The sequence below is a fragment of the Falco punctatus genome (genome assembly GCF_963210335.1).
Source record: "Falco punctatus genome assembly, chromosome: 4".
In the NCBI taxonomy this organism is placed as follows: Eukaryota; Metazoa; Chordata; class Aves; order Falconiformes; family Falconidae; genus Falco; species Falco punctatus.
The window spans coordinates 91,435,342-92,012,057 of NC_137583.1; the positions used below are offsets into that span (position 1 = coordinate 91,435,342).

Consider the following 576,716-nt stretch of genomic DNA (forward strand, 5'->3'; position numbering starts at 1 on the left):
TGATTTTTTTAAAATCTCAAAGATTGACACCTTATCTTTGTATTTGAAACAAGTGTATGTCTTTCTGTTGTAATAAATGTAGGTATGCATGTATACTCTGGTACCTGTGAGCATCGTCTGTAGACACTGAGGAGCTCAGGGGCATATTTCAAATTCACTTCAACAAGGGCACCAGGCTGTGTTATAAGGATTTCGTAAAAATCCATCCCTTAGAATCTTGTAAGTAATCTATTGGATATCCTACAGGCTTTCTTTCATAAAGCTTTCAACACAGAGTTGAGTGGGCTGCGGGCGTGTGTGTGAAGCTTCCCTGATAGAAATGCCAATATTCCCTCTCTGTGCTCTGAAATTTACTATTGCAATAAAATGGAAGCATTCCCTTGCATACCAAACTGAAGTGCCTATGAAGAACAGCCACTGAAAACCCTCATTTATTTCATGGTTTTGGTTTAATTGACATCAGCGTTCAATTCTTCCTACTGGCCCATCCATTGTCTCCCTCTCCTGGAGATTCAGTCTGGATTCAGCATACAGCAAATACATCACTGAACTGCAGCACCTTCCCTCTCTGAAAGGAAGGTGGAAGAAAGAAGTCACTCTGTAGTTAGAATCACAAGCATCTAATCTTTGTATTTTTCTTTTGTTGATTTAAAAAAAAAAACAACAACAAACTTTCAGGTATTTCACATAATACCCACAGAAAACTACCCACAACACCTCCCCATCTCCCAGTCCAATCTGTTGAGGAAGAATATGTTAGAAGGATATTTATCTATCTCTCTGACTCCAAATAACCACTGGCAGAGACAGCATAATACAAATATTTCTGAATAATTCATGGAATGATTGATGGGCAAAAAATATTGCAAACAATGTATTTTAGGGATATTATTTAATAAGCAGCAATAAACCTGCTCATTTTGTAAAGAACATGAATAATTTATTTTAATACTAATGGACAAGAATTCCTGTAATGCATGATTTGTAAGAATGACCCAGCCAGCTCTAATAAGAGACTGAGCAGCATATGCATGAATAGCATGCAGTGTGCAAATATGTAGGCAACGATGAAAAGAAAAATAAGCTGGCCAGAATGGTGAAGCTACACTAGTACCCACCAGTCCTTCCACAAGAATGGGGCCCAAAAAGTGTTTGAAATTAAGGTAGAACAACTGGTGTGGTGTAAAATAAAAGAGAGCAAGGAGGCAGATTTGGTAAAATCTTGCCTCACTTTGGGAAAATAAAAACAAATATTGCCAGTAAAGAACAGGAAGAATGACAGGGGAGGGGGCACATAGTACATGGGTTGTAGCCACACGTTAATGCAATTTGATAGGGAGAAGTATTGGGGGAAGGATGTAGTAACATATTATGGAATACTGTGCTACAGAAAATATTTCTTAATACCAAACATGCAAAAAAGAAGTATTGGGGGAAGGATGTAGTAACATATTATGGAATACTGTGCTACAGAAAATACTTCTTAATACCAAACATGCAAAAATCCTAATGCTCTCTCTAGCATAGTGCAGACTGTGGGGAAAAAACAACCCCAAACCTGGGTTTCCAGTAGCTCTCACCTGCTCATGGGACAAATAACTTTCTAGAGCTTTCTCTGACATTTGACTGACAGTAGTTGTTACCTGTGGGACCACGTATCCTTAGAGCTCAGCTGTGATAGGGATGGTTTTATAGAATAAGATGATTATGAACTCTAGGATAACCACTAAGAAAGTATTCATTTATTCTGCACTTACAGCTTACCACGTTCCTAAAACATGTCAAAAACATGGTAAAAGTTAGGGGCATCTGGCAGTGGGATTTCATGGCAGATGCCACATCAATGCTATGCAGCATACCAGTGTGGGGACTTCTGGTGAAAGCAGAACCATTTGTCAGATGGAGCAAGTTTATTGTCGCTTCTGTAGCTGAGAGCTCAGAAAAGGTCCTGATGCTTCACGTCTGGCTAAGTTGAAGGACAATCTCAACTTCTACTGTGGGCTTAGATTCTATGTTGGTACCTGTTTAGGAGTAGATTCAGAGTAGCTGAACCTAACCAAAAAAGTGAGGTACATGATAGATGCTCTGTTTCTACTCCATTCAGTGGACATTTCCTAAGTATTTAATCCTAAGAAAAAAAAAGAAAAAAAAAAAGTAGAGGTGCTGGGTAAAAAAAATCTATAGAATCTAAAGCCCTTCAAAAGAGCACTCTGCTACTAAATAATGTAACTGTGTATCACTCGTTCATAAAATATCAATAAATAATTTTAAATTATCTGCAATTTGAAATGCTCCTGAAATTATATCCATTCCCCTGTTTGTTCTATATACACTTGTGAGGGGACTTTCATGGGCTTTCTTCCGTTTAAACTCTTGATTTTGCAGTTCTTCTTTGCAGTCATTAGCATTAAGATAAAATGGAAGAACAGTGGATAAATCATTATTTGAGATGACTATCAGGAATGGAAGAAATAAAGATTGCTTGAAGTGAGAATAAAGCCTTTCTTTGGCAGATTAGCTGCTGGTTTCTAAACCTTCCTCCTGAGAGAAAAGTACCCAGGAGGTAACAGGCTACTGTGTCGTTCGCTGCAGCTAGCTGTTAGCTGATTTGCAAGCCCAGGTCATCCCTTCAGTAGCTGTCATGCCCTGTTTTTGGGCAGCAGGTTGTGACAGCAAGGGCTGGGGATGTGTATTCTGCGTTGATTCAGTGGGCAGGATTTCAACCCATGTGCCTCAGCCAAGTGCAGGGCACAGGCTAACCCTCAGTGTTTAATTATAAGGTGTTGGTTATAAGGTGTTGGTTGTTCAGCAACAAAAAGAACTTTCAGTCAAATTTTGTGGGTAACTGATGTGTTTCTCCTTCTTTGCTGGATCAGAAGTAGTGGCCTGACCTTAACCATGTCACTGTCTTCTTGCTGTATAGATTTCCCCCCTCTGTAACGGAAAGCAAGGAACTTTACAGATTCTGAGCTAGAATAATGACTATTTGCGTATGCAAATGAAACGTTTCCTAGTACAGTGCCATAGATAAGAATCACAACAAATGTACTTCAAAGTAAATGAGTGAATGAAATTTAAGACTGATACTGTGAAATAAATGTGAACTGGCTTTTTTTGGTGGTAGGAACTCATTAGACTGTGAAAATTAATCATACTGTATATAGTACCCCACTGGCAAGACATTACTCACTGCAAAGTAATTCTGTTGTTTTGGGACTTCGCATGTATACTAGATTGATGGTGATTCGGTGTTTATTGAGGTGTTTGGTTTGCATCTCATTTATGTTTATGTCTACCATATGGTCTTTATTTGTCATAGTATTTCTTTAGTTTTTTTTTTTAAATCTCAGATATGAGTATCTGCATGATGAAGATGCTCTGTAAGTAAAAGAAGAAATTGAGCAATATTAAACATCACAGAACGCAAGTGATTGCTAAGGATAAAGAAAGCAAATTATGACTACAAATAATAGCTTAAGAGAAAAGCCTGAACCGATCTGAACTTTGGTTCTAGGGATAAGATCTTTAACCAAAATGGATATCTTGCTGTGTCCCTAGTCTTGAATTTGGGGATTTAAATTTAGGAAAAAGCTAAAATAGGTCACTTTCAGAAAACTTTTTTAGTAGCCAGACTTCTTTTCTTCCAAACAAGCAATTAAAATCTCATTGTCTGAGATATTTAAGCAGAGAAACCCAGAGTGCCTAACATTGTTTTATAAGCATAATACAGGAGCTGTAAGAGAAGGAATATCTGCCTAAGCCTTTCAATCTCTCCTCAAGAAAAGTAGACTGATTCGTGTTAGATCCACTGGGCCAAGGTTCAGTCCTCACTGCTGAGTGTTGCATAGATCAGTTGCAAGCTGGCTTCTCGTATGAGAAACAAACCTTGCTGACATCTTTGGTATTGTTTATTTGGGTGATATTGATCTTGGCCCCCACCCAATCCCTTCCTGGAATCGAAAGGCACACAAAGGTTTAGGAACTCATGAGAAATCTTTCATCGTTTCAGATAATGGAATAGTCTTTTCACTCTTTAAGGCTGAAACTTTATGAACAGGAGTTAGGTCATACATCCTCAAGGAAGAGTTTTCCCACAGTAGGTACCAGAAAAGCTTCTGACAAATTTCCAGCAAAAGTACATCAAGCTGTAAGACACCCTGATAATGCTTCCATGTACAGATGTAGAAACTGGCATGAAAAATGCCTGGATCTGTTAAACTTGCAAAATTCAGCTAATAATCAGATATGCTCTTCATGCAAGGTCAAATGAAGTTGTAACTAATACAGGTCCATAAATATATATCTAGGGAGAAAAAAAATCAAAGAATAGCCTTAGATAAACCCTAGCCTTAGATAAATGTCTTCTTAAGTTACTAAGTAATAGCAATATTAATGGCAATCATCGTTAGAAGTCTTTCACTAATATAAATAGAGCTTTGGCTGGAGTCTCCAACTCATTCACAGAGTAGCTTAAAATAAACTTCCTATTTTCTTACCCAGGTTATAGTTCTTCCCATTGGGAAGTACTCAGGAGTACCTAGAAAGAATCAGAAACCATTCTATGAGTGGAAGAAGGGGGACAAAACAAGCAAAGACTGGGAGATTCAGAAACCCTGAAAACAGACACCAGACATTTTGCCGTGCACAACAGAAAGTGCAAAAGTGTTGATGTACCTAAAGTATGGACAGCAGCTCTGATGACAGATCAGCACTGTGGCATGTCTATACTGTACATTAAGAGCCAAAAAGTAGATTGTGGTTGGTGTTAATTCAAGTTGATCTTTTCTATTCTAGCTTTCACATGTACTGTATTGTCCAAGTAGTTTCCCCAGCAATAGGACACATGTTTAAGGAGCTCACAGGAAAAAAAAGACTGGTGACATTTCTGAAAAGATATATCTGGCCTTCAGCAGATAAAAAATTTAGCATGCCTTTTCTGTTTCTTGATTCTGTATTGACACCTTCCCTCCCTCCCCATGTGCTCAAGTTCTCCTAAACAAGTTTTTATTTCGTTGAGTCACTACTGAAGCTGTAATCACAGCTGGGTTGGGCACCATGTCTCACCAGCCCAAGGCACCTGAAATTCATTGTTCCTGAGCAACCCAGCGGCAAACAGAAATTACGGCATCCCTTGCCCTGTTGCAAACACTCCTTTTTTCCTGACCTCTTCTCATCTGAGGAAGATAAAAACTGTCACAATTCTTTTTGGGCAGAAATTTTTCAATAGCCATTGGTGAAAAGCACTTTATTTTAGTATCTGTTCAGTCTTATATCGAACAATGTAGCTATTCAGAATGAATAGACTTTTCAGGAATTACACAACCCTTTTGTAAAGTTCTTTCTCACTAATATACAGCTATGCCGGTAAAGATATACTTGGAAAGATTTAGGAAAGCAGTTGTTTGCTCCGCTTTAAATTAAAAGAAAAAAAGAAAAGCATATTAATTCCCTACTGTTACTAGCTCAGTGACATGAGTGGTATATGCCTCTTCATAAATATTTTTTTTGCAGTGCAGTGGGCAAGAATTTTCTTCTCCCCCCCTGGCCAAATAATCTTCATTCTTTTGCACAGCTGTCCTCTGGCCTGTAGGTGTCATAGTCTGAATATGAATGAAATAGATAAATACTAGTCCACTTACATGAAATAACTTCCTGAAAAGTAATGCTCTTGTTAAGTACTGTTATTTATTGAAGCTTTGGAAGCGGAGAAACTACTGTAGTGTATAGACAAGCATACAGTATAAAGGATTGCATTACATGTTCTCTACGTCCAAAGGTGAAGTTTCTCATTTCTCAGCTAAAACCCATTTTTCTTAAAAGTCTTATCCTGAAGCCTCCAAATCTGAACTTGCCTGTCTTGATCCCATTCTTCATCCATTCTCCCTCTCCTGCTTTCTGCTTGTTAGTATCTCTTTAACTCAGATAAGAGTGACTGAAAAGACTAAAAGACCAACATGTTCCTCTGCCCCTTGAGGGAGCCTGGTGGTGGGCTGTTGGTGTAATAAGAGCACAGGATGAAGCTGCAGTGAATACTAGGGAAACATCTAAGGAGTGTAATAGTCTCAAATAGCAATTCTTACACTCTATTGTCTACACTAAGCAATTAAGGACTCCAAAGCTTAGATTTACCCAGGCTAACTTCAAGCAATTTCCTGAACACCTAAATTAAAATCCTGAACTAAATATATAGTCACACTGTATAATCAATGCACTGTTCAAGCATTGCCAGGAGAACACTGTCCTACCCAAAAGCTCAAGTTTGCTCCAGGTGCAGTGGAAGCTAACAATGAACTCCTAACGTGACATCCAAGGTAAATATAAAAAGTCACAGGGGCCACAGCTAGGCCAGTTTCACATTAATGGTAAGATATAGTAGCATCTGATAACACATTAATAGGCTGCTTACATAGATGTTATTCAATCTACCATTGCTATGCACACAACTTTGGAAACAGAGAACAACAGCTATTCTGCTTGGCCAGCACTCAGCTAACACTATTTGTAGAAAGAGCATAATTTCCTCCACTGGAAGTTTCAGTGGGGTTTCTAGGTGATCAAGGACAGAGGTGTTGGAACCTTGGACATTTGTAAAACATGTAAAAGAGTGAACACTTAGGAAAGTTTGGGGAATGTCAGTTTAAAGCTTTCCCATTAATAGCTACCTGAAAAATGGGACTAGGAAAAAATATATTTCTATATCCTACATGTAAACGTGCAGTGCAAGAAGGATTATAATTTAAAGAAGTTTTAGCCGTACAATTAACTAGAACCGGTAACTTTCTGTCTTGAGCCTTCTGTTCTCCTCAAAGGCATAGAGAAACGGTAAACAATTCTTTGATGTCATTTGAAAAATATCTGACTTACGATGCAGGACTCAAGGTGGTAAAAATAGGATCCTTGGTTAGAACCATGAACCACTCTTCTGGTTTACTAGATAATCAAGTAAAAGATTTCCATGTTTTTTGCTGTAGGCATTAATTTATAGAAAGATCTAACTAATTATTGCAGAATAAAAACAGGCATTAGTAATTCTGAATAAGAAAGGCCCAGCAAATATATATTGAGGACCCTAGACCTTGTCATTTCTGTGACATGTGGATCTCTATATTAATTTACTCATGCATTTCCAGATAATGATACCATTTTGTGTGAGAATTTTAAGATGCAACTGAAGATCATACTCTGTTGTTCTTGGAGCTGTTCTTGGCTTCTTTAGCTCAACATTATTATTTTTACCCCAACTACCTGGAATAAAGGATTTCGCATTTCTGTAGCTATAAGGAGCTAAAGGCTGCATTTGGAAGCACTAATGGATGTTTACAATAGATTTTCAAATCCAGTTTCAATACCTGGATATTACTGTTCCGATTCAAATATTTAAAAATCTTCTTAAAGTAGTCTAAATGAAGCTTTGAAGATCATGCTCTGTAACAATCTTATTGCTGATTGCATTACACAGTGAAACACTTCACCACACGTTCACTTTAGGCTGTTAACCCTTAGACAGCCGTGACACACAGACCATCATATGCTAGGAGGTGATGATAGTTTTTTCCATTTTCTAAGATGCTGCCTCTCAGATACGAGCATGTGTCTGCCAGACACTATATGCTGTTGGAAGAAACTTGGAGGGGGGTTGCCCTGTAGTTTTGTGTTTCCATCTGTTGGTCGGTAGTCTGGTAAGAAAGTGGTGCTGAAACTTACTGTGTGTCTTGCAGCCAGCACCATGCTTGAATTGCTGTTGAAGACAAAGATGCAAAGAATGAGCTCTTTAATTCTCAAAGGGTGAGACATGAGGACACTGCCTGCTGTTTCCAATAGAATGCATTTGAAAGTCTGGGGTCAGTTCTGGATGTACCCACAAAGTTGGCTAATCATTCTGATACACCAAAGTCTGAGATTTGTAGTTTTGTTTTTTGTACTGCTCAGACTAGTGCTGGCTGAAGGAAGAATTCTTGCCTGTCCATCAGCTGTAGAAGCATGTTTGACTTTGCTATGCAAAGTTTCACTTCGGCTAAACTGTCTGAGTGACACTAGGAATCATACTGTGCTCTGCCTGTGTTTGAAGGCTGTGTCTAAAGCATGTGTTTTGGTCTGTCCCTTGGAAGATCTCCATGTCTTTCAGAATGACAGAGACATGATATGACTCACTTCACACAATTTTGTTTCTTCTGTATATTTACACATCTGAAGAAGTAATCCTTGGCTCACTTATAGGTAGTGTGTAGAAATAGACAATTTTAAGGTCTGATTTTTGACACTGCTAATTGTTGCCCAGAAGTGTTCATTTTTTCTCCATTGACTCTAAAGCTGCTCAAGACTATTAGCTCAGCAGTAAACCTGCATTTGCTCCCATAAATCAAATAAAACCCCTGATCCAATACAATGAAATAACTAGGAAGATTTCCAGTTATTTCAAAGAAGTCTGAATGCATAAAAAAAGTAAGCTGGGAGGTTGGATGGTGTGACTTATTAGATATTTCTGTGCCTAAAAGTATAGCTGAATCTGCATGAGTTACAGACTAGTTAGAGTAGGCCAGAGAATAGATTAAATTGCAAGAGCAACCAAGAGCATAGATTGTTTAAAAAAAACAACAAAACCAATATCAACATGAATAAAAACATTCCCCATCATCTAACCTGATCCCACTAGGCAGGGTCTGGAGCAAGTCTTCCTTAGGACTGCGATGTTACTGGCGAGAAGGGAAAGCTTTCTAGGCTGCTGGGAGAGTAAGTTGAATGAAGAAAGTTTGGAAAAAGTTTATAGAAAATAAAGACTGAATCTTCTTTAGAAACCTTGAATTTTATTGTTTTTCTTCCTTTCTGTATCTAGGGATTTCTTGTGCCCTTGCAACTATTTTAGTTTACCTTTTTTATAGCTAGTCAGCACACAAGCCACTTTTTCTTTTGCACGCTCTGAAACTTACTGCTGCAACTGAAAAGAGATGCAACAAAGACTTCCTGCCAGAGACAGGGCTTTTTTTTCCATCCCCAATGGCTAGCCTATTAAAGCAATAGCATCAAAGTTTAGAAAAATTCACATCTTTTTCTTCCTTTTATAAAGAAAAGGAAAACAATAAAAGTAAACAAGAAAAAACTTTCCCAAACCCTGTACGAGGCCCATATCAGAAGACTTTCATAACCTTCGTCACAGATTATTGGTAACCAAGTTCAACAGCCTTACCCATATAAGCAAAAGATATCAATGCATGTATATTACATTACTGACAGGAATATTCTCATGAGCAACAACCGCACTGATTTTTGATATTTCCTTTCACAAAGCAAGAAGTAATCTCTCAATATATCTCAATAATACTAGAATGTCTGTGGTTCAAAGGCAGCTGTCACTTGGGAGACTTACCTAGCCCCATAGCTTTTAAACTCAGATAAGTAATAAGCATCTGATTTACGAATGCTTCATACCAGGAAAGAAACCTGAAGTTATTGGAACGGGTCCTTGTCAGAAAGTTGTCCTTAAGGAAAACTTTACAAGGCTTCTTTGCAACCAGCATTATTTCTTATTCTATGCGGGGGCGGAGGGAGGGTTGGGGAATATAATCCTGTAGAGCTCTTTTAAAGTCCTAGGTAACTTTAGAATGATGTGGTTTGGGGTTTGGTGGGGTTTTTTGCTAGTTTTTGTTTTAATGTTTCTTGGAGGAAGAATTGTTAGGTGCAGCACATCTCAATCATACTTTGACTCAATATATTTTTGTATAACATCCTGGCAAGCAGTGAGAACTCTGCTGTTTTTTTGTCAAATTATTATTTATTTAAGAGTTTTCTATGAGTTAACGATACTCCCATTCTTCTAGGGAATCTTTTAACAGAAAGAATTTCAGAACCTGCTGTTCCAATGTGCTACAGTATGCCACAGCCTCTGCTCTCAAAAACATAACGTTGAAATGTTAACTAAATAAAATAAAGAAGAGCTGTTTTGAAGGAACTGCTGCAGGCTGGCTATTGTGTATGCTCCATAGTATAAATACAGGTATAAAAAAGTTTGGATCCTGACTGAGCTGCAGCAATAAGGAAGGACATGAATTATATTTTTTAAATTATTTACAACTTCATAGCGTGGCTTTAAATTATTGATACCAGTGACAGCAACTGCCAATGAGACAAAGCTTCTACTGAAACAGCTGCAGCAGCATGCTATGGTACTGGGGACTGGTTTGGTTCAGCCCTTCCAATTCTTTTTATTAAGGGAAAAAAGTCACTTCTCTCATGTTAGGAGAGCAGAAAAAAGAAAGGAAGATTATTATTAAAGGAGAAATTTCCTGCAATAGGCTTTGATTACAGTGTGTGTCTCAGAACTCTTGGGATAGCAAAAATGTTGTAACTGAGCATGAAAGACATCTGACTTAGCAGTGACTGCATAATGTTTGCTATAACACTTCTTTTACATGTAGGGTTATAGCAGCAAAAGGGTCCCTGGTGCACCACAAAGGACGAGGAAGCACTGTGTGTTAGAGAGACTTTAGGGGGCATACTTGTCCCCACCTGCCCCCCACAGTACATTGTCTGGGGCAGGGTAACTCCACATTCAGGCACTATCTCCAAGACAAGAGTATTAGCCTCCAGATGTGGTAGAAGCACTTGCATCTCTGTTGGTGTAGCAGCAACAATCAGGAGTACCACAGATCATCTGTCTTTATTACCGCTGCTTGCTCCTGCTGACTTACACAGCTGTACTCTCCTGAATCTGTCTGACAGATTCCTAATAACATTCTGTTGCTTCAGGTGCAAAAGGACACACCTGTTTTAAGCATGGTGGTATAGAGCTCTGTTTTTCCCTACTGGTTTATTCAAGTTCAAAGCAACAATGTACTAGGTGAAACTCAAGAAGAGAAAAGGAGTACCTTGTGTTATTTGGGTCTGGGAATTTGGTCGGACCCATCACTGCTGAAAGGAGGAAAGATTCCCAATGTGAAAACACCAGCGAGCCACGTGTGTGCGCTGCATAGGTACTTGCAGAGTGTAAGAGAGCTGTGTGGAATGTTAAATTGCATCCTGTACTGCTGGGGATCAGGTGCCGAGTTGTATAAAGACAAGTGCTGTATGAGAGTGGAGAAGTGACTGAAGAGAGATTCTTCGTGGATAATGATTTTCTGTGGAGGAGAATCATGCCTCTTTTGTGTCCTCTTACGTGCACGGATGGAAGGAGAGGATCAAAAGTCTTCTGCTGTCATTTACCTAACATAGATCATCTTAATGACTTGCAAAATGGTAATAGGCACATGGACACACGCCGAGGAGCCTGTGAAGCTGCAAGAAATGAAGTGTGCTTTTATGGTTCAGGTTAAGTCTTGCTGAAGCGGGCTGGGATTAGTAGCGGCAATGGCTGCCCTCTGGCTGCAGGTCACCAGGATGGCAGGAGTTCTGCCACCCCACCGGGTCTAGAAGGGGCTCATCTGTGTAGCCTAGAGGGACCTCCGTCTCTAAAGCTTTACATTGCCCCAGGGCACTAACTTCAGGGGGCTATCCCTGAACCATCAGCCCTGCAGAGGAGAGTGGCCTGAATCCACATTGCCCAAGGGGCTAGTCTCTTTTTTCAGCAGAACAGCCACAATACATAGTGTTTGACCTGAGCTGCAGTATATTGGCAATAAGATACTTAAAAAACAGTTTTTCTTTTTCCCCCACCCCTTCAAAACACCCGAAGTAATGACAGCTCTGTGTTGTAACACCATAATGCAAGTACATGAAGGATAATCGAGAAAGAAGGACTCGGGACAATGACAGACCACTAAGCTATTTGACAATGCAAGGGTACTGTACAAGACTTAGAGACCCAAGAAAATATTTGCATAACTGTATTTGGGTGATTGCAACTGCAGTATTAAGGTGAGAATTTAAGGGGTAAGCAAAAAACCCCAAACAACCAGCAATAGGATCTGGTAAGCTGGCCCTAAGAAAAAGCAATATGAGGCAGCCTTTCAGGTGAATCCTCTTTGGCTAAAGAGATAGTCTTGTTTGATTCCTTCAGTTTTTAGGGAAGCAGGACACTCCTTCAGAAATAACAGATGACTGCCAAGATAACCAAGGTGCTTGATTCCATCTGTGCTTCCTCTTCTTTCCACTAACGCCACAGAGGCCGGACGTTTGGTTGCTTAGGTCAGCTGTGTCTCAGTCCCACCTTCTCGAATCTGCAACACAGCATATTGCTCTGCCACCATTCACCTGACCTTCGTCATGGTCATAGCATGAAAGCATACAGTATATTGATGATGACCTCACAGTTTCATTGTTAAAGATCCTTCTGGCAGCTTTTACTCCAGTTAATAGTGAGACAGCTGACATCATAAGGAAATGGATGACATCGCTTTGATTCTGTATAAGATATTTAGTGTTCAAGGGCATTGACTATAGAGTACTGACACCAAGCAGCACCTACAAACTGAAAACATTAAGGTTTTTTTGATACTAACTTGCCAGATCCAGTAAAAATAGTTAATTTTGTAGTTTAACCATGAGTGGCATAACAGCAGCAGAATATGCAAAGACTCTTACTTTCTTTCTATAAAGCACTTAGCAGGGGATACTAATGGGAAGATTTCATTGACAATATGCTAAGAAAAAATGGAAGCTAGTGAAATAGAACTACTCGTGTAACAAGGTGCGAAGAAAGCATTTGTAAGCAGAAAAATAACATTTCTTACTTGTCTAAATTGTTCCTGCATTTCTCTTAAAAACGGAAAATTCACTGAAGTACATACATGAATTCATTACAGCATAAGAACCATTGGATTTAACAGCTTTCACAGAATCTCTGTAGTGACACACAACTGTGTTCGTTAGGTCAGATCTTTGTCACCATTCTTGTGGGTTTATTGTCCTTGACTGCCACTGAACATAATAAGGTCTGAGGCCTTTCATGTATCCCAGGTATGGGGAGGGCTCTCTGCAGCATCAAAGCTGAAATGTGTCCAGCTGTGTAGATTCTTCTGGCAAATGCAGGTAGATTTCACCAGAACCTGGCTACCTGAGCATCTCTTTCTTTCTGACAAATATTCTTACGTCTTCCAAAGAGTTAGTAAAGGACCACTACATAGCTGTATTATGCTTAGCAAACTAGGAACTGTTGGCGTGCCTTACAGGTAGGGAAACGTAGGAACCAGAGTCCCCAGAATTAACTAGCTGGTGAATGGCGGAGCTAGGGACTGCAGCTCTTGTGAGTCCTAGCCCAGCATGGCATCCATTGGGCACTGCCTAGTTTACGTTTTACAGAGGAGGGAGTTTCAGATTTTTGTCTAGCTTGTGAGGACAGTCAGCAAGAGCAAGTAGAACCCACCTCAAGACCTTTACTTAGGCTAGCACTTGTCACACTGAATACTTCAGAAGCATCCCAGTCCAAACTTACCATGCAATAGCACAATGGAGTGAGCAGAGAGATGAAGGAACTGTAGCACTGGCTCAGCTTGAGGGAGAAGAATTTCTGTTCATCAGTGCTTTATCCTTCTCAAAGCCATGGCTGGAAGGCTGGCCAAGGGAACAAAACTCTGGGTTATCACAAGTTTATTTCTGCACTGCAGCCTCTCAATATAATGCAGGCTCCTGTTCATACTGATCATGGGTATGGATATTTTCCTCCCCTACCTAAACAGAATTTATTTGATTTACATATTTTTAACTAGTTCCTGTACAGATCTATTTACAAATGGAGGCAAACCGCAGCGGCGAACGGCAGGTGGCGCTCTAGGACTTGGGATCAAGCACTCCTCTGGCTCCTGCTCTCTGCAGTTGACACTGAAGAGCAAGGAAACCATGCTGAGCTCTGCCTCCTACCTGTGTAAGAGAGGTCTATAATTGGAGGTTATGCAGATAGCATGACTAAGACAGTTGCACTCAGAAGCAAAAAGAAATATTAAGCTGTTTTATACCAGTAATTTGTGTGGCTACTTAATACCCGGGAACAGCATGGTAACAGGGTCAGCCCAGCTTAAAGAAGGCCCCTTTGTTCCCTGCTTTTGGGCTTCTGTTAAAACTTCATCTGGGAGATATTCTAGGGCTGGTAGGAACCTCAGCCTCAAGGTGAATTTTTGCCTGAAAAAAGCCAGAAAAAAAAGTCACCGAACTCTATTTAGGAAATGGAAAGTTAAGGAAGAGGACATGTAGAAGATTCTTGCCTTGAACTACAGTGGAAAATGTGGGAATTTTGATTTCCACATCCCCTGCCCTAACTCTTCTGTTTATATCCGTGGTAGATAGGAAAGTAACAAATCCCTTATCAAAAATGTTTCAGTTTCACCACTATTAGCACAGTGCTTTTTTTGCTGTCTCTTCAGGCATCTGATCCCCAGTGTAACACGAAATGTACTTTCACGCTTCACTCAGTTTCACAAAACAATGAGAAGTTTTGGTTTCTAATGCATGCCACCACATTAAAAATCAGGTTTTAACTAGCTCCTCAGAGGAGCCTATGTCAGGCTCCTCACCAGGTTCCCATGGATTGAAGCTAGCCCTCAGCCTTTACACGGGGTGGAATAATAAGTTACATTTTAAAAGGCTTGTGCCTTCTGCACAGATTGTTTCTGTGCACTGCAGTGTGGAAAAACCTCAGTAAGAAGAAATGCAGATTTCATTAATTGTTAGCAACGATCTAACGCCATGCAGACGTGCATAAAAATAGCCTTATATTCCAAAAATGTTGTATCTACATCCAAAACATTAGGATGAAAATCTTTACAAAGAGAAGAAGGAGGGGAGGGGGGAGAAACTACCTAATCTGCTAATGCCATTTCATAGTAATTTATTTAAATAAAAGCCAGTTTAGTTTTAATGTTTTATTATTAGTACCAATAGGTCCTATAGCAACCTTGACAAAGGAAGTGGCAAGGAGAGCCATGAAAACTCGAGTTTAAGTTTAATAACTCAGAAATAGTCACACATTCAGTTAGTAGAACTGTTACACTGCTTTACGTTCCATTTATCTCCCTATAGGCGCAGAACTATAAAACACAGACCCAGTGTTAATAGATGACAATTATTTGAATATCTGTATACTTCAGGAAAAGTAATTCACAGGGGAGTTTAGTGGCTTTTTTGTTGTTTGTTATTTTTCAACACAGATAGAACATTGTATCTGCTCTTGCTCAAGGACAGAATTGTTTATAATTCTGTTCTTAAAATCACTCACAGAAATCTACATGTCTATTTCAGAAACTCAGAATTAAAAATTTCTTCCACATGAAAATTACTTCAGAGAGGAAACAGATCAGTTTGAATTTCACACACTTTTCAATTTGAGAACAAACACAAAGGGAAATCTCACAAACAAAAACGACTGATATCACTCTTTTCTCACAACTTTTGTAGCTTATGATGAAAGGCAGAATCAACAAATGCTTTAAAGAAGTATTAACAGGTTTTATCGTCAGATGGAAATGTCTGTGTCCTATTTTGATGCAACAATATTATAGGTAAACCAGTCAAATACATTCCTATGTTAGAAACAAGCTGGAAAATCTTTATGAATTCCTTTGGCATTCACTAGTGTTTCAATGGCTTTGGAGCAAATCCCATGTAAAATTTCTTAACTGGAATAGCAGCCTATCTGGCTGACTGCCTTTAATTACATGTCAGAAGAAACTTACTTGCAGGCCCCTATTAGCAGAAAATTAGGTGTTTAAATGCAGGATTCCACTGCTACTATGCATGCTGGTATTTCTGGTGGCTCTGTAACTGAATGTTCAGATGTAATATTTGAAATGAGAAGTATGATTTTTCTTTCTTTCTTGCATGGCTGTTTAACTGCTTGTGACTTCTCCCTGCTGGGCAAACACCCATCCCAGCAGGAGCCTCATTTAAGACTCTATTATATGTGAAGTCCGTATTCTGCAAAATCATTCCCAACTCCATTTAGAAAAACCTGTTGCATATTACGTGCCTTTCCTCTCAGCTATTCTCAGTTGTTAGCACAGCTTCCCCAGATGCTGTTACATTAAGGACAGCAGCTTGCTTTCTTCCCTTCCTTTCTGTGCTTGTGGAGCGAGATTTGACAGTCTTCCCTAGGGACTTCAGACTAAAGTTTTGCATTTGAGAAAGTTGTCACAGAACTTCTGCCTTCCCAATTCCCTTGGCTATACCCTTTGCTAGTTTTCATCTTGTTATATCTCAGCTCAACACATGTCAGTTGGGAAGGGCTTGAGCTGAACATATTTAGGCCATATTCCCCTCTGATAGGAGGGTGGGAAAGCCAATCTGACCCTGTGTCACCCAATGTGGGAAGCATAAATCTTTTCACTGAAAAAGCACAGATGAAAACTTGTATTTTACGGTATGCAGGTATTACCCTGCATAGACCCAGGGTAAGTAAAGGTCATATAAGAGGAGGTCAAATTCCTTGCGTCGACTTACCTGTACAGCTTACACCAGACTCATCAGGAGTTGCCATGGCACAAGGTTGTCCTTGGGAGAAAAGTTGCGGCTGTCAGGGAGCAGCTTGAGCAGGGCTACACTGTGACAGGGGCCAAGCAAGGAGCCACAGGTGACCCCAGAGAAGACCAGCCCCTTATTGACAGGGCACCATCCCACTGGGCACAAGCAGGACGAGCAGAGCTGGAGGTTTGAACCAGGGTCCATCAACGGCCTCTGACACAGTAAGGAAACAAGCCATGCCCAGGGTCTGGCTGGAGACAGGGCTAGAAATAAGGCTGCACTATGGGTCCCAGCTCCATCCAGAAGACAGGGCTAGAGACCAGCTACCTACAATACACACCCCAGCTCCATCCAGGAAACAAGGTCAGACTCAAAAGTGGAGACAGACATTCCTGTGACTCAGCCTTAGTGAGAAGTAAGTGTGCTGGGCTGAGCTGAAATAGGATTCCTGGACCGATGGGGCAGTGGGAGTGGGAAGACTCCAGGTGAAGCTGGTGAGAGTTATTAGAGCCCACGGGGCCCTGATGGTAGTAGTTGAATGCTTGGCTTTTTTGCAATTTGCAAGCATATGAGCTGTAAGGCATGTGCTCTTCAGTTAAGAAATGAGCTGATGTACATGAAACAACAGGCACCACGGGCTGCGTGCTTTACTGATTTGAGGGCATGTGTCAGAGCCAGGGGCTGATCACCCACACTCTCCATCACCCACCAGGAGCTGCCATTTCCTACTGGCTTCCTTTCAGAGCTGCCAGTGACTTTTGTCAGCTTCCTTCATGCCAGCAGTTGCATGTTCCTTCCCAGCATATGGCAAGGGTCCTTGCTGCTTTGCTTCCCCTGACTGTGCACAAAGCAGCTGGCAAAACCAACCAAACAAAGCAAAACTCCAGTGGGAATGGTAAGCTCTGAATGATAGCTGATCACCTCCTGGTCTTCGTAAAATGGAACAAGAAAAGAGCTGGAGTGAAAGAATGGAGCAACTAAAAGCTCCATTGGAACCAAAACTCTCTCAAGATTTGGAAAACTCACAGGAAGTTTTAAATAGCATGTCACACTGTGCTTGCGAGCATCTGTATTAGGATGCCAGCAACAAAGGAAATGAGTTAGAAGGTTGCCCTATTGCTAAAATAGCTGTCTTTAAAGTGCTTTTTGTGCCTAATAATTTCCCTGTAACTGAGACAAAAGGAAAGTAATGCTATGACTGTTCTAAGGAAATGTGAGGAGTATGGTACCATACAACTGCAAACAGTGAAAAATAAAACTAAGGATGAAACCAGAGAACAGTCTGTGACAGAAATGAGGCTGAAGAGGAGTTTTTAAGGGCTAGATATGTTCCCAGCAGGAGATGAGTCTGTGAGCAGAATCAAAAAATTCTGGGGGCTACTACAGAAAAAATAAGAATTAAACCCTCCTGAAACATTTTGAGTTCACCAGGTAAAGAAAATCAACCAGTCTGTAGTAATACTATGGAGGATGGTCAGTGCTCTGAACTTGAAGACGTAAGAAAATCCAAAGCACTATGAGCCACCTGAGGCAGAAAGTCATGCAGAGCTCAAAGTTTCAGTCCGGCAAGAACAGCAAGTGGAACTGGCATGTATTCCACTCCCAGGGTGTTTTCCGGGGAAATTCATCAATATTTTGATGGGGTGGAAGGCATGAAGGTTTGATAGAATGACGTTTTGATGTGGGAAAAAAAACTAGCTGAGCATGGCTGGAGGCACAGAGCAACTATGGAGAGAACCAGAACTAAACTAAAGAAAACGTAAATCCTGTACGATGGAAGTAACGTACCTAGATGAGAGATACATGTAGATCACAATAAAGCTGGAAGTGTCACTAATGTAGCTCTGATAGATAAATAAGGAGGTACAAAGATTCCTTGAAATGCTGAATTATAGAGGGAGAACTGTCTCTGATCTGCAAGATGCACATAGAGCCCTAATAAGGGGTTAGAAAAATGAAGCCAGCAGCAGCTCAGAAATAGATCCTGCAAGATGAGATTATGACTTTCAGCATGGAGCAGCCACCCAACCCACCTTGCTAATCAGAGAAGAGCTCTGGCATGTCATCATGTTGGAGGCAAACTAAAGCACATTTAGGATGTGTATTGCTATCATGTAACTTTATCAATAGAAACAGTAGAGGTGAAAGGGTTGAAAAACGGCTAGGGACCAGTTCCAGGAAGATTTTTGTCAACCTCCATTTTAAACCATAAACATGCAGTTCACTCCTGAGCTGCCAAATAGTCTCTGCTTGCATGGTAACTTGCCTGCTAGGTTTACCACATAATGATTTCCTTTGACCAGCCAGGAGGAGACTGACCTGGAAAAAACATTGGTATTATTTTATTATTTCTGATTGTCTTTAGGTCCAAATCTCTGCTGAAGGCAGTCAGTATTTCTTGAGGAACCACAGTGTTCAGCTGTGGGAATGGCAGGAAATCTTGAAGAGTTCAGTAATAATAGTAAATATTTTTTTGCGAAGGGTTTAAATGGGCATGCTTTCAAATCCCCTTTCACCCGACAGCTTGACAGAAAGATCGGGGAAGTTGCAAAGCCATGGCACCTCTATATACGTGTTTCATTCTTAGCTCAATACAGAAAAGCTTCACGATCTTTCAGTAGCTCTTGATAGGCTGTTGGGGAGGGAGAAATTGCCAGGATATAGGCAGTGTTCTGATATGTCTTTTCTCTTGACACGGTAGAAACTGCAAAAGCCGTTGAGTTGGAAAGCCTTACATGTATGGTGAAATTATCAGGCATGGCCAAGGATTAGTTGGCTTTTGTTTTCTTTGTCGGTTTTCTTCATACTGACAGAAAATTCCATTGGAAGGAACTGAAATCTGTCAAGGCCTTTCATGGCTACCAGAGAGCAATCAGAATTCAGCTCTGCCTTACTCATTATAAGAACTTGGTAGGAAAATTTGCATGACAGCTGTATGTCTTGTTAGATATGATGAGAATTTACATATTGTGCTGGACATTAATTTCAATATCAAATTTAAAAGGAAAACAAAGGTATGCTTGTATTGTCTTACTATTCTGAATTCTACCCCTGATTGCCATTGTTCTGCCATTTTCAAACAATCCTGCTTTATTTATGACAAATTTAAACTTCTGCATGATGGCCCTAAACAAACCTCTTTGCCCTCCAACTTTGAGTTTTAGGACATTTACATGGTAGCTGAACTTGCTGATTGTCTAAAGAAATAAAAAAGTGAAAGTGCCAGTTTCTGTGATGTGGCTGGAAAACATCCACAAGCAACAAATTCTTCTAATAACACTCTTTCTACATTTTCCCAGGCTTTGTGCTGAAACAAGCCTTACCCTGGAAATGTATGTACTGATGTCATTGTAGTTACACCACAAATGGACGTAGCCCATCAACTGCACTGGAGTTACAATTAGACATGAATCAATTCTTACAGATATTGATCAGCATTAGGTCATGATCTTCCCATGAAAATACACTCAAAGACTCAAGGATAAAATTGCAGTACAGAATCAGCCAAGAGTATAAATAAGATGATTTTACCCCACCTTAGCAGTGATAGTGTTTTAGTTCAAAAAGATATCTGCAACGTAGTTTTATTTTTCTCTTTTTCACAAAACTTCACCACATCTTGTGGGAAGGGTACTAAGAATTTTCCTTGTTAATATCCGGGTTCATGTCAGGTGTATCAGTCTACTCATCTTCTATTGCAATGAGGTCTTTTTTTGCAAGAGGTGAAAAGAGGAGTTTTTAGTTGTAGTCTACTAAGCCTATGTTTACATTCATGAGAAGAGGTGAAAACTTCCATTTACATGCAGTGATAGTAGTCCAACTTTAACTATAGATAACAGGGCATTGAGAGTAGCAAGCAGACTCTACCACCCCTATGTATTACATCTATACATTTATTACACCTATGAAAATGACCCATCAATGAATTCTGCAAAGAACAAGTATTAATTGAACAGGTGCCACCTTCCAATACTCCAAAACATAGGCAGAACAGACCCTACCTGATGCTGTCCAGTGTGTTGCTTATTACTGCTTAATCTGCCCAGATACACAGTATGATAGTTCAGTTGAAGTCATGTTGATATTCTTGTCATACTGGATATCAGTGGATGGCAAAACTGACAGTGAGACCCTCTAATTGGGACAGTACCAGTACTTTTCCTTTTTTTTTTTTTTTTTTTTAATGAGTCAGTAGCACATTATTCTACACAGAGAACTGCAAAAAAATTCCATGGGTGGTGGGTGATTTTGAAACCAGAATTGTTTAAGTCCATTGACGGCTTTGTGTGGACAAGAACAGCTAGGGCATCAGTTAATCCTGAGTTGCTTAAATTCTCCTCTGGTAATCACAGTCCCCTCCTGTTATAATGCAGGTGTACTGCTGTGACTCTATTAGTTGTTCTCCTTGGAATTTCACTACAAATGATTACAGGAACAAGGAGCATCGGTGGGTGGGGGGCAAAGATTTATATTGTAATGAGATGATGTACTCTGTATGGCTTCTAACACTACCAGTGTCTGCTCAGAAATTAGGTGTGCTACTTCTACTTGTCATGGCCAAACACAAATTCAGCTGTGGTATTCCTGCAAGCTCATCTGCAAAATATATGATACAGTGTATGTTCTACATACATGTTTAAAATGATCCTCAGAAGTTTTTTGTTCCCTTGTCACTTAGCATCTGCCTTAACTAGTGGCTCCTATTAAATTCCTGTCCTGCTAGCTATACTTTCACTGAGCCATGGAAACTAGAGCTTGAAAATAAGACAGTGAGAAACTCTGGGGTACTAACTGTCTCACAAATGCATGGTTTTACCTTCCTAAGTATATACAGTGCTTTTGCAAGCCTTGTCCAGACCACCTTTCTGGTTTAGCCAGTCACTTAAGTTCTTGATAGTTTTCCTGCTTTCCATCTTATCTGTTACTTTTTAACTGGGAACCCAGCACTCGATAGGAGTTTGCTCTTGCTAAAGGTCACCCAAGTCTTCCTCCTGGGCAAATCCTAGAACTTCTTATCTATTTTTTCCCCTTTAATCTTCTGGCTGCTTTTGGCACTACTGGTCTCTCCCCTCTCATTGGTTTTCTTTCTGGCCTTAGGACAGAGAAAATCAAAGAAAACTATACAAAACTAGATGTGGTTATATCAAAAACATGTGCTAGAATCACAAAATTGTAATTCCAATTACCACAATGAGAACAGCCTTAGATTTTCATTTTCCAATTCGTTTTTTTTACTACTCAAATCAGGAGGATGGAGACAAAAAAAGTATAAGACAGTGTAATAATAAATTACAGACAAAAATTATTCCCCCAAATGTATGCGCCTTTAAAAATTTCACCACCTAGCTGTATACTTTGCTTCTTAAAGTTTGAAGCTGTCCCTGCTTTGAGGGTGTAAGGGTGGCTGAACCAGACGACCTTCTTCCAAAGTTATGCTATTGTTCTAAAAAGCCAAAAGAAACCTATTTTTAAAAAATTGCCTTTTCACCAGCATTTTCATTTAAAACCTTTTAAAGGGTTTTACTAGCTTCTTAAATGATTTGACTGAGACAACTGTTATTTAGCACATGCTTTACCTCCATATTCAACCCAGGGTCCCGAGCAACACCTCCTCGCAGATCCACTGCTTCCCAGACAGACAGTGATCTGTCACTTGTGATTTCCGCCAGTTAGAAGTATGAAAGATGAAATTTAGACCTTAGTTGGACCTATCCTGTGAAAACTGCTCTAAAGCAGACATAAAAATGACTATAGTTTAATGTCTTCAGTTTACCTTCCCTTAGCAATTTTCATGCATACACATAAAAGTCAAATCTATATGCTACCCATGTTTCTTTCCTGCAAGAAACACATCTAAGGGAACGGTTATAGTTATTTCTGCTTTTAAACTTACTTGGTTCTCAGTTGTTATAGTGAATAACACAAATATTGCCTATATCTTTGTCTGAGAGAGGTAAGTTAGTCACAGACAGCTGTATAACACAGCAGATACTTTTTGCAGTGACTAAGACCAAGTATTTTATTTATTGTACAATGTTTTCTTTACTAACACAGTCATACTGGAATCCCTAATTCTCAGCTTTTGTCCAGCTTTTTTTGTTGGTAAAGGTGGATGCATAACACATGCAGATGACAAGGGCCAAGTTGTGTTGTTAACATGGATGAATTTTCTCTTGGATTCAACTTTAGCTGCTCAAATTAGGCCATTGCCTGGGAGACTTGGAAATATATGTTTTGTCTTTAAAGAGAAAACTCATTTCTTACCTTTGGAACAAAAGCTCCATAAGTGTGAATGGTAATACCTCCCCTACCAGAAGATCTCATAAACCCTTCCAAATTCACTACTTAAAAACTCTCATTTCTATATCTTTCTTTTCCCTAGGACCCATATTGGCAAGAAAAGTGAACACTTCCCTCAAACCCAATCCCAAATCAAATTGGGTTCCCTATTATAACAACAGGATTTTTTACAGAAACACAGCAAGGATGGCTTTTGAACCATTACATGAAAACATGCCTTACTAATAAGGTAGAGCCTTTTCTTAACAAAAGCATTAAAAGCAGATGAAAAATTAATTCTGGCTCTGCTTAAATTTCCAAATCTTAGTAATACTTCAGTCTAATTTCTGAAAGTGTTTTATGATAATGAGTTGCTAACAGTGATCTACTAAAGCTGAACTCTGCTGTGACAAATCACTTAAATTAGCTTATTTGAAAAACACAAACATAGGAAATATTGACTCTATCCTATCCCTGTGAAACTGCAGAATCACTACAGATTTTCTTTCTCCAGCCTGCAAGGCAGAGACCACAACGTGTTATTGAAACACAGACACTCTGCTCCTTCAAGATACCAGCCAGAGATGGAATGTAAGAAAGCTCTGGAAATTGCCATCTCAGAGACGCCCTGCTGGCTTTTGCTGCCTCCAACAATCTGCTGCAAATTCTCAATTTTCATCTTAAAATAATGCTTTTATATTTTTGCAGCGGGCAATTACAGGCATCACAGATCACAGGAAAAACAGATGTGCTGCTGACCAGTTAACTTAGTCTTGCAGAAAACTGTCTACAGCCAAACATCAGCAGATGGCAACTTAGCGCTGTTCCACTTCATTACCTCAGTAAGGTGTGAATGGCAAGGCTTGTAATTTGTACCACTTAGATACTAACCTTTTTAAGCATAGAGAATTTCTTTCTTTTAAAAAAACAAAGTAACAGCTAATACACACCTTCACTTTCCTGACAGTTGGTCAGAACAGCTAAAGCCAGGAACAGAAGAAATACAAATACCTGAGCTTTCAACAACACAGCCTCATAGGTTACATGGGTTTCACACAGTAGGGCAGGACTCTGAGCTCTGTGACATGAGTAGAAAAGTAATTTAATTACTGTGGCATTAAAATCAACTGGACTACACCAGGAAAAACATATCTGGTGAAACTGAGAGCGGGAAGGAACTGAGTTCTTGTTCTATTCCTTTCTTTTCCATCCTCTGAGCAAATACTAATTCTCTGAATTCCCTAATGGTGTCTCTGTGGAGTAGATAACCAGCTGTTTTCAGAGATTGCTTAGAAATAAACACTAGGACAAATAATTTGTGTACACAATCAAGATCCTCAAAGGCACTTGGGTGCCAAATTTTAGGGACCAAGTCTTGAAGTCTTTAGCTATAACATTAACCTATCATCTACTAACCAGCTACTGGTAAAACAGTTTCATTGACCAGGAGAAATAAAAAGTCATTCTGTATATACAAAAAGTGAAACAGAAGATATGGAATGATGAGAATGGAAATAAACAGAATAGTTCAATTACAGAATCAAAGAATTATAGAATCGTTTAGGGTGGAAAAGACCTGTAAGATCCTCAAGTCCAACCATTAACCGAGCACTGCTAAGTCCACCACTAATCCATGTTCCTAAGCACCATGTCTACATGTCTTTTAAATATATCCAGGGATGGTGACTCAACCACTTTCCTGGGCAGCCTGTTCCAATGCTTGACCAACCTTTCAATGAATTATTTTTCCTAATATCCAACCTAAACCTCCCCTGACACAACTTGAGACCATTTCCTCTTGTTCTATTGCTTGTTACTTGGGAGAAAAGACTGACACTCACCTTCTTACAGCCTCCTTCCACACTGTAGAGAACCATAAGATCCCCCTGAGCCTCCTTTCCTCCAGGCTAAACAGCCCCAGTCCCCTCAGCTGCTCGTAAGCCTTGTGCTCCAGGCCCTTCACCAGCTCCGTTGCCCGTCTCTGGACACGCTCCAGCACCAGGGCTTTCTTGCAGTGAGGGGCCTGACATTGAACACAGGATTTAAGGTGCAGCCTCACCAGTGCTGAGCACAGGGGGACAATCACTGCCCTGGCCCTGCTGGCCATGCTGTTTCTGACACAAGCCAGGTTGCTGTTGGCCTCCTTGGCCACCTGGGCACAGTGCTGGCTCATGCCCAGCCAGCTGCCGACCAGCCCCCCCAGGTCCTCTCCCACCAGGCACTTCCCAGCCGCTCTGCCCCAGCCTGTAGCGCTGCCTGGGGCTGGTGTGACCCAGGTGCAGGACCCGGCACTGAGCCTTGTTGAACCTCATACAACTGGCCTGGGCCCATGAGTCCAGCCTGCCCAGAGCCCTCTGCAGAGCCTCCTGCCCTCAGGCAGATCAACACTCCCCCCCAGCTTGGTGTCATCTGCAAACTGACTGAGGGTGCACTTGATCCCCTCGTCCAGGTCATCAATCAAGTTATTAAACAGGACTGTCCCCAATACTGAGCCCTGGGGAACACCACTTGTGACCAGCCACTAACTGGATTTAACTTCATTCACCACCACTCTTTGGGCTCAGCCATCCAGCCGTTTTTTACCCAGCAAAGGGTACACCCATCCAAACCATGAGCAGCCAGTTTCTCCAGGATAATGCTGTGGGTATCAAATGCCCTACTAAAGTCTAGGTAGATGACATCCACAGACTTTCCTTCATCCACTAAGTGGTTCACCTTGTCACAGAAGGAGATCAGGTTAGTCAGCAGGACCTGCCTTCTTCCCCAAACCCATGCTGACTGACTGTCTTGTACATGCTGCATGATGGCACTCGGGATGATCTGCTCCATAACCTTCCCTGGCACCAAAGTCAAGCTGACCGACCTGTAGTTCCCTGGATCCTCCTTTCCAGACCTTCTTGTATATGGATGTCACATTTGCTAACCTCCAGGCTTCTGGGACCTTCCTAGTTAGCCAGGACTGTTGATAAATGATGGAAAGTGGCTTGGTGAGCACTTCTGCCAGCTCCCTCAGTACCCTTGGCTGGATACCATCCAGCCCCGTAGACCTGTGTGCTGCATCACTGGTAGGTGCAGAGCTTGGAGAGGTCACGGCTTTCTGCTGGGTGGATGCCATTGCTCCCTGGTCAAGCTGGAAGACCTTCAGTGCCCTTCCTGCATGCCCTTCCATGTGAGTGCTCCATAAGGGCTTCTGTTATACATGTGGGGCCTTGGCTGCTGTTGGTCCTGGCCCCATCAGGTCCCTGTCAACCACTGCTGAGTGAGCTGAGGGCTCCTGGTAGCTCTCTTGGCTCCCCCTGAGGTTCTCCCGGTTCAGGAAACCCACCTGAGCACTACGCTACAGTGCTCCACTGCCAACCATGCTGACACCAGAGCTGCTTACCTTGGCAGTTCTTGGAGCCCATATAATAAATACTTCAGCAACATCTGTTTCCTTGGAGAACAAAATGTATACTTACTGGAAATCATCAATTACATTATAGAGATTGTGGTCAAAGTACTTGTAGGATCTACTCCACTTCTATTCCTAGAGGGTTTTGCAAAAATAAGTGAGGGCAAAATATCAAATATTCTTCCAGCATAACTGCTGAGCCTTCTACTGCTGGGCAACTCTACTTAGCTCATCTACACAAGTCTTTTCACTGAAACACCTAGAAACACCTTTGGTGCAAGCAGACAGTGGCATGCAATTCCCCTGGCTCTGTATGCTCAGAAGGCACAGGCATGCAAAATAATCCTCACACAAAGGAGGTTGTCATCCCCCGGTATCATGGGTGGGACACAGCCAAATGCAGCTAAATGTTATATTTCTCCTTCCTGAAAGAAGAATCACGCATAAACAACTGTCAGGTCACCATCAGACATCCTTCACAATGGAATTCCTCCCTTGGTTTTGTGAAGGATGTGGATTTTAAATTTCCAGGTTACAAGTGTTTTTAATGCATTTTAATATTGGTATTTCAGCTCCTTAGTCTGAAGAAAGTGAATGTGTGACAATATGAGCATGCTTTTCTTATAAAGATTTTTAAGGGTATAGTTTGCTGCATTATTTAAAACCATCTTTTACAAGCTGCTTGTAAAACTGTATTCATAGTTATTTTAAATTGTTGACATTTCTCCTTGAAATTCTAAGTTTTGCAATATCTTCATAGAAATAGGCATGTAAACTTAATATATTAGGATATGGAGCCTGAAAGTGTATACCCCTGCCTACATGAATTCTTCCCCCAATATATCTACTTTTTCATGAACCCTCTGCATGATTCCCTCTCTATTTTTGTGAGAGAAGGTGGTTAGTTATTGAAAATGAGAAGGTTGAAGTATCAAGCTGTGCAGTTTCCTACACTGGTAAGAACTGACATGAAAAAAAATTTGAAAAATAATCACTAATGCAAGGAAAAGTTTTAAAAATGGTCAGCTAATAATATGTTCCTCAAGGCATCCCTAGAATTAAGTATTTTTGTCAATTATTTAGTAAGTGCCTAATTTGCTACTACTGGGGAAGAAAATTACATGGTTGCTTCTAAATTATTAAACAATATTTTGATGGCATTGACAGAGCAAATAGCAAGATATTGACCACAGTCATCATGCTATAGACAAATTCTTGCAGCTTTCCTTTTTATCTTTTTATGTGAAATTGAAGAGAAGAAAAATGTCATTAACTGTTATGAACTATATGTGCAAACTGTGATTGGAAGCTATGCCAAGAGTTCACCTTCCTCTAGATTTTCTTGTAGAGTCACTAATTTTTAGGGATTTTTCTAAGAAAGCATTTCGAACTTCACAAAGAACCTTGATTCTACCATACAGTCAATTTTCTGGCTTTACAGGATTTTTGCTCTTCTGCTAATCATTGGCTGCAAGGTCTATTTTCAGCCTTTTGAGAGAAATGTCTGCATCTTTAACAGCAGTTTAATAAAATGATACCTAGACTTTAGGCTCACTCCAGCTTTACCTCCTTTTTTAGGCATACTCATCAGTAAGGTTTAATTATTATTTTTTTTCCCTAAATTTTAAGTGTCTAACAGATCATTTAAAATGTCACATATTCAAATGTAGATGCCTGGAGAGGTCAAGAGTTCATCAGCAGGCACGAGGCAGACAACATAGGTTGTGATTACAGGTGGAGGAAGAGGGAAGAGCTGCTCTAGTGGAGGCAAGTTTGGTCTTTGGACTGAATGTAGGTGCTTACTGTATTGCTGATATGGACAGAAATTGTCCTAGGGGAAGCTTATTCTTGTGTTGTGGAAGAGATGATAGATACAGATGAACAGGAAGAAAACATGTTCATTGTGGAAGAACTGGAGTGTTCCTTTGAATTTGTACATTAAAAAATTTGGGTTGATGACCACACTTGTGAGTATATAGTTGTGGTCAGGTACAGGAATAATTGACAGATGGGCCAGAAACCATTGCCAATATTTACAGTGTACTTGAAAACAAGATAGCGCAGAGTTCTTTGGAGTGTGTATTTAAGTTCTGTAGGTCTAGGAGACCTCCATAGTGAAGGACTTAATTATTTAATACATTAATTTCCGTACATAAAGTCCACTTTAAATTGATCATTTGAATGTATTTTTCCATGCCCTCAGGAGAAATTTGTTTTTTTTTTTTGTTATTTGAACGACAAGCTCTAACAACAGTCTTAGAATAATTTGCTAATTTATCTCAAGTTCTAGAGCCATTAAGAGTGAAGCTCTGCTAACAGCAGCTGAAAACAGGAAGAACTGCTCTACTGATACATCACCACAGGAGATGCACACAAGCACATGCAGAACTGCATATCCCAGTCTTCCCCCCGCCCAATCTAGTCGTGGTGACCTTCTCATAAGAAAAAAAATAAAATAAATCTGAGCTCATTTGTCTCAAATTACATGTTTTCCACTAGGAAATATTTCAATAGAACTTGAAAACGTTCAGGCAAAGTCCCTCATTCCTGCAACTTTTTATCCACATAATAGCTCATGAAGACTAGCTGGTTATCAGCCTGTAGCAGCAGTCCTTAAGAGTTGAGACTAGATGGCCAAAGGATCCAAATACAGAATGGGAGAGAAGTTCAGGCAGTATAGGTGACAGAACTGAGAGAAGGAGATGAGCAAGAAAGAAGAAAAGACTTTAAGAGAAAGGGAAAGCAGAGTAATTAACAGCCTGGGGTATGAAGTTAGTGATAAACAGATGTCTGGAAATGTGCACCCACAATGTAGTTGCAGCCCAAAAGTTATACCTTCATAGCATCTGACAGCTTGTGCTACTGAAACTTGGAAAGCTCTCGCACACCTATGCCTGCACATCTTGGGCAATGATAAATTTCTAGGTGAACCCCCCAAAAATGACAGAGAGTATCAAAACTGCTACAGAGTTATAAAAATTGAGTTCTTGTTTGGGAACGGAATCATATGCATTTAAATCATTCCCGATTGCTTAGGCAGGCTCTTAAGCACAGCCACCCACCCACACTGCCCTAAGACATTTTTTTTCCCCTTAACATTTGGTCTAACCTGTTTTGCTGCAGGTTAAGCCTGTGACAAAATTGCCTCCAAGGCATTTTTAACCTCCATCACATTTAGCATCCACTGGGCTCAAAACACTTCATGGATTGCTCCTGTTTCCACTGAAATCAGTGAGTTTTGCCACTGAGAACAGCACACCAGCTTCAATTAGGCGACCCTCTCAGTGCCTCCGAGAGATGGTAATTTATATGTTTCTTCTGCGGGTGTGAGGATATGAGCACAAAGAAGGGGATTGATTTTATCTGATGTTAGCACTTTGGCGTCCAGTCTAAGTAAATCTTGTAAGATCCCTCTTGAAGTTAAGAAGAGGAGAACTGTGGAGGACAGTTCACCCTTCCTGTCACAGTGTGGGATGGTTCCCTCTCTGTGAGGTCACTCTTTCTCCAAGACAAGGAAACTTGACATCCTGCTTTTAATGAGACAAAGGCAGAAGAGACTAATTCTATTCAAAGCGATTATTTCTTCAAATGAAGTGATGCCTGCAGTGACTTTTGGATTAAAGATAAAAGTCTGCTAGTGTCATTGGGGTATGGGCTCTGGGGTGAACAATTGGCCCTACTCTATAGTATTAGCATAGGACATTACTCTTTTGCTGTTTTGATGGTTTTAGATCTCCAGGGTTCCCACCAAGTAGAAGTAGCTATTAATCTGTATAACATACCTGACAGGATCCTCTATGCTTGACCAGAAGGTTACAACATTGGTCGGGTGCACATTTATAATAGAAATGTTGCAGCGGGTTGTCAATGAGGATCACTGTAGTCTGGGTAGAGAAATGTCTCCTGCTAATTGTAAGCTTGGTGTTGTAATTCTAAATGGTTTTCCTGGAAGACACTTAGTCTGTGAAAACATTAGGGGAACAAAGATTAGTTGGGTGTTCCCGTGTCAGCACCACAAGCCACTCCTGTGGTACTGCTCAGAAACAGCTTTTTTACCCCCTAGATATTGATGGGCACGTTGAAGAGCTTAGATTGACCTCAGGTAGAACTAATCCACCAACACACTGACACTCCAACCTGGGCAATCAGACATGGATCATCACCTTCCATGACTTACTCTTTACACAATAGGTGACTTTCAAAATTTGAATGAAAGAATCACCAGAACTGGACATAAAAGTTACATATTTTTTTAAGTTCAACCTTTATTGTGGGATCTTATGAGAAAGCCAACAGATACCATATCACAATTAAAATGGAAGGTAATAACTGTAGAATTTCAAGTCCAAAATTTTCCAAAATCCCTTTAGAGCCATATTTGGAGAGGGATTACAACCAAAGGAGCATCCAATTTTTAGAGAACGAGTCCTCTGATATGTCAGTACTTAGTAGTTTGATACATTAGGCTGCTATGGAGTATTCGGGCAGCTCCAACATAGGTTTTGTTCATTGCTTCCATTCTACCTGTGCAAGCATTTCTCTCAATAAATGGTTTTCCAGGAGATTTTTTAACCAAAACTCCAGATAGCTTGAATCCTGGTGTGATGTACCCACTGGCAACGTTCTTCAGAGAGGTTACAAAAAGAAAACTCTGGTGGTGACTTCTTTCTGAAAGAGCTAAGTCTACATAGCAACTTTGCATTCATTAACATACTTGGGAGCAAACTCTCCCATCTCAGTGCACTCCAGTCAGGTCACTGAGTGACACGGAGCTTCCCTGCTTTCAAGATACAAGGTCTAACACTGCTGCCCATAACTTCTCTCTCTACTAGAAAAGTCTGTCTACCAAGAGGTTAGACTCACCTTGGCAATTCCACACCAGATAAATACAAATAAAAATATCTCATGTCACGACCTTTCTGTTCCACATATTCAGCATGTTTCAACAGTATAAGCAGACATAGTTCAGGCTCAGAATATATAAATGCAAAGATCGAAATGCCCTTTTGCCCTAGTGTTTGGCACCTAGCAAGGCAGGGAAGCCCTAGGGAGCCAGCCCGGTGGCCGCCTGCACAGCTCACGGCTGGCTGCTGCCATCGCCACCGGGACTGTTCCGAAAGGCAGATCAGCGTCGGCACAGCTCAAGCACGGGGTTTGTCTCAGGAAAGTTTTGGTGGAAGAAACTGGTGAGCAAAGGGAGGCAGAGGTAGAATGTTACTTTATATATGACCAACAAATTATATCGTCATTAATATTGCAAGCCTTTTTTTGCAGAAGAAAAAAAATCCCTGCTTTATTTTAAGATTTTTAGTATGGTTTATTCTGAGATTTAGAAAACACAAGAGAGTCAGGCCTTCCAGACAAATGCATTTACCTTGACGGAATGCATTTGCAATAGCTTTACAACAATGGCCTAGAGAATACTTGCAATTCACATTGGACTTTTTTTCTTCTTCTTTTTTTTTTTTCCCTGCTTGGAAAATGGACCTGGTTCGCAGGCCTAATTCACAGCTACCACACCTACTCTCTCTGCCCAGAGAGCGAAGAGAATGAATAGGTCAATCACCTGACATATTTCCATCCAATTTCAAGGGTAGAATGTGTTCATTTTCTGACTAATGGCATGTCATTTTGCAGAAGCCTTTGGTCGCGAATTAATCCTGGAATCAAAACAGATTTTCCGGGGAGCAATCTTCCATCAAGTATTGATTTTTTTACACTTATGGAGTCTGTACTCCCTAATTTAACCTGACAATGATTCTGCACAATGGGCTGGGAGCACCTTGGCAACTCACAGAAGGAACTTTTAGTGTCTTTTCTTTCTGCAAAGTAGTAGGGGGGTGGGGAGTGGGGGGAAGAAAAGACCCAAACAACACAGTCACTGGGGGAGTGTTTACTGTCTGATGTTTTATTTCTGATTATTTGGAATGGAGAAATAATGCTAACTTTAGAAGTAATGTAAGCTAGAGATGTCTCTGAAAGACCCATGACTCTGTGAAATCCTGTTTATGGCAACAGTCCCCTGCTGCTCCTGTACCTTTTCCTCACCCCCAGCACTCTGGGATGCTAATAATACAAAACCTGTAATAGCATCTCTGGTTGCAGCTGATGCTTTTATGAGATGACATTTTACTCTACAATAAATAAATAAATAAATGCTTACACACATAGAAGCATGAAAACACATCCTTTCCCGTAAAGGTGTTTTTAAACTCTGGCCTGAGAATTCCAGCTACCAAAAGCTATGCTTTGCTTTTGGGTTCTCCTGCAAGGCAAACTCCTTTGTATCTGCTTCTTTACCTGCTCTGTACTATACATCTGTTCTAGCTGTTTGTTCTGTTTATTTGACTACTTACTCCAATGAGAAAAGATGAAGAGTCTATAGTTATGAAACAATAAACCAGAACAGAATGAAAAGCTAGAAGTCATTTAGAGATAGGAAGATTGATAGGACAAGATGTGAAGAAGCAGCCATCAGAAGCTGGTTTTTAACAGAAAACTAAGATGGGGCATTTCTGCTTTTGAAGGTGCCACTGCAGAAGCAAAATAATGCAGTGTAATCATCATTCCCAGTTTAAAACTCCTTTCTTAGAGATGAGAAGCAATACATATATTTAAGAGAGAGTGGGTAAGGTGCCCATCCTTTTGCCTTATTCTGAAATGGAAGAGGTTTTAAGCATCTTGCACAAAGGTCTTTGCAGAAAAATAACAACATCTCTGCTGCTGATTTCTCCATTAGAAACGCCACATTACTGGAAACATTGCTACATGACCCGAAGAATAATACTTTTTTTCCTTTGCCATTTTAAAGACACTCACAATTTGAGAGATATTTTGTTGGAGATCATTCCCCATCCCCACCCACCCCCCACCCCCCCCAGCCCGCTTTTCAGCTTTACTTGGAACAGAAGAAATACAAAAGCCTTTTTTGGCCTAACATGAAAAGGTTTGGAGAAAAACACACCAGTCCTTCTTTTACCTCACTCACAACGAACATAATAGTTATGTTTTTAGGCATATCATACCAGATAGTTATGAGTTGTAGATCTGACTGTGCAAACTTCTGAGTGATGGAACTCTGTCATTGTCAGTGCTAAATTCAAGAGATGACAAGAAGCATAGAGGAGGAAAATGGCTTCAGAAAAGACTTATTAAGCTCATTCTGTGCCTGGATAAATCAGGACCTAAATTCCTGAAAACTGCAATTCCAAAGCTTAATACAGGAAATAATTGCTGAAAATAAACAAACTGAGAAACACAGAAGCAAGAGGTCCACATACAGTTTCAATAATTATATTAGGTAATGAATCAGTAAAAGTTACTCCAGAACACTAACAATACCATATTATTTTTCCATTGTACTATTTTAGGAATACCTTGGAAACCACAAGATAAGTGTTTTCTGGTCTCATCAAAAAGGTTAAGGTGAAGAGCCCTTGTGTGGAAAGTTTTGAGTGATAGAATATGTTTAAATTGTTACAAATGTTTATAAAAGTGCTTCTAGGCATAAAGATGATGACAGAAATCATACCTGGGTACAGCTGAAGACAGCTCTCTTATTGTTAAAGAACTCTTTTCTCGCAAGTTTTTTTTCTACTTTCATCTCATTTTCCAGAGACAGTTTGAAAGAGGACTGCTTCTTTTCTTCCTTGTTTTATGAAAGTGCCTTTGTACGTTAGCAAAGTGCTTTAATAACACGCACTTTGTAAAAGTCAAAAGTGCTTTATTACCTGTAAGTATAGAAGTAAATAGCACTTGTTTTAATTGAAAACATCAAACTTTTGTAGCTCTAAACACATCAAAGACACATCCATTTGTGCATGTGTTCCAAAAGGTGAATTCCACTGCTTTTAAGCAGACTGCAAAAGAATCAAGCTTATTAGAGGTATGAGAAAATTTCAAATTGAAATGCCTTTCAACCTTCAAGTGGTTAAAATATGGAAATGGTTAATGCACTTAGCATGTGAAGCCACTTCGAAATACCGAGTGGTTTAAGTGATTATCCCCATCAGCTGAGATGTGCCAACTGACCACAGACACCGTCTTGAGCAGTCTGACTTGAAGGTAACACACAGTGGTTTACATTTTAATGTAACAGGATAATCTGGAGATTAACTAGCAAAGGGAGATTTAAGCTCTTGTGTTTTACTTTACAGGAGCATACACTCAGCTTGTTGCTGTGGCTTGATTGAAGGACAATATGATTTTGAACCACTGTAACTTGACATTTCTTCAAGTGTACTTAAACTCTATATTCACAGAAAAGTATAATGATTTACTTGGTGTCAGTGCAACAAAACAACTTCTAAACTAATTTGTCTTCCAGCCTTCAACACAAAACTTAAGTGACTTAAGGAGTGTCTTATATTTAGTTGGTCAGTTATTAACTTAACCTGAAATAAGATAATGTCACACAGTAGGAGTAAAGAAGTGGCTGGAGTGATTTCTGAGCCAAACTGAGTTACATTAATAAAGCTTTTGAGACCAGATGAGGGCTACTGGCTCTGGCAGGGTTTGGGCAAATGATGAACACAATCACACAACCATGGCTTAACAAGTTACCATCTGTCAGCAGAACTCTGGTAACTGACTGTGATTAGATTTCATTTTGATTAAAAAGCTAATGGAAAGGGGACAAATAAAAGCAAAAATCAATCACATCCCCAACCATCAAAATACTAATAGGATTTTAAATATTTTACAGGACTTGACTTCCTGATTTCTACAGGCTTCTTGTCCCTTAAAGGGTGAGCCTTCTTTTTCAGAAGCCACCTGTCCACTATTATTTATTTGTATTACCATTTGCCTAGAGGCTTGTGTCAGGACTGCAGCCACGTGGTACCACCATGTGCAAGTTATTGTCTTTCTCTGTCTGACAAGGGTGGCAATCGTGCTTGGAGTTTGTACAGAGTAACATGTTGTATACGAGCCCCTGACACAGCTTCCACACCAGGGCTGCACTACGGTCTTAATGGTGTATGAGGCTTCTGCGTGGATGAAATCTCCTTCACATACTCTCACAAGCAACTCTACAAGGCTCTGTGTCCCTGACAGAGAAGGGAAACTGCAGCTATAGGCAGAGCCGACTTCAGAATCAAAGTCTCCTGATTCTCAGGGGTACGTTGATAATAATTCCACGTCCTCCATACCATCGATAACTTAGAAAGTCATAACAAAATTTTCTCTCACTCTAAAGTCAAGCTTAACAGGAAAAACACATTTCTTGCTCGACAGAAACACTAGCTCTGCAAATTTCTTAGTCTCCTGCTGCTGCACTTTGCGGTGTGGGCAGGAAGAGGTATTATGTGAAGATTTCTTATGCATTTTTCAAATATAAAAGTGGAAATGTAGCTGTACAAAGTATACACATTTTGGACAAAATTCTGACACCCCAGAGTCAGTAGTCAAATTTTTCATCACTTCAAGCAGGTACATGTTTATTCAAGGTGTTGCACACAGCACCTAGAATGTTCAGCCAGCACCAATCTTTACAATAAGGGGAGCAAGATGTTGTTGAAAAATTAAATCACATTCAGTACCCCTACTTTCAACTCATTTTAGAAGAGCTTTGAGTCCCCACCAGGTCCTTCTGAAATGAACAGTGAATGAGCAAGTGTTTTACACTTTCAGATAAAAGTCACAGTTAGACGTTTGCATTTTGACTTCAGAGCTTAATTTCAGATGCTCTCTTTGATAAAATATATTACTAAATTATTATAAATCACCCTTACATACACTTACATGCATGAGTGCATACACTTATGAACAAAGCATAAGATATACCATGTAGCATATCCCATACAGCATGCAGTCAGGGAAAAAAAAAAATCAAAAAGATAAGGCACACTTTTTTTGTACGTACCCTTTTAACTTTCTTTTCCTGCTTTCTATCACACCAAAGGTGAGTTATTTAATCAGAGTATCTGCTTACTCACTTCGAGTCAGGACTAGCTGCTTGCAGTGAAGAGGCTGTCTGAATTATGCTGTGGTGTTCTAGCATTGCTGAATGAACGTGGTAGAGCCTCATACCTAGAAAGAAAAAGTCTCAATGGAGCAATTGATGACTTAATGAACAAAAAGCAAATATATGTGGAAAGGTGAAGCGATCATGACCAATTAGTTAGAGGTGTAGTCTGGCAAATGTTTACAATTACAATTACAATTTATCCTAAGTCATACAGATGTTAGTAATCTAAGGTACTAGTAACTCTGGTTGCTAATTAACGTTACTAACCTATAAGTTAAGTCCTCATAGTGTAAACAAAATAAAGAGTTTCAAAAAATGGTGCCAAATAGCTGTAAACATTTACTCTCCCTTCCCTCCCCGCCCGCCCCAGCTGTTCTGTTTCTACTTCACATTTCATTTCTTTATTTACCCACTCTATTCTCATCCCCTTGTTTTGAGGACCTCTTTCTGCAGAGCAAGAACTATGTTTCTGATGACTCAATATGCCACAGCTGTGGGCTCAGGAATGCAGGTACCAAATCCTTGTAAGTCATCAGCACTGCTGACTTGGGGCTGGTGTTTAATTGGTAGCACACGTGGCATCAAACACACTAACTTCATCCTAGCATGATCAGAAGTTCAGAGTACACCAAAATGTGGTGAAGATAATAGGGGCATTTTAATAGTTGATTGCCCCAAGATGCCTATTTTCCTGCTCCTATATTGGGAGCTCTTAATGAGCATATAATATGAATTTACACCTTAGTCATATAAGTAGTAGGTCTGTCACCTTAATATGTGGTTAGACAATGTGCAGAAGCTTATCTAGCAGTTTGCTACTACAAAAAAGAGAGTGGTTCCATTCCTCCTGTCCTTTGTCTTGGCTGTGGTGCTTCTCTGATACCATAGTAAGCCCAATTCAATTTACTAATTCAGTGGAAAACTAACTGAGGTAGCCCTTGACCCATTGTGTTTTCTTCTGGATTAATGAGCTGGGCAAGTATAGCCTGGAGTTAGGTGAGCATCACAGCTGGTAGAAGAGAGAGCAAAGGACTGAACAGCCAGGAAAAATTATTGGAGGCAGGAGAGGTGGGGGCAGATGTGAGCCCTTTTTGGAATCTTCAAGCTCTCAGAGGTGCTCAGCTGCATTGCCTCACCATACACTTAAACCTACAGACATAAGCCATGTGAAACTAGACTGGTGAAATGCTTCTTTTTTTTTTTTTTTTTTTTTTTTGTGGGGGAGAAGGGATGCAATGCAAAAGAGAAAGCAAGTAAAAAAAAAAAAAAGTGGTGTGAATCAGCTATTGGGCAATCAAGATCTTAAGCTGCTGCAACTCATTCTGCTGCGGGTCTGCCCATGATCTTAAAACAGAGGGCTGTGCTAATGAGTTTGACTTGGTATTTATGATAGACTGGGAATATGAATTCCAGGGTTACTGTTGTTCCAGCGTACGGTGCTGCATTAAACCTTCTTGCTCAGTCCTGTCTCTGGGTCTAACAGTAAGTGTATTTCTGAGTGGACAGTCAAGATGAGCCCAGGGAAGCAAAGGTTTCTTGGTCTAACTGTAGAACAAGTACCTCTGAGCATTCAGGTGACTCCAGTCTCCAAGATGATCCAGGCAAAACATTTGCAGACTGCTCCTTGCCAAAGGAGCCCTTGTCCCAAGGCAAAGCTAACATTGCATACCAGGTGTCGGAGGGCAGCCAGAACAGCAGCTCCTTAAGGGACTAGGAAAGGGTTAATCCAGCCAGCAGGACTTGCTGGCCAGGAAATGGTCCCATTGCCCCCAAGAAAGGCGAACAGGGCAGGCTTAGGGAGTGTGGGAAGCTGGCCTTGGTCCAGGCAAGTTTGTGGCAATAAGGCAGATTGGAGGGTACACCGGGACGTTAGCCAGCAAGTAAGGCTGGCTGCGTGGGGTGAAGTGCCAGGGCAGGGCTGTGGGGACCTGGAGGTCGGCACTCCTGTGGCAGGGACTGACGGCCCCAGGCTGAGCTGAGATGGGGTGTAGGCAGGGGAGAGGGGAGCCCTGGGGGGACTGGGCAGGGACAGTAAATCTGTTCGTGTCCTTAGGGTCTTGACAGTACCAATTTTTGTGCAAGTTCACATCCTTGAGAAAATAAACCCTAAATCAAACTGATAAAGCCTGAAAATGCAGCCAGAATTTCCCCCCTTCGATGGGAGAAAGGCCAGTGATTCCCAGGGCCCACCTGCTGTCTTGTGAGCCCTATAGGTCTTCTCCAAGATGCTCCATCCTTGTTCTACCTCTGTCTCCTGAGACAGCTACTGGCTTTCAAAACTCTCTTTTGCTACTCAGGAATCACAGGGGAATGCCTTTAAAATTGCCTCTTCAGTTTTCCATGTATTTGCTAATACATACGTACATGTAACATACCAAGGCTAATGCTAATTGCCAGAAACCAGAATAATTGTCAGCAGTGTGAACCTTTATTTTCAAATATGGAGACATCTGTGTTGGTTGTAGGTATTAGAGTTGGCATGCTTTAAATGTCAACACCATTTTAACATCTGTAGAAGTCTGTAGAATTAATGATGAGAGAGATTCTTACTGTAAATGTATTGGAAATGGCAGCGTTCAGTTACCTGTAAATGTTAAAACATTGTCTGCTAAGAGCTGACAGAGACAATCAGCAGATGCATGCTTTAGTTTGTCAGATGCTCAGCCCCCGAAGACCCGTTCCAGCTCACTTCGTGTTCATCTGAATGCTGTGTTTGTGGTGCCACGGGGAGCGGGCTGGCCCCAGATTATAGTGACTTCTGCCCTTGGGAAGGTGGGGAGGGGGAACTGTAAATGCCTCGAATTAACCCGAGGGGGCTGCGGTCACCGGGCTCTGGGTGGTGGTGGCTGTGTGGGTGCTGCAGCGGGGTACCCCAGCGGGGTACCCCGGGCTCACCTGTGCTGAGAGGTGGCGGGGAAGCTACTGTCTTTACAGTAGCTCTCGGGAAAGGTGACGGGGAAATCTGCCCTTCTGGGAAGCAAAGGGGGCAGCAGAGTCCTTAAGGTTCTTCTCCAGGAATGCCCTGCCAAAATGCAAACACAAAGAGTTTTAACGCTTCAGAGGTGGTGGGTACATCTGTACAACCTTCCAGGTGATTGGTGGGATGGAAAATGTCGGTGTTCCTAGAGCTAAATAAAGTAATTTATGTACTTTCATGTAAATAGTTCCATTACTTTAGATTATATTGGGTAGGGGAAAATAACCAACAGCTTGTATCGTTCAACACCAGTGCAGATTTCTTCAAGTAATTTCCAGGAGTAACAGGCTATCTTGACAGGATAATTCACGTTTGAATTTCAACCATTTCACAACATAACTTTCTGTTGACCATTGAACTGGACTCTTCCACCACACCTGAGAGGAAACCAGACCCTTCCAGAATCTGGGGTCTGAGTACGCAGCTGGCTTCTTTTACACCCCAGAGAGATGCTTCTGCTAATTATATCTTATTTGTTCTTTTTGTAACGTCCCTCAAAGGAGATAGTGAAGATACTGCATCTGCCACTTGAAACCTGGTCTAAGTGGCTCTTTGAGATGGCACTGCAGCTCAACCCTGCAAACGTCTTCAGAAAGCAAACACAGAAATGTCACTAATCAAAATTCACTAATGAGCTTCAGCACACATGCAGAGATTTTTTTTTCCCCAGTATTCATTCAAGCCTCATTTATTGTTTACTACCATTGACATCACTTAATAGTCTAATCTCACAGAATTCAAATACTCTCCTGCTCACTCCTTTCCTTTGCAGGTGCTCATAAGAAGTTTTATCATTATAAAACTGTTCCAAATCTAGGCAGGTGTATAAATATCTTATTCCCCGCCCCCCCTCTCTTGCAACATTACCCACACCCCCAAAAACAAACTGCTGTGAATTTTCTTCCAGGAGGATGTCTAAGAAAACGCTTTGAAAAAAGTTGTTAGACTTTTATATGGTTATTTCATGTGTGCATTTCACTTTGCTGCAGGCAATGGCAGAAGAAAAAAATCAATCCATATTTGTGTGGAATGAAAAGATGAAAAGAAAAAAAGTAACTTCCAAAATAATTAGTTGTGTGGTGTTTGGAATGAAATCATCAAAAATACTTGACTTGTTTCCCTGCTGCTTCCGAGCCCTTATAATACACAAACACATTAAGAAAAATTGTTAGTAAGGTTCATTTCAGGGAACAGGCTGCTCTTGTTTTGGAGACCAGTGAATGCCACCCTTTTTCTGAAGCCTGGAACCTCTCCAGTTCTAATTTAGGGGCAAGTGCCTTAAAATGCATCTAAAGCCAAAAATAACATAGCAAGGCATTTCTTTAGAGAAAGACTAAGTGGGTCAACCATTCATTCAGCAATGGATTCAAATGTGGCTACAACAGCCACAACTGAGAAGTTTTCTGCATCTATATCTGCATCTATGGCATGTTTGTGTGTGTATATTGAAAAATAAAAATACACAAATACATATATTCACATAAACACGTTCATTTGCATTTGTGTGAATATATGTACACATATACATACATGGTAATTGCGGTTAATCTTGCATCTCTTCTAAAAGGCTGAATGCTCCTGTTAAGTCTCTGGAAGATGTAGAAAGGAAATGTAGTTGCAATTGGTTTGGTTGGAATGTACTTGAAAAACAGTTTATTTAAAATGGGAGGACTTCTGAATGCCTTAAACATACAGCCTTACCATGACAGTGCATTAACAGTGGCCAACTCCAGCAGAAAAGATTAATATTACTTATAAAAAGCCTGGTGTAGAATGTTTGTTGTACTGTCAACAACACTGTATAGGAGGTGATTTTTTTTGGTCCCTGGCAATGATTTTTGCACAACATACTGAGTAATCATTGTCTACAATGCACTTTTTTCTACCATAAAACCTGTAGAAGGAATAATACGGCCCTCATTTTTCCTCTAGCTTCTAAGGAAAACTCTAAAATATATACCTCATGCCAGTAGTCCATAAACTCCAGTTGTGCTCAGGCACTATGCAACCTGAGGCTACCAAGATCAATAAAATTATTGAACCCACAAATATTTCTACCGCTAGACTTTTGTGGAAGACTTAGAAAAGTCTATATATCCATACATAGGAAAAAAAGACAAAGAGGCCATTGTTGCTAAGAGGACTGAAGTCTGCTGGGTTCAGACTGCAAGACAGTGAACATCAGAAATGTGATGTTCATGGTTTGATGCCATAGCAGTATAAATTCAAGAGATGCAACACATTCAGGAAATGGATTTAAGGAGGATGGCTGGCTGGCTCTCGCAATTGCTAATAAGATGCAGAATGTTTCCTGCCAAGGTCACTGGTTTTACTCCATTTCATTATCAATTATTAAATATCTCTTCCTCTTATTTATTAGTTTACAAGTTGTTTTCACATGAGGGACACCATTTGGTGTCCTATGTGAGGTGAATTGCTGATGACAAATCAGGCTCAAAGCAGAGCGGTACCTGTAACAGGAAAACTTGCTACATTGGTAGTAACTCGCACTCTGTGGCTAAGTGGAAGGACAAGGTCTGTGCAAGGGTATAGAGCTTGATTTCCATCCTCTCCTCCCCCCCCCCCCCCCCCCCCCCCTTGTTGTACATGTTATACTGCATCAACGAGAAAGATAGGTTTTGATTTTTCTACCAGTCTGATAACTTCACATATGCAATAAACCTCCTCTCACCGTGGTAGCAGGGAGTGTACTAGGTGGTCAGTGGTTGGCTTTCTACTCAGACATGCTTATGTCTAGGGCCACCTTACCTTACAAAATAAAAATAATGAATTTTAATTTTTTTGTCTTCACCAGAATGGCAGCTTAAACTAGAATTTATGAGACTGAGAGGCAAAGAAGGGATTTGGTCATGTCACAATGGTAAAAAATTAATAAAGAACAAGGGCAAACTGCTTCAAAATTGATATGAAAAACAGGAGCACGTTTCAGTTCTTTTTTTCCTCACAGAATTCCTCATTTAGAGGAAAATCTCTGATGTTCATTAACAAAAAGATAGGTATTTCTGGCAAGTCAGTCCTAAAATACATAATTTTCCTTCTTCAGAACATATATGGCATGTTGTTCATGTTGCCAAAGGAGGGGGGGGGGAAGGTTAAATATAACTGAGAGGATATAAGAGCAGAAAATTAAAAGCATAAATCATAGATGGTGTGAATCTCCCTGAAGGACATCCTGAAACTCTGAGGCAGTGAATAGTTAATTGTTTTTTGTGGGGTTTGCATGGGGTGGGGTTTTGGATCCAGCCGTGCTCATGGATGACATTTCTGTGCTCAGCCTTTTCCTCATGCCTTTCTTTTTGCACCTTTGCCATTGAAGCTGCTTGTGTGATTGCTCTTCAATCTGTTTCAATCATAGAGAAGCGGGTTAGTTTTAAAGATTTGAATACTAAGCGTTGAGGTTGTCCCAACTGCAATGAGTTAGTGAATGAGAACAGAGAGCGTCTGCTGGAAGATCTGAAGAGGCAGTCATCTTTGACAGCTGGGGATACGGATGAGAAAAGGGTATAGCAGCCAACTCTACTCTTGCAGATATTTGCACAGCACATTTGCCTACACCAAGAGAAAATCATGGATCATCATCTTCTGAAACTTGTTGCCTAGTCAATCTGGATATCAGAGCATCAGGGAAGGCTGTAAATTGCATCTGCCAGCAATATTCACGGTCTTTGGCTCTGTCCAGGTTGTGCTGTAAAGGCCAAAGGAAAGCAAAGGCTGAAGCACTGAAAAACCTGAAGGAAAAGCAGTAGGACTGACCAAGCAAAGGGGAAAAAAACACCATGCTGATTATCTGGACAATATTAAAATTGCCTTATCAGCTCATGAAAGAAAAGTTCTCCAGGGCCGTATTTTACTCTAATTAGCTGTATTCCTTAGCTAAACCCGCTATTTCATCAGATTTTCCATTTTGGAGATTGGAAGTTACGCTCTGGAGTGTTTTCCAGCTCCTCAGTGTCTGTGGCTGAGGAATGGGTTTGCTTCCTTATTCATACCTCCCGTAGTGGCATATTGAAGTATCCTTGTGCTTCAAGAGCTAGGTACCATGTGCTCCAGATGCCTACGCTGCCAGGGCTCCTCTTCCAGCCACAGGTTTGATTACCTGACAGCTAGTGAAGACCCCCAGTGCGGAGACTGCCCATAGGGTTGGTGTGGGCTTCATTTAGCCTTGCAGTACGTTTGGCTTGCACAGCACTCCATAGCGGGACACACATTGTCCTCTTTGAATGGGTGGGTTCGAAAGAGAGGACTAAGTCCCACTGCCAAGCATGACCAACCATTATTCCCATAAACTGAACTGCATCTAGACTTAGCTGGCCTCCTCTAACCCATTTTACTGCACAGGTGCTGAAGGCAGTGAGCTTCAGAGCTTCTTTGAAAGAAGATGAGCATTAGAAGAAGAGGAAAGCACTGAAGTTCCCAAATCATATCCAGTTCTGGAACCGACACCCAAGCAGCTAAGCAACAAAGCTACTTAAGTTAAAGCCATAATCTTGTACCCAGTTTAACATCTTCCCCCAGTTTAAATAGGCTGCTGCCAGTGTGCAAAATTTTGCTGACAGTAGTGAACAAGAATGGTCTCAATCCCACTGCAGATTTTGTTAAATTAATGCATGAAAAGTTGTGTTTATTTCTCTCCAGTGTTCACAAGTAGCCTATTTTTCTGATTTAAACCCTGAGCCAAAAAAATAGACTTTCTAATACAATACCTCATAAACAGTTTCTACTGGGAGGCTATTTTCCTCTCCTCCTTCCTTTTAATCACCTTCCTAGTGCAATAGGAGTGGAATGCTTTTTTCACCTAGAGACTTTTCCATCCTAAATTATAACATAACTGCTGTATTGGAAATGGAAGCGACAGACTGGTTTCTTTTAAAGACAGTACCACTACGCAGTAAGGAACAGTTTTAAAGGAAGTCAAGGCCTGCCTATCTGTTGTGCTGGAAAAAGAGTGGTGCCCATTTATTGTAATTTAAATGCAAGATTGATTTCTCTGAAGAAATTAGCAGTGGGCTTTCCAAAAGGAAGGATGCGAGATTGGACAGCCCACTGGTCCTTGCTGGTATGCCTGTTCTGAGGTGTCAGTGGCTGGGCTTGTAAATCACATGAGGAATAAGAACCGTGAGCACCAAGACTAATGAAATCCGGTTTCGTAGGAAGCACCTCTTCCTGGTGGCTTGTGAGCTCAGTGTGATATTTTTTCCTACAGCTGGGATTTAGAAGGACTTTCTTTCTTCTTGGCCTGTGTTGGTGTTAAGGGTTGAGTTTGCAGCAGCCTTTTTCTCACCTGTGACTCTAATCCGCCTCTTTCTTCCCTGGGCTATTTTCATTAAAACTGTAGTTACCTGTGAGGTTTCTTTCCTTCTGTCAGGTTAGTTTGAAACTGACCAATGTTTTAAGGCGTGGAGGTTAAAATTGTGTGAAATCTAAGTAGATAAAGAAAGCAAGCATGCAATGGGTTGTTTCTTTGTGATACCAAGCTAACATGGCTACATAAAAATGTAAATACACGCAGAACTGATTGCTTACCTGAGACATGACTGGACTAGGTTGGAGATGCTGGCTTTGCATATAGGCACATTCTCTTGTACGTGTTACAGAACTACATATAATTAAAATAGAAAAAAATCAAGCTGTACATAATTGAAAAATAAATAACTATGACATGTGATTCTTTGAAAATGGACATTACCTTCCTGCCCTCTAAACCCATGAATGATTACATATCAAAGAGGAATGAAATTAGTTTTAGGAAAATTACTTCTATCACTCCAGTAAAACAATCTTAGAATCAACATTTATCTTTTGAAAAACTTTAATTATTTTAGAACAGTCAGGTTTCAATTTTAGCATGAAATTCAAGCCATTTCCAGACATAAATGTAAGTTGTCATATCCTCATCTTCAGCTGATGTCTGGTGCCACAGGACCTGCTTTTGATATCGCACCTTTAAACCATAGCAGAAGAAAGTACGTTATAAATAATACAGACTCCTCAAAGCTTGATGTACAGCTGATACCAAGTGATTGATAGGCTTTTATTACCATGTGCGGCTGTTCTAACACATCTTAGGAAGAGACTTACTCTATCAGTTGTGCCTTTCACTTTTTTTTTTTTTAAAAAACCCCAAATGACTGAGTTTTGTCTTTTCCTTTCTCGGGTGTGGTTTTATGTATTACCTGTTGAGTAATTACTTTGAAGGCATCATGACCTGTAAAGTGCATGTGCCAGTGTGGATTTTTGGTCTCTGTTCTTCGTGTTCCTCACTCTGGATGTATAGACCACCTGGTGAGTTCTGATCCCCAGACTAGCTGATAAATATTAGACTCACATTGCTAGTGCACATGCTTGGGATTAAGTATACTGGAGGCACAAAGTGGCGCTGATTTAACTTCTCCTTATTAGTTGTCAGTATGTGGATTTGTCAGGGCAACTTCAGAAGGAAGAATCTCAAAAGCAGTGGACAAATAGAGTATTTAAAAAATATTTAATGGCTTATGCTCTTGCATTTATCCCATTTCCCCAATGTTCCCCCCCAAGATTATCTCCAGCAGCCAGTGTTTCTCTGCCAGCTGTCTGCCAAGTCAGAAACAATAGCTGCATTGACTTTAGAAGGGACATGCACATACCTTTCTTCTTGAGATAAAGTCCCCTTCGAGTTGTTTGTATTTCAAAAAGACAAATCAAGATTTACTGATGGGCGAGTTAGTGTCGCAGCACTCTCAAAACTAGCCAGCTACAACGAGGTCTTTCACCATCACATACCAAGTTAACTTCAACAAGTAGTTAGCATGGTTTGCCTTGGCACTGCCACCAATACCCCACAAGGTCTCAAAGGTGTTTGCACCACTTCTTCATACTCTTCAAGCCAGTCCCCCTGCTTCTCACCTCTCCTGCTTTCTCTCCTTGTTTCTTCTCAACCAGGGTGCTGCTCTCCCATCTCCCTTTGCTTCTTTCTCCTCCCTCTTCCTTGGCTGCTCCCTCTTCCTCGGCTGCCCAACCCCTTAACAGAACCAGCCACAGCTGCACCTTATCTACATCAGCCAACCCACCGCCCCTGAAGCCAGCCCACAGCTGTATATTATCAATGTTAATTAACCCAGCTTCATTACTCTACAAGTTAGAAAAAAAGTGATAAATAAAACTATCAGTTCACAAATACCTAGGGTAGGTCAAATCCTGTGAAGACTTACACATGTCACTAAATAAATCTATGAAGGTAGCATCAAAACATCAACACCACTAGTTGGGCAAATAAAGTTATCTACATTGCGGACTTGCAAGATCAATCCCTTTAGTTTCCACAACTAGTAACTGAAAATACCTGTTGCTATTCAAGAACCAACTGCTTCTCTTCAGGTAGCTTAATCTGGATGAGTTAAGATGTAATTCTGGGGATAGTTTCATGGTCCTCTGTTTAAGAACACATAACTGAACTGAGAACTCAAAAGGACAGAGACAAGATGGTAAAAACCACCAGAATGCATTCTTTGCAAAAAGAAATTATCTTCATACCTTTGCCTTCTCTTCATTTCAGTTGATAGTTAAAAAACAAGTTTATACATTTTAGAGAAAAGGTATCAACAGCTCATGAGAACATGAAATGTTTAAAATTAGTAGCATTAAAACCTGGCAGGGATGACTGAATGTCAGCGCAAGTTCTTCAGTGAATTTAAAAACAAAATGTGGGTGTGCAGAGGTTACACGCTGCAACCAGGGAGTCCACGGCTGCTGGGGCAACCTGTCTGCCCCAGAATGGATTGCAAATTGCCAAACAATTCATCTATACGCAGTGTCACCATCTTACTCACTGTCTTCTAAGACCTTCAGCATCCTGGGACCATTTGAGGGACTATTCTGGGACCATCACTGATAGAGAACATATGAGGTGGGAGATCCTCCTGTAAATGGTACTGATGGATAGAGTGGATGGGGCATGGATTTTTGTTAGGTGAAGGCCAGGAGCTTATTAGCTGAACACCAGCAGTACATAGCATATGAAAAGAAGGAAGTGAACCCAGACCTGACAAGCTTGTTGATGCTGTGCTGGTGGGGGCCCTGCCACAATTTTAAGCTGCTGCTCCACAACAATAGAATCTCATGTTCTTTTAGGACTGGCCCACTCATGTCATCCCTAGCACAATTTTAGTACTGCCAAAGCCATTTTTTGCTGCCACTTGGACTTCTGTGTTTGTGGCCTGAACCTAGACCTATCTACACAAGTGTATACATTATCACACATATAGCTCTTGGGCCGAGAAGTGTTTTGACATGAGGCTGGTGGTCATGCAGCTCGGTGTCCTTATGAACACAATAGAATGAAAGATTCATTACTAAATGAGCAGCTAGATGCCCTTCCTGTAGCTGCTTTGGTGGATTAGGCAAGGCTGCTGCTGGCATTTTAGAAGAAATCAGGGAATTTTGGGTCTGGTTTAAAAACCACAGTTACTGCTGGTGAGCTGCCTGGTGACTCTCCACTCAGTCCTCATCACTGTTGTCCATAACGTGGCAAAATGCAACAGTAAGGGATTGTGAATGAGGAAACCCCCAAACCTCCAAGTCTGTAGAGCAGAGGGTGAGAGAAGGAAAAAAAAAACACTTTTCAACTCTTTAATTCTCAATTATTTTCAAGAATGTCATGATCTCATATGGGAGTGATTCATATTAAATCTCGATTCTCAGATTAAAAAGAACCCAACCCAAGAGAACCTTCCCTCTTGATAAGTCTGTTTTGCTTCCTGAGTGCTTGTTTAATTGAAGTGTAAGTCAGTAGAAGAGAATCTTTGCTTGCCAAAGCTCTGCTAATACTCTTGAGTTTTTCTCCCAGAGACTTAGACTGACCAGTCGTAAAGCAGCTGGACAAAGAGAGAGGCCGTACAAAAACGTGTCTTCTACAACTTCTGCGTAGTTCTCTCATCTTAGTGCGGGAAGGGCAGGGAACTTACAATTTATCAAGAACATTGCAAATATGTTCTTTTTTTTTGCTATGGTAAGAATTGTGCTTCTAAGGATCTTTGCCCTTAATGTTGTACTTAAGGAGCCCTGAAGTACTGTATAGCCAAGCTCTAGAAATCTGATTTTTAACCAGTCAGTAAGGGCTGCAGAGTCTTATAGTCAGCTGTCTGTGGCTTGAAGGTAGGATCTGTTTTGAGCTTTCAGTGATTAATGGGGACATAATTGATTCAGTTTGCAAAGTCACCGTTTCTTGAGACAAAATGGATCCAGGTTATTTAAATAATGGCTAGGTAGGGTCATGTGCCTATGAGGCAGCTACAATACCTATAGTATGATCCGAAGAGAAAGATTTGCATTTTTAAATAGGGTAGAGGAAAAAGCCTCTAACCAATGTTTGCTTGTTGCTTTATCAGTGGTGAATGAAAAAGATTTATGTTCAGATTTTAGTAGCTGATATGAAATGACAACGGGTCATTCTCCACATCCTCGTATCTTATAAGCAGATGAATTATGTGGGTTTGAAGCATGGCTGTTAGACCATGGTGTGGAGACACAATGCCTAGAGGTGCAATTTTGATACCCCCAGAGGTCTGTAGTACGGTAGGCTGTCCTTACCCATACCATGGTAACCATACAGGTGGGTAGATGTAAAAACTACTCAGTCCCAAGGCATCCCAATTGGGCATTAATGGTGTTGGTACTCCCTGTGTGTAGGCGGTGTGTGGAAACCAGCAGCCATGACTTTTGAAATGAAGCAGGCACATGGTGGTTTGGGCCAAGATATAAAGAAACAGTGGTGTAGGTAGTACTAAGATACAACTTCAAATCATTATGGCACCCCAGTGTCTTCTTTCTCTTTGTTCTCAGCTTCTGTATACCTTTGGATTCAGATGCTTTTGTTTCAGACTGAAGGAGGATTTGGGCACGTACCTACTTTTCCCACATATATTAGCTGATCTAACAAAAGGCTATACCTCTATCATCTTTGCCCTGTTCACGATGATCATCATGTCTACAAGGAAGTTACCTTTTTCCTCTTATGTATCCCAAAAAATGCAGTAAAAAATGCATGGAAAAGGGAAATTCCAATCTAGAAAAATTCAGGATAAATAAGTGTCCCAGGTATGCCCTGTACTTTTTGTGCAAATAAATACTTTGGTTTAGTTTGTCATTATTTAACATATGGTATTGGAAATGTAAAATAATACTTTACAAAATCAAAGGAAAAAGGTTTTGCAAAAGTTTTGTTCCCAAGTGCCAAACACAATGTTCTAATACTGTCAGAGATTTTTTTTTCCAAAACAACTTTATAATGCACCAAATTAATTTCTCAAAACGTATTGGTTTTTCAGAATCATGTCTTTAGACAGAACTCAATATGACTCCATGCAAGTGTCCTGAAAAACAGGCATTTCTGCTGCCTGCTATCATGATCACAGAAAGAAATGATGAACAAACCTCATGGGCTCTTCAAAAATGCAAGAGAAGTAATTGGGAAGGCTGACCCGATCTTGCTGCTGCACTCCCCTCCCAATCACTTACCAGCGCTTTGTTCGGGGAGCTGCGGAGGCACCGGGAGAGTCACTGTTTCTGGCCTGCACGTCCACCTGGGCTTAGCTCCACTTGGCCTGGGGGATAATACACACTCACCTGAGTGATCCCACGGTATTCCTGAGGCAGATCCTCTACTCTGCGTATCTGTAGAGAAAATAAGACATCACCAATGTACATGCCCACTCTGGGTACAGAAACAACGTTTACTTTTGCAGATAAAACGACGCTCCACAGCGCGGATGGGTTTTCTTCCTTCCTTTCTTTCAAGCATTTAACTATTTTTGTATTGAACTGATGTGAAATTACATGAGCTCTGGTCATGTGAATAATGCATGAGATTTAAGACAAACACATGAAAGGAGCTTATTTTTCATGTCAAACAATTCTTTATTTTTTATGGTACAAATTAAAAGTGACAGATCTGAAGCTGTTAAGAAATACACAAAGTGCAGCTTTACTGACCATACAGATATTGCTCTAGATTAAGTACAGTTTTTGTCAGGTTTTTTTTGTTTAGTTTTTTTTCTTTTTTTTTTTTTTTTCATGTTAAGCAACCTGTGCAGATAAATCAGCTTTGGTTTCAAAGTCAGAGTAGTAAGGAGCTTTTAAATATCCAGTTTGGTTTCTTGGTCACAAGTCCACCACATCAACTCCTTTTGTAATTATTCGTATTTTTTAACAAGACAATACAGTCCGTTTTGTACTGCCATCTTTCCCGCTGCATGCTCCATGCATGGAAAAACAGATCTCTTTGCAGTGCTTCATAAGTGACCCTGGTGACCATTCTGTAGATTATAGCACATAGGACAAAAATAATAATAAGAATAATAGTAATAAGAATAATTAATAATAATAATATCACTTTTTAACAATAAATAAACAAATGTGCCCCACATAATCTCAAGTTGGAAACAAGCAAACCACATGACAAAAAGCTCATTACAAAATGTTTTCCAAACAGATTTTACAGTCAAACATTGACATGGAAATCAATTTCCTCTCTTATCTTCTTATTTGAATGTTGGTCAATAACTGGGTACAAGTAGAGTGCTGAGGTAAAACACTGATGAACAGTTTTATTTTTGTATTTCTTTTTTTTTTTTTTTAAACAGTAACAGTTTAGTATTGCGAGATTGTCAGCAACATTTAGCCATATCTATACAATGTGCATATACCTACATACATTGAGCTTTGGTCCAGCATTGAGAAGACGAGCAAAGGCATTTTACATATTTCTTTTTGGTTATAGCTTGAGTTCTTTGATACGCCTCTACTTGTTCCTTCCTAGCTCCTTTTTGCTTTCTTGTTCTCTCTTTTTTCTTTTTTTTCTTTTTCTTTTTTTTTTTTTTTCTTTTTTTTGCAGTATTAACGTAAAGAAACTGGAACCATTTGAATGCATTTGATTTCTTCAACTGTCCAAAATAGCTTTTTAGTGAAAAACATAAAAAGACAAAATCAAAACAGTAAGTGAACCTTTGGTTCATTATTCAAATAATAATATTTTATATATATATATTTAAAAAAAGTCAATGATCAATAAATTGGAAAACCATTAAACCTTCACATATGACTGAAGAGACTTTTGTTTCATTTGCTGGTAGCAATCTATCTTTTAGTCACATGCAAAATTAAAAGGTATTCAAATGTAATCAATACATGAAAATTGTTTACAAATGGAAATCAGAAATGTTGCCAGTAACAAAATAAAGCAAAATATTTATGGCCCCCCAAAGATGTATGACTGACACATAATTTATCTTCCTAAGAATCTGTTCAGGCACCATTTATGCCTCATAGCAAAAATTTGTTTATAAAAAAATTAATATAAGAAGCATTACAACACTTTATAAATAATTTACAAAACATAATACAAAATTAGAAAACTGTAAAAAAAATCACTGCACATGAATGGTTTTAAGACTATGGGATGAACATCGTTTTTTCTTCCAAGCTGGCGATTTATATTTATTTTACATTTCTACTGTCCTAGTTATATCCTTCTGATATGTACTTTGGAACAGAAAAAAAGCTTATATAACGGCTGCCAGCATATTTTTAAACATTTAGTATCTTTCATACACTGTTTAGTTAACTTTTCCTTCTTGGGGGATTTTTCTTTACAAAATTTAGAGCAGTCCCTGGGAGAACTGGAAATTTAGTTTCTAGGCAAAGAATGGCTGATGGTTTTGTTCCCAGGCTGTTGATGACAGGGCTGGAGGGGGTGGTGGTGTACTGTTGGTCTCAAGGGTGGCTGAACAGGTAATCATGTATATGGCATTAATGACCTGGACAATTAGCAGCTTACTGGAGACATGAGTAGTTCTTCAGGAGCATCTGCTTCCAAACGTGATCTGTTCTTCCCTGCTTCCCTGTTGGCTTCTGGGTGGTCTCCTAATTGTTATGTAAATTGAATAGTGGCCACAAGCTTAGGGCTGTTTGGTATAGATAACATAGATGTATCTGTGGATGTAGGTATCTATGGATGGAGAGGGAAAAAGAAAACCCAGAGCGGCAGATGTTGCTGTGAGACTCTCTTTACTTCACATGCTCAGCTTGTGTAAAGCATCTTTTTTGTCCCTCAGAATTTGCCTGTGGTTACTGTTGTTTCCTCCAGCAGATAGTTATGTATCAACAGTTGGAAAAGAGTCAATAAAAATTCTCACTCTCCTCCTCATAAAAGCAATACTGAAAATATCCTTAAATATACCCTGCTGAAGCTTAAAGCCTAAAATGCATTTGCTGGATGTGAGCCCAGCCTGGAGTACTAGATCCTCAGTGCTCTCCCACCCTGACCTTTGAGAGCACTCACACTTATAGGCAGTTTCTGGCACAGATGATGGTCTCTGAAGCCTTAAAACTCCACCAACCATGCAGCAAATACCCCACTCTACGAGGCAAATCCTGTTAATAAAATATCGAGGGCCAGATTCAAAGCCTAGTGAAATCAATGGAAGTCCCTTTCTCTCACTAAGTTTTGTATATAGCCTTGAGTTCTTGAAAACTCTTTACCAGAGGTGTTATTTGAAGACTCCAGCACTTCGGGAACCATCTCCAACATCCTGCATAGACCCGCAAAAATCCAGTACAACCATCCTGAGGTCAGTGAATGCAATTAGGAGTCATGCCAGCAGAATTTTACTCTTTCCACCTCTACAGTGAGCTGACTGAAATTCTCAGTGTTATCTTTTGGAAAGTCCTGATCAAGATGCAGCTTCTACCCTAACAGTGGGCTGAACCCCAAAGGCTGGAGCCGAGCTCAGAAGAAGAGAATTGCAGGTGACCTTCGTGGGTCAGCCTGTACCCCACTTAGAACCTTCAACACCTTTCTCTCCCTCTGAGCCTTGGTATACTCATAGGTCCAATGACCACAGTATTTATTTATTTTTTGTATTTGATTTTGTACAATCGAAAAGGAAGACACAGAGATGAGTTATCTTTAAAGGAAAATCAATTCACCTGAAACACATTACAGGTCACCCACCTTACTATTCCCAAAGGATATTCAACAGGTTTCCCTACATCCTGATTGCTTAGCTTAGCCAGCTGTCACAGCAAACACCTGCAGAAACACATCCTCCTGCTGAAGAGGTCACCAGGGCAAGCATCAATACAGGGATGACAAACAAAAAAGGCAGAAGGAACAAAGCACTACCGCTGAAACAGTCCATAGTGACGTAACGGTCAAAACATCCTCATCACTCCTCAGCCTATCCATTTGTTTTCATCAGAATCTCAAGAAATTTCTTTGGCTAGCAGACTTCGGAGAGAAATTGCTTCAAACAGAACGATAATATGGTACTGAACCCAGTGTGCAGTTTATATTTATACTACAAAATGAGTTTTGGTAACCTCTCCAGGTTCATGGCCAAAGGACGGAGAAATCCCAAGCTACCCATTTGACAGTAAGCACAATGTTCAGCGTGGGCTGTCAGTTCATCAGACATAATCCTAATCCTTCTTTGTCCTCTGTTGCATTTCATTGTATCAATACAAAAATGCTCAGATTTCACTTTTTAAAAATCTTCAAACAGTACTGGGTTATGTGGGAAAGGGTGGGGAATGAGCTGGAAGGGGGGAGGCAGCAAAAAGAATCAGAAAAAAAGAAGAAGAAAAAAAAAAGAAATGCAAACCAAGACATACACCCTTAGAAGAGAAATACCAAACCCCGCAAATCACAATAAAAATAAATTACTTTTGGCACCCAAACACTTGGAGATTGCAAAACTGTTGACTAAAAGAAAAGAAAAGGAGGTGACCACTATGGAATGGCTTTAACACCTGTTTGTACACACCTGCAGGGGGTGCGAACAAGGATGACAGAAATTAATCCTGTTGCTTTCCTGTTTGCAAAATACAAATGTAAAAATTCGTAACACAATTTTACACTCATAAAAGAGTAGACTAACAATCTAGTTTGCAATGCCATATTTCTGACTTTGGTTAATAGTTTTCATAGTGAATCAGCACTTGATACCTGAAAGGCTACAATCACTCCTCCAGGTGGCAGGCTTGTATTCTCTTTTCAACAGATAAAAGTTTTTTTCTTTTTTTTTTTTTTTCTTTTTTTTTGTTTTTGTTTTGTTTTTCCTTAAAATGTGTTCATATTTTCATAATATACAGAAAAAAAGTAAGCAGTTATTTGGTTTACTTTAAGTCCATTTAAAAAAAACTGGCTTTTTCTTTTTTTTGGGAACTAAATCTACGACACACACACACACTAAGTGTTGTGTATTTTTTTTGTTTTGTTTTTTTTTTTTGTTTTGTTTTTTTGTGGTTTTTTTTTTGTTGTTTTTAAATAGGAAAACCCACGGACATTTATAAACTGTTCTGTCCTTCTTGTAGTTTTCTCAGTCTTTTACTTACAAGGGTGATGAACAGGTACCTTTGCAGAGTTCGAATGGTTACGTTTCTGTTGGTACGTTTTTGGTTTTTTTTTTGTGTATGGTTTTTTGTTTTGTTTTTAGGAGTTTTCTTCCAGAGAGTCTGTTAAAGGCTCCATAGGAACTGCTGTCGCAGGCTCATGCTGTTTCAAACGTTTAATTGTGTTCTTCAGTGCTTGCCTCTTATTGCAGAACCAAACTCTAACTACTTCCCGGTCATAGTTCAGTTTCTCTGCAATCTCTGTCATTTCTTGCCCAGAGGGGTGCGTGTTCTTCTCAAAGTGGGCATTCAAGATTTCAAGGGCTTGTGGCGTGAATGAGGTACGCCTCTTGCGCTTTTTGGATGGTTCGCTTCCAATAAACTCGGTAAGGTTCTGCATACCTGCTCGATGGCGGGCCTCAGCCTCAGCCATCCACCGCTCAAGCACCGGCTTTATCTTCTGGGCACTTTTAGGGGTGATGTCCAGCTTTTCAAACCTGGCAGGATACAAAAGGCCAGGGTTCAGTTTGGCTGTCAGACTGCTAGCTATAGTGTTCTCTTGGGCTTCCTGTGGTAGGAAAAAGTGGCTTCTCAGGATGGTGTGTCTGAGGGAAAATTGAGAAAGAAGAGTCTTACACTGATGCTCTGCCAGGGTGGGACTTCCTGCCTGCCTGCCTAATTGACTGGCAGAGGTCATTTACAATGGATTACGAAAACTATCAGATAGCTATATCTATAAATATATATAGCGCTAGATATTTAAGCTAACAGAAAACGAGCACTACAACAAAATTCTAAGTACACTAAATAATACAGGTTATGAGTCACGCTTTCTTATTTCTGACAATCTGCAAAACCCTTAAAGCTAAGTCTAATTACAGGAAATGACATCAAAGGCAATTGCTCTTTATCATCTCATCTTTGTGATTAATCCTTTTGTCTCCTCTCCCATCCCATGTTGTCCAAGCACCACAGCTTTAATAATACAAACCAACAGCAGTCACTAGCCTCTGAATATCAGGTTTCCTTTCCTTTCATTTTTCAGCAATTTTCACTGTTTGCAAGTTAACGCTATATCCCTTTTCTGAGTTGGAAAAAAAGATTCCCATAGCTACGGTGGTGTTCAGCTGAAACAGCTGGACACTTTGCAATTATCTTGACTGCCCCCACAATGTGTAAAGACAGACTCATGTTTTCCAGATGAAATCCAGCATAATAGTCTAGTAATATGCTGTGGCACCAAGCTGGGTTTATTGTGGGATTTCTGCAAACTGTACCAGAATGATATCATTTCCTGTAAATGAGGTCTTCTATATATCATTTTGCCATCACAAGTCTTTTGCCAAACCAGATTTTACAAGTATTATAAAACATCTGGAAAAGCAGCCACACAAAGCTTTAATCCTTTCAAAAACAAGCAGAAGAGCTGAGTTCACATTTCAAGTCTTATAAGTGCTTCTTTCTTTCATTTACTGAGTTCATCCTCTCTTGCTACGCATTAAAAAAAGTGTTAACCCAAGTCCTCTGATGCCACCCATCCATATTTCCCTGCTTTGGTTATGCCCACCCCGCACGCTGCGGTATTTAACGTTGTGGAAAGGACACAATTATCACATGGTGCTGCTACACTCGCAGCCCAGCCGGTGCCGAAGCACCGCCGCTGCCGCCGCTCATCACAACATGCTCTGGAGATGAGACCGACTGAACCAATGCCTTTGTGCAAAGTAACTCGCCGACTGGAGTTGGCAATTTTTAGTGTCTCTATTCAGCATGTGGCAGCTGCAGGAAATATTCCAGCAAGAAACAAAGCATTTCTCACAAACAAAGAAGAAGACAAGGAGTAGTTTCAGATAACAACACTCCAAAGAATTTGTAACTGCTGCCTGGGATCCTAGTGTGGTGCTGGCTGCGAGGTGTCCTTGCTTGGTGTCCAGTGCTATTTCAAGCTGAAGTGTACGTTTTAGAATGCACTGTCTCCAGTTAAGACATGCTATTATTTGCACGCAGAACATCTCAGCAAGGGGGTATATTGCTGATATAACCTGCACAGGCCACCAGGAGACTCTACTTCTCTCTCTGAGGTGGTCATTCAACTTGCTTACTTTACTGCCCCTTCCATTACCCTGGAGTTTGTACTGAAACTCCTTTGTTACCATTAAAAGAAAAGTCAGAACTACTATTTCTGAGGAACAGCATACTGCCGCTGAAGCAGCTTGTCTTGGTGCTTAACAAGAAATGCACAGCCATAGCGAGTTATTATACCCCAAAGTGATCTCGATCCGGGGCAGCCAAAGGAAATAAAAAAAAACCTATAACCTTGCAAGTATTTGGGACCAGCTTCTGCACCCAGTCCTCAGATTTTGAGCAATTTTCCCCTCTAAGAAGCTCTGTAAAAGGTCTCCATGTTCTGGCCTTTTGTTAGCCATGTCTGTGCTCCAGCTTCATCTTTATTGGGGTTTTCATTATAATTGGTTAGTGGGAATCCCTTTCTCTTAGGAAAAATGAAACCATCCCCAGTGGCTTTCTCAGGTGTGAGGTAGATGGAAGAAATGAGAAGACAGCAAACTAGACAAAAGCAAAAGAAACTGCAATCTATCACTTTAAAGTATAGTATGTTAAACAGCAATTTAATGCTACCACAAATTAGCGGTTGCTAAAAACTCCACCCATTTTAGGCATTCTTTACCAACTGACCACAGGGGAAAAAAAAAAACATTTAAAAAATTAATGCTTAGCAACAAGGAGCAATAGCATTCATATTATTGGCATTGCTTGTTAGTGTTGATATTGCAGTACATGTTGTTTGGTATAGCGATATACAAGTCTTGAAACAAATTTCCCAGCAGTAGTATCCTTGTATAGACTGAATAAAGGTTATTTTCTACAGGGAGGTATCTTATAAGAAAAAACAGTAGGGGAGACCATAGAAGTGAGAGGATCCTATGGAGCTTTTTGTATTTAACAACAATCAATGGGTTTTATGGAAAATCATTGAGCAAAATGTGAGCTGCAAGCTCACTACCCCATACTGATGTTATTTATAACCTTAGTCTTAAACTGCAGGAAAAGTACACTTCCGTTCTATGGGGAATACATTAAAAGTATAAAGAGCAGATAAAAAGACAGAGCATTTCATGGATCACCAAGAACAAAATCCACTTAAATGAGCTTAGAGTTGGTTTCTTGGCTTTCACTGATGGAGAAAGACTATAAGGCATTGCCCAAGAGGAAAAAGCTGTTACCTAAGTGTGTTTGTTACCTCATGCATAAACATGGGATTACTGTAACACACATGCATATACGGTGTTTGCTTCTAACTACTTTAACTCTGTCAAGACTGTATTATCATTTCTTATGATTAGGACAGATTTCTGCTTCTGCTTTGCATATATGGGTTGTCTGTTTTTTCGTAAACATTTGGGTGACAAAAGATGAATAGCTGCTGGTTTGCAAGGTAGCAGGAAGGATAATTTTTTCCCTTCTGTGTTGCCTAGGTAAATCATCATTAACATCCTATATGTGAAGTGCTAACCACAGTAATACAGGTTTTAACTTAGCAGGGATGCAGCCATGAAATATTTGTTCAGTAACCCTATCTGTAGAAAATGGCACAGTATGAAGAGGGTCAGCTGGTGCTTATCCAGCATCAGCAGGGTCTCCAGCTCGTCTACTGAATTAAGTCTCAATGCCAGGAATATTGTTTCTCACTTGTTTAAAAAAGAAGGAGGAAAAAAAAAAAGACTAAAATTACTTTAGCAGTACACAATAAGAGCATTTGATCTGCCAGATACCAACATTATTGGCTAATTTAAGTCCCAAATCAAGTAATACATTCTAAAGACATGAGATTCAAACACAAGCATGCTACTCGCAATCAGCTGAGTAATTATTAACAACAAAGAGGAGAGTTTATGATGTAACTTGTTACCTGCAGATGGCAGACTGGCTATAGGCTGGGCCTTCGGTGGCGCTTAGGGCTTGGCCAACTTGGGTCTGTGTCAGGCCAAGGGACAGGCGCCGGATTTTAAAAGCTTTGGCAAATTCTCGGATTTCTTCCAGATTCACCCCATCCACCTCTCCAGTGGCTGTTTGAGGATCTGTTGAAATATTTTTTTAATCATGTCAGTTCTTTGCGCCACATATGAGTGGGCTAGGTTTATAGCTGTTTTGGTTGTCAAGACGTTCATGTTCTTTTTTTTTGTTTTAACACCGATCCCCTTCTCTTCCCCAAACAGAAACAGGCTTGCCTTGTCAGATGTGTTATGAAGCATGTCAGATTGCTAAAATGCTAACTAGGTGGCCGCATTTCCAGGTGCTGGTGAAAGATTTTCAAAGATATACTTTGTTGCTGAACTCCTGAAAATGGCCAACTCATCTCAGGGTGAGGGGGTGCCTGGGCTCGCTGCAGTTTGTGCCTTGCAAAACCTTCCCCAGGTTGACAAGTCTTGTTCCCCATTTCCCCTTCTTATCACACACAGAAGGAAGGCTGGTGTTAATATATTTGTTTGCAGTCTGTGAGGAGGGCTAAAGATATGCACAAACTGCTTGGGTTTTTAAAATTTGATATCAAGACTCTGCTTTATCTAAAATTAATGCTAAATAAGGAGATTTACAAACCTTCCTTCCCTTTTCCACAATATCCAACTCTAACTGCCAGCCAAATGTCCAAAATAACCCAGCAAATGAAGAAGCCTAAGCAAAATGCTGCCTTAAAAAACTCCTTAATTTAAAAATCATCTTTTAAAAGATGCCCTTCTGAGAAGCAGTCTTCCAGGCTTTTCATTCTGCCTCCCATCAGGCTGATAATCAAGGAGCAGCAACATCAGCCATTAGGTTTTGGATGGTAATGCTGCACAGTTTTTTATTTTTACACGAGCCCCTCAGAAGATAATGCTTATGATGCTGTGAGAATAAATCTGTCCTTCCTCTCCATAGCAGTTTACTGACACAGAAGCCTTTGTCCCTGAAAGGGCACATAATAAAGCATGTCTACCACAGGAAAGCTCCTTTGGTGCTGGATAACTCGGTCAATTTAGGACTTATCAAGGGAAATGACACAACAGCTGGAGAATGGAACTTTTTTCCCCCCAAGCTACTGATCCCTGGCTAAATGAAAGTGCTTGCCAAGTCGGAGACAGCATGGGACTGGGATGGTGGAAGATTTCAAAGTGTTGTGCAATCCTGCGTGTAGTGAAGCCATTCTCCCAGTGAGACATCTCTATTGTTCTTCACCTCATTCCTCAGACTTCTTAGGTGAAAAGTTTGCAGCACAATAACCCATCAATTTCTGTAAATGCAAGCAGTTGTCCAAGGACGGTACTAGACTACATTACTATTCTGAACCCTTTATGAGAGTGGCTCCTGCTAGTACCGCTATAGCTAAGGGCTTGGCAGCATTACAGTAACAAAGCTTTTATTTTCAGGGGTTTATAAACCTGATGTAAAATTCCCTTATGATGGAAATGTCCTAACAAAAACATCTTTTAGTCCAATAATAGACAGATAGAAAGTTTTTCTGCTATATAAATTTAACCGGTATCTATTTGTAGCTTGAGCACATACAGCAATATTATTTTAAAAATACTCGTGCATGCAACCAGGGACCACATGAAACATGCATACAGGTAAACATGCACGTGGGCTGAACGTAGTTTCAACAATGCTGCACACTCAGAACCGTCCCTCCTGTTGTTGGTGCTGTGCTTGAGCTCACCTGTGCCACAGGCATGCACTCATTCAGTATAAAGCTAGAGTGCGTACCATTTGCTTGTAAGTAGTCGGGGCTACAACAAGGGCCACTCAAGTTTGTAAAACAGTTGCCTTAGAGGTGTGAAATTTTCCTACTTACGCTCCTCCCCCCCCCCCCCCCCCCCCAGTCTATCCAGCATACCAGTTCTGATTTTCAGAGATACAGAATGGAGCTGGGTGCTTATTTGTCCTTTGGGTCTCTGAACAGCAACGGATAAATGTATAAAATATCATAAATTATAACGGCTGCAAAGATTCCCTTGAGCAAAGTGCACTAAGAGGGTGACCTTTCTCACCTCTTTCCTTCTTTCACTTTAAGGACTCTGACTAAGGCTATTAGGGATGTGACAAAGGACAATTCAGGTGTTCCCAGAGAATTTTCAAAGTAGCAAATGCTATGGCAACTGGCACCTGTAAACCTCCCCAACTCCTGTTGAATAAAGAGGGAAGAAAGCAAGCTAAAGGGTTATTTACTCGCACGTGGTCATAGAGAAATTCCGCCAAGGTCTGCTTGATCCTTCTGGTATGGCACTGTTGCAACAGTCAATATCATGGAAAGTCCTTTCCTGCTCAGGGAGCTTGGATGAGGAAACAAATAGGCTGAGCCGTCCTTGAGAAAAAAAACTGTGATGCACTTTAAGAGTATGGGAGTAGATTGTAATATAATATGGTGGAGTATCTGTTGAGATAGAGGCTTCATTCTTACATAGTGTCTTTAGGAGGAGGGAAGTACTAACAGAGGTGGGCTAGAACACTGAAGCCTTTTATCCCTGAACTCTAGGGAAAATAGTGTTTGTATCAAATCAGAACCACTTCTACTTCAGGTGTGATTCAAAGCCCTTTGAAATCCACAGAACTAGTCCCTTGATTTCTGTCAGCTCCATAAATCTCAAATCGTACTAAGAAGACCACTCTAGTGATATTATCATGTAACAGCACCAGTGTGTTTTACTCTATTGCCATTAAAATGCCATCAATACATAATCTTAGACTGTGTGGACTAACACATACACATATATAAACATATACAAATAGATCACGGACTTTGTTTTAATAAGTTCTGAGCTCTCAGAATGTTGAAGTGTATAGTGCACTTCACATTTTAGGAAGAGTAGCTTATTGAAGACTGTAAATAAACTGGCGCTTCTTAAATTAAGTGGATATCCTAGGGAAGGCATAACAGTGCCAATGGGAAAATAAAGAATACCAATCTCATTGAGTAGTGGGGACATACAGTAACAGCATTTAAAGTCTCCCAGTGCACATTATGCCTTGATAAAACAACGGCTGTTGCATCTGTGAAATCATTGGGTGCTGGAGAAAGGTGAGAGAGTTGTCTGGGACCATTTTAGCTGATTTGTGTATGTATTCCCCCAGAAAAGGAAGTCAGCTAAAATTCCCTGACATGTCCTGATGGATTGTGAAGGTGGACAAGCACAGGGGAAGAAAAATCCACAGACTCTCCTGTACTGAATCCCTTTTTTTCCTACTGAAGGGAACACTACTCCCACTTTTGAATTCTTCTGAAAATCCTGCATGAGTTTGTTGGTGAGTGCAAATATGCTGTGATTTTAATAGTTAGGGGAAAGAAAGGCTACAGAGAAATCAGTGCACCCTGAAGGAGAAAGTAAATTTCTGTTGCACAGAGTTCTACCATGGGAAGGATTACTGGGGATGATTTCCCCAGTCAGACAGGAGAAGAAATAGCTGGCAGAGGAAGTCCAATGGAAAGAAAATTGGGTAAGAAAGGCAGGACAAAACATTGTTAATGGAAAATGGACTGGAGCTCAGGGGAAAGAAAGAAGAATAATTTGTTTGTGGGAGGCATTTTAATTTTATAGTAACAGATGACAGTAAAATGAATTTGGAAGGAGGGAAGGAACTTCATAGAGACACAAGTCTCAGAGCATCAGGGGAAACAAGTGATTTCCACAAAGAGATCATTTGGTGGAAAAGTTAAAGAAAAGAGCAGAGGGATGCATCTGAGAAGAAGAAAATTAAATGGAAAAAAAAAGGAATAACATGTAGAATTGAATGTGAAGAAAAAGGAGACAAAAGAGAACAGAGATAGGATGAGAAGATATGACGACATCATATAGAAGGGACAGGAAGAGTAGAGATGAATCTTGCAGTCCTTGCCTTCAGAGCTTCTCTTTAGTGTCCTTTCTTTGGAAACAACTGTAATTTTTTGTCTTTAAATAACTAGCACTTGTTGCTGGTGAGGGGTGAAGGGCCGAAGGTGAGAGAAAAATGAGAAGCTATATAGAACATAATAATCTTGGTGGGGAAAAGGATAGGAAATAAAGAAAATAAAGGGAATTGAAAAAAAAAAGGGGGGGGGGTAATGCAACTTTTTTTTACTTAGGAAACACGTTAAAGAAAAAATGTAAAATTATGTATGATTAGAATGAAAAGTAAAAGGAATAAAACCAAGGAACGTGGAACACTGAACATCCTGTCTGCCTTTTCCTGTTTCATTACACAGGTGGTTTGATCTATTCCTACTGAACTGACCATATTTTCTTTATTGTAGGCTCTTTCCACACTACTAGAAAACAGCAGGTAGCTCTCTCATGCTCTGGAACATTGTCACTGACGTGCCAGATCAAGCAAGCAGGCCTGTGCATCCAGTATTAGCTCCCATCTGTGCCTGGATACATGCTCTCCAGAAGATCCTGGAGAGCCATTAAGGATCATCCAGATGACTGTTTTGCTTCTGTATGTGTGATAATGCTATGTAAATGGCAGAAATGAGTTGATCTGCCCCTTGCACTACTCAGTCTGCTGGTCCTGAATAACTGATGATGATAGCTAGATGAAGCTGGAAACATAACTTTAAAACAATTACAGAACTTATTTATGTGTAATTGTCATCATCTGTTTTACGGGAGATCCCTATCAATAGCCTCTTCCTTTAGAATACTCTTAAGATCTGGGTTCCAGTGGGTCAATTCCCAAGTGCCACAGTTTCCTCAGTCTGATTGTATGAAAAGTATTTTCTTTACTCTGAGTTCCCCACTTGATTTAATTGAACTTTTTTTTGTTGTTGTTTTTTTGAGCAAGGGAGAAGCACCCCAACTATCTAATCTGTGCCATTCATTATCTCAGGTAGGGTATTGACCATGGCTGAGCTTGCCTGGCATTTGCCTATTATTTCAGGTCAATTACTTCTGAGAATTGGGCTAATAAAACATGTTCTCCCCAGGTTAAAGAGAATTGTAATAACCTCTATTCTTTATAAAGTTTCAGTTTCCCTACAGCTTGAAGCATGGCCTTGACAGGCATCAGGGAAATAGCTGTTATGTCAGTAATGGGCTTCTTGCCATCCCAAGTGAAAAGCTGTCTCCAACAAACCCAAGCAGGTAGGCCTCCAAAGCTCATATCTACCCAGCAGAGATTTGCTAGACCTCTGCATGGAGTTCAGGATTTTCTTTGTACTGAGGATGCTTGAGCCTAAAGCTGAATTAGATGGTAAAGAACAACACCGCTCTCCCCCCTCTGCCACTCCCCCCCCCCCAGACCCATGGTTGTCGTTGTGGCCTGCTTTGGGCCAGGGCAGCAGTAAAGACAGAGAGACTGACTCGCCTCTCTTCTTGGCGATCATCTCCCACACTCCTCTGGTGCCTTTCAGAGTGGTGTTTGCATGGTTTGCATACAGAGGGGGCAAAACTCAAGCTTGAGTCTGAAGCAAAAGAAATGATGAAAAAAACCCTGAAGCCTACTAAGGAGCAGGGATTTGAGTTTGGAGTGGAGGGAGAGAGGGCATGACTCTGCAGAGAGTAGTAATCAATGTGGCAGAGGAAAGAAAACAGGGAAAAGGAGGTGGTACTGGTGATGAAACAAGGCAGAGGAGGACAAAAGCCACCTAACGAAAAGGCTGGTAAAGGGGACACTGATATGGTCTGGGGATGACAGAGACTGATGGAGCTGGAGGGGAACTGAAATGGGAAGAGAAGCTGAGGAATGATGGACTGAACGGAAAGGACTGCAGGGAGGAGGCAAGAGGAACAAAAGCACAGAGGCAAGGGGAGCACAGATTGTGTGGAGAACAGCGTGAGGAAGTAATGGGACTGGAACAGGACAAGTGAATGGAGTTAAGCCTGAGAGGAACACGTAAAAAGTCTGTGTTCATTAGTGTCTTCCCCCCTTCCCCAAACTGATACCTCTGTGCCTCATACTCCCCTGCTCTCAGCCAAATCCACGAGCACAGCATGTATCTTACTCCTTTTTAGGGCAGGACCACCAGGATGATAACAGAACCTATCAGCCTTTCCATCCAGTCAACTGACCGAAGGTCTCATTTCCAGCTATGAATATAAGCATGATCTCACCATATCACTCACTCACATTACCGTTCTGCTTCTGTAACAACCCTGAAATTTATCCAAGCAAAAAACGAAGCTAAAAGAACATCCTTAGAGTTGCACAAATCAGCACTCTGAAGCTACAGAATGCTGGAGTGACAGTAGCCCACAAGGCAGTGTAGCATAGTCTTTCAGCCCCAGGTTATCGGTTCTTTTTCCCCAGACCCCTGCCTCTTCCAGTGCACAGGATGAACTGTGCTGTGTTACGGAGGAACTGGTTGGTGTATTGCCTTTTCACTTGTTCTGTGTTTGTCCCCAGACATGTATTCACCAAAGATATTTCCTCTTGAGCTCCTCTGTTTTTCAAAAATCTTAATTTATTTTCTTGTATTTCTACAAGATGAGGGTCTTCCCTTTCTCATTCACAGAGAAGTGGACAGATATTAAAGGAAAAAGCATCTCTGGGTACCCAGTCTAGGTCAAAAAGGAGATGATTTTTTAGACTGTGTCTTTAAATGGTTCTTTATACAGTTCCATAGTGTAAGTGCACTTAAAACTCTGTGAGTACCAGGCTCTTCTGTAAATTAAAGTCCAGAGTTTCAAGCTGGATATTGAGGGAGCACTTGTGAAGAATCTGTTTTAAGTGACTTGCCTGCCATTGCACTGGACTTACACAGCAGACAAAGCTTCAGCTCCTCAGCCCTCTACCACCTGAAGCAAGACCATCCTTTGCCCTTCTATAGCTCCCTACCTCAAATGTAACGCAAACTGGGGAACAGTGTAGTGAATCAGGTAGGGAACAAACTCTGGGACCACAGCCCGCCTGTTGCATTAGTCATTCTGATGCACCCCTAGAACAATTCCACGGGGAATGCACTGAAAGAAGGATAAGAAAAAAATCACGATAGCATGATTTTAATCACAACGTATATCGTTACCATAAAATACGTGTTCTAAGAGAAACTGCATACAGTAGAACAAGCAACTATTTTTCTAGCATCTCCTAACTTCTGATGGATTTATCCTGTAAACATAGATGGGCTTCTTCTCTGTTGCTTCTATTGTGTAGTGCGCTTATCCACACAGGAAAATTGATTGGAATAACTATTGTGGGGTAGAGTACCCCTCAATAGTTCTTCTAGAATATTTTTTTTAATAAGAGTGTCCACCAGGGAGGGTATTCTGGATTAGCCATTGAAAAGCAACTTATTCTGCACTAGGTATTTTAGTCTATTTTCTCACATAGACAGGGGTAACTTTATGTATTTTTAACGTAAAGCCTCTTATTTGTCTTCTTCCTACAAGCTTGTCTACATGAGAAAATTTACTGACAGAGCAATAGCAGTATATTTATATCACTATAATTATATCTGTATCTATGTAGTTTATGTATTTACAGCTACCAATGCAGATATTTTTATTCCAGAATAAAAGTATTCACACTGGGAGTTATACCGGCATAATTTTACCACTATAGCTCTGCTAGTAATTTCCCCATGTAAACAATCTCTGAAATAATCTAACCAAGATTTTTTCGCATCTTCCCTTGCATGACAGTTTCCCCAAGCCCTTCATAAGCTTGTAACAGTCATATATTTTACATTACCAATACAGTGTGAGTTATAGTATTTGTTTATTTGAAATATGGACATGGAGTATCTTTGAACAAGGTCATCCAATACACTCAGATTTTTGCAGATGTGCAAAAACTGTTAATGCTTCTTATGTATACTTGCAACCCGTTGTTTTTGCTATGTAAAGACCAAAGTTAATGCTGATGAAGTAATAGCAAGGACTCTGAACTAGGTGATCTGGAAGGAAGGGCTGTTCAGGAGGTCAGCTCTTCTCATCCTGACACTGACACTCAGTATTTCACTGCAGTGTGCTTCTCTCTCCTTTCCCACGTTACACTTCCTGTTTAAACTGTGCAAGCTCTTCCTGGCAAGAAAGGACTCTCGCTCCGGATTTCTGTAGGGCCAGGGTATGTAAAGTGGTTTGCTACACTAACTAAGCAGACAAACAGCAACAAACAGCCTAACCCAAAGCAGGAGAATCAGTCTGCCCACCAAGTTCAGAGCAATAGAATTCATTATATTAACTGATTCAAAACCTCCTCATTTCCAAATAACGTGAACTATATTTCAGTTCTAAGAATTACCCTCATAAGTCAGTTGAGGGCTGCTACCATTTGTATGGCCATTTTTAGCATTGATTACAATTTCTCAAGGCACGTTTACCTTAAGCCCCATCCACGACAGCACTTAGCAGTTCTCACTGGTAAGAGTCACTCTACTTAGCAATATACAATCTACTGTATGAACAAAAAAAAAAAAAAAAAAAAGGAGGGAAAGCAGATCAGGAAACTCAGCAGTGAGGACAAACAGAGGGGAGAATTAAGGAGAGCCAGGGAGCAATACTTACTGCTGACTAACTGGCCAACACTCAAAGCTGAAGAGGAGGAGGATGAGGAGGAAGAAGAGGAAGCCTGACGCACTGGGCTTTGAGACATAGATGCTTGACTGTGAGCCAAATGCAGGAGATTGGATTGTGAGGCTGCTTGTCCCACTTGCGTCTGGGAGGGCTGATGGAGCTATATGTTAAAATGTAAAAATAGGTATTTAGAAAATGAAGCAGTAATAGGAAACGTTCAATGCACCATCTCATCCATCTACTTCTGGGGAACAAACCCGTAAGAGCATTAAATACCATGGACTTAGTTCAGGTGACAGTGTCACAGCAGAGGCAATCTGAGCTCTTTTGAATTCTGACTTTCCATTTTTTTTCTCAGTTTAACCAGGTACTTAGACTAATTAGAAGCTAAATACTTGTTTGAAATGGGTGACAGGAGACCTATGACATCCACAGCAGCATTCTGATTTAATAAATACATGTCCTTACCTGTTTTCTGACTCATGAAGCCAGACTTTTATTCCCTACATGGATTCTCAAATAAATCAGCATTGTTTCAGAGAGATCCTCTCAACTACAGGACCAGGGCCAAGAAGAGCTGGAATGGGGAACAGAAGATAAACTAGGGGAAAACCTCTTTCCTACAGAAAGGAGTAATTTGGTTTATGACATTATCTAGGAAACAAACCAAAATGTTGAAATCTTATTTCTCAATCAATAAATTGTCCTTGCCTAAAACACACAGTGAAACCTCCGAGCTCCATTTGCATCTAGACTATGTCAACTGCGACATACCTAAAATGTCTAGTGAGTACAGCAGATGCAAATGATAGACTGTGAAACATGAATTTGCCTTTACAAATTACTATTTTTTTTTTTACGAATTTTACAACAGTGTAGTGTTTGGTTGTTCACTAGGGGAAAGGAAAGAACCATTAAACCCTTCTGCCTATAACAAGCTTCCATGTGGGACTGAAAATTAGGAACATTGTCTGGTACTGATTTTTACTTAAAATCCCCAGCAAATGGAAAGGGCAGTCTCTCTGCAGAATGAAGGTACACAATGGACCTTACAGTTTTGAATTGGTCTCTAGTAGGCCAGTCCTGCCCGTTCAGAGCCCAGTAATACAGTCCTGATACACTCAGGTGATTGCTACTTATTATACCTTTATTTTATTTTGATTCTTGATATTGATCAAAAAAGATTGCAAAAATGTACTAAAAGGCTTCACTTTTAAGTGATAGCTGTTATCTGCATTCTCAGAAAGGGGGAAAGATAAAGGCCTATTTGGCCTTGCTTGAAGACAGTAATTTAAATCTATTTCTTGAATTCTAAGGAGTGTGAGTTTTTATCTTTTGATATTTAACTGAATAAATGACTTCAGAACAGGAGCTGAATTCATTAGTAATACTCAAATTATATATAATATGCTCCCAGAACACATAGAAATGACTGATGCTAAGTAGACAACAAATTGTATGGCACAGTAGATAAAGGTATCTGATCACATTCAAGATGACACTTTTCTGTGGAATACGTATGAACAATTTTGATGACATTATTCCTGTTACGGGTCTGTTTAAGAATGGAAAAAATTACAACTCCTTTTTCTACCTCCCACATGGAATGATATAACACAAAATGAAGCAAGAAACTTTGAGTTACCATTTAATAATAATGAAAATTGTTTATCTGACCAGTTTTAGCCTATTCTGACTTCTCTGGGGATCAATAAAAGAAAGCATTTTATTATCTCAAGGAGTTTTTTTGGATCAAGCACACTTTAAAAAAAGAAAACTGGCACTTTATCAAAGGGACAATAGCTGAGAAGCTGATTGAAAGGCTTCCAGACTTGACTCGTGCAAGCACTGGGCATCTTTAAAAAAATTTCACTCCAGGGCTGGATTTTATCTATAGAGAGCTCCCACCCCAGAATGTGTACATTTAAAATATCTTCTAGGGAAGGCAGACCACTAGGAGGACTGCCCATCCATTATGCCTACATCACTCCAGACAGCAGCTTTCAGAAACAGGCAGGCATTTGGGCTCTGGGTCTGTTGTCTGATGGAATCTCTGGCAAAACTAAGGATTTCAGCCTAGGCGAGGAAAGAAAAGGACTGTATTTAGATGAGTTAGATGCTTTTGTGCTATCTGGAACAGTCTTAAAGATGTTAGCGCTTATCTGCAAGGGCGGAGGAGCAAATATAGTAGCTATCTTTAAAAAAAAAAAAAAAAAAGATCTGCAAAATTATAGTCCAGTCAACTAAACTTCAACCCGTGGAAAAGTATTGAAGAAAATAATCAAACAATTTGTAAGCACCCGCAAGAAAACAAGGTAGCAACATAGCAACAGACAACATGGATTGTTAGGAACAAACTGTGTCAAACCAATCTGATCTCCCTCTAAGACAGGGTAATTGGCCTTGCGGACAGGGAAAAAGCAGTAGGTGGTTTGACTTTACAAGTCTCTCGACACTCCCTCGTGCGGCATACTTTATAACCTAGGGAAACATAGTTTAGATGAAATTGCTGCAGAATGAATGCAAAAGTAGCTGGAAAACAAACCCAAGAGGCTAGATATCTATCTGTGGGAAAGGACGCGTGCACGTAGGGTGCTTCACAGAAGCCTGGCCTTGTTCTGCACTACTCAATATTTTCTTAATGACCTGCATGATGGAGAAGAGAATATACTTGGTAAATTTACATGGTAATGACACACTGGGAGGGACTTTTGATAGGCTGGAATACAGGATTAGGATTCAAAATGATCCTGTCAGTCTGAGCATGCCACCAGCAATCCTGGGGTGTTGCAAAACTGAAGAAAAGGCAACTCCCATACCAAGCTGTGTGAAGAGGAGTGATGTCTGCAGTGCATGTGAAGAATCTTATCTTCTACTATGCACTGGGAAGACCTCTACTGGGGGAACACCATGTCCACAGGTGGATGCCACACTTCAGAAAAAATCTGGACCAACCGGAGGAGAAGACTTAGAGTGGCTGAAGGCCTGGGAGTTACCTGATGCTTATGAAGACACCTGGAATGATTAATCATGTTTAATCCAAAAAAGGGAAGACTAAGTGGGATATGATGCCTCCCGCAAATATGGGCAGAGCTAATGAAAGGAGAAGAGAATGAGTCTCTCTCACATTTTATAGTGGAGAGAATGAAGCACAATAACTGGAATATTCAAATTAGATGCTGGGAAAACCTGTCTAATGTGGCAGTGAGGCATTGGCATAAATTGCTGGGGGAACCTGTGGAGTTCCTATGAGTGCTTAGGTGCAAGTTAGACAAATAGCAGAACAGCTTCTTTGCCTGCGAACAACAGAGTGGCCTGGATAATTTCTTGCACCTTGACCTTCCAGTCTTAATTTTTTATAATTCTGTGCTATTTCCCATCAGTATTTCTTAGGGAGAAATACGCGATCATGTACGACACAGATAGCAAACCCAATATTTTCCAGCCATGCTACGCATATATTCCGTGAACAGTTCAACTGCCGAGCACATCCACAATAGATGTGAAGCTTCCAGGAACCAGCAGAATGAGAGGGCATTCTGCATTCTCCAGTTGTGCAGGCAAAGCATGCAAACAGCCACTACCTAGCCCATGCACAGTATGCTGGTTAAGACTAGGAAATGTTTGATTCTCTGCACATGTATTGCACAATGCATTCACGAATGTGTTTTTGAAATAACTGGGATACCCAGAAGCTTGGCAGTTTTCTTCTCAGATGTCTGGCGATCTTTGAACAAATGTAAAATTCTCAAAATTTAGCTGGGAAAAAAGGGATATGGCTAGTGAAGTCTGGATGCACAGTGACCTTAGGTGCAATAAAATATGCAAGGGATGTTTACTGTTGGTTTCTAACTCACTGCTTGTGAGGGAAAAGGGAGCAATGTGGTTGGAGAGGCTGAAGAGTCACCTTAAGGCCTGACCAGGGACTGAGGGAGGATTTCGTCTTTAACTCCCTACATAATTTCCAGCACACCCCCTGTTTTACAGACATGACGGTTAAGCTGTAAATGTCCTGCTTAAAGAACAATGATAGTTATCTATGTTGTGAAATTGCATTAAAATACTCTCTCTCTTTCCATCCACTATAATTTCCACTCCAGAAATAGCCTTAAGGAGAGGCGACGATTAGATTATGAATTAGATTCTAGATGACAGAATCAATTTGAACTTGCAATAGCTGACTTTTCCCAATTTTGGACATGTACATGTGATATGAATTATATTTATGACTGTTGTGCATTTTCCATCCAAAGACAGAAGGAGGCACAGAAATTACAGAAGCAGTTGCTGTAAGTGCCATTCTGTGTAGGTGGATATAGTAGACACGTCGAGAATGATGACTGTATGCAACACTGATCAGTATCTGGCAGGAATACACATATGCACACTACAGCTAGAGGAATAAGATGAATATAAGAAGCATAAAGTGCAGCATAATATTTTATAAGAATAAACTGAGAAATGCAAAGGGCTTGATTCTTATTTCTTTTACATCAGTTTTACATGCTGCTGCCAACAGCAACAGTAGTATTGCTTGATAATTGCAGAGGCAAAGAATGAATTAGGTTTGTAAGACTAAATTTTGTTCTTAAATTATGCATGTAGGATATTCCTACGCCTGGAATGGTCAACAGCAGTCCTGTATTAAAGTCTTATGAGATCAGGGATGTTTCCTGCATCCAGAAAGTTACATGATGGTGATAGAGTAAGGAGGTATTTTGCATAAGGTAAGGAAAGAGAAAGAAACTAAGTGGAAATAAAGAACAAAGTTTTCAGAAGACATTGCCCTGTATCGTAAAAGAACTGCTACTGGTTTTACAGAGAGTTTGGACAAACAGCAAGGGCTAAATATGGACCTAATGGAAGGGAGAAGAAAGTAATGGGTTTAAATTGCAGTAAGGCAGGCTAGGGTCAGGCATCAGGAAGACCTTTCTAATGCTAAGGAGAGTGGCCTAGGTTGCCTAGGGATGTCAGGGAACCTCCATCACTGAAGGTTTTTAAGACCAGGTTAGACAAACATCTGTCAAGAATGATATAGGGACAGTTGATCCTGCCTAGGGGGAGGGGATGGACTGCATGACCTCTTCAGGTCCCTTCCAGTCCTATTTTTCTATGATTCAGTGAAAAGGAAATCTGAGAGACGAGGTAACACAACAAATTAGGGAAGACAGAGGTGAAAAAGACAAGCGTAACAAAAAAGGCAGAAGAAACGACACTAAGAGGAGTGGTACAAAAAGTAAGAAATACATTTTAAACAATCGCCTTTATGACACAAATAAAGATTTTCAATTTTATCTGATGCCAGCTAGTTCTTCCTGGAAAATATGGACATTAACTCTAGTAAAGACTAAAGTCCATGGAAGGTGCTGGAAAATAAATAGGTTGATACAAAAAGACATTTCAAAACACTTTGAAATGCCACGATAATGCCTTGCAGAAGTAGTAGTTTAAGTGTTTCATGCTTCCATTTCTCCTGTAAACAGAATTCTCTGCTCTGTGTGTGTTTCCTAAAATGTGCCATACATTATTTTTTGAGGAAGAGGGGCAGTGTGCTATGGTCACTGTATGATTTGAGAGCACCATGGCAGAGGAATTCTGTCTTGCACACAAACCTACTCATACTGCATGACCAGATGTGAGCTTCAAAAATGTTTTCTTAAACCTTCTCGCAAATGGAGAGATTAAGTTATGCATATCCACATGCTTCATGCCAAATCACTTTCACAGGTAACTCTGCCAAAATGTTTCCCAAATACTGTACCCCATCACTCTAATTTAGATTAATCAACTAAGGGAATACATGAATCTGAATATGAAAGCTATTTGATACTTAGTAAGTATCTTTTCTCTCAGTATATAGTATAGTATAGTATATATAGCATAAACACTGCTTAGACTGACAGTATAGGTATGTTTGGAAACTAGATTAATAAAGCTTTTTGAGTTCACACAGGCTGTGCACAGAGCTCAAAAACGAAGATGACAGCAAAGAAGTGCTGGTGTGCTGTGGATATAACTGGGGGCAGGACTTTGACAGCATCTGCTGAAGTTCTCTCAAAGCCTTTCTGTGGTTTAAGAGCTATGTTCAAAGCATACACTGGAACTGAAGGTCTCTCAGCTCGCTGAATGAGGTAGAGGACACAGCTGGGCTTCTGTAGAAGATACATTTTTATATGCAAATTGGGTGTATCAGTCATTTTTGTGACCCCCATCAGGAACGATATAATGTCAATATTAAAGTAACAGACTTAAATGTGTAGGCAAACGCATAATTCAAAGGTAACAGCAACATTCCTACAGTGATGGGCACTTTACTCTCTGTGTCTCAGCTCCTTAGAATGACACAAATAATGTAGTGGTATCTTCCTGCTCCCAGTGGCGTGGTGCCCTTACACTGCTTTGAGATGCCCTACTCCTATGAGTGCAGATACCACAAAGAAAACTGCTCAGGAAGAGACATAAGGTACAAGTCAAGTGTTCATGCTGTGGCATGGAAAATCTGATGTAGTCCCTTGTACTAATAAATAGTCTGGTAATCTTGACTTTCCAAAAGCTAGTAAATTTATCCAGGGATCAAATGGAATTATGCAATGCTGATGGGTAAAGGAAAAGAGAAAGAAGTGAGAAAAATTGTCACCCTCATCACTGAAAGTCATACAAAAAGCAAAAGAAAAATAAAGTTGCATTGAGACAACACAGCTTAGTGGCTATATTCAAACAGTGAAAGAAGGGTGCTTTTCTCATAAAACAAGACAGCATCAAAGCAATAAGAGCACTGCAGAGAGAAAATGATTGAGAGCTGGTTAGATTTTAATGGGAGAGAATAACAAGGGATTGCATGGAGCAGTGATAATGAGATGATAGGGTGTATATAGTAGGTTGAGACTGCAGAAAGAAAATGTCTGGCATGAAATTTGGAAAGCAGATGTACAAGCATGACCACAGACCCATCTGAGAGCTATCTCTGTCTTTTCAACAGTTAATCTAGAGCATGATAGCCAATGACAATGAAGATGGGGAACTGACTACGTAAGAAAATTCTGCCTAGGAGCTTGTTTTATTGTGTTAGAGTTGGCAGAAGCTCAAAGCTGGTAGTGCTATAAGACACGATGAAATATGAAAAGTTCTGGCAGGCAGTGTAGATAAAACACGACTGGGGACAAGTGGGACTACAGGCCTGATTTAATGAACCTAAGATGTAGAAGAAAAGAGCCAGACAACAGCAAGCAGAGAACCCACTTGATGAGGTACACCAGAGAACAATAGAATGTGTAGAAGTTGCTTCGGTATGGGTAAGCAAATCGTTATGAAAACACCAATTATTAGGAAAGCTGTTTAAGGAATTCATAAGCAAGAATGTGTTTTGATCCCCAGAGATCACTGGCAGCTGGATTCTTCTTACCAAATTTCACACACCTAAGAATTAATTGTCTATCCTAAAATAGCTATCCTAGCCCCCTCCCACATCAATAGAGACAACAGATACCTTGAGATACTTATTAGAGATTCAGCCTATTTAAAAATTATTTCAACAGCTTGAGTTGCCTGTTGGACATGCATATGTCTCCTTGTTTATGTCTCTTTGTCTCTACAGGAAATCTAGTTAACTACCTTCCACCACATACCTAATTGCTCTATGACTAAGCTGAGCAAGGTGAATCCTTTCCTAAATTTTGTAAGACTCCAATTTGTGGTTCAAGTTCTTCTGTCAGTTGTGTTGGTGTCAGCATGTGTTATTAAAGATATGAAAGAACACTTTAAAACAAGGTTTTCAAATCTGATAGCAAATGACAATGCTAACAAGTTGCTGCAACGAGCTCATCTGTTCTTGAAAAAAAATGTGCATTTAGCCACAGAACCTGGATTTTGATGAAATCCCTCCTGAGAGGCATGGAGGAAGTGCAAAGTTAAGGTTACAAGGTACTCTTCTATTATGAGACATAAACAGCTTAAAAAGGCAAGAAAGATAAAATTACGGGATAAATCATCCTTTTCCAAGAAAGAAGACTACAAGCAGGGATCAAAGAGTTTATACCAAATTTCTGAATGGTTTTAGGAAGCAGCAAGAAAAGATGGTGGACAGTGGTGAAGCTGAATCAGCAGGAAGAACACATGAATTCATGAAGTTATTTCAGAATACCATGAACAACTTACAGATCCTGTTTACAACATGCCGGGGGACCTCTATGACAGATGAAATTCAGCGTTGATATGTGCAAAGTGGTTCACATTAAAAGGAATCATTTTAGTGAGTTAAGCAGGGAATCAAAGACGTATCACAGTGGATACATCTGCTTATTGAAAAAGCTGCTCAATGAGCAAAGATAGAAAAAACAAGATGTTGGGCTGTATTGAGATAAAGACAGAAAATATTATAATATTATGTAAAACAGTGATGCATCCTCTCTATGATCATGGCATTCTGTTCTGGTCGCAAAATCTCAAAGAGATTAGTGTTGAAATTGAAATGGTTTGGAGATGCGCAGTAAAATTTATTAAAGGCAAAGAAAAACTTCTTTATGAACAGAGATAAAAAGGACACAGACTACCACAGGAGTGCAAACAGCTGCCTGCTTTAGAAAGCCACTATGATTTCTAGGAGAATTCTCAGTGTGCACATAGATGCTGCTACTTAGATTAGCAAAATCTTGGAAAACAGTGAAAACACTGAAGCTTTAATTACTCAGTGAAATGTAAAGAGGAACAATCCCTACTGTGGGCAGTTTAAGAAACATGAATCAGAAATATCTATTTGTTCTTAAAAAAAAGAGGAATATGATTACAATGGAGTAGCTTGTGTACATTAAAAAGCAACTTATTTACAACACAGAAGTAGTGCTTTAAACTACATGTAAGTAACCTGTGAACTCATTTCCATGAGACATTGAGGCTTTAGTCTGTCAAGTTTGAAAAAGTTGTATGAATAAATAACACATGTAGTCTACCTCAGTAAAGCTGACTAAAAACAGCATCTGAGGCATTTAAGTCTTCAGGCAAAAAGTAAGCACTAGCATGCATTACTTAGCAGCTGAAACAGGCTATACAGGTTCAATTATTGTGACTCAGCTAACAGGCAGCAGCTTACTATCATCGCTTGCAGTCACCTCTCCTTCTCCTGCAGTATTTAGTTTCCAAGTGACAAGTTGAAAGCTAAACTAGGATCATCTGCAACTGCAACATTTTACTACATTATTTATTTCCTCATTTATTTCTTCGTGACAGTCTCAAAACTTTTCCCAAACTTGTCTTGTACTCTTCATTCCCCCTTCTGAAGATTCTTTCATCAAGTTACAAGACACCAGATGTTGAGTGAGTGACACCATTTTCAAAAATATTTGAAATTCCTGCTAAGCCCTCCAAGTTTGAGCACTTGGTTCTTCCAAAAAAAAGGTTTTAAATGCATGACTAAATATGCTATCGTTAGCTAGACACTACAGTTTGGCTAAGTCTTTACCTGGGCAATAAGACAAATTTAGGATCTCCTTATCCTTTGGGTAATTTATTTACTTTTCAAACGATATGGCAGTTTGTATAGTACTAGCTCAATTGCTTTTGACTGTCCATCAGCGTTATTCCTACGAGGAATCTGGCTCTCATAGGTCTTTTTTGCTCCCGCTGAAATCAATGGCAAAATTTCCTCTGACTTCCCTCAGTAAAAGCAGAAGAGCCAGTAGAGGGAGCACAAATACATAGAAATAATTTCCTGCGATTCCTATAAAAATTATGTGTACTACTTTTTCATACAGCATTTGCACTACTTGTGCCCCCCCAAATCAAAACCACTGTCTTGATCAGGCTCCAACAGGTGTAGGTGAGGAGGCGCCGTGATGTTTGGTGGCCCTTCCTGCACCTTCCGGGACCTCAGGGCTCTGTGTGACAGGCACAGGCTGGACTCTGCAAAGCTGATCTTGGCAAAATAATGTTTTCTCCCTACGTAGCACCGTTGGGCAGGCCAGCATAATATGGGGCACATCTTTGGCTCTTGGACCTAGCCAGAGCTCTGCTGACCGACAGTCTCTGCCAGCTGATCATTGCACATGACCACAAAGGTTGGGTGAACCAGTACACTACAACACGAGATGGCTAAACAGTGACTTTCCACCGTAAAAACCCCTGCTCATTCTGCACTCTTCAGCCACAGTGCATGCCTTTACATAAGCCCAGTGCCACTAGCTGTGCAGAGAAAGGTCGCACCTCTGTCCCCTCTCTACCCACTGATACTGCTGGTAGATGTTGCCTGGAAAAGGTTGCTTTGCTACAGGAATCAGAAGGCATGGCGCTCTGCAGGTGAAGAGGTCTCAGGGAATAATGCAGGACCTCCATCCTCATCTTTACTTCTACATTTCTCAGTTTCAGATGGAATGCCAGGATTGTTATGCTTTTCAAGAGTTTCTCCCATAAAGGAGGGAAAGATGTAATTTCTTCAGAGGAAATTAATTCAGGGGACTCAAAAAGAAACACCTCACCTCACACTCCACCCCAGAAAATCTACTGTAAACTGCTGAGTCCCTTATTCCATTGTCTGGCTTTCCCATGCTGGAGAACACAGAGCCTACTCTCCCATCCCTCCCGGTTTGTTTGAAACCACGTACATGCAACAACTGCAAAAGCACTTGTCAGTAGCAGAAGTCTGGTCCCATTAAAAAAAACAGAATTAGATAAATGACAAGTGCTTTGGCAAATGCCTGTGCTAGATACTACAGAGGATAGGAAAAAAGAGTATGTAACCACTTGGATGTGAAACATCTTCAAAACAAACAAAAACCTCATCTTACAGATCCAATGGCTCTCTACTACTAAATTTAAGGGTGGAGGGAGAGGGGAGAAGGAAAAAAATCATCAGTTTGGAATTCAGAGGGGCCAGGGATTTCCAGAAACATACAAAAGGCTGACACCTGTGACTGGAAGTGTAGGCAGGACTACCAAACAAGCACTCCCAGCAATAGGAATGCTAAGCTGAACATTTAAGTGAGTGACACCTTTGTAAGTACCTTTTTGGTAATCACATTTCACGTCTTTTCCATCCTCAATTTCCTCTCTTTCAGAGAAAAAAAGGTGGCTCTACAGATGCAGACAAAACTAATGAATTTGACTTTAGAGTACTCAAAAAAGAACTACAAAAATCTTTTTGGAGCTCGGTGAAGTTGCTGCACCCATCCTGAAGTCTGTCAACCACCTGGTGCCTTACACTGAGTAATAATTTCCCTAAAATACTTTCTGTCTATGCAGATATGCAGAATCATATCCAATTTTCTAGTGAAGACTAGTATGTTTTATAATATTTTTTCTTTTCTCCACACGTTCCAAAACATTTCAAGGCCCTGTCTACTTGCTGACCACTAACCAAGGAACTTCATAGGCCAGACAGGCCGCCTCTGTCTCATATTCCTACTGCGCTTACACTGCAGGGAATTTCTCAGTTGGCCCTATATTGACCTTTAAAATAACAAAAAAAAAGAATAACTGGTTAACCTCTGAATATATCAATAAATTATATAAGAATACATTATATAATGACTCCACATATAGTACGCACTAATATACTATGTATGATTGAATTCATCTGTTGTTATCAAAAAAGATAAAGATGTGGGAGGCTTTAGAAAAGCCACAAGAGAGTCCGTGAGGAGCAGAAGATTTCTGTGCATCTGTTTTGATTCCTCAAAACATCATTCAAGCTGCAGACACCTTACCTGCTGGCCTGGTTTGAGCGGCGATAGTGTTATTCCCTGGGTATTGATCACTGGCAGTATCTGGTTGCCGATGACGGTAGCGATGATCTGACCCTGGGCGTTGGTCAGTAACTGTGGAGTTATTGGCTGTACCTGAAGTCCCTGAGCTCCACCTGCTGCCTGGCTGGAGGGGACTGGATTAGGCATCAGTGGGATTGTTCCAATAATCTGGAAAAAATGACATATAAAAGGAAAATGCACACACGCCGTGTATACTCGCTACACATAATTACTTATTTTATGCATGTTAAATCAAACTTAGTGAAATAAGCACAGAGGGACAGATAGGATGGGCTGAAGGTGGGAAACAACCGTTTCTTCATGGTGTGAAGTGTTCCTTCACACTCACTTCTTGCATCACATATCACCTGCATGTTTTACCACTGTCCACTGTCATGTCCAACAAATCTGCCGTGGCTGAGAGTGTATGAACCAAATGCTGGGCCATGCTCTGGCCCCTGGGTGATGCTTTGTTCTCACCTCTCATTTGAACACAGAGTGAAATAGATGCAAATATCAGCCTGTTTGTCTTTCTTTCTACAACTCATCTGTACGATGTTATTAACTATGAACTGAGGTGTTTATGTAATTTTCCTTGATTTACTGATACCTAGTACGCTAGGCAACCTCCTGTTAGTCCCATGTGATCTCAGAGAGGCACAAAGAGATACTGGTGCCTTTCGGGACACTGCTTATTAAGATACGTTCATAAAAATGCAGCTTCTTTTGGATGACAACTAAGTAGTGCAACACAACGGGAGGGCTGGTGTTAGATAAAACATTTTAGCTAACATTTCTGGGGCAAGTACTTGCAGAAAGAGACACTTGTGACATCTCAGACTTGAGAATCAGTGATTTCCTAAAATGTGAATGTGCCTGTAAAACTAATATGAGGATGAGATGTCAAACGGATGCTGTAAGAAAGCTTGTCAGTCAATAAGCCGCTAGGTTGAAGAAAGTTATGTTGTCAGAATACACTCTTTACAAGTATTAGAGCACCTGAAACAAACTTCTGATAAAACTTGGGAATAAAACTGAACTTTTTTTTTTTCTTTGCAAACAACAACAAATGAAGCTAGATGCATAGGATTATTGCAACAGGAAAAGTAAAAAAAAGAAGAAAAAATCCCACAATTAAACCCAAAACACTTCTCTCTTTCCTTCACCACATATCTGGGATAACTGACTTTATCATAGGCCCCCAGAAAACATCTAACCCATTGTAAGATTTCCAGTGTTCCCTCTCCAGAAGCTTTGCTTCCTCCTCTTTACCCTTAACACCCACCGCACCACATGTCCTTTTTGTCCCCCACCAGTATGACCCCAGCTGCCTGTGTCTGTTATCACATACATTGACTAGTGTGGACCTACTTGGCTGCTGAGAAATACAGTGGATCATGGCTAGGTTCTCCCTCTTTTTCCTCAGTGGGGACAGCAACAGGGTAGCTTTCCTCAGTCTTATCTGCTGATTCTCATTCCATTTAGGAGCTTAATAATCTTTTTAGTTCTCTATTTCTGCCAATTTTTGTTAAAACTGGTCAGCCACATCAGTGGCTTTGTGGGCAGGCCACTAAGTTACTTTCTGAGAGTGCAGACCTAGAGGAACAACTGCAGTTCTCTTGCTAAAGATGTGACAAGGATATGCATATGAACTGCGCTGTGAAGTGTAACAGGGATCTGTGAAGATCTCTGCTTATTCAACTCACCACAGGTGATACAGAACCACCCCAGAAAATCCATCCTCAAGAAAGCATCAGTATCAATCTTGGAGAGCATGCCATGATATCCAACTAACCCAAGCACAGCTGGAGGGGCAGGCCGCTCCCACCAGAGGATCACCCTCTCCCCTCTGTTATTAGGCTAAACTACGACTCAATCAAGCAACAACATGCTAACGAGTGACCGCTCCTGCAGCGGTCACAGCCCAGTGGTGCGCTCCAGGCAGGCGCAGCTGTGAGGTGCAACGCCGCAGCTTCAGCTGACTCCTTGGGTGAAGAGAATGCACCCGGTTACCTGCGGCAGCCCAGCTAACGTGCGGTACCTGCCGAAACCATCAATTTACCAAACTTTCCCAGGTAAAAGAAGCTTGGAAGGGAAGACCAGAGAACCATAAAGAAAGGCTGGACAGCTGTCCTGTGGGAGGACCTGGTAAAATGGCAAGCCCAGGTACTAAGCTGTATTGTAAGAGCTGCATATATCAGAACCGTTCAAAACGTTGTAAAGATATAATTTAAGTTCTCCTTAATGCATTACTAAAAGGTAGACAGATCAATAAAGATTATTACCCCCATTTTACAGAGCATGACTGAAGCACGATGGAGCACATTCAGACAGAGGTTGTGAGTTAGCCTTCCAAACTGGAATTTCCTGGGAGTTTCTTTCTGCAGATCACAGTACTTTTATTATTATTTTTAAGGTGTCCCTAGCTGAACTGCAGCTGCTTTACTGTTCATGTGAGAATATGGCTCTTCACCGAGGAGGGAGGCATTCAGTTACATCATTATCAGATTTCAGAATGTTTTCCAAAATCTGACTTCCAGTGTGAATTAAATAAAACTTTCATGCAGTGCAACATGTAAATTTCACCCAGTTTTTGGTGACCTAAAATATTGATGGCTCACAAATAAATTATTTCACTTTGAACATATCTCACCAAGCACAAGGGATAGTCTGTCTTAATTTTATCAGCAGAAACATAGCAAAGGCCTCTCCTTCCTTTGCCATGTCAGTAAAGGACGTGACCTTGGAGTGTCATTACTCCAATGTAACTTTAACTATCAAGGTCCTAATTCCAGCAAAGCAAAAAATGCTGCGCTGGTGTTATCAGTAATAGAAATGTTTGCATTCACATTTAAAATGCATTTCTTGGACTGCAGCTGGACATTTTATAGAATGACAGTGCTGAAGTGGACAGTTTGTAAGGTCAGAAGCAGAAGGCTATCTATATGTATTAATGTGTGTCACACATCGTTCTGTACATGGCGTGCTGTACATGCACACAGTCAGGAATGGAGCAGGGAAAACACAGCTGGGAGAGGTGTTTCAGAAGGACAAATGAACAAATGACCTCAGGGGTGTTACCATAGGAGCCAAGGGTAAATCTGAATGGGAAAGTTTTCCCACTTTCTGAAACTTACTGAGATGTTAAGATTTTTTTTACACTTTATACCAAAATCAAGTAATATCTTGTCTGGTTTAAAAAGAGACATCCACCTGTTTCTAGTTAACCAACAGGGCTATTCTTTATGGCATGCATCTCTGATATGGCTAAACCCAGATTCAAGCTTCCCCTTTCAAGTTCCCCCTTCTCCAAGTACTGTCTCCTAAATATTCTAACCGCTGTCTCACTCATTCACACACAAGGAGGAGTACTGGAACTGCATCCCCTCTTCAAACCCTGTATGACTGTCCTGATGCCAAGCCAGATCCCTCTTCCTCTAATTTTGGTACGAAAATTCACCCTGGGCCTTGCTAATCTGTCCTATTAAAGTATCATAAAAGCTGGCACTTTATGAAGACAATTTATGGTTTTGATACATTGGCATTTTCTCAAGAAATAAAACAAGACCATGCCATGGGCTTGAGACACTGGTGTACCACAGTACAGACTACTTAATTTCCAGGGATTTCCCTAGTGGGGAGGCATTGCTCCTTTCTAGCAAATGCTGCTATTTCAGATTATATTAAAGGACAGTTCAGGAATAGCATGTGACAGGGACTTATTCCACAAGGTACTTCAAGAATCACACAACCACAGAATGGTTTAGGTTGGAAAGGACCTTTTAAAAATCATCTAGTCCACCCCCCCTGCCATGGGCAGGGACATCTTTCACTAGACCAGGTTGCTCAAAGCCCTGTCCAACCTGGTTTTGAGCACTTCCAGGGATGGGGCATCCACAGCTTCTCTGAGACAGCAGAAGAGGCGTCTTACTCTGTCAATGTTTGGACTCAAATTCACAAACAATCCCACCTGTCAAACACATTGTGGGGAAAGCCAACATTTCTCTCAAAGCCCTCACGATACAAGTATGTAATTTTAATAGATTTGGGTTCTTTTTTGACTATGCACATGACTTTCACGATTCCTTCTATACTTCGTACAACTGAAAGCAAGCACTAACTGTTCACAAAGGAGTTCCAAACAGGTGTCATATGCAAAACAACAAACAGACAGTTTTGAAAGTCCAAGGGTTAAATCAAGGGACCCCCTTGTAAATGCTCCATGACCTCTAAGGGAGTCAGGCACAGTAAGCTGCAGAGCACAACTGGTTAAATTAAATGACACCTGGTTGTATCTGTCTGAGGTACAGGTTCCAGATGTAGGCACAAGATGTAGTGCAGATGTGACATTGGAAATTGTACCAAGATGTTTAATGTAAATTCAGACCTCAGCTTTTTTACAGAGACAGGGCTTTGGCCTACCTCGAATTAAAATATCAAGACTGTTAATTCTGGCCCTGTTCAAATGGCAGTGTTTCCAGGAGCCTTGATAGTGTCAGATTGTCATTGCTTCCTGATGTTGACTAAATTTTTTTTTTTTTAATATTTTTTTCTAACTTTAAAGGAAATTCAGAGTGATTTTTAAATGCATCTGAATATTTTCCATTGATTAATCTGTTGGTGTTGTTTTAGCATCCTACGATTTCAAGATATCTGAGATTAGGGATCTCAGATCTTACAACCTGAATCTGCCATTGCCAAGACAACTTCTGTGATTAAGTGTCCTTTATATGAAATAAAGTTGTAAGGTTTAGCTTGCACGTGAAGTTAATTTGTTGACCTGCTCCTACCTACCATCTGTGGGGTCAGTGGTCTTTGCCTACATAGTCCTGCAAATTGTAAATCCATCTGCAATGAAAGAATAAGCACACAATTAAAGTGAAGGTAAAATCCCAAGCAATGGAGCTGACCATGGAGGGGAAAAATCCCAAACCCTCAGCACATCAATATTGTGAGTGTTATCCCAAGTGGCAGGGTAACATCCCAGCACTGATAAACAGAAGTGCTAGTCACTATTGTACTGTTAAACAGATTTTGGTCCCTTTTCTTGCTCAGTAAAGGTTTCTTCTTAGAAACGAAATGAAAATGTCTGATCTTAAACAACTGATCCTTAAGAAAGAATAATGTTAAAAAAATGCATTCTTATCCTTTCTTGACTGACAACACATCTTGATATTTAAGTGCCTTTGTGGATTACTTCACTGTAACTCACAGGATGAAGCTGCTGGCAGAAGCTGAGTGACTGTTCAGAACTTCTGGGGATAAATGTCTAATTGTAACCTTGTTTGTGCTGCAGTTATAAAACCAGATTTTGCATAACCACATGAAGGACTAATTGCTGATTTCCCAGCAGTGAGTCCTTCCACGTGGCTCTGAATAAACCAATTGTGTTTTGACATTAGATGAAGTTACTACGATACCCTAAAATGAAGCATACAACTGGTTTTTGTTAAGTTCTTCTCATCAGAAACAGGGATGCTGCCTTGCTTCATTGCTTTCCTAGCACAACCAAAGGAATATTACAAACTGTAGCCAAATGGATGGTTCACTAACTGCCTGTTTCTGCTGTGAAAAGGCTAAGACTACACTAAGTTGTTTCCACTGTTAGCCAGGGATGACATAAAGCAAACAGCATTATTTCGTCTGAACAAAGCCTTTAACTATAAAAAGGAAATGTTAAGGTTTTTCAGTAATATCATCAAAATGAACGTACATCTGATTTTATCAGTGTTGCAGCCCTTTAAATATTGAAGGTTAATTATTCAGTTTTGGACAACAGATGAACAATATAAAAATAAAACAGAGAAGCAGGGAGAAAGTAAAAGAAGCAACAGAAAAACTGTTGAGTAAAATGAGACAAACCACGATATATGCATCAGCTATTTTACCATCTTAAACTGAACAGAATGCATGGAAGTCTTACTCTTATGTAGCCAGTCAACAAATCACTATTTGAGTGAATGTTTGCCGATTTAAATATGCTTCACTCATCTTCATTTTCTAGTCCTCAGAATATAAGATGAAATGAAAGCTCACTGTGGCTTCTGTTGTATGATGCTGGTACGTTTAAACTTTTTTCCAGGTTTACAGGGCCAAAAGCTAATTTAACCCCAGCAATAATACCACCTACAGTACACAGGACAGTGCTTATGGTTTCTACAGTTTTGCAAATCTCCCTGAGAAGCTGCTTCTGTTTACAGATATGTACCTTCTTGTATGAGTGGATCAGCATGAGTTACTTTAAGGAGATCATCTATGGAGAAAATGACTGAGGAAAGGATAGAATAATGAGAATCTGCTCAGGATTTTTAGCCTCTGTGCAGCTGCCCCTTTCATAATCACACATATATACACACACACTACCTATATAAATTATAAACTCAGAGACATTTTTTTATATATATATACGATTTATTATCTACCAATATCAATAAACCCAGCTATTTATATACACTATACTATATATACTACCATCTGCACACTGAAAAACTGGAAGCATGAATACAAGCTCCATTGGCAGACTACTTCTGAAAGAAATGCCACTCCATCTCATTCTCTGCAGTAACTACAATATAATTGAACTCAAGACAGGATGAGGCTAAGGCTGCCTGTGTCTTGCAAAGTAAAAGCATTATTAATTTATGCAAAGGTTGCAAGTTTCCTTTGCTGCACTATATTTCTTGAGGAGAACTCAAAAAAAGGGCACAATGAAATGCTATTATGAGAACAAGGCATCAAACAGTGATACTAGAAAGAGGCATCTAAAAAATCGTATTTGCGAGTCCCCATTTCATGTAAGGAATTATAATTTTCAAGGTAAAGTATCATTCATATATCATACAAAATATTGGATGATATATTGTTTGTAAACATCACAATGGAACATTGAGTCTGACATTCTGCCTGACTTTCTCGGTGCTTTATTTTTTAAAAAATAATGTTTGTATACTAACATCAAACTATACAGGACTTTATTTGTCATCACTCTAGGACTTATGTGGTGAAATCTTTCTCAAGCAAATACTGTTATGTTCTCTTAGCAGGGGCGTGTATACAGTCAGAAAAAGAATGTCTCTTTTATCAAACACCCTGAATAACACAACATAACGTATTCTCATTAGAAAAATCTAAAGATATAAAATTACCAAAATAAAGATTAAAATTATATTGAGGGTCTACTGAGTTGTTCTTTCTAAGCAACCTACTTATCAGATTTAGCTTCCTTTTAAAATCAAGAATTAAGTCAGGCACAAGGACCCTTGGAGGTCACAGTTCCCCAAGTTGAGCAAAACAACTGTTGATTTTAATTAGATTTATAGGTCCTGACCATTTCTGAAAGTCAGCTAGCTAGATTCTTATGAAAGTGTCCATTATTTAAAATTATTTGATGGATTACTTTATATAAAGTATTTTAGCAATATTTTTGTTTGTTACGACAAAAGATCCATGATACTGTTATGACAAAACATCCACTATTGTTGTAACAGAATTGTTATGACAAAAGAGCCATAATTTGTAATAATGTTTGACAATCACAAACAGAAGTCCCAACTTACTGTTTCTAGCATTTGACTGTCTCCCAAACCACAAACAGCTTTCCTGACTGCTGTGCACATCCTCGTAGGGTGTATACAAGCAAATACACTTTTGTATGTGTGGTTTTGGTAACTTTTTTCCTGTAAACACTCTTGAGAACACAAAGGTATTCGTTTTCTCAGGAAGTAAATACAAAGCAACCGTTCCACCAGCATGCATTTCTAGATTCAATGACAATGAAAATATGTTGGTAAATATTTATTCAGCTCTACTTTCTCTTCACACATGCTGAGATTTTCATAGTTGCCTACAGAAGTATCATTGCTACTCGGCTTCTCTGATACTTGACTAAGTATCAAGAATCTCAGAGACAAGAAACCCCTGTTCTGAAATAAAATTTCCCAACCTCTGCAAACTTTATATATGCGCTGCATCTGCAAACCCTACCAATACGTTGTGTCTTTAGATTACAAACCATTTAGAACAAGGATTGTTTTTTTGGGGCATTAACATAATGTAAATATTTACTGCTACTTCTCCCTCAGCATAAAGACTGGACTTGCTTTCAGCCATATCAGAATTTAACATACTGGACATAGAACAGAAGAAAACGTAGGCATCCCTACACTTTGAATACTTGCCATGCTGGGCCATTCAAGGCTAGCTTAGGAAACAAATTGCACTTTCTCAGCAAGCCTAATTAGGCCAAGCACGGTGTGTGCTGCCAATGTGATTAGGTTGCTTCCGTGCTATGGTGATATTATCGGCTTGTTTGGAACCAGCTTTGCTACTTGGTGTTGTATTGCAGTGTACTAGCCTACTACAGAGATGCTATCTAGAGGCTGGGAGCCAGAATGAGGCAGGGTTTAGTAATTGCTCTTTGATCCTGTGGTTTTTAAATATGAGCTGCTATTGAGATGTAATCTTGCGTAGATATGAACAAGATAATGTTCTCTAGTGCCACAACAGTTCTCACTGAAATAGTGCAGTTTTAATTTTTCAAGTTGTAATACTACTCTTTTAGAAAAGGGATGTTGCACACTACTGTCAACAGGGTGAACACGAGAATTTCTTGTGCTCTATTTTTGTTTCTTTCTCTTGGTTACTCCTTTCAACTTGTTTTGCATAGACAAGAAGCTCGATTAAGGAGATAGCATGCTCCTAACTGCCTTTGGTAGGCAGTTACTGCTGTCACTGCTTTATCTTGTGGTGCCAATCCTGTGAAAGTTATTCCACCAGAACTATTATGGTCTTGCAGATGTATGTTAAATTTGGGATCCTCAAAGAGTTATTTTTCTTTTCAGTTTTCATTGATGAAATTTCCTGAGGAAACAGAAGTGCATTCTGGGCAAATGATATTTTATTCTAGCCTTGTCTGTTTAGAATATCAATATATGTTTTCTCGGACACTTCTCCATGATAAACCGGACTGAAATCATTAGCATCAAATAACCTTCAGATGCAATCTTTAGGACCACAGTTCTTTAATTAGGTTACAGGTCAAAGAATTTCTAGGCCATCAATATATTCTTGAATAATCCACTCTTATCTTCTCACTATCAAATTACATACACTATATAAATTATTTACCAGAGATCACCAGATCTCTCAGTCTGTAACTCCTAAAGGTGAAATTAATTAGGCATGCTGATTCATTCAATCATTTCAGGTTTAGTCAAAACTCATTACAAGAAGGCTAACAGATATTGCAATCAATCAGCAGCAATGATAACTCAACATTGTTTTTTTACAACCATATTTCCCCAAGTACTGTTACAAATCTTGAGCTTGCTGCCCAGGTGCAAGGACTGTGGATGACACAGTAGCTGTCTGTCAACGCTGCGCAACAAGGTTCTTTTAAATACCAAATCATGCCCTACTTCAGCTGATGTTTCTACAAGTTTAGATGATCTGGACTTCAGTTCAATAAAAGATAAAACTGTTGGTCTTCTTGATTATTGTAACTTTTAACATGATAATCTACAAAAGATCGAGGCAAGGCTGAGGTGAGTAACTGTGCAAACCTTTGCACCTGGCCAGACAAATGTACTACTGAAACACTTTCAAGTTTTACAGTGCATGCATTTCTTCAACAAGCAATTTTCAGACTAAGAACGAACCACAGTGCTAATCACCAGTATGACTATGGTGGAACAAACCATTCTGGATTACCTCCCTACTGTGTATCATCACTATGGAAACCAATATTCCAGCCTTTAAAATGGAATTTCATTATAATGCACCACAATTATGTGGATGGTCAGGACAAGAAATAAAAATTCATTTCACTGAAAGGAGGTGGGAAAATTTAGATGCGTCATATGCAAGTTCTAGGATGGAAAATGGTTATGATTGGAAGTTTCTGGATCTGAATCTTTAGGGGAAAAAACCCTCCTGAGGTCAAATATAACTTCCTCTTGTCACACAATTATCAGAGAGTTGATTTCACTACCAACGCATCTTTGAAAATTTGCCAACCAAATAAGCCAGACTTAGTCCTTCTTACATTGTGAAATTTGGTATGGCTGCTGGTTCACCACGCTGCTCTGCCAATCAGTTCATCTTTGGAAACTCACTAAAATTCTAGTCCTCCATTCAATTATCTGTAATATGTTCATATAAATACTTTTATCTCCCTGCCAGTACTTCTATGTACCTTAAGTAATTTCAGTAAGGCTACCTTAGAGTTATCAAGAAAAGATACCATATAAAGGTAGAGGGGTTTTATGTCAAAGGTGGATACATACCTCACTGAAAGTACCGTCAGCTGGTTCTGTTCTTCACTGTTAGTAGCAGGAGCGTATACTTCAACTGCTTGAAAGTGCAATGGCTTAAGTATCTCCCATTATCAAATGCATCATTAATCCATTTCACCTGAGCTGACAGATAGAAGGGAAGGAAAGGGGTTCTACTCACATCTTCACAGCTTGACTTAAATTTCCACTGTGACTACCACCCCGTACAAATCACGGTTATAATAGTAAGTTCTGTAATACTGATACTTAGTATATGTGATGGTACCTACCGCCAATGGCCGGTCCTAGCATCTCTCTCAGGATAAAACACTCTCCTGATGCAATGGCACTTAACTCAGGAGGTAGCTGTCTGTGGATTTGGAGATGAATATCCAGAATTCAGTCACTGGTCCACTTCCATTGGCTAAAATACACTTGTTTGTGGTAGTCTATATACAGATTTGAGTCCCTCTCAAGGCTATGAATTTATGTTTGTACATTCAATATGTTCCTAATGAAACAAATATTCCAAAAATGACAGTTTAACTAAATTATTCTTAAATTTGGGGAAGATATAGCAAGATACTGCGTTTTATGAACCTGCGAGGAGAGCATGCACCTTGATTATCCATTTCATTCAGGGCTGGTCCATAAGTTTGCTTAAGGAAGAGTTAAATAACCATGATTTTCTTATTAAAAGCAACAGTGTACCTGAGGTAACCCCATCTCCAGCACCTGCACTGCTGCTGTACTGAAGCAACATGTTCCTCATACAGACAGGCATACCGGAATTTCTCTTTATGTATTTTGATATGAATTTGAACTATTTCATCTTGCTCTTCTGCTGGTAGCAGAGCCCATTTCCTTGAGGCCACGTCTGTGGAAGATGGAGGATCACAGACACTTTGTACATTTTCTGTCCTTGCATGTTATCTCTGTATCAGTCCTAAAAAGATTTCCTTTTCAGCTGTGACCTGCAGAGGACCAAAGGCGAGGGGCTCCTCTACCTTCTCAAGTCTAGAGGAGAGGGAGGATAAGGGCAAAGATTAGCTCTTTCCAGGATCCCTTCTCTGTCTGTGTATTTATCACTTGCCTTACGCTTACATTTTAAGTTATTTTGGGCAAGCCATCAGGTTTTTTTCTTATGTTAGAACCAGGCCTTAGCACAGTAGTCCAGTCATGACTGTGGTGGTGCTACGTTATATTACAGAACTAAGGGGGTGCAACTCAACCTTCATCAGCACTGCTACACTCCCAGTACAAAAGGAAAAAATAAGTTACGGTCATTTTATACAGAGGATGATGTTTAAGAATGTGGCTACAAGCTGGGGAAAGAAATGATATAATAATGCTAGAAGAGGCCCTTATGCTTACAGTCCCAAGTATGGAGGACGTCGCTCACAGTTACAGCTGCAGTCTTTCTCTTCTCTTGTTACCCCAGATGTTCCTCCCCAGGAACATGCAGAGCACTTCCATAGCTCAGCTCTTCCAGTCCACACTGACAATCATAGAATCATTCAGGTTGGAAAGGTCCTTTAAGATTGTCAAGTCCGACCGTAAACCTAATGCTGCCAAGTCCACAAGATTCAGCCTCTCTCTCCTGGTACGAAATGCCTCAATGTGGAAATGATCCAAAGAAGCAAGAAGGCTCCTTATGGAATGATGTACTATGCTCACAGCCTGAAAGAACCAGAGAACCTAACCACAGATATCTTTAGCGTATGAAAATTTAAAAGCATTAGTAAGGACTGTCAGATGTTTCTTCATCCAGGCTTTGCCTTGCTTTGAGTAGTCTCCCTGACACCAATCCATTGAGCAAGATACTAGTTAGTAAGACTAAAAATGATTGAATCTTCTATAAAGAGAAAAAAGCTTATTTGAAAGGGGGAAATAGCCACTGCAAAATGAAGTTTAGTTGTAAGTATTGTCAAAATGCATACTGTACTTACAAATGTCCTTGTAATACATTTTTTTTAAAACAACAAATTCTCAATAATATGAACCCTCCATAAAGCACTTCTTATTAAATCTTGGAGCGGTACTGGAGAAGATTCCCTGGTGTATGTGAATTACAGCAGAAGAGGATGAGTGAAGTGCAAATGCCACAGTATAATTCGTATATGGAACATTTTAATTGTGGGTAATGGTAGATTTTCAATTTTATAAGTCAAGGAATTGTGCTCATTTCTGAGACAGAACTGAATATATTAACTGCCCTTGAAATGGTATCAATATTTCTTCTTGCACAGAGAACAGCACAGTAAAATGCATTAAAAGATGAAAGCTCTTTGATCCTTTTGAATGCTTAAAGATACCAGAACTGTGCCAATACGTTTTAAGGAAGAGGCTAGACAGAAAAGAAGTATTATTAATTGTCAAGATAGCATAATATCCCAAAACAGTGATACTGAGTATACTAAGGACTACAAAAATATTTTTTGTTCATAGTTCTACCCCATTGAGTCTCCTAGGACTCAAAGGATTCCTTCTTTCCCCCTCTTCACTCAGGTGAAGTCATTAGTATGCAAATGTATTTGATCTTGACATACACAATAGCTCTATCTCTTTAGCCCCCAGTATTAGGGAAAGAAAACTGTCTGGGATTATATCACAGTGTAGATGTTATGAGTCAGGAGCAGCCTGAATAACTGGAATCCCAGGAGTCATTTACAAGAGCTGTCGAACTTCACTCAATAGTCTGCTGGTTTTGCTGCACTGAATGGTCAGCCGTGGTTCTGCCAATTGCCAGGTAATACTTTCTAGGAAGATCTCATCTCTTGGCTTCTCATTCATTGATAGTAAAGCCAGTTACCTCTGGACTCCATTCCAGTTTGGAGCTATGCTTGCATAAATATTATCAGGCTTCTGACTTGACTTCTACTAATAAAAATCATAAGTAAATCTACTGACCTGAATGCCATGGCCCCTGGGACTTGAACACAGCACAGGCTGATGTTTGGGTCTAGATGCAGCCCATAGTCCTTTTTAAATTATAAATAGTCTTAGGCTGACATATAACCTGCACAGCCTAGGCCTGGGTTTGACTGGTTATCTCAGACTTTGGTTTCAGCTGCAGCTAGAAAAATTAAAGATCCTCTCTCTTTTTCCCTGTTCATACAGAACCCATTTTGCCCAATGGAGCAGCACCATGCAAACCAGATGGATGACTCATAAGTAGTTCTGGAAAGTGGGAAATTATGTAAATTTTTGTTTTCACTTCAAAATGGAACTTAAGCTAAATTTAAGATTAAATAAAGATCTGAAAAAACTGTTCAGGGTAGATAAAGCCACTCTGATCAAAACTGAACTATTTCATATTCCTTTTAACCTTTTTAAACTTGAAAAAAGAAACCCACTACATTTTCAAATAGAACATATAAAAATGATGCACTTAAATCTTATCCAGACATTGTACTTTAAATTTTTACTGAATAAAATTTGTCAAAATGACACATTTTTTATTTAGATTAAATACCATTTTTCCATCAGAAGTCAGCGATGAAAAAAATGTCATCCAGTTCTTCTCACAGTGCTGCAGGAATTTATACAAGAGGATTGATAAATGAGGTAGTAAAATGTAATTATACCTAACTCTTTAACACAGATTCAAATGCAACACTAGAATCCTGAAGGCTGCTTCTGGATACGTAATAGATTTCATTCTCTAGAGCCCGCTGGATCCATTGATGATAAGGTCTCCAAGAGCACTTGCACTAGGGTAGGCTCCAAGAACTCTGCTAAAGACTAGAAGCCTGATGTGGTAGGCACTGGGAAGGAAGACGTTTAAGTAGTCCCTGTTTTGAAAAGGGAGAGGCAGCCGTCATGCTGTCAGGACAGGTAGCACGCTGGCAAGGGCACAGAATGAAGTCCTTCTACTTCCCCAGCAAATCTGCGCCTGACAAATGCAAAAGAGGAGGACACTCCCTTCTTCACCCCTTTCCCCCAAAGCTATATGCATTTTTTTAGAGCTTAAAACTTCCATTTATTCTGTAGCTTTTAACAGGGAGTCTTTTTTTAATCCCTTGGGACATGGACAACCTGGCCTCTAATTTGTGAGTTGCTGTTCAGTGAGGAAAAATATAAAAGATGATGCTTCATCTACCGCGATCCCTCCTCCAACCCTGTGCTCTGAAAATCCTTGCATGCATTTCTCATCCATCACCCTATCCTGAATGATGCTCAGAAAACTCAGTGATGTCTAACATGACAGCTAAGAGAGTCTGTGCATCTACCAGCCTCTCCCCTTCCTTCCCTCGCCTTCCCCCCATCAATCCTCCCCCAAAAGAAAAGGAACCCATTTCTGAGATTAAAAAGAAAGTTCGTCCAGGCTCAGCGTGCATAAGATTTGTCACCCAGGCTGCTTCACTCAAAAATGAAAACATAAAGATGTGTAAACAGCAAATAAACTCAAAAAAGAAATAAGCATCTGAACGAATAAAAAAAAAGAAGAAAGTTATCAAATATGCATTTGTTTATCACAGTCAACTTTTATGACTCAAACCTGATCCATATATATTTTATGAAGAGAATATCCATTGTGGTGGCAAAATTAAATGTATTTTGAAACTTGTATGTGACATTTATCTATCTGCTCTATCAGAAAAAAGTTGTCATATTCATTCAGACATATATTACTTTTTCAATTTCCTGTCAGTAATGTTTTTTTAATGTTCTTTAGGGTGAGACCACAGGATTTCTCATTTCTCACAACAAAGACCATAACTCATTAGAATTATGTTGATGAGTTTATACCTAAAAAAGTTGTATCACCTTTTTTTTTTTTTTTTTTGAGGTGAACAATTTGCACTGTTATCCATGACAATCATGGCTTTTTTTCTTTGTTGTTGTTTTTTTTCTTGTTAAAGATAGTCACGTAGAGAATTGTCAGCTCCTTTTTTTCCTTCTTTTACAGAAGTTCATCATATAAAACACAAACTTATGGTGCAGTTTTATGATGATTCAGGTTCTATTGTGAGCCACAAGAGATAACAGAGATAGCACAAGTATTGAAACTCCTTATCACACATCTTCCCTTCCAAAGGGGTGATTTTGATAGGAAGTTTATATAAACCCAGTGCTTAAGAAGAAACAGCACTGTGCAGCAGGCAAGGCCAAGGGGTCATAGTTAGAAAAGAAAAAGAAACCAATTAAAGTGTGTTAATTCACACGAGGCTACAGCCTCTTCCAATGCAGAAGACTGGATGGAGAGGTGCAAAGTGGAGACGGCAACTTCTTTCTTGCAGTTGCTATTAAAGCGACACTGTAATAAAAACATTATCTCGCATCCCATAGGCTCAGTACAAGTCCTGTGACAGATCACGCAGTGCAGCAGGTCAAGCCCTGGGTAGAAAGGCTGTTTGATTATTATGGGGTTTTTTTATATAGCCTAATAATGATATCCACAATACAAACTATGGTCATGTTGGTAAAAAACATTCAACTTTCATTCCTGAACAAAAGCAGACTATTTGGAATCAAATTAGAGGATGTGCCTCCCCTTTTAAACATACATAACATTTGAGAATAAATACAAATTAAAGTAATATTTGGTAAATCTGGCAGTAATTATGATGGCCCAGCTTAAAAAGGCTGTTGATTGGCTTGGCATAGATATGTACCTAAAATTATCTGAAAAGCACCAACTTAGGCTATTTTTTAGGTCAGAAATTCTTATGTGATAAGACTGTCTCATGACATTTGTGGCATCTGCTGGTTGGAGCTGTGCTAGTAATACTTCTAAGACGGCCTGTGGTCTGAGGATTTAGTGCATCCCTTTTCAGTCCTAACCAAAACAGGAGGGTAAATGCCCAGAGAAATGTAAAAAGTAATCTGTCAAAGGGAGAGAGATCTTCCTCACTACTACAGGCTCAAAGTTTTTTTTTTAACCAGAAGAACCTCAGAGGCGCAAAGTCTTCATTTAGGCGCAACCGATTTTTAAATAACAATATCCTACAGATTAAATACTTAATCTTAATTGAAAGAAAAGATACTTAACAGAAAGACCCTCCCTTCACATTGCTAATCGTTGTTTAGTTAAAGTATCAGTAAAGTTAACTATGTTTTAAATAATTCAAACAGATACCATTACCTTGGTCTCTGGGACGCTACTTCTCTATTTATTCAGGAAACACAAAGAAGCAAGCAAGCAAAACAGGAGCACAAGTTCACAAAAATAGAGGACTGCCTCTAGACACAACCCAAAAATAAGCCAGGCCATCCAGTGCCGAGTTCTGCATGGCCATCATCAGCTGCTAGCAGGATTTGAGTTAAAACTCCTATGACTGCCATGGGGAGCTTAAGCATAACACTATCAAAATGACCCAAGTCCCATTAACAATAACTGGTGTGTGGTATTCTAAGGATGGAATTTATGTCATTTAATGTTAGCCACCTAACATTATAAGTCCAGTTGTAGACTGCCATTCAAGCTCTTTCCAGTCAATGCAGAGAGAGAAGAATCTCTGCAAGGTGATTAATCTCAGCCTAAAACGCATGCCTGAGATCAGTGAGATGTTTTGTTCTTCAAGAGTGTCTATTTCTTTCAGCAATGACAGAGAACTAGCTTAGATTTGATGCAGCCTAAACTAACTTTCATGTTGTTAAAATTAGGGAAAAGGAATTCAAAGTCAGGAGTCTAAATTGATGCAGGACTCTGCTGAGGATCAGTCAATTCTAATATGGACCTACAGCCTCTAAGGAATTTGGAAAACAGTTGTCTTTTTATTGACCATCCGAATATCTCAGCTGTACAAAAATGAAGGATAAGATAATCTTTTGAAAACCTAAATAATAATATTAATAAAGCACAGAAGCTTTTTCCTGGGAAGAAGCTCAGCCTTTCTTTCATTTTTTTTCTTCCTATGTGAGTTACTACTAAAATAAGACAAGGCTTTGAGAAGACCTCACTGGTTGAAAAGCCGTTCAACACATGCACAAAATGAAACCTGTTTACCTGTTCGACCATCCCTGTCTATCACGAACATAAACATAGAGACAGAGATGATTCACTTAAATTACTTCACTTGACTGGTAATATCTTGACAGATTTCACTGGGGAGGGTATAACTTACATAGCTCTTAAAAAGGGAGTTTAAAAAAAAGACACAGCAATGCCTGTGGACTGAAGATTTATTAGAAAGATTCCCTAACCATCTCTTGGAAGTCAAATTTCCATGTTCTGTGCAAACTCAGTGAGAAATTGCCTTCTTGACATGATGGCCATTTATCTCCCCTCACTCTGTGTTCTTTGAGGGCTCCTCTTGCATCATTTGTTGGGTAGTACGAGGCCGATTTAAAAATTTCTACATTTGTGCTGTTGCCAGAGACCATAGTGATTTAGTGAATCAGGCATGCATCATTCATGTTTGTTCCCTCTTTTCACTGCATATGATTTTAAGAAGTAAAAGGCAAGAGCGAGCCAAGGGTACAACTTGCTTCAGTAAATGTTTTTCAGGAGGGGCCCTTTCCACTGATGGATCAGGTTATGAGAATTTGAGCCCGATTCAGTAATATCTAACATATACATTTTTATCTGTATTCAGAAATAAAGGCTTTTGTTGCAGCATAATTACTTGTGACATTTAACTCTCAACATACAAGATGTACTACATAGTTGGTTAAGGACTTCCGTGTAAGCAAAGTTCTAACTGTTCATCATTGTATGTAACAGAAGCATGAAGGCATTTGAACAGGCAAATGCTTCTGCATGTTACCAACAGTATTTCTAGGTCTTAACATTCAGATTTAAAATAATTACCCTAACTGAGAAGCTGGCAAAAGCTTTGTGCAGTTTTTCTCCTGTACTCCCTTCCAATACCCATTATACTCCAATAAAACCATAGTTTGTGGCTGCAGTTTCAGAACATTTTCAATCAGCTCAGACTTCACAGATGAAAATTGTATCAGGGCTTCCTTTGCCTCTCTGTACCTAGTGAACTGACACCATCAGGTAGTTTTTTTCTCTTTGGACCTTTGTGAAGAAAACTAAAAATTTGAAGTCTTAACTAATTCTAAGTCTAACTAAGTCTAAGCAGTCATTAAATATTCAATCACAGTTTCCAGGCAGGTTTTTGTCTTGGCTGTTGTGGCAAAAACTCTCTGCTGTGGTAGAAAAGAATGTGGTGTTCTTTGCTAATGCCAGTTACGTGTTATTTTCATTCAAAAGTGAGTACCTTATGATTTATCCATCCTCTCATGTTACATCCATGGCCATACATTCATAAACTTTCTGCTTTAGCTGAATGCCCACAAACAACTTCTGTTTTCAAATTCATCTATCTACTTGTGAGCAAAGATGGGTGACTGCCTCTTACATGTGTCTTTACCTGAACAGTAGGTATGATGGCTGGGGCATTTCAGTGTTATCAGAGTTACGAGAGGCATACTCTTAGGTATACAAACTGTCCAGAAGAACAACATGTATATTCAAATATATAGAGTGGTGCACTGTAGGTGGTAGTAATAATAGTGAGAGACTGCACATATAAAGCCTATACATCGGTATCTGTACAATTGAAATTAACACATCTATAGTGCAGATGCCAGAAGATGTGATTTAAACACCTACAAATGAAAGTAACCTCCCAACACTTTGGAATGGTCTGTGCAGGTGATGTTCATCAACGTAAGGGACATGTCAAGAAACAGGCTGACCATGCCATCCTGTGGGAAAGGGTTGGGAAATATTTCCCACGCAGTTCTGCTAAAACCCCTCAATTTTCTTGATCTTTTAAATATTTCACTCTGGCCTCTTGGGCAGAGCTGCCAATAGTATCAGTCTACATGGTACCTCCTAGTAGTGAAAGGGAAGAGTGTAAACACACAGCATCCTTTAACTCCCTTTATGCAGTCATTCAGTAACACACCTTGGTGAGAAAACGAACCCTTAGAAAAACACAGGCCTAGTTTTATTCCCCAGTTAATAGATTGCAGACAATTATGACCTGTGTACAGTCATGATTACACACTTCTAACATTACACTAAAGAGAGTTCTGAGATAAAAGAGAGCTTGCCAAGATGAGAAGGTTTAGTTCATTTGTCACCAGAATAAAAGTTCAACAGATCCTAGAGACAGAAGTGTGACTCAAGGAGGTAATGAAATTATTTGTAATTTGGGGTCCCTGTAGGTACTTGTATCTTTCCTGAGGAGATGAGCATAGAGGTCCAGGTAAGCGTATGTTCACCTCTGTGTGTGTGCATCCACACAGATGCAGGTGTTCATGTAAGTGGGAAGCAATTGAATTGGAAAAAACGTGGACATTGCTCTATTTGAAATGTTTTAGGATTTTGGCAGGTTATGGCAATAAGACTTACAGGGAAGAGCATTTTTCTGGATTGGCCACAGGAGGCCTCAAGGAGTATTGTACAATATCTAAAATGGGACTAAAGACCTTTGTTTAACTAACTGAATCCCAGGTACAGCGTGTGGCAAAGAGCTGTTGTCAGGAAAAGGCAGCGATAGGGATAGGGTAAGTAGAACAGGAATGAGGGATCTAGATACCTTGGGATGTCTGGTGATCTGCCACCGACATTGGCACCAGGTATCCATGCTCTTGTTTCCACATGGGTTTATGCTTCCAGTCATGGAAGGAACTGAAAGAGTAAAACCAGGACAGATGACGACCAGCTAAGGCTAAAAGAAAGAGTTGAGAAGGAAAGCCGAGAGAAAGTTTAGCATGGCAAATGGTGCCGATTCCCCCTCAAAGTAAAGCACACTGCATGAGCCTGATATCATCTTTTCACTTTGAGGCTGTCTATCTGCTATCAAGTAAGACATATCTCAGCTTAATGCACAGCCTGCAACGAAGGGAGTGGATTAGGCCTCTGGAGATGATGACTAACAAGTTAAAATTAAACTTTTTTTTTTTCAGTTGGGCTGCAATGACCTATTTATACAATTTCTTTCTTGCTAGCTAGCTTTTTTAACATTACAAGATGTACCTGGTCTCTCTCATCTCTCTCTAAACTGTCTCCCTGATGTCCTGATCACTCTCTGATCTATTTCTCTATCTGCTGTGTGGATGCTAATATGACATATCCAACCTCTAAAACAAACCATTTATTTTGAAACTTGGCTATGCCAGAGTATTTGATGCGTCAAACATTAAAATGAATGTATATTTGGATACTGGGTACCTCATGTCTTGATATTAAATTATGTCCTGAAAAGTGGATTGATTTTAAACTGCCAGGATATATGTATTGCTTCCTTGAATCTCTAGCATGAAGCTAAACATGAGGGGAGACTAGGAAAGGCTCTCTATGAAGCAGAGACAGAATTGCTCAAGGGCTGTGAGTGTTTTCTTTATATTAATAAGTTCTTTTCTGTGCTTAAGGAAAGAGATTCTGTCATTCTGTTCCATTATTATGTGACAATAATACATTAATCTTCTATGAGAGATACTTATCCTAGAGATAATATTTAATTAATGTGAAAAGAAGGAAGTTTAAGTGAAAAAGGTACTTTAAAAATCATATATATTTAATAACATTGGCATAGATATTTCAAAGTCCTTTTTTTCTTTTTGATATCTGGGCCATTTGCATACATAGATGCTGAAGCTTAACACTGCCAGTATCTGAAGAAAAATGACAAACTGAGATATACTTTTAGAAAGATAGATTGAATGTCCATTCATGGTTAGGACCGTGATTTTTTTTCTGCTTGAACTTGCCCTGCCACTGTTCACAGATCAACACATAGGAAAAGACATCGCACAATTCTTTGCGATACTCTAGATTCAAACCAGAAGACAGTGAATCCTTCCCTTTACAGGACAACTCCTGTTCAGTGTGCTACTTGGAGGCTTGTGGGTCTGCACGCAGAAGCCTATGGGTCTGCACCTGGCTGGTTATCACTATGAACCTGCATGAATACAACCCAGTTGCTGGCTTACTATCAAATTAATCAAGTACTACTACAATTTTCTCCTCTTCATGTAAAAACTGCTCAGGGAAGATGTATTTTTTCATTTTCAAATTCTTCACAAAATATTCCTAAAATATCTGGACTCCTTGTCCTTTCAGATTTTGAAACAAATACTGACTGTACTGCAAACATGGGAGCCCCAGATTACCTCTCCTCACCTGCATCTGTAAGGCATTTACATACAGATGTCAAGGCTGCAGCCCATCAAGAAAGCCAGTGGCCTTCATTTATGCATGAACGCTTATGACTTCTAAGAAATTCCAAATCAGCAGCAGTGCTTTACCAGCCAGTCAAGGACCTTCAACATTTAGCATTCTGCATCAACTTCCACTTTTGACAGAGTGATCTGGCTTTTTTCCCCCTTTGCCCAAATAGCCCTTGGTTTTCTTTTTTCTGACATCAATGCCAGTTGAGCAGAAAGTAAAATTCTGACACTGGGAAAGAACACTTGTTATATACAGGATAAATTAGATAAAATCTAAGCAAAACTAAGCATCATGTTATACAAAGAACTATAATCTGTTTATTTTTCAGAAATGAGGCACATCTGAAAGATAACTCAAATTCTCAGATTTGGTCTACTATGTCCTCTGCTTTCCTACAGCCTTCCTATACTTCAACATGCAGAACATTCCCTCAGAGAAGCTCTGGACAGTCTAAAGAAGAATTCCCAAATTAAGAATAGTCTTGGACTCCACTCTAATGTGAATCTCATACAGCAGGAGTTCCATCATCTCTGGTTGGACAATGATGTGGCCTCCAATTGTTCTCAACTTTGTCAACTCCTGAAGACACGCAGTGATGCAATTTATTCCTGAGCATGACACACCATTTAGGAAACATCAGTAATACAGAAAGCACATTTCTCAGCACCATCTACACACATCAACTCTGTCCACTGCTTTGTTTTTGTCACTTTAAAGAATTCTCAATTAATTTAGGAAAACTTCAGCCTTTGTCTTCAAGTTCCTCTGTGGCCTGGTTCCCAGGAATCTAAATGGCCACCTAATGCTCCCGGATGAAATCTGTAATTACCAAATTCAGTCTTTCAGGATAATAATTGTCAAACCTTCTCTGTGCACAGCAGAATTTGTTTTCAGGAAAATTTCAAGGACTTGGAATGAATTCCACGAGTAGCTGAGGAACCTTTCTTGGTTTATCACCTCTGGCTTCACCACATTTTGCTGCAAAGGCTAAGTACATTTCTGTTATCTGACTTTCTGTAATGCAATATGCATTTCTCAGAAACCCCTCATAAAGATTTTTAAACCCAAATGAAAACATAACTTTAAAAGGAAATTGAAACAAAGAAAGAGATTCCTAACAAAGACAAAACCAAATGTCCTTATCAAACAGGTGACTCTATTCTACAAGGTTCTCCTGGGTGGATGACCAATTTGTGACAGTCACTAGTCATGTTTCTTAATGTGTTACGAGAAGGTGATAAGATATGATGATAAGGAGAGCAGTGTAAGAACCTCCACGGAGCAGAAAGATTTCATTGACTGTGATATATGTCACTGGCGATAACAATGAACATTTGCCATGCTTATAACCACCTCATGATGTTAAGATGAACAGATTATAGGAGTGGTAGGTGCTTCTTTTAGTTACTGCTCAGCTTTCATGAAAATGGTAGTTTGAACTACCTGAGCTAAGCTGTACTAGTAGATAGGGTGGTTTTTCTCCTCCATGCAAAAGTAATTAAGAAGGCAATGACATAAGGACAGGTATGTCTTGTACTTCTGACTTGAAATAATTAATTTAGATTAGTGAATAACATTTTCAAAAGTACCTAAATGCTTCAGGCTTTTAAGGCTCTCTTCAAAGTATATTTACTCCACATACTACAGAGTGCTACCAGGACCCCAGAGCAAGTAACTAATGAGCTAGATCCTATGTCACCTTGTTGAGAAGCAGAATTAATTAGTCCAGACATAACCACCATCCTACCAAGGGTTTCAGCTCCTGGTATTTGTGCTAGTATGGCAACGAGAGATATAAATATATTGTCTCTTGGCGTTTGCTTGCAGTGCTCCAGTACAGCACAAAGACATGCCTTCAAGCACTAAGACTCGTAACACTGACTGAGGGAAACTCAGGCTCTTACAGGTATGTAAGTTGCTTTTGAAAATAAGACTTAGGCACCTCTGAAAAAATCTGCGTCCGAAATACAGCACCTTGGGCAGAGATCCAGGCAAGAGGCAAGAAATCTGAAGTTTATTACTCAAAATAAGATTTTTTGCAAGCTAGATGAAAGAAATTTCAGTGGCCTTGCTGGACAGACGCTGATCATTTTCAAGCTGATTGAAATTTAAACACGCAATTAACCTTTCCTCAGTAAATACGTTTGGAGATTTCAGCTGTCATCCAATATGGCTCCAGTATGTATTTTTGAGTAAGGTAAAGTTCTGTGCTCTTCTTAAATTAGCATTGCCCTTGTAATTGCTGTTTGCAGCAAATATTATTTAACATACCAGCTCTTTTCTTGGTAGTTTTTTGGCACTGTTAAAGCCTCCTGTATTAGAGGTTTGACTTCATCTCATCACCTAGTCTGAAATACTCCTTCCTAGTATTCTTTTTCTTGGAGCTTTTTGGGAAAGTGGTGGTGCTTCTACTTTAAAGTTCTTTGTCCAAAGAGGTTGTGAGTTGTTCTTACTATGTTTTTGCAATGGTTGGCTCTTTGGGTAATTCAATTTCTGAAGCTTTTTTGCCCTGACCTTTTTTTTTTAACCTGTGGGAAAGTTAGATTCCCCCGTTAAACATGATGGCACAACAGTGGTTCTGAACTTCTTGATATTATGAGGGGCTAATTGAATATCACTGTTCCATGTTGCAGATGGTAACTGTTCTACATTTCACCACTGTTCTAAAAAATGTGGATATGGGTTTCACAGTTGTTCACATTTGTGGAGATCCAAAATTTGTTAGTGATCATTGCCTAAAATAGACAAAATAGACTAGCTGACTCTTGTTTAGGTATAATTAGCCTCACTTTCTGTCAGTCCATTTCAATGAAACTACCAGTTTGCATGACCTGAGAGTTTGGTCCATACATTTTTACATTTATGCCACTGTGGCTAAAGTTGAGGTTAGATAAACAGTGCAGTAAAATACACAGTCAGCAAAAGTATGTTAAAACAATTATTTGTCTTTTGATTCAAATTCACATGGGAGGTAATTAAACAACCAGCCTCCTTGATGTTTAGCTGTGGGGAGAGAAAACCAATGGGAAAAAAATTATCTTCCTTACAACTGACCTTTTCTCATAGCATGTGCCCTTTTCTTCCTGCAAACAGCAGAACTGTATGTATTCAGCCCACTGAAACTTTGAAGGGGAAAACAGAGAGTCAGACCCCACCCAGTAGAAATTCAATATGTTAATATGAAGGTCCATCAAAACAGATTCCCCCGGCAATGGGTTTTCCACGGAATGTTCTTAAATGCTAGTATTATCTGAGTGTTACAATCCCTCCCTCTATCTTCTCCCTTAAAATGCACCTCTTCTTATTGTCTCAGGCTGGTGATGAAATTTCCTTAATATATACCATTCTAAGACCACCCACTTAGATTTCTGTCAGTCTTACCCCTGGGAAGACACTGTTAGCAGTCACTAGTCAAATGATTATTGTTTAGAATTTTGTGAACACTGCTAGATTTTGTGAGGGCTAACACATTAGTGGTTAGCATGTATTAGAGCTGCACAGCCGAAAGACGTAGCAATGCTAATGCTTGTTAAGAGAAAAGGTTAATGGACACTGCACACCTGGAGAACAGTACGAATTGCACAGATGCAGAAGAACTTTGAGGAGTGTCATACATTACATGGCTTTGAGCCTCCTAGAAATTCAGGTAGAGTTAAAAAAACAACAAAAAACCCCAACAAATGACCAGCATCCTTTTTTATGTCCCATAAGGAGGCCCACCTGGCATTCTCATTGATAGCTGCCAAGGTTACTGGTTAGTGTAAAAAAACCCCACCAAACACCTAGGTGACCTGCCAGTCTCTATGCACCTTCTTGGAGATGACTGCTAATTTGACAACACCAACTTTGTACTTTGACCTGTAGCTGTCAAAGAGGTTCTTGTATCTGTGGTTCAAGAGAACTGAAAGTTTTACAAGCAACATTGCGTATACATAATATGCTATGATAAGCATACTCTACTGGCAAGGAGGAGGAACAATTGTGGAGGTGAACAAGACTAATAGTAATAATAATACAAAAAGCAGCTATGTATTAAACCCTTTGGTTGTACCTATACACAATATTATACTGTTGTCACTGGATATGTACTTCAGTGATTCCACAGATACAGTGTAAATCCCTGCAAAAGTTTACATTGCAGTATTAGAGTATCTTACGTCTATTTAGCTGAAACCTGCTCATAATCAGCTGAAATGAAACTGAAACAAAAAGTTAATAAATAAATAAATGAAGAATAAAAATTGGGCTCTCCACTCATTTTTTTCTCACCTGTTTAACTAAACTGCATTAAAATCTACCTTGGATTTTAAAAGTGTATTTTCTTTTAAAAGGGAGGTTGCCCCAACTGAACATCATCACAGTAGAAAGAAAACGTTACAATCACCTTTTTCCACATCATTTTGTAATTAGCTCACCCTCCAAAAGAAGGCAATGACCTTGTCTATGGGAACAGAGCGGTCAGTCCTAGCGCTGTGGCCTTTTGTATATTTCCAGGTTGTGTCCTCAGCCACTTTAACTAAGGCAGACAGCTGCTACGCTTAGTATTATAAACTCAGTTTGCAAGTAATTCTTAACATTTCAGAAAAAAGTAGTTAAACTGTGAAAATAATGATACCTGCATGTACACAATAGTATATAATAGTTGGGAAGACAGAAATTTCCTTCAGAATGAAAGCTACTTTAGCACTTTCCAAGCCAGTCTACAAAGAGGACAATGCTATTTCTTAAAATCCTATTCTGTTTTTTTATTGCACATGACATAATACATTGTACTGTACAGTGTGTGGTGATGAGAAATTCCCTGCTTATTTAATTGTGATCCTTCAACGAATTTGAAAGGGAGTGCTTTATTTCCATTTCTTTAATTTACTAGTTCTTTAGCTGATGATTTTATTAACTCTTGTGTTTGAGAACTGATGCTTAACAAAAAAAGAAGAAGAAGAAAAGGCCCTTGGCAGAATTGTGAAGGCCTGGAACTGAATAATGCACTTTAATAATGAGGGATAGAGCTATGGCTTTTGCTGATGGCTGTGACCGGCTCTGTGACCTGATTATGTCGCAGAGTGTCAGCAGCTGAGACACTACAAAAGGGAGCGCATCCCATCAAATCTATCTCCATTGTAATCACTCGCACTGCTGAGAGGCTTGTTAGGAGCAGGGAATCCATCAGGCCTCATTAGCACCATTTACCATCAAGAAGCTCAAAGAGCAGACGTGTACCCTCTCATCAGAATAATGAGAACCAAAGTACTCCCATTATCTAATTGGATCAACAATGCCCCTCTCTTCTATTTAGTTTGCTGATCTACTTGTGGACTACAACCCTCAAAAATTAGTTATTTTTTGTTAATTGCCAGGGTGGAGCTCTGCTCAAGGTTTTTCATATACAGGAGGTTTTTCACACCTAAAGAGCAAGGCATGGGCACAATGAAGCTCAAGTTCCTCCAAGGGATTCTTCGATTATACTGATGCCATCCCAATTAAACTCACTGTTCAATTAAAGTATGTAGTGAACAATTACACCATACTTAGGCTTTCTTAACAACCTACCAGGATACGGAATGTATCACCCTCTTTAACCACAAGACAGTTCACAATGCCAGCTCTTGCCACACTACGCTTTTACACTTTATGGTAAAAAGCTATTTTGCAATTGCTGAATTAAGAAGAAAGGAACTAAACTGAGGACTCAGCTAAAATGTATTTGACCCTGTTGAAGTCAAGGGACTTACATGGACACAACTGATGATGGTGAAGTGCTATGTTTCTGTCAAGTAGGACGCTGGCCTGCCCGTAGCACTTATGGAAACCAGAAGCATCAACCTTGCTTCCATATTTCTTGGTTCATCTCCTTACTAAGGTTAATAAAACTGTCAAAATGCACATTTCATGTACTTAATAGATATAGTAAAACCCACTCAAAACTCCTAATATTTTCTTTCTTTTGCAATAACAAAAGAAGAGAAACGTCTGGTTGTTACATCTCTGAAGAATCCAAGTGCAGCAATGGCACTAGGATCCTACTTGAAGGGCAGGCTGAAACCGAGTGGATAGACAGCATCCCTTTGAGATCAGTGTATCTACTGACAGGATGGAATCTAGCAATTCTGCTACCCTGCTCATGAAATTTAAGATATGAAAGTCCAGTCCTGCAAATGCTTCCTGGAAAGTGCTGAGGGCAAACAGAATGTAAGCAGTGTTGCATGGGCCAATAGGTCTTCATAATATGCCTCTGAAAATGCAAATTTGATTTAGAATCCTCTACCTGTACTGTATCAAATTAATCAGGTGATCTAATCATATTATTGCAATGGATTAGATCTCTGCTACAATGGTCTTGGGGAGCTCTGGTATTACAGTTCATATTGCTTCCAAAGCAAAAAAAAAACCAAAAACAAAACCATAACTGTGAATTCCATAATTAAATTAATAAGAATATGCTATATAGGTAATTGTTAATACGCATAATTTTGTTACTGTGACTGCAAGAAATCCTAGACCATTGGGAATTAAGGCCATGCCATATGTCATTCAAAAGATCATTTCCCTAAATTTGGCATAGGATCTTGGATTTGACCTACAGCTTAATGCCTCCAGGGATTACTGATCACCATATATTTAGCCAGACAGATGGACATTTACAAGACCTGAATATCTGTAACAGAAGCAGCTAATAATTACAAAGATTGCACATACAAACAGCCTGGTAAGTCATCCAGCCTTATATTTGCAGGAGTGAAATTTGGGTGTCACACTTGTGATTCTTTGAAAGGGGCAATTTTCAAAGGGAAGATTCTTAACATACGATGGAAATCCAGCTCCTTAATGAGTCCAAGAAGATCATTCAGAAATGCAAGTTACTATTCACTTACACTCCCAGTTTTGAAGACACATGCCTCTCAGTTCTTGTTTAGTTGCTATAATATTAATAATTTGATGGAAATGTAATTTAACTTTGGAATGTAGTTTAATTACACTGAATAGTCCTGTTTGGTAGACAGTTTCAGAAGTGTCCTCTAAGCAATATGGGTTTACGCTGAATATTATAAAAATGGGTATATGGTATATAAAAAACCCATAAATATATTATATCATATATATATGGTATTAAAAATACACACTCATTACCAATATTTATCTATACCTTGGTGAGGTCTTCAGTGCTGATTATAAACCAAGGAAAATTTGTAAAAACAAGAATAAAAAGATAGCCCTTATGTAAAAGAGCTAGGTGAACATATAGGTTCCATAATTTTATCCAGCAATAGGGACGATTCTTTCTTTCTCTTTCTCTGCAACCTGTGGAATTATTGGACTTTACATTATGTGTGGAATAAACAAGATCAGCCTGAGGGTATCTATAGTTTCATTCAGTGATATCTTCACAGTAGTAGTTTTTTAAAACATATAATGAATGGCCACACTTTGCTTATGTTTTCTGTGGAGAATGTGTAAAGGGAAAACTATCCAAAAACTAGTCTGGGTTTATATCTTCAGCTCTTACAATGAACACCTTGGGTGCCAAGTGGCTCATGTGTGGCAATTGTGAACCATTTCTGGAGCACAGACAGAAATAAGCAGGCTTCTAGGTTGGAGCTGATCTGACTATGAGTTATAGGTATTATAACCAACTTTTCTTCCAAACCAATACCCCATCCCTCCAGAAATCTTAATAGGCTTTTGAGAGCCTCCATTTAAAGCTGGCTGCATAAAATGATCCTTTGATGAAAAGGGATTGAAACAAGGGTTAAAGTAGACATTGAAAGGTTATTGTAGAGGGCACATTGTTCATACAATCCTCCTTTAATATGTGTGGTGTGCACCTGCGATAAGATGATTCATTAGATAAGACCTCACTTTGACAAGCTCCATCGTTCAACCCTCGGGGTAGTGATGGAACAATTCTGCACCCACCCAGTAAATATAACAAGGTCAGCATTTTTTTTTCCTGGGAGTTGGATGGTGATAGTGAAGCTCAGGATGCATCTCTGTTTATGTCTTATGTTAAAAAATAGGGGACTCCTACAAAGTGTTGTGTTTTATTTTTTAATGAGCCAAAATAAAAAAATGTCCCCACTGTTCCAATTAAATAACATGGTGATATAAAATTACCAGGAAAAAACCTGCTCTTTGTGGGTTTTTTTTCCCCCATAATAAACAGTAAAAGTAGAAACTAAACTTTAGATTCACATATCATCCAAGCTGCATCATTTCAGTGAATGTTTACCAGGGCCCAACATCCACACAAGCACTGCAGATATCACTGTATGCCCAATTTGTAGCATTTAGAATAATGACATTCAAATGACTCGGTTACCATGTCCAGTCATAAGCTATATTGACAGATTTGTTGCAGTGACGTTATGTGAAACAAGTAGTTGTGTTAATTTCAGTTCTAGTAAATGCAATAAAGAATGACAGTGGCTACAATCTAAAAGCTACTTAAGCATGCTGCATCAATGGAATTATTTTTATATATATATATGGATTCAGATGCATATCTTTCTGCATCATATTAAGACTGAAATGGAAATGGTTTGCAACAAATAAACAGCTTGCAAATGCAGGTAACACACAATCTCTCTCTTAGACATGCCATAAACATTGCTCAAGTTTCTGTTTGGAGAAGTTTCTTTAAAGCAAAGTTTCTCCCAAATGTGCATTACAGACTGGCAGATTCAATGCAAGTTGTTTAACTTAATTAATCAGCGAATGAGTAAGCCGCCCAGTTAAACACATCTCAGATACTTCATTACATTTTCAGTTGTGTTCCTTTACTTAAAACATTAATACTTTTTTAGAAATATAGTAATACAGGAGTTCTACAATTTGCAAAAAAGTGTAATCTTAATAGTACAGTAGCACTTTAATATGGCTGTCTGTTATTAGGCATATATAAGTGGAAGTAGACAGATGGTATGTTAAGAATCATAGAGCTTTTGGGCTTTTAAAATACCTTATTATTGCGCTCTCGTGATCTTTTCAAAAGGTTGAATTAAAATAAAACGAATCCTAAGCCTCTTCTGGCTTGAAAACCCTTTCTAACAGCCCCTAAGTTCCTCCCAGTTCTCAGACTTTCCATTTCTTACCTTGTCTGGCAAATCAATATTTATTTATCTTCAATATCCACTTTTAAATTGCTGTCATACGAGCGGAACTCATTTTTGTCCCAAGATCAGCCTGCATCAGAATTCACAGTTTGCTCCATCTTCTACTCACCTGTCCTTGTGCATTAGTGACAAGTTGACCTGTGACCCCCTGAAGACTGGAGAGGGCATTGCCAAAGGCCTGGGAGCTTGCTATTGAGCCCATGGCTGCTGCTGCCGCAGCCGCTGCTGCTTGGCTTGCTAGCGGATTATTAACCAGCTGAAAAAAGGAAAGAAAAGATCATGGTAAACCCCCCAGTAAACACAGAATGTTAACAGCATAACATAAAAGTGATTGTGCTAACATGGGTGAAAAACTGTCTGTTCCAAGAGTTTGAGTATTTTTGAGAAGTTCTTAATTCTGAGGCTTCGGTGTCTTTAACAATAACAGTTTTCAAAAAGCCAGAGCAAATTTCATGTTAATATTGAAGAATATATCTTTTTTTTTTACTCTTTATTCTTTTTTATTATCATTATTATACTTGATGTGTTTCTTTAGGTTGTATGTGCTAATGCCGCAGGTGTAGCAGCCTAATCCTGCTGTAAACAGCAATCAGTGAAAGATTAGATCCTGATGTGAATGGGAGTTGGATATTTACTTGGGGACACTCAGAACTGAGATTATTTTACCAATGACCCCAGAAAAACCTGCAGATCCTTTTAATTTATATCATTAAAGAATTGCTCTCAACATCTCGATAAATCACAGCAGAAGACTTAACCCCATGATAAAGTTCAGTAGAAAGTGACTAAAAATTCAGAATTTACTTGCAAAATATGATACTAAGCAGCTTGCTCATTCTCAACTGCAAATGATTAATTGCAGGACTCACAAATTCTCAGGAAGCGTGCTGTGCTGCCCACTGCAGTCGGTTCTACCTGGGTGCTCCACAAAAAGCATAGAGGACAGTCATGCCTCTCACCCCAGGAGGCTACGGGAATCCCACAGAGGAGTACTCCTATCAACCCCTGGGTTTATCAAACATACAAAATGTGTGTTCCTCTGTCAGAGTCAAATGTCCTCTGGGAGATGCTTTGTTCAGTGGATTCTTGTGAAGTTTATATTTTCTCATCCATTTCTGAGAATGGACCAACTCTGAACTAAGCACACGGGGGTGACCAAAAAAAACCAAAACAAAAAGCTGGGAACCATCATCACTGGGAAAGCTGTCCCAGAATAATCAAGCAAACTCAGTTCAGCAGGCTGAAAACGTATTTAAATGTGGGTTTGCCCCCTAAGAATCATCTCATTTTAGCAGAGCTTGCAAAACGCATGTTAGCAGGGTAAAGTAGCTAGAAATTCGAGGGAGAAAAAAGCCTGGGGACAGTAAAGACATTCTTTTTCTTTGCATGAGATGAAAATGCTGAAGCTGACTCAGAAAAGCTTAATTTTTGAGCTGAAACTGGTAGGAGTTCTGAGTCCTCAGATGATGAGTAAATTATCAGTCCTATAGAAATGGAGAGTCACAGACACCAGTAAGGGATGTACTCTACAGACAAGCTCTGCTTCAAAATAGGTTATAAAAAATTAATCAGTGATTAGTAGATGTTTTAAGCATGTTACAGATATGAGTGGTGTGTATGTTATAGATGTTTAGAAGCCCATCAGTAGAAGATGTCAGATATGGTTATAATCTATGCTTATAAGAAACCTACTTGTCTGTAGGATGTCGCAAAATCTACAATTGATTGGTCATACATTAAAACATCTATTAATCATTCATTAGCCCTTCATGAAGTATTTATAAATGGAACCTTGATATAAAGTGTTGCCTAAAGGGGTACCTTGGGCTTATCCAATCCCGCTAGAAATTGTACAGCAAATAACTAAATAAAGATTAGTAGCAATGTTGGACAGAAAAGATGACATTGTAGGAGGAAATATTCTGATTTGGAAAAAATTGTTATATGAGTCTGCAAAACCAGTCTGCAGCATCCCATGGCAAGGAAATCGAGCAGGACTGAAACACAAAGAAGGAAACTGAAATGACTGCTTGATTAGCATCCTGACAAACTGCAAAGAGAGCAGAGATGGGCACAACAACCAAGGAGAAGCTCAGTCCCTGAATGCAGAGCGCAAGAAATTCCTTTGACCGCACAAGGTGTGAGCCCAAACGCATGCACTCGTCAGTGACTTGGATGGTGGTGCCTGAGCATGGCTGTACAACACCAGACAGCTGATAAACGTGTCAGTTTTCTGCTCAAAACAGTGACATTTCTTTATTGTCCAGATCAGAAGCTGGTAAACCCTGCCTCTCTCCGCAGCACTGCATGGGCAGCACTGGGACTTGGAGTAATTCCCTTGTAGCTGTAACTACTTGGAGAAGAAAGGGGCAGCAGCAAAAGTGTAAGACTTTCACAAAAGGTCTTCTACACCCTCATTAGGAACTCACAGATTACTGCACCTATGATGCTACAGCATTTGACTGCAAGTGTAAACGATAATCTTTGCACGATTACCTGACACCAGCTAATAAACTACACTATCTGCTGTAGTTTACGGCTTCAGCTGTGTATAGGAACAGCTACTTGGGGAGCATAAGTAACCTGGAAACTACAAAGGGTTAAAACCTTCTAAAAATCAAACTATCACCCCCTAGAATCTCCTTTCTATTTTTTTTTCCTCCAGTTTTCAAAAACTGTACATTTTCAAATACAACAATAAAATTTAATTACAACAAACCCTGGAGACACTCAGGATTGCTTTTAGTTGCATCACAGAGATAAGCTACTTATTAAAAATGATGGCAGACGCTATGATATGCATAGGTACCCTGGGTAGTACCATGTTCCAGGAAAAATCACAGTGAATGGGCCAACTCACAGGGTAAGAGACTTCTAAGTGCATATAAAAACATCTCTATCTATTCATAAGTCTGATTACAAATGAGAAGATGCATTTTTCTTTGAGCATTTTGGGAAGCTGTTGACTGCAAGCTATGCTCTGTTAAATTGACCCCTTTTATAATGTGCAAATTGGGGATGGAGAAATACACCTCGTTTCATTGTGTCTGTACACCAACGTTAACTTGCAACACATTGTATCTTGCTTTTATTGTACAAATAAAATCTCTGACTGGAGAGGTTTATGCTATTTCTCAGTGCAGGTTGGGTCCCTGAGGATACTTATTGGAAATATTAGAAATATAGTATGAAAGATCCCAGAAAGGCTGCTTCTCATTTTGTTTCTGTATTTAAACAATGATTTAATTTGGAAGGCTGAGACATTTGGAGCTGTCAATTCCAGTGCCCAGATTTCTGCTCCCACTCAAAACACCAGCCCTAAGAGCAGGTAATAGCGATCTTAGTTTAAAGTGACAGGCCAGCCTTCTCATGGATGCCTCCGCTAATGACATGATTATATGGGGAAGCAAACTTTATGAGGAAGAATCTTGTAGTAACTGAGTAGCTTCAGTACATTTTTCTGACTTCCTAAAGCTGAACTTTTAAAGGAAAAGCATATGAAAGTTGTTCTGCTCTAACTCAGTGTAACAGGGGCCATTCCACTGCAGCAAACAGAACTCACACAAATACAAGTAACCTGTAAAATGATAGGGGATGAAAGAGGCACTGCTTACAAGATCCTAGAAGTGTGACATGTGAAGTGAGATTTTCTAGGGTTAAGTAACAGTCTTCAGAAAGAACAATTTCATGGAAAGTGTGGTAGAGTCAGTGCTGCATGCAGCTTTCTTGAGAGCCACAAATACTTTTTTCTTCTGGAAGAATACCCTCTTCCCCTCTGTTTTCTCCAAAGCTAACTTAGTATCCCAGTGAACTTCTGTGAGAAACTGATCAAGCATTCATGCATTGTTGAATACAAGATCAGATTTGATAGCCTATACGGTAATTCCATTTTTCCCTATAAAGGGCATACCTTACTGGACTGTCATTCCCCTGGTCTGGACATCAAAGAGCCAGCTTTACTCATTACAGTATCACTCATTCAACAAATATAAAAAAAAAACCCAAATGGTTTGACTGATGAAAAGCCGAGACACTTCAGGATGCCAGAGCATCATATGAAAAAAAGGGCCTGTAACCTGAAAGGTAAGGTCACTTTATGTAGTGCCAGTGCAAGAATAAAGTTAGATCTCCTGTGTTTTCTAAAGGGTTTGTGAGTGAGGCTGAGTGAAGATAACACTATCTGAGTGCAGCAGTGCAGAATGGAGGGACATACTGTGGGGTAACAGCAGGCATAACTTTATTGTACAAAACAGTATCAGTGTTATTTAGGAAGGCTGTTAAAAAAAATAAATCACATTTCTGGGTATCTCCCAGAGATTAAATTAGTGTAGAAAAGCAGTATATTTGATTAGGGACTGACAGATCCTCAGTCCCTTACGTTCTCCTTTCTAAAAGACAATCCCTTCTAAGTAGGGAGCAACACCCTACTAGATCAGCTGCTCACCGGCTACTGAGAGGGTTTGCCTAAGCCAATGCTTTTCAAGGGAAAACAGAAATATCCTTTAATTTAAATAACTCTAGAAGTTGAGAAGAATTCAGCAATGGCTTTCAATCTGAAAAACATGACATTTTTCTTTTCTATCCAGGCTATGTGAAAAATGATCACAGAAATAAAATTTTTATTAGCATGGCATTTGCTTTTGTAGGAATTTTTAAATGAGAATCTATGTGAATTTAATCTGTGTTTACATTATGAGAGAATTACACGTTTAAGTCTAGTAGGTTTTATTCCCCTTTTTTTCAGTCAGTCATGAGCCAGATTCTGGGCAGTAGTCACTTGCCCTTAAGAGAAAAAGACTATTTCAAGCTGAGCACAGGCTTCTGATGATATTCTGACACCTTTTTCGTTGCCGTGACCACCACTATCAGCTGTATTGGGTGTAGATGGCAATGTTTTGGTAGCAGGAGAGCTGCAGAGAAAGAGGGGAATAAAATGAATGAACACAACAGAGGGAACACCAAGGTCAGAGAAAGGAGGAGAAGGAAAAGGTGCTTCACAGCAGAGCAGGTATCCCCACCACAGCCCTTGGAGGATCCCTCACTGGAGCAGATGGGTATTTCCTGATGAGAACTGTGATCTGTGGAGAGCCCAGGCAAGAGCAGGGGAAAAGTGTGAGGAGGAAAGAGCATGAGAGAGGAGCTGTTATGGACTGCCCATAGCTGCCCACGCCCCCTGCAACACTGGGGGTGGGTAGGGGAGTCAAGAGTGAAGATAAGTATGGGAGAGGGGGAAGGGAAGTTGTTTTAATGTTAGTCTTTTTCTTTCTCACTACTTATATCTATTTTAATTGGCAACAAATTAAAGTTAATTTTCCCTACATTGAGTCTGTTTTGCTTGCGACAGTGATGGGAAAGCAGTCTTTCTACCTTGACCCATGAGCTTTCTCATCCTATTTTCCCCCCGTCCCCCTGAGGCAGCGAGTGAGCAGCTGGGGGGGTGTTTGGCTGTTAGCCACAGCTAACCCACCACACCGTCCCATTACAGTAACTGTAGACTATATCTAACAATATGCAAGTGTCTTCAATACCTTGAAGACACAGAAGCAGAGCAGTCCAACCTAGATACCCATACGCCTGGTTTCTAAACATGAACAAATTGGTGCAGAAGTACTGTTTCCCTGAAAGTCCCTAGTAGCTCTTCTGGCAAATTCTTTACACAGCTTTAATGGTTATATTCCTAACTGTCTTCAATATGCACATGTATCTTGTACCAGCGGATAGCTTCCTGGACCTACACTGCATCTTAAAAACCCTGAAGGTATTTTAAAAAAGGCACTGGAAAGACTACTTCAATTTAATCCTGGGAGAGCACCTAGATACCACAGCAATGAGTGCCAAATAAATATTTGTAATAATCAAGAATAAGACCACTTAGCATTTATATAGAATTTTGCAGCCAGATTTTTCAACTGTGGGTGCCTGAGCTCTGACCGTTTAATTCATTTTTAGGGTCTGAAGCAAAAATAAGTTAAATTTTCAAGAAACCTGTAAACATGCAGATCCCAAGAAAACTAAGAATACATAGGTGACATAAAGCAAAAGAAGTGAATTTTATCAAAAAAGATACTGTGACCAAATATTTTGGAAACCCTGTATGTTTTAGATATTGGTTAGAGATTTTTTTTTTTTTATCCCTCCCCTCCCTTCTTTTTAGATTATGTGACAGGATAATTACAACATTTAACTTTTATAAATGAACAACAGGGCAAAATGTCTGATAAAATGGCTGTCACAGAGCCTAATCATGCATAAATCTTTGAAAAAATGCCCCAGCAGGCAAATGTTTGAAGCAAATCCCAAATTATCAAAAAAACAATTAAATCTGTCAACATTTGTTTTTTGTGCAGTGCTGGCAATATGATCAACCTATAAACTACACAATGTAGTTATTACAATATCCAGACCCATCCAATAATGCCTGGTTCTTTCAAAACCGCACAGGCCTATATTTGCAAATGGTTGTAGATGGTATGAGTTCCAACCAGGCTGCTTAGACAGACATTTTAGTATATGCACATATATCAGTAATTTATATGCAGAATACAGTGTAGAGACAAGGAGACTGGAATATCTGAAAGCACCAACTTGCCAGGGACACTTAAAATATCTGGTTCTCATAGATACTTAATCTGCTCATTATATACATTTATTGTGGCTGAGCTATTTGCTGTCTAAATCTATGCTGAATTTTCTATCAGGAGTAAGTACTGATAGTGGTATCACTGATGCGACATGACTTGATTCAATGCAAAGCGACGCGACCCGAGGTGATGGGAAGCGCACAGTGCTCATGCACGCCTTGAAATGACATGGATAGAGGAGGATGCACAAAATTCCTCACAATATTTTTGTAAACAAGGTGCTGCTGGTCAAATTGGAACCAGTCTAAGAAACTATGGGAACAATTTACAAAATAACAATAAAAAAAAAAGGCGCATTTTTAATAAAGCCATGGCAAAGCAAATAAAGAGAGGACATCATTCCCAGATCCCTAGGACCAAACTGCTGGAGACATGAATAATGAGGAACACATTAGGGTACAGGCAAGGAGTGAGTGGAAACTACCTGAGCCATTTTCATTTCTGCTCTATTAGTGACACAAAAAAGAGAGGAAAGGGAACTAGAGGAGAAGGCTCCTGTTTGGGTCTAATCCTACAAGACAGACTCAGCCAAAGGTGTCAGCATGTCTGAGGCTGGGTCTTATATGTTTACCAAAAAAAAGAATAAAAAAAATTTAATACAAATATTTAAATATAAATAACTACAAAGAGTAGCTGACTGACTCTAGCAGCAGGTCAGTACTTAGACTACCCACAGACCCTCATCCTGTGAGTTCCTGGCTGTCCACATTTATAACTTACAAGTATGAAAAAAATCCAGATTTCTATAAGCTGGCACATACTGTTCCACATTTTAATATAACAGAACCATCTTAGTTTAGTGTTGTTAGTCACCTTTATGTTTATGCAGCCTTTAAAATACCTATAACTTTATTTTATGCATGATGTAAACATTCTGCAAACAAACTACCTGATCTGACTTGAAATTTTGCATTGCTACTTATCATAAATTGTATGGGTGCTAATAAAAGAGGAAAGATTGATGAAAAAATAATCTGGATTCTCTAATTTTCTGAAGTAGTTACCATGTGTGGCAAGAATGGAAGCAAAGAGCATCTCCTAAACTTTCTGAAAGGGGCTGCAACTCAGCTCATTTCAGGCTGATTAGTTCCTCGCTTCCTGTGTTTGTCTATTTTGGAATGATTTATCTGGCTTCTGAAAGATGCTTTCCCCACAAGAAAAATGGTTACTTCAGGGCTCCCTTGCTGCTAAAAAAATGAACTCTTATCAAAAGGAAATTGCCATCTGTCTTCTCGGATAACAGCCCAGCACTTGGGTCTCAGTGATCTAGTCTCTGTAGAAAGTGTGTCAACCGTGAGACACACCAAATTAATCTCCTTAATCTAAAACATTTATTTGCCTTTAATTTGAAAGTGTGAATGGCATGTGCACATGCAAATATGTCCATTTGCATATATAAATGTTAAAATATGAGGTCACACCATGATAATATGACGCTTTATGTCAGATATTTGAGAAAATGTTTCTGAAACAGTCTTGTTTTATGCAACCTTATTATACATGCCTGAAACTGTTTATTTGAATATTCATATTAAAAATCAGACTTTTAGGTACAGACCTTCTCTTTTGCCCTTTGAAGAATATATCCTACTTAACACTTAGGGGCACACTGCTGACTGAGAACACGCATAAGGCTTCTTTAAAAATTCTAAGCCAACTGCTTTGCAAAGATCATTATTGAAGCTGGAAATACATCTGGATACTTTCATTTATTTGTAATGTAATAGCATCACAAAATACGTCTACTTCCATGTAAGCTAAGTGCTTACACTGAAGTCTCACTGACTTAAATGTGAACAAGATTCGATCTAAAACTGGAATTATGTAGAGTATTTTACTTTTCACTGCTTTCAGCTCCAAACTTGACCTTACTAGATGCACCGATGGGATACAAAGTTGGAGAACAGTACAGATGGCTCCTGAGCGCAGTGGGAAGATTGCTGGCAAAGATACAGGTGAGTCCAAATTCCAAATCTGGTCCTGAATATCCGTATCTAGAAAGCTGGAAGGATTTAATCTTCTGTGGTTACATCAATTCACCCCACAGTCAAAATGACATAAACACTTTAATTGATAACATGTGTTTGAGAAGTTCTCTATTTTCCAGATTTCATTGAGAATACATGAGATATCAGATCAGTTGAGACACCAATTTTTAATTAGACATTTAGGTTTTACTGAAATATCAGTAGACCAAGTGAGGTTTGAGAAGCGTGAACAAAATTGAAAGAAGCATTTAATTGAAAGAAGCATTTAGATTGAAAACCTTGAAGTCAAACCCACATTTCTAAGAAAATAAATACAAGGGGTGAGTGATAGCCACTACAACAAGAAACTTGAGTGAAAGCCTGAGAGGAGAGGGCATGCAGAAAAGGATGCTGGGGTCACTAAGCAGGATACTGTTAACATTTTCCTTGGGGCACTATTTTATTACTTTAGCACAGTTTTGAGTGCCCAGCAACAGAGTGGGAATATGACTTTGTTCACCTGTTTGCTGTCTGTGTGTCAATGGGGAGGTTACTGCTGCTGCTCCTTGTCTGAAGATAGAGCAATGGACACTTGTGAGCCTGCACTCCCTCTCCTTGCACCAGCACTATGCGAGCATATTGCATCTCAGATGGCAGCAGCCTCCTGCTACATTCACCTTTGAAAGGCTTAATTTGTCTGTAAACACGTAAGAAGCCACTAGCTAACACGGGACTGACTACAGCACTTTAAAGCCACTGCTTATTCACACATACACCCACTACTCTCTTTTTCACCAGCAGTCCTGCTCTGTACATAAAGCTACATATAAACAATGCCAAAATTTGTGCCCTCAATGCAGCTCCTATAGAAGAGGAAAGGCAGAAGAGTTAACAGTGTAATGCAGCCAGATGTGTAACATTTCCACAGAGAAAACCCTCTCTCCTTCCAGGCACTTCCATCTCATTTGGTGTCAGCATGAAACCTGCTCCCAAAAATGAGCTGCAAGCCCTGCCCTAGAAGCAGCACTGCCAGTGTACTTAGGCGTGCTGTGTGGGGCTGTGCTGTGCTCAGCATCAATAGGTGACACCAGGTTTAATTTTGTTAACGTTCTGAAAGGTGCACAAAACATTTACCAGTTATTTTAAATGTACTGGATGCCTTCAAAGCCTTTTTCTTTTCCTTTTTTTTTTCTTTTTTTTCCTTCTTTTCTTCATAATCCCACCTTTCCTGTGACTCCTCCCTGGGTTTTTTTTGGGTGGTGGGTATAATTTTTTTTTGCCATGATAGACTCTCCTGCTTTTACCTATTTGATTCCTTTCCTCTGATCTCTTATCTCCAGTCTCAGTCACTTTGTTCAATGTCACTCTGGATCCGGTCACAATAGGTTTTCCATATGGGAGTTCACACAGAGCTGCAAAGCAGCAGTAAATCTACTGTGTCTGTAATGCTGCCATATTAATTCCTAATCAATTTCAAAGCTGTATTTGAAACTCATATATTTCACCCCAGCAAAATCAAAATAACGTCAAGTTGCCAACAGCAAATGAAACTTGGAAATATAATTAAAAACATATAGGCTAGGAATGTATTGTTTCTGAGGTCTTTGCAATTGCCACTGTGCTAGGCACTATAAATTGATGGCAAGAGGGTATATGAAACTGAGATCCTCTTATAACAAAGGCACAGCTCCATATTGCTTGAGGTAACAGGAGAACTGAATGTGAGTGATGACTGCAAGTATAAACTGAAGAATTTTTTTTTTTTTTTTTTTTTTTTGCTGCAAGGATCAATTCCGAATTGGTTAAAATCTGAGGCTGAGATCCTGTGACGACTCCTTAAAGTTAGCCTGCATGCAAGTCCTAACGAAGTGCTGGGTAAACTCGAGAGAGTTTGTGTTAGTGTGCTCTTGTGACTGTGAGTTTTCTGCTTCACAGGTAAACATGGGGTGTGACAGAAAATCACATGCAAATATTAATTTACCCCTATGCTGACGGCAAGGTTTAGCTCCTCTCATCCTCTTCTTTTGTGTGTGGAAGCAGAATGTCAGAAATAATGCCTAGGTTATTATTCAATATCTGCTACTGGCTGAATGCATAGCCTGGGGAAAGTCTAATTATCAGTTACAATAAATAATTTCCTCCATATTTATTATCAATGGAAATCTACTCATAGACATTCAGTCAAAGAATTCTGCTATATGGGCAAAAATATGTACTATCTTTTTCAACAGCAGCTCAGCTTACAACCTGAATGTCTGTAGCTTTTTCATTAAATTCATTATTGCCTTATTGTACCTAGACTCTTGTTCTTCCATAAGGCACTGTCAATAGACAGACAGATGAATTTCTTCATGTTCTAAGTATTTTCTACTTTTATCTGTTGACCAGATTCACAAAATATTTATGGACCCTCTAGCGATTCTTGTGCTTTACAAAACAAGGGATTTTTTGTGCTAAAAATAACATAAGTTCCAAGTTCTTGGTCTGATTCTTATTTTTCTCCACCAGGATATAAATCTGGTGTAAGTTTAATGAGGTCAGCAGAGTTGCATTTGGTTAGAACAGTGGTAACTGCTGTAAGAATCAGCCCCTTCCATTTATTATAGGCTTCAAATCTGCAATAAGGGGGGGCAATGATACTCTCATTTGAAATACTAGAATTACCTAATTACACTGATATATTATTTAAATCAAATAGTCTCCCCAAAGGCCTGATTTTTTTCTTTCTTCTTTTTTTTTCTCCCCATTTATGCCACTGTAAGCTAGAGAAGCTATCCATTGAAGTAAAAAGTCAAAATTTACACCTACAGCTGTGAAACTAATGGATTTTTCTATATGCAGACTGAAAAATTCCCTCGAAACACCCTACTCACCCCCTTAGGAAAGAAACCCAAAACGATAGCAAAACACAGTTCAAGCAGACCTGAAGTGAAAAAAAAAAAATATGAAAAGAAATAAATTTTAGGTCACACGAAACATTTAGTTCAGATCAAAATGATTTCTTGGAAGGAAATGTAAAATGGATCACCTTCACAGACGGGTGTTTTATAAATTGGGTGGAAATGCTTCATTTCAAAGAAATCATTCTTACGTGCCTTTTTTTATTCTCACCCATTTTGGGGTGGGAGGAACATCTATACACGTCCCTATTTGCCAAAATATACCTTTGGAAAGGGTGCAGTCTGCCAGCCTCTTCGCAGCCACTGGTACTGGTGGGTGCTACTGGTAAGTGAGAGGGGCAAGGCAAGGGCCACAAATGTTTTTGCAGGCAACTCAGCCTGCAATGCTGCTGTTCTAATGCACTTTCAACAAGGCAGAGACCGTGGTGAATCCAGCCTGCGTGCAACCGAGGCAGGACTTTCTCCCTACACCCATCACGTTCAAGTTACTTGTGCATCCAATAACACAAATACTCCCTATAAAATATGACATATGTGCTGTTTGCTTTCCAAACTTAAAGCTGAATACATCCCCTTGAAAAAAGGAATGTCACAGAGGACACTCGCCTGGTTTCTTACCATGCCAGGAGAAAACAGACAAACGGAAGAGGGATTGGCCTAGTTTTAAGTACGCGTTAACCGCACACAAGACAGGGGCGCAATCATTCTGCATCGAATTGGTTCCTCTTCCCCCAAGGGCAATCGTTAGGCAGGCACCACCCTCTTTGCCTCATGTCAGAGAGACAGACAAGGACTCTGGCTTGCAGAAGACCTGGTGAACATCAACCGGCTACAACAGGGAAACAAGATCGACAGCCTAAACTCAACCAGAAGTTGTTACTTTTGCATGGGTCCAGGAGCTTTTTTTTCAGTGGCAGCTGCAGGAGAGGAATGTGAGTGTGCTGAGGGGGTAACATCCTTTCTCTCTCCTGAAGACCATGAGCTGGTTGAGCCTTGCAGGTTGTTAAGGCATCTCAAACAAGATCTGCAGGGAGCAATGGACAAGGGTCCATTTGCTGAGTTCAGTCAAGAGTGCCCCGACATTTCCTCTGGTGAATCCCACACTAGGGGATAGCAAAAGGCTTCTCCCCACTGCTCCGACAAAGACCTAATTTAAAGCAGATTTACCTGATATACTGTTAGGATTCCAAAGTATTTCTTTTGATTTCAAGAAAATTACATTGCTTATTTAAATCAATGTGAGATACGACCTCTCTCTTTGCTCCTAACTAATGTTCATCCCAAAATTGCATATCTCTAAAGAGCCGTCAGTGCAACAGGTGTAGTCCCGCGGAGGCCAGCATAATTGCACCCGCTTAGAGCAAGGTAGAATTTAGCGCATTGATGCTGCCTTGTGAAAAATAAATCAGAAACTTTATGGATATTAAAAACAGTGTTAAAACAGGGTGTTTTATACAGTAATTATAAGGTTATTTCTCAGTAATTCAATCTACCGAGGGTGAAAATATCTTTTTTATTGTTGCCTATGATGGTAATAATTCTTTCTGGCATCTGTAAAAGCAACAATAGCTTTTCATTGATTTTGCTTAAAAGGAAAGTTCAGGGTTAGAAAATTAGTATTTCATGTGGAAACATGAAAAACTTTCCAAAGTATATGAGATGGAAATAGTAATAATTATGTTTGAGGACGAAGGAAGTCTTGTGATTAGGGTACCTGGGTAGAGAACTGGAAATCTCACTAGGGATCCAATTCTTCCATGTATCTCATTTCTTTAATTTCCTGCCCGAAAAATGAGAATAATAAAACTCACTTTCCTTCATCCTGATTGTTTGTTTGTTTTCTCTTTAGATAATACATCTGAAAGTCCATTAGGACTGGATCATTCATGCACATGTACTAAAGTAAGGCAAGATCCAAATTAAAACCAGTTTTCTTATTTCAGGGTAAATCTGCATGTGGAATATTTCTTCCTGTTTGCTGCACAGTACCTAGTGATTTATGTATTTATCTAGTATTTATGAAAATTGGGCACTTAAGCCACTGCCATAATATATATACAGCTAATATTAATGGAGTCCAAAAAATTCCTTTGAGGTACAGAAAGGAATGAACACCTCAGTGACTAGCCATGCTGCTCACAAAATTTAGGTCTAACTAAGAAGCACATAAATGGTAAAAATAACTACAAGGGGCTATTTCAAAGTGAAAACTGACTTTACACAAGGAAATGGTAGATCCAGGACAGCATAGTACCTCTGTCTGGATCTGCTGCTGTTTATAAATTCACAGGGTCAACTTTGTGGACTTACATTATAAGAACACCCTGCATAAATGAAAGCCTTGTCTTCTCTCTGAAGCTGCAATCTGACAACATTCTTTAGAAAATACTAATTTTACCATTAATGCTCTGGACACTTTTTGTAAGATAAACCAGTTACTCAACTTGCCATTGCAGTGGTGGGGAAATCCCTGATGCATTCTACCATTCCTTCTGGCTTTCTGTTTATTCACACTCTTGCAGTAAATGTCACATACGATACCTTGTTTTTATCAAGTCCCATTTTAAAATGAATTACAGTAACTCACATAATGCTTACTTGAGCTCTATACCTATCACTCTATCTTATTATGCAGAAAACATGATTAAGTTGTATCAATGGCCCTCATCACATAGCTGTTAAAGATAATAAAATCAGGGGGAAAATTGTATGTCAAGCCACAAGAGCTGTACTACAGAGTACTACAGGTCCCTTATTTATCATTGGCACTAACTGGCCTCCAGGTTGGTGGACAGAGATGAGTAGCCATGGATGCAAGGATCATCCACTCATCCTTACAAGTGGCTGTTGTGGAAAAGAAGGGTTGATGATACGGTGGGCAGCGCTATGGAGCCTTGTTCTGCCTCTCAGCTGTCACTGCTGACACACAGATGGTTTTGCCCCCAGCTGGAGCTGCCCTGGTGGCAGCCAGCTCCCCACATCACCAGCGCTGTCTCGGGGACAGCACCTGTCACAGAAGGACAGTTGCAATTGGCCTGATTTGTTTTCTTGTTTGGATTTTTTTGGGGTTGTTTTTTATTGCTGTGATTGCTGGGCAGGTATTTTTTCAAATGTCAGCAGTCCTGCCCTCTTTCAGGGTATTGTTACTACCCAAGGTCTACTTTTGCTTCCTTGCCACTACCTCTGCTCAGGGAAAGAAGCTGGGGAGTCAGTAGTGACCATATGCTACTGCATGCTGTCCCATAGAGCAGCCTGAGTACAGGGTGCCTTTGCATCTTCCAAATACATTAATTTGCCAGTGAAAAGTGAAACTGGAGGTGGTGCCTTACTCAGGGGAACTCAACAGATGACGTTGTAAGGGCATCTCAAGTTAAGATTCTTCTCACACAGCTGAGGTTTATGTCTGGTGCTTACTACCTATTCTTTATAAACATCCTGGATTGGATATGTAGTAATGAAGGCAGTAGGAAAAATGTATGTAATTGAATTATTCTTGTGTTACCCCTTACCTCCATAAAGGGGTAAAAGTTTGGGAAAACCTAGTACAGCTGGTGGCCTGCTTTCTGTTTACACCAATGTAAGGAAGGTAAGAGTCAAGCCTTAACTCTATAAATCCCAAAACTCAGAAATAAAAATAGAAGGACAAAGAATCAAATTACTGTATTACAGAACAAACATGCAGCAATAAAAAGATAGGAACTCCACAGCAATGTTGTACATGGACCATACACAGTTGATTTGGTTGCCTTTAGGACTGAGCCCTGGAAGTCCCTGACTCTCAGTCTGTGTGTGCATGTGTGTTTGTGTATAAGAAATGTGCAAGAGAAAATACATGAAATGCAGGATTGCTCTGTAAACTTTAGTGAACAAATAACAGCCCAGTATAGGCCACCATCTAATATAGGTGATATGCTATATCAAAGAAAAAACAAGAAATATGTCATATATACGTTTTGGAATGTTCTCATTACCCAAGCAGAACACAAGTGAAAAAAACAGTGTATAGAGATTAATCTCACCAAGGGTAAAGAAAATTACAGGTCTTGAATTATATTTACAGAAGCAAAGCACTGCTGAGCTAATAAAAGAAATAACTAATTCTAACGTATCAACACAAAGAGTGCTGAAACATAAAAAAGTAGACTCACAAGAATGACTATCAAAATAATTATTTTAAATCAAGCACACGACATAAAACACATCATAAACCCCCTAAATCATAGTTTAGGAATAGAAGAGAGAAGACTATAGATAAATCAAAACACTTATGTATTTCTGTCATCTTTCTGCATCTCATGAAACCTATACACCAGTCCTGCTGTGCAGAAGATCTAGAAGAGATGATAGGCATACATAAGTCATTGCATAAGAGATGAGCCTTTAATCTACATCTGATGATTGTAGAAACATGCAGTCTTCTTGACTAGTGTTCTTTTTAGTTTTACAAAATAGTTTCACAACTATTCTGATATACCTTACATTAGTACAGCAGAAAAAAACTTAAAACAATGCTCCTCTCAAGCCCATATTCTGTCACGTAGCTATACAAATGGCCAGCGTGGGAACACCGTTAGCCCACATTGTAGTCACGCCTTTGTCTGCTTTTTATCTGTTTGGGGAATGCCCCCAGCACCTACTTTCAGACACTAAAGTCACGAAGCCAGTCACTCTTCATTGTGTCTATAGTTGGTAGAGAGAAACAGATGCTCTAGGGGATAATTCACAGCTTAAAAGACCAGGCTCTTTGTTGGAGCTGTCTCCCAGAGAGGACTCTTTTTCCATTGACCATGGGAGCAACTGAGCACACATTCAAGTGGCTCACTTGGATGGCACATACCAAAGGCACGTACCAAAGCACTTTACCTTGTACCAGGACCCATCACAAATGGAGTTTTATGGTTTCCCTGGTTTTGGCCACACTGCACACCAAGTCCCGCTGCTTGACCTTGGCACGTCTATGCATTACTTAGCAATGTTAATTTGAGCAGACAGAGGCAAGACCCTGCAGGAGGGGCCTGCTTCTGGGCCCTAACTATACAGGACTAGATAGTCTAGCTCCCAAATTACACGTTTAAGTCAAACGACCATTAAGTTAGATGACAGCATGACTATCTTGGACTTTAAAGCAGAAAGATAGATTCAGGGCATATCAGAAAGACAGATTGCAGCTCTTATCTTCAGGAACCTGTGACCAGTCTCCGAGCATATATAGCAACTTCACCTACTGAAAGCAAACTGTGAAGAGCAGCAATGAAGACATGCTTGCCCGGGCCACAAAAAACATTGACTGTGCTAACATGGTAGTCACCTTCTCCCTGCTTTTCATTCAGCCTAGTTATCCCGGGTACAGTGTTAATGCAGACGAACCTCTGCACCAGCTTCTGCACTGCTGCATGGTTCTGCATTGCACAGGGCAAGCCCAAGAGCCATGGTACTGAAAATTTGTTGTACTTAAGTTACATTTCCTTTTAACCGCATGCTCGTTTCCCATGGACAATAAAGGTGCAGTCCTGAATGTACTCCATGCTATAATGAAAGTGATAGTCATTCTACCCCTGTTTTAAACAAATGAGTTCATAGACCTCCAAGAAAATAATTAAAAATTAATCCTTAGATTATTCCATAGTGGTTGTTCTTCATTGAGTATCCCTGGTTGGTTTGTGAGCCTGTTTTCTGCAGCTGTTGTACACTGCAATATTAGACTGGAAGGGAACTCGCAGAAAATCCTGAACCCCCATACCCTTGCTTTTAAGCTCTACTTATGCCTATAAAAAAGTAAAGAAAATATTTCATCTCCTAAAAAGAACAGCTGAATTTATGCCCATTATGGTCATTATTACTAAAATAGGACTACTATTGGTATATCTTCTCATCACAAACTTTTTAAGCAGGGGTCAATAATCTCACTGGGAGTTCATAAAATGCTTGAAAGCAAAACAACAAAATGACTCCATATAAATCAGTCTGATGCAGATGAAATCACATTCTATTTCAGAGAGAATACAAAACAATCCTACAATCTTCTGAATGTTGCTTTAATGTAGACTTCTTTCAAGAACTTTAGAAACTAGCATTCGAACAGTAATAGCCCACAGAACATTGTAAACAGCTTATTTTAGATAGAAATCACATCACTTTTAAAATAGGGTTCATGTACTGACCGACAATCAAATAGGGTGAACCAACTGAGTAACACTGTGGATGTTTTCCCCTCTGGTTTCAGCTTTTCTTAGAGGATTAAGGTCTGGAAACTCAATTTGTTCTACTATTATATTATCTATAAAGGGTGGTCTCTTGCTAGTTGGCTCACCATCATGCCAAATCCTAGCACTTTAAAATACATCTATTTGATATCTAGAAGTTGTCAGAAAAAAAAAAAGAAAAAAAAAAAAAAGAGAGAGAGAGAGAAAACAAAATCTTCCTGGAATTAATCAAAGAGAAGTTTTTTTTCCCCATCATTACTTTCTGAAAAAACTGATTCAAATATTGTACATAATAAAAGGAACTTGCTTTATTGTTGTGTTGTGAAGAATCCATTAATCAAACTGAAAGGTAAAGAAATTACATTTTTACTTTTGTAACGTTTTAATATGAGATTTTTTTATTAAGAAACATAGCTTAGGACACTATTTCTTAGAGATTGATCCTTCCTAAGGAACTCAGAAAATCTAGGTGCTTGTTCTGTGCCTGTCAAGCTCCGTGAGTGACCTTGGACAAGCTAGTTAATCTCTTACTAACTCATTTCACCACCTGTAAAGTGAAGATAATCGTAATTCCTTTGTCTCGCTTGTCCGCTAAGACAGGAACGTCTTGGGAGCAGGAAATGTTACAGACGATGCGCCCACACTCCGTACAGCCCAGCGGGCTGTGAACTTCGCCTGCTCTTCTAGATTCTTTCCTAACACTCCCTCCTGCTCCGCATCTTCTTTATCAATTTCATCTTTGTTTTGCAGGAGCAGATGAAGCTGTGAACTGCTCTCAGATGGCAACAGTCAACAGCCAGTAGGACTGCTGATCACTGTGATTTGGTTCTGACACTCCAGTAAGGCACAGTGTGAGGGAGGGTAGGCAAAATTACCGTGCTAAAATACAGACTGACTAAAGCATAAGAAAAGTCTGGATAAGGAAATACCTTTACAACAGATGGTTTTTAAAGCTGTCTTTTCCTTAGTCTTTTAATCAGTCATACTTTAAAACATACCCATCTTAGCAGAACTGGGACAATAATTCATGCTAAACACATTTATTTAATGTATATTTGCTTTCAGTGTTGTCTAGATCAGTGAAAAGAAACTACCTGTACATTAAAAATTCTACTTTAATGAAAAAATGGAAAAGCCAGCAAATGATAATGCCTTCGAGCCAGCTAGAAGTGGAGCAAGTGCTAACAGCATCATTAGACCTTCAGAAATCTCTGACTGCTGCAACAAGAATAGTGTGGGGCTGAGGGTAAGCCTGGCTGTTGATGAACAGAGGCAGGTAATGCTACCCCACACTTTACAGATTACTTTTTTCCACTGGACCTAAGGATCCTATAATCTCCCATTTCAGCTGACTGGTTGCCTGCTGTTTTCTGGGAAAACTTCCCTATTGCTGCCCAGGCCTGGTGGCTGCATGATCCTACGCTTTCTGGAAGGAATTCAGCAAAGAAAAAACAAGGAGCCTTACTGGTATGGCAGCAAGGTCCAGTATGAAAGTCTGGAGGGTACGCATTGGCGTGGAAGAAATGGGCTGAGAAGGGGAACCTCTTAACGAAAAGATGAGGGGTAGGGTTTAGCTCCAAAAGGGCACTCTGCTTGTGAAATTATGGCAGGGTGAGGTGCAAACTGGCACCGTACATTTATGGCACACACTCCTGGACACTTATATGCAGTGCTTGCCTGTTCTGCTGCTGTGCCATTAATTCTGGCTGGCAGTAGGAGGGAAAGAAAAACCTTAAAATAATTGCTATGAACATAATTTGCATTTAGGAGATCACACACTAAAGGTTATGCTGAGGTTTCCTGTAGAGATGCAGAGTAGAGAGCAGTAGTGTCCTGGCTCTCCGCAGTTTTCAGCAGCACTCAACCGCTTCCTGCAGGCTAGAGCCAGGAATGAACACTGTTTCCAATATTTATACACTGCTTTTATTTATCCTATATTTAGATACTGTTTTTATTTTCCCTGGCTGCTCCTGCAGACTCTGAAAGTTTTAGGAATCTGAGTGATTTCATAACAGCCACAGGGATTGTGAAGACTCAACCTGTGGGGCCCGACGGGATGCAGAACACAGCACTCCCCATCCTCAGTTTGGCAGCCTGCGGAGATTCAGCTTCCTCCACTTGCCAGGGGCAGACAGGCAGCCACAGCCCCTCTGTGCCATTTCTGTATTTGGGACCCTACCTACACAACCCTCATGGCCCTTCCCATTACAGCAGCCCACCTGCAAGCTTTTCCCTATTTGAAGAAGATGACCCCAAGTTGGCTGTGACATGGATACTCAACGCACCCTAGCAGCTGCGGGCAACTTCTCCACACATCTTAAGACACTTCTGTCCCTTTCTTAATAAGCATAATTAAATCTTAGCCCACTGCTTTGAGACTGGCTGATCAGTTTTCACACATTTAGCCTTTTACACACGGAAGTAACAACGTCCGTTCAAAACACAGAGCACACCAGGGAGGGAGATCAGGAGGCAGAACACCTTTCATTCCTATTCGGGTATGTTCGTAACCCAGTGATTTGTCACTGCTACCTAGGAGAGAATAACAAACACAAAACTGCCAAGTGTATAACCCAAGTCCCAAGGCCCTTGATGTGGAGACATTGCTGTTATTTTTAACGTTGGAGTATATCTTGTCTTGCATGCCAAATTTAATACAAGCATACACTTTCCCACTCTAGTCAAATAAGAAATGCTTAAGGGAGTGCCTCTCTCACTAAGGGCTGCCAGTTCCAGATGCTGATTTACCAGTCCTGAAACTAGGGTAATGCTTTTGGGTTTCCAGGATCAGATCCTGCCTTACTGCATGAAGGACTTCTTAATGTCACCAGGCAGGGAAGGCTCTGAACGTGGCGCTGTGCTGAGAGAGCTACCAATGTTTCTCAGGTGCAGAGCTTTTAAGAGAAACTCAAGGATGAAGACAAGTCACAGTCATAAAGTTTTAGTCGTGCTATGAAGCCAGACTTCCTAAAATTCACAGTCGCTAAGACCAATCTCACTTACACTGCTTTTGCACGGATATATCACACATGACCTTCTACAGAATTGTTCCTGATTTAAACTGGCATGAAATGAGTATTGGACTTCAGGTATGGTTCAGCACAAGAAAAAAATACAACTAATGCTGTCAACAGAAAAGGGAAGATCATGTGTTTGCAATTGTTATGCAATGGATATTGATCAGCATTGAACATCTTTGAATTAATGTGCTGTCCTTTTATGAAGTCTTCATAAAAGTTAGCTATTGGTGGAAGTATGAATCAAACATCAGGACACTGCTAACAGCAAAGAAAGCAGGGCATTGCTAATTATAATAGAAAGAAAGAAGTGTTTCAGATTATCAGTTTATTTTCTGTAACTAATTTAGGCAAAGGCATTATCTGAGCTCTGTTTTATCAAGCACTGTTTGCGACTGCTGCTTTTCTCTATCACAACACTATCTAACCTCATTCTCCCAGATAACTTTCCTAGGATCTGACAGATTTGGCCAGTCCTGTATGAAGACTGACAATGAAGGTTTTCTGAAAAAGATTAGATCCAAGAGTGAGGGCAGTCTTCACTCTTCTTTGCTCCTTCATCCTCTGGGTTCTCCCTTCCTAGAAAAGCCAGCAGATCTGTCTTGATCCACTCAGATTTTGCTTAACTTTATTTCTGTTCAGTTTAGTGGCCACATAAATCCAATCTTTCTTACTATCTAGTTAGTAATTTACTAACTAATCTAACCTATCATACATGATAATCATGTATGGAGTAAAGGAAATACAGAAAGAAAGCAGCACTGGCTAAAAGGCTGTTGAGGGCTCCAAGAAACATTTGCCTCAAAAGACCAGAGGAGAAAGGCAAGGATGAGTACCAAATAGTTTAATACAAAGTTAGAAAAACAGGATCTCAATTAACGCTCCTGCAATGCTCTATAATAATACAAAGGAAACGTTCCCGCAATTTCAAGCTTTTCTCCCCTGATTGACCTTGTTCATAACCAATGAGCTGCAGACATACAGATATTTCTGAGTGGAGGAGCATATCAGAAAAAAGTCATCTGCTAGTATTACAGCATGCCACTAATGCTGGAGGCTTATAAAAGTTTAAGTGGAGGCTCCAGTGCAGTTAGTGGAGGCCCACTAATTGCAGTTAATGAGATATTGCACTCTAGGTATTACAGCATTATCATGGATCATTTAATATTACTTGACTTTGCTCCCCATATTGTGGGTCATTAACATGGAATTAAATCCATGTTCTAACATCATGGCTATAACATGGAAACACTAACTAGGAAAGTGTAACTCCAGCTTCATGGAATAAGTTCACCCCTTCAGGCCTCTGAAAGTAAAAGTAGAGGAGTACAGCTGAAGGTTTACAGGTTATTATGCAACCTTCTAGAAATACCATGAGAACTTTTATTCCTCCATGGTGAAGAGGTGAAAACCTGCCTCCTACAGGTTATTTTGACATTTCTATAGACTGTCCTGGCTATAACAAAAAAAAAAAAAAAAAAAAAAAAGGAAAACACTTTAAACTTATGAATTCCCTGAAACTACCACAAAGCTTTCACATTTGAGTGATTTGCAGCTAGAGATTTGATCCCGTTTATCTTCCATTTGAAATGTTTTCACCTGTGCTCATTTCCAAGACCTTCCAGATGTTTTACTAGCAGAGATGCCAAGTGGCAGATAGGTCTGCACTGTACCCAGGAGAAGGTGGAGTCCTACCCGAGCCCATCTAGTTCGTGCCAATGCCACCACAAACATACAGCAGTATGGACCTCATTATAGGCTGTATAAACATGCCTGGGATCCTGCACACTTGCTTGGGCAGCTCATTGCATTCAATGCCCTGTTGTAGTGCCTTCACTCTACCCAGCACCAAATCTTGCTGCACAAAACCTAGCTTGCCTATGTCAACAACTTTGCAATGCTGATTCTGCATCTGCAGGACAGACCTAGCCTGGACCACCATGCATTGCTAGAGGCCTCAGATTCTACAGGGAAAGAGCTTTGTTCTGAAACATCTGGAAAGAACAAGGAAACAATTCCTATTTCTAGCCAGATGTGCTGCTGTTAAAGAATCTCCAGACATAACACTTCCTTTTTTTGCATGTAAATGCAGAATTTTTTTATCCTGTCCCTAAGAGATGATCAGCATTGTAGTACTATAGCACCAGCCTCACAAGGAACACCCTGCAGATGTATGTCCATCTTGAGGCTCCCCCATCTGCCTGGCCAGTAATGAATCTTAAATCTTCTCAAGATCATTGCTCATCACTGAACAAGTACTGAAGAGTAAATGAAAATAGCCATCCCATAAAAAAAAAAATCATTTAATGGCTGAAACAAAATGCCATCATTGCTGTGATAACAAAAGCTTTGAAGTACATTACTGTCGCTTCTCTATACACTTGAGGGCTGGCTACTGGGTCAGATGGTGCAACAGTCCATGTAATCTCCTGAATGGAAAAAAATTAGGCTCAAAGTGCCAAATAGACACCCACAACATAATATCAGGTAAAACAAACACATTTCTCCTATCCCCCCTCCCCAAATGTAGAGAAATAGAGAGAAATTCCAGTCATTTCTCATTACTGTGAAGGTCAGCCTAGCTGGGAAAATTGTTTCTGCTTTACAATTCCCCAAACTGTAGAAAGCAGTTAGAGTTCTGGACAAAAACTAATGTTGCATTCAAAGGGAAAAGAGGCTGATATGGCATTGCTGCAGTAATAAGAGAATTTTTTACTCTTTCCACTTCCCTGTGAACCTAATCAACTGTGACATGAGAAAATATACTGGGCTCACCCAGCCAGAATCTGACTGCCACCTGAAAATGTCCTCAATATTCCACTGTTTGGGACTTTACAATGATCCTTCCGACATCAATTTTGTACATGTACATCAAAATGCCATTAGAAATGCTTACAAACACCTCCTGCTCACAGGCCTGCACTCAGACTCCAATCGAAGCCAGGCTGTAAAGACTCCCCAGTGGTTGACTAAAGGTTTCTTTCGATTACTCATATGAAAGCATTTGGTTATGGAAAGGCATCTTGGGGGCGCCTGGGGGATCTAAAGATCTCCCCCCTGACCTCCCTTGTAAGCACACTTGAATGTCATTAGGAGCAATATATATTGAAGGTACTTTAAAACCTGCCTTTAACATTTAATTAATATTTGTTGACTTATTAAGTTTCCTCGTTCTCCTTGAGATTCAACAAATAAGCCATACCTTTCCAGGGTTGCAAGTATGGGACAGTGAGCGGGAAGGTGTATCCTCCACATGTATCCTATCACACTTGGTTACATGGATGGGGATGTTCCTGCTTTCATATACATGAAGTAATGCACACATACATGATGCAGCTGTAAATTAATTTACCCTTGATAAATGCTTGGCATATTTAATGCATTTCTTAGTGACACTTTTATCATTTCTCAGTGATGAAAAGCCAAATAAATCTAATGCAACTCAACAGAATGATATTATCACCCTCTTCTTTTGTTCTAATATTTACAAGAAATATTACAAGTGTTTGACATATAAATTGAGCATTTGACTGACTTTAATAACCATGTGATCAATAAGAAGTGATATTTTTACAGTCTAAGTTCAATTTTTAAAGGGCCAGGGGTCATGGATCTTTATCAAAGCACTAAGGCTAAAACTTTATTTTCAGAACCTGTCATTCCTCTTTTTTTAAAATCTGTATTCACCTAATATCATTAAAAGTCAAATTTTGCTCATAAAGTCTTAGTCCTATTGGAGCTAGGATTTAGATATTTAGGGATTTGGTTTAATTGTACTATCCAGAAGCATTTCAACACTCCCTTACAAGAAAATTAGTTTTGAGTGATAGGAACTCACTCAATATTTACATTAAAGAGTATTCTTTATACTTGGAAGATACCAATTACTTTTAAAAAAAAATCTGATCAACCTTCATCATACATATGCTCCCTATGTAACTTATACTCACCTTTCTGTATCAATCATCTTTTAAAAATTTCCCCTGTAATGTAGCTTAGGAAACACCCTTTCATTTTGCATGATTGCAAAAAGAAAATCAGCGAGATGCAATCCAAACACCAGACATCCCTCCCAGGAAAAGCAGCGCTCATGCTATGCTAAAGTGGCAGCTCTCCCACCCAAATAACTGATAGAATACCATGTAACTTACACGTTCAGTTCCTCTTCTCCCTGGAGAGAACAAAGCCAAACCAGTCTTAGCTTACATCTGGAATATTTAGAGAGCTCCTTGTGGGCTTGTCTAGCACTTATGGAAATTGTTCATTAAAATTTCCAGCATCATCAAAATTTCTTGAACAGAAAAGACATACATATACACAGTAAGTTACAGGCTCATGGCCTTTCTTCGCTGTTACTTAGGATTGTTTCTTTGTCAAAGTTACCATGCGCATTGGGACAAGTATGAGGACAAGTTCTCTTTCTGGCCTGATGAACAGTAATCTATTTATATTCCAAGATGAAAAAGCAAAATCCCTCAAGCATTCATTGTTCTGCTGAATCAGGGCACTCACCAGCATGCGGAGACCCTGGTTGAAGAGTGTGAATCAGGTGCAGTGAAAGGCTTGAACCTGAGGCTGAGATACTGTTCCATGAGATGGTTTCACCAGATGCCACGAACAGACTGGCTTTTCAGTGAATCTGCAGTTTTCAACAAAAAACTAATGAAAAACAAGCCTTGAGTGGCCCAGCTGTTGGTTGGTTGCTAGTCCTTTTGCAGAGGAACAAGTTGTGGGACAATGAGGGTGGTTATCGCTCTGATGATAACAAAGCTTGGTTCTTGAAGTCAATCTCCTTTGCTCGGTGCTGGCCCATTGCACTGGCCTGTCCAACCTTCCTTCACAGGGCAGGAGTGGGAAGTGTGCTGATCTTTTCTTTCTACTTTGTGAGGAGTCTCCTCCTCAGACCATTACCCCTGTTGCCTTGATGCACCAAATCAACCACCGGGAAATTTAAAAACAGCCCCTAATGTTAATATTATATTCAACAGTGCGCAGCTTTCCAGTTTACTAGAAAAAATGACAGATTCATCTTTTCTAAGCACCAGCTAGTATTTCTGAAGCCCATGGTGATTTCCAGGATAAGGATTAACTTCAAATATTTTGTTACAAATTTTTTCAAATAGGTTTTAAAAATCTTGATGGAAAAATTTATTGCACTATCATTTTTTCCACTGGAATTTAAACTTTTTGAAAAAGTGATGGGCATTTTGATTGTGTTTAGGAAGCCTCTCCCTCTGTAAGGTCCCAAAGAGTGTTTTGGCAGTACTGAAATTTCCAAGTTTTGGGCTCTTCATTTTGAATCCAGTTTCTCAAATAGCACAGGGTTACATGTGCATACAGTAAAGAAAATTAAATTGGGCTTCACAGTTTAATTAATCCCTGTAAAACTTTGTCAGCTACCCTGTTTTTTCCATTTTCTTTTTCTGGTTTGGAGTCCAGTATTTGTTGAGATCATGGAATATCTGATTTTTGCCTAATCCTAGTAGTAAGACTTCTTCCTGTGAGAAATTACAAAACCAAATATAGCATGCCCAGAAAAAAATTCCTCAAATATCAGTATCTGTTGCTCAGATGAGGGGCAAGTCTTACCTGAAAATAAGGAAACTTATTTGGACAGTCCTGGAAAACAGAGCAGCATCTGGCTGGCCTTCAGACTTCCAAGCAAGGAGATAATCAGGACAGTGATCTTACTTTTTTATGATTTGGACTAAAGGATACTGTCAACCTAAAGAATCAGATTAAGACTTTCAAAACCACACACTGGAGATGTGGCTCGCATGTCCTTATTGATTCGCGAAGGTAAATGGAGATAACGTGTACAAGTGTTGAGCATTTTAAGGTCCTGTTTAAGTTAATGCTTTTCAAGGAGCATAAAGCCAGAGAGCTGGGAGATATTTCTACATTTCACTAGTTGGTTTGAGGTTTATTGGTATGTTTTCCATATAGATGAACACTATGCAAGCCACAGTTACCATGAAATAGGTACACGGTATCTAGCACAAAATGGCAGTAATGACTTTTTTCATAAGCAATGGTGCCACCAAAGGCATCTCAGATGTATGTGCCAAGACTTCTAACAGCTGTCCTCATTTTTATTTTGTGGATAATTGCTCTTTCTGTATGTGACTGCTGCTGTTTCTGCTGACTCCATTCCCCTTTTGACCTGCAGACCCCTCAGATAAATATCCCAGGGATATCCTCTTTGTGTTTCAAGACACAGGGTAGTTTAATGACTTGTGAAAGTGTCTGTTTCAGCCTTTAAATAATTTACATATTACCATGTTCTCCTCAGTAAACTGTGGTAACATCCCTTCTAGAAACAATAGGTAAACCTGTCTTGTAACTTACACTTTATACAACACTAAGGCTAGAAAACAAAGAAAGGAATTATCACCTGCTCGACAGGATCAGCAATCTTTCAGGGGCACAGCCCTCCCTGCAGAAGAAAAGAATTAGGGTCTTTTGCTAACAGGCAACCTGGAATTTATTACTATGCTTCACTCAGGTATGTGTGAAAAACAAACAAACAAATATCAAAAGGCAGACTTCTCACCTGCCCACCTCTCGGGTAATTGGGCTGCTCTCAGGATGCCCAAGCAACAGCAAATCCCAGGGCAAAGCACATGTGCAGTTGCCTTCAAAAGCCTTTTATTTTTCTTTTATTTGCTCACTTGAGTCTGGAAACTTCCTAGGGATCAGACCTGGCACACGAACCACCAGTTGCATAGCTTTGATCTAAATGCACTTTACTGCCTCTTCTAGTTTCCTTCTTGCTGGACCACTGACTGATGGTCTACACACAGGTTTTGTACTTTTCTTTCTATTTTCCTTAAAGTGTTTTTACCAATGTGATCCTTGGTATCATTAAACCGGTGTAAATATGAATTGCTTAGAGGACTTATAAAGTACTTGTTACGAAGTTTCTTAATGATGATACATTAATAAGACTATCTGTGAAGTTACGCATTTAAGAGCTTGGTGACTCAGATAAACACAGGATGGTATGTGAATCTGGCTGGTTTGGTCTGAATTTTGGCATTTGCAAATTGTCAGTTTCCTGTGATATAACCCATAGATGTGCAAGATTTTTCTAAGAAATCCAGGGGTTGAAATTGGTATTTTTGCTCCTTTGAGGGCTAAGCAATAATTTCTACAGTTCACATCAATGGGAGTGACTCAACCCTTCTGAAAATTAGATCAATGCTTATTCAAGAGACTAGCATTAGACTTTTGCACAGTATTATTTAATTTGAATTTGTCTACACTCCCTTTGTCCAAAGACTAATAGAATACAATTACACTAGAATAGAAAAAAATTGATAATGTTGTAGGCAGCCTTGCATTCAAAAATCCCTATTGCCACTTTCCCCCAATAACTCTGTCAGTGACATACTATTGTATCTCTCAGTCATAATCAAGTGAGATGAAAATTATTCTGGAAAGTAAATGTATGAGGAAACAACAGGAGGTACATATCAACACAAAGAATGCAACAGCCCGCAGCGCACGAGCTAAAGCAAAGGTCTTCACTGCCTTACTATCATAACGATTGGGTTTAAACCTCTTTTCACAGATGTCAAAGGACATTTTAAATTAACGTCAACTACTGCATGACCAGGCTTGATTAAGAGATGGTTCTGCTGGACCTCAGCATGCCGAGTAGTGCCAACACTGGGAACAGTGTAACGGAAACAAAATGGATGGGAATGAGAACACATTTGGTTCTTCCCTTCTAGCATTTCCTCATTCTCCTCAACTCTTGATGTAGCCAAATATCTTTATATCTACTTCTGAACAAAATTTAGGCCACAATATCATAACAGAAAGGTATATGATTAACATATTTAACCAGTGCAATGCTTTTACACAGATTTGAAAGCACTGCCCAAGAAGATACAAACCTTCAACTAAATCAGTCCCCTACAACAAAATGGTGATTACATCGGGATAATTTCTGTATATACATAAGCTCTCCATAAACACTTTACTACACATTAGTTTCATGGCATGGATTTGAGTTTGAGAAGCTTCCCTCTTTTTGAAAAATTAATGTTAATATTGTGGAAAAAAAAGAAACAGAAAAGTAAACACATATAAAGACCATTAAAATTCTGACTCTCCAGCCCCAGGAGTTGATCTTATGCATTTGTAGTTACGTGTTAGCAACTCTCAGCTGTTTTCCATTGCCTACAGATTCCTGACATCGCTACAGGTTAAGACTGAGTTCTAAAGCTGTTTCTCTTACTAGTGAGTGCTTGCTTTTCAACATTTTAAAGTGAAGATGTGAACAAACCTTTGAAAAGTGACTGAATATTTCAATGCCAATATATTTTGCATGTAAAATATAAAAATCTCTGTGTGTTGCATTTGAAATCTGATAAATATTTATTATCAATGCTGTTTGCTTTTAATCTGTTCAGGATATCATTCCTCCAGCTCTTTAGTACTTAAACAAAAATGGCATTTACATTACAATATTGCTTGCCAACAATCTCATTTTCTGGTTTAGTCAGCAGCCTTCATGCTTGATTAGTCTTTAATTATACAAATACCTACATATTAAAAAAGTTTTCTTTTTTCCATACTTTGAGCATGTAATTATTTTTTCTTGCATGCAATAACCTTTAATTTTAGGATTAAGCAACTGATTCTCTTTAGTATGGATGGATTTTTTCAAGTGTTAAAGCAAATTTGGTTATTGTAATACGAGTAGGAAAATTAACTTTAGGAAAACCTTTCATCAGTGCATTTGACAGCACACTGAGCAGCTGACAGAAACTTCAAAATATTCAATATACTTGAAAACAATATGGATACCAATTCTGTGTCCTCTGAAGTCAACAGCAATACTACTATGAATTCAGCAAGGGAGTGACTGGGGCTATGTGATTGCTGCTTTGAGTATTTCTTGTTTTTGTAGTATTAGTGTTACAGCAGTACCTAGAAGCCCAATGCAAGATCAAGGCCTCATTGCATTATATCCCAAAAATGCGAAAGTTTGCAATCAAAAGAGATCAAACGATGGAGGACGATAGTGTTGAAAGGAACAGAGAGGTGAAGTGATTGCCGGACAGTGACAGAGCTGGGACGGCAGTCTGGTGCTCCTTACTCCAACAACCCATTTACTACAGCACTTTGCTTCCTGATGCCAATCATTTTTCAAAAGTGAATTAAGTAAGCAAAGGCATAACTTGATAATGGGATTAGAGCTAAATATGCAGATTGTATGTGGCAGTAAAAGAACTCCCTCCCCTGTAGTTTTCACTCATGAGAGCATGGACTGCCAAGTTTGGGTCTACAGGACTGACATCTGTTATCTCTATACCTGCTTGTACATTTGAAGTACCAGTGATTTCCCCCTAGACATGCTTTTTTGAATGTCTATGGGGAAAACATCAAGGATTTTTAGAATGGCTTGGTTTTCTCAGGTTTTGTTTATTTTTATATTTGTTTTACATGAACTGAAAATTCTGTCAGACACATTTTGATTGCATGGAGAACATATTTCATAGAAGACAGTTTTTTTTTTAAAAGAAAGCTGTAATTCTGTAAAGTTGGGGAGGGAGAAGTGGGGGGAACCTTCCGAATGGCATATTGAGCTTGCTCCTGTCTCTGAGCTCTGAGAAACCTCCTGCCAACTTCCCTAGTAGTAGTGTTAGGTGTCGTTATAAAGTGAAAAGCTGCAGACAGAGGTAGGATGGAAACGTCCATAGCATCTTATTCCAGGGTAGTGATCACTGATACAATTACAGCCTTTCACAATGCCAATCCTTATGGGGTTTTGTGTGTCTCTCTCCCAGTGGGAAAGGTCAGCAGGAATAAAGGCACTGTGAATAACAAATACATTTTTTTTCTTGCCAGGTATCCTATGAGTATTTTCCTTTTCATCCCTAAAAACAGGCCCTGTCCCTGAGAAATTCTACACCCTCAGATGAATCCTGGGAATAAGATTGATTTCTCTTTACTTGCCCCTTCCTGGACTTCAATACCAGTATAGCCTTAGCCCCCACCTCCTCCCCCACTGCCCTGTAGCACATGGGGCACCCACGTTGGCAGCTCTGCTTGGCAAGACACTTAGCTGTCAAGTGGCCCCCACCTGCAGGGGAAAGGTGAAGAGGAGATCAGTCCTCTGCCACCTCCTGTCCTGTCCCAGCTGAAGCCACCAGTCCACTAGGATAGCACTGCTCAAACTGGGAAGAGAGCAAGAAGAGTCAGAGACAGCACTCCAGCTGGGTTTGGCTCTCCAGCAGGTTGAAAATGGGATTATAAGGTTACTATGGTGAAAATCATAAGACCATCAGCAACTATTAATTTTTGTATCATTTGTTATCGCATTCATTCAGTATCATCTTCTGATACCAATTTATTGGCCATCACTACTACAGAATACCACTCTGGATTGTGACTGGGCCCATATTTTAAGGTTTTCTTTATAACATCTGTATTTTTGCTAAGAACCTAGGATCCTCGCAGGTCTGACTGCTTCCTTGATTTTTTTACAAGCATGTAAGTGTTTCTTAACAGGTATACAACGATATTGCAGGAGAGATTGCTGCCTTAAAGAATCTCAGCTCCTTTAAGAACCAGAATGCACCATCATCATTCCTTTAGGAAAAGGATAATCCTAGCAATATATGATGTGCTATTTTCATACATCAGTTCTTCTCTTTTGGAAACTCAGCTTTGCTTTCCAATCTCTTTCACAAACATAACCTAGCTTGGTTCTCCAACTGGAATCCTCACAGGAGATTTGGTCATGTCTAAGCTATCAGAAACAAGTCAAATTCCTGTCCTGCAGGAAATTCTCCTGATTTAAGATGCAATTTCTGATGCAAATGCAGTTGAAAAATCTAATATTGAAATGTTTCAGCAAACAAAAACTTGCATTTGAAAGTGATGAAGTATTTCAGCAGGTTTCAAATCATCACCATGAATTAAAATGTTTTCAGTTTCTTCTGACAAATCACTATTTTTTAGGCTATTAAATGTAACAATTTGTTTATATACAGCTTAGGGTGATTGTAAACAAAAGCTACCCTCAGTTCTTTCCATTTCCCAGGCTTAAAATAGAAAACTAAAATGAAATTTTGGGCAGGAGAGAAACCAACTCTGTGGAATTACATCATTGTTGGAAAATAAAAATTCACTTAGAAAAATTCCTGATCCGTTTAAGGTACTACAGTATCAAAATAAAAATTGCATATATTTCAAAGGTAAGATATCACACACCCCCACCCCACCCCCCAGCCCCGAGACTCAGTGCTCACCTACTTTCTTGTTCTCTTTCCTTTACTTCATTTCTTTTCTCAGCTCGTGGCAAATATTTTCATTTCTTGACTTTGCCCTGGATCAGCAGCAAAAAATACAGTGGTGCTACAAGATGGGTTGTCCTGAAAATCTTCCAAACCTTGCTGGTAGAACAAATACTAGGGACCTTGCAGAAGACTTCTCTTCTAGATGGTGGGGCCCCTTAAGACCCACAACCTATCTCCTTTTAACAGGGATTCAACCAGTGATTTGTACATTTATTTTTTTTAAAAAAGGTTATAGTAGATTGTAGTATATTACAAGTACATAATTTAAAAGTAAGTTTTAGGATTATCACATCTATAAGGTTATCAGGTCTGATTGTTGATCTCCTACCTGCTAGAACATGCCTTTTCATGTCCTGCTACATACCCCTTTGCTTAAATGATCCTAATTTTCTCATATACTAACCCACTAGGAGCTCTTAGAAACACATATTTTCTGACTTGTGCCTGAGGTGCTCTGACTTTTTAATTTTCCGATTTCCACATAATTAATTGTTGGTTATTTCAAACAAAAATAGAAGGTTGGTGGAGAAAGGGGAAAAATGAAACAAGAAGGATTTGGAAAGCTCATGTTCCAATGCGACCCCTTGGATAAAAGGATATATTTTTTTCTTTTGCCTAATTTGTTTCTAGTTGCAGCACTGAGGTCAGAATAAGCCAAGAGAATGAATGGAATAAACGTCCTGATGGGCTGCCCAAAGCTGCCTGGTGTTACGGATCAGCGTAAAACCAGCTCTCTTTCCTCTGCCTGGGCCGATGTAACTCACTGGAGTGGCAAATTACATCAGACCTACAGCTGTAACCCGACATTATGATTAATTTGATCAGTAATTTCTCCTGTTTTTCATTTTAATCGGTGTGACTATTCTGCTGTGGCAGGTCTTTCAGATCTAATTAAGATAAATTTCAGAGTAAAAGACTTGGCAGAATTTTCGAGTCAAATCCGAGCGTCAAGTGTGAAGACCTGCAGCACCAGTCAATCAATTTCCAGTAAAGACGGCAGGCTGCAACTAAGCAATCAACCCATTAACACTTAAGCAAATTTCATAATCTCCAGGCCTGTGCTTAGTCACTTTCTCAAAACATTCTAGCTACCAATAAAAAAAGAAAGTATTATTATTTTTTAAACACCTGCCCTAAACTGCATCTGCTAAAAACATCCACAAGTAGACAATTTAATAGATCTCAGCAATACTGCTGAAGAAAAAAAGGCTTAATTTTAAACTTTAAAAAACAGTCTGGAGGGTTTTTTTTCTTCTTCTTTTTTTTTTTTTTTTTTTTTTTTAGGCAGTACCTAGAAGCTGAGCAACCTCTTTTAGGTGCTTATTTGTACAAGGATCCTTGAATGATATATCATCAGGGCTATAGCACTGTCAGAGTATTGCTCCTCAGTCAGATCCAACAAGCCCACTAGGTTCTCTGTGTTCACTTGATCCACTTGCTCCCGAGCAGAAGCATTTTTTTTTCCTCACAAAACTAGAAACCTGTGATGGGTTGCAATTTTTTTTTATTTTTTTAATTTGCTTTATTACTAAGAGTTGAGGGGTATGAAAAATAGGGAAAAATAAAGCTTTGCTTAGGGATACTCTCTACTTCCCTGAAAATTTTTGGAAATTTGAGTGAAAAGAGAAATTAAGATAAATGAATGCTAGCAAAACAGATCCACTGGATTTAAAAGAGTATCTGAGGGGCTGTGTCAATTTTTTTTCTGACCCTAAGACTCTCAGAGGTTCTCCTCTCTGCCTAAAGAGGTTTTGGAAACAGAAGACCTTATGGGATATGGATCCTTTCCCAAATTTGTCCTGGGAGCATACTATTTGTTTATTTCCCCATTTATTAAATACTTCAGTTGCTTTAGGGAGTTTATTAAATGCTCCCATTTCAGAAGCCAGAGCTTGCCAGGCAAACAGCTCCACTTTCCTCTCCTTCAGAGAATTCTCTAGCAAGTGTTTTCCTATATTAGCCTCAGCTTCTGCCCCTTGGGTGCTAATAATGCCAGTTGTTTTGCTCGAAGATTAATTTCCTTTGCTTTAAATGTGAGTCAGACACCAGTACTCCTTGAGCTTCTGAAAATAGCAACACCTGCAGAGTGTATTTGGATGGACCGGGCAGCCAGTGCTCCAACCGAGAGAAGGTTTCCTCAGGGAATGAAGAGACTTGCTTATAAAGTCTCTTTGAGAACCCTTAAACATCCCTTTGCTCTGTTTAAATGCAGTCGGTATTCAACAGCTTTGCAGCATGAAGCCCTGATGCCTCAAAGACCCAAAAAAAGCAGTGAGGTGCCAGGGGAAGGAAGACAGCCCAGGAGGAGATGGGAAACCCTACCCAGTCCTGCGGATGGGTGTAGTCTTACATATAAATCAAACCAGCCTTTCTGTGGAAATGATGCCCATGTATCTCCAGGTAGATATGAAGAGCAGCAGCCCTCAAACAAGCTAGCCGTGCCAGGAAACCAGGCTGCACATCTCTGCACTGTGCACCAGGGCCAGGGAGCATGGTACAGCACGGTGCAGAGGCACCTGAGTGTCCAGCTAGGGCGCATGCTGACACATCGGAGTGCTCTAGCCAGTGGCAGAGCCAGAAGGGATGAGGAGGATCGTGGACGTGCCCAGAAGAGGCAAGAGGAGAAGAAGGCCCTGGATGCGCTGAAACTCAAAGCCAAGAATTTCTCAAGCAAGGTGCATGTTGGTGTGGTTCACAGAACGACGGCAGTGGCAAAAGGAAGGGCATAAATACAAAAGGAGGGGACCTGAATCACAACAGCATTTGCAATGGGTCACAAGCATGTGTGTGTGCGGTACCTCAGTATGACCATGACTTTCTAGCTGGTGGAAACGTTTACACAAGTACCTGCCTCTTCCACTCATGAAATCACCTTTATCAACCCACATAAATCATTAGGACTGTAAGAATACTCAGCAATCCAAAACTGTCAGTAAAACAAGATTTTTAAATCTTTGTGGACATGTTTGAAATAAGCAGGGGATGAAATATGCAAAATATTCTCAACAGTTCTCCAAGCTCAACTCAATTTAGCTGAGTACAGGGCAGTTTCCATGCTACTAGTTCAGAGCTGAGACCTAGGTCTTGCCAGTACCTCCTGGAAATCCACTAAGGATCGGTACTTCAGGCTCACTCTAAGGAGGTGATGGACATAAACCTTCCTGAATAAATAAATGCTGTATGTGTCTGTATCATCTGTTGCCTTGTGATGTGCAATATCTCACTCCTTACTGATAGCAAAACTAGGAAATTTTGGAAACTGGATTCAAAGCAGTGCATTTTCTCACCGTTTATAAGGTATGTCTTTGTCAAACTGATTACCAGGTGACTTGGGAACAGATTCAGACAGTCATGCATAGCACAGTATCATATGCAGGAAGAAGGCTAGATAATTTTAGCCAAGTAAACAAACAAAAACCTGAGTGGGATTAATCGTGTCATAATCTTGGCCAAGTTTTCTCAATCTCAGAATTAAATAAGCATGAGAAAAATACAAGCGGGTCTTGGATGTGAGCACAGCCCATGACTATAGTCCTTGCAAACTTATCCCAGCTGCCTTCCTCAAACCAGCAGAGACTTGGTTCTGTATCATAAATATATGTAAATGTATCAAAGTTTCAGTAAACACTGAGGTTTCTTTGAAGCAGGTTTTTCCTTAATGAGAAGCTAACCAGTGAATGAGGCTGGGAGGGAAGGGGCAGTTAGGTTTTTGTGACTGCTGGAGCCTCAGGCATCTGTGTACAGATTCTTCCTCATTTACAGCTGAGTGTTTCAGCCTTTCTGCTTTTCTTTTGTCCTTTGTTATAAAAGTGTTGAGGTTCCAAATACATTATTTAAGATTAGTATGAAAATTTAATCTGAAGGAAGTTCTGTTTTTGCTGTCCTAGAGTTTGCTCTACTTGCAAGATTGTAGATTGTTCTGCCATTGTCATCTCCTCACTTCCTTTCTTCCCTCTTTTTATTATTATTTTTTTCCCACTCATCATCTTCCATCAGCTGCAGTTACTGTAGGAAGGTTTCTGTGACAAAGAGATGCTTTAGGAAAGAGTTCTGAAAGTGGTCAGAATAATTTTATGGTGGGGCAGTCCCTGGGTGATTTCCTATTTGTCTGTTCCTATTCGCACACGAACAGAACAGCAAAAATCATTGGGAAATCTATTCCTAATCCACCGCTCTCCCTTTGTAGATCTGGCTATGGGTACGTTCATCTTATCCATACTGCTGAAACATACGGTGAGTGTCAGCACCAGAAGCCAACCTCCATTTGGAGCCAGTTAAATATATGTTGCTGATACAAAGCGTGTTATTCTGGTAGTCAGACAGAATAATTGGCTACTTAGTACTTGGTTCATCTGATTTTATACAGCATGTAATCAAGAACTTATGGCTCCAGAAATTTAATTGAATGGAAACTCTGTAAGAGGTGCTAACTCTGCTTTGAAGTTGCAACACGCTGACCATTCAAGAACCTGTACAGTTTGCCATGTAAAAACATTAAACAGTCACAGGAGAAGCATTCTGGAAGAAGTGTACTTTCCCAGAAGTACAGGTTTCTGAGTCCTCAGTTTACAACATGAGATAGGTTGTCTTTCACCTCTGGATTCCTTTGTCTCAATCAATTAAGACAACGAAAGTAAAAATAAGACTATGATTATCTATATGAGGAATTTCACCATTTTGATACGAAGGGATGAAAGTCTTCAGTCATCTGCCTGACACAGCACCTCCTGAAATACAGCTTTGCTTTGGAAAATTCTCCTCTGGCTGGCTGTCTTTTGCAAATCAGTGGTGACCCCGGTTGTCACCACTGTGACAACCAAAAGCAGTGGTTTGCTTTTACCGGCGCAAATCTGGAGCATTATCACTAATGACGGCACAGAATCCAGGCCCTGGAACCTAAAGTGAGGTTTTTAATCTTTCTATACAATCATTAAAAGACTTCCTAAAAATAATAGTTTTCTAACTACAATCCAGCCCACTGAACTGAGTAAAGAATAGTGATAAAATTAGAGCAGAGTATCATAGAACAATCTGACAGGAATCATTCTGAGACTTTTAGCTGGTGTAGGCTGCACCGGTATTATTAATTTCTGATCAGCTAGCAAAAGTACCTCACCCAGGTATACCTAAGCAAGTCACTTTCATTTCATTTGCCTTCTGAAGGACATGACAGCATCTGTACATTTTGAGATGTAATTGCTGTTATCCTTCAGAGTTTTGTGAAACAAACACAATCATCCTCCTGAATTACTGACTTTCCGTGACAATTTTTTGAGCTTGCATTGTTCTAAACTAATATCTTTCAGACAGATCCTGAATAATGTAAGAGGATAAAGCCCACATGAAAAAATCAAGAATTCAGAAATGAAATTTAAGCTGTCAAACTTTAACTTAGTTGATCTTTATTCCCTTAATATTCTTCAAACAAAACCCATTTTATTCTAGTTCATAAAGAACATTACCTTAGAGGCCATAATACCTCTGATTTTTTTTTTTTCTGGGTCGATTTTTAAGTTAAAGCAGTAGACATTAAAAAAATCCACAGTCTAAGCAGCTATTATGAACTGGGTATGTGAACTGCTGCCAAATGTGTGCTCCCTCCTTTTTTTTTTTATTTTATTTTAATGTTTGTGCAGAAGAAAACAATTTCAGATCCATTCCTCAGGTTAGATGTACATGGGTGAAATAGCTTTTCTCTGCAGGATTTAGAATGGAAAGGCAAATTTCATGGAGGAGATCTTACCACTGCTCTGCTTTAGAGAAGTACCCAGACACATCCTTCAACCATCTATAAAGTGCAACAGTGGTTCCGCTGGAAACTTTTCTGGGTCACCTGTTTGCGTATTAAGGAGTCTCACCATCCTCAGCAATATGACAGAGTATTTTCAAGTTCTTAAGTATTTCTTAGGGAAACTGGAGAAGCATTACACTTGCTTTAGAAATGCTGTAGAAATGGCTAGAAGGCCAAACTAATGGCCCTACAAACATTGCTAAGGTGAGGCCTGAAGTTCTGTGCTGAATTCTGGCTTCTCTTTTCAATGTCAGCACATGGCGCATCTGCATCTGTGAACAAACTTTGGGGTTTCATGGCTATTTAAATGGTGAGGATCAGAGAGGAAAGAATATTAAAAATATTTATACCCAAATTTATTAGTAACTCTTTAATGCTGAGCCAGAGCTGACAGCTAATGACTTCTAATTCCTTGGCTGTTGTTCTGAACACGTCCAGGCATGCAGCTGGCACAGCAGCACTGGCTGCGCTCAGCCTGGTGGGAATGCCAGACCTCTCATGCTGGTGTCTTTCATTAACTCTAATCCCAGTTCCCAAAAGGTTTTGGGGCAGCATTTGAACTAAAACCACCTCAGAGTACTTGGTCGTCTCCTTCCACTTCTGTTGGGTCTGCCCCATCCAGACTGCCCTCCGAAGGGCCGCTGTGGGGATGAGCGTGCTGAAGACAGCAACGGGCCAAGGTATCTCCATGAAAACATGGGCACTGGTACCTCCTATGCAAGGTTTTACTTACTTTTGTTGTAATTCTGCAAGTGAGGTGTGACCCTGAGAAGCTAACAGTGGAAAGTGATTCTACTAGCCTGTACCTGCAGGTCACAGATGAGGCTGGAACCACTCAAGTTCATTTGAGATTCACACTGGAACCAGAGGCTGTACAATAGCTGAGACTTCTGATTCAGTGTTAGTACAAGCCTCTTGAGGTATGTTCAATGAGATAATTCCCCTTCTTGCCTACCCCAACGTTAATTTATGCGCGCATTTGATTTGTTTGGAAAACTGAATGCCTTCTGAAGCACAGTGTTTAGCAGGCAGTTTTAGCAACACATAGTGTATACAGTTAGTGTGCAAACATTACAGCTGCACCAAGACAATAAAATGTAACAGAAGCTCCTCTGGAAATATTCCTGTCTCTGTATGCCAATAATCTGCATACTAAAGAGCCCCAGAGCACTCACTAGCATGATAGACTGGACATTAAGTGGTGCCTAAGTAGCCCTTAAGACAATACACAGAAGAAGCTCTAGAAACATTATACTTTACTGTAAGAAAAAGCCCAGGAACCAAGATGCATCTCTTGTGGACTTTTAAGTCTATTATCTAAACCATTAAAAAATCAGATTTGATGCAATTTAGTTGAAGCTTAGATTAATGCAGGTTTAACTGGTTGACCACATGGCAAACACAGCTTCTTGTAAACCAATTCCCTTAATTGTTTGGAAGTGGATTTTTTAATTATTAAGCTAATGCAGTTTAATGTCTGCAGGAAATGGAGCTGAATCCATCAGTGCAGATAACACCTTTAAAGTGGGGTCTCAGAATTTAGGGAAATATATGAATAGAGAGTTTGCTGGTTTCTAAGTGCACTTCCACTGTCCAGTGAAAGAGACTCTGCTCACTTCACAGACTATGCTGGTGTGTATTCACAATCATACTTGTGGGTACAGTCAAAGCTGTTCTTGCAGGACATGAATACAGCATGACACTGGTAGTGCAAGAACACCCAAGTATAAGAAATCAGGACCACTGGATCAGAGCCCTCCTGTTTCTGCCTGGCAATTCCAAGATGGGCAGAGCCCAGCATCAGTGCGGGTGCCATTGCTGACGGTTCATTTAGAAACATCTGTGTCATTGGAGGGAGTATCTAGGAAAGGCATTATCTGGCATTCTTAGCTTTGGAGTCTATACTGAGACTCTTAACAAAAGTATTTTATTCTTAGCAGAATAAACGTTAGGACTGCGATTTCAAGAGGAAGGATAACCCATCCACCCTTTGCACACATCCACCACCAGAAGCTCCATTTCTTTTAGGGACAGCCAGGATCATCTGCTAATGAACAGCTGATTTTGCTGTCCTCATAAGCTACCACGAAGGGTCACTGCTGGGCAAATGCCATTTGTGAAAGTTGCATGCTGTATCTGTGGAAAAAATTAGTTTTCTATGTGTTCTGTGATATGGACTTTAAGAGCAAAAGATGTTTACTCTTCAGAAAGCAGAAGACTGGGACCATCATTAGTTATGGTTTTCTGGCTTATCAGGTCTTTTAGCTGTTCTGAGCTGCATGCCTGCAAAGATTAACTCATTCGAGGTGGAATTTCCCAGCCTGTATGGTCAGAAGGTGTAACCTTCACTTGATCTCCCCTCGTGGTGGAAGAGTATGCACTTTCTTGTGTTAGACTGTTACAGATTTGTACAAAGTGTCCTACCTGCAATGGATTTGGTGAAGTAAGAGGAGATGGAAGGCCATGCCCTGGTGACTGGCTGGGTTTCTGAGGGGAGCTGGAGGACTGTGGGGCTGGAGGTGGTTGGCTCTGGCTTTGGGACTGTGTTTGGTTCTGCTGCGGTGGTGCTGACGGCTGTGGCTGTGGCTGCTGGGTCTGCTGGGGTGGCTGTGGAGTCTGTGCTTGCTGACCTTGCTGCTGCTGCTGGCTTTGCTGCTGCTGCTGTTGATGCTGGAGCTGCTGAAGATGCTGAAGCTGTTGAAGCTGGGAGTTCAGGGATGAGGTAGCTGTGAATTGAAGAGAGGGAAGGGAGTTATGTAGGTTTCAGTAATACCTACTGTGTTAAAGATATTCTGGATTAAATTCTGGTTCTGTTACACTGTGGGGCTCACTGCCCACTGAGGGCAGCTGTCCTCAGGCTTCAGGCCATGGCAGGAAACACATTCCCGACAATAACAGCCTGTGGTTCTGCCAGTGCAGTTCTGTGGTAAGAGTCAGACTGCATTTGAGGCAATGAAAGTAAAACTTTGGAAGCGCTACAGCTCTGCCCACAGGACAGGCAGCACAGCTGACCAGCAATCTTCGCTCAGACAAGCTTACCAATGAAGTCAGTGGGAATTTTGCCTGCCTAGAGGAGAGGTGAACAGGGCATCACTGCACACAGCCTAGCAAGAACTCATAACATGAACTGGTGCTGTTACATAAACCATTGTTGTAAAATAAAGGACACTCTGAAAAAAACTTTAAACAGCAGGTGTCAGGAAATAATATATTCAGCTGTGAAATTTCTTGTGCAATGCATAGGTAGCAAAAATACCCAATAAAATGTGCGCGTGCCTGAAATCAGAACCCCTCATCATTCACATCTAAAAGCCATAAAGTTCCTCTTGTGAAACAGGGTGAAATTCTGTCCACCTGCACTGCTCACGTACTCCTGGTACTAAAGGTCTGTCGTGTTTTGCTAGCACGTGCTCCACACATGAGGCTTGGAAAGTGGTGGCTCACATCAACCTGCAGGCACCGAGCAGCAAACTTTATCTCCCAGAGACACCTTCAAATTGACTAGGGCATTCCTTAAATTCAGGAAGGTAAGAATTGTGCCACAGGGGTGCCACTAAGGAAGAACAGCTTTAAGCAGCAGCCAGAACATCAGAGGAGCGTGGTGCTTTGGGTTATGGCCCTGAAGTCACTTGGGTCTCCGGCCTTACCCACTATAATCAACATCTTTGGGGTTGCATTAAATGGCTATAAGATCCCAAGAGGAACAGCTTACAAGGTTATTGCACTATTTTGCACTCTGTATACTGCTTTGATAACACCACTCTGTATTCTAATTTCCAACAGGAGAAGCCAAAGTAAACTGGGAATGAATCAAATCTGTTATTTCTAAAATGGCATTCAGATTTCATGGCCAGAAACTCTGTTCATGAAATTATTTGTGGATTGGCAGATAAAGCCAAGTCATCTCCAGTTTCTTTTCATGCCGACATCCCTATTGCAGCTTTCTAGATGTCTATGCCCTGGGGATGAACCTGAGGTCTTGGTACGACTTATTAAATCGATGAGCCATAAACTGGAATAAGCAAAGGAAAAAAGAAAACAGAAAAAAATGAGGCAGAATGGGTAAGCCAGAAAAGTCTGTATGAAGGAAAACTAAAAGGCTTGGGAGGAAGAGCTGCTGGTCATCCATTCCTAACTTAGAGCTGCTCTAAATTTTCTTTCACCAGAGGCAGGAACCAAACTACAAATATGTCTTTACAAGAATTATAGCTATGTGTATGTGACTTCAACAAAGAACTTGAATAATGCAGAGAAGGAGGACTGATAACACCAATATATTTCCATCAGGAAAGTTACTGATGAAGTTTTGTGTTTCAACATAAACCACACATGGTATCTCATGCAAAATAAATCAGCCTGGAGAAGTAAGGGAACACTCACATCAATTCCTCTATCAGAACTCATACCTAAATGCCCCAAAGACAAGGGGGAAGTAAGTGGAAATACAATCTAAAGCATATGAGAACAAAGAATGGAGAAGGTGTGTATACAAGAAAGCAACTGCATAGACAAATATTAACCATAGCATGAAGCACTTCAGATGGCAAGGAATACTATTCACCAGTTCTATCTGTAGGTACATACATACACAGAGGCAGAAAGACCCTTCCCATTCCCATGATGAAAAAACTAATCTAGACCAGTTCTTGTGCAGGTCATTTCCTCACCTGTGACAGTTTACCAATCTGGACTAAGCATTGATAACCAAGACTTCAAATACAACAGGCCCTTACTGCTTCCACAGACTCCTATATAGGAAATAATGTCACAACACCCCACAGAAGCTAACTTGTAACCCCCACGGCTCATAGACAGGAACGAGGGGTTGTTTTATAGCCTGTGTGAACAACTGGACAGGATAAGACAAGACTTTCTCTATAGCAAAGTAGATACAGCAGGGTTTTTTGTACTGTAATGGTCCCCATTTTTCCCCCACAGGGCACTCTTAAAGGCCATGGCTTGGAAGAATGGAATTGTCAGAATGCCATACACTCTATGTAGGGCGCTGGGTCATGTAGCAGGGGACAGGAATTTGAGGCATAGAGCAAGCCATCTACTGAAATATTTTTGGAGCACAGAATATGTCTGGCTCCTTGAGGTATGCCTTTCAGCTAGAATCTGCAATATATGGTCAATAATTAAGAGAATGCTGAAAGTATCAATCTGAGATAACGAGGTAATATAGGATGGAGGAATCACTGTGATTCCAGGAACACAAAAGTGTAAAAAAAGGTCAGCACTAAATTTTTATTAATGCTCTTATGATTGAACTTACCATATGCAAAAAAAAATGTCTGTTCATAGAATACTAAAGACAACAGCATCACTGCCTGGACTTCTTAAAATTGGTGACAGGTAAGACATGAGGAGAAGGGTAAAAAAGCCCAAAGTGTAAAATCAATGAAAAATAAACATTAGCAAACAAATGAAGGGGTGGTTACGTTATAATGCAAAAAAGCTTATTGTTTTGTGTGTTTGCATATGGCTCAGAGCAATCAGAAGAGTATTATTTAATAATTATTAGTACTAGTGTTCCCCACAGAGCATGCAGTTTTTCTTCCCAGATGCTTTCATTGAAATGTTGTCAAACGGTGATATAAGTAGCCTTGCAAAATTAGAGTCTAAAGCACAGATACAGAAATAGTACTGATCTCTTTGTTTACCAATGGACAAAAATACACACTTAAGGAATTGTGGTTTTACTTAAATGTATGAATGTGTCTAAGAAAGAAAGATTATATTGTTGCATGTGTTGGGATTTACTTGATAGAACAGTTATCCTAATGGTGTAGGCCTCAGTTTCATTAACAAGTCATGCTTTCGGTCAGCTGTTGAATTACATTCTTAAAAATCAAATATTCATTAAACTTCCATTCTCCACAAGACCAATACTCTGTTAAATGGACATTTTGATTTGCGCATGCTTTCTTCTGCCAATACATAAAACAAGGGACAGAATCCAGAGGGAAGAAAAAGAGGGGGAAAAAAGCCTCAAGAGCTTTTTTACAACCTAAAATTTTGCAGGTTCAGGTCTTACTGAGCTGCTAATGTAACTGATGTCATGGAATCACAGAATGGTCAGGGCTGGAAGGGGTCTCTGGAGACCATCTAGTCCAAGCCCTGCTAAGGCAGGTCACCTACAGCAGGTTGCAGAGTCACGTCCAGGCAGGTTTTGAATGTCTCCAGAGGAGGAGACCCCACGGCCTCTCTGGGCAGCCTGTGCCAGGGCTCAGTCACCCTCAAAGTGAAAAAGTTTTTCCTCACATTGAGAAGGATTTCCTGTGTTTCAGTTTGTGCCCGTTGACCCTTCTCATATCACTGGGCACTACTGGAAAGATCCCAGCCCTGTCCTCTTGACAGTTACCCTTAAGACATTTGTGGACATTGATAAGATCCACTCTCAGCCTTCTCTTCCCCAGGCTGAACAGCCCCAGCTCCCTCGGCCTTTCCTCATCAGGGAGATGCTCCAGCCCCTCATCTCTTCGTAGCCTCCGCTGAACCATCCCCAGCAGTTCCCTGTCTCTCTTGAACCGGGGAGCCCAGTACTGGGCACAGCACCCCAGATCCAAATGGCCGTCACCATGGGGAGATAGGAATGTACCCTTACTTCTCCAGATGTCAAATGGCCATTGCCAACGTACTTCTGTGCACCAACAGTGTGAGGAGGTGCAATCACTCAGGTGAGCTGACTTGTCCAATCAATGAAGAGGGTCAGAAGCTGACTTGGAAAACATCGAGTTTGTAAGTTCTGCGGGTATGCCTGGCATTCCCAGATAATGGCTCTTTTTAATTCACCATCTAGGAGTACAAAAGCTTTGCGTTCAGTATTGCTCAATACTTGAATGTTGGCTGATGCAGGAATATCAATATCTGTACCATTCCCTTTTGTACTGGCAATGCACTCGTTCTTGCTGGGGTGGGAGGTAGTACCTCAGGGAAGATTTTGTGGATGGAGAAAAGTCACTTCACAGAAAAGTTTCCAAGTTCATTTCCAGCAACTGCACAAAATTATTCAAATAACTTCTTGTCTTTTCATATAATTCCTTTAAAAAGCCTCTCCGGAGCCTACTATCATGCTGAGCTATAAATTGCTGTGAAGTGGCTTAGTGAGGTATGACTGTTTAATACGCTGTTGCTAAACAAACAGATAGGGAATGGGAAGAAGGACCATCAGATCAGACAAGGCTTTCCCAAAGCCACGCAGTAGGTATCCCGCAAAGGTGGATTTAGGGCTCCGGATCATGCCTGCAGTCTGGTGTTCATGCTGCCTGATTGCACTGCCTCTCACAATGTGTGTATATCCACAGCAGGGGTTGTGTCATATTATTGTTTGTAATCAAATCCAACCCAACTCCCAGAGCTTGCTTGCATAGCTCATCCATTATGAATCGTATACCTGTCTAGCATTTGTCACTTGCTGCAGAGCTTGGAGCCTGATGGAATTTCAGGTGGTACAACAGTGCTATGCCTGCATGTATAAAAGATAACATGCACTGCCTACCTCACAGGAATCTTTTTATGACTTACTGGCTAACAGCTGGGTAAAACTTTGACATATGTAAGTGAGAAGTACCTACTTTCTTTCAAAACTGCAAGAATTTGAAAGACTTTCTTTCAAAAATGCAAGAATTAAGAAGGCTTGGGAAAAATGGCAAAGAGTTCTTCCTATGGTTAAAAAAGACAACATAAAGTACATAATTTTAAAAGAGAGATAATCAACTAAGAACACATGCAAGCTGTGAAAAGCTGTGAGGAAAATCCACAAAAGCTGTGTGACATTTCAACTTTCCTTAAGAAAAATAAGTGTTGAATATATATACCAGGTATCCAAGAAGACAGTAAGAAGAACTAACACCTACAAACAAACAGTGGCATAAGGGGTCTTCAAACTTATTAACTATGATTTCTTGATTGCTGTGCTGCCATGGCAAATTTCGCAAGGGGTCACCCCACCTTTTATGATCCTACATTAAGCGGATTACGCTTAGCCACAGTATCAAAGCATTTACATTAGAATAATATCATGTATCTTAACATGTATATTATGGAGTAATATTAGAATAATATGGAGTTAAGTGGTGCAAAAGAACAGTCCAGAGGCAGAAAAAGCAAACCTCCTGATGCCTCAGATCACCTATTTCTGTACTTGTCACAGACCTCAGACTACTTGAAGGACTTACAGAAAGCTATGAAATAAGGAAACACCTTAGGAACTAAGGGATACCTTAGGCACAACGCTGCTATGCATTTACAATATTTATGGAAAGTGTCTTTCCATGTTGTCCTTGTATCTTCTGTTCCTCTGCTGGTTTCCCACACAGGAAACTGAAATGAAACTAAAATGCCCCTCTGTCAAGCACAGTGGTGCGATAGAAGAATTCACTTCTGATGCAACCATGCTGAAAGAAGCAGTCTGATCCATGGCAGGGAGAATGACTGGATCGTTTTCTTAGTGGAAAAACTGAAAAGGCTGTCTTCAAATCCCAATCCTGATTGTATTCGCTGAAAGTAGTATCAACTGCCTGCTGCCTCTGGCTAATATATTACTGCATAAGTATGGGAATGGCTCTGGTTATATTTTAAATAAAAATATACATCGTAAAGTTCAATCACATTTCTATAAAATGCAAGGAACATAAGTAACCCCACATACACAATGTAAACAATGTAAAAATTAGGACTCTTTTCACCTCTCATTCACAATATACACTCAGATTATTAAGACCTCTACAGTGCTTGGCAGAAGATCAAATTAATGTTCAGGGATTCAATTTGTATCTATAATCTGCTCTTGTGGATAAGCTTCACATAATGTCTGATTTATTTTATTAATGTTTTGTCTATGCTTGTTTTTGTGTAATAAAGGAAGAAGGGGTAGGAGGAATAAGACAATTTTAGTCTGCAAACTGTTGTGCCACTCTATCCACGTATTTACATAATTGCATAGATGTTCTTCAGTGCCTTGATACAATGTACAATGGACTAAAAAGGAGAAAATCATACATTAAACCTTTTCCTGTTTGACTGAGCACAGAACTTGACTGCCATTTCAAGGGCCTAATGCCTTTTTCCACTTCCCCAGTAATGGAGAATGGATTTGCATTGCCTTAAACTGAAAAGTGTAACTAACTTAAGCATCTGGGCTTGCGTTTGAACTGACGTGGCCCACTTTGTTTTTCCACCCTGTTGTTTCTCTTCTAATGAGGTATATGCCTTTCTTTTCTTTGAAACAGATTTCTAAAGATTGAATACACAACGCTGAACATTCTAATGCAAGCCTATGTTTACACTCTCTCCCTCCTGGGTAATGAGGGGTAGGTTAGCCAAATAGCCAACGTGGTTTTGCATACGCTTGAATTTTCTTTTTGAGAGCAAAATGTGAGTTGTTTTAAATATGTTAGCATCTTCTTTGTGGGAAAAAAAGGAAGGGTTGGACTTGTGGGTGAAAAGATTAGTAATGGGATACAGAGCATGTTATTTCTAAATCACTGGTTCAAATCCAGTCTAGGTCAATACAGGGAACAAAAGTCATTGCACTTTAATGGTGCTTTTGAGTGCTTTCTACCTTATAGAAAATGTATTATATGTATAGAAGATGTATTCACACATAGATGCCCACAGAGAGCCTGCATTGGAAGCAGTCTGCCACAGAGTCAAGGTAACAAATTGATGGTCTCCCAATACCTATTAGGAAGATCATAAAGACTATGGCCTTGGATGGCATCAATTGACATCTTTATTTGCACTTTTCAGCAGAGAGGCTAAGGATAGAAAGAGTAAGGAGACCAAGTCATCTTCTCCTTCCTAAAGGTGATCCCTCAAGGTTACAGCTGCAGAATGCAGACAGGGTTATGAGGAGAAACTTGCACTGCTAGTCCTCCTCTGTACCAATTCTGCAGATAAACACAGGGCTTCACTTTCTACTGTTGTCATATCCAGCATCTTTCATGAGCACTAAATTCACTTTAAAGAATATAGGCAATAAAAAGGAAGTATTAAGAAGGAAACCATCATAATTTATATGGTGCCTGTGGTGTCTCCACATTTTGATGAGTACTGGAACATCCCTGAAAAATGATCCACTGCATTAAATAAATCTGACATTTTTTTCCCTTACCAAACCTTAAAATGTACAATAATCCACTAAAATCTTAAGGGGGGCGGTGGGGAGAAGAAAAAGTTGTTGTTCTATGCAGAGAGCTTGACTAAGTTACAGGGCAAGTATATTTGGAATACTTCCCATTTTAAGGTAATCTAGGGGCTATTTTCCTCTAGTTTATGACAACACTCTGTGAGTAAAGTTCCCTGAGTGTATTGTAAAAATTGCATTAACCTATTTAAAATGCCCAAAGGCAAGAACAAGCTGGAGAAATTAGACTTTAATAAGCCATTTGCTTCCTCAGCTCAAATGGGACCTTAGGCCTCATATTGTACAGATGGCTGAAACATTAACTGGAATCAGGGTACCATCAAGACACAGGGGATCAATCAAGGAATTCTCTTGGGACTCTCATTCAAAGACAGGCAATTAAAAACCCACCATAACATAGTCTGAGGGCAATGTAAGTGTTTGAATACCAAAGGCTGGGTGTCAAGCAAGTGATGTTTAGATCTGGTAAACTCTGAATTTTACCAGCCTGGGGTGGTTTTTTGTTTGGTTTTGTATGGTGTTTTTTTGGTTTTGTTTTGGTGTTTGGTTTTTTTTTTTTTTTTTGGTGAAAACACGACTCTTTGAGATCAGGGGGCAGGATCTTAACATCAAGTCCTTATGCCAGATAAAAGCAGTTTTCTAGTTACAGAGAGCAGGACTGGTCCCAGATTGTCTAAGAAGAGAATAGTGTTGGAATGGAAAATCAAATGGAGTGGCATGGTATTCCTACAGATCGTATTTCCAGACCATATTGAGCCCATAAGAACATTCCTATGGATCAGAATTTAAGATAACCTCTCATTTCTTGGGAAAAATTTTACAGGACTCCTTTGAAAGAAACTAATCGACAGAGACAAAATTATCATCTAAAGGCCAACAGAGCTCGATTTAAAATCTCAGAGCTGCAGAGATGTGACAGGGAACAGATGAATGACACAAAGAAATGAAGTTTGAAACAAGTCTGCTGACTCAGAGGACGATGACCATGACTCATAATGGACACCAGAAAAAGGCTGGGCACTCTTTGCACAACCTTTAATAACAGGAACTGCAGCTTATTCTTTTCCCCTCCTTGTCTCTTTCAAATGCTCTAATATTGATGATAACCATAATTTCCATGGCTCTTATGCAAAGTGTTTGACGTGCCTTGAAGTAGCAATGCTTGTAGAAAAAGCTGTGCAATGACATATGGCCCCAGGAGCTTTGGAAGAGGTTGTGCCGAATCCTGTCCTGCAGTTCAGAGAGCCATGGGTGCCCAGACCACCGGGTGCCCTGCCATTTCTGCTGGCAAGGGGACTATGTGAGGCTCTGGGGCAAAGTCTTGTCAAGAGGAACTGGCTGAACTGCCTGGTGGCTTCAAAGGGTGATTTTGCATTCTTGCGGATAACAGATCTGCAGTTGCATCTTCTATAATTGTTTATGGCAAACGGCTCTTCTGACAAAGAAATATTTATCCAGGTATAGCTTCAGCAATGGTCCTTTGAAGATCAGGAATTATTAGAAGTCTCTTCAAAGAGTCTTTGAAGTGAGTCATGTTTCCTTAACTAAAAGTGAAGCTACTGTAAGTAAAATGCACTGTGTTTTTGTGCATGTGTGTGTTTGGTTTTTTTAAACAATACAATCGAATAGCGGATCAAAGTGTTTGTAGTTTAAAAGGTTGGCCTTGATGCTGAGCTCATGGAAGTGTCCGGAGAATGACAAAGGGCAATATCACTTTCCCCCAGCCTCAACTGAGTGAAGCAGCAGAGGGTACTGTGCCCACCAGGTGACTTGGTATGACTGGTTGCTTTCATCTCTCAGACTCTCATTATATCTGCATTTCTATCATTTTAGAGTTCCAGTCTGTTCTGAAAGCTGGTAGACCTGAGACAACTCTGTTTTCTATTAAGAATTCCAAGATTCAAGTAGCTGCAAATTCTGTTCCAAGTGTGCAAATTCCATCTAGGGAAGTTAGCTGAGCAGCATGAGAACAGGCCATGGAATGACTCAGAAAACAGCAATGTGTACACTGTAAGGAGAAAGGGAAAAAATGCAGCCCAGTATAGCCCTTCCCTTTACAACCAATAAAACTACAACAGCAAGGTCAAGATCCACGTGCAAGAGTGGCAGTTCTACCTTGCTGCAAAGCCGCGCATGCAAATGCTCTGCTGGAGCACTGACTTAGGCTTCAATCTTGTTAACAACGGGCCCCGTGATCCTCAACATAGCTTTGAACTTCTGGTTTTACCAAGCCATGAAAAATTAAAAATGGTAGCAACAGGGTGAAAAAGGGGGGGAAGAGAACAAAAAAAAATATGTGGCCTGATCCTGCAAGGGATGTAATGCTCTATGTCCCTGTGCAGCTCCCAGGGACTGAAAGCCATTCCTCACCAGCTGGGACATATACGCAGTACCATGTGGAACATGGCATTCTTCATCAGTCACTGAAGAATAAAAATGAGACTAAAAAACTTTCTCTAAGTGACACAAGTTATTGCTTAATAGCTGTGGTACAGGAGCAATCTTGAGCATAGGTCACTGGGTTGGTGAGGAGGTGCTGCGCCAGGTGCTGTAACCTCAATATGTGAGCAGAAGATGGAGGTGTTCTTTCTTTAGATAAGGGATCAATGCAGAGAAACTACGCAACTCCTGCCACATGAGAAATTGTAGAAGAGCTGGCAAGTGAACTCTAATTTGGTAATCTGTCACACCGCAAGCCATTCTTGAGTGTATGTACCACTAGTAAGGTATATTCTGCTTGCCTGCTGTTGACTCACAGTAGCTCTATTTTGCTGTCTTCAAGAATCTTCCATGATCTTTATTATTTGCTACGCATAGATAAGAATGGTTGTATTTAGTTGCAGGCATTTCAAAACACACCACAGCATCTGCAGCTATTCTCTTTTTGCAAGCTTTAAGCCAGCTACAGGTCCATTTAAGGTGATCTGCCCATGTTCCTTTTCCTAGTTTTCTTATTTTACTTGCAGAAAGATTAAAAACCAAGTTGAACATTAGGTGAGCAGCTGTTCTGGACTCTGCAGCTGGTCATCTGCTGCGGATGGCCTGAGAGCTCATGCTTAATTTGCAGTAAAATGAGGGAGGCTGAATATCAGATTTCTCTTCTGTCCCTACAGCTCATCAGCCAAACATGTTGCCGCTTCAGGTGCTAATCCTAGCTCGGCTGCGCTTGGCATCCATCACCACCGCACAGCGACAGTGTATTAGCTGCTCTTTGAGTGCTCATGTGCTTCCACCTGCCTAAATTTCCTGCCCACTGTTGAAATTAACCACCTTGTTATTCACAGAGATCAACTACTCATCAGTAGAAAATCTGGGTGGGAGAGCTGGGGAGAAGATTTCACAGGCACTCCCCATTCAGGGGCTGTGAGCTCAGCCACACTCCTGTGACATTATGAAGCTCCATCCACAGCTGAAGAGAAGGGCTGGGGAGCCCAGAAAAGCAGCCGACAGCTCTGCCCCGCCGATGCACTGTCCGCTCCAGGGCTTTCAAAAGGACATCAGGAACCTCCATGCTGTTTGATATTCCATGCATTTTTGTACACCACATAACAGTTAATGGCAGGCCTTTGAACAAATTGCATCTAGGTCTTACCTTAGCTACTAAGCTGCTTCTTCAAGGTTAATTATTTTTAATTTGAAAGGGATACACAGCAATTAATAAAAGAACTTCCATTTAAATAATGCATATACTTACATGGAGCAGGAGTCCCCAGTTATAGAAAGGGAACAAAATCCACAGGATGAATTTACAATTGGCCAAAAATCTACTTAAAAATAATTTCCTATTTCTGTCCACATATTCAGTCAGAACAGAATGTTGTTGCCCTTTTGATGCAGTAACTAGTACCTTATTGCCTTTATCAATGAAAATACTTGCTTTCGCAGACCAGATAAGGGAAGAAAAGTTGAATTTGGTTGCCAACCAGTAATTCTCAAAAAACCCTCACAGGAAACAAGTCTTTGCCTTCCTTAAGGCAACATTGCCTTAATTTTAGTATTCAGGATAATGAAATATTTTAAATAAGTGTTTAGGTCTCATCAGCTGCATGTGTTTAGTTATACCAAACCTGAATGATGCTACAAAACATTATTCTCATTGTCATCTCCAGGTTCTTCAATCTTTTAAACAAACTCAATAATGTGTTAATGCACACACACACACAAAAAAGTGTTTACCAATGCACTAACACTGTTATTAAAGGCACTTGCTGTTAAAGTCATCCTGAGAACTGTAATAGAATCCTGCAGAACTTGCTCTAAAAATAGAGAAAATTCGCAAGATAATGTATCCTAATATGTATATTTTATTCATCCTATAGAAATGTACTGGCAGTAATGTAACTAGGTTGTGTGAGTTTCCATAAAACAATTAATAATTTTCACTTCAGTTTTTCTTCTATTGTATTTAACCTTTTCATAAAATAACATAGGAGCTGACTTTTAACTGTAGAGAATTAAGAACATTTTGAAGATAATGAAAACATTGGTCATCATGTGAAATTTATTGCTAATGTAACAGGCACAGACAAAGATATTTGGTGGGGGCAGGGTGGTTGAGGGCAAGGGGAGAGAGTTTACTGTTCACAAATTTCCTTGCTTGTGAAATTAGTGGGTTTCTCATCCTCCTGAGGAAGCCCACTGAGAAGTGTAAGTGAAAATATGACATAAATACTAGGCAAACACCGTTACTAGATTTACTGAGGTAACTCCAAAGTCAATTAAATGGAGATGAGCTTGTTCCAATATAGTCTATTTAAATGAAAAGCCTAGACCATTCAACAGTACAAAATAAAGAAACACATGTCAGTGCTGATACAAGACCTAGCTTTTTGCTTAAATTGACTTCTGATTTAAAAAGTTAGAGGCAAAAATGCTTCTCAAGTGGGATGAACTATCTATCATGGCAGCCCTGAGAACAAAATTTGGCACAGTTAGTGCACACGGAAATCTGAAACCACTACTTTAGATTTGTTTTGCCAAGTTTTAACTAAGTAGATGCAAAAAACTGTTCCTTTCATTTTCAGTGCCAGGTATTTTGTCTTTACTCTGTTGATTTTAATAGCTCGCTCAGAAGCTTGGAAATGAACGTTTCTTCCATCATCAATTTAAGACCTTTCCATTTGCCAGCTATGGATGTTTTTTCTACTGTGTGTTTTCAATGAAGCTGAAATTAATATGGTTCCCTTTGATTTTCCATTCAAGCGCCAGGGAGCATGGGGCAAACTATGCTTTCATCTCCATCCTTGAGACAGAGCCAGGGCCACCATCATGTGACCACAACACTCCTTCTTTTCCCTCTCTCCCACAATCTTCCAAAAAAAGGTAGTTTTTGGACTCATTTTTGTCTATACCTGGAAACACCAGCTCTACAGGGGTCCCAAAGCATTGTATAGGGAGGGCAATTCCTATGGCCATCACCTCCAGCTGTTCAGCTGCTGTGTCTCTCATACAGAGCCCTCACTTTGAGCAGATATGGCCCCAAAAGCCTCTTTTTCCTACCAGCTGTAGACATTTACTTCTTTATAGCTCATGGAACTATGATGGCACCCCGGAAATCCTCACCTTTGAACAGGGGACTGAAGCAAGTGCAAATTTGGCTAAACATTATTGTCAGAAAGTCTTATTCATGTGATTCTGGGCAAAAGCAGTTCTGTAAATTCCTGCCTTTGTTTTTTAGCAAACATTTAGGGATTTTTTTTTTTTTTTTTTTTTTGCCAATAGCTACCCAATCATTAAAGCTGATGAGAAATGCATCAGAAAAACACCTACAAAGGCAAGACACATAAGTGAAGGCAAGAGCTCTTTAAACAATCATCCAGTGCAACACATTTCATGATGGGGCTTGTAGCTGACAATTTTATGTATCTTGATTATGGAGCACTTGGATTTCTGGGTCATAAAGAAACTAATACCAGGTAAGCATCTTATGCTTTAATGTTTTGCACTAGAAATTAAGAGGGGAAGCCAAGAACATAAGACCTCTGATGTCTGTGAATCAACACTGGTCCATGGACCAATACAGACAAACCCAAAATTTCTACCTCCTTTTTTTTTTTTTCAAGCAGCAGTATTCTTCAATTTGTTAATTCGAATAGCCCTTAATTATCTTGCAGAGTGAAATGACATCTGACTTCTTAAAATCATAATGCTAAAAGCATTGCTGATTTAACTAATGCTGCAATGATTTTCAGATTTGATCATAGTATATCCACAAAACAGATAAGCTTTAGATGCCTTCATGATTTCTGCCACTTCTGTCAGCTATGACTGGGAGTGGCCTTTTTGCCAGGTACTGTCTGATGGGTGCCTTGCAGACCTGCATCTCACTTGTCTGAGACGGCTCAGTTTGCCCCCTGCCGTAACAGCACTCTAGTGAAATAGCTCTGAGAAGACCATGGAGAGAATGTGTGAGGCACCGTGGGTGTGAATACAGAGCACATGCCCCAGAGCAGCTCCCTGCAGAGATTCAGAAGAGTGCCCTCGGCTTACGTCCTAGTCTGCAACTTTAACCTCCCTGCAGAACACTTCCCTCAGAAACCATTTTCATAATTTCTAATCACTGCCAAATGTTTGATTTCAGGCTGTTTAAGGGATCAAACCTTCTGGTGGAAAATAAAATAAATAACAGTCAAAGCATCAGACAAAGAAATTAGTTATAAATAATTAAACCTGCTGTACTGATATATACTATTCCCACCGGGATGCTGTGCTTCCAAGATGGGCAGCACAGTTTTCCTAATCAAGGAAAGAAAAAAAAAGGGGGAAAAAAAAAAAAGGAAAAAAGAGGTCCTGTATGACAGAACAAATCAGACCAGAAACAGGGACTGTTTGTCTTATGGATGAAGATCAGCACCTGGGAATCCACTTCCTATTCCTGAACCTACCATACACGCACCACCTTGGGCACAGCAGTTAATCTCCCTGCCTCACCTTCCTGTCCTAGAAAAGAAAAGGACGGATAATAAACTTCACTTTCCTCACCACAGGAAGCTAAATTTGTGAAGTATAGCAATGTGTGTTAAAATCCTCAAAATGATGGGGGGTAACGATACACAAAGTTTTATTTCCACATGAAAATGATTGTTATAGAGCTACCTCCTACACTGTGTTAATGAGAGATAGATGGTTTAAAAGCACTCATTTGTTTTCTTTCTTCCTACTTTTTGATAATGCCTGAGTAATGCTTTTATTCCCAGCAGCTCATAAGACTTTTTGAGATCCCCAATAATAAGGATGTCTTTTTAAGATGAACTCTCTGCTCAGGCACATTTTAGGAACTTGTCTCACACCCAGCTTAAAGGACACCTCAAAATGAAAAACCATCCTGGATTTCCTGGAAGACTAGTACTTAGAGCTCATTGCACACCACTGTGAGCACCTCTGTCATCAGATACACACCGATGGAGCCAGCTAAACCAAACTAGCTAATGATAATAACAATAAAAATATCCACCAGAAAATTTCACCAACAAGATATCAGAGGCAATAAAGTGATTCCTGTGGTGCAGTAAGCTATGCCAAAGAAACAGGAGGATGACAAAAGAAAATGAAGAAAGGAAAACAGATTCAAGGGCGATAACTATAGGACCCGGGTGGGCTTGTTATGTGAATAGACTGCAGGTAACCACATCCTGCTGCTGCGATGCTTCATAAATTCTGTCGTCTTGTTAAGAGGCTGAAGACTACTGACCTCACTTCCTCTGCTAGTGAGACCATGTCCCTTTGTGCCCCGGCTTTCATTATGCTTATGCAATTTGAACCACGGTGTGAGCCTTCCTCCACCGATGATAACTGCCTCAATGATAACAAATTACAGAAGAACAAATGGGAAATGGAACTTCTCTCCCTCTCTTGTTCAACAGCCCCCTCTGTCCCTCTTCCTAACCCCTTGCAAAATAACTCTCAGGCTCTCAGGACCAGCGATGCTAAGGCTTGCTTGGTTTTGTTTCTGAATATATTAGAAAATATATATTAAACCCAGAAATATGAGTAGATTTTAAGATATTCACATATAGGTGTGACATCTATACACGCAAGAAAGACCTTCATGTGTTATGAAGCCTGTGCAGGCAACATTCAGCCATTTTGTTCACTAAGAACACCCAGCAAGGGTCAGAGAGCCAAAGAGAGAGCAGCCACGTGTGGTGTTTTGGAGGTACTCTCCAAGCAGTAAGCCTACACGAGCTGTATCCTCAACAGCTCTCCCTACTGCAGCTCAGAATAGGAGAAAAGTTACTCCTCTTAGCACTTCTAAAGAGAAAAACATGCAAAGGCAGCCAAGACCACATCCAGCCCAGCTGGCTACAGCCACACATGACCATGAAAATTCCAGAGAAAGGCAGGCCTGTGACTTGTCCTGTCCGTATTTTGTATCCTTTTCTTCCTAATCTAAAAAGACACAAGATGAATTGAGGCAGAGTCATCCCTTCCTTACACATGACAGGGCAGAAATGTTTTCACACCATAGAAACCACAGAAGCCTTGTTCATCATCTGCTACAGTTTTGAGCGGTCACTCACGTAAGTGTGTACCAAGGATGCACCTCTAAAATTTTTAAATATGCAACTTAAAAAAAAAGATCAGTGATTATTTTCTTTGTCTGTGAGACTAGCACCTTCCCAGTATTCACTGGCACTGGAAAAAAAAACCCCAAAAATTCAAACCCTCATAGATCCCTCCCTTTCCCTCAGACAACCTGTTGTCCTTAAAAGCAAAAAAACCTCCCAGTGGCCACCTCTTGCAGCTAGTGAACTACATTACAGATACACTTGCTGACTAGCCTTTAGTACCTCAAAGCAAAAATGCTGCAAATAAAAATATACAAATCCACATGGCTCATAAGAACAAACTCTTCTCTGAGTTTCACAGGGCAATGAGAACAGTGTCAGTGAATTTACACTTCTGAATCCAAGAGGAAGACATGGCCTTTACTTAGTTCTAAGAGCTTTTTGTCTTGTGGATCTGATGTTCTCCTTTCTTCAGTTGTGCCACTAACGCTGTGCTCGGTACTTGCTCTGCCACCCTTAACAGGTAACACAGCGGTTGTCTACAGAGTAGACTTACCATGCTTTCCAATAATAAGGGTATGCAAACTCTTAATAGTATGCAGAACAATAAAACTTGAAATAAAACAGTAAACCCAAAACAAAATACCATAGAAGCCTGAAAATCCTGGTTTCTTGCTGGCTTTCTCACAGCTCCTGCATGGGATCATACTCTTATTTTACTGTGTCGTCACTCTTATTATGCAAAGGTAACTTATATTTCACAATTCCATATTTTCTTTTCTACATTACAGGAGACCACATTAGAAGGCCACTGTGTTTTTTCAGACCTGATCTGTTCTGCCTTGCACAGTCCAGACTCCATCTTCCAAACTGGCCCTGCAGAGCCTTAGGCACCACCAGCAGCTGCTCTGCATGGCTGTTTGTGCCAGTGACACCACACTGTGCACAGGGCACTTAGGAGGACGATGCCAAGCTGCTGTTGATTTATGTCACCCTCCAAAGCCCCAAAGATATCACGGGCATCTATGGATTGCACGCACAAGCTGTTTCACAGCTGTATTTCTTTTAACCCCACCCTGCCCCAATTGTCTGTTTCCTCCATCCTTTTCCCCCCTCTTTCTCAAAACTATTTTCTATGGTCTTGCAGGAAACATAAACTTTTATTCTTCTTGGATATATTTTCATAAAAGAGAAGAAGAAGGGAAGAAGGAAGGGAGGAAAAGAGGAAGGGAGAGAGAAAGAGAGAAGGAGAGAAAGAAAGAAAGAGAGAAAGCGAGAAAGAAAGAAAGAGAAAAGAAAGAAAGAATGAAAGAAAAAGAAAAAGAAAGAAAGAAAGAAGTAACAGAGAACAGTAAAAACACAGAGTCAAATGTGAGTGGCACAGCTATAATTCTTTATGAAGCAGCAGGTAAGATTGATTGTCAAGGGTCAAAAGGCTAGGTCAAACTCCGCTCATTCGTCAGCTGAATGTCATTTTTGTTTTCCCTGTCACCAGATAGCTTTAAAAAAAATTGCAACTCCTTCCTCATTATCTGGGACTTGGCTCCTTTCCTGCCATCCAGTATTAATGAAACTGTGCTTCAAGCCTGGCCTTCATCTTTGAGGTTCTTCTTCATGTACTTCTTCCCTTTCTTAAGTACTACAGAGCGAGGACAATTTTAAAGATCGTTTTCTCGCACAGGGAAGTTGGAAAATTGCCAGTAGAGTGAGAATGATTTGAAAACATACGTGCAGTATAAACATCTGAATGAGCAAAAATGTCATTAAATCATAGCAGGTCCAAAGCCCACACAGCAAGGTAATTGTATCATAGTTAAATCTGTGCACCTCATATGGAACCCTTAAAAAACCAACATGATACAATATTTTGAAATCATTTATGAGGGGAAAAAAATAACTTTTTGTTATAATTACAAGCTATGCACCGCTAGAATAATGCTAATACTGAAATTATCCATCGATTTACTGTGAATATGATTTATATATGTCTGATTCAGATAAAACCATAACCAATAAATCCCTTAAAAAGAACTAAACATCTAAATTAATCAAAGTTAAATTACACCTATGTGGTGAAGTTTCAGCTGGCCTGAAATGGGATGCCATTTCAAGCCAGCAGCTGGTCACCCAAAGGATGCTTCCTCATATAAAACCATCTTGATTGAATGGTAAGTTTAGGTGCAATCAACCTCTTGTGCATTTATATAAAGGCAATACTCTTGTGTTTGTTGAGTGCTTTTCACAAAGGGATCTCAGGGCACATTACACAAATAATTAAACCTCACCTAAAGCCCATCCCTACAAGGACTGCCTCTGTGTTTAGAGGAACAGAATCAGGAACCCTTCGGTGACAGAATGAGAGGATTTACTAAATTAGTTTTCATTAAACACATTGCTGCACAGGGTGATTTAAGTATGTTGACTAATTGACATAATACCTCCTTTTAGCTAGAAAAATGACCTTTTAAAATATTTATAATCACTCTTGGGCAAAAATAACCTGAAATCCTGTGCTAAATCTGTATGGAATAACACTACACACTAGTCTAATTTCCCTGCACAAGCAAACAAAAAAACCTATCTGTGCGAACGGCATCTCAGATAGGAGATTCAAAATGTTTTGTGAAAACAAATCAATTTTAACCACAAACAGAAGGTAAAAATAAACGATAACTCAAAACAAAAAGGTTCTGATTCCAAAATACTTAGCGGACTATCCACCTACAGCTTGGGAGAGCTCTTCCAAGGCTCGGCTGCTGTAGGAACACAAGCTGTTTGCTTCCAACCACAGGTGGAAAATAATAGCCATTTAAAACATCCAGAATTTAGCTCATAGTAATGATGGATGAGGATAGCAACAATTAAAATTTGGATAGAGGGCTTGTCATTAAAATAATTTTGCTTATAACACTGTGTTTGACTGTACGCTGCTTTTCCAGCCATGTTACAGCGTAGGCATCCTTCTGTATGTGTGCTGCAGTGTGTCCGTACAAAACCTGGAGTGACACTGCGTCACTAATGTGGGAAGCAGCACTGTGGGATCAGGCCAAGTGCATGGATAAAAGTAACTGGAAAACAGAGTTGGGTGCTGTCTAGGAGAGCCTCTTTTCATTACATAAAATGACTGATTATGAGATCCCAGCTGGGTTTTGCATGGGGCCTTGTTCACTGAAATATTAATAGATGACATTTAGCTAAACAGTACAACAGAAGCATGATACTGTGCTGAGAACTGCCAGCATAAACACATTTTACTTCCTTGGATGAATACTAATTTGTAGCAAGCTGTTGCCAAACTGCCACGCTTTCTCCTGACAAGCTACAGACTTCTCTACTACCCAAGCTCTTAAGAATTACACAGCTCGGTTCTTTGGTCACATCTAGCACAGAAATTAGCCGGGGAGGCAGTGAGTCCTCTGTCACTCAGGTGGGAGCAGGGAGGATGGAGAAGCCCTTGCAGATGTAACACAGGCAGCTGCTTTCTTCAGTATCCTGGAAGCGATGCAGATTGTCAAGCACTACTTCTAGGTGTGGTGAAACCCAAAGTTTCAGCTCCATAAGCACCACTGAGCATCGCTCCCCTCAGTTAGCCAAGGTACATTTGTTAAATGTTCTGTGGAAGCCAACAGCAAATGCTAAATTTTTAGTGAAGGAGAGAACATGGTACGTGAGCCTTCATGCCAGCTGAAAGTCAGTTAGTTCACCCATAATACACTTTGCTTCTTTCTTCTTGCTCTGAACTAGCCCTTTTGCTCCCTCCTTTGCTCAAAAAACTACCTTTTAAATTTCCTTTTTGTTTAAATTTTCCCCCTCTTTCATTCTGTGACTCCTCAGGGTTCCCTGTATGGATTTGTTGTAGACCATCAGACAGCACCTTTACAACCTTCATTGTGTGAAACTGAACCCTATGAGTGAGAGGCAGGTGAATTCCTCTCAATTTTGGCAACAGCAGTTTGAAAGCTGCCTGCTGAGATGAATTTTTGGAAAAGTTCTATGCTATTTTCCATGTTATTGAGGGCTTCAGTTTTATGGGGAGACAATGAGCTACATTTTACTCTTATCTGCCTGAGTACTCTTCCATGCTTTTTGGCCTTTCAATTGTTGTATAATTAATACAAAGGAGAAAACTAGTAAGCTGCTCTATCCTTGAACAGGATATTAGTAGACACTAGTGATGTTTCTACTGCAGGCTCACCCTACCCGCCTGATTCTTCCATATTAGTTATAACATGGATGTTCACGTAACTGAAAAAGCAGACTCTTCCTCACAGAATTTGCACTCACCTACAGTTTCTTTCTTTTGCTGTTTTCTGCAGTTATTATGATCAGTTGCTAACAGCCTTGCTGTTGTGATATGAGCAACACTTCTCTGATTGGCTTCATTCTTCTAATTAGCTGTGTGTCAGTTCTACACACTTTTCACAAAACACCATCCCTTTTTCCCTGTCACCAGTCTTATGCTGAGCCTGTTTTCCTAAGTGGTGGAGTACCTTTTCACCCCATCTGCCCATCTCATCTCACCTCCAACCCCTCTTCCTAACTCACATCTGATGTGGTTTTCTGCTTTCAGAATTTTTGGAGGTTTTGAACGCTAATGCACTGACATTTCTGTTCTTTCCTGACTCCGTATTCAGTTCTTTAAGGTTTACATTTTTTTCGTGAAATTTACATAAACCTGTCACTCCAGCATTTTTACAGCTCTCTCCAGCCACGACTTGGGCCTGATACTATCTTTATGCCTTCTGTCTAACCTCCCATGATGAACCCCAGCTTTATAGCCAAACAGCATAAAATGACATATATGTTCTGATCATGATGATTTATCTCTTTCAATACCTCACTTCCTTCTGTGGTTGTGCTTTAGGAGTCCTCAAGACAGTCCTAAAATTCTACATCATGAATTCTGCAAATGAATCCAAAGCTGAATTATTCTAAATAATCAAGGAACAAACAAGCATGGACTTTGCAAGACAGAATGGCAGGCTCTAGAAAGCTACAGTGAGAGCCATTAAAATAAACTTGTGGTGTGAGCAGTGAGCAATATAGGGCTATTATTTGTTTAGCATCATCAGAGGCCAGAAGTATGCAAACCGAACAAAACGAGCTTTGATAGCAATACGGTCCCTGAAAACGAGGTGTTTAACAGCCTCCCCTCAAAGCTTGGCTTTGGCGAAGCTCTGCCCATATAACCAACAGCTGGTGAACTGAGAGCTCTTCCCCCAGCCCCACGGCAAAAAAACAGTACACAAAACCCAAAAGATTGAAAAGGAAAACAAGGGTTCTCCCCAACTCAACTTACTGCTACTCCTAAGATTTTCCTGTCTAAAGCGACTTCTACCTGTGTGCGAGAGAAAAATATGCCCTTTCATGCAGCTGCAGGATGTGGGGAAGTGAACAATAGGGCAGGGAACTATAGACACTGCTTCATTGCACCCTAACATCATTTTATGGCATTGAATTGAAAGATCTTTAAATACTCAAACTGTGAGCCAGATGATGCAATTATCACTTGAGCATAATTCCTATTCACTGAAGGAAATTTGCCTGAGTAAGAAGTGCAAGAACTTACAAGCTTCCCTTGTTACAAGATTATTTTTTATGCCTCACATGTATCATGAGTAGCTGGGGCAGACAACTACATAAAAAATCATTTAGAGAAAGATCACGGACAGAAATGATTTCTTAAAATTGGGGTATGAGGCTTTATAAGAACTTTAATGCAGAGAGCTGTGAATTGTATGAATTTGTCGCTTTCATTTTAACATTAAATGGAGAATTAATATGACTACTTTCATTTGTCACAAATGCACATAAGCAAGGCTGAAGGACTAATACGCAGAGACCTGAAATAGATTTCTTCAACAGGAAGCTTTGCATTTCTGCAGGCATAGTAATACCACTATTTTAAGAAATGAGGATCAAATTAAATGTTTACTGCTGTAACAGTGTTGCCAACAGTGTCAGTAAATTTATGAACAGTTTATAATTTTAACTGTCTTCCAGACAGTGGGTTGTATGCGCATTAAAGTAGTCATAATAACCTGTCAGTAAAAATTTCCTGTAGCACGTTCATAGGAAAAAATATTTGCAAGTTGAGCAGCTCCCTTATGCACTGACAGAACAGTTTCTTCTACCTTCGAAGTGATACAGCCAACCCCTCCAAAACACAATTTCAGTTTGATCTGATGTGCTAACTGGGATTTTAAGATTTCTTTATTTTCAATTTCCAGAATTCCTTTTCAGAATTCACCAAATAGCACTTCTAACACACAGTCATTGACTTGAAAATTGCTCGCTCTTGCCCCTAGATCTTGCTTCTACAGAAATAAACAACTATCCGTGTTTGACCCATGAGTTATTATTTATTATCTATAGTGGGTAGTGTGCAGAAAGTGAGAGATTGGGAGGCAGCATTCAACAACCTGAAGCCTCCCAGCCAGTGTGTTGTCATTGCTGCTACAACTTCCCCGGGATTCATGTGCTCACGTCTTCTTTCCCCCCGTTTGGAGCTGCTCTCGCTCCCCCTGCAGTAAACTCCTTTTGGTAGGATCAGGCCCACCACAACACTCTTGCTGTCTGATCTCAGCAAGCAGAATGGTTTCCAGGTCTGTGTCCACCCATGATGTCACCTAGCAGAGTACTGAAATCTCAAATATGACCCATCAGTCATTCCTACTGCCACTTGTCCCTCCTAGGGGGGTCGCGGCGCCAGCGAGGTCAGCAGCAATCTAAAGTGCACTGCTCGCTCACTAAAACAGAGCTGCTTCCCCTGTTACTAGCTGAAGAAACATACAAAATGGGAGTGAAAGCATTTGGCTTTGAACATTTCTGCAGGGAGATGTCACTTGCTGGGGTGTTAGGAGAGAATACTCACACACACTCGCACGTGGGCTAATGCCAGTAGCTGTATATACCTTTCAGAGGAAGAATTGCCTCAGTTTGCTCAGACCATTACACCACATGAATTAAACTAGTCACACACTGGGTCTGCTGATGCCTTATTTCAGAAGGCATCATTCATGCTGCGGTCAAGAGGAGCCCAAGGAAGGTGGCCCCAGTATCCCTGTTAATGAGCATCTGCTCTCATACTAACAAGCTAAAGGCTCCATGCTTCCATTTCAACAAAAATGGGGTAAACCTACTTTTGCCTGCGCAGTGACCCTCTGCAAGAGACAGTTAACGTGTAAAGCATTTAAACGGAGCATTTTGAAGTTACAGGCTGATTGCCTTCCTTTCTATGCCTTGCTTTAAAAACCCCAAACAAATCCAACCTGAAATAGCCACTGCTAAGAGAACCTTCGAAGACAGTTAGAAAATCAGCTAAATGTGCATGGACAATCACAATAAAGTCATGTTAAGGTGAGGGTATTTCTCTCTAACTCCAAACAGAAGTTTAATATGTTGAAAAAAAAAATGCTCTCCTTGATTCCAGTCCTGTAGCTAATACCTCCATGATTCAAAAGTGTTTGCTCAGGACACCAGAAATTCAATCCACATAGCCAAGTACAAATTTGGGAACTCTGTCTCTAATCTACTAAGCTTTTTGGTAAGGTTATTAAGCACATATCCTGGATATAAGAACATACAACCATACAACACACACACCCCCCCCCCCATATCTGCTGAGTTTAAACAGACTGTTTCTAATTTTATATACATGTTAAGTAACATTCAAGATGAATGCTTAAAGACTCCAGTTATGATAAAAATGTGGTCTTTGCTTCTACTGAAGCCAAACTTCATTCTCAACATGTTGTATATGAATTCTTACTCCTTTTGTTAAATGGCCATTCTTTCATTCCTGTGGTTTTGCTTCCACAGTGCCTTAAATACATATTCTTTAAGCTAACTGGAGTGATTTCTAAACATTTTCATGTTACATTTAATTTAGAATATTATGGCCTTTGTATGCATTTTAGAGATTTATCTTAAGTTTATTATCTTCTATTTAACTATACTGAATTTTATCCCCTGGTGTGCTGCCCAGTTATACAGTTCTGGTAGCAGGGATGGGGTGAGGAGGAAAAATAACCCCTTGGAACAATGACCTGCTATGGCTACACTCTTAAGTGCAAAGCTCTGATATGTAACTGTTATTATTACTTTCACAATTATGTAAATGTAAACTTCTTAGCATATTCAGTAAGAGACAGAAGAAAAGCACTTGATTAAACACTGAAAATAAAATGGCAAGTTTAAATACAATGGTCTACACAACTTTTAATATTCAAGTTTAGGTTCAGTCTGTTTGTTACAGAAGTGAACTAATTCAATATAAAACTTTTAATTAAGGGTGTTCTCCAGCTGGGTATTGTTGGCACACAGACTTCCGTACAGCGTGTACTTGTTGATCAGAACGATACCCATATCCAGCAAGATAGCTATCAGAACAATAATGGACAGGCCACGGCAAGAGACAGTGGAATAAAATGTTTCCATAATTAAAAAAAGAAGTATCAATAGTTTCGCTACATTCAGGACAAAGTGTGGGAACAGAACCATGTTAATAATTATTTTGGGAGGCTACAGGGTACTCGGTATTGATGAGCTTTCTGGCCTTGTCATGTTACACTGTTCGCTGTATTGCATATCTCATATGCTATCCAAACCATAAACTCATTTACCCTGCTCCTGCTACTCTAGATAGAATGGCAGGCATTGAGCCTTCATAAAACAATTGTTTCCTATTGCTTTTTAATATTTTTTTCTTCTTGGAGCAGCCGCTGGGATAGATTAAATGGAAAACTGACATATCTAAACTTAATGAAAAGGACTGTCCTTTCCTGTGGCAGATGGTGCTACAGAGAGGGTTACAGTCTATGAAACAGCTTAAAAAGATGTTGCAAATTTTGGCAAAGCAGCTGATGCTTCTATTCAAACACTAACCTACAGCCTACCTGCAGGATCTGATATTGCTGTCTGCATGGAAGCAACAAACTTGTGTATCTCAGCCGTTTCTTTTTTTGCCTCCCTTCTGTTCTCCCTATTTACAGCGCTTACTAATTCCAGTGATTTTTCCTTCTTGGTCTCCTTTTTGTACCCTTGCCCAAGCAGCTGGATCTGCTGTGAAACCTACCCCTGACTCTACCCCCTTACTGTTCCTCCCTTGCTGCATGTTCCAGGTTGTAGATGTACGTCAGAAATACTAATAAATCACCAATAAAGATACATTTCCAAGTAAAACCTGTCCCCTCACGACAAGACATCCTTGAGCAGCTCCCCTCTTCTTCTCCATTACATCCATCTCTATGGCTTCACCCATTTGTACATCCTGTGTTTAGGGCCTTATCCTACCGTCAATTCTTACATGAAAAATTTATCAGCGAGATTACTGTCAGACATCATTTTCTGAAGGAGGTCAACGCTGGAGACTGGACATTAAGGTAGATGGATTCCTGGCCCAATGCAGTATGGCAATTTCTGTACCCTTAGACTCACAAAATGACTCACTTTTCAGATGGAATGGTGCTTTACTGCCACAGCAGTCTGCCAGGCTGAACTTATGGAAGTTGTTGTCTTACTGCATGTGACTGAAAATGCTTTACTATACTACATACCTAGCACTCTTTGGTGTGCACTTAACAGGGGAACTATGGTAGGTCTGATCCCTGCCTCACCAGCCCTTGGTTGCTGATATAAAGGGTACAGCCATGAAGCTGTCCTAGATTTCCTCCTTTCTCTTCCCTCCCAGAATTCAGCCTATGACTCTGACCATTCAAACAATAGGAATTATACAGATAATATGTAGGCACAGTTGTTATGGTACACAGACTTGGTCAGCTGCATAACCATGAGAGGGCTTGCTGACTCCCTTTTCAGGCACGGAACAACTTCGGGTTAAGCAGTGATCAGTCTAGTTATCCTTTTTCAGCTTAGAAGTAACAACAACACATTTCTAGCATTTTGGAGAACAGTTTTTTTCCAAGAAAAGACAAGTAATACACAGTAAGTAAATACCTGCATTCCTTCCTTCCATTATTACTGGAAGTTATTCCCTGGGAAAATTATTGCCAGTGTGAATACCTCCCAGTACAGTATTGTTCTCACTGGGAACATGGATATCATATTGACAGGAAGGCTGCAAGGGGCTCCTCCAGCAAGCATAAGGAAAAAGCACAGTGATCTTGCAGCTGTGATAATTTAGAGTCACCTATGGAGCTGCACCTGCAGCATCCCCTTTGCTGGCAGAATATTAAGAACCCATGCTTTTCATATAATTTCGTAGCTATGAAATCATTCCCTGGATATAGGAAAACGTTCACAGCACCAGCTGAACACAAAGCAAATGATCCTAGCTCTTCAAGCCAAGCAGGCGAATTCCCTCTGATCTGTCTGTACAGAGTACCACAAATGATACATCACCCAGCTGGTGCTGAGACACATTAGGTGCTTGGCAGGTGGAAGATGGCATGTTGTTTTGCATGGCGCATTGGAATTGACCCTTCAAAGCCTGAAACGGTTTGTTCTTTCATTTACAACCCAACCCAGTAATGAAGCAGCGACTTGTGCTTGCTACATGAATCATATTTTTGCGAGGTAACAGACACTGTATGCCTGATCGCTGCTGTACTGTGGCTCAAGCTGGCATTAAAGCAAAAGCCCAGTGATCTTGATCTACTGCACCTGCCTGACATAGCTGATCATTTTCTCTTTTTCCGCACAACACTCCTTGGCTTTCCAGCACTTTCTGTTTCCAGTCTCCTTCCTAGGGCAGAAGCCAGCGTGGTGGTTGGGGGCCTATGTTAATTACCAGATGGAGAAGACTGCACTCTTGCGTTGTGGGACAGAGCTATCACCTTAATTACTTGCTGTTTTCCATATGTTCTTATTGTTTTTCTTTCTTGCTCCTAACACTTTTTTGTGTTTTTTTTACCCAGCCTGTTCGGGCTGTTTGCATTCACTATTCCACCTTTGGCTACAGTCTATAAGCTCAAGATTCCTGAAGAGAGTTCACCCCCGCTGGCCCCTCTCACTTTCTTTTCAGTCTGCCCCATCTTCCCCCCTTTCAGGAGCCTGTTTGCCATTACAGGCTTACTACCTGCAGAACATATGAATGATTTAGAGTTATAAACATGCATGATGTTTTGCAGAGAAATAAAAAAGACAGATTCCTGCCATGAGAAATTTACATTGTAAAAATGACTTTATTCTCTTCCCTAATTTTCCTCTTTTTCTGTCAAGATTGACATCACTACAATCCCTTCTCCTCAGGCCTCCAATGTAATCTCTAATTGTTCTTTTGCCCTGGCAAGAAGATTTTCTTTATGACTGACCTTCGTAATTTGCTTTCACTCATACTGGGCAAAAGTGCCTTTCTCATCTCTGCCTTTCTGACTATTTGTAACTATTTGCTGGACTGCTTCATCCTGTTTCTTTTCCCTGCATTTCAGAAAGATGCCCCAAAATCAGCTACTGTTACTCTCCCCTCTCATGAATCATTTCACTTCACCTCTCTACTTCCAAACGAAGTTCATGTCTCTCCTTATTATTTTCAAATCTCTCCTTGTGCTTGACTATAAGGTTAAACTTATTTTTCTCTAATATCCTCTATTCAACTCTTGCCATGTAGCAATCTTCTCTTTTTAGCTTTTCCCCCTCCTAGTCTGGCTTCTCACCTTCTAGTCACCTACCCTGGTATTGGATCAGCTACCTAGTAATTGTTGTCCACCAAGATTCCTGCTCTCAATCTGGAAACTCCTCAATACTCCCGTTCCGTGAAGCCACAAATGAAATGATCCATACCTCACTCCAAGTGCTTCCTTCTTTAATCCTCCACAAAGGTCAACCACTTACTGTAACTACCACATGAACTGTACTGCACACATTTGTGCTTTCTTTTCTGTACCTGCTAAAGTTGCTATGGTTTCAAAACAGTTAGGATGCCTCTTCCTTTAAATTTATGGAATCTCAATCCTTGCTCTTTGGTGCAGCACAAAGGTTGTAAAGTGCTTTACAAAACAATGCAGTGTAACATAAATAACTAATAATGACAAGCAAAAGATAAGCAATATAGAATATATGTGCACTTGGGCAAAATATACTGTGGAAGTTTTGTATGTAACTAGTACTAGTCTTCGTCATAGCTGTGATGTCATTAGAGAGACACAATTAAATCCCTAGTTAAGTGACACTGGAGCCTGAATCACATTCAAAGATCAGCAAGTGCTGAATTACACCAAATGATGTATCATCAATAGTAAAACGCTTCAGAAAGTGCTTGAGTTACAGTTTCCTTGGAGCTTTAATTTCCACGCAGCTTGGATCACTTGCTCATTATAAAGGCCCTAGGAGGAGTCTATTATAAACCGACCAGTCGTGGCAGGATGTTAGGCTCTTATCAGACATATTTGCATTTAATATATGAGGGGATGGATGATTAGAAGTGAGGAGTTACGGGGCAGATTCAGATTTCTATAGTTACTTAGTGGAAAAAAGACTCAGACCAACAAACAATCACAGTTTCTAAAATATGCAGAGAATTCTTTGAAACAAAATATATTGCATCTAAAAAAGTAGTAACCCCATTTTAGACCTCCTGATGACTGGTGAAGGTTAATTAATATCTGGACATCATGCTGGTGACCGATGAGGGACCAGAGATCACGACCAGATTAGGTTCATCAGGTTCCTGATGTCATATACAGGACTGGACTCTAACTTTTACAGCTGAAAATTCAGAAGAGGAATCACTGAAAGCTGAAAGAATTTGAACCAAACACAACTAAGAGAGAAAAGCATATAGGAAAAATACGATGAAATTCACCATTTGATAGCAAACAGGCACAATTAAGAAAGGATAGTTTTTACTAAAATCCTGCCCATGTTTAATAGAAAATCAAAGAGAAGAATAAGAAAAAAAAAACAACAAACAAGTATTGAATAGGAAAAAGTAAAGGAAGCAACTGGTCTAAAATGTAAGCTTATTTTGTAAAGAGTTAGTGGGATAAATGAAAATATCCAGGAAAAATCATGACAAGCCTAAGAACAGCAACAATAAAATGATTTCAAGGATATGTTAAGAGTGAAAAATAAGTCCAGTAATGGTGCCAGGCCCATTATTAGACAAAGATAGTTAAAATTAAGCAGAAAACCCAGAATTGTTCTGTAAATAATAAAGACGTTAACCTGACTTCAGTCCCGAGAAAAATAATGAAAAAGATCGTATTGGATTCTCTTAATTAAGAAACAGGAATCTAAACAGCGCCAATCAATGTGGCTTTATGAAAAACAGGCTTAGTTCGACAAGCCTGACTACAGTCTTCAAGGGAGCTACAAGTTTGTTGGACAAAAAAAATTGTAATGACATGAACTCCTAAGACTTCCTTTTTAGAAAATCAGGCATATACCATAACAATATAGTACATGTCAGATGGATTAAGAACTAGCTAACTGACAGTTTGACACTTGGGCATAATTCTCTGAAAGGATATTTTTAACAGTCTCTGCATAGATCAAAAGTAGACAGAGAAGAATAAAACTGCTGCAGTGCCCAAAGGGGTTTACATTTTCTCTCATAACATTTAATATTTTCATCCAACAAGTAAATATCACTACAGCAAAATGGCAAATATTGGGATGAACTGGGCAGTCATTAAAAGTAACCTGACACACCTGGTAAGCTGGGTCCAAATCCGTTTTAACACAGTACAAAATGTACAAAGATATACCAATGTGACCCGGTTCCAGCTGGGATAGGGTTAGTTTTCTTCCTAGTGTCTGGCATAGTGCTGTATCTTGGATTTAAAATAAGAATAATATTGATAACACACTGATGTTTCAGTTATTGCTAAGCAGTATTTATACTAAGCCAAGGGCTTTTCAGCTGCTTTTCACCCCACCCCACCAGCAAGGAGGCTGTGGGGCACAAGCAGCTGGGAGGAGACACAGCCAGGACAGCTGACCCAAACTGGCTAAAGGGATATTCCATACCATATGATGTCATGCACAGCATATAAATTAGGGGAACAGCTGGCTGGGGGCTGCTGCTTGGGAACTGTCTGGGCATTGGTTGGCCAGTGGTGAGCAACTGCATTGTGCATCACTTGTTTTGTATATTCTGTTCCACCACCCACCACCCACCATCCCCTTTCTCTTCTGTCCTGTTAAACTGTCTTTATCTCACCCCACAAATTGTACTTTTTTCCAAAAATCCTCTCCAACATCCCAATGCAGGGAGAGTGAGCAAGTGGCTGTGTGGCATTTAGCTGCCTGCCAGGTTAAACCATGACACGAAGGACAAATCTCCAAACAGAGAACTGCTTCTTGCAAGCTGAAGCTGCTTATTTTAATGCATTACAGAGCTTCCAGGGCACACCTGAATCCCAAAGAACCGCTGGAATCAGGACCATCCATGTGCAAGAGGACAAGAGTAATGTTATTGCTGTGTCAGAGCCACTGGTGAGAAAGGTACTGGAGCACTGTATTCAGTTCCAGTGACCAACAAAAAAAAGTTCTTTAAAAGTTCTTGAAAAATAGAAAAGGTGTGGAAAAGAGCTACTAAAATCATTAAGAGAAATTACACTACTGTGGCAGACTGAAAGAGCTTGACTTTAATTCATCTGAAACAAAATGAAGGAAATAGTGAGCAAGGTCATTTGATCTCGCTAAAAGTCCTTGAGGTAGGCATAAGAAGCTGAATTCTAGGCGTACAAACAAGAAATAAACCAACTTGTAGGTAACGAAGGCTACTGCAAAAGATATCTGGAAAACAGTAGATTTTTCTGTTGTTTTGAATTCAAATTCATGATTTGACACATTCCTGGAAGAAATATGCCAGCTTAACTCCAGATTCTGCTGAGCGAAAAACAAGAGTATTTTGGACAAATTACTCTTTTAGTGCTAAACACAACAAACTGGACTGTAAAATGTATTTTTGGGATAAGAAAGTCATGTCATGTGCACTCAATGACAAAATGTAAAACAAGCAGCATTTTAGGGCAGAAAAGCAATCTCCTCCAAAATCTAACATTGGAGATTTTCTACTTGCTATACAGATTTTGTGGCAGAACTTGAATACAGAGGGAAGAATATTGACGTCAGCCTGTGGAGATGAGGGCACTGAGGCTGTTTTGGAGTTCTTGCTGAATTACTGCATTCATTTCATAGGAAAGAGGTTTTTCCATTGCTTTCAGAGCAACCATCACGTTACCATATGCCTAATTCGCCATGCTTACGAAGTGCTTTGAAAACTGCTAAAACCTAGCACATCACTTCGTTTTCTTTATGCTTCTGGAATTTCAGTTCTGAGATGAGGCTGACAGGACCAAGTGACTTGCATATCCCTGAATGTGCAGATATATCATCTCCTTAATTGCGTGTATTGCCTCCTTTTATCCCTACTATAAATGCTGTCTAAAAGTTCAGGAGCTGATTAGCACCCTCCCTTCTTAGTGACTGTATCCTCTTCACTATAGGCCCCCGATAATTAGCTGGTGTTTAGTCTTACTTGCTCTCCTGCTTGACAAACCCCCCCCCCCCTTACCCTCCTAATGTACTATAAAGTTGAATGCCTTGCAGGATTTTATTGTTATAGTTTTGTGGGGAAAAAACCATGAACTGAATAGTCGCTGAATATAAAAGCAAGCAGCACACTTTAAAGCTTTGAGTAATTTGAAAGCATGGAGAGAGAATAAATTTAAACTTGTAGCAGCCAGTTGCCATTGCAGGCTGCTAACGTGGTTCACCAGCTGAAGGCATGCCTTTGTGTCAACGCTGGTGACACTTCGGGGTTGGTCTGCTTTCGCAAAGGTTCTGGCTCCACAGCTCTACAAAATGGGGTGTTTGCTGTGCCCGGCAGGGGAGATAAGAAGTGAAAGTTCAAGAAGGAGTTTGTCTCTGAGAACATGAAAGTTTAGACCAATGACCAAACCCACTTTTTCTGAGATGGCCAAATACTATCAGTCATGACTTGGATTTTTTTGTAACCTGGGTATGTATTTTCTCAGAACTGGATCAGTTCATTTGACAGACCAGTATGCCTTCCTGGCCTCGCAACTGCACCAGCACAGCCTTGCTTTAAACCAGTGGTTGTATCTTCTTACTTTGATAATCAATTAATCAATCACACTTTCTTTCACATTGTAAGATAAAATAAAATTGTCTAGAGAATAATAGTAGTAATAATAATACAGATAATGATGTGTACAAAAATTCAGAGGGACCTTAGAGGCTGAATCTTGTACATTTATCCAAAATGGGAACCTATCATCCCAATGGTTTCTATATTAGCATGTAGAGAAAATGCCATTCAGTGGCTTTGTTATAAACTTAGCGTGATATTAGCGCTAATATTTGATATAAATTCTTCAATTATACAGATCTGAAAGAAATAAAAAATAACTTAGCCCTTTTTTCAAAATCAAAAATAAGAATTTGCAGTAAAATTCAGCATTGTCCCTTCTCACAGTGGTCGCAAGCCACCAGGGAAATACCAGGCTGCCTCACTGCATTGTCTTACCAGCGATTACATAAATATGACTTACAGAAAATCTCTATTTGGTACCTGAAGAGTTAATCAAACCTTAGCTGATCTGGGGGTGTTCTTCCCTGCAGGTCCTCAGAGACAGTTGTAATTAATTTGATCTTCTCCAGTCATTAACTCAGATTCATAGTGAGCTCTCCACACACTGCTCTATTAATTCACTGGAGATCAGTTCTCAGGATTCATTTAGTTAAGCAGCACTGCTGGATTACATTTTAAAACCCTTTAAACTGGTTGTAATTGATGTCTGTTTATAGAAGCTTACTTTAATGGAGTCAACGTGAGATGAAAATCTACCATACTAGTCCAAGATAGTGCCTTGCTGTTTAAAGCATGTCTCCAGAGGTATCCAGTTAAACAAGAGACACTGCAAAATAAAATAAATTCCTCATTAAACACCAATCTACTCCTGGCATTTTTAAAATAGTTTTTGGTCCTCCTGACTGCTGGTACCTTGGAAATGAATCTAAAGTAGATTTTCACGGTGCAATAACACACACATTTGTTTAGTATTAAGACTTGATCCTGAAACCAGCCAACAAAGCCCCTGTTGGCTTCAATGTAAAGTCAACAAGGGTGAGAATGTAAAAAGCATCATCTTCCATTAAAAACTCAATGCAGCCAGCCCAACGGCTGTACTTACTGTCAGACAGCAACATGCAAGAAGCTCTTCCTAAAGTCCTGGAGGAACAGGACATGGACACTAGCACTCTGAAGACTGCATTCTGCTGTTGCTGTTCAGCAATTAAAGCATGAGTTAGATAATGGTGTTCCTGCCGCTTGAATAGCTTGACTTTAATTTCTGCCTTTCACGTAGCAGCAGATACTTACAGTAATGGCATTATAAACAGAAAGTCTAGTCAAAAATACACAGTTTGGAGCCACCTTCGAAGCAATACAGGAGGAAGAGCGCTATTTATTATATGTCAGGCAGAAGACTGGAAATTTAACCAAAGTGCTGCGGGCCATTAGCTTTATGCATTCTGCTTCCACACTTGGACTATCTCATACCTGGCTATCTCAAAGCAAAGACAGAGGAGCTTGAATCTATCTGTATCTATGTGGCTAGATATAACCCATGTAACATGAGGCAAAACGGCTCAGGTAATGTCTCCTGAAGTAGCTCATTGACCACAGAGTCCCTGTTTATGGGAAACTAATTTGAGACCACACACACTTGATTTTCTTTCTAAGCAGTGAGATTTTTAGCTGAAATGAAGAACAATATCAGGTGTTAATTTTCTCTGAAAATGAAATCCAAGCTCTCTTAGTTTGCCATCCCAAAACTGCAAGCATCACAAACTAATATTCATACAGAAAATAAAACAGGGCTTTGTGCTGGTCTCTGTGACCGCAGAAGAAAGATAAACCTATTATTACATTATCTACTATTACATCTACTGTTATCTACTGTTTATTTGTAACTTCTTTACAGGGCTGTTGTGAGGCTAAATTAATAGCTTTAAAAACTTGCAAGATCTCAGGTGGAAGATGTTATTTAAATGCAAAATCAAACCATTGCATGACATGGAGAAGAGATTCCTATCTTGCAGCACCTTTTTCTAGAATAATGTCTTTCAGACATCCCTGCATTGTGCACAAAATGTAAAGAAAAATGAGTTTTAGTAGGTCAGTTTAGTAATTGCAGTCTTAATATTCATGGGCCAGATTCTCTTTTGTTTTACAGGCAGCGGTTTTGTGTTGTGCTGCAGGCAAAACGAGTACAGAAAATGGCTCTCAATATGGTAGATTTTTCCAGGCTATTTTATCTGCAAAGTTTTCTGTGTACAGGGGAAAGATCATGTATACCTTTTATACACGAATGGTAAAGGGATGGAAAATACCGGATACACTTTTTTTCTCAAGCCCCAATTGCAGGAACATATTTACTCAGCATTCTTTAGGTCCACTCAATCACTCATACAAGTATGGCTTGAGTGCACAGGGACAGTATGTGCTTTCACGACAAGATGAGACAAATTGCAACAATCTTCTTTAATGTGATCTCATACCAGATGAGCTGAACAATACTAGAGGAAGCCAATGGCAAACTTGACTGTTTTCTGCCAAATAAAAGTGAGGTGGAAATGGAGGTCGGTGATTTTCTTGGTGATAGTGTTCTTCTTGTCAGAAGTGAAAAGGAACTGGGGTGCTGCTCACAGCAAATGCAGTGGGTAATTTTGTTAAGTATATGTTATTCACTGCAGCTTATAATATACAAAAAAAAAAAAAAAAAAAAAACCCAACCCAACAATGTTGTTTGATTCTCCAAGAGGGGAAAGCATCTATACATAAGGCACAAGCAAGAAGTTGCAAAATATAAGGAGGTGGCCTGCACTTTTCTGTATTTACCTTTTATATTTTTGTGGGATACGCCACCATATCATCTCAGTATCACAAAGCTGTTAATAAGTTTATTCTGTTAACGTGATGCATCCCATTTTACTAACAGGGAAACCAATGCACAGGATGAGTCTGTGACTGGCTCAGTGTTGCACAGTATGTCTGCAACACGCCTGGAAAAAGAAAACAAACATCCAACATTCATACCATCTTTTTCACTTACTGACATGAAGTGAAAATTCCTCAAAAGGTCAAACTGATGCACAAAAGGTTTCTTAATGATCATTTCCTCTATTTGTGGAAGTTGGTGTAATTGCTCACAATGCTCTACTGGCAACACTGGAGATGACACAGCTTGCGTTCCCTCCTTTACTGCCACCAGCGGGCTTCTCTTCCACTGACGTGGAAATATTTTAGAGATGAAAGAATCCTTTAAGTATCAAACCCAATTTGCACTCTGAAAAGAGAGACGGTTTCAGTGGCATGAGGCACCAAGCCCCAGCAGGCAGGCAGGTGACCGGCGCGGTTCCCCTGTCCTGGCTCCCTGCTCCCAATCCCCCTGCACTGCGCGGGATGCAGGTGTGGTTCCCACACTGAATCATGCCACGGGAGCAGGGGCAGGGTGCAAGCTGCTGGGAAATCCAAGCTTCTGTGAGAAAAAACCCTTCAAGGTCAGCAGATGGCACATGGACCTTAGTCCATCTTGCACCAGGGCCCCTGGGGAAGAACTGACACCTCCTGTTCATAAACTCCCCCAGGAGCTCTGCATTCACCTGGCCATTGATCAGCTCCCAGGGACACAAACACTGGCCAGCAGACCCCCACCAAACAGCCTGAGACTGAAGGCTTTCAAACCCTTTCAGGGCCTCAGTAATCAATACATTACTACATTCAGCTACCGCACACGTGCTTCCCTCAAAGGCCTGTTAATGGACACATTCCAGATACAAACACTCACGTTAAGGATCAAAAGCACAGCTCTGTGCACAGGAGAGCAGCACCTTTAGCACCGCCCAACTGCGTCCAGTTTGCATCTATACTGGGCATCCGCATCTAAATTCTGAGAGCCCTGAATGCCTGGTCTGGCAGCACAAAACACATTAGCTATGTGAAATCCCTGCTTGTCATCCTCAGGAGAATTGGCCAGCATAGTTCAGCTCCAGATAAACCACTAGCTTCAGTGAATTCATCTGCATGTCTTTTAGGGGGTCTTTTGAGACTGCATCCTACTCCTACTCTATCGCCGTGCCTACACCCATGCACCTGTCACATTGGGAAGGAGCAGTACACCTTCCATTATGCATCAGTGACTTTCACTTGCATGCAAAATTGTCACTTTATTTCACATGAACTGTGAGTGCATTTGGGTATAAACTAATATTCTGCGTTAGTTCTAACATGCTGTTTGGGGTGGCGAGGACACATCTGACATATCTGCATGTAAATACCTGCACAATTCTTCCTGTAAAAGGACAGGTGAAGACCAAGTGCCTCCCTCAGCCGGAGCACTGGTGCTGGCAAGTGTATTGCTGTTGCTTCCGACACTTGCTCTGGGGCCTCGCACCCAGAGCAACAAAAAGGAGGAAAAACTTACTTTTGCCTGCCTCATCGTGACAGAAGAGGAACCTTTTCCAAACCCGCTTCCTGAAGAGATAATTCAGTGAGGCAAAATTGGAAACAGAAGGGGTATTTCTTGAGCAATTGCAAGTACTGGTGGTTGCACGAAGGGTAGGAAAGAAGAGCTAAATCAGGTTTGTGATACAACGCAAGCTCCAGAGAGACCACCACATTACTGAAATAAGTGCAAAATATCTTTGCTTTTTATTTTGGAGAACAAGAGGAGTTATGGACTGCAAGAGCGCTTCCCTTTTCAGAAGATGCAATGCAGTGTTATACTGAAGGGAATATATCTTTTGAGTTTCAAATGTGAAAAAAGCAGTGCCGTTTACTGCCCAAAAGCCATAGAGCTCAGTGCGTAATAACAAATAGTTCTGTCCTCATCAATCCATACTGTTCTCAACAATCCTGCCCAAAGCTGCTTCTGGGTGATCATCAGAGTTTGATAAAGTGATTACTAGATAATGTTATCAAATAACTATCATGATTAAACAAGTTACATGAGTCTTGAAGCATTGGAGCACTTTATGTAAGGAATGAGTTTCTCCTTCAAACCGCATAATAAAAAGATATTAAACAAAATGGGTTTTGAGCAGTTTGTTGGAATTAGGTCAGGAAGAATTAAGATTGCATTTTCTGAATAGCTACAAATACTACAACCTACTTTCCTATGAATAATGCAAGTACTTTAAGCAGCAGAATTGTTTTCCAGTCCCCTTCTTTGGTATGTTGTTTCACCCTGTGTGAAATCCATAGCAAGGTTGTTACACCTGTTACTGTGGCTTTCTGCACACCTGGGCTATTTTATGACATTACAGATTTCCTCTTCTCTACCCAAAGTACAGACACACAAATCAGCCAGAAAACAGTTTGCAGCTATTCATGTTTTTTACATCCAAAATGTCAAAAGCTGTTAAACATAATTTGAGCTTAGAGACCCCATGTAATCCTGAGGTTGAGATGAAAGAATTAACAATCAGAGTGCTACTTACTCATATTATATGGGAAATCAGAGCAACCTGTGATATGAATTATTTCCAGCAGCTGAAATGACTACCAAATAAATTGACGGTGGTGTTTATTATGTACCATTCATAAATAGAAGGCAAAAAATTTACTGTAGTACAAAAATGATTATCCTGAAGACAGGAAGAACTTGGAATCAAGTCAGACAACACAGATTCTAGGTCATCAAGGAAATCATAAATATAAAAATTTGATGGCTATCCCCTCTGCAACTGTCTTCTTGATGCCATGCATACACAGGCTGTTTAAGATCTTTTGGTAGAACTTCCTCCATAAGACAGACTAAAGATTGGTAATCTTCTAGCAGGAGAGAGACGACTTCTTGCCTTCTCTCTGCTGAATTTTTTTATTTGCTGTCTCATGCTTGTTTCAAGTTTAAGCAACTCCTCCTTCACTTTCAGGATCTGTGTAACTGTGCCCCAGACTGCAGTTCACATCTTAATTCTTACCACGCGTGCGTGTCACCCTTTGGCACTCTGACCCTTTTGTGTCCTCTGACTTCTGCTCCCTATGTCCTGTCCCAATCATGTCAACCGTTGTTCAGTCCCAGATAGCTCCTCTTCATCCCATCCCATTCCTTAGATCCATGCTCTTGGAGTCAAGCATCAACCCGTTCTTGAAACAATAATGTATTATTTCTGAACAAACAACTAGCACCATACACCCAAGCTATTACACCTCTCTGCCTTCCATGCAGTAAGTCCTACAGGTCATGGAATCCCTTTTATATTTAGGTCTTGTACAGCCCCAAGCACACTGTAAGCATTTAATGCATAAAATAAATAACAAGAGACATGCAGCTCTGCTGGAGACAAGAGGGAGCACTGAAGAAGCCAGATTCAGCTAATCAAACTTGTATTGGGTGAGGTGGGGCTTCAACTTACAAAAGTCAGAAAAAAAGATAACTGGGGCAGAGCAGAGGAGGCAGACAACTCTTAATATTGACCCAGCAAAGATTCTGTCACGTCTTTAATTCCAAGACCTTAAACAACCCTTCTGAGCACACAGGCACTACCTGTACGTACACAACAGGCGTTCTGTTACTCACCTGAGTAGCACAACTTCCACATGCAGGAGATAACCTTTTGGGTATCAGAGTATTGTTATAAAGACTTCAAGGACAAAGAAATGTACCACAATCCTGATTATTCCATGGTTAATTACCATGGCTTTTATCAAAATGTGTCTTTTCACCAGGTAACTTCAGCTTCCCGCCACCCGAAGCCGTAGCTCTGTCTGTTAGCCTGATTTACTGCTAGTCTTTAACGGCAAGCACAAAAGCTTCCCTCATTGAGGCACTTGTAGGCTGTGATTAATTTTCTCTTTTTACAGCTAGAGACATCAGATTTTTAAAGTTTCCACATGTAAAGAAAACTTTCAAGCCTCCAGCCTCTTTCCTATATCTTTGCCAATGCAACCATTTCTGATGGATGTCTACCAAAAGCGTGCAACTGTTTCTTGTGAGGATCGTAGCAGTGCTATAAACAGCGATACAAACTCCCTCCTCTTGTCTGCACATAGAAATAGCTCCACTCTCCAGTTTTAGGGCAGTTAAAATAGTTTACATTGATTTAGTAGTTCCCAATAAGCTTTTAGTTCCCATTTCACCATTCAGTATGACACATGCTCGGCAGTGATCTTGGGCAGTATTAATCATTTAAACAATAAAGTTGCACAATGCAAAATTAAATGCCTCAACACAGATGTGAGACTGTGGTTTTGTTCTTGCTTTTTTGGGAGTTGTTGGTGTTTGTTTTCTTTAATGTTAGAGCACTAACATGCATTAGCTATCAAATCTTTGTGCTGATATAAGACAGACTTTACTGTGCTGATGGCAACCCGAACCAGTACTCCCTAACCAGGTATGACCTGGCTTAGGGAGGTAACAGAATATACAGTCTGGTGGTCCACCAGGACACTACAGAGCAGTGGCCACTGCGTGTTTGTGGTCTCACTGAAGAAAATGCACCTTTTCCAGCAGGGCATCAAAACCACACCTCTACTATTGACAAATTCTTTCTGTTGACAAAAGTTCATCAAAATGCCAGTGATATACTGTCTACAAAAAACAGTGCCAGTTAGAAAAAAAATTGTTCCCATGCTTTAGTAGTTTACAGTATTAGCTTTCTATTATTTTACCCATGATTCCATCTTGATGGATAAATAGGATAGTACAGTAAGCAGCCCTCGGCTCTCAAGTTGTTTAAATACACAGATTATTAGGTCTTAAAATCCAAACAAATACATTAAAAAACCCGACAAAAAACAACAACCAAAGACAACCCCCAAACAAATACTTCTGTTCACTCGGGTGTGCATCTTATTTTCCACAAAGTTACCATGAATGCAAATAAGAGATATGGGGGTTATTAATCAAAAAGTCCTTGCTTCGATCCATTTCAATACCCTTCCCATCTGAGTGATGTGGCTCAGCATTTTTTTATTATTATTATTTATATATCACCACAGGTAAACCTGATGCTTTACAGAGAACTAGAATGACAAGGCCCTGCCCTGAAGTGCTTACAGTCTAAATTAGATGTACACAGTAAACGATGACAACAAACAGCAAAAAGAGGTGTGGATTAAGGGTGTTACAACAGGGAAAGAACAGTATGTGCCACCTCACATTTCTAACAGGTGTCAGTGTGTCTGTTTTCTTCGGTTCTTTGATTTGTATTTCAGATGATCACATAAAACAAATACACCTGAAGACTAGGAATCAGAGGACACGTTTGAAAATGGATAGGGTATCATCTAAAATATGACTTATTAGAGCCCAACATAAGAAGGGAAGATTTCTTGCCCATTTTGTGTTCTGTGTCCAGTCCTATCAACTGCGTTATGGAGGACAGAACGTTAAGGGAGGGAAACCACAGTGACTTGTCTACAGAAAGGTTTAATCACTCACTGAAAACACTACAGCACATGGAAGACCTGTTTCATTTATATTCTCTTTCAGACAGATGGAACCATTTTGGAAACCATTTACACTTTGGGAGAAATACCGGCATTTCAGAACTAGAAAAAAGCTATTTTTTCCTATGAAATATAAAATTAGAAGAAATAATAATAAAAAAAACACCAAAACCACATGAAAAAGATGGGGTCCTCAAAACATTGCACTTGAATAGTTTTGTAATTTCTTTTCCAGGGCAAGGAATCTCTCTCACTAAATGTTTTCACAATGTCCTAATTCTTGAGTGGGATCCCTGGGTGCTACAGTAAATCACAACAATAGGGAGGAAAACCACGTAGCTGTATCTTAGAAATCCACCTGAGACATAACGCGCAAAGGCACATACTTTTATCGCTATTGCTAATACAAATTTCCCTCTCCAAGGTGTGACACAGGATCTGGGTCCCTCAGGATATTCATATAAGAAACAAACCATGTCTGGGTGGGAGTCAGGGAGAAGGAGTCAGGGTCTTTCTTTCAGAAAAGCATAACATTTACTATATGGCATCAGATCTTTTTAACATGGTATATTGTCTCCAACCACGGCTGTTGGCAGACTTTTATGATGTTTAAGGGCACTGTTAGAGAGATCCTTCCCTTGGTGCATTGTCCCAGGATCCAGAGATCAGCAGTTGAGGGACTTCCTTAGCCTAAGGTCACATCTAAACCATTTAATTTAATTACTATGAAAAACCACCAAGCTGATCCTTCATTAATTTATCTAGTCCCGTTTAGAACTCATTTATAATTTTTGTTTCCACAACTCCCTGTGGCTACAAGTTCCACAATTAAATCACACACTGCAAGGAAAAGTACGCCCTTTTGCATGTTTTGAAGCTGTTCTCTGACAATTTTAAGGGGCAGGCCATACTGAATAACTCTCCTATTTAGTTGCTCTATGCAACTCATGACTTACAAATATCTATACCCTACTCTCTCTTTCCTCTTTTTGAAGTGAAGCTGACTAACATGTTTACTTTGCCCTTGTCTAAGGCTTGGCATTCACTTCTGAACACCTTGGTCACCCTTCTCTGGGTCTTCCTAGTTCTATTACGTCCTGTGCCTGGGGTCAGTAACCAATAAGATACCCAGCTGGAGAACAAACGATGTATCTAAAAGGTAGCATCATGGTGCTTTTTGCTTTTGCTCTACTCAATTTCTTTCTAATAATATTATTATTATTATTTCTATATTTCTAATAATTTCTAATAATATTCTAAATAATTCTAAAATTCTAATATTTCTAATAATAATATTAAAAGTCCTTCCTAATAAACTGATTCTGATGCCCCACCTCACTGCAAAACTCATCATGGCCCTCACAAACCTTTTCTACTTACTTAATTTCCACATACTCTGGGATGTGGTGAGATAGAGGGCTAGCTGAGCCATCAAAGTGATTTTGGGTGTCTGCTACTACATTAAGAGGCATCTCCACAAATGCTATTATCAGTCAAACAGGGTTCTTACTCAGGGCTGGAACTTAAACCGCCTTTCCCAAGATTTCTTATTGCTCCTCACATGATAGTGGCTTCATGGCAGAGAACTCAAGTTGCAAAGTAGGAAAACAATAAACTGAGGATTGCATTTGCGGCTGGTTTGCTCTTATTTACTTTTCCGTGCTAGCCCTACAGCAGCATAAGATGATTTCCTTTTTTTTTTAAACAACAGTGAGTCACATTATGACACCAGATCCAGATTCAGATCTAAATCTGTTCTTCAGTTCTAAATGCTGTCTTAATCTGATGAGCTGAACATTTATTGTCACACACATAAGATGGTGAATTCAGAGCTCTAATCAAGTAATAAAGTTCTGTCATGCTTACTAAGGTTATGTAGTTCTTCATCCTGAAAACACTTCATTGATAGCAATGAGAATATTTAAGAAGTAAGGAATTTTGCAAGATAGGTACCTATGGGAGAAACAAACTTTGAATCTTTAAATTGAAAAGTGTATCCACTTTATGATTAGATCATTCTTCCTGAGAATTTTCTCCATTTTAAAACTTGAATTCAAAAGAATCAAACACCTACTTTTTTTTGAGAACAAAGTTGTAAGAACTGTTTAGCAAGCCCACACACATTCAATTATTTTAATCTTCAGTCAGAAGTCAATACTTGGAGCACTTTAATCATTTTTGATTCTCTTCCTTGAACTCCCTTCAATTTATCAATGCCTTTTTAAATACAAATTCTGTAAGATGTAGTGGAGTAATTTTTTAGGAAGAAATGAGTGGTCATTAGAAATCTGCTCAAGTAAAAATACATGTTAAAGATGAAATATACTTTTAACTAAAGAGTAACTATTATTTCATGTTGTTGAAAATCAGCTTTCCCCCTTTCCTGAAAATCAAATAAAACTTCCATTAGAATTGTATACACTGGACTCTTTGAGGCATTCATATGGATGTGAGGTTGGGCTTTTGTTCATGTGTATGTGACTGGCCGTACTTTAATCTCAGAGATATGGTGAGTGTTAATGTGAAACTGATGGCGACTTCACAGCGCTCAGTGTCAATGAGAAGTCAGAGGGAACAGGCTGGAATACTCCCACTCAGCAGGTATATACACTTGGTCAGATCTGAACTATGCTATAACTCTGCCAAAGAGTCAAACAAATCCTAGTTGCAACAGGCTTTAGGATTCTGTACCATTTTCTGCGTTATTTACAGGCTGGCTAGTGATCAAATCAAGCTTGGGAAATTAAAAAAGTGGAAGCAGCCAAGCAAATTAGTATGTCTCACGCATACCGGTCTATGTACTTATTAAGGCAGCTTTTTACGTTCCCTTTCTGCTTAGGAATGTCTTGTGTCTGTAGTGTGTGAAACTTAAGTTGTTTCTCTCAAAGAAGACACGTTGGACAAAGTTAACTCATGGGAACTTCTGTGAAGCAGCAGGTGGGAGAGGTAAAAAGGAGGCAAAAAACCAGTATCGGCAAACACACACACAAACAACTCTGCATCATCATCCAAAGCAACACTGATGGAAACCGAGACTCAGTTACGATCTGCAAAGGCAGCTCACTGCCTTCACCAGCTAGACGTGGGCTCAGCATACATGGTGAGGCAGAACCAAATACAAACACCTCTGATTCCTTGGAAAATCAGACCATAGTGGTGAAATTACCCCAACCACATTACTGCTTACGGGATGACTATTCTATAGGACTTCCAAGCATTCAGAATAACGTACCTGGAAATACATATGTACTTTACTTCTACACTCCTTCCTGCTGCTTACTTAGAACAGAAAAATAACCCATTGGAAGAAGCACCAGTGGTTCCAGATTGGAGCACAGAATTTGGACCTCAAGTTATGCTTTCAGCTTAAGTTACTAACACACTATGACCAAAGATATTTTAGATGTACTTGCCATTTGAGGCATATCTTAGGCTGGTCACCTAAAAATCAAGGCATTTGGAGCTTGTGGCTTTCACTTCACTGTCCCTTTCCTATATCCAAAGAGCTCTGAGAGTTTTGGGAGGTAAAACCTTTTGCATGGAAGGAATGGCTACCTTTGTACTCAATAAAAATACTTCTAAAACACATGTTGACACTTAAGGCCAAATTCACCTGTCTAAATCTGTGCACCTCAACTAATCTCAGATGCCCTCGGTAGCTGTGGAATATTACAGGCACTTCTTGAGAGTGACTCGCCCTCAGCCAGCTTCTCCCGTTCCTGCAGGTGCCTCTCTGTGTGCACTGACTCCAGACGGCACTCAGGGGGATCATGTTCCCAAAATACATGTCTCGGGTAAAGTTAGGTGGGAAAACCTAAGGCATTTGTATCCTGTAAACAGACTGGGAAATTTCAGGTCCCTTCCAACAGACAACGCAAGCTGCCAGGCTTTCCAGCCGAGGAAATGGCTGAAATGGCTGCAGCTCCACCACCTGTGGGATTATGAAGCTTTCTGGAGAAGCCACCTCCAGGCATCCTGAGTCAAGGTTTTACCAGAGGCTAAACGTGATGCTCACCTCCAATTTCAGTCCTGGCAATTCCCCGTCCTTCTCAGTGCTCCTAGCAAGGGAGAGAAATGCCTCTAGAACTCACCTCTGCACCTCAGCCAGGTACTCCCCCTAACCTGAGGTGGGAAGATGAATTTTAAACCTGGCACAAGGGAAAGAGGCTCTGACTAAGCATCTATCTATTTACCCAGGTATTGCTAAAGCCACTCAGGCTTCCTGGGGAAGACATGTCTTTGAAGGTGGACTATGCTGATCTTAAATTGGATATGTCTATATTACTTCCTGCAAAACTGCGTATCCTTTCTGAGGGGCATAAATTTCTTTTTTATGACTACGACGATGCAAAGCAATTTTAAATGCCCGGAGGAGAGAAGCAGAAAAGACGAATGAAAAGGAATTGAATGATTCATTAGACTCTGAAGAAGATTTGATGAGGAATTCTATAATTCTGGACTTTTAATTTAATTGTGTCTCTCTTTATTACTTTTCCCCCTTCTTTACCTTCATGGAGCTTCATAAAAATATAATTTTTAAGAGCTCCTTATCTTGCTGCACATAGTAAGAAATATAACACTGTTTATTTTGTTTGGACAGTACATTTCGGTTTTGAGGTTGGTGATTTATCAGTCTTCTCAGGTACTAACTATACCTGTATACCTGGAATGTCCTGATTCGTGTTTCAGTAAAATTATGCCTTTGACATAAATTTCTTACTATTTTTGAACTTTATAGCATTTTCTGTAGGTAGGCAGGAGATGAGTGCTATGACCTCTCCACTTATTTGCTCAGGTATTGGCTAAAATCTCTCCTCACTCACATCACTCCAAGGCACAGGAGTGCTGCTGAAATCAACGGAGCTGTTTTGGATTTACACTGTCTTGTGAGCGCTATCTCGCCAGTGTCTCTATCTTCTTGAGGATATTGTTAGAGTTTGGATCAAACTATCAACTTTATCATGTAATAAAAGAAATGTTACAAAGAAAACTACCAATTTTTATATGAGATGAGGTTCTAGCTTCCTAATTACAAACCTGATTTAATTCCTCTTTGTTTTGATAGGCTTTGGTTCAGTCCTACAGCATTCCTCTAACCTACCTTTTCTGAAACCTGTTCCCTTTACTCTTGCTTCAAAGATTTGGTTGATTTCTGTATTCACCCCATTCTAGGCTAACAATCACCTATGAACCAGCTACTCAAACAGAAGTAGCCAAATGCTAAAAGAGACTTTTTTACCATTGGACAAGGTAACAGAAAATAAATGAAGTGTCTTAATTTCATGTTTTCAAACTGTGGACAGTTGAGTGGAAGTATGAATTATTCACATGTGCAGACGTCATATGCAAAAATTATACCAAAGCCCTCTGCCAGATCTGCCAGCACCTCAGAGAAGCAAGAAGGGAAAGATCTTTCATTCCTGAGAGAATTGCAGAGAAAGAAAAAGGTATATAGGTGCACTTCCCCTTCAATCACCTTCTTTAAAATGACTTTTGCTACTCCATGCTGAGTTTCTACAACAGGTAACAACCATCTCTTCTCCTCATTGCTCCCTCACCCCTGTAAATTTTTCCTGCATTCTTCCAGCAGCTTTTCATCTTGTACAGAGTATTTTCCTGAGCAACTTTATTACTAAAAATCTTTTGATTTTTTTCAACAAGTCCTATCACCGACATTTACAGGGAACCTGTGCCACTTGTCTGTCCTTTTCAGTACAACAATTATACACATTATTATTTTTTTTTCCTTTTTTCCATTTTACAAGTAGTATTGCCAACATTTGATTTCAAAGAACCACATCCTTTGAGGGCTGCACTCTACTTCCACTACAGTAAAATGCAAAGCTTATGAAAATGAATAGAGTTTAGCAACACACTGCACAGCTAAAGTGACTGTAAATTCTTTAATAATTTCAAATCAGCTAGGAGAAAACAAGGAGCAAATAGTTACAATACTTCAACAGTGACCCTTTATTTCTAAAACAGCCCAACAATAGGCTTGTTTTTTGTTGACTACTTTAATATCAAACACTGAAATGTAATTCTCTCTCCCCCACTGCTCCCCCCCATTACTACTTAACTGTACTTAGGTAATTCAGAAAACCACTGACTGGGCAACTTCATCCCAGACCCTACAAATATGTTTTCTCAGCATGACTCGATAGAGCAGCTTCTCTTCTTAATATTGGGTACTTATGGAAGTGTTTGCATGATTAAGTGTGTGAGTATATCTACACCTATATAAGAGACATATCTCTGTAGTGACAGATACAGAAATAGCTATGCATACTGTTAAATCAATCGAATGTTTGTGTGAAAGGAACCTAGGATAGCTCTGGGACTTACCTATTTTAACTAGTGATTAACATCACAAATTTAAAAATATGTATGCTGTTGTTTACTACTAATTTACAACAGATGAGCTACTGCTCTTATATGCTTCCCAAACACCAATAAATACGAAAGAAACCTCTACCAGTATAAAGAATAGCCCCAGATTCCTGGAATTCAGGAATCACTCAGTCAACCAAGAGGCAATTTAAAAATTAGACTACTTAAAGTTCACTTAAATCATTGAAAAGCTCCCCTCTGATGGCAATCACCACGATTCTGCAACATTGTGAAAAAGCTCAGCTCCGTCTAAACAGGGACACACAAAGTGAGATGCCACAACACCTAAACAAGGGCACAGAAAGGGAAATGCCACAATATACAGAGGCAAAATACATGGTTATCAAAACAGGATCATAGAAAGTAGCTATCTGGATCCTAGGATTTCTGCTGGATTCAGAGAAGATCCAAATCTCATTTCACATGCATTCATATTTTCTTTGTTTCCACCTGACCTGTGCTTGTTGGTACAAGCGCCATAGCATGCAAGCGATTCACCTGGTCATACACCTTAGTGATTTAAAAATAACAGCCACTACACATACCTCCTCTGCTTCTGCCTCTACCAATCACACGAACAACCAGGCTATGGACAGTCATCACCCAGAGTCCTTGCTCCCTCCAGGAGCAGCAGTCCAGTGCAACATGCCAGAAGCCTGCATTTTCCTCTTGGAAATCCATTGCTCATGAAAGGAACCAGATTTCCACCTTTCAGAATGGAAGCTGGTTAAAGCTATGACATTATGGAGAGCTGCAGTATTCAGGTGGTAACCTGCTGGGCTAGTATAACCAAAATGCATTTCAGAGGGCAGCCAACCCTTCTGAATGCACCACCAAATGTTTCTGAAATAACGGAACTGTTGCCTACGCTGGATTTAGGCTGGTAGCTTATGCGGAAGAAGATACAGAACTCATCACACATCTGCAGAGCCAGGTGGATTGTCTCTGCCTTCAAATTTTCTTTTTTCTGGTACTTAGCTTTTCACACAGCCTTTCTACAGCAAACATAGGGATACACCCTAACTCTTCTTAGCTTTTTGCTCGGCCAATAAACCAAGATTCTTAAAAAATGCTCATCCTCTTTTGTAAATCTGTATATTTAATATTTGTGTTCAAAAGCCAACCTTCCAAAATGCTCGCAGGCACAGCCTCCACCATGGAAATACAAATATCTTTCCTTAATGGCCTTTTAAAAACTGCTCATGAATTAAGATGCCTAAACATTTATTTAAAAGCCAACCAGTAGTCACATTTGAGAATTATTTTTATCTCTATTATCATCCTGCAATTCCCTGTTGAAATTGGCAGGCCATGCTGGTTTTTTTAGTACAACTTTTAATGCTTTACTCACTTAAGCAGATTTTTGCAGTCTGGACTATAGTATATAGATGTATTTGTAACTGAGGGCATTTGTGAACCTGCCTCTAACTTTTTGGAGTACTAAAAATCCCAAATACACCCCTGTCCTAGACTTGTCTTTTTTGTCATCCCAGTCTCATTAAAAAGTGTTATTGAAGCTCACATATACAAGTGTCATTATGCTCATTGTCCTTCTGGAAAAAGCTGATTTCAGAAAAAAAAACCCCACAGTTCACTGTAATAGTATAATTCCTTTGGTTAAAAAGCAAAACAGAACAAAAGCAACCCCCCACGCTCATCTTCTAAGAGATGCTCCACTTGAAATCATTGTAATAGTAATTTCACAACTCTACCTATTAGGGAAAGGTAGCACTTACACAGTCACTGTATTCAGATCAGTATTTTTTGGTAACCTCGTGAGAGGAGGCATGCAGAGTCAGGTGAGAAGGAAGAAAACAAATTTAAAATACTCCCTCTGCAAGGGAAGACAGAGCTTTTTTTTGTCCCTGGCAGAGCATTTTCAAATGAAAAAATACAAGCCACTTCTTTTAATGCACTGAACACCAACCTGCCTATACTACAGACTAACTCCTACTATTTAGACATTAAACATTTATCTGGATTCTGCATAAATAGAAACAGAAGTGGTGTTTCTAACATCTGTCGCTGCTGGAGTAATCATGTTGCTGTGCAATGATTATGTTGGGATCCTTTTACAAAATGAAAACAGCATTCAATAGCAATTATTCATTACAGTAGGGCCCACTCTCCTCCTGTGATTGTTATTTAAGATGAAACAGCTCTCTTGTTTGCACTGACTAAAACTGGCTTATCAGTGAGCTTTTTGCTTACAGATAAATTTTCCTCTAGGTCAATTCAACTTAATTTTAAGAGGCTGCATTGCATTATATTATAAATTAATTACATCAACTGCCTGCAGTTTAATGCACTTTAACGAATAGTAATGCACTGCTACAGTTCTTATTGAGAAATTACTTCTTGTACTGTTATTTCAGACTCACTCTAGTTAGTATTACTCCTCTGTCTCGTTCCATTGACATGATCCCGTAACAGGATGAACGTATTTTACACTAAACATTTAAACAATAAAAGAGGGGAGAGAGAGAGAGAGAAAGAGTGACTGTGGGAATATTAATGAGGAGAGGAACTTCAACAGGGCAGCAATGAGATGAAAGCAACGTTGCTATTAAGGAACGTTTTCACTCTTGCCTGTCTATCACAAGGCCGAATCTTTAGATAAGGGTTTTTCAGCATGATACAAGATGTTATCAAATGCTGTTGTACAATATTTAGTCTCAAGGGCTGACTTAAAAGAAATGGCATCAACTATAAAACAAAACAATACACCACCACCAAAGAAAAGTGGAAGGCAAGTACAGCAAAGGTTCAAGTTTGATGCACAGTTATTATCACAGCTTTGCTTTTCCATAGAGCTGATTTTTATCTGGACTGGATATCAGTGATAAGTATACTTTACGTCTATACGTATTTGTGTGTGCGCACGTGTGCATTTCCTCTCTACAAGAGGAATGTGAAAGTGTACGGGGGGGGTGGGGGGGTGGGGAGAGAGAGAGAGAGAGTATAAAATTGAATGCAGGCTGCCAAGATGGAAATGATATTTGTTTTCTATCACACCAGAGATGCACCATTCCAGCTTTTGTCCTTCAAAGCTGTGAGAGACCACGCTTTAATGCCTGCAGGTTGACCATGCATTGTTATTATACAGTCTTCATGTTCACATCATGTGTCATCTGACCAAAGGAGAGTCTACAAAGTGAAAGCCTCATGCAAAATTTATGCTTATATGGCTGTTTCAGTCAGTGGAAAAATCAATACTGCAGGCTTGATGCACAGAAATGACTGAGTGCTCTCTGACTGACACTAAAAGCACTGGGAGATTGAGGGGCTGCATTTGCTGTTCAAGGAATTGAGTGTATTAGAGCTCTTATAATAGTCTGCTCACCTTATATTAGCCTTTCCTTGGGATTATTTTTTGATAACAATTATGATTGTGGGGTTTAAGGCAATTACACTATTACAAAGAAAAAGCTGCTTTTTATGTCCTGTAAAGCTGTCATATATTTCACACCACAACTGCCTTCCAATTATTTTGCTACAATGCACTTTGGAAGCAAAATGTCCTAACTGATATATATTAGTCCTTTATGTTTTATAAATAAAAATCAAAGCTGTAATGTAATCCTTCAGAAGAAGCTTCTCGGTTTCTCAGATGTTATTTTAAAAAGAGTAAAATGCAGTGTGTGTTATAAGTCTTAAAAAAGACATACGCAGTATCTGTTTTTATATGGAGGACAACACAAGCTAGGGATATTGCACAGTCTGTGCAGCCTGTTGTAGCTCAAAATGCTAATATCGCCTGTTAAACATGGACAGATGTGGTCCACAAAGATGGAGTTAAAAATAATAATAAAAATAAAAGGTGGAGAGAGAGAGAGAAATGAAACACCAACTAAACAAAACCTAACTCCTCAAAGGTTTTTTAGAAAACAGGTTTCAAGATGTATTTTGATGTTAGGGTGAATATCCTGCAAGAATTTTTAAAGCCTTGATGAATACTTCTTTGTTAGACATAGAGGAGGGTGTCAGAAAATGGACAAGGAAAATTAATGTTTGAAATAAGAAACAAACTCTGGTAATACACTTTAAGAAAATTATGTGTATTCCTTCCATCAAAAAATACCTCTAGTCAGAACAGGAATGCATTTGCACTGCACTTTTGTCACTATAAATACACAGAAATATTTTGTTAAGAGGGCATTACAAGCTTTTCATCAATGTCTTCTACTTTTGTTATAACTTACAGGTAATGAGTAAAATGATTAATACAGATTATAAGAAAGGATTAAGAAATGCATTGCTAGTTGGTTTAGAAATCCCTGAATTCCACAGTAACTGTCATTATATTATTACAAAATATACTTCCCTCCCATATTCAGCTTTTTGACATCCATGCATCTATTTAGCTGTGGCCAGCCCTTTTAAAACATTCAGTAATGCTGATTAATTAGAACAGGTCAAGTGGGTAGCTTTATTTCAAATCCAAACCCTGAAACATGAGGTGAGTGAAAAACATGGCCCTTTCTAGCCATAAACCAAGTAAAAATTGATGAAAACAAAACATGCAAAATACCTTACAAAACATTGATGTTCATATGTTATAGAAATAGAATGAATACTACCTAGCTGAATTCTCACAAATTAAAAATTACTCCCTCTGGAGCCCCTGCAGCAGAGCCACAGCCACCTGCAAGCAGCAGAGTACAGATTATTTCCCTAGAAAAGTTTCACAAAGGAGTTGTGGCTAATACATAAATAGTGCCAGCTGGCACATGCACCTAAGTATCCTGATCACACCATTTCAACCTTCTTTCAAAACTAAACCTTCTCCTAATAGGGCATGTGCATACAAAAATTTCTGCAAATGGGGCTTGTGCATTTAGACTAAATTTGCTCTCAAGTTTCTGTATTTGCATGTGTGTGTAGCCGGGGTGTAGGACCCTTTGAAGTTGGAACCACCAAGTTGCAGCTGCCATCCGAAGAAGCTGGGCTGACACAGCTGTAAACCAGTGCTGAAGCCCCATTCAGTCAGGCGCCACTTCCAAGAGGCGAGAGCATCTGCTTGCAATGATTTCACTGAAACTGCTGGAGTGGCCAGCCTTCCTCAGATCAAGGTCCCCCATTCGATTTCTTTGCTTGAAATCAGTAGAAAGTTTGTGGAATGACTGCACACACTTGGGCCCTCCTGGGGCACAGAAGGGACCACTGCAGGAACTGAGCTGGTCATGTACCTGCACAAAACCTGCCTGGGTGGTGGGACGGAGATTCAGGGAGTTCTTTTTGGAGAGAGGCTGAATTTTCATCTGCTTGTTACGAGGAGCAGGAGGGAAGAAGGAAGGTACCTGCTGACTCAGAGGGTAGGCAGCTGATTGATGCCTGATAGGAACCAGTCAATGTAGAGTCATTGAAGTTCTCTGGGAGATGTCTGTCAAGCCTGGACTACCTTGTCTCTGAACAAATGCTGAACCTGATGTTTTCCTGCTGATTAGAAAAAACCCCAGCAACAGGGAATGCAGACACTGACAACACACCTTAGCCTATGGGTCTGTCACTTCCATCCCTAGTTTGCCTACTGTTTTCACCACCATGGGGAAGGGTTATACACACATCTAGAAGGACGGAATACGTGGGGCAACGCACGATTCTACCTATGGAAGTTGTAACCAGCAGAGAAAAAGGCCTCAAAGAGTTGGAGGGTCTCTTCTGGTCAGCTAGGTTGCTGTGTTTTTAAACTCTACCCTCAATGTTTTTTTGGTGTGTAGTGATACACCTCTCCAGCAGACAATTCAAAAGAAGAAACTAGGAAGGACCACAGACAGTTTCCATAATAAAATATAATGATTCTCTTGATGTCTCTTTTCCCTTAGCCTAAATGGTTAACAGTGTGAGCTGGTAATCTTCATTAGAAATAGCGTGGAGTGGAGGCATGTGAGGACAGAGAGATGACTGATTTCAGGGTCACACATGACTGTTGCTGGAAGGAATCAACACTATCCTATTTACAAACTGGTGTATTCATCTCTGTTAGTGTTCACACCTTATCAGGCCTGCCAAATTAAAGAATAAAGTCTGTGTAACAGAATACGCTCATAAGATGAAGGTGTCCCACTGTCAGATAAATGCTAAGCTGAAGACCAAGGGCTCTGTTCTCAACCCTTTCCCATAGCAACCATTCCCCTGGCTGCAGTGGGTTCCTCAGCACTTACAAGTTCTGGCTTAAGGAAGATGACAAAACCAAGCTGGTAAAAAGTCCCCCCTTGAAGAGATTCCACACTTCTGGGCCCAAGATAACTGAAGCAAAGATATGAATGCCTGTTTCTATAGTGTGGTCATTTCTTCCTTTGTCCCATATTGAAAAAGAATTCAGTGTACCTGTGAAATAAATAGCTATGATTTCCTCTGCTCAAACCCAGAAGTTATCTCTCCCCTAAAGAAACAAAAATGCCACATTAAAGCCATATTAGGAGCAACACTTTAGCATTCAACCACTGAAAAGTAACAGCAATTATTTTTTTTTTTAGGTGACGATTACTTGCTGAGCAGCAATGTATTCAGTACTCTACAAGATACACAGGTTGTACTTCAAGGATCTTAGACTTTAGTGAAAAACTTCTTCATAGACATGGAAGAACTGTACTAAACTAACCACAAACCTATTCCATTGCCCCACATTTATAAAGCTTTACTAGCAAAATTTGGCCAGGTAGATGGTGAACTGAGAACTTGGCTTAATGCACAGCAGCTTGCTTTTCTTCCGTTGCATGCTGGTCTCATGCAGCGTATCTGATCATAGCTGGCAATGGGAGGTGCCCAAGGATAATTGTGTTAAGGTGCATTTGCAAAGTTTCCAGCATATGAAGTCTTTGATCAGTGTCTCTTAAGTTCTGCTGAAGTACAAATAAACCCTAACCCTACCAGAACTACTCAAACAGCTAAACATTACCCAATGTGAAAGTTACTATAAAAATAGAAAGAAAAAAATAAAGCCTTTAAACTGTGAAATGGCAAAACTACAGCAGGAAGAAAGAAGGGAATCAGGAAACTGGAAATGTGTACTTCAGCCTATTAAATGAAAATCCTGACAATTGTTTGAAAATATTTAAATGCATGCATATAGACACAGTGAAATTTAAAGGTAGTTGAAGTTAATCAGCATCCCTGCCACTATGAATAATCATCACTAATACATCTCTGGAGTGAATATGAGAAAGCAGGTGCCCTGAGAACGAAGGCAAGAATAGCACATCCATGCACATGTGATGGCTAATTCAGAAGAAGATGCTCAATACTTTTTACAGAGGTATTTTTAAGCAACATCAGCATATTGACCAAAGGACAGGAGGAAACATGAGCAAAACCTTAATGACATGGAACACAAACATTGACAACGGATTGGCAGCAGTGCAGGGCTCCCCAAGAAATCAGACTGAAAAGTTTAGATCCTGGTGGCTGAGCTTGGAAAGGACATGGAGCTCTAACAGGGTTTGTCGTTAAAAGGAGAGGGAAAAAGATCAAAATAAGACAGAAGATGTTTTGTTAATGGTAGAGATCAACTATTGGAACTATTTGGAAACAACAGAATGGCAAGTTTTGGTGAAGGCTTGGATACACAGTGGAAGAAATAAGGATACACAAAGGAAGAAATAAGGTTAAATGACAGACTAATGGAGGAGATGTTGTCAGAAGTGATAGACAGTGGTGAAAGTTGAGTCATTTCTGGAAAAACAAAACGTCAGAGAGACAAATCAAGACAGGTAGGTTTAGGAAGTCTGGGGCAGATGGATACACCCATAAGTCACCAGTGTGAAGACACACTGAGGGATGGCAAATCAGTATAGCATTTAACTAAATTGAATAAAAAATTGTAATTTAATAATTAAGGGCTACTTCATTTTATCTGTGTAAGAACAAGTTTCACTACCACAAAGCAGCATAACTTGTGAGTTTACTTTTTGCCCTTAACAACTTAGTATATTTACTGTTTGAAACATCAGATTTGAAGGCAATTCTACGAAAAGTGGTTGAACAGGTTGTCACTACTAGTACAAATACATTTTGTACAGTTACAAATGTGGGGGTGACTAGTCAGAGATGCGAGAGGGTTTCTCTTTCTCAGCAACTTACCTTCCTCCTGTCCTATAATTGTTTTTAGTGAGTGAATGAACCTTATTATTCTGCATGAGCTTAACCACTGGTTTATTTTTTCTTGTTCTTCTGCTTAAGAACTTCATTGAAAAAATGGTTACTTGCCACTAGCCACTGATAAAGTACTCAGCTACAAAGCACGTGTTCCAGCTTGGTTCCCTAATGAAAATTTGTTGTGTGGAGTTCTGTTAGACTATTGTTTAGCTTTTTCAGCTTTTCCACAGTAACATCTTAATTTAAATGTATTTCCTTTCAAACAAAGAACGTACACATTGGAGTACAATGGAGAAGTACCACATAGACAACAGCAGAATAATATTATACATTAAAGTGTCACTCAACATAGTAAGGACAATGTAATCTAGACCAGAAATACTCAACAGGTGGCATAAAAAGCATCCCCCACTCCTTAACACCTGTGAAATTAATATATACTTTATAATAGCATCTATTATGTCACAAAATTAACCAAGAAAAATGGGGAAAAGATACAGTTACAAAACCAAGAATCTTGCAGCTGAATGACAAGCTGGATTCCACCCCTAATCTTAGGTCATCCCCTTCTGAATGATGAGCTCATGCTTCTGAATTCATAGCTGGATGTACACTGAACTACCAGTATTTTTTATGTCAATTACATAACTATAAAATGTAATACATACACTTCCAGGGGTGTATGTTTGTTGATCTAATGGATTGAGCAAGTTGAAACAAGGTTATATGGATAGCTGGCTATACAATAAAACGCACAGATAATTAGTTGACTCAAAGAAGTCAACAGATGTGGAAAGTCATTATCCACTTCACTTCCAATGCTCTTGTAGTTGGAAAGGGACAGTGACAGCAAAGATGAACTGCTGTGACACTCCTGAAAAGCCATTTGCTTCTGAAAATCAATATATTTCAACAAGTTTGAAAGTGGTTGCTCCTGAAGATAAGTTACAAGCAAGGAGGGCAGCAAAAAACTGAAGCTATTAATTTTTTTCCAGATTTGCTTTCAACAGTTGAGGAATTTGTTAATCTAATGCTGCGCATTTCTTCAGAGACAGAATTTTAAGTACTAATTTTCGAGGAGGAAATTAGTTACATCAATTTGCCCTCCCCTCTTCAGCTGTTTCTGGATTATACAGTGCATTTCTGAGGTGATCAAAACAATCTGTTATAATTTGTTGGCAGTTGGGTGCCACTGTTCTGCTGCTGCTTTGAGAACCATCCTGTGTGGAAGCCTCTCCTACCCCAACGCTGCCTGACCTGAATTATCTTGTGAGCAGAGTAAGATGCTTCTCCCATTCTGTGGTTTCTACTTCACATTATCGTTCTCCTGCTTTTCCTTTCAACAACCCTGCATCTAAGTCTCCTCTCCCTTCTACTGTTCTCTTGATGTCTCATACCAACTTAAATGCTTCTTCATGAGGAAACCATCAGCTTCCTTTTCAGATTCTGCTTTCTTCACTCCTCTTTCCACATAGTATTGTTTGGATGTCTTCCAAGGGGAAGCTGACAAATTACAATGCAATTACAACTTACTTTCACCAACCATCAGTTTCTTACTGGTTGTACCACTAGTCCCACTAACTAGGTCCCCTCTTCTCACTGGAGATACCCTCATTGCCTTTTGTTCATCATGTTTCATGCCTTGCTGGCTCTTCTGCTTAAAAATGATAAAAAAAAAAGCCTTAATTTCAGAATAATAAATATATATACAAAAGTATCAGTCTTAACCTCATCTTTGACCTCATCTGACACTACAGCTATTGCTCTAGCTGACTTCTTTGGTTAATTAAAAAATAAACATATATTCACATCACAGCCTGAAGTTGCTTACTAATTTCCCCATATACCTCTACAACCTGTCTCGCATCATTTACACTCAACAAAACCTGTTCAGATTCAGTGCTCCATCCTGGAGCATTTTCACATCTCACATTTCTAATTGCTTCATTGGCATGCCTTGCAGAAGATCCTTCTAATCCCTCATTCCTGCTTTCTGTAACAGTTTCTTCAGATGCTGTTCCTGGTCCTCCTAATACTTTATCCGAGTAATCTCAAAGACACAAATTCAATTCTGTCTATATGCTGACAGCAAACAAATCTGCCTGTCAACTCCTAAATCATACAGTTTCTTTACACATAGCCTATTTTAAGGTTCTCCATATCTACTTGCACAACCAACCCTCTTGTCCAAACTCTTGTGACAACATCCTTTTTTTTTTGTTCACAAGAAAAGAAATTTTACCCATTTAGAGTGCTGCTGGTTCTCCAAAGCTAGTATTTGAGTCGTCTGTTCACATTGTTTAGTTAGCTTACTTTTTTTGCATCACATTAAATACAAGCTGCTTGTTTTCATTTTCAAGGATCTGTATTGCCCACGTCTGCCATTCCTTTTCCCCCATTATCTCTCATTTACTCTTCAAGGACAGACAGTGTATACTAAGACCATACTGACCACTACTGCTTTGCTGCTTCTTTGTATTCTCTATCTGACCATTTTAATCTGTTGTCTCCTGTCTTCCATGCAGCTTTGGAAGCCCTTCTAGTTCCATGGCTTTTAAGCGCACAGCATGAGGGGATCCCAGTCTGTTTCTGCCCCACTTCTCTGTGGAAACAGAACATTAAAGAGATGCTGCAAACCTCTAGGTATTTAATAGCTGCCTTCAGGGTTCAAAGGGAAATCTTGTGCCCTAAACAAAAACCAACAACCTTGCGAAAAATTGCCGTCAAGTGTATTAAGCCTTATGAAGTCAGGACTCTTGGTGGACCATGTTTCTCTCCCTCTTGTCCCCCTAGCCTCCCAGGAAAGCCCAAGGGAGCGTAAGTACCTCTAGCTGATGGTGGTTCTAGCCCGGAGCATTTCTGTTAGGATTGCATCCTGTTGCTCTACTTTTGCCAAGGAGCTCTGCAGTCAGAGCATAACAGAGCCCTTTCTGTCCTTCTCCTTGTTCAGAAATCCTTCCTGAATTTGAATTACTGCAAACCTAGGGCATCAACACAAAACACTTGTCTCCACAAACATAAATCAAGGGGACAGCAACTAAACCCAAGGTGTTACCGAGGAATACATAACAGGCAATGAGAGGTCTAAGTCTTCCTTAACGGAGGTTTCTTTTTTTTAAAGAACCTGGAGTCTCTGTTCTTTCCAGGGAGGCTTCCTTTCTGTAGGTGTTTTTAGACTCTGAGCATGAAAGGGAAGAAAATATTGTGTAGAAAGGAAGGGGATCACTGCACAGGAAAAGGTTTAGAGGCAGATCTTGCGTTCTGTTGCTCCCTGACTTCTCAGCATCTTAATTCCTCAGCAAAGAAATGGGTATAGCATTACTTAATAGAGAAGTTGTGAAATCTTAATGAAAGGTTGTAAAGCATGTTTATATGGCAAGATGATACAAATCATGGGCATGGAAACCATTATTTCTACACAATGAAGCCATAGTTGCCTATTTTTAATTTTTCTTTTTAATGTTGTTAGGCTCGGTTTTTCTTCAAAGTCTATCTTTAAATCTACAAACCCACCACAATAAAATCAACTGTTCTACTAACCAGCCTTGGATATCTTTCAGGAGAACAAATGAGAACCCCATTGACTAAAGTATCTCAACAATCTTTCCTCCGTAACACATAGGAGTTTCTTCCTGTCTTCTATATTCATATTAAATACACTGTGTTTTATCAGCAGCTTGGAAAAAGCAAAGTGAATGAGCATCTTTTACCACTTTAATAGCATATGAAAGAAGCTGGTAAGGCAAGGAAGGTGAGGCATCTTCAATGTGAGAAGAAATTATTTCCATTCTAGGTTGATCCCTCACTGTGCTGAGCCCCTGTTTCTTTCACAGGGGAGAAGCCATGGTTCCTTACATGTCAAACCATTCTAAAGCAGGACACGTGTCCTCCACTTCAGTTGGTTCTGGCAAACCAAATGTATGATCTGAACTTTTTTATTAATCACTTTGCATCACATTGCTTTCTCAAAACTAAATGCAGCTAGCATTTGTCTCCTTGTGCACTGACCTGAAGTACCTGGTCATGAAGCAAACCTATTGATAGGTTTTTTAATTGTGAAACTATCTGTTCTTCTATAAAATGGATTTCACCTCCAAATCCCACAATTAAAACACTAGAGAAGTACATCAAATATAGAATGACCCATTTATCCAGTAATTTTTTTCATCCATGAGCTGAAGGAACAAAATGTAATCTTGAACACCAGCTAACGTAGTAGATGTAATCTCCTGCTTGTAGAGATAAATATACACTACTCAAACCTAAGAAGAGCCCTTGATTTCAGCAGTTCTGTGGAAGCTCAACAAGTTGTCCATCTCTATACCAGAAACCTCTGAGTGTCTGCCCCTGCAGTCTCCTGGCAACTGTAAATGAACCTAAATATAAAATTCTAGAGGGGAATTTGTAAATCCTGAACCTGGCTTGAGTTTCAACCTCTTTATCGCTGAGTTTTAAATGGGAAAAAATACTGTTATTTTTGGAAATAAACCTTGCAAACTTCTTTCTCTAATAAGCTAATCGCAGCTATTAGTTTCAAATTCAGAGCTGACAGGCCATATTGAAATTGTGACCTCTTTGTCCTATGAAAAAACAGATGTGAATGATGGTACACATCTCCTTGATGTCAAGTTTTAGATGTGATATACTATTTTGTGCAGGCCCAATTCTACTTCCTTCCTTTTCCCATCCACTGTTTATGATCTGTGGCAATTATGTGAAGAAGTTACTTGGCTTCAGATCTTTCCATTCTCTTAACCTAGGTGAATTTTAATTGAACTCAATAACAGTTTTCAAATTCAGATCACTTGCATATCAACATTTTGTATTTCAAAGGCCAAGCATGATCAGTTCTGATGGTGGGTCCTGTGGAAAACCTCTCAGCTGAAGGAAACCCATTTTGGCAATTCTATTCTATCATATTATCTGGCATCTTTTCTAATGCCAGTGTTTTCAAAAAGTACAAAAAACCCTGTAGGCAGGTTCTTTCTGCCTCCCCCATGACATCTGGGCTAGTTTTGCTTTTTCATTCCTCTCCTCTCCCTCCCTCCTCTATTCTTCCCAGACAGATCTGTATCAGCTCTGATAACCTAGTCAAATTACAGCTCAGGTAATTAAACTCTGTGTAACAAATCCTTCTTCTAGTTCAAAGCTAGAATGCAATGTCACTGCAAGCCTTTAAATGCTTCTGCTCCTCCCTAGGAATGGATATATATATGAGAGGTAGTTGAAGTGACTCTTTTATGTACAGTTTTTAAAGGATGCAGGATGAAAGGTGCTATATAAATATAAGATATACTTTTTCATAGTCCAGTATCTTAGTGAAAGGTTGTAATTAGTGTAAGCACTGCTTAACATAAATCAGAACATTGCATTCAGCGTTTCAAATGCAACGTCTTGACAAGATGTAGATTATTTTATGTTGCACATAAAAAGCAGCTTGTAGTAAAATATTATAATGATGGTCTGAAGAAGCTTTGAAATCAATAGATGACAAGTTACTGAAATTAGGGAGGCCTGACCTGCTCTGCTAGTACATCAGACAGACTTGGGTTTATTTGACCTTAAATTTTTTGCAATTGTTTTCTTTCTGGTGAGTTCTAAATTCCTTAAACGTTAAAGGATTTTGTTGGCATTACTGTTCTGGTTGCTTTTTGAATCTATTTTTGTTTTATACAAGATATGGTGAATGGAGAGAAATCCTAGGAAAGCAGATTGTTCTTAGCACTGCTGGTTATTTCAAGCCTGTGATTTATTTGCAATGTAATTTAATTATTAAAAATAGACAGTATTTTTATATCTTTCAATTCTGCTATACACCAAATCACAAAAGCCAGATATTTTCTATTAGTGTTTGATAGCATGTGGTTACAGAGGCCATAAAAAAAATAAAGGGCACTTACAGTTTTAGTATAAACTATGATTAATTTTTATTAGGATGATACATTTATATATTATAAACTGACAATTTATTTGTAGATTTTTTTCCTGCAAGTTTAGTAGTTTCCCTCAGTGCAGACTTGTATATGAGATATTTGAGTGTCTAAAACGATGTATGATAAATGAAGTAGCATGCTACTTATACGCTTATCATGTTCCCTGACTAGCAACAGGTTCAGCAAAGGGCACAGCCAGTAAATGAAATTTTCCACCAGGACAATATATCATCACAAGAAATGTATGCGTTGGAAACTTACAAGCTTGCTCGAGATGCGGACAAGGTGTGAAATGGTAAAAAATGAAAAGCAGAAACTGCATATAGTAAATTTCAAATTCAGCTGTATTTCCATATTGGCTGAGTCCAGTGCTTTAACTGTTTGAAGTCACGTACTTTAGAAAATAATAAACACATACACCCAAATTTAGCTCAGTTTTAATGCTAGGATAAACTCCCTTCATTAGATATGCTATAACTTCTTTTGAGAAAAGAAACTGTAATGCATCTAGTGAGAACATTTTTTAAAATCCCTTTAGAGTCAAAATATAAAGCAACATCTTTAAATGCATATTTCTTCTTCTGAGTTACAGGTTGAAAATCTGCTCCAGGAAATGTTTATCATAACTTTCAACACTCTGTGGAGAGCACTAATTAAAAATAATAATAAAACACCCAGGGGAAAAAAAAAAAAAAAAGAAAAAAAAAGAATGGTATCTGTATATTTCCCAGTAGAATTTACTTTATTTACAATAATATTTCATAATAAAAGTTTCTGACATATAACCATGGAAGCCTGACACACTATAAATACTCCTGTTTTCTTGCAAAAAGGTACACCAAATACCAAGGAGAAACTTCTTGGCATTCTGGTGATACGTAGGATCATGGCTAAAAATACATTGAGAGTGTCTGTTTATATGGCTACCAGCTGTACAGCCTAACTGAAGAGAGATGAGCACTGGAAAAGCTGGTCAAATCCTGGAATTCTGTCTGAAAGAAGCTTGTGAAACTTCTTGAAATTTTACTGCTACACTGCAAGAAATCTAGCATAATGACATTGACTTGTGTCTATGTATTATGGTAGTGGCTGTATTTCAATGCTCCAACAATTTTGTAAACTGAGTAGCAAATCCTACTCTTTTCTTACATCTGTACTGGATAAAATACATCTCTGGAGAGATTTGGGTCATTTCATTTTAATGTGCACAGTAATTTTAAAACAAGCAGAACATACTTTGGGCCACAATGTCTTTCTATTGGTTTGGGGTTTGGTTTTTTTTGTTTGGGTTTTTTGTTTTGTTTTGTTTTTTTTTTTGTTGGTTGGTTGGGTTTTTTGTTTTGTTTTGTTTTTTTACCAGAAAAGTCTCCCTCTCATCTTTCTCCAACTTGCTTCCAAATAGCAACCTTTCTTCCACATTCCACTCAAAACAGAAGTAAAATATGTTTACAGTCACATTCCAGTATCTGTTTCATAAATGTTCTATTCCCTGCCAACATATGTTGTGATGGGCATCTTGTTTGCATGGGTGGAATTAATGCCACCTTATTCCAAAGGTGTTAGTGACAAGTGTTACAAAAAGACATGTGCAAAGGAGCAATATTTCTTTATCAAACCAAAACTAGCCCCTCTTCTGGGAACAGACTTTCCCTGTTCACCCTCTAAACTACATGGCCTTTCCTCATGGCAGTGCAGATGTGACTTAGCCAAGCATTTTCCCTGGAGAGAAAGAAAGACCCTCTGATACACCATGCCTCTGGGCAGGATGTGTCACACATTCTCAGGCTGGCTCTCCCTACTGCTTCATTTTTCATCCCATGTGTTTAGGCTTTCTGTTTTGCCCCCACAATGGCAAGATCTTGACCTGACTGAAATCAAAGGAAATTCTGCTATTCCATGCAATGGGGCCAGGACTTCTCTTCACATTTTTGCTTAATTCCAAGCTTTCTTGATTTATGTTCTTTGGCTTAATGTTTAACATTTTTGTGCCTCACCACCTATTGGGACTTACCGTTTCCCTGTCCATCTCAAATCCAGATAAAAGTTTTATTTTGTGATTTTCTCTAACCTTTTATCCTTACAATGCTACTTCAGAACCAATCTCTTTTTGCTAAGACAGATTGCTCTCTTCTGAAGCACAGTGAATCAAAGTCTAAAAACAAACACACAAAAAAAGGCAATGAGAGCTCTTCGGGGTTTAAATGGACAGAATTCAACAAATTCCATGCTCTTTCTAGAACATGAGGCTACAGCCTGTCTAGTCATAGTCCTCTGGATATTTAGCTAAGAATTCCCAGTTCCTGCAACAGCAGCCGAAGAACTAACTCTCTAAGTGAAATTAATTAATTTTGCAACTCAGAGGAAAACAAGACCACTGCATGCCTCCAATTTGTGTCCTTTGCACTCCTGCATGAGTCTCATGATCTTTGCTGCATCTGGATCAAAAGACCTAATCTGCTTGGTTGATGTCAAATGAGGGTACGTGAACTGCCTGGTTAACTCTGTCACTGAGCAATGACTGCTTTCTTCCAGGGAAAGGCTCACTTAGCACTGACGCGAGGAGACCTCATGGGCTCTGTTACCACTTTCAGTGTCGGTACCTCCTGTGCCAGCTCTTTGTGCCACTGTCTGAGTTCAAACACTTGGGCACTGCTCTGTAGTTCTAAAAGCCAAGCCCTCCAATTCATTTACAAAGTAGTTTATATACGATTTTTTTTCCGTTCCTTTCTTGCCATATATCATAACCACCTTTTTGGATGACAGGCATATTTTCAGTGCCATTTGTTTCAGCCTGCCTTGTTGGATGGATTGCAGCTTCCATGAACAATATCTTCCACCCAGTTTCTGCTCTTTCCCCTAAAGTCTCCTGTTACTTGGGATTGTTTTCTTGTTCCATAACATCTTAGTATTCTTTTAACTTATCAAATTGACATTAGCATCCTTGAAACATTCTGTATAAATACAGCAACGTACAGTCTCGTTCATTTTCTTGTTTTAGGATAAGCAGACCTGCAGCTACCCTAGAGATCATCTTTTTATTTGCCACCCTCCTCAGGGGTGTGAATGAAGATAAAGACAATTGAGCTTCAAATATTTATTTTTTTTTAACTTATTATCAGAGATAACATGTTTTGGAAGGACTATAAGAACTAATGATTTTAATTGGCAAAGGAGTATGTTTCTTTAACTGTTTTGTACCTCTTCGGCTCTGCTACTTCAATACCTTTCTAATGGTTTCTTCCTTCTGAGACAAATAATATACTTGCCATTATAAAACATACTATTCCATAAATTGCCATGTGGGGAATCACAGGATCTTAATTAAGGGAGATAGCAATGATTTAACTTTTATATCTGGTTTCAGAAGCCTGGGGGCATTTTACTCTCAGTTTACATGACACTGTGGTCTCAAAAGGAGCCATTTAGTACCTACGGGGCTCCTAAGATCCATTCTGCTTTCTTCCTTAAAATTTTCAGCATTTCGTATCTTACTTTGGCACTATGTACGCTTACCTTTATGGGTATAATTAGTGAGCAAAACAAAGCAAAGCAAAAAAACCACAAGCCTAGAGAAATAAGTGCTGAAAAAAAGAAAGAAAAACATTACAAAATAAATTCTCTATTACAGCCTGTAGAAAACTAATGAGCTGCCCATACAAGTGCCATGTTTATTCTTGCTTCAAAGTACCAACAGATACTAGGTTTGTATTTCAGGCTCTATGTTCAAAGCAACATTTAAGCATACTGATTTTTCGAATTCTTTGAAGCTTCCACAGATTTTTCTATAAGCAGTTGTCCTTTTCTACCTAACTAAAGACGGCTAGGACTGTCGTGAGCTGGCAGTTTTACATACCAGACCAGGACAACTCACACTGGCATTAAGGAGTTCTTTTGTCCATTTGGAAGGCCATGGGAAACCATCAGAAGCAGAAAATGCAATTAAAAGAAAATCTATCTTTACAATTTCTTCTAATTCCCTGAAGACAATACGAGAAATCTTCAACTAGTAGTGTAAGTAAGCTGGATTTATGATATTGCAATATTACCTTGTTTGTTTGTTTGTTTAGACAAAAAGAAGGCTTCAGCATGGAGCAGCACTCAGTCTTTTATCATTCTATCTGATCAAAGGCCATGGACTAATATTCCAAAGTATATTAATAATCCTTCCCCTCACAGACTGCAAAACCAGGAGTTATACAGCTCTCCTTACATTTTCCTTTGTGCTTGAACATAATCTTGATTTTACTAGAATTCTTCTGTTTCCATTTTGACACCAGTCAACTATTGATTTTAATGACACAAAATTATCCCTGATATTCACCCTTAGAAGAAAGCAAGATTATATGCCCTGAATGTATGGATACTACAGGATTCATATACTTATTGGGCAGTGGGAGGGATAAAAGAGAGACAGAAACAGAACAGAAGTCAAAGGAATTAGACCCACTCTCCTATGTAAAATAAACTTCTCAGTATTTAAAAGCCTACAAAATTTAAATTATGTCAATAAAGATTTCATAGTGTTTTAAATTAACCGTGGTAGAAATACAGTCCACTTAACTAGGGTTGGGAGGAAAGACAACAGAAAAAAATGGCTTTTGCGGTTCACTTAAAGCACAGCCTCAAAAGTAAAATCCGCTGATTGCAAGTGCTATGAGTATGAGGTTACATGAACTTAATATTAACTTTACAAATCAGGAACTTTATGATGAAATGGATCTCTTCATTAGAAAATCCCCAACTACTCTGTGGTCTGTGGAGACGTTATCTGATCATTCAGTGATGTACTTGTGGTTTGTAAGAATGGGGACCCTAAAGATCATCACAGCCAAAGTCTCTTCCCTGGGGCCTTTTTACTCTGCTGACACTTACTGAAAATCTACCAGCAATACACTCTCCAGAGCAGCAATCATTAACTCATTCAAAGTCACAGGCACAAGGGTCTGGGGTTAGCAACTATTAATTAGTGTAATTATTCCCAGGATGACAATTACCAGCTACAGGATCCACTTAACATCTATTCTCAAAACTTGTCTTTCTCCAATGCTAATGTTTCTAATAGGTTCATTTACCACCATTTACTGATTACATTCACTATGGTATATTGTTTCACAGGGACAGGACGGAAAGCCAATACCTAATATTGACCTTTACAGTATCCTGTGATTAGAAAGGCTGCTTCTACCATCATTAGCCACGTCATTCTATTGAAAAACATATATACTGTTTGTGATAGATTTGTGATATTTCTCCTCTTTCAAATATGCTTACAAAATTAATTTCCTGGAGAGATAACATGGTGTGTTTCAAACTATATTCTTCAATAATGCACTCGTTCAAACTAATACGTTGCATATATTAGTTGTACAATTTGATGTTTAAGACTATTTCAGCTAACGGTGATATGCACATGGTATAATCGTAAACCTGATACTCAAGTCTTCATTAGGAAAGAATAACAACGAGAAGAGGTTAATGTCCACAGTATATGTTTCCTTGGCAGTGTCCAGATCATGCATGGTACTGAGCCATATTGAAACCCTGTACAGTTCAAAGAAACTAGAATCTTGTCATTCATTTAAATCAGACCTATATATTTCCGGAAGGAACAGAGAATTAGAAATAGCATAAATTTAGCTTTACCTGCTTAAGGAATCTAACACAGCTCTCCTGTGAAGAGGGAGATAAGATGTCCATAACCAACAAGACTTTGGTAGGACATAGAGCTAATTAATAACAGAAGGAAGCAAGCCTTTGATAGGAAGATTTTTCTCTAGATTTTGAAAATTTGAGGTATTTTAAATCCATGATGGGACCAATTTCACCAAATGCTTTAACAGATCCTACTGATTCCAAAGACTATTAATCTTCTGCCAAATCAGAGCCCCACATTTCAAAGTGTGTAAACTATGATAAATCAGAAGTTGTCATACACTGAGACTACAGAAGGAGGAAGTTTATCTGTTAGAAGGTAGTACAAGGGTTCCTCTTTCCAATACTGGTAAAGTCTGGATTATTGAAACAGGAGAAATATTTTCTAGTACAAGAGCAGTAGAAGAGAGCAGGGAGTATGGCATCATGTTATTCTGACATGTTTCTCTTTCTTCGTTCTCCAAGAAGCTGACAGCAAGAGCAATCAGGGATGTCATACACTGGATATCAGCATTCAAAAGGGACGGAGGAACAGAAGTATGGCACTACATTCTCTGCAGAAGCATTATTTCTTTACTCTCACTATATTGATGAGTCACAAATCAAAAGAGAACACATTTTTAAAACTGTGTTCCTAAACTGTGTTTCAGAGTGGTAACATGCTATTTTAGCATATATTTTAAAGGGTCTCCTGGACAGTGCCTCAACTACACAGGAGTAAGTGGAAGCAGCAGTGTTGCTTTTAAATGTGCTGCTAGATTGTATTTGTGAGCATTTGATGTTCTTTTTTAATAACCTCAAGTAAAAGGCTGAATGAATTCAACAACAGTAGCTGAAAAAAGTGCAATGATTCATATTATAGGAAAATGGAGAAAAGGATACAGGACTCTCCACTGAACACAATCCTATATTGTAGGCAATCTGTGATAACACCCTTTTCATTTCAGTTCAGTCCCATAAAATTACCACTAACATTACAACTCATGCAGAACACAGATAAATGTAAAAATGTCACAGAATTCTTCCAGATGGGACTTTTAGTTCCACTAGATCACCATCTACTTTTTTACTTGTCTAATATTTCATTACAACCTTCCATAAGTTAATTTTCTTTCCACTGACCATGTAAATCACAAATCAATTTTCATTTAAAATGCCTGACTACAGATTGCTCCTGAAAGCTCAAAGCATATGCTTCAGTGAGCTCTCTAACATTCTTAATGCACATTAGAAAAATGTTGTGGTTTTTTAAAAATCTTTTTAAAGGAATTAATTTTACATTAAAGTCTGGCATGAGACCCAAGTAGTGGTATTCCTCTCCTCCCTCTGCCTCTAAAAAGCAGGTACATTTTGGAAATGTAACCATATGTAGAGCTAAAAGTCTTTCATGATAATGACATTTGTTCCTAAACCAAAAATTCAGGCAAAAATATAAACTGCTTTAGATTTGCAGAAAGCAGACATGATTACTTAATCCCAAACCCCTACTGCAATCATGTACTTCTCTAGGGGAAAGAAGACAGAAAAGGAAGAAAAGGAGAAAAAACATTCACAGTTGAGCCAGTGACTGTGCTTTCTTGGAACCATTCTTTTTTCTCATATTCTAACAGAATCTTTGTTTGGGCTAAAATGTATGACTGAATATTGTTAACTTTACTTACAGAAGCAGCCACCCTAAAACCAATGGGATATGCCTATGAGACAAGGAGGATTCAACCTTTACAACAATCTATAAGAAATGTGTTATAGGAATGCCCAGAAAATATCTTGAAAGAGTATTCTCTAAAATGTTCTTTTCTTATATTAATTTAAACATAGTGCTTCCCCCCTTGCAAATTTCTAAACATACATTTGGCAGACTGGTCTTGGGAAACATGGTTTCTATGGCTGGTTTTTCTATTCTCCTGTTAAGAAACACAGGGCAGTCACTTTGCTACTCTGTGCCTTAGTTTCCCCGTTAGTAAGCAGATCATTAAAACGACCCTTTTTTCATATTAAACAGGACCACTTAAATGCGTAAGCTTACATATGCATCAGCATTTACTGAATAGCAAGAGGCAGGAGTGATCATGTGGTCACTTAACTCTTTTTGTAGGTAGACTACATTTCCTCACACCTGGAATTTCCATGCTGTTTAATTTCAGACTTTTCATGTTATTGGCACCTGAGAACCTCAAACCAAACCCTGAAGGACAAATATTCCAACAGAACAACCTGGTGTGGTGGGAGAAGGAAGGGCTGTATCTGCTCTTGGAACACGAAGGAATTGTAACCCTTTCTAATGGCATTACCCCAGATCACTGAAGTCTAGTTGAACTGACTACGTGCAAGGGAAGACAGAAGCATGGATCCTCCAAGTCTCTTTCCTGATCTGAACCCACATGCAAGTCTTCCCTTCACTCTCTTTTCCTCTGCTTACCTGGCATACCCATATTTACCATGTCTCCCTCTACCTTTGGGATTTTCCTTCCATCTCTGAAGTTCATATCTGTGCTGTTTTGCACCACTCTATCACAGCTCTTAGCAAGACGGTACAGCTTTGAATCCCAAGTTCTTGAAGCACTCTGACATTGGGAGTCTAGCTTGGGGGTGATGGAGAGGGTGTCAGTTTAAATAAGGCTGAGTGGTCATGACAATTGAAAGTAGTTCTGCATTAAGTGCGGCTCTTTCTCATAATGCAATATGTCAGTGCTGACCAGTGAAATGGGGGAAGGGAAAGGCTCTCGAGTCATCTCTGTAAATAGGGTCTTGCCAAACCATTTGCAGGTTATAGTCAGCCAAACCTTGAGGGTCTTCGCATGGCGTTTTTTAAAACCCAAACTCCCAAATGTCAGTGGGGCCTCAAGCATCACATCTAATGTGAATCTGCCTCACTAAACTCGAGAGCTGAGGGCCTCCAGATTTGGCTCTGTGATGGCATATCACAATCACCGCTTAGAGCTGACCACTTGTAACAGTGATGTGGAATCACTTCAGATATGAAGAGGTGTGGGGAAAAATGTTTACTTTGCTTCCTGGCTTAGAGAAAACCCATCATCTAAGAAGAAAGCTATTCACAACAGCCAACTCTCCAAAACAGTCTATTAATAGTCACTGGAAACTTTCTGGAGTAGGGATTACCACTGAAGACAACCTGTCTGGTAATCTAGCAAGACTTTTAAAGTTCACTACTGTAACTAAATACTGAAATATCTGGTTGGGTTATCTGACCAATCTGAAAGGCTATTTTGGAGATTTCTTTTGGAGGAAGATTTCTTAATAGTTTTTTTCAAAAAACTACTCAATGTGGGAGATGCCTGTGAGTTGGTTCAGTTGGGTGGCTAGTTTACTTTTCTTCTTTTTTCCATTTGCCTGGACAGCTCAGGGCCAGAAGGATGTCCTTTTGGGTTTTACCTTCCTTTGTGTTTTTATTTTTCCACTTATATTTCTTTTTGTGGCTTTTTGTTCCATCAGCAATGGGTTGGCAAATGCCTTTAATGATCAAGAGGTGAGCAACCAAAGAGGAATCCAAATTGCCGTGGCCAGAAAGAACACTAGATACTTGAGCATCTTTCCATTAACTAGATCCTCTACCTCTTTGCATGATAATGTGAAATTCTTCTCAGGAGGAGCTTCTATTTCACAGCCTGCTGGATAGAGGCTCCTGGATAAGTGAGCTAGCTGAAGTTTAAAAGGGGCAGTAGAAGTATACGCACATGCTCATAGATACAGGCTGGGTTGTGAAAAAGAAAATATCTGAAGGCATATTAGAAAGAAAAGGAAAGCAAATACTTCTCATGAAAATCATGCACTCTCCCAAGAGTCTTTTCACACACACACACACAAGTTTTCATGTAATTCTGATTACTTCTTAATGAAGAGACTAACATCTGTACAGAAAAGTTGGAAAGCCTGTGTTTCCACTATGAATCACACACCAGCAAATACAAATCAGAACTTCAAATTTAGATGTCTACATGCCCATTTCAATGCCTATCAACAGATTTATATGCACAGAATATTTAGGCATTCCATTTTCAGCATTTTGCCAACAATTACTAAACAGAACATTACAGCTGCTGGTGGCTAAAATCAGAGCTGTCAAGTTAAATTTAACTCTGCAGGTGCTGACGGCAGAGAGTTATTTATTACGTAAACCATATAGACCTGCAACCTGGGCACTCAGGGCTCTAACAGAAGCCTCTACATAAAGAACGTATCTCTGAATCATCAGCAATGAGGATTTGTTTTCATTGCATGTACACCCATCACAAATTACTGCTTCCTGAAGCACTAATACAGGTTTAAGGCTATGTCAACATTAGCAAGTAATTTGCTGCAGTATGAGAGGATCACTAGATGGAGATAGTTGGTTCTGAGTCTCTCCCTCTACTTCTAGCCCAGGGTTTTTACTTTGGACTGTATATACTCTGGTTTCTTGCACTGAATGTGCGGGTCTTGAAACCATACTGGGGTTTGGGCCAACTGTTGGTTTGGGGCTTCATATCGGCACCTGGCTCTGGGATGCAGTTGGCATGCACCTGGAGTGGAGCTTCTGGTTTAGCTTCCTCCAAAAGAAATCTGGTCTGTGCACATCAAACTAACCTGAGGCAAACAGTGGGAACAAATGGATTAATTTCAAGTGTGCTCTAATTCTCTAAGCCAAAATACTTCAGTAGATGCAGCCTGCCATACAGTAAGATTTATTTTATGAACAATAGCTTACCTCCTCCCTTCCTATACCACAAACGTTCCCCTTACTACTACCAGTGAGTTAGATTTCTTAGCCCTTGTGTCTAATCTCCACCATGCTATTTATGAAATGATCACATCAGGAGACAAAGAGAATGCAAGTGGAATGTGACTGTGTATAAATTGTTCTGTATTGGAAATCTCATCCCATTCTGTTATTTACTTTTCTCCAAGTAAGATATAATTATATTTGTATAGGTATAAGTATAGATATAGATTAGATGTTACATTACAAAGCCACAAGGGTTCCTGATCTTGTTAACATGATGGTTGTCATTGTTTGTTTTTTTTTGCATGAGCAAAAGCTCATTACTGAGAACCCTTGTCATTCACATCGACTTGTGTTTTCTTAATGGAGCATTTCTGAAATGAATGGCAGGACATACATTTCAATTCAAACTGTACCTTGGAGTCTTGCTCCCACTCAAGTCAATGAGGCTTCAGGATAAAGGAAGCGTTATAGTTTGTGTTTTTACAGGCACACTCTAGTCTCTTTTTCAGGTTGCTTTAAAGGAGGGCCAACAGCTCCTCAAAAATTTTTACTTTCAGGTATTATTTCAGCTGGTTTATTTGGCTACCTTCTATACTAGTTTACTTGCACACTGACAGTCTCCTAGGCTCAAAAGATTCTATAGTTCTTTCTATTCCTTGCAGTGCGGTAGGATGCCATAATGCAAATACCCAAGCCTCACCCTGTCTCAGTTAGTCAGAATGGGTATAGTTTGCCGTGCAGAAGAGATGAACTAAAAAAAAGTCTCACTGCTGGGGAGGGTAATAGCAACACTGCTTTTGCATCAATCCCCTGCCAGGCAATCCATAGACTGACACTGATGGTTGCTCTGGAGGGAATCACTTACCCTCCAAGCTAGAGGTAAGATGCCAGATAAGCAGTAGCCTGTAAAAAGGGATTAAAAGAAGAGAGAAAACCAGGGGGAAAGATTAAGATAATTTACCCTTGTATAGTGTATCCATCATAAATCCCATTGTCAGTATCTATTGTTCAAGTACCTGACAAACTTCTGTTTCTATCCCCTCCATAAAAGCCTCCGTCATATGGAAAGTTGCGTACCTTTCATGGTTTTATAATAAACTGGAAGTGAGTAACAGTGCGATATCAAAGGAAATAAAACTCCAGTTGCTATTGCTGCTGGGGTTGCCTTCTGAATGTGGCTTATACAATATTTCATCTGTGCTGACACCTTTCACTCTCAATTATTTGGCTGCTGTCAAAACAAATCAATCATATTATAGCACTGTGTCTTCATGTTACCATTCCACTGCAAGTTAGCTGCATTAGCTTTGAAATATATGGAAGTATAAAATTTATCTCTATTATTTATTTAATACAACTTTCTCCCTTGTGAGTTATCTCACAAACATAGCAAACTCAAATTATCTGATGTCAAACGTTGAATATATATAAATACCACTAAGAAATTTTAAAATAATGGCACTCATGGGAACATAAATGCATAAAGATACACTTGATAAGCCTTACACTTGCAGCCAATGATTTTCTTCTGACAAATGGAACAAATAGTATATGTTTTTAATTTTGGTTGCAACTGGCCAAGGTGCTCATATTAGATAAATGTAATTTCATAAGACATAACTTTGAACTACCACTCCTGCTAAAGCAGAGCAAACCAAAGATTTAAAGAACGATTTTGTTACCAGTAAAATGAACAGAGGGTGGGGGAGGAAGCTGGGACCGAATATTTTTTAAAGATGCTATAGTGCTGGGAGGGGAGCACGGTCTTCCTTTACAGTTCACAAGCATTGATTTGGGAAAGGAAAAGCTAAAATCTTGAAGAGAAAATCTGAAAGCGATTGCTCTGTTAGATTGCTAGACTTACAGTTTTCAGAGAAGGTGTAAAAGTTTATTCTTGAGAGGTTTTATCCTTTTAAAAATAGACAAGAAAGAAACAACTTTCAGGTTGCTAATAAATGAATTTTCTGAAAATGTACTACTATCTTTTTCTTGTTTTTTAGAGAGGATTCATGTCCTGTTACAACTGCATCTTCTAAAATACAAAAGCCCAATATACTGGGAAAATTACAACAGGTTTATCACCTCCAGATGTTTACCTCTTCTTCATTTATTACTGCTGATATAACGGGAAATCAGCTACAGAGTGCAAAACACATTTAGGAACATTTGCGTTGTGAATAACCAAGCTGAAATGTAAAGGATGGACAGAAACAGTGCTGGATGAGGAAAGGGACAAGAGGCTGAAATGGGATCTGAGAAACAGAAAGTCAAAGATATTCAAGGATCCGATTATATAAATCCAAAGCATCAGCATTGACTTCAACAGAATTAATCATGGAAGTGAAATGAGAAACTTTCCTTTGTGCTGAAGATTTATTTTTAATATTGCATAATTTATCATAACCAAGCACAACTAAGTGAAAGAAAAGTCTGTAAGATATGTCAGATCTACAGCAGATAAAGTTTAAAAGCAATATTCCTGTTAAAATAAATAAGGGGGGAAAAAGAACTATAGCAGGCAACACAATTTAAGAACCCATATTGTGTTGGATATTACTAATCTTCGTGGAAACTTCCAGTGTTTTTATGGGCTACAGAAGGTCACTGTAGGTCCCAAACAAGGAAAATTCACCGTATTACCGCAGCTACTCAAAAAGGTCTATGAACCAGAGCAAGACTTCAGAATTTAGGACATTTAGCAAAGATCTAGCTGTGTCTGAGGAACTCAAGGCATCTAACAACAGTGATTTGAGCCACTCTGTAGGAAAGCATAGCGCTCACTATCTGCACATTCATTCACAGGTAGGAAGAGAGTTGCAGGAAACCTGCATGGATTGCCTGCCATCATACGGGACACCTGGGGCGGAGCACAGAGCCGAACACAGGTCTCACGTCTGCGCTCTCTGCTACATGTGTCAGAGCAATAGGCTTGTAAAGACAAAACGTTCGAGGAATGAAAGCAGCTTCAGGGATCAGCGACAAAATGAGAGCGAGGCCTGAAGATCTCCATGAGCACAGATTTCTACCCAAAGGACATAAAATTGTATAGTGGTCTGGGGATGAGAAAACTCAAGGAAGTTTCACTTTCATCATTCCTGATGTCACCAGACAGGTCCTGTTCCCATTTCTAGAGCAATCTCAGTGGCAGACACAATTTTTTTCTCAAAAAACAACAGTAAAAAAGAAAGATGCTGTAAATGTTTCAAGATGCACAATCTGTAACTATTTTAATAAGAGAGTAATAACACACCTTCAGAACTTTCCAAGATAATTAAGGAAAAAAAAAAAAAGACATCTCCATAAAAAAAAAAAAAAAAGGAGGTGTATGGTTCTGTGGCACAGAACCACACAGACTTTAAAGAGATATAATTTTAAAAAATTAGCTCCCACATAGTAGGCTTGTATGTTCCATGCATTCAAAACTCACACCATTAAAAATGACCATAAACCCAGATGGTCAATAGTGTCTTTGTTGTTTTTATGAGTCCCTAAATAAATATGTGCTTGATTAGAATCTCACTGGTCTATCAAGAACACAATTTTGTATCCAGGGAGTTTTTAAAACATGAATCATAGGGATTTTATTAATACAAACACCATGGAAAAACAAAGGAAATTAAACCACAAAGACTATAAATGTCTGACTTAAATCCACTAAAGCAAGGAAATTAAGACTGAAGGCTGCAAATCCATCCTGGTAATCCTTCTACAACTCACTCTATTGCAGTAAAGAGTCTTGGATCAGTGTATGAGTCATATATGCATACATCATATAGACATACCCTTCTATGTGCATGTGATCTAGATGTACCTACCTATTTGCATGTAATCTACCAGCGCATGAAGCATGTACGCTACAATGCAGAGGTGAGGAACAGAATGACAAACACTAGTTAGGATTTTCACTTGCATTTGAAATTTCTTGGCTTTTGTAAGATTACAGTAAGTTAAGTGCTTCACATTATTGGAATGAGTTTTCTCTACATTAATTTAAATTGTCACGGTCTAAATTCAAGAAGAAGATTAAAGGCTCCTGGAAACAGGTGCAAAGATATACTTTAAAAGCAGCATTAAAATGCATCCATGTTCTGGTTGACAGAAACTTCATTTATAATCCTGCATGTAAAGTATTCCTGCCAGGAGCAGTACCAGTCTGAGTCAGAGCTTAATAAAGGGGTACATTCCCAGAAACGCCCAGGTCTTGCACACCAGTCACGCCACAGCTCCTAGCCTAGTGGTCACGTCTGCTAGAGGGTAGTTAACCAACAGGATTTTGGTGGAAACTTTGGGGAGGTGCAGACTACTTCTGCATTTCCCATCTGCTTCTTGGCTACAAGTATGGAAACTCAGACACTGCCAAAACTTGGCCTGCAAAGTTTAAGTAGGTGTGAACACTTTGATTTCAGAATTAATTTGATTTACATCACATCATTACTCCCCACTGATGTTGTTCCATAACCATCAGCAGCGAAAAAGTAGGCATGTCAGAGGTCTATTTTGGGTGGAAGGCAACAACCGAGCACACAAGCATGAGGACTACTGCATTTTAATGCCTCTTTCGGTAGGCCTTTAACTTGTGGGGCAGAAAATCCAAACAACAAATAGCTAACACACTGGGAGTGATCAATAAACAACTAGTAACTAATAAAGCCCTGAACCTTTCACATTCCCTCTGTGAAGGCAGCAATTTGCCACTGAGTAAGACGAGCAATTAACATGAGGCCATAGCATTCCCACAGGAGAAGCCTAGGATGGGGGGGGGGAAACCAACCAAACAAAAAACCAGCCCAGTAAGGTTCATTCTGCACTACCTTCAGAAAACCAGGTTTTGCCCTTTCTTCCAAAAGCATATGTTATGTCTCCCAAACAGTACATTTCCTGGGACACCAGACGGAGACACAAAGCCTTCTACCCATCATTAGGGATCCCTGCCTACTACTTCAGCTTCCCTACTACACGCTTTGGATGGCATACAGCTGTTAGCCTGAGGAAACCTGCTGTAGTGGTTGCTAATCCATAGGCATGCTGTGCATGCCACAATGTGCTTAAGGAAGCACAAATTCATGCTATTTCTTCCCATGTACGCAGGTAGGGAGGTTAGTCTTAGGGGGTGGCTAACCCCTTTGTTTAAGTGAGCTCTTCACAGTGACTGCATTATGCGTTTGAGGGCTTCACAGAAATTGCTAGTTGAGTGCAGCTCCTTTTCTTGGTTCTTGTCACTCTTGTTCTGGTTGTGTTAGTACACTGCAGAAGTACCTGGGAATAAACTATTCCTCTAAGTGAAACATCATTTTGATTATTACTGACATTGGTGCTCATTAAAATACATAAGTGAAACACTGCCTTTCTGTAGACTCTGAAAGCTATTTCATGTTACTTGAAGGGGAATACAAATGAATAGGGACTGCATCATGTTAGTTAAAAGGGGAAAATGTTCTAAAAAACTGGAATTGGGACTCTAGATCAGTAAGCAATTGAGGTTTGTAGTTTACTTCTTTTCTGTCTCTTTTTTGTTTTTCATCTTTCTCTGATTTCTGGGTGTTTTTTATTTTTAAGGTGTGTGTACACAGAGGAACGGAGGCAGAGCATGTTTACTTTATCTGTTGCACAATTAATGATACAAATCTATGTACAGATGAAACGAGATCTAATAAATGTAAACAATGTCTTTTTTTCCTTTTTGTTACCATTGTCTTCACCAAACACTCGTTTTGACTAATGTCAAGCAAAAAAAGGCCTTTTAAAATTTTGTTTTACCATCATCTATGTCTATTGTTACCCATATCAATGCATTTTAATGGCTGTCTCCTGCTCTCAAAATGTTTAATACATTTCCCCTTCCATTGTATTGCAGCTAAAATATGACCTGCTGCTGTTTAAATAATGTAATTTAATGATTTCACATTTTCAGCCATGCTAGGTTTCCTTTCAGCACTGAAGCCTTTCACTAATGATTTGGGGAGATAGTTTGTTCTCATTTCTTTCAGAACTCAAGACTGCGAAACTCTGACTTGGAAATAAATTATTGACATCCACTTTAGGAACAGTATAGTATGTAGTGGAAATAAAATACACAAAGTTTCAGTGCCATGAGGCTAGAATCTCCAACTTGTTGATTTCTTTCAAGATTCAAATGTCATTCAAGCTCTGTATTGGTGGATGTATCTAAAATACTGTTGTGCCATTGCTATGCGATGCAATATATTTGGGCCAAACCTTTGCAGAGAGACTCCCAAATTTTTATCCACAGTGCACGAGTGGCCAGCAGTGAGCTGTCAGGCAACACCGTGCTAGTTTCTTCTTATTTCAAACACGTATGGTATACTAAAAGGATAGCTAAAATGCATTAACTTCTTAGCTAAAACTGCTTTGGCTGTCATGGAAAGTGAACAAAGTGAGGGGACAGCCTTTAGCAACTCCTCAGCACTGGAATACCTTCCCATTATTCAGTGATTTCTGAATATAATTTTAACCCTGTTGATTTCATGTTGAAAACAAGACAGAACAAACTCAGCCCCCCCAACAGGTATCTTTCTATTCAGATATACATAAATATTACACTGAGATTTAAAAATCAGACGGGCTTGAGGAAAGAATGTCTTTCCATTAATATCAGCTCCCAGGCACTACTGAATACTCTGAGATTAAGCAAACACTAGTCCCTTGGGGAGGCTCTTGAAAAGGATAACTAAAATTAAAAAAAAAAGAACACACTCCCCAAAAAACCTGGCAAAGGAGATGCAGAAATTGAAACTGTTCAGCCCAAAGAAAAGTTTCCTGAAGACAGAAAGTTCAATATTGATGAACTCCCATTTGGACAATAAGAGGAAAGCTGGCAGGGTGTTTTCTGCATTGAGTCAATAAGGACAGACCAAGAAGCAATGGACTAAAAGCAGCAGGCAGGCAACATGTTGCCTTGTAGGGTACCTGCCTCACCTCTTCTCACAACCTCACCATTGCTACTGTGACACCTCCAAAATTTTTGGTGATTAGGAAAGGATAGCTGTGTTCCAGCTCTAATTCTAAGAAATGCTGATTGGAAAACAGGTGTGTAAATTCCTTGGGACAACAGCTTTCTTGGACGGTTTTTAAATTTTTATCTTCAGTGCTTTTAAAGGATTACAGTGAAAAGTTATGTTTGTTGATTTTATTGTTTTCTTCAAAGAACTGTTGGTGGAAAGCCAGAATTCCATAGGTGAATCTGTGTTATGTTCAGGGATTTCCATTTACTCTAAAGCAGATGGCTCTATTCTGCCACCAACCCTCCGGCATCTCAGTTAAATTGTATTCTTTGCATATTCCTCATGCATATGAAATTTTCTTAATAGAAGCCAGGGAAAACATGTTTTTTTAAGTTTCACAGCAAGAATTTACATATTCACCTTCCTTCTTTCTGTTCACACCATTTGACTTATTTGCTCAGGGAACAGATCTCGTATAACACTGTGTATGGCAAATGACAGCGTAATGAACAGAAAATAATCAAGTATGTACCAAGAGAAGTAGTTCTGAAAGAGGCTTAGCCTAAATCTCTTTTTACTTACAGCAACAAAATTCCTGTTGACTCAGTGCTGGATCAGGACCATATAGCAACTGAACAACGTAAAATAAACACATTTGGGAAAAAAACATTATCTTACTTCACCCCGGACCAGACCTGAAAGTTCCTGAGAATAAAATCACTTAAACATGCATGTGGATCAAACAAAATGAAGTGGTATTACTTCCTTGATCAGCATTTAGTCTGATTGAAGTACTCTGTTAGATCACAACTTTTCTGAATTCATACGTTATTCAAAAAGTCTTCAGGGTGTCTTTTGAATTACCTAGCTGGGGTAGTTTGTGATGAAGAGGTTTAGAAGTTTACTGATGAGAGAAGAAAAAGAAGACAGAAGACCCAGCTCACAGGAGCTGTGGACATCTGTGCTTGACTGCACTGAAATTCAGGGACAGCATGCATGACAAGAGAAGTAATAAGACAGGTTAGAAAACAGGCTGAAAACATTTCCCCTAGTCATCTAAGTCGATTGTGCCACAGTGAGGTTTAAGACAGATGGAAATTGATGAATATGGTCTGATTTCACCCAAAAGGCAGGAATTACCAAAACGGGGTTAAAGCATAGGCTTCTATGAGTATACCTGTAAAAGCGCTGGCTACAAAACAGAACACATATTCTATGATTATCTTTCAAATAGTCACAAAAACCAGGAACCAGAAGTCAATCACTGATGATACCACACAGCTAAAGACGGTCTTAGCACTCTCAGCTGACTCCTACCTTCATTCACACATGCATAAGGTAGTGGGCTACACAGGAAGCAACAGAAACTTACAACTGTGTTTCAGGGTTCTTAAGAGCTATCTTGACCAAGTTACTTCATTTCCTTGTGTATCAGTCTCACTTCCAAATGAGTGCAGTGGGACTTGCTTAGAGGATTGGGAGGGAAGAGTAGAGAAGACGACAAACAGCAACGCAACTAGGTGAATTCATGGGTGCTGTTCCATTTAGCTACTTTATGGAAGATGGGATTGCATCCATAGACAGAGCTGTACCTGATGCTCCGGCAAGTCCCTATTTGATCCCATGCTTCTATCTATCTGTAAAGATTATAGAGGAAACCTTTTCATCTGGTAAGGTCATTGCTTGCAAAATTTATTTGGCAGCAGAGTTACACCTTTTAGCTAGCAATTAGACACCCATGGCTAAACCAAAGAGCAAAGGTTGCCTGGCTTAATCCCTACCCTCCAGCTTTGCAATACTGGGTGAATAAACAACGTAAGAACTGCACGAGCTTATGTTTATTTATATACTACATACCCAGCAACTATAACCTGGGGCACTCCAGAGTGGAAGGATACATTTTTATAATGCCTGTTTCTTCATTAAGATTTCATCATCCACCTACGCTAAAAAGCCACTTCTCCTTCACTTTGTTATATCTGCTTTTACCCACTCCTGTTCCCGCATTATTTTTTTAATCTCCAGTTCCCTACTTTACATGCACTCTCAAATTTTAAACAAGCAAAATTTGTGCATTAGTGTGTCCTGTTCATCTATGATTTATGAATGACAGGTTCTTCGGTGCAGCTTAATGGTATGAGAGAGACATTATTTTAAACATTAAAGTGAAAACCATTTACAACTATGATAAGAGAGGTCTGTTGACATTAAACTTTAAAACATTCACAAGGTAAAGGCAAGTAGCTGCCCCAACAGGTGAGAGTACTATGCATGCGGTTTGTACGGGAGTTTGTTCAACACAAGCTGTCTCTTCCTTCTCTCTGTTTCACAGCCTGTAGGATATCGTGCTTCAAACAAGTCATCTGCTAATCAGCAGCCACCAGAGTTTAATAACTAGAAAGTACTTAGGGCATAGTAATGCAGAGCACTCATTTAAGAAAAAATTACCATACTGTCTGAAAAGAACTCTTCCTACCATTTACATCAGCAAGAAATAAAATAAATATATCAAAAGGGCTAAAGCTTTATTTTGATACTTCTTGCTCACATCTTTATCACTTTCACACCGGACAATCACTTTCTTGCCATCCTCTTCCATGAAAGCTGTACAATTCTATTGTAAAATATTGGCTAATACTTACCTTGCTATACTTGGTTCAGTTCTGTTGAGCAGCAACTGCTTTCTGAGAAGCAAGCAACATAATTATGAACAGTAAATAAATATATCTGTATTTTATATTATATGTGTTTGGATTGAGTACTGCTGCTAACAGTGTTAGACCATTAATTGAACAGCAGAGACTACTAGGGAAGAACAGTGATGTTAGAGAACTGTTTTTCAGTCTGATTTTAGATTCCAAGGAGAATGCAGCAGGTAACTTAGGGTAGAACTGTTGCGAACATGGTACAGCTCAGACAACGGGGAGGATACACACAGAGATTAACTTTTTGCTGTTGACTTTGGAGTCATATAACTCCCTCAACAGCTTGGATGAGGATGGCAGAACCTTACTGATAAAGCAGACCTCCCACAGCAAGAATGAGAACGAATATTTGAGGCACTGATGACAGCTGAGAAAACTCTTAGTTGCCCCTACTCTTTCAGCTACCCTAACCATCAGTGGTGAAACAGAGTATTTGTCTTCATGCTGCCGTTTCAAATTTTAAAGTGAACTGTGAGTAGGGAACATTGATCACTGATGACAGAAAAGGCTAATGAATCATTCAAGTACTTTGCATTACTGACCCATAGAATCTAAGACCCAAACTCAAATCTGTTCTGATAAAAATGCAAATATCCCTTAAGTATCTCTCGAGTATTAAAAAACAATCCAAGTACTGACTTTCAATATGCATCAAGAGCAACATTTCATTGGAAAAAAAGAGATCACTCAGTTTAAAAGAGAGAAAGTGAAACAAACAGGCAAAAGAACCTACTGTAAAATTACAAACATGACTTACCTTGTAAATTTTGCAATGGCAAAGTCATGATGCCTCCTGCTGCAGCTGCTGCTACCAGCCCTTGGATGTTGGTGAGATTTGCTGTAGGTAGAGTTAGGACGAGTCCTTGTTGGCCCCCCAGCTGCCCAGCCATGTTGAAAGGAATAAGGATCGGCTGATTCAGGGCTGGAGTGCCTCCTGGCATCACCCCTGCTACTGCTGAGGCTAACTGTTGGGCTGTCAGTAACGGCTGTAACAAAACACAAACAGCAAACCTATTTTACTGTGCATAGCTTGGTGTTACACACTTACAACTCTTCTGGCTTGGAAAACTTTCATGTTCCATTACAGACAGCACAGCACAGCACAGCACAGCACTGCTTCCAATATCTTAAAGCACGTATTTTCACCAACACAAAAAGTTTTGACAAACTTGACAGGCTGAAGATGTAAGCCTTACAATCATGTAGCCTGGTAGCAATCCAGTACCATCTAGACTGGAAAATTCATTACACATGCACCAAAGATAATTTATGAACACAAGAAGGCCTAACTCAAGTCAGCACAGAAGTAACCTAAATACTAACATTTCCCAAATTTCCCCAGTTGTATACTGATCAGTAAAAGCAGAACACACTACAGTAACAATTACCAGAAACTCTGTGGACCAAGACTGTACTGGAAAGTGGAAGAACATTGAGTAACTTCCTAGAGTACAGCTGAACTTGGATAAAATCGTGAAGTGATATGGGAAATCTTTTAAAATGTTTACAGTGTCATACTATTATGCCTGCATTTTGCTCTAAAGAAAATAAATACCTGTCTTAAAGGATAATTAAATGCCTTTACTGACACAGAAGCTGTGTGTGACAGGCAGAACTGCCAAAGCCAATAAGGTTGCATTAAAATTGCACAAACTTTTTAATGTTAAATTATTACATGTATTTAAAAAATAACTTATATAAGAAATTCAAATAATTAAACCTCCTAAATATGCAAAACTGCTTAGGTTTTATGTTAGAAAACCATACAAAAAGCTAATCTTTCCAAACAAGTAACTTTTAAAGCATACGTGATACATACACGGCCCCTTTTTGTAACACTAAATGCAGCCAAACAATCATGTTCTCTATATTACACAGATCCAAGATGACCAACTGCAGTTATTTACTTTGCACATATATCACATTGCACATCTCGATTAGTTGAAAGGAAAGATACTGACCTGAGGCCCAACAGGAAATGCAGGATGGGACTGACCAGGTTGGTGCTGGTCTGCTGGGCTCGTGTCAGGCAGCACTGTGTTTCCTCTGGCCTCTGAAATCCAAGGAGCAGATTGACTTTAATATCAAGCCTGGGGACTGCCACATTACCTTCTACTTTGATGCCACATTACATCAAGCTGAAAATGATATGTTAAAGTGCTTTATCAATAACTCAAGCACTCAAATCACTTATCAGCTGCATAAATTATGCTGAAATTCATTCAGACCAGCCAACTCATTCAAGGAGCTACAAAAATCTGACAGCAGTGAAACTGAAGATATCATCAACCCAGCTAATGTGGGTTGCATTATACATCAATTTACATACAGCACATGAGCACTCCGCGTGTGTGGGAACTGCATTTTTTACGCTTAGGTGAGCATCAGCCATTCTAATTTCTGAAAGCAGAAATTATCTGAAAAACAATCAGGTCACATCTACTTTGTAGCTTAATAAAGTATTTTCTTTTGTCAGTTAGTGAGGCAGCGAAGGTTGTACTGTGTGCAATAAAAAGGCACTACAAAAACTGAGAACAGGTATGCTTCCAAAGGACAGCTTCTTTTCTAAATTGCATGTGGTGGGAGATGAACAAAATTCTGTGAAACCAAAGATTTCCAGCATTTATTGAGATGTTGAGATCCAACAATTGAACTATATGCTGGGTACTAATGACTTGCTAAGCCCAGAACGCAGTCCAGCCCTACTGGATTTTGCTGAAGTCTGTAATACAGATTTGGAAAGGAAAAAGAGAAAGAGTCCTATCAGTTGCAAGAAAGTACCAAAATGTTTTCAAAACTACGTCCCAATCCTCCATTTCCTCTGGCTGAAGGAGTTGCATTGATTCAGAAAGTTTTTCGGTGATCAGGCCCACATTTACCTTGGAAGCTGAAGGAATGACAGCAGGTATCAAAAGTAGCTGCAAGACTACTGTGGTTTCTTAAAAAGAAAACTCTAGTAATGGTGTCAGTTTCCCGGTTGGTACGATAGTTCCTGTTCTGTTAGTTTTTTCTGATAAGTGGTTGAAATTCTAAGTAAACCTTAACAAGATGTTCTTTTCCAGTGTTTGTCCTATGAATAGCAAGTGCAAGATAGTTCAGAACCAGTTTATTGGCACACCCTGGCACAGTAAGGAAAAAGGATATGATTCTGTCATACTTATAAATTTTAAAGAGGGTATTATCAGCTCATTTAAAACAAATTCTTCTATATATTCTCCAAGGGGACAGACTTATAAATAATGGAAATGTGAAGAAAAAAAAACACCCTTCAGCATATTAAGGTACAAATAAAATTGACTGCTACATATTATTCAATTGACTTCTATCTCTACAGCAAGGTGTCAATCATAACAGTATTTTAGAATAGGACTAAACAATAAATTTGCAGAGGTTTTATGCAGAAATCTGAAAATCTGATTAATTTGTAATATTTTCATGTGGTCTCAAAAAGTCAGAAACGGACGTTGCTTTGGGAATACTTACAGTCTATCGAAGTATCTGATTTGAAACTAATAAAAATATACAGACTTGCTGACATTTTATAAAGTGAATTCTATAAAAATATGTTTGGCATTTTAATGACCACTGTCATTTAATAACAAGAACAAGCTGACCTACTATAATTGGTGAGGACTCCAACAGTTGCCTAATAACATGCAAAAAGAGACACGGTCACTAAATTTTTTATGTGCAATTTACTCATCCAAGTTACTTGAAAAGAAAGAAATGTAACTAGATATGGGAGATTCAGCGAAAACTGTTTCTTTTAAATGCATTACAATCCCAGTGCTGCTGCTATGCCTAAGACCAAAGAGAGGTTTTCTTCAGTATGGGTTCCTCCTATACAAAATAAAGTGTTATGTTACTAAATACAATTTTACCTTTGGTAATTTCCACATATTGTTGTGGGGTTTTTTTAATCTTCTCATCACAGCTGTATGTATAAAGCGATATTAGATCAAAGGCTCAATACCAATGAATATATCACTCCCCATTAAGATCAAATCTTATAAGTCAATTTTGTTTATGTAATTTTAAGGGCTGAGAATTTTGTCTTTGTGTATGATTTAATTAATATTAAAACAAGCTCCTGATAATCTGTCCTGTCATTAAATTATCCTATGAATGCTCTGAGAGAACATAACTAGAGTGAAATATTCAGTAGAAGTACGTTTTATTGCATTCACTACAGCTTGAGCTCTCAGAAAATAAGTAAGAAGTTCTGAAGAACAATGCCTGTGCTTTAGCATTTTTTTTTCCATGGTGCGGCTATCCTGAGAACCACTTTTTTCTCTTATCTGTACCCTAAGGATTTTGCGGTGTTTCATCTCACAAGCTGCGTGTAGTACAACTGGGTTATACTGGTTTATATAGGACCATAAAGCCAAAATTAATTACACTCCTTTCCTTTTGCATTGCACTAATTGGAATCACTGAGGGTTACATTCCTTTCATATGGTCACTCATCGCAGATGATGTATCTTTTTATTTCAGTGCTTGAACACTCTGCCGCTTCTAGCTCACTTTCCTTATGATGCAGGCATTTCAGCAAAACAGCATACACTTTCATGTGCATGAATGTGGTCTTACATGGCACCCTATATCAAATTATGCATGCCGTATTCTCAGAGCGAAATTCTCACATTTCCTCTCATGCCCCTTCTAATCTACCCACCCTAAAAGCTGCTCAAGAGTCAAGATTTTTTTCAAAAGGCACAGGAAAATCTTCCTGCTGGGCTGGCAGTAAACACAGTGAAGCGAGGATTTCAGGGTTAAGTTCTGTTGCATCACACACGGTGACCGCATTTGTTCCTGGCTGTACACTATCTTTGCTGAGACGCACAGGTCAAAGCTCCCAGGAAAGCAAAGCAGAGCAAAAAACACTGGTGGAAGGCTACTTTACCTCTTCTGTCTCATAATGTTGACCGGGTGGATTCCTCTGGTTTCAAAGGATCTGAGGAGCTGGGAGAAGTCTGTGTCACAGCTACTATTTCTGATTCACAGACGCATTGCTACTAATTTGGAAAAATACCTTCATTAAGACCATTACCCTAAACTGGCAGTGCACACCCCCCCACCCTGTTTTTCCCCCTCTGTTTTACTGCCTTTATTTGGGAGTTCATTAGTTCCAGATGCTGGCATGACCTCTGCAGGTAAATTATTCCCCTGTCCAAATTCCAGTCTTCACTAATAATAAATGGTCTGTCAAAATTTGGCTTGGATTTTTCCACTTGTCCAGATCCAGGCCATTACCTCCTGTTAGGCTATCCTCCAACGCTGCTCAGATTTCTATCCGTGAGGGGTATGGCGGCAAGGAACCAGGATTCATAGCAATCCCTATGGAGCTGGGGAGCTACCAGTAGCACCTTCTCCGTTCTCAGCTATGACTGGAGAGATTTTATTCTCATAATACCTCTGATTACTGGTGCACAAGGGGTAGGGGGAAGGTAGTAATGGGGCACCTACTCTGGAAAGAGAAATAATTCTTCTTAACACCATTTGCCTAGGCAGGGAGCTAAGACTTCACTTCTAACTGAGCACTGCCATCGCAGCCTAAGCAGACGAGTTCGCTCAGTGGTACCGTATGAACAGACCCAAGTGCTACTGCCATGGTACAGGCAGGACCGCAGACAAGGCTTTAATATTTAATAAGCAGTATTCATCATATGTGATTCATGATAAATTAATTATAAATTATATAATACATACACTCACCTCTCATCCTGCCAAGGGGCTGGAAGGGCATGACACAATAAAAAATTGAAGTGCACTGTAAACATTGTAAAATAACCCTCTTAAAATAAAATATTATTTAAAATAAAGCTAAGTAAAACAAAGGCAACCTTTTTCTCCCCTTACCAAAAAATATAAAAAAATGAAATCCCCCAAACTAAGAAAAAAATCTTGTTGAACAGTATCTGTTTCAAAAATGAGAAAACCACAAGAGAAACATCAGAAGGAAAAAGAAATTCCACATCCCCAAGGTCTCTGAGTCTCACACAAAATTACAACTGTAAATGCACTAGTTATAAACAGGCTTTCTACAGTTTGCTTCCTTTTTGTTTCTTACACATCTTCAGCAACACAACAGGTAATTCAGTTCTAAATGTCTTTATCTCCGAGCACCCCATGAAGGGGGGAATGCTCTAATCCCTGCTTTACGGATGAGCATCTAATGGACAGAGCGACTCGGATCCAGAGTCTCAAATCAGCACCGTTTAGGCACCAACACCTCCCCAGCTGTATTTGCACTCTTCAGTAAAGAACGGGTCAAAATGCAAAACTGCTTTGTGACTCCTTGGCTACTCCAGGGCTATCAGTAGCTCTGACAAGGTGAACCTGTACATGCGCCCAGCACCCTGCACTTGGATGCACTGCCCGTCCCAGCAGCCCTGGTCTCACATGATGCCTGATGCTTGCAGGGAAGCTGCAGCTGACTGGCAAATGCCACTATACTGAAGAGCATTACGGGATATATGATCGAGTGCCTTAAACACATACATCCCGCTCTGTCCTGGACCTCCTAGTTCATCTGCAGAGATGAGCTTGTGCCTGCTCGAAGGCACGGTGCGCAGCAGCGTCTCCTCTCAAAATGCACCAAAGCTCACTCAAAGCCAGGGTTCAAACCACAGCGTAAGTCAACTCTCAGCAGATGATCTGGAAATAAGTAACTTCCTCATTGTCTTCAGGAAGGAATTCAGTATTTCTCACATATATCAGAACCAGGGAGATGCTGGGCCACCTCTCTAGGACTCAATGCTTTGAAAAACATACAAGATCAAATTTAATAATACTAGATTTTCACTAAGCAAAAGAATATATAAATCCTTCTGAGATACGCATTTAAGCAAATATTTTAAATGAATCAACATTAATAAAAGAACACAGCATTTCAAGCAATACTTCATATTAAAATCCTTAGATACAGTTCCACAATGTGATAATAAATTACTTGCATTTATCTCTCAGTAACTGTAACAATAAGAAATCAAGAGTATTTTTTTACTACTCATTGAGTCAAGTCACATTAAAGATACAGCTTTAAGAATGAAATCATTAAAGTGAAAATACTGCCTGTGAGAAGTCTTACATTTTCAAAACTAATAAACTCACAGTCTGAGCATGTAACATAGCTGCATTTAGATCATGAGACATATTATTAGGAGAAAAAAAGATAACTTTTTTAAAGGCATTAAATAGATCAACTGATAATATTCAAATTATCAGGTATGGTGTGCGAAAGTCCATCATTTCTGACTAAAGTAACACAGCTCTTCATTAAATGAGCCCTTAATTGTCAGCAATTATACCAGGAGCAATCTTGCTGAACAAATTTTAATAGCTGAAAGAAAAAGATGCAGCTGATAATGAAAAAATGTAACATTCCCTCCAAACAATCCTCATTCTTCCACAAAGAACCATATTGTGGCTTTTAATTTCGCTGTTTTCATTTCCCTGCTGCCTCAGAGGTTGAAGATGTAGGTAGGAAGCCTTTCCAAATCACCTCACCTTAAAACCTTAGTAATCAGATTGCTACACAGAATTTCACAAACACATCAAAGTTTTACAATACTTGCAGAAGAAAAAAAATCAAGATCTTATGCTGAATCGGTTTTACATCGGTATTATCTTAAGGTTATTAGAGATGTTCCTATTACCTGAGCTAAGAAAATCAAGCTCAGAAATTAAATTACAGTAATGAATCACCCACTGAAAGGTATGATTTTAAGCTTGGACTTCTCATATTTAGTTTAAGTAGTCAGATGGTTGTCTTCTTGCAGTACATGACCAAGTTGTGGCATACAATTCACTCATCTGGATTGTATAAAACTTCTCTAAGTATCAGGTTATCCCACAGATCCTTAAGCAATTCACGTTTTCCTGCTGACCTCTGGTTCAGATTCTAAGCTTTTATTGTTAGGCCGTGATTTCAGCCTCACAAAGAAAATCAAACAAGTAGAAATCTGGGTGAGGACAGAATTACCACAGCACCTGCTAACTCTGAAACCTAACGACGTTGCGATGTCAATACTATTGTACTGTTCAATCATTTTAGTACAACATACAAGTACTGTGCTGATGTCCCACAGTGTCAGGTTGTCTCAGCTTACATAGCTCACACTCTTAACGTTCCCCTACCCTATGTACAAAAACCTTTCGGTTTACCTTTGAACAAGTTTGTGGTGTGATAAGGAAATGCCATAATGATCTACCACATTATCATATATGTCAATGCAATATCCTGTACAGAAAAGCTAAAAGTCTTGCATGGAAAATGGATTGCATTAGACAGCAGAACGAATACAGCAGATTGCTTTACTAACTATATCATTCAGCACTTCAGTAAGTAGAACACACAGTTTTATACTTACCTGAAACTGCCACATAGTTGCAACTGCAAAATTACCAAAATCACTGCAAAGCTCAAAATCATTCTGTCGGCAGAGCACAAAAATCTCACCTCTTCCTGGTCCCTGGGGGTATTTTCTCCTAAGGATCTTCTCCCACAAGACACATAAAGTAGCTGAAATCACTGTCCTCATTACCCATATGCACAGAGCTCGGCTTGTATTTACGCATCTGCATCTTTCTGTATCAGGACTGATAACATTAAAACTCTATGACTATTTATAATGAAAATCATGCTATTAAAGTGATTCATATCACAAAGAACTTCTCCTGGGCAACCACCAGCTATATTTACCACCAAACAAAAACCCTACCATACCAAGGGACAAAAATCACAGATTACGCAAAAAACCAGCCTTCCCAGCTGCCTTAAATTTTCTTGTTTCTGATCTTCATTTTTGCTTCTCTTTCATTGTCTTAATCCTCTTCTTTCTCTTTTCCTCAAGTGAATTTTTTTCTTGTTGGTGCCTATATGAATATTCCTCCACTTTAGATAATTTATGTGAGAAAAAAAGCATTGCTACTGCTGAAAAGGTGAAGGAATATAATTGCAGAAGTACGTTCTTTATTCAAAATAGAGTCATTCTACTTTTCTTCACCCCCTAAGTACAGTGCATAAAAATCCCTTGCTAATGGTGCATACATTTTTTATGAATTGGACCCTTCATATTGAGAGTTCTAGTTTCTTTTATACTGTATGCATTAGCACAAATATAATCACATTAAGGTCACAAAGACCCTATCAGTTTTCCCTGAATTCATACATTTCATACTCACTGTTTGCTGTTAGTGCTGGTGAATGCAATGATGATAAAGGTTACTTACCAGAAGATGGACAGTTGAATGCATTATTATTTCATGTTGGGCAGCTGATCCCTAGCTAAGAAGGGCAGGAGGCTTCTCTAAATTAAACTTTCCTTTCTTTCCATCCCTGAAAGCTTACTAAATGCCAAAGAGTGAGCACGTTAAAGAACATCTATTTTGGAACAACTGCTACAGTTTGCCGTCTTTATAGCTAACTAAGATTTCTTTATGATTTTTACAGCGTCGATCTATGTGTGCATTTTTATTCCTAACAGGGCAGAGGGCAAGCTTTTCACCAAAAGCCCAACTTCCTGACACTCACCCACCTCATCTGACTGATGTACCCTCCCCAAAATAAGGTAGACTATTATAATCTCTTACAATGACATATTTTGCCCTTTACCCGGGGAACCTTGCGCAATTTATGGATCATAGGCTTGGCTGCTGGCGCTACAGGCTGCGGAAAGCCAGGCAATACATGTGGCCAGCCTCTGGTGCATCGTAATTCAGGCTTCTGGGTGGAAGAAAAGGGTAGCATGTCTTGACATTTGCTTTTTACAAGTTACATTGATAGTCTTACTTACAAAGGATAGGGCACAGGTAGGTGTCTGATGACAGAAATTTAACTCTCAGCTGACACCTTCCAGGGACTGGAAAGAAATAACTGTAATGCAAGGAAGGGATGAACCTAGTGTCCTACCAGTCCTATGAAAGCCTGTTTAGAAATTCAAATCACCTGGTTCAGTGAGTAAGGAATATCCAGTTATGGGAGGAAGCATCAAATTAAACCCAGTAAAAGCACCTGGCACTTAGATCTTCAGCAAAATGCACGCCACAATATAATGAAACTCCTACTGGAGCATCCTGACCAGCAAGTATGGTCGAGAGACAGTGGTTTATCACTCGTGCTACTGAGTTCACTGTCTGATTTCATCCCTGTGGTGTCTTCAACAATTTCACACTCACTGCTGTGGTCTTTACACAGCCCTGTGGGGCAGCTCCATCAAGTGTCTCATTACAGGTTGTTCAGCTGTTCAGACTTTATTGAGACTCTTGAAAGAGCCGTCCCACAGAGCAGCATACTGTAGGAGTCCAGTCGAGATCCAGGAGGAAACCTTAACAGTGGCAGCAACTCTGTATGCAGGAGATCATGCTCCTAGATCAGACTAAATCACAAGACTGGTAAGTCTACATTATAAACCTATTTAGCTGCACATGTACCTTCAGAAATTCCTAGCTAGAAAAATTCAGCAGCACTCCCCCATCAAACGCAGCCTGTGCCGTTTGATATCTGCAGCAAGTTCTCATGATGTGTCTCAGCAGGGTGAGCCATTATTTCAAATGAAAGTGTTGGCTGGCAGCTGCAGAAACTCATGGTATGCATACCTCCAGATCTTGTAAACCCTGAACTGAATTAACTTCTGCCTCTTTATTATTGTCTGAAATCAATTGTAGTGACTATTTACAAGGAGCTTTTGCCAGGAGTTCCCAAACACTTTATATTTATCTGTTTTTATTCAGTCTGCTGGCCAGGTCTTGCAAGCTATATCAAGCCTGACCATTGCTAAACCAAGTTTAAAACACACAACAAGGCTTTTAGTTCCTACGCATACACACACTTCCATTCACTCTCTCCTCTGTAGACAAAATGCTCAAAATATGAGACCCAAAAAGACCTAAAGAACCAGCAGTCAGCACTAGGACTCTCTCTGCCTCCCGAATTTGAGCAGCTATTTACCTGACAATGATAGCGAAACACTCTGCAGAAATCACTAAGGTGGTCTTCCACACACTAAAAATACCCTAAAACAGATCTGCAGGGAAATAACCAAGTAGTTTACAAACATTTGGCTATCATTCCTCTAGTATGTTGATCTTGCCTTTATGTGAATCAAACTCTCACCAGATTTCACAGGTGTTGAATTAGTTCTCTAGGAAAGGTTTAAGAATACAGCACAGGTTAAAAAAGCTTTACAGATAACAGGCATATAAGCCAGGACAGTCCTGTTGCATGAAAGATCTCTTGGTTAGTAATGACTTGTCGTGGCAAGACCTCTTAATAACAACAAGCTGTGCAGGAAGGAAAAAAGCAAAAATAAGCCACACAGCTTTGCCAAAATACCAAGTAGCAGGCAACTTGCTTCGGAGAGTGAGAGAGGGCACTATGAAACATCCTAACAGGATTAAATTATATGGAATATACAAACTGTTTCTAATCCATGAGAATGCTTGTGTTCGTATATATATGTATGTGTCTCTCTATATAGATACATATTTTTAAACAAATTAGTTTCCTATATCCCTTTCATTTTTACATTATTGTTCTGTTTATTTTTTCAGCATTACAGTAATTGAAAAATATCTACTGGTAAAAGATGCTATTAATTTAAGTGCATTCATAGTGTGTTATGTCACTAATAGACTTAGGTAACATTATTCTTTTATCCTTTTTACAAAGCATTATTTTATTGTCCTCTCATTTCTAAGATTTTACATCCACTTAAAGTCAAGTAGAGTGAGGGCATTGCAGAATTCTATTATATTATTGTCCTGTCATTATTCTAACTCCATTACACAACAACACAAAACCAGCATCAGCTTCCATTTGTCATATTATTTATTTTGAGGATTATGTCAGATCTCAGACTGTGTACGTGCCTACTAAACATAATTTGGAGTTGGGCAAAAAGTAAACACTGTTTCCTTTTAAAAATGCTTTTAAAGAAAACATTTTTTAACTTTTCTGTAAGAGCTCTTTCATCTGATTTTGACCCATGCAACCCTTTAGAAGAATCTACCTATATTTATAAAAAATAAGACAATGTCTAGAGGCACATACAGACAAACAGATTTGATCTTGGCCGTACTCCCAGCTGAGCTGACAGAAGCCAGTCCTGGTGTGGAAGCCACACAGCTGTGCTCATCTGGTGCTCTATACACACACAGTGTGTGTCACCAACACAGCTGTGTTACTTCTAGGCAGAAGCCGTCTTGTGTCAGGCTACGCTGGAGCACAGAGGACCTGGAAAAAAGAGGACCCCGGGCCCACCTTTCCTACAAGTCAGATCCTTTAGCAGCCAGCAGATGGTTCAGCACACCTGATGGGCTTTTTGGAAGTGGACTGCTGTTGCCTTCTTAATATCTTCTTTTATGATCCCAGCTTTTGAGGACATACAAAAGATAGCCAGGGTTGGTTTGAAATAACCAACACTTCCACCATCTGTTCCTTATGGCTGCCATAAAGGAAAGAAAGATCAGGTGCTAATCTGGCAAAACCAAGATTTAGGCTCAATGTTCAATCATCAAAGAATCCCTGCGAGACTTTACCAGCTCTTTTCATCTGACACACAAAGGGCATTGTTGGGCCTTCAGAGCTTAAAAAAGTCTTGAACCAAAGGAACATGTCAATTAGAGCGGTTGCATGGGTGGGTATTGCCAGCATGCTGCTTCCTTTAGTCACAGACTTCTTACCCCCTGACACTACCCTATCTTTAGGGCAAACACATATGTTGGATGTGGTGCAATGTCTGAAGCAACCGGGCTCTAGAGCTGCCTTTCCTCCATGTTGAAAGAATGTGCACTCAGGTCCCTGGAATAACTTCTTGTTATCTTTGGGACAAAGCCACTGCACTAGCATCCTCACATCAGCACAAAAAGCTCCTACTCTCACTACCTTGCCTCTCCTTAACTCTCCCCACATACTAGCTACTGAAGGACTGCTGGAGGAAACAATATTTGTTGACTACAGACTATATAGTCCCAAATGAGGTTCTGGTCACAGTCAGTTATTCTATTAACCAGCACTCAGATTGCTCCCTTTGTTATTCTGTACGGCCTGTTGATTATATAGATGATAATGCACTAGGTAGATTTCACTCAGCAAAAGACGCCTGGGTTCAAAACTCAATCCAGATTGAAAACAAACTAAAAACCAAACCAAAACAACAACAAACCCAGCTTATATCCATACTTATCATCTTCTCAATTAAAACAGTATTTAAAGAGCTTCCAGGGAAAGTCCAGACCTTTACCATAAAATGCACAGTTGACATTCATAAAACAGTTGTATACTCAAAACAGGATGCAATAGGTTTTATTTCAGTCATTGTAAAGTACACCACTTGTATATGTACTTCACACATGCATCATTACAATAGCATTGTTTTTACTTGATGTTATTCTAATGACTTTCCTCCAAAGAGCATTTGTGGACACCACAAATTCCTAAATGGTAACAATGGATAAACATCAGCTTGAGAAATGCAGGTCTATATTATTTATGAAGCTGCAATTCTCCTGTAGATAACCCAGTTGTTAAAATGATATGTATCTATGTAATTGAGTCTTCTGTATACAAATAAATAAGGCTTTATTGCAATGTCAGAAGTTAACAGACCAGTCAATAAAATCAATAACTCACTTTTTCTTGCTTATATATCTAACTTTTCGCCACCTTTCCTATGTCCTCTGTTTGTTCTGGTTACATATTAACACTCCGAAGGATATATAGCTCTTGTGATATCGTTTAGTAAATGGTGGTCTGAAGAAAACTCTGAAGAACCACCACCTCAGCAATTTAATACTCTGCCTATTTATTGTGTACTTTAACATATACCTGTCTGGTATAAATCAGGGAGAAAGAAACCGCCTTGATCTATACATCAGAACACTAGAGATTTTTAATGTGAATGACTACATGAAGGTCTAAGTAAATTAGGTTCATATTGATACATTTAGCTAAAAGTGCTCCAGACCTGGACTGCATTATCGTATAACCACTGTCAAAACAGCACCACCAGATTGTAACGCTGTGCTGCTTATGCCTCTGTGGTTAAGGTTGTGTCAGCATTTCCATTATGCTCCCCATTTTTCAAATATTTATAACTTGGCTGTAAAATTTGCTTTGGCCTGAAACTTGGTGAACCAGAAGCCAGATTCTACAAATCTTTACTCAGGAAAGTTGACCATTTTATTTCAGTGGAAGTGTTTCCATTAGCTGGGTCCTGCCAAATTACAATCCAAGGTCAAAGCGTATGAGCCTGGTTGTTTTGTTTTCTTACTGAAAAGAGGATTGGGTCCCTTTAAAAATATTCTTTAAGGTAAAAAAAAAACTAATATATGGAAGCACTGGGAAATAAGGCTTGATTTTGTGATGTGATTAGGTCCCTAACTTGATAATCTCTTGTTTTCAGTACTTCGAAGAAGAAGAAAAATTAGCAGCAAAGCTGCTGCAATGTAAAAACTAGCCGTGGGGCATACACACTAAATTTTGTTCCACTAATTACATTTTCTTGTGGGTTTTCACCTGGGATCTAGCACACCTCCTAAACAGCATAAAATTGGGAGGGCTCCAAATGAGCCATTCTCGTCTATCAGGATTACAAGCATGCTCACAAAAGCTATCTTATTATGTATGCTCTATACAGGCTCTTCATTCAAAAATATTTTAACAGATGTCATGCTGGATAAATATAATGGCTCATCTGAGGCTTAGAAACACTTTGCTCACAGTAGAAACAAATTTGGGCAGCATTTTTCAAATTGAGTTAAGCCCTTAATACACACCCACAGGCTTACTTAGACTTATAGATACAATATCTTTTTCTTTCGTCCTTCTTAGCTAGCTGAACACATGATCTGTTATCGATGAAAATTTTCCTGTTCTGATGCTGCTCTCTTGGTTCACGGCTGAAATATGTCCTAAAACTGCACTTGGCTTTTGGATAAGATTACTGTGGAGCACTGGTTTGGGAACAAATCCAAGCCCCTTCCGCACAGCTCCAGCAGCCTTCAAGTTAACTGCAGAGAAACACAGGAGGGGCATGTTGTACAACAGCAGCCTCCGAATCCTTTCTTTTCAAAAACTGACCACAGACAGCCTAAACAGCGGAGGGTAGCAACACATTCCTAGACTTTGTTAACCTAAGCCAAAAAAAAAACCCAACAGGAAAAGCTTTTAAAATAGATACAGAGTATAAATCCAGCTGATAATCAGCACAAGACTATGCAGTTTGGGATTCATGTTGGAGTTTCAGTTGAAGGAGACTTTCCCTTCTACTTTCACTGTCTGATGCAGAAGAGCATGTTGCAGTAACCTGTATTTAGCTCAATACTACAAAGGTCTCAGGAAACAACTTGACTCTTGTGAGCAGACTCATTGAAATAACATGAGCATGAGGCACTGGTGATGCTTCTTTATGTTCCTGGAGTAAGAGTGAGCGTACTACTCTCAGGTCTTAGAGAGGTTGCAAGGCTTTGCAAGGCTTTATAAGAATTTAAATATTTTCTTCTAGTTTACCCAATTCTGTCCGGCATTGAAGAACCAGGTCTCTGGCAGCTGTGCAGATGCAAGTACACAATTAATATAGAGTGATATCTATTGTGAAGAGCATGAAAATTCTTTTAACTTTCTTCTCCATAAGTTTCATTTTATGTCATGTAGTAACACTGAGACAAACTGTGGCACTAAGCTACAGGCTTGCTGGTTTATGATAAAGTAGGTTTCTTTAAAGTACCTCTGAATTTTGCAGAGTTTGAGATCTTGAACACTGGGTTATATGATAGTGCATCCACCTGACATACAAACTTGCAGGATGACATGGTGGTTCTGTTGTGTCATGTGCTGGGGCCGGATGTTAGCACAGTGGGTTGCAAGGAGGGACACCATGCTTACTCAGTGAAGCCTGCCATGTGGCGATGGTCTCAAAAGTACAGTCCTTACCTGCAGCACTTCTGCGCTGGGACCCCTCAGCAACAGTGCTGGCAGCCCAACTGCTCCAAAATACCAGTGGGCTGGGTGGGAAAGGGCCCTGCAGCACACAAAGTGCCAGGCAAGGGGCTGAGCAGCACTAGTATCAGTTCTCCTAAGCCATGAGCAGCAGACTTGGGGGCTGACGGGGAGCAACACTGTGGATGGGCTTCATCTAGCAGCTGTTTTTAGTAGAGGTTGATCTTTCTGCCACAGCCTTTCTAGGGATATCTTCGCAAAATATTAGGCCAGCATCATCAAGTACAGCAGAGCCACTGCTAAGACTCTGTCAGTTGTTTGAGCATCCTATTCACTGTACACCTGTGGAGCAGGGCTGACCCCTCGGAGAGCAAAGGCACAGCAGCATCGGCTCCTGTATACCTACAGCACCTGGCAGCATACTGAGCATTCCTTTTGTGCTTGAGCTCCGAGCATTGAAAGAACATCATATCAGAACTTCAGGCTTACCCAGTACAGGACACAGCTCAGGGGATAGAAAAAACTGGTTTAGTCACTGCAAAGAATAGTGACAACATTTAACTCTCATATCTAGGTAAAATAGGTGCTGTCTTACCCTTCATTCATTTCCTTTTGAAGTACACGGTTCTAAAGGGGGAAGCAAGAATATGCACCCTTTATTTATTTACAATATAAAGTGGTCACAAGACTATAAAAATAAGGGTCTGGCGTGCAAATCTATAATTCTGAACCCTTTTTCTCGCACTTTGATGATCGTCACAGAAAAATTCACACCATTCCTTCTTATACAGAAAGATCGTTGAGGTCAATGTTTTTTAATCGCCTAAACTCAAAGATATCCTGTAATCCTTAGAAAAATCCTGCAGATATTGGGGGACAAAAGCACTCCTACAGTGATCCCTACATTTTTCTCCAGGGCTCTTCACTGGGGCTGCACTCTCCTAGCATACGTACAATTAAAGCCTGACACCTGACCTGCCTCTTCTAAGAAAGAATCGGTCACAGACTACAGTTGCCTTCCTTGGCTCCCCTTTCCCACACAGCTTCCCTTTCTTCTGTGCTGTTTTCCTCCTCTTTTATGAGGATTCTTGGGCAAAACCCCTGAAACAGTGACTTCAAGAATATTAAAAATATGTGGGGTTAATTGCTTATGTTTTTAAAGGCAGGGGGGCTCATGAAAAAAAAATATCTCAAATGCAGTTGCCTTATATAGGCAACTTTTAAGCCCACTGTTTTCTGAGAATAACTTCGCACTTGGAATAAAAAAATAGTTTGCATTAAAGCGGGAACAGTGGAGAAAGTCAGAGTAGATGGCTGGCAGATCCTGCCATTAACACAAGGGCTTAATCATATCAGGGCATGCTTGAGGCTGCAGGCCCCACACACTTCACCCTCTGATGCTGGAACGGAAAGTAGAATTTCCCCTTTAGGAGCAGCTCATCTTCCGAGGATACTTTCCTCCTCCACAAAGACAAATATTTTCAAACACTGTATCATATTCACACTCTTCTCTTGTACTTACCAAAGACATAAATATCTTAATATTTCAAAACTATAATATAATGCAATAAGATTCAGCATAATAACATCCATCAGAAAGGACAACTTAAAAGAAGAGCATTGCATTTTCTGTATGAAACGATATATAATGACCATTGCCTAGAAATGGATCAATCTGGCTCCAGTGGAGCAGCTGCATAAGCATTCAAAACAGCAATAACTACAAGTTCTGGTAAGGTACTTTTCTTCCCAATGTCATCTCATTTTATCCCCCCTGAGCAAGGCTGAAAGTCACACTGAAAAAAAAATAAAAATCCAAAGACAGCTTTCTCTCCCTGCCCCCGTTCCTGAAATTCTTGATTTTATTAATAATTCTCAACTGGCTAGCAATTTTCAGTTGTAACATGTTGTACCGAGTCCAATTACAACCACCACAAATCCTATATTTTATGGGTTTACAGCACTGTTGGGGTAAAAGCATACTCTGGGACAAAATGACACACAGAGAATTTGTACCTTAAAATAAAAGGGGTTTGTTTTAACATGTTTTTGCTATGTAAATTTTATAAAGTTGATAGGAATAATGCAGGTAATTAGTAGTGTCACCACCAGCATTCCCCTCTTAATGCACTTTTAAATAATTTCAATGGAACAGAAGAGCGAAGACTGAGTTTTTGTATTTGGAGGCCAGATCTCACCGAGTTGCACTCCACAAAGAACTAGAGTTTTCCATGTCACTTCTACCCTACGCTTTGACAGACAGCTTGATTCCAAACCAATATTGGAATTTAAATATCCTCAGCTTCTCTAATATGCACCAGATTGTGGTTATTCTCGAGATATGCTTGAAAATTCCGAAAGGTCATAACAGGAGTGCCACACACCAAGACAAACACCAGAAGCACGTTCAGTCAGTTCTCAGTCCTCATGTACCACCATTTTTTGGTTTCTGAACCCCCAAACCTTTTCTGAAGCAGATGTGGAGTCATTCATACAAGCTCAGCATAAGTACAATAGCTTGTTTTTGATGGGTCCACAAGCGCACAAACCAGAGGCTAAAACTCCTTTCCTACCTCCTCTAGGAAATTCACAGGTTTGGGTCCATTCATGTTCCTGAACTCATTTGATAGCTTTTAGTGATGTTGCAACACAAAACTACAGGGCATTCCTACTTTAATGCCAGTGAATATCAAGGAATTATCACTTTCTTGTAACAAATGACAAGAAATACCAATGATGTGGTAATGGCAATTGACAGCACCATTAGCATGAAATTTTTTCTGCTCAATTAACCTTGGGGGCCAATTTCCTGCAGCTACCAGAGCCAGGAGTAGTGAATTCACATCCCAAACCAAGCAGTCAAACTTCCACAGTCAGGAGTTTTGAAATGGACTCACTTTTCTGAAAGACCTGTACAGTCTTCTCTCCACGTGCTACCGCAGAGAATGCATTGGAAGTGACAGCCCTCGTCTTTCCAACCAACAAGGACAGTTTTAAACAGCACAACTCCACAGTATCAAACTCCTATCCTCTACAGATTAGACATCAGTGAACACTGAACAGGAGCATGCAACCAAAGCAACCCTTTTGGCAAGGATCTTCCATAGTTCGTGCTCTCACCTGGCAGGACTGCAGCAATGCTTGCAGGGGGATGTTGGAGTTTCTTAGATCCCATCATCACCATATCAAGTACATTTTCAATAGTGGAAAACGCTCAGGCCTCACTACTGTCCCCTAGGCTCAAATGCTTTCACAACTACTTTGCATCCAATTTCCCCCAAATCCATTTCTTTGGTATTCCCTACCATTTATACAGACTCATGACTATTTCAGCCAGTCCCACCCTGTGTCACCCGGTAACACTCTACTTTCGCCCAAAAGCTCATCACTCTGTCAAGCTGTTAGAGCCCATTCACACAAAAGACCCAAGACAGCCTGTGTGGGAACACACTGCCTTGCTACCTTCTGAGACATTGTTCTGAATTATTTTCTTCCCAATAAACCATTAATAAAAGTGATAAAACACCAACCTTTATTAGAACTAGGATGATTAGCCAAATATTAACTTTTATCCCTGTCAGTCATTTCAGCAGCAATGATGGTGCTCCACGAAGACTTTCCAGTCATTACTTACTGTGGTTTAAATTCTTCCAACGACTTCATACAGCTGCTTCATGTGTAGAAAGTACATAATTATCACCACACTATGCTAACCAGCACTACAGAATAGGAAAAAATACCCGCAACTATTTTTCCTCTCATAAAAGTACTCAGCAAATACTCGTTTTTCCTGAAAAAGCCAAATCCGGGGGTGGTAGACTTCTTCCCAAATTTACATCGAGTTGACCAAATTCTGCTCTCTGACATTCACAGAGGTCAGCTGAATAAAGGAGAGTTCCAAGGGCTTACTCAAAAAGATGAAGCTTGTAAAGGTCTGACTGTCCTCCAGCCCTGCTGGGAGTTCATAGATCTGGTCCTGACATGTGTTAGAATAGGCAGACAGGCATCAACATCTTTTACTGTTCAATTTTAAGCCTACACATTTCTGTTTAATTTCAGTGTAACTAGTCACATGCCGCAACGTACGGGCATGGGGATTAAGTGACAACTTAACAAAACCCCTTCTGCATACGTATTTTTATGCTTAAATAATATTATGTCCTCTGCAAAGAGCGTGAAGGTGCAATGGCACATATTTCTGCACCCAGTCCATGTGTTTATGCATCTGTTACAACATGATGTGCTGGCATCCCTTCTCACGCAACTGTGTGGTGCCTCAGCTGGGGGAAACAATACTGGCTGGATTGGAGAAAACACATGAAAAATATTCTTTTCAGCAGGATGGCTCTTTGATGTGGTTCACCACATGGGTCCAGTGCAGAGGGCAGAGCAGGGTCAAGGTGGAGTGAGGAAGCTTAAATAGCAGTACTTGCTAAAGGTGTTAATAGCTACTTATGCAGAAAGGATTCATTTTTGTGCATCTACTGATGTGAATGGTTCAAACACACCCAGGGACTACACTGACAGCATATCGGGCCAGTCATTTTTATGATCCTTACCACAAAACTCAGTCCTGTGAGATTCTGCTCTGGCAGACAGAACTGGAAATGCCTCCAAGCAGCACACCAGCCTGAAGACCTTGCTTTCAAATTTTCAGACAGGCACATTGTAATACAGTTGAAACACCCTTGTAGAGTATCTACTTTGGATTGTCGTATGTTCACTCCGGATGGTAGGAAAGCTTGACAAAGTAAACTTTATTCAAAAAATCCTCTTCTCATGCAACATCACTTGCCCCAAATAGCACAACAGAGCAGTGCAGAGGGGTTGTCTGCCTTCTCACAAAGAGAACAGCATGTGTTTCACCAACAGCAAGCAAAGCTGGGATGTCCAGATGCACAAAGGCATAGATTACTCAGGCTGGCAGCTTGAAACATTGAGCCTGGAAATGAACCTGGCAGCAGGCCAGGAGACAAGATCCAGAGTAGCTCTTTGTATTCTAATACACGTCTGAATCAATGCTCAAACCAATAGACACCTAACAGGTCTGCAGTCTTCCCTGACACTCTGTTTGTTGTCGTGTTACTCAACTCCATGTTGGCCAACACATACACTGCTCTCAGGGTGGGCTCCCAGGGAGCTTGTCCTGGTTCTGAGTGCTCAACAGGTTTTGGAATTTTCAAGCTCTCCTCTGATGATTTAGAAAAACTGAAAAATACAGGAGGATCTAGATTGTTTAACATGTTTGTTTGGTCAAATTGCAGGTTTGATCCCTAATTAGATACATCTGCTCTGCAAAGGGAACTTGTGCTCTGTAAGAGATTCGCTGATCGGCAGTGAACTTACTTTTGCAAGGTGTGACACAAGCCTAAACTAATTTCAATACAAAAGACATCCATTGACTTCCATAGGCTTGACTTAGCACGTCAACATCAAGCCGCCTTCTAATAAAGACCAGGAGGAGCACACACAAACAGTCCTGTTACCCAAGGTCCCAGCAGTGCTGAACCACCTGCTTTGTGGCCTGCAGGAGGGAACTGTGTTCCACCCACTTCTGACTTAAACATTTCTTTAGACATGTTCTCATCATCCCTGGAATCTAGTGATTCCCTCTTGTCATAAATTTATCATGTATTTAAAAGGGCCTTGGTTTTCAGATCTGTAGCAGACACTAGCAGACAACTCAAATGAGATGACAAAACCACCAGTGTTTAAAATCAGCTTAACATAAAGAAGGTAACGTACTTTCCCATCACTGTTAGCCACAGTGAGAATTACTCAGCAAAGCAACCCATGCAACTGGCATTACCAAATTCTTTACAGATCCCTTTGCCAACCTGTTGTATGTACACCATCATCATGTGCCATTCGGTTTGGAAATGTTATTTCTGTTCCATGTCTGAGCCAGCGGAAATCGGCTCCCATGTTCTCTGAAGGTGACAATCCTTGGCTGTCTTTTTCCTTTCTACATCTTCTTCCCCAAGTCTCCCTGAACTAACTCCCTGTCTTGCTAACAGGAGGATGAATTTATTGTTTGTGAAGTTTTCAGGGACACTTAATCATGCGAATCTAGTTAATCACTGAAAACCTGTTTCTTGAATGCCAAAAGTCCTCTAGCTGGATAGTAATGGCACAATTCTAACCACGCTCAAGGAAAGAAGAGGACACAAAGGCTCATTTCTCTTTGCCTATTCAAGATCCGTGAAAATTCCCCTTAGATATCTGGTGGGCCTCAGATTAAGACTCATCCAGAAGCCAGGTAAAACAGGAAAAAAGTCAGCATGCGTAACAGAACTATTTTCCCTCTTCACTATGTTTCTGACACCTGCAATCTACATAGAAAAAAAAACAAAATACAAAAAGCAAAAATGGAGTTCATAAAAATTTTGGAATTCTAGAAGCTCTGCAGTCAGCCACAGTAAGATACAATCCACATCCAACCTACTGTCTGAGGCCTTATCTCTAGCAACCTGAAGCAACAGAAAAGTTCAGCTCTCCTGCATCTATTTGTTTAGATGAAAAAAAGAAAAAGAAATAAGATGTCCCCCACCTATTTCATTGATAGGGAAACTTAGGCACAGGGAGTAGATTGACCGTGATCTTACCCAAGACTGACCTGTCCAAGATGACGCAATAAATCCATGTCAGAATTGGAACTGACCTTTCCTCTGGAGCTGTTTTGTGCCTAGACCTGAGCTCAAATGAAAGCAAAAATAATCAACAAAATAACAATAAATGTTACTGGCAGCTGGAAAAGTAAAAAACCAACTCATGGGGACAAGAAGTTGCACGTGAGACAAATGCAAGTGTTCTTCCCAATCGAGCCATAGAAACAGAAAATATTCCACACAAATTGATGAAAATCAGCAAACGAAGTATTTCTAGGGTTTTTTTTAAATAGGCGATAATACACGCTGTCTCCCAAAAAAGTCAAGTGTAGTCTGTAGTAAGACACAGCAACCTTTTCAAAGTTCTGAATCTCTCCCTCTGTTGCCCATGTGTTTCCCCTCAGAAGATATGATATGCCTCTCTTATTGAGCCATAGAGCATTGAGTGGATTCAGAATCTTTCCACTTCATCTTCCCTCTATTATCCAGTGAAGTGCATGCAGCACTCTCATCAGTGGACAACATCATTCTGTAGTCATCCAAGGTATTTGTCAAGGGGCTGTATTTAAATATGCATTGTTTGCAACAAAGGAATAAAGATATGAAAGGTTATTAGAAAATTAAATGCAGCTATAAATTAATTTCTGTAATCACTGTTCATTAATATTTAATATATTTATATAAAGGATAAATCTCCTCAATTCCCTAGACATTTTGCATTTAATAATGTGGAAACAGCTTATCTCCTTCCTGTTGCTGAGACTGGATTTGTAATAACTAGTAATGTTAAATGTGTTTTTTTAAAATCAATAATAAATAAATACATAAACACTTCCCCCTAGAATGCTCCTGATGTTATTTACAAAATTAAAAAAAAACAACTACAGAATGTCAAGGGACTTCATAACCATTTCATTACTACCTTCCTAATTGTATGTGGTGGAACTACATAATCAGTTTATTGAAATTGAAATCTTTGGAACTGATTCTCCCTACAGACATTAACAATAAGCATCCTGTGCAATAACACAGTACTTAATGTAATATAAACATTATATGCACCAAGCTTTAAACATCCCTTGGCTTCACCTGCTGGAACTGGACGTTTTTAACACTCTTGTGTTCTGCCACTGCATTGAATCAAATATCTAATTTACAGACTGCAAAATACAATATTCCCGTATTACAATAAATAAAGGAAGATACATTCAGAAAACACACACATGCACACACACAATTGGTATGAGGATAAGCAAGACTACATTTAATAAAGTGGAAATAAAGCAGACTCTTCTAGGAAATCTGAATGGATTTTGATGTACAATATGAAAGAAATGGCTTCCGCTTCCTACTGTGTCCCTGCAAATAACTAGTCTGATACTACACAGTCCAGATCCAACTTATTCCTACTTAGCAATAGGACTTTACTCTTGTAAGTAGCTTCATTCATACAAGCAAATGTATTTTTAATCAAGTGTATACCCAGATATCAATAGGATTGCACTCTAAAGAAAGAGGTCCATATTTTAGGTTGCAGGATTTAACACAGTAGCAAGTAACAACAGGACTAAGAAACATTCACCTGCACATTCTCAAGTCAATATTAAGTCAACACAGATAACTCAAAACCAGGAAAAATGTTGTACCTTTACCTGTTCTCATTTTCAACAGCAAATAAAGAAAAGCTGAGACGTTATTATTGTATTACTATTACTATCACAAAGGTTTCTGTCCTTTTTAAAGATCCGAAAAAGAGGGTTTTGGGAGGAAAAACTCAGATGGGTTTCAATAACACTTTTTTTCAGGTGCTATAAACAGCATATTTAGAAAAGTCTTTACCAAACAAGAGTTCAATACTTCAACTGAAGATCACTTAGCTGGTTCCACTAATATTTCCAACAATTAAAAAGAAAAACTAGAAACACAAAGAAGTCCTAAAATAACTTCTAACATTGTAAAAGGAATGGAGAAATGTTTTTCTTCTTCCCTATAGCTCTGTCATCATATGCCAGCAATGGCACATGGCCGTCTTAAAATGTCAGCCTGTCACCTCATTTTCATGAAGTTTTGTAAGACATCTTATAAATTAGCTTTTTGATAATTAAAATTAGGGCTATTAGATCTTGGGACTGTTAGTTCTCTCTTAGTCTTCCCCTAGATTCAACACTGATGGTACATAATAACGTGCTGTCACAACCAGTATGGGACTTCACAGCCAGAGCTAGCTAGCAAAAGTACCTGCTCTGCTTCTGAACAGGGGACTCCAGAGCTGAGCACAGTATTTTGCAAATATCACAAACAGCTTTGCAAAGCTGTGCAAAGCACCAAACAGCATTCAGAGCCAGCTCCGTGCTCAAGCAAAGATTCACAATGGCCTTGCTCCTACCACAAGGCTGGACTTCACATCATGGGCAAAGAGGGTGGCTGGTTAGTGTCTTAAGAGCTGCGACGACAAAATAAATTGAAGATAATTTTAAACATAGAGGGTCCAATACAATGTCACTCAGTACTTTCTGGTGCCAGCACAACCCGTGAGATATAGCACTGTCATTTTGGGAGGAATTGGAGAAAACATTTTTCCAGAGTTGACAAGAGTGTAAATGACTGCAGAGGACATAAAACAACACAACGCTTCGCCCATAGTGTGCCACTTTGATTACTTAAAACCTCAGTCTGGCAAAGCACTTGAAACACGTAAGCCTCCCAACGACAGAAGGGCTTGGCAAGGCCAGCGGAAAGACTCCTGTTGATTTGAAAGATGATTGTTGGAAAAGGACCATTTGGCTATATGTGAAGTGCTGGTTTACAACAAAAAGATTTGCCTGCCGTCTTTCAAGCATTACCATGCTAAAGAAGAATTAGAAATGGAACAAGAAGGGGAAAATGCAGTCAAGCGAATTTAACTACACTTCCTCCTCGATGGGTCCATCTTCAGTTAAAACATCAAACAGTGGGGAAGCGCTGTACATTCACACCAGCTAAAAGCCCACTGAAAACAATCTAAAAAAGAAGCAAAGGAAAATAGATGTGACAATCAAAATATCACAAGCAAAACAACAACATTAGTGCAAGCTTAATGCAAAGGGGATGCAATTTATTTTGTTGCTCATACTGGCTTTTCTGAATATGGCACAAACCATTGGGAGTAGGCTGGGTGCTTTTAACAAGCTTTACTTTATTCAGTGTAAGTTTTATTTATTCACTAAGATTTGGGAATAATCTGTTTGTTGTAATATACATGTATGTATATAGATCCACCCACCCACACATACTTTTTGAGTAAAACTATCCTCAGACCACCTCATACACAGAAATGCGAGCAGGCTGACTCCCACACATGTAGAAATACAACTTCCCTCCTTCCTTAGTGTTAGTTCATGTTTCAGCATCATTCATAAGGATAACTAATTAAAACAGAAATATTCCTCTAAAAATCCCTCCCACTTTAAGCAAAATTTACATCTGCAGTTTGCAGTAGCTACATGTACCTAGCTGTAAAGGTGAGTTAAAGTACTCAAACTACAGCAATAGTTTGCTTTTAGACACCTATCTACATTCTGTAAATCGTTCACCTCAAGAACTTGAAACATTTGCAGGGTCAAACCTGAATCAAGAAATTAATTGAAGTAGTTGCAGTTTTATGACCTAATTTTTTTTCCTACCATCTGCGAAACAAGAAATAGACCTGATCTGCAACTCACTCTCCTTTTATTTTGGTATATCCAGCATTTTCCACCCAATATCTTAAAGTGTGATGCTAAAATATATCCACAGCTGGGAAGCGAAGAGAAAAGATTTTCAGAATTGCGCCACAAATCAATGTATTTTCAATATAAATGTTCTGGATGGATGGATGAGATGCAGAGAAAGAGTGTTTAGGATCAGGAGGACAACATCTATCACTGGCATAAAGAGGTGAAATGCATGTGGGTTAATCTTGCCATGGCATAGACAGCCTGTAAAGAAATGAAATTCCTATCAAAGAGCACTGCATTCTCCACTGAACTTTTGTCACTGAAAAATTAGCATTTAGTATTACAGACAGCTGTCTGAAAAGCACCTGCAATGTCTTTCTGCATGTAGACAATACACTCTGCTAGTGAGCACGGGCTCACTGAGCTGGGAGAAGGGGGCAGCAAGGAGACAGCTAGCTCTGGATTAAGGGCACGATTAATTGTGTATTCAGCTCCAGACTGGACATGCACAAACCTGAGCCTGAAAAGGAAGGTCTTTGACCTATTTTGCTATGAAACCAAGAGGCAATTGGCCTGTAAGGTAGCTCCTGCTGAGGAATGCCAGCTTGTCATGGAGGCAGCCACAGAGGTAAAACATTGCTGAAGGAGGATCTGCTCACCTGATGGGAGTAAATCAGATCAGTACTCCATACAGAAAGGCAAAAGCACCTCTCCTATTTGGCTCCTCTTATCCCAGGAACACAGTGATGCAGGGAGAAATACTTCCTGACTCACCACAGATTCAGTAAAGGGGGCTCCCAGGAGAAGCCTGAAATAGCTTGGCAGCAGAGCTGCTAAACAGAAACAACAGCATGCTTTAAATAAAAGCAGCATTGTGTTAAAAATCCCTGTGCAAAGCCTGTTTATCTGTCTGATTTCTTCACATTTCTTTCTCTCTCACTTCCCCCCATCAAATGAAAAAAGTAGATTTGAAGGTAGGGGGCAAACCTCAGACTCTGCCAGACACCACAAGTTCACAAAACTCGCAACAGTTCAATGGCTGCTACTTCGGACTGCAATATGGTGACTTACTAACAGGGCTTGGCCAAGCCACATGCTAGCACAGAACTGGGTCTTTAGTGAGGGATCTGTACCTGAAAACGGTAACTAGGGGGGAAAGCAGGATGTTATTAGAGTATTCATAAAACCCTACAAGGATTTTAGAGTGAGAATATAAAAAGCAAACAGGTCCTTCCCATCATTCCCACGCTTGAACTAATTTCCAGTAAGGCCAGTGAAAGATGCTCCAACAGATGTCAACATGAACTGTATCAAACCCCATGTCTTACAAACTCAGAAGCATACTTTACTTCAGAAGCATTTTCTTGACACAAATGTAGTCAGGAGATGACAAGGAAAACTATGCCTTTTTAAAGCTGTAAAGCAAAGCTGGTTAATAAAAATGTTTTCCTCTGGAAGACAGTAATCTAAATTTCTTTAAGTACAGTACACACTGCTTTTCCTTTGTACCAGCTCCGTTCTCCTTTCTATCCTTCTTAGTCAGCATGCCCAAATTGTCAGGGAGAGTGGCAGCACTTCGACAGGAAAGGCCACTAAAGCTGCTTACTATTATCTATTGTCATGATGTGCAGCTACGTGACTTGTTTTTCCTACATTCCCTCTCTCCTACTAAAAACACAAGGGAGGAGGGAGGAAACTCAGGCCCGGACTTGATACTTAGGAGAACTCAATTTTCCTGAGGAACTGATTCTTTTTATAATTATTTCCATTACTGTGTTCATTAAGATACATCACCAGATGATTCTCTCCCAACCCTGAGAGGCAGAGGCACACAGCAGACTCTGGAGGGGAAGGCATGTTACTTGGCAGAGATGGAGGACACAAGGAGGAGTGTAAGGCCCCTGGGGATGGCAGGGGGAGCTGCCCACAGGCAGTGGCACCTAGCCCTGATCTGCAGAGCAGACACTGCTTCCAGAAATACAGTCACTATCTCCTGTGACATGCTTATGCAGTTTGTGACACAACACTGAGCTTGGGCCTCTGGATGCCACAATGATACAAATACTAAAAAGCAAAAAAAAAAAAAAAAAAAAAAAAAAAAAGTAACGGTGTGAAAGGGACACTCATGGACCAGAATAACAGGCAGCAGCTTTTCTGCACATACAACATTTTACAACCATTTAAAATTGTCCAGCAGATACTTGACCTCAGACCTGTAAGACAGGCAAGTATGAAGTATCTCTCTGTCCACAATAACAGGTAGGGAAAGCAGGAAAAGAAAGCCAGGAATGTTTTCTCCAACTTACGATTCAGGATTTCTTGACTACCAGTCCCCATGCTCCAATCACTAATCCTTGCCTCCAATAGCTAAGGAAGCTCCATGCATGTAACACTAATCTTATCTTGATGCTGGACGAAAAACAGATCAATACAGTATTCATAAGCTGATGTATGACTAAAGTATTGATGCAATTTTTCTCATGTGTATCGATGCCTTGCTATTTCTATTTTGTTTGCTTTTCTATGTATGCAAAATATATGCTGTATTTCTAGCTGTTGTATGCTCTGCTCCTTTCCACCCTGTAAGAACAATTAAAATAAAGAAAAGGCTTTAACAAAATTCCCGCTCATCAGTATCACGGTTGCTTCAGCATTACAGGGTTCAGTCCTGCCAGACACTGAGCCATACTGTGATTTATGAAAATTGGGATTATTTTGGCACCTCTTGGAATGAATTAATGCCTCATAGGAAGACTGCCCAGAATTCTTTACCTTTCATTTCCACATTCTAATTTAATATTTCCAGCATTAAGTTTTCCTTATTTTTCAAAAATGCTATAACTTCTGGGGTTTGCTCCATTTTTTTTGTCTTGTATTTATACAGCACCTAGTGCCATGAAATCCCTTCTACAAAAGAGTGGGACTACAAAGAGCTAATACAATAGCCAGCCTCCCTGAATTTGAACAAATGGAGTGGGCTAAAACAGGCAACCATTTTCGTATTTAAAAAAAAAAAAAAAAAAAGTGTGTCATTCTCTTACTTCATTTAATTCCCAATGCTCTAAAACCCAATTAAAAATATTTTCCAACTTTGATTTTTAAGACAACAAAATTTTGAAAATTTTATTTCCCCTGCTCGGCAATAAGGACTGCTATAAAACCTACACCTCTGACATGGGATTAATTTGACCTCTAGATCCAGGTAGAAACTTCCTGATTTTATACTATTTTATTTTTATTGGAAAATGCCAGAGTAGCTAAAACCAGTTAACTGAATTTCACCAAACTCTCTTTACAGAAAAGGAAGGGTATACTCAGTGTATAGCAGAACACTAATTTCTAACATCCAGAACAAAATTTCAGACTGAAACCAGAACTGGAGAGGGAAAGAAACGGAGCGGGCTTCTAAAAACAGCCAGCTCCCCAAAGGTTTCTGCACTTGACTGAATCTGGGAGCACTAAGATCTGACTTAGGACACAAAGCCAAGTCTCATTTCCCAAGCTAATGCCACGTGACACTACACCCTTGCGTTCTCCCAGATGCACATTCCTCTCCATCTTCTGTTATGGAAACAGCTTCATTTATTTTCTGCAACAGGAAAAAGCCAGACACAAACCCTTGGTGTTTTAGTGAAGTGGGACTCATGTGTCTGGGTCAGCCCCAGCAGCCTTCAGCCATCCCAGAGCCCAGCACTGGCACATACAGGATTACCCTACATGTGCTTCAGCATCTTGAATGCAGCATCAGTGCACAGCTTACACAGTGCAGAACTCAGAAATTCAGGCCCAGCTACCAGCTGCAGTGGAAAGAAGCTGCCTGCAACAGTCCTGGTCTCACCCGTGGTTAGACATGGTCCACATGCAAGTGAAACAGGAGGACCAGGATCAACCTCCCATATTGCTTCTATTAAAAAAAAACAAAAACAAACCCACCCAAGTCAACCAAAAGTCAGCATTTAATTCTGAAAAATAACTGGTGTTAATTTTACTCAGAGTTGCAAGAATCAGAGAAGTATCAGCACTTCTAATACTGTCAAACAACTACACGATAGTCCTTCAAAAGCTACCAATCTCACACCACGCACCAAAGTAAACAAATAGGAGTAGCTACATATGTATTTTTAAGAAATATTGATTTTACATAATGAAATTTCTTTCATCGCGAGTTACCTATTCCTGTGAAACGTTTATTCCAATAAAGATCTTTTGCATACCTTCAGCTGAAGGAAACCAAGTTTTTTTCTCCACTGCCTCCCAAGCTCCGCAGAGATGACTATGCAGGGTGCCTGCAGGGATGATGGATCATGTCAGATGCTGGAGGGCCTCTTGGGCTGATCCAGCACATCATCCTTGTTCTTAAAAGTGGAGATAAACACCTTGCTGGGTCACAGCCAGGGCACACTATATCATGTGGGGCTGTGAAGATCTTTCTGGAGGAACAGCATACTGTGGTTACCCATCTGGTTAAACCTTGCAACTTTAGCAACAGTTCCCCTTAACGTCAGCAACATTAATAATAAGATGTTGAAGCTACTGGTTGCATTCCCCTCCAGAGGGGTTTCAATCAAAAGGGAAGAATAGCACTAATATTAATCACTGGACAGACTGGCTCCTGGGCATACATCAAAATATCTTTATGCATGACATGATTTCTCTCTTTAACACTGTGTGTGCAGACATAGCTGCTGTCGTTCCTATATGAAGTGTCAGATGTGTCTCACGGATACATCATACAATACAAAACGTATCATCTGCCAACAGACGCTTCTCTAAGTTTGCTTCCATTGTTCTCTCCTTGGATTTATTACAGTCATCACAAAACATATCTTTCTCACTTTCCTGACCAGCTTCCCAATGCTTATAAACACACTGTAAAATAATAATTCAGTCCTCCTTGGGTTTTGAGAAAACACTGCAACACAATACAGAAGTACAAAATCTAGGTGGATGCTTTACCCATATGATATTGCATGGAATGACATACATCTGTCATTCAGACCTTACTATGTCACATACAAACATTTCATTAATGCATCTCACATGGACTTTTTTTTTTTTAACCTTTAATCCCCTGATTAGCTGACTGACTCAGAGGGCAATTATTTGGTTCCAGTCTCTCTGCTATAGCAACATATTTTTGTTACTCTCCAAAAACAGCAAACTTCTCTCAAAAGTTAAATAAATGCAGGACACAGGAATAGAGTATCTTGCTCTAATGGTAGGTTTAAGGTGGAAGACTTTCACAACACTCTTACAGGAAAAAATTAAGAATGTTACTCTAAAAGGGAGAGTCTTGGTTTTCCAAAGCAGCATATTTTCTACACTAGAAAATCTCCACTGAAAACACTGCAACATCATTACAATTTTATGTAGAGAAAAGATATTTTAAGATTATTTTTTTTTTCATGAAGATTTTATGGATCACTCTGAGTCCTGGTCAGTTCAGCTCAATCCAAATACACCTGAGAATCAAAAACACAACTGCAGTAAAACAAACACTGAGAAGCTACCAGCTCTGATTCTGCAGGCAAGCTATACGTGCTTTCTTTTACCCTGGAACTGAAACAGCGGGTAGAGACATCGCAGCATGATGCCAGTGGCAGAAAATCCTCTCTTCCCTGCCTACTCGGGACCTGTGCTGCCATGGACTGGGCCCGGGGGGTTCTTCTCCCATCGGTGGAATTACTCATGTCAGTAAGGTTATGGACACTCAGAAATATTTATGAAACCAAGAACCCATGGCATACACCGCAAGAGATTTTGGCACATAGATAATTAAAAGTTCACCCCTCCTGCTGGGTCGATCCATATTTCACCATATCAATAGAGATCCATTGGAGGAGGAACAACACGAGTGAGAAATACAGCTGAGGCCATTAAGCTCAAAATTTCTAAAACAGTCTTGGCAGATCATCGTGGCTTTATCTTACACACTCTGTCATGCCAAGTTTCTCAGGCTTTCACTTGAAGGATTAAGACTTTCTCCTGAGACATGACAGGCCAGGCTCCCATGAATTCCAATTGCAACGCTAGGGACTGCATGGAACTTGGGATAATTTATTATGAAGCCGGCTTCACAGGTCTTTGATAATTTATTACAGATCCCTCAACCCCGCTTAAAGAGCTGTCCTTGATCAGCCAATTGTCTAAGTTAAGGGGGAAAAAAATTCAATCCTAGGCTACATAAGTAAGCTGTAATAAGAACTAAACACTTCATGGACACAAAGAGATAAAGACAGCACAGAAACCTCACTCAGCTGGCTGCACTGTTTAAAATGTCTCTGGTGACCACAATACATCGCTGCAGGTCTATGGAGGATATTTAGTTTTAATTCTCTGTTACAGTGTTACACAGCGATGAACGTGATGAAATAACATTAATGTGAAGGTTACACGTAGTTATTTCAGCGTTCCTCATTTAAAATTAAGTACCCTTATTCTAGTGAATAGGAAGAAATTCAGGGCAGAGTTTGCCATTGCTCCTGCATCCTATGAAGTCTAGAAAAAGTTAATTGACATAAATTTTAAGCAGCTGTTAGACAGAACTACTATTTGCTGATGATTAAAAAATTCAAGGGGAAACCCTGCAAACATAGGTTTGCACTTCTAAGGACTAACTCTGGGGATTTTGCCAAAAAATCTCTGGTGCCTTGAAACTTAGAAGCTAGAAGATAACTGAAGTTGTTAACCTTTATCTTCTAAAAGGTAAAGGTGTGTCAGGTAAACAAGAAAAGCTTTCTATTTTTTTTGCAATGAGTGATGAAATAAGATGAGGATTTCTGAGTTTTCTTTAATAATGCAGCATGAAGACGATACTGAGGTATATGCACGTAGTCTACTCACCTTAAATTGAGTTGTCTCTTAATTTCTTTCGGTGAGAAAACGCCATTACCGGCAAGGCCTCTTACTGAAAAGAATGCAACCCTATGGCTTATAAAAACACCCTGAATTCCCTACTGCAAATGAAAGCAGACTCTCTAAAAACTACAGGCACTATTCAGATGTGGATCCAGCCTGAAACATTCGAAATTCATTTCACATAATTTCTTCCTATTTCAACAGATTTTGCACATGCTATAAGCAACCAAACCACCCAAGCACAATCTGAAGAACTTTTATTAAAGTTACTCCAGCCACTGAATAGAAAGAAGAGAGAAAGAAAGCCTTTTTGTGCACGCTCTTTCTGTTTCCATCAGACTGCAGTTTGATGTTTGGAATTCACACACTGTTTACATTCTTCATCAGGGCATTTCATGAAACCATCACCAAGTTTTAGACCACTTTAGGAAAAGAGAAGAGGTACAACTTTCTTTAGGAAAAGAGGTACAACTGAGAGAGGAGAGGTGAAGACAGCATCAGTATGAAGGAAGGCCACATCCCATTGCTGCCTTCTTGGTGACATGATCTTTCTTGATAGAGTTCAAAGGCCTGGCCACAGCTATTTCTTTGAAGCTGCAGGAGCTATGTCCTGTTCTCTTCCCAAGGTGTGCAGGTTACCACTTCTGTTTTGCAATTATATCTCCCTCCTGACATCCCATCTGTCAGTAGGGTTCTTTAACCCCTGGAATGAGCTTTAAGTGTTCACACTGAGAATTTAGACATATCACTCCACCAGGAATTGTCATGATGGGCAATTAGCTTTCAACTTCAGCACAGGATAATATTTTTGCAGCATTTCACATTTCCAGTTCAGAAGTGTATACTACCAACGAGCCGCTGTTTCATGATGAGGATGGAGAGAAGGTGGATGAGCACCCTCACTGTGTCCCACTGAGCTTCAGACTGCGAGAACATAATTACTGTGCACAGGTATCTTTGCTCCTTTCCTACTGGGGGAATGCCTTTCTACTAATAATCTTGGAAAAACTCATATTCCACTCAGAAGAAACCTGTGGGCTTCTATAATGTTGCCAGAAGTGCAAGTAAGCAGCATAAGTCTTTTCTGACTCTCTCCCCCCTGCGACTAGGTTACTGTGTACATTAAAGTTTTTTCTCCCTCTCTCCCTCCCTACATCTTCTCAAGGCTTGTGAATTAAAGGAAGGAGCCGTGGAGGTGTGATAACTTGCCTCAGAGTCCCTAGGCTGCACACAGCACAGCAAATCTTGCCATTGCGGCTGCCACAGGCAACAACAATCCACCAGCAATATCTACAGTGAACTTGGGTGGAAAGCTTTTATTATACAACTATAACATTGGAAAAAAGTAAACAAAAAAAAACCCCGCAAACACAGCTCCTCCTTGCTTTCCCCCAAACCTGAGGTGTGCGGCAGCCTTTTGCCGCTGATCACCCTGGGGTGCTGGGGGTGCCCAGGAGTACCGCATGCCGCATCGGCACAGGCATGAGCACAGCCTGCTGGCACCGTCAGCGCCGATGCCCGTGCTCAGCAGCCAGGGGACAAACAAAGAAGCAGCACCCACTATCAAAGCGTCAAATATCTATAACCTCTAACACAACATAAAGATTACAGCAAACAAAATAGAAGTCTAAGAGGCAAAGAGCTGTCGGAGGGGAGGAGAGAAATGATTGCGAGTGCAGAGCAGGTGAGAATGTCTCTCCTGACACTGCAAATGGTGCAGAAACACAGGGCTGACGTGGTCACTATGAGTTACCAGTAAGGTATGGCTTTTACAAACCCAGGCTCCTTTATCTTATGGTATTTTAGAAAACATTATCAGGTTTGCAATCAGCCTAAAAGCAAAGTGTGACTCGTAGGTCAGATTGGAGAACTCAGCAGCATTAAGAACAACTCTCCCCTGCAAATACTCTGGAGCAATTTGCTCAGATATTTCAGGCGCTCATTAGACATTTGTTTCTAGCATGCATGGCAATTATTCCAGCTAGCTGAAGATTTCATAATGTAAAATCTTTTGGATTCTGACACACCAACAAAAGGCCAACAGCTAAACTACTAATGCAAATCTAGAGCTCAATAAAAATGATCCCTGAAATGCAGACTATTTTCAAGTGATACTAGGAGACAACCTCTTAATTGCTGTCTTTATTGGTATTTTTACCCTCTGACCGTAGATGCTACATGACAACAGGCTACACCCTGCATAAGCCAGATATGTTGCGCACGAAAAGGTAGGTATGGGCCTAACTGCTTCTCTGATATACTCCCCGTTTCAAAGACAGTAATACTCGGTATGCTACCATTTGAGTTTGCCTGCTGGCAGACTGCCTGCAGCTGAGTGAGATGGCCATGTCCCTGTGCTAACCAGCCTTCCTCCACTCCCAGCCCAGGGAAGCCTCCCAGTACTTGGAACAACATTTGTAAGCGTTCCCCCATGCATGCACGGGGAGAGAGACCCAACGCCCTGAACCAAGACAGATTTTGCATTGAGGGTGGAGGGGAGCTGCTGCACATTTACAGGTTTCTGACAATGAAGAGGTTAAGGTTCTGCAAGTGTTTTCTAGAGTGAGGAGTACTGTCAGCAAAAATAAAAAAAATGTTAGAAGCAGATGGAGCGAATAATTTCCCAACCTTTGCTACATAAACACAGAGTCTAAAGGCTTCGGGCGACTTTTACCCTGGACTCTGTTTTTGTCAGATCAATGACAAGTCACGTTAACAGCAGTGTTTAATTCTATCAATATGTGACCAATTGTGTTAGATTGTTTGGCCATTGATTTCACTTAGTGCTACAGTTGAGCTCTGAAAGGAACTGCTTTCCCCTGCATTACCACACACGGTGACAAATGCCCAGCGCTGACTTCAGTCTCGCATGCACAGAAGCTCTATTTAAAAAAAAAAAAAAAAAAAAAAAGGCAGCCAGACTGCTTACATGCCAGGGGAATACTGCATGACAGTCATAGTTGTGTTATTCTTTATTTATTTTCTGAATCACCAGGCCACCCTGTGCAATTCTATTTAGGTTTGAAAAAGGATGCTCACAGAAACAGCTGAGTAGACAATAAGACAGACGACAATTTGGCCACATGGAAATGATAAGACAGACCTGGGAAGCTGCATGGCGGAAGAAAACAAAACTGAAAAATCTAATTCAGATTTATGGTGAATGGGCCACATCCTGAAGTGCCCACCTCGGCTTCTAGCACTGCTTGCTAAGGCAAACTCACCTCGTGCACAAGTTTTGACCAGCAATGACTTAACAGTGGTAGCCTTAAGTGTATTATATTTGTGATGGAAACCCTCTGCACTACATTCCTAACAGGGATTTATATGGGGCTCATATGTCTGCCACCATACATACAGCTCTCCCAACCTGAGGCTTAAGGAAGAAATTCAGGGTTTGGCTACCCCTTGTCCTGTATAATGAAGAAGTTTTTTTATAAAATACTTATTAAACTGAGTATATTTGCAAAAAAATAGCAAAACCACTGAAAATCGTGTATGTACCATATCTTTAAGCATTATTCTTCCTCTTGGAATTCTCTGAAACTACAGAGATTTCAAATGACAAAAAATAACCCAGAAACCCATAGGTTCTCACCAGCAACAGGGTAAATCACTACATATAAGGCAAATTTTAACTTAGGCTACTTTTGATAGCCTCAAATTATTTAAAGCAAATGACAGAATAGAATAGATAGTATTATTACAAATGACAGAATAGATAATATTCCAGGTGAGTAGGGTTTATGCTTCTTAAAGAAATATTGCACCTTTCAAGAAAAATGATGTTGCCATCAGGTACGTGGCTTATAATTTCACAGCAACCTACCCAAACCTGCTCCCAGAGTCAGCATACCAGTAAGAGGAAGCTGTGCTGCAGAAAGCCTCACTCTTCATAGGACCATGGTGACAACATCTAATTTTAAATAATCCCATCTTCTTCTCCCTCCTGAGTTACTTTAGCGAATAATAAAACTGCCCTGATCTCTTAAACCCTAATGCATATATTTTTATTTAACTGTCTTCTGATAGCTTTTCTTTTTCATGTAGAGGTGAAATAACTTACACAGCTCTTGCAGCTTCCACATGCCCGTTCAGTATCCCCATAGGTATTCCTGGGGCACAAGTGCCGGGATGTGCTGAGGCCCCACGGGGAGCTCACAGGGCTTTGCACAGCGAGTTCAGCCAGGCAGTGTCCTGGGCTGGGAACTGTTTTCCCTGGCTAGGTGTCCAGCTGTTACATGTAACTCTGCTAACACTGCCTTGACAGTGTTGTGCAGGCCACCAGCTCGAGGCATGCTGGCAAGTGCAAGCGCATGATACACAAATCCATTAATTGCTCTTCCAAGTTCTTCTTTGCAGCTATGTGGTACATCTGGGCTGCCACCAAGACTGTCCAAACCGATGTTCCCAAAAATCAGGAGTTAGGCTGGAAATCTTGAGGAGATAACAAATCTCACAGATTCTATGGAAATCCTAAGTGCCCAGTTCTTTACTTTTTCAGATCGTTTAGATACTGTTTTCTGGCATTTCTCCCCAGAAATAGAAACAGATTTTCATATTCCTTATGAGATGTTTCTGTGAATCTAAGGAATGTTGCTACATAGCAAAAATCAAACCAAACACAAAATCCAGGTAAGATTTGCACTAATAGGACTTATTTAATTCTAATTCTTGTCCATTGCTCTGCCCAAAACTATACTTCAGAAAATTTCTACGGCATTTACTGGCCACCCTGAGGAAGACGTATTTGCCTAGATAACAGTACCATTGGGCCAGACAAACAAACATGACAAAAATTCTCTGGGCCCCTCATCCACACCCTTCATGCAAGCCTCATCAATACCCAATTTCTAGAGTCGGAACATCATTCTAGATACCTGTCTTTCTAAAGGAAGCAGGCTTGTCTATTCTCTCTTGCTGAATTATCAAGCAAGAATCTGTCAAAGAGCTCATGCTGGATGAAGCTAAATATAAGGCTTCGCAGCAGGGAAAGCTACAGAGGGACCTGTTACTTGAACAGTCTTGTCTTTTGGCAAATAAGTTACTCTGGTTTTCTTTTACAGGATCCTTACAAGTGCATTATATAATTTTTGTTGATTCGCTTGTGATAAGCTTGTTCTTTAAATTTTTTAGCTATAATATATTTACCAAAAAAAAAAATCAACCAAAACTCAACAACATAAAATAATATGAAAATAAATGTGTACCACTACGTGACTTAAAAATGAAGCACAAACCAAAAATATTTTTCCCACCGCGATTCCCCTCTGTCCCCCCAAAGAAACCCTGCTGAAACCTACAATAACTATTTGGTGCAATCCTGCTCCACAGAAGATACGTGCCAAACACTCTACAAGCTGAAGCTGAAGAAAGAGTGGATTTAAAAACCATAGAAGTCTCATAGAGAGGTTTTCCACTTATCTCAGAAGTCCAGGATCAACACCAAAGCAAAGGCACACATTTGAAACACAGTGCAGCTGCCTTAATTGAAAAGAATATACAAATATTTACATTTGCAAAAGGACTCAGCTCTGCTCTCTCATTGACCTGAATGCCATTATTAAAGGTGAGGAAAACCACTCTCCGGCCTGACCTGCATCCAGCTCCACTGAGTTGGCAGGGAAAACTTCCCTTGATTTCAACTCTAACAACTTTCCGATCTAACAGTATTTATTTCTAAATACAAAAGGGAGGAAAAGTGCACTTATTCATGTCTGTTGCTCCACTGCCACGAGACAGATACAGTGCAGAGTTTCATTTGAATGTATTTCCCATCCTCTGCCTCCTCCTGAGCCACACTCTGTTTAAGGAGGCTGCAGGACAGAACCTACAGACCACTCTTAATTAAGATGGTCAGGAGGTGTGCATGTATTAAAACAGCACAGACAGTGGGCTGTTGTGTGCAGCTTCCTAAAGCCTTTAGCCCTTTTGCGCCTTTACAGCACTCAGCTTATCAATTTACTTGCAAATGGCTCCCTGAAGTATTAACCCAGGTTAATTATTCGTCAAATATGATTATGCAGTAGTAATGTAAAAAATCGGAAATGCAGGATGGAATTTTTCACTCCAGCGGTTTGGCAATTGTGGCAGCTGGTGGAGAAGCTGGAGTAATTACCAGCCCATTCCAGCTGGTGGATCAGCCCTCTGGTTCAGGGCGGGGGGGGGGGGGAGAAAAAGCAATAAAGAACCAGAGGAGCGGGAATATGAGCCGTGCCAATCGACGTGGGGAAAATTTCACAGCTGCTGGTGGTGATAAATGAGAGACGGTGGCCCTACTTCTAATCAATACATGTAAATGCTACTCATTACAGCTTTTATACACACTTCTCAATTAGCCTTTCCTCCCACTGGTAACAAGGAATGTCATGCTTTCTGGACTGTGAAAGTGGTTCAGCAGTAAGTTCACCTGCATCGGTGAGACACAGGAACAACGCTCGCAGCTCAGCCTGGCAGCAGGTGGTAGCAGTAGAAGTCTAAATTCCTCCTGTAATGTGAACTAAATGAAATCCCAAGTGTTGTCATTTAATTAAATGGTTTTTTTAAATACCATTTCCTCTTTCTTGCAGCTACAATAACCTGGTCCCAGACACACTCCTTTGCCTGTCCCCAAGTCCTTCAAATGGGGGCAGGGACACCAGCTAAGATGAACATTTAGACCTGTAAGTCCAAGCTCACCCTGTGAAAAACAGACACATAAAAAAACACTAAACATTGGTCCTGATAAAAAATATCTTTTTTCAGAGTTAAAAGTTTCCCCATTTCATTTCCTCCTTGTCAAAACCATTATTTGCTCCCATTTCCTCCCCAGCCCTGTGTGCTATTTGAAAGGGGAAAGCAAGTGGGATGACCCCAGGCAACAGCACCTCCTCTCTTCACAGAGGGAAAAATTACCACCACCCACTATTTTCAGCCCAGCAGAGGCACTGGCACTGCCCAGGCTCACCACAGCCATCCTCCTGCAGTTCCTGATGCCAAGCTAAGTAACTCCCCAAAGCTCACCTTGCATCTGCAGTGGCTGTCTCTTGGCAGAGACCAGCAAAGAACTAAACTCTAAATGGAAATGCACCATGATGTCCCATCCCAGGATACATCTTTCATCACAAGACTTGCACTTCTGGAAGAGTCATAAAGTCTGCTTTCTTCTTTATTAATCCTAGAAACTATATCCCCAATAACAAAAAAGGAATCAACACATCAGCTAATTTTTCACAGGGCCCTCCGTCTAGTGAACACATATAGCCTTGACTGCCTCACTGAGCCTTTCGGTATTTAATGCTTTTCTAAAGATCCTGTTGTGGGAATCAAGTGAATACAGGTGAGTTTTCTCTCTTTCCCCCTTTCTCCCCCTGCAAAAAAAAAATAAAATCATCAGCTTTTTTTAGAGAACAGAACCTTGAATACAAGGACCATGGAGCCTCAAAACCCAAGAAGCAAGATATTACTGTTTAAAAAACTCAAAAAACTACAATTTTTATATTCATGATTTTGGGAGTTGATGTTCCCAAAGTGATTCAGCTGTTAACAGATCCCGCTCACGTCAATCAATACAGAGTACTTATTTTAGGAACATTTTCTTAAGGGTACACAGTCACCATATATTTCTGAAAACGTGGCCATACATGTTCTCCTTCAGCTTAAAGAGTAAAATACCCCAACTTCGTCACCTAAGGCCTGATTCATCTATCATCATCAACTGGATTCTTCATGCACATCCAAGAGCAGCACCTGACCCTGCAATTTAACTCACACATGTAACCTTTCCACTTGAAAAACTACCATTGTACTTTGGGGGAACAATGTACAAAAAAAGGCCACAGAATAGGATCTTCAATAGGTCCTTAGTAGCCAGCTAATTTTTCTACCTTACAGAGAAGTCAGAGGTGAAAATGAAATTTTCTGAGCACCACTGAGTACTATTAATCCATAATTTTAATTAATTTTGAGACATCTGCTTTGTAGACTTCTTCTGAGTGTCATCGACAGACAACATGACATGCTGTTTAAAGCTTCAGTACTCAGGCTGTTTACGCGTTCAGCCAGAGATGTAAGGCACATGGCTGGGTGCTTTCTTGCCTTACTCTTGAGCACAACATATTGTAGAAACACCATGCAGCTGTGTACAACTGATTTTTTTTTTTTTTCCCCCAGAGAAACACTATGATTGGAGGTATATCACCAGACACATGCTGGTCTACTACTACTAGATATGTGCCTGATGGAATAAACATGTGATGGTTTGGGAGTATACGTAATACTAACTGTATTTAAAAGTCTGTCTGCATACAAACATAATTCTAACTTCTTTAATCATAACTCACATAACTGGCTTATTTAAATTTACTTTAAAATTTCCTCCTTTGCCGATGGGTGAATACAGCCAAATAAGGCTGAATAATCCCCACACAAAGGGTTAATATGGCCCTTTACACTAGTTTGGCTACAGAGACTTTTCAAAGCTGTGGTAGAAATGGGACATGCACAATCCCACACTCAGAGAAGCCCCGAGGCGCCCTGCGATTAGGAGGCAGCAGCTCCCTGGCAAGAGGTTAGAGCCTACAATAAGGACACTTTCTCGAAGCAGGGAGTCCCACCAAACCATCGAGGTCAAGTTGTTATCTAGAGAAGATGCTGGCTGCTATGGAGCCCCATAAAATCAGCACCCTCAGCTAATGCTGACCCACTCCCCTACTCCTCTCGCTGCTGTTCTGAGAGACCTTTACATTTAGTGCAATTATTTTTTAAGGCAAAAATATTCATTCTTTATGTCACAACTTAATCCAAGCCTATGTACTTGCACTAGCAGCTTTCCACCTTTAGGAACACGAGCTTTTACTAAGATACAGCCCCTCAAAGTGTTTGGATTAATGAGTATCTGTTGTACTTTCTATTGGATGCATCAATATTTACTTACTACTTTTCCATATTAACACAGTGTTATTTCTGATACACACACATTTTATGCAGTGATACATGCATTTGGTGCAATATTTTTTTAAAAACTCACTGTTACTGATAATCTAATTTATACAGAGCCACTCATCTTTTCTGCATACACCATGTAAACATGTTTATAATTAAACACAATCCTATTTGTTTCCCTAAACATATTATCATGGACCTATATCTAATTTTGTTTCATTAACTGAGCTGTGCTTCCATTACTTACTAGATGTGTATTGTGTATTCTTTGTACATGTTGACATGTTTCACACTGATGAAAAAAAATGAGTGAGGAACAAGAGGTGTCAAAGGAACACTGTGGATAGAAACAACAGGTTATGAGCTGCAGCAAGGTGTTTTACATCTTTTTAAATGTAGTTTTACTTGTAAAAATACAATGCTGATATTGACAATATATTGGCTTGTTTTATTGGACACTAAAACATACATTTGCCACCCTCAGTAGGTGACACCCCACCCAGTTCAGTGCTTTCTCAGCGATTGCATTCCGTAATGCCCTAAAAACACAAGATTCTGGGTTTGTCTCTCTGCCTGCTACAAATCCTGTAAGATATTAGAGAGCATCACTACTTCTTGTCACTACAAGTCACCCAGCTCTACGCTGTTAAGCTGTCAATGACGCTGTTTCAACTCATCTACTTTACAGGACCAGATTTGCACTTTTCTTATCTTCTGCATTAAAAAAAGAAGAGAAAAAAAGTCCCCAAAAGTGGAAGCTTCCACCTTACAATAACTGTGCCACATCTTACAGCTTTTCCTTAACTCATGCATTTAGACTGCAAGCTTTAATGTTACACCACAGTTCTTCTAATTATGTTACCCGTAGCTGGTGCTATTTATGTCATGCGCTGATCTAAACTTTGCATAGCAATTAGACTCCAGTCTCACAAACAGTCAGAAGCAAAACTACAGAAAAAACTGAAATGACTGCTCATGACTTGGCTGCCTTTACTCAGCAAGGCACACTCCACGCTTCATCTCTCAGGTTTTGCACCTTTCAGAATCAGGACAATATAAAACTTTAAGGGTGACCTCTTTCTCATTGGACTTTCCAAATTTCTCATTCTGCAACTGTAAATGCCACCTTCAGCAAACACCCACAGAACATTTCATACTCTCAGTTCCAGGACTGCCTCTTCTTTACAACCATTTAAGATGTCAAATACCTTCAGTTTCACTGAGCTGAAGAAGGGTTGATAAAACCTGTACCATCCTAAATTACTCAGCAACATCCTCTGAGTCTAGCGTAACTGTATACTTTTGTTCCAGACTTTAAAGCTACTCTAATACGCTTGATATGGAAGCACCACAGGTATGTACCCACAAACTCACCACAGAGCAAGCATCAACACCGCTTCTGATTTAGGACACCCTTCCAGGGTTCATCAGTTATGCTAGAATTAGTAGACCACATCTGGACAGCTATTGCCCTTCTCAGAGGTGAAGGATGAGGAACATCAGGATGCTTTGGACCTATTCTACTATTAAACACAAATGGTTCTCTGAAAATGGAAAATCCAGGCTTTTCTTTCCTTGTTTTCAGTGAATTTGTTTTTCTAAAAAAACTTATTTACAAAAATAAACAAAAGAAAGTTTATTATTATTGCTAACCCAGCCAATACCATTTTTCCTATATAAACATATGCTGGAAAAACACACACCTCTATATAAATTAAAGCAAGACTTTTCCACCGATTTTGCAGATACCAGAGCTGGCTACAATTTTCTAATGCTTACAAAAACACACAAACACAGAACCAACCTAGCACAACAAAAGTTATTCTAGTTTTGTTGCCCCTGCTTGACAGACATAACTATGTCTTGTTATTGTACCTGCCTTAAAGAATTTGAAAACTTTCCCTTAATTTTGCAATTATTTTCTTGAATTGCTGCCTTCTTCCTCTTCCCCTGTCAACTATGATGACATTTCCTAAATTTCCTGGAAAGCTTTCTTTGTTATGTGCTTCCTGCTCTTCAATATGTTATTGCTGGTGTTCACCAAGCAAATAAATCCCTGAGTTTTCTCAAGTTATTCTGAAGTATGGACATGAATCGTTCTGCCCCAAGATAAGTTTAAATATACTGTCTGTTTTCCCCAGGTATCTAAGACACTGCATTTATTATGCCTGCAACTATGTTATTTTATAACTTATCCAAAGGCTGAATTCCAGCTTGCACGAACAGAGATCACGGGAATATAGCATACATGAAGACATGGTGCACGCTGGCTTTTGCAAAAGCTGTTAATGAGCTGTACTGAAACGGTAGCTGTCACTTTGCATTGGATCAGAGCAATCTGTACAATGTAAGGAAATTAAAAGCTCCCAGTGGCAATGGATCCTGTTTCAGTCATTAGCTGCTAGGGAGTGACAGAGACCATTCAGAGGACCAGCCCCCTGTGAGGTTCTTTGGTCCTCGGGGGATTCACTGCTAATGCTGTTTTATGCCCCACTTCTTTGTGATGCAGAGTGAGCACAAATGAATTACTATTTAATTTATTTATTTAGGTGCAGCTAACATTGCAAGGGAAACAAAAAAACATTGTGGGGGAGGGGGGGACGACAACACAGGACACCCCACAAAACACGGGTGCATTAATCTAACAATCAAGATGGCCACACAAGCCATTTGGTGAATGCCTATAAAATACCTATGTGGATGCATGTGCGGTAGATAGATTATAATACAATGAATACCAAATGTACACTTCCCAGTCCTTTGCTATTTCCCTTTGAAGTAGGTCCACTGAGACTGAATTAGAAAAGCAAAACCTCCATTAAGTCTTATTTCGGTATAAGACATATGGGAGAAATATCTATCTATCTATATTTTAACAGAGAGTCTGAGAATATTTGCTTCAATCTTTGTGTTTCAAAAGAGAACGCATCAGGCAGAAGGACAGAAGGTTACAGATTAGTCCTGGTCATTGCTCAAAGAGTACGGGTTATAAATAATAAAGGAGAAAAGGGTGAAGGACACTAAAATATAACTTGAGGCCCACAATGGAATAATCAAAGCAATGAATCTAATTTCAGCTTAAAAATACCAAGCAACTTTAGATTGCATGCCTGTGTGCTGCAATATAGGAAATATAGCAACTGATACACTAACACACATTTTTAACAAGTTCCATACGGAGAGCAATCTAAAATGTCTTGCTTCTTAATGCACTGTAGGTGACAGGAATACTGGTGTGCATGCATGTGTACATACATATATATGTGTATGCATACATTTATAGTCCATATACATTCTTTTAAAAGTTCCATGCTAAGCAGAAAATGGTCAATTGTCTTGCTGTCTAATGTACAATAGATGACGGTCAGTCTATATATACCTGGTGTGTGTGTGTATGTATATATGCACAAATTACATATACATACCTACACATACATGCATAATCTTTTTTGTCATTGTCAGAGAACTGTTTTTAAAGGAGAATAGATAGGGCTAATCCTGCAGACCCGCCATATGACAGTTATAGATCTGACATACTTGCAAGAGGAGGCCTATTAGGTGAAATGCTGCAAGGTGCTGAGAGGCAAATATCTTCAATACACAACCCTTCTCCCTTGTGGTGAGAGGGCTCCGCGCTGCTAAAGAAGCAGTCGCCCTCTGGCAGGATCAGCTTCGAAAGGGTCTTTTGCAAGATTGGGTTTTAGCCAGATAACTCAGTGTCAAAATGAGGCAAGGAAGAAGTGAATCACTCAGTGAGCACCTTTAAAATTATGAAAGGGTCTGAAAGATAATTTTCTCCAGCCTCTTGGTTCAGAAGCTTCTAGGCCTGACCCCGGTATCTATCGCTGTAATGGAAAATCCCACTATTCCAGCAGGAGAGGGATCAGGCCATCTGTTTACCCAAAGTATAAGCTTTCCTAAAGATGACCACTGACTACAGGAGATGAAATTTACAGACAACCCTGAGGCTAAGGCGATTTTCCTCCTTCATACATCTCATGAAAATATGCTTAGTGCTTCATATGCTCAAGCAAAGTGAAGAGCCACATCCTCAGTCAGATCACTAAGTCAAAAGAAAAATGAGAATGTAATCAAACACATATAAACAGGGAAGTGCTAATATTGAGTTTAACTGGGCCTTAGGGGTGCCATCTCATAACCTTGAAGTGATCAACAGTGGGATTTTAATGTCCTAAGACAAAAAAGCAAACTGAGGCAGTGGGGATGGGCTCACACAGCACAGCTCTGGCTTCAGAAAGGGCCCACGGTGGGACTGGGACTTCTTAGTTCCACATGCAGGTCAAGGCATCTGGGACCCTCTGGGCAGCCCAGTTACTACCATGTGAGTAAGATGCATTTTTTTCTAGGGGATTTTGAAATTATTTATCCCTCAGAGTAGTTTCTGAACTGTAGGAAGAAGTCATTTTCTTCAGCTGCTATTGACTAGCCTCTTCTGTACCCTTTTTCTCTGGTTTTGTCTTCTCCAACCCATTCTTCACCAAATCTGCTCTCTAGACACAGCGCTTCGTGTCAGAGCCGCCACTGAATCATGGACAAGCAATAGCAGCCATCCTGCTCAGTGCCTGTACACCTGAGATGAATCTCACTGGTGGATGCACACTAGACTCCTCTGGTAATTTAGCTGCCAGCAACTAACAAGGCTGAGTGCAAAAAAGGTGATTTCCCAGTAATGACAGAAGAGCCACATTTGGGCAGATTCTAAAGGAGGTGTTCAGAGGACACCACCCTGCTAAATTTTGTTCCAGTATATGCAAGATGAACGATACATAAACTAACAATACTGGACAATACATATTTATCTGCTGTTAGTATAGGAAATGGTTGAATCATCATTGTCGCAGACAAAAGTTACCCTCAAACAATCATATCACACTGAAAGTTTTAGTTCAAAGTTTAAAAACTTAAGACCGGTGCTTGATAAAGTCATAAACTTCTGAAAACATGTTCTCATAATGGAAAATATCAGGCAAGCCTTGCTATATGAGTTTCTTCCAGTTCTTATGACACAAAAATAAGTTTCAGAAGCATTCTTACCTAAATTTGCTACTCGGATCCAACACACGTGTACCTCTACACCTATTACTACTACAAGAGCGAGCCTTGTTACCCTTGCTACAGGTTCTAATTGCATGCCACAGTAGATAACTAATGACAAAGTAGAAGGCTAATCTCATACATGCACACGTGCACACAATTTAAAACAAAGTCTGAAAGAGAAAATTGCCAGATTTCTGTCTTTGACAAATGTGAAATTGTACAAATGTCAGTACGTGTAACTGTAAATAAAACAGGAAAGAAAAAAGCTCAAAATAAAGGTCAGTGAAAGCTGAAATTCTCCCTCCTAGACTTAATACAGTATATAAAGTTATTACCAGGCATTCCAGGCCTTGCGTAACTTTGCCCCTTTCTACATCTCATCTCTAGTTGCTCGAGACCTATGCTTCGCCAGTTCAACTTACCCTTCCACTATCTAAGGTGTTTATATAGCCCCCATTAGTGTACTACTGGAAAAAAATCTCACAATCTTTTAATGTTTTTATCACTGTGAGACAGGGACAAGCTATTATCCCTACTTTATACAGAGGGAACCTAGATAAAGCAAGGATAAGGCACAGTTTTAAAGTGCTTATACTCTAGCATTAAGTTAAAGTGCTTGGGAACCCTTAGAAGAAAGTCCATATAACTACATCAAACTGCCTTAATTTATGTCCCTTCACTTCTTTTATTTGATCCTCCTCAACTGTTTCGAGGGTCCTCTGTTCCACAGCCACTTTCAAAAGTGACTGTCACTCTGTGGTGCCTAAAACTCAGAGAAAAATCAACAGAAGCTAACCTTTTACAATCTCATGGACCAGATTTTTAAAGGTTTTTAAATACCTAGCTCTCACACCTGAATAATCTGGACCAAAGTCACTCCCAAAAAAACACCTGAGATCTTGCCATGCCTACAACAGTAACGTTTTAATAACCTGTAAAATTTGCCTGTGCTCACTGGTGTCATAAGAAGCGTGAAAAGTGCGAAGAAGCTACAACTTGAGCCCTGGATTCTTGAATCCTTCAGGAAGACCCTTCTCTGAGCACCATCTCTTCTCACCCTGTCACAAATTAATTCTGTTCACTGAAGCAACTGCCCAAATCTGGGAGCTCACTCATTCATTCCTCTATATACAAATTTTCTGGCTAGTCAGCTGCTACTGACTGTCTCTGAAACTTAAGTTTGAGTTCAAGTGGAATAATGTCATTTTATACACTAAAAATTAGAGGATGGATGCTAATTACTAGATTATATCTTGTCTATATAAAGAGCTTCCAGTTTTACCTTAGATAACACAGCTTCCTCCCTGGCTGAGCCTGCCTGGTCCAGTTTTATAGCAAGAGTCTGAAGTCTGCTGTACTCCCAAGGAAGAGCTAGAAATCTTCAGGCAGTTCAGCTCAGTTGTAGAAAAAGCTGAATGAAATATGAACAGAAACGATAAATCCTCCCCCCCATGTAATTCATTTCAAGCTTCCTCTAAGTTTTTAGCAGCGTACTACAGATTATTCCCCGCTCCCCCCCCGGCATGGATGAGTGCCACAAGTTTCAACAGAACACAGAGGTTTTAACTACAGGGCACAGAACAAGGGGAACAAACATATTTGGCAGGCAAGAAGGTACCCTCAGAGTGTGACAAAAACAAAAAAATGCTTGCTGTTTATGTTGAAATAATAAATAAATAATAATTTTTAAAAAGGTCATTTCCAGTATCGTCATAAAGATTCAAAGATTCATCTTGAATGAGCCAATTCCACATTCCCCAGCTGAAGCTAAGCAGATTCACAGACCTCAGGTAGATGTCAGTGCATTACTTTACATTCTGTTCAGATTAGAGCTTTGCTTTATGGCTAGGAGAGTTTAAGATCTTCCACTTTTTAGTATTTTATAGAAGCTCAGACCTGGTATTCACTATGAGAAAAACACTAATAGGAGGCCAAATCCTCCTAAAGACACGGCAGTTTTAGTAGTAAGCGTTAGCAGGCAACAAAAACCCCTAAGCTCTTCCTCAGTGCTTACCACAGTATTTTCAAATGTAAAAGCACAGAATTTTACCATGTAGCATTTCCATTACTTTCTTAACGTAGGGAAGAAAAGATACTTTTCTTTCTAACGACAGAGAAAGGAAATGCAATAAGCAAAGATTGACCCCTACTTACACCATCAACTAAAGTCCCCTTCCACTTTTAACTAAATATGATGTTCTTCAGTCCCTGTCCTGAACTACTTTCTAAAATTGTGAGCTACTGAGCACAGCAAATGTTGCAAATGCAAATGAGGCAAGACAAGTGTGCAGCCTGCATGAAAATTTATAACAATTGTACTTTGTGTTAAAAAAGCCTCGATGTCTGTAAAATACAACTGACATACTTTCCTAAGAAACGCTAAATTAGGATCTCACTTTATGCTTGCACAGCTTGCAAATTTCAAGGTAAACCATTCTGTACATAAATCACGAATTAATGAAAACTGGGATTAAATGAGGAGGCAATAACAAAAGGAATATAAAAATGGGTTGCCTTTAAGATGATGCTCCCAGAACACTGGCTCAAAACAATAATCCAAGTGCCTTCCTGTTAGACCGTTATGAATATCTACCTCCCCAAAAAGGGTTTAAACAAAGTATTTCCGTTAATCCACTCTTTATAAAAGCCCACATCATCCCCAGCTTGTGGGGATGCTATGTCTGAAACATGGCTTAATAGGAAATGTAGCCTGCTACTTGGTTTATTAAAAAAAAAAAAAAAAAGAAACATGAAATACTAGTACAGTATGTTGTGTGTAAAAAGGCTTTATTAGAATCATCTCTCCCTAAAGATGCTTTAAGACTAACCCATTCACTGACCCATGAAGGGTAAATGCTAAATTCTTACATTCAAATATTCATTGTAACTCTTTGAAAAAGATGGATGAGCTGTGGCTCCTCTTTAAATTACTGTGAGATGGATAAGTAGGTACTATCATCTGGAAGGTGATCACCATCACTAGAAGCATCACCTCCCAGCTGTTAAAGATGACTGAATTCTGACAAAGGAGGTTTGTTTACATAGCCATAAAACTGCTATAGTATCTCACTCTCTCTCTGTCTCACTGTACATATTTATAACATCACTCTCATGAGAAGGTAAATTTCAAATGTTGCAAAGGCAGCTAGAGAGTAGACTTTTATTAAACCATCTGTTTTTTTTTTATAAAGCAACATAAGCTAATAATTAATTTACAAACTGCCAAATCTTTAATCTTAAATCAGGAAGAATTTATTAAAACAGTAACCAAGCATGCTTTGCAGCATGAGGCTTTTCGAAGAGCCACTGAAAGCTAAACAGTGAGTTTCCTTAACCTGAGCCAGCGACAACAGTTCTGTAGCATGTGTCAGGGCTTGGCCCCGGCAGCACATGGTTGAATACCTGTAGGTATCACAGAAGACCAGATCCAGCCCAAGGACTTGAACTCCATAAACTGAGAGTCCTTAAAACACGGAGAACTTAATTTGAACCTGAAGGAGCTCAGAGACTAACCCCTGGCATACTGTAACTCCGCCATAGGGGTCATCGGTGTATAGGGTACAGAACTCACCAGAACAGGGAATCACAGGGTCCAGTTCTACTGCATTCATGCTGCGTGGGGAGATGGGCGCCAAAAGCTACTACCTCTCAGAGGCCAAGATCTTGGCCAAAATGAAGTGTTAGCCCCTGGCTCCAGACAGAGGCCAGATGCTGCCACTGAATATGGCTAGAACCAAGAATCAGGTAGCAGCATGGTCCCCCCTACTCTGAAAACATAAAAATACAAAGAAACCCACCCCCTCCCCAGCAGCACCATTACCTTGTAAAAGGTTCAGAATAGCGCAGAGCTACTTGATGGATTTTCATCAATTTTGTGGGTTACAGCTCATGGCTGGCCTATCACTGCATTCAGCCTTCAAGAACAGCAGATGCTCCCTGGACCTACCAACGCTAGGTACAAAGGGTCTTCCTCAGATGGGGAAGCAGTATCCCACACAAAGCACATCTAAATGAAACCTACTCTCAGTCCAGAAGCTGCTCTAAGTCTGTCACTTCAGCAGGACTGGTACCGAGGACTGCACTACTTGTACAGCTCTCCCCCTCTTGCTGCCTTGAATACTAGGTGGATTTCAGAGGTTAACAACCCAAAATTTATAACTCATCTTACCACTGCTTCAACAGGCTGCTCTGATGCCATTGATCACATTTACCCAGTGAGGCATCTTGTTTACCAAAAACCCCTGAAAACAATGCTGCTTTTGATTTGGAGAGGGGTGTGGGGGATGTTTCTGATTTTGTTTTGGTTTTTTGGTTTGATTGGGTTTTTTAAGGTATTGAGACAGATTTAAACTGTACAACTCCAGTACTTAAACCTGAAAATTACAAGTTGATACCTTACTATAATACAGACCAAATCACGTTTCAACTGTAGCACACAAGAAACTATAAACTACATTAATGACAGAGAATTGCCTTTAGATGATACGTGCATGTGGTCATAAGTGCTAGAAACCAGAATGAAAACCATGGCTGTTTGATAAAACCAGGAGTGCTGCTGGTACGTATCCCCAAAGCACCATGTTCATTAACAGCATAAAGAAACAAGTAATAGTAAGCTACTGAGTCAGAGCAGACAGCTCCCAGACACACCACTTCTCAAGCCCTGCCTGCTCTCTGGGATGCTTGCAGTATCTCCCAGAGTCACCCAGAGCGGTTTAACTCTAGTTTAATTAGAGCATGCCCTCACGTAATACTAGGGGAATTGTTTGTAAAGTACAATAGAGATAATAGGAGTAATTAAATTTGATGTTAATTTAACATACGTAAGCAACAGGTGAAAACATTTTCCTAATTTTTTGGTCTTTAAGGCCTATGTGTCTAACTATACAAAGCAAAATGATACTCTGAAGGTTTTTTGGGTTTTTTTAAGAAAGCTTCAGAGTTTAGAAACAGAATATGCTATAAATAGGAAATCACATTATTAAAATCTAAAATACTGATGTATGTCCAGAGTGACTTGGAATGAGCACAGTGCTGAGTAAATGCAAAGAAAATACAAAAGGAATGAATTAACTGTTTTAAAATTGTAAATACTAAAATTGTATATCATGGCATAATCTCAGCTAGTAAACTTGCCACTGCACTTTCAACCACAAGTTTGCGTTCCCTGTTAGCATCTTCTGAGTACCTGGATTTGACCTCCAAGCTGTGTAACATTTTGGGTTTTTTAATAGGAGACAGAGTACACCAAGTGCTTTACCCTTATCATCTCATTTTGTTCTCTCTTCCATATGATCCTTGGGTGTATAGGTTATAACAACTCTGTTTCAACTCCTATTACAGTTAGTGCAGCTGTGGGAATCTAACAGTCAACATCTATGGTGTCAATAACTACTGCATGCTTAATCAGGAGGAACAAGCCAAAGGAGATTGGTAGTTGAGGAGATTAGAAGACTTAACTGTCTCCATTTTAATAAATAATGGTAACTTTTCTCTCTCATCATACAGTCTGAGAAGCCATGTAAATACATGCACAAGGAGAACAGTGCACTCTTCCTTAAAATAGAAGCATTTGAGTTTGAAGCTGGCTTTTGGGCATGTCTTCAGAGATCAAATTTAACTTCACCCCTGGAAAATGTAATGATTTCCCCTATTCTCCTGTAAATATTTCATGATAGTTACAGTTTAATAAATTTCACTCATCAGTTTATACCACAGATCTAACTTATTCATAATTGATTAAAATGGGAGGTGTTTCACAAGTAGTAAAAGGGAAATAACTCCTAAAGATATATCGCTGCTTTAGTTTACATTTCCCACAGCGTGGCTCACCAGGTCTATAATGTATTTTTCACACTCTAGTGTTTGCTCAAAGACTCTCAAACACAATATAAATTCCTCTGTCAAACCACACAATTATTTTTACTAATCCATTGAGAATGGCAGAAGCTGAAGCATTTGAACTCAGGCAGCCTGGCACAATAATCTAACAGTTCATCCAAGCAGGTGCAAGAAGTGTTATGTAAATTTCAACTACTTTTTTTTTTTTTATGCACGAGCACCTCACATAAATATTCCTCAGGCATAAAATTCATTCCTTCGACAGTCACCACTAACTCGCCATAGCCAGTTATCACCAGAGTGGTATCAACCCATACATGCTCACAAATGGAACATGTTTTCCTACCTACTTCAGTTGAAAGACCAATAGTCATAAAAGATGACCCAGGTTTAACACATGGAAGAAATAATCAGAAGTAGCAGCACGGTCTTCCACAGCCACCACCAGCAGAGATGCTCGGAGAGTTGGTCCTGCATTTGAAAGCTCTCTATTGGAAATTTTCTTCCAAGATACCTCAAAGGGCCTTCCAGAAAAGCTCCAAAGACCAGGAGAACTCAAAGAGTATGAAGTTCATCATTAAATTTTGTGAGTGGAAGTGGTTTTCCTATCCACAGTTCATTCTTATACTGACTGAAAATAAATATTAGAAAGGTTTAATTAATTACAGAAGGTAGGAAGTCGTCTCTTACACCTGTAAAACTTATTTGTTATACAAGGCCCTAACACAGTGCAATCAGTCTTCACAGGCTCATAAGGCTGAGGAAGGAGGATCTGAGAAGGCGGCTTTCCCCACTGCTTGAGGTTGTGGGGGAAACACAGTCCTTCCAGGCACCAAACTTCATAAAATCAACCAAGTATGGGGAAGTTCACATAGCACCTTCCCTTAATTCTGGGCCACAGTCTGTGAAAAAAGCATCATCCCCTGGCTGGAATAACCCTCATGTACACCACTGCTGAGCACCACTGGTCCGAGTAGAGCAACAAAACCTGTCTCACTGGTGTCCCACCTGCCTGTACCAGATAGGCTTCATTACAGGGCTCCTGTTAAGTTGCTTGTTGCAGACTTACAAAGACACTTCAGGCTGCCCAGCTCTAGTTGCCAGTCAGAAGGTGTCAGGGCCACGAGTGCACCAACAGGCCTTAATGTCCCCAGTCTGATGACCTGGGGCAGGCCTCCCCACACATGCCCTGCCCATGGGTCAGGGACTCCGGAGCATTCAACCCTCACTTAACTTGCATTTCAGTGGTACCAGCCTCTGGCCCTGTCTCCTGGATAAGCCTTGGATCTACACTGTAGGCACAAGCCAAATTCTTGTACATCTGTTGTAGGCATGTCTCTAGTCCTGTCTTTGGCCCCCTTTCCATTTGTTCCTCTCTGAGCTTCCTGGGTAGGCCTTGGACCTGGTTTCAGACCCCACTAGACCCCTTCCCCATCACTGGGAGTCACCCTCCACTTGTGGGTGGTCTCTCAGGGAACAGCCAGCCTCACTGCTTCCTGACAGGAGGACAGATACTGAGAACAGTCCTGAGAAACATCTCTAGTACTCCAAAATCATTCTTACTAGCCTGGCTGCAGTAGAAGACTCCAGCAGGAAGGCTAAAACTCATCTCAATACTGTACTAACATCTGTGCCCCACTGGTGTACTCCAGCCCACCTTCCCACCGTCGCAGACATCACATGCTTTTACCCCTTTACAAACACCTCCCTTCATCAGTGTGGTTCCACGAACAAGAACATTCATTCACAGTATAGGCTCTTCTCATCCAACAGTCACCCAACAGGTTGGTGGAGAGAAGCTTTCATTGATCTCTGCACTAGATTGACCATAACCAGCACAGTCACACCATTGTCTGGGCTAACAAAAAGACTCATAATGTCGACAAACTTCAACATCTAGGGTCTAAATTGCCATCTCACTCTCCAAAGAAAGCAAACAAGTAGGATAACTGCATCTACTGCACTCTCTACAGCCTCCACCACCCTAGACTCCAGTGCAGCTCCTAAAGCCCAAACTAGCGTTGCAACATACGCTTTCTGCCTCAGCTATGGGAAAGTGCAGTTGGCACTGCCTGAGGAATACAAGTTAAATCCAAACTCAGAAATATGTGCTTTAAAAGGAGACACTGAAGATGAATTAGAGAAAATGTCCTGTTTCGAGTAGGATGTAACATAAAAGTGTATTTGTGAACAAATATCAAAGTGTTTATTGTTAAGACATTTTGAGCAATTTTTAATTATCTAAACCATAGTTTTTATTTCAGCTGTGAATGTAATGTACTGTATTAAACTTAACAGTAGCAAGAGCAAAGGTTTATTAGCTAGTTTACAAAATCTCACAAAACAGGTCAATAAAGAGTAGGGAATGTCAGCTAAAACTGTGACTTACAGCAATACATGATTATAAAAAATAAATGGGTTTATGGGTTTTATATTGCTGTGCTGCATTTGAGATAAAAACATAATCCCAAAGTAGAAAAGTCTTTCCTGCATTGCACCATGGGTAGATCTGTGCTAAGTAGACATAACATACTCCTGGCCTGCCAAGATTGCATTTTATACGCACTGAGTTTGGGTGTAAATGACCTTAATGAGGTTAGGTAGAAATTAGCAGTGTCATAGGAATACAGGCCATATACGCATGATCTTCATGAAAATAATATAAAAAATATTCCTTCTAGCAATAAGAACTAATTCTATCCTATATAGGTAAATGAGTGAACAGGGGAGAGGAGTATCACACGCCACAGGTTTTCATTGGCATCCTCCCCAGCCCCAATCCCCCCCCAAGGAAAGAAGGTTCACAACCCAAAGGACAGGACGACTTTAAAGGTTGTAAATACTTCCTCAGCTGCACAGCCATTGTGCTTTACTAGACACACAGTCCCAAGATATGCCAAATATTTCTGGGGTTTCATTCAGCTACCTTGCAACTCTTGCCCTCTCATCCCAGCATCTGAAGGTGCTGCTTGGTGTCCAGATCAGGGCCTGGAAGGATGATCACAACTCTCCTGGAGTCATTACATATTGCCACTGTCCTAGGCAAGCCTCCCTTAATTTCCCTTGACAGTTCATCATATCCTTACAGCAAAACTGCTCTCTAACAACTTAAAGGCCACATGTCCCCACCACGCAGCCTGGAATGGGAGTTTCCATGAACTGCAACTAAGCAAATTGAGAGGCGAGTGTTTTAGCATTTTGCGAGATTGAGTTTCATTTTCTTGCTTAAGATCTTATTTACAAATTTTAAGCAATGCAAGCATGGTGATTCATGACAATTCAGATATTCTGATGGTGGGTTTTGGTCTGCTTTGTCTAAAATGCATGAGTATGATTTCAACTAAAATTACATTACAGAAAAATAAAGCATAGTGAACAAGCACAGTTCACGTAAACCACCATGCTTCTTGCAGCTAAAACATGCAACGTGGGCACAGCTAACACACATCACAGAAGTCCTCACTTTGGACAGCATCAGCCCAGCAAAATGACCTACAAAAAATCATTCCTAAATGACTATTGATTGTTTTAGAAGCACTACATTTGTAAGTTGTATTTTCCAGCAGGAAGACCCATTGATATATGTTCTATCTGAATCCACTGTCATTTGTCACCTCTCATTAAACAAGCAGATTTGGCTCTTATCTGCACTTACATGACAATTCTCTCTAAGAAAAGGCAGTTTGGACTGGAAAGGTTGGAGAGTTATTTCAGAACCAATATCACAGCATGAGAATAGGAGAGGCCATTGAGCATGTTCCCAGTGTTGCAACAGACCTTCCCATATATTCTCTGTATTTTATGACATGTAAAGCAGTTAAACCAAATTGTCTTTCTGGAAGACTGACAAATAGCCGGTCGTTTCTGCTTCTGCCTCTATACACACTTTGCAAATAAGGAATAAAACAGAACAGTACTAAAACCACCTCCTCCCTCCAGCTGACTTGAGAAATGCCTACATTCAAAATGCTACAAATTCCATTATACCATTACTTTATACCAAAACCTGAGTTTCACTGCAGGTGAGAGACAGCCAGTATCTACGCTGTCATGTGTCTCCCTCTAATTCACACTGGAACCAATAAGACCATCTAGTCAAAAAACAATCAAAGAAATAGTTTTAACTATATTAAAGAGGCTTCATTTTGTCTGACCAATTCTAGCTGCTACCTCTTAAGCCTTTACTTCCTATAGACGAACTTCTTAAGCTGTACCTGGCATCACTGGTTTTACTGAATTTTAACTGACTTTTTGGTAACATATTCTGAATTATTAATGAGGGAGGGTGCTTTCTGAAGACACTTCTGCTTTGGATTACACACTTGAAACCTAGAGACCCTATCATATTGAACACATTCAATATGGACTGGACACCTCCAAAAAAGCACCTTTCCCATCTTTCAGAAATGGTGGTACCTCTTCCTACACACAAAGTATAGCAGAAAGGTAATACTGACAAGTAATTCCAGCATTCACTGAAATTATTCACAATTTGCAAAGTACAAGTGAGAGAACAACCTTCAACACCAGCTATTGTACCTGACTAATCGTAGCACATGGATTTTCCTACATTCAGAGCTGTTAAGCTTTCTCAGCAAAACTGAACAATTCTATACCTGCTTTTTTCCAGGGCTGTATGACTAAAGTTCTGGTGTCAGAGCCTGGCTTTTAGGGACCAAAGGATGCAATAACAGAAGGATTTTCAAAAGTAGCTCCTGTTGCTTTTTTAGTTTCCTACTGTGTGTTCCTGCCTCTGAGGGAAGAGCTGGTGAAAATCTTTTTAGGGGAGAGAGCAATATATACTTAAGAAATATGGTAATAATTTAAAAAATGCAAAAAATTTATTTCATAGCTATGTGTTTCATTATTTATTTAGTAGCTAGTTCAATAACTTCAATAATTCTGCTAGGCCTAAACAACCAACCACTCCACTTCAAAAGGAAGCCACAAAAGCATTCACAAAACCAGCTAAGTGCAACTTTTTGTGTGTGTGCATGTGCCTGTCAAGGACCGATATCCTGTGTTATCCAGTGTTCAACAGAATCTTATCAATGATTTAATGAGTTGTTTGTTGGGCAGGAATTTTCTAAGAGGAGATGCCACAGTCAAAGACTCAGTTTAAAAAGAAAAACAGTTGAATGGTAACACAAAAAAAGTTGAATTATATCTTCAGAAACACATTTATGCATACTTATTCACTTCCACTTACCCATGAAAACAATGCACAGTCAACTCATGTAAACACTAACCCAGAAGCATACAGAATTACTCAGTGTCATTGTGCAAGACCTTAGGCACTTTACATAAGTGCATGCTCCTCCCAGCCTCTTTGCATATTAGTACTGACTTTGGGGGAAAGATGCCTTCATGTGCACAACTGACATTAAATTTGTCACTCCAGCTTTTTCAGTTCGATTTTGAAATTAATAAAACTTATGGGTTTAATATTCATGTTTAGAAACACTATGCTCGTGCACACCAACTGCAATACTCCTCCTCACATCTTTACATGGGAAACTTCTGTCTACCACATGATGCTCTCTCTAAAGCACCAGGTAATTCTTGCCAGACAGCTTAGAGAGTGGTTCAGAAAGCAGCTGGGTGCACAGCACAGAGTAAATCAATATAATTACTTTAGCAGAAGCTACTGCCTATCCCTGTTACTTCTAGTAGGATTGGTAGAAAGGTAAAACACATCCATAACGCCTTAAACATAGTAGTTCCTCTATCTTCATTTATGGGAATTCATTTTCATTATCTAGATCCTACTGTGAATGCTTGCAATAGACTGCACAATAGCTACCACTTAAATACTTTTTAAACAGAGAGTTGTTGCTCAGTGTGGGGACGCTTGATTTGTTCACTGGCTCTGAGCATCTACATTAGCTTCCCTGCATGTATCCCTACAACTTCCACAGTTTGGGGTCTGGCAGCAGATGGGAAACAATTTACAGACTTTTAACAGTACTTGTTACTAGTGTTTGTTTTCTGCACATTCATGCTTGAGAAGAAGGCTGCCAGGATAACATCCCCAGGCACAGGGGAAGAAGCCTCCTAGAGCACCAAGGATGGGACTGAGGAAGGAAGATACAGAAGCAAGCTAGGCGAGATTCAAGCACAGCTGAATTTATGTTGAGGGTCAGGTCCTGTAACTTTGCAGCCACTCCTCTCTCCCCTCCCCATAAGCTACAGCATTTGGGATCTGACCTTTAATGAATATAAATACTGGGGAGCAACTCCACCAAGATAGCCACATACATATAGCAACCAGAGTCCACACGAGCCCATATGCTTCTACTGAAATAGATGATCATGAAACAGGCCTGAGCTGGCTCACAGACCAGGTGAAAATTTAGCAAGTCTGTCCTATTAGAAACCAAATTCTGTTCAGAATACAAGCCTTTTAGAGAGACCACTTGCATTTTCCAGTGGTATTACGGATCTTGCACAACTACTTTATGCTGCCTTTTGGTCATATTTACCCTTCAATCTTTGACAGCCCTTAATATTTTGTCAATGAGCATCCTGCAAAGTAAGCATTGCCTGTCTCCCCACTCTGTCTCAGAAGATGCTGGTGTTCCAGTGGACAGCGTGGAGCGGAGCAGAAGCAGATGCACAGAGAATCATACCAATATGGAAACAGCCATAAGTTCTCCTCCAGAATAATTCAGCAGAAAGGAGCCAAATTTCTGAATATAGATAGGCCTTATGAATAAAGCAGGAAAGCTTTTTCAGCGAGAGCAAAAAATGCTGTTTATTCTGGATGTAACAGTCTGGCAGTTTAAACATCTGCAGCTGTTTAAATGCACACTCACTTCTCCTTATAACTTCCCTAGAAATACTGCGCACCACATTGATATATTAGACACACAAAGGCATTTACATGTGTAGAAAAGGAAATTCCTTTGAGAAGTTGCTCTGCACTGCAGCATAAATATTGTACTACTGAGGTGGAAGTTGTTAGTGTATCTTACCAGTAGGTCAGTCAGTGATTCCATCTGTCTTTTTGACAATTTGTTCACAGCTTCCCAATTCCCTTGCCGTTTCTTGTCCGGTGAAACCCCTTGGAATGCAGTGTGATTGCAGGTTACCTTTTCTTCAGCATTGTGCTAAGGCAAGCCATAGAGCAGAGGTTTGTTTGTTGTTTTTTTTTCCACAAGGCCAAACGCACGTTCCTTCACAATTCCTTCATATCAGAGCTGACTCCTGATTCAAAATTCAGAGCAGGTCCAGCCAAGCCCCTCAGGAGTGGCTCCTTTTTGAGAGGGGTTAAACAGCCTCACACCCCATTGGTTTCAATGGGAGATGAAGCCCCCCCCCACATTACATGGTCCATGTATGGTTTGCATACCGGAGCCTGTTTCATGTACAAGATACCCTTACAGCACAATCCAGTGTTTTTATTTTTGTTGCTTAAACCAAAGAAGTCAGAAATGAGTAAAACAGTTTTACTCCATCCCACTGTCAGATTCTCATACTCCTTGCTAGCAAGAAAGAGGTGTGTAATTCCAAGACAAGAGGTGGCAAGATCCAGGTGACATGAAAATAATACATACCACACAAGAAATCCTCAGGAAAGTTTCATTCATGGTATCCAATAGAGATGCCAAAAAAAACTTGCTAAGGCACCAGTCTTATTTTCTTTCCTGAAAAGCTAGAAGCCTGTACAAGCAAAGTGACTTCACATTTTAAACAGATTCAACATCCTTCTCAGGACTCCACTTTACTTAGGCAGTTGAAATTGTAAAGAGCTAAATCCTTCCCTCCCTCACCTTTGGGGGACCCACACTGAATATGGTATGACACCAGATGTGAAAATAAATGCCGCTTTTGGCCCACCCATTTCAGCGAGGATTTTGAGCACAGGATACCTAGACAGACAGGCAGTTTACTTATTATCATTTCAGTTCTTGGTCCTCTACAGCAGTGTTTTCCAGCGTGGGGTATGTGTACTCCAAGAGATGTGCAAGACAATCCATTTGGGTGCAGGAAGAAAATATTTTGTACCCCAATAAAATTTAAAGATATTATTTTAAATTTATTTCACGTTTATTTCATTGTCATCTCATCCTTTTTTAATATCTATTCTGGTGTATGCTTTATGATGTACATATTACTACAGCAGTACAAATATATATATTTTATAAATAAATATACGTATGTTGGAGGGTGCATGCTCAAAATCTTCTTACTGACAGAGGTTTACAATGAAAAAAGTTTGGAAACGACTTCTTTACAGGTGTTATGGTTTACTTGAAAACTGTCACACCAAATTATTTTACTAGGATTAATAAAATTGCTTTTCAAACGCTGTCTCTAGTAATTAGTACATTCATTATTAACCTAAGCCCTATGAAAACAACAACCAGGACAACTGCTTCTGAGTCATGTCCCCTTCCTTTATAACTCAAACACAGAAACCACCCGTCAATTCACTGGAAAAGTTATCTAGAATAGCACATAAAATGCCACATTACAAGTTTGCAGAATGGAAAGACGAAGGAAGAGACTGGAAATACGTCCTCAGGCAGCACACATTATCACAGCTCTGGTTTCCAGAAGAATATGTTTCCGACAGCTGTCTGCACAAAAGTGAATGGGATTACTAATAGGGTGCGTAACACCCATGTGCCAAATCAAAGACCTCGCGTGATGTAATTTAAATACCATCTCTAGGTAACCCTACCAGTACTGTATGATTTTAGTCTGTATTCAGGTATGTGTACATAAGCTGTTAAAATTACTTCCTTTATATTGATACTATGCTGAATTCAGCTTCCTGAATCCTTACCCGAACAAAATTTCAGAGGATGAAGTGACCAGTGATTGAAATCCTAAGGAGTTTGAGTGGGCCAAGATTTCATCCCTGGAGCTCTTGGACATCTCACTTTTAAAGGGGAAAGGGGAGGTGAATGCATTTTAAAGTTATATTAAAACAATGCCATTTAGAATAACTCACTGTTCAAAATATTTGCTAAATAATAGTGTGTGTTGTTTTAAGCAAACTTCTTTATTTCTTCAAAAACCAGTTTTAATGCCTCAACAGTGTATTACTAAATACACTGACAAAACATCTCAGAACTAACATAAACGTGCAATTTTAATGCCTTCTAATCACACAAATCAGCACAAGATTTTTGTACTTGTGTATGACCTTCTTCAAATTATCCCTCCATTTTGGCTGAATCGGAATAAGCGTGGGCTATTTGATAAAAAACACTAAGTGTGTGAAATGAGGGGCCCTCATCACTTCTGCCAGACTCCTCTTGACAGAATGATGATAGAAGCATCACATCCCTGGGAGAGTAAATGCAAACTGACAAGAGATGAGCCTTTAGATGTTGAATATAATCTTGAATTGTGCTTGAAGTGTCTTATTATCTTGTCTTTTGATGTCTGAAGGGGTGGCTCATTGTTAGAAAAAGGAAAGCCCTTGCACATCTTTGCCATCTTTAAAAATTGTTTGGCCTTTAACAACTGCTTTTCCAACTAATGTCCATTTCTCCTGACAATAAATATGGCAGGTCGTCAGCAAGTGACAAACAATTTACTTTACATGCCAAGCTTTTATGGTTTTTGAGAGTTCATGTGGAAGCATATTTTAAAAAGCAGTAGGAAATTAGCACCATTACAAATGTTAAGATGGCTGCTTGTGTCTAGTTCACTGTGTGGTTATTCATTACTGCTATGTTTCTGTTTTAAAGTCCTGTCTTTCCTGTATTCAGACTGCTGTTAAAGTTCTTTATTTATCATTGACTAAAAATAGTCAATGAAAAATAAAGAGCAAGAAGCAATTTTCTTCTGCTCTTAAAAAAGCACTATTACAGATACAGTACATGGCTAATGCATAAAATCTTATTTATTAATCATAACAAATCAATATCAGTAGTAGTACGGCACAGTTTACCTGTACTGCAGACCTTCACAATCATATCACTGTTTTTTCCACCTTCAACCAGCCTTTTTTTTTTTTTTCAAACTTAAAAGTTTAATGACAAATCAGATCAATATGATTCCTTAGCAACTAAATCACAAGCGCACTAGTTTTTCCTGTCACAGCACCAGTTTTGCGAAAGCAGTCAAGTTCTTTTTTCAGGTCTCCGTCACTCTGAGAATCCATAAGAATTCTCAAATGGATCATAAACTGTTACAGGGTTCAGGTTATTGTATCATTATAAAAACGTATTGATACAGTACAGATGACAAGACATGCAGCTCTTGTGCTAGTCTATTACAACCATCTGAATACCATAAGAAATATCAGATATAAACAAAATAAAACAGTCAGCAGTAAGCTGTCTTTTAGGGAAACCTTTTTTTTTAAAAAAAAAACAAAACAAACCACACAAAACCAAACTGTTCTAACACGGTTTGAAATACAGCAGTTATATGAACCCATAGAAAAGAGAACAGAAAACCAAGAGAATACATTATTAGAAATAAATAACCAAAAAACTGACCAGAGCCTAGAGATCTAATTTTTTCTCATTTTTTTTTTTAAATCACTGCAAGAATGGGCCTGATTCTACTCCCTGTGATAAGCATGAATGTTTTGCTCCTGAGTTCAGACAGAATATAAACCAAAACTCTCCCTCCACCCCCTCCATCTCCCTTCCAGTATTGCCCCAGATAGCCCCACTGCTGCTGCTAGGAGGATGCACTGTGTGTTGTAAAACGCCAAAAGCATACCAGCTTTTACACCAAACAGGGGTCTGCTGCCACATGCAAGCTTGAAATATGTAAAGTGCTATTCAAAATACACCAGCCATCATTTTACACAAATGAGATAACGGCCATGTGGGAAAGGGTCAGCCCCCAAACTCAATCCCTTTGAGGTCCAGGGTCACAAGCTGGAGTCCTGCAAATCCAGAGTTGCTCATTGAGTAGGACATCTCATCTGAGAAAACCTTTGCATCATCTGGTCCCTCTTTTATTCATTGCCTCATAAAAGCGAAGAGATGTGGGGGCTGGGGAAGAGCGAGCAGGACCAGCTGATTGAAAGATTTTTTTTTTTTCTTGTCAGCAACTGTTATGAGAAGGTTCACTGTGCTGTATCCATGCAGTTAAAATAAGGAGACTCTGAAAGCAATGCATCAAATCCCAGCAATAGAGCCACACAAGGGTTTCCTCTGCAGTGATCATACCAGGGGAAAAAAAACAAACTACAACTCCTCAAGTGACTTATGCAGATGCTTTTCTTGCTGGATATTATCATTAAATTTACCGTGCTTATGAGAGTAAAGTATATTCAATTAGTAGAAAAAAAAAATTAAAATATTTTCAATTTCCGATTGCTTCCAGTTGTAAATTTCATTTTTACTTCAGAGAGATTTGTGGCTTGCAGTCCCAAATATTTATGATTACAGGCAAGGAAGCATAAGAAAGGAGGAGAAATATCAAGCCTGTACATTTACAATCACCTTTGAGCTCATATATATCTATCTAATTCCTGCCCCACCTCCACTTTAATCACTTCTGATTTTTCTAGTTATGCTTTCATTTCAGTAGTAACTACCATTTATGGTCCTTAATTATTTTTGGATGCTTAATTATGATAATCCTCTCTACCTGTCCCATAAATATCCCCTAAAAACTTCTCTGTATTTATGGAAGCTCCACACAGGTGCCTACACCAACATGTCACCTCTGCCCACAGCAGGTCAGATGCTGTTCTGGCCACGGTTACTGCCTGTTCCCCAACGGCAAAACAGCAGAGGTGGAGTTGCAGAGCCTTTGCAATACATACGCATACCTGCACAGTGTAACAGAAACCCACAGTAACTCTGGGACTGGCTCAGTAATTCAACTTTTGTTAAACATAAAGGCAGCATAATTACAGAGCGGTTGATCATTCCTGTCAGCCTGTTTGCTTTCCTGATTTTAGCTCCAGAACACGGGAAGCTGTAGAGCAGTGACCATGTTGGAGGTGGAGGCCATGGACTGGCATAAAAGTATTGATAGGATGAACACCCCATTGAAATCTATGATGTCCCTGTGTACGTGATGGACAGTCACCCGAGACCTGTCAGGATGTGGCCTCACGTTTATTCAAATCACTGAGCAAACATGACATCTCTACACCACATGAATAAATCTTAATTGTATGCAAAAGAAAACACAAAAACTGCCCCATATTGTATTTGCTTAAGAGATTAGACTGAATTCAAATTATCTTTCTTCCTTTCCAGTTAACACTGTGGTATCTCAAGAAATAATTACACATACTTAATAGTACAATATATTAAAGTATGCCTTAAGGTATATTAACCGAAAAGCAATTCTGGCTCCTTGATTAAACACAGGTTTTAGATCATCCTCTTCAAGGAGCAACCCCCCGCAAATGCCAAGCTTCAAACAGCATGTGGAAGCCTAAGGCAGACCTCAACAGACAGAGGCAAAACGTATTCAAGGGGACCTGAGCAACAGCTGCCTGTGCACAGCTGTATGCACACACTAAGAAGCAGGAGAGGGAACAGCTCCAAATCTGGCCATAAAGAAGGAGAGGGGCAGAAAGGAAAGGTGGCACTTCAGTTTTTACTGACCCTCTACTTTACAAGCCTTAACATTTGTGGGGAGAATAACAGGCTAGGCTGTGCATCTCCTGTGCATCCAGTGCAGTCTGGGAGACGACTTCCTTCTGCTGGAAGGCAAGTGACTGCTAATAATTCTTTATTCAACAACGTAAGAACAAGATTTTTAAAAGCGGGACTATGTCAGATAGGAGACTGTGCTAGAAAATGAAAATGACTTAACAGAATCTCTAATGGTCATCATACCATACAACCACCACCCAAACTGAAAAGCACAGAGATATTTTTAAAAACTAGTACTAATGCTTCTATAAAGTCCATGCTAGTTTTCAAAGTGGTAAACTCACGATAGATTGCTGCAGAAAATAGTGTTCTCAATAGGAAAACCTTTCTTATTCATATAACATTCAAATCTTCAGAGTAACATGGAATTGGTTTAGGACTGATTTTTTTTTTTTTTTTTCGTATTGCATTAAAATAAATTACATCATATTCCAGTCACACTGCCTGATAATTTGTATATATAGTTACACATTTATTAAATATATTTAACTTCTGTAATCACTTTCAAGTAGCATGATTGCTCTGTTTTCTGAGATGTAACGTTTTCCTTAAGACAACTTCAAACTGTTCTTAAATTAAAAAGATAGTTTACCTTTCTGAAAAGAAAGGACATCTGATAAGAAAAACCAAACTCCCACTCTCCTAACAACTCTTCTTTATATTCTAAAATAAAAAACAGAAATACAAACTACTTTTAGGAATAGACAGGCAGTATTTCAGTGTTAAACAAACACATTTTAGAGTGGCAGGGGTGTTGGCAGTGCCTTGATTTGGTAGATGTAGATATCCCTGGAAGATCTAGATTTCATGTTTTCTGAAAACTTAGCCAGATGGGATGAGGTACTATTCTTCTCTAGATGACCTCTGTTTTCAGAGTAAAAACGCTTGCTTCCAAGAGCATCAAAGCAGTATCACAACGTAAAGCAGGACATGTCACAAAACAAATCTTCCTTTGTTTTACACTGACATCGATTTTGATTTTTATATGGTGGAAAAACAGAAAACTGAGGCTTCACACTAACAAACATCAAACCATTTCCATGACAAAATAATATTCCTGTTGAAACCCACAAATTATGACACATTTAATTTTATTCTGCTTTTGCCCCTGCTAAGCATTAATTTTCTCATTTAGTTGTCATTTGAATGTAACTTCTACAACTGAGCTCATCAGAAATGAATTTTTAACTAGCAAAATAATGTTATTTTGGTAGTACTAAGGTAGTACTAGTGGTAGTCATATAAAAAGTCAGAAAATTACCCATTAATGGAAGAAGCATCAATATACTGAATACACATTAAACCAAAGTATAAAAAGCCATAAAGCAGATCTTCCCATCTTCTGACCATTGCTTCACAAATCAGGATGATGGATGCAACAGAAGAAACAGCTTATCAAGGAAAAGGAATTAAAACAAAGAAGAATCCACAAATGTCAGAAAGAACAAAACCTATGAAGACAACACAACAAGGAAAACCAAGTACTACATAGGATATTAAAGAGAAAAAATGATCCACATGAGAATGGCAACTGTTACTATGAGCTTCTTACAGCTACCTCTGCCTTTGGATATTTTTAAAAAATTTATTAACCTGACAGCAGGAAGCTTTATACAGATTGCCCCCTGACAGGGTGCCAGCTTGGTATGAGCACTTGCTATCTCTTTGTTTAGCATAAGGAAATCAAGAGAGGTGTTAAGTGGTGCCATGTGCACATTTGGGCAAATCTAACTTTGCCTTCGTCTGCCTCACCTGCACATTTCCATGGAGAGCTTGCTTAATCATGTGAAGTCCAACAGACACATCCAATTCTCCTTCCTTCTCTTTCCTAAGTTTGCTTCCTTTTTAATGTGCAAGTGTCTGATCTATTATTAATCTCAAAACAAACCGCCAAGGATCTCAATCAAAGAAAGTAACAGTTCTTTCACAAATTACCTGTTTACTGTCTAGTAGCCGGCAAGTCCCCTTTGAAACAGCAGCCATTTATGTTGCTTTTAAACAAGTTTGTTGTTATTTTTATAACTTCAAAGATGGAAGAAGATTAACTAATTAAAAATGAACTATTTGTCATTCAGTCATACCAATTACATACTAGGATTTAATTTTTTTCCTTCCCTCTCTAATGTTAGCTATTCCGTATATAAATACAGAAAATCAGACCTCAAGCCTATTTGAAGAAACACATAACATACACATCTCAAAAAAATGTAGCAAAGAATTAGAAATTTAGGAGAACAAACAGAATTGTCTTTAAAAAACACACACCTCCATACTCAAAACAGCTTCTGTTGTTTGTTTGCCTTTTTAAAATAGGCTGTCTTTGTCACAATTCAGGCACCACAATGAGAGACTTACTTATTTCCATACAAACAAGGGAATTTATAAGTGGGGCTGCAATATTTGTCCTTCATCAGCCCAATATTGCTTTCAACAAAGGTTAAAGGAGTGAGACTCCAGTCTCCTTAGAGTTGGAATATACATGCTCGCATCAGTGCCACCACTGCCCGCGAGCTACCTGCGATACCTAGGCACAGCAGGAACACTGAGCTAAGGATGGATTTTCTGTCTTACCATTGCATCGCGCTTTGTGTTTAAATAGTCATAACATCTTCTTAGGCTTTAATGGGTATTACCTCCCTGTTCACAAGTGCATCCCCCACTAACTTTGATAAGAACTCCACCAAGGCATCAGACCATAACGTTATTGTGAGTAGTTGAATAAACTCCCTAACTATTTGCAAACACCTATTTAAAAATGCTTATATCAAATATATCCTTCAGAAATCAATCGATCAGCCAGATCTTCAGATTGTTTGAAAACTTATTTGTTAATTGAGCAAGACACCACTACATTTTAGGAAATGGATTTACAAGCCTGTATAATGACCCTGTTCTGTAAACATGTCACCCTTTCATGTTCCTCATTGACAGTCTTTGTAATGAAATAGTGCTCCTAAGCCACAGATTACTCACTTTAAAAGTATCACACATTTAGGCACTAGCAGGATCCTTCCTGTGGCCCTTATGGATGGCATGGATAACCGATAGCGTCTCAGAACAAAGCATCTACAATGTGGAAATTACTGAATAAAATTATGTGAAAAAACAGGAAGCTTTATAAGCAGATTAAACATATTTCAAATGTTTGCTGCATCTAAAAGAAGACTGTAATTTTAATATTGAGACCATTTGGGCTATGAACTTCCCTATCAGAACTAAAAAATTCACTAGAGCTTTAAAACGCAGCAAGAGTGACACATGGCTTGCTTTCATTGAAATTACCAATGCTTATCAAAGTGTTCCTGATGGGCAGAGATCTTATAAGGCCTTTAAAATTTGAGGATATAACCAAAACACTGAGAATCATCCTTAAATACATTGATGAAAGGAAAGCTCTTAGTCTGAAGGCCTTTTTCCCCCCCACAGGCGAGATATGCTGTTAATGATGATAATGTGAGCTTCCTCACAGCAACCTGCCAATGACCTCTGCTCTGACCTGCAGAGACCACTGTCTCAAGAGGTAAAAGACAATTTAGTCCTTTATCCTTTGTAACCAAAATGACTCCAGTGCCATAAATTCTAATCAAGGCAACTCTGATTAAAAAAAAAAAAAAAACAAAACAAAAAACCCACACACAAGAAAAAAAAGATAACGTATGTTTCCTTAAAGAGCAACACAAGGGTTCTACTAGCAAAACACAATCAGCTGGGAACAACTTCGACCCTGTTCCGCTACAGCATATATGCGTATGCTAATACGGAAAGATCTGTGCAGTTCTGAAACATGGGTAACAATACGGGAAAGAAAAACAAAATCCCAAAGCCAATGCAGGGGTTTGGAAATAAACCCTTGTTTATGGAAATGTGTGCATATTCCTTTAACTCTCATATCCCCACGACGTATTTCAAGCATACACAGCATTATGAAAAAAGCAAAAAACTGGTAGTGAACCAAATGAAACCACAGTCTTCAGATCCAGCACAGGAAACCTAAGATTTAATTTCACTGGAACAAAACCTTGCCAGAAAAAAAAAAAAAAAAAAAAAAAAAAAAAAAAAAGGTTAGCAGTCATTTTTTTTGTCCTGCAATTATTAAATAGGAAACACTTGTGCTCCACAATTACAGCCTTCATCTTGCACTTACTATATACTTACAGCTTTATTTATTTCAATAAGTTTGATGCGTAGCACTACAGGCTCGAGCTCAAGAAGCAACTTTTTATAACGCAGTACATGCAAGAGCATTCCCAGCTTTTTTACCATCATCTAATCATGCCATAAACAACTTTCAATTAAGGATGAATTAAGGACTAGATCTAACTGCAGGAAAGCCAGCCTCCATCCACAGGGCTTTTTGGTGCTTGGAGTAGTCACTGCTTTCCTGGGATTTTTACCGTACTGAGAATTTTATGCATGCAATATCCCTGGTGTCTATATCAGTTGTGAATCTCAACAGCTATAATATTACACAGCTAAAAATGAAGGGGTTTTTTTTCCTAAGATTTTTTTCAGACCAATACATCATAACTTACTCTAAACTTGTTTGAAGGTATTGTATAAAATGGCAACTATGATTACATAATTTAGTATCTAATCCCAATGTGTTTACCCAAGTGAAGCTACTACTTAGCATTAACAAAAGCTTTCTCTCGTAGGAGACATGGCATTTGGCCTGGGTTACTATTTTGAAGCATATTGCAGAGGGAGGCAAGCTGATCTGAAAATGACACCAGGAATGTCAACAGCCAGGCTTAGTCTCTCTGTGTCTTAATTACATCATATGATTAAAATAGGAGATACTGCTTCACAAATATTTTAAAGAGTAAATAACACTCTACAACATGTTTTGCAAAGCAACTTCACCTTATACTGCTCAGCAAAACTGGGATTTCTGTAACTGAAACACTAGCTGTGCTAACTCCACACTTCAAAATTGTACTTCTGAGCTAATCTGTTTCAGGATATCAGTATTTTACACTTTAGAAAGTATTTTTCACCATTGTTTTTTACTCCCTTCTTGTTTGACAACATTTCCGTATCCCAAGTCTTTTGCACTCAGATTCCGAAAAGTGCAGTGGTACAAATGCATGAGGAGAGTATTACAGATGCAACCCCCCAGACTACAGTAGGACAGCCTTTTCTTTAGAAAACGAACAAAAAATCCAGCAAAAAAACCCCAGCCACCACCATCACCAAGAGAAAGCAAGCAAGCAAACAACAAGCAAGCACAACCCCTCTAATCACAGCTGCTCCTGTCATCACTCACAGGTAACAACTGCACGGCAGTGACAAAGTGCATCTTCCCAGACACCTGTGCACCAGTTTCAGGTGGGAGCTATTTCAGATCATCAGAAACTTATTCCAGTTTATGCTGGTATTTCCGAGACCCAAGGAGCTACAGTGTTCATCTGCTTTGTCACTGATAGCAAAGCACCCATAACAGAAACGAAAGTTTACTGTGTATCTTCGTAAGTAAAAACTAAGTACAATTAACTGCACTCCTGCCCTTTCCTCACCTGCAGCAGGGACTGTTGTTGAAGAGATGCCATTTTTATGATTAATTGTGCTATCTGCTACCAAAACAAAAAATAAATACCCACTGTTTCTACGGTATGCAGTTAAATACTGAAACAAGGAAGTTTGAAGTGGATTTTAGGAAAAGATACAGGTGAGTAATGCAGGTCCTTGCAGAAATAAACCCATCCATCAAAAGCAGCTAAGCAGAATGTGTCCGGTGAGAAAGAAGCAAGCTCCTTGCATCTAATCTTTCAGCCATGTTCATCTATATGAAAATAAGACTCATGAAATACTGCTAACATCAACAAGACTCAAATGCTGGCCATTCGTTCCAACTAAATCAGTACATGATTTTCACATTTTTTTTCAAAAACACGAAAGCAGCAGTGTAGAAAAACTTTGTTCTCTATGGACCTGTCTCCTCCCCTTGACTTTTTAAAATGCTCCTCCCTCTCCTGTTTAACAGATTTTGGGCAAATTTTAACACAGCATGTATCAAATGTTATATTGTAAAAAGAAATTTTTTATCTCTGATCACATCAAAGAAACTTGGAGGAGAAAACTGTCAATCTTTATGCCATCTCAGGTCAATAAATCAACAAATAATTTAAGTTCAGAGACTGCAAAGAAAGGCCCAAAGTATGCATTCCTAACATGCTATTCATAACATTAAACAAAGAGAAACAGCTATAAAATAATGGTCCAAATTTATGTATCAAAGCTTTAAACAAAACTACACTTGTTTTAAATGTTTACTGCAAACCTTTCTTACAGGATGCATCCGTGGCATAAAGGCTGATAATCTTTAAATTTGCTCAGTTTGTATCAAAATAGCCTCACTGTCCTTTATGTTCTCAAAGTTTCTAAAATTAACTGACAAGGGCTGCTGCTAGAAGATCTGTAGCATCGGTCATAACTGTAACAGAACCTCGATAAATGGTAAATAAGTTCATACTGAGGCAGTTGAACTATTTTACCTACTTTCGTTTACTTGGGAACATCTTTTTAGCAGTATAAGAACAAGGCTAGCAAACATCTGACATTCACCAACAGAAACAGCACAATATATTAATCTGTAGCTTTTTCATTAGTGCTTTTAGGGACATAAATTATATTTGCAGTTCAGAAAGAGACAAGATATTGTTGCACATCATTTCTATATCCCACACAGCAACTCTAATGAAAGTGTCTGTGTATATTTCACTATCACTGTAGAGCATCCAAATGACAATGGCTCAAAAAATATCCTGCTTTTTATTACAAGCCTGATCTAAAAACAAACAGACATTTCACTAGCCTCAAATTAAAAGTCTGATTTTTGTTTTGTATATACCTTGCTACACTTAATAGATGTACCCTAAACATTTAAGCAAATAAAATACATAAACACAGCTGAAGATATTTATACTGCTCTGGACAACTAACAGCCCTCTGAATTTTAGACATAACAATTTTTTCCTGGATGAAATGGACTAAAACAATTATTGTATGCTTTCTGAACATTCAAACTGCTAATGGAAATTATGCTTTCCATGGAAACAAAGATTACTAAAAGGGTGCTTAAAAATGGATGTGATATTCAGTCATGGTCATTCCTGTAACCCAGAAATTAAATTTTAGGATTTTAAAATTATGATTATTTTGCCATATCTGTAGTGAAGTTGTTTAGTAAAACATTTTGTGTTTTTTATCTGTATCTTTTAGTAAGGGGTAAAGAACACTTTAAGAGAAAACTGAATATATTCTTTTGTTAAAAAAAAAAAATCTTGCAGCTTTTACTGTAGCTGGAATACTGAAATCTAAACACTGCTACAGATTTCCTTACAGATTATGAAATCAAAACTTGAATATTAGAAAATGGGCTCTCACCCTTAAAGCGGCATTACCTTTAAACAAGATCTTTTTCCTTTCAACTTCCACCTATAGGATCATGTAAAATAAGGAAATGCTCCATTTCTATTAAGGTTTGTCTCAAAGTCACAAATGGAAATAATTAAAAGGAACTCCTGCAGGAGAGCACTCCCTCTAAACCCAAAATGTCACTATGTACCATACAGTGTTGCTCCAGCTCAGACATCTATCAACATCTATCACTCAGGCACGCACCTCAACAGCTCTACTCCCTTTTCTGATTAGAGATCAGAGTTGCTTGAGTTGGCTTACAGGGTGTCATCTGTTTGAATGACAGATGTCTGTGCTGGAGTGCCACTCTTGCCAATTTTGTTTTGATTGTGAAAGGTTACACTTATCTGGCACAATTTAGGCTATTAAAAATAAATAAAAAATCAAAAGGTAATTTATCTTTGCACAGGCTTTAGAAGAAATATTTAATTTCTAATTTAAATTCCAAAAACATTAGCTCCATGTGCAGTAGCCTTGGTAGCCTCAGTACAGAGTGTGTTATATGGGAATGTTTCTGCTCTTTTCAGCCAGCTTTATCTTTACCACATAAAATGGTAACTTTTCAGTTCAATCCAGCCTTAGAAAAAACTGGTAGCATGAGAGACACATCAGCAGCTAACACAATAAATGTGTAACAAACTACTCCAAGAAAATGATCCCCCCCTCTCTATTTTTTTTTTTTTTACACCAGGGACCACGGATCAAAGGAAAACGTAAAATGCCTTCAACTTGCACAAAATAAGTTCATTGCTGACAAAAGTTTTCAGGACTGATGCTGTCATTCTGGAAACCAGTTGCAATGGGAGCAGAGGGCTGTACGCCTGCATGCTCCAAGCTACTCCTTCGTACTTACAAGAAAATTGAGTGAACAAAAAAAAAAAAAAAGAAAGAAAAAAAAAAAAGGAAAAAAGAAGGGGGGGGGGTGGGGAGATTGCTCTTCCGGACAACATGGTAGCAGTGAAATGAAATACCTAGACAGACTTACCGAAGAGCTTGCTGGGAGTGTCCTCGCTGTCATTTGATTCCACAGGCGCAAGCAGGGGCTCATTCAGCTCGTTGTCTGAAGTAGCTGCCTTGTCCTCACCTCTCAACTCTGCATTCATTTCACTCCGCAGTGACAGCAAGGGCTTACTGACTTGTCCAGCTATCATTGGATCCTAGGATGGGGGGGGGGGGGGGGGAAAGAGTGAGGGGAAAAAAAGAAGTGGCAGCTTTGGTGTGCGTATACTCTCTCTTCCACTCCCTCTCTCTCTCTCTCTCACATACACACACACTCTCTCTCTCTCTCTCTCTTATCTCTGGCTGCTCCTGCTGTTATTGCTGGCTGCAGTCAAGTGAAGAGCTATTACAGATCCAATGAGTTTTCCATTACTCCCCACCCTATTAAAGCTCAACTAGCATGTGAGAGATTCAGGATGCTTTGGAGAAAAACTTCTATGAAAGCAACATAACCAACACAGCTTTAATTGTGGGATGTGCTTTTTCTTTGTGTATGTTTTTACATCTCACCCTGTCCTTAACGTAGTAAGAAAAGAAATTCCTGTATGCTCCAACGCCACAGAAGAGGAGCCCTGTGAGCACTTCATAGCGATTTAAGGAGGCATCCTTACCTGTACAACATTAACAAAATCAAATACTGTTTCTAGCATTCCAGTGTTTCTACGAAAATATACAGCAGCAAATTACCATTACATACATTCAACAGAGATACAGATTTCTTCTAACTATTCCTGTCTTTGGGATACAACTCCAAAAGTCCATAAACACACACAAACACACATTTTCCTTTTGAAAATAAAAAACAAAGAACCATTTTTTAAAAGATAAAATTAGGGAAGGTACTTACACATATACTTTGCAATTATTCTTGTGTTTGCAACATTATGTCCCCCGTAAAACATTACACATATATATACACATCTAAATTTTTTCTTGTTGATTTGGATCTGCTTTATCTTCTGCTCATTGAGGACATTTGGGGGTCAGGCATTATTTCCAAGCACACTCTATTATTCCGTTTGCAAACTAATAGGCATAATATCATGACAGCACGGAAACCAGAGTGGAAAAAAAAAAACTAAAAAAAAAAAGGAAAGGAACAAGTGACCTTGTTGCGCTCTCTGGCAGCTATTTATTGCAAAGTTCATGCCTAAATGGTTCTTATGCAGAGAACAGGTGACCAGCGAGCAAGTAGGTTGGTTAGCATGTTCCCTCTGTCCCGTCCTCACATTGGTCGATGTTTGCCTATGGGTTTTTTAATGTATTCATGTCTGAAAAGTGAATTTGATATGACACATGATAATCTATGAAAATGTTAATCAATACAAATAGTTTAAGCTGTCATCAAATGCACTTCTTTAGTCAATACTCATACTGCCGAAAACAATGTCACTGTCACCAGGGCTTAATTTGCACAGCACTTAAATATTGGACTCTGTGCATCAATGCACTCCTCTTCAAATACTGTAGGTAAACACATTTTCTCCCTATTTAAGGCTGAAGCACTCAGCACGCATTTAGCTGAGCTGAATCCTCCCTTTTGAATACCTTGATAGGTCCACTGGAGGGCAAAATTAATACTTAATTGAATCTCACAGTCATCAAAATAATCAATACTTTTTTATTATTTATTCTTTACAGTCTGTTGACTGTTTCAAACCTCTGAGGGAATGGTGGAAAGGATTCATGGCTTTGAAACACTGTCATTTAACAAGGTAATTTTCAGTGGGGCATTAGGGGTTGTGAAACATATAATAAAACAAAAATGGTGGCTTATAATAGGAAGAAAGAAAAGAATTATATTTCTGCCATCTAACAAAACAGGATAAATAAAAAAGCAAGTGCGAGAGGAAGCGAGAGAAAGGAGGGGGGAGAGGGAGAGAAAGACTGGCTTTTGAAGGGTTTTATCATATCAAGAGCAGAGCTGAGCTTTCATAATGCTGACATTTCTCATCCTGACAATCCTAAACAAGTGGAAAGGATGAGATCGCAGATATCATCTTTCATCACATTCCCCAGCTTAAGAACCAACATGACAGCTTCTCTCCCCTTTACACTGTTAATTACTAAATAAAATACTGCTCTCTGTCAGCATTAGATTATTGAAGATAGCAACCACAAACATTACTCCATTGTTTTGTTTTGCCTTTTTTTTTTTTAAACCAGTGATACCTACCTTGAACTCTTCAGAAAATAAATTAGGCTTGTGTCTACATATTGTAAATATATGAAACATAATCAATTTAATCAATGCGGTCAATCCATGTTATTGTCAGGCTAAATTGCTGGTGATTTATTAACGTTTCGTTTACGGTATTTATTAGCCAGCAACAATCTGAACATTTCTTAGATGTTTCTGGGGAGGAAACAGAAGTTAACAGATTTCTTTTGCAGATACTGTAAAAAAAACTCTGACTTGTTTTGCCTCCTATTCATATTGCATTACAGACAGTGTATGGGCAGGCAAAAATTTTGTTTTCTTTCATGTACTAAATAATGTACTTTAGCAGATTTTGCAGCTAAAGGTCACTGTGAACACAAACAGCATTTCTTCAAAGTCTGGGCTGCTGCCCTTGGTTTCAGCAGTTCAAAACTAACATCAGGAGTGCTTCTGTAAAAAATGTGAATCGGGACAAAATTTGATTCTTTTCATCGAAGTATTTTGGGGAGGGAACTAATCCTGTCCACAGAGCTACGCTGCTAATCTGAGGACTAACAACAATTTAATGAAGGATGCTGAATCAGTAGAATTCTAGATTCAAGTCTCAGCTGCCAAATTTTGAAGTTGAATATATGAAAAATAGAAGGAAGAATAATGTAGGAAATGTGACAGCACTGGAAGAAAACTCAGCCCTCGGATGTCAGTGAATTCCCAGCAACTTCAACAGGGCCAGGATTTTACCTGTTGTGTACATCAATAATTCGGCCTCATCTGGTATACTTTGTTCATTTCTGGTTAGCCCATCTAAGGAAGATACATCAGACAGATGTGCAGTAAGAATGATAAAGAGATTGAAAGGATTGGGAATGTCTACAAGAAAAAAGTGAATAAGAATGAGCGTGATCAAAGTATACAAAATAATAGATGGCAAGGAGAAAACAGATCAGGAACTATTCACCCTACTTCATATGAGGAGAAAAGGGGCCTCCACTGCAACAGAAAGGTCACAAATCTAGTAATTATATATATATATATATGTGTGTGTGTGTGTGTATACATATCTAAAGACACTTTTCCAAACAGTAAGTGGCGAAAAATCTGTGGAACTCATTGCTGGCAAGGGCAGTAAGCATCAACATAGTTTCTCACATGGCTGGGTACACTCCTAGCAGTGTATTTAAAACAGTTTTCCAAACAGCACCAAGGGCTATAAAACCTGAAACAACATAAACTGCTGCCCCTTCTCTCAGACGGTACCAGAACCTGTAGTTAACCCTCAGGGTAGCTCTCCTCTGTCAGGTGATGAATGAAGGACAACTTTCTCTATAAGCAGATGGTTTAGATACTGTCTAAAATTCTAGTCTACATGAAGACTAAATAAATCACTTAAATGATGGGCTGAGGGAGGGTTTACTTCCTCCAAAAACATACTTTCAGAAAATGGACATTTTTCCCTTCAGGGTGTCTCCTGGCCTTTGTTCTCCATACTTAAGAATGTGCCTCTTCTGCAGGGGATTATGCGTGATTTAGAACTAGTTGTTTTTGCAAAAAAAGTGTAATAAATTCTAACTTCAGTGCACAGCAGGTACACCACAAAATCCTCTGGGGACTGGAGGGGTGGTTCCTGTATTTCCCAATGGCCTCCCTGAAAAACCTCTGGAGTAGTTACTATGCCCATGGCAGGCCCAGCAGCCTTCACCTCCTCCTCCACCCACCCCTGAGAAGATACATAGCATTGGAGATGATTCTTCAAGGTAAGGAATTGTGTGTGCTTCTACTGGGGATATCCCATTAGGATCTGTTCTTCCCACCCTGGGTGTCTGTAGGCTTGACACTCAGCTTTTGCTTTTTGGCAGGTGCTCAAGGTCAGGTTACACTTTGCACTCCAGCACAGGATCTTCTGTGGACTGACAACCACACAAAAGTTTTATATACAAAATTGAAAAATCTAAGAATGCATAAAAAACAGTAAGATGAAATTTGTGAAAAGGGCTTACATGCTTTAGGAGGCAACGGTCCATAGAAGGGATGTAATGCTTCAGAATTACAGATGATGTAACCACAAGAGCAAAGTTCTAGTTGTGAGAACTAAGGAATTGCAACCGCCTTATTTGAAATATGCCTATATATACCACACGCGCAGTGACAAATTTTACACTCATATCTTGCAAATACTCATATAACTTGTCATCTATTGCTTGTCCAACCACCACTAGTATTCCCAGACTTGCCTGTTTTCTGAGATTTCCCTGACAGTTCTGTGCAGCAAGTGGTCCTCCCTGCTGTGTGTCTCCCTTAAGGATAGCTTATACCTCCTGTAATTCAATTTAATACCTCTGTTCAGCTCCACCACTCCCCGGCAACTGAAATAAACTGTTGGGCTTAATTTAACAGTAAAAATCATGTGGATTTGCAAATGCAAATTGCAGTTCTGGTTACCCATCCTCTTTTAAAAGCCAAAACCTTTAACTTTTTCTTATCTGCAAGCACTGGATGAAGTACAGGAGAACATTTATCACTGTGTTAAAAGCTTTGCCTCTGCAAACTTTAAGGGTAAAGGTACAGTTTCTAAGCAAAACTATTTAGTAATCAAAGACAGCTTTTAAAGGAAACTATATGGGTTTTGTGTGAAACATGCCCTAGGCACAAGGCTAAAAATGGGAGAATGAACTACTTTTATCCTTAATGTAGGACTTCAGTGATAATACAGCTTTATAAAGGCTTCATGCACTGATTTAGCCACTGGTATAAATTCTGTACTTACTGCACCATAAACATTGTTGGTCTGAATTGAATTACTTTTTAAAATTTTAATTAGGAAAAAAGTAAGATCCTTTGGTTTGCTTTTTAATTTGCCCTTAGTTTGAAGTAACTTGGCACAGGCTTTATTTCTCTAGCTTAGAAGTAGTTGAAATTAATTTGATTTTTTTCAAAGTATGAAATAAATCCTGCCTCTCCAGGATTCCGATCTCACACAGACTTCTGTTTGGGACATACACAATGCATATGTTTGAGAGCAAGCACTCCAATTCTACTGAAAATAAACATAAAATTTGCACTGTTCATACATTATTCTAATGACTACACTAAAAAAGTACTCAAATTGTAGATCTTTAATTTTTTTTAATCAAGACAGAGCACCATCATATCCTCGAATAAAGCTATTTTAAGGTGTAATGAGGAAAGGCCCAGCTCTCTCAGGCTCTTTAGACTGGAGAAGACACAGCAGATCTTATCAATGTTTGCAAATGTCTTGGGGGCAGTTGTCAGGGGGACAGGACGAGCTTTTTTCAGTGGTGTCCAGTGACAGGACAAGGGGCAATGGGCACAAATTGAAACACGGGGGCTTCCACCTGAATACAAGGAAAAACTTTACTCTGAGGGTGACCGAACCCTGGCACAAGCTGCCCGGAGAGGCTGCGGGGTCCTTTTTCTGGAGACATTTAAAACTCACCTGGATGTGACTCTGTGCAGCCTGCTCTGGGAGAACCTGCCTTAGCAGGGGGTTGGACTTGATGATCTCTAGAGGTCACTTCCAACCTCATCCATTCTGTAATTCTGTAACTTGGCTTATAGTTTCTGAGCGAGGAATACATTAAAAAGACTACTGGGACAGGATTTGGTTTATTTTGTATCAAATAGCACTGAGATTTAGGATTACCTTGTCCCTTGGTCCTCTTATGAACTAGTCCTTCTTCCCTCATCTTATTGCCTCTAGACATATTCAAGTTTTTTTTCCATAAATAAGGATTTCTCACAGACAACCTTCTTTGATTCTTTCTTCTTTAAACGTTGTTTTATCTGCTAGCACTAATGTGCAGATATTTCCACCCCAATCAATCTATAGTCTTGTTTATGCAAACTACTTTGAATCAACCTTTTGTTCCTCTTAGCATTTGACCATTGCTGTAATTTCCCTAGCAAAGTTACAGAAAAAAATAATCTCTCAATTTCTTCACAGCCACCTGTACCACCATCCTTAGATGGATGTTTCTATAAGTAAAACAAACAAGACTGCTGATATATGATCATTGAACTCCCTTCACTACTTTGATCTTGTACTTCTATTTACTGCATATTTTCTTATATTACCTATATTACTCATATTTAACTTACTAAAATCTTCATATTGCCTCTTCTTCCTCTTACAGCCAAAAGCTGATCTATCCCAGCTTTTCTCACTCAATATAAATATTATCACCCAAAACAGTCTCTACTTTTCTTCAGCTAGAATGGTTTTTATTCTTCTTGTGAAAATCTCTGTAGCAGAAATGTTCTTTTCTTCTTCCTTTTCTCAATGCTAGTGTGACTTTGGACTTTCTATTTTTGCAGTAATACTCATCTTCACATCTAGTGTCTGGGTTGCAGTTAAAAAGCAGCATTCTCCAGTTAAAAATAATGCAGCTAACTAACCAGTGCCTAATTATATCCATGTTTAAAATGTTAATTCAAGTTCAGTACTATTAATATTTGGAAAGTTAGAGAAACTATCACTGCCCATGGTGCTTCCTTTCATTTAAATATTCTTCTCAGATTAAGCAGTAATACTAGGATGGTCTCCTTCATTTATGTACGTAATTTTAAGTCCTCTGGAAATTGAAATGGTTACTGCTGTTAGTATAACATAGATTCTGACAGAAAAAAGTGTGTTCAGAAACTCATGGAGGCTTTAGCTGCAGTTTTGGGAATCTTAAAGTTGAATTGGACTCTTTTTTTAACTAAGTTTTATGAAAATGTCCCTTGAATTGTAGTGTCTCGAGTCTGAGATACTACAATGTATTTTCAAATCATACCAAAAAATCCAACCCTTACAGAACATTTTTTCCTCTTACTGAGCTATTTTCCCTAATTAAAATGTTTCACATATTTCTTACACCTATTGAGAAGCAAGCTGAAAAGTTCATGAGAGAAGTCCTAATCAAGTCGGGTTGCTCTGCAACATGCTGACTAGGGGCTGCAGGATGGGGATATGCATACAGCAGCTGCACAGTACTAAATGCCTAGGTCACCATTATTTTATAATCAGCTTGGGTTTATTGCTTTAAACATACCTCAGCAGTCACACTGCATGCTTCAAACAGAAGAGAAAAGCAAAGGATGCTGGTTTCAACACAGAAAAGTGAGGAACAACTATATCATTGTAGGAGACTGCTGCATCTCTTCTCCAGAAAAGCCATTTCTGGAGCTGGCTGTGAAAGACAGACTCACATGTATGGATCTAGACTTCTGACCCACATGACACTTCGGAATCACTAACAGAGTACACACAGCATAGAAACTTTACTCTAAATGTTGCTTTCAGCTCCTGGAGTTGACCTTAAAGCTTCTGATCCAGTTATTGATCTGGTTTAAGAATCATTGTGCTCCTCTTCTTGCAAACCATTTCATCTTTAGAGCTCTCTGCCATGTACAGGGTGAAGCTATATAAAACTTTGCTCTATTAATTACCTTAACAAGAGTGGTAATTTTGGCCTTGGTCTGACTATAACAACTTCCCATTTAAATTATACTCTGGCTTACTGGAAAGGAGCTCATTCAACTGTCAACACGTAGCAGAAGTTTGTATGCATACAGGGATCAAGAGCCAAAGAAGCTACCATACTCCTCAAAACACATAATAAATAACAGCACACAGCCAGGAGGAGAAGTCCGTCCTGAGAATGGCAAGAGAAAGCAGTTGCTTTCTAGTTATGAGATTCTTGCAGCCACACAGAAGCAGACCCCATTTTTGAGGAACCAGATAAGACCTTAGAGCTCACGACAGGACAAAGGTGGAACAGGCAGTAACATTTTTGAGTGGGACCAACATGGTGGTATAAACCTTCAAGAGACTTTCCCACTCATTTCATAGAATCATTTAGGTTGGGAAAGAGGTTTAAGATCATCAAATCAAGAGATATCCTACTCTTCTGCCATCCGTGTTCCGAAATGAAGAGATGGCCTAGGAGAGCAATTAAATCTGAAATTAGAAGTTTGTTCCTATCAGAAGTAAGACTTTGACACATTTCCTTCATAGGAGTAGTGGATGATTCCCACTGCTCTGTCAGTTCTATTCTGCAGGAAACCATGCAAAGTATAAGCCTGTAGGTAGGAATAACTAGGATTTTCTAAAATTTGTATACTCTGGGGCCAACTTACCAGAAGACTTGAAAAAGTTTCCATTATGAAGAGAAGAACATTGTCTTCCATTAAAAAAATAAATATTTATAAAAGTACTCCTCATTCTTAGACAAAAAAAAACCCTCTACCATAAAGTAATAAGCACATATTGTAGCTGTCTAAAGGATCTTTGCTATAAAAACAAAAATTTCTCATTCAACCCTGAAAATTATTTCACATTGGGTTGTTTTAGTCTCCACACTGACTATCTAAAGGAGACACGATCCTTTTTTCCAAATCACAGCACTACCTTCACAAGCACTCTTTCACAGTCCTGCCAGGTCTATATAACTTGCCTTTTTTTTTTTATTATTTCCATATTTGCTCAATTTCTGTTTTGAAGGGGCCTTAAATACAAGGCTTCTTTTTCCAGATGATCTTGCTACATATGTTAAATATCCTTTTAGAACATATGACATCCCCTTATCAACATAATCCTCCTGCTCTCCATGAGGAACAGGCCATAAATGGCCTCTTTGAAACTAACAAATGCCATAAAATACTCCATAGGACAACTGAGTTAGTCTTTCCTAGGGAAAAGATTGCTCATCAGCATTTCCACCACAAATCATTCAAACAACAGTTTCTTTATATTTCCGTTTGGGAGGCTTAGTCTACAATGCATGCACCAAAAATTAGTTTTGGGAGGAAAATATCAAAACCAGAATTCAGCTAAAATTGCTTTCTTTTAGAAATCAGCGCATCCAGAACCACAAAAAAAACAATTTTACAATAACTTTTGAACACTGATCGTCTATGAGAGAGAAACTTGACTAGGCAGCATAGAAGGGACTTGCAGCAATTGAAAGCAGCTCTATTCTCTTAGTTAAACAAAAACTTGATTTTACATAACACGTTAGGATTTGCAAGTTGTAAAACAAAGAAACCATTAACTTGAATTTTTGAAAATCAGAGTATGGGTTAAACAGTAACCTAACTTAGCCGTTAATTCAATTATTTGCAGTTCGGCCAGGAAAACCCAAATCAAGATCTGTCTGTAGCCAGCCATGGAGTCTGCCATATCTGGAAAGTCACTTTCTCTTTCAGTATGGGTCTTACCACCAGAAATTCCATCAAAGACACAAAGTAGCATCTTCAAAAGAAAATTTGTTGAAATGGAGACATATCAGATTTAGTGCAATGAAGCAAACTTTTCTAGTGAAGACTTTTTTTGCTGAAGATATTTAAAGTAGTTCTCATTCCAGTTTCATCCAGCTCCTGAATGACACTTTTTAAAATCAGTTACAATCTATAATAAAATACACAGTCACAACCTAGACCAGTTTGGATATTAGTTATGTATCTTTTGTGAACCTTTCAAAACCGTTTATAAATAAGGGTATAATACTTAAAAAACACACCAGGCAAGTCAGGATTTCACCAGAATATCACAATTGGAAATTGCTGGAAAAATCTTAATTCTAATATCAAATTGTTCTTTGTCAGCTTGAAACAAGTGAGAAGATCTGCCTTGAATTCTTCCTCCTAAACAAGACTGAAGGGCTTCCAAAATCTGCATCCAAACTTAGGATTCAGCTTAGCCTTGATTTTATATATCATGTGATTGATTAACAAGGTAGTCAGCTCTTCATGATACTTGCCTTAATACAGCATATTTGAATTCTAGTAACAAGTACGTGCCTTCTGGGGTGGGGCCTCAGATTTCCTTTTATCTACTCTATACCTAGAATAAAATAGCAGTAATGCCCACCTATTGAAGAAACTGAAAGCTTATTTGGAACCGAGCCTCACAGACTAAGATGTTCTTTTCTTTTCCACATAGTAGAGGATGCACTGCCATAAGATGTGCAGCTCCTAGGTTAATAGTAAGAATCCCAAATAGTTTTCCTATGGTTCTCCTATGTTGAGCTTTTCTGACAGCAAGACTTGCTGTTATAACTGCTAAATATACTTAATAATGCCACAAATACTGCAGATCAATAATGTTATGCTTTTTACGTTTTCCAAACCTTTCCCATTGATAAATGAGTGCAATTGTGGTTTTTTTAATCATTACAAAGGATCTTCAGGGTTGCTTTTCTTCATACCAGGTCTTTATCAACACCTGGGTATCACATCTTTCTTTTCACATTGTAGATCACAACATATTAATTTCTAATTAAATGTATTCCAAATTGAACATGCCTTTAACTATCATACAGCTTTGAACTTCTAATGCAATTTGCAGAAGGACTTGGTTTTCTTCAGGAACTTGAAGCCCAAAGGGTGCTTCACCTGTTTGTCAACAGCCTTCATCTGCTGGAAGTTGCTGGTGTACTTACAAACTCTCGATGTTTCATTCCGTATGCTAGGGTAGGATATGTCACACACCATACACAGTAACAGTATTATGTGTTGGACACGGGGAGGATCACTCCCAATTCAGAGCAGTATAACAGCAGCTTTTCCATTTAATGCCTTACAATAGGAAAACAGCATAACATTTACTGATCATTTTAGCAGCAATTACAGTAACTGGATTATCAATAAACCATGAATGAAGCATTTCTCAGATCTACTAGTATTTTCCTACATGGACAACTCTATTCTTTATTAGATAGTGTTTTGTTTGAGTTTGTGTTTTGGCTTAGAAGGCTTGTTTTGGTTTCTTCTGTTTGGTTTTTTGTATTGTTTAAAAAAAAAAAAACCAAAACCAAAACAAAACCTGCAAAAAAGTCCCCATGCAATGATTTGCCATTGGAGCCTTATTATTTCTTAAGGAAACTCTCTCTAAACAAACAATATTTTAAGGCAGAAAACCTGATCAGTGTGTAAAACAAAATGTGCAACTACAGCAATACTTTGTTGCTTGCACCAGTTATTTGCAAACTGACCAAGATCACCAGGCTGTGCAGTTTCACTCTTAAAGAGTAAGTGTCACTGCTCTACTTCGGGAGCACAGTCACAAGTCCTGTTGGTTCCCTTCTGCTTCAAAAGCAAAAAAATCTTTGCAAAGATCCTGCTACTGTTTATCACATACACGTATAATATAAGTATATATATGTGTGCATATATTACATATATAAAAAAGTTTTTAGCAGTCCTGATTCCTTCCCAATGAAGCCATTTAGATTGCCGACATTTATTTCAACAGGGACACACACATAGTCAGTTCTCCTCAGGAAAAATCACTGACATCTGTGTAAGGGCCCTGATCTTCCTGTCACTGAAATCAGTAACAAAACTTCAGTAGGTAACCCTAAATGTAGTGTAGTTGTTTCAAAAAAGCATAGGTCAACATAAACAATTGCATAATATTGTTGGTCTCAAATTACTTTTCAACCTGCTACAAACTTCGTTATTAAAATAAAGATTTTGAACATGAATTCCTTTAAAATTATTAATATTATTTAGACATGGCATAATTTACAGATCTTTTTGCAATATGTAGGATTTGACAAAGTATGTACAACCCACACACAAAGATGCATACCATTACAAATTTTTTAAAAAACATTAATATAACCAATATCAATACAGAAGTAGCCATTAATAACTTCAGAGTGATAAAAAAAATACAAAAATAGAGCAGTAAAATGCATATCAGTTTTGGCTACAATCTCGAATTATTTGTTTATTGTAAGTTATTGCATCATTCTAAATGGAAATTAATATGTTTGGCCTACATATTTGAAAAAAGCATATTTGCCTCTTACTTTTAAGAAAAAGCAAATTCCTATGTCCATATGTATCATTAGTTTTCTGACTCTAGAAGCTACATGTATTTACAGTTTATATATGCACAGGCAAAGAGCCACTTGGGTTTCCTGCAGCAAGCTTGAGCATACTAGTACAGCTGTGAGAGCGTATCCGTATTCAAACTACCTTAGTCCTTCCCGTTAGTCCTCTTTTGATGAAAAACAGCCTTTTCTCTGTGGGAGAGCAAGTTTGCCAACAGATGGTTAGAATAGGAGGGCTGGCATCTTGGAGAGTCATTTCTGCCACTGAATCTCTCTATGGGTTGCTGCTCAAGTCACCTAATCTCTGGTGGTCTGTTTAACTGATTTGCAAAAGGCAGAGCAAGAGCAAAGATGTCTATTTTGTCTTTTAAGCATTTCTGTGAAATGTCCAAAGTCATCTACCCTATCCCCACAGAGCCTCTACTGAACTCTTCCTTGATCTATGCATTTCTAGGGTTTAATAATATCTAACCTAAAGTTTCATAAAACTCCACCTTCCTCAAACATTACTTAACAAATTTTAATGATATTTACTGCTGGAACACTTTCCACTGTATTTAAGTGGCCCATTCTTAATTTTATCTGATTATTTCCATTTATTCCTTTTGTTAACCTACTCCTTTGACGATTTATCTGCTTCTAATATCCAGAGATACCCAATTTCTCATGGGTTGAGCAAATAATCAAGCCATGCATACTTAACCAACTTAATCCTTACGTCAAGAAAAAACCATCTCTCCCATTTCTTAACCTGGTAGCACTTCTGATCCATTTCACAGAGCTGCTGCAGATCTTGACTGTGCCTGGGAAACACAACACTGGGGCAAACTTCAAAGGGTCTTCTAGGAGCAAAAGATGCTTTTTCCTTGCTGTCTTACTGCTTTCTGGTACAACGTGTGCCCTCTACCCTCCCAGCCTAAAGATCTCAAGGAGAATTAGCAAAGATGGTCTTCATTACAGAAACTGAAGATAGGGAAGTAATGCGCTGTAAAACAGGAGTTGAGAAGAGCTCATCTCTGCTACTGTCAGGCCCTATGCTTGTTCTTTTTCCTTTTCTTCCACAGCCAGAGCTAGTACTGCTGTTTCCTCAGTAATATTCACTTTCCAAGCAGTTATTAATGTGACATGCAAAACGATTATTTTTAAAATCCCAGTAGATGGTTCTTAGTCCTTAACCTACTGAGATTTTCTTCCAGCACATTTATTCCCGGTTTAAGTGGTTACAGCAGTTGCTCCCTCCAGAGTGGCAAGTTGACCCTAGCCAGCAGCCAAGCACCCACACAGCTGCTCGCTTGCTCTCCTCTCCCACGGGATAGGAAGAAAACAAAAGGAAGGAGAGAAGACTTGTGGATCAATATGAAGACATTTTGATAGGGGAAGCATACAATGCATGTGCAAGCAAAACAGCATAAGGAATTTGTCCCACTACTTCCCATTGACAAGCAGATGTCCAGCCAATTCCAGGGTAGCAAGGCCTCAATGTGGGTAACAGATACATGGGAAGACAAACACCATAACCACAAACATCTCTACTTGCCCCTCCTTTCACCCAACTTCTAAGGCTGAACACTACAGCACATGGTATGGAATTCCCCTTCAATCAGTTGGGTCAGCTGTCCCGGCTGTGTCCTCTCCCACCGTCTTGCCTACCTGTAGCACAGACGCTGTGCAAGCACTGCTCTGCAACAGCCCAAACACTGGTGCATTACCAGCATGGTTTCAGTCGCAAATCCAAAACACAGCACCATACGGGCTGCCACGAAGCAAGCTACCACCAGCCAGCCGCCCCAGTACAACAATTCAGACCTACAATTCAGGAAAACAAGCAGAGCACCCACATACCCCTGACACTCCTTGAGCACCCTTTTTGCACATCCAGGCAGCTCTGCTCAGCTCACAGCCCTAACGGTCCCAGTGCACGGGCTTCCTCTGGAGCCACACACGGGCTCCCTTCTATCACCTGACTCCAACCTAACACATTAGCCTGAAGAATGCTGACCAGAAATCTTGGTTTAATGAAAGCATAAGCAAAGAGACTTAGACAAACACCAAATACACAAAGCTGGCTACACTGGAGTGAGTAAAACCAGTGATTTAAACCATCCTCTTTTTTGCTTGTTTGCATTTTACACCTAATTCTTACTCAGAGATTTAAAAGAACTTTTTCATTTATTTTTACCCACATTTACTTCATCCATTTATTTTTTTGGTTAAGTATTTCTCAGCACTATAGTATCTGAACACTTAATCACATCCTTTGATCTCTATGTTTCTACTCAGGCTAGAGTGTCCTCAGAACTTGTGTGTATATTAAAATGTTTTCTTTGGCCATAAAATCAAGTTGGTGGGCAATTACTTCAATGTGACACCTTATATAAGCTTACCATCATGCCTTCACTTTAAACATTGTAAATCAATGAAATTATATTGTAGCCATTGACAACACATACAATTTTGCTTGTTTGATATCCCATTACTGCAATAGCAGCCACAATGGTTTTGGAAAAAGCTCTTTTTCCATAAGAACGTGCTACTATTTTTGTGCTCACAAGTAGGGCATATTTGTAGGGAGCACAATAAACCCACTTAAGTGGGTATCATAAAGTATTTGTTTGTTTCCAAGAGAACGTAATTCGTACAGTTCTACCAGTAGTTCCCAAACTTCCCTCTTCTGCTCATCTTTCAGCTTCAAATCTTAACATGCATAACAATTTCTGTTGGTCTCCAAACTACCTCTTCATGTAGGAAGCCTAAAAATTCACCAGCCTTGAACTCTGAAGGGAATACAGTTCAAGGGGAAAACAAACAAACAAGAACAACAATAAAAAATACCAAAAAAAAAAAAAGAGAAAAGAGTAATGACAGTTTTAAAGGACTATGAGCATTAAGCACAGAACATCACTTTCGTTATATTCTAAGGCCAAGTGTTGTATGGAACAAAGATTAATAAAATAAGGAGAAAATCTAAATCCACAATGATAAAAAAAAAGCTGGACTGCTCTTCAGTTTTCTAGGATAACATATTAAGTGCAAAACAACGGTGAATTCTATTCTGTGTATCAGTTACAGAAAAGCTATGAGGGGCTATGCTATAACCCACTCAGATTAATCAGCAGCTCACCAGGGATCGGGGGGCATTAACATGAATTGCATGCTTAAGTAGCAATTCCCTGGACTTCATCACATCAAAATCTGCCTTGTCTAGTAGTTTAAAGCCTTTATGATCTTAGAAGTCTCACATGGCCACATGCACAATCCTTTATGAGAGAACTGTTCCCAATCTACAGCACTCCCCCAGCCTGATTTCAGCACAGCAACTGAGAATAAATAGTAATAGAAGGACAGACAATAAAACAGTAGAAAAATTTGACCAAATTACTGGGCTTCTCTTCTGAAAATGACTTCTAGTTGCAGACTCCCACTATTTTTTATTCTGTTTTTACAGACATCAGGAAAGAAGAAAGAATAAATGAACGTGCACTTATAATGAGAAATTTTTAAATTCAAATTCTTTTAATTTCCACCTCCTTTTCTCGCAACTAACACAGGTAAGTTAATACTTTCAAAAGTACCTAGAGACTTGTTGGAAGAAGTGTTCACCGGAGTCAAGAAGATGCTCAATATGAGTTATGCATCTTGCTCAACTTTATTAGTTTCTAACACTACTTATATAGAACCGATACACATGCATATTTGTAAAGCAAAAATATAATTGGTTAGTAGTCTCTATAAACGTGCGCGGTTCTCACACCCTTAATTATCATGACTAAAATAAGCATTCTATCCATGTAGCTAATTGTCGCTGTGCTTCAGCCTTGTAGTTTGTTACTCCCTATATTCCCATACCGGTCCCTATCTTTCTTGGCCCTGCACCTGCTTTCCCAGCAGCTGTAGCTTGTTACAGCCACGGCCTGTTGGCACAACATAATTACTTGGGCTCAGGATTCAAGAATAGCTCAAGGCCACCCTTCTTGTTAACTTCAGCACAGCAACTTCAGTACAATTCTGGTTACAGGCCTATTCTAATACCAGGCCTGGATTGTGCAGATCTTCAGAGATTCTAAGGCCATGCTTCTGCAGCCATTCTTCTACAGAGACATAGTTCCTACAATATCAAAGTGATTTGGAAGACCACCAACAAAGGAGATGCATGACACTGAGAAATGACAACACGAATGAACACTTACACTGGGCTTCAAGCCACAGTTCTTAAGGGTGTCATCTCGTTACCCCCCTGTGCAGTCACTCCAACTATAGGATTTCTTTCTTCTAGATGACCTAGTGTCTGTACACGTTTAAGGCAAAGACAACAACATACTGAGAAGCACTACAAGAAGCCCAACCATATATGTTAAATTTATTGTGACAGAGGAACTGAACTGCTGTGATGTAAACAAAGCCATGTTTACACTGTGGTTAAATTACAGCTTTAAGATATGATAGTCATTTATCTATATCTGAAGGATATAAACTGGTCCTTCAAGCATGTAACCCTGTGCTAAGTATACATACTGGAATCAATGGGACCACTTATACGATCAGATTTTGTGAGGCTGGAGCACAGCAGTGGGGACAAATTGCTCAAAGGTAACCACAGAGCTAAGTAGGAGGAAAAGGATGAAAATGACATCGAAACGGTCCTGGTTTCAGCTGGGGTGGAGTTAATTATCTTCTTAGGAGCTAGTACGGTGCTGGTGCTGTGTTTTGGCTCTGATGTGAGACTCTCCAGTTCCTCAGGCCTTGCTACTGAAAAGGCTGGAGGGGCACGAGGAATTGGGAGGGGACACAGCCAGGTCAGCCAACCCGAACTAGCCAAAAAGGTATTCCATACTATGGGACATCGTGCCTGGTATAGACACCTGGGGAGTTGTCTGGGACAGGCAGATCATTTCTGGGGGACTGGCTGGGCATCGGTTGGTGGGTGGTGAGCAGCTGCACTGTGCACCAGTGTTCCCTTCTTCCCTTCCCCTTTTCATTATAACTGTTACTGTCATCGTTATTTCATTTTTATTCTATTCCAATTATTAAATTCTTCTTATCTCAACCCTCAAGTTTTACATTCCTTTCCAACTCTCCTCCCCATCCCTCTTGGTGAGGGGGGAGTAAGCGAGCAGCTATGTGGTACATAATTACCAGCCGGTGTTAAACCACAACAGATATGATAGTCATTTATCTATATTGAAGGATATAAACTGGTCCTTCAAGCATGTAACCCTGCACTAAGTATACATACTGGAATCAATGGGACCACTTATATGATCAGATTTTGAGGCTGGAGCGCAGCAGTGGGGACAAATTGCTCAAAGGTAGCCACAGAGCTAAGCAGGAGAAAGGATGAAAATTACATCAAAATGCATATAATGGGCATTAGGAGTGGGAAGAAAAAAACAGAAAAGCAAGTGCTTAGACTACAACCTTGTCCTGAAAAGACAAGTAGAAAAAGCTCTTCTGTTTGTGGTATTTGAAATTCTACCGGACAGAGAAATGCATAACACAGGAGTGCACAATCATGCATGGTTTTCGCGTCTTCTAAGCTATACCACCAAAAGTCTTTCACTTCAAACTTACTGCAAGTCAAATAAATACTTTTTGCAATATTATCCAGTGAGAAAATTAAACACTACACTGATAGCAAAAGTAAAAATGAGAGAGAGTTTTGTGTTTATTTTCTCTTCAAAAGTCTTTCCCAAGTTTGCAGGGTTTTCCTCTAATGCTGTCTCTACAGACTCAGCCTAGGATCGCACTGTCAAAGTGGGTTCCCTCCTGCTTTATATACCATATTAACATCATTAATAAGTTATGATCTCGGTAACATCTATTCTAATCCTATTACCTTCACTAGGGTTCTGCAAGTGTAATTTAGCACTTCATTTAAGGCAATGAGATTGCAAAGACAGTCTAGGAAGTGGAGCACAGTTTATAATGTTGCTGATGACAATGCACAGCAGAGTCCCCTTTAGTCTCCCAGTTGGCGTCACAGATACAACAGCAGTAAAAACTGACTTTGCTTTGTGTGCCTGTTCTGCATACATTTTTCTACTGATATCATACTCTTAACAAAGAGCTATAATGTGCATAGAGTCTGTTTAGAAAACAATCTGATTTTAACTATGAGCATGAAGACTATATAATTTCATGGCAAAGTCCTAGTTTTTTGTTCTCTGTGCTGTTTCAAATCCCATTGCTTTGGCTTGCAACATTTATTTGCAAGAAAAAAAAATAGAGCCAGACATCCTGAAGACCAAAGAGAAAAACTTACAATAAACTTGGGGAAAATCTGTCAGACAATTCCTGTTTGCTGCTCACAGGGGCCAGGGGGAAAAGTACATGCTCTGAAATGTTTCCAGTTTCATTGTAGCTGAACAAAACTTATTACCAACCCTGAATACCTTTATATAATGTGAAAAGATTTTAAACGTTTGAGCCTAAGTCTACTGTAAGAAATAAGCTATAAGCCACTTTATAAGTATAGCTATAGTCTGTGTGAGCGAAGTTCCTACTTTCTCAACAACTTTCAGAGAGCATTCAGATCAAGTACTGTAATAACACCCAATTAAAAGAAAAAAGCAGCCCCTTAAAATGCTGAACAGCTGTAACTGATGACTCAGGAGGGAAGGGACACAAAACCTTGAAAACAATGCAACTTAAAAGGAAGTTGTCAGTAGATCTTCATCTGTGCGTGGAGGCTCCAGCCTTGAGGCTTCACTTCTTGCGTCAAATTTTGAAACCCTGAGGTAAAGGCAAACCATACCAGGAGTGTGAGTGAAGGCTAGACAAATTTACCAGATATGTGCTTCCTAAGAAAAAGCTGGAGGAGCTCTGACCCGTTCACAGTGACCGTACTGCCATCCAGAGGTAGGCTGCAGCTCAAGAGCAAGCAGTCTTGAATAAGCATGAAGCAAAGACCTTCCTTCAGCCCACATGGCAGACTGCAGTTTTCAAGGAGCAATACAACTAGGTGCAGTTTAGCACTGTGAGCACATGAGGACTACCTACTGTTCATGCCATTGCTAGGGATGGATCTGTTGCAGAACAGCCTCCAAGCAGGTTTCTCTAGTTTAACCTGTCAGAAGAGGTGATGAACTCTGTACCAGCTGTCTAATTTTCCAGGACAGTTAAATGCATGCACACAAAGCTTTGTGGGGATAAAGTAGGCAAAGTATTGTTGGTCTGGGGAAAATAAAAAAAAAAAAAACCAACCACAAAAACCACCACCAAAAAACACCCCAACCAAAAAAACCCCACCTACCAACAGTATGGGAATAAGGGTTGGGAGTGAGAGTGGGACTGCTTTTATAAAAATGTTCAGGACTGTCTGAGATTTATTTTCAGACAGTAACCTGATAGACATGGAGTTCTTAATGGGTCTAACCAAGATATCTGGTTGATGGAGAACTCCCCAGGAAGTAGTACCAGCATTCATACATTTCCTTTCCAGGCTTCTGTGGTGAGCATTGCAGTTTATAAAGGGAAGGCAAAGGGTGGTGGAGGATGGACACCCTTTCTTTTTACTTCATTCAACAAGTAGAAGGAACTCTGAGACAAAACATAAGAGATCATTTAGATTCTAGGAAGAGGTGCAAATAAGGCACAATAAGGAAAGTGAACTGCTTATGAGTTGGCAACTGATCAAAAACCTGACCCATGAAGTGCATTCTGTGGTTGGACCTAGCATCAGTAAGTGAGGTGTGGCTAAGTATCTTATTTATCTAAACAAATACAAGCACATTCTTACCTCCTGACCTAGACTGAGAATAAAACATCATTGCAATAAACATTTAATGTTGAAATATGTAGTAAGGTACCTTACAGTCTAATATTAAGAATGAAAAATGTGAAGTTATTTAAGTATTTTCCTACCTTCTGTAATAAAGAATTTTGCATGCTTGGAATTTTTAAAACTGAAACATTGATTTTAGATTTAAAAGGTAAAAGAGGAAGGAGATTTGTCTGATGAAACAAACAGCACAACTCACAAAAGACATTCCTGCTCCATGTGGTATATTAAATTGTAATCAACTTATTCGGCAGAATGGAGGTTTGACATAAGATATCTATACTCCTACCAATAGTTTAAAGTCTCTTAGCATAAGAGGTGTATCAAATTGCTCAGATAGATATACCAAAGAGCATTGAAATAATTACTTGAAATCCAAACACGATTATACACATATACAATTACATCCTTTCCTCAGAAAGAAATCTTTTGTCTCCACACTATCCGCAGCCAATACCACTGAAGACTCTAGAGAGATGGAGAAAGAACTCACTCTGGATGAGGACAATCAATCAAAATCTTCTCTGGAACTAGAAGTGCTGTTATAACAGATCAATAAATGCTACCTGTTGATATACAACAGTAGAATCATGAAGGTGTCTACTCAAAATGATACATATATATGTATTAACTACTGCATGTCTGCATGTGTTTATCTAAATATTAATTCTAAATAAACTTTAGAGGTTTGTTTTCATTAATGCCTGCACCCACATAAGCTGACATTGACCAAGACTTTTTTATGATCTATCAGACTGAAATATTGCAAGAGGAAGAAACAGAGAAGTCAAATATTAATGGAAGGTGGGATTTTCTTTGCAATAGCCTCAATAAATATGTCGGTCAGGGGGAAAAATAGGTCAAAAATAGAAAGCTTATATCTCTGATATCAAAGAAAAGAATGTTTGTGTCAAATCTATTGGAGAAATTGCCACAAATGGTTCATCTGTGTGAAAATATGATCCTTGTAATGCTGCTAAGATCAGCGAGACCTAGGACGATATGTTGAATAAGAGCTGGTTGCAGATGTTAAAAATGTCCATAGAAAGCTTTAATTTACATGTCTGTCTTCCCAGCATTTTAAAACGGGTAGCAAAGTAAAAAAATTGCTTTTCAGGATGGTCCATTAATTAGTATAAAAAGCAAAATACATGAAGCGTGAATATTTAGGTGAAGTCCTTATAAGTGACATTCAACATTTTCCCAGTGTGCAAAATTTTTCATTTGAACTCATCTGTTTCCTCAGTTTTGGATCATTTATACTTCTTTTCCCTGTGGCCCATACACTCCTGCTGTTGTATATGCAGGTCATCTTCCATCCCTTCCTAAAACACTCAGAAAAATAAAATACAATGAAATACACAGTACCTTTAAACCAGAAAATCAGAAAACCACCTTTTTATTACCCTCATATGTGAGGTATACTCAGGGAAGCATGCACTAATTCAGCACCTAATTTTGCAGCAGTCCTCGCACAGAAACCCAGTTGCCTCTGCTCTGGATTCTGCAAGCAGATATTTCACCATAAACCTCAAAAAAATTTTCAGGAGTGGAGACTTGGGAACTTAACCCTGTTGGGGCTGGCTGTAACAGCCAGCAGTTCTCTCTGGGGAGGCCAAAACAGGCTGCATATGCTTAAGTCAAAGAAAGTACCTTAAAGGGCAGCAGTCACTGTGTCTACTGCAAAACACCTAATTTAACTTTCAGTGACTCTTCAGTGTGAATCATGCTAGGCCTGCTGTCCCCAAGACACCTCGGTATCAGCTAAAAAAAATCCAGGTAGTTGTGCTACCAATTGAATTTGTATGTGCCATGGTTTATCACCTTCCTATGTTTGCAGCCAAAGAGAAGACAGACAAATACTGATAACCAAGGTGTGTCCAGAGAAAAGTATTACAGATGTTGTGGTATTTTTTTCCCACCCCTCCACCCTCCTTTTCTGTATCACCTTCTGATTTATTTTAGGTTGCAGAAAGAAGCTGGTGGCTCATCGTGCTATTGTTTGAGTTTTATATAATATACCTGCAATTTCTTACTCTTTCCATTATCTGCCAGAGACCTGTTTTACAATGGAATGTGGTTATTGCAAAGGGCTTTTATTGCCAACATCTTCATACACAAAATTCAACTAATACATTTCCTTCTATACTTTATCAAAAAGGCTTAGCTGGAAAATGTTTAGCACATCCTAAGAATGCAACACTAAGGAGCATTAAGAGAGGATGTTGAGGTGGAGGATGTTTTCCTTTTTTTTTTTTTTTCTTTTTAATGAGAATAATATAAACTGAAGTGTTCTTACTCAGGGCATACAAGGAAACACAAATAAATCATTTCAGGTGAGCATAAATTCTGCTTGAATTGTAAATGACCCTGCTAACAGAAATTAGATTGAGGCAGAGGCTTAAGTTCTCTTCTGTACACCTACTCTTCTTTGGGGCATTTTTCAGACTCTGGCAAACAAATTTAGACTTGAGCTGTAGAAAATCTATGATTTCTATTGCTCTTCTCAAAAATAGAGTAATTGAAGATTTGTAAGATGCTTAAATGAAAAAGGTTGTCAAGGCCTTGGCTTGTTTCTTTGCTTTGGGATTGTTTTGCTGTGTTGAGGGAATAATTTGATTTCATTTACTGTCATCAAAAAAAGCTATTTTTAATAATAAATTGAAAAATACAGGGGGGCTGGATTTGCTGCTTTCCCTTTTCCCCCCTCAGAGCCTCTGATGGACATTTACTTATGCAGGGATGTAGGATAAACAGTCCTTCAGACTGAATACTTAAATTTGTGAAATGGAAGCTGAGAAAAAGCAGGATGAAATCTAGTGAAAGAGGATGGGGGAGGGGGGGGGAGGTGTTAGCTGTTTCCTTTTTACTTTTGAAAAACAACCAATCAGATGATTTAAATCTGAGATTTAAGTGGCTTTCTCATTCACAAAGTACAGTCCAATAGCTGACTTGCTTTGAAATTGAAAACGGTGTCAGGACCTACGGCTGTTAGGGCAGTGGAAATTTGGAACAACTCCATCGACTGCAGAGCAGCTACAATCATGTATATCAGTGATTAGAGATTGGCCTGTAACATTCTTTAATTTCTTAACCATTTCACAACAGAGATAAATCTCCTCCATGTTGGTCAATTATTTGCTGTTGCCAGTGTAACAGCTGTGTCAGACTCACTGATCACATTCTTCCTGATTGTTTCCCTCATCCTAGAGAGATAACTGTACACAATAAAGGCAAAACAACAGATGATCTTTCAGCTGCCTGAAAACTTAAACGAGAAAATTATCAAAGCAATTCTGTCCCAAGAATCCACTGGCTACTCAAAAGAATGAAGCTTCTTAACCAAAGGCACTTAAGAACTTGTTTTTGTCTGTGTAAAAGTAAATAATTTTTTAAAAAATAAGGAATTAGCTAGAACGAGTAGAGAAGACTAACAAATTAATAGTAGAAAGTATAATTTACAGGACATCTAAATCTCATATGATTTCTAACCAAATGATTCAGTAATTCTCTAACCATATTTTAAGGGTTATATAAATGCCAGGCAATTACAACTCTACAGAAACACAGTAAAAACTCATTGTAATTAACATTCAAAGTAGCTGCTAATTTGTCCATTTATTTGCAGCTCATGCAACTTCATAATAGAGTTTGCCAGACTAACCTGTTTAGATATACACTCCTTGTGCCAGCAGAGTTATTAAAACAAACAATACATTTACAGTGCATCTTTTTCTCAATCTGCTGAAGCTGAGCAAAACCACATTTGAAGCTCCGAGACTCGCACCCAGCAGTGTCCACTTTAAATAGAAAAATCTCATTGATTGCATGAAACTCAGGTCTCATTTTTGTCCATCGATTCCCCTGGTGACCTTCTACAGCATCAAAGCCCAGAGCGAACCCAATCTGACCCCGACTTTATGTGCATTATTATATTGAGAGACAGGAGCTACTTACAGTCCATGCCATTGTCTCCGTAGATATGTAATAAAGTATTCTAGAACTGCTCCTGCAGAGAACACTTCATGCACTCGGCATTTCCTTTTCTCTGTCTCTCTCTCTCTCTCCCCTCCAATCTTAAAATTCTTCTCTTTGCTGTGCTGAATGCTTTTTTTTTCCCCCTACAGTGGACAGCTCAAATGAGCAACTTCAGACTTTGACTAATACTCACATAACTCTCAGTAAACAACATCCCTCACGCAGATCTATAACTAATAATAATGCTCTTTATTAAGCTCTCCTGTGAAACAATATGTCTAATAAAAGCTGCTCTCCATGCTGTTTTAATTATAATAAATCACCTTCATTATGATGCATACTTCAATATAACATGCCTAATGCTTAGCTACCTAGGATACTACAATAATGAGGACAGAGAGTAGACACATCTTGAAGAAAGTTATTTACACACACTGAAAAATTCTACAGTACCCTACTGCTTTGCAACATGAATTTCAACAACTTTTATCTTACCTTACTGTTCATAACATCACAGCTGAGAAGAAACCCCCCCTGAAAAATGCTGTTTACACAAATAACAGGACCCTGAATACATCCACTAGCATGGAAAAATAAGTCCTTGCAGTGCAATCATTTCTCTATAAATGTATAAAAGTATTTTACCACCCTGTGCAACAAATCAGTGATGAGACTATAGGCTGTTGTGCGCCAGTACCTAGGGATTTCATGTCAAAGTCAACTTCCTTGGCAATCCCTAGGGAACTGTGCTGTGCACATTCTCATGAAAGGTGTGAAAATCTGATTTTCTAAAATGGATCAGTAATTCTCTATGAAGGGGAAAAGGATCGATAAATCTTTGCTAAGTAGATTGTAAAGGAAAAATTATTCTTTCAGTGACAGTACATTAGGATCCTCCAAACAATCTCAATAAACTAAAGACATAGCATTTCTCCACCAGCTACTTTTGACTTCTGATATATTTTTGTAATCTCAGATCATTCTGCAATGCACATACATTTATATTTGCTAAGCAATGTTCCATGTTGATGTTGATTTATGAGTATATGCCATTATAATGCTTGGCTGTGAGTAGAAAAAGAAAATTATTAGCTGCTTGTAACCCGATAGATGTGATATGAGGAAATGTCATTACACCCATGCACACATATATGATTCTTACTATACCACTCACTCTGCACCTACACAAATACTCTGTATTATTTCTATATCTATACACACACAAATATTTATTACATTGTGTGTATTTATATGATTAATTTTTTTGTGTGTACACTTATATAGCTACATTTTCAGCACCGAGTTAATTATAACACATATAGCAACTGTAACTCTACTAGGTGCTTCACAGACCTGAAAGGTGTTCAGCCAGTTACTCAAGTAGCACACGCCATCTGGCATTTACACTATCAAATCTGATAGCCACATTGTACTTAAACATGTGATTTTTACATACAAGCAAAAAGCAGCATCTGCCTGAAGACAGCATGATAACACAGCCTACAGCAAGCAGTTCAAATGTATTGCAAGTCAGAAGTGGGCTATGCATGCAAGCAGAGGAATTCATTTGTCCTTTTTACACAATCTCTTTCTCCTGCTGCAGAGAGTAAGAGGATCCTGCCAGAAACGTCTGTAGTGTTGTTTCTGCAGCAGTGGTAATATGCACAGTGTGGGCACTTAAATGTCCATTCCAATTCTAAATGCCAGTGTCAGTATGAAACTTAACATGCTGGGTTGCATTTCTATTCCTGGCGCTCCGAGCACAGAAGTATTCTGGGTGGTAATCTTTGAGGGGAGGCATGCTGAGGAAAGGAAAAGAAAGCTTTGTCCCTCTCCCTAATGCTGAGAAACCAGAAAGGAGAGGAGGCAGCCTCTGCTGCCCAGAGAAACCACCGGTCTGGAGACCAGGCTCTCTCCTGCAACTAAGTTTTGGAATGACACAGAAAATCCAGTCTAAAGAAGCCCAGGATAACATGAGAAACCAAATATGATGGGAAGGAACAGGCAGGAAAAATTCTGAGTTCAGCATTCTGATACTGCTTCATGTTTGACTGAGCCCCCCCAAAAGGGATGGGGTTTGAACCCTCCAGTGCAGTTATGAATATTTTAAGATGTAAAACTCTCACAGAGTGACATCCTGAAAACCAAACTGTGCACCACCTGGAAAATGCCAAAGAAACTTATTCAGACACACAGTAGAATCTTGAAGACGTCTATTCAAAATGATACATATGTACATATTAACCACTGCACGTGTGTATGATGGTCATCGTTATTTATACTCAGAAGATCCAATGCCTTGTATACTTCTACAGTTCAAGGAACCTGCTTGCACAATTTCCTTAATCCTTTAAGCTTCTCTTTTGTTGGTTTGTGTGTTGGGGTTTTTTCTTTTGTTTTTATAAGCAGGGTAGTACTAACAAGACTGCTCAAGAACAGATGCTGCCCCAGGTCCTAGCTGAGCAGAGGGTATCAGAATGTACCCAAACAGGCTGGGCCACTGCACTGTCTCACGCTTGAGGGAACATGTAGCTAAAATTATCTTTTTTTTTCCCCATTGTCTCTACCATCCCCATGTCCACCAGAACAAATAAGACCAAAGTACACGGACTTATGTGGGACAAAAAAATATATAAAAGGAGAGTAAAAAATGCAGTATATCAATTCCTGTCATTGTCATGAGGGAAAACAGGATAACATTAAGTTCTCTTGGACCGACAAATCTCATTTTTATCCAAGGACACCACAGTAAGGGATCCTCAGGAGTCCACTGCAGCATCTCCTTAGACCTATGTATTTTGAACCCTTTCAGTGGAGCTTTTCAAAGCACTTTGCACATTTCAGATAATGAAGCTTTGTAACACCTCCTCACGGCATGGCAGGGAACAGACTCAAGTTAGGGCCCACACATGTGCGCATGCATGTGCACATGCACTGGGGTACCACAGGGAGGCAGGGTCAACATTTTAAAGCTGGGTACTTAATCTACTATAGTCTGAAATGTTGACCTAAGTGACTAGGTGAAAACCACACAGGAAACCGATGCCAGACTAGTCCTTCCCTCTCATCCTGAACACATGGAAACACACATGAAAGTCAGAAAGATGTAGCTAGTCAGTGGCAGCGCATGGCTGGTACCCAAAGGGGAGCTCTGGCCTATACAGATACAATAGTATACACACACAATAATACACATGCTCTTATCCATCACACATACCCCAAACAATTTTTGTGTATCTCAGAAATATAGAATTTTCTTTTACCATAGGTTTTGGAAAGGAATATCTTCATTGAAACCAAACCATGGAAGCATTCATTCTCCCTGCAGCATCACAAATTAAACAAAAAAATGAAAAGGGCCTAACACTACTTGCAAAGTAACACGTTGGTGCCTCATCTGTTAAAGAGCACACCTTGCTCAGGTAGGAGTTCATGATGCACCACACCAGCAGGGTATAACGGTTATACTTCAGGCTTTATGTCATACCGGATAAATCCCATTCTCTCTTGTATCAGCATGTATCTTGCACTACTCTCCTGAGGATAGTCCCACACTGAAGTCATAGTTCAGACCCATGTCCACCATTCCAGCTACAACTGACCGACCCAGAGTAGCATGACCCACCTGTTCTAGTCTGTAAGCATTTATTTTGACTGTTCTTCAACCCACCCAGCTAGCACCTCCAGGTGTTTGGTTTCCTCTGTTGCTCACAGGAAGTTTGTTTTTTTCTGTTTTCTTCAGTGACATGATTTTCCTGGAAGGCAGGTAACATCATCTGCTTAGAAAAAAACCTCTACCTTTTTATTCTTCCTTTATTTTTTTCTAATATCACAGATTAGGAGAACAGTGAATATAAGATTAAATATCTATATATATGAAATTTGGTAATAGTCTCCTCACAGAGGGAACAACACTTACAGCTCACTGTCTGCCTACCCAAGATGGGCCTGTTGCTACTAGGCAAGACCTATTTCTGTCAGGAAAGGAATTAACTTTTTTTTTTTAGATGTTTGGATTTTTTTAGGTTTTTGTGGGATTTTTAGGTTTTTCATTTCCTTTAGTTTTCTCATATTCAGACACAGCATAAATTTTGAACAGTACTGTAACTGTTCAATCCTGTTTTAACAACTTTTTTTTATTTACCCTCTTCTGCTTTTGATAACGTGCCCTTTCACAAGCCATACAATGGAGGTGGATTAAGAGTTCCTGTGTCTGCTCCCGGAATAATACGCAGTGAAGGCCAAACCCAATCGTAGGATGCTGCCTAGCAGGAAGCGTTTGCATTATTACAGTCGAGACAAATCATGGTTGTCTATACTCAGCCCTTTGAGACTTACCTATCTACTCTTCACCTGCTCTAAGAAAATCATAAACTAAATAGTATGGATCTCTGTTTAGAAATACTGGCTAAAATGCCTAAACACTAAAGGACACGTACACCTTCAAAGACCAATGTTTTTAACTCGCACAAAGAACCAAATCCTGCACTCACTAAAATACAAAATTCCCATTGCTTTCAAAGAGGGGAGACTCCATCCAGGATATCCACATGGGCATTCATCAATGGGAGGTCTACAGAAACATTGCATGTAAAGGCTCTTTTTATCTTATCAAATACCCATAACAAATTTCACCAGTGGTGCAACACAACAAAATTAACCTTACACTAGGCACCTTCAGATGCATTTTAAAGAATGTTAAAGAGTTTCTTCCAACTACATTTTCAAGCAGTATTTTTGACTCATTGTCCCAAACACATTATGTTAAGGAGCTTCACTAACTGAATCCTTACGTGAATGTTATATGGTAGCACATATACACATGTGCAAAATTCCAGGATATAATTCTATAATAAACTCCTAAAAAGTTACAGAAAGGAGCTCTTCTATGTCAAACTAAAAATTGCATTTGCATTCAAAGGCATGTTATACTCATACTAATACAACTAGACAATATGCATTTTCAAATTAAATTATAAGGCAACCTTGTAGTAAAGGCTGAAACTTACTTCCATTCTTAATGCCATAAAATTTCACCTGAATTTTCAAAAAGACACAACTTAAGATGCTGTACATTGTAGCTCATCACAGAGTAAAGGTTTTCCTGGGAAGTTTAAAAGACAATAAAAAAAGAGGGTTTGGGTTTTGAAAATGAACTTGTTCAAACTGGTTTCATCTGCCCTGTAGAACAATTATCCAGAAGGAGCTCAACAGGCTGGAGAAAGAGGCTGACAGGGACCTCATGAAGTTCAACAAGAAGAAGCATGAAGTTCTGCAGGCAGGGAGTAACAACCCTGTGCGCTACCACATGCTGGTGGCCAGTCAGCTAGAAAGTAGCTTCGCAGAGAAGGACCTGGGGTTCTGGTGGACACAGGGTTGAGTATGAGCCAGCGATCTTCCCTTGCAACAAAGAAGGTGAATGGCATCCTGGACTGCATTAGACAAAGTATTGCTGGCAGGTGATCCTTCCCTCTGCTCAACACTGGTGAGTCCATACCTGGAATACTGCATCCAATTCTGGCCTCCCCAATAAGAGAGAGATGTACATACTGGAATGAGTCCAACAAAGGATCGCTCAGATGGATAAGGGACTGAAGAACCTCGTATATGAGACAGAGCTGGGACTCTGCAGCCTGGTGAAGAGAAGCCTCAGGGGAACCTCATCAGTGTATATAAATACCTGAAGGGAGAATGCAAAGAAGACAGACCCAGACTGTTTCACTGGTGCCCAGTAACAGGGCAGGGGGCATGCACTGAAACACAGGAGGTTCCCTCTGAACATCAGAAAACACTTCATCCCTGTGAAGGTGACCAAGCATTGGCACAGGTTACCCAAAGAGGTCATGGAGTCTCCTTCCTTGGAAATATTCAAAAACCATCTGGTTATGGTGCTAAGCAACCAGCTTTAGGTGGCTCTGCTTCAGCAGGAGGTATGGACTAGATGACCTCCACAGGTCCTTTCCAACCTCTACCACTGATTCTGTGAATTTCTAGCATTCTCTTGCCCATTGCACAAAAGAATAAAAAGAAACAACTTTAACTATGTGAAGACCAATAAAGGAAATTTACCTTGTTTTGTTGGCCTTAATGTTTTCCTATGTCTTACATAATAGAAAAGAGAACTAAAAATATTACATGGGGAACAAAAAAGGGAGACCAATGGGAAAAATAAGCCCCACAGAGAGAGGCTGAGTTTGCAAGGGCACAGGAGGAACAGCAGAGGAAAGCAATGCCAGGAATGACATTCTGCCTTGATGTGAACCAATTTCAGCTGTGAGCACAGTGGAGTAAGGAATGAAGTAATGTCATATCCATGTTCTTCCACTTTACATTTTGCAAATGGACACCTTGGAATCTGCAGAACAAAGTCTACTTCAAATGGCCTGATAAGTCCTCCATTCTTTCATTCACAATAAAGAAAAAAATTAAGATTACCAAAGGGGTTGAGTTCAAACACCTTTTCAGTGCAGTGCTACTGTCACCCTGAAACACCACAGTATTTTTTATAAATTTTGAAAGAACAACTTTAAGGTGAAGAGTCTGGGAAGGACACTTAAGGGTTTCTGTCAGTTTTTGATAATTCCGCACTGTTAACTGCTACTATCACTTGTTGGTATCATCCACCTTCTATAGCAGGGGTCCTGAAACTATGGCCTGCGGGCCAGATACGGCCCCCCAGGGTCTTCAATCCAGCCCCTGATATTTACAGACCCCCCCGCCCACCGCCAGGGGTTGGGGGGTGAAACCAAGCAGCCACAGATGACTGCCTGACACCTCATCCGCACACCGCCCTCCTGGTTAAAAAGTTTGAGGACCCCTGGTCTATAGTCACCCTCAGGTCTGGCTAGCTAACTTAAAATGTTAACCCAAGTAAACATACCAAGAAAATGTACTAGTTACTGAAGCCCATACATATTTTCAGAACCATATACCTAGGCCACTTTAAAGTGGATGCACTTGGCCCTGTCTCTCAGTTGCTTAAAGAGGTGATCTTGTATAGAAATACCAGAAATTTTAAAAATTTATGAAATAGCATAGCAGGCAGGTCCTCTGGAAAAACACCTTTAAAAATCCCTCGAAAATACAGATTGCAGAGCACTTCTGCAGAGCAGGCCACACTACTGTAAAGCACATATGCTATTTGTAATAACTTTGGTAGACTTCTGCATGACCACGCTTAGATCTGTTGAGGACTGCTTAATGCAGATGAACATCTAGGACCCAGTCCAGGTCACTGACATCAGTAGAAGCAGGTTTGCTGTACCCTGTATGCAGATTTGAGCAGCATTCTTAGGATTTTCACAAAAGGTAACATTCTTACTTTAATAAAAACACTGTCAGAACTTGCACGGTACATCCCAATGAGGAGACTCAGTAGCCTCATTTGTGAAAGGCTTAGATGATGGTAAACATAAGCATTTGTGACGGGAAGTAACCATCTCTTGTCTTGTTCAGTCGATTGTCAATATTACCTTCAAAAAACAGAAAGAATTATCTAGGCCCTTCTTTCCCCACCTCCACTCATTTTTTCCCCAACCTTCCAACATTATAACCAAAAATCTTCAAGATCTGTTGGCAATTAGAACACCAGCTCTACCCTTCCTGCCAAAAAGCCACCTAAGACATCCTTCACGGGCACAAGCAGCTGTTCCCAGTTAAAGATGAGGAGCTTCAAGAACCATGACTGAGGAACAGCAGGAGATTGGGCAAAGTCTTTCTGGGAACATAAAGAAACCAGCTTTGCAGCCAGCTCTATGCAGAAAGTTCTGCTCTACTGATGCCAACCATGACAGCCTGGTAGCCCTACTGAGCTGCAGCTCTAGTTTTAACAAAATAAGCAGGGTGTGCATTTGAAAGTAGGAATGGGACTGGTGGTGAATTTTTATTTTTTTACATAAATAATTTAGCTTTCCTTAGCTGCCCAGCATATCGCCACTGCATTAGAGTAAGGTGCAACCTGAGAATAAGCAGACAATCAAAGCAGGTAGAGTGTGTAAGATTAGGCATTTTGTTCAAACACTAAAAAGAATGTAAAAACCATTGGAAATGACTTCTCCGTTAAGCTTTCTCTCTTCTCCTCTTCCTCTATAGACTAGCACCATGAACAACTCAGAAAACAAGACTGTTCAGAAACCAGAACTGAGTCAGCTCAAGTGTATTTTACTGACAAGGCAAAGCAGGCAGATGACACAAGAAGGGAACAGTATGTTTTTAAATACTTTTAGAGGGGGAAAAAATTAAGTAATCCTGTTGCTAGCAGCCATGCAGTTCATGCAAGAAGTGCCTTTAAAAGGCAGGGGATGTATAAGGAGAATGGCCTCTGCAGAGCAAAGCAGCAACGTAACGCACCTCCAGATTACTTCATGCGCAAGGTTGACAAGTCTTTTAAATATTAAGGACGCTGTTCTACTCTAATTCCACACATGGGACTCCCATTAATGTCAGTGGGTTTCACACAAAGCACAAGAATAGAAAACAGCCCTTGGCATCTTTTAGTATTAAAGAAAAAAAGATTTCAATAAGTTTACTTAATCCATCAAACTGGCAGACTCCAGCATTAGCTCCTGTGATAGTGCTGTCAATGCTTGGTCAAGCCTAAAAAAACCTTCAAGCTTAAGCAAGTCTTGACACAGCAGAGAAGCAGAAGCTCAAGATGGCCAACTGTAGGAAGTAAATAAACTTCTAAAAGCAAGAGAATAAAGGATTAAAGGATAAAGAAAATTATTTTCCTTCTTTATATCAACTTCTTCCAGAGAAGAAATACATGTTTCTGAAAAAGAAACCCTGAGCTTGGCAGGCTGGTGGAAAGAGAAAAGCAGAGACAAGTTTGGGGGTTGAGGGGAACACGAAGTAGAGGGTAGCTGTTAATTCTACTAAGGGAGTTTTGTATTGACTCTGTTGTACTGGGGCCATCCAAACTCTTTGACCATGCACTAGCTAGTTTCCTTTATAGCCTAAAGTAACTGAAATTAAAGGTCTCCATATATATCTTAAGTCCATGGGAAGAGTGGATTTGTGCCCAAGAGAGCATTTTGCTGTCAGATGCTTATATCAGAGCTTTATCAAATGGCATCTGCAAGGGGGGTAAGCATAAGGCAACTCTGCAACTGCCTCCCCCCCATTGCTGTCCTACACCCACATTCCCAATAGGAACAGTCTCTTGATCACCAGTCCCTGTTGTGTTTTTCATTTTTTTGTTTAGAGATCGCAAAAGCTCCATAAACTTGCTAGCCTAGGTTTTTGTTGGTTTGGTGGCTACTGTTTTGGGTGATGTGTCCTTGGCTCTGGGGTACTAGCCTTTGTGACAGCTGCAAGCGACCTAGTTACTTTGAAAGAAGGTACAGCCAAATCTGAAATATTATGTCCCGTTCTCACTGCCATATTTAGTACCCATCTGGTTCAATTATCACTCAGGGCTGCACGTGGGAATTCTGTAGCAGAGAAACCAACACAGGTATATGGTCTGGCTGACAATTTAGCTAGACAAGCCCGCTGAAATTGTTTAAGACTTATAGGATACATGGCATTAATAGACTGACCTTGGTACATAAAACATATAAGGCAATTTAAACTGTATTACTGTCATGCAAAGGAGACAATTTGAAGAAAGCAACAGGGTAGAGGCACAGGTAGTTGTTGGATAGCGTTATGCCAGCTTTTTCTCTCTATCTAAATATATTGACATACTTTATTTATAGCAGTAAAATCATCTCAGCACAAACAGCATTTGAAGATGAAGTTGAAAATATCACAGAATGACGAGCCCTACCGCCACTGCACCTAACAAGTTTCTCCCCTTATCTCAGTATACACGGGACTTATTTGCACCCATCAGTTTAGCGTATGAGCAGTGACAAAGCAGTCATGTTCTACTCCCTCCTTGTTCAGTTGCTCTTTGGGATGAGCTCCCTATTATTCACCACTGTCTGTCTTCCCTGTGTAGTTACATGAATCTCTCCTTGGATTGCTACTGAAGAAAAGCAATTGTCCAGAAGTGGAAGTTACACGTAGCTCTGAGTGGGGCAGCTTCTCAGTGTTCATTATAGTCAATGGAGTCTCTTTCATTGACTTCTGTAAGAGACAGATCAAAGCAAGATCTTTTTTTTAAGGTCCTTCTGAACAAATTTCACCTGAAAATGCCAAGATGCTTCCTGCCAGGAAATCTACAGAGAATTCAGGCAGAACTCTGTTTTCAGTTTCACAACAAACTCAGATTAAGTGAATTGCCTTCTGTGGTTTTCCAGTGTCAATTCCAATTACGGCTAATGCTGTGTAAACCCTAGGCTTAAAAAACTGCATCAAGAAAGGCAGGGTGAAGGTCAACATGCACATGGGAAGCACCATGACTTTGGTTTGAATTCTCTTGGAGTAGCAATTCTGAAACCTACTCTTGGTCACAATTCATGGAAGGTGGAAAGTTTACACTGGAAGTGGCTTCAAGAAGCCTTTAGAAGAAGCAGAGGCCCAGCAGAACACATAAAATCATTCTAAAGTCACCCCTAACTACTTCCTCAGTAATCCACTAAAAAAGACTAACAAGTACATGCTAATTTACGTCATCTGAATTCAGTGAAGGAACTGAGCACTTAAGCATCAATGGCCTCTGCTTGAACAGGCCTTAGCCTTATAGTTGCAAACAGGCACCATAACAAATTCTGAGCCAGTTCCAATGCTATGTTAACTGCTGCAACTTAAAAATAATACATCCACACTAGTAGAAGGTAACTCATTTAGACCACTGAGGACTCATTACTAAAACCACTCTCCTCCCTTCCCTGCTTTCACATACATAGCCCTGTTGAATCCAATGGGACAATTCCCATGAGAAGAACCACCCTTTCAAAAAATAGTTTTCATTATTGCTCAACAGCCATACTAGATCACAGCAAAAGGGTTAGGTCTAGCTAAACTCCAGCCAGACATAAACTTCTTCCGCAATGCTGAAGCTTCTCCTTGTCTAGGCTTCAGCCACTGCTCTGGGAGGAAGGAGAAAAAAAAAAAATCAAGTATCTAAGTAAACCATCAGCTTGAATATATAAATTAAGTACATACGTTCTTTATAAACAGGACTCCTAACAGTACATTTAAATTATAACCTGCACTTTTGCAGCATCCCTATGGAGTCAGTTTAAAAATGAATGAATGAAATAATGCTACTAAGACTACAGAATTTCTCCCACACCCCTACACTAGCTTACCTAGTTTTAATGTCTAAGACGCAGTTGCAAACTACAGTTGCTTAAATGACAACTGTTGTTCACTGCATGATATTTGGTGAAATAAATGCTGAAGTATGAAATCCATTAGTGCCACATATACCATACACTGCATTTGCAAAGGCTTAGTTCAGGGGGGAGGGAAATTCCTCTCCACAGATAAATACAGCTTTTAAGTTTTTTTATTATTATTATTTTCTTCCAACAAAATATCTATTTTTTTGGAACATCTCTATCTGCTGGTATCCTGAAACTCAATGAAATACCTCAAGGCAAGTATTGTTCGCTATTTCCTGTTGGAATAGGGCAGGAATGTTCTTTGTGTTATTTGAAGCAAGCAGCAAAGATTGCAACAACACATGGGGTGACTTCACTTCCTTGGGGGAAGAGAAATTTCAACATATAGTTAATATACATTTATATGCTGTATAATTAAAAGGTATCCCAAAGTGTACAATAGGCATTGATAAGCACCTGTTATTAGAAAGGGCACATGAAGTAAGAGAAATATGCACTGAAATGCAGCAGAGCAGTATCAGAGATAAGGTCCTACCAATCTGCTCCCATGGAGACCACTGAACAGCCAGCTCCAAACTAGGAGAGAAGTCCTGTGGATTTTGCCCAGTTTAGCTTCCTATAATCTCTAGTGACTGCCAATCATATGCAAACCAAACCGTAACAGAAATAATAGCAAATTCTGTTTCTCTGTGGTCTTTTCCAAGCAGTTCAGAAACCAATTGCGATACCACCTGCCATAAAAAAAAGTTTTCCTGGGTTCATGCCACTCATGGAAACTGAATAAATGCTAATTTGGGTGAAGATAGCTTCCTTTTGCAATGCTTCATTTGCTCTGTGATCCCAAGCAGTGAGAGAATCAGGCCAATTACACTGAGTGCAAACACATTATGAAGAAGCATCACATGCTTTAAAGGAAATACTCTTCACGTATTTATGAATGATCTAGCCTTCCTTTGAATGAAGATTAAAATACAGGGAACAAAAGCAGTTTAGCTAAAGCTAAACTCTCATTCACATTCTGTAAAACTGTGATTACCTCCTTCTCCCTTCATGAAATAAACTATTCCTCCCCTAAAGTCAATTTGCAAGAGCCTGAGCTTATAAAAAAATTAATAACTTCCCCTCCCATAAAAACATTCAAAACAAACCTATCTAGACAAAAGGCCCACTTTCCCTACTGCTTTGTGCTAGGGTGGAAAAAAAACAGTCGTCTGCTACATTAGGGAGAAATAACAACTTCAGAGAGTCAGACACATGCTGAAATGTTTCAGTTGAAATCAAACTCTGAGAAATTTTTTAAATGTTTTCAACACATCAGCATGAAGCATCGACCTAGTTGGAATCACTTAGATCTAAAGCAAACGCACTGATTGTTTTCACAGCATGCTCTTCGTCTTCAAGCTGCAACAGGCAGACTGGCAACTGCTGTTCGGAAAGGTTTTCAGCCCCCTGCCTTGGTCTACTATAGCCTATGACACGATCAATACGAGGGTTAGAAGGCAGAGGAAGCTAGGGAAAGATTATGAAGATGAGGTGAGTGACAGAATTGCCTTACAAGATTTGTTCTCTCTCTCACCTTGAGTCTTTTCTGCTGCAAACAAAGATGGAGAACCATCCCAAACTCTTTCTCCGGAAGGGGTCAGAGATAGTGGGGAGACTGCATGGCATGAGCACAGACAGCACTCAGTGCACTTAGGAACATCCTGCTCAACAGATAGGACAAGAAAGAAAATCCTGCAGACATCTTTTTCTTTGTCAGGGTGGGATGGAGATACCGCTAAAGAAAGCTTTTCTCTCATTAATCAGTATAATTAGCATGCATGGTGAGAAGAAGTTCACAGTGAAATAAAACTCAAGCATTCTCCTTTAATCATTTCACCTCCACCCAGCCTGTGCTATCTGCAGGCATCCAGCCTGCATCTCCAGTCCATCTGATAGGGAACATAGTCTTTCAAATAATTGCCCCTCACTTCGAACTGGTGCATAATGGGAGAGCACTTCACACACTAGTTCTGTTTAATATGTCACAGCACAGGATGCTTTTTCTGCCATGTTACATCTTAACATCTTTCAGTCATTCAGGTACCACGTTATTAAAGATTTTTTACAGTAACCCTAACAATTTTAATACAGTGCAGCTCCTGTTAAGAGTCTTCATGATGGAAAATGTGATTTTAAGCCCCTTACTGGAGATACCATGCTGTTCTCCTACTCTATCCAACCACCAGTTTATGGAGTTAGGTGACTTAGCTTGAACTTACTGCAGTAGTGTGAGAATGGGTATAAAGAAAGCGGATTTAGAGAGAGAAAAGGCTCAGTTTATGCCACTGTCTGTCTGTTTTTTTCAGTCAAGCATAGGAGAATTCCAGGAGAAAAAGATATTTGGACATTAACAGTGTGCAGCAGCCAGAATATTGTTGGGATTCAGTCAATCCACACTTATATTCTAATATGATAAAAGATAGGAAATGGAGTGCAGAAAAAACCCAGCTTTTTTTCCTCCTTTAGTGATATGAACTTTATATAGTTATTTAAGTGCTTCACAGAAAGAGCAAACTATTTACTGTAGGTGACATAGACTCAAGTTCAGTACACCACTCCAACCAGAATAGGGCTCCTTAGACCCACAGCATGGACCTGTGTACACACCACTTCCTAGGGATAATGGCATTAACACCACTACAAACCTTTTGTTTGTAAATGGTTACACCACCATTATTTTTGCTGTGCCTACAAGTATGAGTTTATGTAATTCTTCATGCCCAGATAGAAAACTCTCCCAGTTCAGAACCAGGGGAAAACACAAGCTAGTAGTCAATAAAGCACGAGCCCCTCAACAGGCATCATTGTGTTTTAGTCCAGCTCCATCACCTTGAACATGATAGTAGCAGAAGTTAGAAAAGTTACACTTTGCTCTCCTAGAGAGCAGCATAGCGGAAGGAAACAGCTGAAAAAGTTGAGGAGGTTTTTTATTTCTTGTTTGAAACTTTTTAATAAAGCGACAGTAAGAGAGATGACAGGTGAAGCAGTAAGGGGCTACAGCAAGTAGCCCATCAGCATGGAGAGGCACAGCCCCAGGGTGAGCACAGTGAGCATGCTGCCAGCACCAGAGCTGGCCAGGCACAGAGGGTAAGCATGTACCAGCCTGGCGCTACACCGGCAAACACAAGGCCTTCTGCAGCAGCCACATAAATACAACAAGGGCTGGCAGACCTCCCTATCCTGCAGCACTCGCTCCTATCCCTCCTTTTCTTCTGCAGTAACCCAGCAAACATCATTTCATCTCCCCCAACAGTATCACTTGGATCCACTTCCCAATAGCTTTGCTCAACAAAATGTACCCAAGTGACCCCTTCCCACAGTTGACCACCATCCCTGGCTCTCCTCCCACACTCCGGGGCCCCAGCCCATGGGGCCAACTCAGGGCATCACCCCAGGGCCCTGCTACATGGTGCTATATAGGCTGCCAGTTCATAAAATTAGTTAGGAGAAAACACACACAAAGTTTGCTTTGTTTTTCCTAAATATGAGACAGAAAGCATCATCTGGCTGCAACAGACATGTCAAGTTGCCATCCACACTTCAAAAGGTTCCTGATGCAAGACAAAAATATATTTCTTCAGTCCCATGAAGATGAGGGTTTTTCTTTTGGGGAGGGAGTTACCTACAGATGAGACTGTCACTTGACAGTATCATTCAAGACCAGCCAACGTATTTGGTAATTGTGTCATACTGACATCTGAGGTTTCAGCTAATCCCACCTCAGAGTAAGAGAGAAGTTTCACACATCACAGCATTTCCTCTCTTACATTGCACTGAGTTGCTTGGGCTTGAGGCAGAGGGCTTCGTTTTGGTTTTTGTGTTCATCTTCACAGCAACTATCTTTTAAACCTACCATGTAACATGTAGGTGATGGACTTCAACGGAACCTCATGGCTGGATGGATTTTTGCTAAGGTTTGAATATCTGTGGGAATTCTGTAAAATAAGTAAAAAAATCCTGTAAAAATCACTGGGAATTTGTAATAGCTGTCATTTGATAGTTAAACATACATGTCTTCACTTCAACTTTATTCTGCTAAGTACCAGACTCAAAACCCATCCCCCACTAAAAAGAATGGAATTTAACCCAATCTCATGTGAAGGATGCCTACGAAGTTTACATGGACCATGGTCTCCCAGTTAGCCCCTCAAAGTGACACATGCACATAGTTAATTAATAAGAAGGCTCTTCTGCAGAGAAATTAATTTCAACCTCAAAAAGTTACAGTTCAGCTGCTTCTCACCAGGTGCAAGCTGGACCCTAACTTTTCCTTGCAGCTACACAATCAGAAACATGGCAAAATAACAGATCTGTAACAGCCACGTTTTTTTGCTGTTTTTGAAGACTCCCATTATGTCCTGAGGAGATAGACAGCAGTGACCTACACCGTAAAACAGCACCAGTGTGACTGCACTGGGGGGGGTGAATGAAGGGAGGAAGACAGCAAAGCATCTTGCTCCACACTGCAGAAACACCACCTGCTGCTGTGGGACCCAGGTCAGAGACATGCTTCCACTTGGGGTCCCTTACACAGGCACAACTTTGACATGTATCTCTTTGTGATGGTGGGACTACTGCTCAGAGCCTCAGCTGGCAACGCCTTGGGCTTCCTAAGAGCTTTCATCCCCGGCTCCTCTAGTACAGTGCCAGTACCACATAAGTTCCCTTTGAAACTCACAGCTTCTCCAGATATTTCATGTGTGGCACTGGACAGCCAAAGGAGAGCAAGGAGGCTGCCTTTAAGTGATCAGGGCTGCCTACAAGCACATTGACACTTCCAGGCCTTCTTTTCCCCAGTAAATTTTGTGTGGACAATATCTGGAAACGTAAGGAGCAACAAATGGAGAACTTAAACCTTTTACTGTGAAGACATTTAACAAACAACTATTGCCTACAAGAAGCTGTTTGAGGTTGTTCATTTTTACCTTAGACATTTTATATCTGTTTTGACATTTGGTATTTGTTATTACTACATCATTACACACCCTAGCAAGCCAAGCATCAGAAAAATCAACACCTGCAATTTCACAGTATAACTTTACTTAAAAGAACTAAACCATGTTACAACAGCTATTGCTGATAGCTGATGAAAAATAATCAACAAGCCTACTCACTATGTGTATATACTAGAGAACTCCTTGCCGTGAAGAACTACACAACCAGAACTAAAGACTGACCAGTAAATGTTAATTCATGTGAGCCCACCTCCAGGCTCTACAAAACGATGTGATTTTTGGACATGGGGCACTTGACAAGTTCTGAAAATAATGGTCACAAGGAGGTTCAGCTGGCATGGCCAAATCAGAGGCCTCCATCTGCTAATAATTTCTTTGCATTGTATGGCATTAATCACTTGAAAGTGATTATATATTAATATGAAGTAATAATTGAAGGGAAAAAGCTCTTTAAAAAAAAGTGGAAAATTTTTCCAAGATGCTTTTCCCTTCCCAACTGCTATTCAACTCACATAAGAATTACCTAACAGTCAGTACTTGTTTTGTGAAAAATAATAATTTCATGGAATTTTTAAAAACTTCTTTGGAGGGAAATTATATATTCTCACATAAGAGATGATTCAGAAAAAAATAAAATAATACTTCATATGAGGAAAAAAAAACCCCACTCTTAACTATTTAATATAAATTAGCCATGCTATGAAACACACATCCTCCTCTCCTCTGATGGAAGACTGTTGGAACATTTCCAACCCTCAACTTTGGTACACTGCTTGGGATGCTATTTTATCAAGCCAAAATTGCAGGCTTTGGAAACTCATTTGTGAAAATTAACCTGCCAGCTATAATTTCAAAAAAAGCTTTTTAAATAATTATTTGTTTTTAACTGCTATATAATGAAAGGCATGGTTCCTAGCTCCTGATTTAATAGTTACTTTACAAAAGTTCAACAAGACTTTCCAGTGTAGCTCTCAGTCTTTGCCTTCCTTTATGGAACTTGGAGAAAAAACAGTCTTTAGAATGACTGACTCAGACTTCGACACAATTTTTAAGATGCCTAAGTCAGAGCTGATGAATGCCATATGAGAAATTAAGCATCAGATGACATACAGATGGATATTTTAGAAGTCCATCATTGTAGGGTGGAGGAGGAAACTTACTGACTGACAATTACAAGAATCATAGAATGTACAAGTGTATCTGGAAAATTGAAATTTTTTTAAAAGTTTCCCTAAATTATGCAGATGGAAGTGCACCAGGCAATTCTTCCACTGAAATATATAATTGTATAAAGTGCAACATCCCTCTGGTTACCAGAAACATGCTTCATTTTTATGTTGGTCTCCAAATCTAAGAATTTAAAAATGAATTAAGTCTCTCACTTATGGGATAGCTGTAATGATTTACATTTTGAAAATACTTGTAACAATTTTAAATCCTTTCAGGTAATATTAACTCTACACTAATTCCTAAAAATGGGGATAAGTGCTAATTCCCATTTGTGCAGCAACAATCTTTTTATCTGATGAAAATTACTAACTTCTGAGGGGAAAGAAAAAAATACCAAAATGTGTTTAAAATCTGATCTTGAAAAGACATATCTTTTTCTTCAAAGTAACTGAGTCAACATATTAAGGTCCAATTATATTATACTTCGGCAAGGATTGTAAGTCTCCTGAAGTCTGTGTGTCTGTCAGTTTACATACAGCCAACACCTTATATGAATACCTATCTTCGTTTGCATAGGTTGGCCACAGAAACAGATCAACAGAAATAAATTTTCAGATGTTCTGTAGAAACAATCGCATCTATTGTGTGTATTCCTATATTATATTTCTGTTTAAGCTAATCAGATGGCATTTAGATAACTCAACATTGGTTCCAAAGGTACATTCAAGTTGATAAGAATGATTACGTACCCAGGGAGCAGGAAGAGAAGGCTACTGCATGAAGCCTGCTATGGCAATTCCCACACTGATCTCATTTACCCATTCAGAGGTTAGGCTGCACTCCAGCAAAGGACTGCAGCCCACCTTGAACTTTAAGGCCATAAGGAGCATCACTGACTTCAGCTGGGTTTCTTTCATACAAGCAGGGCTCAAAAATATTGCTACTACAGCAACATTACTGAAGCAGATGCATTTAGCCTGACAGTATATAATTTGAAGTTTGCTGCTACAGTAACTTCCAAGTATCACAAACTCCTACTGTACACATTCCAAGAAAATATATTAATACAGAAATATTACATAAAACATTAAAATGTTGTATTAAATACTGTCATAAATGGGATAGTTAATTAAAAGGGATCTTGTGTTGAATATTATCATTCCTGAAGCAGTAAATAGTTACATTAAAATGCAGGTACTGCCACAAAACAGAAAAGAGCAATAAAAAGACATTCATCCTTGAAAGATGGGGTTCTTAGACCACTAAAAATGAACATACCTTCAGGTTTCAGAGCCATTATTTTTTAACTTCCTTCATGGTACATCGGGTATTAGTCAATACTGAGCTTTTAGAAGGTAGAAATTCCTCCATAATCTGAGAGATTCTTCAGATGAGACCTCAAGATCCTTCAGAGCAAATTTGGAAGTGTTCTGTCCCCAGCACAGCCTTTAAGTACCCTTAACGACCACAGATCCTCCAGGTGATACCAGTTAATTAATAAACCCCTGTTGACTTCAGTAAAGCCAGGATTTTAACTCTTTTCCCACAGACTTGCAAACAAGGTTAATAGAGTTTGTAGTTTGACAATACAATAAAGTTGGATAAATGCCCTGTGTTTTATTTATACAAGTAAGTTTCCATTATGGCATTCTTTATGCGGCAAGGTAGTGTTTGCTGCTGCAGCTGCTTCTCTGCAGTCAGCTCATACTTGTTAAGAGCTTACATATTATTTCTACCAAAGTGAAAACAGGTGAGCTTTGGAACATGGGAGGACTCAGGTAAACAAAACAGTCCTTCGTTAGCAAGGTAAATTTCTCAGCTGCAGAGGCAGAACCCTGCTAAAATAGTGATTACTTCTTTACCTTGGGACATGTCCAAAGCACATTGAATCTTGCCACAAACTTTGATAGATTTTTGGATTAGATCCTAATTAGTATTTACACTTGGTCTGACTGTGCTCATAATAAAGGTCTGTTTAGCAATATTGATAACAGCATGTTTAGCAACAGTATCAGAATCATGTCCGTGCATACGGCCTGTGTTTTGAACAAGGTTCTGTATTGAAATCAGTGGGAGTAAATTTGCATGCTATTTGATATTCTAGCTCTGACTCCTTTGGCACAGGAATGGAGTGGACTATTTTAGCAGGTTTGCTAGGCACCAGCAAACACAAAATGAATGAATGCCTGTTGTGAACTAAAGAAGAGAGATGAAGTAAGGCCAGTACACCTGAGCTCCACCCTGTTACCCACCCAAAGTGGAGCTGCAACACTGGGAAAGCACCTGAGGGAGGACAATCTCCTAGATTGTAAAGAGCACCTGGTAGAAGCACAGAAATAAAGAAAACAGGTGCTACAGAAGCCACACTACCTCATGTTCCTAAACACATATTAACATCTGTGATCTATTCTCTAAATGAGAAACATGGTGAAAAAGCAGCCTGCACAAGTGCAGCTACAGAGCTGCCTTTTTTCTCCCTTTTGGACTATCAGAAAGCAATGGAAATCTCCCACGGAGCACTGCTGATATCTTGCCCAAGCTCCACACCTGAATTGCTGCACTCCTTCAAACTCCACTGGTAACACGCTCTCTACTTCTGTATACACACTGCCATGTAAAATCACTAGGCTCAACTACATATTTTTTCATTTCATCTTACAGGTAGCTGAAAGGCTCAGAAGCAGGAGAATGTTGCATTTGTAAAACACCTTGGAATATATAAGTACACTAAAGAGAGATTCTTTAAGAAAGATGCAGGCACACTGACACAATATTACCCAAGAATAAACCCCTTTGATGTATAAGTCTTCTACAAACAGAGCACAAAAAAGCAGTCATAGTGAACGCTAATTGTAGGGAGCCTAACACACTTTCTGTTGAGAAGAAAGCTTGTTAATAATACTGTAATGCAACGCTTGATGCAGCACAGAAAAGGACAGATTTTGAATTCAATTTTTGCTTGACTGTGATTCTGTTTAGCTTAACAGGAATTTTGCAGGTGGTAGTATGAGAGCTGAGGTATGAGGATGCATCTGTAAGCCTTGGTTTTCTCATCTTTGCCACTTAAATGTTTAAACCTTCATCAGGCTGTTAGGAAAAAGAACCCAATATAAAAAAAAGGATGAAACCCATACCCTTGTATGCACTGGCAGAATAATTATTTTTTTTTTGTTCCTCCTTTTAAAAAATGCTTTCAAAGCTCTCTATTAATGTTCTTTTTCATCTGTGGTACCTCTTTCCTCTTTGAAGAAAAGATTTCCACCTATCAAAAAATTAGTCTTGAAACTGGTTGTTGGGGTTTTTTTTCAACCTTTAAACAACTATATATGGGAAAATCAGACAGTACCAAAACAAAGACAAATAAACCAAACACTTTTTCCAAACTTGAACTACATGCTGGAGAACAGGCTACATCTTTATCACAGCTCTCTGATCTACATTTCATAACTGTGATTTAGAAAGAAACTCAGAAAGAAATTATAGTATTTTAACAATGGTTGCCCAAATATTTCCTGACCAACAACTTTTTGCAAGAGTCTGCAGCTGCTCATAGATTGCCCACACTCCACATGCATGTAGCTTCCCCCAGCGTAACACAGATAAATTCAACTACCACATTTCTTCCAGCATTCCCCATGCATGTAGTACAGAGAACCTCACCTGAGAAATTAAAAAACCTCAGCAATGCTGTACTCATGCTTAATCCGCTTTTACTGCATTTCAACTTTGATGAAAATTACAAAGAAATCCAATCATTTTACCTTACCTTTGAGACAAATGAAAGGGTTCATTAATTACTTGGTGCAGCTAGCAAACACATACACCAAACTGCGTGCAGCACATGAAAAAATGACAATGAAGTTCTGTAAAGACTGGCCAGATAGGTTTGTTCCTTGGGTTTTTATTGTTATTTGTAACTTCCAGGGACATTCTCGAAGTAAGTGGATCCCTGCACCTATCTGACTCTATTGCCACACCATTTTTAAGACCTGGGCCTCAGCATAGGGTCAATTATGACAAGATGAAAGCTCTTGGCTGAAACTTAGCAGTACCCCTTCAATTGTACTTACCCAGTCTTTAAATGATTTGAACAGGAGATTTCAAAAGAACATATAGTGCAAACCTGACCCTATCACAATAAACAGGATCTTTGCTGGTCATTTCGTGTATACTAGGAGACACTACACTGTAGAAGAATGAAGCTGGGTTAATTATCATTGATAATATACAGCTGTGGGCTGGCTTCAGGGGCAGTGGGTTGGCTGATGTAGATTAAGGTGCAGCTGTGGCTGGTTCTGTTAAGGGGTTGGGCAGCCAAGGAAGAAAGAAGAGAGAGAATGTATGCCCTGGATGAGGAGAGACTTGGAGAAGGCAGCAGAGGGACTGGCATGAAGCATATGCTGGTATGTGATGGTAAAAGGTCTTGCTGTAGGCGGCTAGTTTGGAGAGTGCTGTGACACTCCACAATCCAACAACTGGGATCAGGAGTTTGGAGCACCTTCAAGATATGCCATTAAAACTGGGCCTGTGTTTCCATGCCTGTTGATCCTAGCAGGTGCATGGGCAGCAGCCTCAGTGCCCCCTTGGCTGGGCCTGGTATCATCTCACCAGCCTGGCACCAGTCACCCAGCAGCACCAGGAGGACAAGGACTGGATACCGTGCTTTCCAACCATTCTTATCAGATCATTTGAGAAGAGAAAAAAAAAAAAGCAACAATGCATTATTTTAGTAAAACTTAACCAAATAATAGTTGTTTTCTTTTTCTAGCCTGAAGGGGAGACATTTACCAGACAAAAGCATAAAAGGGCAGCTAAAATATATTCTCCTAGCCTTACTCATGCTCAAGACAGCTGCAGATGCAGTGAGCATCCAAGTTGGCATTTACCAAGCAGAAGCTGATCCAAAGCAGAAGGATGCTGACCAAAAAACAAAGTGTCTTTTAGAAAAGCAATTTCAAAAGAATCATTAAATCACGTTGAGGGGGAGGATCGGTACCACAGCCAACAATGCCTTTGCTAACAGAACAGCTCTGGATGTAACTCACTTTTAAGGACAGCTTCATAGACTTTTTTTTTGGTTTTGTAACCTTTATCTGAAATATTGTAGGACCCCATTTGCCATCAGACAATTCCTATGGCAATCTACCTTCAGTTAAGGCATAAAAATGGAATTTAAGAGATTAGCATTAATGGTGGTAACAGCTAAAAGTTTGGCAAAGTATCAATAAAGACAGGAGGGTGATGGGACCAAGCCCTGCTTTTACACTTGTCTCAGTTGTTACTGCACCACTACGAAAGCATGCTTTGCTAACACATGGTAAAATGGGCCCCTGAACTTAGATCTCAGCAGATGCTGAATGGATAAAGGGCAAGAGAAAGGATATAACATGGGTGTAGTTTTATTATCCCCAGTCTTCCTGTACACAACTGTTTCACACAGCTCTCTGCCACAGCCTAATCCTGGCTACTATTCCTAATCTTTCAACCTTTCTGAGCCCTTGTTAACCACTAGTCCAATATATAAAACTGTAACAGACCTATTAAAAAATAATTCTGAAATCTTCAGCTTTACCAGAACACCTTTTCTCTAGGTGCCATGCACTCCTACCACCCTACAACTCCCCTGTTCTTCTAATTCTGCCTTTTTCACGCCCCCGTGTTGACAATTACTCCTTTCCCTTTGCATGTCACTCTGCTCCACATAAATGGTTTGTACTAGCTACCTATTCCCAGTTCTCCTTCAGTATGATGGCATGCTCTTACTAAATTATACATTAGATTATAGTCACAATTGTAAATAATGCTGAAGAAAAGCTAAATAAGTTTCAGAAAATTATGCCCTCCCATTAAAGATAAAATTGGCATAGTACAGGAATTAAAGTGACTTCAAGCTGCTAAAAGTAGCAATTATATCTGTTCAAATGATAATCCAGTGTTGTTTCTCTGTAGTAAACTGAAGCTTTTACTTTGCAGTAAAGGAACTGTATTAGACATTTGAAGTGAAAAAGCACTTGGCTTTGCAATGCTTCCATTTTTTAACATTGTAAATAACTAATTGAGGCTGTGGAGAATTAAGACCCAAGTATCAACTATTATAGAGGTCTTGTGTCTAACAAAGACCAATGTCTATATATATCCAAAAATCTCTATGTCAGTCACTGTTCTGGCACAACTACTGGATAAGTTGATAGATTTCGTCTGTTGGCAACAGGAATGGCAAGATCTCTGGGAAATCTTTTATTCAAAATGAAAATTCAGCTATGTTAGAACCTTTAATCCTACCATTCATATGAAAAAGAGAGAAAAAAAGTCCATAGGATTCAGTCTGACATTTTGTAAGCAGAACATTTTGACTGCTTAATTCAAAGTTACATTTTCTTTAAAAATTCTCTTTTTTTTATCTTTAAAAACTATGTAAAACCACCGCCTCTGCCCCTGCCATTTAAAATCAAATAAGATTTTTCTGGAATTTGGCCCAGAACATATATACACACACATGTGTATATATGTGCATATTTGTATACATACATACATGAACTTCCTGCAATTTCTAGGAAGCCAGAAAACATTATATGTCAAATATGATATTCAGAAAGAAGTGTAATGAAATATTATCTATATTGACAAGAACTGTTATGGAGACATAAATGGAGGTGTGGAAGTATAAAGATCACACTAAAGGAACCTAATCTGTGTAGCATATGTAGTTGTTTAGATAATTAAAGGATCTATTATTATACATATTTACATGGAAAACAAATTATGACTGTACAGCTACTGCATTACATGCGGCTTAACAATACAAATAATGTTTTTCACATTTTGCATGTGTAGCTTCATAATTGTTAAAAGAAAACTGAGATATTTTGCCAGTGGGGATTTACCAGCAGAAATTTCTGAGCAGCGGCAGAACCTGCCCTATGGGCTTTCTGTTTCTATCCCTAGCCAGCTCCAGTCCCCTCTCCATTGCTCCTCTCATCTAAGCTCGCCCACAGACTGGGCAAGTGCTCTTCCCTACTGTCACTCACAGTTCCAAACTTCTCTTGGGCCCACTCTTCCCTCAAGCTGCTACTTTTCCTCTCCATCCTGCACTTCTCTCTAGTCCTGGCTGACTACTTGTGTGTTCATTGTTTCAATCTATACCTGTATCTTCTCTGGCTTTTGTCCTGTCTTCATTTGAATCACACCTTTTCCCCCTCCATCTCCCGTAGAGGGTGGTCAGTGAGTACATAGAAAAGTGAGGGTCCCTACTTCCACCTCTGCCATTTCCCAAGACAGGCTAAGTAAGAAGCTAGGCTTTCAAGGGGAGACAGATATAATCTGATATCCCTAAAAGAGGGAAGAAGATAACTTGAAGCAAGAAAGATTCTTCTTGCTGCAAGGAAAACTTTCCAACAGTGCGCACTAAGGCGGGGATAGTTACTGAATAGCACGAGGATACTGTGGAATTGGTGCTGGACTTTTTCAGGAAGCACTTAGACAAATACATGTCAGATGTGACTCAGATAAGCTGATCCTATCTATGTGCAGATGACTTTCTGAGGTTCCCTTCACACTTTTATTTTCCGTGAATCTTCAGGGATTTAGCTGTTTAGAGTTGCCAAGTAAACATGTGCCAACTACATTTCTCCAAGGCTTGGAACGTAATCAAACATGGGTGGATTGTCACAGGATACCAGAAGAAACATGTCAGGTACAATGCTCCTACTCCTCACCAAATTCAGCCTTTTGTTCTTAAATACAGGGTGTCTTTTAAATGGGCAAAACTATCCCATATTTCCCTACCCTCTTTGGGGACCGGTGAAGTATTTTAGCTGAAATTGTCTTCCAAATTATTCAGGAGGAGGTAGCCAACCAGGTGGAAACACTAACAGCAGCAGCAGCAAAGGTCTTAAGGTAGGAAATACTGGGCTACTTCAATTATAAAAGGTTCTACAAGCCCTGTCAATATTTTTCCCTTGGGCTCTCACAAAATGGGCAAGCAAAGAGAAATATCTCACAACATTCACAGAATCCCTTAAGCCTCCTATGTGCCTGTTTAAAAGAGATTATGAAACAAAATGGAGTACGAAGCTTCTCAAAATTTCAAAGAAAACTCTTGGGTCAACCCCAAAATTGCTATTTCAATATTTTTTCCCATATCTGAGATGTTTCGCATTAGCATAACTGTCATTCTTTGTTTTGCTTCTTCTGTCTTTCTTTGCTGTTTTTATTTACCCTTTGACTTGGAGTTGAAGAATTCATCTGACAATATAAATTATACAAAGAGGGAATTTAACTGACATTAATTCCTATGAATTTAATTTGTTTTCTTTTTCACTAATCCAGGTGTACTAACTGAATAATGCTCTGGAAACACAGATCTTTGTCAAATGCCACAGCAGCAACACTGCAGACCATGGGGTTAAATTTGAAAAAAAAAAAAAGGAAAAAAGGAAAAATTATAGAGAAATATTAAGCCTTTTGATTTAAGCATACTCATTTTAAAACCATAATGCATGTGATTGATTGAGAAAGCAGCCTTTATTTTGTCTTGGTTGTGTTGTCAGGTACTGACTACTATGGTTTGACAGGTGCCCGTTTCTCTCCCTTTCATGTTTTCATTGCTGCCAGCAAAGGTATGGATGGTGGCCAGTAAACCAGAATTTGGCCCTTCCACCTTGTCTGTTTTTTCAATTCAGAATGGATATTAATGAACGCCTATTTGTAGCTAAATAAGGCTTAGTCCTTCCTGTCTTCCCCCAGCCTGATTTCTGCCTATCCCGTTTTCATTTCCTTCTGAAAGAAATGGAAATTACAGTCCATTTACTTGGGCCTGATTCCCATTTACATTATAGTGGTGTTCTACCATTCTGGAAATATAAAAGAGCTTTGAAGTACACATAAATAAATTACTCTTACATCCACTTTACAGCTGTTTTGTACTACCAGATGGTATAAAGAGGTCTCAGTGTAAAGTAGAATCAGGCTACTATCTCCAGGGGCTGAGCTTCTCAAATACAGAAAAATAACCAGACACAAGCATTAAAAAAAGAAACAATAATAGCTATTTTTAATAAGATTTCTCTTTTCAGGTGCCAATTTCAGCCTTGGTTACTCCAGAATTAAGGGAAATTACATGAGAATTTTTACAGTTTCCCTTGCAGTACTGACTGGGGGGAGGGGAAAAAAAATAAAGGCGGCCAGTTTGGGTAGATATAATTAATATTAGTCAAGGTGGACCCCATTGGGCCCAGTTTTAGTGTCCTCCTCTTTTGCTTTCTTGCAAAAAAGAAAGTGCCTTCTTGCTGGTTAGCTTGGGAGTCACAATTCGGAGTTCGTAATTAATCAAGCATTGTAGACTACACTGGTAAGTTTTCTCATGTAAAGGTTTCTGAATCTGATGAAGCAAGCTTAAAAGCTGCTGGTGATCATGTTTACCCAAATGCAACTCTGTTTAGCTCCACTGAGTTACTTGTGATGAACCCTGGTAAACAGATCAAAAAAAGACCCCAAGAACACATCCTGAACATACTGATTTGTAACACCTGTTTGAGGTTTAGAGTGCTTTTATTTTCTTAGGGAAATACAAAGCTACTTTGCAGGTTTTTTTTTTTTTTAATTCATAGAGTAACTGAAATTCACCTACATACCCTAATAAATGTCTGTTGTATCAGAAACGAATGACATCATGCTACGAACGAGGTTAAAAAAATTCTCACCACACCGGCCAGATTAAAAGCACAGATTCTTGTGCAGTTCTTAATTCAATAAAATACTGTGGTACTTCATGGTCAGAAGGAAATACTCCTTCAGCAGCATGTGTTTCTACTGCGTCCTTCATGAAAGAGTCAAAGGGTACTTTACAATCCAATCCAATGCTGGATATAACCTTTTAAATAAATAAACTGTGGTTTAAGGATTTAGAAAGCACTAGATCAAAGAATGTAATCTTTGAGATCTAATAACTACGGTGATGGGTCTAGCATAAGGACATGAGCAGAATAGAACAAAGGTTTGCTGAATATCCACAGTGCCTCTTGGGTTAAAATTCATTACAGAGTCACTCTAAATCCCTAGTTAGGGGGCAACCCTCAATTTCTCCTCTTGCTAAGAATCCAGCATGAGCTTAAAAAATAAATGGAAACCAATATATTCTGGGGAAGAAACTCCAGTCTTCAGTCCTTTCTTTTTTTGTTAACTATTCAAAATCCAGGTCTTATTTTCCAAAGAGCTGCCAATGAGTCTTGCTCACCCCTCCAAGATTTCAGATGCAGCCTCCAGCTTTTTTCCTACCCCATGCCGCTGTGTCCCCCTGCCCTGCCTGGCCCTGACTTCTACTCTCCAGGATTAACTGAGTGGAGTTGGAGAACTAGCTTGGAGTTGGAGAACTAGCTTTTTTTTTTTTTTTTTTTTTTTTTTTTAAAGCTGTACATGTCTGTACCCATTGAGGCCAGGTGAGATCCAAGCCTTTAGCATCACATAGCCTAATGCACAATACAGTGCTCATGTAAGCTTTCCCGGTAAGTCTGTGGGGATACTTGTGGATGTGCTTAAATGGTTTCATGATCACCCTTCAAATAAGCAACAGCACTAAAACAAACATAGAGATAACTGTTCAGAGCTATTGCAAACTCTCACATGCTGTTTTAGAGCGCTCCACTTTGTCTTCTGTCAGGCTTTGAAATTGTGAGCTTTGCTCACCAACTTGCACAGACGGGTTTTCTTGCCTACTTTGGTGAGAAGCTGGAGCAGGTGGTGAATACTGCATCCAGACTCCTGGAAAAATCTTCTTATCTTTCTTTATTTCCCACCATGGATATTACAAGGCACAAACCATTATTTCTGCCTACTGTTCAACCAGCATCTTGTCAAATCTGGCTGCAAGATTAAACTTCCCCAATTCTGAATTCAATATTGTAACCCTAAGGATATAAGAATCAAGCTGGAACATTTTGTTTTTTAGGGTTGTCTTTTTCCTCCTAATGGACAAAATTGTTTCAGCTCCAAGATCACAGCTTGCCCTGACTATAATGATAAATCATCATCAACGACACTAACTGAAATGAGTTTGATGTTCTCTGCTTTATTCTTCCACATTAGAAGCCACTTTTATATTTGCCACCACTTTCAACCTTTCCTCCAAAAGGCTGGGAGCTTCTTGTTTGCAGATATTATTTTTGCTTTGTATAATCCATTTGAAGAATGTGAAGCACGTTTTGTACACAGAAGGGGATGGACAAAGTGAAGGGAAGGTAAGACTCAATGGGCAGGAATCCCGAGATAACTGTTTGGTTTCCTAGAGTAGCATAACTCTCCTTTATTCCAAATTATTTTATTTAATTTTAAACAACAGTTTTCACAGGAAACCTTTCAATTATTCCTCCATTAACAATGTCTGTGCAGGGGAAAAAAAAAAAAAAGAAGAAGAAAAATTTCCCCTCGTGTGTTTCAGGGCCTGATCCTGCCCCCAAAGAAGACTGAAAACATTCAAGCCTTGCTGGAACAGAGTACTGCCTAACAAAGCTGCTGCGAAGTCCAGGACTGGAAGCATTCAGCATTTGGCACCACCTGGTTCCAGTACCAACAGCTATAGCCATCATGACAGTGTCTCAGAACTGCCAGACTTGACCATTATCAAAGCTATTTGCATCTTTAACCCTTTTTTATTTTTAAAGCTCAATTCGGTAACAATCAGGCACAGTTTTCTGTTGTTAAAATTAAAAAAAATAATAATCACAGCCTTTAATGTGCTGTACTATGAGTAAGTGAAAGCTGATACGAGTTTGCCATTCATGGGACACAATGTCATTTTAAGTCATAAGCTTGTAACAAGGATACAAAATGTTTCAGTTATTAATATTGTTGCTTCAGCCTTAGTGTGTGCTCCAAATTATTTTGTATTACTTTTATTTCCCCCCCACCCTCCAAAAGATGACTTCCAGAAATGAACTAAAGCCTCCAGCTCAAAAAAAAAAAAAAAAAAAAAAAATCTCGCTTTTTATTCCGGTAAAACTCCTCCATACTTCATTGCACGTGAAACATGAGCAAAGCTCAAGTAACAGCCGAGTTAGAGCTTCTCAAGTTGGCTCAATAAGCAGAAAAGCAGTTAGAGATGTAAACAGCTGAGTGAAAAGGACAACATTCTGATACAGAATTATCTTGTAATATATCTAACAGCAGCTGTTGTGTAATACTATTAACATGACTTTCACTAATCTACTCGTAAAAACCTCATGCTCTGTTATTTTCCATTGCTTGAAACTCTTGTTTCCGTAGGAGGGGGTTACTAAAAAACCACTTTTTTCTTTTAATGTTGCACTTAAAATATTTCCTTTTTGGAAGTGCCGTTACACAGCTGGATTGTGTCTTCTAAACACACGCAAGTGCAAGAACTTGCAGATGCTAGAAACCTGTAACATAAAAAAAAATCACTTGATTGAATCAGTGAAGTAGCATGAATTTCCTTTTGATTTTTTTTTTTTTTTTTGCTTAAGGACCTGTTTCTCTTTACAATGCCCTTCCCCATCTGTTAGTCCAGAGCCCCATCTTGGAGCTACCTATGGGCATAGATCATATTTCACAGGTAGTTTGGGTAACACTCACTGAAATACCACAGGATCAAAAATTACTTTCACAAGTAAGATTTTGCTGCACTGCTTATCAAATTATTGGATTTCTTTTACAGTAAGGTGGTACAGGAAAGCCCCATCAAGACAAGACCTATCTGTTCTGACAAGAACAGCTATCAGAATCCTACCCTGTAAATCCTCATTCACATGAGCAAAGGGCACAGGACAGTTGTGCAACTACACCAGAGAGCAAGATCTGTTTCCAAAGCTACCATCTCTGAAACACATTTCTCAACTTTAAGCATATGCACCAGTGATAATGACATTAATGGATACTGCCCGTGTGAGTAAAAGGAAGACTATGCATAAAAGTTTGTTGGAGGTATTTCTGCTGAAATATAGTATGGCATATACAAATTGTACCACTCAGATAGAAAAAGTAGGCTTATAAATAACTGTAAAATCTATTCTGAACAGCTTAATAAAATTTAATTTATATCCTTCACCATTAAGGATGGCTTGGAATAAATTTGGGTCATCATGTCGTGTATCTGTGTGTCCCCCTCTCCCCCCCTTTTTTTATTATTTTCTCCCAGTACCACTTTTAAAAACGGCTAGAAATTTAGAACAGTCTCTCGTCTTCAAAATTTTCTTTTGATCTAACAGTTAGATAAAGCTCCCCTATGGAACAGCACTACCAGTCAACAGAGAATCAGCAGCAAATATCAACAACTAATCTTTCTCTTTTGAAGAAATAGTCCCACATATCAGAGAGGTTTCAAAGCCAATGATAAAACAAAATCGCTGAAGCTATAGTCCATTTACCTGTAGCCCTGACATCCTCAAAAAATAAAAGTGTTCAAGAGCCTTGAGTTACTATCTTTAATCCTAATAGTCTAATTATGAGAGTTTGAAGAGCAATCATTTAGCTAGCATTTAAACCAGACTTTGTTGTAGTTCATAGCAATGACGGTTACTCAATAGGCAAGCTGGAGTAGGTCCTGAAAAGTGTTATTTACGTGGGGAGTCCCATCAAGTACAGTATTGCACTGTGCACATGAAGATTTAGCAGCTGCAGACTTCTTATATGGGCTTAACAGATTTGCTGACCAACTTCTAAGTACATGTTTAATTTCCGTTAACTTTAATGAGAGGTAAACACATATATTCCGAACTGACTGATCTGAGGTTCTTCCTGCCATTTTTATAATTTCAGAACAAGCAGCAGCATTAGAAACCAATGCCACTGAGAGATATAAGTAACAGGAAAAAAGAATATTTTGCCATGTCCTCATCTAATTTGGAAAACGCTATATACAAATGGAAGAAAATAAAAGGACACTCAAAGGCAAATTGAGTTGCAGTTCAGATCAGAGGAGAAAAACAGAAGGCTTGCTATAGCTACAGGTCAGTGTAAGATAGGAGGCTCAGTCACTTCTATGTAGTGTACATACAAAAGTGGCACAGATTGGTATTTAGTTTATCAGTCTAGAATCTAGGAAACACAGCACTGGTACTTGAATGTAAATGTGTTGCCAAAAGTAAAAATCTACATCACTGGACGAGTGTCACTTGCCCAGCAATTTAAAGGTCATCTGACATACTTGATTTTTCCTCTTACAATTAGAGTGATAGTGAATATACATGGTGTAAATCACAGCTTTTTAGAAATTTGGCCTCCTAATTGGCCTGACCCACAAACAAACACATGAAAGAGCAGAGTAGCACAGAATGGAAAATAAATGCAATAAGAAAAAATAACTAAATATGGGTTTTGAGGGCTGATTTCAACTAAAACCTGATTTTGGTGTGAAAACAAGAAAAATCTTTTTAAGCATGAATGAAAATGATAAAAATCCATCTTCTCTGCTCTAAAAACAAAACTCAACAGAGAAATGCATTCTTTTGCTGGAATCCAGGCCTAGGACCAAAGAATTTACATATATTAAATTAACGAGATCCAAACTCCTCTACAACAAATATTTATACTGTAAAATATTACAGCCACATTCCTGCATCTCCTTACAATAATAATTCTTAAGGACACAGTATACTAGAGAGCATATAAAACAGTGGGTTTCTGCAGAGATGGAATGCTTCATTATCAGAGTACCAGCTTGTTCATAAATATTAAAAAGTATGTTTTTGAAGTTTTTCAAACATGATTCTTATTGTTTACATTGTCTCTCTACTACTGAAAACAACAGTCAGTGTGTACCTGTCCATAAGTCTCTCTCACACAGTCCTGAACTGCAGAAAACTGCTCATGACTGTAAAGGACAACAGTGTCTTTGGTGGACATATACTAAGCAGACAAGGGGAGCAGTAGCCTGCCCTTACTTATGCAAGTAGTCATGCTTACAGTGATGGGTCTAATTCTTGCGAGAGAGAACAGGATTTGTCCCAAATTGTAGACAAAAGGGCACAATTCCTTGCTGTATTATAAAAGTGGGTCTTAAATTTACGTGTAAGTTGGTTCTTTTCTGTTTGTATGTAATAGGCACTTTGTATATTAGCTTAGCGATGGAAACAGGTATGCCAAGAGAAAAAGACCTTCCCTACTACTACAAGAAGCATCACTTAAAGATCACTCAAGACAAACTAACATTATAGATCTGATCTTCATTTGGTAAAAATTAGAAGTCCTGGATATGCATTGATCTGCATTACAAAACAACACTGACATCAGATCAAACTTCTGAAAAGTGACCCATGAGTTATGAAAATGAATGCCTTCTCCAAAACATTTATCCTCCTGATCTATTGTTGTTAATTGTGGAGAAGAAGACAAATAAAAAAAAATTAAAAAGCAACAAACTAAAACATAGAACAGGAAGACCCACCTTGGCAGCAGCAATGTTCAGTCTCATAAATTTGGCTTCAGAGCAGAACTCTCTATAGGAAAAGAGCGCATGTTTACCCTTGCATAAATAGCTTTTACTAGAGGATGAGATCACATGGAGGATACCATTGAAATATAGAAAATAAACACAGTTAACACGGGGAAAGAGAACTCAAATCGCAGAATAATAACTGCAAATGCCTGCTTATTTGAAGAAGAATGTTACCTAATTTACTTCCTCTCAGGTTAGAGAGATCTAATTTAAGCTGCCTCCCTCCCCTTCCCGTTTTACTATATTTGCAAGAACCAGTGAACACAGAAATGTGCAGCCAGCCTGGGCCCTCAGGCCGGTGGATCAAGATGGCAGGCTGGCCTGGGCTCCCCCGGGGACAGCAGAGCCAGAAGGGTGATTGGACACAGTGACCTGTCTGCATGAGATGAGACAAAAACAGGAGGGCTGTAATGCTGATGAACTAACCTGTCACTCACAAGCTCAGGTCTGGAAAAAAAAAAAAAAAAAAGAAAGAAAGAAAAAGAAAAGAGGGGGAAAAAAAAAAAGAAAGAAAGAAAAAGAAAAGAGAAAAAAATAGGGGGAAAAAAAAGAGAAGGGTACAGCATGGATTTTAGAAAGCATACAGGTAGAGAAAATACAGCATAATTGGAATAATTAGATTATGCATTTAATTACCTGTGCATTTAGACGGGCTCAGAGTATACAAGGAATATGGCATAAAAAATCCAGCTAATAGTTTCTGTAGGAGTAAAACACATTTGAAGAAATAACAGGTATTATGGTTCAGCGTGCAGAGAAGGATGCTACAGACTATTGCTGACAGGGATCGGGGTTTCATTCCAAACACTTCAGTTATGAATCAAAATCACAATGAGCAATGAGCTTCTAGATCTTGACACGCTAGGCAAGGAGGTTGTTCTTCAGAGTACTTGGCTGTTTATTGCTTGCTTGGGGGAGGAAAAATCCAAAGGGAAGGTACACAAGCAATTCTGCACCTTGAAGCCAGTACACCCAGTGCTAGGTAATGGTCAGGTTTGTAGCACTCTGGCTACCATTGCCATCACCAGTGGGAGCCACTGTGGACACTGGTGACTGGCGACAGATGAAATCAAGAATATAAAAAGAAAAGTGGAAAATGCATTTAATGACGAACAAGTACTTCATGTTGAAAATGCCTTTAAATCAGCACGCTCCTGCTATTACTTTTGTGTCATACACAGACTAGTGTTTGAACTACAAATAACTGCTAGTATTTGGAGCAGAGATATACATGTAAGGTTTAGGTTTTTAATTAGACAAGTTCACACTCCATTAGCAGTGAACAAGACTGAATTTAAAGCTAGATCTGTAGGATTAGTCAAAACAAAATTTAGTTCTCACAATGGAGAAAAATACAGTTCTGAAATAAAAAGGCCAAATTATAAACATTTATTTAAGTTTTTACTTTCAGAGGTTTGAAAGTTAACAAAGACACTTAAGAACTCTTTCTAAAACAGTAGTGTCAGGAAATGAATGTCTCCTCTAAAAAATATACAAATACCAAGTATGCAAGTTTTTATTATTTATCAATATTAAATACAGACTTACAGTGTGGAAAGATTTTATGGCACGGGTCTGCCTTTTGACAGTTATTTTCTCTTGTCAGCTGAGTATTAGAGTGCATACAAAAAGTCTATTTCTATTTTCTGCAGTGTATGGTAATTACACTGATCGCTCTGTGCTCCCCAAGTTTTAACTAACTCTTGTTATACAACTAGAAAATACATAATTTTAATCAGAAAAAAATATTGTAAAACTTTTTATCTTGATGTGTAACTAATAACAACCAAACACTGAGCAATTAATCAAAACAAAAACATACTTGAAAATTTTGTGAATTTATGAACACATTTGGATATGCACAGTTATGCATATGATATGTAAATATGTACACATGCAGATTTACAAAAAAATTAAGAATGTTTGCAACACATAACACATTAGGTTGCACAATAATAATATGCATAAATTCTGATATAAAAACCACGAAGAAGTTAGTCACCTAAATGTATTTTTCTTTGAAGTCCATGTCCTTATTATTGATTTTTAGGAAATGAAATACAGTAACACATTATATAAACATTTTTCCAGGCATTCACTGAACTTTTTTTTTTAATTGATGAAATATGGAATATTACACACTGGACAAAACCTGCTCCTACCCTTTCCAGCCTCAAAACCACTTTCTGAGAGCTAGCAAGCTTTAAACATAAAATAGCTAACTTACACTTTCTTACATGCCAAAAGCAAAAGTTGCATTAAAGAGGCATTACAAGCTTTGAGATTTATCAAGGTTTCAGGGTACATTTTCTGTCAAGTGTACTGGCTCAAAACCTTGCTATTGTATCTGCCCTAGAATCATTAAATATATTTCTTTAGGACTGAACAAGTTTACACAAAAAGGTAATTAACCTGCTCCAGAATGCATATTTTCAAATAACCTAATACTAGTAAACATGCCCCACTTTTTAGGTATAAGCCAGCCTAATAGAAAGCTGTTAATGTTTGGGGGATTTTTAATAAAAAATGTATCTTCTATTTTTAAAATATTTAAAGCAATAAAAGTCTGTGGTAAACATGGTATTACATATTTGACATTTTCCGCCCAGAAATGCATTACTGTGTACGATGGTATTAATAAACCATGTGCTTTGAGGGACTTCTGTGCTTTGCCATAATTTAGTTGAAAACAGTGTGTAGGATGCGTATTTTTCCACCATTGTATCAACATATAGGAAACACAAATACTATGTCATCACCTCAGCAGCATGCGTTCACTATACTGGAAACATATGCAAAAAACCACAAACTTTTGAGAGTTCAAAAAATACCCTTTGCCAGAGACTGATTTACAAGTCATTGGTTAACGAGAAAGTGTTGAGCACTTAAAATTTTGTTAGAAAAATTAAAACAGACACCCTCATCCGACTCCGGCTGCATTCATAGGAAAACAGCCCTCCCTGTACATCAGGACAAAATAATTTAATTTCTTTCCCCACTTCAGGTTATTATTTGAAACAAATGAAAAGACAATGATTCCTCTCTCTTCTGGCTAAAGCTCAAAACAGCACAGTTAAAACACACACATAAAAAACTACAGACTTATCAGAAATCACAAAACAGAAAGAGAAGGACTCACTGACCCATTTGGAAGACAAAGACGACAAAACGGAAAAGCTCTAAAAATCAGCTTGTGAGGCCTTTGAGAGATATTCTTCTGGCATTTCATCACAGCAGCCCCAGACCAGTTCACTTCCCTGGATACAGGGAGGGAGAACTAAATAGAGCTGTTTATTAAAGCTGTTGTGCTGGATTGCATTAGGAAGCACGAGCAGACCACCTGGACCTTTCAGATTGTGGCAGTGTTTAATTTGCAGGCTGCTCCTCTGCAGCAGCAAAGACTACTACATTTACCAAGCTCAATCACATATTATCTGGGTTAGGAGTAAAAGAAGAAAAAAGAAAAAGAAAAAAAAAAACACCACAGCCTGTAGTACAGAAATACAGTCAATATAGAAATAATGAACAGCATTAGAAATAGAAAGCAACTCCCCAGCAAACGTAACACTTTTCATTCCTCAGTTCTTCTGCCTCAGTACATTTAAACAAAATACAACGGCAAATTAATAAATAGATTGATTTGGCAAAGCTCAGACTAAATTATAAACTGGGTTTATTAGAAGAAATGCATGGTGTTTTAGGTTTAACTAGTGATTCCCTGGCCAGATTAATGTGGTTCTTTTGCCTTTCTCACTTCCAGTACTACACTTGCTGGTAGCTGAAGATACAGATAGAAGGATGGTACTGTAAATATGAATTATGTGAATCATATGGTTAGACCCTTGTGGGAAAGAAAAAAAATAAAAGGGGAGTTGAGAAATGGCTGACTCCATACCTGACCAATTACAGCTTGCATGGTCCCTGTGTCCTGCTGAGCTGAAAGATCGCAATCCATCATATGTAGTCTTTGAAAAGGAGAATGGGGGTTTCTGGCATGCATCTGTCAATCAACTTCTGCACTCACAACCATCACCAAAAGCAAGGGAAAAAAAGTCAAGCTGCTCCACCAAATAGGATGAAACAGTCATGTGACCTTCAGCACACTCACACACATACATACTTCCATAGAACGTATGAATTTTCTGCAGATATGAAATGACATTGACAAATACCCAATACCAAGTAAATAAAGTGAGACAAACAGCTACTCACCAAAGACAAAATACTTGCTGTAATCTTCAGCATAAAGATTTAATAAACCTAAAAGGTATTTTAAACGAGGGCTTTTCTTTTGAGCCTAAACTTTTCAGATAAGGTGATATAATTTTATATATGCAGACAGTGGTCAGAACTTTAACCCCTCGAGTCCCCTCACAGCCTCTATTTTTTATTCCCCCCTTCATACTTCTACTTTATGGCTGTTTGAGCTCCTGATTATTTTTATTCTTTAAGTTTCCTTTGTGTCAAAGTAGAAGGCTTGCACTGCCTTCTTTGGATGGACACAAATTATGAGAACTTGATAGAAGAAAAAATTGCTAACGGGAAGAAAAAGGAGCAGGGGCTGAGCAACCTGTGTCTGTACTCACAAGCCAAAACGTGTCTCACTGCTTTACTCCACAAGAAGTCAAATGTTTTCTTTATTGGAAATATATATTTAAGTATTAGTTCATGCAAGCTGCAATGAGCACTCAAAATATAAAATATTCAGACTATGTAAATCCTACTTATGGAATCTTTTCCATTTTGGAGGTTAGCAGAGTTTTGGTTCATTCACTGCTCCACTGAACTGACATAAAATGTTGTTACTTATGAAGGCAAACATTACCATTTTTTCTAATGGAAGCAGTTTGTTTTATATATCTTCTCCTCTGAGTTAAGATTTGCAAGAATTTCCAAGACTATTTTTTTCTTCTTGTCAAAATATATCAGCCACTTGTCTCCAAAAGATGAGTGTCGTGAACAACACGCTGCAGCATTGATTGCTGATACGTTATTGGCCCGTGATTGCTGAAGGGTGACATTAATGTAACCCGGTAGGACTTTAACCCTTTGAAGATCAATACAGCCTGCTGGCAATATGGTAGAATAACAGCCCATATAATTTTTGCTGTATTACAGCTTCATGTAAATATTAGTGCATCTTTCTGCCCTCCTAAAATCACATTACTGTTACTAGGGCAAATAACCTGCTTTTCAAAGACTGGCAGAAGGTAAAATGCAGAAAAAAACAGTTGAGTCTCTAAGCTTGTTATAATGCACCTTTTCAATTTTAAGTAAGTTTCTGGCAATATTTTGAAGTTGTTATCTCATTTTTAAATGTATTGACAATATTGATCTTAGCATGTGATAGCCAAAGAAATGTAAGAATATCATCAGCCTTCCAAATGTAGGTACAGCCCTTACCAGTCTAGTATTTCCTACAAGATAATTTTAAGGTCCAACATCCAGGAGTGTTTGGAATGTGATGGAGCGCATGTGTGTGTATATGTATGTGTACATGCATGCGTGTATAGGAGAGAGAGAATTTACATCGAGGGGAGTAAGATGGGCAGGAAATACCAAGTTTACTTTGCATTCTTTGAGGTTTTATAACCTTTTTTTTTTTTTTTAATTGCTAAGAAAAAAGTTGAGAAAGGAAGTTTGGTATGTTTTAAAAAATCAGAAACAAGAAAAGAATTCGCATGTAGATGCACAGGGACCCAGAAGTGCTCCTAGGCCAACAGGATATTTTAGCTTGAGAAGTTTTTCAAATCAACCATTTTTAGAGAAATATACAATACTAACACTGAAACATTGCCTCTGGGGTGAGGAAGGAGTACTCGAAATGGTGCTTCCAACATGTGCTCTGCATTTTACTTACAAACATAATTAAAATGCACCATTTGTGCTGAAATCCAATCTGCTTCTTACTCCTGAAAGAAAATAAACTGAACTAATACCTTGGGCTGCACTTTGGTCAGCTGAGAATTTGCTGTGGTCTCATCCCTCAAGACAATACTATGGAAAAAACAGGCAGTGGTGTGAAGGCCATAATCAACACCCATATCATCGCAGGCAATCCAAACTACACCTGGTAAACAGGGGAGTGAGCAGAGGAGATTGCCTCGGCTGTCCCCAGGAAAGCAGACATGCTGAAGGCAACTACTGTATATGAATCTGCAAGGAAAGTTAAGGATGTTTATTTTAAAGTTTCTCTTCAGGAGGTGCCTTTTTGCAGTGGGTATACATAAACACCTTTCAAATTCCCTTAACTTAGCTAAGCAACTAAACCTGACAATTACCATTGTGGGGGTTTTATTAGCTAAAACACTGATCTAGACATACGATGCAGCACACAAATCTACTGCACCCTTACGCGCCAACAACCAACCAGAGGCTCATGCACAATCAAGCAGAGATGCAAGAGTTCCTTCCTCCCCAAATGAGCTATATGCTGCCTCTCTTTTTACCACGATTAACTTTCATTTCTAGGAAACGCCAATCTATTCTGTAAAATGTAAACTCACGTCCCTGCAGCCAATGCTTCTGCATAAGTCACGGTATCACTGTTAACCTGAACAGCTGTAAGAGCCGGCTTTGCCACCCCTGGAGCTGCCCTTACCCGTGTGAAGCTGGAAACCTTTTCCCTCAGCCAGATCTACCTCTTCCTGTAGGGGCTGCACAGCTGGTCCCTGGGCACCTTCCCGGCTTCGCTGCTCAACCTTCGGGCCTTCTACCGGCCATCCCCCAAGAGGTGTCAGTCCAATATTGTCTTTTTACTTGCTGTGAGGAATTGTCTCCCTACCCGCTCCCCAAACACCCCCTTGCTTTGCTGCTCAGAAGGTGATTTAGCTCCCTCATCAGCAGTCAAAACGGCGAGGGAGCAAGGTAGCTGCTTATGTGCCACAGGGCAGACCCGAGTGGAGAGCAGGGTGCGAAGGGGAACTCAGCATGCCAGGTTCACTCTCATGCTGCCAACTTGAGGCGAATTGTTGAAGGACAGAATGACAAACATCGCTTCTCAGCCAGCTGTGCTGCACCCCTAGCAGAGACCTTCTGGTCTCCTTTGAAACTTTTTACCCATAGCTCTTCCTCAGCATAGCCATGAGGAAAATGGTTATGGAGAGACAGCAATATACAGCAGCTATTCTTTCCTATATGCCACTGCAGCACCTGGCACAAAGGCCAGGTTCGCATTGTTGTATCTAAAATCATTGAGAGGGGGCCTATGATCAAGTCTTACATGCAGAGGAGGCTCTGTCATCACTTAATCTGCAAGAGCAAAAATTCAAAGTGGTACGAAACCTGTGTTTTGAGCAGCACACTGGATCTCTGGCATCCAGGAAAACTGGTAGACCTCGGTGACACTGAATACTTTCTCCCTTTCAGGCTCTACCTTTTTCTGTGATCAGTTAACTGAAATATACTTCCCCTGTTTAATTGAAAGAATAAAAAATTAAAGCGGTACTTTTGAATAGAATAATGTTCTTAAATTTACCTCGCAGCTACAAAGCTAAGAACTTGTGTAAATAATATTTAAATTTTTTTATAATATTTACTGTATATACTACTTTCTGTTTTTTCTTCCAGGAGAATATATTTTTTGGGGGGTGAGAAAAGCAAGATTTAGAATTATACAGCAATGTAAAACCCAATTACTTCATAGTTCAAAAGTGTTAAAACACACATCTGTTTTTTTAATGAACATTATTTATTGTTTATAGTTCCTTGCTTCAAAAACTACAAGCCTTGTGATCAACAGAGCCTGGGGTTTTGCTACAATACCTTTACGCATTTGCACACATGCCATAGCAGAAATTGCTGCAGATAATAGTGAATCGAGCGAGATATCCTTCTGCTTCTTACAGCGTTGGTACACTAGGGGGACTATTTTTCCTCTTTTCTGGAGTGATGGATGCACGGCACTGTCAGAGCAAGCTGTTGTACCTCGCACTACAGGCACTTCACTGGTGCTGAACAGGTTAAACATGCAAGGCTCGGGTTTGCACTCTTTGAAGATAAAGAAACCTAACCCTAAACTGTCAATGGCTCTTCCTCCCTCTCTCCCTCTTCTCTCCATCTCTGCCAACCAGACACTATATTGCATTTTGCATCTTGATTTTCACAGATATGTGAGTGGGCATTCTAAATGAGCAAAATTCTGCTTTCATTTATGCTAATTCCAAAAGAATTGCTTTGTATTAAGAGGCACTAATGGATTACAGTATCACTCTGTGCAAGTCCATTCTTGTCAATCTTTTTTGCTTTTTGAAGGGAATTTTGCTATTAAAATAAAAACCCCTGCTGCTTCTAATTTTTTCTCCTCCAGATTCTATTAATGCATAATTTCTGGGTCCCTTTGACTCCCCCATAGCTCCACTTTTCAAAAACTGAACTACCAGGACATGCTCACTCACTTCAAGGACTGCACTTCCTTCCCTTAATAAGCGCTTGGCTATATCATGGAAAGGAAATTTGGGAAAATACGACGATTCTGTGCCTGAATTACCAGAACAAGGCCTAAGCATAATCTACATTTTACTCATTCCTGTGCAGCCAGTGGGATGGCTCCTTTTCCCACAGCATTATTCTACACTGTCTAAAGAAAATTTCTGCAAAAGAACTCAATTTCTCTCTGTTATTTTAGAGAAAAGAGGCTTGCTGTCATGCCTTGTATCTTCGGGAAGGTGGGAATAAATTCTCCCCCTTTTGGCTAGATCTAACAACCTGCTTTGTTTGAAAACTTATTTTTGTGTCTCAAGGAGGACAAATTGTTCAGTAGGTCTTTCAGGTTCCTGAGGAGGACACTCCCTAAAAAAAATCTAGGAAATGGGACCGTGGTTCCTATCTACATAGTGAAGAGACAGCACCTTCCTCCTCTCTCTTATGGAAAGTGATGGGAGGTGATTTACAGCAATGATGCTGGAGCCTAGTTAATCAGATGACAAACTAATGTCACACCTCTCCCAGGTGAAACAGAACTGTGGAGGAAAAACATGCCAAGAGGAAAGATGGATTAGCAAGAAAGGGTGATATTGACTGGGCAAGGTTTAAGAATACACTTCACAGATACATTACTAACTACAGCAGTCTAATAAAACCACATTCTTCACATCTCATGGTTTCTTCTACAGTATCTGGCACAATGGGCTTTTTAAGCCATCTCTTTATTGGATATATCATGGACAATAATGGAGATTTACATCATGTGAAGAACAGACTATATTTGGGTGAACTAACATCATTGAAGCAAGGCAGCCAAGAAATACGAATGAGCAAAAACATGTTTTCTACAGTGAAAGGAACTGTCTTTTTCCAAAATTTTTGCAAAATCTTTGGCAGGATTTAGACTTGACATTGACAAGGACAGCAGAAACATAAAAAAATAAAGTATATTTTTCTGTTCATTGAATAATAAGAATTTATTAATGAGTTGCAGCATTAACTGTATAACTCCTCAAAGCAGTAATGCTCTTACCACACCAACAGGAAAAAGCGGGTATTTTCACACTTTGTGTGATGATGATTAACTTCTTATTCTTTGGTGTATTTACTTTCATTTTTTTGAGCTGTAAATAGCTCATCTTGCATAGCCGTTACTCCCACTTCAACACAACAGGGTAACACATCATTGGAGACAAAAGAGTGGATGGAGATATTGCAGGAGGGGTGGGTAGTAGCAGTGAAAGTACACATTTCCTACACACTATGTATTCCTTAGCTCCCCAATTCCTAACTAGATGTCTCTCTCCAATGAAGAAAAACAAACAAACAAAGAAACAAGTAAAATGATGTATCCATATACCTGTGCTTCTCTTGCTCCAAGCACTTCAGATGATGTGTGAATATTTCATGTGTCTAACAAAGGTATGCTATATACAGAGAGGTACTTCCTGGCATTACATTAGGATATCTTGCAGCAAGAAATGTTTGATCTTCTGATAGTCACTTCACATTGTTTGGTTACATACTTTATGTCCTGCTGTGTATTGCACAGGATCAGGAGTAAAAATGATAGGTTTAAGCTACTGAAAGAGCTGCCATATACTAATTGTTCCTGGGTCTGTTTCATCTATCAGTAAAATGTGTTAATTGCTTACACAAACTCATTAAGTGATGACAATTATAAATGCAGTTAACAGCAAAACCTATAGTTAAATTTGTCTAATGTTTTCTTTAAGATATTTATGACTCTCTTCCAGCCTTTAATGCTCAACCTGTTGAAGATCAGTTTGTGTCTACAGTCCAGCCATGTGCAAACCAGAAGCTTACAAGGTGAGGCTGGATAGGTTCATGGAGGACAATTCACTGATGGGTTGCTGAACACTTTTGACGCTCTTAGGCTTAGGAAGTGCTTGAGCTACAAAATATTGGATAAGTCTATGCAAGGAAGTTGCCAGGGAGCAGCAAGGGCTGGCAGCTCACTGAGGACAGGCAAGCCAGGACCTGCTGGTAACCCTGGCACAGGCTATGCCCTCATCAACAGGGCACCATCCTGCAGGCTCTGGCCCAGATGGGCAGAGCCACTGGTTGGTAACCCACTCCATCAACAGCCCCTGACACACCAAGGGGATGAGCCAGGTCCAGGGTCCAGCCAGGAGAACTGGCTGTGATTAGCAAGAGATGTAGCTGGAAAGTGTCCTGGAAGACTTCATCAGGGGTCCCAGGTCCATCCAGGAGACAGGTCTGGAGACAAGCTATGAGCTAGGTCTGAGGGCTCCATCCAGGAGAGCAGCTCTCTACAGCTATCTATCAAGATTTTGAGATTCTGTAACTGAGCAGACACAGTCTGACAGCTGTCTGCACTCCTTGCACCAGTTTTGCAAAGTAATTACCATGTGTGTGCTAGAAGACTGGGTTTTATAGTTTCTTAAAAAAAAAAGTTCCTCTGTATCTCTGAATGGTGTCATCAATGATTTCATCAGATCGACATTCTCAGGTGGCTTCAAGTGGGCATCTAACATGCAGTATCTTCAGTCCTTCTTGGCAACTATCTTACAGATGCATAGGGCCTCTTAAAGACAGGCAGTTGCCTTTTAGTACCAGATGGCCACCTGGCCAGCCACCCCCTTATCCCTATCAGCATTGCCAGCAAGAACCTTCCTCTTGACTAAATGCCTGCAGAATTCATTGAACAAATGCTCATCAACATTTATTCACACACCTGGAGAATAAAGCATAACCCCAGAGACAGCAGTGCCAAGAACTGCACCGTGCTGACCCACCAGTGTTTTATCTCTTGTAGATTTTTCAGCACCTGGGCTGATTGTGCCCTTTCCACCCATGAAACTTCCCAAAAGGAAGCTCAGTTAATGGCAGCTGTGGATGCTTTTGTCTCTGGGAGGCAGACATCCTTTTTGGAAGTGACTGGACTGACACCCCCAGCTTCACCTTCAGAGCCCACCCACACAGCTCCTCTGCTGCCCAGCTGGTGGAGGGCTGGATCTGCTGGTGGGGACTGCATGGAGCTAGACACCAGCAAGCTACTGATGGGCTAAAGGCCCCTTAACACATCTCTCAGGTTCCACCCTTCATGCTTTGCTGTCATCAAACACAGGAAACAGTGAGGTTCAAGGTAAGGTCTTTTGAATTTATATCACAGAAAACCATCATTCAAGAGATGTAGACTTCCTTGTTCACATCATATTTGTCACATCACTATCAAAACTAGCCGGCTGCAACAAGACTTTTACTATCACACACTAGGTTAACGTCAATAAGTAGTTCCCACACCTTGCCCCAACACAGCCAACAACCCCCCACAAGGTTTCAAAAGTTCATCTGCTGTCCATGCTGTTTCTTCATCCTCCTCAGGCCAGTCCACCATGCTTCTTGCCTCTGCTGCACCTAAAGTCTTCCTTCTCTGAGCTCCACTCCAGCCAGCCTCTCCTCATCCAGACCCCCTTCTTCTCCCAGGACCTCTCCTTGTCTCTCCTACATTCAGGGCACTCTCACTCCTCCACTACTTCTTCTGGGTTTTTTTCCTCCAGTACTCCTCTTTATACACTGCTTAGAGCAGGGGTGCTCAAACTACAGCCTGCAGACCAGATACAGCGCCCCCCCCCCAAAGTCCTCAATCTGGCCCCCGGTATTTACAGACACCACCCCACGCCCCCGGGGGTTGGAGGAGGGGAAACCAAGCAGACACAGATGACTGCCTGCCACCTCATCTGCATGTTGCCCCCCTGTTTAAAAAGTTTGAGGACCCCTCACTTAGAGCTATTTAACTATTTAGCAGGAACCAGCCACAGCTGCATGTTATCCACGTCAGCCAACCCACCACCCCTGAAGCAAGCCCACAGCCGTATATAATCAATGTTAATCAACCTGCTTTCATTCCTTATAATTCTTTTACACGTATTTGGGATTTCATGGCACCCACAAGGCAAATAAAATGCTCTCTCATGGTATAGTTCTACAGCCCCCATCCTCCCTACCTGCTGAAGCTCTGACAAAAGAAATATTCTTTATATAAATAAACCCTGTGTGAAGAACTGCAGGGTAGAAATAGGTAATGCAACTTCAGGTAGAGTGCCATGATTTTCTGCTCCAGTTTAGCAGCATTAGTTTAGGCAAAATATTCCTAGAGGCATGGATAGATCAGAAGGTGACTATAAGCCACAAATGTGACACAGGAAAAAGCATTCTTGTGTGTCAGGCAAGCTATTTTCATAGGAAGGACAAGCATTGTGCAAAGCCCTGGTGAGAACTCACCTGTACCACTATAGATGTTTCTCTTTCCTCAGGTTCAAGAAAGAGAAATTCTACCTGGAGTGAAGGCAGACAAAGACTAAGAAGCTGATTAGGAGCATGGAGGGCCTACAGAAGAAGAGAACAACTGGAACGAGCGAGACAAAGGCTGAGAGGGCTGCCATCACTTGCAAGAAAGGTACCAAGGATGAAGGCCAAAGGAGGAAAAAAGCTATTCAAGTGTGAGGAAAAAAATACAGCAAAACCACAAAACAAACCAGGACTTCTTTCCAAGATGAAGACCTCATCATAAAGAGTGTAGTAGCAAATATCGCTTGGTTTATTGGTAAGGAATGGTGAGAAAATCATGGATGATTTCTGTGTCTCTGTACAGTTCATGCAGAGGGAACCACAACTCTTTTTTTTTTTTTTTTTTTTTTTTTCACCTCTGGCATGACTACAAACTAATGCATGTCCATGGTATCAATGCCCTTATTTACATGTACCTTTGTACATGCCAATCCTGGCACCAACATACAAAATGACAAGAATAGTACCTTCCTTACTCATTCAGTACTTCAAATGCTAAATCCTAAAGGAAAAGGAGATTTACCAGGGTTTTAGCTAAGATCTGAACACTTTCCCACAAATCAAGGTAGGCAAATAACTCTCAGAAAGGTTAAAGTGACAATTAAGCTGTGGAAGTTTTACCCTGTGGCTAAAGCACATTTGCATCCCGTATAAACACGGCTGACGTGTGTGTTTCACAGAGGAGCTGCGCAGCTTGGTTTCAGTAGGACACGGGGATGCAACAGCCACAGAAGCAATGGGCTATTTTTAGTCTGAAAGAGGCGCCATCTGCCTGGCTGATCTTTGGGCACAAACCCAAATGTTCTAGGTCTGAAAATGACCAAACTTTCTACCACGCCAGCGCAACCTCTGCTCACTTGGTCATCAAAGCCTCTCTTATCTCCATGGTGGACTGTTGGCACCTTCCATCCCAACCAATGGCTCTGATTTCTCTTTGGCTTTCCTCCAGACTGCAGCTGCTGAAATCATTCCCCTTTTGCCCCAGGAAAAGGCTTTGTGTTCAGCCACATCTAGGCTCTGTTCCTCCTGGCTATGGGGCCACTGGCACAGAGAGGGGATGGTGACAGGGGTGGACTGTGGGCTGCAGGGACGGTCCCTGCCATGGTCTGAGAGAGGAACAGCCCCGTGCATGGCCACCAAGGGCAGGGACAGCCCCCCGGGCCTCCTGGGCACAGGGGCTGCCTCAGGGCCAGCACCCCAGAGCCCTTCCTCCCAAGGGTGCTGGGTGGGGGCAGGGCTATGCCTGGGGGGATGTGTCACCCCCATGTCACAGTGCTGTCACCTGGCAACGCACAGTCACAGTGCCCCGGGGGAGTATAAAAGGGGCATCGTCCTGTGTCGCCCTGCCAGAGCTGGCCTGGCACCGGCCTGAAGGCACCCGAGAGGGAGCCCTCGAGGGAATCATGGAATTCCCTGGGGGCTGAGGGAGGGAGCCTGGAGCCTGGACGAGGCTGCTGGAGCTTCTCCTCCGCTGCAAGGGCAGCTCCCGGCAGGGCCACGGCCAAAGCCCATCTGATGGGTGGAGATGTTGTTTCAGCCTTCGGGGAACAGACACCAGCCCCTCAGGAGAGGAGAAGAACCACCCACCCCTGGGGGTGCCCGAGGCTGTCGGGCCTTCTCAGCTGGACAGCGGTGGCAACACCACGGGAACGCCTTCTTGAGGAGCGCCGCAGGGCTCGCCGTCCTCATCCCCGTGGAGCCAGGGGCAGCAGCCGTAAGAAACAAGATGCAGCGGTATTGCCAGGGGTCCCGGAGCTTTGGAGCACCCACTGGTGTCCCATCAGGTGCCAGCAGGAGTCTTGCCCCCTAAGTAGATCGGGCCGGGGGCATTTGGTCACTCTTGGAAGCCCCTGCGATGGCTCCAGGTCCGAGGGAGAGGCTCGGCATCTCCCGGGAGGCGTGCCCAGCCCGTGGGACGAGGAAGCAGGTCCCGCTCACATGCTCAGGGAACAGCCGATCGCCAGCGCTGCCTGGGGTCAGGAAGGAATTTTCCCCCGGGGCACATTGGCACTGGCCCCCGGGGGTTTTTCGCCTTCCTCTGCAGCACTGAGCGCGACCACTTGTCAGGGCTCCTCGGGTCCCTTGGGCCAGGTCACCGCCTGCTGCTCGTGCACCGCGAAGGTGGCCTCTCGTGCCCCGCAGCTGGGGGGAGGAAGGCTTTTTTTCCCCCGCGGTGGGCTACCAAGCGTCCCGCCCCGGGGGTTTTTTGCCTTTCTCTGCAGCACCGCGCAGGGCTCCTTTGGGCCATTCTGGCTGGGTGCCCGCTGCTCGTGCTCCACGAAGGTGGCCTCGTGCCCCGCACCCGGGGGGAGGAAGCTTTCGGGGCTCCCGGGGAGGGGGGCCCAGTGTGGTCCCCCCGGAGCTGCTTCTTGTCCTCTGTCGCACTGAGCACAGCCCCTTGTCAGGGCTCCTCCGAGCCCTTTCGGCCAGGTTCTCGCCTGCTGTGCTTGCACCTCCGAGGCACCCCCGTGCCCTGGCGCTCTGGCTCTCTTGCCCATCACAAGCCTTGGCAGGAGCCAGCTCTGCTCTGCCCTCGGCTCCGTTTCCCCAGGGCTTCTCGCTTGTGCAGAACAGCCTCTGCCTGGCAGGGCTCCAGGCTCGCTGCCCCATCAGGAGCTGCCCCTTGTCAGCTCTCCCTGCCTGCAAGGCAAGCGCAGGGCAGGCACGAGGGCGCTTCCCGTGCATCCCTGGCCAAGAAGCACAGCGGCAGAGCACGTTTCCAAAGACAAAAAGTGTGCTTGTCATCACTATGTGCCATACTTGGAAAATATCCCACGGTACCACACGCCGCCTCCTCTTCGTCGTCGTCTTTCATGTGTGGTCAGTCCTGATCCTCAGATCAGGATCGTGATCAGAATGTGAGTTCTCACTCTTGGCACCCCCAGGACCCTGGCAGAAGTAGACCTGCTCTGCTCACAGGCTCTCCTTTAGACGGTGCTGTTTGACTGCTTTGGATATGGAGTATTTGGCCCGATGGATCTCCTGTCTTATGGAGTACTGTTCTTCTGAGGGTCTTTTCTTTTAGCATGTTTATCCATAGGAAACAGATCAGGCATTTCTGGAAATGAGTACAAGGAGGAAAAACCAATCCATGGGGACATAAACAGGTGCTGCTCACCTCCCAAGGATTTGCAGCCGTTCAGTTGAGGAGCATGTCCTGCATCAGCCCGAGGGCTTGATCTTTGAGCCTCACTAGTGTCACATGTTGTTGGGGCATTTGCCATTCTGTGGAAACCCAGCTCAACTGTGTGAAGACAGAAGACTTTCAAAAACCAGACTACATAATTTTTTCTGGCACATTGTGCAGATGGCCCAGTTATCGCAAGATGATGCACATCTCTCACCCCCATCAAAAGGTACAGGCCCCTTTCCCACAGGGTGACAGAGGCATTACCTAGCCTGGGACATGGTTATGGGTGTGCAGTGCTTTCTGCTAGTCGGTCTGGGCAGAATTGTCACTTCAATGAACAGGCTTCCTGGAGATGTGGCCAATGCCCCATACCCAACAGTTTTTAAAAGGAATTTGGAGAATGCCCTTAACACCATGCTATAACTTTTGGTCAGCCCTAACATGGGCAGGCAGTTGGACTAGATGATTGTTGTAGCTCCCTTCCAGCTGAACTATTCCATTCTATTTTGAACTTTCAACTAATACAACTGATACTGGTCCCTTTACAATTACGGTTCCCACAAATGGAAAGTCACTGTTCCCACAGTCATGTTTCTTCAGCTCAGAGGGACGGGCAGCTGAAGTTCCCTAAGAGATGGTGAATACAAAACCAGGAGCTAAAAAGGGTGAAGACTGGGAACAGTGTTGGTAGCAACTGAGGAGAAACTAGGGACAGGTGGTGGTTCTGGCAAAGGCATATGGGAGGAGATTTGTGAGAACGGAGCAGTAAAGTTGTGTTTCTGCTGTAGAGGTCTTCCATTGAGGACTGACCCTGAACTGTCACAAGCCTGAGGAGAGGCACATAAATGACAGTGCCCCTATGGAGAAGAGCCCTTAGGAGCTTTTGTCCCAAGAAGCTATTCCTAGTTTCAGAATTCCAAAACTGTTATCTGAAATGACATCTATTTTTAATTGATTATGACATGCTCAAAGCACACTTAATAGGATGTGAATAATCGGGACAGCTGCTCTGGTGACACAGAATGCAGAGAAACCATTTTGATCCTGTTTCACAGAATGTGTTCTGTGTCACTTACACGGCATGATCACAGCTACCCAGGCTGCTTTCTTGGGATATCTTTGGGGTTTAATTACCCTGTCAATTAGAGTTAGAGGTATTATCGTGGCAGTGGAATGATACAGATTGCTCACAGGTTCTGTTCTCTACTTCTTTGCATTCATCAGACTTGAAAAAGGAGGACTTTACACATTGTCTTGACATGGATGCTAATAAGCCTACAATGAGAGATTCACTGCATCAAATAAATAGGCGCCAGCAGCCATGAAGAGAACAAGCTAAGATAATGGCACAATGCAGTCCAGTAATGAAGAGGTGGAGACAGGAGGCTCCTGGCTAGGGCAGAACACTCCATTATTTTTCAAGGATGAATGGATTTAGCCAGTGAATGGCTAAAAGCATTTAAGAAGAGGGGAGTGGTGACAAAAACAGCCACACCTGAAGAAAACAGAACAGGACAAAAGTGCATTGTATCAACAGATGCCCTATGAAGTTATGGAAATCATTTAAAACTGAGTACTGCGTAAATGGAATTTCCAACTGAATCCTGAACTAGGGTACATCAGAGAAGCATTCTTGAAGTATATGAAGCTATGTTGACTTACACCTCCTGAGAATACAAAGAACCAGACTAAGTCCCATGTCCCTATGCAAAGCATTTTGGATCAACTTTTTTAGTTTCAAATGATCTGGCTCAAGTTGGACAAAGTATAAAAATGGGAACTATTATTAATATTGTATGCCACAGGCTATATCAACTTGTGTCAGATCTACATGGTTTTGTGTAGGCCAGTCCTTGCTTTAATGCTTTTAGCATTTCTAGTGGAGCAAATGCCTATGATGTCCCTGGGTGTTTAAACTACCTTGGTTTTCAAGGTAAAGTAAAACATGCATAAAGTCCATACACTTCTAGATTATTTCTTTGTGTGACTCATACGAGTCATATCATGCTGTGATTTTAATGAGTTCTATCTTCACATGTTCTTACTCCTGGAAGACCTTTATGGCCTTGCTCTGAAAACTTATTCCCTCAAGCAGTTTCTGGCACAAAACAGAAGTATTTCTGAGAAATGGGGTTCTAAGATCTCAATGGGTATATTTGGGTGCAAAAAAAAGCTTATAAGCAGTTGATGATTTTAGCCACATCAATAATAAAATGGAGAGAATCCTAAAATTCAGAGTAGTTCTCATTCTTTTTGCTTTCAGTTTATAGACTGATTTTTCAGAATTGACAAAAAATACAGTACTTTATTTTCAGTCAGTTTCTTGTGCCAATTTTAATGCACAATGCTTCAGTACTTGGACTGAAAACACTGAAAGGAGAATGATAAGAATTCACACCATGGAATTACCATTACATAAAATCATCACGTTTTATAATCACTGTAAAAAGTACAGTTATTCCCTCTCCAAAAGTTTAGTACCTAAACTACCTCTCAGCAGTCCCTTTAAGAATTGCAATTTTCCTAATGGCCCATAACATCAGTAAAAGTTCCCTTGAAGATCAAGAGCAACAGATCAGTTTAAGAGCATAGATTCTCTGAGCTAAGGTTAACAGTTCCTGCGTTATTTCAGGAAGACCTTCCTGATTGTTAGAGATGCTTCTCTGAGCCATGGTGAAAACATTATAAGCCTTCATAGGGAAGGCTATTTGGGACAGTTGCAGACACTGACAGAATACTTATTAAGCTAGTATTTATTGCATATGCAACAACTTGAGTCTAAGACTAGATTTTGCACCCTCACAGTTAAAATTGTACAAACTGATTTATTAAAATTCCTTGCAAATTGTTTCTTGGATGTCTTTTCCTCATTCCCCTTGCCCTCCTCACATCAGAAATATCTAGCATAGCATTTTATCTTCCCTAGTTTCTGCTGGAGGACTCTTTGGAGAGAGAGAAAGAGAGGCCACAGGCTCCAGCCTACAGGACTGTCTGTGGATGGGATGAAGTGCTCTGCTCTCAGATTTTATAAAGCCATCTCCTGTGCCACACTTCTGCATAGTGAGGTTGCCATCTCACACAGGGCTTGTCCCTTAGCAGGACCTCATGCTGAGAACCCAGAGCCTTGCTCTCCACCAGCACCTGTGCTCCCCCAGCTCCTTCCTGTTCAGCTCATATGGCCCAAGCATCATGAAGCCTGGTAGAGCAAACACCAGGAAGGATTTACCTTGGTACCTTTCCAGTTCCTGCAGTGGACCACAGCAAAGAACAGTCTGCTTGTTTAGAATAAGATCTGGAAAAATCAAGTCCTGTCATTAAAAGTATTGTACACTGCTCTTTTATTGATCTGCTGAGCTACTGTTACTTCTGGTTTGTATGTTGTAGAAGAAGAAGCAGCTAGGAAGAATCTAGAAATTCAGGATCCATTAGGATTCAAGACTACCAGCTGCTGTGTCATCAGTATGCTAGCCTTTGGGCTACTACATTTCTCTGCATCTAGCCATATCAACTAGCAGTGATCATTATCATTAGCCTGTTTCACAATAATCAATAAAAAAACACAGCACCACAAGATGTGATGGGCAACAGCTTGATGGGAGCTGGGAGGCTGTGATGGGACTTCTGTGTTTTCCCTCACAATCTCCTGCCTCCATCCAATATCACCTTGTCAGAGGATAAGAACTTTTCCCTTTGACACAGCACTTCATGAAGGAGCCACATGACAGGGTGGCATCAAATGCCTTTAAAGCTGTCCACCCCATCTATTTACAGATCCTTTTACCCAATACAGTTGCTTTCTTTCAACTACCTTCCCAAGGTATTCGACTTTGTGAAGGAAAGTGTATCTCCCTATCTTTACTCATGTAAGCTAAAGAACCTGTCTACTCCTCAAAGCTCCTCCTTTCTGGGACTCACAGAACTTCCTTGCTCTCACATACATAGCAGCTCTGCAATGTTCCAAGTTGTTATTTATTTTACCATAATGGAAAAGATGCAAGAGATAGGAAAAAGAAGAGGATCATGGTCTGCCTCTAGGTCCTCTCCTTTCCTCGCTAAAATGGAAAATCCCTTCTATTAGCATCATCTCTTCCCTAGAGAAGGGCAGAAGGTAACCCAGATGAAGGTGAAGGCCACAACTCTGATGGGCAGCACAGAAAGGGGTCTGGATGACAAAGCAAGTATAGAACACATCTGTTTGATCTAGCATACATTTCAAATCTAGATACTTCCCTGGTACTGGAATATCACTCTTGTCTAATCTTCTGCCTGTTCCCAAACTCACTCACCCACCTCCATGTGCCTTCATTTCCATTTTGCCCCGGTTCAATAAGTACCTGCTATCGAGACATGAAAGAAAACAATAGCAACTGAATAATGCTAGCATTTGATGTTATGGAAATAAAATATCTGAAGCAGAATAAAACCACAAGATAAATGTCTTCAGAGTCAGAAAAAAAGAATGTCATGGCTTTAACCTGTTTACATGAAAGTATTTTCTCTGGTGGGATAATCAAAGTTTCAAAGATCTTGTCCTATATAATATCAAATCCTATTACTATTCAGCAAGGGAAAAACTATTCCCTTAAAATCAAGATCCTCTTTAAGAGCTTCCAGCAGGAAAAAGCTTGTATTGTGTGCACAAGCGCACACAGAAGGCATCTCAAAGGGAAATGTTAGCCTCAAATTAATTTCTGTCATATTTGATTGAAAAACTCACACATATCTGTCCATTGGAGGTTTGTGACCCGACTATGCCTGACTGGGATTTGGTAATCAAATAGAGACTCCTACAATACATTTATCAGTCTTGCTGTAGTAAAGAAATACAGCTGTAAAAAGTGCATAACAGTAAAATTAGAACAAGGAGATTTTTAAAATTATCACTGTACAGCTTCACTTGTTCATTAACTAAAAGTGTCCCCATAATTACAATAAAAAGCAACATACAAATCACAATAATTTTAAAATATTATGCTAATATTATTGCATCATGTTTGAACCAGTTGTATTATTATAGTGTGATGCACTTAAATGGATTTTCCTACAAAGCCAAGGTCAGATCCTTAATTTCTTGTCCACTTGTTGCTGGCCACTATTGTAGCTACTCTAAAAATAGGCAAGACCTCAACCCTTTCTCATGTGGCAAGCTCTGAAAAACTGTATTGTTAATCCTTCACTCAAATTCTCAAACAAATGCTCAGCTTTCTCTTATTTTCTCTCAAGCTCTTACTTCTAGAACTTCAACATACAGAGAAGAAATAATAAAATAAAATAAATCCCTTCAGAAGAAATTCCACTTCTCAACCACATCTGATAAAAATGAGGTACCCGAATGTAAAGGCAGCAGTTACAGGTGTGTAACTGCATTGCCACATAGCTTACATTAAACTGGATCCAGCCAAACTCCTAGTTGTGCTGGAAGCCCCATGCAGAACTGCAGAAACACGGTGCTTTTGACACAATAAAAACATACAGAATTCACATCTGCTGTCAAAACATTCAAAACAAGAATCTCGAATTTTATGGTCATTTATATCAGGACTGCACACCAATTTGAACTTTGGCCTCATTATATCACTTCATTACGAGGCACAACTTCTGATCCAAATTGCTCACTATTCAAAGAAACGGTCAAATCAAACACCCAAATCAAACTGACTAAGGCAGCTGTAACAATATCCTATCAGTTGAATCCATCTTCAAAAATTTCATTGTTTATATCATATCTCATCTAAACCTTCTTTAAAGGATCCTTAAATGAAGGAGTTTGGGAAGAAAGGCAAGTGGGGAATAGAAAACCGAGGGGAGTGAGAAGAAAAAATGAAATACAAACTTTGGCAGAATGGAAGGTAGAAAGCAAGAAGGCAAAGAAATGGGATATGGGCAACTGAATGATAGAGGGAATGGGACCTGGACAGGAAGACAAAGGGCAACACCAGCCATTGGCAACAGAAGGCAACTGGAGGCTGAGAGAGAATGTCCGAGTTTCAGAGCTAAGATTATGATGCTCATCTCAACAAGATTCTCTGATTTCTTCCAGAGCTTCTGTGTAGAGGGTAACAAGTCTGCTAGGTCTTATGCCTGTGCAGATCCAGCTTGGACAAGAGGATCAGCAAGGAACGAGAAGGCCTGACTCTTGAAAACTGAATGGTAGATATTTGGAACCAGAATTAATAATTTCCCTTATATTCGCTCCTCCAAATAATACTCCAGTCTTTTGGGGACTGATAAGGAGAAAACAGGGTCGTTTATACTCTTATGACCCTGACTAGTACTACAGAAACATCGCCTCCCTTCTACCCCTGGTTCCATAATGTAGATCTCCATAAAAATGGCATGTTAAAAATTGGTAGAATTAACTGCTCTTTCCTCTATTTTTGTATGATTTTCTCAGTCTAACAAAGGAGGCGAATGAGGGAAGAATATTATAAGCTCACTTGTACACTGAATGATAACAGAAAAAAATTGCAAGAACTGAGGCAATAGCACTGCAACCAACATCCAAATGCCTAGCTGCTCAGGGCTTACTGAGAATTTTGGGTTTCATTCCTTGCTGCCTTTGTTCATGTGTATTCCTTTGCTCTGAGGCATTGTAGAATGCCACCATTTTGATTTGTCGTAACATTTTCTATTGTACATTCCTCTTTTATCTTCTTTATCTACCAACCAGATAGCAGTGTATTTTTAACAGGTAACTCCATTAGGGTATCGACTAAGTGGCTCCCAAGTCCTCTGTCACAAGTCACTGAAACAACGAGATAGGTAAAGTAGTTATTGATGTTTTCTACTGCCTTGGTAGCTGACACTATTCCCAACTATCTTTTGGAGGAGGAGGAAAGAGGGAGTATAGAAACAAAGAATAGGGTCACTTCAGAATCCATCTGCAGTCAATTGCAGCCACTTTCCAGTCCCAAAAAATTACTGTGGTGCACAAATGTAGTTTCCTGGCTATCATGCCTTCACAACTCATCATATTCTTTACAAGGGATTGAGGTTGCAATGCCTTTGCCTTTGGGATGAAAGATTTTTGTGGAATTGTGGTGGATACAACTGAGTACCAATAAACATTAACAGTTTCATGGAGTAAAGTCTCTTATAGTCCAGACTCCAGAAGTGTAAGTTAAAGCAGGAGCTAAGCCAGCCAAGAATAAGAAGGGATAGAATAGGAGAAGGGAAGATCAAAGCCATACATAATGGGGGCAACCTGAACACAGAGTGGCTGGTCACTGTTGCTAACAATACAAGAGCTCAAGAAAAGCAAGTGGTGTAATCAAACAACGTATTTCAAACACACAGAGCTATTTTAAAAAGAGCATGTAATTATATTATGAAACACTACCATGGGATTTTGTGAATGCCAGAGCTACAAGATAATGGGTATGGAACAGTGGTTTGGTTGCAAAGTTTAGCCAAGTTCTTCTCAGTAGGAAGTCAGGAGAACCACTTTATATGTACCTATATATTTATACTATTTTACTTAACAGCTAGGAGCAACCACTGCTGAAAACACCTGTGGTGTGAACTAATATGACACTTCTGTTCTTCAAAAAGGCAGAATGACCCACAGACAAATGTAATGACTAAGTCTTACAATCATTGTTTTTCCTCAAAATTCCGGTTCCTGGAGTCTTTATTGCATGGTAATCTCAGATTTCATCAAAAAATTTAAACTTCTAGTATCGGTATGTTTAGAGAAAGCTTGAAAATATGACCTCACTGTGCTATATGGCCTGAAAAAAATGAGAGAAAATAATCATATGCGTATTTCATTTCTGTAATTTAAGTCAGTCTTACAGTCCTGGCTCATGATTTTGGAACACTTTGGGGACTTGCAGTTTTTTTTGTTCTTCAGACTTATCAGTACAGTACATATATTCCATTAGGCAGAAGATTATCAGGAAAAAAAACCCACAACACAACAACCCAACAACAACAGATTTCCAGCAACTGGCTGTATAAAATATTGTGGTTTTTACCTTTAGAACTTCAAGTAAGTGTTGTTGAATTCACTGAGCACTCACATCTTCTGTGAAAGTCTGGTTTAGGATGCCATCCTGAAAAGCCTTGTGTACAACCATTCTCAGTTTTACTGGGTACCTTGAATACCAACAATCTTGTAACAGGCCAAGAAACACATTGAGGGTTTGAGCAGAAGCACAGAACTGTTCATTTAGAACTTGTAATGGTCTAGTGGACTCATAGGCAGGCTGAGGTGCAGGGAGAGGAACTCAGCCCTTGTTCCCTTAACAGGATCTGTAACCTGTGTTGACAGCACTGCTAATACTAGTCATCTGAAGGATGGGCTGCTAATGACTTTCACACACTGCAGCTTTATAAGTCTCCTAGAGTAGGAATGAACTCTGCTCTGATTCAGAAAAAATGCTAAAGGGAGAAAGTTGGGGTTTTTTTTGTTTGAGTAATGTAATGATTTGGAAGACAACAGCAGCAACATTGGCATCACTTAAGAAACAAGCTGTGGCCCACCTTCTAACTATTTTACCAATTATTTTAAAAAATATACTGCCATTTGATATTGTAGTAAATAAAGAAGGAGACTGCACAGATGATCTTTTCTAAAATTCCGTTCTAGTACTGTCTTCAGTGAAGGGTTAAAAGAAATTGCGGCTATGCAGTTTAGTTACTGTCCAAGACACCCGAACTGAAAGGTGAATATTTGTGATCACAGTCAGTGTTGAACCAGTTAAAAGCTTTGAATCTAATCATGCCAGTTGCTTGGGAAAGATTTCACTAATACAAAAGCACAACAGAACAAGGACAGTAAAATAATATGCCTCAGCTTTATATTGCTGCTTTGACTGCAGTACTTAAGCACTATCAGAAAGTCAGCTAAAGAAACAATTCAAAACTCAAAAGCATTACTGAAATTAAAATTGCAAAAGTCTTAGAGTGAAAACATCAGGTTTTTGTTTTCTAATTCTTACCAGCATTAGGGAAATATATTCACTTTTAACTGCAGGATTTTAACTTCACTTAGTGTAAAATCTATTTTAATTTGTTCATATGTTTGTACATTTTTTTGACTTTTCAGTGATTTTTTTTTCATGATCTTTAAGTGAACAAGTTTCTATGCTTGCAAGATAAAGTAATTATTTTTGTCAACAAAAGAAGTAAATGGCAGAAGAAAAACTTAAATACTCTCTTTCTACAGGCAGAACAACTATCTGATGTAATTGCTTCTTATCTCTGTAACAGTTTAACAGCAAGATTTGGAATTATTGTAGTTTTTTTCACATTCTAGAATTTGGTTAGAGGTTGCAGAAAACACCATTATCGGCACTGTACCAGTTCTGCATTTAAGCACAGAGTATACCAAGGAAAAAGAGGATTAAAAAATGGATGTCTGAAGTCCAATTGCAAATGGTTAGAAAGTTTCTATTGCCACTTCAGAAAAAGAATCACGACCACTTCTGTCCTGTGGACAACAGCTATTTTTTAGCTCTAAAAGAATTTTAGTTTTAGTGATTACTAAATATATATACCCAGGCTGCTTCCACATCATAATAGTGAATTTCATTTTGTCACTTCTCATATTCAGAATCAGAATTTTGCTTTTTCTGCTTCTGCTCCTGTGTTTGTTTTAGCAGTTACAAACTACAGTGTCATCAATGATACCCTACAAAAAAGCTGTGTTTACAGATATGGAGGTTTCAGACCTTCCACTGTTTCAAACATGGCCTTTAATTGTCACAGCAGTGCAAGTCCAGAGATGTTAGAAACATAGAATCATTTAGCTTGGAAAACACCTTTAGATCATCGAGTCCAGCTGTTAACCTAGCACTGCCAAGTCTACCACTAAACCATGTTCCTGAGCACCACGTTTGCACATCTTTTAAAGACCTCCAGTGATAGTGACTCAGCCACTTCCCTGGGCAGCCTCTTCCAATGCTTGAATCTTGTAGCTGGCACCAGGTTACTAAAGCTAATATCTCAGCATTATAATATCTTAATTAGCATAATATCTTCACAGATTCAGAGCATATCACCACATAAACAGACAGATGTAGCCTAATGCTGAAGTCACTAGAAGTTCAACATCTCATAGTAGTTCAGATCAATGGGCCCACTTAGCTACCCAACACAACAGTGTAATTTTTTCACTCAGATGTGGTCTCCCTACTTCTATGTTTCATGAAGTTTGCTGAATAACGATCAAGGAAAGAACATGGATGTCCTGCTCTTAGAGAAAGCCTTTCTCTGGCTTATGGGCACTGTATTTCCCCAAAGTCCTTCTGCTTCTTGGGCAGTGTAGTAAGGGTTTATGCTCCTGCAAAGCATACTTTATTCAACACGTGATACCACCGGATCATGTGCTGACAAAAGCCAGCAGAGCTGGCTTGATGTAGAGCACAACAGATGGAGCACAGGCTGCTGCCTATAGTTGCCAGGACTGTGCTCTGGTTTTGTTGTAACTGAAAGGCAAAAGAGAGTCCTCAGTTCAAAAATTTATCTATATATTGCTGAGACCTATGGGTAAATAGCTCTGTAGAAATGCCTCTAGATTAATAATGGTGTTATTTTTAATTCAGCTTCCATTAGCCACCATCTGTTCTCATAATTCATCTGCACTGCAATGTTACTCTAGCGAGACTTTCTGCTAGTCAGTATCGCTGCAGAACTGTTCCTTCTCTCCAATCTAAAATATCAAAGGGCCAAACTGATACAGCATGAAAAAAGGTATTTTAAATAAATTAACAAATGAGGCATGCATTTTAAAAATGTTTTTCTGTAAATTGTAGCCCTTGTATGCATGAAAGTTTAAATTGCATTTTGCAGTGGTGAAGAAAAGAATGCAATTATAAAATTCATTCTCAAAACCTACCTCATCCCATTGCAATGGGAATTTTTGAGTGGGAGAAGAGCAGAAGAGAGTCACACAAAGCTGAGATATAATGCATAATTTAATTGTTTTCAGTGTTTGTTTTACTTAGGATAAAAATCTAACAACTTGAAACAGTAGAGTGGAATTGGATAGGAGTTATTTCTATTGACTTCAATGGACTCTAGATCAGACCCATCTTGCTACTCTTACTTGACTAATGAGTAGAAAAAAGAATACTACAGCATGATATAGAAGTAGGGTGGACATTCTGGTCCTTGAATATCAAAAGCACAAACCTTCCCAGACTTTAATATCTGACCTTCTCTATGCTCAAGCATACATACCTGGATTATGTTACTCTGGAACATAGCCCTCCCTGCATTTATCAGACCTTGGTTGGAAGCTGGTGGAGGAATGGTGTCTGAAGTGTCTGAAGCAGCTCAGCACTTGGGTGGGAAAGAGGCAGAAAGAGGCTCCAGAAAGCCAGGAGGCAGGGAAGATTTCTGCCTTCAGCCCTGAGAAGGGTAAAGAGAAATAACTCTGGAAGCCTTGCTAACCTGCGGATTTGTCTACATTTTCTACGTATGTTTAAACCAGAACATAAATACTGAAAGACATTTGGCTATAGCACAAAGGTTTTCTTTAGCACAGAGGTTTTCTTGGGCTAGTAAGCATGCCCAAGCCCTTCTCCCCAACCTTCTATGCATACACAATTTTCTTCTGCAAAAAAACCCAACTGATACAGAGCTTTTTAGAATAGCTATTCTGTACATCTGTTTCAGAAAATATCTAAGTTTAGAAAAGTCATAGGGATATCTTTCTCTGAGGCCCAACTCTGTGAGGTGCCAATGTCCCTTAACTGCTCAGCATGTCAGAAGGAGGCTCTTCATATGCATCTGCATTGCTCAGTCTCTGTTTAATGCACTGCCAAGACACAGACACAGCCTATAATTCGTGAGAAGCCGAAACAACAGAAGCTTCCTGTGGTCCTGTATTAATGCTTCAAAGAGAAAAGCTGCAGGTGGATGTTCACTCATTGCAAATTCTCATTCTCCAGCATGTACCTGTATCAGTTATCCTATACACCTCTGTGGGCTGGAGATTTCCTGCTATTGAACTTGACCTTGGAAGGTACTTTCTACATTGTTTTGCTTGGAAGGAAGGTCTTAGAAATAAAAAAAAGAATGCTAATATCAGTAAGCTTGCATTTTAGGTATTCATTCACTAGCAGACATGATTTCATGCTTTAGAAAAAAACTGTCAAAGGATAATAGTACTGTTTATTAGGTATTGTTGTGGCCAGTTTGATACCAGAAGTACTAGTCTTTAATGAGCAGAAATAAGGAAAGTAGGATGCAGCAGGAAAATGGGGGGAAAAGTAACCATTAAGTTATCTGTTGCTCATTATGGCTATAATGGAACCTGTGCCCACCTGGCTAACATAACCATGTGTTTGCAGCAGATACAGTACAACCAGGACCATATGATGTAAGAAAAACCCAGGCTTGCTAGGGTAGTGCTGCACAGTGCCCTGGAAGCTTTAACCTTCATAATGCTAAGGGTCTTCCATTTTTATTTCCTGAGCTATGTGTATTACAAGATCAGAAACTTAGTTTTTGAGCCATTAGCCATGTTGTAAGTATTTTTTTTGTCAGTATTGCAGAGAAATGAATCTGGCATGTGACACAGAAAGCATGGTAAGAAATTCTGGAATTATTATTTTTTTGTAAATTTTATGGGGTTCACGAAGTTATCTGTTGATATCTATATGAAATGTTTTCTCATATATTTACTAGCCTAGGAGAACCTATTCCGCTGCAGATTTAATTACATATTTAGAAAACGAGATCTGTCATTACATTTTCCTTTGCTCAATCAAATGCTGTGTTCAACACACCATGAACAGGAATGACACTGTACATTTTACTAAGGAAACTATTTTGCCCCTGACATTAACATTAGAGATACTTTCTTCCTCCCCAATGATTTATTCAAGCTCTAAAAAATTAAGTAACCTTAAGGACCTGTAGAGTGAAAAATGAATCCACTAAGTATTTTATTATCTTTTGTTCTGATGCAACATCAGTTGAAATTAATGGGAATGTTTCCAGTACTTTTAACAGCATTGGATCATGTTCCTAAACATAAGAAAAAGTGCCAAAACTTTATATACAACCCATTCTGAGACAAGAATTTGAAGCAGAGAGGGTTGGCCCCTAGTCTTAACAGCCTCAACTTGTAGAAGAGTTTGGATATAAAGTTCGAATGTCACGTTCCTCCCTGCAGTGCCAGCAACTTTCCCCTGTACTTCTGTCAGCTCAGATCTCACAAAAAGAAATGTATCCAAGTCCTGAAACTCATAACATACAAAAAAATCCCCATAAACAGGAGAAAAAGAAAATAATATAAATTTTACACAGCAAATATGCTAGGAAAGGATGTCTAGGATCAAGTCAAGTCTTGTGATATCACATACTATTAAATAATGAATTTCCACTTATATATTTATCTTTATTCTACTACAATCAGTTTTCTGGACTTAGTTTGATTGGTGATTAAAATTGGGTCCAGTGCAGTTAAGGACATGACTTTAATTTGAAAGTGTTTATGAGTGAGGTGAGAACTGGGCTTCTATCTACTTGCACATGAGTGATCAAGTTCGTGAAATAGGCTCAATTAAAATTGTGCACCCAAATTCATGTGAGATAGAGTGTAGCTTGTACGAGGATTACAAGGCAGGGGAAGAGTGCACAGAGAACTATGATAATGTAGGAGTGGCATGAGACAGAACACTAAAATCTTACAAGCATACTGGAATGGAGCCCAGCAAGGCAACAGTTGTCCAACTTCCTCCAAATAAGATAGGTGACAGACACAGAAAAGAAAGTGATCATGATTTGCCATTTATTATGAAATCTTGCTTTCAGCTTGGTAATCACGTAAAAAAGATAGCAAGGGATATTTTATTGTAAGGTTTTTCAATAGCATCAGCAGTTTCAAACACTGTGTTCATCATCCTGCTCTGGCCAGAGCTCAAGAAATAATAAAACATTTAAAGGCTCTATTTTGATGTACGGTCTACATCTGGTTAGAGGGTACACATCCAAACTCATTGACTAGTATTAGATTTGGAAGGAGGGCTCCAAAAGAAACAGGGTTGGGCTAATTCCAACAGTTTAAACAGTCAAAGTCCTAATGGAAGTAAACTGGAGTTTTGTACTCCTGAGAATTTAAGCTGCTTTGTGATGCAAAATAATGACTTGGCAGGGGAAAAAGGAAAGGCTTCTGGGAAATGACTAGCCGGTGTAATGGTTTTTAGATGTAAATCACTTCTTATACTCTTTGCATATATTTTATTCTAAAAGTGAAGAAAAATTAGAAAATTGAAAAGTTATATTATTTTTCATCACAGGAAATTTAATAAAAATAAATATAAAAGTTTCCAGTATTCACCAGGCTTCTGAAGTGGTCAAGAAAGATACATAAATGTCCCTATGTATTAATCCCATTTAACAGATACCTGAGCTGAAGCAGAAAGAAGCTAAGTGGCATATACAAGATGCAAGGAATATGTGGCATAGCAAGAACAGAATGTGTATTTCCTGGATCTTTGACTTTAACCAGTGTGTGGATATTTCTGCTTTGTCAACAGCTAATTCTTTCTGCTCCCAATTACATATATACACACACGTACATCCCAAGAACGTGATACGTTACAGGAAAATGTGCTAAAGACAAGTAATGCCCCATCACAGTTAATAACCTTTGAAAGCTTTAATGTGAACAATAGCATGTGTCTGTTCTGCTGATTTTTCATTAAAGTACATAGACCAATCTTGAGGAAAAAAATTAAAAAGATATTTGAGAAAGTAATAACCCAGAGGTTAAAAAAATATTGATTAGGAAAAATACTTTCTTCATAAAGATAATATTTCTCTTTTCTTACTGCTTTCTCTAAGCAGTAAGAAGCTGCTTAGTCTCCAGAAAAAAGAAAACAAAGTATGTTCTGAAGGCACCCATTTCATTTGTTGTGAGCTTTGTTGAATAATGAGTAAAACTGTTATCCGTCTTACAACCTTCTCTCACCTTACCTATCATACACACTGAAAGATTTAAAATTCTCCTGCAAAGTCTGTCCACTTCATTTATTATATTGAAAAAAAATAAACACCAACTTTCAAATACTTTTAGCAGGTTTCTTTGCAATCTAACTACCTGCCCTTTGTTGCCTAATATCTTCTTAGAAGATACGACCTGGTAAATTTAGTATGGATTACCACAGACTGCATTTACTTCTAATGAGACATAGTTTCTCCTGATCTTTTTCATCTATCTTCAGAGAAGAAAGATAAAAAAAAAAAAAGCTTGTTTCTGTCAGAGTTCGTTCTTTGGTGTCAGGGAAACATGCTGGGTTTTTTCCTTCTCCATCGTCTAAGTTTTCACCTTGATCTTGCAAAATATTACAAATAATCCAAATGCATATATTGCACTGCTGTTTTGTAAATTCAAACTGAATAGTCAAATAGTCAAAGATAATGATAATGATTACTTGAGAATATATTTTTCCATCTTCAAGAGATGCATTGGGTGGTACATTTGCAAATTTCAGGAGACTGGTGGGTGACTTGCAGACTAAGGCAAATGCAAATTAAGATAGCTGAATCAAGGGCCTTCTGAGGACTTCAAAGGGCTTTGGATCAAGTCTCAAGTTCTTAGAACTTTTCATCTCTAGATATCAAAATACTTCACAACAATCAGTACATTTCATTACTTCTATTTCATTGATGGGGAAACTGAGGTATAAAACAGTGAACTAGTTCTCCCCCTATCATTTAGTGAGTCTGTGGCACATCACAGGATAGCAGTCAGCTCCCCTGACTTTCCCTTTCTGCGATCTCAGCCAAGTTTTCTCACAGAGATTGCCTTAGGAAATAACAGTTAGACTTGTTACTCCAGTAATTTAGCCCCCTTTTTGACTAAACTCTGAAGTAACATGTTATGTATCACTTGACAGGGGAGATCTGTATACTGATCCTTCAGGACTAGTGCTAGATGCATTAGTAAACCTCCAAAATCCCAGTGTGCTGTGCCTGCCACCACCAAGTCTCATCATGGCAGTTCACTTGCATCTTTTCTTATCACGCTTTGATCCTCCCCATCTCTTACTAATCCCAGCTACTTCAAGGGATTAGACGGAATTCAAATGAGATCCTGTGTTGATTTACAAGTCTGTTCTTTCAGACAGAAATTGTATCCTCTCATCTATGTTCAAAAATAAGTAGCATGCTATCGTCACCACTACATATAAATGGCTAATTATAATAGGGAACCGGATGCTCATAAAATACATAACAAGATATTTGAGCGCCCCTGTCCTGTTTCTTCTAAATAATTTTATGCGTTTCTCCTAAATCCTGTTTTATATGTTAAAGGCTGGACTGTCTGCATGATGTTAAATAGTTAAAGGGAAAGCCTGGCACTTTGTCATGGAGGAGCTTTCTTAACAGCAGCTGTTTAACACACACCCTGGGAAAAAGGGTTGTGAGTGCCCATTGGATAAGCAACAGCAGTTAACTAATAAATACCATTCCCAAGTGATTCACAAACAATGAAGTAACCAAAAAGAGCCATGTTAATTTCTAGTCTGTTTTCAGGCAGGAGAACAAAATCAATATTTGCTTAATGGAAAAAGGCAATACTTGAGGCAGGCTATCAAGGGCAGAAGGGCTGTCCTGTAGCTGAAGCAAAGGGCTGGGAATCAGGAGACGAAGAGGTTTTCCTTTTGAGTTGCTTAAAATGAGTTAGTATTGCTCTTTGCCTCACTTTCCCCATTTGAAAAATGGGAAGTTGCTCCTCGTGGATGCTGCATGAAACTAACAGATGATAACAGTTTTCAGGCACTATGGGTATTTTCTGGTTTGGCAGTGAACACTGTGGAGAAGTATTGATGGTGACCTGTCACTATCACTGCTGACAGCAATCCAGGCACAGATAAAACTGAGGCTGCTTCTTAGCACTGTACTAAAAATCTACTTAAATGAAGTGGGAAGGTGAGGACTGGCATTCTGCTGCTGCTATGCACACTTAGCATGCAGTGGGGGTAAAGCCCTTCAACATCTGACCCAACAGCTCATAAAAGTATTATTATCCACAAAATACCTTCTTGGGGGCTAAAGAATGAGAACAATTGAAATAATTTATTTCAAATTCAAAAAATGGCTTTGGAGGAAATTATCCTATTATTGCCATGTGGCAGCTGTATTTACCCACATCCACTGTAAAGAGCAATCGTCTCATTAAATTTTTTTATACTATAACCACATGATGTAGGAATGCTGTGTAGGAACACTATGTATAAAAGCTGTGTGGCCTTTTTTTCTATGAAATACTCTTATCTTTTAAAACCTCTGGAGGTGAATCACTTTCCTAGTAGGGATCATTGACTTCAGCAGGACTGTTAACATGTCATTAGTTTTGTTTCCATGTCACAGGTTGGTAGATTGTAAAGCATTTTTTAAATCTGCAGCCTTTGGATAACATAACTTCAACAGCCTTACATTTGAATTTGCGGAAATCTGTTGATATGTTACCAGAACCAGGTATTTTCCCACATCAAAATAAAACTCACTGAGAATGTATTTGACTAAAAAGGTATTCCACTCCAAGGTGGAGGGAGGTAAGAGGAGATACTTAAATAGTCTGTGTATCACCTCAGGCACCACTTACAGGCACTATCCTGCACCCCAGGGACCTGGATTTTTACTCTGACATTGCTCCATAATCAAGGATTGTCCCAGGGTGAACTGTCAGACTTCAGCTACGTGGTCTAGGGTCAGATCCTGAGGGGATGCTAGAGGATAGAAAGAGACGGTAAGGAAAACACAGCTGTGCAAAGAAGTGGGTTGATACATGCAGCTAAAGATGTAATGGAAGAAAGAACTGGTTTTCAGAGTTTTTTTCTAAGATAGGATATGATTAGAGCATCAGAAAACAGAACACACAGTGAGGATTGTACTTTCAGTAAATGGAGAGGTTGTCTCATAGGTACAGGAATTTCTGATCAAAAGGCCCGATGGCAATAAACTGATGGCCTGATCCTCAGTTACACTGAGGCCTTTTTTTTTTCTTCTTCAGTTTCCTGTGAGTGTAAAAAGGGTCTGAAATGTAAATGACTATTTGTCACACACAATTGGAAAGGGCAATTCACTGAGACAATCAAGGGTTTATTCTGCTGGCCAGGATTCATTCTGCACCTCTGCTAAAACAGTGTAGCATCTTGGTATGGTGGTAGCACCAGTTAAAGAAGCTGTACAGGCTTGTGACACATTTAATTTCATGTTTTGGGCTGCAGGAAAGTTAATTGGACTTCTCTTATGAATGAAATTGCAGGATCTTTACCAAAATTAAGATGGTTCAGTTATGCTGTAATAACTAGGAATTAAGGCAACTTTACAACATCAGAAAAAACATGGGCTTTTTTTTCTGTTGTAACCAGCTATGTGCCTCTAATTTCATGTGTTCATACCTACTGCATGTTTCAATGCTCATTTTAACAGGGGAATATAGAATATTTGGGTGAAGTCTTAACCCCTTTTTGATGAACAGCAAAATCCTTATTCAATTTAGTGGAACCAGAATTTTATGTCACATCTGTCAAATGGCAGTAACTGCAGCTATCTGCTTTGCAGGAGTCTAATAGTGGCTTAATTTATTTTGTTGCTTCTCCTCCCTTTTCACATTTTCAGTTCTTTCCTTCCTTCCACTCCCTGGCTTTCAGTTATGCAGTGTTACAAAATATATACACAAAGATGGAAGAGTTGAAAATTCACTTCAGAATGTTAGCATAATATGCTCTATGGTTACAACCAGAATATTATGCATGGAAAGCATACAGCATTCCTGAGGTAGGAACTGTGATAACCTCATCAATCATTTTCTGTACATTTTGTACACTATTTAAGTAAGTGGAAAGCTAAGTATTTTTCCTTGAGGTTAAGTGTATGTCAAGAAGAAGAAGAAGAAGAAAAGTGTTTTTCACTGTAAATACAAAATAGATTTTCCAATGATCAATTTAACATTGACTCCATTAAAAACCTTCAGTAACAGAGCAGATCAGAAGTGAAGGAAAATAATTATCAGAAATAACACTTGTGAAGAAAAGGAACAGGAGAGAGCTTTACTAGGCTTTGGTGACTTGACTCCTGAGAGCCAGCGGGAAGATACAACACAGATGTAAAGAAAATGGAGGTTTTTGTATCTATATGCCAATATTTAAAATATTTATTATATAGTAATTATTTAAATAATAATGGTTTATATACTTGAAAGCATAAAATGTGGGTCTAAATCTTTTCCTACTGAAATCAATAATAAAGCTCCTATCAGCTGCACTGGCAGCAAGGATAAACAGCTTCTTATGAAAATATCACTTTATAGGGGCTTTTTTTTGGTGTGCAGAGGGAGATGGCTGTTTTGAAAATGCATATAATCTGTAGGTTTTTCACCTTGAAATCATACAAAATATGACAAGTTCAAAAGTAATACCACTTTTGTTTCAGGTGGAAAAGACTCCCAAAAGAACTTCGATTCTTTAGCAGTGAGATGTTGCATAAACAGATTTGCTGTGTCTTCACAACAGAGAAATTGGGGCAGGCCAAGCCAAATATAGAGAAGCTTCATATTCCAGTGACAACTCTCCTATCCACTATATATATTAAATTTAGAATACTACATTTTTTTTAAGGATTGTATCTGATGAAAGTTGCTATTTAGGTAGTAACCTGTTCCTTCACTATTTTTGCAAAATTATTCTCCAAGATGCTTGAACAAGTGTTGCTACCACTGACCTTTTTAATGAACGCTTCTTAACTAACAACAGAAAAACATTCATCAGGCATGAAATCTAAGATTAAAAGAAGAATGGCTTATGTTCTATTGATTCTGTTCTATTGTGTCCTGAAACTCCTTTTTTTCTTTAGATTAAAATACAAATAGACTGATTATATCCAAGGTATGTCTGTGTATTACTGTAATACAGTTTATATAGAAAACTGTCACTAAGATTTGGAAGAGAAAGATATTTATGATGTTTCAGTTTAGGTAAGCCATTTGGAAAGATGTTTTTCAAATGGGTAGTCTTCTTTAAAAGGAAATACACTGCACAGAGTTTTTGGGAAACTTACTTCTACCTCATATTCTGGTCACCCATGATCAGTGTCTGGAAGCAGCTGTGGCGGGTATGAGGGAAAGCAGCAGTATATTTCTAAAATTCATGCATATTTGTAACAACCTAAGGAAAACAATAGCAAAATACCTTGGTAATATCACCTTTATATAGAAAGACCACAGGAACACAAAATTATTCTGTGTATGGGTCCATACTGCCAGATTGGCTCACTCTTTATCTGTAGTCCCCCATTGCCCTGATCACCAAAACTGTGCATGTGGCTGTTCACATCCAGGCTCCCTCTGTAGTGAGGAGACTAGTGCCCTGTGTGACAGTTTGCTCCAGGGTCTGCTATAGACTGATATTACCATGGCAAACCCCATCAAGTACGGCTCCTTCTTGAGACAGTCCTCCAGCGTTACCCCAGAGGCTTTGTGCCTTTGCACGTTCCTTTGTGTCTCCTTCCTGGACATGAAAAATCTCAGCATAATGCAAGACACCCATCAGACAGACAGAAAAACTATCTTCATATCATTTCCAGTACTTAAATTGGAAACACACAAGAGAGCAGTGCCTCAAGACAGTCTGCACCAATCACCTTGGGAACCAAGACAGTGCAAACTATAACAAGAATATAGACAGAGGTATCTCGGTAATTCAGTAATGACAAGGACTCCATTATGCCTTTAACCTACATGATGAACAGTTGAACATAATGAACATGATAAACAGTTCTGTTAAAGTCACATTGTAAGACAGACAATTTGTAAAAATTAGCTTAGCCTAGACTGAAGTTTTAGGAATGGGGATTCTGGATTTTCAATTTCAAATTCCAGAAATCTTAATAAAATTGTAAAAACCTAGAGTCAAGATTCGAGTTCCTATCTAAATATGTATTTTCTTTAAAGAATTGATCTCATTTATATAGATAGACAGCAGTTCTGGATACACAGGAAAGAAGTCCAATAGCTAAAAGCTAAAAAAACCTAAATATGACAAAACAGTATCTTAAGACTCTTCTAACCATTATGTGTTAAATTATATCAAATCTGAGTGCTTTCTTTGATGAAAATGCTTATTACTCAAATTACATTTAGGCTTGACAATGGCATATGGCTCTTACTAAAAACAAACATTAATGCTTCTTTAAAAAGATGAAACTAATGAATAACCAGCCAGGAGGAACATAAATATGGGAAGTGGTAACTCTTAAAAGAAGAGTGAGAAATCCACAAAAAGATAACAAAACACAAAATATCCTTGAAGAAGACATGAAAGCATCCATTATAGGTTTATCTCTATAGACTTCCATTTTTACATTAAGTTTCAAAGAGGAAAAAAAAAATCAGTGGTGGTAACTGTAAGAAAGAACCTAGAAATCATAAAAATACATATTACAGGCAACAGGAAAAAAAGAACTCAGTGTTAGAAGAACTGAAGACAAGGAGTGTTTTAACTCTACTAGAAAGAAGAAGGAAACCTAAAAATGAAATTACAGCTGGAAATGATAGAGTTATTCATAAAAATAAAACCAATGCTAGAGGGGTGAGCATCTAGCATTAGTTTAATATTAATAGAGTCAGGTCCCACTAGGCACAAATTAAGAAAGATGGTAACTTTTTGTGAAATAATCACATCTTTCTATTTAACTTAACAAATAACCAAGAAGTGATTTCATGTTAGGCTACGTGTACTCACATGGGTAATGGAAATCTTTTAATACAGAACTTTCAAAAGTTTCTGACAGATGATGCTATGCTGGACATAACGGAGTGGCTTAAAGCTGAAGTAAGACAAATTTAAATTTGCCATAGGGATAAGGAAATCCCATTACATACCAAGTCCTGTAATATTAGAAATAAGGGGCGTTTTTAAAAATTGTTAGGAGAGCCATAGCAGAGCAGTTTAAAACAAGGAAAAAAGAAAGCAGCACGTAGAGAACTTCTGGGCTTCATTGCCTCAAGAGACTGTAAAGGCAAGCAGTATCAGCAGGTCCAAAAGAGACAAATTCATCAACAGCAGGTTCTTTAACAGATAGTAGAAGGAGCAGTCCAGGATGCGCCTTCTAAAATCCCTAATTCCATGCCAGTAGGTGCTGGGGTAAGACAAGGGGAGCAGAGCTCAGAGTTACATGCTCTTCCCAAAAAGCATCTCTTATCGTCACTGTTGAAGACCAAGCACTGGGCTAGATGGACCACTGTTCTGACCCAGTAAGACACATCTTTTATAATTTATTTTTCTAGCAGTGAGTATAACTGCCCTTGAAATGACTTACCAGAAGTGCAGGGAGTTCTGTATAATTGGAAATGTTATGTCAAGGTATGTTTTCTTTTTTAAAAAATGGTGCAAAGAGGATTTAATTCAGGTAAATCTCATGGCCCATGTTAGGGAGGAGTTCAGATTAAATCACAGTGCTATTCCCATTTGGCTTCATAATCTAGAGATCTATAGAATTTTCCAGTAGTATAATAATTTTTCAATTTCAGACTTGCTCCTTCTCTACTAGGCCCTTTATATTTTTAACTATAAGGTTTTTAAGAGGGTCCCTTACTACCTCTCCCTTTATATATAGGCCTTGTTTATCTTTAATAAATGGATAATTATACTGGCTTTATGTTGTTTACTGTTCTTCACATTTTTTCATCTTCTCTGTGTGCTCTACCCAGCACAAGAACATATCTTCCAATAAAGACTGCCTGAGAGTGAAGATGAAGAAAGGGAGAAGAAACACAGACAGGGAGTGAGGGTCAGAGGAAGAAAGAAAAGACTAAGGGAAATATTATTCTTGAAGGATCTGAAAATAATTCACTATAATTTGGAAAAGTCTTTAAATGTCAGGGAATACAGACTGAGCATTTTGAAGAATTTATAATAATAATAATTCTGATACTATTATCACTCTCACTTTTATAAAAATAGCTGACCATTTAAATTCAATCTAAATATGCTGCAGTGGTGGGACACAGTGGTAATATATACATACATTTCTTACACTGTCTCTTTGGTGATATCACAAATTACACAGGGGTAATTTTAGCAACAACTGAAGAAGGCAGTTACTATGATGCTTATATGGTACTACTATGTTTAACAAAAAGATATTTACTTATCTTTGTCAATGATTATCCTATGAAGATTTGTTTTTAAGCTTAGCTTTATGAGCATGTTTTTTCTAGCTTCAAGTCATTAAAGTGTTACTTAATTTTTTAAAAATTTATAACTGAAATGTTTTTAATATTCATTGTTTTGATATTTATTTAAGGAAGAAATGTGATAAATAAACTTTAGAGGTGGATTAAGAAGAAAAAATAAATGACTGCAAAACAATATAATGCTAGCAGCAGGTGAAATAGGATCTTCTTTAAAGCATGAACTTCCTGAACATATTCAAAATTATATTTATGGAAGCTATGGTACAAATTGAAAGTGTCTTTACAGAAATAATTCTTTGAAAGCAAGGCGAAAAAAAAAGAAAAGCCTATGCAAGTTTATTTCTACAAGCAAACAAACAGAAAGACGAAAGCCTTTGAACTTCTATTGTTCTGACAATATTAGCTATGTTTTATCAGCATAGTGTTTTTAAATGCTATTAACTTACAGAAAATGCCATTTATTTTTATTTTTTTTACCAAATAAGTGGTAGCAAGAGTGGCAAGAGATAACCCAGCTGAATATTTTGTTGGATGAATCAGTCCTACTTGAAAGCAACTGAGAGCTCTTGGGAGACTGAAATACAATAATCTCTATCAAATGGCATGGATACTTGCTGCTTGTTATGTTTCAAAATAGTCAAGGAGAAAGTGGGTTAAAGAAAGAGATAAAAATTCTAGCAGTATTTGGAATCTGAATGTTGGTCAAGGTCCATGTTTCAATGATAATTCTGATTTCTGTAGCAAAAGATAAATCAGAAACTCTCGACAGACTTGAATTTTAGAAAGCTGGATGGGGGTGCCATCATCCTGTTAGAAATGTCTTGTAGAATTCCAGTCACCTGGAAGCACTGCATTAAGGTAGGCACTATGAACAATAAAAGCATCATAGTATGGCTAAAATCTTTAAAAAGACTTATGCAGAGTGCTATTTTTGGTAAACTAAGTTACAACTAAACGATAAGGTAGAGTCAGCACATCACTTGATATGGATCTGAGCCAAATGCTCTACCTATACTTAAAGGCATTCAAAACCTCACAAGTGATCCCAAACCTGTCCCTCTTGTACAACTGACTTAATCCAAAATTGTATGTGCTGGCAGACAGTGAGAGAGAGTAGTTTTTAGGGTTAGGACAGAACATTTACTTCCATAAAGTGCTGTATTTTCCACTATGCTGAACTAGCTTAAGCTTTTTATCTCCCAAGGTTGACTGGGATGTTCTGAGGCCAAAGTCTTTAGGATGCCGAGTGCTTTGTGGGAGGTGCTGAAAGATGTTAAACCTCCCTGACGTCATTGCTTCTTGATGGCTTTCAGCACTTTTGAAGGGTGGATGTGGAAGAGGTGGCAGAATCAGATGCCAACATATTACACTTTCCTGACACAATAAAAACCTATAATCATGGCAGATTGAATTCACACCTTAAGACTAAACAAGAAAAAAAATTAGTTATGCACATTTCTGCCAGAAATAAGTAGCACACTGTAAGTAAATCAGATTGTTTATTACCACTTATTCTATGTGCAATGAAAACAAGAACAGCTGCTCCTTGACTGCTCTGTTTGTAACAAATGTGCACTGTTAGCTGTTATAATAGCAAAGTTTACAAGATCTGCTATCCTTTCCCTAACAGTCTGAGGTTTTTTGGCATTTATAAAGCCAGTTATTAATGTTCATTTCAGTTTTTAAAATGCCGCAAAATGTCTCTGTTGAGAGAAAAAAAACCAACCAAACCCCCCCCAAAAAACTGAAACCCAAACCCCCTATGCAGCTTTTTCCCCTAAAGCTAAAAGTGGGGGAAAAAATTATATCAGGCAAGGTTTCCTTTCACTCGATAGACATGGTCTTCAAGTAATGGATAAAATGGCTTGTGCATTATATACTACAGGACAAATCCTGCCTGCACTGACAGCAATGATATTTTTTATCATTGATTTCAACAGGACTAAGATTCAAGAAGGTCAGAATGGGACTGGAATTAATTCTCTGGGTAAGCAACACAGCTGTCAGCAAACATCTCTTACAGTCTCTTATATAAGTTTATTAAGTCTCATCTTGAAATCAGTAAAATTTCTTGCCAGCAAGACTCTTCTGAGGACCACGCGTCTGACACATGTGAATCTACCTCTCATTTCCAGCCTAAATGCACTGAAAATAGCTGGTAACTATTTGACCTCATACCTTTTACTTTAGTAGCTCTTCCTCTTCAGCTTTTTTTTATGTCTGGACAGAAGCACCCAAGCCCTTCTTTTTTTTCAGTCCATAGAACTGAAATAGAATGTTCTCCCATAGAACAGACTCTAAATTTCGGTGATCCTTTTAAGCAGTCCTTTTCCCCCTTGCAGTTTGAATTCATTTTCTTTGCAACAAAGGTGATTTGACATTTACCGTTACATCCAGGTGAGGTCTCCACAATATTTTGTACAATGACAGCCAAACATCTTCTCTGTAGATATCCCTTGGCTTATATGGACAGGATGACATTTACACACTCCTTCGCCACGGTACCCTGATAGTCCATAGACATCTGGTAACAGACCAAAAAAGGAGGGTTTATTATTATGTCATTTGAAAATTAAATGTATTCATGACAGTTATATTCATATGTTCTTGTACTGACACTGTTAACTTTGATATCTCGCTCTCACCCCAGCATCAACCTCTCAGTATGATTTTAAAGGACAGTTCTCTCTCTTCGCAGTCAAAATCCTGGCAATTAGTTTCTAAAGGTATGGCAACGACACACATAATTTTCATATCCAAGGTAACACTCTCTGCAATTAACTTTAATTGTATGGCCTTATGATCTTCCTGTATAATATGCTAAATTTCTCTTTTATTGCCAAAGTTGACCTACTCATTTTTAAAATCTTGGTTGTGATCCCAAGGGTAGCGACTGGGTGCATTAACACTGTAGCTCCACTGGAGATTTGGAATTGCTCCAGTGGCAAAACCCAAGCAATAAAAAGTCCCACATATCACTTTTTAGCTTTGGTTGTGTTTTTGACATATAAATAAAGTAATTTGGGTGCAAACAAAAGCATTCAAGTTCTTGTTTTAAGGTTTTAAAAGACAAAATGGAGCAGTTCCTAGAACCGTAGAAAGATACGCAGGCTTTCTAAAATTTTTCTCCTCACACTAAACGTGTGGCCAATTTCAATATTGACAAATTAACTATAAAGCACAGAGAGGACAGAGGCTCTTATGTACCTCACCAGAGGATCCAACGGAAACCAGAGCTTGGTTAGCAAGGAGATCTGATGTGATGGAGACCAAGTGCTGCTCAAATGGGTGCCAGTAAACATGCTATCCAAGAGAACCGGCAGCCCAGCATGCAACATGGCAGCAGGCACAGGTACATGGCCAGTGGCTCTGGGCTTCAGCGGCTGCCAAACCCCGCTAACGAGAGGCCACCTCAGCATTCACCATGGTGGCCACCTTCAGTCTCATCACAGCTGGGCATACAAAGGCCTCCCTGAGCAAACTGAAGGAATTCAGCTTAAAAACAGCATGTCGCTCACAGCTAAGCAGGGCGAGAGGAAAACCCGAGTGGCTGTGGCACCCCTGCAGGGCCCGGCCTTGCCTCAGTCCTTGGCGTAGGTTGTAAGGCAGCGCTGGCATAGCCACGGCTGAGCAAGCGCCTGGCCCCAAATAACCCACCACAACAACAAAGAAAAAGGAAAATTTAAAACAAAGAAAAAAAAAGAAAAAAAAACCTAAAAGACGGGAGGGGGGTTGGACAGGACGGGACACCCACACCCCCGCCCCCAAACTACATTTCCCAGGGTGTCGCTGCCGCCTCGGCTTCCGGCCCCTCACGTGACCGTGCCCGGCCGCGCCATGGCGGAAGCTGAGGAGAAGGTAGCGCTGTGGGGGCACTGCCGCCGGCGGGGGCGCGGGGCGGCCCTGGGGAGCGGCGGCCCGAAGGGCCAGCGCGGGTGTGAGGGGCAGAGGGCGGCAGCCAGCCCGGCGGCGGTGTGAGGGCCGGCGGCGCCTCGCTGCGCCGGGGCGGAGGAGAGAAGATGGAGGCGGCGGTGCCGGGCCGCTTCTCCCCGCCGCGCTGCCCGAGGCTGCCTGTTGGGTTTTGTGTGAAGATCCTGGTAGATGGGCAGGGGAGGCGGCGCAGGCCCCGGCGACTCCGCTTTATGCATAACACCCGGCGCAGGGACCTGGGCTGGGCGAGAGGGAGTCTTAGGAAAGCAGCCGGCGCCGTGTAGAGCCGGGATTAAAACGCTGAAGGGTTCGGAGAAATGGTTGGGAAGCTACCATTTATCGGGTGGCACAGGAGACGTGTTCAGCGTTTTCTGCTAAGACAAATTGTGAGGAGCTCGGTGCCTGTGACCGGTGGGGCTTTACAGTGGGTGGCCTCCTAAAGCTTGGCCTGGCCAGGCTGCTCCTCCCCGAGGTGGGGGCTGGGAGACGGGGAATAAAAGGAACAAGTGAAGTTCCCAGGCCTTTCAGATACTTTCTCAGTGTTTCTTTGCTGAGCCAGGGCGTTGATACAGAGCTGTGTGGTGTTTTGTCTGCCTCGAATGCCTACAGGTGGGAGAGTCTTAGTATTATCCCAAGGGAATTGGCCTGACTTGGAGGTTGGCACCTGGTTCCCACCTCCCCTGCTGTCAGGGGTTTGTTGTGGGGGGCTGGCTTCTCTGGGGGAGGCTTTGACCCTTTGTCTGAGTTTTTAACCGTGGCAGCATTCAGAAGGGTTCTCAGGATGAAGCTGAGTCCGACAGGTCTTTTTGCCTGCTCTAAGAATACTAGAGGTTAAAACAGCTAGTGTTTTGCTTTCTTTGGACTATGGTAGGAAAGTTACCTTATTTGTTTCTGTTATTTCCTGTGGGGAGCATGCACGTCACTACCAAGAGGGACTGTGCGTGTAGGTTGCTTTGAAACCCAAGTTATGTGGTTTTCCCCTCCCAGTATCTTTAAGTTAGGGGACTAAACATATAGTGGATAGCATCTGGATGTTTGTGAAGGAAGAGAAGGGAAGACCCTATAGCCATCATATTAGAAAGCCAGTTTAAGAATTTATTGAGAAGTTATGTTGGATCTACTAAGTGAGAGATTATAATGTTGAGAGATTACTTCACATTTCTGTGGTTTCCTCACCCACATTCCCTTTCTCTGTTCTTAGGCTACTTGATCAACTGCATTTGACAGCTGGCTGATTTTCCCCTGAGTCTGAGACCTACCATTGGCAGCTATTCCTACATGATTTGTGATTCTGTTCATCCACAGATTCCTGTTGAGGGATTTCCTTTTCACAGTTAAAAAGCTACTAAAAAGTAGAAGTGAGGGATAATCCTCTTGGTTCATGCATTTGGAGAGAGGGGAGAGGAACATAACAAAACCCCAGGACAGTCATAACTGCAGTTTACTCTTCCAGTTAGCCTGAGAGAGTGGGAGAACTTGGGCAAAAAGCTTTCTGTACTAAGTTACTAGCAAAGTGAGTTAGTAGGTAAGTGTCAATTATAAGCACATTCTGCGGCGTTACTATCAGGGAACAAATACAGTTTCTGCATTTTTTTCTGAAGCCAAGACTCCCTCTGATTTTTTGCATGTGCTTTTCTGCAGTAAAACGTAAAGGCCATGAGGCATTTGCCTGAATCTGTATGCTTTTGATGAAATGTAGTTGCTGCAGTTGCAGTGGCTTATGAATATAGTAGTGGTACCCAGGTACATGTCCTAAATTGAAGCAGATTGAGACTTTTTCCTTTCACATGGATTCATTGTTTGAATCAACTTCTAGTGTGCCCCGATTTTGTAGACTAATGGTTTTCCAAGGGTGCCCTTGTATGTAACAACTTGCAACTCAGTTAAGTCTTTATTAAGGGACTCAGTTGGATGTGAGGATCAGCTGCTGTAATGGCAAGTGGGCTGTTACTCCCCCTACACGTGTATGACACTGCATGGTGTTAGATCATGAGCTCATCCTGAAAATTATCATCACTGGCTTTGCCTGCATTTGTGTTCTGCTGAATAGCCAAAGCAATTAGAACCGGAGGGGGGGGGGGGGGTAGAACATAAGTGTGTAGCTGCATTAGAGAAGTCTCATGTGTACCAGCAAAAATGTCACTGTAATAGCTTATTTTGTTTAGGAGAACAGTTTTTTTTTTTATTATTGTTTTAAACAAATTCTCCTTTATTATAAACTGTGTGAATTGCATTAAAATATCAAAATGGTAGTGCTAATAGTTTTGATTTATTAAGGAGTTGAGTAGGCAACTCTTGGTATTCAGGAGAGAAAGCCTTTTTTTTTTTAGGAATCTGATATTTTACATTGGACTTCATGTGTTGCTCTAGCTTGTTCAATAGGCTGGCAGTGTTGCACCACAGTATTTTAGTTCTGTCCTCATTTGGTTGTTGTTTACATACACAAAGATTGTAACAAGCTTGTTACTTCCTGAAAGGTAACTGCATCTTGTCAGTAAAGAGTGAAACTGACCAACAAATGGTTTTACTTGCAAAGTCAAATCTCAGCTTGTAAGGATGCCAGGATTTTACTCCCTGTTCATGTTCCCTTGACTCCCATGTTTTTTCTGTTTGCAATTTCCCAACTCATGTCATGAGTATAGACTACATGGATAACCTTCTTATGTGATGTGTTTTAGAGGTGGGCCTGGCTGTAGTGAGTAAAATGGAAACAGATGGCAGTAATCGTGGTGACACTTAGCACTGAGTTTCAAGTAGCAAGTAGCAGTGCTGCTCTTCTCCCCCATCTGTTGTGAGGGTCACTATAGTCACTAAAGGTAAACCTCTACTAATGCAAAGGAGGCGTTTGCTTTTTGTCTAGAGGTCATAATCAGTAGAATCATATCCATAATCATATGGAAAATAGAAAACAGTGACAAACTAAAAATGACACTGATTGTCAGCACATTACATTTCCCTCCCTTTCCATTTCTCTTTTTAACTGTTCATAACTGCAGCTCCCTGCTCCCTCCCCCCCCCCCCCCCCCCCTTTTTTTTTCCTTCTCTGGTGAACTTCTGTACCTATTTATCTTTCTGTCCAAATACTACCTTGTAAGATTTGAAATGCTGCCTTCTCTCTTGCTCATTCTTTGTTTATATCATATTTTGTTGTTAAAATGCTTACATTCACTGTCAGCATATTAGTTGTAATCTTTTATTGCTGTTGATAACGATAAATACGTTAAGTAAATCTTCATTTTGCTGACCTCTTTGAGGAGGCATTGCATCAGCAGATTTTCTCAGTGGACAGGTGAGAGATTAGCAGAGTTGACTTAAAAAATTTTTTTTGGTAGGACAGTAAGAATCATTGTCTTGCCAGAGAGAGATGTTTTAAAGGTATAGTTGCTTCAAAGGCAGGGGAAAGCCATATGGCTTGCCTTGACATGGATGGGATGGGAAGGAGAAAGTCCCTAAATGCTGGATTTCTATGGAAAATGGTTTGAAATGATTTACATGTAAAATAAGCCTATTAAAAGCTGAATAGTTGTCTACTAAAGCTAGTTTGTGGATAACTTGAGAACGCTATTCTGCCTTTCAAGTGGATACAAGGGCAGAGTTGCTTTGCAAAACTTGCTACCACATCTGGAAGAAGGGAAGCTTTCACAGGGACAGATTCTCAGATAATCCAATCACTCTCTTCTAGGGTAGCTGACAGTAGTATCACAGTCAGCTGGTGCCAGTGAGTGTCAGTGTGGCACTAGATGGCAAGTGCAAGCAGAAATTGGGTATGAGTGGAAAGGGTGGAAACTCTGAACTTTGAGTTGCTTTTGCTTTGTCTTCTGTTTCTTAATAAATATTTTAAAAATACTTTGAAAAGGAAAATACTGCTCGGTTATTTATGTATTCAGTTAATTTCCCCTTTGTTTCTTTGTGTCATTTTCAGGAAACCAGGTCTAATGACGAATCAACAGATGAATCTGAGGTGAGTCCCCTTGAAATGCTTCACACCTGAATATGTGTCTGTCAGTGTGGAGGGGTAAATACAACCTCATTGATTGTTTTTAGGAGTTTCGCCAGTGCTGTGTAGCAAGGAATGTTAATCTGGCTTTAAATTATTAAAAAGGAGCTGTTTGCTGTTAGAAGCTCCTTTATATTTAAAAAAAAACCTCTGTCACCCCATTATAGTAAAATGAATTATGTTGAGAGACAAATTCAAGTGCATGCACTAATGTTTTGATCAAATGAAAATGTAATTGTCAGTATAATTATATATGCAGTAATACTACATTTAGGTAATCACTGTCTTATTTTAATAGCTTCATGGTCTAGATTTAATAGTGTTCTGTAGAGTCACTGTTCTTGAGATGACATTTTATCAAAAATAGTGTCATATTCTGGAGACGTCTGCCTACACTGCTACAGGTGCTGAAAAAGTGGGCTGGGGGTGAGAAGAAGAAAGTTGCAGAAGGGTTCAAGAATTTATCCCCAAACATCAGTGTGCTAACTCCAAACCTGCCATCACTGAAGGAACGATGAGAAATCTGCAAAGATATACTTGACTTCATTGTGGTCTAGGATGGCTACAGGCAGGAGGAAATAAGGGTGGCTGAGCAGCTTTAGTTGTGGCCACCAGTAAGGACAAATGACATAGAGCAGGATATTACATTCATAGAATGTTTTCACCCATTATGTATCAAAGTGAAAGTGGCTCATAGACTTCCAAAACTGTAATGGACTTGCTGTTAGGAAGATTTTTCCATTCTTTACATAGGAATAAATCTTCGTAATTGGGATCTGGGTTTTAAGCACAAAGCAGGCAGAAATCGTAATTTTTAGGACAGTGGGTACTGCAGACACTCCAGTGCAGGATTCAGAAAAATTTTGCAGAGGATGGTGGCTTTGTTTCCTGTGGGATAATTTTTTCCCTTTGCTTTTCATGAGTGTCTGGCTGCAGTGGCACTGTAGGGCATTCCTGGTGAGCAGCAGGGATTTCCTTGGCCCTTTAGTGCTGCTGTGTGGAACAGCCACCTGGACCAGACTTTCTTGGCCCAGTGTGGAATGGTTTCATTCTGGATGTTGCTTTGTGATGTGAAGTGCGCATAGACAATGACTGGGCAATGACACAGTATTTTGTACAATAGTGATTCTCTCAAGGGTTGACGTTCACAGGATAGTGAACACAGATACTTACCTGCTGAGGTGTTTCATGAGAACTTGTTTTAGTGGACTTTTTAATGGCCTTTCAACATTTCAGCTGGTAGTAAATAAATATTTACAGCAGAATTAATCATGGCTGCATTGCCAGGTTTTTGGGGTTTTATTTGTTTTACCTTAAGTAAAAATAGGCATCATGCAGCTTTCACAAAATTGAAAGTCATAACATTTCAATGAGACCTTTGTTAAAGTTGGTGCCTACTTTTAAAGTTAATTTCACATGGATAGGGAAGTGAAAATGGAGATGTTGGATCTCAAGAGCAATCCAGTCATCATTCTAGTGCCCGTGAAAAAGTTTTTCATGAGTTGTCTTTGAATAGCAAGTCCAGTCTGTAGTATCTTGACACTATGCAGGTGAAACCATGTTTAGAAAGGACTTAAAGGAAGCAGTGAACAATATGTACAGTCTTAATGTTTATACTACTCGTTAGGCTATTTCTAATGATCGTTCAGATAGGAACCAAAAATAGTGATAGAATCACAAAATATAAATGTTGTCAGTGCTTGCTTATATTATTTGAAGTGTAGTCGGAGATAGATTAAACTGGTAGCTTAATTCTTAGCTCTTGTGACTATGAATTTCTATTTGTTCTTTAAGGAGGCCCATAATTTGAATAATCAGGGATGGATTTTATGGTGGCAGTACTAGAATCTGAGGCACTAATCCTTGCAGGCTGTATCCAGTTTTACCCATTAAAAAATACATGTTTTATGGTGTGGACGTTGTAGACATCATCACGCTGGTAAAGATTTTTGTATATACAGTTGTTCTTGGATTTAATCCAGCCCATAACATTGAAAGTTCTTACTGTTGGTTTCAGAGGGCACATGACGTGTATCCAAGTTATACTACAGAACTCTATTATGGAGGAATGCAATTTTTAAAATCCTAGTTTTGAGTAAATGATGTCCCTGTCTGAATTGGATGTGTAAACAAAATACAGAAGATTTTTTCTGTTTTTTTTTTACACTGCTGCACCATTACTATTAGTGAAGAATCAAACATACAGTGATTCTGTTTTATGCAGCAGCTCTTCTAGTATTCCTTTAGAAGCTTCTAGTAAATAAGATGCTAATTCTAACTTGCTACCTGCTTGGTTTGTTTTGAATGACAGGCGCTTTTAACAAATGCCAGGATGCTTATTTGCACAGACTTGGTGGTAGAGCTTTATAATAGGGCTCAAATGTGGGAATCTGCAAAAACTGTCTTGAATGTATGTCAGCTAAGAGCCCTTCTTTGTAAGTTTGGTTCCAACTCTTGCTTCCCAGGAAATTCAGTTCCTAAGGCTGCTAAAATGTTTAATGCTTTTCAGCTGTTTAAATCATAATGTGTAAAATTCAAAGGTGTTAATTAGCAGAGATGGTGCATAAGTTAAGACGTTAAGCAGACCTTTCATCATGGAGATAGTGGTAGTTACTTGTTTCAGCACTTATAGAAATGTTATGGATCTTCCTGGTAACTACAGTCCAACATATGCTTTTGTTTTGTATCTTTACATATGATATAAGGTATTATAAGCTTTTTCTTTTCCTATAGACAGATTGCTATATATTATACCATGATATAAGGAGGAAGTGCTATATCTAAGACAGTCTGAATTCCTAAGAGAAAAACCTACTTGGTTTGCTAAGTAATTCTACTGCAGTCTTGAAGCACAATTTTTTGTGTCATCTGGTTTTGGTTGGTTGGTTTTGGTTATTCAGTTGTGCTTGTGAAGTATATTTGTTTTACTTACCCCAACCTTGTCTAATTATCAAATATGCTACATTTGGAGCTGACCCTAGCAGATTTGTTTGGCTAAAATGTCCTAGTACAATGTGATTTCATTGGCTTATTTGATTTTATTTTATAACATCTGGAGCTACATGTTTGGACTGTCACATTTGATGAGATCTTAAAAACAGACAACAAAGTCATCTGACTTTTGTCTGTTTGTAAACTGTGGAGGGAAAAAATCTGCATAAATTACGTACAGCCTCAATCTGAATTTGTTTTCAGATTACTTTTCTTCCTTGCCATGTGTCTGTTTGTAAAATCTGACTTTTCTCAGTTGAGCTGTTTTCTGTCAGGCAGATAATTATATGTTGCCAGCTAATTAGCAAAAGATGATGCTATTAAATGTATAAGTAAATAGTTAAGCTTTCTTCAATAGCAGTGCAACATGGTGGTGAGATGCGCAGTGGTTTTTTTCTTGCATTTAAGTTGATGCTGCTGTTCAGCTTGTAATTTTGTCTCTGAAAGTTTTGTTTTTAATGAGAATCCTGTTGTATTACATAATGGACTGTTTTGTGGCGTGATTTAAACCTTTAAATTAAAGATCGCTTGTTTTAAATTAAAACAAGGAATGATTACAGTACAGTAGTGCACACAACAGCATGTATCGTGAAATGTACCAGTGAATCACTTGTATTCTGTGAAGAGAGGAACTGGTTTTGTATCTCTGAATTTAAAAGAAGGCTTACTAAAGTGCCAGTTTGAGTCTCCCTGAATTTCCATGTTGGTTTGCACTGTATTGGTATAGAGAGTGTTCATTTACAGTGTTTTGTAGTTGCACAGTATTAATAGCGACTCTGCCATTATGTTAAACTGAAATCTTGTGAGGTCAGGTGAATGTTATTTTTGTTTCCATGGTGTATGTTCTGCACAAAACATGCCCGTTAAGGTTTAATTTGTAGTAATAAAAACATATTTTGCACCCTGGAAAATTAATTGCAGGTCTGCATAACTTAGTAACGCGTATTTCAGGTAACTTCCATGTAGCAGAAAAAATGTTTGGAACCATTCTTTGGGGTCCCATGACCTACAGCTTCTGTCTGAACCTTAGTCTTCATGTTCAGGTTAATTATGTTCAAACTTCAGAAAAAACTTAATTATGCTCTGCCTCTGTCTTGGCTGTGTGCCTCCCTTCCCTGCCCCCTGTTACAAAATGCAGCAATAGTTCCTTGCCTCTGAGAGGTAAAAAGGAGGTTTCAAACCCTATTTGTGGGTGTGAGGTACTGATAAAATTGAAGTCATGATGTATCAAAAGCCAGAACCTTCCTACTTGATGAGGGAATCAAAACTAAGTGATCAGCCTGGAATTTGGTTAGTTACTTGTTAGTTTTCTGTTCCCTTCTGGTTTACTGCTAAGGCTGTGAGTGGGTTGCCCTGTACGTATCTTCTTTACAGGGAGCACCTTTTCAAGAACAAGTGTCACTGGAATCATGAAATGAATGTTATGTCCCATGAAATGATTCTGTATTTATGTAAGGAGTTTCACTGAATATATTTTTTTGGTAGGTGCTGCACTACAGGGTAAATTTTTTGGTTTGTATTGTTGGCCTGTTAAAGGAAACAAAACAAAAAAAGGCAGGTGGGTGCAGATGTTAATTTTCTGCAAAGTGTTATTAATTTTTTTTTTAATTGCATTAATATGTGCATTGCAGTTTTTTTACTAAGTACTTGTGTGTGTTAGTCATCAGTGTTGCATGTTTCCATTCTAGAACTTCCGTTTTTGTATGTCCCAGTCTTAAGGGTTTTTTTGTCCTGTTTTGATCACTGATACCCTGTGAAAGGTATATGTTTGTATGTTTAGTTTATTCGGTTTATTCTTTTAGCTATTTAAATACTATATTGATAAATTCTATGAGAGTTTGTAGAGAGGAAGGTATTGTAGAAATTCTTGGTCAACCCAGTGCTCAAATAGTTTATGGTGGTTTAGAAATATCCATCACTGATGCACTTTTACCACTGAAATTTACATTTCATAATGTGAATAAATATGTAATATGTATTTATGTAATAATATTTTATGTATGTAATATTTGTGTAATCAAAAAACATAGTTCCTTAAGGTTTTGAAAACAGATCAGACCAGGAACACAGGAAACCTGTAAGCCTTAGAAAGAGTCAATGGAAAAGCCTTGATATTTTCTTTTCCTTTTCAGTGCACTCCAGATCTTAGTCTTGCAGGTTGGGTCTGGATTAGGTCAAAGCAATTAAATCGTTTCAAGTAAATAAAGCATCTGGTAAAAAAGGCTCCTTGTCATACTCTGTTTCCATCAAAATGTTCTCTTAACATGGGAGTGCGGAGCACTGGGCTGGAAGAGGTGAGCTCTTCTGCAGCTAGTAGGTTGTGAAGGGACATCACTATTGCAACAGAAAATGGATGGTTGAAAAGTAGATTTGGCTACTGTCTCTGTCCAACTTGCCATTTTTGTCTCTTGTCTGACCTTTGGTGAAGTACTTCTTTTTATCATGCCTCTTTCCCTTATTATCTCTGCACCAGGTTGCCATTCTTCCATTTGTTTTAAAGGTATGAAATGGGAGAAAAATGCTCAAACCCGATACTCTGTTTCACATACCTGAGCAACCTGCAGAGAGATTACTTCCTCCTGCATGGCTTTAAGTGAAATTGGCCTTTTAAATGGGGAGAATAGAAGGAAAAGATATATAAATTCCAAATAGAAAGTTATCCTCCTTATTGATGAGAAAATGTATCGTGCAAATAATTTATCAATTTGAGTCAGTAAGATGAGCATAGTAAATTATTTATTGAAGTTTAAATGGAATCTTTTCATACATTAATTTGAAAAACAAGTTTGCAGTGACTAGTAACTAACATTATAATATACATCGTTAAAGGATTGACTTGCAGGAAAAATGGATTATTGCTATATTCTTTTAATATCTTCTAGTTTTGAGTGAAAATTAGATACTTCATTTAATGAGCTATTAATATTAACCAGAAGTGCCTGTTCTATCTGTGTGTTGTGGAATACATAAAAAGTAAAAATGCTTCTGTGTGCGCTACATAAATTAAATGCAATTGCAAAGCTAATGTGTTAACAAGAGTATGCAGATGTGTCTTTTCCAAAATATTCCACTCGGATGAATACATTTACTAACAGTCTGGGCTGGAAAAAGGAAAGTAGTGGGGAAATTCAGCTATTTACCATCTAATTCTTCCACTGTGGTGAGTGGGTGAAGTTTAAAAACTGCTGTTCTCAAAACTGCACTGTACGGTTTTCGTATGTAGTACATCACAAGGTGGCAACTGGGCTGCTTGAATAGTGTTCACTGGGGAAACAAATGTTTGCCCAAGTTCCTTACTCAGCAAAAGGAAAATACAAGTAGAAATTCATAGTTTCATTGAGATTTGAACTGTGTTTGGATTTCAGTTTTGGAATTGGTTTTGGCCAGGGACATAAAACAGTCTATCCTGTGCTGCCTCTGTATGGTGCGCTTGCTGTGGATGGACTGATCCTGTGCTTTTGAACACTAAAGTGGATTTGAAAGTTTACAGGTGGTCTTTGCCATGCACAAAACTACCAGTAAAATAAAACAAATTGTTGGGAGTTGAAATGAAACCAAATTGTACTATATGAACTTTTTACATCTTTTTTTTTTTTTTTTTTTAACATGGCATTTATGATGATTGCTCATGTGCAGTATGTCATCTGTGTGTTACTTCTGCTTCACAACTCCTTCAAACCTATAGGAGTGAATCTTCAATTGGCGTTCTGCAAATACAGTGTACCATTCTGTATGCCACAACAGTTTTGCAAAGAAAGAAAATGCTCTCTGCTTTGCCTTTCATCTGTGTGTCATTTCATACTGTGAGTGCAGCCCGTTTTGATACACACTCACAGGCAGCCATATCATCTTAATTCCTTGCTTCTGGTGTATATCTGCATTTCCCAAAGAGGTCAAGGTATTAAATAAATCCTTGAAAAAAATGCATGGGGGTAACAGAAAACTGCTGTGTGAAATTTTACCATCCTAATCCATGTTTACCAATTTTACAGCCAGGTACTGGGCAAGTATTGGTGATTTGCCTTATGAGGAATCATAAAGGAACTGGGTGGGAGGTTATTCACTTCACTTCTGATGTGAATAAGCTGTAAATAATATGGTCAAGTTTGTATTCATAAACCAATATTCATTGTAATGCATTAACAGGCTTGTAATTGTATAGCGACAAAGGGGTTAAAATGTCTGAAAGATCATATAGACTGTTCGGACAAGAAAGTTGCAAATCTCTGCAAGGGGAGCTGTCCTCCTTATCTGCAAAGCAAGTTGCCCTACCAAGGAGATAACGGGACAGCTGGATGTCTTTGAGTAAAACTACAAGGGGTATTGTAAAAAACCCTGGGAAAGATTTCTACAAGTCTGCCAACTCATCACTTTTGAAACACAGCAGTGGAAGCAAAGAGAAGGGCCAAGACCTGGAGGGAAACCTACTGCTTCTAGAATAACTAAAGCATATGCTTCAAAGTGATGTAGTGTGAACGAACTTTAGAATAGAATTAAAGAATAAACATTATGTTTGTTAGCCACTGTAACAATTGTAGATATCATGTACCGCCACATGTTACTCATCTACCTGTGGTGTCTGTTCTGTTATCCTTTGTTAGACATCCGCCTATCTGTTGACCTTCTGTGTTAAAACTTTAGCGGAACACTTCAGCAGGAGGGGACAGATAAGGGTAAAAGAAATAATTAAGCAAGAAAAGCAGATGGCCAGCAAGGGCATAAATTACCTCAGACTGATAAGAACACTGCAAATGTGCAAGACCATCACATAATGAGCAAAAGGTGAAAAGTACACCATGAGGAAGACCTACAGCCTTCCTCCCATAGACCACTGCCCACATTCTAAAGACCCCGGCCCACAATTTTTGGAAGAATCTGCGCAAGCGTGAAAGACTGATAAGCTAATTAGCATACGAAGCGAGGGTAGGCGGGTTCAGGTAATGAATATGTATAGGCGTTAATGGAATATTCATTGTTTCATTATATAAATATAAGATAATCTGCCCCTCTGGGTGTGTACGATTGGTGGAAGGATCCCCCGTACGCCCGGCGCCGACAATAAAGAATACTTAATCACTAAGAAATTCTGAAGACGTTCTTTGAAACACTTCCTTCACTGCGCTAACATAACTGTATTTTCACCATAGAACTAGGAGAAAATATTTTAGCAGTGTAAGTCACAAATGTGTTTTTGTGGTTTAAAAATGTCAGTCTTCATGCCTTTTGTTGTCCTGTGTAGCAATAGTTGCAGAATAGAACCTAATTTTCTTACAGGAAAATTGGAAAATTGAATAGGTTTTTAGTATGTATTCCAAATGCTTGTAACATGTATTCCAAACAATTGTAACAAATATTCCAAACTGTATTAGTGCTCACAAAACCTGTATTTATGTAGGGTTCAAAATACAGCAGCCTGTGCTCTTTTGCACTCTCCTGGAAGTGTTCTGCAAATATTCAGTGAATAATCAGGTCTTTTACAAACACAAGGATGTGTTCTCCATGCCCATCTCGGTAATTTGCATCTTTGTTGACGTTATTACTCAAGTTGTCACTTGAAATCATTAATTTTATAATGTGACTTACTCTGTATGTGTAGGAGACTGTTTGGGGTGTTTTTTGGTTTGGTTTTGTTTGTGGTCCTTTTTTGTGTTTTGTTTTCCAAATTTCGGCCCAATAGGATGTTTCTAGCTTTTATTCACTATTGTTGTACCTGCTTTTGAACCAGTGACCAAGATGAAATGCTCTTTGCTATTCTCATTCTTAAACCAACTGTCTGCTTTTCTTGTAGGAACAAAGTTTTTCCTATTCAAGTAATGGGGGAAAAGAGGTTTACGTTCTCTCAAAAAGTTTTAGTTGCCAAAGGATCTTGTAAAATGCTCAATATTTAAATTCAGCACAGTAAATAAAACAATTTGCGATAAAATTGTGTTCCAATTTGTGCACTATCAAGCGAACCGAGCTTTTGAAGGTTAAAGGCTGTAGTCTGGGTTTTTCTTGGCATCCCTTTAATGTTAGAGATTTGATTGCATTGAAAGAAATTGAGTCAGGATCATAGTTGTGAAAAGAACATAGGTTTGTGGTTGAGACGGGAACACCAGTCTGGAAACTGTATCCTAGCGATGGAGAAACAGTAATAACAAAGCTGCACTTAGTAATAGTTATGTATTCTTTTACTATAATTCTCCTTGTTTGTTCTGCATCACTTATTTCTTCATGGCAAGTGGATATATCCGCCAAAACAGCAGAGAGCGGAGTGCTTTCTTCTGGTTTGCTTTAGGATTTGTTTTTCCTTTTAAAAGAAGGCAGGTTAAGGCCTAGAAATGGGCAGCAGGGAAGGTGTGGTGTTTGCATCATTTTAGAACACAGGAATCTTTTAAAAAATCAAATATGGCCAGATCTGCTTGAAGATCTTTTATACATGACTTTGAGGTGTCATCTTTTTAAGGACTGAATGGGCTTTTAAATTGTACTTCATGTGTTTCTTGATTATACAAAGTAACAATCCACTACTGTGTTTGCAACAGTGGCAACATAAAATTTTGGAAATTATTTGTGTTGTGAATTTCCAGCTATTTTTAATAGAAATAATGTTTCTTTAAATTATTTTTCAAACCCAGTGTTTAGGTTCCAGTTGTGAGAAGAAACTTGAGATGGGCTAGGGTTTTTTCTGACTCATGTCTGAATGGCCACCAACCAGTACGTTGTCCTGTAGGCATTGTCCTTCAAGAATGGCAGCATCAGCGGGAAACACTAAAGTCAGATGATAGAACAAAAGAAATTTGAGTAAATAACTACACCTTTTACAAAGACAGTGATGTGTCCTATTTGCCCACCTCAGTAATTTGCATCTTTTGACAAATTTGACTTCTAAAACTTTCCAAAGGCAAACCTCATTCCTCCCACCATTTCTGACCGAACTGATCATCTTCTTAAAGAAGGTGAGCTTTCCAAACGGTAGGAAGAGGCTGATGCACAGTAAGACTGCTGACATGCACACTTCAGTGCAGTTAATTACAGGTCAGGTTATTCATAGTTGCTGTGAGGAAACAAAATGCATGTTTGGTTTTGGGGTAGAGGGAAATGTGGAAGTGGACAAATGTCCAAAAATATTCTTGGATTCCTTCTTATATCAAATAGATGATACACCATTTCCAATTTAATATATGGAGTTCAGAGCTTTTAATTTTCGTGTTTAAAGTACAAGTGAAAATCTGATGCCTGCAATCATAAGGCAAGAATAGGATTTACGAAGACTCAATGTTTTGTGTTTATTAGCTGGGAATGTAGCAAGGAAGAGGGGGAGAAGAGCCATTTACCTCATCACAGGTATAACAGAGGTGGTGTTAAATTTATGAACATGATAAACCATTAAGCAGACAGATTAGGAGTTTTCTTTGGTTTTGTGTTCTCAAAAAGCAAACCAAAAAAACTATTCAGTATTACCACCAAATAATACAGGGACTTGAAAACATTATCTGGGATGGAAGTTGAAGGGATCTCCAAACTGCGTTGCGACTTTATGGTGTTGTTATTTGGTTGGTTTTTTTTTTTTTACTTTATCAGTAGACTTTAGCAATTTGTTACAACTTGGCTTTTAATATTTTCTAAAATTGCTTTAAGAATATTAATTATTTCACATGTGTTATTTCATGTGTTGCTCCCATGTGGTGTTTTCACATATAGCAGACTTTTTGCTGAATTTTTTAATTCACTAGCCATGTTTCTGTGTATTGCAAATGGGCAGTTTGTTCTTTTCCATTTGTGAACCCTGAATTAGTAAAATGAAACTGCTTTTTCCTTCCATGTATTAGAAGAACACCTATGCTGTTAAGGCATGGAAAGAAGACACGGAAATACAGGATGGTAATTGCATTTCCAAATCCTTTTGCTCAGTCTTGATCTCTGTCCCCCTTCAGTGTCTGTGGGTTGGTGTGGGTGTGCTCCTGGGATGGTGGCTGCACTCTGCTTTGTCTTAGATCCAAATTTAGTGTATTTGCTGAGGTGTCCATGCTGAGTTCTGGTGTCTTGTGAACAGCTGTTTCATGCCAGACTGTAAGCAGTTATTAAAAACTCTGTATAAGCTGCCCTGCCATGAGGGTTGCCTGACTGAAAGTGAGCTTCTGAGGACAGTGTGGCCTTGAAAAGTAGGAAAGTAGGTGTCCTGGCAGGCACACTGGAAGTTGTTGAAATTGTGATGGGAGTCCAGGCTGGGAGTGGGTGGTGGAATGTTTGAGGCAAGTTAGGGAGTCAGCAAAGGTCCATCTGAGGGTTCCCAGGGGACAAAGCAGGGCAGATTTGGAAGAGGGGAGGCTAGGGTAGGGCTAGGTTGTATTTTCCCTTGCTCGTGAGGGTTCAGGACTCTGCAGCCTTAAAAGTAGAGATTAACTGAGAGCCAGCACCCTTCACCTCTTGGTTTTGGAGAGCTGGGTTTTAGGTGGGATTGACTGGCACTTTGAAGGTGGGTCACCCGCTCAACCTCTGTCTGATGTAATGTTGCAGTGAGCAGAGTCACTTTTCCCTTTCCCATAGGCATCCCAAAATGAATCCCTGCAGAGCTGCAGTAAAGAATTGTTGTCCCTGCATCTTGCCTTGCGCTCCAGACTAGGCTGAAGAAATTGCTGGTTGTCCTAACTGAGCAAGGGTCTAAACTGAAGCATTATTTCCAGGGTGGAGAAACTATACAGTTTGTCAGGCCTAATTACTGCCTTCAGGTACAAAAAAATATGTGAAATCTCAGTGTTTTAGCATACAGCTATTAGAAAAAGTAAATAACCTTTGTGTGAAATATGGTAAAGCAGGCAGTGAGAAATGATACATGTAGATATGCCTGACATGGTAGTGGGAATAGGGAGACTTGTCTGGTTATTTGGATTACTGGATTATGTGGGCCACATTCAGCCTAAATACAATCTGGGTAGAGAGAACTAGAAATGACAGGTTAAGGGAATAGTGAACATACTTAAGGGAATAGTGAACATACTTGTCTGAGGGACTCGGTGTTAGATGAGTATTTTCTCTGAAATATTTGGGGAGTGGGGTTTAGCAAACCTAAAGTCAGGTTCATTTATAGATCAGTGCTTCAGTATCTCTTGACCTGGAATGAAGGGAGATAGTCAGGTCCTAACAAAAGTCTGGGATCTGAACCAGAGAGGATAGAGACTAAAACATAATTTTTTTACCCGGCCAAAGAAGGCATTACAACCCATGTGGTACAACTTCCAGGTGTGGTAATGAGGTGAAAGTCAATTAAAAAAACTCAGCTGTATCCTTTGTTGGGTAGTACTTGCTATGTGGAAATCTTGCAACAGTTACCCTAAAGTTTCAGGTGTTTGTTGGGTCCCCTTGTCCAAATTGAGGTTTGCACCATCTCCCAGGCAATGTTGGTGGTGTGAAGGGTTTGCAGAGTGACTAGGGGTTGAGCAGTGGTGCTAAATCACCACTGATGATGCACCTTTCGTAGCAGCATTGTAAGAAGTCATCCACTTCTACTTCTCAGCAGGGTACCAGCTACTTGGATAGGTAGTCATTGCTCCCGTGTCAGTTGGGGGACTTGTAGAGGAAAGATCCTTTCCAGCCTACAGTCCTACAGGCCTTCAAAACCAAAACTGAGACGACAAATCTAATCTCCTGATTAAGACATCATTTCCATAAAAAAAATAAATTGGACATGGTTATGCTTAGGACTAAGTCAAGACCTCAAGATCGAAAAGGTAATATCGGCTTTTGGCAGCTGAGTTCTGCTGGGCATTTTGCTGCACTTTGTGCTTCTGTACATATAAGAAGAGAATTAAGTAATTCACCCAGTGACTGCATTCTGGGGCTTGAGATCTTTTCAAGGTTTTGATTTGTTCTTTTTTTATATTTGTTGTTTAATTTTTGTAATAACTGAAGCTGCACTGAGCAGAGCACTGAAGATGTGTTTATTCATTTTTACATAACTGAGGATGTTCTGTGAACCTTTCTTTTAACTCAAAAATAAATGGCGTTGGTTTCTTGGGTTCTGCTGGGGATTTTCTTATAGTTTGTAAACTAATAATTCCGGAGCTCTAACTAGTTTATTTTTTTTCTTCTGTATGATAGTGATGGCTGTTTAAATAAATAAAAATACTGATTTCTTAGTAGGTTCTTATGTGGGTTTCCAAAGATCTAGCCTGTGTTAAATAGCAATTTGTGAGACTAACTTTTCTTGACAAGTAGCCTCTTTTCACTTTTTAGCATAATGTTGGGTTTGTACTGTGGCAACAGAGTGGTTTGGTTGGGTGGTTTTTTTTTTGTTTCTTTTCATTAATTTGTAAGAAAGCATGAAAAAAATGAAAATGAGCTGTGGATTCTTTGTTTGTTTTGTCTTTTTTTTTTCCCAAGACGTGGCCTTTTAGGAAGGCCTGTGATACCGGTGCCTTGTTGTGGTAGGGTGTGAGTGTAGCTCCTTTGAAATTGCTTGAGTGGTGCACCTCAGGTATCTTTATATTTGAGTTTAAATGCTTTGTGGGATCAAAACTTGCAGGTGTGAACAAAGCTGGAATGGCTTTGTTATATAGTAACTGGAATTCTAGCTGAGACTAGACAGAGTATGTGCAGCAAAGAGGAAGAGTACTTGCCTTATAGTGTATGCACCATTTATTTCCATAAAGGCTTTGAAAAACTTTGAGGGCAAGTCATGCAGGAGGTATGACACTTCGCTGTCAGTGCCCGTAGTATAATCAGGGTATCTGCAATCAGTAGAGCATGTAGTTCATGTGACAGACTGTCCTGTGGGCAGATCCTCTGCTGCAGGAACAAACGTGGGCTAATGGAATAACTCCAGGAACTGCCCACAGGTTCCTTCTGGAAATTTTCTTCATGAGGACAGATTTCAGATTTTTTTTCTTCTTTACTCTCAATTCCACCACAGTTGCTCCTGTAGGCAAAGCTGAGAAAGACGGGGCGGAATATCGGAAAGAGGTTGTGAACCTGCATTCCGAAAGGCAGAGCGTTCCTCACAGTGCTGCTGGCCTTTTGAGAGCTTACTGCATGTTTACAGCTCTCAATTGTGTAAATCTGCTCCAGGAGAAGAGTTGGTAGTGAGTTTCAGAACTACTAGGTATTAGCTGTGGGAAGAGGAATTTATTTTCAGTTTCAGAGTTCAGCAGTGACAAATGGAAGAGCTCTTAGTAGGAAAATATTTTATTAGTCTTACTGGTTAATTAGAGTATTTCATTCAATTGGAAATCTATTTTCAGTGGCAAGTGCTTATAGATACCTGTTCTTTACATTTAGCAGTTTGAGTGCTAGGTTCAGCAGTAAAATGCAAGTAGAAAACTAAATGAAATATGAGTTTCAAATTGGCATTCCTGTGATTGAAAAATGGTCATTATGTATTTTGTAATACCACAAAGGTTCCTCCTGTCAGCTCTGTGGGTCTCAGTCCCTTTAAGAATTTAAGGCTGCCTTGTGTGGAGAGTTTTATACATTTTGTGCAGTATCTATTTCTCATCTCATAATACATTTGTCAAGAATTTCAAGATCCAGTGGTGGTGGTCTGGTTGTGTTTCGTGTTTTTTGAGGCAGAAAATATGGAAGAAGTGTTAAGCAGTGGTTCAAGAAGCAGTGTTATAAAATTTATTTTCAAATGTTTAGAATCCATTAGGAGGGTGTTAAAGGACTTCTTTTTAATTTGAAGTGCCATACAGTTAGAAAAATCCATGTAACTTGAACAGTTGATGGTGTCTGCGCTCCCCACCCCCCTTGAAAAAGGAAAGCTGTGAATTTTCTTGTATGGGGTAAATGTCACTCTGTTTATATCTTAGCTTTGCTGCAAGTCAGGACTTGTACTGTTCCTCTAGGTTGTCATAGAAACGTAGCTAACTGTCATCTCAACTCAGGCTGCTGATGGTTTTATTTGTAGGTTTTCAGGATTATTAAAATTTAACAAAAATTATTGATCTGGTTTTTATTAACACTGGCTTGTGTTTACTTTAAAGTTCAGACTACATAAAAGCTTTTCCTGATAGAAAAATACCTTTAAAATGATTTAACTCTGATACTCTGAATAAGAGCTAATCAAATGCATTTAATATAACAGGCAGAGTCAGAAGCAGTAGAGAAATCTTGCATTTTTGCAAATCACCTTTTTCATTTTGTTTACAGCCAAGTGCCCCCACCCCATTTCAATTCACCTTTTAGCTTGACTTTTACTTAACATAAAAGATACCTGTCACAAAAAGCATGAAATGGGTACATCATTGTACCTAATATTTGAAGTTTTCATTTTGTATACTTTTTTTGAAGCTTGGCAGAATGCTTCGGTGCACTGACTTTTGAAAGTATATATTTTTTGTATATGCATGTGCAGGAAAAATTACTTAGTTTTCACTCATAAATAAGACAGGCAAAACTTATTTACAGTAACTTTATCTAATGGTCCATGGATGAATGCTTTTATGCAAACTAGTCAAGAGACTAGAATTAACTTTTCACATTGGTTGCACATTGGATGTGCAGACTTCAGCAACATGTGGGATCTTATAAAAACTAGGTGACTGGAGTTCAGTTTTTACTACTTTGAATTTATTCAATGATTACCCATGCATTTCCAGTGTAATCTTTTTAAGCAATGTGTGAAATGCAGCAATGTATTAATTGCTGTAAAATGGATGTGTGCTTCCTTACACCCTCCTTCCATCACATGTATGCTTTTTTCTTTGACTTCACCTTATCCCTCTACCCTGTAGACATTTGTTAAGGATCTGTAGGCACATTGAATTTGGCTGATTTATATACAGCTCTGTAATTTGACGTTGTCATTCTGTCCAGTAACAACTTTGTTCAGTGTTAGATTTACTGAATAAGATTGTTTCTTGGTGGACATTTTGACACCTCGCTTCAGACTGCTGCGTCATGGACTGCTGACATCCCTATATTAATTTCATTTGTATTCTGTCATAAAACTCTCAAATAACATTTAAAAAGGGCCTCTCTTTGCAGCATATTTATGTAAGCATGGGGCTAAATACTGAGTGTTTCCATAGGTCTGTATGGCTTTTATGTGTTATATGAGGGTGTGTACATACTACCATGTGTGATGGTAGCACACATGGTAAATGGCTGTAATATTTAACTTGGGAAGGACTGGCTTTAGTACTGTAAAGGCAATTTAAACAAAATATGTTTTATTAACAAGTTAACATGTCTCTTCCAAATTAATTTTTCACATCATTAGCTACAAGAGAATGTTGCACAAATACACTTCTGCCATAGACTGACACTGTGCATTTTTATTTTCCATTCTAGGGTTTGGAAAGCAGTGGTTGGTAGGAAGTAAAGGTGCTCCTTTACTAGAGCATTGCACTGGTATATTCTGGTTGCTTAGAAATTAAAGACATGTTTTATGTGGGAAACACACTCAACGTTGATGTGTTCGTTAGAACTGATAGTGAGTGTAGGAGACTGTTACTGCAGGTATGCTGTTTCCCAGTGAGGACCAAAGGATATTCATGGGTTTGTGTATGTCTATGCATGTATAGTATTAACTGAGGCTTACTGAAGCTTAGGAAATCTCTCTCTGGCATTGTGCTTCAGTAGACCATCTGTTACAGACAGATGCCTGTGACCAGAGAGCTGGTTCGCACCTTGGATTTTCTTTTCCTAAGAGATAAATGTGTTGGGTGTTCTTTGATCAGTGAATTTTCTACTTGTGTATTTTAGCTCAGTCTCCTTTCTCTTCGCTCTCTGCCACTTGATACGTCATCTTTCTTTGCATCTAAGTAGTGATTGGGTGATAATACCAAAATTGATGGAAAAGAAAAACAGAGGAAAGCTTCAGTATTTACCGCAAAAAGTTCCTATCATGCAGATGATATAGGTGATCCATAGGGATATGCTGTGTCTGGATCCTGTTCTCAGACAGTTTTGCAACGACATGTTTATACTTTTTTGTTTATGTTGGTTTTTTTTAAACATAAACCCATTGGTGCATTTTATATGATTAACTTATTCCTAGTGGATTCTTTTTATTTTTGTTCACAGTGTTTTGCCTGTATCCTTCCTACAGAGATGCAGCATCTTGTAAAGGTTTTGAAGTTTCTTGTAACCTGCATGCTTCAGCTTAGAGTTAATTGTGGCTACAGTGGCACATGTTACTTTATCATCGTCCATTTTTCCATATCCATCCCTTTTATATTTTTCTGCTAGATTGTGAATGACTAACTTTATGAAACAAAGTACACATGTACATTTTTTCCTGCTTTTAGTTGTTGACGAAGTGCCTCTTTACAGCTGAATTGATATGCTGCTATGCAGTCTTTGTTTGCACCCAGAACTTTGGAGTAAAAAGAGAAACCAGTAACAAAAAAGCACAACTCAAGCCCCCTCCAGTGATAAAAATGTGGAAGTTTGGCTTTTGATTGTAATGGCTGTTGTTAAAAGATAGCAGTGATCCATCTTCGCCTGTTGCTGTGTGATAGATTTGGGGTATCTTTTAATTTGTTTTTATTTAAAATAAACTTCTAAATGTGTGTTTGTTTTTTCTCTTGCTCCCCTTTCCTTACACACTTAAAAATTTAGGAAGATGAGAGTGAAGAAGAACCTAAGCTGAAATATGAACGGCTTTCTAATGGAGTGACTGAAATTCTCCAGAAGGATGCAGCCAGCTGTATGACAGTGCATGAAAAGGTATTATGTGACTTTGTGGCAGAGGTAGAACTTCTGCTTGGTTTTATGCATTTATCTATGCTTATAATTCATCAATATATTTCTGTGTAGATGTTCTGCCAAATGTAGAGGTGCAGTGCAAGCCAACACTAATATAAATAAAATTCATGGTAAACCTGTGTTGAACAAGCCACATTTTCTCAGTGAGAAAATGAGGTGAGAATTCAAGGTGCAGTGATTTGCTGGATGGGATGTTTACATAAGCTACTGGGAAGACGCTCTCTCAATTTTAAATATGGACAGTAATATGAACTAGAATTGGGATACAGTCCTAACTTTTTCATTCAGAAAGGAAGTTGGCATATACTGCTTATTTTAGCCTGAATCACTGAAGATAGGCTTGATCATGCCAGGGTCCAGCTTAGCATATATTCAGCAGTGGAAGACATCAGAGTTTGGTAAAACAGTGTAGAAGAAAGTAATTACAGTCTTCCTCTTGGTTTGTTTGTTTGTTTATTTTTGGGGGGAATGTCATACTAACACTTCTCTGTTCCCCTTTCCTGATTCAGTATGTTAAAAACAAGGAGAGTGAATGCGTGTGCTCTAATACCAGTAAGGTTTGAGGCATACAAGAGAATGAAACGGAGAAAGTGATGGGCAATGCAAAGTAAAGGAATTTTACAAAGATTCATTCCTTTGTTCTTACCAGGAAGAAACATCATATATTTCTTCAGTGATTTAAACAATTGCTTTTATTTTTCCCGGGGTTTTCTTCTCTTTTATAAATACTGAAGAACATTTTAAAATACTGAGGAGTGTTGAAGAGTGTGAAAGTATAAGTTAATGATTTATCAAGTAACTATTTGTATTTAAAACATAATAGCTATTTCCTGAATGTATAATTTTTCGCAGCCAGTAATAGCTCCTTAGCAGTTATTGTTGAGGGATCTATCTCTATTATTTGGCTATATTTTTAGATTGACTTGTGCTGTGTTTCTTTTACTCAAAGGACTGTTGCTATGGCTCAAGAGGCTCTTCAGATGAAGCTTGTATTTTAACTGTGCGAATGAAAACAATAAGTCTTTTTAAAATGTTTTTGACAACTTAGAATTACACAGATATTTGGAAAATTGGCAAGCATTTCCTCCTAGTCTGTGGTTGTTTTTGTTACCTTTTTTCCTGAGCCTCAGGTAAATTTTGAAAGCTGCATTAAACAGGATTTTTCTATAAGGATCTGCACAGATACAGCTTTAACTATAGTGTCACAAAGAGTGACAATACAGGAAAGCTGTTTAAGTATCCCAGTGCTTTTAGTTTTCCAGCAAACTAGATAGACTATTTATGAGAAGGATCAATATTGTTAGAAGCCAGGTACTGAAGTCTTTTAGGAATAGGTCTCTTAGAACAGTAAGCTTAAAAATGAAGCAGGGTTATAGGTTTTGTGGGGGTGGTTTCTGTTTTGTTCTGTGTTTTGGTGTTTTTTGGGGTTTTTTTCTTCCCCTGCAAGAGCAGGAAAAACCTGCTAAGGAGTCATCATTAGCAAAATCATACAGTATGATGTTAAATATGCCTGTGATTAAACCAGTTTAACTTTGCTGTGAATCCTGAAAATCTGGCTTTTCTATTCAGACTAATTTCCCCCCAGAATTATTTTTTTTCTTTTCACTGCTAAAGCATCATATTTTCACCACGCTTGCTGTCTGCACTGGATGACTAATCGTCATGGCACCTGGTGCATTCAAGCAGGCCTGTGCAGTGGAATAGTCATACCTAGTTATGTCTGCACACCTGATGTTTTATTAACCAGTATTGATTTTTTTACCCGGGGGACTTTTTTCTTCCTGAAAAAAGGCAACCTTGCAGGAGTGAAAGGCATTGCAGGGGATGAATTTCTAATGAATCCCTTCTTTCCCTTTCTTGACTCCTTTTAATGTAGCTTCATATTTTAAGTGCCTGAACTGAAATTTCATTTTAAGCAATTCCATTTGGATAAATCCTTTTAAACCTTGACTTTCTGTAAGGTTATTTTTTAAAGATTGTGCTGCCTGACTGACACGCTTAGCAGTGCCTGTAAATTTGAGCATTTCATTATAGGTTGCAATGAAGCATGCTCACATGCAGTGAAATACAGAGAATTGAGGAGCCTAGACTATTTGAGTAATGCTGAAAGGAGGGGGGAATAAAAGAAACCTCTGTCATAAATCAAGTAGTACTGAAGTTCTTCCTTTTCTGTTTAGGTGTAGTTCACATGGTTCAATTAACAGCAGATCTCTCTGAATGAATTCCCTTCTTGTTTGTATCAAAAGAAGTTTGTGATAGCAGTGCATTTGTGTGGTGTTTTCTTTATCTTGCTATTATTTTTTGGAATGAAACTTCTGAGATTTCGAAGGAAAAGTGTGTTTGTCTTGAAAGTGTTCAATGTAGGAGTTAATATGCGAAGGAAAGCAACTCCAGTGGTTATCTGTGTACTTACATGCACTGTCAGAGACCTTCCATAATTGAGCAGTATTGTACCAGAGAGTGACTTACCGGTGGCCTTTTCCTGTGTTTGAATATTTTGTTTTTATGTTAATGATGAAGGAGAATTAAAAATAAAGCCCAAAGGAAACCATTTTGATTGAAACAAAGCTGCAGAAGGGATCTAGGAGTTATTTTAGGTCTGTACTGGTCATTGCATTCACACTGCATTTTTAATTTGCTGCCACAGTCCATCAAGCAGTGTGTACGGACTGCAGACACACCGTTAGTTGTCAGTGGATGAGGGTCCTCATGACTCATTCTGACAGGTAACTTGCACTATCACAGTAATATGGGCTTAAAGCCCTGCTCTGTTCTTCAGGTGCAGTTAAAAGAACCTTTGTCTGAAGAAGGTGGTAGGGGTTTTTTTTTCCCTGGTGCTGCTAATCATTAATCTGCTAAACATCCTGGAGTTCATTTAGTATTGCTGTAGCTTTGTGTGCAGTGTCTTTGTATTTATGTAATCAGTCTCAGTCTCTTTTCTTTTACAGTTTTTGGCACTGGGAACACATTATGGCAAAGTTTATTTACTTGATGTCCAGGGGAACATCACACAGAAGTTTGATGTTGTAAGTATGGCGTTATTCAGAACATATCTATTGGGATGTAAATATGCTGCCAGGTACTAAGTAGTAAATGACTTAGTGCATTTGTTACACCTGAAATTTCACTAATGCATTTCATGAACTCCCTCCCCATAACATAAAGGGTAGTGTATGGTCCTTGCAAAAAGAAGTTACACTGAATGGTTTTGTGAGGAACACATCTTTAGTTTACATATAATAAACTTTCTTTGTGAAGACAGAAGAGGAAATACATATTTATGATTGTAGATGGCTATAATTAATGATGTAACCCAGAGGCTTGTGACTTCCATGAGGCATGAGCCTGCTCATTAGGTGACTATTGTCAGTTGTTAGTGTGTGCACTATCATTTTATCTAGTTGCCACAAGTAATTGAAAATTGATTGATTGCCTTGCTGGTTCAGTTTATCTACTGCAAATATATAACGCTAATATTTTATGTGAATGTTTTGAAGCTTGGACTCTTAAGGGATTGTATTGATTGAAGGAGAAGCAGCAGACTTTTTCCTTATTGTGGTTCCTGATATTAGAGGATGAATGAAACGCTAAATATAAAGCTCTGTTCTAGAGTATTAGATGTTCCTTTTAATTGTGGATATTTGTTGATATTTTTGTGTGTGTGTGTGTGTTATTTAATACCTAATTTTCAAGTTCCCTGTCTTCCAGAGCAGGTGGAAGGAAGAGAATTAACAATATTTTTTTCTCTTGGCGTTGTCACAAAATCTAGTAGCCAAGCACTGGTTTTTCATAGGAGCATCAGCACTTGTCAGAGTATCCATCACAAGATGTTTGCATGTTTGCAAAGAGAACATATGTTCTGAAGCTGACACAGCTAGCTGCATGGGAGGGGTGAAAGGTTTTGTTTATGTTTTTTGAAAAATCTAATTATGTGATTGTGCAAGGGGTGAGGTAGGCAGAAGGCACAGCCAAAACCTAGAATTCTAGGCACAGCCTTTGGAGGAAATTGTATATGTAGCATTGGTCAGATTGACAATGATCTTACTAGGTGTTAATGGAAGTCAAGTTAGTTATGTTCTTCTGTTTCTTTTAACTTTGTATGTTCATCAGCCCTGCACAGGAGATGCTGACTGCATTTCAAAAGAGGAAAAGCTTTTGGTGTCTCCCTTAGAATTCTGATTACTTTACATGTATGCTCCTTGCTAAAGTTTCTTTCTCTCCAAGGTAATCTATTTGGGGCAGGCCAGATTAAAGTGTACCTGAGTTATTCTCTTCCATCTCTGCAGTAAAAGATTGACTCAAAGACTCATTTAACCGAATAGGAGATTTTCTATTGAGTCAGGCGTTAAATGTCTTAGACTTGTATTCGTTCCAGTCTGTGTCAGATGCTTGGAAGAGTCCATTTGTAGAACAACCTATTTGATTTTTTTTTCCTAAGTGCATCACCAACACCCTGTTCTCCCACACTGGTTTCAAAAGGTGAAATTCTCCTCTTTCTATAAAGAGTTAAGGCACTGCTTAGGTGTGGAGGAAGGAACAAGGGGACCTGTTGTCTACTAAAGGCTATAAAGCAGAATCCCTGAATCCTCTTTATATTAACCCACCCAAATCTGCTATTCTTTTTTTTTTTATTTTCCTTAATTAAAAGTCCTACCAGTGCCTGCTGTGAGGGCAGTTTCTTATGATGCCGTTAAGGTTGGGCTATTTAAACCACTTTCCACTCTACAGTGCATACTTGGTTATTCCTTTTGCAAACTTAGCCTGCTTCAGAATGAAGATTTTTGTGCTGTGTCATTTTAATAGAGATGGCAATGATTTCTTTTTGAAATATTGTTTGAGTACAAACAGCTTTTTGAGATTGAGAATAGGAAAAATAAATATTTCTCGGATTCTAGTCTTAATGTTTCTGGTTTTATAACGTACGTGTTCCAGTGCAACAGATAAATTATGTCATGGATCAGGTGGAAAGGGTGATTCTTTTTTTCTTTTGATAGTTTGGAGAAAAATTAATTTGATCTAGGACTGCTCGTCTTTTAAGGGAAAGTTTTGCAAGGAACCGCTAAGTGTTGTAGAACAGAATGGGCTGCCTATGTGAGAAAGACAGCAGGTCTGTGACATCCTTGGCTGCTTAAACAGAGAAGTTTTCTGAATGAATGTTGTCAACTGTTGAATCTGTAGACAGTTTATTCTGAACTGGCAGCTGTATGTCAGAATATTTTCCTTCTAACCTGAACTTTTCAGGATCTTGGACTGCAGAGTAGTCTTATCAAAATGTTTGATAGAGCTATCAAAATGTTTGCAGAGGTCTTCCTTCTGTTTTTTCCTACCAGCACCTGTTTACTGTCTGTCCTCCTGGGGGAGCTGCATTAGAGCATCTACTGCTACTGTAGTCCTCTTGATTTCCATTTTTATTTCCTAATCTCAGATAATCATGTTCAATAATATAAATGGGCTTGGAAATTGAAGAAAAGAAGAATTTTGGTTTTACAATAAATCATTTGTTTTCCATATTGGTTTACATGTGGATTTGAGCAAAATTGTAAAGCAGAAATAGAGATTGATCTCAGAGGATTTGCAGCATGATTACTTTATCATGTCTCCAGCTCCTGTGAACTTTGAGGGAGAAAACTCACAGGTATGTTACGTAGTCTTGAAAATGGCTAATTTTTGGATGATGGCACTCCTGTTGAAGACTGAATGCTTTTAGCTTTTAAAATTGTTTAATTTTAAGTAATGTTAATAATTTAAAAGGCTGTAAGAAATGTAAAGTCTGGCACCCTTAGAGGTTTTCCTATTTTAAGATGTTTGTTTGGTTGGTTGTTGTTTAAAAAAAAAAACTTTTAGGACCTCACTCTGTAATGTCCATAGCAGAAAAATAATGTGGATATCCTGAATTGCAAATACTGGCTGTACTGCTGCAAAGACTTAATCATGTACTCTACTTTGACTCATAAATATTCACCGAGGCTTCTTTGAAACTGATGTAGATGACTAAAAAGGCTTTTCAGAAGAGAGTCTTGCTCTTGTCCTGCTCTTAAAATATCTTATGCCAGGTGGACAACTAGTCTTTTTAGGTTTGCAGCTCCTCTTGTCAATAGCAGTGGAAATGGTGTGCTTTGAGACTGGTGTGGGAGACTTCTGGTTTGGGGAGAATTGAGGCACAGCAATTTAGGGGCTTTGGCCTTGGGTGGTGCTGGTATCTCAACAGACATGCTTGCGCTCTCGCATGATTCCTTTTTCCTCCTTGCTTAGTGTGTTTTTAGATCTTGCCAGTGTGGCTGTCTTTGACAATGTCAGCCGTCTAAGATTAACTGATATGCATCCTCAAATAACGTATGTTTGACAAACTGGTGTTCTCTTGTATTAGGGTTCAGTGCATTGAGTGAGATGAAATGTGTCAAATGCACTGAAAATTATTACTAAAAGGCAACAAGAAGGGGAAAAAAAAGCCTGCTAATGCCACTGACAAAGGATGATGCAGGACTGATTCACAGCGTGTTAATTCCAAATGCCTCTCCATCTTTCTTTTCTTCTTAGACTGTCTACAATTTATTAATATAATTATTGCCTCAACTGACATCTTGTGGATTAAGGACTTGTAGATATGAAGAAAGCTGTACAAACATGTTAAGTTAAGTAACAAATCAAAAACCTTTCAAAGGGCAAGAAAACCTGCCCCCATTCTGGTCTTCTGATAAACATCAAGCTTAAAGCACAAATGGTAAGAAGTCTTGGCTGGTGCCAGTGATACTCTGTGAGAAGGGGAAACATTGCCTATTTTACAAGTAGGGGTAATTCAAATGTTTAATGCATTGGAGGTGTTTCAGAGGTGATGCATGAGCCTAGAAAACAATGTAAATAGTGTTTTAAAGCTTCTGTTAGTGCAAAGAAATTGAAGTCCTTTTAGCATGCAACATTTGTGAGCTATTCAAGGCTGCTAGAATTTCAGAAAGAATGAAATTTTAAGTGGAGACCCCTTCTTGCAGCATTTCTTTTTACCACGTATTTCTTTCCTGGCCTCACCATTTTTTTTCTAATTGTCTCTCATTGTCTAGCACTAAATTTTTCTTTATGTTTTTTGAATTGGCATGCCAGAAATCCAAATTCACTAGGTCATCTCTGCTGCCTTGAGAAATTAAAGGGGAGTTCCTTCTGTGATGGTATTGTTGCTCTTGGGTGTATTAAAGTTATAGCACTCGCCAGCCTCTAGAGCAAGTGTGTTGCATGCTTGAAGGTCAGTCAGTGGCCTGTTGGTTTTGCTAGTAAGTCAGCAGCTTGCAAATGAAATGTCAGAAGTCTCTGTTGACTTGACATGCTTTTGAAAGAATTTAATTGCCAACAAGAAAAGCACATTTCTAATGAAGAAACAGCTGTTGTTAAGCACTAAATGCTGTTTCTGAAATCAATGCATAACCCACTAACTGCTGTGAGAGATAATGCAGCATCTTTCAATGGGAAAGGTAACTTTTAGCATTTGATTGTATGATGAAGAAGTTACTTTGAATGGAACTTTACATGAGAGTTTAAGACTAAGATGATATAAATGTCACTTATTTTGACAGGCTACTTAAAATTCCCTGTTTATTACTTTAACTACATCATTTTAGTTGTCACTGTCAGACTATGAAAGAAGACTTGGTCGGGAAATGAAGTGAAGCAACAGAATTTAGAGTAAAGATCTGGGTAGCTGTGTGTTAGTATTTGCAGGGTGTCACTGCACCTGTTAAATTTGAAGCTGAAATCCTGTGTTTTGTACAGAACCAAGCAGGCTGCTATAAATGTAGGTTCCAAAACCCATAGTAAACATTAAGGTTTAGATAGCAGCACATGTCTGTTCAGGGGACAGGTTTCCTTCCTCTCTATGGGGCCTTCCGCCCAAATGGGTGGTGTGGTCCTACTGCTTAAATTCTTTATGTTAACCCCTGGCTCTGCCCAATGGAAAAAATAAGAAAAAAATTATATCCATCAGGATTTTGCTCTTAAGACTTGGAGGTCTACCCCCCATTTAATAGCCCTTCTTTTGCTTCTCTCTTCATTTTAACTGCAGATGATTTGGAAATCCAGAGGTTTTTACAGTAGTTGTGGGAGAAACTTGGCCTTTTGAGTCTGGATTTTTGGATGTTATAAAGGCTTGGAAAGTATGTCTTATGATGTTTGTTCTGGTGCTGTGCTTGTTAGGTTGTTTGTGACCTGGAGTGTTTGTAACTGGAACTGTGGAGCTGTTGAAGATTAGGATCCTTCCTTGGCAGGAATCCTGGTGCACCTGGGTGTCTCTTGTCACAGCATGAAAAAAAGTGAGGTAGCTTGCCTATACCAGCAAAAATGACGGTGTCAGGGCCTTTATTCCATAGGTCTAGAAAAGTTTCTTTTCTGACATGACTGAAAACAAAAAAACACTCTCACAGATGTTTTGCACATCATCTTTGTATCCACTGTATTTAAATTTCCTCTGAAGGTAGTGTTGCTTAAATTTTTACGGAAACAAAAAGATTAGATGGATGTGGAAGGCATTTTTTATTACTAGAAATGTTGCTCGGAGTATGGATAAAATATGTGAGTTTTAAAGGGTTGTATTGTGTATAATTAATTTTTATAAGCTCAAAACTGAGGAAAGTATGACCATTTCATTCATTTATTCTTTCAGGCTTGTAGCTTCAATAACTCTGTAGCTTAGTGCAGAATACTGTAAAATGTTTAGTTGGAAGTATGGTTTCAGCTACAGAAGGTCTTGTATGATCCAGCCATTTATTTCTTGAATGCAGTTAGCTCATACATGTCACATGCGTGCTTGTGCAGTCACAAACAGTAGCATGTATGCTGTAGATTAAAGTTATTCTGCTGAAAGTATAAAGCCTGTGTACTTCATCAGCTGGTTTTGGGCCTGCAATTGTTTCTGCCTTCTCTTTGGAACTTTTCCCTAGCAGGTATGTTGCCTGCATACCTTCTTTTGAGAAGGCTATCAGCCCCATTCTTAGACTAAATGATCTTCCTTACAGCTTCATTACTCTGCAAGTGCATATTAGTTTTCCTCTGGTGGTGGTGGTGGGGGGTTGACATAGAAGCATAGGGCTGTTGTGGTTTAACCCCAGCAAGCAGCTAAGTACCACGCACCCGCTTACTCGCTTCCTCCCAACCCCTGGTAGGATGAGGATGAGGATCAGAAAAAAGATAAAACTTGTGGGTTGAGATAGCAACAGTTTGATAGTTGCAATAAAGTAAAATATAATAATAATTAAAAGAAAAAAGAGAGAGAGGAATAAAACCCAAGAAAACAAAGTGATGCACAATACAGTTGATCACCGCCTGCTGACTGATGTGCAGCCAGTCCCTGAGCAGCGATCAGCAGCCCCTGGCCAACTCCCCCCTGTTTATATACTAAGCATGATGTTCTGTGGTATGGAATATCCCTTTGGCTAGTTGGGTCAGCTGTCCTGGCTGTGCTCCCTCCCAGCTTCTTGTGCACCCACTCACTGGCAGAGCATGGGAAACTGCCAGTGAGTCCTTGACCTAGAGCAAGCACCACTTAACATACTGATGGTTTAATTGTTGCTATCAACATGATTCTCATACTAAATCCAAAACACAGCACTGTACCAGGTACTAAGAAGAAAATTAACTCTATGCCAGCTGAAACCAGGAAAAGGAAGAAGTTTTCTTTTAGTTCTCTAGTGTCAATTGCTTTTCTATGGAGTGTTTATCCTGTTGTATGTCAGTTGCATTTCATGGCAAGAATTTAAAGGTATTACATTTAAGGTACTTCAGCAGCCCTCTTTAATGTCACTGATTTCAGTAAAGTTTGTTAATTTTACCTCTTAATATGAGGTGAAGGGCTGTGACTAAATACTGTTTTATCACAGTCATGTAGATGTAGCAAATAGTTTAGTTTCTCTTGACTGGGTAGTGTTCTGTCATATTCTGCATGTTTTCTCAAAAAAAATTAAAATCTGGAAAATTCTAGTGGGAAAAACATTTAATTATGGAAGAATGCTAAACATGAAGGATATTACTCCTATAGTATTTAATACAGCATTGCTGGTCAACGAAAGGGCAAAGTTTCTAGCGTGTCTTATTTTTTTTCACCAGACCTTGTAGGACTTGTAGACTCTGAGTCTACTTTTGTGAAAGATTAAGTAGAGGACCTTACTGTAATTCTGCTAAGTGAATTTACATGTAGTATTTTCAAACTTTTTTGAATGTAATTATTTGTGACATTATGCAGAAACATCAAAATCATAAAAACGTTATTTTATTTTTTTAATCCAAATATTCCACCATTGTATTCCAACATTGTACATCATATGTACAAATGTAATTTGTGTTTGCAACTAATCTTTTATCAAAAAAATTGCCCTATGCACCATAATTTGAAAGCAATATTAGGCAACAAATATTTGCTTTGAAGAAAACCACAGAAACATAGTTTCTAATTTCAAAGATATATTAAACAACCATGCACAATTAATATTTTTTTCATTTCTGATTTAAGCAAAAGATTACTCTTATAAAGTGTAATTGACTCTTAAAGGAAAGCCTCAAAAGACTTTTGACAAATTTCAAGCAACTGTTAAATAGGGAACATACTTCTCTGTGCCTTCGAGACGCTAAGTCCCTAAGAAGACAGACTAGATACTGATAGGTTGTTCTGTCTTCTACTGCTTGGTATTTGAAGAACCACAGATTCTCACTATCAGGGGTATGCATGCCCTACTGGGAGCTTTTTGGTTTGACCAGCTATTGTTGACTGACACATGTTCAGTGATTCACCACTTCCTTTTTCCAGTCATCTCAGAAGCATATTGTGCCACATCTGTCTCAGACTCACCACGATGCTTTTTACTGATATATGGCTGGACCACTGGGCCAAGTTGCTCTAGAGCTTTTATTAGCAGCAATGAAACAGCTAGTTTCAGGTAGCACTGATGAAGTCTTTTCATAAAAGACTGATAGCACAGTTGTGTGTTTTCTAAAGCCTAACAACCTTTAAAAGCATAGGGAGGATTTTGAAAGGTCTGATTCCTAAGAAGCTGGTATACTGCTGATTCCTAGAGCTGTTTTCCTTTCAAATGGGATGTTGTATCTGCATGGCATTTTCCTTTGTACAGAAGGTAGGCACTTATGTGCACATGTACAAAATAATAGCAGTTTACCTGTCAGAATTATTCAGAATTCTGGCATTAATAAAATATTATTTGCATTAGAAAATGTTTTCCTAGTTAGAAAGTCCAAAGCAACTGAGTTTTGGAGGACAATGTTTTTTATACAAGTTGACATTAATGGTAGAGCTACAGCCCTTTGTTTCTGTTAACAATAAAAATGCAGCACTATTAAAAACACAGAATGACATAACAGGGACCATAATATGATGAGCAAAACATGAAGGCAAAACGAAGTGTGTTTCCCCATGGAGATAAGATATTATTGATAATGAACTTTGTAAATCTAATAAAGATTCCTTTCTGAAGGATGTCTTGCTTGTTTTAAAAGACATGACTGTGTACAGCTGTTGTTTATTGCAGTCCTGATGGAATGCTAAACATGGGCAGTCCAGATTTGATCAGTCTTGGGTGCTAATACCCTCGGAGTGGCTGTTGACAAAAGTAGCTACTTTTAAGCTGGCCATCTCCACTGTGGTGCTGCTGAGGAAGCTAGTTCCACTCAGTGCCCTGTGACACAAAGAAATAAATTTCAGAAGTCAGTATTTTGGTGTTGGAAGGTTTACCACTGTAACCCTTAAGTGGCTGCTTATTGAAGTCTGTAGTTGCTCCAGGTCTTGGCGGTTTTGAAGATAGGAGCTGTGAAATATGAGCAGTGTAAATATGGAGGAATGAATTAATCTGTTTTCTTTTTTGATCTACTTTATTTAAAGTTTATTATAAGCAATCATGTCTAAACTTCCCTAGTATTGAAACAGAGCCTCTTTGCGTGTGAATGCATTGAGGAAGTTGCACAGATCAATTCATCTTCACATTTAGTTTTCCCTATCTTACTATCACATTGAGAATATGGCATACAGTTATGCTGCTTACAGTAAGTTACAGTGCACTTTATGATCCCTAGTTTCTACTTGTGTGAGTATTCTCCCTGTCCCCCCATCTTTCCGATTTGCACACATTTTTAGGATCCTGTGAAGAATCAGACACCCAACATTGACCATTGAGTATCTCTGGTGGGTTTGAGAGACAGAGATAATTGCAAATAAACTAAGTTCCAGCATTGGTGTCCAAAGAAAATACAGTGCTTTCAGTGAGAAGAAGTGTATTTATTATTACATATAGCTCTGACTTAAGCCAATCTATACCAGTGTTAATAACTGAATGTTTACACGGAAAATGGCACTTTAGCTCTAGTTATTGGCTGAACTTCAGCATTGATCACCCTGTGTAATACTGAACTGTGCCAGGAATATGACTAGTTTTGTTGTTTTCAGCCAGGAAAGGGAATTCATTCCCTTATAATATTTCTGCTTCTGTCTGATTCCATCAGTGAGGTAGCAGCTGAAATCATTGACAAGATACCAGGTTGGGTTTACTATTTGTCATGGAATGGTTGACAGGCTAAAGTAACTGGAAAAAGTACTTGGTGAAGGTTTTCATTGCAGGAGCTGATAGAAGGATGAAGACTCTGTAGCTGTAGAAAAACTAATGGCTAAGTAATGGAATGTATGGAGAAGCAGGGTTGCTAAGCTCCATGTGGTAATGTCCTCTGACCCATGTTAGATCAGGGAGGGGTATGAGCATCATGGCTGTTGTGAAAACCTTCCTGGAAATTATGTTGACACAACAGTATATGACCCCTGAGAAGAACAGTCAAGAGCTTCTTTGCTTCATTAAAAACTGTTTGGTCAAAGCACCAATAAAATAATCTGAAAAGAAAACCTGTCCTGGCAAGAACTTGTAGTGTATGACCTGGTTGGCCTTTCTCATCAGCCACATCTCTGAAATGTGGCTTATCAAGAAATGGAGAAAAAAATCCGACTTTCTGCTTCAAGAGGTAGAATTCTACAAAATCCTGTTAAATACATTAATGACAGTATTCTGTTAGAAACAAGCTGCAAAAGCACCCCAGTAAGTTTCATCCTCAGAGGTTTAGATTTGTTTTTTAAATTGTTCTTCAGAGTCCAATTCATAATTCAGTAGTCTGTATCATCAATACTCAGTGACGAATTCTCAGAGTTCATTGTGCTTGCGGAACTGTTCTGAAAAGAAAGCGGTTAGAGAAATCAGTGAGGTGAACCTCCAGATTGCCTTGCATAGTCTTCTCCCATGCTGTGTTGGGCCTTCTGAGGAAGGTGTATGTAGTCATTGCCTGCAGCCCTTCCTCAGCCCTCCTCCACCTACTTCATCTCTCCACATGGCTGTGTGATGGGGAATTTTGCTTCATATTCTCAGATGGCTTTGATACACACACAGCAACAAAGAAGTAGAAGCAGGCTTAGGACGTACCACTTCGGGAGCCGTACAGTTACACAGTGGATGGTGAAGGGGACCTGGGAAGAGGAAGAAACAGGAGTAGTTTGTGTACTTGGACACTGAGCTCCCAGGAGGATATCTCCTTACACACCAGTGTTTTAATAGAAAAGAGATTTTACTTTGGATCCATCAGGAATTAGGTAATGGTTAAACTCTGCTAGGAAGCAGTGTAGGCTTTCAATATGGATTTTTTTCAGTAATAGTTCCATCATTCCTAGACAAGTATTCCAATTATCTAGCAACTACTACAGATTTAGGGAGATCCCTTGTTAGTGGTTTTTTTTCCTTTGATTTTTTTTTCTTTTTTTTTTCTTAGTCCCTGTAGTTGACAAGCAAGATTAAGGAATTCACTGATGTGGAAAATATTGAAATCACTGTAGGCTTTTTGGTCTTTCTCACTTTCTCAGCCTATATATATAAGAGATGCCTTGTCCTCAGGTTGCCTTAGTTTTAGACAAGCTTTTGAGACCTTTCTTTTTTGTAGGCAAAGTCTGCTTTCCTGCAGACAAAATAAAAGTTAATGTTGTTATTGTTCTATGTCCCAGACCTTGTAATTCTCTTCAGCTTTACTCCCCTCCCTTTTCCTCTAACCAATATAATCTCCCATTTTTCATTTGGAGAATGACAGATTCAAGAGTGTTATAGGAAAAGCACTGGAGCAGGAATCCTCACTTACTTATCAGAATTTGGCTGACAGTATTGTTGAACAAAACCTCTTTGGTGTGGATATTAGTAAATTTTCATCAAATGAAAATGTAGGTGGTGTAAATCTGGGGTGTATTATTGTGTTGCAGGCAGAGGCGAACAGCTTATTCTGTAACTTTTAAAACTGCCTTTTCAATTTAAACCTTTGTGTTACTATGTTAGGTTTCTCAGTTGTGTGTAAATATGTATGTGTGTACTTTTTACCTTGTTATAGGTAAACCATGATACAGCATCGGAATTTCCTTTTCTTAATTGCTTTTCTGTCTATTGTATCAATAAAACTACAAATATGCAAAATATGTGTTAAGTCAGGGCAGCACTGCAGGATCTGGGGCAAGGAAAGTGCATGGGTTCAATTTCTTCTTGTGAAGGTAGTTCCGTAGTACAACTTGTAATATTAGTTGTTGCACACTTTTATTTTTAGTAGTTGAAGATTCTCTCACTATCTGTTTTATTTCCTGTCAGATCCTATCGCTTCCCAAAATGAAAAGGCACCGAAAAGTAGAACTTCTTTTTTGACAAGTTAGGTAAACCGGGCTTTCTTCTAGATGGGCTGAGGGTATCATTTTGGATTGGAAAGGCACCCTTGGAGAAAAAAGAATATTCAGTACTTGCCTAGTTGTGTTTTGTTCGTTGGTTTGTGGTAGTTTCCCCCCACCCCCCTCAGTAGTCTTAAAGGCATTAAAGGCTGGCCTCTCATAATTCATTGATGTCAATGCATATAGAATGTCTAATCTGAAGAGCTAGGGCTCTATTCAAAGCAAGTTCCTCATCCTACTTAGAGCAAGGCTTTTATATAGAGAGGATCTTACCTTAGAAATGACAATACCTAAGGTAGTTTCTGTTTACAAATCATACTTTGCACTTGGATACCTCTACCATGGTGGAAACAATACAAACATAAAAATGGTAGTCCTTACTCTGGTGGGCTAACATTTTAAGTAGTGGGTTGATAGGTCATGTTGCTGTACATTGGAGTTTTACATGCTTGTTTATGTGAATGTCATGCAGATAGAAACATATGAATAAATGAAAAATAGGCACTTGTAGGAGACAGGGGTTTTTTTAATTACTGTTTAAACTCTGTATATATAATTTGCCTTAGTATGAAGAGCAGTTAATTGTGGTTATGTAGATCCAGATTGATATTAATGTACCATAAAAAACCTGTGAGTGTTTCTTTTCCTTGTGTGTTTATGTGTGAGTGTAGATAGATTGAAAAAAATGTTTGGGTTAATTTAGGAAAAGTTTGAGAAAATTCATTGTAAAGAATGGATGAAAACGCTGCCTAAAGGGGTTGCATTAGCAATGGTAACCTCTTGAAGTAAAATGAGCCTTGCTGTAAGTATGATTGAACACTGCTTTGCTTTTCACACTCCTAATGTGTGTGTTGCTTGCCTGCTAACCATGGCTAAAAGGCATGAAGTCACAGGCAACTATTAAAACGTTTAGATTCCTAACTTGTAAATACTGCATTTCTCACAGAATTGGAGTGAAATCCAGCCTTATGTTTCTTGTTCGTGCACTTCATATCCATTGGGATGCAGCATTTGTGAAAGAATCAATTATCCATTTGTTAGTCAGAGGAGCTTTACAAATTATACATTAGCAGATTGATTTCTTAGGTTCACCATTGGGGGACTGATAGTATAAGGTGGGTTGATGATGAGTGTCAAGGGAGAAGGAGTTGCCACAAGGAACACAATTAAAAGAAGCTTTTTGAGCAGCGGTGAATTTACTCCTAATTGAAGAGCTGACATAATCCATACTAAGTGCATTTATTTCAAGCATTTTACATTAGGTAATTGATTATCACAAGGCACATTTGTTGGTAGATACTTGATTTTCCTTTCCTTTAAATTTAGGATTTTGCTAAAGCCTGCATTCCGATCTTGTGTGAGGTGCCTGCTAGCTCTTTTTCCCTCTCCCTAAACTTTTCTTTCTTCCATTAAGGTAACATTTTTTTGTTCTATAGTGTCAGCTTGACATTATTGATTTTGAACAGTCAAACTTACTTATGTTGTCCAGAATTCCAAACATGTCTCCATCAGAAAGAAAACTGCAGCTAATGGAAATTCATCTGAAGGCATTTCTTCCTTCTTTGCTAGAACTTCCACACTATATGAAATTGTGAAGCTGTTCCCAGGTTAAATATCAGTGTATTTCCATTCCTAATAGGATCCTCCATATTGCCAGATTTGTATTACGTTGCTTTAGAAATACTGTGTGTTATCTATATGGTACTGGAAGTATCATTGTGACTACAGAGAAGTTATGTGTTTGTACTTGTTTAGCCTAAAGCTGGGGGTCCTGATAAGCTTTAAAAAAAAGATTACCCAAATTAGTGCTAATGAAGTGATTAATTAGCAATTTCTTCAACCTTTTGTGTGCAGCTCCCTGTGGGTTTATGGCATGGGATTTAAGATTAGATCATATCTTAATTGAATAATATTTACATGGATTATATGTTCCTAATTTTTAGATTGATACTTTGACAGCAGATATCTGTTGTAGTCTTATTTTCAGGGTTTTTTTAGATACGATGCCTGTAAATCTGGACAGGTTTTTTTCCCACCCATTTTAAAGTACCTTTAAAAGAGTCAACTGTCCAAACCCCACAGCATATCCTGGTTCTGACTGTATCAAATGATCAGTCCACCAGATTGTGATGAGTTAGTGACTAGCTGTGTTCTCTCTAACCTTGAGTGATTCTTCATCTTTTGTCAACCTGTAAAGGTGGATGTTGCAGGAAGGGCATTTGTTCTCTGTACTATAAAACCCAAACCTATTTTCTTTTGCCAGGCAAATTAAACTCTTCATTGGGTTAGCTGGAATAAAGTTTAAAAAAAACACAAGGGAAAGACAGTTGTAACTCCATGGCTGAGTTGGTAACATTTAGTAAAAATACAAAATAAAAGCAGGGTCAGGAAGGGTAACCCACGAAATTATCTGTGCTACTCTTTTTCTGAAATATCAAAATTATCCATGGGGTATTGGCAGGGTATAAATACAAAACAAATTGAAATGGTAAGTAACTTTGCAGACTGGGACAAATTTATAAAAATAATTGATATGAAAAGATGAATTGGAACTGATTTCTAGAAGAAACACTTTGGTTTTGGTAACACGTACCAATTTTACCTGTGGTCTTTTATTGCTGATTTCCTGGATAGCTTTAGATACAAATCTTAAACGTAGTTCTGGAAATGGTAGGCTTGACTGTTACTCAGCTCTGAATAAAAAGATCCTGGCATTAGCTATTCTTGCTGGAACTTTATTTTAAAATGCATGTAATATTCAGCCTTGACTGTTTCTAAGCCCCATAGAAAGCTCTGACTGGTAAAGTCAGTGAACAGGCTAGCAGCCAATAGTGCCAATTCAGCTTGAGTGCTGAAAAAAAATTAGTTTGCTTTGCCTTGTGAATATCATCTAGAATAGTGCCTCCTGTTGGAACTTGGCTGGAGGTTTGTGTGAGTGAGTTGAATTTGTCTTCTCTGATTGCCATGCATGCATATTGCAGGCAACAGGAAAAAAATAATTGGAGAAAGGAAAAGTTAAAAGTGACAAATAGAGGTGGTGGCCACGCAGAAAGCTAGCAGCACCTTGCCAGTTATATACAGTGTTATGAAACACTGTATCATCAAATTTCTACTCCACAAACAATTCTGAAGTATTGTGCGCAATTTTGAATGTGGGAAAAATGCAGATACTGTGGAATCACCTTTTCCCCCACTGACAACGTTCTGCATGTATATAAGGAGAGGTTTGCCTTGCAAGGCACTGTTTGGTTACCTGAGTGCAATCACATAGTTTGTCTCGGCACTCTCCAGACTATCAAGCTGCAACAAGGTCTTTTACCATCTCATACCAGCATACTCTTCATCTCTCCTCACCCAGGACATGCTCTTTTTTCTCTCTGCTCTTCCTTGGCTGCCCAACCTCTTAACAGAACCAGCCACAGCTGCACCTTAATCTACATCAGCCAACCCACCGCCCCTGAAACCAACCCACAGCTGTATATTATCAATGATAATTAACCCAGCTTCATTACTCTACAATTCCCCCCCTTTTTTTTTTTAACATTTCATGCCTTATGTTTTTAACAATCATCACAACCTTTATACAAATAAATTTTTCATACAGTCCTCTACAATAATTAATCTCTAAATTATGCCATGTGGCTTTCAAACCACAGCATGACAGATAATTCCACCATCCCGCCCCTTGCTTTCAACTTTTATATGAAGATAACTTACATCAACTACCTTGCCTACTTCCTACACTTCATTTATTCATTGTTGAACTTTACCAGAGGCATTTGGCAGCAAAATGGGAACAGTGTGGACTGTAGGATTGAGCTGTTGACTCTCCTGGTGTGTCCTGTTCTGTTCCTTTTTGTCTTGGGCTTTCCTGCAGTAGAGTGTCTCCAAGAAGGCCCATCGCACAGGAGTGCTGTTAGAGCTGCTGTTGCTGTCATGTCAGCCCTGATGGCAGATGTAGGTGCTGGAGACATGCGAGGAACATGGCCAGTTGTGAACACTGTACCTTAGAGTATGATCCCGTGTCAAGATGGGGCTATTCAAGATGGACTTTTTGCCCTTCCAGTTGCAGAGTAATAAAAGAACCTTTGTGAGAAAGTTGTGGCAATGGCAACTTAAATGTAGCCCAGAACAAAAGAACAGGCCACTTACATAATGAATTCAGTTGAATTTTCTGTGCTTGTCCTTTAAGAGGGCCAGAGTTGTTTCTTGTTGTAGAGGGAATGGTGGAGACATGCTGGCATTCGTTATTCTTTTATTTTTTTTACTCCCCTTGTCAGAGAGAAAATCTTCTCTTGCACCTTGATGAGCAAAACAGAACTTTAGAAGGGTATTTTTAAGGTAAGGCAGGAATAAAAGTGCATGCTAGCAGTATTTATGAAGCTTCTAGAAAGCAAGACTGACAACTGACGTGTATTGCCTTACTCCGCATCCTCCAGTTCTGGAATTAGCCAGCTGTGTGTGTAGCATCTGAGAATCAGAGCTTTCACAAGGATGTTGACCATACCAGCAGGCTGATGGGCTAGAGCTGTGTTCCTCACCTGACACCTCCCAATGTGCCTGGAGGAGTGGAGCTGGGAAATGTGCACCAGCTGCCTGCAGTGCCACTGATGCACTGGCTTCTGATTGTGAAATGCAGCAAGGCAGCATAACTGTTCTGTGGCAAACGAAAATACTTCTGGAGCACATAAGTCAAGGAAAATCAGTTGACTTCTTCAGCAGTGCAGTTTTTGGCAAACAACACACAGCAGAAAGACCACTTTGTGATAGGCAGTAATTGTGGTATTTCCAGGTAGCGTTTTGTGGTGACACAAAGTGAGACCAAGAGTGGTGTTTCCTGCATGCAAGGAAATGGGAAGACAAAAGGGCTGACAGCATCCTTGCCTCAGCTCATCAGCCAACTGTTGCAGTGCAAGGTTCAGTTGTTCACCCTTGACTAGAAAGAAGCTTCTAGAAAATGAAATTTGGGCATGTATTCTTTTCAAGGTGGAAGAGAAGAAGACTTTTTTTTCCCTGAGTTGGATTTTTTTTGTGTGTCAAAGATTATGGGGAATAGCTTTCTGAAGGCTGTGACAGGACCTCAGTTTATCTTGTGTAGGTAAATCATCTGGACAGTGTTTTTATATGAATTTTTATTATGTACTTTTTATGTAATTCCAACTGCCATAGTGTATATAAAGACCTGTGATATTTTAGACACAGTTGTGTAACATCTAACGTGACCCCACAACTCCAGCCCTGTTCCAGTGACACTTTGCTTTCACACAAACATATGATGGATTTCTCTCTTATCATGCTCAGAACTACAGAAGCGATCTGCTTTGTGGTTCAATCCAATCAAAATTTTATGAGACTAAGAAAAGTTCTTAAATGTATGAGAGAGACTTCCTTGGGTGAAGATCCTTCAGTGATGCTTGAAATGATAAGGTATTTGTAACAGAGGGTGAAATCAGGCTCATGGTACATAAAAAGGTTCTTGGTACTTGAATAAAATTGGATGGGGTTTTCTGTGTGCGAGGTTGTACATCACATTACCCAAATGATGTTCTAAGTTAGTCCTCAGTACTTAGGGTAAGGATAGCTGTTTAAGCTGAAGTAAACAGTAACAGATGCCATATAACCCTGTAGATTAGAACCAAAAGTGTATCTGGATAGTGAAAGGAAAATTTGTTGAACTGGGGCAGCCTTCAGGCTTTTCTCAGTATTTGTCTGAGTACACCTATGTTGCACTTCAATACCTTCTAATACTCGCTTCTGAGAACACTATTAGAGGCAAAAATGAAAGCAAGAGAAGGGATTTGAAGGAAGAAGTAACTACCAGTATAGCCATCAGACCAAACCAGAAGAATTTTTAGTTGCATTGATGTCTGTGTGGTCAGTGTGTTTTATGCTAAATTTTGATAGTGGAGGTGGTTTTTAACAAACAGTTGTGGTGCACAGGGGTAGATGCTGAAGGTCTGGGAGCCTGGGACTTCCTGGGAGCTCCAGAGCCCTCAGGCACAGAACTGCAAAAAATGTCAAATTTCTGGGTTAGGCAAAAGGCTGGGAAGAAGGCTGTCCTTTGGCACTATCAGAGAAATACCTATTCTGTGGCATTTTGTGATTCATGCAACTAAACAGTACCCAACCATTAACACACAAATCTCAGGAAGTGGGGGTGGGGGGGGTGGGGTGTTAAAGCATGTGGTTGGTGAGATAACTTTGAAGTCAACTTTAAAAGTCTTTTCTTCTTTTTCTAGAGCCCAGTCAAGATAAATCAGATCAGCCTGGATGAAAGTGGAGAACACATGGGTGTTTGCTCAGAAGATGGCAAGGTACAACAAACCTGTTTATGTGTTTAATGAGGTAGTAGGTAGTCCTCAGTATTACACTTGAGATAATTGTGATACCTGTGGAGTTAATTCCTGCATTTAGCCCCACCGCTTTGACCATCCATTTTTGAGAACTGAGCTCACCTTTGAATACTCAAATTTAAAGTCAAATATATTTTGCACAAGTGTGCCGTAGGAAAAGTAATTACAAGAATGTCAATAATGTAACTGGTATTAAGCTGATTAACAGCTGTGGCAGGAGGACATGTCACCTTAATCATTACTGCTGTGCCAGTTATACTTCAGTGACTACTCTGCTGTTCCTGCAAGACAGTAGTTTAATGCCTTTCTGCTATAAATCCACAAAATTGGATTTTGTGGGCATGATTTCTGTGGGCTGGTGGTTTTCATTTTCACACACGTTATGAATGTTTCTCTTGAATTATAGAATCTTTTGATAAGCAATCATAGTTTATCAGAAGAATAAAGTGTCTTACAACAGCCACATTAAAAAAATGTAAAATCAATATATGTACAGTTTCCTAAAAAACTGGCACCTACTTTCCTGACTGAGAACATATATCATTTGTGCAGTGTATAACTAACAATTATCAGTGCTTCTCTGGAATGTTGAGCTGTGACATTTAGTGGTTTTGGTGATTGATTTTCCACTTATAAGAATGTCTTTTTTGTTTTTAAGTCGATGGCAGTCTTTTCTAATGTTGGTTTGCAATGATAAAATTCTAATGCACAGGGTGTATTTAAACTTCTTTTTTAATATAATGCTTATATACAAATACAGTACATTAAAAATCATTTAAATCATTTCTCAATATCCATCTGGCTTACCGAGAAGAATATTTCTTACAGAGTAGATTTGGGGGGGGAGAAGGAGTGTTGGTGATCCTAATGGATGTATCCCATTGAGTAGAAGTTCTATAAATTAAAAATAAGATTGGATTTTGCAGTAGGCAAATCGGGGAAACAACCCCTTTAGACTGTTTGTGCTTGGTTTTTTTCCTTCCAAATAAGTGGGTTTTTTTCCTCAGCAGGCAGGCAGCCAGTTTATGTATCCAAGCCTTTTGTTTCTCAGAGATATCTTGATGTCAGTATCTTGACGCAGTAATTGGGATACTAGTCCCTATCAAAGTGGGTTGTAGAATTTTACAGCCTGTAAGAAACACAGCAAGAGTGTCCTAATTGTGTAAGCAAGATATGGGAAGGGTCAGTAATTGTGTAAGGTAATAAAAACGTTGAGCTAGCGTTGTTGGTTTGGGTGTTTTGAATGGTGGGGGAAAGCAACCGCTTGCTGTAAGGGCTCCTCAGATGTGACTGGATTACTGACTTGAAATACATCTGTTGCAGCAAATCTGCAAGCCACACGTATTTTTCACATATTAAATTAATATTAAAACTACGTATTTGATTTCAGAAACATTCAAATATCCATAATCCCTACTCTGGGGTGGCTGTATTTAAAAAGACTCCCAATACTTTAAATGGTGAAACTGTATTCATTTAGTGAAATAGCTACTGTGGATCCAGTAGGTGACATTAAATGCTGTACAAGACAGTTTAAGCCAGGAGTCCTCAAACTACGGCCTGTGGGCTGGATACGGCCCCCCAGGGTCCTCAATCCGGCCCCCGGTATTTACAGACACCCCCCACCCCCCTGCCAGGGGTCGGGGGGGGAACCAAGCAGCCACAGATGACTGCCTGACACTTCATCTGCGCGCCGGCCCCCTGGTTAAAAAGTTCGAGGACCCCTGGTCTAAGCTATGGTTCCCAAGCTAGGGCCAGAGTAACAGAAGTACAAATTAATCATATTTGCATTCATAGAGTCCAGGGACATTGATACTTTACCATATTCTACACTGAAAAGCTCATCTGGAGATTTGAAAGATCTGGGTGTTTTACAAGTTAGACTTTCTGCTTGACCCAGAAAGGTGCGTCTCTGTGAAAGAATTCACCCCTAAAACGGGTGAAAAAACATACTTGCATGTGCTACCGTGTAAAAAAAATGGCAGAAATTTCTGGCCAGATAATGTAGCACTTTGAGCTCCTGGGTCATAATGAAAGTTAACTTTATACTCCTTATAGCTCTTTCCTTACTACAGCGGGAGTGTTTGTCTTTTAAGAAGTTAACCACTTGTACAAGTGGTTGCAAATTCTTCACTAACTCAGGTAAGTGAAAATAGGAAAAAGTGAAACAGCTTAGTTTTCTTAAATCAGTTTTAAACAAAAAAAAAAAAGGTATTCTAAAAAGACCTGTCAATTTTGAGCCAGCTGGGTTGATGCAGGTATTTTCTACCAGTTAATGAAGGTATGTCCTCTTAACCACTGTAAAAGATTTTTGCAATAGGTAGGCAGTGCATTTTCCAGTATCAAAGTGGATCCAATATAAGGGAGGTAGAAACCATTTGTGTTCTGGAAAAAAGGCTGTATGATGAGAACCCCCTCCTCATATCTGTTCTGCTGTCTGATGTATTTTATATTACTTTTTTCCTTTCCTTTCCCAATCTCAAACTACATTTGGACTAGCTACTTTGACTGGGAGGGTGGTGTAGCAGCACAATGCAATTCATAAATTCTTTTCTTGTCAGGCGGCATCCAGACCTAATGTCAAAACCTGGTACCTGTATGTTGTACGTGGCCAATAGGTGCTTTGGGAGCCACTTGCAGCTTTTCTATACTGCATGTTTGGTTCTTCAGAAGCCTTCCTTGCCAACGGACTCAGCTGCAGCTGGTCATTACTGGCATGGAAAGGAAGAGGAATTGAAATCACTGCCACCACTCTAGTCTGGCCACTGGCCAGGGAAAATGGCTGACTGTTGAAAAATTAGAATATAAGAGGAGAATTTTGGTGTTGGAATAAATAGAAGGGGATCTGGTTTGCAACTTGAGAACTGTGGAGTTTTTTTAGCTTAGTTTTTTGCCTACTTGTATACTGTCTTGAAAAACCTAGCTGTGACTCCCAATTTTGCTGAAGCTCTCTTATGTCATTAGGTAACAGTGATACAGTTTGCACCCTTATTGGCTTGTAACATTTCTTATGAAAAACCCCCAAAACCTTATATTGAAAATCCATGTACTTAACATGTTTTAGTGTCATGTTTAATGCCTGTAACAACATTTGTGTTGTTCATATCCATGAAGTATTACACTGATCATTTTTCAAGAAGTGTGGCTTGAAGATAAAACATGTTTGTTTTCCTGCCTTTTGATTACTGAAAGTTGGGTGCTTCTTCCACATGTGGAAGCAAAGCAGCAGCTAAATCTGGTTGCACTGGAATGGGGGGTTCTGGGTATTTAAAATCAGACAGGACTGAGAAAGTATAGTGGACTCTCATAATGAAATCTTTTTTCCAGCTACACAAAAATGTCATGAGCTGAGTGGGCATAGAAAGTAGAAATAGATAAATCCAATATAGGTTTGTAATATCAAAAGAATCACTTTCTCTCTGAAGAATAAAAGACATTAAGAAGTAATAAACTGTTACACGGTGTCCCTTGAGTAAACATGATAACATGTATTTTATGCTGAGTTGTTTTTTCCTCTTTAGTTAACTGGCTCCATTTTGTTTTCATACTCTTTAAAGATAAAATATCTTAAGGGATGCAGTATTATGAACATATTGAAGGCACTGATGCTAATGTTAATTTGTATTAGTTAGAGAGGGACATTATGTCATTTTTGAGGATTCTGCTTCCATGGAGTTTGCAGTGTTGTGTTTTAACAACATCTTTTCTTTTTCATCCTCCTTTCTTCTCTCTGTCTTATTTCCCCTTTCCTCTGTTTATTGTTTTGTTTGGTCTGTTGCATTGGCTATGCTGTGTCAACTGATGAAAACAAAAACCCAGAAAACAAAATCCTCTAGACATCAGCCTGAAGGTTTCCTAGGCTTACAGCAAGGCCCAACTGGAATACAACCCTTTGGTTAGCTTACATAATCACAGCTTTGCGATACATCTCACTGTCTCCAAATATTGATTTTCTAATCCTTTGGAGCAGTAGCTCAGCCCTACACAGTACATGCAGCAGTATTTTTAAAGTGTGTTGTTAGAGGCAGTATATTCGCTAATGAGTAATGGACAGAGCTGATAATGTTGCTTAGGAGATGTATCCAGGAGACAAGCTTGAAAGGCAGATGAGGTGGTTTTGAGATGTTTTTAACTTCACTGTACCTGCTGAACTTTGAGCCACTCTGAGGCTGGCTTAGTTCCTTGCTCTGATGGCTTAGAATCTCTTGTAGTTTACCCGAAGTCTAATTTTTTTCTTGTGTCTCGTTGATTGTCTGCAGGAATTTTGGGGGGGGTCTCATCCTCTCAACTGATCTTTTTAGAGCCATTAAACATCCCTTTTTGTGGCCCATTACTGGTATTTGCTGGCTGTGTTCTGCAGATCTTTGCCTAGTGATTTTTTTTAATTTTTGTTACTGTGACTTTTTTGGTTTCCTCCTGAAGGAATCGCAGTGGGGATGGGGAGAGAGAAAGAAAAAAGGTTAAAAGATCTCTTAGATCTTCAGGTGCAACTTGTTGAACATGTAGAGCAGTCACTGAAGGGATTACCTTTTCCAGACAATAAGGATGAATGACTAAACTTGCCTGAGAACCTTCTAAAGTAGATTTGCTGTCAGATACAATTTTCTACTAGTTGCTCCATGGCATGCTCTTTTTTTCTTCCTACTCCCACCAGCAGTGTCCATCCCTGCTAGGTGATAATGTTCCAACAGCTTCTGGCAGTGGGTGGAAACCTCTTAAAATCATAACAATAAAGCAACCCAGCTATCATTTTTATGGAAATCGTAATTAGTAAATCAGTTATTAATTCCTGGCTGTTAAGTCTTCATCCCTGTTTTACTCTGAAGTTCTGCAGGAACTGAGCTGTCAGGTGTCTGATCTGAGAATTGAGTAAGGCAATGTTGCATATTGGATGAAAAGACATGAGCCCAAAAGAGGGTTGCACTTAAAACAAGCGTGAGAAACCCTATTCCGTAGTCTAGTCATGGCTTCTAAGTGTAATAATATTTAACACTTGATACCTCTGTACCTGTTCTGTAAGTAAAATTAAGAAAACATTTAAGTCTGTTAATTCTGTTGACGGTAGAAACATAATTTTGCTTTTGTTTTTTTTTAATGTTGAGCCTTCTTCAGATGAATTAATTCTGATAGATATCCTGATGATGGCCTATGGTTACAATTTCAGTGCTGACTATTAAATGTACTGAGATGTCAACACAGGTGAGAAAGGAGGAATCTTCCGAGAAAGGCATTTCCAGTGGTCACGGAATAAAATGAAATAGCACTGAATGTACTTGGGAGGAGGAGAGAATGCCAAGAAACATATGGGACGTGTTTTTCAGTCTGGTTTTGCTTTATTGTCAGAAATCTCTTTTTTTCTTCTGTAAACCCTGTCTTGCTTAGAGGGGAAAAAAATCCTACAGTTCTTTTTCAGAAAGGAAGTGTTTTTAATTTATCTTCCTCTGAATGTTATTATGTTGCTCTTACCTTACTTAGATCAGTATCTGTTAAACAGATTTGATCAGCCTAAAGCAAAAGGAACTTGCAGGTTTTGCTGTGTTGTAACAACAAAAAAAAAGGGGGAGGAAGAAAGATTAAAATAAGTATTTTTGCACTGCTGCATATATTTGGAGATACACCATAATAGAAGCTCAAGATGTCTCGGATGTCTCAATTAACTCTGAATTGTTAATTATGACTACTTTTTCTTTAGGTAAAAAGACACAACTGTTAGCATTCAAATCAGTCTTCTAGTTGTTAGTGATTTACATTCACCTTTAATTGTCAAGTGGTTACCAGGTAATTTTTTTGGGTTTTTTTATTTACTTCGTTAGGTGCAGGTGTTTGGATTGTATTCAGCAGAAGAGTTTCATGAAACATTTGACTGTCCTATTAAGGTAAGTGCTTGTTTTAATCTTTAGTAATTGTGTTGTTCTCATCTTCAATAACAGAAAGGTCACATTGAATCTAAATGAGAGAGAGGAATACCACTTCCTTGTAATGTTATTCAAGTCACTAGAAAATAGTTACCTATCTCAATATAAAAGCTTTTGATCTGGTTAGGCAGGAGGAAAGCTGATCTTGGTTTTGTAAGAAGTATTATTGAGTTTTTCAAATACAAAAGGCAAAGTGAAAGAGAAAATGTCCTGGTTCAGCTGTTACCTGTCTCAACATATTTCTTTCTTTGTAGATCTTTGATACAGATTCTGAGGGTTCTGCTAACTGTGAGGTCAATATTTTGCAACCAATTCATATCTGTTAAACCTGTCTCGGGATAAAGCAATGGGGTGGTGATGCTGATGTACCTTGTCTGAAGGGAGAACTTCAGTTATACTCTGCATGAGAGACGTGTGGCTGCATGACTCTTGAAAAAGCACTTCCAGTAGGCATATGGGAAGATCCAGCTTTTTTTAACAAGAAACATTTCTTGCAGGAGGAAAGGTGGTGTGAGTAAATGGTTACATTTTGCTGCTTGGGGTCTTCCATATTGCAGCTCCACTTCGGGACGGAATAAAGGAATGAGGTCATTAGGTTTTCACACACATCAGATGTGACTCACTTGCCTTCTAGGGCCTTACTGCTCTTACAGCTTGATCTCCCACGCTTGACTTATAACACATAAGGCAAAGAGGCTGTTTAAGGTGCATTAATGCTGCTACACAAGGTTGGCCTACAATGGGACTGAGGTGTATGTGCCCTCTAGGTAGGCTCCAAACAAGACTTAATCAGGGTAACCTTGCGCTTGCATGGTCCTAATTCTACTGCCTGCTGTGCAAAAAAATGTAGTTGTTTGGTGTAACATGGCCTTCAGTGTCAACTGCGTGACTTGTCATGTGCCATATAATATGGAGAATTTTCTTCTTTTCTAGGGGGAAAACAAAAAAGGTTTGTCTAAAACAACTAGGCTCTATCTCAGAGAAAGAACTTAGCTGTAATACTTGATACTTGACAAAGGCTTATCTATTCCAGGAAGTGATATGGTGCTCTGTAAACTCTTATTCATGCCACAATCCTCTCTTTTTTTTTTTTTTTTTTCTTTTTCCTTTCTCCCTCCCCCAATCCCAGATTGTTGCTGTTCATCCTCATTTTCTAAGATCCCACTGCAAGCAGTTTGTAACAGGAGGAAAAAAGGTAAATAATGTAATGTAAAAGTAAGTAGTGTAATGAACTTAAGCTGTCTTTAAACAGCTTTTAAAAATAGCTCAGAAGGCTATGTGATTTTTAACACCTAGAGCAAAGAATTCTGCTTTTTCCTTCTCTTTATGCATTATATTTCAAAACTTTTTTATTTAATTAAGGCTAATTTGGCAGAGGACGTGCACTTTTTATGTTAAAAGCATGTTGCAACAAGTTGAGCTTCAGAGTAGAAATACTTCTGTCTACATAGTCTGAACAAAATGTTATTTGCATTTCCTAGGCCAGATATTCTCCATTTTAATTTGTTGGAATGGGAGCAGAAGTTAGACCTTAATACTGATCTTTTACAGTGCACGTTGGTCTTGGTGTTTGGGATTTTTTGTTTGCTTTATCTGTGGGTGATATGTATGTATGTTTGTTTGTTTGGGTGTTTTTTTGTTTTGTTTTTTAAGTAAACAAACCCATCTGCATCAGCTCTTCTTGATGGTGTTGGTTGGTTGGTTTGTTTTCAAAGGAATTCGGGGGCTCTCGGTAAAGTAGAGCTCCCACTTTTTTAAGTACTTGTATCGGTATAGTTAAAGTCTTCTACCTGGAACAGTTATTTTCAATGTGCAATTAGGTGTCTTATTGGTGTAGGATGCAGTTCTCAGTTCTGGATTACAGCTGTTTCCAGGTCCTACAAGTATCTTTTATCACATTGCATATTTTCAGTCAAAATACGAGAAGTTTGATTTGGAACAGTTTCTTGAATTCATGGAATTTTCCTGTTGCCTTCTCTTATGAATTAAGGATGAACAATCCACACTTACAGATGCATCAAAACGAATGCCATGCTATCCCTTAACAGCATGTAAGAAATATAGACTTCCAGTGCTGAATACAACTTAACTTTCATTAACAGTCCCATATGTTTCAAAGCATAGCTGTATTTTGTTTTGCTTTTTAAGTGGCATGTATGCTTGACAGTTTTTGCTGGCTGGTTGGAGTCAGTGTTGTCCTAAAATAATGCACAGTCAGTGTATGTCTTTGTCAGCCACCAGTTTGTGAAGCTTTTTAGTGCTGATAAAAGGGGTATGGAAAGAGAGAAGCAGGGAATTAATAGAACCGGGCTCCGTCAGGTGGTAAAAGAGCTTGCATTCACCTGATGCCGAACAGAAAAAAACATCAGGGAGTTAACACATTCTCTTTGGTTATCTCTGATTACTTGACAGGTTGTTTTATATTCTATCCTCTGGGGAATGGTATACTCGTTCTTAATGCATTCATTTTTTGCTGAGGAACTTTCCTCTTCAGGAAAACTTTAATTGACATCTTAACATAAGGTATTTAGCATTGAAATAAATGTCCCTTGACACCTGCAATTTGATTTTATTGATACATAAAAGCAACAAATAAAACCTCTTAACCTTGTGGTAGAAACCCTTCCCCTTTTCTCCTTTCCTCTAAAAGAAGCATGTGTGCTTGTGTAAAGGCAACAACAAAATGCTCTGAGAAAGTTAGATTCCACCTACTTATTTATCAAAGACTTTTTTTTTTTTTTCTGAAAAGAAAAAGGCCTTGAAAATAATCCCTGCTTTTTATTTACACCTCTCACTTAAGTGTAAAGCCAAAGAGGTGCATGTGGACAGCAGGCAGTGGTGAGTTGGTTTGCAAGTAAGGAGAAGCAGGCTGAAGCATACCACCTCAGCCTGTGGACCTTGCATCTCTCCCTGTGTCTGGAGGTTGTGTGGATGGGGGAGTTCCTCTGGGGAGGTGGGCAGGACCTCCTGTGGCTCCTGAGGTCTCTGGCTTTTATCCTTTGCTTGAAGCCCTCGTGCTATGCTCCTTGCCTGAGCTGCATTCAAAAACATGGTGTGAAGTGTGTGAACTCTTCATCCAAATGATTGAGGGGTCTGGGTTTGTTTTTTGTTTTTCTGGGAGATGGTGACATAATTTATATTAGCTTTTTAAATGTTGATATTTTTTTAAAAAAATTGTTTGTTAAGATGATATGAGCAGGTAAAATGACCCGGAAAGAAGTGTCACTTCCTCAAACCCCTCTAGCTGCATTATGAACATTGTTGTTTCGAAGTATAAGAAGGATGTTCTTGATTTCCTGTTTCAATTTCATTCTTATTTTGGTTTACAGTGAAACAAAATAAAGAAGCCAAACGACACATGCACACAGGAATTAAGGACTTGCCCCCTACTTGAACGCTCTGGTTTGTCTCATCTCAAAAAACCACTTTAAGACCTGCTTAAATTTATTAATTTTATAGCCAAATATCTGCCCAGTAGGATCCTCAATAAACAAGATGGGGGACTGTAACTGTTAATTATTACCCCCTTAAATTTTTGAGAAATATACAATTCTTCATAAAAATATAAAATGTAGAGAAAATGCACTTTTCAGTTTAAAGACAGACCACAGAGCATTCTGCAGATGTTCAAGGTGAGCAACAATCTCTTTAAAAAAAAAGATGTAGAGAGGGAGGGGGAAAAAAGTGCTTCAGGGACACACAGCACAGGTTCTCCATTCCCAACAGAAGTGGATGTTTGGAACTTCGGTGAAAACTGTCGCATGATGCTGAGATTTGCCATATCTTAGAAGCTCAGCTGTACCTAAAACTGACTTAGGAGCAGTGCTCCCTGGGGTAGCTTTAAATCATTCTAGGTTGTTGGAAGCTTAACTCTATCATGCATATGTTTATAGAGTTGCTTAACTAGGCATGTACTAGAGTCCTTTTAAGAGCAGGTTTTCTCTATATTGTATTATGAAATAATTAACCAATTTAAATTGCTTACTAAAGCACTAATTTTTGAAAGTAAAGAGCTTTCATTAAGCTTGGGGTAATATTGCCTTCTGTTTTGGCCTGGAAAAGCTTTTTTTCATCCCTTTTTTTAATGAATGAATGTTATCTGTGTCTAGAAAAAAGGCAGGTGCTGTGGAAATTGTTGACACAATCACAGTGAAAAGCAATAGGTACCGTACTAAATAGAGGTGCTTCCCTGCTCCCCTCCCTCATATCTTTGCAATTAACTACAGCATCATTGTGATCACTTGGCAGATGATGGTAACCATGAAATAATAATACCATATATTGTAAATAACAGGGCATTTCTGTCCAGAGCAGACAGTAGAGCTTCAAAGCAAGGGAAAAGACAAATACTGTGCTATTGAAGGCCATAACCTTCTACCCTTTTAAAAAAAAGGTCTAATCTTAAAAAATAACAGGGTAAAAGCCAACTAAATGAGGGTGGTAAAGCTGAAAACAAGGTGTTCTTTATTTAACTGTTAGAGTGCTGGTCTTTCCCAACACATCAGCTAAATGAATGTTATTGCAAAGTCCAAGTATCCATTATATCCAGAGGTTTAAAGAGGCAGAACTAACAAAGAAGACTGAAGTCAAGGTATCAGGGTACTGCATCTTATGGAAGGTAGCTTAGGAGAGCAGGACAACTTGAGGTTTCTTTCTTGGCGGAGGCATTGGTGAGGCTCCCTATTTCATGTTTTGATTAACATCAATAAGCACAGAACTTTCTGTAGTAAAATTCCTAGGAAAGTGAATCCCCTGAAGTGATTGAGTCATCTGCTGAATGTATGCTATCAATGCTTTTAGGGGGTTCTCTACCCAGCATGGTAGTAGGGGCAACAGCAGAATTAAGCAAAGGAATTCTGAAACCAGTGTGGGAGTAGGATATTCAGTACCTTAAAGGATTGGGCTTCCTCATTTGCCTAGGACATGCATTTTGTGTAATGTGTTGATTTTGAGTATCCAATCAGAAACTTTTTAAGGACTAGGGTACCAAGATAAAAATGAAAATTTTTATTTTCAAAAGTCACAAAATCTGTGACTGTCAGCAGCCTTATCTTTATATCTCTCTGTATCTACATCTATATAATATGTATTTTTATATATATAGTGGAAATAGATATAAAAACATTTTTAATGGGGTCTGTATTTCTTTTGCTGGAGAAGATACACTATAAGAACTGGTTTTCAAACACTGACATGTCTGAACAAGTTTGTCCCATTTATCCTCCCAGAATTAACATATGAGCATATCAATGCCCATGCTTAAATATTATACTTTTTTCTTCGTCTGTTATAAAAGCAGAGAGAACTTAGTGTTACCTGGGGCAAATTCCTCATTATAAAAACCTCATAATATCTGAAATACTATTTCAGTGTTAGAATCCTGGGCTGGACCCATGGTGTCTGCTGCCTGACATGCCAAACAAGACTATCGAAATTCCTTTCCACTCCAGGTGGAGCAATGTCATGTACAGAGAAGGGACAGTGATGGCGAACAATGCACAAGCAGGAAAAGAAATAGCATTCTTAGGGTTCTGCAACTGCTGTTATGGGTAGTGGAATTTGTATGTTTAAGTCAGGTCTCCTAGGGAATGTCTCAGATATTATTTTTTTTTTAATTGTCTGCTTTTTAGTGTCAGCAGATGCACTTTGCTTTGTAAGTAGATGACCTTTACCTCTGAACCCTATGATATGTACTTCATAATAACTGGTTGGACTATTTTGACAAATTATTAAATTGTCAGCATGCTGTTTGCAGCACAGTCCATTTTTAGAAAGCAGATAGTCAGCTGTTTGGCATTATATTGGGTAGAAGAGTACCAGACAAGAAAGGCAGATTGCTTTGTAAGCTATAAAATGTCAGTCAGTAAATACTCAGAGGTCTGGTTTAAGTGAAGAAAGAGTAAATACTATGGCAATTTCTGTCCATGCATTGGAGAATTTACCATAAGCAGGAAACAAACTGCAGCAGCAAGCAAGCCACGCTAATACAGGCCGGCAATTTGCTTGCCACGATGTATAATGCGCAGATGTATCCCACATTATTGAGCAGATGAGACTTTGATATGTAGTCATGTGCTGTTTGCTTAATAAGCAGATTATTTGGCTTACATTCTTCTTTATTATTACATGGATGTGTATTTCTTCTTCATTATGAAAACCCAAATGTTCTGCTTGTGCTGTAACAAACAAATTTGGTTTGTGTAAAGAGAGAGTGGATTGTAGTCTTGTGTGCGTGTAATATGTAGTTGTGTGTTTTGCAAATGGCTGTGTAGAAAACTTTTTTAATTGAGGTGGCAAGCAAGGAGAATCTAAATACATGAAATGTGTGAAAGCTTGTGTCTCTGCCTGCAAGGCTGCAGGGCTTGCTTTCCAATGTGTTAAATCTGTAGCTCTTTGTGAATAGGCAACAGCAGGAATTTAGCAGTTGAGTTATTAGAAGTATAGCCTAATTCAAGTCCTGTGGCATTTGTTTGTATTAAACATCTCAAAATTTCTAGTTTCTTTTTCCATGAGCTACAGTAGCCACTCCTGTTCCATATCTCACCGTTGCCTTCACTTACCTCCCAATGCTGCTGTTCTCTGCCACTGCCTCCTTGCTCGATTTCCCTTGACTGCATCTCTTGCTCTCCCTGCCATCCACACCCCAGCTCCTTACACAACAGCATTTTGTGATGGTATTTTGAAAACTCATCTTTGGTTGAAAACTTGAGGGTTACATTATTCTCTGCCTCGTTTGAGCTCATCCAGTCCATCGCTATTCCAAACAGAAGTGATAATTTTTTATTGTTGCTATATATTTTCCTTGGGATGCACGATTAAACAGTAAGTCTTCATGTGGCATGCTGTTCTGTGTTACTCTCAGGTATCTGTTAATCTTGGCTGTGGCTGTAAATGTTGTTTTTATGCTGAAAACAATAAATATCTGTAGTGATCACTTGTAACCATGGCAGTAGCATTTTAGGGTTTTGTGATCTTGCTTGGCTGAAGGGAGAGTCGGTGACACAGGTGCCAAAAAACAGAACAAATGCCATAGGTAGGCACACCTTCACATTTAGGCAAACAAAATCAGGACAAGGAAAATACAGGGAGTTTTTTCCTAGTTTTTATTTTGTGAAATTAGAACTCATCCAACAGTGTTGCAATAGGGAAGGAAAGGGAAGGATGGCTCTTCATTTACAAATGGAAGTCTCAGCCACCTTCGCATGTGAAGTTCCTCTAGATCATTACAGTAAAGGTGCTGTGTTGAAACAAATTAATGATGCTGTACGTAGTGCTTCAGTAAGAGTGCATTTCCTCTGAAACTTTTTGCTGTGAGAGAACAGACATCTTTTAATTTCAGTGTTTTGTAAGTGGGATGAAATTCAATTGAATTACTTCACCATATTGATACTACCGAAGCTGTAATCATTGGCTCCTTTGTTCAGAGAATTGAGAATTCCTGTACATAGTTTAAAGACTGGGATTACATGTAATTAGTGTTAATGGTAATTGAATGAGAAGCTCCATTAAATCCAAGCACTAGTCTATTCTCTTTAGCAGTTGCACTCTAAAATAGAGTTTGAGTGCTTTTTGGAGGAGGTTAATCTCCTGGTAGTGAAAGACAGAGGTGTATTCACAAATCCAAGAAAATTAAATCCACTTGTGTTTAAAACCAAAGTGACTCCTGCACCATCCTCTTGTCTCGTGTGTTTCAGTGTGTCATTTTTCTTAATGATCCAGTGGACAAGCATAAGCAGTTAAGAAGACTTGCAAAATAGTTTGTGTACTATCAGAAGATTGTACTGTGAAGGAGTGTAGGTGGGGACCCCAAAAGTCAATTTGTTTTATTTTAGCTATATTACCATGTTGCGGTACATGCGAGAGATGCTGGAAGTGTGTTCTAAGCACTACTGCATTCTAACAAAGAACTGGAAAGATTTACCAGAGCAAATCAAAAAGGAGAAAATATAAACTGTATTGCAGAAAATGCAAGAAAGTGATTTTTGTGGCTGCTGTTGAAATATAAGTACTGTGAATGCTGACTGCCAAAATACGGGATTTATGGGAAATAAAATATTTTTCCTCTACCAAAAAGAGAGGGAGGTAGTAGGAGGAACTCTTCCAGAAATGGTGGATTTTTGTTATGTGTCTAGTTTTCTCTTGAAGTTTTAAATGGCTTTCTGGTGCGATAAACATTTCAATGTGAAGACAGAAAGGAAGACTAAGAAATAGATTAGGCTGCTTATTTTAAGAGGCATGCATTCAGTGGATAGCAGTTCCAAAATGCTCAGCTAAGTTCTGGGTTCAGTAACTCAGTTTCCAGGTGTCATTGCTGTAAGAAATAATAAATCACATTATGTACATCAATAAAGTGCAGATAATTGCCCTATTGCGCTTACTGATACAAAAGAGGGAATTCAGGGTGCTGCAGCGATTCAGATTCACTTTCCGTGTTTATTACAGGCAATATCAGACTGATGTCTTTACTGCCTTCGTCTTAGAATTTAATTAAGCATGTACTTAGAGTTGAGCATAGACTGAAGCAGGGTTTTTTTAAGTTTTCTTTCCTCCTCCCTGGTTCTTTCTCAGGTCACTTATTTTCTTTGCGGTTTCTTACTCAGGTAGACAGTCATGAAAAAGCATGATGTTCACAAACCATGAACAGTAACAAAACAGCTGCCAAGTGTCATTCCAAGCTCACTCTGGCTTTTGTACGTAACAAATAAGCTTAAATCATGATTCACTCACAAGCAGAAAATATTCAAAGTTCGGGTAATATCATTGACATCAACCAGTTTTAACCTTTTACATCATCCATGTCAGTTTTTGCACCCTTGTCCGGTAAGTCCAGATGAAAATACTATGTATTTCACTGCCATCTTTATTGGATGGTATTGAAAGAAGAATCCAGACGACAGTTCTTTTTCCGTTGAGCCTTTCCTTAGGAGTTTTGTGAACTCCTAAAAGTAATTTTTAAGGCTGGATCAGCACAGCACGTAGTTTTTGATGACATCCTTATCCTCTGAGTGGAGCTAATTAGTTTGGGGTGAGGGCTGCTCCCGTGTTTCACATCCACCTACCAGTCTGCTGATGGAAATCTCTCTGTATGGCACTGCCTTATGAGTGTAAATATTACCCCAGCTTTCACTGTCTTGCCTTGGTTGCTGTAAAATAGCATGTTCTGTAAGAATTTTCTTGAGTAGCTTTTTCATTGGTGGAAGAAAAAAACCCTAGACCAACTGAAAGATGGGCCTTTATGTAAGCTGTGTGGAGGACACAGAGTCATTTTGAGTGGGATTAAAGGAGCAAGATATGCTTGAGTGGGAAGTTTGATGTCTGCAGTGCACACGAAAGTTTCTGATGAGACTATGCTAGGTAGTGACAACTTTAAACTTTTGGAAAAAATACTTGTCTTTTAGTGCCATCTTGTGGCTTTAGGAAAGAGAGGCAGTATGTGTAACTCCCATTAAAAATACCTTATTTTGTTAATAGATGTTACTGTAAGCAACTAGTGTCTTATCATTTGACATGTTTATGCAAATATGCGGTTTGGGAAACCCTGTATAGAAAAGCATGTACAGCTGGATCTTACATAGAAAATTAGTAATATAGGTATTTGTTTTAAGTTTTAGCATGGTAAAAGTCCTGGCAGGTAGCAATTTTACACCTCCTAATGGTCGTTGTGCACTCATGTGAGCTTGGGTTCAGGTTGTGCATGTGCATGCACCTGGGTGAACTCATGCAGAAATTGGTTGGACTGGTACCGTAGAGTATGATCTTAATAGATGCTTCAGCTTCTTGGGTATCCCTCCAAGCGCTGCACTTCGCATCACTCAAAGTGATTCCATGTTATAATCTTATTAAATAACTTCCCACAACTATGCAGGAACTGGTAAAAGAGCTGGACTGTTATGCAAACTGTCTGCATGTAGTTGAGTTTTTCTTTGCTGTTGCAAAGCATGTCATACCATCTCCTTATGCATTTAGATATGCTAAAATTCCTTCCTCATTTGCAGAACCTGTGATTCCCAATCACACAAGTTTTACAGTCAGCAGCACTTTGCACATGTGGGACTAACGCGCGGCATCTCTAAGAGCTCTGTGGAAGGTCAAGTGGGGCCAAGCAAAAAGTCACAGGCTTGGGGTCTTTGACAGTGTTCTTTGAATACCTGTTTTTTGGAGGGAAGAAGGAGCCTATCGTGAGATTAGTGGATGGGTGTGAGGTGACGTGGTTTCTTTACCAGCCTTCTGAAATGTTGTCACTAGTGCTGTAATTTTAGGTTCTCAAATGCCTTAATTTCTTTATCTTCAAAATTGAAATAATTCTATTCCTTTGGAGAAACTTGAGGGAAGACCTGCTTATTAATAATACTATTAAAGTAACTTGAATTCTCTAGTGTAAAAGATTTTGAAAGTATATGTACTATATGAAGATGGTTGATTTTATTTGCTGTTGATTTGTGATAGGCATGTATTTTTCATTGCCTTTGAAGGAGAGTAAGCGATAATGAAGCAAAAAAATGCTTCCTGTGTTTGCATATGGTACTGCATCACAGAAATACTTCTTGTTGCATTTCTTTGTAGTTGCTGTTATATGAGAGGGGCTGGATGAACAGATGGAAGCCTTCAGTTTTACATGAAGGGGAAGGAAATATAAGAAATGTTAAATGGAGAGGACATTTAATTGCTTGGGCTAATAATATGGTAAGTATTGTTGGTCACCTCTGTTAAATGAACAAAAATACTGCTGCATTACATTGATATTTGAAATGTTTTGATGATAATTGCCAAAATATTCCATTTTAAAATGGTACATTTGAGGAAACAAGTATAAGGAATAGTGGTTTAGCTCCTATTTCTTCATAGACATTTCTTCTGGGGTTTCCTGCTGGCTAGTCAGTGTTCTCCGTATGATTGCCATTTCTGAAGAAATTACGAAAAGTATCTCTACATACTACTGTTGGACACGGTCACTAATGTATACTATTGTAGGGCAGAGTTTTGACCAGTGCAGTTTATTGAAACTGACTGAGGAAGGAATGCTAATTTTTATAAATAACAGAACATCTCCACCCTGCACCACCCCAAAATAAAACCCCAAACCTGTCTGGGTTTTGTAATTAGTACTGAGGTGACATTATCATATGCACTTCTAATGTAGCAGGTTATAAAAAATGATAGTAGTAATTTCCCATTTTGGTAGGCCATTAGAAAAGGCTAGACTTTGGAGAAAATAGGCCCTTTTTGCTCTATGTGTAATTCATATTTTAAAGGAAACCATTGCTTTCATGCTGAGTATTGCATTTCACCTATCACTGTATATCTAATTGATGGGTCAAGGTCTGTGTTTTAAAGCTCAGCAGTGAGGGATATGTTTTTAAGTGTGTATCATGTCTAAATTCCAAAGTCTTATTTTAAAAAAGTGGTGAAAGTACTTCTGAAACACTAGCTTTTTTTCCTGGTATTGTTTTTCCTTCCTAAGAGGAAGTATTTGTTAAAATATTTTAAAGCCATTGTTCCTTTATTCCTTTCAAAAACAGTTTGATATGAAATTGTTAGAGGTCAACTTGTATTTATTTGCTCCCTTGTAATAAGTGCATTAGGATTGAAACTTCAATGACTGCGTGATCGACATAACATTATCTTTTTTGAAGGTTTTGTTCTTTTCAGAGCCATACAATTAAAATATATATTCTGGGTGAATCTGCTGGGAAAGGGTAGGACAGTTGAGGAGAGCTATCCCTAGAGATGATGTGCCACATCAGAACACAGAATAATAATAAAATGTTGAGAGCCATCTGTCAGAGACAAAAAGCCATGGTCAGGGCCTATCTTTCAATGAAAAATGAAATGACACTTGCCCTCGAAAAGATTAATGTATTTGGTTATTGGCCTTTCCCTTCCCCCTTTACCTTTTTAGAAATTTCTCCATCCTCTGGCAAGGTTTTGTGTTCCATTTTTTTCTTTCAGAGTCAGTGAAAATTTTTTATGGTTTTGCTTCTTACTGTCTGTGTGGGGCTACCTAGTTTTTATTTTCTTGTGCCTTTTTTAATATTTTATTTTGGCACACTGTATGTGAGCTTGTTAAACACTGGATATTTTGAGGTTATTCAGCCATGGTCTAATTCTACTTGTCAGATGCTCAGGTTTACTTCTGCACTGTCTTCTTCCTCCATAGCCAAGAGTGTAAGTTTTACAAACTGAGACACCTGAGGACCAAATCCTTAGAGGTATTTGTCTGTCTAACTCACATTTGAATGGGTTTTAGGCTCCTTCATGATAGGAAATTGACTTTGGAAGTCCTTCCAGTTCACAATGCAATCCTAGGCTACTGATTTGAAAGGCATTTTAAACATAAGCTTGTCTATCCCATATAGGGTTTACTGCCTTGTAGAAAAATGGAAGGTGTGATATAGGTCACTTCTATCTGAAAGTCATCCTTGAAGACAAAGTGATAAGATTAATAAAAGACATCTTCATTAAAATGCAGTTCAAGCAAGATTGCAAATTTTATCAGATGAGCTTAGAAAATGTAAAGCATAAGCTCCTTGTTTGTGTTACCCACAGATCTGGGCTCTGTATGTTGCAGGTGCTATATGCAAGTTTTTTCTGAAACCTTGATGGCTATTAACCAAAGAGAAGCTGATAGAAATGTGTTCCATGCTCACAGTTCTTCAGTGACAAAGATCACTGAAAAAAAAAACCCTGGTGCACCCCTATACCACTTACTGCTCCTTGTGATTTAAAGAAGGGGTGAAAAAAAAGGCAAACTTGGTATAGACCGTGACCCCTGTGTTTCGACCCTTTGACTTATGAACAGTTGAATCTGTATAGCTGGAGACACAGAAACTCGCAGTCGGGGGGAGCAGAAACAGGCCAGGGAATGTTTTAAATCAGTGTTGTCACTAGAAGAATCCTAACATGGAATGGCATCCTGGACACTGACCTTTCAAGGTCTCTTCCATCCCCTTTCTGTGATCATGAGAGTTGTTCTTTAAGCTCAGTGAGCAGAAGAGAAATATCTCCTAAATACTGTGTTTTCTTTTGGGGACTTTTGTTTTTAAATCACTAAGAACAACTCATTACTTACCATGAAATTAATCTCCATTTTGCTATTGGAAAGGTTATAGCTTACCTTGTCTAAATGGCATGGAAAAATCTGATTAATGGCTCTTTTTTTGCCCTCTTTCTCAAATGACTTTAATCTTCCTTTCTTTAAACTTTTTGTTCTGTTAGTTTAGGAGATTCCCTGAGGAGGCAGTGAAAAATCACAGCATACAAAACCAAGCATCATTTAAATATGCTTGCTTTTCTGTTTTAAGTAAGAGTAGAAATGCGTTTCTGGAGAAGTACATATTGGCTTCATTTATCTTAATGAGCTGTTACTTCACCTCTTTTCTTTTTCCAAGGTAGGAATTACTGCTTCTCTACAGGAGCTGTTGTAGAAGAGCTGGGATTTCTTGTTTCTCCAGTAGTAGCACCAGCCCAACAAAGCTGAACTGGTTCATGACTGGAGTTGCTAATCTGCCATTCATTCACTTATTTTATCTTTTCATTTGGCATGTGAATTGAATATATCTAATTTACTCTAGTCCCTTTGTTCCGTCACCTCCTGGGTTAGATGGGTCTTTGTATCAGCAGCTTTTTCTGTTGGCACACTCAGCCCTACCCTGAAACGTATGCCATAAACGCTATGACCGCCTTAGCATACAAAATAGTATGGGATATGATGAGTAGGAGTGTGTCATACTGGATAAAGTTCTCTTGTATTTAAACTTTCAGGGCGTGAAGATACTTGACATGATCTCCAAGCAAAGAATTACCAATGTGCCTCGAGATGACATAAGCCTTCGCCCAGATATGTATCCCTGCAGCCTTTGCTGGAAGGATAATTTAACGCTGATTATTGGCTGGGGAAATTCAGTAAAGGTGCAATTACCTGTCTTTGTAATAAATGCTTGCTGTTATCACAGACAAACAGAGATTATTTCTGAAAAGCTAAGACAATCGAAAAAAATAGAATTTGGTTTGACTGCAGTGTGCAGAACTCCTGCTGCCATAGAAATGTCATTGGACTGACCCTTATGAAGAGGAGGACGAGTGATAGACACCCAGCGGTCAGACAGATCTCCGTGTGTGAGCACGCAGCGAATGTAATCCTCAGGGACACTTCTCTCCTCTGTGCCTCGGAGAGATTTCCTCTTTGGAAAGCTTTTAGTGGGCTGTTGAATTCATTTCTTTTGATTAGCATTGAGGAAAACAACTTACCATGAGGCATTTTTGGAGGGTTGTTTTGGAGGCTGAGGAGGTTGTGACTGTTAAAACAGCCACATGATTTTGGTCAACTATCGGGGCGGGGGGGGGGGGGGGGGGGGGGAAACAAGGGGGGAGGGATGGGGGAACAGGCTTTTGGGGTTTTGTACTGCTTTCAGCAGGGAACTGGCATTTTCAACTTGTGCACTGCAGACTGTGATGTGCTCAGACCAGCACCTGACATGAGGTTGTTACAAGCCTGTTAGCTGCTTTCTAATAACAGACTGCTACCTCACTGCACAGTGGGAAATTAAAAGTACTCAGTAGGAGTAGATGGAAAGGGAGGGTAAAGTGAGGTAGGTGAAGTGTAAAAAGCTTTTTGAGCATTAAACTTAAGAGTTTTACAAATGAGGAGGTTTGTCGTAAGTTTGGCATCTGTCTTCCCCCTTTTATTGTGCGTGCTTCACAGCATTTGGGTATTTTCATTCCTGTATATGTACATACTTCACTCCAGTTACCAGGAATTGCAATAGCATATTCTTACTGAAATTGTAAGGTAATGTGGCACAAAGTATGAGAAGATAGCAAAACCAAACCCACATATATGCTGCTATGAAGAAATCATAGTGGACAAATATTTTCAGGTTTCTCATGTGGTCCATCTTCCTTCTCCTCTGCCAGCATATTTATAAGACTGCGGAGTACAGCTACAACTTTCCTGTCTGGTTTTCTTCTTCAGCAATGCATTGTCACTGTTTTACAGCCTGGGTTTTCAAAATACAGAAATGCATGCCCAAAAATTCCCACAAACTCCTTTTCTTATTGAGGTAAAGTTAGTATCATTTTAGGAATTACAGTTTGGTCATCATAATGATCCAGATCTCTGTTTCCTAGATTTGCTCAGTAAAAGAACGGCATGCCAGTGAAATGCGTGACCTTCCAAACCGCTATGTGGAAATAGGTATGATTGTACAAATGTGCTCATTTTCAAAATTATATAAACTTTAAAGGTCTGTTTTCACATTCTAGCCTGAAAAAGCTATTACACTTCAGAGGCAACATTTAGTCATAACGTAAATGTCCCCTCATTTTCAGTTGATGAGGTTGTCATAATGTCCGCCTGCATAGTTCAGCTTTTTTTTTTTTGTATTTTTAAAGAGTCTTAAATTCTGTGCTCATCTAAAATCAACAGTGGATGTCTTAACTTTCCCTTCACACAGATTCCTACAGAGAACTTGGTTTTTCATCTTTGTTAAGTGATGATCAGTGTAGTAGCAAGGAGAAAATAGAAGCTGCTTTATTTGATTGACAACACTGCTCATAACTTCTTTTTTTAACATCTCTTTGGTACAGTGCTAGAAAATTGATTTGAATTTCTTTTTGTTGCCATTTTTGCTTCTGGATTTTATGTTGCCCTTTGCTTTCTTATTTATCTGGCTTAGGTGATGTGAATAAATTCTATTACTGCTAATACATGGAAAAGTCTTGACAAAATGTGTGTATTAAATAGTGTGTAAAGTGGAATTCAAAGGAAGTTTGGAGGGGAAGAGGAGATGAAAATGAAAAGTCACAGCTGTCCCCAGAAGAAGCTTCTGGGGAAGGGAAATACCTCTGAAGAGGTGGTGCGGGGAAGATAAACAGGCCCTCTGAGCCTCTTAAGACTGCAGTGTACAACAGTTTGTAAACTTTGGTGCTACCTTGTCTTGACTGTAATGACATGAGATTGTAGACAAGAGTGTTCAAGGAAGATCCTGACTCATGCCAAATTAGAATGGTGCGTGGCGTAGGTGCATACTCTGCTTTCTGATTTTAGGAAAGAACTGTTTTATAATAGCTTTTGAAAATTAGCTACGAGACTTGTTAAACTCTGCAGGAAATCTGGACACTGAGAGATGGTGGCATGCCTGACAATTAACTGAGACCTGAAAGCTATTTGTTGTTTAAGATCACAGAGTCCCAACAGAATACATAACTGTGGAATTCTAGGGTATTTGAGAGAATTTTATCAAGGAGAAGTTCAGTCTTGACTTTTAGCCTTGGATCTTTTATATAATCTTTTCTGTACCCAAAAGTAGCTTCCAGAAAATAATTAAATGGTGTTATTTGCATAGTGACAAGTGAACAAGAAGAGGCAACTTCTACTTTGACTGTAATGTGTCTACGTGGAGAGAGCTAGTCTTACATGTCTATTGGAACTTCATTTAAAAAAACCCAAAAAGCTCTCATTAGACTGTTTAGGTGCAGACCTGAAGGTTGGAGATTTTTGCAGAAGTAACTTTTTCATCTTACACTTTTTAGCCTAAAATCTTCTCTGTGTTCTTGAGGACTGACATTTTTTCTCACTTAACCTGTTAACGATGTGCTTGAGACTTTTCTGTCTGGTTTCAGGTCAAAGCTCTGCCAAATGCTGTCAGCAGCACTCATTGGAACATGGGTATTAGGTTGGGAGGGAAAAAGAGAGAGACATTATTTGTTCAAGTCTCAATATAAATTACAATAGCTTTTGATGTAGTCACATAAAAGATCTTGAGAGCTGTGTGTCATGCCATAGCATCTATTTCAATTTTATTTCAACTTTACTTTTCAAAGGCATAGCTGGAAAGTCTGATATTACTACTGGGCAGACCAGCAACCAGTATAGGTTTTTTATGTATATATATAGTATAGTATTTACAAGACCATTAATATTCTAAGTGGATGCATAAGCTGATACACTTTCATAATGTAAAGAATTTATACAAGGCAGGGTAGCTGAATATCCTTCAGACATTTTGCCTCGTAACATCTTGGCAACACACTTACGAGAAATGAAACCCGTAAGACAGTATAACTTTTGTCGTGTTTAGTGGTGTGGGATTTTTGTTGTTGTTTTGTTGGGTTTTTATCCCCCGCCACCTGGTTTTACAGTTTTGCACCTGGAATGAAAACCAGAAGTGGAGCAGGAGACTTTATAGTTGCTTCTCTGCTCATTGGGGTAATACATACGAAGTCTAGGGTAATACAGTGTTTTCTCATGTCTCAGCAGTTTCATATTTATGCTCTTCTAGAGCCTTTCTGAGGGCCTCAAAGTTCCACAATAGTATCATAGTAAAATGTGAGGGCATTAGTCGATTGTTAATGTTTCTTCAGTGGTTTTGCAGCCCAGTGAATAAGGAAACAGAGTGTTTCCTGCATAGCAAGTTAGGTACGTGGGATCCTGTGCAGTGAGGTCCTCCTTGTCTTCTGATTGTCTTGCCACATAGCTGTACTTCCTCTGAGGCAGGAAATACTTACAGTCTACCGTGATGCCAAACCAGACAGCCCATAATATGGGTAAGTAACACCACTGAACTGTTCCAGCTGTTTTTACTTTAAAGAAGATCGTGCTCAGATTACCTGTAAGAGAAATTAGATGAATTATACAGGTCTCATGCACTGAGATCTGCATGGCATTGCTCATTTTATTTACATCTTTCAGTATATTAATGGTGCTTTCCTTCAGTAATCTTTTCCGTTGTCTCTGGTTATATGTTTCAGTTCGTTGCCTCCCTGGGTCTTCATTCAGTGTCGGAGATAAACTCCGGTGAAATGTTTCTATTTAGGTTTAAATGTATGTTAGCTGAGCAGATCCTATCAGTTTAGCTCTGTCAGCTACCGCTGTGAAGTCGTGTATTGATTAGAAAGTATTGGAATTGAGTTACAGGCTTAACATGGACTAAATGCTGTTGTGATCCTCCTTAAAGAGCGCTTGACCTCAGTGCTTGCTCCTGACACACGTACAAAAGCTGTAATGCTGGACAGGGAACCCTTCCTCAACTGGAGCCCATGAGAAGGCTGATTGCTAAAGAACTAATTAGCACTTTGCAGTTAATAGAATGCCTTTTCGAAGCAGAACAGGGCATCTAGTCTTCGATGGTCTTGTCAAGTTGCTCAGGATTTTATGTACTTCTGTGGAGTAGTACTTTATCTCTGCCTCAGTTACTCAGGTTGTTAATGGCAGTGGAAAATGGAGATTAACAGTGCAAGTCAGTAAAAGACTTGAAGTCTATTAGAGACTTCCTATTCAATTTCTTTTAGCCCACATATTATCTGAGGAATCCCAGCTTAATTCCAGGTACTAACCAGCCAGCAGTGCCTCTTGAGAGCTTGTCTCTCCTCTGCATTCCCTCATATTCCCCACAAAGTAGAGTTCTGGTTTAAAAATCACATTTGGTGGATATGCTTGTAATAACACATCTGTATGTTTTGTGAGACAATACTGTACAACTGCATGGCAAGTTGAATCACATATTTTTATCTGAAAAAAAAATGATGGGAATATTTATTTTTTGCTTTGTGAAGTGAGATAGTGGGATCTACCATGCCAGCTTTTTTGTCTTTGTATAGAAAGAACTTAAAGCTTAATTAGTGTATGTGGTGAGCAGGAAAGTAACTGTGACTAAATGTCATCAACTTTATATGCTGATTTATGCAAACATTTCATTGGAGCAAGTCTGCTACACTCCAAGAAGGAAATTGTCAAAAAAAAAAAAAAAAAAGAAACCAAACACATTTATGTAACGGATTTCACCTAGACTTTTGCTCATTCTGTTTTGCCACAAGCCGAACCAATCACTTACAGATTTCTTGATAAAATTAGTCAAGACTATCCTAAGTGTTTTTCCTGCTAGTTAACAGTTTCTTCAGTTCAATGTGTAATGGAAAAAAGAGTTTTTCAGAAAATTAACTTTGAAGCTGTGAAACAAGCTCCTGACTTTCTAGTTGTCATCAAGATTCGATAGGATTTCCTTAAAATTTGTGTGTGTCTGTAGCTAAACGGTTGTACAAGAGATTGCCACATTTCTAAAGATTATTTTTACTGCTATGTGAGATGGAATAGGGGTAAAATGATTTTGGCACCACAGTAGCACTCCTATTGCACACAACCTGACTGTAAGTAAAACAGCAAATTGTAACACTGCTTACAGTAGACAAAACATTTTTCTAGTTTAATAGAAAGAGTGGACCTCACCAGATGGAGGATTACTGGCGTGATGAGGTAGTGGGATTTTTCTCCTGATGTTTCCGATTAGTGTGATGCTATAATTGAGAGAAATTGGTTTATTTTAGTAGCAAAACGCTTGCTTGTTTCTGTTCTGTGCTGGTGGCAAGTAGTAAGGCAACAGCTTTCAGTGGCAGAGGCTTTAAGAGTTGTAAACCTAGGTGGGGTGTTTTTTGTTCAGTGATCATAATCAAGTAACAGTATAATTTTCATTGTCCTGCTTTGCTTTAATGAAAATGCTCATCTTTGCCCAGTAGCATTTGAAGTTATATATAGAATGATTGACTAATGGTTGTTAAATTTTCTCTAAAGCTTTTCTGAACCTTTAACATTTGGACAAGAATAAATTTGAATATGACTTTTCCAAGCGTTTTGATTATAAATAAATAGTAGATAGTGTGAATTCCAAGTTTGGAAGCATTAGTTTTTGCTAATTATTGACGTCTAGAACCCACCATTGATTTTAGTCTAACCCTACTGCTCTTCCTACTGATTTCAAGGAAAAAGTCCATTAAGATGCCATCACAATATATACTTGATCAGGTAAATAGTTGATTGATTTCACAAACAGTAGTTTGGATAGAACGTTTTTGGGGAGTTCTGAGGATATTCATGCCCAAATAAGGGACCTTCATGTGGGTTAATTTTCTGCTTCTCCCTAGAAGTTTACCGTTCCTTTTGAGTCACAGTTGACATTTCTTTAAAGGGGCACATCCTGAGCCTTCTGCTCAGACTTCTAGTCCAGAGGTAGGTCTGCCCTGGAAATTTGAATATTTGAAGAATGTTGCAGAGTCTTACGGGGGGTAAAAACTATTTGTAGGGAAATACTTAAAGGCTGGGGCAGGTGTTTGTATATGAAGATTTTCAGAGAAAAATATGAATGTTAAAATAATAAAAGATCTGTGTTTTCTTCAAGGATTTTGTTGGATAGTATGCCTAAAAGTAAGAATATTCTTTTATTTCAATAAAAATATACCATGTTTCTATGTTTATGCTTTGTGATTTGCTTCTATGCATCTGAAGACAGCTGAAGTGATGCTTATGGGACCTTTTCTGGTCCTCTAGCTGGAACTGGATGCACATACTGTGGAAAAAAGAAATAATCTTATATTTTGTATCAATTCAGCTGTATGCAAAGGGGCATAGCTAATCAAAACATGCAGGGTTTTTTTCTATTTTGTTTTGCATAAATAACCTAGCTCGGTAAAAGCATTGGTGGTGGAGATAACATCTTGAAAACACTTAAGGGTAGGCTGTACTGCAGTCTACAGCAGTGACTGCAAATTTTGCAGATGTGCCTGAAGTACATGGTTAAAAGGTAATTTGGGAATGCGTAGTGGTATCACCCTAGCAGCCAACAGCGCACCAGAGTTCTGGGTAAGATGAGCCAGTTCACGATGCTTTGTGGCTCTGCTGCTCTTGCTATATGAGTGGGCCACCTAAAAATTACCTTGTGTGTTGGCTTTTACATTTTTTTGTATATTGTGTCATATGGAATTAAAACAAACAAACAAAAAATCCTTCTTTTTCTTAAAGTGAACGTTAACACTTTCTTAACACACGTTAAGTTTCATGTTAATTCTTGATGAATTTCACGCTGTAAATCTGCAGTGGAAAAACAGGGGGTGCTTTCTGAGATCTGGTTAAACGAAATAGGATGACTTTTGGGTTAAATGAAATAGGACAACTTTTAGTTTCAGTCCGCCGCATGTGTGTGTATCTTTAAATTCAGGATAAAATTGCTTTATAGAGTTTGGATAAATAATGTAGCAAATTTTTTTATTTATTTATTTCTGTTGGTGGTGTATTTCATACATTTTGTTTAATGAACAACAAAAAAAAATTACAGGTTTCTTCTTTTTGCTTCCTGGTAATTGGTTTGACAGCTGTACATAGATGCTGAACATAGAGTAGATCCACTGTCAGCATATCTTCCACCTTCTCTTATGACAGGCATAAACATGTATGACACATGGCCATACCTCGGTCATTCCCATTTACTTCAATACTGTTTTAATTGTTTTGCATCCTTTGCAAATTACCAGAATTTCTGCAGTGCCTCTATGTTGGATTTTTTTTCCCCCCTTGATCACAACGAAGTGTCCAGAGAGTAAATCAAATTAAACTATTAGCGTTCTGTGCAGCTATAACTTCTGTAATTTTTTTCGGTAAGACTTTTTTGATTAGCTGCATCAAAGGTTTTTATCAGGTCAGGAAGCACTGTCTGTGCTGGCTGTTCTTTGTTCAAGGCTGTAGCAGCAGAGCTAGAGCATTGTGTTTGAAGAAGACCTCTTGAGGAGAATGAACTGAGAGAAAGCTGAAAGTGAAACAAAGGAAACTAAAATCTATTTAAAAATGAAACTTGAAATTATGACATTTGTTTGTTTGTTTTTGTCTCTCAGAACAGAACTATTGCTTGATCCTAACTACACCATTATGTGGGCATTACATACATCTTAACTGTCAAAGAAACTTAAGTTCCAGTGAAAAGCAAAGAAACACACATGGTTTTTTAAAACTGACCCCACAATCTTTATAAATGTACTATTAACCATGCTGTTTTCCTCTCCAAATTCAAACCATGTTACATCTGCCATTAAGAGCCTTCTCTTGTCACTTTTTAAAGCTGCAAGTTTCTTTGCTTGTTCTTTTAGCCAGCATTATGAGTTTGACTGTTTTTCCTTCTCCATGTTTTTCCTAGTGCCTTTCATATTCTTTTAAAATGTCAAATACTAAATTTTAAACTGGGAATAAGATACATTATGTAGATGTCTGATGTGGTTTGTTTAAAATCATCACTCAGAGCAACATGAGACACGGTCAAAGTAATCTCATCAGTCTTACAGGCTGGAACAAAATAATTATGTACAGGATTACAAATGTGAACCTATTCTCTCCTAGAATAGATTGAGTGCTCTACCCTTGTGTTGTGCTTTGGTCCCCCAGTGATGTGAAAGTGTCAGCAGTCATTAAGAGAAAAACAGTGTTTGCTTATTCATTGAGAGACAGGTGTCAAATCTGTACTTTATTTGACAGTATTTTTTCTCTTTTAGCAGGAGGACGATTATTTTTCCTGTCTTCCTTATTACCTTAGCTAAATAAAATTAGCTTTGTTTTTAGTGTTGTTATGCTGCATTTTCTGTTTGCTTTGCTAAAATGACTAGTAACTATTTTAGTAAACAGTAGATATTACTAATGTGTTAAGCAGTAAGCAAGAAATTACTTTTTTTTTCTTTTTTTTTCTTTTTTTTTTTTTCCCCCCTACTTATGCTTAGATTCTCCTAAACCCATGTTTTGGGAGAAAGTGATTATATGTCTGGGATTTTTGGTAAAAGCTTATAGGTACAAGTTTTTTGTAATGTAAGTATTCAGATGCTTCCTACTTTGGGCCTCATGAGAGAGGAGCCCATGACAAGGACTGTAAAACGCAACAAAATTGAACTAAAGCTATTTCTCTGGCAGAGGTCTGCTTTAATGAACCTTTTTGTAAATACAGTTCAGCTCTATTTTTCTTTTTGTTTCTCAAAATAGTCATCACATAACTGTCTTGATTTGAAGACCGATTTTATGAAAGAACATTTTCAGTTTTATGAACAAGAAAAGGGACTCTTTAACCGTATGTTTCTTTGTAATAAGGGTATCTGTAAATCTTCCTGTGATGTTTAAAGTGATGATAAATAATGATCTTTGTGTTTTCATACATCATACCGATAGAAGTAGCAAGTGTGATTCTATTACGGCCACATGAACCAGCTGCAAATATGCAAACCAATGAATAAAACCTATTTTATTGAGTTTGGGTTTGGTTTTGCTTCCTTGTTTTTTTTCAATGTGATTACTGAAAATCAGGCGGATCGTTCATTTCAGATGCTTCATCTCTAGCATGTCCTGGAGCACAAACATTTCTTCTTGCAAGCTTTAATGGAATTTAGTCTGTTAAATGCAATTTTTCATCATGCTAATCCAACTGGGAAGTCTGTAGGTTTGTTGTATGTATTCAGTCTTCATTTCTCTGAAGTGCTACTGCATACTGTTGATTGCTGCTGAAAATCAGTTGCGTATTTTTCTTAGGGAGCAGTTGATACACATTCATTTATTTAACAGCCTGTTGTCTTTCTTGTATTTCAGTTTTCCAGTTTGACACCGAATTCTATATCAGTGGACTTGCACCTCTCTGCGACCAGCTTGTTATACTTTCATATGTGAAGGAGATTTCTGAAAAAACGGTAATTGTTTCTATGTTAGATTTCTTCGTAGAGTTGGGCCTTAAACAGTCATGCAGATCTGATTATTGTAGCTTGCTGGTAGCAAACAGTGCTTGAAACTTGTTTGACCTGTAAAATAAGGTTGGTGGAGGTGATGTAGAAGATTAGTGTACGTACTTTTCAGAAATCCTGTCTGGGTTCCTTTATTTCCTGCAGAAGGCAGAGAAGGTCTCTGGATAGTCCTTCTCTCTCCTTTGTCTCCCCACCACCCCCCTGTTTTTCTCCTTTTCTCTCTTTCTTTCTGCTATTTCTGCACCAGAAGAAATGAAGACTCTTTTCTAGCTGTAAGAGGGCTTTGCTGACACTGCATCTTAGAAGAAATCAGAGTAATGAAGTTGATCAACTCAAGCAGTAGGAGTCACCCTGGTGGGGTGGGATACATGACTGCGAGCCAGTGACGTCGTTGTCTCCCTTTCTTCTGAGACCTTTAGTCATGCACACCGACGTGTGTAGAAATTAGAATTCATGTCAGCTGTTTTTACTGCGTGCGGGCGAGTGCCGTGTCTGTCTCCAACATGTATTTCATATTGACAAATAAAAGGTGAGGCAGTGGAGGAAACCCTTGAAGTTGTGGTGTGAGAGTGGCAGATACTCTTGATCATCTCTTTGATAGTACGTCCGAGTTAGACAACCATCACCATAGTAACCTTAAGGGTGCACAAGTTGCTAGGCAATGAAACGCTGTAGGTTCAAACAAATGCTTGTGCCTGCTGAAATCAATAGGGTTAGCTTTTAGCTCTGCTGCAGGATGTCAGAGTATTGTTTCTTTATTTAAATTAAGGAGAAAAATAATGTCACAGCAGTGTTTCCCAAGAGAGCCGGTTCAGTAGTCTGCTAGGGCAGGAGAGTCAGTGAAAGAAAAGGAGGCAAACAAACAGGATAAAGAAAGGGGAGGAAAAGGGGGGTTGAAATGCTAGGGAGCAAGGAAATTGGGAAGCCACTGCTAATGAAGTAGCAGCATGGGAAAGGAGCTAGTGTAAAGGAGGTGGTGACTGACAAAGGTTAAAGTCATTCTAACTGCTTCAGGATGGAAAAATGAGAATTTCAGGTGATATAATAGTAAGAGAACATAAGAAAAAGGGGGGTTTTATGTATTTGCTTTTAATTAGCTTTTCAAACAAACTCTGAATGATGGACTTCAATAACATCTCAGTCCTCTGGGTAATTCTAGCAAGGGAATGGAAGTACTGTCCTCCCCGACACCATCTCTGTGCCCTGGTGTGGTGAGAACCCCTCTGTTAGTGCCTCGGCTCCGTGGAGCCCAACCTTGCAGCAGAAGTGCTGCTTGCTGCAAATGCTGTTGGGTTGTGAGGAACACTCTTCTTCCTATGCTTGATTTTATAGCTTTCAAACAAAAGCTTCCTAATTGTTACGAATCTGATCAGAGTTGAACTCATGACTTGCTTTGATTATTATTTTTCTGTTTCCACCACCACCCCCCCTGACTTGCACTGGAACAGTTAATTTAACAAAAGACCTAAGCAGTGCTGTGGCTGAATGTGTAGGCTAGAGCTGTGTAAATCTACTTTCGATGTCTCCTTGCTCTTTCATTCTGTATTTTGTTACAATGCACGAGCCAGAAGTAAAAAATAATGAATTGTCTTGGACCCTGACTTAATTAAAAATACAGCTAGTTGAAGACAGCAGTTTCCCTTGGATAGAAGATGAAAATCCATGATGTCGTCTTAACATAACCACCTATGTTGCACTTGAATGCTCATGTTACTCTAAGATCATCAGCACAGCAAGAGGTTTAGATTATTCTCAGTTTAATTTTTTCCCTACTGCTGCTGACGCTTAAAAGTGCAAAGTTGAACACTAGCTACAAAAAAGCCAGGTTCATCTTGGTACCGGAATATTGTTGATTCATAGAGAAATGTCCTTCAGGGCCTGAGCCCAGCTTAGGATGTTAAATTGTTCTGTTGTGTGTTGGATGCAGTGGTTCATGATCATCTGTGATAGCTGTGACCAAGAGCAGAAAAATAGTGAGCAAACTCAGGGGAAGAGTTAGACCTGTGTCTTGTCTAAACTTCCTTCTCTGCACTGATCTGTTCAAATTCAACAAGCCAAGGGTAGGAATAACTTTGTGTTTCAGTTGCAATTACAGCTACTTTGTGGAGCACAACTTCTCAACTTGTATGGTTCACAACTGAGTACCCAGTGCAAAGTACTGGACCTTTGGGAATATTTGCAGCTGTTGAATTTCAGCATTGTTTGTAGATGACCACCAGTTGGCATTGCTAAGGTAAATTGTGTAGGATGCAACTAAGATGTTTGTGCTTTTCTAGGAAGTGGAGTGTTGTGCAAGGCCTAGACTGGATATTGTACAGCCTCTACCCGAGTCCTGTGAAGAGATCTCTTCTGATGCACTAACAGTACGGGGATTTCAGGAAAATGAATGTAGAGATTATCATTTAGGTAGGTGTCATTAATACTGTTTTGTTTTATTTTCATAACTTGGTTAAAAAAATTGATTTGGGAGGACTCAGCCTCCTTTTTTGTTTTTATGGCATCTCTTTGAGTAACTGTCAAGAACTGCTTATGACACTGAAGTGTGAGGTGAAAGTCCACAAGAACCAGTTACATGAAAGAAAACAAATTGCATATTTAAACATCATGATTTGTAATGCCATCTATTATGTCAGATGTACTGGGGAAGGCAGAATGTAACGTCCAGTATTGTGGAAGGTCATATCTTTGATGGAGATGCATTCAGCATGTGATCCATAGGAGCTGTTGTGTCTCTTCGGATGCAGAGGGCTTCAGGAATAGTGAAATGAGTGGTACAGTGTCTGGAAAAGCTGCTTTAGAGACAAAAATGGCGTAAATGTCATTTCAACAGCAAGATGCACCTGGATCAACTTAAAAGGGCCACACTGACATTTAGCTTCCCAGTACTGACAAAGCTGTCAGCATATAACAGACCCCAGAATGGTAAGCTATAGCGAATAAAAACTGGAGTTTGGCAAGTTAGGCCTAGAAGATAGGTTTAATTATGTAACAGGCAAGGAGATTAAGCCCTGGGACAGGATATACCAGAGTCTTTTAAATAAGATGAGATAGTTTTCTGATATATGTGTAGTAGTTAGGAAAGATGCATGGCAAAGCTGATGAAGAATTCCTTGGTGAAGATTATATAGCCTGTGTTAAACAGAAACATTCCTTCTGGCTTTTAAAATCCATTAATCTGATTTTTAAGCATCTTCTCTGGCAGCATGCTTCAAATCATAGACTTGGCAGGCCTCTTTGTGTACATCAATGCCCTTAAGCCACTAGAAATACAGTATATCTCCTCCTGATCTCCAAAACATCTCTGCTGCATCTATCAGTGGAATTGGGATTTCTTTATACCTGTCCTTAAGCAGAACATTGAAGTCCACAGTTGTACTTTCATGCTTAATGAATATTCTAGTTAATCTGACAAATCTAAATTTTTTGATGGCTTTAAAACAAGCATTATTTTGTGAATTGTTCCGCAGTTCAGGAGTGTGTTTGTATGTGTGTATAGATACAGATAAAAAGTGGGGATTGGTTTTCTTTCCTGTACGTACAAAATATTGATGGTGGTTTTTCATATGTTCTGTGGAAATAATAACTACTCTGAACAGTCATCTTCTGTGTTTGATTTTTACCTTTAAGTACATTTTTACTTCGAGCTTACTCAAAAATAAAAGCTTATGCTATAAGCAAATGCATTATACATATAACCTTAACTTATAGCATTGCAAATGCATTGCTGTAATGATGTGCTGTGTCCCCAGGGGTTATGGCATCTATCATTTATGCTTTTGATGGCCTTGACCTTGATGGGGAGGATAAGTTTATTGCAGGCTATGTAGTGTAATAGTCCTCTAAAAGTATAATAATGTGTTCTAAACCATCATAAAGTTTACACATAGTGGATGAATCAGAATTTGCAATAAGCTGTAGTGATTTTTTTTTTTAAAGATATTTTGCCATTTAAACCAGTTTTAATTTATTGGAAAATACAGCTTCGCGAACAGGCATGTTTGGCAGGAGTAGCCTTGCTGTCTTCCTTGCGTCTCCTGTTTTTAAATTCCCCTCAAGGGTGTACTAAAAAACAGGGCTTTACTGAAGGAAAAAAAATAATAATAAAACTGTGTATGCATTTGCAGAGTATTCGGAAGGTGAATCACTTTTTTATATCATCAGCCCAAGAGATGTGGTTGTGGCTAAAGAGCGGGACCAAGATGACCACATTGACTGGCTTCTTGAAAAGAAGAAATACGAAGTAATTTTTACAACATTCTTTCCTTCAGGCTTTCCTGGGTTGGAAATTGGAGTGGGATGATAAACTTTGCTAGTCATTTGGAACAGAAACTATCCAGTCCTACAGTCATTGACTAAATGCTTGTAAAAGGTGGGAGTTGACTATACACCTTTCCGTCTTTCTGGAGAGTTAGTCTTCCTACTGGAACAACTCATCTGAATTGCACCCAAGTGAGGCAGCTGAATTAGATGCTGTGAATACTGCTCTCAGCATCAGATATGAAATGTATTAGCTGACACTGAAAATTATTAAAGCTGGGTTTTAGCTTTAAAGCGGCAGAACAGCTAACTAATGAGCTACATGGATATCTTTTTAGATCTGTCCTAACTAAAGAGGGAAAGGAAATGGATTTGGTGGGCGATAATAGGTTTTCCCCATTTTATATCACTTCTACTATAGAATGAAAAGGTTGTGTTAGGGTACTGTGTCTTGCCTCACATTACTTACCTTTGGTGTTGAAGCCTTTGAAAGTAAAATAATATGGGCTCAAACTGTATGTAGGCATTGGTGCTGAAAGTAGTGTTACCCACAAAAAAAGCAGAGCCAGTATTAAAAAACAAGCTCTATTGGAAAAAAGCAGCTCAGTATTTGGTTGCATAAATACTTGTGTGTTTAAACATGTGCATCTAAACACCTAAAATAATAATAATAAATTCTTGCAGACAATATGAACATGCACCCAGTGTTCTGGATTCTGATGTCCTGAAGTTAATGACTTAGAACACTTGTTATGATGCATAAAGTAACTTGCAAATTCTTATTTATGTGTTGTTTGTTAGATGCCCATTGTAAGCGAGGAAAAAAAAGTGGGAAGTTATCAGCACACAGTCCTTTTGTTAATGCAATCATGGTATTTCTCATGCAGATTTGTTTAAATCCTTGTGGATGCTTTTGCATCTGAATAGCAAACTCGTATGATGAGTGCAGTTTTGCAGTTTATGTAAATCACAGCATTTGGTCCCTGAAGACTCCAGTAATTTGCAAGTGACAGCTGTGTGTGTGCCTTTATGAAAGCCATTCAAGGTAGTAGCTTGTGTGTTATGCTGTATGTTCAAGGTTTCATTTTGTTTATAAAAGTGCCAGCTTTGTTTCTGTACATTTGAAAGAAGTAGTAGGAGGGCAAATGACACTTAAAATAGAAATCAGTCTGACTGGAGAAGACTTTGGGTCTTCCCCCACCCCTTTTCCTGATGATTTTTTTCACAGATTTTGGTAGTGAAGGATTCTCATTTGAAAATGATCCAATGCAATTCTATTGTCTGTTTCACTGTAATCTTGCGATTTGATCCTAATATAGTAAAGTGGAGTGAACCCAGATGGAAACAAAAGTAGTTTTCTCTTTGGTTGACTGCTTTTGTTTGAGTATGAATTCAAAGCTGTTCATCCAACCATGGCATTAAAAATTCTAGTGCTTCAAACACCCTGCTCTGAAAAATAGTTGATTTATGCAGTTCTAGAGCTTTCTGTATTGAAAGTTTGTGTATTTGGCTAGTATCTGTGTTTTCTACTTTTTGTATATAGGAAGCTTTGATGGCAGCTGAAATCAGTCAGAAAACCATAAAAAAGCATAAGATTCTGGTAAGTCTCAAATCTTCTATTCAAAATAATCTAATTTCTTTTAGAATGCTGTGAGATGCCACAAATAGATTCCTGTTCTGTATCGCACCAGACCATAGCTGTTAGGCATACTCCAACTAGCATTCGATTTCTTAGTTTCAGCTGCAGAACAGAAATGTTAGTACATGAAACACGAAAGGATTTGGATTTTATGAAGATGCTATTCACATTAAAAAGAAAATAATTCCACTTCTCTGATTGCTGATGGGGTTTTTGTTTGCTTTAACTTTTATCTTAAATTTGCTTTTGTTTCAAGTAGCACACAGTATTGTATTAGAGATTGGGTGGGGGGTGACACATTTCTCTTTGTTTCACCTTGTACGTGTGAGAGGGTTTTGGCTGGAGTTTTAAAGGTGCAATGGGAAGACCTTTATAAATGCTATTGAAATTCAGTTGCAGTTTCACATCTAGCTCTCATGTTGCTTGGCTGTACTTGTTATTTTACATAGTGAAGCTCCTTATCTCCTTTGTAGTTATTTCCCATGTCTGTTGTCCCTTCATAAAGCAATGAAGGATATCTATGTTTAAGACAAAAGAGGGACATAATGTAATAGTCATAAAAGCATCGCTAGTTTTAACATGCATTTTTTTATTTTGTTTAAATTGACCTTGGCGTGAGCGCATTGATGTTTCATTAATACTGCTGCTTCTTTAAATGGAAGTTTCTGTTTAAGTGCAGAGCGTTAGATGTGTTTATTTTGTAGCCAGTTTACTGCTATAATACACACATTATATGTCAGTATGTCATAAACATGCTTTTCTTCTTGGGTAGTCCAGAAGTTGAATCAAGACCTAATGCCATGCCATCACCTATTACAGAGTTTCTATGATTTAGCTGCTCTGTGACCCTTGCAAAAGTTATAAAGAATTCTTAAAAGAGGTCCTGGCAATATATTAGGAGTGAAGTAAAAAAAAAAAAAAAAAAAAAAAAAAAAACACAAAAAACCCGTTTCTCTTGGTTTGCAGAAATTTGCTCTGCTATGATGAAATTCACTGTGTGTATATACAAGCAGAGTTGTAGAGTGTTTGATCTGTAATGCAAAACCCATAGGCTGTGTTGAACGAAAAAATGCTGACATCAAACCCTAAGCAAAGGATTATCAGTTCAGGGATTTAAAACAACTCATGGTCTCACTGGCCAGCAGTGATCAGACCAATGATAGCACACTCGCATCACCTGACAGGTCTGGTGGTCTTGGGGATTTTTTCAGGTGGCAGTAATGATCGCTGCCCCCCTGCACCTCTAGAGCAGAATGCAAAGGTCCTAAACAACCGCAGACCTACAGCTCCCTTTGTTATACTGTCTGCTCTGATCACTGGGGAGCTGGCCTACTGGAGAAAGAGGCTGCTGGAAATCTTCATTCCTGAGAATGGTGAAGTTGAAAATACAGACTATTCCAGTGGAATGGAATTTTAAAATCAGGTGTACATGCATGATTTTTCTTTCCCCTGGAAACAAATGTGCTTTTAGTGATGTGATTCTTAAGTTACACAGAGGGTACACTGGGCTGTGTTGACCATGACACCAGTGTTGAAATTATAGTAGAGGCCATGGCTGTTTTGCCAAAATTTTACAATATTAAATGCCTAACAGAAAAATTTTACAGCTGACTTGTGTGATGAACTCTGGAGAAGGGGATTTTATTTTGTAATAATATGTAATAATCTTGCTAAATTCTCGGTAATTCCTTTATTGTATAGAGCAGCGCTAGGATTTATGTTCCCAACCAGTGCTTTTCCCCCCTGCAAACTTTGTGTTGACAAAGAAAGTGTTTCATATAATGGCTGGTGGTTTTCTTTTAGAAATGACTAATGCAAGCACTAAATGGATGCACTATGGATTTTGAACAATCCTTAATATGTAGAGGTGGTACGGTCATCTCAGCGTCAGTGAGGTCATGCGAACTGTTTAAAAGAGCATCTTAATTTGAATTTGTGAGCAGTCTATGCGTTTATTTTGTGTTGACTGATCTGTGGGCCCTACATGTAAAGGAGGACTCAGGGTATACCCTTAGGGCCTGCTGCTTGACTTAACAGCAGTGCATACAGCTGGAATGATAGTTATTGTGGCAGTCAAGTAGCTGACTTCCAAACTTCTATAACTAATGATTTTTATTCCCTTTAGGACATTGGCTTAGCCTATATAAATCACCTAGTGGAGAAAGGAGAGTATGACCTGGCTGCTCGGTAACTTATTAAAGATTTTTATTTGCTGGCTAAAATGTGTGTGTGTGTGTGTGTGTAGGAAAAAGCAAAAGCAAATTATTGATTCTGAAGTATTTTGTGTTGTTGATTTTACATGTTCTGGAGTTTCTGAGGTTTCAAAACATACAAATGTATTACTGTGCCCTATATTTTCTTGCCTGTAGTGACCCAAAAGTTACTGTAAACTTTCTAAACTTTGACTAGAATTAGACATACATATTTGTGAGTGTCAGCCTTGATTTTTCAGTCACACTAGATTTTCAAAACTGAGGTTTGTTTTGGATGTTGATAATCTAATTTTATTAGTATGTCGTTCCATGTAGGACCATCAGAAAACGATTTGTGGTTACATGGCAGTTAACATAAATGTCAAATAAGGGTATCTGAAGTAAGGATCAGAAATTACCTAAGATTTGTGTTTTCATGTATGTGTAAGCTTAAGCGTGTCTTAAGTACTCAATTTTTCTCAGCTGAGATTTAAAAACTTCACTCATGAAGCTAATATGGCTGTAATCCATAAGGGTGAATGCATACTAAGCAGTGAAGTCCTCTTGGATGCAGTAAAATTGTAAGATCTGAAAGGAGTAGTTCGTGGCATGCTCTGCTTAAAGCAATGGTTGCCCAAATAAGTCACCTTTGAAACTGTCTTGATATGGAGCAGAAAGAAGAAAGGAATCCTTGCAGTAATGCAAGGATACATTTGTACTATTTACAAATACATTTGTATTATTCTGTGTACCTACTTTTGTTTTCTCCTCTTTCATCTTCCTTCCAGAAAATGCCAGAAAATTCTTGGCAAAAACACAGAACTCTGGGAATTTGAAGTTTACAAGTTTAAAGAAATAGGTCAGCTTAAGGTAAGTTAATTTCAGTCTCTGCACTCAGGTAATTGGCATGCCGTATTTCCTGCATGTTTTGACCAAGTAGCTAAAGGAACACATTTGATGTCTCCAGTGTGGTAACATGATACAACACTGCCCTTGAAATTCCTGCCCCGGATCTCTAGTTGCACAGTTGCCTTTCAGATCAATGTGTATGTGTTAGCATGCCTCAAAAGACGAGGTATAGCACATCCAGGTACTCAACTACCTATTTTTAACTTGTTGACAGTCTGCAATGAAAAGACCCACATCCAAGGCCTTTACTTGCAAAGGTGCTCGTAGTTAAATACATCTTTCCCATTTACTTTTCACTCCCTTCCAGTATGACCTGAAAAATTGTACCGTAACTCTTGAAGGTAAGTAGACTCCATGGCTGCCAGCCTTTCCTGAAAATCCACATGCCTTGCAACAAAGCCACAGGTTTAACCATCAAAGAACAGTTAAATTGCAAAGCAACACGTAAAACCTAGGCTGTGTGCTAGAAAGGGTGGCAAGAAAGAGGAGCGTTCTGCCCTGTCTTGTGTTTTCCCTGGTTGCAAGCCAGCTACCATAACAGGACACATTTAATGTGAGATTCTCAGTTAATAAATTGCCTGGGACATAAGGCTATAGTACTGTCGCTGCCAAACCAGTAGAAAACATTATGCACACTCCCTTTGGTAACACGTGTACGTTTATTTCTGAATTTTATGTCTTCCTATTCAAACTCAATGAGCCAAAAAGGACATATTATTAAGATCTCACAGCATGCAGTCCCTTGGTGGTTTTGAGCTGTTTAATTCTGTTCAAAGAGCGAAAGTGTTTCAGCATTACAGTTTTCAGAAATGTCTGGCTTTTGTTTTAGAGCCATTCCAGTGCAAGAACAGCCTTGCCTTCTGTATGAGTGCTTAGTGGTTCGGTGCACTCTTTGCCACCTTGGAAGATGAAATCTCGTGTTTCTGCTTCTTTATTTCAATGCTATAAAGGACCTGAGTGCAAGTACAGGTGAAATTTTGATACACTGCTTCTTAGTCCTTTTGGGCTTATTTTGGTTTTTAGATGCAAGTGTCTGGAATGGATGTTTTTTTCTTGTCTCTACTTATGTCATCCAGCAGACTGTAAAATATAAAAATATTTGCAGGTTTACTGCAAAACATCTCTGCTAAATTACTGCCTTTCTAAACAGTTTGTTGTTTTCAGCCCTTTGGAAGTGGACTTAGAAAAACATAAGATGCAGTCCATTACATGATTCAGATTCAAGCTGCAGTTCTGGAAGATACCTTTCTTATTTTATGATTTCAGCCATATGTAACTTTTCCCAAGTTCCTAAAGATACCTGAGTCTTATAAAGGATGAACTAAGTTAAGCCAGATCTAAATGAAGTGGTTCTTGTAATGCTGGGGGTCACTTGCATGCGATTTGGAGTTTTTACCTGTTTTTCGACCAGCAGGTATTAAACATGGTGGTGTAACTGGGCTGTAATGGCTTTAGGCCCTGTTGAGGAGACTTTATTTGAGAACTGGAGACAAAATGTGTTTCGAAAGGGAATTTTCTTAGAGAATTTGTGTTGCATGTAAGTGATTGCCTGAAACCTGGTGTTTCCAATCTAAGGTGATCTGCCGATAACTGAAGTGGCAGTAAAACTAAAGGCTTAAACTTACCTTCCTGCAGAGGGACTAATTAGTGATACCCCAATGTCAAAGCCTGTGGGGTGTCTTGTTTGTTTGTTTGTGGATTTGGAGGGTTTTTTGAGTGTTCTGTACTAAAAGGTCCTGTTTGGCTACCAGAGACTGCATTGTGGTATCTTGCTGTCTCTCATGTCTACAGTGAATGTCCTCTAGCAAACTTTGTTTTGGCAGTTTCAAGATTTTAGAGCCTTGCAATGATCTGCTCCTCTCCTTCAGCAGTGGTGGCTTGATGGAGTACATGCTTGTGCTCAAATCACTTCAGTGTAAAATCCAATGTCTCAGCTCAGACAGCTTAGGAGGGTGGATCTGAAGGAAGGTGCCAGATTCTGCAAGCGATGGCCATTGTGGCATCAGGGATGTGCTCCATTCTGTTGACCCTGCTGTGACAGCAGTGACTTTCAGCATGAGTGCAGGATGAGCCGCAGAAAGACTTTGACCAAAACATTGGCTAGAGGACACAAGACAGACTTCACTTGACTGTGGTGCGCACAGCATAGAGCAGCGTTATCCAGACAGCTTCTTTCATCTCTTAGGTATCCGCTGAAGGATTAATAATTGTGGTTTGCACTTACTGGTGAGATGTTTTAGGCTGTCTCATGTTAACTTTTATATAGGATTTCTTGTTCTCCGTCTTCATACCTATTGTTCAAAAGTCCGAAAGCAGGTCTTAAGAAGAAACAAAGAAAATATTTCTGTATATAGTATCCTTTTTGTTTAAAGTCTCTTTCACCACATAATTCAGGAATTGATGCAAAGGCATGCTGATTATGGAGCTTCTTTGTCTGACCTCGCTTCTTAACTACTGCTTAAAAATACAGTTGGAAGAGTTTGTAACCTCCAGCATGGGTCTGAGTTCACCTTTGTGCCTAGGCTTAAAAATAACTCGGGTGCTTCTCCGCCTTTGCTGACCGTGGGGGCCAAACTGCAGGAGCGGCTTGTGCTTTTCCTTCAGAGCAGTGGGACCTGGGGCAGGAGAGATTCCTTCCCAAGGCAGCCTGGCCCCTACGCAGCGAGGCAGCCGCACTGTGCCACAGCTCGCTGTGCGGCCGAACCGCGGCCAAGAGCTGCGGCAAAGCCGGTCGGACCAAGCTGTTCATTTAGGAGGTGGCAGGAAGGTGGAAAGTGGGAATGAAAACAGCTATTAGAGAATGTCCTCTGCCTTGGAGTCTCTAGCTGATGACCAGCTTGCTTTCTTTATGGTCGGAGGAGGCTTTTTTATGAGGGGGTCAGGAATATGATTCCCCAGGGCAGCTGGCAAGACCATACCCCGAGTTAGTCATTAAATTCTGTGACAGACGGTGGGAGCTGATGTTGGCAGCATGCTACATTTCAAAGACTCGCCAAGCTCAAACAGTGTGGGTAGAGAATAGGTCTCCTGTGAGCAATGAACTTTAAATTTTTGCAAAGTCGTTAACAATGCTTTTTTTCATTTGTCTTTTATTTTACCTCCTTTTTCACCTACGGATGGAAGACTAATGCCATATGTAACTTAGGCAATTTTTTGGATTTAAATTCAAGGAGAATTTTTTGTGAATAGTCATTGCTGTGTGTAAAAACAAACAAACAAAAAAAAAACCAAACAGAAAAATGTAGCAAGATGTTATTTCTGCTTTGTCCGAGCAACTTGAGTAGCAAAATGCTACTGCACCACGTGCCATTAATGGGCAGCAGGCAGCATCTCTGGGTGCTTGGAGGAATTTCATCACTGTTGGGCCTTCAGCTATAAACCCCAAAGTCCCCACACAGCTGGTAGCAGTAGGGTTTATTTTGGCAGGCGGTAATAACCTTGGGCTCTAGTTGAATGGAATAATAGTACTAATAAGATGCTGTGCTGAAATTCCAGGGTATGAGCTGATTCGTTCTGGCAGGTTCTCATCTCCTGCCTTCCAGAACATGGTTCCTTAACACCTCCTATACAGCAACAGATCACACGTCTTCACCCTTTCTGTGCAGAGATGTATTCTCAAATTAATTTTCATTTGGGTGTGTAAAAATAGTAGCAAAACAGAACTCTTCATAAAATGTAGCGACCTCACAGTAAGTCATTAATCAAAAGTACACGTTTTTCAGCAAATGAATGTTTATGCCTTTTTACAAGACATAGACCAAGACTGGACAAAATGGATTTTGAAAACTTTCTTCTTTTGAGGGGTCTTTCATGGTTTTTTTTTTCTAAATGACTAGCAGTAAATATGCAGACACCCCTAAGTGCAATGGCTAATTCTTCCATTCTAACCAGTATCTTGGCACCTATCTTTCTAATGAGAATTCTTTCAGGTAAGTAATGCAATTCCAATCTGTGTAGTCCTTCAGTAGCTGACTTCAGGATACTGCTTTCAAATACGAATATACAACTCTTTCAGTGTTTACCCAGAGCCATGTTTTACACATAACTTTAGGTTTTTTTGTTTCACAACAAATACTTTTTTCTGTCATCGATGTGCCAGGATGTTACATGTCATTCCCTTCTGACACTTTATTCTTTTTCTTCCTGTAGGCAATTAGTCGTTACTTGCCCAGGCGGGATCCAGTTTTGAAACCTCTGATCTATGAAATGGTCCTGCATGAATTTTTGGAGAGTGACTATGAGGTACTGTGGCGTGATGTGTCCATGTATAATAGGTATCGCCAACCAGACACCCTTAGCAATGTAGAATTCCAACAGCAAATTCTGTATTGTATTCAAACAGATTATCAATGGACAGTTCCACAATAATAAAAAGATGTAAAAGATGAATTTTGGTTTTGTTTTTAGGAGAATAGGTAGAAAGTTCTTCAGAGCACGCAAATACTGTGAGATTGATTATTTATTATAAATACTGTTATTTTTAGTTTAATGTAGCATAAGTGGTTGAGGTGCTGCACAAAGCCTACAGTACCCAAAAGAGACTCAGCTTCATGAATCTTAATAACATTGGCCTGAGAAGGAAAATCTGTGTTCTTCACTATGCACGTCTCCGGGCACGTAAAACTGGCTTAGAGGTGAAGCACAGCAGGTATCATCTCAGAGGTTTAGCTGAAGCTTTGATGTTTTGAAATGTTCCTTAGGCAGTTCTATTTCTGTTAAAATCTCTTACACTTTTAGGGGTTTGCAACCCTGATAAAAGAGTGGCCTGGAGATCTCTACAACAACACAATCATAGTTCAAGCTGTAGTGGATCACCTGAAGAAAGATCCACAGAACAGGACTTTGCTACGAACGCTTGCAGAATTGTGAGTACAATTTTAAACTCCTATTACAAAAAGTAAGCTTGAAATAGTGTACTGTAGTTTATAAATGTTTGCCTAACTCTCTTAACAGAAATACCTGCTTTGCTGTAATCTGGGGAGTATTGGCTTTCTCTCCTCTCCCCTCTGCTGATTGCACAGCTTAGCAATTCTTTTCCCTTTATAATAAAGTGTACACGGAGTATGAAAGGCAAAGAGTTTAGTACGAGATTGGATTTGCTACTCCTCTTTCCAAAGCAAATAGCTAGCAGCCCTCTTTATGCTGTCAGAGGGAGCTTTTTTTGTGAAGTGAGCATTTCAGAATGACCCACAGGAAACTAAGATGGTGCTGTTTTCCCCGCTATTTCAGAAGTATTATATTGAGGTTTACTGCGTGGCTGGAAAATGTGCCAGAACTGATCAGGTTCTAGGCTGCTTCATACAGACGTAAAGCTCTTTGGTGTTCTCAGCCTGATTCCCATGTTAAGTTCTTTTCATACTACTACTTTGAAGAAAGCAGAGCTACTGTCTATTGCTATGTTACAGTCTGTCCCAAAGTTTTAAGAGGACAAAGTTTTTTAGTTCTGAAGAGAGTTCCAATTAGTTTCCAGTAATAGAAAAGGTAGGTGTTTTGTGTAGCTTCTGCTGTGGTTTGGAAACGAAAACGAAAATGCAGAGAACCACAGGTCAGAACACAAATGTGATGGCTGATATAAACAGAAATTAATGTTGCCGAGTGTCTGATTTCCCTTCAACAAAAATGAATCACAGCAACTGTTTCAAAATTTATCAGATCAAATAGCATTCTAGCAAGATTTGCATCCTGGAGTTCGTTTACATTTTCCCTCGTAGGTGATTTTCCTACACTTGGTTATTTAAGATCCATGTGTATTGTAACATTGTTTTGTCAGGTATACTTATGACCAGCGCTATGGCAGAGCCCTTGAAATTTACTTAACTCTGAGGCACAAAGACGTCTTCCAGTTGATCCACAAGCACAATCTTTTCAGTTCTATCAGAGACAAAATCGTTCTGCTCATGGATTTTGATTCAGAGGTATGGTGATCTTAATGATTTTATATTCACTTTGCACTAGAGATATTTTAACAGATTAAAAATAGATGAGCTAAGGATAGTGTTCAGGCAGAGAGCGTGTTTGCTGTGTCTGAATACATTCTGAGGTAAGGAAGATTATGTTTGCCCGGACTGCAAAATACTTGACCTGAGGATGATTTTTTTCATTTGTATTTCCATTTGAGTATCACTCACAGTAAGAACAGTCCAAGATCATTGTTGTGATTCTCAAGTAGACTTTCACCATGATATTGCTTCTGCATTTCTAAAGAACTAATGCTCTTAATAAGCCAAAGAAAGGAGGCAGTGAATTTGTTGAGGTGTACATTAAACATTCTGGGCACTTTTCTTTCACTGCAGTCAATTAATTTGCTTCTGAAAGTTTGCAAGATGAACCAAAATTCCCAAAATCAAGAAGCTCGCATTTTGTGCTGAACTCTATCTTCTTTCTTCCCAGCTGGCTATAGAAATCTCAGCAAACGTGCTTTGGTGTGATCCCTGGGATGACACCAAGTAGATCTGCTGTTTTTTCAGTGCAGTAATTGTTTAAGCACTGGAGCTAAAATAGGAGCCAGGAGTACCAAAGTGATCATCTTTGTTATGCCTATTCTAAACTACATAGGAGAAAAAAAAAAAAAAAAGAAAGAAAAAAAAGGGGAGTATAATTCTTTTGTATTAAATAGAGTAAATCATACCAGTAATCTATGGATTTGTATTTTTTGTATGTGAAGCAAAGTTTGCTCTTGTAAGAGGAAGCAGAAACAGCATCCTGGTGGGCCTTTGGCTTACATGGTCTTGGCTGCTTGTGTTACGGTATTGGTGTGCACGTAGTTTGGAGGAATCCAGTTGTAAGGCAAGTTGAATAATGTGTTTCTTACACAGTCATCACCATGCAGTTCCCTTTTGCAATGGGACACAGAATATTTCTACATCATTTGGCAGTGGCCTTCTGTGACCCATGATTCAATAGGCATACTTCACCTGCAATGTAAGTGTACAGTATTGATTGTTATTAGCGTGGAAACTTAGGAGAGGTATTCTAGAATAATACATGGTGTGTTCTCCTGTAATGCTGTGCTGTCGGGGAATGCTGATGTTATGCAAACTGCTCTCTCTGTGTTGCAGAAAAAAGTAGGTCTGCAATAATCTATCAGATACCCATGCATGAACAAGCATAATACTGTATAGAGTATGAGAAAATGTTGTACCTGTTTCTTCACTGGGTTCTCTTTCTTTACTTTAGAAAGCAGTAGACATGCTTTTGGATAACGAAGATAAAATTTCTGTGAGTATAGCAAGTTCATGGCATGGCAGTCCAATGCTTGCTTGTGTTACCTGTCCTTCTTTCAGTCCTGTAAATGGGATGTTCATCACAGATTTGCTAATCTATTGGGTTTTATTTGTTTTCTTTCAGATTGACAGAGTCGTTGAAGAATTGGAAAACAGGCCTGAGCTACAGCATGTGGTAATTATTTCTATAGTCTCGTTAGTTTCAAGTGGAGCTGAACTCTTTGCTGGTTCAAAGATGTAAAAATGCATCTTTTACAGATGTGTTTAAGTGCACGTGACACTGAAATGTCATAAATCGTCAAAGCCGGTTTGTTAATCCATTTTTTAACATGGCCATAGCGTTTTTAAGACAGTAAAAGAATTTTAAGTGTGTACCTGTAAGAACATGATAACACACTGCTTACTTGTTAATATACCATGAGGTACTCCTTATGGCGTCGCAAACACTTGTCTGGTCAGTTACTTCTTGCTTGTATCCCTCCTCTTTACCTAGACAAAAATGGGGTTGGGTAGTGGGTGCAACACTGAAGCACGTCGTGCTGATCCACAGAGACAGTGAACCACTTGTCTTTCTAGAGCTGTAACGTCCATATGCTGCAGGATTGTTCTTGTTTGTGCAGAATTACAGTATCACTGTAAGGCTGTGGCTCCACATTGCTATTCCAAAAGCACCTCTTCAGTTTGAACGTGCTGTCAGTGGAATACGTAATGTGTAACCACTTCCTCGGACTGTATTAGGTAGGGAAGTTTAACTTGCTGCTGTGTACAGGTGGGGCTCACGGCATCGATCTGGTGGAGAGCAGGTTTATGTGTTAGACACCTGATTATAGGAAGCAGCTCTATGAAGTACACAGCCTGCAGCCCACGAGATTTGCAGAGACACAAGGTTTGCAGAGATGACTGACTGGCTGTCAGTTTGTGGAAGGGATGCATTGGTTTCCAAGTGTGAAGCCTACTTCCCTTTGAATAACAGTCGCCCTCATAATTATTCTCAAGACTTTTCTGTGCTCATCTAGGGAGGAAGGAGTTTTGCCACAGTATCTATATTTTGAAGTGCTTCAGTTAAAACATTTCATGTGGTAAAAATTTGATCTATAGTTATCTATAATGGTCAAGCATATCTAGATAACCAACGTGTTTCATTTGACATATTTCCCCAAAGTTTTACATAAAATTCAAACTCCAGTAGTTTTCTTGAAGGTTAAAGGGCATTCATTTGAGTGTTGCAGACAGCCTGTTCTACAGAGCTGTTCTTGGAGATTGCTGATGTGAGGGTACTTCAGAAAAACACAAAGTTCAGCTTTTGTATCAGGATTTAATTTCTGTGCCTTTTAGTATGTGTTAGCACATTCCTGAGGAAATTAGGCAGGGCTTTTTATTACTAGGGAACAAATATTATTGTGTAAGTGGGTTTGAGTTCTAATTCTCTTTTTTGATTCCTAGTATTTGCACAAGCTTTTCAAAAGAGACCACCATAAAGGCCAACGATATCACGAGAAACAGATCAGCCTTTATGCTGAGTATGATCGTCCAAACTTACTACCATTTCTTAGAGACAGCACTCACTGTCCGCTGGAGAAGGTAAGCTGGCAAAGCCTCAGCGCAGGTCTGCGGCGCTTGTGCCTGTAGTGTGAGTTTGTGACTGCGCTCGGTACTGCCCTCTACTGCCCACAGCGGGGGTGCTCTGAGTTTATGACCGTCGCCTGGTTTGCAGAGCGGGCTGACAGCCGAGACCTTCCTCTCGCAGCTCGCAGGGCAGGAATTGGTGGGGATCTTGAAGGCAGAATTTCTGAGTTCACACTTGAAGTGTTCCTACAACATAGCTACTCATCAGTGCCTGGCCTGACTGAACAGCAGGTTTTGCCTGTAAGAAATCAACAATCCTTTTGCCCAGTCTAAGAGTAGTCAATGTTAGATCTTGAAAAATGAGTAGCTGTAAAGTGGAATTTTTCTAGCTTTGTATTGTAAGGTCCTAAATTGCTTTCAAATAATATATGCAGTATAACAGTCACTGAACTCGCAGAGCTAGAAGTGGTTTATCTTTGTACTTCTGCTAGTAGACTTGGGGTTTTACAAAGTACCAAGTTTTCACCACTTTTAAGCTCTTTATATTTCCCTTTCTTGTTCTTTCTTTCCAAATTAAAAAAAAAAAAAAAGTTAAGGGCAACCTTGGTTGTTTTTTTTCCCTTGCTTGAAATGAGAGGAATCAAATGAAAAATTTGTTTTCCTCTTCAGTCGGGTCAATATTTTATTATTTGTATTTGTTGCTCCTAATAGCCAAGCAACACAGACGTTGTAAAAGGATGCCTCTCTATGTGCACTGGAATAGTTTTAAATGTAATATTGAATATTGCAATTTACGTGGTTCTAAACAGAACTAGTATTGTTCCTAGCACCTCTCTTGTTTTGCATGCTTTTGTCAACCTTACTGTGCAACAGCAGGGAACGCTGGAACATACTGTGTGTAGGGTTGGAGGCTTGGTCTTTGTTGAAGCTGTCGCAAGAAACTAGGTTGTTTTGGTGATTATTTTAGGCAGTGAGCCTGAGAGGTTGCCAGCCAGATACTTTTTTCTATGTTGGCTTATTTGCTTATAACTCTGTGATTCTCTCTTAGTTTTTACCTTTTGCATTATTTGCATGATCATGGTTTTACGTCTAAAATCTTATCTGCATTTTTTTTTTCCTTTGGTGCAAATCAGTTTTAGTTATTGCAGATCCAGCCACCTGTCTTTAGCGATGGGTGGTGCAGAAAAGTACTGTGTGTAAATGATAGAAGCACATTGTTGGCATTGCTTTGCTCAAGGTTACAGGCTGTAAGCAAGAATAAGTCAGAGACCCGTGGATCTTTGGAAGATGGGATGCAGTAATCACCAAAGTGAGAGAGATGTTAGGAAAAAAAGTGTCCTTATAACCTTACATTAAAATGTTAATATGTTTCAGTAAGAAGCTGAGGAAGAGAGGAAAGATACCGACACTATATAAAACTTAGTTGAATTTACTGTCATCACTAACTGTGGTTATCCTTCTTACCATACATACCATATAGTAACACTTTTTGCCACATACAAATCCTTGTTCTAAGGAAATAAAAAGGGGACCAAGAATGTCCCAGTTACCAATATTTTCAGTTCCTATTCAGCAGATTCCAGTGCAGCGTATAAATTGCAAAAACCCATGATGTTTGAAAAAAATCGTGCTTATTGTTGCTTTAAAGAAAATATAAACCCAGCAGGAAGAAATACTTCTTGTTCTTTGAAAGTAAGCCACTTTTACTCAAGTGGAGTTTAGCAAATGTTTTAGAGAATGAACCGAGAGAAGTACGAATGTTCCCTGTTTTCCTCTAGAGGGAGCATGACAGTCAAGAAACACACAGCGTCCAGAGCTACTGGATACCTGGTACTTTAAACTTTGAAACGGAGAGAAAAAAGGCTGTCAGCTGTGTTTATAACGTAGTAGTATTATTCATAGCTTCATTCCCCTGATGTATCCGGTTGGTAATTCACTTACTCCTACCCCAAAATTCATTGTCTGTATCTCTAATCTTCATAGTAACCCATCTGAAATAATTAGCAAATAGAAGGAAAAATTAATTCTTACCTACATCTTTAGATGTAGCTGTATTATACGCATTTATAGTTTTTATTTCCATGTATGAAAGTCTTTATTGGGGTGAAGAGTTATCTTCAACAGGAGTGCCATGAATCTTGAATTTGCTTTCTGCTTTCAAATTGGAAACAGACACGGCATCATTTATGGCATACCAGCCCTTCCAATTTTCTGGTACTAAAAACTTGTTGGTAATCAGTTTGGTAGTTTTGGTAATTGCGCTAAGTGTTCTTCACCTACACACAGATTCTGTAACTGCTTGTGGTATTTAGCCCTCAGGCCTTTAAACCAAAATAACAAGAAATGCTTCCTCCTTATTGTTTCATATTTGCGCTAGGTTATTTTTGTAGTGTCATCTTGGAGGCCACTGGTACAAAATTTGGAGGGCACTCTATCTCCTAAAACCATTCTGGTTACCCTGAGGAGATCTGGTCTTGTGTTACGAATGGATGTCAAGCAGACCTGCCATCACTAGGGACTTCTGAAGTCCACCCACAGGAAGCAAGTCTTGGCAGCAGATAACCTTAATGCTTCTGGATAAACAAAATTTTGGAAGGGCAAGAAAGAAGTTGCGAGTAGATTTAGAGGTCGAAACTGGCATAATCCAGACTGAAATACCAGTCCTGTTCCCAGATTTATTTAAGCTTGGAGAAAAATAAGTAAAATGAAAAAAAATGCATTGGAGTTTCTCCTTTTAATTAATGCCAGAGGACCTGACAGTGCATACTAAGGGAGCTGTGTTCTTGTCAAAATGAGTAGTACAGCTTCATGGGAAAATATCTTTAAGCCTCTTGCAGCATGTGTGATCAATAAAATATCATGTTACATGGTTCTCTGTATTCTTTCCCTCCTCCTTTCCGTTAAATTCAAGGCTCTTGAGATCTGCCAACAGAGGAACTTTGTAGAAGAGACAGTCTATCTTCTGAGTAAGTAACTCTCCTTGTGATAAATGACAACATGCTTTTAATCTTTTAATCATGCTTTTAATCAGTCGATGCTGCAAAAATGAATGATGTGTTGTCTAATACAGTTTTAACACGCTTTCCCAGAGACAAAGTTGGTAGGTGGTCAGTACAACCAAGTAACATGATTTAGAAAATAAAGCACTGAATTATTCATATGATGTCTTAACTCCATACATTGTGTTACTGTGTTTTTGATTTGGTGCTTTTCTGGGGGTTTGGAGGTGCTGGGGGGCTTTGGGGATTAGCTTGTGGGGGCAGATTTTTTTGAGACAATCTCAAAGAGTAATACTGTCAGTTTGAAGAGAGGCGAGAAGTAAAACAAATGTTCTATTCTGAATACATCTCAGAATCTTAATACTATCTTTTGCTGAGGTGGAAGATTTGCCTATATTGCCTTTATTCTTTTTATTCTTTTTTTTCTTTTTTTTTTTTTTAATAAAATGAATTGTAAATTAACTCCTCCAGCAGACCTAGGAATCTGCTCTGAATGGGAAGCAATGTAAGACTAAGATTTTTATTTATGTTATGTGTTAGTCATGAACAGAATGGAAAGTGGGCTTTTTAGTCAGTCTTTTTAGTAAGAATGTTTTTGTGGACCATTTGAGAGCAGAGTAGGATTTACTCATGGATTTATTTAAAAAATAGTTCAGTGTGTTTACTACTTCTTCCTCTTCCCTTCTCATTTTCCATGGGTGTAAGCTGCTCTATAGTTACTGCAAATTAAAGAGTGCCATGCAGGCACGCAAAGGGGGTATTTCATGTCATAGTTCATGTTCATAAACATACATAGCCCCTTACATTAGATGTTGCTGCACTTCAGGACACCTAATATGACCCAACACATCCTTAAGAAAGGCTTCGGGTCCCAGTCCGGCAAAGCGCTCCAAGCACTTGTTCAGATTACACTGATTGCATTGGGATTCTACATCTGATTCCTACATCAGATTAGATCAGATTAGAATGGAACTTGGTTGAATTAGTTGGAGGCAACTTCACGCTTACAAAATTCAAATTGAAAGACCTTCTTAAAGCACTGAGCATTGATACGCATTTAGGTTCTATAACTTCTTTTTTTTTTCCTTCCAGGCAGAATGGGTAATAGCCGCAGTGCCTTGAAGATGATAATGGAAGAATTGCAAGACGTAGATAAAGCTATTGAATTTGCCAAGGAACAAGATGATGGAGAACTTTGGGAAGACCTCATCTTATATTCTATTGACAAACCACGTAAGTGGGATATTTACTCAGAAACCTTGCATGTGTATGTTTTTGTGGATTGCTATTGCAATAAAGCATTGAATTATCCACCTGCACGTTAGAGAAGGTGTTTATGGATGGACAGGGAGGCCTTCTGGTTTGTGGAGCACAACATAGCTGTCCTACTGTGCTAAAAACTTCCAGTAAGGCAGCATGTGAGCATGCTACAGAATAAGTACTTAGAGAGTTTAATATTTGACTAAGCTCTGCATAGTTATGTCCTTAATGGCAAATCAAGGGAAAAATGGTGCTTTTAATTTGACAGAATGAGGCTTTATTTTTAGACAGCCTCAAAACACAGTCTGCAGGCTTGATGAGGATGTTGTGTAGCATGTTTATTGCAGCTGCTTCCCTTTGAAATTCTGAAAATGAAGAACTTACACCTTTCTGTCTCTCAGTAGAATAACTAATTTGTTTTGTTTCTGTTGAAAAAGGTAAGATCTGTAATGATGAGTGCATTTTGCCTTTCATCCATTATATGAATAGCTACTCAGTTTAAAGTTTAGATGGAATCAGAAACTGTCGATCTCTTAAGCAACATCAGTTTTGTTCAGGAGGCAGATTCAGAGGAGTTCATACGACTGAGAAAATAGATAATTATTTTAACTGTCCACTCCGATAGTTTTGCAACTTTTCTGGGGCTTTAAAGCAAGGCTTTAAAGTCTCCATTGGGATCTCTGTTCTGAAGGATTGAATGTCTTGTAGAATTAGTGTCAGAATACGTATCTTTTCATCCCATGGCTGCTAATTCTGCCAGGAAGGAGCAACCAAAATCTGTTAGTTCTTTAGAAGAATGGCATTCTCAAGTTACCCATATTTAAGTGCAGTCCATCACTAAAAGCGGTGCTACAATTAGTGACATCTTTAGATCAAAAGCGATTCAAAGCATATAGAATTCTCTCCATTCCATCTGCCCATATGCAAACCAGCTCCAGTGATATTCCTGTCTTGGGGGCTGAAGAAAAAACACAGCCTTGGGGTTTATCCTAGTGTTTCATTTAGCCAGGTGCACTTCAAAAAGCAGACAACTTCTTTTTTGAAGTGTCACTTGTGTTTTGTGAGTTGCTCTCAGCAGTATTTAGACACACGTTGGAGTTAGGTCAAGTGCTTGAAAATATGTTTTTAAACCCTGGTACTGGGAATGGAGTAGTCGCTTAATGTGGTTAATTTTTTGGCTTGATTTGTTCAAGTGCCCTTTTTATTGAAATGAAATTCATTATTTACTTGTGGGTGTGTGCTGGATACTCCGTTACCCCTTTTCTGAATACCCTAGAAACTCTCTGAGTTGCCAGACTGTATCTTCCTCTCTTCCCCAAAGGCCTGTATTCAAGTAAATGCAGCTGCATGAAACATACGGAGGCTATGTGAAAGAGGCTTAGTTTTATATCTCAATATAGAGAACTGTCATAGAATCATCCAAAGCCTGTAGCTTGTCACCGAAGCATCCTTTAGTCAGGTATTTTGCTGGGTTCTGTTGTTAATTTCTTTGCCTCTTGGTTTTCACAGCTTTTATTACTGGTTTGTTGAACAATATCGGAACTCATGTTGATCCCATTCTTTTGATCCACCGCATTAAGGAAGGCATGGAGATTCCTAATTTGAGAGACTCACTGGTGAAAATTCTTCAGGACTACAACTTGCAGGTAAATGTTATGTTCTTCCTGTGACGCTCATTTTCAGAGAGAGAGCAAAACTGCTTTGCCACTGAACAGCATGAGAAGCGGCTACTGTTGTTCATTTCGTCCAGACATCTGTCATTGACACTGGGTTGGTGCAAAACTATGACAAAAAGGGTAGGGATTTGTCAAGATGAACAGTCTGTTCTCTTGATGGCTTCTAGCACTTCTAAATTTGAACCATGCTGTCATAAGCCTGGTGGGTAAGTGGAACTGGATGTATTTTATACTGCCCAACTGTCCAGTGTTGGAAAAACTCATGACTGTTGCTTTTCATTCTGTTTCATATATGAGGAGGTAGGACACAACATGCACTCACTAAAACATACACCGGGTATTAGAGCTGTATTTTAAGTCTCATACTAACTAAAGGAAGATGAGCTTCTAAAATCAAATTTGTCTGTTGTGCAGAATGTTTTGACGTCTGGTCATTTAAAAAGACTGCTCGTTAGATTATGGAAGTTCATATCCCAACATTATTGTACATATATAGATAGTTCTGTTATATGACTGGTTCTGTGGTGTGTTTGTAAGAACTTACAAGAAGTGTACCCTTCGGTGTTCTTGAAAGTAACAACAGAGGGAGTTGCATCGCAGACTTCAAATCTCCCTGCTGCAAAAGGAGGCCCAAACTTGAGTTCTCTATAATGCTGCTCTGCACCTTTCTACGGAGAGATGTAAGGATACAGAGCAGTTTGAATGCCTCTGGTGTGACTGTGAGGAGTCCAGGAAAACACAGCCCAGCAAGCAGTGTAAACTCCAATATTCTTACCCTCATAAACATTTGTTTCCCATCTGCTATTAGTCTTTGGAATCTCTAACAGATGAGCTTGATGGTTTTCAGTACGGTCACAGTTAGCCTTTTACCAGGCCAGGTAAAGCCTGTATCTGTGCAGGGGTCCTCAAACTTTGTAACCAGGGGGCCAGCACGCGGATGAAGTGGCAGGCAGCCATCTGCGGCTGCTTGGTTCCCCCCCCAACCCCTGGCGGGGGGGGGTGGGGGGCTTCTGTAAATACCGGGGGCCGGATTGAGGACCCTGGGGGGCCGTATCCAGCCCACAGGCCGTAGTTTGAGGACCCCTGGGGTAGAGCCTTCAGTGATGTCAGAAGGCCTTTGTAAAAGGCAGGGTTTAAGGCTTTCCAAGGCTTTTCAATTATTTTATTATCATACAGGCTTTAGATTATGACTTTCACTATTTCAAAGAAACACTTCACGTGTCTTGTTCTGCTGATACTCTTTATGTGCAAGGAGTTACCTCAGATAAACAGATACGTGTTTGTAGGTAATACGTGCTGTAACATTACTTCCAGTTTTCAACTGTCTTCATGAGATACTAATACCCTTCCAAAATGATACTAGGTAAATAGCATGCTGCATTTAAACAGTTGCATGTTAATCTTGCTTCTGTCAGGACCCTGCTGCTTGCAGTGCTGATCCTCCTCCTCTTGCGTTCTCTTGAAACCAAAATGTAATTTTTGGTGTGTCTGCAGGCAGACTGAGAAAGTAATGTGTGCATGGTTGCAGCTTTACGTGTATGCTTCATACATATACATTACTTAATACATATATGTATATTATTTATATATAAATATATATATACATAAAAATACGAATATACATACAATATAAAAATACAAAAGTAGATTGTGTGGCTTCAGACAAAGCCGATGACATCGTTTGGTCGTGTTTTGGGGAGGGAAGAATCATTCTGTCTTCAAATACCTTTTAACAAAATTACTTTGGGATTAAAAGGATGTATTTAACCTTCAGAGTGATATCTAAATTATTTGCTGTTAGCATTGACATGCTTCATGGATTTCAAGTTAGTTAATTTTGAAGTAGATTTGGATAGCTCTAGGGCTAAAATTTAGATCTCATAGGCCTAACAGAAATGACAGAAGCTTAATGTAATTTGTGCTTGGCTTGCTTGTACAATAGCAAAACAATATACCCCCCATAAAAAAAAAAACAGGGGACTAATTTTCATTGGAGATATGTTAAGCTATAGCTTAAAATAAGAGGGGTCCTGAAGCGTTACAAGCAATGTTAAGTGCACCACTTGTGAACAGATGGTGTGTCTACACTGAAATTTAGAGATGTGATCACTGCTCTTGCACGCACACCTAAGCAGCCTTTAGATTGCCAAGCTCAAATTGTATAGCAGGACTGTTTCTGCTTTCAATGTGTGCCTCAGGACAAGGCTGGGGCTTCAAATACATGTCTAAGCAGCTTCTCGCTGCTGAGGGCAATTCTGCCCTAGCTTAATCATTAACTGTTGCCTCATTAGCTGTTTTAAGGCTAGCCTTTGGTGTGTTTGTATGGTGCCTCGTCACACCTTTGCATCATGTCGTGTATGTTCAAAGTGGGAAATCCATGTCCTCTATTCTGGCCCGGCATAGCTCTTTGTGTTTTCATAAAAACTTCCTGATTGGTATCACCTAAAGTATCAGACATTTTGAACACGTGAAGAAATCCAACATTGGCTAGGACTTTCTGTGATTTCATCACTTGGGATTTTGAGGTCTGTATGCACCTAAGTTTTATTGTTCCCATTTTCAAAGGCAAAAAAGAAAATCTTGAGCCAAGAAGCCACAAGGAGGCGGCACACAGGTGAAGTTAGAACCTGTTGCTTGGCTTGCAAGTCACCGCCTAATACAAAAACAATACTGATTTTTTCATTGTATTTGCTCCCCAAAAGGTACTACAGCTGTGCTGTTACATTATTTAATTGTGGCCTCCTTTTCAAGCCCTGATAAGATTATTTTATGCTTACCTAAGTATGTGAATGCAAATTTCTTTCTATGCTTCTAAATTTCCATAACAGTAAACTCTACATTAGATGTGATTTGAAATACAGGTAGGAGCTAAAAGCAGTGTGCCATTGACAGACTTCATCTTCTTGAAAACGGTTCTTTACATCCCAGCAAAACCAAGTGATTCAAATTGAGTGTCTGCCAAAGCATGTAATATGTGGCCTACAGTGTACATTAGGGGATCCAACAGGGATGTCTACTTCCTTGCACCAAAATTTATTGTAACTTCTTTTCATCTGAGATCTTCCCTGAATAGTTTTAAATTTTTATTTATGTTAGCTTATTGCAGGCAGAGTTCTTCACTTCAACAAGATACCACACATTAGATGAACCACTGCAACGGTTCTATGTGCTACTCTAAGCTCTCCTCCACTGTAATGTGGTTAACTTACACCTTTGAGAAGGAGTTTAATATCTGTTCACTACCAACCAACCAACCAAGCATGGCACCAAGATAGAATTAAGTATTCTGTTGGGTAAAAATAAAATGTAGATCACATGAGACACTGTTCTTAGGCTACAGCTTCCATTAAGTACTATTTATTTGCTTTTGCTGTGTTGTTATGGCTCAGCTTTACAAGTAGGACTCTATTAAGCTGCATTATTATTCTTTGAGAATACCCATTTTTGTTTTCCAGCTCCAGGAAATGCAGTACTGCCACGAACTTAAAACTGAGCACACTCTTAAATATTCTTCTAAGCAGGAAAAGATTTAAGTACTCATTTAAATGGTTTTCTGAATCTGAATTAAAAGTCCAAGCGATTCTTTTTGTTTTCCCTCCTAAGGATCACTTATTATAATGTTTTCTCTTTGTTGTCATCTGAGTTAATGTATTAAAACCATGATACATAATCGAGTGACACTGATTTATGGTAGTGCTGAAAGTTTGTTTACTGCTGAAATAATACTGATGTTAGTGTTTACGTACAGTAACGTTCATGGACAACCAAGTTATGAAGACATAGGCAACAAAGACAAAGTTATAGTTGTCTGAATTTTAACAGGAGTATTTATCAAATAAAGTGTAGTATAAAACTTTTATTATATTTTATATCTAACTCCTGATATCTAGTTCTTTCGTGCCATAAATTCATAGATAACATAGACCACAGAATACTTCCTTTGAATTTATAAAGTCCTAAAGATGTGTTGTCTTAAGGAGAAACCTGCTTATTTATTAGAAATAACACATTCTTAGCACATTTTTTTATTTAATGGCAGAGAAATCACCATTCTTCAATCAGCATTTTCAACATGACTAAATACCATTCAAATCTGTGGCAAATTAACTAAATTGAGTCAAGTCATACTGATACCTGACAAAAGCTTAATAATTTTCATCTTTACTTCTTGCATTTAAAAGTGTTTTCAAAGACACAGAACAAAACCTCAAATTTATCTTCATACAATTGAAAAATTGTTGTCAGTGTAACTTTATTTCAGTTTTCACACAGAGACATCGCTTCTGTGAGACTCACACAGAACCTCTGTTCCCATTAGGAATTTACCAGTCCAGTTATTTTTAAAATTCTCTTAGCCAACACAATTAGGCCAGTAAAGCTCTTATTTGAAAAATGTAGCAAATCCAGCATTTACTAGTATCACTATGCAAAATATGAGTTCAAAGTATTATTTTTTTACAGTGAAACTGGTACTACTGATGTTTTTATACAACTTTAAACTGAAACTCATTAGTCGTACAATGGTTTGATCTTAACAAAGACCTTCTTTCTCAAATGTACCATTGAACTTTGCATTTGCCTTTTATATTCAGCTCTGTTGAAATATTCAGTTCCCTGGAAGTTAAATTGAAAAGGAATATGAAATGGTTCACACATGTTTTAAGTCTGTGGTATCTGATTACCGAGCGGTCTTGGCTTATGAATGAGGAGTGCAGGAGCCTTCCTTTAGAGTAAGTCATGTAGTCGTGCTCCGGGTTTGTAAAGCATTGTATCACACATCTCACAGGGAAGGCCAATAGAAAAATCCCCTTATTTGTGCACTTGTGAGTTAATTATAAGCCTGTTACACCTTCCGAATTTATAAAATAGCTGTCCTTTCAGCTTCAGTCTATCCCTGAGTGAAATTTAGAAAATATTTTTGGTGTTGGAAGAGATGGAAATACCTCCATTGGTTCAGAAAGAAATGCCTAATTTCTCACCCTTTGTGACAGTTGTTAGAAGAAAACTTCAAAAGATTCTAAGACTTTTTTTCCTGTAGTTTTAAAATATAAAAGCGATTTGTTTAGGTGCAGTACCTCTAGGTTTTGTGGATTTAGCCATTTTACTGAAATGTTAACTTACTAACTTGCACTTTGATTGATCCTGTAGTAACTCTGATGGGTAACAGAGATTCATCCCTTCATAGAGTTCCCATCTAGCCATTTGTAAAAGAGTTTATGAACTAATAAAATCCGACAATAATCTGATGAATGCTGCTTGAAACAGCACATGGGAAAACTGTTGGGTTTTGGAGACACTAGGTGGCAGCTTGCACAGAGGGACCTCTGCCTTTGGGTTGTAAATACAAAATAATGTGCTTGTAATTGTGGTCGTGGTGCAGTTTTGAAGAATTTGGTTTGATTTGCCATGAGAAACTTGGGCTTGTTTGAGTGCTAAACTGAATCCAGGCCTGAATTTATTCGCAGAGCTTTGAGTATACCCTTTCAAATTAACTGCATACTGCAATGGTTTCCTTTAATGTTACGCATTTGTGAATCATGACTTTTGAATTAAATAGGATTCTGATTTTAATTGCGCAGTAGCATCTTCCCTAATGTAGTCAGAAAATGAACTGTAATTCTTTTTTGCAAGATGTTTTGGTTTCAGCAGTTTCCATTTATTTGGTGAAAAGCATTATATCTACCTAAAACTTCTTTCTGCAGGTATACCATGCTGTCCTGCTTGTGCTTACAATGACGTGCTTCTAAAGGGTATAAAATGTTCAGTTTTGTCCTCTCTTAGTCCTTTTTCTTCTCCTTAGAAAGTGGTTTCATTACAGATTTATGCTTGGATGTCAGTTTTAGCTAGTTTAGCCTCATCTTAGGGTGCAGTGTTACACAGAATCATAGAATGGTTTGGGTTGGAAGGGACCTTAAAGGCCATCTAGTTCCACCTCCTGCCATAGGCAGGGACACCTTCCAGTAGACCAGGTCGCTCCAAGCCACATCCAGCCTGGCCTTGAACACTGCCAGGGATATTCTTCTCCCTCCTTTTAATGTAAAGAAGTTAATTCAAACAGTCTTTCTTTCTCTGTCTTTCCCTTAAGAGTTACAGACTAACATATTATCCATCTCATCTTTGAGCTCTTCACATCTGTTTCTGAAGAAGTGATGAGATTTATTACCTTGAGATTTGACATTTTACATTCTTCATTGTGACATTTCCTTTTATATAGCAATAGCTGCTTATTGTATTCCATTTCTAGCAAAATAAGGTCTAACATTAATTGGATGTGGTACAGAAAAATCTTAGAGCAGTTTAAATAATGGGGGAAAGATGGTGCATGTGTCTTACAAGATATTTCTGTTTACTTCTGTTTTTTAAGGCATCAAACAGTACTAGGATTTTCCAGTGACCTAATGATCTCTATTGTTTCTCTCTTAATTTTTCTTTTTTTTAAAATGAAGTTTTCCTGTTGGCACACTTTATTTTAAGTAGAAAATAGTAAATTATGCTCCTTTCTTCCCGTTGCATCCCTGTTCCGCCTCTCACTTAACATGGTTGCTTTGCTCATTTTACTTAAATGTGGGCTTTTTCATCTGCTGAAGCTGAGTGCAGCTTGCAAAGACTGCAGTATATAGCCAAGACCTCATCCGCTCTAAGATATTTAACTGACTTTGAGATGTAACTTGCTGATTGAGAATCAGGCAAGCACTCATTCTGAAAGGTAGTCTCATCCAATTCGCCTTGCAGAAAGTTTCTAGTATTTTTTTCAAAGCTAATGACGTTTTTCTGTATTTAAAACAAAATTTAACATTTGCCCTTGAATAAAGTTGGAAGGGGAAAGACGTACTCACTTCCTGAGATTATCACAGGTAAAAATGAATCATTTTCCAAGTGTTTGCCTTGTAGGGCTGCATTCAGTTTCTGGTGCTCTGAAATGCTTTATAGCTCAATGTGTCTAATAGCGGTGAATGTTATTTACCCATTGATGTGCCTGGTTTGAAATGCTTAAAGTGTTACTCCATTTTAATTTTGTTAATGTATTTCAGATTTGCAGTCTTAATTGCATATCATTCTTGGCAGTGTGTCCTTATTACTTCACAATGTGTATGTGCGCAGATAGGGGTTTGGGCAGTGTTCACCTGGCTGTAGCATTTATTATTTTACTACTTTTTAGGTATTTGCATTAGCTGTCTCTTGGACTATTATAGCTCAATGTCTCCTGTAATGCAAATGAAGCAGGAGAACGGATTTACCACCTTTTTGCTAGGGTCATTCAGCTTGAAATTGACTCTGAGGCTCTTTAGAAAGCACTTCTCAGAGGAATTGTCTCAGAAAACAAATTTCCAAACATCAGCTAGGGAGGAGAAAGAAAAATTCAACAGGACTTATTTTCATCTTTTCCATTGTCATATGTTCATACTTCCTTCATTAAGTATTGTGAAATAAGGCTGTGTATAATTTTGACACCCTTAATTCCTTTTTGTGTTTCACAACATTGTCAGGCAATGACATGTCAATCTAATGAAAAATATTAAATAAGTAGAAAGGGGGCTAAGACTTTTGCTAAGGAGGAATGAACTCTCTACCTTTGGTTAGTTGTATGAATATCTAATACTGCTTAATAATGACACCTCAGCAGGAAATATGTTTGAACAAAATCAGTTTTGAATTGCTGTGTTTATGAAGGTTTTAGGACAGGCATTTGATAATCATAAAGGAGATAGGAAATACATGAGTAAAGCTGTTTTGAAATGGCTTGGAAACCAGTTGGGGGGGCACTGTAAAAAATCCCTGGCCATTGTATTTTAAGACAAGCTCATAGGAAGAGATTGTAGTCTATAGCAATGGTATATTTCTTACTTCTTAGATCTTAAAAAAATGTCTTAAACATTCCTTGTGCTCTCTTTGGCAGCAGAAACCCAGTGGAGACTTGCCAAGATAGTTAATATGCCCATCTATTCTCAACTGCTGTATTTTATCGTCTTTGCCCCAACAGATCTTGCTGCGGGAAGGCTGCAAAAAGATACTTGTTGCTGATTCTCTTTCTTTACTGAAGAAAATGCATCGAACTCAGATGAAGGGTGTTCTAGTGGATGGTGGGTACAGAGGAAGCATGGTGACTTCCAAGGTTTTGAATTCTTTTGCTTGGTTTATAGACCCAAGCAACGTGACTGTCCACTTTGGAAGCTGCCGAAAAGCCTGATTATTGTACCTTATTTGTACAGTGTAGTAGGATACTAGCTGCTTTCCCCTTTGCAAAGAAGCTACTCTTATCTCAAAAACTACAAGACCCAGCATGCAGGTTTTTCTACTGATCAGTCTCTGCGTAGCCAGTAATGTAATGGCTGTAGTGTGTCCTGCACTTTGCCTATAAATAGGTGAAAAATGCTGTTCAGTGCCAGCACAGATAGTGAGATGATAATAATCTGCAACCAAAGCAAAAGCTACAAGATAGTTTTCAGAAATAGGTGAAAATATTTCGCAAGGTACTAATGATGCATGTGAGCAGCACTGTAATTCACACTAGCTGAGTGTTAATACCAAGAGATGAAAACTGACGGAGGGACAAAGGATCAGAGGTTTTGATACAAAATGCTGCAGAGGAATCAGGCACCCATCCTATGCCCCTTTTTATCAGTTTGCCTTCTGCCTTTACAGCACTGATCCTAAACAGCCTAGCTTGTGCAGCTCTGCCGTCATCACAATCAGAAGATCAAAACATTTCTCATGCTGTTAATAGAAATGCCGCTTCAATTGTTAATAGACTCTCTTAGGCACCTTAAGTAAAAACTTCTAAGACCAAGCTCCATTTCTGTAATAGCAGTATGTTCATGCCTGCTTTATAAAAATGTAATCATGCAGTTTGTTAACAAAGCTTTACAAATTTGTTTTGTTTCGTTTTTCCAGAGGAGAATATTTGTGAATCATGCCTGTCTCCAATACTTCCTTCAGGTAGGATGCTTTTCTAGAAGGCTAAGTAGTCTATTTTTTCATTTTGTTTTTTGAGGAACCACTGTTTGCTTTAATTGGTAGAGATGTGTAAATGTGTAGTAGTCTCGCTTGGTAACTGCTGTATAAATTTCAGTCTCCCATGCAGAGCTTGCTTATGAATTCTGACGTGAGAGTGGAGTCTATTTTTAACTTTTTTGTTGTTGTTGTTGCAGTAAACCCAGATTTTCTTTCTTATTCATCTTTGACTATTTTCTGTTTTGGAATACATGGAATGCAAGACAACTTTTAAGTCCATCAACATACATATTTTCAAAGATTATTAGAACCACAAAACTAAGCTGTTGCCACCAAATCTCGTCAAACTGCTGACTGATTTAGACTGAACTCGCAGATTATGAAGTTTTATGGAATATACCTTTTGTCTGAGTGGTGGAAAACTCTTGGCTTCAGTCACTGCTGTCACATTTGAAACAAATTATAAGAGACAGTAGTTTTAAAATAGCTTCTGAAGTTAGTTTTTGAAACTAGAAATTCAGGATGTTATTTTGAAGATGCATATTCTGGAAGGCAACTGTAGTTCAGAAATACCAATATAGTTGTTGGGCATCCTAAGAAGTAGTTTTACTAGGAGAGTATCTGTCACGGCATCTCCAAACAATACATGAGACAAAATATATGTATGGACCTAATTTTTTTTGTTTGCTGAGTGTGCGTAGCCCGGTGGAATCACTTACAGGTTTTGAATCTGGTTTCTACTATTTTCACTGAAACAAAACCAACATACTATGATCATGTGCACCAATGTACAGATGACAGCGGTCACGTGGTGACAAAACCTGGCAGAGCTGAATGTGCTAGTGCCTTGAAGTGTGTTTGTTGAGGGAATGGAAGCCAAGGAATCAAAGGTGGATGACGCTGATGAGCGAGGTGATTGTTTTTTTGGATATGTGGATGTTGTATGTAGGCTTCTAACTGGGCCAAATATTCACGTGGGAATTGAAAGGCACATCACGCACTTAGACAGCTTCTTCCCAAATTTCAAGATCTTGGCATGCAGCGTAGGCGCTAGAACTGCGTAATGTTGTGGTTCTCCCTGCACTAGCACAATTTTTTTGCTAACTTTTCTGCAAAATGGCTGAATTATTTGGTGGTAGTTTACTCTTCTCCCTCCCCAAACTTAGCATATAGCACATACTGACACGAAAAATTTCTGGTGAGAAGGTATACACCATTTAAGCCACAGAATAAAATTGTCTGGTAACTCCATCACTGGGATGCATTTCCTGAAACCATCACTCTCTATAAATGAGCCAGAATAATTTGGAAATTAATTTGAGAGGTGTTACTTGATGTTTCTGTGTGTATTAGAGTGCAGGCATATACTGCTGTAGCCACTGAATCATTTGTCTCATTGCCCTGTTGTAATTAATTTACTTTTCTCTTTCCTAGATGCGTCAAAGTCCTTCAACGTGGTAGTGTTCCACTGCAGACACATGTTTCACAAAGAGTGCCTCCCCGTATCTAACACAGTAAGAACTAGCTTAATCTCTCTAACACCTTTGCCAAAGATACAAGGACAAATAATTTCCTTTTGGTAACTGTGGAGAAGGGCATGGGTCTATCAGGAATTATACTACGATTACAGTGACTACTTGCGGTGATACCTCATAGCAGTATGTGACTAAGGAAAGGGAGTTTAGGGCCACTGCAACTAAAGTTCATCCAATTTAGAAATAAATTGCTGCTGTTTGAGAACTATTTTATCACTTTCTGCAATCTGAATATGCAGTGCAGCTTTGAGACGCACAGGGAAATACAACCTGTTTGATTTTCTATTAATTCTTTGCCGTTGCAGCACTCACTTTAACTATGTTTAATTAAAGACAGAAATAAAGATATTTTCTCAAGTGAACTATATTAAATGATTGTGACCTGGAAGAAGAAAAAAACATAATATCATTTTCAAGTGAATATTTAAATGCCTTGGTAAACATCTTTATGCTCAGAACATGTTTTTCTTCATCAGGGAAATCTTTTATTTTCCCTTTTATTTTTTTTCAATGAAAAAAAAACCCAACAACTAACTTCTAGATCGAACCAGTTTTGAACTTGGAAATGAAATCATCAGAATGGTAACAAAATCACAAAGAAAATGTAATTTCAGATTTTCTGATTCTGCATCACTCTCTAAAAATGAACATCTAGTGAAAAAATAACTTTGGTGAATCACTTAATCTGCAAGTAACCAAGAAAAATGCTTGTGTAACCATATGGTGCAGCATGTATACTTAAATATGTTATGAAAATCTTAATGAATTAGATCATTTGCACAAGAAAGCCCAACAACTAGTAAATATTTATTCAAACACTATTTACCACAAATTATATTATTTGAAGAACTAATCTAAAATAATTTATCTAGTGCTCTCAGTTTTCTGGGACAGGTAACTTATCATGGGATGTTTAAATGTGATATGGTTATTATAAATACATTCTATAGTACATATGAATACACAGGTATGTGCACATATCTGAGCCACATTCTCCACTGCTGTAGTATTTCTTGGCCTTTGATAATCAGTTATGTTACTGATACCTGGTTACTGGTGACATACTGAAATGAAAGTAACACATGCGTAAGGCATCACATAGAGCTAAACACAGGACTAACAATAAGCACATTCTTGATATCAAATGGACAATACTCAGACCATACTCTCAGCTGCTGGAAACCTATGGAGCACTGTCCAGAGACAGAGCTGTGACTAAGACATCCGTGAATGGAGCCAGCCAAGTGACTTACTGGCATCTCTATCTATGAAGATAATCAGTGATACTTTTGACTCCGTATTTTTCATTTTTGTGGTGAAGGAAATTTGACCTTTCTCTGCTGGAGCGTGGTGGTAATGCAGTTGGAGTGAGTGGTGGGGTGTGCTGCGTTCTGACGGGGAACAGCCTCACGCTGAGCAGTAACGTTGAGAAAGGCATCAACACTTTTCATTTATCTTCCCACATTCTAACATGGCTATGTTTCTCTAAGAGATTCTTGTTCTCTTTTTAATTTCTAGGTTTCTCCTGTCCAGTTCTGCAACATATGCAGTGCCAAACACCGAGGACCAGGAAGTGCAATCCTGGAGATGAAGAAATAGCAGTACCCTAGTTCTCCATGCCAGTCTGTGACACCAAATCTGTTAGGACCATGCAGAGCTACTGTAGCTTCTGTTAGTCATCATTTCTGTATATAATTCTGTTTGTGATGTAAAACTGGTTTCTATAAGTTATCCAGCTTATTGTACATTTTCGGGAAAAAGAAAATATGAAAATCTTTCCCTACCAAGTCTTTGTTATGCACTTCATATGTCACCGTTCCTTTGCTCAGCTCACTACTAAACTCTGGAACAGAAAAGAGAAGTAAAATCAGAAGAAAAAAAAAAAAACCTACTTCGGAGATTTGTGCTTGCTGTCAGTTAATGTGCTTTACAGTTTGGAACCAGATGAGGCTCATGGTTAGATACTGCAAAGAAAGATTAATTGCGGTGAATTCAGCTCACCAAACAACGTTAGTCCTGATCTAGTTTATTAGTGAACTGTTTAACTTGAAACCCATAGGAGTCTGACTGCTTTCAGCAGATCCGCTTCAGGACTTGAAGCTGACTGTGTGCTGACTTACACATGAAATGAAGAAACTCATTAACTCTTAATTCCCCACACTGCTAATTTACCTTGATTGTATGGTTACACAATCCTAGTTTGTTACAAACTGGTGATTTTCTTAATCAGTCTTCACAAAGCAGTAGTTTAAGATGGGCTTTTGTCATATTAAAATCATCCAGAAGTTTTTTTAAAAAAAAATGTTAGCAGTAGGTGTTTACTCTTATAAGTGCGGTTATAGTGGTATGATTCCATTAAAATGAGGAGGTGGGGAGGAACATCTGACCTTTCAAAAGTATGATCTTTAGGAGTTTCTTTTGAACTTAGCAGTTTAATAGCTAAGTTTACGTATTTGGATGTTAACAAAAAACATACTTATTTTAAATTTCAACAGTGTTCTGTTTTGATCCGAAGGAGGTGATATTTCAGAATATCCTTAATTTAATCTATTTATAATGTTCTCTGATTAAATTAAATATAAGCATCTTTTCCCTAAGAAAAGTCACTTTTCAGAACTCCCAAGATATTTTTCCTCTTTTTAATAACTGGAGTTTGAAAGTAAAAATACACTGTTTCACCATCAAATTGAGAGGTTTAAACAACTAGTTAACACAGTAAGTTCTGAAACAATGGTATAGTGATCCTCCAGTGTGTCTGTAAAACTGGAAAGTTTAAGATGTCTAAGTTCTTCTGTACCTTACTCCCATGTAGGTACACCTTAAAATAATTTGTATTGTAGAAACCTGGATTTCTAGTTTATGTAAACTCATTATACTCTTTTGATATTCTCTGGGTGGTTGGCTGAGCTGGTCTAGCTATCTGAAGAGTGATTTTTGTTGTCCACTGTGTAGATCTACATAATACTGGAATAAAATTTTAAGTGTATTAGAAATGCTAGGATTTACTCTGCATAGTCACAGAGATGAAATTATCATTAAAAGGATAAATCGCTCAAAAACATAGCAGTTGTTCTATTGTGATAACACAGACATCTGAGGAAAAAATAAAAAAATGGTGCAGATTATTTATGGACATGCCATACCTAAAACAACAGAAGGATAGGAGCTTTGTAGTGCAGAGCATAGGCTGCATATGTCAAGCTTCACCTGTAAGAATTACTGCCTGGCTCTGTAGCAGTTCATTTTCAGTGGCTAGTACACATTCTCAGATACATTGTTCATTTATCCTTTTATTATTTTTTTTTTTTTTACTACACTGGTCAGGAAAACTGCTTTGATTCCTAGTAAACAGAATGTGCCAGTGAGCTTAAGGCCTGTTTCACCGTGACATTTGAAGTATTGCATGCCTGTAGACAAGTTTCAAAACTTTTTAAAAAACCCTCTTCCTCAGCAGCTCTAAGCAGCCTTTCTTTGTTATACCCTAAGAATGCACTGTGTAATGCTGTAAGCTGTCAGCTTGCAGGAGGAAAAAGTCAAATTACTCCTATACAGTTACACTACAAAGTGTTCTGTGGCTCAGAGTTATATTGTAATTTAAGCAGATATATTGTTTACTTCGGCTTGGCCTTAAATTCCCTAAAACATTTAAGCATTCAGTGACTCGGTTTGCTAGCCTGCCATCACAAGTGATCATACTGCATTATACCCTGGCATATTCTTTGTATTTATGCAAGTAATTTTAAGTCATTGTATGAAAATCTGATCAAAATCTTCTCCAAATCCAAAGCTTCTTTCATTTGGGCTTCTGGGACTACCCTTTTCATGTTCATGAATTCTAAACTTGCTCATTAAGATTGCGCAAGAAATGTACACTCCTGACTTTGATTCACTTTTCTTCCTAAGAAACCTTCACATCATAGAAGACATCTGAGTTTAGAGTCTAAAATATTCAGCATCCCAAGAGCTTTTCTTCTGGAGAACCGTTCTGCCTAAGAAGTAGCCTTACAATTGCATAACCCTTCAGAAATGTACAGAACAGCACTTACCCAGTTTCACCTGAACTTATTTAAGGTGTCAATCCATTTATCAAAGTGCTTGTGCTTCTAATGAAGGAAAACTTAACAAGGGAAATCCTATTTATTTATTTTTTTTTCCACTGATTCATCCAGTTCTGTGTGATTTCTTCAACAGTGACCAGTAAAGCTGACTGAAAGGGTATGTAGTGGATCAAGTAAGAACGTATTGGTCTGGCATATCAAAGAGAGAAAAGTATTTTAGTTATAGTGGGGTTTGGGATACTTTTTTTTTCATCTGTTTATTGATCACACAGTGTTGTGTGATAGGTTCGGTGGCAATGTTGGGTTACACTGAAGATTTTCATGGGCCCAAAAAAGTGAGTTGCTAGTGGAGCTTGGTGAACTTGGCTACTTGGTCCTGGTGAGAGCTCACTTAAAAATGACAGCATCAGGATAAAGGTTGGCCTCTCCAAAAGGAGGAGTTAATTTGTTCCTAGCAGACCTGTGGGGACTGGGAGGCACATGCCAGATGAAAAGCTCTAGCCAGCAATTTTTGGGGCAAGTAAGAGGTGCCTGTTGCTCTTGTAATAAATTAATTATTGGGTGATCTTTTTATGGCTGATAGACAACGTATGAAAGGGACTGGGACAGGATCTGCAGATCTTTTGAGTCTGATTGAAGTTGAAGGGTGTGTGAGTGGCTTTTGCCACCACCTGCTACAGCTAAATGTCTTGTGTTTACTGGCTGTTAGCTGTGTCTCAGTGGGCTTGAGGCAGTTCCTCAACCAGATCAGTGCCGTATTGAATCAGCTGTGTTTGGTACTTGGGCAGGAGTCTGCTGCCCAGCATTGCAGGAGTCAGTGGGTCAGTTAATCCTTCGCGGAGCCATTCTATATACAAGGTATGTCCTCTACCGGTAGCTGCACCTGACAGCTGCTCATCTGCGGGAAACCTGGAACACAGCGGGTATCATGTGTTGGAACAGGAGTAAGTTGTTCGGTGTCAGACACTGATGTTGTGTTACAGAGCCTGAGCAAAGACAAAATGAACTGTTTTCCCATTTTTAGATCCACATCATATTCCTATTTGAAAGCAGCGTTTTCATGGACAGTTGCTGCCAAGGACTTGACTGCAGATTCGCAAAGGACTACTGTAAAGCAAAGAATAAGAAATATCCAGTTGTCTGCTATGTTTTGTAACTTATTTTATACTATATTATTTATATTATATCCTATATAAAGGTAGGAGACTATGCTACATCTTTTTCTAAATTTTGGCTGATAGCTTGATAGAGGCTGTCAGTATTCCATATAGACTGCACAGACTGGCTTACCAAGTTTTCATCTTAGGAAGTAATCGCTTTCTGCCTTGGAGGTAATGGTTGTTCAGCTAGAGGCTTTAAAGCAGGCACTATTTTACTCTTTGCTGTTGTGTACACTATCACAGGGGTTTTCTGCTTGGCAAGTAGAGTCCCTGACTGCAATTCAAGGGAACTGGAATTGCAAATAACCTCTTAAATGAAAACCTCACGTTAGATTTCCCATTTGTGAAATGTTGTGATTTAGCATTCAAGTAGTATATGTCTCCGTCACCTTGGGAAATACAGTGTCATCTCTGCAGGTTGGTTGGACCAGTCCCTGTGTCATGTGCTAGCAGTTTGAAAAAATACTTGCAGGAAAAGTCTTACCTGAAAATGCTGAATAAGGACCATTACCTGAATGAGGAAAATCTTTCAGAGAAGCCTGTTCTCCCTCTCTTCTGTTGTTTACTTCTGACTTCACATCCCTGCAGCATAACTTTTACCCGTGTTTACAAACACTTGACACAATGTCCGGGTCTCTTCCTCTCTAGAACAGCTTCCCCCTTGAGTGGATCTTCGCCAAATACTAGCTCTAAATCGGTTGTTGTACTATGAAAACAATTTAAACAAGACTTGTAAGGAACGAAGTATCACATTTAGAGAATGACTCTTTAATTACACACTTTCGGGACTGTCTTCTTACTCCACTGTGCCATGAAAGATTAATTTTCTTTTGGCATTAGAGAAATCCCTTGATGTTTTTTCTGTTCTTCAAGACAATGTGCGCTTTCTTTAACTACAATCAGATATTAAATTATGCAGAAAACAGGACATCTGAAGTGTCTGAGGCATCAAATGCACAAGAGAATAGGATGTGAGAAGTTCTCAGAAAAGTCAGTGAGTCATAGTGGGAAAAACCTAAATTTAATCTTTTAAATTTTAAATTAAAAGGTTTCAATAAATGACGATTATAATAAGCTTTTGCAGTAGAGCAGGTCTTAAGGGCTCTGATGTGTTTAGGCTGTGACATGCCCCAGGAGCCTGCAATCTGAATGGACAAGGCTGCCCAGTGGCTTCTGCCCCTGGGTTGTGCTCAGGACTAGCTGTGGTGGTGCAGGAGCAGGAGGTTGTTACCCCCAGCCTGGGGGCACTGCCAGAGGTGGAGCTGTAGTAGAATAATTAAGGGCTAGAAAGTGGCAGGAGCCGCAGAGGGTGGTTGAGTTGTTTGGAAAGTTTGTCCCATTGCTGTTGGTCTGATCCTAGTAGGATTAAAGTCCAATTAGGTTGACAAGGTAATGGTATCTCTGTGTCTGATGGCTGTAAAATCGCATTTAGCAAGATCATGAAATCAGCTGGATGACCTGTTCCAACTAGTATTCACATAGGATGCAGATTTGTCTGTCTGGTGGTAGTGAGGATCAAGAGCTACAATAAACAGTTGAGGATTTTTTTACAAATTAAGGGAACTGTTTTAAAACTGAGTAATTGTCTTACATATTACCATGTCTCGCACACAATATAGTAGCAGCACTGGAAGGCGCAGGTGACAATAGTGGTTTTACTCTAAAGGACCCATTCAGTAGCAGGTTTTTTTGCCCCTGTTGGCACAAGAATCACTGAAGCGCTTTCTAGTGTGTCCAACACCAGCTATTGAGAGTCTTCGTCTGGAATTTCTGCAAAGTAATGGAGATCTTTAGTTAAAGAGAACTAAAGTTGGGAAGCATTTTCTGTGTCCAGTCTGTAAAGCTGATCAAAGAATATATTTCTGGTATAACTCCTATGCTCTGCAGATTTTCATTCTCTCTGCAGTATCAAAATCCTTTCTGGTGATGCACTAAGGGGACTATGTTCTGTTTATGTAATGCCATATTCATTCTCTGCCATGCTCTCACCCTTCTCTCCTCCTCCTCCTCTCACCCCCCTGAAGTACGTGCCTTGGAGCGAGTGCCTTGGTTTGAATTCTGTGGTGACTTTCAGTCAGTATCTGGAAGCACAGAGACTGTACTATGTACGTGGTAAGGTGGGCAAGATCAAAAGTACATGCTTTGTGTGTCCTGTGGAAGGTAGCCAGATCTTTGTTCATCCTTAGTTCTTGGGGGAGTTCATTCCCCAGTGTCAAGCCAAGGAAAATGTTTTTCTTCAGAGGCAAACTTTCCAGAATAATGGAAATTTTCAGTGGTGCCAAGAGAATTTTTGAGGTAGGAACGGACCTCTCAAGATCATCAAATCCCATCAAGTCTAGTTCCCTTACTCCAGCACTGGTTGCTCCATCACTTTCCTGGGATTGAGCTGAGGCTGATGAGCCTATGGTTCCCCAGGTCCTACTTCTTGCAGTTCTTTAAGATGGTGGTATCTCAGAGGATCAGTTAAAATAAGGACTGCAGCCTTGAAGAGTGAGCTTTACCTTCTTATAGTCTTGAGGAACCTCTTCTGATTGACATGGCCTTTTAAAGATAAGAACATCATCTTCACGCTGAAGGCTTTGTGCATGGGTATTCTGTAATGTTGCAGTCCAGTCCAGAGATGTAGCCGGTATAAATAAAATATTAAGTGGGGTTAGATCATAGTCCCCAACAAACAGGCAGATGTTCCTAAGGGCCTGGCTGGGCAGAAGGGTTACTCAGTCTTTACAATCATCATTCACAGAAAGCACTGGCTTCCTTGGCAGTGGTAAGGTCTTCTCTTACAGGTAACAAACAGCTTGTCTTGCCTTGCTTGGTGACATAACCAACACCTGCCCTCGCTGCCTGGGCCTGGCAGTGGAAATGCTCTGCTCCCCCACTGCTGGCACCGAGGGCTGCGTCAGGCTGCTTTGATGAAGCCGTTTCTCTTGTGCCAGCACAACAAGCAAGTCTAATACCTTTTCGTTACTGGTGAATGAGGGATGATGCTGGACACTTCCTTGTCTCTAAATACCAAGGAGGAAAAGGTGAAAAATTGTATGTGGTAGGAAGAGGAAAAAATGGCAGGCCCTTTTTGGGGGAAGGGTGGGAGAGGTTTTTATTTCTTTAGCAGAATTAGTGTAGAGGAGGTACTGATTTAATTTTAAAAAACCTACATGTATTTTGGTAAACTATGCATAAAGTGGGCTGTAATGCCTCTGCTAGATGGCAGAGATCAGAGGTGATCGGCTCAAGTCAGGCGTCAGCATATACAAAATCCTCTGCAGCTATTCTGCAGCTGCTTTAGGGCTTAATCAAAGTTCTGCTTTTGTAGGGTGTGTTGCATTCACTGCTGTTCTCTCTGTTTACTTTTCATGATAGGACTCCTTCACCTTTAACAGGCTGAAGAGCAGGTAGCCTGGTTGTGTGACTCCTCCATGCTTAACAGCCACACTTTGTATCTATAGATACAGGCAGCTCAGCGGTCGCAGGCTGCAGACCCATGTCAAGGATCTTTCATTGCTGAAGTCTGTATTGGAGCTTTGGAAATGTGAGACAGGTTTTGTTCCTGCTGAAACTGATGGCAAATTTGCATTGACTGAAGTAAGGACAGCATCAGGCCCTCCTTAGATAGTAGTTTGCATTATGAATAAATACTATAAAATCAATTAGATAAGGAACTTTTCATTCTGAGTTGGCTGTAGTAGTCTGCAACTGCCTACGTGCATATAGTACAAAATTAATAGTGGAGCTTGGTGGTCATCCATAGGATTCACCACTGAAGAGGCTTATGACTCATTTATCATTCTAGGAAACAGTGAAAATTATTTTAATTAATAATGTGTACTTCCAAAACTGTGTTAAAAGAAAATTATAAGAGCATTTAAAGAGATTACACCTTGTGAAGCTCCTGTGAAATACAAGTGTGTTGGTAGTAGTAGTTATTTGTAAATGCTTCTGCTCTGCTGCATTGCAGTGTTACCCTGGAAAGGCTCATCCTGCCAGATCTAAAGAATGAAAATCTAGTGTTGCACAATGAGACTAGGTAAAGAAATTAAATTACGAGGATTTCTTGAACAGATTTTTCCAGGTACTGAATCCTTTCTCTCTCCTCTTGTGCCTTGCCCCAGCCTGTTCTTTTGTGGCTGTAACCAGCTTTGATGCTGAATTGAAACAAACCATGTTAGTGAATTAATTTACTGCTAATTCAGTGACTGTCTTTGCTGGGATGAATCCTAGCAAATGAAATTTAAAACTTGTCATTGATTTCTGGTGTGATGTCATGCTTATCATTTGATTATGGTCTGCAAATTTCTGTACACTGTGTTGTTGGTTTGGTTGGGGGGGGGAAACCCAAGAAACAAACAGAAGAATCCTTCCTTATTTCCCTTTTTGTCTGTTGTGATGGTGGCTGTATTTTCTCAAGAATATTCATAGTAACCCTTGCCAGTACACGATCATGTACGAGAAGTAACCTAAAAGGAGTTAGGAGTATAAAACAGTTGGGTCTATTAAAGTCCTCATGGTAACACTTCTGAAATTTTCCCAGTAGCTGAAGCATGAAAAGTAGAAAGGCAGAGTCCCAAAATATACTTGAGAAAAATAGCGTGATGAAAAGGGATTTAAGATTGTAAGGAAGTGGTTTCCACCTAAGCTGGTATGGAATGGAAGTGGGTTGCAACTAAGCTGGTACAGAGATAAGTTTCTGGTAGTGAAATAAGTTAAGGAATGTTCTAAACAAAACATCATCTTCATGCAGAAGACTCCAAGGATGAGGCTACAAAAACGGTAAAGCAAAAAGACAGATTTTAATGTATTTCAGGTAGGAAACAGTAAAAAAATAATCTTAGAAAGCATAAAACCTGTAATTGGGTAACATAAAATTCAGAGCAAGATGTATATTGTAAAGATGCTGTTTGGAAGGGGTCTATAGAGGTCCTCTAGTCCATGCTTCATGTTTTGCTGAGAAGCAGGTATCACTAAGACACCATGATAGCAATATTCAAATTATGTAGAAGTATCAGCGAAAACCTTGTGAGTGAAAGGCAGGCACTGTATTTTTTTTGGAATATTAGAATTCAGGGATTATTAGGTAAGTAAATGAATGGTATCAATAAGTAATAGGCAATCAGTAATGACCCGAAATACTATGCCTGCATAGAAAGTGTAATAATTGCAGGCCTGTGTTGTCAGCCACTCGAGCAATATGGTAGCACGGACTGCAAGGAGTCAAGGACAGAAGGAGCAGTAACGCTGGCAGACTTCAGCCATGCCTGTCTGAGTAATGGTGAGACACCATGAGAAAACCACCTTTTCAGTGCTACAAGAGACAACCCCTCGAAACACCTCATCAGAGAGCACCAGAGGAAAAATGGTCCTTGATTTTTTTGCCCTGGCAACGGCACAGAACTGGAATGCTACAACTGAAAGGCACTTAGCGAAAGAGTCCTTTGTGTGATCAAATGCACTGTCCTTGTAAGATGTAGAAACACAAAAGTCATCTGTCACAGTAAAGCTTGACTGTTCAAAACCAACAACAACAACAAAAACTGAATAAAAATGAGGAAGCAGTAGTTAATTGTTTACAAGTGGTATGAAAAATGCTAAATTCACAACAGCACACTTTATTTAAAAGCGTCTCCCCTTTCCAAAGCAAGCCTTGACAGACAGCAAAGTAAAGAGACTGTTTAGATGTAAACAGATCTTCAGCAAAGACTCATTGTGTCTCATTGCGAAGGAAAACGAAAAAGAACATTACATTCCGGCAAGTTAATGTCAAGCCACAATAAAGTAGGCCAAGAGACTCGCGAGAAACAATACACTAAGACTGGCAAAGCAAACAAAAATACCATCAGCAAATTGTAGGTATAGAAAATATAGAAAATGGAAGCATAAAAGGGTTTCAAAAAAGAGAGGCCCCAGCAGGAAAAACCAAAGTAGTTACTTGAAGAAAGTATTGAATAAGTGTTTATTATGAAAGCGTTTGGGGAAAGCTTGAAGTGGAGCCTTTTTTAACATGGAGACTACTGAAATTAAACTGTTTGTAGAAAATGAAGGACAGAAATCAGTAAATAGTTTCAAACAACAAGCATCACTAGGTATTCGACTAAAACTCTGGTAGATCTCAAAATGGTATATTGCTGTAAGATTAACTGTGATGGGTAAATTTCTCTTTTAAGTAAGTCCTAATACTAGAAGAATAGAAAGTAGTAAATATGACACTGATGTTTTCTGAAAGGCTCCATGACAAATACATAGAAACACAGACCAGTAATTTTCTGTTCTTTACTGGATAAATCAATAGAATTGCTATTTTAAAAAAAAGAAGAAAAAAAAAAGACACATGGATATATCTGGTTTATATCTTATATTGGGGAGAAGTGAACATGGATTATGGAGATGGAAGTTATGCCTGCCATTTAACTGAGTTTCTAGAAGGAGTTGATGAACCTGTCAATAACAGATTCAGATGGTATAATGTTTTACGCTTGAAAAAACTGCAAAAGCTCGTTTTAAAATCCCTCTTCAGGATTTAAAAAAAAAAAAAAAAAGTAGTAAACAACAAATAGGCCTTCAAAAAAGAAGCCAAGGGTTTCTATTAAATATGAGAGTTTAAAATGAGACTTTATGTATTATCAGATTTTACAAGGAAGGAGTGATTGCTGGTAAAGTTCCACAAGGATAAGTGTTGAGAGTTAGGATCCTCAGTGTAATCACTGATAATCTAGAAAAGGACTGGATAGCAAAACCAAAAATATTTGCTAACAATATAAAACTAGGTAGAGTCAGAACTGAAAGGTCAGTGGGAACAGCTTTTTTTATCAATGATCTGGAGGTATAATTGTCTGAGGCCACCAGTGGGACTCTAAGCCCACCTGGGCCGTTGCATTCTCGGGTGTTGCCCCCTTGCCATGGTCCTCCTAGGCGGAGGGATGGCAGCCAAGCAACTGGCATTACAGAAGACAAAGGGAGAAGGAGAAAGAAGCCTGTGAACTGTCAAACTCTCTTGGTGGTGCCGAGAGTGAGAGCTGTGGTGAGTCCCAGGTCCTTGGGGCCCTGTCTCCCCTCTTGTGCACCCCAGGCCCTCCTTGCCCCTCCTCCAGTCTCCTCTCTTTCCTGTGCTGCTGTGACTTTTTTTGTGTGGTGGGTTGACCCATGCTGGACCAGAGCTGCTCTTGTCACTCCCCCTCCTCCGCTGGACAGCGGAGAGAAAATACAACAAAAAAGCTCATGAGGTAAGTACAGGGAGAGCACTCAGCAATTACCATCATGAGGAAAACAGAGTGAACTCAGGGAAAACAGTTTAATTGATTAGCAGTCAAATCAGAGCAGACGAATGAGAAGTAAAGCAAAATCTTCAAAACACCATCCCCCCAGCCCTCACTTCTATCGGGATTAACTTTACTCCTGATTTCCCATTCTCCTCCCCTCTGGGGGACAAGGAAGGGCAGTTGTGGTCAGTTCATCCCACGTGGTTTCTTCTACCTCAGGGGGAGGCCTCCTCATGCTCTTCCCCAGCTCCAGCCTGAGTCCCTTCCATGGGGTGCCCTCCTTCAGACAGAGTCTGCTCCAGCATGGGTCCTGCACGGGGTCCCGAGTCCTGCCACCAAAACTGCTCCAACGTTGTCTCCTCTCTCCACAGGTCCACAGCCCTGTCAGTAAAAAAGAGTAGGTAATGCGCTATGGACATGTAAGTACTCTTACTTTGTATAATGTGTACGCTCAAGTAACTTGGAGTGCGTGTTGGCTAGAGCGATACCTGTGCTTCCAGCGCTGCAATAAAGAGAGTGCCTGCTTCTTAATGCTGCATTGGAGTTAAGGGGGTTATTCCTGATGTTGGTGATAGTTCCACATCAAGCACACGATCGCTCTGGAACTGTGAAATGTAAGTTTTAAATCATCTCTTCCTAATCTGATGAAACTTTATTTAAAAAGCTTGCATGAGAATGTCTAATTGAACGCAGTGCAGAATCAAATGTACATGGAAGGAGGTATGCTTTTAGTAATTTTTTTTAATGGCTAATATATCTTACTTCAAATTCATTTTAGCCAATTGCAGGTGGTAGTAAGTTGAGCCTAAGGGCCCTAAGCTGAGCCAAAAGGCCTTGAGCTGAACTTCATTTGAGCTTAATGTCCCAAAGTTGAGCCTAGAGCTGAGCTTAAGGTCCCTAAGTTGAACCCAAGTTGAGCCTAAGTGTAGTCTAAGTCGAGCCTAAGGTCCCTAAGTTGAGCCTAAGTAGAGACTAAAGGAACTAAGTCAAGCCTAATGGCTCTGTGACAAGCCTAAGTCAAACCTACAGGTCCCCAAATCAAGCCTAAGGGCTCTAAGTTGAGCCTAAAGTACATAACACAAGCCTAAGTTGAGCCTAAGTGCCCTAAGTCAGGCCAAAGTCGACCTTAAGTTCCCTAAGTTGAGCCTAAGGGCCCTAAATTGAGCCTTTAGGGCACTATGCTGAAGGAGAAGGAGAATGAGAAAGAGAAGGAAAAGGAGGAGAAGAAGGAGAAGGTGAAAAGGAAGACAGAGATGAAGGAGAAGAAGAGAAAAAGAAAAGGAGAGAGGAAGAGAAGAGATGAAGGAGAAAAGAAGAAAATAAGAAGATGAAGAAGAAGAAGAAGATGCTTTTAGATATTTCTAAGAAATATCTCATCCTACAGGCCCCTTGAAGTTCTGTGTGCAAGGTCTACTAGATCATACCATTATAAACTTCCACTAAGCATGGGATATTCTTTTATCATTTTACCTCTCACCTGATATAAAACCAGTTGTTCCAGAAAAGGCTGAACTGTGTCAGAAACTGCTTTGGACACGACATAGCTACAGCATTTCCTTTCTTTAACTGTGGCCTCTTTCTGGCAGTAGTGCTCCTCTCCACTGTTTCTTCACACAAAAAAATCTTTTGCTAATTTTAATAACACTTTCACAAACACCAAGGAAATGGTGCTGGGATTGGAACAGCTCCATCCAAAGGTTCATTCAGTCCTTGATAATTCTCTTCCTCTGATCTGCATTCATCAGCTACTCAGTCAGTTTTCCCATTATCCCTGCAATGGGAGAAAACCATTTCTGTGTTACTGAGCAGGAGTAAATATTTTTCCAGTCAAATCTGTTCTAAGGTAGCAAATCTATTTTAAGGCCAATTTAAAGTCAGTCACAATGTTTTGAAGAAGTAGGCAGGGGCTTTAAAAAATCCCTTCTGTGGGAACCTCAAGAATTTCTGGCATGGCAGGGCTGAGCGTCCTGTGTCCAGGCATGGAGCCCGCAGGTTACGTACTCTCTGGGGAAGCGACTGGTGGCAGGTTGGTGTGTCAGCAAAAAACCTGTGTTTGGCAGTATTTTTGGCAGGTTCTGTGCGAGTGCACTGCTACAGGCTCCCCTTACTTCCCCTGAAGTCAGATACTGCCCCACCTACCACAGTGGCAGCTCACTTAAGGGATATGTGCCGGCCTTTGCCGTGCATCAGATGCCCCCACCCCTGGCCATGTGATCTGCTTCATTACGCGCAAGCTGTGCCAGGGCGCTAAACTCTCCCTGGTGAAGGACCCAATAAAAGCAATCTAGTGTTCTGACGCTAAGCATGAAAGAGAGGTGAAACATATCATTTGCTCAATGTAGAAACCTTGGTCCCTTCTTTCTCTCAAGGGTTTTGGCGTGCAGGGTAGAGGTGGTGTACTAGAAGGGAATATTACAGCCCTGAGGTGGCCATCATTCTTTGCTGTTATTAATCTTTCTTAAAAGGGTCACTGGCATGAAAGCAAATAGGATCAATAATTTCACTCAGACAAGATTCGTCATTCAGAATGTCACACTGCAACACTTCCAGCTCTTCAGGCTACTGGGTGGTGCAACAGAACCCCATACCCAAGGTAGCTCCCATCCTGAGAAAACAACAGATCTATTCCTGCTTCACCTCAAAATGGCCAATAAATCTCACTCAGTGACAGATGGTTAGGCTTCAGAAGGATGATGAAGGAGAAAATTCATAGCCGGTGCTATTCTGAGAATGCTGGGCACCACAATGACTTGATACACACGTAAAGGTCAAGATTACCTTGTAAATGAGAATGAGATAGCTCGCGCTCAGGTTCAAATAAACAAATACATGGAAAGGTGCGTGGGGTCCCGCCAGTGCATAGGCTTCCTTTATGTCCTCTTCACGTGGTTTTCTCAAAGAAATGAATATAACTCTTTGCAACTTTTTATTTATGTGCTGCAAACCTTTCCGTCATGTGATTTAGGTGTAAAAATACAAACACATAACAACTCACCACCCCAAAAAATACCCCAAAATATAAGCAAAAAGATGGGGAAAAATACCGAAGACAAGACCTTCTTGCAACAAAAGCAAAATCTCTGTCGTGCACTCTGACCTTGGTGGACCCATACCAGAGTGAGGTGGCAGAATTCCATATTCTGCAGTGATTTCTTAGTACTGAGAGACAGAGCAATGTGATCTTTGGCTATGTAGGCATCAGTGAGCAGCATGGTGCAAGTAGAGCAAAGCAACTAGTGCTGAGGATTCAGATGCTTTACCTGCCTTGCATTAGCATCAGTCACCTTCGGTCCTGTGTGCAAGCAACTGCAGCAAAAAAGAACAACTCTGGAAGCATGCATTCTGGTTTAGTTACATCCAAAAGGAATCTGGTTTCATGTTGTGCCTGCTGTGGGGTGTGAACTGAAGCACAGCGAGTGGTGATGCTTCAGAGATGACCCAAACCACAAGGCCAACACAGATGAGTGACGGTCTGGCTGTGATCTCAACCTATGAGAGCAGGATCACAAAACTCAGCCAGAATTGCATGGAAACTTAGTCTGGTAGATTTTCAACCTTTTTTATGAACAAAAAGCTCAGGGTAGATTTATACTGTATGTGATAACATAGTCCATTTGGTTTTCACAGATGCTGTCCCTCAGACTTTTCCAGTTTTATGTCTGCAATTGTTTGTTATGCTGGACTCCATTTGGATCAACTTTGTAAAGTAAGAATGATGAAAGCAGAACCTCAGCACAGTGATAGTTAGAATCATTGCAGTAATTTTAATTATACTCAGGCATTCGTCCTTTTCAATACAACATTTAAGGCTAATTTAAATATGAAACACAACAGAAGAAATGGTGATATCTTATTCAACGTATATTCTCATTGCTTGTTTCTAGTTACATATTTTAAGATGTGAAAGGGTGGTGCGTAACCAGCTACGAAACCTCCTCTTAATGTTGCGTTAATCTGTTCGTGCTGTCACTTCTTTGTGTCTGCCATAGACTTACGCCTCAAGCTGCTGGTAAATATTCTTCCAGAGTGTGGAAATAGCCCTGCTTTGCCAACTAAATCAGTTGTACTTGAATATTTTAGAGAGCACTTTGGAGAGGGGAAAAAAAAAGAAGCAAAAATATTCTGGTTAGACATCTTTCATATGACCTGTTTTAATTTAATTTTAATGAGAAAAAAATTTCATAGTATAGGCAGGATCTTTGTTTCCAGAGTTATATTTTATATTTCTCAATACTCAGAAAAAATCAGGTTGAAACCAAATGCCCAGACCTGCAGATCCCCCCTTAAACGATACTTCCAACCTCTGCAGTTTTAGCTTCTAGCACTAATAGAGAATGTACTAGCACTGAATATAGAATGTGCTTTTTTTTTTTTTACAGCAAATGGTTTGTTCCAAAGTGGGCCTGTTTTCTCTAGCTTACCCTGTCATTAGCAGCCCCTCCTCTCTTACCTGCTGGCAGGTGGTACAACGCACTAAATACATTCCCATCAGTAGCTCTTATCAGCACGTGCCATGTGACCTCATCTGCACATTACTCAAAAAAATCATTGGATTATTGACGTCGACTCAAAAAACTCATCTTGCTTAAACAAGATAATCAAAAGTGTCTCATTGCCCTCAATAAACCTCAGACCAAATTCACACCATTCTGCCTAGCTAGTGTAATCTTTCTGATAGTTCATTTTTTCAATTTCCCCATAGGCAGTTCCATTAGCAAAGAGTGGTAAGAAGATTTTCCTAATGAAGTTCATCATGCGCTTTAGAAAGATCTCTGTAGATGCAGGGGAAAAACAATGGCACCCTGCTTGCTGCCTTTTGTTGTTGTGCCTGTTCTGAAACTATATCCGCTCTTGGGCAGCTGCCTTTCCTTGCTCTGTCATGAGTTATGCACAGCATCTCTTAGGATTAATAAATGGCTGTTCCTAACATGTTCCTCTCATGACAAACATTCTGGTACAGTCATCAAGTGCATGAACTGATTTATTAAGATATTACAGTAAAATATTGGGACTGCTGCTATGAATGAATCACCAGGGATGTACATCTGGAATTTATAAATGCACTGGTGTAAGTGTCATGTACATGATGGATTACCAGTGCAAAAATTATGGCACCAAAACGATGTTGTGATCTTGGCCGGGTGAAAAATATTCTAAAAATTTAAAACTTCTGAATGGATGGTCTTGCACATTATTTGTATGGTTTCATGCTGACACCAGCATTATTTCTATCTCTGTTATAATTCACCTGCTGCATTTCTTTAAATATTCATTGAGGCCATCTGCCTGAACAACACTGGCTGAACTAGATACTACAGCATCATTTGATATGTATCCCAAACTCTTCTCCTTCTTCCTTTTCCAGCCTCTAGCCTTTAAGGAGATGAAACCCTCCCCTTAACAATTACTGTAAAGGCTTACAAAGGAATTTGATTTCCTCCACAATCTTCAATGCCCTGTGCTTTGATTTTGTTCCCCCTAGGATGCAATACAATTAGACGGATTAGGCTTGACTTTTCACATTTCAAAAGGAGCATGTTTTCACATTCACCTAACGACACGGGCTCACTAGAAAAATGTGTGCCTAGAAACTCATATTAAAAACAAATTAAAAGTAACAGCTGCAGTGACATTTCAGAGCAAACCTGTTCAATGTCTCGGCATAGGCAACTGCACATCAAGTTTGGGTAGTACCATAGCCTACAGTTGCAGTCGGTTTATGTTGCACAGAGCCAAAACACGTGGACAGATGCATCCTCTGCCTCAGACTATGAAATCCTAAACCAAATCTTATTCAAGTCAAACAGAAGTTTTTATTAAATTATTTGATAGTAGCTGAGGCACACCTCCAAGCCCTAGAACTTCAAAAGAGCTTTGTAGTTCTCTCTGACTGCAATTATAATTCTATGAAAGTGTAAGCAATTCCACCTGGTCCTCTCCTAAGGGCCGTTTCTTGATTGTGTCAGATTACAAGGGAGACCAACACTAACTGGGCATTGATCTGTCTGTGGGAACCAGGCAATAGGTTTGACACTGTTCACACCCATTCATGTGGTCCTTTAATTCTCACTCCCCATAGAAGACTGAAAGCTTTCTTGCAAGTTATTTTCCTCTCCTTTTGCTTTCTTCTAAAACCACTTTCATAGTGTAGCTCAGTTAAATGTGTTCTATCTTAGTGATAAAGGTGATAATCAATATAGAAAGCAGATTCTGTTCATTTGCATTGTGACAAGCTTCAGTATGAGCATAGACAACTTCTTCCTCTCTCTTGCTCAGTCCTGTTTACCTTTTCCAAGTTCTTTATATGGGGGAGTTTTCCAGAATAATGAATGTTGCAAAAGATGATGTCAGCAGAGGGGTCTTGCTGGTTCGTGCTGCTGAATGATCCCATCTTACTGCCCTTCTGACGCCTGCAGGCTAATTTTGGAGCCTAGAAATTGGCAGCACTGCTCTTTTGGATCAAGGTTTTGAGTTATGTCTCAAAGTATGTAGAAATGTGTCATGTAAACTCTGTATGTTAAGCAATATTTTGATGAGTCATGTAATACAGAGCATGACTTAAAATATCTTTTCACATTTATGCTCCACCAATCTGGTTCAGCCTGCTTCTGCTCATCTTCATCATGCCCCATTGCTCCCTGCTCACCCCTGCATCTCCATATGTCACCCTTGCCTTTTGTCCCCTACCTAGGTCATTAGGCCCAGCTGAAAATTAAAAGTTCAGCAGCTCAGTCCTGCAAAGCCCACACTGGATTGCAAATTTGGGTCCAGAGAGGCTGAGACAGTTTTCCACAGTTTCCCGAGAACTGAGGAGTGGGAGAGGGAGAAAAGGCTGTTAACTGTGTAACCCAGACTCCTTCAGTCGCTTTGTTCAGGCAGCTCTTAACCATGAGCAGATGGAAACTAATAGCAAGGTTTACGCAGTGTATCCCCCGCCCGCCCCCCCCCCCCCAGGACTTAGAATTGCAAAGCAGTTCGCTATTGTCTAAGAGCTAAGACTGCTGAGTTGCTGAGCTAATATGCCACCACCCCAGCGAGACACTGGATGAGAATTGGCAGGCCAAGGGCTGGCCTCCTCAATCCCTCCTTGCAACGGGGCTGAGCCTTCACGTTGCTCTTCTGAGTCTTTGTTTTTCCCTTATGTTTTAATACTTCTTCAGGTTTCAGTTTTTTCTGTGAGTTTTCCTCAATTTACTGTCTATCCCCGTCTCAACAAATTTGTCTCTGTCTCTGTTTTATTTTCCACGCTTTGCATGTCTCTAGCCAACATGCTTTCTCGCAGCATCTCCACGTGTCTCAGCCGTTATCTCAGGAGCCTGCACCTGGGTTGCGCAGCTGAGCTGTATCCAGACCTGCCCTCGGCTCACACACGGCTGCAGCCTGGGGAGGAGGATTCCAAACAGGCTTCTCGGAGCCACTCCAACTGCGGGCACACCTCTGCCAGCTGCGGTCAAATGCTGAAGGCAGAGATGTTTTTCTCACGTGAACGTAGGTGTAGCTAGGTGTCTTTGTGAAACCAGGACTCAGCGCCTGACGCCTTAAATCATGATTTTTCTTCTCTGGGTGGGAAGGGTAGGAGGTGAGATTGTAACCACCCACTTGTCTAGTAATAGTCTAGCATTTGGAGCATCTACTCTGCAAAGAGAGACATGTGTTTTGAGCCTCGCTTAAAGCCTCGTCTCTCAAATCCCACGAGAGCTCTGTGAGCACCAGGCTAGAGGGCAGTTAGGCTGTGGCACTGGCAGCAGCCATTCCTGTCTTCAGACATCATAACATTTCCTCCAAGTTTTTCACCCCATTCCTGCCCCAGAGGTTAAACTGAAGGGGCAGAAGGTGTGTGCCTGCCCGTGCTGGGGGTCTGCTCCCACAAGCACCTCCAACGTGCATGTCATGGCAGGTTCAGGTGCAGAGCTGGACTTCTACCTCATCTCTCCTTGCTGCCACCAAGGTGAAGTGAGATGAAGTCAGCCTCACTCCAAGTCTGAGATGTTGTAATGAGGAAAAAAAAAAAAAAAAGACTTTCCAAGAAGGCTTTCCTTCCTTTCCTAAAATTCCCATATCTTTTAATCTTGCTTTGGGATTTTAGAAGCATTTTAGCAGATACTGGCTAACAGGAAAAAGGGAGTTTTGGCAGACACAAAGAGAAGGATCAGAATAAACTTGTTTCACACTTGACGTACAGAAGTAGTGGAGGCTTCAAAGATTTGTTCACAGGTAGATATCAATGATACTGAAATAATTAGCTTTGTGTGTATAACTGCTCTGACCCTTGCCTCCATGGGTTTCTCACCTGTTTCTCAGGCAGCCCCTTTGATCTCCTTGTTAAGTTGTGTGTCAACTGGAGCATGTCAGCTCTGGCACAGTGAAAGTATTGACACTCATCTGCACGTACACTACTAACACTCTTAAATTTATTTAATGCTTGTCTGCTATTGCATTAATCTTGATGAGAAATTCTTCCCTTGACACTGAAGGGGACATGACTAGATCTTTTGCTTCAAAGGAAAAGTGGGAGGGCACCTGAAAATACTGAGTTTGAACAATGCAATGCTGAGGTGAAGTGAAATCAGTGCACAATGAAAAATATTCACCACCATGTTCTGCTCATGCCTTTTCTGCAAATTCTTGCCCCATCCACTGAAAATCTTTATTCTAGTAACTGCGCGCAGGGGCCTGAGCCTTCAGTCTGCTTTCTGACCCTGTTGCTGATTTTCCTTTGCATGACAGATTTCATTTCATCTCCCTGTGTTACAGGTGTTCAGGGAATAATGAGCAGCACAGGAAGTCCACGACCTCTCCCTACAGAGCAATGCATTCATCCTTGATTATACGGGATGTATTCGTCTAAAGGCATTTGCAGGTTTTAAAAATTTAATTGATATGCAATAGTCGTTAATTCACTGGTGATTAAGATTTACCAAAGGTTTTTCTTCTAAAAGCACTGTTTTTAAGAGACATGCAGTTAGAAGATATCATTAGTGTGTAGTTAGCTCTGCGTGCTGTTTCTCAGATACAACAGGGAGAAGAGTAGCGATGTGTGAACATTTCTCAATACTGTTTTGAAGAGGGGAGAAGTAAGGGAGAAGGTGTTAAAATTTAATTTGGATGATGTATAACTTTAACTTTTTACCAAGGCTGCCTTTGATAAAAGCTGCAAAAAGATGCAAAAAGATGCTTCTAAAATAAGACTGGCATAACATTATTAGTTAGACTTTTTTTCCCCCCACAGTGTGAGAAAAATCACTGTCTCACATGCCAAGGACTAGGAAGCCTGCAACAGTTAGAGAGTTTGGTTCCTATAGTGACTGTTATAGCAACTGTTAGCATCCAAAGTGTCTTCATCTAATCATTGAAATAGTTCAGAAAAATATCTTTCCAGAGACAGATGCTGGATGAGTGGAGTATTTATTATCACGCATACATCTATAATAAGGTGATACATATCAGAAATGGAGTCTGGGGAAGGGCCAAAGAAAGTTTTGCTGGGATCTGGATGCAAAGGCTATCTTACCTCCAAACCCTGCTGTTTGCATATGGCTCTTCTAAATGCTGTAGAGATATGTTTTGGGGTGGGGGGGTGGGAAGAACCAACAGAAAAAACCCAAACGCGGAACACAACTTTTCAAGCATGCTGAAGAATATGCTAGCGACAGCTAAATAACAATCTCTTAAGCTAGTCAGGCCATTTACAGGTAGGGCTGTTTTAATTGACTCCAGGGATGGCTTCCCCCCTGCATCAGTCCACGACACCTTTGGGATGAATAATACTATAACCAAAGCCACTGTAAATGAAGGATTTTCTTCCTGCAAATAGAAATGTATGTTGCAAATTTTTAGTGTGCTGCTCATACTAATTTTCATGAGAAAAATGCTGGCATGCCCAAAGCTCTGATGCAGAGCACAGGCATGAAATTCTGTTTGGGATTCCTTGGAACAATTTATGGATTATGGTAAGAGAAGTCAGGACTAATGTATCTCAACTAAGAACAAACCATGCAACAAAAAAGAAAAGCGGAGAGATTTGAATAGGGATCCTTGTTAGTCAAAAGCTAGGGGCACCTTCAGAGAGTCCATATGTTTAAAACCTGACTTTCAACTCCATGATTTAAAGCTGCAGATGCTCCAATTTGACAGAGTCTCAAGAGAGGGTGCCTTTTTGAAGTTTGGGTTAATCTTTTGCTATGGTGTACAGTTTTCATTATTAAAGTGCCCCTCCTGAGGCCAGAAGCCATCATTCCCTGCAGACTAGCTTTTTCGGACATGCCTGGCAGGCCTAGGGCTAGTAGCAACATCTGGGCAGTGCTGCTCTCACAGGCAGTCTTCTGTATCCCTGCAAGCCGATCCCTGGTTACTCTGCATTGTTATCACTTCCTTAAAAGCAGTGAGTGTCAAGACACGAAGATCTGCTGCAGGAGAGGAGGTTTCCAGCCTCCATAGCCCAGCTCCAGGTGACTAGGAGGGAAAATCTACCAATATTTAGAAACACCGTGTCAGATATTAAACCAGCACAATTAGTCCGCAGCGGTTTACATACGTCTGTCTTACTGAAGAAAACCAAATCTATGATCTCCATAAGATTAAGATAAATCTACTTACTATTTTGCAGGTATGTATTATCCTGCGTTTCGTGGCCTTTCTAAATTAGGGGCATACACAGTCAGAATAGTTATGGCTAGTCATCTTTCTCCAAATTTTGAACATTTTAGGATTAGTGTTACATGTCTTTCACTACATCCCTCCTCCTAGACCATGTGAATGGTGGAAATGACGGCACTGTGAACTGCATGAACAGGAACAAAAACAAAGCAGCAAGATGATGCTATAAGGGGCTCACAATGCCATTATCAGCTGATTCATGAGCAAAGCGTCATTTATGGAACCCAGTTGATGCCATGCAGCTGTTCCCTTTACAAGTGCCTAACTTGTGAGAGGAACTCACCACTGGTGAAGCATTCCCCAAAGAAGGCAAGATTGTGGTGGAGTTGCTTTAAAAAAAAAAAAAAAATTAAAAAGAGAAAGATTAAGCGTCACAATAATAATTTTTATTGTTATGCAAACAAAAAGTATGATTTTCTGGATTCTCACTGTCAGTGTTAGGAATATCATAAATATATTTGATGTGAAAGAGAAAAGGATGGGTATGAAACATTGTGTGTGGAGGAATACTTTTTAAGCAAAGAGGTTGGCTTTTCTTTCAGGAGAGATCCAAAGGATGTCCTACAGAAAGCCTTTCTGTCCTTTTTACCTGCCATTTAAGAGGGCAGATATTTCTGGTTCTAGCCTGTGACCTTCTGACTGAGAAGATGAAACATGTCAAAAACATCTATGCCCAGACTTTTCAACAGCAATTTTCAGTTATCTCTGAATGCTGGCCCCAGCTAGACTATGGAAGCCTGAATGTCAGCTAAGACTAGATGGTACTTTCCAGAAAAATTACATGCTTCTGAAGAGTCTTAGTTTGGGAGCCTTTTTTTTTAATTATTTTTTTTATTATTATTACTTTATGGGAGTTTTTTCCACTTAGGTGGTTCTTATGTTGCCAGCATGATTGTCCAAAATTCATCTTCTGTACGTTTTGCTGTGTTTCGCTGTGTTTTTATTTTAAAATCTGATACATCAGGATGAGGCCAACCAGAGAATGAGTATCATGTTCAGCATTCATTCCCAGTGCTAGAATCGGTACTATATACATAGCCTATCAAGACACTGTTGTTACCTAAATGATACAACTTAAAGCCCATTTCTTTGTGCAACCCTTTTTGCAACAGGTCCATGTTGGCAGTTATTCTCACCAGGGGAGGGATCTGTGGATCCCTGCAGCTCTGGCCATGCAGAAACTCTTTTTTGGTTCTCAAGAAAGCTTGTCGCTTTCATCACCCTACTCTTTTCCTCAAGTTTATATTTCATTGACACTGCAACTGTGTAAAAAGTAAAATTGCCCGGTATGAACTAAACAATACTTAGTTACTCACTCCTACCCCCACTTGCTAACCCTTGAGGATTTTGGATCTCTTCTCATGTCATCTTATCTACTCACGCAGCCTGAAACCTGGAAAGATTCACCCAAAGGCAACAATAACTCCACATATTCTCTTTCTAGCATACTTTCCCCCCTCTGTTTGAAGGTAATTTCTCTAATTCCTTGTTTTTTCAGGGAAGATGAAAAGGGACAAAAGGTGTGCACTTCTGCCCTGCAGAAGTCCAGCACAGACGTCCGTGTCCTAAGGGTGCTACTCAGGAGCAAATTTCTTCCAGAAGCATCAATGGTATTTGTTCTGGGAGCGAGTTCTGCAGGCTCCTTTTAGTACCACGTTCCCACACAAGGTTCGTTTCAGGGCGTTTCAGAGTCTGGGGTGTCGGTCTAGGTGTTTGCTGATTGAAGTCAGCAGGAGAACAGACCTCTATGGGAACAGAGTGAGGTCAGTGCCGAGCACAGTCTGCCTGTATGTAGCTCTGTGAAGCCAGATAGGTTCAAATAACAAAGCTGAAATTGAATGGTACCTTTCAGATAAAATGCTTCCCAGTGATGGAATTGGTGTTCTGTGCCAGAATGGAAGTACAGGTTCAACATATGTTAGCATATACAGAATACATCCTTGGCTGCACTGCGGGGAGGAAGGACTTGGGTGCTGAGCTGCTCCTCAGTGATAAATTTGGGAATGAAGGAAGAGAAACCAGGACCCTCTTGTCACTCAGCACCAGCTCCCAGCGAGCGAGGCACATGTGCAGCGTAAACCAGCAATCCCAAAGGCCTGTGCTCAGCTGAAGCTGAAGCTGATGGGAAGGTGGGTTTATTACCTGAGCAGCAAATAAGACTGTGGGAGAGGTGTTAATCTGAAGCGATGGCAGCGAAGGAAAATTTAAAAAAAATAAATAAATCTATAGTTTAATAATAAGAATTTTAATTAAAAATAAATGCCTAAGTCTTTAAACATAGAACATGTATGCTTTTTAATTTCACGTTTATAAAACATTTCCTCTGGACTAGATTTTTATAGAGTTTAGCACCACATTATTTTATGAAAACATTTTTTCTTTTGACCTGTATTTTCCACTGTGTTCCTTACTTTCCTTTTCTTGCAATTCTGACAGGCAGCTCTCCTCTCTGTGACCCACATCCAAAAAGTAGAAAGACCTACAGAAACTGGCCCGATAATTTAGCTAGTCTTTTACTGCCCGTTATATGCTGACCTAAACTGCAACTATACTACCAAGCTGTTGTTTGTAAAAGGTCATTTACAATTCAGGTCCTGTACACCTGAAATCATTTGACTTCTCATCTTGCTTTCCCATGATTTCTTATCTCTTCGTCTTCACTGGCATTGAATTTGGGTCCATATATTCTGTCTCCCAAAATCTGCAATTACAGTGCTATTTCAACTCTTGGGCTGCACTGCAGCTTCATTTGAATAATCTTCATTTCCCACTCCAATCTGCCACTGCAGTGAATATTAAAGTGCTGTGCTTGTGATGGGGATGTCTTTTACCTGCCATGTCCAGGCTGTGAGTTACAACTTTCCTCAGGCTGCTGTTTTTGGAGCTCTGTGAGATGACAATTGCTCTGTTACTCCAAAGCATTTGATATCTATATTGTAATTATCATTGCAATGGAGATGGCTGCAAGACACGTGCAATTTTTTTTCTCTTATCGATAATTGTAAAATTGTCTCCTACAAAGCAGTTGCTCCTAATTTTGTTGCTTTACATGAATGAAGAGTGCTCAGAAAAGCAGAAATGTGTGATGAGAAACCATGCTGTTGGTGAGTCAGAAGAGATGCAGATTTCTCCTTTCTCTGACTAACATTTTGGGTGAACACAGATCATCACCTGGCAAAAGTGGTGATGTAGCAGTAGTAGTGTAGTAATATTTACCTTCTTCCTTCCCTTTACAGATTTTACATTCAAAAATCACCACTCCATTAGAAACATTCTTCTGTGAATGACTGATCATCCCTGCTACTCAAGAGTGAAACTGAAATTAAATCTCATTTGAAAAATAACATCAAATAAACAGTAACAGAACAAATATAGGAGAAAGCAAGCAGGGTAAATTGTAGTCAATGATTCTTCATTTTTAAACATCTTAGTCTTTCAGACCAAGGTATCAGCAACACACAGAGAGAAATTTGCTCTGAGACACATCTTAACGGGGAATTTCTCTCTTGAGAGAGATTTATAATAAATGTTACATGCCACACTGACAGAGAGTATGGAGAGATCATTCTGATTGTTTGCTGATAATTACTTTCCAAAATCTAGCTGATGGAGAGCAACATGCACATTGGTAAACCAGCCAGTGAAAAAGCCATTTCTGGCCATTTTCCAAGGCCGTTACATGGGGCAAAGCCAGTGCCAGTCGACTGACTGAGGGGGAAAAGAGCAGCTGTATGACTGAGTACAGCCCACACATCTTCATGCTTCTCATCCACCAGCACGAAAAAGCATTTTCAGGCTTGGCAGTGGGGGATCAACTATCGTTGCATCAGACAACGGGGGACAAAAAGGCACAGGAGAGTGTCCTCCCTCCCCCTAACAGCCTGAATGCAACCAGATACACTGTGCTGCTGATATGTGCCACCTTGGTTGCCCTTAGGAGAAGAAAATGCATGACTAATCAAAGTTAAGATCCCCTCTTTGTCATCATTTTTTTATTATTAAAGCAGTGTGGTCCTTTTGGAATCAGATGCCAAATGGGCCAGAAACTCTGAAGAAGATGTGAAAAATTACTTCAAAGAATTTGGAAGCCCTGTGCACTCTGGGATTTTGTTTTGATCTTTCACCAGCCTAACAGCATCATAAGAGACTGCCTGCAATCTTTTTGGATAAAATAGTTTCCTCGCTTGCTATGATGTGTTTTCTTTGTTTTTCTGCTTTTGTTGGTGTTTTTTTTCTTCTTCTTCTTTTTAAAATATGTTTATGTGAGTATTAAGTAAGGTTTATGTAGGTCACAATTTCTCAACAAACATTGTTACTGCTGCAGTCGGTATGTTGAGTCGGCTTCCTAATACCACAGGAAAATGTGTCATGCAGGTCTGGGACTGGGCGGATGTCAGAAATACAGGGTCTCAGGAAACATAGCTGTACTTACTAGGTGTACAAGACATTTTCTTTTGGCAGGTACAAGACCTTCTGGCTTGTGTTTTGTACCAATTTGAAAAATCAATGAAAAATATTACAAATGGAACAGCTCACTGTAGAAGAATATAGGTGCAGGCTCATAGCCTGGAGTTCCAGTGTTTTGTTTGCTTTGTATTGCTTTGCTGTGTTTGCTGCTGGGTTTCTACCCTCTGCATCAGGGAACTCCATGCTTGGCCAAACAGCAGAAATCAATGTCTGAAGCGAATCTGGTCCCACAGTACCCAGGAAGGCTGACTTTGCTAATCTTGAGTGACCAGCACCGAGCGATTCTGTATTTGGAAGATTTTGGGGTGCTTGAGCATCAAGGGAGGATGGACAGTTTTGTTGCGACTGCCTTCTACTGCTGACTGCAAGTTGTAATTTCAGGGATAAGACCAAAAACCTGCAACTGGTCTGGAGCCAGTTTATTCCTGCTGGCTGCTACACTGGCACAGGAGTGAGTGGTGGACAGGAGGAGGCCGAGAGCACTGGCATGGCAAGTTGAGGCGCACCACCAGCACGGCAGCCGCCTCTGCCAGCAAGCCCAGCTCCCACCCAGCTTAGGGGTGCAAGTCCCCGAACCTAACCACGCGACGCTGCTGCCCCAAAAACCAGAGAGAGAGGCGTCAAAGGAGCTTGGAAATCGTGTGGAAATTTCTAGGGGAATGGATGGGTGCCTCATGCTCTCTGGCTGTACGAGGGGAGCTCGGGCCGGCAGCGGGCACGGCCATCAGCTGCCGCAGCGCTGACGGTTGCTGGAAATTGTCACCCCCGTTATCTCTCTTGAGATTTTTTTTTTGTCTAGCGGAATTACCTCACCTGCAGGAGACGGGGCTGCTCGCCCACGGGAGCCCAGCAGCCGCCTCCCCTGCGGGCCGGGGGCGGGAGGCGCGCGGCTCACCTGAGGCGACGGCGGCGGCCCCGCCCCTCCCCGCTGTGTCTTTAAGGCCCTCCTCCTCCTCCTCACCCTCCTCCTCGCCCTCCTCCCTGCCTGCCTCGCCGCTGCCGCTCGCTGCCGCCGGGCTCTGCTTCGCCCGCCTTCCCCCGCCCTCACCCTCCCCATCCCCGCCGCCAGCCATGGCCGACATGAAGACCGGCATCTTCGCCAAAAACGTCCAGAAACGCCTCAACCGCGCCCAGGAGAAGGTGCGCTGCTGGATGAGGGGGGTGGGGTGGGTGTCAGCAGGGAGGGGCGGCTTCTCCTCAGCGGGCGGGAGGAGGAAGGGGGCGGCCGCGGCGCCCGGGGTCCGGCGGGGGAGGCGGCCCCGCTCGCCCTCAGCGCCGGCCGCTGCGGCTCTCCCGCTCCCTGCCCGCGGGGGCGCCGAGCCGCAGCCGAGGGGTGCCGCTGAGGGGTGGGAGGTGGCGGTCGGGGCGTTATTATATAACTGTCCCATTTAACCGCGGCGCCCCCCCGCGCCGCCCGGCCGTGCCGGTGCCCACCCCGCGCCCCGCCGGCCGGTCGCTCCCCGCCGGGCCGGGCCGCGCGGTGCGGGCGGTGCCGGTGCGCACCCGCCGCAGCCCCCGCGCGCCGCCGCCCCCTCCTCGCCCTGCGCGGGGCTGCCCGCGGGGGAGGGGGCGGGCGAGGGGTGCGCGGCGGCCGGGGGGATACGGGGTTCGCCTCGCCTCACCGCCTGCCGCCAGCCCTCCTAAGAGGATTGCTTTTCCTTTAATATCCGCGCCGGCTCATCCCCAGCTGAACCGATCCTCCGTGCTGCGCTGGCCCGGCAGCCGGGCCCGCCGGCCGCGGCGGTGTGTGTGACGGGAGCCCCCCGGTGTGACAGAAACCCGCGGGCAGCGCTGGCGGGGGCCCACGCCTTCCTTAGCAGCGGCTTCGGCTCGGGGAATGTCATGGGGCTGATCACAATGCTGTGCGGCTGCGGGTGTTTATTGCTTAAAAAACTCCTGCGCTACTGGAGCCTGGAAATGAGCAACCAGCAAAGTCGGGGAGAATTGGTGCGAGTTTCTGATCAAGGACGAGGACCTCGTTGGTCGTTGTTTGTTTTGTTGCTCTTCACTAATAAAAGCTGACGGGTATAAATCTTACATACAAGTAACTCTTGTTCAGCTGTTTGGTGTCTCGGAACAGGACCATAGACAGAGACACTAAACCGTGAAGAAAAGCATTTGTGTATGACTCTATATAGCATCCGTATCAGCTGTTAGTATGTTTTGTTTTAAAACTGTTCTCAGCATGAATTCAGGAGGCAGAGTTGTCAGCAAGCATTGCAAATCATCTTTTGAGGACTGATGAAACCTTTTTTTACCCCTCTAGCATGTATCCTGTGTTGTTACATGCAATATGTAATAGGGCTCTGGAGAGCTAAGGGATTATTTTAAGACTGTTTTTTCTCATACTTTACTGCCTATAAAACTCCCCTTCCACAAAATGCCACACGTTTAATTCCGTGGAGCTCCAAGGGAATAAAAGTTCCAACAATTAACATGTAGAAAAGTCTCATATGTAATCATATCATAATTTAATAATCTAGTAGTTGAGGCTGTTGCAGGCAAGTGATGGATTTTCCCTTTCAAATACTCGTATCTAGCTCATGAGGCCATAAAGCACTAGACTTGTCAATGCAAAAGTCATGATGCTTTCCATTGCTGCAGGTTGGACTGCAACTGTTTTCCAGTAAAACACGTAATACAGTCTTTAATAGTTTGAAGGGATCTGATGATGCTATGGTGTGAGCTGTGTGTGGGTCAGTAGTTAGAGTAGAAGCTTAAAAATACTATTTGTTTCCTTGTATCTTTGTTAGTGTTGTTAAGAATAACTGTCTGGTAAGGCATTGGTGGAAGTCTTGCATCACAGGTAGTGCTTCCAGACATGTGTCTGCTCAAACATGGGAGGTCTTGTTTCTGGTATGCCCACACATTTCAGTAAAGGACACTTTAATCTAACTACCTGGTGTCCTGGACTGCTCATGCACCAGCCCCAGGGTAGCTCCCTTGAGCCTGATGCGTGCCTTGGGCCCAAACTGGGTATGCTGGTGGACTCTGACAGCAGGGCTGCTCTTACCTTTGCTTTGGTGATCAGTCACACTAACAAGGGGAAAACGTGTCTGATCTACATGTATTGCACCTGGGGGCATCTAGCAATTTTGGCCTTGTTATGGCATCTGTGGTGGTTGTTTCTCATGTCGATGGCCTAAACATTGGTTATTTATGGGGAAAGAAAGCTGTTAGTGGCCTGATAAGAGTAGGTCACAGTACCATGTAGCTCTGTATTTTTGCTTCCCCACTCATGGCATGCATGTGTGTAGTTACTGCATGAACTGTGCACATCTGTTCTCTTGTGCTTCAACTTCTAGTTAGCTTTTAGTTCCTTTATGGTTTTACAACATTAAATCCTTCATTATTTTTGCTGAAAATTTACATTAAAACCCATTAAATAAAAGTCCCCCAAATAGGAATGATACAGAACTACTTGAGTTTTGTTTGCTTTGGGTACTTGACAACAAGTAAATTGCATCAGGAGTTAAAAATCCATGATTTATCTGATTTCTGATGGTGTGAATAGGGTGTAATTGTGACAGGTGTGTAATATCACAGTGGCTTAAAGAGATCTTGAATACATTCTGAGTTCTTTTATCTTGTTGCTTATGTTGGATTTGAGCAACTTGAGTCAATTGAGTTTATAACACATTTATACATAGTTTTCTACTATTTGTTATTGATGCAACGTATGTATTAAAAATATGGAGTGGCTGTAAAATATAAACCTTCATCTATGGAAACTGTTTTTCTAAGGTTGCTATAATTATCTTCAGTTACTTGCAATCTAGGAGAAATTTTGGTTGTGGTGTAGGTCGTGCATGTGCCCATATACATGTGTGTCTAATCAATTTCTTATATGACAAAAGCAAAAAAACTGATGTGAAAACACGTTATATTGGGCGAGTCTGTCTTGCATTAGAAGTGTTAAATCTGAGAGTTACATAGAATCTGTACTTGATGCTATTTTCCTAGCTTAAACAAAAGCAATCATCCATGATAGAGCAGACTTTATAACCTCAATAATATTACCTCCAGGATCCCAGAAATATTTAGTCTACACTGTGGAAATGGGCGAGGTACATGTACCAATGGTTTAGTATGGCAAATGACATAAAAAAATGGTATAAGGCTAAAGAAAGTAAGTAATTGCGCACTTAATCATGAACTGAAGTGCAAAGGAGAGGAAGGAGGCAATTGCCCAAAATGTGCTGGACCAGGCTAGTAATCAAAATGAAATGTGATTTAAAACAACTAGAAATAATAACAATTGGTCACTCAATTTTTCACATCGTCCAGAAGATGGTACTCTTAGTGGTAGCTCATGTGCCCTGGCACCCTGACTTTGAATCCATGAGTGTCTCATTTACTAAACTGAAGTGGTTTTCATTGCATTTCTTCAATGACTTTTCCCCCTATATTCAGGAAGCATGGACGTGCTGAGCTTGCAGCATGTGCTGGAAGCTGCCAACAATCAGCTGAAGAATCCGGATTAAAGTTTTAAAAGCATCAGAGCAACTTAGGAGCCTACATCCCAGTCATAAAAGCAAATTAAACACTGATGTGTTCAAATACCTGTTTATAATGAAACCTGTATGTATTGGTAACCAAGGCTGGCAGAGTCAGTTCTGGGGACAAGATTATTTGGATAAAAAACTTGAGTTTGTATCCTAGGTTCCTCTGAATTGAAGCTGCTAACCTGATTTATAACACTAGTTATCTCCCTGTCCTCTCTTTTGTAACTCAACACCTCTACATGAATGAATAGCATAGTTTAGCTGGACGGGACCTACAATGAGTGTCTACTCCCACTGCCTGACCGTTTCAGCGCAGACCAAAAGTTAAACCATGGTATTAAGGGCACTGTCCACATGCCTCAAACGCTGACAGGTGTGGAGCATCACCTGTCTCCCCAGGAAGCCCGTTCCAGAGTTTGACCACCCTCTCACTAAAGAAATGTTTCCTGGTGTCAAGTCCAAACCTCCCCTGACAGGCGCAGCTTTAAGCTGTTCCCCTGCATCCTGGCATGAGGTACTGGGGGAAGATCTCGGTACCTTGCTCCTCAGGCAGCTGTAGAGAGCAGCGAAGTTGCCCTTCTCTAACCTAGACAAAACCTGTGTCCTCAGAGGCCATGCCTTCCAGCCCCTTCACCAGCTTGGGTGCCTCCCTGGGATGAAGACAAGGACCTTCACAGCCTTTATGAATGGTGGGGCCCAGAACCGCACACAGCACTCAGGGTGAGGCCGCACCAGCGCTAAAGACAGCGGGATAACCACGTCTTGTGACCGGCTGGCTGTGCTGTGTTTGATGCACCCCCGGGTGGGGGTTTGCCCCCTTGGCTGCCAGGGCACACTGCTGTAGCACATCTAGCACATATGTAGCTCTAGTCACTGCAGCTTTTTGAGCCCTGCCCTTCAGCCACTTCTTCACCCAGCGTGTTGTGTACCTGCCCATCCCACAGGTGGACAAATGTCCATAACTATGCTGTTGGGGACAGTGTGAGAAGCTTTACTAAAATCCAGTAAAACTACATCTACCACTTTCCCTTCATCCACTAGGCAGGCGGCCTTATTGCGGAAGGATATTAAATTAATGGAACAGACTTTCCCTTTGTGAACCTGTGTTGACTGTGCCATTTTGATTGCATTGCTCTTTCTATGCCTTTCAAAAGCACCCAGTGTGATCCTCTCCACAATTTTTCCAGCAACTGCACAGTTCAGCTAATACATCTCTAGTTTCCTGGGTCTTCCCTCATGCTGCTGTTGTAAACTGGAATACTGTTGACTAGTTTCCAGTAAGGGTGGACTTCCTCAGGCTCCCAAGACCACTTGTCGGTAACTGAGGGGGGGTTCTGCTGTAACATCTGCTGGCTCCTTCAGTGCTCTGGGATGAACCCTATCAGGCCCCACAGAGTTCTGAACATTCTAACCGATACAATTGGTCTCTCACAATGTCCACAAGTGGAAAGTCACTGTTCCTGCAGACCTGGTCCTCTGACTCAGGGGACCAGGCAGCCCAGGAGAGCTTTGTGGGCATTGGCTCTGGTGCAGAGAGGCAAGGACTCATAGAGGTCACCTCCGGAATGCAGGATTGGTCCCTGCCAGAGCCTGAGAGAGGAGGAACAGCCTGGGGTTTGTCCTTGGGAGCCAAGTGGCAGAGGAAGTGCCAGGGAAGCCTAGCAGCTGTGCCCCATGCATGGCCACCGAGGGCAGGGACAGCCCCCCGGGCCTCCTGGGCACAGGGGCTGCCTTGGGGCCAGCACCCCAGAGCCCTTCTTTCCAAGGGTGCTGGGCGGGGGCAGGGCTATGCCTGGGGGGATGTGTAACCCCCATGTCACAGTGCCGTCACCTGGCAACGCGCTGTCACAGTGCCCCGGGGGAGTATAAAAGGGGCATCGTTCAGTGTCGCCCTGCCAGAGCTGGCCTGGCACCGGCCTGAAGGCACCCGAGAGGGAGCCCTCGAGGGAATCATGGAATTCCCTGGGGGCTGAGGGAGGGAGCCTGGAGCCTGGACGAGGCTGCTGGAGCTTCTCCTCCGCTGCAAGGGCAGCTCCCGGCAGGGCCACGGCCAAAGCCCATCTGATGGGTGGAGATGTTGTTTCAGCCTTCGGGGAACAGACACCAGCCCCTCAGGAGAGGAGAAGAACCACCCACCCCTGGGGGTGCCCGAGGCTGTCGGGCCTTCTCAGCTGGACAGCGGTGGCAACACCACGGGAACGCCTTCTTGAGGAGCGCCGCAGGGCTCGCCGTCCTCATCCCCGTGGAGCCAGGGGCAGCAGCCGTAAGAAACAAGATGCAGCGGTATTGCCAGGGGTCCCGGAGCTTTGGAGCACCCGCTGGTGTCCCATCAGGTGCCAGCAGGAGTCTTTCCCCCTAAGTAGATCGGGCCGGGGGCATTTGGTCACTCTTGGAAGCCCCTGCGATGGCTCCAGGTCAGAGGGAGAGGCTTGGCATCTCCCGGGAGGCGTGCCCAGCCCGTGGGACGAGGAAGCAGGTCCTGCTCACATGCTCAGGGAACAGCCGATCGCCAGCGCTGCCTGGGGTCAGGAAGGAATTTTCCCCCGGGGCACATTGGCACTGGCCCCCGGGGGTTTTTCGCCTTCCTCTGCAGCACTGAGCGCGACCACTTGTCAGGGCTCCTCGGGTCCCTCGGGCCAGGTCACCGCCTGCTGCTCGTGCACCGCGAAGGTGGCCTCTCGTGCCCCGCAGCTGGGGGGAGGAAGGCTTTTTTTCCCCCGCGGTGGGCTACCAAGCGTCCCGCCCCGGGGGTTTTTTGCCTTTCTCTGCAGCACCGCGCAGGGCTCCTTTGGGCCATTCTGGCTGGGTGCCCGCTGCTTGTGCTCCACGAAGGTGGCCTCATGCCCCGCACCCGGGGGGAGGAAGCTTTTGAGGCTCCCGGGGAGGGCGGCCCAGTGTGGTCCCCCCAGGAGCTGCTTCTTGTCCTCTGTCGCACCGAGCACAGCCCCTTGTCAGGGCTCCTCCGAGCCCTTTCGGCCAGGTTCTCGCCTGCTGCGCTTGCACCTCCGAGGCACCCCCGTGCCCTGGCGCTCTGGCTCTCTTGCCCATCACAAGCCTTGGCAGGAGCCAGCTCTGCTCTGCCCTCGGCTCCGTTTCCGCAGGGCTTCTCGCTTGTGCAGAACAGCCTCTGCCTGGCAGGGCTCCAGGCTCGCTGCCCCATCAGGAGCTGCCCCTTGTCAGCTCTCCCTGCCTGCAAGGCAAGCGCAGGGCAGGCACGAGGGCGCTTCCCGTGCATCCCTGGCCAAGAAGCACAGCGGCGGAGCACGTTTCTGAAGACAAAAAGTGTGCTTGTCATCACTATGTGCCATACTTGGAAAATATCCCACGGTACCACACACCTCCTCCATCATAGTCTTTCATGTGTGGTCAGTCCTGATCCTCATCCTTCACCTTCTCACTCTTGGCACCCCCAGGACCCTGGCAGAAGTAGACCTGCTCTGCTCACAGGCTCTCCTTTAGACGGTGCTGTTTGACCGCTTTGGATATGGAGTATTTGGCCCGATGGACCTTCTGTCTCACGGAGTACTGTTCTTCTGACGGTCTTTTCTTTTAGCATGTTTATCCATAGGAAACAGATCAGGCATTTCTGGAAATGAGTACAAGGAGGAAAAACCAATCCATGGGGACATAAACAGGTGCTGCTCACCTCCCAAGGATTTGCAGCCATTCAGTTGAGGAGCATGTCCTGCATGAGCCCGAGGGCTTGATCTTTGAGCCAAGGAAGGGGCTGAAAAAATTAAAAAGAAGCATAACACCCTGTCTGGAACATTTCACGTTGCTCACAGCTCATCCCTAGATGACATTGATCATAAAATCTTAACTGCAAGTGCCTTGAGCCTCGCTAGTGTCACATGTCGAGTGATTTGCTATCCTGTGGAAAGCCAACCCAACTGGGTGAAAACAGAAGACTTTCAGAACCTGCACTTGACACTTGCTTCTGGCAAATTTGTACAGATGGTCCAGTTCTCTTGAGATGATCCAGAGATATTTCCCCCAGTGGGAAGTACAGGCCTGCTTCCCACACAACGTAACAGAGGCAATGCCTAGGCTGGGGCATGGTGATGAGTATTCAGTGTTTTCTGCTAGTGCAGGGCAGAAATATCATCACAATTTTCCTTGGCTTATGCTCGTTCAGAAAGGAGGAGGTGGGAGGAAGGATAGCATAGCACAGCATAGTTCAACTGGAAGGGCCCTGCAATGATGATCTAGTCCAACCGCCTGCCCACGGTCAGGGCTGACCAACAGCTACAGCATGGTATTAAGGGCACTGTCCACATGCCCCTTAAACGCTGACAGGTGTGGGGCATTGACCACCACTCTGGGAAGGCTGTTCCAGGGTGTGATCACGCACTCAGAATAAACATAGCTGATGCTCTCCCAACAGTGCTGAAACTCAGGTCCAGGAAGGCCTGTTCATGGCTGTTTCTGGAGTAGCTCTTGAAAATCTTACTAATGTGCTTTTTGACGCTGAGCTTCTACTCAGTAGTGTATTTGCTTTCATCCAAAATTTAAACCAGTAAACACTCCAGTCTGAGAACTTTGGAGACTTTAACTAGTGTTTGAAGTTTTGTGGAGGAGGAGATTCCGTAAAGGAAAAAGATAACACGCACATGTCGAAGGGAATTTGATGATTCTGTTTGCATAGTGTCTTCTGTAGGTGATGACATCAGCTCTGAGTTGGGAGATGGGTATCTGCACACAAGAATATAATGGTGAAAGGCATGCTACATGTATTATATCTTTGCTGACCTGCCTGCAGTGTGATGATATGGCTCTAGCAACCTCAGGTTCATAAAAGCAAATTACTGCCTAATGATTTAAAACATTGGCCCCATAGATGATGTAAAATCTAGGACACTGAAGTCATTACAGTATTATGAAAGACCTCAACATTTAGGGTCTTGCTGGCACAAGCACACGCAACTAAGGCAACTTCATCTCTGAGGATCTAATTGTCAGTCTTTGAGTTTACAGATGAAGACCAAGTAGAAGTTGCTAGTTTTTCATGTGGATGGTATGGTCTAAACTGCTCAGCTCGGATTCTTTTCGCTTTAGGTTCCAGTATAATAAAAACTTGATTTTCCCTTTTTTAATTTTTTTTTCAAGAGAAATTCTAGAAAAGAGGCGGTGCAAGTGGTCATTTGGCACATTCTTCTAAACCAAAGCAGAATCAGCTGTACTTAAAATTATTCATTAGGAGTGATTTTCTTGCCAGCTTTTTTACGTAATAGTAGAAATTTTGCAGCTTCTCTAAAATGATCTATGACATTGTTTAGGCACATCCAGTCAGAAAGTTCTCTTGTCATTGATTAGAAATGTCCTTTTTTGCAGTTTGAGCCCTTTGTTCCCTCTTGTAGATGCAGAGGATTGTTCTGTGTTCATTCTTCTTGCCTCAACATTGGCAAGTGGTTTTCCTCTCCTCTCAGCATTCCCTATGATCTAACTGGAGTTATCATATGACCCTTCCAACCAGGCCAGATAGTAGCTATTACTAAAATATTGATTGTTTTCAATTGTTTCAGTTTCTAGTGTGCAGGTTAAAAGGTAGAGGTAGATTTTGCTTGTCTGGGTGCCAAGGGTGGAAGAAAGGGGAGAGAAACCCCCCAGGGCTCCTTCCTGTTACATTCCCATGGGATGTTGCCCCTGCTATGTGAGGGAAGGTAATCAGTTTCTCCTGTTCCAGTTTTCTCCCCATATGCAATGTCAACCACGATCCTGTGAGTTGCTATGTAATACACCCTTCCTCATTGTGACTTAGTTTTCATCAAGTCAAGAAAGTGCTGTTTCTTCGGTGTTGTGGGGATCCATATCTCCATGTTTGCTGATCAAAACATTATTAATATCAGGGTAACCACCTCCTCTTCTGTGCTTGCTTGACAATTTCATCTTTTCACTGGCATTCTTTCCCATTTCCGTTTTAGCTCTTGAGCATGCATCCATTCCTCTACCATTTTTTCTATGCTTCACTTAGAACTTCTCTTTAATTTTTTTTAAAAACTGCTAATTTGATGGGCTTGAGTCTGGTCTCTGTTCTTCACTACATCTTGCTCCTCTAGCAGATGTTCTTGTGTTCTCGTGTTGTCTAAGACCCAATGTTTCTGACCCAAGGTCTTCCCCGTGCTAACTGTCAGTGAGGCTGTCATCAGTGGTCCACAGCTGCTCCACAGCACAGTGCCACCTTCCAGCTGTGGCACTATTAAGAGTGTGACTTTATATGCACATAATGGGGAGATGTTGGGGTGGTGATAACTTGTGTAGCTGGAAAATACAGGAATTCCTGGTCTAGATTCATCACCAACATCTGTCTCCTAGAGTAGGATGAACATCTACTGGCCCCTGGTCCAGCCAGCTGCTTTAGACGGTGAGGGTGAGAGTACAGGGAATGAGGGCAGGAAAGGAGAATATGCTTTGCCTTTCATCTCAGTAGCCCAGGTTTTCTGCCCTGGTTAGGAGGAACTGTGAAGAAGACTGCTCATTGTCTGTTGTAGCAGGATATTTCATTGGGGATAAATGGCAGCAAGTTTGAGGTAAGGGTGAGCACGGAGGGAAGAGCAGCATGCCTGTGATTGCCTGCAGCACCTAAGCATGGCTGGCCAGGCTGTGGGGAGCCCCTCTTACTGGCTTGCCAGGTAATAAAAGCACTTGTGGGATGGCAGGCTGCTGAGTTAGGGGAAAAGATGAAAATAAGAAGTGAAAGATGCCTTTTAATGCTTATTTGAAGTTGCCTACATGGAGAGGACCGTAGTGCTCTGAGCTTGCCTGAGATGGCAGTGGGATTTTTTCACCTGTCTAAAATATGCACAGTGGGATTCACCCCCACCAAGATCTCTGATCAGGCAGCAGTCAGTGCCTGCTATGCCAGTCCTCCCACTCACCTTGGGGACTGTGGAATGGGGAGAGAAGAGGTAGCAGATGGCTCTGCTGCTTCAACACAGAGAGCATTTTCGCTAGGGAACTGTTGTTTCGTTTAGTTCATTGGGTTCTGCTGCAAACTCAGCTGTTTGGACCCTCCAATCCAAAGTGTTTTAAGTGCTGGGTCGGTCTTCACTAAATGTTCTCTGCAGCGTCAGTGCTGTGCATTACTGGCACTTTGCTGTTCTCAAATACAAGATAATTTGTTCCTGACCTCATGAGTACCTAGTTAGTCAATAGTTGCCAGAATCACAAACCAATGTCCAATTTGGAAAAGCAGTTGCGTTGTTTGGTCGTGTTGAGTCTCTGCTAATTGGAGTTTATTAATCTAAGAGAGTGAAGTAAAACATAGGCCTGCAGTAAAGACACATGCAACACATTTCTGAAGTGTCCATTTGTGCTATGAGAAAGCTAATGCAGGAAATAGCCTGTTAATCTTCCTGGCTGTCTAAGTTTCTTTCTGTTTTCTCAGTAATTACTCTTCATTATCTGTAGGACAGGAGCACCTGTGAGAGACCGTAGAAACGGGAACTGGTGTGGACAAGCACTTAGTTGGTACAATTCTGTTTAGATATTTTCTAAGAAGGTTGTTGGGGCAATAGGAAAGGAGTTCAGCAGCTTTTTTATGGGTGAGGGCATAGAGGAATCAGGGGCTGGACCACCCAACGCTTCAACTCTCTGCTCTTTGACTCACAGTGTTCTGCTACTTCTTCTCAGTAGTTTCTGTTGTTCTGCTTTCTTTTTCTAACCACCTCTTCTCTGACAAAAGCTCCTGCTTACTCCCAGATAAGATCCTCTCCTTTGTTCTCCCTGTCTCTGCAGCAGATTAATTCTTTTGATGCTCCCTTGAAGTCTCGGTTTGGAGTCACTTTCACCTCACTTTTTTGTACCCACAAGACTGCTAAATCTGTGCTTTGTAGCGATACAGAGGCTGGTGCTACAGTCCATGAACTGCAATCAGTCCTCTTTATCTATGATACAAAAGAGGAGAGGAAGGCCTGCCAAAGTCTTGGGCTGTCACTAAAACAACCATTTGAAAAATAATTTCCAGTCTAGATCAGCAAACAAACCCCTATTATTTTTTTCCAGAAACATTTCAAAAAATGCCATCTTTATAGTGTGTACACATGTGCCTGCATGTGCTTACAAGAAACCATTGATCCTACTTTTCCCAGGTCTCTGTGAGAAAAACACTATAAGAAGAGACTGTCATCTTATTGTTAACAAAATGGGGATTTGAGATGACAAAAATTGCCTAAAGAACACACAGAATCTGAATTTCCTTTCTAGACTGTGATCATCAGTAATCATTTGCTTCTGTCCTTAACAGAAGTATAAGGGGTTAGTGGTATGTAGTTGAGGGAGGTGACGGTCTGCAGTGCCATGGGAACACGACTGTTTCCACTGATGGTTCATGCTTTATGTCTCAGCAGAGCCCAGTTAAGTGACCCACAAGCGTGAGGGTTAATACGTATTAAGTACAAAGTAGAAGCAGATGAAACACTGGTACAGAGAAGCTTGTTTGAATAAAGGTGATCCATTTTCTATGGAGAATAATCAGTCTGAGATACGAGAAATGACGATTTTTCACATAAAATGCATATATTAGGTTTAGATTTAGGAGCCTCATCACCCTCACAGTAATCCTTAGATAGATTTTTGTTCTATAGTTTGCTTGTCTTGGCTTTAGTTGGTTTGCTAGTTTCTTTAACGCTGCTGTGCCTATGCTCATTAGGTTTAGATTCAGGAGGTTGTTTAAAGACTTATTTGTGTGCAGGGCAGAGGAAAAAATGAAAATGTGATACTGTTATTAAAACTGTACAGATCTGTGTGTGGACGCTGTTGCTTATGTTTAAACTAGTCTTCCAGTTGTTCAAATCGCCATTATCACCTAAATCCTTGTTGGTTTATGCGGGTGTTATCTTTTTACACTAGCGTTGCCGCTATATGCAGTTTGAGTGAGCTTTGTATATACACAAGGCCCACTGTAGAAATGGATCTAATGTGAACATGAAAGATTATTTTTTTTTTTTCAAAATAAAATTGTCAGTAATTTTAAGTATAGAACAGGTTTTAGTACTATAAAAATCATAAGGAATGGTTAATGAGGCTAATCAAAGAGAGAATGTAATTGATTGCGTCATGTTTCTCAGATCTGTACTAACAGCATTCTTATCACAGGGGAAACAGAAGTGCTATGATCAAAGGCAGAACAAAGGAAAAGAAAAATTTGTGGGTGTACTCGGGCCTGAAGAGAGGGGAGAGTGTAGTTCAGTCCAGAGGCAGGTTGGTTTGGGCAGCTGTCCCCACAGCTGACCTTGCTCAGGGAAGAAATGCGTAGGGAGAAAAATGCACGGTAGTAACGGAGGGGACCCCAGGCAGGCAGGGAATGGCTGGTTGCTGCAGCCACAGCATGGGCACTGCGGGGCTACGTTCAGGAAGTGGTAAAGGAGCAGATTCATTAGATGTGAAGCGGCAAGTGGAAAACAACCACAACAGAATGAGGTTAATCTCCAGGTGAGAAGATGGCTGGCTGACATCCAAAAGCAAGCCAGACATTTGGAGATGAGGTATGAATATGAAATATGGAGTGTGGATTTCAAGAAATGGGGAAATATAACAGTGCAGGGAAACGTCTCTGATTTTAAAAAATAGTACAGGCCTCTTTCTATGTTCTCAAATAGTGTCTGGATTAAATAGTAAAAAATTAATATATTCCTTTTGATGTGACAGTCTTGCAAACTGCCAAAATGAAACTTTCTTGATAGCACATCTCTAAACATTGCCTACTTAATTTTCAGCAAAAATGTGCAGGCAGCGTTAGTATTGGGACAGTCATATCTTCCTTCATGTTTGTTCATCTGTTCTATTCCTTCTTTGTCCCTCTCATCCTGTCGTCCTTTCCTTGCTGCTTTCTCTTTCCCTTCCTCTCTTCTTGTACATCTAACCAAACAAGCTATCGCGGACTTAACCACCAAAGCCATTTAGAAAATTATTTGACTTCTGTTGCACCATCTGGTTACTTGATAGGTGAGCACAGCTGCACACTTCAGAGATTACTGTGCGTTTAAAAATCAGTACTGAGCCTCCAAACGTTGCAGGCTTTCGAAGAGTACTGAATGTTCATTTTGTGGTTTTTGCCTCCTGTTGTGCATGAGAGGAGGGACAGGTGGTGCTGCTGGAACGGGGCTATTCCCTCGGGGTCTGCAGGGCTGACCAAGGTCCTCCCCATGTGGTGGGAAGCTGGGAATAAAGTGACAGCATGAGAGGAGGGACAGGTGGTGCTGCTGGAACGGGGCTATTCCCTCGGGGTCTGCAGGGCTGACCAAGGTCCTCCCCATGTGGTGGGAAGCTGGGAATAAAGTGACAGCACCCCACATAGGCAGTGCTGAGTACCTGGGGAAATGCTGAAAGACAGGAAAGGAGAAAGGGAGAGCAAAGTTGCCTAGTAATTAAGAAAGCAGTGCTTAAGTGCAAATGTGCAGGTTGAATGAATCTGCAGTGGGCTACATTAATAAGCTTTGTTTTTATTGGGACCTGCAGCTGAGTCCACAGGAACTTCATCAACCAGTCACCTTAGGATTTAGCCCAGCAGTGCTGTCACTCCAGATTCAGTGAAGTCAAGGTGCTATGTGTACCCCAGGGCTTTTGAGCTTACTTCTGCCCTCTTCTCTTGTACTAAAAAGCCCCTCCTATGAAATCTGTAATTTCAGGGTCTGAAAAGCATGTTTCAGAGAACACAAACCTTGCTGATGTTTTGCAGAGCTGAAGAGGGTTTTATTCTTTACACCACCCTGGCATCATGTTTTCCTGTAGCACCAGTCCAAGAACGTATTTGTCACAAGCATAGTGCCAGGATTGGGTTTGGGGTTTTTTTGTGCAAAGTTTTGTATTGGGGTAAAAATAAATGGTAATTCAGATGTTGGCTGAGAATCTAGGTTGATTTGACAGCCAAACTGAGAAGCAGATCAGGAAGGAATTTAAGCAACTGTTAGCTGACAAACACACCTGCCATTTGAATGGCATCTTAACTCCTTAACAAGTTGTATCTCCAGGAGTCATGACATAGCAACGTAGCAGGGCAGGGAGGAAAAAGCTCTGTCAAATATGGACTGACAAGTATTTTGGATCAAGAACAAACGTTTACAGACTGCAGGATGAATTGAATGCAAGTTTGAGTATGGTGTGTTTTGCTCAGTGTTTCAACTCTGATTGTGCTGTTCAGTTCTGGTTTCTATAGTGGGGGCTGTTTTCTATAGGCAGTGTTTATCTGGAAAATAATTTTTAAAAAATTGACCCATAAAAATATATTTTAATGGAGGCACTGTGCGGTATTGAGGTTGCCAAGTCACTTTACTGAAAGATCTCTTTTCGTGAGCAATAATTTATTCCCCTTTCATATCCAATTTCCAGTTTGACTCAAAGCACTTATATCAATGCCCATCAGTAGCCCATCCTACCAAAGGCTTGCCATAAAGTGTGCTGTTTAGTAGTGGTGTTAGATTGCTCAGTAGTACCTGTTATCAGAAGTGTTTGCAGGATTGAAGTAGTAATATAAGCCTGGCCCAGACTTCTCCCTTTTCTGGCTCAAAGACTTTTTTTTTTACACTCCATTATGCAGAAAGATTCCTTACTTGCATAAAAGCAGTCACCAATCAAGCAACTTGAATGTATCTTAGAAGATTTTCACATTTAATGGATCTGAACTAAAAAAAAATGCAGTGAAAATTTGGTCTCAAATGCAAAACACTTGTTATTCCTTCTCCCTCTCTCTGAAGCTCAGGGTATTTTCAGTTCTGCTTCAGGGAAGGTGTTATCATTAAGTGTTAACAACAACAAAAATACCTCTGGTGGATTGTGGTGGATTTCTGTCTTTTTTATTAGATAACTTATTATTATTAAAAAAAAAAACCACAAACGTTGAAATAGTACAAAAGTGGGGAAAGGCTTTCTAAAAAGCATCACAAACTCATTTCCACTCTAAGATATGTACACCAACAGGTTATGTCTACATCTAAACTAGCTTTAGCTATAGCAGTAGTGAGCAGGTGGTTTCTATCAGCTTAAAATTACCTGCTGTACTACTGAAAAGTGTTAAAAAGAGAGTATGTTTCACCCAAGGTTTTTAACTCTGGGACTTTCAAAATAGCTCAGTACCCACTGACTGTCCTCACTTAATTTAGGGTTAACTCATTTCCTCATTCCTGAACTTTCTGTGCCTGCTTAAGTGTGCTATGGAGGGTTTCACCTGGCGCCCCTCAGCCGTCTAGAAACGGTGACTCTGGGGAGACTCAGAGTACAGTTTTAGGTTACTCTGTGAAAGTACAGCTTGTTGTCTGCATCCTCATGTCCATGCAGTGTCTCCCCTAGCAGAACAGGCATTCTCCAAGCCTTCATGTGCCATGAGGCAAGGTCTCACCTGAAGGGTGAAAGCCCCTATGCCTGGGCTGCAGGGTATCTCTGTGCATTGCAGGAGAGAGGGATTGCATTCGTGTTCACCCAGGAAAAAAATTGGGTCCACAGCCTGAATACAGTTAGTCTGGCCCTTAAGATATTAGCAAAATAAGCTGTGAAAACATGTCACTTCCTTATCCCTAAGCTAATGCTTTTGTGCACAGAGAGAAGACTTTGACTGATGCACAACAGAGTAGCTGAACAGTCACAAAACCGAGACATGTAAAAGGTGTAGACTTGATACTGGTACATGGTCAGACTGGGCATCCATTTAAGTGAATGAGAATAATCATTGGGAAATTTAACACAGGCCTGCCGTGGGATGTTGGCTGCAATAGGAAGCTGGTAGACAACTGATGATAAAACTCCACTAGCTAAGTTCTCCTGTGTTACCATATTTGCTGGAAGGGTCTGTCTGTCATGAATGGGATACCTGTAGATTTTCTTTGTAGATCTTGTTCCACAACAAAATGCAACTCCTATCTAAAGTTTTAGGAAAACGTTGTACTTTCTCTACAATGTCCTTTTCCGTATTACTTAGGAACTAAGATAAAACTTCCATATTTCAGCCTTAAGAGAATTTTATCATATCTTTATGCCAATGTGGAGAGCAAGCACATTCATGTGTTAACATAAATTGAGCCCAAACAGATGGCTGGATAACTTTTATATAACATGTGATGCTATAAGAATTAAAGAACTCAGCCTTAAAGCATTTATAATTTAGTAAACAATGAAGAAGCTGGGTCTGGTACACACAAGATAGTGCTGATACAGGATTAAAATTAAACAATGGTTAACAAAGGCCAGCAAGCACCTCCAGGTGAGAATTTAAGTTTTAGTGGGGCTACCTATTTCAAATTACAGGGAAAATTGGTAAATTCTTAATATCTTTGTGTACTAAAAAATAAGAAAAGAGAGAACTAGGGGTTCAGATATGGACATAAGTCAACACTGATGTATCTGATACAAAATGTTTTTGTAGCTGTATTAGAAAGACTGACAAATTAAGATTTACAATTAATATCTCATATTTTCCAGAAGACTGTTATCAGTTGTAGAATATCAAATCCAGTTACTGTTTGTGTTATATAAACCTGAGCTATAGTAAAGAGCATAATAATTTCAAAACTATGGGTTGTTTACACACCCACACATCCAGGATTAGAATTGTTGGTTAGTCCACAAAATCTGCAGTAGCAAATTTCACCAGAGACATGAGAAAGTGCCTATACTCCCATCTGTGATCTGACTGATCCTTTGGTCTCTGACAAGCGTAGGAGTGATAGAGCTCTTCCTCACCCACCTCTAAAGAAAGGGCAGTGGTTGATTTGTATGGGATAAATCGGGGAAATGCTCCTCCATTGACATGAGTGTTTCTGTGACTCAGATACTCATACCAAGAGGTATTTTACGCTATCAGTAATCTTATGGAAATATAGTGGACTATGCAGTTTATCTGTGTACACGTAGCAGGAAGAAATGTGCAAAAATACAGTGTCAATCAGCTTTGCACCTTGGCTCCATTTATTCTCTTTGCCTTTTTTAAATGTTTTGAGTTGTTTTAATACGTAACCTTATCTTGAACTGAATTGTGTGGGAGTTCAGTCAGAATAAAAGAATTCAGATCAGAGCCACGCATTAAACACTGATTACACCCATCTTTATAGGCTTTATGCCTATTACAAATTGTGATGAACTTGATATCAAATCACTGTAGTAGCTATCCTGAAAAGATCTGATTCTGCTTATGCCAATTTTATTCGCAGCAGGATGAGGTTCTGTGGGTTAAATATAATCCAGTTCGCTGTGCTAGTACAATATTTAATACTATGTGTACTCTCTGTACTGGCTCTGCATGGGACTGGATTTAAGTTTTATCTGGTTGCATAGCTTTCTGCAGATCACACCTGTGCTTATAGATGTAGTAGCATGTATATACATATTCTGATATAAGAGGAGTTTTCACTTGGAGGATGTCAGAAGCCGTGCTGTGAAATCTTGAGCAGTTATAAGCTGGGGTTTCGCCTTGCTCTGAGGGAGTTTGCCTGGCTACACCATCAGTAAATGTGTCCTAGCCTCATAAAATTCCTGGCTGACCTTCCCTGGTTGACCTACCCATGGCCTGCATAAATCAATACTTCTAATTTGCTGATACTGTGAGTTTTTGGCTAATTATAACTGTTTCAGCAAATTTGAGTAAACCTGCACAGCTACTGCATCCAGCTGGGGGGAAATGGCTGACACTGACTTGTGCTGTTTTGCAAGGGTGCTTGCAGGCTCACTTGTTCAAGCCTTTTGCTAACTCCCCTTGCAACGAACGCCTACGCACAAATACAGAGGGCTTAATAGATCAGTCTGGGGCCGTCTGTCACTGTTTTTAATCTTGCTAATTTTTCCTTGCCTGTTTGTACCAATCAGTTGATGATACTTGGAACGTGCATGCAGTTTGATTGCTCCATTTTCTTTTTGTGCACATCACCACCTTGTTTTTGTGTCTCACTTCTCTTGAGGCCTGGCTGAAGGTGTACAATGTACTTATGTGGGTCCAGCCTATACTAGCCTAAAAGACAGTCCTTCCCTGCTTTTGATTCCCGCACCACCACCCCTCCCTCCGAATAAGTGCAAACTGTTTATGTTTGTTTGTTTAATTAAAAACAAACAACAAAAAACCCCAGCATTGTCACAAGATTCAGGAAAGGACAGTGCACCAGTCTCCTTTTTTCATATTTTGGAAAAAGGATAAAGTTGGGGGGAGTTGATTTTACAAAAGAAAAATACCTAACATGGGTTTATTAAAAATGAGAGCAAATGGTTTCCCCTCCTTTCCCTGTGAGTGTTTCTCAGTGCATTCCTCAATCACATATACAGCCCATGCAGTCCCCATTCCCATCCCTCCCTCTTCCTCTGTCTTCACTATTTCATGGTGATTTCCTTGATCCCTCATATCTGCGCAGAATTTCCCTTGTTGCAGCTTGTGACTGTTGTTCTGTCCCTTTCTCTGTGAGCCGGTGAATAGGACTTGGCTTGGTCTTTTCTGTAATGGCTAGTTAGGTATTTGGAAACAGAAAACAGGTTTCTTTCCCTTAGCTCTGCCTTTTCCTGGCTGAACAAGCCCACCTCCCTTCTTATGCCCAATGCTCCAGTCCTCTTGAGCATCTCAGCAGTCCTCTGCTGGCCTCTCTCTAGTCTTCCCACATCTTCCCATGAACTCCAAGCAGTGAAGGAGAATCATTGCCCTTGACACATGTCTACTCTGCAGTTCTTTTGTCCCTGCAAGGGAGCACTTGGCTCTCAGGGTGCAGGTCCTCAGTGGTGGAGATAAGCAGCAGTTTTCTTTGGTTGGAAGAACTGAGACCTATGGAGGGATGAACAGGGAGAAGGAAAAAAGCTACTGGGTCCCTCAATAACTCTGCCATTTACAGTTTTAGGGCTGACTTCCTGAGACAGGTCCCTGAAATGCCCAAGTGAAATTGAAGGGCTGTTCTGCCCCTTTGCCAGCCTTTGGCTCACATATGCGAGCTCTGCGGAATCAATGGAAATGGATTTGGTTTAGCTGGGAGTTTTTGTGGGGTTTGGGTTTTTTTGCTTGTTTTGTTTTTGTGATGTGTTGTTTTTTTTTTAAAAAAAGGTGTTGAATGATCTCCACATCATGCTTTGCTTAATCATGGCCTGAGTTGCTCCTTCTTCATTATATTGCCTCATGAACAGTTCTGTTTAGCAGCAAAGCAATGGCAATGCCTCTGTGGAAGTCAAGATTGAGACCCAGATTCCCTTATTAGTCAACCTGCAGGTCAGATTCTGAAGTGGAGGGACCATATGGAATGGATCAATAAATACAGGAACCCTACTTTGCACACTGACTCTGAAAACTTACTAATTACTCTGACATATTTAGCTTCAACCTATCTACGTAATGCACTCTGAGTGCCATTCTGTCACTGTAAAATGATTTTGTATACAGCAGCAGCCAAAATATTGTAATTATTAAATTGCAGCACCTATCAACTTTCTGGTGTCTGTGCTCTGCTGTTAGCTTGCTCTTATAATGTTTCTGGAGAGTCCAATAACAATAACATCCTTGCACATATGATATACTGTTTTCCATAGTGGGGGGAAAGGCTCTCCCCAGACACCTTCCTTTTTTCCATGCAGACACACTTCATGTAGACAGCTGGAGGTTTTGTACATTTTATTTGACACTCTGTGGATGCATGTAACTGTGTGGAAGTAGTTTCAGGCTAGACATTTTTCCACACATGCTGTATGGTTGATTGGTAAGCATAAGCTGTATCGAAGTATTCAATGCAGGAGCACGTACCTTCCTGCCTGGGAACCCTGGACCTGGGAGGATTAAGTGTTTCTTTACATCTTGCCCTTGTCTGCTGTGATGTCAGGTTTATACTATGGAAACTTCTGTGTATGGTACATATCACAATTACTAATTTCAAGGTAACACAGTATAAGCTGATGTGGAAATACAGGGATATATTCTCAGGTGCTGTAAGCTCTAGACAGCCTGCTGGCTTCACTGGCTTTATGTTGGTTATCTTCTGTCAGGTGAAAACCTGGCTGACTGCTGGTGTCTCTATCTATGTTAAATGTAATGTTCTTGCTGTGGCATCTTCTGTGCTCTGGGAGAGGCCCACCTACATGTGGACCTTTGTGGAAAACTTATTTAAGCATCACACATGCAAACATAGCAAGTATCATTATATATACGATAGATCTTACCTGTTTTTTGAGGATTATGCTGTCCTGAGAGGTAGACAAAGATGTTCAGTTGAGGAAAGAGCTGTCTGATTCCAAAAGCACTGGGCAAAAAAAAGGGAAATGCAAAAAGTAGATGTCAAAAGCAGATTTTTTTTAAATTGTTGTTTCAGTGTGATTCCAGCCTTGAGGAGCTGTTACAGTCCCCGCCCAGCCTCCCCCCGTGCCCGCCCATGGGCCTGGAACCTCATTTCAGCCACCCAGCTTGGTCCCTCCATGGTGTGGCCTTGCTCGCCCACCTCCGACACCAGCAAACTCCCTTGCAAGTGGGAGTGCTGCCTGAGCAGAAACAGAGTAAAATCTGAGTAAAGGTTTTGAAAATGTTTTTATCCATAATGAGTAGCTACCTCTACTTGCATTATTTTTGTCTTACCTTTGTGGGCTCTGAGCCGGCTCTTCATTTAGTTCTTCGTTGCTGAGGGACTTAGAGTATTTAAATTAAGGCAGTACTTGATACATGGCTGACTGTATCTTACAGTGTGGCAGTGAGTGTTACCAGAAACTGTCACAGTGGGTACAGAGGCTTGTAGTTGCAATGGATCTATGGATACATCTGTAGCCTCTTACAGAGAAATCTCTGGAAGGTGCTGATCCTAGGAAGGGCGTTAGACCATTGTCAAGGGTGAGCCTGAGGCAGCAAAAATTCTCATTGCTCTGGTTTCTTATATGGGCCTGAGCACAGCCTTAGTAGATGTGCTTTGCTTCATCTCCACTTAAGAATAATAAACCGAAGTACTAAAGAATAATGAATAATTTATCTGTGCCACGTCTAATTAATTTAAAGCTAAGCACAAACTAAAGGGTTTGGCTGAAGCAAGACCTTGTGGCTTGCAAGACCTTGTGACTCACAGAACTTGTGTCTTTCAGAGGATCTCAGTGTCTGAGCACGTCTACATGCCAAGGGCAGTAGAAGGCTTGTACTTTCCTTTCCACCATTCCATTTTTCCAGAAAGTAACACTTAATGTTTGACAGCCCTTGATAGATTATTTTTTTAAACAATGTGTATGTTTAGATTTTTAATATATTCATGCTTTCGCAGCTTATTTTGCTGTTATATCCCCTGTCCCCCTCAACAAAAGGTACAGGATAGACCCCATATGGTCTTTACCTACTAATCTACTAATTTTTTACTAACCAATTTTCTAGACAGTATGTATTTTGCAGGTTTTGGTCTGTGTTTAATATACGGTTAACATAGTGAATGCCAAAATGCAGACCAACTGTAAATCCACTGGTAAAGCTCTGTTCTGCTGCACGCTAGAGATCTAGAGACCTGCGTTAAGTAGTCTGTAGCATCCTTTCACCTTTAGGGCATTTACAAATAAAAATGTCTATGTGTCAGCTCTGTTCCAAAGATTTGTGACCTACTGGTGTATTTTGCAATATTAAGTGCATGCAATATATATTTTTGTCGCTTCAATCAAAGCATAGAACAGAATACAGCATTTATTTTCTTTTTCCCAGATGGGATATATATATTTTTTTCTACACCCCTAAAGTACATGGGAATGAGAAAGAGTGGGAACAAGACCCTTAAGGCTAGGGAAGCTCAGAAAGCAATTTTTCAAATGTCTTTTATCTCTTCAGTTGAGTAATGCCATCAATCCTTCTCTGAAGTTTCATATGAAAAGCTCAGGTTGACTCCAATGACGGTCAAAAAATACCCCTGGTATTGTGTGCTTGCATGCATTTTTCATTAGAGGCCGTTGTTTTTCTCTATGGACAGAACAAAAGAGGCAACAGAAAACTGTTAACCTTAAACAGCCCAAATGATAAAAAGTTGGTGTCAGCAGTTCTGCCCTTACAGTGGGAAGATGTCAGGAAATCTTTAGATCTTGCCAACTTTAAAAATACTTCCATATTTATCACTTTTATACTTATTTTTTTAAATTTATTTTTTTAGTGTTCTGTAGGTCATCTTTTACAATGTGGGGAACTTTTCTGTGTTGTTTTTAATTGCATTTGCAAATCACAGCACATCAGCAAAGTAATTTTAATACTCTACAAGTGATTCCTCTGATATAAATTGTGGGGAACACAAATACAATTATTAGGGGTGGTAGAAATTTTTGTATTTAAACTCTTTTTAAAGTTGAGAATGAAATGAAGTTTCAACTGGAAGAAGTGTCCCTTAGTGTATCAAATATTGAGTATACTTTGTTTGTCAATTACTTTCATGCTGTCCTGAAATTATTTTAATTCACAGCAAAATCAACAAAACGAATTTTACGTGTTGCCATTCTGTGAGTCCCTTATTTAAAAAAAAAAAAAAAGTCTCCAGCATAAAGTCAGAGCATCTCATTTTTTTAACTTCTAAGAATTAAACAAAATATTTTGGCAGCCTAAATAAAAACCAGAATAAAATCTCTTTTCAAAATTAACAAAAATATTATTTTCCCCTGTTAAGTCAGAAAGTTTTGGGGAAAAGCTGCTGATTTTTCCAAATAAGACACTTTTAGGTAAGTGGCAGAAGCTCAACAAGTTACTACTTCAAAAATTAAGTAGCTCTCCCTTCATTACTATCTTATGTGATACCATGAAACAAGGTCTATCATTCTGCTCCTGTTGATAATTTTTCTTACTTTTTTAAAACAAAATTTCCATGTTTCTTTTGAGATTTTGTTAGGTCTTTGTTTTTTACTGTTGTGTGACACTTCCAATGAAATGTTGGAGTGCTTGGCTCAGGAGGTTGTTTTCGGTAGTGTTCAGACAGGAGACTTGCTCATCTATAAGCTGCCTTATGGAGGAATCCACCTACAAGCTCAAGGGAAGTTCATAAAAGGTGTAGATATGATGAGGGAGGTTCAAGCAGAAAAAAAGATTAACCAAATACTGAGCTGCAACACTGTGAGTCAAACAAATGTCTTAACCTATGCTGTGCTGGATGGCATATAGCTTAGATAAGGTATCGGGCAAATTCGCATGCTTCTTCTAGAGCACTTTTGCCATGAATGCTCAGAAAGATACTTTAAATTACTTCAGTTTGAATTATGGAGGACAGGTGGGGTGGTGGAGGGGAATGGAGCCTGAATAGTCACTCCACTATCCCTGAAATCTGCCTGTGTATACAAGTATTGAAAATATTGCTAAACAGCTAACAAGTAAGTTGGATTTGTGTAAATACAACAGCTTGATGAGAGAAAAAACACGTTTCCATCCTGTACGTATGAAAAGGCGTCCTAAAAGGACAGATGAAAGTGTGATGGTTACTGAATTGGTAGAGAAGACATCCAGGAGTTTTAGAGGGAGGAGGGTAAATCCAGGGATGCAGAAAATCCTAGGTTTTATTGGAGAGAGTGCGCAGAATCAGGAAGGACATCTATATAAAGAGAAGATTGTTTGGTGCAAACATTATCACTTCTGATAGTGAGTGTTAAGAAACAGGTAAAGAAGAAAGACTCTGTCTAATGTATCCAACATCATGCTTACTTGGTCCTGCAACTATTGCTGCTTGATGGCACAGACAATGTGTTTCATGGACTTCATACTGGTGCAGGTTTCCCAAGGCAGAATGGAGGATGGGATTATCGTCCAAAGTAATGTGGCAAACAGAACCAACAAGCTGAAATTCAGTAAAAATTAACTAAAGCAAACAGTACAAGGCCAGGGCATGATGAGAGCCAGTGAAGAAATGTTTATCAAATGCAGAAGGTAAATTACTCAAGTGAGAGATGTTAAGATTTCAGCTGATGTCCTTTGTATAGCTTTGGGCAACCATTCCTCAAAAAATACTTTGAAGGTGTACACAGAGGTTCAGGGAGAAAAATTACATGTAATAAGAGGCTGAGGAAACTGAGTTTTCTAAGTCTGGAACAGAAAACATTAAGTGCAGATAGGATGTCTTCTCATGTGTGAAGCTACTTGCTTTTGCTTACCCCTAAAGATAGTGATGATTAACTGTGTCAACTGGCTGTAGGACAAGGTGCAAACAGCTTAATTTGAAGAAATAATTGTTTGGGCTGTGTATTAGGAACAACGTTGTCTTTAATGATAATGAAGCACTGAAATTGGCCAGCGAGTCATGGAATCTCTTAGGCTGTTTTTTACTGTGTTTTATAAGAACAGGTCTGACGTGTCAGAGTTGTTGTGGATGTGTGTACTCTGTTGCAGTGAAGGAGTATGAATAATCAATGTCTGGAGGTACAATTCTGAGGTATAAATTAATCTTTATCTAACTGATGGGAGAAGTCAAAAGGCAGTAAGGGTAATGTAAACGTAAGCCTTTTCACAGCTTTATGCTATTCAATGTAGAGGACCAGACCTTTCTTAAGGCCTGTCAAGGTGGTTGTGTACAGGAAGGTAGATCAGATCCTTTTTCAAAGTGAGTCTCACTAAAGGCTCAAACACACTACATAGTATTAAGGATAAAAAACATCTTAGCAGTAAAATCTGATACTTCATACTTGACAAAGGTAAGCAAATGAGGCTAGTGCGCAGCACGTGCATGAGGGATGGTAGATATCCTTGGGCACTGTGCCTCAACTCAGAACAAGGTTTGGGAAGTGGGTTAAGGGCTTTGAATTCTACATATGATTGTATGTTTTTATTTAGGAGAATAATTTTTAGTTATTTTTCTTGCTGTCTTAGATCAACCGATCTTGTTCTTTACTTGAAACATCAGTGTTGTTTCCTGTTAGGAAAGAAATTCTGGGGCCAAATCATACTTTAGGACAAATGTGCTTTGGCAGCGTGCTATTTTATTTTCTTCAAAGCAGCATACCTGCAAACTCTGAGTCACCTAGATGACATGAAACGGAAGTGAGCTATGTATTCCTGGCTATGATGTATGAAAATTTTGTTATAACATAGACAATTTTCCTTGGGAAGGGAAAATTGAAGATACAGCATTTGGCAAAGCAGGGAGAAAAGCAAAACAGTATCAATAGGGTAAAACTAACCACTTAGGGGCTTTCAGGCACAGAAGCATTCCATCGTAATCCCACAGATGGTAGCTTTGCACCACTGGCTCCTCAGCTCTGCATGTACATCAGATGTTTTTATATATATGTTTCTCTATACATTTATATATAGACAGAAGACAAAAATCAAATTATGTATTCGTTATTGCCTAATAGTGTAAGACGTAGTAATAACAAAGCCTGAAGAAGTGTACATTCCTCATGCAGGTAGGATCAAAGCTGTGTAGTGAGCTTCTAATGCATGTGGGAGCTTAACATTATCATGGTGAAGTTATTGGACATCTGGGGTCTCATGATCATCAGAAATACTGAAAACTGGTTTCTAATGGGTTTGCATCTCTTGTTCCAGTTGATTTGTCTGTGTTGTGATTGAAAGATGGATTATGTCAAAGTTCAGCCTCCAAAAAAACCTTCTGTTGCACCTCCCAGGACTCCAGAGAGTCTAGACATGGAAAATACCTTGACTGAGAAAAGAATTACTCTGTTGTTTGAAGTAAAATTCACAATTAGGGCATTGATAGAGCTGGGCCTGTTTAGCCTGGAGAAGAGAAGACTGAGAGGGGATCTTACCAATGTCTACAAATATCTTAAGGGCAAGTGGGTGCCAGGGGGCCGGGGCCAGGCTTTTTTCAGTGGTGCCCAGTGACAGCACAGGGGGCAACGGGCACAAACTGCAACACAGGCAGTTCCATCCAAATGTGAGGAAAAACATTACTTGAGGGTGACTGAGCCCTGGCACAGGCTGCCCAGAGAGGCCGTGGGGTCTCCGTCTTTGAAGACATTCAAAACCCACCTGGATGTGAATCTGTGCAGCCTGCTCTGGGAGAACCTGCCTTAGCAGGGGGTTGGACTTGATGATCTCCAGAGGTCTCTTCCAGCCCTGACCATTCTGTGGTCTGTGATAACAAGGGTTTTTTTTTATGTGAGGGTCGAGTCTCTGCTGTTCGTTTCTAAGCAGCACACTTCCACATGTTCTTTACTCCATTAGGAATACTGTAAAGTTTGTCTTCTGTCATGTGGAAGAATCATAATCTGATTATGAGTTTGGAAATACTTTTTTTCATTGGTGATTGTGCTTTCTCAGAAGTTTTCTCATTTTGTTCTAGAAGCAATTTTTAAACCAGAGTAGAAATTACAGATCTACCTTCCCTAAAGTTTGGCACTTTTAATGTACATTTCTTATGGGCTAATTGGGATGGCTGAAGGGAGCTTGGTGTCTGTTCAACTCATGGGAACCCTTTTCTAGGTTTTAATTTATTTAAGAGCATATATGTAAAATTCAATCATTGCACAACATTAAAATTTTGGTCTCTAAGTTGTGGCTTCACTTTGAAGGGTCTGTGAATTCAATAACATGGATTTAAACAGAAAGGAATTAAATCTTGCCAATAAAAGACCAAAGAAAGATTGGAGTTCATCCCAAGATATGACTAGTTGTGTGCATTTGATGTATTTAAAAGGCAAAATAGAGCAACTCCCATGTTAATGGAAGTGGGATTGCTGTATCTTCTGAAGCTTTGGGCTTTTCTTTCCCTAAACTGTTGTCATGGTTTGCTGGTGAAGGTCAGTGCTAGAACATGACAAGTTGCAAAAGCCAGACTATAAATATTTCTTGCGTGGTCTTGAATCTAAATGCTGGCATGAACTTGTTTATGAATGAGATGAAATTTTGCTGCTTTTAGGTAAAATGAGCCATTGGAATCGTTGTCATTAATGCCTGCAGGGAAACCTTATTAATAATTTTTTAAGTTCTTTGACTTTTGCTGTACTGATGGTCTTTACTTCCTTGGCTGGAATGCTCTTTCCTGCTAGACTGGATTTGTGAGCATCTGCAGGGAGACCGTACCTTCCCCTGCTCCTGTGGAGGGGAGAAGGATAAAACAATAATGTCAAATACCCTGTCATTTAGGATATATCTGTCATTTAGAGACTGACTGTAATAACCTATTTCTCCCTAAATTCTGCTCTAGCAATATTAAAATGCCTCACCACTTGTTGCCATGTGAAGTGAGAGAACATGTCACAGAAGTTGATCTGTGTGACGTGGCATAATAATGATGTCATGATTTGGCTTTTGGGACCTCTTCAGGGGGCCACTGGAAGGATCCAAATGGAAATTTCCAACCTTAAGACGCAGTTTGCTAGAAGTGCTTATCTTCAGTGACAAACCAGCCTGAGTAGTTTGCAGGTGGCATACACTGTGTTTTCTTTTCACAGAGCTGTGTGGCACTGCTAATCACAGGCTGTTTGTAGTATCTGGACTGAGTGAGATTCTAGCTTACAGATCAGTTACAAGGAAAAAAGGAATTCTTCAAGCCTGGTATCATCTTGCCCTGCTCTGACAGTCTTTTGGAGTCTGCAGAAGGCACCGGGCTTGGTGGTATATCTGTGGTGGTATATACTCCCAGGATAGGACTCTACCTCAGAGGCACAATACAGCCCTTAATTATTTATTTCAAGCATGAATTATTTCTTGAGTTGAACACTTTTGTCTTCTGCCAAGGTTGGAATGACTTAATGTGTTGATTGCTCACAGTTTTGCTCTCAAGCCTTGATTGTGATGTCTGAATCCAGGGAACATATTTTACTTTTGATGAATGTGTAACTCCTAGGGAGCGGTGTGTAGGCATCAGGAACAGGATGCACCTAAATGCTTATGATATAGACACAGCCAGCTGAGACAGATGTCTATTAAGCAAATACTCCCTTTGTTGTAAAGACCATGAAACAAGCTGAGGAAAACTGTGTGATGGGTTACTAATACGTGCCTGTAACGGGTCTGGCATTGCTGACGTACCTGTGCCACTTCAGTAAATGTCACTGCAGTGACGTGGTTACAGGGAGCCAGCCCAGCCAGGGGATGACCCCACGTTGAAAGTTGCTAAATGGCTGTGATCTTCACTAGCAAAAGTGCTCCAAACATTAAACTAACATGTTTTCCCAGTACAAGCTTGCTGAAGGACTAGGCATGATCACTTGCTGAACCCAGTATGGTCTTGCTAACTCAGGCCCCCTGCAAATGAGGTTCACTTCTAACATTCCTGTTGACCCCCTCCCGAATGGGAAAAGAGATTAAATAAAAATGCCACGATAGAAGTCAGGTGGAAATAATAAACATAACTGGAACAATTATGAGTTGAGCAATGGTTTGAGTAGAGCATGTGAGTCTTATGTCACTGTGGGGTGAAACTCAATCGGAAGTGTTAATTTACTCCGTAGATTACTTGCCACTTTCTCCCCCTGCCTCTTTTTAATATAAAAGGGAAGTGAGTCAAACTTAAAGAGTTCATCTGAATAAAATCTTTAATCTTGTAATCTTTAAAAAAAAAAAAAAGGAGAATATGTATTCCTCTTTTCAAATGTACAGGTCTTTATTGATTTGAGTTTTCTTTGTTTATTGATCTCGGTTTTCATGCTGTTTTTAACCAAAAATATTCAGATTTCAGTAGAAAATAAGGAGGAATAACAGTTTATTGGTGGTATGCATATTAAGATACAGATAGGCACTCTTGTGTCAGCACTGCCTGGGGTATTATGACTGTCTTGTACCTGAAACACTAAGACTATAGCTGGTGGAGATAAATAGAAGAAGGGAGTGTCACCTTCTCTGCTCTCCTTGTGTCATGTGCTCTCTCCACCTGGCATCACGAAGTTCAAGTATCTGGCACATTGCCATTAGTACTTTTCCAGGAGCTTAAAAACAGTCAAGGTTTTGCATGTGTCAAAATCTCTAGTAGGTTTATGACTGGAAATACAGTTTTGAATCTGTATTCAGATGGTTTCATGGCAGGCTTTGTTCAATACCCTTGCACTTACTGGTTTCCACAAGAAAAGGTGGTCCAAGGTGGTCCTTGGTGACACGTGTGTGCCAAACAGTGGAGTCCAAGCGTGGTGTTTCGGGAGTGCCTTCCTAATGGCTGTTTGAGATTGGATTTCAGTTTGTGTTAATGGCCTTAAGAAAAACTTTATTTAGTGAGTTTTAATCTAAAGCAGTGGGTGCAGCTCACGGTTTCTTTAGAGGAAGCACCTGCACTGGGAGAGCAGATGAACTGAGGCCTTTGGGCAGATGTGCTCTGTGCTGCGCAGCACTGCGCGATGCTGTCTGGCTCCCTGAGCAAGTGTCCAGGCACCTGCAGCAGGGATGAGACTCTGTGCTTCTGGTCTCTAGGTTTGCAGAAGCACTTCCATACAGCTCTGCACTGTGCTTGGTAAATGCACTCTTTCTGTATGTAGAGGAAACACACTGTTAAGTAAAGAAAACTCAAACTGAAATTCATCTTTTTGAGCAATTCTTACAATTCATGGCTGAACAGGTAGAGTGGAGTTACGTGGCTACTGGTATGTTTTAGTGAGAATAATCCTTCATGGCTGAGAAAATGCTTAAATTTTTACAGTATTGACTCCCATCTTCTATACGTTCCCAAAGAGTGAAACTGTCACCTGGAAGTTTATAAATTTGAGTCATGGGTCTGACTGTCCTCCTTATCCTCTTTTCCATCCTGCCTCAAAGCTTTGGACTCTGGTGTGCCCGCCCTGTAAGACACTTCTCTCACTTTGCTGGTACCTGTTGAATAGCTTTTTTGATAAATTTTGGCTTACTTTGGAGGAAGAAAGTACACCAAGGATCCATACATGCATTTCTCAGAAAAGACTGATTGCTTGTACCCTAAATGTAATTTTATTTAAAATGTTTATAAAACTACATTATTTGAAAGGCTAATACATAGATGCACTCTTTGCATTACCAACAAACTGTACTTTTATATTCTGTTTTAAATAGGTTTACATACTGCTCTGTGTTTACTTTAGGTTGCTATTATATTTAAAGAAATAAATGCTTTTTAAGGAGCAATTTAGGCTATTTAATGGCAAGATAGTAAAATGTTGAGATAAGCAAGGAAAACTGAGATAAGTTAATTGGTACATTTTTTTATTTATTACAAGTTACTTTTTCACAGCTGCTGCTGACTGTTTTGTATACTGCTAATAAGCATTTCATGTGATTAACCAGCAATTAGTACTTCATAACTTGTTAATGAGAAGTAGAAGCTGTATATTGCTACTGAGAATTTGAAAGCATGATGAACAGCCAGCCTTGATCATTCTGAGGTCTGCTAAGTTCAGATAAATAAAATCAGGTCTTGAGGCTCTTTATTCATAGCTTCATCTTCAGAGGAGGGGGCGGGGGGGGGGGGGGGAAGGAATGGTGCAGGAGAAAAACCCAATGCAAATCAAGTCTTTGATTAAAGTCTTCACCACAGTTTGTAATGAATTTCCAGATCATGCAGTTGTTACTATTATTTGCTGCTATTAGGAATATTGTGTAGGGATGGTTGTTGGGGGGGATGGACACCGAAGCCACTTTCTTTTACAGTTGTCTTCACGGTCTTACCCAAAAATCTGTTGTGAGAGATGCATTAAAGCAAGATTTCCTCCTGAAATGTAACGGATCAAACAGTAGCAGGCTATTCCTGCAAAAATATGAGCCTCCTGTGACTTGTTCCCAGGAAAACACTTACAAATATGAAACTATTTACCTCTGTAGCATAAATATAGGAGTGATTCCCAGTTGTGAGAGGCTGGCTAGTGCTGCTGTGACTGCATAGGGAGGTTGTCCGCATAGATGGAGTTGACAGTTCCAAAGCATGAGCAGATGTCTAGTTACAGCTGAAGGAATTATTCTTGTGAAATTATATTTATTTGTGAATTTAATCTAATTATCTTCTTCTTTTATGTTTTTGAGCAGACTGCAATTTCTTAAAGTTAGTTATTGCTCTAGTGTAGTTTTAAAATAGCTCTTCAATCATTCCTCCTTCAAGTTTGCTAACCTGCAAATTGAATTTCTCTTTATTGTTGTATTCCATGGTCACTCATTGCCTTGTCTATACATAGACCACATTTTTAAAAAATCGATTAAAAAATAAGTGAACTAGTCATGTAGCTTTCTTTATTATCATAAAGTAGTCTCAATAAATTATTAGTACAAACCAAAAATGTACTTGATTTAAACTGGAAAATGTTCAAGTTGCATGTGTAATTAAGAGCTTTAAAATTATGTATCTGGTCATGAGCAGAGCTTCTGTTTAATTGAGGCAATAAATCTTTGAGGTAGTGCCAGGTTAGATTATGTGGTAAATTTGTAGTTGGATGTCAAGATCACCTGTCTTAAAAGAAGGGGTGATCACAAAGACAGTGAGGGGGAAACAAGTTGAGAAGACAACTACTTGGGAGGGAAAGGAATGAGAATTGGACTAAGGACAGACCAAGAAACCAGAAATCTCAGAGATGCTGGTACAGAATAAAAGGGAAAAACAAAGAATAAAATAGAAAACCAAAAGGGAACATTTGAAAGGATACTGGTGGTAACAGTGGAGCTGTAGGTAGGTAGAAAGGGGCAGAGAGCAGAGCCGCACATCACTTGCACATCACTGTTTAATGTCTGCATGCATGTTTAATTTGGGGGAGTAACAGTTCTTTTCTTTCAGAAATGCTGACTAGTTTTGTTGTTTTCTCACATGAAATACCTTGGGGGCTTCATGCGGTGTTTCTCTTTTGCACAGAAGTATTTATAAGAGGACAGAAAATCCTGATGTCACTTTTTATGCTACCTGTTTGTTGTCGATGGGATTTTTAACAAAGCCGTGATTTACAGAAACAGTTTGACTCTGTGCTGTACTGTTAAAGGCTCCTCAGAAGGTGATTTTCTGAGTTGGCAACAGTACTTAGCTAAAACTCAAGTCATCATTACTTCCTTAAAGCCATTATAACAGAGAAAGCCGCAATGTATTTCCCAAAGTTTTTTGTATCTGGGTAAGGTTGCCTCTATTTTATGGTTGCCAGTCCTTTCCTCAAGTGCTTCTATTGCTAATTTGTAATCAAGTGTGCCTCTGTGGTAAAATAAAATACAGTGCAGTGATAGCAAAGCTATGTCTCTAAGCTGTACAGCTACGTTAGCGTGCCCACCAGAGTTGAAAAAGGGTTTCATGAGCCAAGATGGAGCTGCCACTCTAGCAAAGCCATGCAAACCCACCCAAGCCTGGTGCTTCTGCACACCCCTACACTTTACGCTTTTTGATAAGCCATCTGGTATTCATTTAGCTGTAGTATCTGTCTCCTTCCTCCGCTGCCACAGCTTCCAAAGCCTTTAAGTGAAACAACAACCTTAGACATTTGACAGGAGGATAATTAAAATATCAAATTATAAGAAATGAAAAAATTGAGATCTTTTTCGGATTGTAGTTTTCTGCAGCAATCTGGTCTTTCTAATAGCAGAAATGAGTTTTCTGGGGTTTTTTTGTTTTGTTTGGGTTTTTTTAATAAGAAAACCAAGGGCTTAGTTAATGGGTGAGTATAAATTGAGTACTACATATTGCTAACAGTACAGTCAGTACATTTTTTTCAGGAAGAAAATACTCCATGTTCTTGCCAAACATGGGTCACTGGTATGCCTATGTACATGGAAGCTCTGAATATATATCTGTCTTGGTACTCCCCTGTGCTATTTTAAATAAAACTAAAAGCAGGTAACCTTCAGCGAGGGCTTCCAGCTAAGCTCAGCTGCTCATAAGTTTTCTTTCTAGTAGTGCACTCCTTCTCGTAGCTTCGTGATGCGGTGACAGTGAGCGTGTATTTTCATTCCCGTGCTCAGCCTTTCCCTGAGCCGGCAATGACGGGACTCACCTTGCCCAGGGACACAGTGAGTCAGCAGAACAGCTCTGTGCAGAGGAGTTGAACCAGAGCAGCAGGCCCTGGATGAGCATGGTTGTGAAAAATGTTTGTTTACAAAAAGCCCTTTTCTCTTCCAAGAAGGAAAAACAACCAAACAGATGCTTCAGCCCCACAAAATTTCTTTTCGAAGAGCACATTATTCTTGCAGAAGTGACAGCATCTTCCTTTCAGTCTGTATCATTTGGGAAGCATTTATCTGATCTCTGAGGAAGAGGTTAAGGAAATGAAGATGCACTGTTCTGATACCAGCTCAACCACTACAGAAATATCAGAGGGTCCCTCTAATCTGATGGCTGCAAGCAAAGTAATGTAAATTACCCAATAAATATTGAGAACACATAATAGAGGTTTTATTGCACCTAGATGTGCTTTCAGTTTTTCAGTAACATTCTCCCCTCTACATCTGAAAAACTGTTAAATTTGGGATAGTCTGGAGAGGAAAGAAATTCTAGAAATGGCACAAGTTTACCCTAGAGAAAGTGTCTGAATTTACAATGAAAAACAAAAACACAGAAACCTTCTTGGTCTGATGTCTTGGCATACACAACAAAAAACGTGGGAATTAAATTAAGTTCTTGCTGTCAGACTCACTGATGATAAAAGACTTTTCAACCAGAAGTTCTTTCTCAAAGTCTATGGGTGAATTTAATGTAAAATGTAATCCAGTTCTCTATTGGCACAGCAATTCTATCAAAATGAGGTATAATAATTGTATTTTAAAGGCCAACATTAGACAAGCTTCTTGAAAGGCATTGGAAATTGTTCTGCTAAGTAAGGAGCTATTTTTATATAATGAGTTTTAATCACACAGGAGCTGCACTTGAATAAAAGGTCAATTTAAGCAGAAGGGGAGTTCAATAGTGCAAACCTTGTAGACAAGAGAAAATAATTGCTATCTTTGAATAGGGGAACTCCGATTCTCCTTAGTTATGGACTCTTTCTCAGTTTTTTGTGTAGATTACTAAACTGTATGTAAGCGGTTGACTGAACAGATTAGTTGTTCTCAAAAGAATTTCATTGCTGAATTGCTCAGCTCTCACCTCAAATTCCAGTTAAAATTTGGAGATGTCAATGTAATGCCTCTTTGTGCAGCATAAAAAGATCAGACTCTGGATCCCAAAGAAAAATATTAAAACCCACAACAATGAAGCTGTGTGGGTTGGGACTGTGTCTGTTATGTCTCTTTTCATTTAATGAAAATTGTTCTATCCTTGTGTTTCAGAGGAAGCTCTTTTTTGCCTGTGATTTGCTTGGTGTGTGACAGCATATTTATATTTGATCTATAGTAGTCTGTAGTACTTCACAAAAAGAGAAAGGAGGAACTCTGGCTGTAAAAGGAGATCTAGGAGCTGCAAGCCTGGGAGAAATCTCAGCACTATCTGTGTGCAAGGCGTGAGCCAGAGGTTTTGCTGCCCCTGTCCCTTGCTACATGTAATATACAACATTTTCTCCTGACATGGAGCCTATCTACTATCTTGAGGAATATATATTTTCTTCAAGTTAGGCAAGGTAAAAAGTGGCAATTCTGAAGAGTTGAATACTTAATATCTTTCATATCACAGCTATAGCTAAGGGTCTCTGTGCGCACAGATTAACCAGACATGAAAAACTTAATATCTACAGTAAGTCTTACTGCAGTATGTTTTGAATCAAAACTGGTAGAAAAATCCTCTTGAATATAATTTACCTCATGACATAGGAAACTGGCAAAAGACGTTATAGCTTTTGGACAGGCTAAAGTGTGCCAGCTCATCCAAAGATGAGGTTTTTCTGTCCATAAGTAGATATTGAGTTACCTTGCAATTTAGTTTCTAAATATTTCTTAATGCGCTTCAACTTTGGGATCATTGAACTGTGACCATATGAGTGTCTAATTATCTTTCAGACCTTATCTCTTACTGTTGGCATCTTTATTGGCATCTTTTTGGAATGTAAAATCTGCTCAGAGGACAAATAATTGCATGGAAATTAACTGGCAGTGATTGCATGGTGGTTTGGGCAGAAATCAGATTTCTTAGGTTTATGGGTAAAATGCTGCGAAGTTAAAGCCTTACATTTTATGGCATGTTATGCAAAACACATTGCATTCCTCTTTTACTTGTGTAATAAACCCTTCAGTTCTTCCTGGGCTTTCTATCCTGTACAAGGTAACAGGGTGAATGCCTCTGTGGCTACTTCAAAGTCGTCTCTAAATTATGCTGACAGCAGAGCTAGATGTTGCATTCTTATTCTTAATCTCTTTGATTACTTGATTGATTCTCTTCTGATACACCTTCAATTTAATAGTGATGGCTTTCCAAGTTGTCCTGACTTGCAGGTGGTTTTGCAGGGTCTCCTCCATGCCAAAAATAACTTTGCTGGGCTTTTGTGTTTTCTTTTAGGTTTAAACAGTGTCCCTTTGAGATTATTTTTTTTATTTGTTCTTGAATAGAATGGACAGACTTGTTATAAAGAAAACCCAAATAATCTTAATTTTTTGGTTTTCATCAGAAAGTGTATATTGAGAAGAACTGCTAAACACAAAATAGTGTTGAACATGCACTGCGTGCTGGCAACAGGAGGTGTGGGAGTGATGGGAAAATCCGCTTTGGCCAGAGACTAGCAGATTTGCAAGGGGTTATTCAGCATATCCTTGAATATGCCCAGCAGTTTCTAACTGCTTTTATACAGCACGAGCCAGCACGTAGGGCAGCATAAAACCCATTTTCTTTCCAGAAAGAGCCCCTCTGGGGGACAGGGCTCAGTCCGAGCCTGAGACACTAGGTACTCTGGATGCTGAGTGCTTGATTTCATAACCCAAATACAATACAAAGACTAGGATCTGTCTGTATCTATTAAAATCTTTGCATTGATCCCATGTATTAGATTTGAAATGCAAACTCTTGTGATATTGTAAAATCTTACTACGACCCCTCATAAATTCAAGGCTGCTTTATGCTACCTAGGATGCAGGGTGCTGCATTCTGCAGTCAATTGTTCTCATCTCCACGCTTCTGTTCTTGCACTGTTTCTTGATGAATGGGATTTACTTGCACTGATTTTTACGCAGTTGCACAGTCATGGGTCTTTCATCTGTCTTAAGTTCTGCATTGAAGAAAGGACTAAAAGAAAAAAGAAAAGAAGGAAATAAAAAAAAAGAAAAGGTTAAAAAAAGGGAAGCACCCCCACACACGCAACTGAAAAAGAAAAGGCAGCATCTCTTGGGATCATTTTTATATTTCTGGTCTTCCTTTTTTCACTGATTCTTTCTATTGTCTCAGGCTACTAATACTTGACTACGGGTGCTGTGATGAGGGGGCCCTGCTCAGCAGGGTGAGGGGGAGCAGGTAGTGATGGGAAAGTCACTGGATGCCTTTACATAAGGTTCAGAGCCTGCAGTGATTTGCCTGCAGCAAAGCTGGGTGTTGACTTGTGCCACGTGAACGAGGAGCCCAGAGTGGTGCCTGGTGCTGACTGCAGCAGCAATGTAACCTTTTAGTAAATTGTCAATGTTTTTGCACTATGTGGACAGCCTGGTGGACGTAGGAAGGTGGTTGTAAGAAAATAGTTTTTTGGGTGACTGAGCTTGGTAACTGGTTCTTTAGAGGGATATTGCTTTGAGCAGTATATGTCAAATATTTACCTGACCTCTGAACACCCAAGCTGGATTCTTCCCTGTCTTTCTTCAGGGATTGAGAAATTCTTCAGGTCTGTGATTTTTTTGTAGATTTCGTATACTTTCAGATACTTTCATACCTAATAATAAAAAAACCTTCCTTGTCCATATTTATAAAGGAGTCTTGTATGGCTGTGGTAAAACTGTCTATTTTTTTCTTACCCAAGCTTGACCCTGAAATCTCTGAAACATTTATATTTAGACTAGTGTGGTAATCCATGTGCAGTGATTTCCCCAGGAATCTGCCACCGTGACCGGGCATTTACAGATGTGTATCTATTCTGAAACAAAATAGTAAATAGCTGAAGGTTAGAATAAGAAATGCTGTACCAACATGGTACTTTGAATCTGAAAACCTTGCTTTAAATAGTGTCATACTAATTTCAGAGATTTAGAATCAATTAAGTTAATTGTAGAAAGAGAAAGCAGAGGATTCATATGTTGTAGCCTTGTTAATCACACTGACTTGCACTTAATCACAGTCTTAGAATAATCACACAGCTTTGCATTTATATTGTTTTATCATCCGTGAGGAATGCAGTGTTTTATTGAAGAAACCATTCCAGGCACTACTGAAATGCCGCTTCTTTTTGAAGGATGTGGCAAACGCCTCACAGCCCATAGCAGTGCTGACAGTGGCTCAGGGCATGAAGAGGAGAACAGGAGAAAGGAAAAAGTTAAGAAAGGTAGAACATAACAACTTGAATTGTTTTATTCTTACTGTTGTGAAAAATACACTGTGATCAACACTGGGGACTAAAAAGATTTAGCTTCGCTACTTTTATGAAAATGTAGCATCTCTGGTGGACTCCTAGCAACCTGCTGAGGGGC

At 39.7% G+C, this 576,716-nt stretch overlaps 3 protein-coding genes and 1 long non-coding RNA gene across 8 annotated transcripts in view; 2 read left to right on the forward strand and 2 right to left on the reverse strand.

The window, feature by feature from the left end:
- Positions 1 to 665: 665 nt before the first annotated feature.
- Positions 666 to 45,015, reverse strand: LOC308061754. The gene is made up of 2 exons (XR_013927345.1): positions 33,582 to 45,015; positions 666 to 30,011 (listed from the first exon to the last, which is right to left on the reverse strand). It is a non-coding gene; the product is annotated as an uncharacterized lncRNA (long non-coding RNA).
- Positions 45,016 to 47,937: 2,922 nt separating this feature from the next.
- On the reverse strand, positions 47,938 to 367,311 carry POU6F2 (POU class 6 homeobox 2). Of its 3 annotated transcripts, XM_080382151.1 has the most exons (10): positions 364,875 to 367,311; positions 304,365 to 304,536; positions 232,407 to 232,498; positions 231,203 to 231,431; positions 149,366 to 149,667; positions 109,217 to 109,363; positions 78,554 to 78,760; positions 66,852 to 67,020; positions 58,307 to 58,475; positions 47,938 to 54,983 (listed from the first exon to the last, which is right to left on the reverse strand). In XM_080382151.1, exons 1-10 carry the CDS (start codon positions 364,977 to 364,979, stop codon positions 54,479 to 54,481), a joined length of 2,097 nt encoding a protein of 698 aa, XP_080238277.1. In that variant the 5' UTR covers positions 364,980 to 367,311; the 3' UTR covers positions 47,938 to 54,478. The 3 variants fall into 3 exon arrangements, with proteins under 3 accessions (XP_080238277.1, XP_080238276.1, XP_080238275.1); XM_080382150.1 differs by lacking the exon at positions 364,875 to 367,311 and having other exon boundaries at positions 47,938 to 54,875; positions 304,365 to 359,399; XM_080382149.1 differs by lacking the exon at positions 364,875 to 367,311 and having other exon boundaries at positions 304,365 to 359,399.
- Positions 367,312 to 403,627: 36,316 nt separating this feature from the next.
- Positions 403,628 to 515,622, forward strand: VPS41 (VPS41 subunit of HOPS complex). Of its 3 annotated transcripts, none has more exons than XM_080383239.1 (29): positions 403,628 to 403,884; positions 407,879 to 407,917; positions 425,486 to 425,593; positions 428,581 to 428,658; positions 446,585 to 446,659; positions 452,512 to 452,574; positions 453,743 to 453,808; positions 463,177 to 463,296; positions 466,375 to 466,521; positions 467,740 to 467,806; positions 475,994 to 476,091; positions 478,419 to 478,548; positions 480,267 to 480,382; positions 481,943 to 481,999; positions 484,164 to 484,225; positions 485,019 to 485,100; positions 489,289 to 489,381; positions 489,877 to 490,004; positions 490,910 to 491,054; positions 492,316 to 492,357; positions 492,487 to 492,537; positions 493,806 to 493,943; positions 496,840 to 496,894; positions 498,020 to 498,160; positions 499,697 to 499,833; positions 507,845 to 507,944; positions 508,756 to 508,800; positions 510,250 to 510,329; positions 511,869 to 515,622. In XM_080383239.1, exons 1-29 carry the CDS (start codon positions 403,864 to 403,866, stop codon positions 511,947 to 511,949), a joined length of 2,565 nt encoding a protein of 854 aa, XP_080239365.1. In that variant the 5' UTR covers positions 403,628 to 403,863; the 3' UTR covers positions 511,950 to 515,622. The 3 variants fall into 3 exon arrangements, with proteins under 3 accessions (XP_080239365.1, XP_080239364.1, XP_080239366.1); XM_080383238.1 differs by lacking the exon at positions 403,628 to 403,884 and adding an exon at positions 404,167 to 404,354; XM_080383240.1 differs by lacking the exon at positions 403,628 to 403,884 and adding an exon at positions 405,164 to 405,481.
- A 148-nt stretch (positions 515,623 to 515,770) lies between these two features.
- AMPH (amphiphysin) overlaps positions 515,771 to 576,716 on the forward strand; it is a 161,033-nt gene continuing 100,087 nt past the window's right edge. The window contains exons 1-2 of the mRNA XM_080383237.1: positions 515,771 to 535,142; positions 535,327 to 539,081. Coding sequence (XP_080239363.1) covers positions 538,605 to 539,081 — 477 coding nt within the window. The 5' untranslated portion in view covers positions 515,771 to 535,142; positions 535,327 to 538,604. The remainder of the gene's footprint in view (positions 535,143 to 535,326; positions 539,082 to 576,716) is intronic.

Coding starts and splice junctions, on each gene's coding strand:
- POU6F2 (XM_080382151.1), bottom strand. CDS start 364,979: ATGCATGCCAGAAACCCCCATTCTCCTTTTCAAAGACTACATATGATG. Junction 231,432..232,406: donor CATTTCCTGTTGGGCCTCAG/GTCAGTATCTTT, acceptor GTTTTGTTACAG/CCGTTACTGACAGCCCAACA. Junction 109,364..149,365: donor CTTCACCAAATCCATTGCAG/GTAGGACACTTT, acceptor TCCTTTTTTCAG/CTGGTTAATAATCCGCTAGC.
- VPS41 (XM_080383238.1), top strand. CDS start 404,274: ATGGTTGGGAAGCTACCATTTATCGGGTGGCACAGGAGACGTGTTCAG. Junction 485,101..489,288: donor AAGAAATAGGTCAGCTTAAG/GTAAGTTAATTT, acceptor TTCTTCCTGTAG/GCAATTAGTCGTTACTTGCC. Junction 492,358..492,486: donor ATAACGAAGATAAAATTTCT/GTGAGTATAGCA, acceptor GTTTTCTTTCAG/ATTGACAGAGTCGTTGAAGA.